General features: G+C 36.8%; 1 protein-coding gene across 3 annotated transcripts; it reads left to right on the plus strand.

The window, feature by feature from the left end:
* Positions 1–77,299: 77,299 nt before the first annotated feature.
* Positions 77,300–482,583, plus strand: CACNA2D1 (calcium voltage-gated channel auxiliary subunit alpha2delta 1). 3 transcript variants are annotated; one of them, XM_086745696.1, is made up of 39 exons: positions 77,300–77,913; positions 132,638–132,719; positions 149,908–150,024; positions 264,980–265,039; positions 292,125–292,169; positions 312,488–312,617; positions 359,203–359,334; positions 374,493–374,562; positions 375,400–375,450; positions 376,525–376,624; positions 397,127–397,285; positions 402,785–402,889; positions 421,830–421,908; positions 423,946–423,995; positions 425,287–425,376; positions 428,850–428,918; positions 430,524–430,598; positions 433,006–433,080; positions 436,828–436,884; positions 440,806–440,877; positions 441,556–441,627; positions 444,954–445,015; positions 447,248–447,324; positions 449,238–449,298; positions 451,068–451,165; positions 454,240–454,324; positions 454,538–454,600; positions 455,552–455,655; positions 456,927–457,013; positions 457,385–457,452; positions 458,794–458,832; positions 460,079–460,150; positions 460,691–460,843; positions 460,934–460,986; positions 463,715–463,770; positions 463,915–464,044; positions 466,104–466,216; positions 468,532–468,614; positions 477,790–482,583. In XM_086745696.1, exons 1-39 carry the CDS (start codon positions 77,819–77,821, stop codon positions 477,904–477,906), a joined length of 3,306 nt encoding a protein of 1,101 aa, XP_086601822.1. In that variant the 5' UTR covers positions 77,300–77,818; the 3' UTR covers positions 477,907–482,583. The 3 variants fall into 3 exon arrangements, with proteins under 3 accessions (XP_086601822.1, XP_086601833.1, XP_086601839.1); XM_086745707.1 differs by lacking the exon at positions 436,828–436,884 and having other exon boundaries at positions 447,248–447,339; XM_086745713.1 differs by lacking the exon at positions 436,828–436,884.
* Positions 482,584–543,755: the final 61,172 nt, after the last annotated feature.

Consider the following 543,755-nt stretch of genomic DNA (forward strand, 5'->3'; position numbering starts at 1 on the left):
TGCTGTGCTTTATATTTGTAGCTAGAACAAATGTTATGCCTTTAATGAGTCAAAAATAAAAATCATGCTAGATCACCTACAGATAATCTTTATTTGTACTGATATCTGCTATCTATATTTTTGTTGGATTGGATCACGCATTAAAAATGTCACATGCAGCAGGCAGACCAGAAGCTAGTATTACCTCTTTTGCCAGGACTGTAACAACTAATCCACTCAGCTTGGGTGTTGGGGCTCCAGCTCAATTTCCCTGTTGTGCACGAGTCTTATATTTGAATGTCCTGAGCCCTTAGCAAAGAGTCTTCAAGACGAATAACAAAATATTTATTAGGCCAGACAGAGTATGTATAACCATAATGTTACCTTTAGAACACCACTCTGTCAAGGGACAAGCTTGTTTTCGAACCAGTGCTAGCAGCTTGAGACCATGACTGTTTGCAAGAAGTAGAAGTTCCCACAACCATTCTTTTTCTTACAACCTTAGAAGAATGTACAGTGACTCACACACATCAGCACATCTTTTGTAACCATCCCTATGCATGTTCTTAGCCTAGAGAAAATGTGAGGTGATTTGAGTTAATTAAAGAGGGCTTACATTTTCCACAATTGGAAATACCTCATGTCTACAGCAGAGCAGAAGCACAGAAAGAGAAGCATAGCATCAGGAGAGTGTATATCATGGGTCAGAAGATACTATGCCATTTCTTCAAGTGTTTACATCACAAGTCACTTGTATTACCACAGTAACTTACTCTAGTTAATGGAAAAGTGCACAGATACATTCCCATAGCTGCTAAAGCTTTTGTCAAAAACTTTAGATTTCAGATGTTATGAATTTTGTATGTCTCTGTAGAAATAAAATGATGCCCTAAAAACTTAAAGTACCTATTGATATATTTTATCCACATTAAAATCTCTGTTATCTAAAATACTTAATCATTGGTATGAAAGGTGGTAGGTAGTTCTGATTTCAAGCTACAGTCTTTGGTTGAAGTTGTCAGGCACTCTCATGGTGTTTTTTGCCCAGCACAAATCTTTTTGACCTGTATGCGATCATTATTAGGATTTTGCACAAAAGTGGGATAAAAACTGGTCTTAGTTCAAGCTTCAGAAGCCTTGGGCACCGTCTTTCATTTGCCAGCTTCTAACCATTATATATTAGAAATATATGAAGGGCTCTGGGAGACAGGTGTACTTGGATTTATTTCGCTCAAATCTAATGCATCTCTGCAGAGGGCACTGAAGTTGGATGAGGTCAAAAAAATACAAAGTGATAATGCATTTTGTACCAGACTACTGATATTGGCAACCTTATTTCCCATTGTGCTATTAATATTATGTTAAGATAAGAAGGACTTTCCTGATATAGATGCTGCTTCAAGTATACTCTAATAAAAGAAGAAAATATATCACAGCCTACTTGATATACATGAACCATACTGCTTAATGTTGCTTCCATGAGCAAACAGGTCAATCCCTAGGAATATGGATATTCATAATTTATCTCCTTTTTTCAAGAAGGAGTTTCTTGTCCTGGTTGATTATGGATCGGAAGAACCTATTTTCCACACCAATTTGCCTCAACATGCCTTTTTTACAGCCTTTAAGAGAAAGTTCTGCAGGCAAGGAGTTGCAACGAAGGACAGAGATCCTAACTATGCCCTTCCACTACAGCTTAATTTACGTGAACTGAGAAATGTTTGAACGGACATCAGTGTCATAGGTGCCAGTTGTCTGATTTATTCCCGCTCAGAGGAATGTACTGGCGTCTCTGTGCATAGTAACACCTTGCCAGCTGGCCAGGAGGTGACATCAGCTGTCCTTTCAGACAGATGAATTGCACAGTGTGCATAGCTGCCTGCCAAAGGACAGACTTCCCAGGAGAAAGAGAAGGAAAAAGCACTTTGTGTATTTCTGATAGTAGTTTTTACTTAATATTTATTTACAGTATTAACTTCATTGGACCAGCTTATCACTAAAGCCATCTTTCTGACGCTGCAGTAAGTTACTTGTATTGGACACCATAAAACACAGCAGTTCACACAGGAATTTACATTATCTCTGATGTTGCTGAGTGGAGTATATTTTTTCTCAGTGTGGTCATAACACTGTATAGGCAATATGATCTTAATCTCTTTTTTTATAACCCTAGATCACTCAGCCAAAATAAATATCCCTACCTTTAGGCAACTAAATTAAATAGCTAGATTTTAAACCCTATGTAAATGGGCTGAGGACTCATAACTCTAATTGATAGTCATTCACTCATGAAAGTATGCAACAAGGCCTCAGCTGGCTTTAGAGGACAAGACATCTGTTAAAACCATCATAGCTCACACATCAGTACCAGCCATGAAGCTGGCAATGCTGGTGTACTGGTTCTTAATGCTTTCTATGAAAGAATCCCAAATGAGATTTGGGGTTCACTCTATGACAGTTTGAGATTCCTATGCAATGTAATCATAAAGTGAGATAGAATCATAGAATCATAGAATGGTTAGGGTTGGAAGGGACCTTCAAAGGTCATCTAGTCCTGCAGAGTGAAAATTCACACTCTGGTGTGTAAGTAAAAGAATGTTAAGAACGATATTTAGCTGAGGCTGAATCAAGCTGAATCACTAGGAAAGGATAAATATTGGGTAAAACTATTGCACAAGGTTTGTAAGACTGCCAAGTTAGAAATATAGTAATAGCATTCTGATATTGTGAATAGTGGTAATGTTTTAAAAGAGCCTGGGAAGTGTTAATATAATTGCATCTATTCATCCCTAGAATATATGCCTCTTTTTCAGAAATGAATTAGTCGTGATTTTTTTTTCATATTTATAGTCTTATTATCTCCTTAGATTTTCAGTTCATTCTGTCCACAGAACCTATGTAGTTTGGTGTAGAGTCTTTTACAATGCTGATCAGATTGTTTGAATATAAGAAAAACCTATCTATACTTTTTAATGATAGACATGTCTGCAAATGTGAATGCTCATTGTTCATTCTCTTTACAGCTCATGCCCTTTAACTCACATATTTAATCTCTTTCATCTGAGTGAATTAAAAGCAAAATTAAAGACAGTGAATGGTTGTTTCTGGCTCATCTGGGTTTATCTGATACAACCTAAGCAATGTGCCTGGATTCTAAAAGAAGGCAGGAGTTTTTTTTCCATCCTTTCTAAAGCATAGCTTCATACAGGTGATACCCATAGAATCACAGAATCATAGAATCGTTAGGGTTGGAAGGGACCTTTGAAGGTCATCTAGTCCAACCCCCCCTGCAAGGAGCAGGGACATCTTCATCTAGATCAGGTATCCAGGCATAAAACTACTGCAATGGCTGGACAGTGTTTCAGGCTGTATAGTGTAGCCTAAGTCTTAAATCCTGTCCTAGGAAATTTGGATCTTCTTTTTTTTTTTTTTTTTATGGTAAAGTAGCAAAGGAGTTACTGGATTGTGTCTCTGATGTCTATCTCTTAGATAGAGGAGGAAATTAAACAGTGAATTACTCTTATAGCTGCATCACTGAAGAGGAAACAGTCCTGATATACATGTGGTCTGACTTAGGATGTCTAAATGAGGTTTTACTTCTGCAGTAATAGTGGTATAAGTTTTTGTCCAAAATTCATTCTTACTATCTCTTTCCTGAGGATACCAGTTCTATATCTGAGCCAAGCCAATGGCCTGAGTTAGTGCATTTTCAGGTCAAAGTCATCTGACTTAGTCTGAGAGTGGACTTTTCATTGAGAGTAAATAGTAAATGTGACTTTGCTTTGCCAATTCAAGTGAACAGCTAGGGCAGTACTGTCTTAAATCACCACAACTAGACATGCAAGACCACACTATTCATGCCCACAACCCAAGTTCCCATAATACAACCATCTATTGCTCACTCATATTAGAACTGAACTGTGTTCAGTCTGACCGAAATTGCAGGGGCTACTCACAAAAGCAACCTCTTCTATACAAGTAAGTGTTTGTGAGAGCTTGACTTTCAAAACTGTATTTTCTTGCTTTAGTTAAAAATATAAATCTGTGTTACATTTCACATGGACACTGGCAACATGAGTTTCTGTCATTTTCTTCTCCATGTAAAATATTGATGTCAGGCTCTGTGATGCAAAGTAGCAAAACAATGAATGCAGAAGCCATACAGATCTGATTTGGATTCCCAAAGGAATTTAACCCATCCTAGTGAGCACACTTTAGACTATGTTGCTGTCAATAACATTGCTGTTCCATGCACTGAGATTACTCAAATTGTATTCTTTATTACAACCAAAATAAGCCCAGTGCAGTGGATTGTTTTTCCTCTACTAAACAAATGAATATTGAACATGCGTAAGTAATCTTAAGCACTGAATCTTTTTGCTCAGTTTTGTCAGGGACATTATCCAGTAAATGTCCAAAGTTCAAAGCTGACAACAAAGGTACAACTATAATCGCAGTTTGTAAGGTGAGGATTATGACATTGCACAAACTTGGCTTTATGAATTATGAGATGCAATACTCATTCTGTATATATTATAGGATTGCATGACATTAATAGCCTTGGTCTCCATGACAATACGAGTAGATGTTGGATGAAAAAAATGGCTATGAAGAATATCATTTAAATAAATATCACAATACTTCCAAGTCTTGTTTACTTAGCAAAAGTTTTGAAAATATTGGAAGTAACCAAACTGTTCTTTTCATTATTTATCTAATTAGGTAGCCAGTTTTCTCGGACAGATATCAAATTTTTGGAACCTCTATGTAAAAGCCAAGGCTAATTAGACACTAATGGGTGATGGGTCGCATCAGCATGAGCCGGCAATGCGCCCTTGCGGCCCAGAAGGCCAACCACATCCTGGGCTGCATCAAGAGAAGTGTGGCCAGCAGGTCGAGGGAGGTGATTCTCCCCCTCTACTCTGCCCTGGTGAGACCCCACCTGGAGTACTGTGTCCAGTTCTGGAGCCCCCAACACAAGAAGGACATGGACCAGTTGGAGAAGGTCCAGAGGAGGGCCACAAAGATGATAAGAGGGCTGGAGCACCTCTCTTATGAGGACAGGCTAAGAGAGTTGGGGCTGTTCAGCCTGGAGAAGAGAAGGCTCCGGGGAGACCTGATAGCAGTCTTCCAGTACCTCAAGGGGGCCTACAGGAAAGATGGGGAGAGGCTGTTCAGTAGGGCCTGTTGCGATAGGACAAGGAGTAATGGTTTTAAAATAGAGGGAGGTAGATTTAGATTAGATATTAGGGAAAAATTTTTTACAATGAGGGTTGTAGAACACTGGAACAGGTTGCCCAGAGAGGTGGTGGAAGCCCCATCCCTGGAAATGTTCAAGGCCAGGCTGGATAAGGCTCTGAGCAACCTGATCTAGTTGGGGATGTCCCTGCTCCTTGCAGGGGGGTTGGACTAGATGACCTTTGAAGGTCCCTTCCAACCCTAACCATTCTATGATTCTATGATTCTATGATCTGACCAAATGATCAGATGAACCAGTGGTCAGATGAACCAGTGAACCCCGGACTCCCTTTACAAAAAAAAAATTGTCACTCCAAAATATAATAATTTGCCTTTAGTCATAAGCAACCAACTATATCCAACCCTCAAAGTTTCCGGTTTTCCCTTTTGATTGCAAAGACAGCCTCAGGTCACCAGGTCACACATACACACATACTATGAAGGTAGGTGACAGGAATGTTAGCCATGCAGACCGCCACAAGCTTGGTTGGGCAACCTCTCTCTAGAAGCCATATGCTTGTATTTGCATCATGTTTGTCACACCACCAATAAGGTGAATCTTGAATGGGCTCATATTTATGTTATTAAGAGGATACGTGGGTATAAGTACACTGAGACGTTGTATGGAACTCATTAGCACCATTGCTATACAAAGAAGAAATATCAATCATTTCACAGCAGGATCATCTCTCAGGCAACTTCTCTGTCTTTGAATTTCAGTTCTTCCTGCTGGATCAACTCTTTATTTTCTCTGGATGATAAGTTCACTGGAAAACAAAAAGTAACCTCTGTAAAAAAAAAACAATCTAGAACTAAATATACACATACAGGATGGTCAGTGAAGGCAGGACCATATAATTTAAGACAAAGAATTTTGAAATGAGCTACTCAGATTATTTTAGGTTAACCATGGATGTTTATACTTTAACTAACAAAATGCCTAATTCTAGTCTTGGGGTTTTTTTTCTCTATACAGACTGATGTGTCTGTGTGCTTCCCCCACACCCCCAACTTTACCCTATAACCCTGCTCAGATGATATCTACCAGTGATAGATGTGTCTGGTTGTGATGGCTGCACCCAACTCAAAGTGGATTCAGGGGAGACACATAAAAAAAAAACAATAGCCAAGGGATGGCAATGCACCCCCCTAAACCACACTGCTGGTTAATGTCCAGCTCAAGACAAATTTGGAAGAACCTCGCCTCTACAGTTGGTGTGCAAATATGACTATGAGTTACAGTCGTAGTTTAGCCCCACTTGGGACCAAGCTACGCAGTCTCTTGCGCACTCCTCCCACCCTCCGGTGGAATAGGGGGAGATAATATAACAAAAAAGGCTAGAGGTTTGAGATAAGGACAGGGAGAGATCCTTAAAGTTACCATTACGGGCAAAACAGACTCAACCTGGGGAAAACTATTTGTTATTAAAACCTAAGCAGGATAATGTGGAAGAGAACAAAACAACTTCCTCCTACATGTCCCTCCTCCCAGGCTTAACTTAATTTGCATTATCTCAACCTTCCTCCCCTCCTCTAGCAGCACAGGGGGAAGAGGGAATGGGGGTTACCATCAGTTCATCACATGTCACTTTATGATGATCCTTCCTCCTCAGTGGAAGAACTCCTCACATTCCTCCCCTGCTCCAGCGTGTGGTCCCTCCCACGGGCTACAGCCCTTCATGAACTGCTCTGGCACAGGTCATTTTTCCATGGGGTGCAGTCCCTCAGGAACCGACTCCCCCTCGTCACATCTCCTCTTTCCAATTCTTGCAGCTGAACTGGGCTTAGATGGATCCAGATGGCAACCTGGTGGGAGACTAGAGGGTGGGGGCTGCAAGGCCCACAGGGCTTGCACCTCCCCCTCTCTGCCCCTGCTTCAGCTTCTTCACTTATTCTTTTTTTTTTTAATTTATTTTTCCTCTTCTTAAATACATTATCACAGAGGTGTTATCAGGGAACATTCTGCCACCAACTGGCTTGGCCCTGGCCAGCGGCAGGTCCACCCTAGGCCTGGCCAAGTCCACTGGACAAAGGGGAAACTTCTAGCAGCTTCTTGCAGAAGCTGCCACCGTACCCCCTCCCTCCCCCCAAAACAAAACCAACACAGTCACTTACCTTACTCCATAAACATCAAGCAGCTCAAGAGCCCTTTGAGCTCTCCTGCATGGCAGCAGGCTGCATATCGCAATCTTGCCTTGAGTAGGGACGCCTCTCAGGTTTACTCCTCAAGGTTGAGAGACTCTTTGCCACAACAGATCCTTGGTAAGTGACTAACAGCATGCTAAAATTTGAAATCTTAGCTAAGTGATATAAAGGATTGATTGTGCACATATAATCCTTTAGACATAAACTGTTGGTGAAGCCTGGGACTAGGACTGGATCCAGCCGCACCTGGAGTCCTCTCTGAGGAGTTCAGAAAACAAGGGTGTCCTTTCTGAATCTCGTGACTCAATGGGAGGGTCTCCCTGACAGTTTTGTCTGACCTTGTCCTCTATGCAGTAAATAACCCACTGTACCTTGCCATTGACTCTTGTTAAGTCACTGTTGCATTTACCATTTACAATCAAACTTTGTTAAATCGCTGGTTTATATAAATAAAATACATTCTTGCTTCTCTTAAGAGTGAAGTGCATCACTCCATCTGTGACATCTGGTCACTGGGAGCATAATGTGGTACTGACACTCCCTCAGTCACCTCACCAGTTCATATTTGCCAAATGAGGCAATAGTAATTTTGGAGAAATTTTAAATTCCTGTTATTCTCTTAGGATCTGAACTCTTTTTTATCTTTTATACATATATATTCTCACTTCTCACATTGTCCTCTGTGACATAAAAGGTGCTATTATTCTGCCCATTTCTGGCATGACATCTTGAGCAGAGATTCCAGGGTTTGCACTGTGTAACTCCTGCCTTGGAGGAGATGCTTCTTAGCCCTCTTGCCTCACCTTTCACAAGATACAAAAGAAGAACTCAGGCTGCAAGATCAGATTTTAAGGCTTCATCTTTCTATAAGCACACTATTAATCAGAAAATTTTCTATTCTGTCTTATTCCCATCCCCCTTGGACATCTAAACATTGCCTGACTGCAAATAAAGCTATTCTGATGAACCTCCCATTTAAGTGATCCCTGATGTGAGAGGTACCTGAATGCTCCAGCTCTGTATATTTGTATTAGCTCACATGCCTAGATTCAGCAGTGTTTGTGCTGCATATGTTGAAAATACTAGATTCATTCCTAGACCTCGTACACAGAATAAGAAATCTTTCCTCTGCTTTTCTTACAGCTGGTGCTCCTAGGTGAGTTTAGTCTGCTACAGGATGACAGTGGTGTGGCCTCCCATAGCATCCTTTGTCTAGTGGTTCAGTAGTTTGAATATTAGTTTTGATAAACACCATACTGAAGCTTCTGATGATCCTTTTTGTTTCCCTTTTCATGAAACAAACTTTTAAAATTTGTTAGTTAATTGAAGATCTGCTTTTGGCACAGCATTACTGAAAACTGAAACATTTCGTATTTTGAAAATGTGTCCTTTAATATTTTTTTCAGAGGCTCCATTTATTAGAAATCAACTTTTTTAATGAAAGGAATCCTAATCATGTTAGGAAAAAAAGCAGCTGTAATTTATTCAGTAGGTGCTTCATTTACACCAAATATAAATCAAATACATTGAGATAATTTTGCTCTAAGAATAATGCATTTGGGACACAACTATCATTTCAAAGCAGCCCTAGGGCATTGTTAGGGAACCCTATTCCTGAATTTCATTAACCAAATAAACCTTTTCAGAAAGAGTAATTGCAATCATTCTGTATTAATATCTATATTAATAAAGATGAAGGCTCAACCTATCCTCCGATGATCATCCCCAATAGGTACCCTTGCTACAGTGTCTATAACAATTTCATTATATTTAGAAAAAATGGAAAGTGAAGTTATATTTTGAAAGCTTTACAACAAGGCCCTTTCCTGTATCTCACTGGTGATGGACTCTTCAAAGTATCTTGGAAGTCTCTGTGATCTCAAACCAAAGTTAAGGGTTTGCTTATTGCAACCAGCACTGAAATATGTGGTAAAACCCAGTAAACCAAAGAGACAAATAAACATTTTCTCAAATTTGTAGTAGGTGTATAATTTCCAGTGAACAGGGAACTCAATATCATTTTCAAGTATAACTCACTATTTGTGTATTTCATCAGCTGTGTGTTCTAGGAAGCCAAACAAAACAGAGTCAAATGCAAACCAGAATGTCAGGCAGTTGCAGAGAAATATAAAAATCCATTATAAACAGAAATACAATCAGTTCTGTTGTTTTGTTTTTGGTTTTTTTTTTTAAACAAGGGGATAGAATATGTAAAACATTTTGATAAATTGACCTTTTAATGACAATCTGAGAGATTTTTGTTTTATTGCCGTAGCTGTGAAAAACATTTTTTACAAATGATTGTGATTTTTCTTTAGAAAAATGGATATCTACCATATTTCATCAAAATATTACCACTTCCAGAAAACGTTCTTCAGTAATTTTGAGTTTTTTAAGAAAAATAATATTTTCCTGAGGCTTCTTTTCTTTTCATAGTTTGTTTTTAAATTACCATGGGACAATCACAGCTACATTTCTCAAATTTTTCTTATGGGCTCAAAGATATTCTGTTGCTGTTCCTTCAATTTCACCTAAAATACAGAACATGCTGCATAACACACAGCAAAAATTAAGGCTATGCTACCAATGTTCAAACAACTTATTAACTCTCCAGTGCATTGGCTGAGGAATTTAGGTGGTTTTAAATCTTCAGCAAATAATCCTTTTCCCTAGTTTCTACAATATCAAAGCTTTCCTGGGCTCAATTCATGTGGAAACATCAAGATATGGAACTAGCTCTCTAGCTACCCTGTATGTACGTTATCCTGCCTCCCCCAGCCTCTCAGATGTAAACGCACCAAAGACCCTCTCACAGCTCTTCCCTGTGCAAGGGTAGGTAGGACCATAGTCTGCTTAATGAAGCAAGGAACCATCTACATTAAACCCCTGTCTCCAAGCAGGTTTAAAACTGAGTCATCTACTCCAGAAACTGCATAAAATATGCTGGAGGACATAAATAATTCGCACAGCTCCCAGAATTAGATTTTTTACTAGCCTGTCTCCCCTACAGAGAAAAGAACCCGTATTGCTCAGCAGCTATTCCCAACCTGGGCTTAGAATTCAGAGTTTTTACTTTTCCTAACGTTCACTGACCTTGCTAATTTTATTCTAAAGCAAGAATGGAAAAATGAAATAAAAATTTAGGAGTTTGCATTTGCAGTGAATGTACTGAAGATTATATCCAAAATGCAAAATCCTCTGTTTGTATTCAAATGTGTAAAAATCAACCGATGTTTATAAATCTGAATAAAAAATTATTCTTAATCACACACACATACAGGTAAGCCACTGGAGACAGGGAAGGTTCTGAGCTTACACCCTTACTCCAGTGGCTTGACATTTGCTCTCTCTCTTCTTACTCTCCTCTCCGTATCCCAAAATCTTTTTCACAGTCCCTGATCCTACACTCTCTTGAGATCAGTGGAAGTCTTTTCACTACTTTTAGGGGCATCAGGCTGAGTGATTCATATTTTCCTGACTTTATCCATCCTTCTAACTGCTGCAATGCTTTTGCACTCTTGCAGAGCAGCTTTTACTGTGTAAGTTTCAATTCCAACAACTAGTGATGTCAGCGGCCTGAGTTTCAGCAGGAAATATGAGTTGTGTTTATATATAACTATTCCCTGAAGCTGCATTAAAGTAAAAATCTCCCTGCTACCTACAAATTTGGGAGCTTATGTATACCTATTTTTCTAGCACTAGCAAAATTAAGTTAGTGGATAACCTCACACTTCTTTATGTTAACATCTCAGACTTGAACTATTAATTTGATGTTGTGTTGGTTTTGTTTAGTGAGAGGGGGGGCTAAGGTGGCAGCTTCTGCAAGAAGCTGCTAGAAGTTTCCCCTTTGTCCAGTGGACTCAGCTGGGCCTAGGGTGGCCCTGCAGCTGGCCGGGACAGAGCCAATTGGGAGCAGAATGTTCCGCAATAACACCTTTGCAGTAACGTATTTAAGAAGGGGAAAAACAGAAAAAAAAAAGAAGAGATGATGTGAAGAAGTTGAAGTCGAGGGCACAGAGGGGGAGGGGCAAGCCTTGTGGGCCTTGCGGCCCTCCTCCTCTGCCTCCCGCTGGGCGGCCATCTGGGTCCGACTTGGCCCAGTCCGGCTGTGGGAAGTGGAGAGGAGATGAGATGTGAAGAGAACCTGAGAGGCGTCTGCCTGTGAAAGGAACAGCTGCAGACACCAAGGTCAGTGAAGAAGGAGGGGGAGCAGTAATGCTGCTCCTGGCCAAGATTCCCCTGCAGCCCATGGTGCAGCCCATGGTGAAGCAGGCTGTGCCCCTGCAGCCCATGGAGGCCCATGGAGGAGCAGAGATCCACCTGCAGCCCGTGGAGGAACCCACGCCAGGGCAGGCAGGTGCCTGAAGGAGGCTGTGGCAGGTGGAGGGCCCGTGCTGGGGCAGCCGTTCTGGAGGGACTGCACCCTGTGGAAAAATGACCCGTGCTGGAGCAGTTTCACAAAGGACAGTAGCCCATGGGAGGGACCGCACGATGGAGCAGGGGAGAAATGTGAAGAGTTCTTCCCCTGAGGAGGAAGGAGCAGCGTAAAGCAACACGTGATGAATTGACCGTAACCCCCATTCCCTCTTCCCCCCGCTATCCCACTTGGGGGGGAGGGGAGGTGGTAGAGATAAAGTTAAGCCTGGGAAGAGGAAGGAATGGGGGGAAGTTACTTTGTTCTCTTGCTCATTATTCTGCTTTGGTTTTAATAATAAATAAATAGCTTTCCCCAGGTCAAGTCTGTTTTGCCCGTAATGGTAACTTTAAGGATCTCTCCCTGTCCTTACCTCAAACCTTAAACCTTTTTCTTATATTATCTCTCCCTGTTCCCTCAGAGGGTGGGGGGAGTGAGAGAGAGACTCCGTAGTTTGCTCCTGAGTGGCACTAAACTATGAGAGATGTGATGGCATTATGACTTGTATCTGACTTTTCTGGGGACTCTTACCTGTTTTCTCACCAAATCAACTCAGGAGAATACTACAATGATCACTGACATCAAGGAGTTAAAATACTAGAGGAAGCAGATGCCGCTCTTAGGCTTCTCCGCTGACAGTAAAATGTGCTGAAATTGTGAGTACTTTTTTATCAGCAAAGACTACATTTTGCAGTGGAAATGCTACAGATAACAAGATGATAATGAAACTCACTGTTGAAGAATATGAAAAAAAAGATTGATAAATGCATAATGATACTTTCAATGTTTTCAGAAACTACCTATTATATTTCCAAATTGTCAGAGGTTAAAATACCATATAACCTAGTGGCTTGACCCTGCAGATGGTTTGGTACATATAGTTCCTTATGGCACTTTCATGAATATATTTATGCGGCTTTGGATGTTGACATTAAAAACTGAATGAAATAGACATTTGATTAATATTTGAACTTACACATGTAGGAAGTCTCTTCAAGGAAATCTGAAGTTCAAGGTCCAGTTGGCTTTGATGCCAACCAGGTTTATCCTCTAAATAAAATTCAAATTAAAAACAATTCTTAATCATAAGATATGCTTACTTTCTTCAATGTGTTAGAACTTCTAGATATAAAATGTTTGTAACCTTCTCCTTGAGAAAAATAAGTTAGTTAATCTAGAAAAAAAAAGATTTTTTTTTCCTACTGTACAAAATCCTGTGATTTAATAACTCTGCTAGATGAGACAAATATGTTTGACACATGTGCTAGGCAAAGCTTTGGATAGTGCGTTCATGCAAAGAAAATGGACATATCCCTTGAGAACAAATGCATCATTCTGCCCCATTCCTGTTAAAAAAAAAAAAAAAAAAAAAAGGAATAGGTTTTGCTGTGGCCTAAATAACAGGAACAACAGCAGCAGCTACAGGAATTGAACATTTAATAACCTGCTCAACTGGGGGAAATTGGTGAGAAAGCGTACATTGCTTCTTAAAATTTGAGAAGTAGCCAAAGACAACAAAAAGAAAAAGAACATAGTCTAAAGCTAGAATGAACATAAGGCTTTCGATCAGACTTGGAGAGAATGAGGAAGTACAAATGCATACAATGCTCCAGCAACAGTCAAGTCTGTAAGTGATGGATGCAGCCACTACAGGCACAAATTAATACTCTGTTTCATATATTCAGAAAAAAAAACCCTTATTTTAGTATCATATTACAATCTACTTTTCTTCTCCCAATTGTAATAAACAAATAATTCAACTTAATAAGGATGAGTTAGCATGAAAATTTCTGCATCTTCTTTTTGACTTAAAATGTTTCAGGAATAAATAATGTTATCAGTGTATAGCATTAAAAACATCTTCTTAAAATTGCATTTGCAAACATGTTTGCCTACAGATTAGAATGGGAAAGTGCTTATGCAAAGACAGATGTTGTAACAGACAAATAGTTTTGAAAACTTATTTTAGAAGTAGATACAACATGCAGAAAGGAAATTGTCTGTTACAACTCAGGTGTCTTCAGTAAATGTATTTTTTCTGATTTCTTCTGTAGCACAACACCTCTCAGGTGAAGTATAGCTCTCATTTTCATATAAAAGTTTAATTCTGAGCTTATGAAAAATTTCAGAATACGAAAACATAAAAGGTCCACAGTATTTTAATTAAGTGGCGACTAAGCAGGACTCTTGGGAGTTTTGCATCTGGAACAATCTAATTTCTATATAATCTGCTGTTTATGGTTGATAGCAGATTCCTATAGGTGTTTTTGCATTTAAGAAAAACAACTTTCCCTTGAAAGATATTTTACAAGGTCTGATTTTTTCCCCTAAAGTAAATAGAATCTGTTAATCATAGAGCAGTTAGGGTTGGAAGGGACCTTTAAAGGTCATCTAGTCCAACCCCTCTGCAAGAAGCAGGGACATCCCCAACTACATCAGGTTGCTCAGAGCCTCATCCAGCCTGGCCTTGAATGTTCCCAGGGATGGGGCATGGGGCAACCTGTTTCACCATCCTCATTGTAAAAAATGTCTTCTATATATCTAGTCTAAATCTACTTCCTTCTAGTTTAAAGCCATTATCCTTTGTCCTATCACAACAGGCCCGGCTAAAAAGTTTCTCCCCATCTTTCTTACAAGCCCCGTTTTGGTACTGGAAGACCTCTATAAGGTCTCCCTGGAGCCTTCTCTTCTCCAGGCTGAACAGCCCCAACTCTCTCAGCCAGTTCTCACAGGAGAGGTGCTCTAGCCCTCTGGTCATCTTCGTGGCCCTCCTCTGGACTCGCTCCAACTGGTCCGTGTCCTTCTTATGTTGGGGGCTCCCGAGCTGTGTGGAATGTTCCAGGTGGGGTCTCACAAGAGCGGAATAGAGGGGAAGAATCATCTCCTTCGACCTGCTGGCCATGCTTCTCTTGATGCAGCCCAGGATGCGATTGGCTTTCTGGGCTGCAAGTGCGCACTGTCGACTCATGTTGAGCTTCTCATCCACCAGCACTCCCAAGTCCTTCTCAGGACTGCTCTCAACTCATTCTCTGCCCAGCCTATGTTTGAGCCTGGGATTGCCCCGACCCACGTGCAGGACCTTGCACTTGGCACTATTGGATTTCATGAGGTTTGCATGGACCCACCTCTCCAGCCTGTCAAGGTCCCTCTGGATGGCAGAAATAGGATTTTTCTCAATAATTTCTTACTCTTTTATAACTTGTGAATACTAGCCAAGCATTTTACAGAGTAACACTGGTAGTAAGTGTCTAAGTAAGTGTTTAAGTGCAAATTAAAGCTTATTTCCATATGTTTTTAAAAGTGCTAATACTGCCTATTTACGTTTTACAAATAAAATCATTTGCAAAAGAAAATCCTGCAGAAAGTTAGGCAATGTGTTTTAGGAGTTTGCACACAATGAGCTTTTGAATAGTCAGCTTGAGATTCATCTTTGGGTGACAGAAATCAACTACTCCTTCCAATGTTTTTAATTGGCTTTAGAATGTTTAAGTGAAAGTAAAAAAATACATGTTTTATACTCACCAAGTACCACAGCTATAAAAATAATTGCAGGTGTATTTTATAGCTCGGAAAAAGTCATAGATCTGTTTGCAATGATCAAACACTAGAAGAATATATTGGCACTCCCTCAGACGCAGCTAGGTTTGGGATCTTAGATGGAGTATAAGCAAATCCTATGTGCTACTTCTGTTTCTACATAATCTTTCCATGAACACGAATTCCATCAATATGAGATACACTGCAATAGCCCGTTGCTCCGTTGGACCTTGAATTCCCCAGCAGTTCCACTAGGACTGAAGCAGCACTGCCATTTAAACTAGCTTTATTAAAGGACTGTGAAAACTTCCGTACTTTAATGCACATTTTTTGGGTGACTGCTCACCTCAGTATGTAACTTTTAACCAATTCGAGCATCTGAAAAAGATATTTCAGAAATTCTGTTCACAAAGAAATCTATCTGAAGATAGGCAGCTCACTGTGGGGATGTACACGTTAACTTCTGCACCTTTCTGGGCCTCAGGGGTAGGAATCAAGGCTGCATTGGCAGTTGTTTTCCAGCCACTCATATTTCAAAGCTCTCTCTGGAGCAGAGATCAGGTACTATAGAAGCACTGGTCTTCTATGTTAGAGCACAGGATCTGTAGTGATTCCCTACTGTAAAACAGTAGAAGAGCTATAACATATTCAGGTAAAGAAAACTGAGTTTCTTTCTTCCAGGATAACTTACATATTTTTATATGAAAAGCTAGATTTTTGGGGGTTTTTTTTTTGGTTTTTTTTTTTTTAAAAAAAGGATAATCCCAGGAACACACCAGCATCTTTACATATTAGACTAACTCTCTCATGGAACACTACCATCACTTCCCTAGTGTTTGGATTCTAGTTCCGGAGCTAATCTGCCCAGATTAAAGGAGTTCTGGTAATGGACCTTAGTTAGATGCTCACTTTTGTTTGCAAGATGCCAGGGGTCACCATGCCAGGGTGCCGCTTGCCAAGGAAGGAAACTCAATGGAGACTGAAGGCATTCAGTGCTTGGGTCAGGGTTTTTAATCAGCACATTTTTATGCAGCAGAGGCAACTGAGATTCGCATTTTATGCCCACACAAAGAGAACTTCCCAACATCTGTGAGCAATGACACTCAATCTTCCTGCGGCTACTTGTTGTTTTCTCTCTTCGTGGGTCTGTGTTGCACTCTGAGAGCATCATGAAGTCTTCCCAGTGGACTCTTTTGAGGTGTGGGGAGGCTGGGAGTGCCACAGGAGTACAGATGTCTCTGTCACATTGCTAGGCAACTCCAGAGAAATAAATCCCCAGGCAGGCCAGCTACACATGCACATCTGCCCACAGCCTCCGGCCTGGCTGCTTAATTAACAACCAGCATAACGACGCTCAGCCATGTATCACTCCCACCAATCGATTATGCCTGTATTAACCAATCCACCCACCAGGTGTTTCCATTTAGTATTTCAATGAGCTGGAAACACGCAGCTCCTGAGCGGTGTTTACTTTGGTTGATTTAATGGAAGGTGTCTCAGAGAAAAATGTGGACTGATTCCTCTTAAAGGCTGCAGGATTTGAAAGTGAGTAGTCAGACCTGTCTCTCCCTGTCACGAACACACCGTAGGCACAACAAATATAAATAAGAACACAGTTTTCTCTGAAAATACACTTCAGGATCATTCTGTATTGACAGAGTTCAACTGGAGTATTTTTTTGTTTGTTTGTTTGCTGGAGAGATTGATGTATAGATACATTCAGGTGAAAAAACAAAGATAATTTCTAAGAAAACTGTAACAAGAGCATGTTTGTTCTTTTTCTGTTGCCTGCTAACAAATGCCTTCTGCTCATTCTAGGTATCATTGCACTGATATATTATATTCATATATTTCCAAATTCCCTGAATCCATTGTAAGCAAAAGGCACTGGAACTAGGTTTGTCAAAGCAAAATTCCCCCTTGGAGCCAGCGAACCTTTGACATTATTCTAGGATATGCCAACAGCACTTGTTTACTCAGTGCTCGTTCTTGGATACTTTTCTCTCTAGGGAGCAACTATACGTTAAACAAATGATTTGCAAAAAGCTCTATTCATGGTTCCATGACAGATTCATTTTTAATATCTGTAAGGCACAACTTCTAAAGTAGGATTTCATGTACCAATAGATTTTACTAATTTCCAGAAGCATTGCTATGGTTGTGAAGAATTTCTTAACCAGAACTGAGTGCACAAAGTTACCAGCAGAAAAGCATTCTGTTGTTACACCTAGATTAGACCCTTTTCCCCTTGCCCTCTGAGAGGGTTTTATTGATGTAGTCTAACCTGGCAGGCTGAGTTGAAGAGCCTCGGTGAAGACTGTCACATGGAATAGAAACAGAGTAAGAACAAACCAAGAACTATTTTTAAGTCAGAGGCTGCCTCTTTTTACTTGTATCAGGATATAGCCCCTATAAAGCTATACAAATTAATGAACATTTCAGTGTGATACCACAGTGAGATCAGATTATTAGCAAAAATCTGTATAAATTCTTACTTTTAAAAGTAAAAATGAAGAAAGAAATAAAAAAAAGAAAAAAGATCAATTTTCCAGGAAGTCCTTTTATTGATTTTATTGAATAAAATTTGAATGTATACACAAGGTAATATTTGTATCACCTTTTCTAAACTAGAACTAGCTGTGTCTGGATATGCAGTTCCCCTCCAAAAAGTAAGTACTTGCCATGTCTTAAACCTGAACTGAGCATTGCCTCTTAATGAACGCAATATGAAACAACTATGGCAAAAATGAGCAACAATGCAAAACCAGAATCGCCTCACTAACCTCTCCAAATTTTTTGCATGTATATATAATGTATGTTAGTAGTAAGCAAGTAGCAGCCAGAGGCCCCATTTAGTTCAGAGCCCCCACTGTGCTGATTATTGTATGAATGTAAACAGGAAACATCCCTTGCCTCAAAATCACTACAATCTAGACAACAGGAACACACATCAAGGCTTGCAGAAAGCCGTATGGAAGAAGAATGGTGAACCTGAGGGCAACTAATAGGAACACAAGATTGCAAAAACTATTGGCTGAGCGTTCAGCTGGAGGCTTTAAAGATTTTTTTGTTATTCCATAAAACAAGTGGACAAGAGATATAAATGAATCACTTGCAGCCTGTCTGCTTAAACACTCCCATTAAGCATGGGTACCGTGGTGAAGATGGATCTTAAGACAGAAATGAAAGGAGACTAGCATAATGGTTGTGTCTAATGACTTGGTTGTAAAGGCACAGAATCTAATAAAGCCCAAGTTAATAAGCTCTCACTATTAGAGAGCTTAACATGACAGAAAGGCATGGTGCTGACAGAATTTCTATAACCAGATTATATAAATAACATGGGTTGGTAGGGAGAGCCTTGGACAGAGCTCTGCATTAAATATTAAGCACTTGCATTACTTGAGCTAAAGGAGCTATTGTAGTGATCAGAAAATTGTTGCATACCCTGAATTTCTATGGTTAAGCTATTAGAAAGGGGAAGAAAAAGCAGTAAGCAAGAGTTCAGTTCAAAAATATCTACAATGTCTGTGCTCTGTGACCATTCCCGTGCTGCTGCTATTCTGGTTATCTTTCTCAGTACATCAAGGGTTCTGAGCAGAGCCTACCACTCCTGAGTCATCTTTTCTGACAGGCAGGAGTTGTGTGAGAGGAGACAGACTTATCATTACAGAGTCAATGACCCGAATTTTCCCAAGACTTCTAGTAAAAACAGAACATGGTAATGAAAATCTTTGGCTAGCTAGTCACAGTTCCCCATCTTTTCTGTAATGTCACCAGTGAGTAACCAACAATGGAAAATTGCTCTGGGAGAATACTTGTATCCTTTCTCCAATGCAAATTTTGTCTGGGAGAAGGAGATTGTTTTACAGTTTGAAAAAAAAATAATTAAAAAAAATAGTTGCTGGCAAAAGCAGAGCTTTTTAGTGCATGTGTAATCAAGACACCGGTCTGACATCAGGTTTTTAGAGCAGTAATTAATAAAAGCACTTGCTCTATTATTTCAGCTTCTGTATCCTATGATACATTTGCTGTTTCTGAGACTCAAAGTATAGTGTGAGTCACCTTCATAAACATACAGTATAATGGCTAATGCCTTTTATCACATTTTAAATATATTTTTTTTCTCTCCAAGGGCGTACTTTAATAAGTCACAAGAGGTTATGAGTCACTCAAGTTCAAGTTAGGATGCTGATCTAAGCCCAGCTCAGAAAATATCTTGAGTGTAAATCCTAGTTCCAGTGATGTAATTTAAAAAAAAAAAAAAAGAAGCCAAGGAAGAGAAGAAGAAAAGAAACAGGAGAAAAGAAACAGAAGTAGAAAAGAGGAGGAGAATATGAAGAAGATTTTTAAGTAAATTACTATGTCTTGGAAAAGAAACAGACAAAAAAAATGTTTGTGTGACCACTGCTGCTGGAAAATTAGAAAAATCGAAAACAATACTTGTTAAAAACAAGGTGATTTCCAGGGTAAGACAAAATGCTCCTCTTTACATCTTGTCACTGCTGGGAGCTCTTCCCTGCAATCCCCCCACCCTGATCTTCCTCTCCTCCTTGCCCTCGGCTCCCCTTCCTCGCTCCTCACCTGCAGGTGACAGCAGATGGCTACAAGGAGCTGGAACAGGCTGCGAGGAGTAGGTGTGTTATGGAGGAAAGGTACTCCAGGATGAGCTGTTGGAGGCAGGGAGATTATCCAAGGTTTCTGTCATTGCTGGGCAGCAGTACAGCTACTGCAGCTACCCTCGCTCCTCCCGGGGACCTTGACAAGAAGCGCTCTGGAAAGCGTCTCCCTGCAAACAGGCCTGCTGAAGACAGAAAACAGAATAAACACAGCAGCAAGAAGTGATCACTCCATCTTTCCTCATTGTGCATCTGACAGATTCACATAGACCTGACATGACAGTTGCCTGCAACTTGCAGAGCCCCACAGCCAAGGGGAAGGGGGGAGGGAGGATAAAATGGGATAAATAATGATACATCCACAATAACAAGGTGTGGAAACCTGTCAAGAAATACATACTCCTGATAATAGGAAGAAAGCAAGGCCTGATTTATTTAGTACAAGGCTGGAGTTAACACATTCTGCTATATGGGAAATAAACCATCTCCTTTCTGCACAAGCAGAGGTGCCCCTCCATCTGCATAATAGCTGTGCACAGCTTGGGATCACTTGATCTTCCAGACCCCCCTCTTCTCCTCAGCTGGGTTGTTATCATCCTCTGTTATTATCTTCACATTTCCCCTGGTTATTATCAGCATGTTACTTTGCCTTTATGTCGACAGTCTACCTGGCAATTTTCTCCTCTCCAGCTGGCTTCCCTGTTTCCTGGGTAAGAAAACTAATGTTCTTCGCTCCAAAGTGAATGTCCTATTCATTATTTTCAATGTACTGTGATACAGCAACACTGAATATCAAAAGACTCCAGTAAATTCTCATCTATTTTTCAGTCATATAGAACAATTAACCAAACAGTACAAATAGCAACCTGTCTTTTATGGCTCCTAATGAATTTACGTTTGACTATGCTTATATTTCACAATTGCTCAGACCTGCAATGTGAATGAACATGTGAGTAAACATTGTTTAATATTGCACATTATGATCTGCCAGAGAGCACTTCCATTGTATCTGATGGTAACCCAGATAAATCTCTTTTCATAGCCAAACAGGCTGAAGCAGAACGTAGTTAGTGAAAAGAATTGTTGAAAAGAAACTCCTTACCAATATTGCTATCAGCTGTCTGTAGCCACAAGGATCACAGACTGGTGGAGATGTGAGCTCTTGCCATGGGTTTGTCACAGACCCATCCTGTACCCTCAGTCAAGCCTCTGCCTTACAGTCTGAATATCCTGTTTTCCCCAGAGTCATACTGAAAACTGCAGTCAGCAGCATCTCAAAAAACTAAGCAAAAGCAACAAAAAAGATTGTCTCAGTCCAGAAAAAGCTACTGAGTGCTTCATCATGCTTGACCATCACGCTGAGGTACACACTAGTAAGTTGGTCTTCTCATCTTTCAGTTAAGTAAAGATTAAATCTCCTCTTGTCCTTTAAAATTTACCATTACCACAGTGTTTCACTTTTTTTTTTTAATGCATCAAAACCTGTAGACCTCAGCAAAGACACAGAAACAGCAGCCAGCATTTCTTGTGATTAGAAACTTAAAGTTTTGCAAACTTTAGCAAAGTGGAGGTCAAGCTATCCGTAAAGTCAGAACATGTGAAAATCAAGTTATAAAAACCTTAGATCAAAATCCAAATATTAAATATCCATCTAAAACTAGTAATTAAAACTAATAACTAAAACAGTAATTAAGCCAGCATTATTTACCTTGCTTCTTCATTTAAAAATTACAAAATTCTAATAATTTAAATCAAAACATTGTCAATTTCCATTTTAAAAGAATATATAAGGAGGGCTTAATGGCTTCAGTTTGTTAAAGTCATTTTGTACTCATGGTTAATTAAATGCAGAAGGACTTCCACTGAGAAACAGGATGTTCTAAATAATATAATAATAACTTGCGTAACTAATTACTGTAAAATAAAACTGGATTATCCAATATGACCTGTCTGGCTTTGGTATTCATAATTTTAAATCCCATTTAATTAAATCTTCAGGGTATCATATTCAACATAAAAACAACTATGACCTTCTTTCTAATATGAAAGTAGTAGCCATAGTGGGTCAGGAATGAATTTTGATTCCACAACTGGGTGACTCATTCATCAGAAAATTTTGTGGGCTGTCATCCTCTTGATCAAGTTCTACTTGATTAGAGCTTATCAGAAGGCTGATTATGGATATCTCATTACATTTTAGGGGAAAGCAGATAAGGGAATCACTGATAAGGACAAATCAAGAAGTCCTGACCACAGCACTGGGCAGGTACACAAAGCATTTATGGCCATGCAGCTGACATTCCATTCAGAGTTTCCACCTATTTGTAGACTGTCTCCTCAAATAGAATTTTTGCAAATTAAATATTATCAACTATTTAACAAGATTTAAGACATTTCATTGACAAGGCCACTTGACTCTTTCTTTCTGGACAACTAAGCAATCTATCTGATTAAATAGCCTTAGTCTTTATTATCCTATTAGGGAATTTTATTGTCTAAAGAATACTGTCCCAGAATACATTCTGCCATGTATTTCCTCTGTCATGTCAGAAAAAAAAAAATCCTTTTTCCTCTTTCTTTTAAAAACTAACCTTCAAAAATCTCATTCTTTAGTGGACATAACTTTTTGGGGATTGGAATGATAGACCTAGGAAAGATTGCAGTGAACTGTTATCTACTGCTGTGGACTGAGTGGAAATGCGTGCTGCAACTATGAAATTTCAAATACAAGACAGAACTCCATAAGGAGAAGAAAAATCATACTAAAAACCACAAGGTTCAATAAAAGATGTGGTTTTATTGTTTTCATATTGAGTCCTTTATGTTAATATAAGAATAAGTACTCTGTGTGCGCATCATGCAATCAGCTCATATGGTGAGCAGTTTGTTTCATTAAATTAGATCTTATTTTCATTCTCAGCACATTGATGAGGAGATGAACAAAGCACATATCACTGATTTCTATCTCTTGATTTCCAGTGGGGAGTTGTCCAGAAGTATTAAATCAAGAGCCACTGAACCATCCTATTTCTAGTTGTTATTGTTGAATAAACTTATCCTTTTCCCTCTTACTTTCCTAAGCTTTCTTAGTTTTCTTTCTCTATCAGCACTTTTCACATATTAATTGTCAAACAGATCTACATGTGTATACAAATACAGAAATATATGTACGGGTATTTTTCCAGTGACACAAGGGAGCTTTGGATGACGTCCTAAATATAGAAATGTAATAGATATGTATGTGTGTGTGTGTGTATGCGCACGCGCACATATGTGCAGATATATATGTGTATGTGTGTTGTACTCTATAAATTTTCTTTCTTGTGTTACAGTAACAGTATAGACATTACACATTATCTGTTTGACCACAAAGTAGAGAATACTATAGATCTTAAAGGCTATGAGATTTCTTCTCAACTTTTTTCTATATCTCCATCATTAATCCTTCCCTGGGTAATACTTTCCTCTTGTTGGGAAAGTTAAACAAAATAAAACAAAACAAAACAAATCAAAAATTAACTAGACCACAGGAAACCTACTTTACCATTTGAAGGTCATAAAATATCACAGACACTTAGGGACTTGACCATCTAAGTTCTTGCTGTATAGGTAACAAGTTGGAATCTTCTTTCTTTATTTAAGTGTTTGATTCACTGGCTATTTTTAAAAATAAATTAGAACTGAAAACATTTCAATCATCCTGATGTGTTATAACTATTGTAAGCGTCAGCTGCATAACTCTTTTCAACCACAGGCAATCTCCTAGCCTTCTTCAGGAATAGTCTTATGTAGGGAGCTACCCAGACACAGCTCTCATAAACCACTTTTATGATAAGCCAGTGGCACCTTCTTTTTCACAGAGTCCCTTCTCCTGGTTTCTTCTAAGTGCCTCCTTGCATAACTAGATAGAAGTGAAATATTTGCTTGTTCTAAGTACTTATTATTCTTAAAATAACCCCACTGTGTGGATAGTGCACTTTGTCCTCAATTAATTTACTAGCAGGAACTAGCTCCATACACAAAAATATCGCAGTGACAACATTCCAAAATTTTGGTAAGCTGGTCATGAATAGAAGGTCCCACACACACCAGCTATCATAAATTGGATAAAGGCAAAAGAAGGAACAAAACGAGAGCACAACATTCATGTTTTAAGATATTTATAAAGTTCTTAAGATGTTTTAGGCCGTGTATATTCAGAGGCTTTTATTTTTATTTGGTGACCTGTAATGATGAGAAAAGGAGTTTAAATATGCAAAAACCCTGAAAAATATAGTTGCAATGAAGTTTCACATTCATGATCTCCGAAGCACATATGTACTTGTCATCATCACAGCTCATAATAACTGCCTACATACAGTCACAAGTGCTCAGGGTTTACCAGAAGCCAAATAGGCAGATGGATAATTCTTTGTATATGTGTCTAAATAGTTCTACTCTTCCTGCATACCACTGATCATCCTCCTTCCATCTGCAGACGGTCTCTTCAACTACATGTTTGTCCTTTTTTAAGGCCATAGCAAGCTTTTATAAATAGGAGAAGAGAAGTGTGGGATGAAATGCAAAGATAGTCTACATCTCTATATGCACTTGATCCAGCTTCAATAGGCATGACACTTGATATATATGTGTGTATATATATATGTAATTATATTAGTTTCTTCTTTAATTCATGCTTGCATCCCAGCTCCTCCATCCACTACATTGCCTGCATTTTGGCCTGCATTGAAATTCAGCGACAATTGGTATCCTGATAAGGAAATTTGTTTGAAAGGGAATGTGTGAATGTAAGAATATCTGTATTAGGTCAGACCAACTGGAGTCTGCTCTAGTAACCTGATTCTAACAATGGCTACAAGTCTAAAGGACATGATACAAACTAGAAGAGTAACAATCTATATTTTTCCTATCCTCCAGCTATTTCCATTTCAGAGATTTGTTGAAGCAGAGGAGGGGCTTTTGTGTCTGGTAAACCTTGACAGATTTCTTCTGCCTAAACTTGTCCAGTCTCCCCTTGAGTCCATGGAAATTGTTAGCATGCAAAATAGTCTTCAACAAGAACTTGCTCATGTCTCCTGTCTTGTATAATCAACTATCTCCTCTCACTTGTCTTGACAAAAAAAAAAAAAAAAAAAAGACAGTGGGTTCTGTGAGTTTCATTTGACTCTCTCTTGTTCTTCAGCTGGGAGAGACTGTGAACAATTTAATCTCCATCCACTGTCTTCACATCACTCAAATTTTTTTTTTTAAATTTCTAGCACATCCTTCCTCCGTATCATCTATTTTCCAGACAGAAGACTCCTACCTTACATGAGGGTTCCCTGTGTGAAAGCTGTTACAGACCTTTGAGCATTCTTGACACCTTTCTCTGCACTTTTTCTAGTTCTACTTCATGCATTTGAGATGAGAGGTGCAGGACTGCATAGAATATTCTAGGACTGAACCCATGACTTTATATAGTGTAATAGTGATCTCCAGTTTGCTCTCTCTTACTTTCTTAATAATTCCTAATATTTACATTATGATGGCTACTGAGCACCAGCTGACATTTCAGTGGAAATCTCTTTCTCAGCAACAAAAACTTGCTCCTGAGTGGCAACATTTATCTCAGTGCACTTTTTTTTGTATATGGAAGTGGGATTGTCTTTTCTTCTTCTCATCATTTTTTATTTAGCTATGCTGAATTTAATCTCCCGGTTTTTTTCTTGCCCTCTTTCACTTATTCATACAACCCTTCTGAAATTTTTCTGGTCAGATCTCACGCTATCCTGAATAATTTAGTATCATCATTCAGCTTTCTTACATCACTGCTCACCCTGTTATGCAGGTCACTGATAACCATATTAAGCAGAACAATCCCCTGCACGTATCCCTGTGGAATTCTACTGCTGATCTCCATTCACTGGGAGAATTGGCAATTTACTCCCACTCTCTGTTACTTGTCTTGTAACCAATTATTTATCCAAGTTATAACCTTCTTATCTCTTATATATGGCTGCTTAATAGCTAAATCCAAATAGATTATATCAATCAGATCAGCTTTATCCATATGCCTGCTGACCCTTTCAAAGATCTCCAATAAATTTTCAAGACAGTAGTTCCCTTTGCAAAAGCCAAGCTGACTTTTCCAGGATAAAATACATCTATCCACATATACACCAATTTCATTCTTAATAACATTTTCTCCTAATTTGCCCTGTGTAGACACCAAGTTTACAGGCCAGCAACTCTGCAAGTGTACTCCAGATTTATTTTTTTAACTGGTATTATGTTTGCCATCCCCCCGCCTTCAGTAAAGCAGTTTTAAATTAAAGGTTAGACATCAGCGTTAATAATTCAGCTACTTTATCTCCGGGTTTCTTTGGAAACTCTAAATAAACATTCCCTGCTCCTAGCAGGTTGTTGCTCTTCATTTTGACAGTTAATACCATAGTCTCTGCCACAGTCACGTGTGTCTTAAATATATCCTCTGGAAAGTCCTCTACAAAGAAGAGAGAGAATGAAGAATTTTACATATAGATGTAAGAGTCAGGACAGTTGATTCCATCTGAGAAGAAAGGGATACTGTAATTCAATAGAGTCCTCTAAAAGGCAGAAAGCTCAAAGATGCTTAATTTCCCTTTTTTGGTAGAAAGCTAAGATGTTTAGCTTTTCTAGTCAGTTCAGATACTTACTGGTGATATAACCTTTATCTTTCTATCCAATTAAGATATCAACATATGATGTAGGCAACATATTTTTCATTAAGGATTTTTTGGCATTTCAAGCCTAAGAGATTATCTTTTCCTTTGTCTTCCCCTTCTGTAGTTACCAGATATATAAGCAGTTACATCTAGATGAGAAACATTTTTTTGTGTGCCATACGATACCTAGAGCTTGCTTTTAGCATTCCCTCATCTTTTAAAATAGATTATCTTAAAATACTGCTGCTAAATTCTGCTTGTTCCCCTTATGCAGCAGAACGTAGTACATTCTTATGCAAGCAACAAATAACTTTAGAAAATGAAAATCTTAATAAAGTCTTGATAATTTTATGATATATGGCAACACTGAGAATATGGAAAGATAAGTGCATGCACATGCAGCCTACAGAAGTACCTTTTAATGTTCCTGCAGTACCACTTGTACACTGTCCTGCTCTGAAAGCAGTTTAAGGCAGTGTCTGACGTTGCATTCATAGTGGGCTAAGTGCTCAGCCCATCAGTTACTACAGCTCGCCTGAGATATCTTAATTCACTCAGTTGCAGTAACCCAATTATATTTATATGCTTTCAAACAGGAAAACTGTGTCTCAGATGAAAAGGATATAGTTAATAATTATTTCCACTCCAAGCTCTAATACATTAGAAAATGAGCAAAGACTTCTTCTCTTAAGGCAAAACTGCTTTGTCAGCAGATGTTCTGCAAATTGGAAAATGGACAATATATGGTGGAAGCCCCTGTGTTGTTATAGCGGTCATTATCTTTCTCGTTACTACATAGCTTTATGCACTCTGAGCTCTCCTCTCATTATAATCTTTATCCTCTTCAACTATAAACTCATTAGGCTCCGTCAATATGACAAGCTGTCCATTTTGCATCTCTTAGCTATTTGGGTCTTCGCTAATAATCATCTTTTCCCATTTCACATCCGTAACTCAGCATAAGTAATATATTACTTCAGCCATCTTGCATATCACAGTGATTTGGCCATTGGCAACGTGTGACAGTCTGCATTTTGATCATCTGGATGAACCACTACATTTTTTTTAACATTTTTTTCCTATGCATTGGTGTTACACACCTTCAGTTAAACCACGTGTAAGTAAAATTGTGTCTGATTTTGAATAAGACATATACACACGCGTAATCTCTTTTCTTTATAGTTTCATAAACATCACAAAAATTGAACTGAAAATTGCGGATTTCTTCTCACAAGTTATTGTAATCTTCCCTCCTCTACTATAGTAACTAGATTTTAAAATAAGTGATGTGGACTCTTTTCTCATAAGAGAATATAAAATAATTTCTTTGGCTTGTCGTAGCGTATACACAAGTGTGAGCATCTCTATGGATTTATGTAGGCAATCCCAGCAATTTCATTTTCATAAACAGGAAAAAATAAGGGCATGATTCCAAATGGTGAACCCTTCGACTGTACATTGGCCATCTAATTCTTTACTAACAAGGCAAGAATAAGAAAATAACTTCTCTATTGATATCAACAGGGACAACAGTTGAACTGGAATGTTGCTGTGGTTATATAAAAAAGACTTCAGAAAAAAAAAATTGGCTTGCTTTACAGATTGCATTTGAACCTGTTTTATTTTTAAATAAAAAAGAAGCTGGAGAAATGTTTCAGTAAGTTAAACCTATTTAAAATTTTTTAATGAGTAAATGCAGAATAGCTGGTTGTCACGAAGTTCCACTCCCCACTCCCTCCTCAACTATCTATGTTTAGTTTATTCTACCTTTCCATAGACTAGTGACACAAGTTAACCTTTATTGATCTTGTATATGCATTGGACCATTTTGAATATCCTCAAAAAATGCAACCTGATATTTAAAAACATTTTTATGCCTTGCAGATTTAAACAAAATATTTTTTAAATGTTGCTAACTAGTGCTGACTCAACCAATACATACAATATACCATTTGGAGGGCCTTAAATCTTGCAGAAAGATACCATAAAGTTATTAAATCAATGTCTGTGAACTGTAAAACCAAAGAAGACCAAGAAGAATCACTTTAAATAAGTCAACAATCTGTAACCTAGAATCTCCAGTCTCCACAAAGGAAAATGAAAAAAAAGAATCACACTCATTACTTCCATTCTAGAATTTCATCAGTCTTTTCCAGCCCCTGAAAGGGACCTGTAAAGGAAAAATGCTGTTTTCTGTTGGCACCACAACTTCCATTCAAAGTTCAGAGAAACTGCAACAGTGAAAAGCATTTTGAAAACATCATAAACACCCAATATTTTATTTTCCAGGTTTCTCTCTTTTATTTTACTAACTGAGAGACATGTCAATCTTTTTTATTTTTAAGTTTGAAAATATGACTGTGTACCCTCGTCTGTGATTGTATTTTTAAGAGTCACTGCAAGGAGAGTTATGAAATAAATGTTCCCTAATTCCAACAATGTCATTAAAGTACAAATCAAAATACATTCTGTAGAAGATATTTGAAATTAACATCTATAAATTTTTATATAAAACAAGTAAACATGGATATTTATTAAGAATTGTCTCCTATAAACCCTATATCTTGGTTCATGGAAGTAGGGGAATAGCTTTTGGGTAAAAACAAACACCTAAAAAAGAAGGTTCAGAATTGGTTCTAAGTTGTAATTTAGTCATTAAGTAATAGTAAGGCTTCAGTAATAGAATTAAAAACATTTAAATAAAATGCCTAATTAACTTGAGAAAAGTAATTTTGTTTGGTTTATAATCAAATGAAGATAATCCTTTTCAGCACTCATAAATACTATTTATTTTTGGTATAAATTTTTTTTTTGCTGAAACACCATTCCAATCACTGAGGCGAAATTGTTAGTTAGCTAATTTGATCTTGATTACATTGCTGTATTGTTTATTTTTGTTTAAATATGAGCAATATCTTCTCATTTGTGATAGTTACAATTGATTTATTATTACTCTTATTCAAAAGTTTTCATACAAATATAAAAATAGTGAGATTAATTTTATGTATGTCAGTAGCCTTCTAGTAAGCTACATGGACCAAGATGGTTTAGTAACTTGTAGAAGTGGATTAGTCTTTGTGTCTCCCATGTCAAACACAAGATTTTAAAATTTAGTGTTTTAGGCAATAATTTGCTTCTTTTTGTTATACTGTCTCAAGAAGATATTTTATGGGAATGTTTACTGAAGCAGCCACAGTGTCTAGATATTAATTATAGAACTAGGAATTATGCAATGTTTTATTAGAAATTTATGAAGTCCAAATCAACCTTAGCCAAAATGTTGCATTTCCTGCTTTTGAAGCATTTGATTACTGAGCTGTAACAGCTCAACTCGCTAAGAGGACCCACCACTGGCTATAAAAGATGCTGAGTACCAAACTTAATGAAAGAGCCTGATATTTATGTTTGTTCCTCCTTGAGGTCTGAACATGTTACCAAGAGCCCCAAAGTGTGCAGGAATCCAATTTCTACTTCCAAAATAGTACAGAAGATCTCTGTGAACATCTGTAACAGCTATCTTCTGCGTTCTTCACTGCTAACTTTGGTCATTCAGTTTAGGAACAGCAATGCCTAAACAGGCTGACATGTTTTCCTGGTAGACTCTCTTGGTATCCCAGCTGAGTTCATGTGATGCCTGTGCAACCAATGAAGGTATGTCTTTGTCTTCAAAGAGCAATTCAGAGTGTCTGAAATCTAGACTGTAGCTCTTCCATGGAAGTTACATGGAAATTGGTCATATCCAGAAGATCATTATGTATTTCTCTTCCCAGGAAACTTTTTGGAGCTACATAGCAGGAAGCACTGACTATCCTATCTAACCTTCTGTGGAGCTTAGGAACCTGAATTTCAGTAGGACTTTGGCATATATGCCACACTTGTAGCTGCGGATTAATCACTTCTCCGACATTCCAGACAGTGGGTCTTTACATAAAGACTGATACACCATGATGCGAATGAGGTCTCTAGTTATTTCAGTCACAGTGGTGATGCTGTTCATCATCTATATAGCAGTATCATAAGAATGAAAAACCCAGGAAGCAAGACAACTAATTGCGTAATCTCCTTAATTTTAGGATGATCAAATTCCTATCGCTCACTTCAGGAAATGCACCAGTTAACATGTTTAAGACCCTTATGATGACTTCTTCTGCCTCTTTTGTTGATAACAAACTGCTGTTTCACCTGGAATCATGCAAGATAATTCATGTAACATACTTCACCACAGGACTCGTACAAGAGAGTGCCTGGCACTACTGATTGTTGATCAAATCACTGAAAGGGATTTGAAAGGGAAACACGAGCAGTCCCTAAACTGTGTTTTTTATCCAATAACTGACTAATGCAAAATGTGTAAATAGCCTGAAACAAAGTACTGGATAGCAGGACAAGTATTTCTTCATCTCCCTGTCTTTGAGCACTGTATCTTGACAATGGGGAGTTGAAGCTGAAATGCCTTGTAGGGAAAATTGAAAGCAGGCCTCCAGCTCTGTGGGGGAGCACTAATCACTTGTCACTAGCAGCACCAGATTCAGTCCCAAGAGAATTTTGTGACTTTAAGAATATGTCAATTGCTTCTGTGTTTTATGCCAAGTTTGGCAGTGTCAGTGCTGAAAGAGCATTCTACATACAGTTAAAAACCTAGACCTTTAGTAGAAATTCCTCTTACGGTTCACAACAGAGCTAGGAGACAGAATTGCTTAAAAAAATAAAATTGAAATCCAGTCTGCACACAAAATAGGAACATTTAACATTAAAACCAAATTTCTGGAGTCTCTGACTTGATTCTGCACTGTAATGAGAAGACTACACTTTGTGCCTGACTGAACCCATACAGGCATCCAGCAGCTTAGGTGCATCGTAGACAGGTTCAGAATCCACAGTCAGATTAATATCCAAACTTATCCTTAATATGTCATTCAACCACATCAAAAAAAGACAGGGATATGGTAGTTGCAGCCAGGAAAATGGATTTTTTTTGTTCCCAATAATAAAGGAGAAAATGTTGTCAAACCATAGTATTTCAGTAGGGTGATGTCTATGGCAGCCAAGATAAAGACTCAAATACTTATTTTCTATATTATAAATACAAAAAAAAAAAAAGCCAAGATGAAAAAGGCACTTAGAGTGCAACATGAAACCTTTTAGCAGCTCTTGAGCCAGTCAATATTCCTGTGCTATGTGTTTTCTTTTGCATCCTGTGTGTACTAATGACAGATTAACAAGCCACATAGGCAGAAGTGGGAGTTTGAAAGCCAATTAGATGCTGTGAATTTTCCCAAATGTGTCAAAATAAGAGAAGTGACTGTGCTAAATAACTCAGTGCTGATACACTGGAGAAAATGAATGATTAATAAACTACAGTGCTTTTATTTGCCTCCTTAAGGCATGGTGATCTGGCTGCTCCACACTGTGAAGCAGAGAAGTATGTGTACAACACAAGCAAGACTACATAAATCTTCCAAATCAGTATTTTATTTTAATGTAAACTTCCAGTCCTCTGCTTAACAATGAATATTGGTTCATATATCATGCTAATAAGAGTGCTAGAGTTTTTTTTTTTCTCATTATTTTCTATTAGAGTAATGTTTGGAAGACATAGATGGAACCTAGATGAATGGCTTTTTAAAATAAATATTGTTTGCCTGTAGGAAATTGTAGAAAATTGAAAATAAGTATCAAAGTAGAATGCTTATAGATAAGCATCACAAGTCTCTGTTTCTCTAGTACCCAAATTCTGGAGAGAAATTGTGTATATCAAATGCTTTGGCTTTATGTTTGACTTACAGCCTTCCTAGCTCACTGACAGTCACCCTGAGGAGACAGAAAAGGAAAGATGGGGAGGCAAATACTATTTGGCAGCCCATTTCTAAGCTAATGTCAATTTTAGTTTTGGCCTGAAGTGCAAAAGTGAAACTGCCAAGAGCTTTTGGGGGAAGATACAGAAAGAAAAGGTTTATTTTAGATTTTGTAAAATGGATTTCTAGGGCTACCTTTTTACCACAAAAAAAAAAAAAATCTAGTTTCAACTCCCTCAAATCATTTTGTAGAAGCATTTTACTATTTTACTGATCTCTATTATATCTGTGCAGTACAGGTGAGTGTCTGTCAGTGGAAAAGTTTCTGTGACTTGGCTGAGGAGTGATTTCACTTCAGTGACAATAATGCTGTGGAAAACCTAACTGTTATGGTTCACTTCTCCAAAACTAACACATAACTGAAAATCTGCTATTGATCTTTGTAGTGCTAGAAGTTCCCATGACAATGTCCTTTTGAAAGACAGAAAAAAAGAGACTTGAAAGACAGAAAAGTCAGATCACTCACTTTCTATATAAAGGCGAGAGACTAACCCAGACAGTACAAATATGTGTTCTACTTAGCCATGGTTCATGCTTTAAAGTAGCTCACCTGCTTGTAGATTCAGAAAGCATTTAGTAAATTTGGGGAAGCTATGTAAACAGCAACAAGGACTTGTCTTCAATCTTAACACATCAGGGGGGTGGAAATGTGCAAAATGTAGCCTTGAACCTCAGCAGGGTGGATTGGAGGAGGAGTGATGAGCTCCCACACTGCAATTTTAATTAGTAAGAAATCAAAGTTGTACATCAGACATGGGATTTTTCTCTGTAAATCAAAAGGACAGCAGCAAAGCGAACAGCTTTGTGCTAGATGAGGAAAAAACCTTCCCTGAGGAATGCACGATCTAAGAACACATTTGAAAATAACCACGACAGCAGCAGAAAAAAAAAAAACACCATCTGTGAGCTTGCAGCTTTCTCCTGTAGTGACTTGGTGAAAGGTGAAAACAAGGCATACAGAATATTTCCAACACTATATCTGTACAGTTTGCAGGTTGATACTATCTTTGGTATTGAATACAGCGCTGTGAGTTTGCTGACCTTCCATAAGGACATCTTTTATAATGACTATTGACTTTTTTACTAGAGGAAGTGTCCTCACTTATGATCTCATTTAACTGAGACACTGTGTTAGAAGAAAGTTCTTAGATCAGAACCTTGATTTTGTCACTATTTAGAAAAATCAAAGATATAAATCTGCCTTTATGGGGCCAACTCATAATAAAGCAAGCAATATTTTATGCCTAATATGTCTTTATGTTAGAAAGGATAGAGGTATATAAACATCTTAAAAAACAACAGTAAATACGAGTTTAAAACTAATAGAAGTAAATATAAGGTGAGTCAACCACTGTAAATGTCACACATATTTATCTGCAAAGTTTTACTGGCTATCATTCACTTTCTGAATCTTACTCCACAAATTAAAAGGAATATTCTTGATTGTCAGGGGTCCCTATGATGAAGAACTTTCACTTATTATTGACAGAAAATCATCATTTCATTCGTATGGACCCCTCCCTGACACACCTATTTTTGAATGGAAATTTTTTTGTTTTTCACTTTGACCTTTTTCTTCCAGGTTATATGAAATACATTGGCATTTCTGATGGCAATTCAGTGATGTCTGCTGTTGGTTTTGCCATTAGGAAAATGGTACAATCTCTCTTAAGAAACTTAAAAATAGTTAAGGATTGAAAAAAAAAAATTGCAATGATCTCAGTTTGAAAGGCATTATGTAGGTTCATTCTGTAGACTGGAAAGCTCTTTAGCCAGAGTGTTCAGCTTAGAATGATATCACAAACCCCTGAGCTCACCTGCCTTTGTCCTAATGAAGAAGCATTTTCAATAACAGCAGAAGCATTATACTAGTAGGACAGGCATGCCATTAGCATGCCTTTATGGACACCTGTCCTTACATAGAAGTTTGACAAAATGATTAAAATATGGTTGCTCAGAAGGAAGCATCACACACCTTCCTCATTCAGGAGTGCACAAAGTAATTATAATCCAGTAATGTCTATAAAATTAAGAAAATATGTTGCTTTTTTGAGCCTCAGGCTAAGTTTACTTATTCATTGTCTGAGACTGAATCTGAAGGTTTCCAACATTGATACGGACATTTAAAATATTTTGCTAGAGGCTAATTTTTAAATAACTGGCTGACTAATTAGTAGCATCAAAGTGTGAAGCTGTGCATCACCTTTGGTATTTACCTACTGCCATGAACAAAACTCATGAAGTGCTGTGACAGCGTCTTCAGTGCTAAGTCACTCTTGACTGCTTTTTCAGTGAAGGCAAAGGACAATTTTCAAAACTAATTGAAATTCTATGTAAAAGGGTCATAGCAGATGTAGTCTGAAGACTGCCCAAGTTCCACTGGTTAAACAGTTGTCTTCTGTCACTGCTGAGAGTGATAAGAGGTTATCCCACTTGGCCTGAGCCCTTAGCAACGCATGGAAATTCTCCTACTGAAAAGGAAGGTGTGTATACAATTTCTGGCACCATTCTCTCTACTCCAAACACCTCTTCCCTTCTGTCATTATCTCACCTCACTTCCTCCCTAGGATTTTTTTTTATTCTCCTGCCTCTGTTCATATTTTTTTTTGTCATACTCTATTTTCTCTTGGAATGCTGTATTTGACTTATCTGCCAACTGTTTCTGGTAAGGCAAAAATAAATCAATGAGAGTTAGGGTCAAATAAAACAAAACAAATAATCTATAGCCAGTGCTTCAGCATGTCTGAAAAATAGGAATGACTCCACATTTTTAATTATTAGCAGGATGTTAGATCTGCAGTGTTCCTGTGCTGCACTGACAGCGTAACAGGGAATCTCCCTCCCTGCTCTCAGGCTCTCAAATCCTTTTGGTTTTTTTCTACCTGGGAGAGCAGAAAGCACAGTCTAATGGAGGCAGACCACGCTCTGCCTCTTTTTTTTTTTCTTTTGGCAATTCAAAAGTCTGTCTGCCAGACTTTGCCTCCAGGCCTTCAGTCCACTAAATTCTGCCTTGCGCCATTGGGATGCAAAGAAAAGACTGTTGCTCCGTTGACTCCTGTCCCACACTGGCACAGCATCTTCTAGATGCAAGAAAAAAAGCATTATTTCAGTAAAATTTAAAACAAAAAAAAAAGCAGCCCTGATGTCAGACTATGTTAGCTGGGATAGAGCCCAAGTCTCAATTGTAAAAACTAGAGTATCTGGGCAAAAAAAAAAAGAATAAATTGTTGGCAGATGCTTGAAGCTCGGGCCTTGAAAACAACACCACTAAGATTCATTTATTCATCAGCAAAATAAAAGAGAATGTAATTAAATGTCTTCATTAAATCACAGAGTCAGACTAAAGGCTGCATGGGAAAGGTTTAAGACTTTCTACCTTTTATGTTGAACTAAAGTGATACATCAAATTAATATAACTATTTAACATAACTATATAGTTCCAAGGATTTCCAACACGGTCATTAGCTAGGTATATGGGTAACACTCAAATGTATTTTCCTCCCAGCAACACTGTGAGATAAAAAAGTATATTTAATTGCATTTCACAGATGGGAAAGTGAAGCTCAGACTGCTGAGATGGTGTTTGGTTGTGCAGTGACATTCAAGCATGGCAAGATCCATGGGTAATTAGTACACATGGCCTATAGAAATGTCATTAAACTTCCAGGGTTCAAATTCACATCTCTGCCAGCCTCAAAACACCAGCTCAGACAGAGCTAGCGTAGCACTTCTGTGGGATATTGTTTTGTATGGCTTTAGTGTCATTGCACAAATTGCACAAAAATAGGGAACTGAACTTGTGCTATGGAAATAAGAGAGCAAATACCCTCAATGTTGGATCATCCTTCCTCTGTAGATGTTGAATAATGTCAAGATCATATAACGAAAGCAGACACTTAGGAGCTGATCTTTGGTATCATCACTACTAAAAAAGTAACAGGAACGATACAGCAGGAGTACATCATAGAAATACTATCTTTTTAATAAAACTAGCATAGAAATAGCATAAAATCCCAAATAGAATTTCTAAGTTAACCCTTGGTCTACACATCCCTAGGTCATTTATACTAGTGAGAATGAAAAAACTCCAGACCAAAAGAGTAGCATTTTATACCCACTTTACACCAGTGTAACTGACAACACAATGAGGAGAAAGCAAATTAGATCCCTCGTGTGTGTTACATTATTTTCCATACTCTAATGCTAATGGCTTTCACATTTAGTCAGTTCACAATGAGCAGGCACATAAAATACCCTGACATGTAGTTTGCCCTACACAGTCAGTTATATTCCAAATAAAATGGGCTGTAGATGTTTTTCAGTTAAATTTGGGCCACATTATTTTATTGATTTTCCAGCAGACAGTCTAGTGAAATCAATGGGCAACTCTGCTAAGTAATCAATGGTACTATCTGGCCATTAGCTGATATTAGAAGAGAGATCCAGGCATCTGATAGACATAGCTAATAGTGCACACATCTCATTACAGCTGTGCAGATCAAACTGCAAAAGTGATGGCAACTTTACCTCCACATGGAAACGCTAGTAATAGAAAAGAAAATAATAGTGGAAAAAATATTGCTATCACATCATCTCTTAAAGAAGCCAAATCATTAGAAAGCAAGTTGTCAGTGCTTTCTGTAAAGAGTAAACATCCTTGAACAATCACATTAAACATTTGAGATTAGCAGTTGCTGTTTCAAATTTCTGTCAGCAACAGGAATCTGTGGGTGAAACCTTGAACCCATTAAGCCCCAATTCTTAACAACTTAATGTTGTGCACTGTTTGCTTTCAGTTAATACTAAGAAACAGAGCTAACAGAGTTCAGTAACCTTAAGAATAGAGTTAATTCATGAGACGGACTTTGAAATCACACCTTGCAGAGTCAAATGTATGTGTTTTCAGGATTTGTGATATTTTTAGTCATGCTGCTTCCCTTGATCTGTGCTGAGTTTTTAATCTTTCAGACATCATTTAATCAAGCTAAAAAAAAAAAAGCGCATATGTGTGTTACAGTGACTTCAAGTAGAAATTCAACTTTCAACTTGTGTGGAAGATAGAGACTTCCTGCACAACATTTCAGATTTAGTTCTCCATAGGGCAAGACTTTATAAGGAGCTGTCTAAAACATTTAAACACCTGCTGGAATCGAAGCAAGATGTTTAAGCTACCTCAGCTGTCTTTATTCTATATTGTATTAATTTCTGCATGAGTATGGCAGGTTGTCACTATGACACTGGTATAAATGCAGTTGCTTTTTGGACAGAATTTTACTTAATTAGTGCTTTCATTTTTTATTGATTCATTAATGCAATTTATTACAGTGCCAACAGCTTTGGGTGCCCATAGTCCCACAGAACATTAAAATGGTGGTCTTGGCTCAATGAAGCCACATGATGAGCTGATTCTAGGATTTTAGGGGGTGGGAGAGCTTTAAGACCTACCCTTTGTCTACGCCTAAACATTCAGTGGTACATTTAGGAAAACTAAAGACCCTATTGGTACCTATATTTCTGCCCTTGGCCATGCACTGATCCATTAATTACTGACAGCCCCAAGAACTGTTTTGAAACCTCTAGTAGAATTCACTTTGTGTGTCAGTGTAACGAGAAGAGGTTTGACTGCCAGCAGCTGAAGTGGGGGGCTGGCTGGCCCCAGACCCCTGATGCCCACGCCCCCCACTTCAGCCAGTTACTGAGGGATCTTTATTGTCTTCACATATACATAGGTTTCCATCCTGATCAGCAGAATGGGAGGTTCAACATAGAAGCATAGAATCATAGAATAGTTTGGGTTGGAAGGGGGCTTTAAAGGTCATCTTGCCCAACCCCTCTGCAATGAGTAGGGACATCTTCAACCACATCAGGTTGCTCAGAGCCCTATCCAACCTGGCTGTGAATGTTTCCAGGAAAGGAGCATCTACCACCTTTCTGGACAGCTTGATCCAGTGTTCCACCACTATCATTGTAAAAATTTTCTTCCTTATATCTACTGTAAACCTATTTCCTTCTATTTTAAAAACATTGTGCTTTGTCCTATCACAACAGGCTGTGCTAAAAAGTTTCACCCTATCTTCCTTATAAGCCCCCTTTTGGTAATGGAAGACCGCTATAAGGTCTCCCTGGAGCCTCCTCTTCTCCAGGCTGAACAGCCCCAACTCTCTCAGCCTGTCCTCATAGGAGAGGTGCTCCAGCCCTCTTATCATCTTCATGGCCCTCCTCTGGACTCGCTCCAACAGGTCCATGTCCTTCTTATGTTGGGGGCTCCAGAGGATACAGTAGTCCAGGTGGGGTCTCACCAGAGCAGAGTAGAGGGGAAGAAGCACCTCCCTCAACCTGCTGGCCAGGCTTCTTTTGATGCAGCCCAGGATCCAGTTGGCTTTCTGGGCTGCAAGCGCACATTTCTGGCTCATGATGAGCTTCTTGTCCACCAGTACCCCCAAGTCCTTCTCCTCAGGGCTGCCCTCAACCCATTCTCCACCTAGCCTGTATTTGTACTTGGGAACAGGCTTGATCCTTATATTTATGCATGGGATTTGTGCTTGGCATCAGGCCATCCATGCTGGTCGTGTTTGTACAGGTACTGTGTGCATTTCTGAGGGTGCTGGTAAGGCACTGTGTGCAGTGTGTGAGTGTGTCCCTGGAGAATAAAAGTTCAGTCTCTCTACTGGTTGAACCAAGATACATGGAGCCATAGCAACCTCCTGTCCGTCAGGGTACATGTCTCTGGCAATCCGATGTCTTGTTTGCCCCATCTTGCATTGAAATCCTGAACATTTTCCTTTAATCGCTCCTCCTTTTTCCAAAGCGCAGCTCTATAAAGCTTTACATTCCCTTTACTATCTTTTCTTCTGCTTTGCAAAACAGCTGTATCTCTAGGAGTGAGGGTCAAAAAGATCCTCTTCATTGATACACCACAGGCTACTGTGTTGTGGTACTGTTGGAATATCCTTTATTGGGATCACCATACTCCTGGCTGAGTCCCTAGCAGCCCTTTTTGGAAGTGTTACAAATGCAAATAAGCCACAAAATCAGGTACCATATCCTTTAAAACAATATAAATTTCCAAGTTTGTCACAGTGAACACAAAATATGATGCAAGTGTTGACTACTAATCATAAATCTGTATAGCACATCTGATTTATTTGCCCCTATGATGAAAAATAATCATAGCATAAACCATAAATGAGGTGAAAAAACAGAGACGATATCTTATCTTTAATTCCATGTATACAGCTAAGGTAATTTACAGCATCTAAGGTCTGACCCACTAAGCCAACTTTGGACTTACAATTGCATTTGTCACAATGTGCTCAAGATCTGTTAGTTGTGCAGTATCGTTCACCAGGCTATTTATCATTTGTTTTTAAAAGTAAACGTCTGAAAGCAATATTATGCTTATGCAGTTTGCTAGTCTCCACAGCAAAGGGAAGCAGAATGATTTTTCCCAAAAATTTGGTTTATTGAATTTGAACTTAAGCACATATTTTAAAGATTTATTTAGTCTTTATTTTGAAAAAAATAAAGTCAAGCGATGAAAAATTTATTAAATGATCGTGGATTTAAGAAAAAGTCGACAAGCACTTCCAAAGTTTAACATTCATCTCCATTAAAAATGTATAACTTTTTCAGTTCATATAATAACTGTATTTAACACGTAGCCTTTTCCTCAAATGAGTAAATATCACTAGATTTAGCTGAATAAATGGCATGTATGTTCTGCTCATTAACGATATTGTGCCTGTTAGAGACCAGCTAATGAATCTGTCTGAGAACTATGTCTGCTTAGGAAAAAATCTCGTCAGTTCTCTGCATAAAAGACCAATGTAGGAGTTTCATTAATGTCTCTTTAACTGCTTTCTAATTAGCAATTATGACGCTTTCCCATGATTTTTCAAAAGCAAATACATAAATGTTACGAAATGTTTTTTAAAAAGAATAACAGTGCTTAAGAAAGAAAATCTCCTTGTGCTATAAATGCGATCCTGAGAAATAATTGCCAGCTGGATTTTTTAATGCTTATTTTCTACAGGAGGGATGCTGACAGCTATACTCACTCCAAGGAGCCTGAATCAGTACAGAACTCCATTGGATCTTCTCTCATACTCCTTTTTCACACTGCTCCTTCTTCTTACCTCCTTTTTGAATCTGTCAGAGTACCACAGACAATTATTAATATATATTATGTGCTTTGTTCACTGAGGAGGCTTAAAAGAATTACAGAATTGCAAAGCCAATCTGCTGTACATGAAGGGCGAGGGAATATAACTCTAACAGTGACTCAGTTAGCCCTTCTTTGAATTAGTGTGCTCCTGAGAGCTGAAAATTAACCCAAATACATGCGCAGAGCCTCCTTTGAACATGTGAGCAAGTTCAGCAACTGATAATTGTAGCCTCTGAAACACAGGGTAGTTGCCCTTTACATAATTAGCCCCAAGAGAGAAACTGCAAAATGTAGCTTGAGGATTTTCCTCTAGGAATAAAGAAAACATCCACCCTGAGAGGTTCATTCTTAGCAAATAAATAAATAAATATGTCCAAGTCCAGCCTAAATCTGTCCTAATTATGTTTTATGAAAGGTTAAAGAAGTTTCAAAATAAATAACATAAAGAAAAAAAAATAAACACACTACTGAATTTCAGGGATATTTTGCCTTATTTCAGTTAAAGTTTTGAACAATCTGGTCTTTTGTTTTCCCTCTACCCAAGAACCACTTACAGTTTCTTAGAAAACAATGCATTATTTTCTAACAAGAACAGAAAATTCAACTACAGCTAACCTGGAGTTACCATAAGGATACAGTTCTAGGAACATATTTGTCCACAGGCCAGACATAAAGAAGACGTTAGGTACACAAATAAAACTTGCATTGCTTTAACCATCTAAATCCAAAATTCCTATCTAGAAAAACAAAATTGCTAGTACTCATTGTCTCCCTGATACACAAGGAGACTAAACTGACTGCTTTAATTTAACACAATGGTTTCATTATTATCTTCATGTTTATCTTCAGTAGAAAACCAGAGCTGTGAACAGCTAAAATCTGGGTGAAACAACCTGTCAGTTCTCTAAAGGATCAGACCTAGCAGGCGTGTTTGGGTGACTACCATTCACAACAGACATCTTTACCATTAAAGCAATAGCAGTAGGCCATAAATATGCAAGGAGCCATTGCTAAAAATCCACACTTGCTGAGGAGCAGTGCAGTCACTGGTATAACCCTTCCAGTGTTCCTAAAAATTAGCATGGATGAGATTGCCATGATCCAGAAGGGGAAGAAAATTTTGCCATATGGACACAGGTCATGCTGTGTTTCTTTCCAACAGGTTGACAGGACAGGGTCTGTTTGGTTTATTACAATTGCTGTAACTAAAATATTACAGGAAATGCAAGTTATAGCAACCAGAGCCACTTTCATTCATAGAATAATAGAATCATAGAGTGGTTGGGGTTAGACGGGACCTTCAAAGATCATCTAGTCTAACCCCCCCTGCAAGGAGCAGGGACATCCCCGACTAGATCAGGTTGCTCAGAGCTTCATCCAACCTGGCCTTGAACGTTTCCAGGGATGGGGCATCCACGACCTCACTGGGCAACCTGTGCCAGTGTTCTACCACCCTCAGTGTAAAAAAAATTTTTCCTAATGTCTAATCTAAATCTACCTCCCTCTATTTTGAAACTGTTACCCCTAGTCCTGTCACAACAGGCCCTACTGAAGAGTCTCTCCCCATCTTTCTTGTAGGCCCCCCTGAGGTACTGCAAGACCGCTATAAGGTCTCCCCGGAGCCTCCTCTTCTCCAGGCTGAACAGCCCCAACTCTCTCAGCCTGTCCTCATAGGAGAGGTGCTCCAGCCCTCTTATTATATTTGTGTCCCTCCTCTGGACAGAGTAAGATGACTCAGTGGTGCTAACAATCTGTATTAGGTATTAGACATCAGTGCCTTAGACTCCTACCTGTCTTCAGCTTAAGAGATTCAAATGCATGTAATTTGCATCCCTCAAGAAGCCTTAACCACCATAAGGCTTCAGTGTGTCACCTTCCACCCCTCCTGCTGAAATTCAACCTACTGACTAACAAAGAAAGAAAGATTCATAGGAACAGTATCGAAAGAAGAAGGGAAAAAAATGAAAAAATCACATCCTGCATGGACAGCCTAATGTAGTCTTTAGGTAAACAGGAGAGTCCTGAACTCTGGTAACTGTTCCCATCGGTGTTTATACATTTTTATATTAGAGAGTCATTGGGTAAAAGTAAAAATAATTCTGACACCAGGAATCTGAAATTCAAGCTTCCCATTACCTCCTTGATGAATATCTTAGCAACTAGACGGGTTTATTTTAAAAATAACTCCAATTTGTAACTTAGCTGGAGTAGAATACTTTGTGTACAATGTACTCCTGCAATGTTCTCTTGGCCAAACAACAGAAATCAGTCTTTAGTCATTAAACAAGTTACTCCTTTCATATCACAAGGTATTAATTTTGTCGATACACTTCTCACAATCTTTTTTCTCCTAGGCAGGTAACCAAAATCAAGGCTCCTTGTGTGGTCCTAGACATTCTTTAGAACATCACAAGTGCTGTAACAAGTAGAGCTATCAAACTGTTTTAATGGTGGGGACTGTTATAACAAGTTACTGAAGTGAAAGGGTGCTATGCTGTTTAGCTGAGGAAGAAGGAGAGAAATACCATTAGAGAAAAATAAAAAAGATTCAAAACATTGGCAATGTTATGCTGAAGAAAAACCTGCCGGTTCATTGTGTGTCCATTAAGATGATGGCATCAGCTACATCCATTTCTGTGTATGCTTTTCATCCTGTTTAAATATGCTTCTCAATGAGTCTTTGCATTCAAGCTAAAATGAAAAAATTTTACAAGCAATCTCATTCTACTTGCCAATGACAAATCAAAGATGTTCTGATACAGAGTGGCCTCCTTCACCTAATCCTTCTCTCCAGTCCACTTAAGAAATTATTTTCTTCCTTCTCCCCACAATGCTCTTCTTTTAATATCTTTCCTTTTATTTTCTGCACTGTTCCTCCTTTGTTCATCTGTGGTGGTTCTGAATGCTAATGAGCTCATTTCTGATTTAGCATTTTGTGAGGTCAGTTTGTGAGGAGACGAGAGCAGACATTGTATTTTGAATCTCAGATTAATTAAAGAAGCCTTGAACAAGGACTCAAGGTTATTGGTTATTGGAGTAGAGAATAAAATAAAATATAGGTTCAAAAAAAATCAAACAGGAAATTATGTTAGGATGAAGGAAGCATCAAAATTCCTATAGACAGTTCAGAGACTCTATAACTTAGGGAGAATAATTTCAGTGTTCATTAGTGTTTGCAAGGTACACATAAATTGTTGTGATAGGGCAGTCATGTAAGTACCTATGAGCAGATGCTTACAGAGATGTTGCCTAAATGCATGCTTGATCAGAATGGCAAACAATTCTCTGCATTTAACGAAATGGTTTTTTTTTCTCTACTTAAAAATAAAAAAAGCACAGTAGAGATTTTTAAATGCTGGGTATATCCCTTAGTAAAATAGCTTCTCCTTCTCTTTAGTTTTGATATTAACATTCTGACTTACTTTGCTTTACAAATAGTATACTATTTTGCATTTTGTCCCAGACTCTTTCCGTCTCAGCACTGAACATGTGTCTTCAATGTATCATCAAATACTTAGCATGAAAAATAAACAAATTATTTTGAGGACTCATTTCAAAGTGTGTACATGTTTTATACATACTGAAAATGACAAATGAAACTTTAGTTACTTACCCTAGCAAAAATCATTCCTTCTTACCCAAAAGAGGCTTATTTTCTTGTATCCATGGTCATGTCACCATGATCTGATAACAAATCACCTTTGATCATTGTTGATTAATAATAGCCTGTGAGCTCATCTTTCTGTTAAGGATACATGTTACTTCAGTATGGTAACTCCTACAGAATCCTATGTTTTAGCATAGAAATAGTATTGCCATAAGAGCCATGTATGTGTAAAAGTGGACTTTTCTGCATGCGTAGAATAATCTCTGTGTCTAGGCCAAGTTGGCTGGTAAGAAAGGAAAGCACTTGCTTTTGTTCACCTTTTAGTTCCAGGGTTGTTGCTGAGTTGCCTGCAGAATATAAGGCAGGATAAAGTATAAAATATTTGTAAAGTCTAATGTGGCAATTAGAAAAGTATGAGCACACATCACATATATGCTTAATGCACAAATGTTCCTGATTCACACTGTTCCTTTATGTAGAACACTTTGAAACGTCTCCCCTAAAAATACCTCGTAATCATGCCATTGAGCATATTCTTCTATGTCCAGTTCTTTCTACTTTATAAGTGGATAAAAAGATACTCACAGTGCTTCATACTCACAGTGTGCCCATAGACACACAAAACCCAGCCCCAAAAAACCCAACCCAACCAACCAAAAAAACCTGCACACCTCTGAACTTTACCTAGAATTTAAATTTTTAACACCTTAAGACAATTAATTTATTTTATTTTTTTTAGAATTGTGGCTACAAAAACTCTGAGTGCAAGGGCAAGACATGTTTGGGAGGTCAGTAGGGAACAAAAGCACATACAAACATTTGTCCTTTCACTCACAGGGAGAATGGGAAGATAAATATATGGTTTAAATGGCCATAAATTACTGGGAGAAAAAGAGAGGTAACATTGAAATTAAATGGTATTCAATATATAGATGATCCAACTGAATGAGTCAATTGTCCTTTCTGGCCTTAAACTCTAGGAAATCTATGAGCATCTGCTCTGACCATATAATGACAAAACTGCTCATGTTTTCCTCCCATCACATTCTCACAAGGTGGAATGCCCCAAAATTGTATTTTTGTCACCATTTGAAATAGTGGCATTCACTAGTTGGTGCCACAGGGTAATATTGACACTTGCTTTTGTTAGGATAGGAAATAAGAGTACATCAGAAGCCACCAATGTAGCTGCTGTCTAGTAATGACTTTTCAGTTCTCATAGATAAATTTAGGTCCTTAGTCCTAAACTCTTAAGTGTCTATCTTCTCAGTAAAGGCAAAAGAGAGAAATAGATGTCTTTGGACACAGTGTGCTTGTATCCAAGATGCTGCTTTAAGAAATCTTGATAGCTAAACAAGATAGCGTTCAAGTTACACAGTTTCGTCTTTTGGTGTTATTCACATCTATTTTATATGTTTAATTTGGATGTGAAATGTGTGGGAAATTTTAAGCATGTAATGAAGCAGCATGTGCCTGCCTTCTGCAGTCAGTGGAGAAAGATTTAGATACAGATTACCATTAGATCAACTCAATCTCTCCCTGGGATCCCTCAAAAATGAGGAAACTCTGTTTCTATTTTGCCTTTATAGATATCAGTCTCTTCAGAGGAAGAACTATGCTGGACAGTTGGACAGTTCTCCTTTGGACTTAGTCCTATGACAAATTTAGCACTCTAATCTTGTTTATGTATCTAGGAACAAATGAAGAGAACATAAAGAACCTCCCTAAACAATATCTGATAGCACGGAGTCCATGGAGAATCAGAGTAGCTAAAAGTGCTGCTGCTTTTCTTTCCTTCGAAGGGAAGACAGAGTTAGCAATCTGTTCCAGGAATGGGGGTATAACTCCCTCAAAACAAATATTGTGTCCAGTCATGAAACAATAAATCCAGTAATCAACAAATCCATTCATCAAGTAGAGATCTTACTGAGCACAAGTGCAGTTGTTTCACAATCTGCGTGTGTCCATGCAACCCTCTTGACATCAAGGAAACCAAATAACCAAGCATAAGACACACAAAGCACTATTACACAGTGAAGAGAGAAGAGAAGCAGATAATGTCAAATATTCATGGATAAAAATAAAGCAAAGAGCGGTTCCACCTGGACAGCCAAGTCTCTTGAATAGGAAGTTGTGATTTCTGCATGCAGTAGCCAGCAGCTTCACAGCACCCTCATTTCTGAGTCACAACAACAATCACTTCAAATCTGCTCCTGTCAAACTGAAATTGCTCACACTACTGGGGACTGCTGCAGTCATACACTTGATTTTATTGATTCTTATTGTCGTTGCAAATTTGCAGCAGTCTCCAGCACATTCTCTTGGACTATGAGATCTGACACCAGTCTTGGGAGACAGATATTTGCTCCAAATCTTATTTTAATAAGAGAAATCAGAAGAACTTAAGTTCAGTCTGACCTGAAATTTGGGAATGATGGAGAGTAATAAACAACAATTTTCTCAATAGAAACAAACAAATTAAAAACTTGACAGTTTTGTCAGATTACACATTTCCTTTGATTGAATTTTAAAAGTTTTGTTATGACTACTTTTAAAAGAAACAAAAAAGATGCTGAGGTAGTATCCTATTTCATTGAAAAGGACAGTAGTTAAGATATTCATTGCAGAAATTCAGGTTCAGTTCCTTTGTCTGAACGAGCAGATTGAAATTCACAGCCTCTGTGTAAATGTGCAAGCTTTCAGAGCAGGATGGGCACCTCCAGCTGTAGCAATATCAATTGGCAAAGGGAATGAAACTCCAGAAACTCGTTTTCTCATGTTTGTAGTTAAAGACAAAGTCATGGGGTCATTCTCTTTTGCTCTTTGTCAGTAAATATTTTTGTATTTTATAGTTAGGAGTACTTCAAAGAAACCTGTTTTGCTCTGCTGCACAGCCTGATGAAGGGAGGATAGGGAACCTGTCTCAGAATTTCATAATAATTTTCTATCTATTTTGCTCAAACCAACGTTTCCCAGTGCAGGAACGAGAGCTCTAACTACCAGGCAAGAGGTAGAGCTGTCATATCTTCTGTTTAATGAGTATTTAAAATACTGTGTTCAGCGCTTCCAGACAAACAAACTGTCACGGAATGTCGTTATAATAATGTCATGAATGTATTTACATGTCTATGTATATATTCAGATGGTGCCTATCCTACGGAAAAAAAGGCACTAACCCACAGTTGCTACCACTTGAGCTGTAAGGACATTTGCATTAACTTAGCTTTTTTCTCACTGATATGCTAATCACTCAGTTTATAATGCTGAGCATTGTGCTGAGCAGTGAAAGTAATACAGTCCTGCCAGGGGATATTTTTTTTAGCCTCATCTATTAGCTTAATAAAGCTCCTCTTTATGTACAGCTATGATGGATGAAAAATATTAAAAGTCTTTGTCTGGATCCTGGAATTTCATTCTTCTGATTTGTATCGTAAGTTGAGGGAGGCAGCTTCACAAACAATAAGTAAATACAATTAAGTGGCTGCTAGGACATGTGTCAAATTCTTCTTCACAACTATAGAATGTTCCCTAGCAAAACTTTGCTGTTCCGTCAGAAGCTGTTCATACACTGTGTTAGTTGGACACTCAAGAGGATAACAAGTCGCATCTCAGCTCAGCTCCCTGCGTCACTATTTTCCAATGCACACTACACATCAGCTATCCAGAACAAGAGCCTTTTCTGGCATGTCTGCATGTCATACTTCAGGGAGTTCCCAGCAACCCAGAGACCACAGCTCACAGCTGCTGCTTTTGTCTTCTTCAGTTTCCATTTTTATACATTTCCAGGGCTTTACAAGACTCATTCATTTTCTTGAAAGAAGCTGAACTACTGTAAATGTTATGAAGAGTTTAATAACAGAGGCTGCTAGGAAAGTATAAAGCATTCTCTCAGAAACCGCCAACCGAGTATCGTATATTACAGGCTGCCAGTGTTATCATCTACATCATAGATCAAGTGCTCAGGATGACAGAGGTTGGACTCATTGGACCTTCCTGTATATGCTGCACTATGACAGAATGATAGATTATCCCCTGACATTAAATAGCAAGAAAGAAATCCAAAAACCCTCACATGAGGTCATATCCTGAGTTTTATTTTTTGTCTTTTAGTGTGTGTATGTGTGTGTGTGTGTGATCTTGCTCTAGTAAATTCATATCAGCTACAATTTGAAAGAAGGAGGGAGAGAAATAGAAATTAGGAAAGAAAACCTAAACAATGAACTCCGAAGTTTTGGTTTACTTTTATGTAATCCATTTGTGGCAGAGGTCCAAATGAAAATCTTTAGTTATTTCTCCCTTTCTAGATGCAGTACTGTAAGCAGACTTCTGATGCTGAGGGCACATCAATAGGTTATGGTAAATACCATTGAAGTATCGAGGAATTTGGGCTCAAACCTTTGATTCCTGGATCACTTGCACTTTTGTTTACACTTTCTTTTATATTTCACTCTTTAAAACATTTATTCCCTCTCCCCGCGATTTTAAAGAGTTTGTTTCAGTGCTGTTTAGTGGAGTTCTTCTGGAGATCCAGTTATTCTGAGATGCATGTAAATTGTACTAAAATCAATGGACCTCTCCACTATCTTTGAATTGAAATCTTTGCTAGTTAACTTGTGGAGAGTGAAACATAAATGTTAACTAATAGCTCATAGCTATATTTTGGGCTTATCAGCTCTTTGAGCTTGTCATTAAAGAAGTTTGTTTCTCTTAGGAAATAGTCCCAGTAGAGGACCTTTAATCCTCCTTCCCTAAGCAGAGACCACCAGTAGTCTCACTGCACTTCCTCTCCTATACGCATATCTAGGTTCATACCAACAAAATTGTTTGTGCAGTTACTGGACTGAGTTTCTTGAACACTGACCATAAAAATATTCTCTAGGGAATCCAAGCTATCCAGTATTGATGCTAGGTTATGTTTTGGCTGGACTGAAAAAGAAATGAAGGCTTTGATCAGAACATCCCAAGAATTCCAGATTTTTGGTGCAGAAGGCTATGCATTCATCTTTTAATACTCTGTTGCTTTACACAATGCTATATCCACTTCATCTTAAAAATCATTGTCTGAAGGGAAGAAGAGTGTTGGGAATTACAGCTGAGAGGGTGAAGAAAAAGGCACTCAGTGTTTCTAAACATATGTATTAATCATAAGTCAAAAAAAAAAGGCTGAGAATGGGTGTCTGCTCAAGGAAGATGATAAGACAGGGAGTAAAGTGTCTTGTTTTCTAAATATTTGCCTCTCCAAAACTCAGAAGAACAACTCAAAGTGCAAACGTACAGCTGGCATGTGGAAAAAATAAGAGAAATTAGTATTTTTCTACACTAACACTCTGAATAAGCCCACTCATTCTTCTGACGCAGTGGGAGAGTGGGAGACACTCAGAACCAGGGTGGACATTTACATATGAACTTGTATTAAAATAGCAGTCATCATTAAGTTTTCCTTATGTTTCCTAATTAGCACAATTTACAAAAAAAATAATCAAATGGACCTGACAATGCTTTCAAGTATCTTATTATTCACAGCAACTTGTTTATGACTATTTATTTCTCATGTACTAATTTAGAGTAGGGGTGCACTGATGAGGCTGCTTTATTGCTTTATTTTCAATACATCAGTGTTGAGTGTGCAGTCCCACAGCTGGGTGTAATTCCAAGCAGTTCAGTCACATGAACAGAGTTGGGTACGTTGAAAGTCAAAACCAGTTCTTGGTCTCTAATGCGTATATCTCGTTAGGCAAAAAGGACTGTTCAGATTCAGTTAATCTGTCAAATTTACCTTATATACACTGCTTATGCTAATTTATAACAATGAATAAATGCTGTAATTCAGACGACAAAGGAATGGTTCCAGACCAAGGAATGTATATAGCATACAGGAGAGCAAGTGAAAACACAGGAAAGGATTTAGTTAGGAGAGAAAAATTTCGCAAAGAAAGGGATGATTTTTAGTTACTTAAGAGTAAAAATGATTTCTGAGAAGAATAAATTAAAGAGACAGATGTGAAGTATTGACAAGAGTTGAGGAGCTTGCACAAAACTGGGAGCAAAAAAAAAAATCCTTTATGATTCTAAGAGCAAAAAGGTTGTTTCTGCTGGTTTCTCTATAGATTTCAATTATCGTTTCCTTAGGATTGTCAGAGCTTTACTTTTCCATCCTTTTTTATTGAAAGATAAAGATTTTTCCAGGCAGTCAACATAAGGCAAGGGAATCAAAAGCTGGGTGCTTATACTCGGCTTTGCTAACTGCCCCTGAGCACATCCCTTCACCCTTCTAGCCGGCTTCCCACCACGCTTCTCTTGCCAAGGCTGCAAGCTGTCCTGGAGATCAGCAAACTCGCAGCATCCATGGAGTGCCTGGTGCATTCACATTGGGGTGCATACGCACAAGTAGAACACAAATAAGAGCTTGAGAGGGGCTTTTGACAAGGGCATGTAGTGGTAGGACAAGGGGTAATAGCTTTAAACTGAAAGAGGGTAGATTTAGATTAGATATAAGGAAGAAATTCTTTACTGTGAGGCTGGTGAGGCACTGGAAGAGGTTGCCCAGAGAAGCTGTGGATACCCCATCCCTGGAAGTGTTCAAGGCCAGGTTGGATGGGGCTTTGAGCAACCTGATCTAGTGGAAGGTGCCCCTGCCCAGAACAGGGGAGTTGGAACTAGATGATCTTTGAGGTGCCTTCCAACCCAAACCATTCTGTGATTCTGCAATTCTATGATACCTTTCTCCTCAGCCAGGAGGGTCTTATCACAAGACATTATGTCAAAAACCACTGAAAGCCTTCACTAGGAAGCTTCTTCACCTTCATTAAACTGCCTGTAAGTAATTGATTTCATTTTAAGGAACTAAAGAGAAATGTTACTTGTGTGATGTCTCACAAGCGTGTATTACCAATAAATGAAACAGTGCAGGTAATACTTTTTTTGGGGGGGGTGGGGGTTGGGGGAGGTAGTATTTAAGAAAGAAATGTAACCATATTCATTGCCCAGCTGCAGTAGGAAATGAAACTGCATCTATCATCTGCACAAAAGGAGGCAAAGCTTACCTACCACTGTATTCCCCTGAAAGCATGAGTCACGGACCTATTGAGAACAAAATATGGACGTCAGATGGTTAGTACCTCAGGCTGTCTGGCAACCCGCTTGCTGCTCAGAAAGAGGTAACAGCTGCTTCATATAAAACTAATAAGGATGATAGAAGAGCCCACACTGGCATGCAGAGCTCCACACCTGAAGAAAATAGGCAAGGCAGGCTGTATTTGAACCTCAGGAAACAAGAAAATCCTGGTAGTGAGTCTGGAAGCAAGCACTGGATAGCTCTCATTTATGGAGAATTAGGGAAGATTCAGTTCCTCAATTCATTTTAGTAAGTCTTTTAAATTATTAAACCCTTTAAAAATGTGACTCTTTAATGCTGTTTGACTCTATCTACATTATATTTGTGTTCTTATGCTAAAGATTTACAACCAAGATAAGGGTGATTCAGTTGCCTGCTTTGATAATCCCATCCTATTCTGCCAAGTTCCAGGAAGAAGAGAGGGTCATAGAGTGGAAATGCACCAAGATGCTCCAGAAGCTGCAATACTGAAAACTTTCAGTTACAGGAGATGAAAGGTCAGAAAATATACCAGAAGTTCCCTATTACTCTAGAACATAGATTTTATGGTTTTCTTTTGAAATCCTGAAAATGAAAGGGTTTGGTATGGGTTTGTTTTTTTTTTTTCCTCTTAAAAATAAAAAAATAAAAAAAAAAGGGAGAGGGGAAGGGGGCTTTCTTTAGCAGATAATTTCAGTTACTGGATCAGTCAGAAACAATGTATGTGGGAGCACAGATGAGCAGACCAGGAGTAAATGCAACCTGTCACCAGTATGTTGGATTATTTTTGAAGAAACATGGTCATGGGAATCCTAAGATTTCAAAAATGTGCATTAATTTAACAAAATTCTTAACTGCATTAAAACACCAAAAAAAAAAAACCAAACATATGTCTGAGACTAGAAAGAAACAAAAGCAAGCTTTGATTTTTTTTTCCCCAACATTCAAAATACTTTTCATTATGACACTTTTTTTTTTTTTTTTTTTTTTAAGAGAAGGCTTAAAAGCAAAATGTCTTAATCTCTGTCAAATGTAATATTTTGTTTAAGCTAGAGGGTTCGGGTTTTTGTGGTTGTGGTTTTTCTGTTTTGTTTTTTTTAAATCTCCTTGATTCACCAAGAAGCTAAAATAAATCTTGGCTTGACCTCAAAATGTGCTTTGTTTTTCTTGTTTTCAGAATTTTGAGGAAAAAAAGAATCCTTTATTCACACAGCTGTAGCAAAGCAGAGAAGTGGGTAGCTGATAAGAGTAACATGCTGAAGTCTTTCTCAGGAGATGCTGCTGTTGATGTACTTCAAGGTCTATTATGCTGTAGCTGTTTCCTTTGTCCTTCCTTATAAAACAAAGAAATATGTTCCTTTCTCTTCTTTTTGCTCCCCTGTACACAACTCAGCTGATTCTAAACATGGGGAAGTGATAACCGACCCTTGTAAACCAAGCACTAGATGTCCTGGGCCAACCCTGACAGAAGCCTGCAAGTGTATTTAGATACAGCCTTAAGTAGATACTCGTGCTTGTAGGAAGTGCTTAATTCAACAGGTTGAAATAAAATTTTAAAATACCATGTCATTATCAAAACAATTAGACATTTCTCCCTCCTTCAAAAACCCAGATATGAACAGTGCGCCTCACATGACAGTACCTCCTTTCAGGTGCTAGTATGACTCCCAGGGAAGCTCTCTTGTTTTGAGGTAAATTATTTTCAAGCAGAGATCAGGTCTAAAATATACAACCCAATCCAGACTTGAAGATTTAACCTGTAATTTTCCTGTCTGTGACTTTACTTGCTTTCTACTATTGGTGTCAGGTCCCTCCATAAAATTTAAATCAGCCCAAAGAATGGTTTCACACCTGGGATGAGACATCTAGAAATAGAAGGGTTTATGTTCAAATAATCTATTGCAGGCTTCCTCCCTGACCTCTGGGGAGTTGAAACACTTCCTTCAGCTTTCAGCCTTTAAGGCAGACACAGTATTGTATTTTTTTCCGTCCTTTTTTTTGCCTTGCCTACTTGGGTTTGCAAGTTGCTTGCAGCAGCTACTACTACAGAAAGTTTCACACGATCTGCTCCAGAAGGTTCCTCAAGTGCCTCTAAAAAATGTAACCACAAATGCCTTGTTCAGGCCCAAATCAGGGCTTAAGCTCCCTGTAAATTAATATGTTTGAGTGTTTAAATAAAAGCAAGCCTCTAAATCCTTAACAGTTCGCCTACAGCTGACAGAATATGCAGAAATGGTTAAAATAATTTTCTAGATTCTGGTTATAAAAAGATATTCAGTGAAACTGTGTCAAAATCTCATAGAAATAGGGGAGTGCCTTAAATGTCAAAAAGTATTTAAATGCTAATGAATGTCTGATTCACATATAAATGAACAAGATAATTTAGGAAATAAAAATGACCTCCCTCCTCCATGCCCTATTGATTATGTGCCTGTAATACCTCAGTGAATAGGATACCACCCACTTCTTCGATCAGGCTTTTTGCTCATTATGGATATTCTGAGATATCTTTCAACTGTCAACATGTGTGTTTCGAATATGCAAAAGCTGCAATGGCTGAAGGGCAAGCTTGTTATCTATGCAGGTAATGAACAGAGCTATAACTGCAGTCGTTATATTAGATCCTGGAAGAAATTCAGCATTATCATTCAAGTAATATGACACACACTTCTTTTATAAAAAGCTTTCAACACCTCTTTAAATTAGTTAATGAAGAAGGGGGAAAAAATCTGACAAATTATAGCAATAGTGCAAAAGTAAATATATGTAATCCTTGATTTAAAATACCTGTATAATATTATTCACATTAATATTTGTTTTAGGATCTTTCATGTTTATGAGTATCCTGGTTATCATACTTGAGTAGAGGGTCTTCTCCTCCCAACTCCCCCTCTGGGAGAATAGAGACTGGGGACCTCTCCTGTAGGTTTTATGGAAGAACTTGAGGTTTTATAGAAGAAAAGATTCATCCAGAAATTTGTTTCAAAAGCATTATTGCAAACAACTTTACAAATACTAGAACTTATAGCCTCCAAAACCCCAGGTATTTATGAAAATTCCTTTCCTTTGAATCTTGCAAAAGGCTTGGATATGCATATTTTTTAATTACAAATTCATTTTCTCGAGGCCGTTTTAGTGTGCGCATGTCTTTCCAGGTCAGGCTTACCTGCTGGTCAGGCTACACCATGTGTGAGTTGCTTTGGAGGGACAAAATACAGCCCCATAGAGCCCTCCAGCTCTCCAGTAATTTGCTTTTATTGATGAAGACAGAAGACCTGAGGTCCAGTTCTGCATTGGAGCACTACCATCTTGCAGGCTCTCAGACTTGTGCTTCTGTGAAGCAAAACGGGCAGCACATACAGCATTTTACCAGGTGCTGTTGAGAAATGGTCTTCTGGCAAGAGCTGGGTGAGTATTGCTGTCAGTGATCTCAATAACCTAGGCATTGATGGTTCCTCCCTTTCTCTTTCAGAGACACATATTTTCTGGTCTTTTTAGCAGTTCTGAAGTTGTATTCTTTCGTCTCACATAAAAGCCAATGTTTCCCACTCTAGCAACTAGACAAGCTGGAAATGATAAATTCAGAAAGTCTAAACACGCCAATTCTAGGCACTTAAACATTTGTATAACCACTGACATAGGTAGTCATACTCAGAAATTTACTGACTCATGCTTCTAGTCAGCCATAATGGTAATGTAAATGCACAAACCACAGTATCATGGGCCACGCCTGAATGAATGGGTGCCCATAATATCCTTAGAAGTAAAAGCACTAAAGATTTAAAAGAAATTCAATTGTTTATTCCCCTAAAAAAAAGTATGCTGGTTATTGCCGTATATTTAGAGGTACTGGGGGTTCCAGTCCATATAAAATTTACACTATAGGTAGATCTGAATAAAAGACTTTCAATGAATAGATAATTCCAAAATTACAGCTCCAGATAGGCCAAATATAGATAGATATCTGCACTGAAATTATATACGTCTTCAGCCCTGTTATGTAAATTTAATTTCTAATTTTTAAAATATTTTATTTTCAGCATGTGCAAAATTAAACCATTTGAAATAGGGTTCCAAGCTTAATTTTATAATTTGAAATAAAACTATAGCTGAAATTTTAGTATTTTGTTGTTGGAGTTTGAAATTATTCATTTACAGTCTTTTTTTTGTAAAGAAAATATTTTTATTTCAGTTGAGTGAAATAAAAATATTTCCCAATTTTTTCAGCTCGGCTGGTGGATCAAAACTAAATTATCTAAACTACTTTGTGATTAAATATGGGATTTGACTGATAGACTTTTTCTTCTCTAAACTCCCTCTGTAGACAAAACAGAGGCAGGTGTTTCAGTTGCTCAATTAATCCTCACAGCTTTGATTCCTCTCTGTTCTGAGGGTGCAGTTTTCAACATCAGGATATTAATATATATATTTTGATGCAGCCTGCAGTCTGGTACACAAAAGACAGCTTGTTTAATGCTAGGTCAGTGGAGGAAAGAAAATCATCATGGATACCGCAGTTCTGATGAATGCTGCAGAGCAATTCTGAATTCTCAGGTAACATCATAAGGAGCCAAATTTATCAATACAAATCAAATTCTTTAGAAATGTGTAACCAGCCAAAACAATATGTCCCCATTCTTTCCACGGGAAAGTCAGGAAAGAAGCAGTTTTCTATGGCTTTCATCTCTGATGTATTGTTCTGCTAAAGGACAGGATTTATGGGATTACAAAAACAAACATTGGCTGAAAGCTTTCCTATGTCTCCCCAAAGTGAATTAATGAATTAAGAGCATCCTTTTCTCTAGAGCCAAAATTTTCATTTTTGGCACTCCATCTTGCAAAATGGAGTGAATGCAGAATACAAAAATAAACCTGTGAAGATCATCAATTATGAATTTCAATCCCACAAAAACCCAATTTGACCATTGTATCAGACAACTGGCTTACCATTCCTAAAATATTAGCATACAGTAGTACATCATATATAAGAATTATAGCAGCAGGTATCAGTGAGGAGTGAAGTTACTTTTCAGCAGTTAGTATATACAGATCTGCCTAGATGTTTTCTTCCTGTCATAGGTTCTGCAATCTATCTATTTGAATATCCTCTGAAATTATATGACAGTTATATTTAGCAGTCAGAACTATGAAAGCAAAGTTTTAGAAATGGAGAGTGTTTGACAGATTTTTTTTTCACCCTCCTTATTTCTTCTCTAGTTCTGTGCTATTTTAAAGATTAATCCTTTAAAACAAAAACTTTTTTTCCTTCTTTTGCAAAAGCAGTTTGTCTCTCTGAACAACAAAAAATAAAATAAATCACCTCTTTATTTCTGAAAACCAAACACCTAAATCTCAGCGATAATTAATACATGGAAGTGCGTATACCACGAAAGATCATTATCATCAAATCTAAAGTGAGTGAACATATGGTGGTAGGATAAATCAACAGAGAAGTAGTATAAATAACAACACCAAGTCATTAGGTAAATAGGAAGGAAAGGAAGATAACGTTGCATGAAATAACTGGTGACAGGACAGCATTTGTGAAGAGAGTTTATGTTTAATGATGTTTTTCTCTTACGGAGGGTAACATATGATGCCGGTGATCTGGATATAATTTGGGTGCATTTTTTTCTAGTTAAGTAAAATGGCCTTCAGAGCACCAGTGAGGAGATCACAGAAGTTATATGCTGCTCTTTAGGTTCACACTAGAGCTGTGGCTCTGCTCATGGATTTCAGGACTATTCAAGGCATGGAGAAGGTTAATGTGTTGTCCTCACCACCTCCCCTCTCTGTATCCAAGCAAACGGCCCACAGGAGTGCAGAGAAAGAGGCAACTCATTAAACTATCTCTGAACTCACTCAGGACATCTAAGAGCATAAAGTCATAATAGAATGCTGCAGACTGATATCATAATTGACAGAGCTGCCCTAACACAAGTGCATTGCTTCAGGATTCTGGACACATTGAATTCGGGAGAATTCAGGAGCTGGGCAATGCACTGCTCGAGTATAGGATGACATTACAGTGAAAGGATCCTGAAGCATTAGAATACATCAAACACTTTGGATATAACCCTCTTGAATTTTAATTTGGCACACGGTCAACTATGACTGCCAGCTCTGAGAGGGAGGAGGGGAAAGGACTGATATCAGTGGAAAGGGTGCTGCTTAGAATTGTTTCTGTGGAGAAAGAAATAGCATGAAGCTGATGGAAGCAGCTCCAGGGAGAAATAACATTCCCTAGTGAAATATAACAGAAATAGCCTGTGCAGTACGTTCACCATGTCACAGAGTGAATGGTGACAGTGCACAGAGGGTATTTCTATGCACAGAATTACTGAGAAGCAGCAGGAGCAGGAAATATGTTACAAGATCAACATGACAAAGTGAGCAATTAGGCTTTCATGAAACAAAGGACAGAATTTTTCTGCACCCTGTCATCAGCTCTCAGGGCTAAGGGTGACGCATGTGACCTCAGAAAGGCTGATCACAACAGGCCGTGCTGGGTCGGGACCTATTGAGTCACTTCCTTCGCTGCAGGTGATGGAGTTCATTCCAAATGTAGCTGCTCTAAGGCATTAAACAAATAAAACACAGTATGCATTAAAATGACATTATTAAGGTTACAAAGGTTAGAGAGTCAAGCATTCAAAAGCTAGCTCTGTAACCTTAAATCTGTCCCCACAGTGTGTTTTCTCCATCTTCCCATGACTGTCCTCCATCCTCCTATACCACATATATGCCTTAGAGTAAATTTTGTTCACGCCATTACAACAGTGAGACAAGAGCTTATAGACAATATTACATATACAGTATGGAAGATCTCATATAGGAACTCGCTGTTCACCATTTATGTTATCTTTATGGTTTAATATGTGGTCCCAAGGTACATTTACTGGACAATATGTGAACTGCTCAGACTTAATCCCTGTCTCTGACTCAGACTAATGCAACATTACTTTAGTGTCTCGATGAGGCACCTGCATTAGGATGATATGCTCTCTCTGGTGCTGGAGAGATTAACTCTTGCTATATCGAGACAGAAGCCTCTGAACCCAGAGAGCCTCTTCTGTAAAGAGATAAATAAACAGATAGGGGGAAAAAAACCAACCTGAACGCCAACTAAAAGAATCTGAAATCCACTGAGAAGATAAGTCTCTCTGATAGCAAGACCCAATTAAAATGAGCACAAGTATCCTCCTTTCCCTGCCAAACTTTGACTAGTGCCAATGTAAAAGTTACCGTATATTTCCTGCTATCAGGAAACTTCACTAAAAGGAGTAAACAAGCTACAAATTTCCCTGGTGATAACTTAATCACATCCTTTGGGAAGGGCACTGACATCAGATGAGGTTTTCTCAAGTCACAGTATTAACAAATTTCTATCATTAAACCTTTCCTAACACAATCAGTGTTTGAACAGGAAACCTGTTAGCAAAAGCTACAGGTACTGATGAAAGTAGCACTGAAAATTCACTAAATCAGCATTGTTCCAACATTTGACTGGGTTCCTGACCAGGGGTTGCATTTCTCTGGACTTTATGCCTGGGGTTTTGTACCAGTTGCATTTCTCTGACATTCTTGCACCAAATCTTTTATCTGCAAAAAATTTCCCAAGGTTGAACTATAGCTGGTTGGACACTGCTGAGCTCTTACGTCAGGCCACCCTGTGTGTTCGGGAAGAAGTTTAGTCGCTCTGGTAACCAAACCAGCCTTAAGTTATGTTTAGCCCATGAATCTCCCTAAACGTTGGCTGAGAATAACCTACAGGCAGAAATATTTGTCCTAGTTTCAGCCACAACAATATTTCATCACAATAATTTTGCAATAAAACAAAAACCAAAACCACAGCAAAACCCAAAAGCCAAGAGAAAGGACATGTTAATAGTTATGTATCAGAGTCAACAGAGTTTAGTAACTGAGTATCTACTTAAAACATCTTTTCTTCTGATTTGTACCAGTATGATATCATCAGGCTGGAAGAGAAGAACTTAGAAACTTAGACCTCAGGACCTTAGCCTTTATTCATACGAGCTTTTGACTCTGTCTAGTGTAACTGAAGGCTCCAGGAATTGGGGACCTATTTGTTTAGAACTATGAAAGCAGATAATTAACATTGTTAATCTCAAGAAGTTCAACAAGGTCAAATGCAAGAGGTGGGCCAGGGCAACCCTCAATAGTAATACAGACTAGGGGATGAATGAATTGAGAGCAGCTCTGAGGAGGACTTGGGGGTACTGGTGGGTGAAAAACTGGACATGAGTTGGCAATGTGCACTTGCAGCCCGGAAAGCCAACCGCTTCCTGGCCTGCATCAAAAGAAGCATGGCCACTATGTCAAGGGAGGTGATTCTGCCACTCTACTCCTCTCTCGTGTGACCCCACCTGCATCCAGCTCTGGGTCCCCAGCATAAGAAGGATGTGGACCTGCTTGAGCAAGCCTAGGGGAGGGCCACAAAGATAGTTGCAGATCTGCTGTGAAGAAAGTCTGAGAGAGTTGGTATGGCTGAAATGGGAGAAGAGGAGGCTCCAAGGAGACCTTATTGCAGCATTCCAATATATAGAGGGTTTATAAGAAAGACGGAGAAAGACTTTTTACCAGGGCCTATAGTGATGCTTTAAACTGAAAGAGGATATAGTTAGATTGGACATAAGGAAGAAATTCTATACTATGAGGGTGGTAGAACACTGGAACAGGTTGCCTAGAGAGGTGGTGGATGCCCGCTCCCTGGAAGTTTCAAGGTCAAGTTGGACGGGGGTCTGAGCAACTTGATCTGGTGAAAAACATCCCTGCCCATGGAATGGGGGTTGGACTAAATGATTTTTAAATGCCTCTTCCAGCCCAAGTTATTCTATCACTACAGTTAATAAATAAATAAATTGTTCAACATATTAAAATGTTACCTTTGTAAATACACCTCTCTGTCGTGTTCTTAATGAGTTTTTCCTTACAGCTGTCAACTTTTGTCTGTTCTACCCTACTTAGAAACATCTGGTATTTATTCCAGTCTTTGATTCTTATGATTCATTTTTTATGGGCTAGTACCTATCAGCTTTACGTGGTGACCATTACAGTGGATGTTGTACAAATACAAAAAAAAAATGCAAAATAGCCTGCTTTGCAAAAAAAAGAATTGTATCTAAATAGAAGAAATAGACAACAGTTCCAACTGTTGTTGGAAAATTTTAATGAAATAAACAGCATTATAACTATGTGTTTTTTCACAGTGTCCCTGTGAAATAATATGATAGGATATTTGCTGTCATAGCACTGTATTATCCTGTGATTGCTAGGCATCACAGTAAAATGCATATCCATTATTATTTCTTTCCAAATTTTACCCCATATTGTTCTTTACTTTTCCCTTAAGTACGAGACTGAAGCTGTCAAAAAAAAAATATACAATTTTATTGTAGAATTAAATAAGAGAAACAAAGGAGAGGAAAAGAGAAAGCAATGAGGAAAAGCAAAGTATTACCCACCTACCTTTGTTGCACCGCAGCTGTGTAAATTACAGATTACATTTCAGTCCTTCTTGGTTTATTTTCTTCCTTTGGCCTTGAGTTTTTCAAGAAACAGACATATCTTTCCTCATTTTCTCTTTTTTTTCCTGCAAAATGAACAAATGGTTAATAAAGCCATGTGTTGGATGATGGAACCTGCAAGGCAGGAGCAGAGGTGAGCTGGTGCACAGTGCAGCTCTCGGGCCTTTCTCCCATCCACCCCATGATGGGCTTCCCCATCACCTCCAACCCCACCAGCAGCTGCAGCACGGCCAATGCATAGACGTCATCCATTTTTTTTTTAATATAGGTACCCTGCCCTGAAGACTTTCTATTGTTATGTTAAAATGTTACAGCCTAAACAGTAACACACCTCTTATTGGGGTGAAAACCTGTAGTAACAGGTTTTTAACAGCATGATAGAGATTTAAAGTCTTTCTGTATTTTGTTTTGGTTTTTTGGTTGGTTGGTTTTCTTTTTTTCTTTTTTTCATTTTACTCTGCTAATTTTTTCCTCCTTTGACTTCAGAATCTTGAGTTTACTGGGTTTGTACTTCTGCCTACAGAATGCTAGAGGTAGCCTCATTTCTAATTCTGCTATACATCATCATGAAAGATCATTTCAGGGAAAGAGCTGAGTGAGTAATGGATTCAGGAGATTCAGTGACTGACAGAGAAACAATTAGACAAGGTCAAACTGAAAAATGTCCAAGCTATGTCATTTTCTTTTAATTGCTGCACTTAAATAAAAATATTTTGGTTAATTTTGCAGTTATGTAAGTCTTGTGTTAAATAATATGAATTTTATTTCAGCTGTTGTAAAAATAGAGCATGGAGTGGAGCATTGCAATTAAATGTTACAAGAATTGCAAAATCTACTCCTTTTTTTTTCATAAAAAAAATCCAAAACACTTAGCAAATTCAAAATTGTGATGACTGCCTCAGTATTGCATTTGCATTTTTCATCATTGTTAACATTTTAGATGTAAAATCAAACCATTGTTTAGCTGGCTTTAACTTACTGCTTTATTTATGTGGAACATTTTGAAGGAATGGGATTTGTGCCTACCTGGAACAAAACCAGATATGAAGACACTTTCTGAAGGGAAATGTCCGAGTTCTCATTGCTCTCCTGAGAGGAAACCTTGCTCTGACAGTGGCTCAGAGTTTATAGCTCATTATTTGTTCAGAGTAAGCATGACCATCTAATCCCTCTGAAGCAAAGATAACTGGTCATCCTTATCTGGGCTTGCATAAATTTGTATGTTAGTTTGAAAACAAGATAAGAGATCATATCTGATATTACTGAATTTAACATTCAGTCTTCAGTCTGAACGAATGTCAGTTTATAACTGAATCTTAGCAACATTTGCGTACATAGCCCAGGAGCTGACTTAGCATTCAAGTGCACCAAACAACTGTCTTGCCCAAAAATAGTATTAAAGGTAATTTATTTATTTAACAGTCAAATGGTTTAAATGGTTTGCTAGAAGAAGCGCTAACCAGCTAATGTTGGAGAGTGTTTTGTTCTGTCAAGAGTCAGTAAAAAAAAAAGTAGTAAGCGCTCACATTTCCTCATTTTTTATCCACTCCTGAAAAATGCATCTTTTGAGAAGGTGGTGGATAAAAGCTTTATCTGTCTGTTTCTAACCAAGCCTCAGAAAACATACAGAGCAAACCAGGGTTTGATTGCTCTGTATTTGCCCTAAGGGAGCAGAGGACTTCCAGTGTTTGTTGGCTACATATGGGCTGACACACTTAAATGTAGAGTGGAAAGGTTTTGGAGCATTTTTGATGGGCAATTAAATTGAATGGTGAATCACTGATAAATTAGATAATAAGAATAATAGAGAAAAAGAAACAAAAACCAATTTATGCTTGTATCAATCCAAGAAGTAATTCTGGATTTTGCTTGCCTGTTCTGGCCCTATGCTTGGAAATTTTAAGGCTATTATACGACAATGACAGAGAATCCTGCAAAAGAGTTATTTTTCCAGCATTGAACAAGAAATTATATTTCATCTGCTTTGATGCAAAGCTTTGCTAAAAAAGAAGAAAAGAAAAAAGAAGAAAATTAATGAGATCAAGAAACGTAACAATATAATACAGAAAAAGGAGAAAGGCATATGAGGAAAGGCATATATATTTTTCATATAGAAGAAAATACTACAAGGGAGAAGTAGCACAGTGAAAAAAAGAATATAAACATGAAAACTGGAAGGTAGGGAACAACAAATGTGAACTCTCTGTTAAAAGATAAATTATACTTAATTTATATTGTCTAGAGAGGCTTAGCACAATTATTTATTAGTGAAGAATGGTGTTATTCATGTTAAGGGAAATATGTACTCACTGTGGAAATAAAAATGAAGTGTGAGACTAGTCTGGGCAATTGCACTGCTGTTTCTGTTTCATGAGCTGGAAATACACCTTCTCTTTTGGCCCTCCTAGACTCTCACTGCTCCGATGGTCTTGATTCTCCTCTTCACATCTATCCGTGACTAATTTGTGCCCATTTATCCTTGTGCCAACATTATCCATTAGCTAAAACATGTTTTCTCTCTTTTCTGTCTGCTCGTACGTTTTCAGAGGGCGGTCATATTCCTTATCTGCCCCCAGCTCATAAAAGCGAAGTACATTATTTAATCCCAGGAACCCTTCTTGGCCCTTGCTCCAGTTTGAATGTGTTTGTTTATCGTGCTTGGCCAGAAGTGTATTCCACATCAGGATGGGGTCTCACAGGCTGTATCTGCATGGGAATGTAAGAAACAGGGTTCATACTCCCAGTTTTTCACACTCAGCCTGAATTCAAGCGCTTTAAAAAACAACCTAGATTACAGTATTGTATTCGGTTATTTTGCATCTACATAACATTAATGGGTCATAGTCATCCTGTAATTAGCTAATAAGTCCAGCAATTTTTTTTTCATATTAGTCCTTAAAGTAATGATTTTCTTCTTACTCTGTTAGTGCCATCATTCATCTTTTTCATTCTGAATGATGTTTGACCTTCCCCCATATTGGTAATTCCTTTGTGTCACCATTAAATTTTAACAGAACAATCACATATGAACCAAGATTACTAATGAAAATATTAGATGGAATAAGTCTCTAATCTAATATTTATCATAATTATCTAACGAACATTTTACTTTAACATTTCACTTTTTCTCTTTTAAGTCTATTCTTCACCCATTTTAAAATTCCTGTACTAATCCCTGACTTCTTTTTTTAGATAATAATTTTCCTTGTGGAATTGTATCCAATTGTATCCAGACTTTGTAAAAGTCTAGGTAGATTAGATGCATTTCATTTCCCTCGTCCAGAAAATCAAAGGAAAATATCAGCTTAATCCAGTATGATCAAGTAAGTCTTTGGTAAACTCATGTTGTACTTTATCACATTTTTTTCCTATTACTTTAATTACCTTCAAAAATCTCTTCTGAAGCATTTTAGAAAAGTGAGGTCAGAAACATGAGAGAAAGTATTTGTTTTGTTTTAAAGGCTATATCATAGTTATGACATAGCCATAGCTATGTCAGTTTTTTCCCTAATTTAACCTTATTGTAAAATGCCACTGCTTCTCTCCTTTATGAATGAAGTGACACTTCTGGTTCTTGTTTTAATTTCAATTTGATTTTTGGCAATTCGTACTTTATTCTAACACTTATTGACCTCAGGAATACAACATTTTCTGAGCGTTTTTTGCTAACTCCTTGCATCCTGATTTTATAAAGCAGAATTGGCAAGAAATTAATTCTGTTATCTCCAGTTGGCAGGAAGCTCCAAGCCATAGGATGATGAGGTCTTAATTATTTGCATCTTCATTCACTCAGCTAGGTACAAACAGAAGCAAACTTTAGTACTTGGGATGGTGGACCATTGGGCCCTTAGTGAACCTAAGGCTGCAACTGTACTTCTAGATCTGTTCTCATCTCTACATAGTAATTTCCACAGAATATTTAGTAAATTTAAAGGCTTCTTTCCCAATATCCATGAAATTCCATGCATAGCATAATTCAAAGATATCTAAAAACCAGTTAAATACCTGGAATTAAGGCCAAGGGCAGCAACTTCATTTCTTAGACATGATAATATGCTTACTAGAAGTATCAGGGAAAGATACAACCTATCTCCTCCCACAAATTCTTCAGACTCATTTCTCCTCCCTTACCTTCCTCAAAAGATCACTTTTTTCCTATCAACCCTGTCTCTCAAACTCGACCTCTCATGAATTATCCCACTCATCTTGCCACATCAAAACTAGACTACTACTTTCTGTTTATTTTTCCTTATTTAAATTCTCGTAAGCTCTTTTATGTGCTAAGAAGCCACTTTGCTTCTGCATCAAAGCTTCATGTTGCCTATATGACTGAAAAGCCCAAGTCTGGACCACCCTCCTTACCTTCTGACCAGAGTAAGGTGTGCCTGGCTAACTAGTGCAAAATTATATGGATAAAACAACAGATGAAAAAGAAAATAACAAGAATTGTATTCTTCACATCATTAAATGATTGATTGTAAAATTGGTCAAGCACTATGATGAGCAACAAAATATAGGAATTTGTAAAAAATGTAACAGTCTTGACCTCTCTCCTGCACATAGGCAATTGCACTTGTTGCAAAAGGCATTAGTAAAGCAGTGATCCCATGAACAGTGACTCTGCAACAAATCGTGAGATGATGCTGAATAGAAGATTGCACTGGCACAGGATCCCAGTGAAATGACAACATATCTCATTAGTAAATAGAGGGTAATGGTGCTCCCCAGAAAGTTGGATAAAACAAAATGTTTATACGCAGTTTTCAGACAGAAGGTTCAATGTATGAAATAATGAACTATCATTTGTGTTTTAAATATATTAAATATTTTGCTAACGACAATTTGCTGCTGCTGGTTGCTTCCACAGTTTCGTGGCCAGCGTGCCAGTTTGCATTCTGCAGTTATAGGAATGCGCCTTACCCAGCTTCTAGTACTCTGCTCCTCAGTGCTAATACCATCTTCTAGCTGATTTTGATGTGTGACCTGAAAGGATCAGTAACGAAGGGATATTAAGCTGTAAAGCTGCTATACTGGAAGTAGCCTTCAATCAAATAAACTCACAATCACATTACTTTCTCTTTGACGCGCAAATTCTCTACAGCTCCTTTAACACTATGGAGTTATTAAAAAAAAAGTGCTTCTAAAAAATTTTCCTGTTAAGCATCTTTCACCAAATGAAATAATATTAGAAAACTAGATGAAACATGAAATGGATAGACGGTATTATAGTAACACAAAGCAGTACAATAATGGGCTTGAATTTTTCACCGTTTCCATTACAGCTTCGGTATTTAGGGGTCACAGTTGAGCCACTGTAGATTGTATTGGAATGAAACTATAATTCAAAAATTTCTAGGTTACCAAGAGTTTTGCAAAGCAATTTTTGAGGTACTAAGGGAAGAAAATGAATATTTGTTTTTACTGGTTGTACATATTCTTCTTCCATGCGTTATGGTTGCTTTGAAAAATACAGATTTTTAAAAAATACAGAATGTTCTTTGTGAAGACGTCTACATTTATGGGTATTTTGTGGGTATTTTGTTTGAAACATTGGAGATTTTTCCAGTTTGAGAAAAAAATAGCTACCAAGCAGATGCACTAGCTATTTCAAAATACTGCCTCCCGCTACACCAACAGAAAACTGCACTGTTGATTGCTACTGCTTAATATCGTCTCCCACACATTTAGAAAGCCATGATTTCTAGAGTGAAATATCCAGGACAGTTCACTGAAATGAGGCTTGGCATCTGGATTGCTAGCCTGGCTGTAATCACCCTCTGAGTTATAGAGCTTGTAAATCACATATCAAAACACGGGAACACATCAATTAACGTTCGACTGGAAACAAATCAAGGACAAGCCTACAGTGTGACATTCTGCCAGTTTTATTTTGAATAGATGTGGGGGAAAAGCTGAAATGTTTGGTCACAGCCTTTATTTACCCAATCTGTCTTATATACTATTGCATAATGCTATCATAATATTAATATGCAAATTGCCACTCAAATAAAAGCCATGCTTTCCCCATTGATTTTCAGCAGAGCTTCTGTTACAAAGAAAAATACTTAGCACTTATATTCCTTTTTGATCTTCAAGACTCTTTTAGTACATTTTAATTAATCCTTTTCCTTTCATTTTTCTGACCCTGCATTAGGTTTTCTGCCTCCTTTACCCATGTACTCTCAAGGTTATGTTCTCCTCTCAATGCTTTCTCAAGACTTTTCATGTTTTCACAAATGATTTCCCTCTCATCTCTTTTTATGCCTAGAAAGCAGGCCTGGGGAGGCTGGCCAGAAGAAAAGGCCAGACAAGGGCAGAAGTTTCCAAGGTCAAAAAGAAACAAAGGAACTCTATTTCCAGGGAATAATGAACAATGATCCCATCTACTACTGCTGATGCCTTTTCTTAGCAGGTGCCTCAGTCTGGTCTCAGGAAATCTCTGGGGAGGTGGCAAGGTGACTTCTCTCTAGGACATCATGCAAGATGTGGTTCAGCCGGCCTCAAGACTGTTGTGCGTGGGTGTCCAGTCCACAGTGCCAGATGAGAAAATAGCAGTAGCCTCTTGTGGAAAGGAACTTTTTCTCCTCAAAGAGGATTTCTGCTGCAGTGTCGCGTGGGAGGCAGAACATGCTTAGGTCCTACAGGAATTTCCCAGCTCCCTGGGAAAACATTGGTCTGTGTTATAAAAGGAAAACTCTCAGTCTAGATTTATCCTCTTAAAAATTAAGAGCCTTTTTTATTTTAAGGATTCTAATTTTATATGCTTAATTATATTATACCCTGGATTACTGTTACTTATCCTGTACTTTAGGTAGATGTTTTGATGACCATTTCAAATACTGGGCTACTAATGCATACAAGCAGTTGAGGTGCTGCATACCCTTCTGAAAAAGACTGGTCACAAACTGGGCACCACTTCTGACCTACTTAAACTCTAAATCCAGGATTTCAACAGCACACAGGACAAATGAAAGGTTCCATTTCACTCTCAGAGCACAGATGGGCACATGTGCGACTTGACAACGGGCTTCCCTTTGTAATAAAAAGGGGAAAATTTTTGTGGTACTCCTGGAGTCACTCATCTGCATGGGGGAAAGGCTTTCTCTACTCTATGGAGGAGGGACTGGACATTTAAAGACACAATTCCTATCACAGCTATTGATTGAAATAGATGTCAGATTGTTATAATTTTCATATGACATTTTAAGAGTTACAGTATGATAAATGATCATTATGTTTACTTAAAGAGAAATAGGGCTAGTAGTTTCCCAAAGTGAAAGGAGTTTCTTTTTTTTTAACAAAAGACAAATTATGTCAATAACCCTATTTTCTCTGTTTCCTTTTAAAATTATTTTTAAGAACCATTGGTTATAAGTGTAATGAAATACCTGAAAAGTCTTCTGAAAAGGAAATATTGCTAGCTGTTATTGCAACATATAATCTTGAAATATCAAAATAATTCTTACGCTTTTTTCCCATAATAGTTTCAAATTGCAATAGTTTGTAATTTATCAGTAATTGGTTTTATTTTAACTTTGTTTTATCATATGACAAGATAAGAAATATTAAACTATACATATCTCTCTTTACCAGGAGATTCTACTTAAGATGTTTTCAGAATACGTCTTAACTAACAGCAAATGTTGTCTGACAACAGAATTTAAAGTTTACTCAAAAATAAAAACAGGTACCCAGTGTGTTAGCCGATACACTTTGCTCTTGTAAATGTGTTGGGCAGTGGATGTAATGAGCTGTCTTTCAATTTGAGGAGATACAGTCATGTAGTTAATTTATAATTCACCTAAGACATAAAATTTATGATTAAATCTTAATTCTTTCAAGTAATAGAGCTCTATGTTTTTCAACCTTTTAGTTCTAAATCAGTGCCGCTGGTAGCACATTTATAGCTAGTAAATCCGTGATGCTGGAAACCCACATAGCTCCACATTAACTTGCACTGCATACACTTTGACTTCACTGGATTTTTTAGATTGTACCAAAAATTGCAAACTAGGATTAAGTTTAAAGGGCTTGAGTGAGAGCAGATTGTTACCTTAAGTAACTTATTATTTAAGTAGCTTGATATCTTCTGAAAATGTCCACATTCCTCTGTGTCATTTCTTTTTGTTTCTCTTGTACTGCTTAGGGTGTGGGTATTTATATTTTATACATATATATATATATATGGCTATATATATAGCCAGATTGTCTTTGTCCTCCTCTTAGGAAAAAAAATTAAAAAAACAAAATTAAAAAAACAAAATTAAAAAAACAACTACTCAACTTACTTCCCTTCACACCTTCTTTAAATTCTCATGGTTACTATGGAAACAGCTATTAAATTAGGAGTGATAGTAATTAATAACATCTGCAAGTGCAATATGAATTCCGCAACATAATTAATCCGAGCATTTGGAGTAGTTTGTAAAGAGCTGCCCTTTTTGCTCCACATGGAACTGCAGACTGTGCAGAGCCAATCATAACAAGGGGGCTCAACATCACCCTACTGATATATTATGGCTTGTGAAATTGTTTGGACTATAAAGGGGGTATTAACCTGTACGAATAAATTACATATTTATTGCATAGTTTCATGGTGTACAATTCTGGAAAGAATTAGACCCGTACAGATATTATGAGCACATACAAAAATTTTACTTCACACTTTCAGACAACATAAAAATACTCACTGCTAAAATGATAGCAGAAGCTTGAAATGTAACTTTTAAATCCAGTCCTTCATTTTAATTAGAGACTGAGGTTGATCAGATGTGCAAGTTTACCTACAGCTGTTTTTATCTTTTGTCTTTTCACTTTAAAAGCTGAATAGGAATTTTTTAAGAACTGCTAATTAAGGATTTTTAGCAAATGCTGAAAGAGATGAGAGAACCTATCTGCCCTTAGGCTTTATCAGAGAAGAAATATTATAAATATGTATTTATTATTTTAATATTTCTTAAGGGTACTTGGCATAAAGTATATAATCTATCTCACCAACTTCTCTCATTAGAAAATACATGTACACAGAAGATTAAAGTTTACCTTATATAATTTCTGCAGTTGACGTAAAATGTATAGCAGACCCTGTATTATCAGACGGCAGTATACAGCATCGCATAGAAGTGAGTCCTGCTCACACCCTGAGCACGAGTAGTGAGTCTTGTGCTCCTAAACCAGAAGCTACATAGCATCCATCATCTGAGCTAATAATCTCTGTTAGGGGCAAATTATGTTAGATTAGGCATTAGAAGTGGACATGCACGCAGCAGTACATGTAGACCAAATCTCTGTCCATGTTCTCCTTCTCCTTCTTCTTTGTAACCCCTCCCACTTACCTGCACTTCTTCCTTTTCAGCACTGTTTTCCTTCCCCTTACTATCTGATCTTCCTAACCAGCTTTTTTTCCTCCTCATTTTCCTGTTTTCTTGTTTTACTTTACTTTTCCCCACTTCATTTTTCCTTTCCTTTTTGAAATTTAATCTTCTTTTTATGACACAAATTTACTGTTTTGTCTTCATTTCCACATGCATACCCTTCCTTCTTTATTTGTACTTTCTTGTTCTCTCCTCTATTATCTTCCATTCTTACCTTTTTTTCCCATCTCCTCACTGCTCCATATTCCTTCTGGGTTACTTTTGTGTTCACTAACAGTGTGTAAATCAGGTGAAATAGGAGACCAATATCATCTCAACCACCTATTTTGGGACAGGATGCATCATTCTCTGGAGGTGCTGGTCTGTGTCCATTGACTACAAATGGAGCCAAGATCACTGTTTTTTCCACGCTGTTAAACTTAAAAGCATCAGGAAGCTGGTGATGCAACAATGAATGCAAACACCACTCTGTAAAAGATTCCTGGAGGCAGTTCTCTTTCATGCACAATACCTTGTCCTAAGATACCAATGCTCACGCACTCTCGGGCTGCTATTCTCAGCTGAGAGCACAAATCAGTTAAACAATGGTCATTTAATTCAAAGCACCGTACTTAATGTTGTTACTTGTTTGATAAGACAAAATAAATATTTTTTTTTCCTTGTAGGTAGACCATGTTTATCTCACACAGTGGAGAATGGCAACAGTAACTGTTCCCAAAAGCAGGGCGTCAGATATAACTTTCCCCCTAAGCTTTAGCTCACCCCGTTAAACTTCCAAAAGCAGCATCTCTGGCTGGACTGCATGACAGCACCCATTCTTTTGCAGGAATATTGCTAATTAAAATCTCAGCCAAAACTTCTGAATGCAGCTTTCATAGCCACCTGGTTAATTAGGTTAGACGGATTAAGCAGGTATGAGATATTGAGGCGGCTTCACTCCATTGGGCTGGAAGTGGTTTGCCATGATTATTCTGATTGCCACCTCAGAGAGCAGCTGTCCTCTCCTTCCAGAGGGACCATGTACCCGGTTTTAGTCCTATAAAGTTGCAAGATCTCAGATTTCAGGAGAGTAGCATTCTTACATTTAGAAAAGCTTCTACTGGTGTAAGGATGAATCTCACAGGGTTAAAATTTGGGGAGAAATTGTCTGATTTAGGAGGTGAAAGAAGAAATAGATAAATATTTTCGGTTTCAGGAAAGAATTATATCTGCTTAAAGTCTATGGAATGGATAGAATAAACTAAGTTAAAATAGATTAGAGGCTGAGTGGAAGACAGACAATGTTGTACAAAAATATTTTGTCACTTAATCACATCTTTATATAAAATATATATGTTATTTGTATAAGACTATTCTTAGAAGTTATATTTCTCTACAAGCTCAGAACATACCACAGTTTAAAATTTATAATTGAGGGTTTCCTTCAGCAAGATTACTGACATTTATGGTTTTCTGTGAATAGTGTCACAACATCAATATGAGATTTACAATGAGCACTTCAACATACACTGTGAAATACTATACAGTGATTCTTGAACAAAAAAAAGTTCATTTTCCTTAAAAGCTCAGAAGAATAAAAATAATAATACTAGAATAACAAAGAACCTTTCAGAACCAAACTACTATCTCCACTTAGTGCTACAGTGTCCTGCATAAATGCATCAGGATCAGTGATAATTGAATAAACTTTGCATTATGCTTGCTCCTTAAATGGATGAAGTTTTACAAGCCTGCCACTTCATTTTAAGGTAGTTTTCTTTGGTATTCATCAAGAGAATATTTATTATGCTGGAATACATGTTTCAATATTAAACTATCCTTATATTATTGTTGATTTAATACCAGTGTCAAAAAAAATCAACCAAAAAAAAAAAAAACTTTCAGTGTGAAAATGCATATATCCCTGCTCTCATTACTAGAATTAGAATGAATGTTTTCCTCAATTCTGACAATAAAAAGAAAAAAAAATAAACTATTTTATCAGATAGAGAAAGTTTTGCTACTAGATTCAGCATGCTTATTCAAATATGAATAGAAACAAGGGTGAGAATAAAACAGTGTTGACTGCCTTGCTGCTGGATGGAGCTCACAAAGTTTCTACAATATAAAGTGATATCCAATTCAAATATGTAAAACAATTCAGCTCACTTTGCAATGGGCCAGATCTTGCATTTCTATCCAGTGCAGACTTCAATAAGAGTGTTTTTTTCCCCTGAAATTAGAAATTGAGATCAGGCTGCCTGCACTCTCCAGTCAGTCCCCCACAAGCAAATAGGATAAGAATTATTCAGTAAGATTATTCCCTCCTGCCCTGTGTAACACGCAGACATAAAGAAGATACTACACACCAGGAAAAAAAATGGTATTTTGGTATCCCTGTGTCACGGATTAAGACCTTGTCGTACTTTTTACAGTATTTCAGCAAGCGCATTTTGGCTGAACTGAATGATATCTGGGGTTCCATCCAGCAAAGTACTTGTCACCCCAGCTACAGGGGTGAAGTGTGCTCAGCAGATTAGCATCAGCGAGAATAACAGCCACTACCGATTTACTGAATGTAACAACAAAAAAAGACACTTGGTCATTGCATGCTTTCCATTCACACAAGTGCTACAATCACTGTATATGCTAAATCTTAAACTGCCACTGTTCTCCAAACATTTTATGACAATGCTGATTACTGAAGAGTGAGTTTATATACCAGCATAAAACCAGATTAATAAAATTGTGAATCTGGTTCTAACTTAATATCTGGGGTTTTTTAAAGAAAAATGCTTAAGAGACAGCTATTTCTCTCTCACACTGGATTTGTGACAGCATAAATAATTTATGAAAATCCAAATAATATATCCATAAATTGAAATCAAAGTGAAAGGTTTGATCATGAATTACTACTTTTAACTGATATACTGAACTGAGAAGAAGCCTTTGATGCAAAATAACTTTCATATTTTTTGCAATAGGAATTTTTATTTCTGAAATACGGACCACTGCAGCCAATTGAAAGATTCTCAGTAATTTCAGAAGAATCACAGAAAAGAATAGTAGAATCATTTAGGTTGGAAAAGACCTTTAAGATCACCAAGTTCAACCGTAAACCCAACACTGCCAAGTCCACCAAGTAGGTGCAAAGTAAACTTTTTGCAAGACCCCTCTCATTATATCAATCCCTGTCATTCCTGTGCTCCTTCACAGAAAGGTCTCGGTCAGATATGACAGGCAATAAATTTAGAAAGAGATGAAGTAAGAATGAAGAAAGATTTACTTTCGTGGTTTGTCATTCAAGTCTATATTTAAGTGCTTAAAAAAGAAGACTTGTCAGCTGTAATAGATCTTTAGGAACCTTAACACAGATAAATTATAACAGTATCTGCAGTGCAACGTTACTGTGAAGCACAAACCATATGTTTAAAATATTGTTTGAAACGTGACTGCGTAGGGAAATAGTATAATCATCAAATGTAAAGGAATTGATTGCTTAGGAGATTTTAATGGCTTTTTAAAATTTAATGATGAAACTATGATTGTGCTTTTTATTTTTTTCCTGGATTATGGGAGATTGAAGAAATACCAGAAACCTAATTCTGCTAGCATTATGTTCTAAGTCAATCACACTTTCCCATCAAAGCTAGTGGGAACTCATTTGAGTGTGATTACTGATATCTATACATGTTTGTAGGATGAGGTCAACATTTCTAAACATTCTGCATCTTTATTAAATACCTGGCACATAAATGCATTTTAGGCCATAAATAATTAGGTGAAATGAAAGGGTAAGTAAATAGTAAATAACACATTACTCCTGGAGTAACTACTGCACTTTCTTCTTCCCTCTGCTTCAGGGTGGCATTGGCTTCCTAAGTTTCAAATTCCAAAAAAAGGCAAAAATTCAAACCCCAGCTTCAAGCCTCAATTTTGAAGGCAAACTGTTGCTCGAGTCCAACATTTCTCAAAACTAGGCTCCTGTCCAAGCTTGCTTGTAAATCATGTAAAGCTTGCAGGCAGAACCTGAGTTGCGTATCACAGATCTGAGTCTTCCTGTGAATGCCACACAGGTGGCCCTTGCTGAGCTCCGTCTTCCAGCCCTGGCTGCTCCACAACACCTCACCCAGCTTGTCTAGAGCTATCCTGGGTATTTCTCCTCCGTGCCGCAGATGCCTGCAGACAACCTTTCTCTTCTCCCTCATCCCTGAGTTTCAGTGGGCTCCATGGGCATTCACTTGCACCTAAGTGCCATTCCCTGGAGGATTACCTTGCAGAGAGTCTTGTTATACAGTTGTAAACAGCACTGTAGATCTGACGCTTCAAACCTGGCTATTTTAAAATGAAGTGGCATTTTCTCTAGCATCTTTTTCACATCAGCCATTGTTACAGTGTATTAGTACTGATGAAACAGTCACAATACGGACGTTACAGCATTACGTGGGGTGCCAACCCACCCATGCATTGCACCGTTGCATTGCTAGCTACGTGTTGTTGTTGTTGGAATTAGTAGCAGTAATTATTGCCCTAAGGAGCTCTATAAATGATGGATGCAGCATCAGAAATGTAGGCTTACAGGAAATTATACTAATGATGAAAGAAACATTCCTGTGTAACCCTATTCTTTTCTATTTATTATTTTACGTTACCATTCTTTGCTCTTCCTTTGTCTCGTGTACATCATATTGAAAGAGAACATCTGAGGGAGAGTAGTCTTGCCTACTGAAACCATGTGCCATGTGGGTTTGCACAGTCATTTTCACCCTCTTGCCCTGACCAAGGTGTGCATCCTTTTCCGCTTCCCCACTTCAGTGGAAGAGCCACTCTTTCCCTGCTCAGTGCCCATGGCTTAGTGAGCAGTGTGTGAGCCTCTGGGGGAAGCACAGCTGGGAATTGCTTTCCTGTTGAGCAGAGATTACATGGCCAAGTGCTGGGTCCTTCAGGTAGGGAAGGAGCCAGGCAGGGCACTGCCATCCTTTATCCTGAAGAGGTATTGCCTGAGTGTTAATCCATCACTGTGTTGCCCACTGCGAAGTTTTTTGGTGTTTTGGGGCACCACTACCAGAAGAACATCTAGTTTGTGGATCTGAGCAGAGTTTAGTCATGAACTTGTGCAGACCTTGAGTCCTATCAAGGAGCAGAACCAGTAGTTTTTTGGGAATATTCATGTTCATAACTGAATTGATGTCCTCTTGGTACTGGATAATGCTACCTTTACACAGTGTGGGGCCCCAGGAGTGAGGAGATGTCTTAAATGACACTGTAAGAAGTAAATTTGTCATGGCCTTCTACAACTGGAACTACTCCACATTTCCAGCCTCTTTCCTCTGTGCATTTGTCCAAATCTTTACCCCATTCCCAGGCGTCTTCTCTCCACTCTGGCTCTCATCTTGATACATCCAATGTGAAGCAGGACCCCTGTGTCACACAGCCATGACTCGTACCTTGCAGCAGAGGCCATCGGTTCCTCTACATCCCTGTAGGAAAGCAGAGCTGCTTGGACGAGCAGTTATAACTGAGTATCTGAAGTGTTGCTACTGATATGGCAGAACCGTAAAGCCTATGGTGACCTACAGAACCTGGGCTGTAGGTCCTCTTCACACTGTTTGAGACTACGGGCTGCAGTGTCATTTTATAAATTGCTGTTTTGGACTTGCATCCAAACCCTGAATCCTATGTACCTACAAGTAGGTGGGTAGGTGAAGACAACTGGGAGTTCTTCCCACCAGCTCCAAAGTGCCAGCTCCCACCCAGAAACAATGTAGATGAGTGACTGCATGCTTCACAGATTGCAACTGAAATATCGTGCTGGCTTGGAGCCTGGGCAATGTGAACACTCAATTCTTCATTTGTGGATCTCAGCTTTGGTTCTTTCACCACCTTTAAAACAGAGATGAGCACTTTTCCAGTTTATAGAAACCGTTGTGAGTTAATACATTTAAGGTGACTTTGCTTCATCCCTGGAAACATTCAAGGCCAGGTTGGACCGGGCTCTGAGCAACCTGATCTGGTTAAAGATGTCCCTGCTCCTTGCAGGGGGCTTGGACTGATGATCTTTAAAGGTCCCTTCAACCCAAACTATTCTGTGATTCTATGGTTCTATGATTGTATGAAGGTGCTGTGACCCTTAAATACAAAGGGTGTGAAAACAACATGAATACTGAGTCTGCTATTTCATTTTCACCTGTTGGACTAAATAAAGATATAAAAATATAAATATAATTACATAACTATATTTAATTAATTAAATAAAAATATACATGCATATAAAAAGAAAGGAAAAAACCAACAAACAAAAATAACAACCTATAAATAGGAAAGGAAATCAAAATTGCTACAGAACTTTTAACTGCTTTAGTTAAGCTAACTGCTTTAGTTAAGCTAAGAAATATTTCCCTGGGTTACGTTCTCCATTTGTACAGAGAATGTATAGTTGCCACAGAGACTGGTATATGTGAACACGGGTGAAATAAAGGACGGGAGAGGGAGTTTTCCCTCTGAATTTTCAAAGGAATCTGAAAGTGGCATCCAGGTTGGAGATGCGGCTGGGGCGGGGACGGAGCCGAGGGCTCCCGGCCGTACCCCAGGGACCCGCGTCCCAGAAGTGCTGCGGGGACGGGACTCTGCGGGGGGCGAGGGCGGCCGCGCTGCTCCGCCGCCTCCGCGATGCTCCGCGGGCGCGCTGCTACAGCCAGCGGCGGAAAAAGCGACATTTACATATACATATATACATGCAGCCCAGGCTGGTGGCACATGGGCTATGCGCAGCTGCTGCTTAAACGGGAGGAGGGGAGGAATTAAAAGAAGGCACGAATCGGTTTTAAAAATAGCGGCCGGGCGGTGCGGCACGCAGCCCCGCGGAGGGCGGCGCGGGGCGGGGCGGGAACCCAGCTCCCGCGGGGGCGGCCCGGCCCGCCCCAGCTCAGCTCAGCTCAACCCGGCCCGGCCCAGCCCAGCTGAACCCAGCCCAGCCCAGCCCGGCCCGGGGAGTGCTCGGCTGCCTTGTAAGGAGCGGGGCCGCCACAGGGCCCGGCGCCCTCCCCGGCTCCCCGCCCCGACTTCCCGGCGGGGAAGGCAGGAGCTGGCAGCGATCTGCCCGTCTCCCAACTCTCTCCCTTTCTGCCTTGCGGAGCCCCCACCCCGCCTGCCTCTCCCCTCCTCCTCTTGCTCTGCGATCGGGGGATAAATCAGGGACGGACAGACACACACCCCCGGGCGAGCGGAGATCCATTACAAAAGTAGCCCTGATGGCGGCGGATCGGATGGAGCTGGAGCTGCTGCTGGAGTAGCAGAGAGTGGAGTATCTGGCTCGCTTTTTCTCCTCTTCCCCCTCTCCACCCACAGATCTCCATCGTTTCTCCTCCTCCTTCCCACCCTCGGCCGCGCTCCCGCTTCTCCGCACATCTCTGGGCAGCGCCTCCTGCGAGGGGGCGGGTGGGGGGGGGGGTGGAGAGGAGGAGGCTTTAAAAAACAACACCCCCCCCGCGCCGCCACCACCATCACACACACGCAATAATTGAATTTATTATTATTGCCGTCTCGCCGACTTGGGGAAGGGGGATCGATCTTCGATCAGGAAGATGGCTGCTGGCTGGCTGCTGGTCTTCAGCCTGACACTTTTCCAGTCGCTGGTGATGAACCACTCCTCGGAGGGACCCTTCCCTTCGGCCACCACGTAAGTCCCGCGTGGGGAGGGGGGGAGTGGGCAGGGGGCACGGCCAGGGCGGGGGAGAGCGCGGCGCCGGCGAAAATACAAAGGGAAAATCAAGTCAAGTCCGGGCGGAAAGTGAGGTAAAATTACAGGATTTCGGCTGCTTTTGCTGTGGGAAAGAGTGACGACAGGGGAGGGTCCCTCCGGGGCGGTCGGGGGAGAGCGCGGCCGCGGCCGGTAAAGGCTTCGTCCGAGAGCCAGAGCCCCGCTCCCGAGTACCAGAGCCCCACTCCCGAGTGGATCCTGGCTGGAAATAAACCGCGGGCGGCGCGGCCATGCCCAGACGAAAGTTTCGAGTTACACAGAGCCCGCCCCCTCATCCCCCAAAGGTTATTTCAGCCCGCTGGAGTTTTAACACTATTTAAAAAAAAAACAAAAAACTTTCGCACTTCTATTAAAATTCACGCAAAAGGCAGATTTTCTTGCCTTTCCGCGGCAGGCGTGTGGAGCAGGCAGGCGAGCGTTGCTTTTGAGTTTTGAGCCTGTGTTGGAGCTCCCTCCCAGCTGGATGCGTCCCAGGGCACCCCGGGAACATTTTGACAGCGGCGGGATTTGTTTTCCGGCCGCTGTTGCTGGTGGGCCGTTGCGTGTGCCCACGCGTGTGCCAGAGCGGAGGGGCTTTAGCGGGCTTCAGGCAACACGGCTGAAAGAACTGCTTCCTTCAGGGCTGGCCTTGCAAGCGTTACTTCTCAAAAATCACCTTCGCGAGAGCGGCTGGATGCTCTCGGTGCAAGCAGCTTCGTGTTTTGCGTGGCCGTGAGATAGAAATCTTTAAAGCACTGCGTACTTAGTGATGTGAAAGTGTTGCCCGGAGCAGTGCAAAGATCACATCATGAAAGCATGAGATACAAGAAAGGCAGCAATAAGCCACTACATCACATTTGAGATTCGCCTACAGATTGGGGGAAAAAAACCAAAAAAAACCAACAAACCACCCGCACCAAAACACTATGGACTAATGACCGTGTTTTCTTCCTTCTTCTTTCTTCCTCGCCTTATTTTTTTTTTTTTTTTGAAACACTTACCTTAGTCCCTGAATCTAGGTGAAAGCTACCAGTAGGTAACTTTTAAGTGGATGACTCACTTTAATGCATTTTACATAAGAAAAACAGTGCTAATGGCAGTCTTCCCTATTGTTTAAGGCTGGATAGAATTTGTTGCCCTCCTTCATCCTGTGCAGAAGGATGAGTTTACAGCAATTCCCAGCAATGCGTTTTCACCAATTAGGGCTGCTGGTAGGCTGTTATAATTGGATTCAGTTCTGAGTATCGGTTCCATTATGAAAGACTCAAAGGGATGCTCGCACTGTTAAATGAAAGAAAGGAATACAAAGATAAGTGTGAAATAACCACTTAATGTCTTCTAAGTTAAATAAATATAGCTTTTCGTTGACGGAAAGATTATCTTTTAACATATTCTCGTGTTGCAGTTCATAAAGATGTGCCTTGCAGAAGCAAGAGTGACAAAATACAAAGCCAGGGCTTTTTAAGTCACTGCTTTTCTTGTGTTTGAGCTCCTGTGTTTGCTGTTTCTTCCTGAGCTGATAAGGTTATGATACACAAGTAATTACAATGTATCCTCTACAGACATTTTTAATAGTTTTAAAAGAGAAAGAAATACAGAGCCTAGTGAAATTAAAAGAATAGTGTATAAAAAGAATATTGTATAATTTCAAAGAGAAGTCTAGATCACTTTTTAGCATAACATCATGTGATGTTTCTGTAAAACTGTTTTTGTCCCTCAGTCCATGTTTTCTAATTCCCTTCAGAATTTACCTTTACTGCCAGTCACAATAATAGGAATTGTCAACAGGAAAACATCATATATAATATAACTTTAATTATAACTGTACCTATGATTAAGTAATTCAGAATATTATGTTAGTCAATAGCATTTCCACATTCTACACAATCTGCTTGCTGTTGGCCTTTTTTTTCTCATTATTATTCCAGTGAAATATTGTAGAAACAATCTACAGCGCCTGTCCATCCTTCATAGTAATGTTTCGCCTTTGAAATTAAATCAAAGGGCAAATAAGGCTTAGTTCATTTAGAAGACAGCACAACAGGTTGATGCAGGGAGAGCTGCTTTGCAAAAAGTAATGATGTAACAGGTGAAAGAGAAAAGAATTTTTCGATTCTTTTTTAAGACTTGTCAGCGGTGTTTTGTTTCCTACTATAGATTTCAAATGGGGAAGAACAAAGAGAAGTGATGCAAATGCCCTTAATGTGAAAAATTTTATATTTTAAGAATACTGAAATAGGAAAAAAAAACATAAGAGAAGAGAATAAAGGAAAGAAAGGATATTAATAATGGAAGAACTGAAGGTTTGCTGATACTATGTTCTTAGCTACCTGCTTTATTTTCAGTCTCTTTTTCTTTTAGTTAAAAAGTTGGTCTGAGGAAGCAGTATTTCCCAGCTGTTGTATGAAAAACATGCATATTTAGGGCTATATAGTTCATTATTTGGTCAACAACTCATTATTGTACAAATTACTTTTCCTTCAGTCATCTGTTCCTTCTGCATCAGTAAATATTTTACCATGTGCTTTTACTAAAATATTCAGAAGTCCTTATTACCAATACACTAGTATACAAGTATGAAACATTTTTAGCAAAAGATGCTGAAGGTTTAAGCAATGCCTGTTTCATGGAATCTCAGTCATTTGATTAATTTTACTTCTCTGACAAGGCAAATAGGCTCTGGTATATTTAACCAGCAATGCAGAGAGGATTTCAAGTGCTGTATGAAAAGGGAGCCTTAATTTTTCATTGAAAATCTGAGCAGGTGGTATAATCACATTTGTTGCTTCCTGTCTTGGAATATTTCACTGCAAATATTAAAGACTTTTCTTTAATGAACTATTTAAGTGTAGCAGTAATTATGTCTTGATCTTTAGCTGCAAGGCTTAGCTACTGATTGATACATATTAGGATTGATTAAAATGTATCATCATTTTCATTGTATCCTGTATTAGGGATCTATTACATGTTGGTACAGGCTATCATGCTCTTACTTTTAACATAGCAACTCCAAATATTTCAATTATACGTGGAGCATAGCAGATATTTTGCACTTATATGAGAATATTGTTGTACATAGTACTCCTGTCACTATAACTACACTGCTGCTAGCACAGTACGCAAAACATTTCTTTTTTTTTTTTTTGTAGCCATATATATTTATCATGTGTATCTATACAGACTTGGGGAAGAAAATACTATTAAGTAAATAGTAATAGTAAAAAGTAAATAGTATTTAACCATTCTATGATTCAACCCTAACCATTCTATGATTCTGTGACTCTAAGTTATTTGTATGTTTCCTAATAAAGGGAGCATAGGACTCACCTTATTTCTGTTCTTTTGTCTCTACTGCATCAAACCACATAGTCTTGAGTTTAAAAATATGTTGTAATTCTTAAGCATACTTTTGACACAGTATTTCTTAGCAATGTTGATATTTTTACGTACAATATAAAGATGTACGTACTGCTTTCTGATGATAGACCTGTATGTACTCATTAAAAAAGAAAAAACAACCAACAAAACAAACCAGGTACTTTATTTTTGATAAACCTACAAATGAAGCTTTTCAGTATCAATGGGACTGTTTCTGTAATTACATAATTCTAGATATAGCTTAATGTATGTTTTTATTTTATTTTCTCTAATTTTCCTTCCCCACTCATTTTCTCTTTCCTTTATTTTTTTCCTTTTTTCCTTCTCGGTCACCTGTTCTGTATGTAGAGATTAAATTATACATTATATTCAAGACAGATCTACTACTTAGATAAATTGGTGTAAAACATCTGAGGATAAAAATAATATACAGAGGATAAAAATAATACACATATGAACATATATATATATATATGCATACAGGCAGGACATTTTTAGAAAAGAAGTTGTATATTCCCATTTTTTATTGGCATGAATCGTCCTTACTGTTTTGGTGTCATTAGGACAAGTCAGGGAAGTCTGTATGAGTCATATGAATTAGGGCTTGAACAACTGGGACATTTGTATTTTTGGTTTCTGCACATGGACCTAACAAGTGTAGGTCTTGCTGAGATTGTAGCTGGGCTTGGTACACAACATTGCTTGCTATATGAAATCAGTGACCGAATGTAGGCAGAAGATATTTATGATGTGTTCTTTTAATGTTTCTACTGTGAGACTTTGACAGGTTTTGACACCTCTCATATACATATAATCTAATTTTTACCATAAAATCTCTGACAGAAGAATGCCAATTTTATTGCTGATGTTAATTAGAAGAGACATCTGTGTCAACGGGTTGTAAAATATCAGACTCCTCATTTGAAAATTGTGTTTTCCAAACTACTGAAAAATCTTCAATATTAGGAAAAACATAACCTGCTGGAGTGTACCTTCATATCGGTGAACTGGAAAGAAAGCCAAAAGATGTAATCTACATAGAATCAAGGAAGTGCAACATCACCTCTTAGTGTTTTCTCAGCAGTGCGTGTCTGAATACGGAGCGTTACGCAAGATGTATAAACCCACCGATATTTTAAAAAATATCGTTCCAGCCCATTCTTGTAGTAGAAACATTCTTAAAGACAAGCGGGAAACAGCTTGTTGATTGGTGTTGGTTTCTTTTTGTGAGTGTCTCCATACATGTGGTTGTGGTAAATGCAGATTATTTGGATCCACAAAGAATTTTCTTCTTTTATGTATTTTACGATGTAAATTGTGAATGGGTATTTTTTTTAATTCTGTTTTCCTTCTTTTGTTTCCCTATTAGATATTTATGTTGGGGCCTCAATATTAACAAATTCTATACATTTACCTTTTAGTAAGTATGAAAATACAGCTGAAAACATAAAAATAGATACTGATTATAAGAGACGAAATTTCATTGAAATAAATCAGCATTGTAGAGTTTCCTGCCATCTTTCATTTTGCAGTGATGCTATTTTCAGAACTGCATTGCTCATACCCTGCAAAATGATTTTATCCAAGAATTCAGCTGCTAGAAAGAGAGCTGGAGCTTGGCAGCGTATTAGTCTGAAATGTATTCATTGTTAAATAGGAGGCCTGTTGTACAGATCTTAAAAATATTTATCTAGCGGAGCATTTTAAATTGATGGAAGCACGGTCAAATTGTTATTACTTTAATCTTTTGTAACAAAGAAACAGAATAGACTGCAGTTGCCCACTGATAGCTGTGATCTGACATGCTTATGCCTTTATTCTTCCCTTCTGTGAGAATTCTTTACCCAAGGTAGCATTATCTCCTAGACCAAGGTTTGACCTACACCTCTGCAAGATAGAGGTTGCAGTTTAGGAGCATTTTAGTAGTTTAAGAGAAAAATGACTCATTCTCTCTGTTATTGAACATAGTAGAAGCAGAATTGAGCCCCAGACTGTTTTGTACTTCTTTGCAGCAATACAGGAGCTTTTGATCGCTCTATGCTTGGGATGCATGTTGTGCTCAGAGTGCTTATAAAGACCTTAGTGACAAAAGCTGATATTACGGATTACAGAAAATGTTGTTTTCTAGTGCCTTGTTAAAATATCTGCTTTTACAGAAGAAAAGATTTACCAGAACGTAACCCTGGAATAAAATTGTTGGACCGTAGCTATAATTTGGTAAAGCCAGATGCCATCCTTTATTTATGTCTTTTATGAATGCTGAATCAGACTTCTTGAAAGAAGGAGTGACAGCTCAGTGTCCTTGATGTCCAGGTAAAACATATCCAGCACCTTGAAAATACACAGAACATAAGTACGAAACAATAACAGCGTTCATGCCCCAACCCCGGCAGCGCCTGTGTGTTGTGGCGTAGATCACTCTTAGCCCATTCCTGCATCAGCTTTTTCATCCCATCTGCACCGGCTGCAAGACAGGTATCAATTAATACCAAAATGAATTGTATTTGAGATTGAGGCTTTGAATTATTTATCTTTCTCAACTTTTCTCAGGCGTGTTTTGGGTAATGCTCTGTTCTGCAGTATCAGCCCAAGAGCCGGGTTTTGCATCAATTGTGCCACTGCTTACTGTAGCAAATCGGTCATTGCTGTTAGTGTCTTGTGATTCTTCTTTCCCTCCTGATTTCCAATAGTAAAATAGAACTGGAATCAATATTGTTTGCAGAATACGATTTTTATGTTGGGCACTACTGTGTAATGCACACAGTAGTGATGCTGGAGTGGGTCATGTTTAAGGTGCGAATATGTAACCCTGGTAGTGAAATCACTCTCAACTGAATTTATACTTTGGTGATGTTCATGGGTTGGCTGTTCTCAATTTAGGGCCAGACTATGCTGCTGAAATTAAAAAGTCCCGTTGATATTCTCAGAAAAAAAAATTCAATGCAAGAGTGAAAATTTTCAAAATATGCCTCAGCACTTTTTAATAGCTGAAAATTAATGACGCATGCGTGCAGCTATTCAGCTCAAGAGGGATTTGTCTTTGCCTTCTCCAGTGCTTTCCAAACTATTTTTGACCTGCTCTGCTTCTAAGCAAACTCAATGTTTCACACCTTTCTTCCTCCCAGACTTAATAAGTTTTCAGGGTGAAATGTAGAATATGCTCCCTCTTTCACACGCACCCTGTGACAAGATTGTGGCTCACCGTTTGGTGATGTTACAGTAGTGATGGTAGGGAAAAGACCGTGGTCTTTCGATTGTGTCCCTCCTTACAGCACCTTTCTCTGCGTGCCAACAGCAAACCAATGACGAAGAGCTGAATTTCTGTTCCTTGTGTAATTTCTGCTATTTATTTACAAAGATTCTAACAAGTTTGTGAAAAAGATTGACATTATTTTGCATCAACAAATCAGCAAGCTTTTGGAGTTAATTACAGTAATTCAAAATCAGACTTTTTCTTTTAATCTGAGGCAGGCCTAAAATACCCATCGAATATGAATGTGAAGTTACAATATTGCTGACTATTATAAAAAAAGATTTTATTGGATTTTTCACCCTATTTTAAAATTACATTCTCACTCCCTCTCATTTGAGAGTTGGTCAGGACAGGAGCTGTAGTCTGACTTTGTAACAGATTTTCTACATCGTGATGTAAGTATTTTTCATTTTGGAAATTTCTTCTGTTTCTCCAGAGCCAAGAGTGTTGAACAAGGAATGCAGAAAGAAGATATTTTTTTTTTTAAAGAATGTGTCCTATGGATCATATGGGCCAAAAATAATTTTTTGTACAGTAATCATTATCTTTAACATGGAGGTATATATTGGATCAGTGGTCCTTTTCTCAGCCCTTACGCATACAAAGCTTCAGTTGAAGTCTGCAAGCAAAGACTCTCAAATTTATCCTTTGTAGTAAATTCTGATTCACTTTTGACCTGATTTGTGAACTAAATAAGAACATGAGGGAGTTGCTGAGTCTACAGGCTAGTTTTTGTAGCAATCAGATGATAAATTGTGTTAATTTTTATTTAAAGGAGAAAAACTAAGCTTGGTTCATCTAGACGACTCGGGTGCTCCTGTCCCCTCTGTGCAGCTCCTCACTAGACTGGTCTAAAAGCTTAAAATGTTCCCCAGCGATATAATCACTCCCTCCCTTATCTTTACTGGGATTTTTGTTATATTTTGCAAAGCACAGACTAAATCTTTCAAATAGGCATAAAAATAAAGTTGTAAAAGTTCTCTGGGTAAGGGTGGCAGGACTAAGGGTGAAATCAAGACATGCCATTTTTCTCAGGTGTCACTTTTAATATTGTGCTGCATTTTTCTTCCTGCACTAAGGTAGTCTTAAACAAACCTGTAAAAGGGAAATTTCCTTCTTTCTTGGAGTGAGTAGAAATTTGCTACTCCTGGGTTGTATTGACTCGCAATTAGAAATTCAGACCTTTTCCATAGGAGGAAACTGAGTCACAGGGGCTGTTCTGTCGAAGATTATTAAGTGAAACATTTTGCACTCTGAGCTGGAAGGATTGTGTTTATTGATACTGCAGGAAGGAGGAGAGTAATGAAAGAGAAATGACTAGGTGTATGAGTTACAGTGTTCAGGTTTCTACTATTCCTTGCCCCACTCTTATGGGTGAATAACTTACTCCGGCATAACTTGGTCCAATATCCCATTAGACTAGTCAAAATGTTGAGGGATACATTCAACAGACAAGTTTTGATTTATGGTATTCTGATGTGGACTAGTGGAAAAAATTGTTTATTTTGTAAATAGCTGAACAAATTCACACATTAATCACTTTCCCCTAGGGTGGATTTGAATAGTCTGTTTGGTAGAGGGCTTGTGGATCCGTGGATCCTAAGTACAGCCCTACACTTGGAGGCAATACTGTCTACTTTCAGAGTGCTCTGCCCTGTGAGAGATGTTGATATCTGTTTTGTGAGTTTAATCCATAAATGTGGTGGTTTCACATGCGTATGTAATGTTATTCTTTTTACGTAACAAGTCCATTAGATTTTTAATTTTTTTTCTAAGGGAGGTTACAGTGAAGAGACATACATGTAGGAATGCATGGCAAGAGAAGGTGGAAACTGAGTGAAGTGAGCAATGAGCTTTCTTGCATCATCATCTTTTATGGAAAGTTATCCTTCGTTAGGGTGGATGCAGCTGTGTGTATATTTCCTAAGGCAGCAAGTAGTTCTTGATTTGAAATGCCTCTCGTAAATGAATTCAGTGGCACCAATTATATAAAAAAAAGAAAAGAATACAAATAGAAGAGGTAATAGGCTTTTAAATTTACCTTTATTTAACCAGAAATATTCTGATTTTGTCTTCTATAATGTACCTCCTGAATTGTGTGTATCCTGGCTGAGCTCTTTATCATTATATGTGTCTATCATTATCTGCCTCCCTTTATCTGTCTTGCATTATTTCTTAAGTTTTGTACCTTAATTTTCCACACTGATTTCTCTCAGTAAAGTGGGAAACTGCAGTATCTTACCATTTAGTCAGGCAAGGGTTTATTGTCAAGATTAATTTGTTAGCTAATGCCTCTGAAGTCCTCTGTAGTTGAAAAGTGTTGTTAAGCTAGTAAGCCTTGTTTATTAAGATGTGTGTTTGCTCTATTCCTGCTTTACCTCAGAAACTACCTTAAACCTTTCCGGGATAGGTAATACCCCCTGGTTCACCTGGTTCTCAAAGGTTTTTTTTAATGGAATCCTTGTAGGAAATGTACCATCATATCGGCTTCTTTTGGTAACTTGAAATCTGAGGAGTTAGAAGAAGTTAATCCCCATCATCTATCCTTCTTGGATGTACACAGATTGTAAAACATAAGCTTAACAGCATTTTTAGAAACTAACAGGAGTCAGCAAAAATCTGCAGACAGTATCGTGAAAAGAAGCCAGCATCTCTGACTCATGCCAGTGCTGCGTGCTCATGGCACTCCTTCGCCACACTGCACATGGTTGTTCTTGCTGCTGAAATCGCTCGGAGCTGTAGATGCCCAAGTTGGGTTTTTTTTCTTTTTTTTTTGTACTTTCTAATTAAAACAGAAGCAATAGGTGGACACAATACTATGCACAGGCTCATGACACTTGAGTTGATTAGCCCCTTCTTTCGCAGCACTGGCTACTGCTCGCTTTATTCCTTCTGTTCCCATTTCTAAAATGGGAACGACACCCCAGTTGTCATCCTACTTGAATAAATGTGTTGCATGTTGTAAGGTGTCCTGCTTCTGTAGGAAAGATGGTCATAAAAGTACCTAATTAGTGCTACTTAGGTGGTCTGGCATCAATTTATTTCCTTTTATGGACTAGTAGCATACCTAAGATGATCGTTAGCTATCACTAATTACCTGATAATCACCAAGGCTGTTAAGATTTCAAGCAGAAGTAACAAAGTTTTCATTGCAATTATCTTGCCTTGCCACAAACAGTAACAGCAGCAGTTAGTCCTTACAACAGTGTAGTCCTTACTAATCTTTTTTTGTTACTTACCAAGCCAGTTCTCTTGCCTTAGCATCTTCTTGGATTAGACTTTTATCTGTTGTGAATGTATTTTAGATTATGTGGGCAGATATATAGGATGGGAGAGGATTGCTAATATGTGCAGGAACATGTCTTAAGGAGTTTTCACTATACCATGCACAGGGGGAAAAGTTTTGCGGTAACTGAAAGCAGAATCTGGTCCTTATAGTCACTCTTAACTGATTAGAAATACATGAAGGATTAATTGGTTTGTTACATGACTAAGAGTATGTCTCAGGATATGCTCTAAATGTCTTTGGAAATCATTAGGTACCCAATTTCATCCTTCTTTGCACCAGTGTAATTTCAGCAAAATGAGTATCAGTCCTGTATCATTTAGATCCTGAGTGCAAGGATGAATCTGCATAAAATAATTTCTGATTAAACACATACTCAGCGGAATGAGTCATCACTGTCAAGGCCTGATTGTAAAAATTATATAAAATAAAATGTAATACATGATCGTATTAAGCTATACAAAGGGGAACAGTAAGATATCACAAAGAAACCATGCGTGATATCAGATGTGGTCATTTATCTTCCTTTTAAATTATAAGCTCTGACACCACTTCATTGTCCTTGCCCCACTGAGCAAGTGTCCATGTAAAAAAAGAACTTCTTAATATGCCAGAAGGCATTGAAAAATGTTCCCCCAGATTAGGAACAAACACAATTTTATATTAGTACGGAATTGTAAGGAAGAAATAATTTCCTTTTCAAAATACTGCAGTGTTTAGTTATGTGCAGGATAACTCTAAGTGCTGCAAGTGGCTTTCACAAATTTATTTTTTTTGTGGTTTTTTTTTCTTTTTTTCTTAAGTAATTAGTTCTAGAACTCAGCAATGCAATTTGGAATGGTAGGAATGATAGAAGTAATTTGTTTTAACTCTTCATTATGCACAACTGAATCATTCGTTCACCTTCTGGTATGAAATCTTGATTTTTCAGGTAATTAAGTTTAAAATCAGGAAGAAATTTACAGACAAACTTTGTGGTTTTTTTCCGGTGAAGCTGAGTTTACTCTGAAAGATGATGTTGGTGCTTTATGGGGACCTGAGATGAAATTCTGTTGTGATAGTTGCTTTGCTATTAGGAGCACTCAGCCAGTGTCTTTACTCATCTGCTATGTAAATGTTCCTAGTATAGATACACTCTCCCAGTCTGCAAAACTTGGATTAAAAGCACCCATCACTTCCTTGCATGGATGGTGAGAGATGCCATTAACAAATGGCTGTAAAGAATATTATAGTGGATGTATAGAACTGTACTTTGCTTGCAGATATTTTGCTGATAGTGATTTTTCCTGTCGTAACTCAATTTATTTATAGAATAAAATACTTTTATGGCCTGCAAGGTAGTTTTGCATAAAAATGCTCAGTTATTCTTGTAGATATCCATGCTTCTACAAACACTTTATGTATTCTGTAGCGATGCTTTCAGCTTCACAAGCACAGGTTAAATATCAGTGATTAAATATTTTGTTCCACATATCTAATTACCTGGGGCTCTATTTAGTGAATAGCATTGTACTCTACAATCATCCCTTTACTCTCTGTGGGAATAATCTGTTTATAGAATAAAGTGCTGATCAGTCTTTAAAATAATCTGAGTTAAAAGCAAGTTATCTGATTGTAAAGCTAAACACTTGAAAACTAGGAAATGCAAGATATTGAAATTGCCTTATTGTTTGCTTTATACATCTTCATTGTGATCGTGTCTTCAGTTACAAAATCGACCCCTATTTTTTCTGTTGGAAATACATTTCATTGAAGATATGAAATAAACATACAAGGGCAGAATTATGCTTACATGTGCTTACATGTGCTTACATATTAAAATGCAGATTTTTTTATTTTGACTTAATACAAGATGTTTTCTATAGCTAATTATTCAAAATGCAACTCCAGTGTAAGGCTAACATGACAAGTGCGTTTTGTAGATACCTTTGATAAAGCTGCAAAGGACACACCTTGTCTCTGGCGATGAAAACCCAGTAATAACTTCCATTATATAGAGAGATCGCAGAAGCATTTGCCTCTGAGAACTGAAAGTAAGATATTAGCCAAAAGTTATTATTTCAGCCCCAAAGGTGTGGAAAAGATACCCTACACAAAGAGATTTGCAATATTTTGCAGTATGTTGGATGTTTGTTGTTTCACTGCAGAAAGAGAAATCGCTGGCTGATCCTGTGTTTTTTATGCTATATGACTTCAATAATTGGTCCAGCCCTTCACTGGGCAGGAATTAATTCATAGCTGGGATGTTTCCTGCAGATTAACAAACAGGAAATATCAACAGTACACTACAGAAATACCGACTGTTCTAGTTACCTACATGGGTAAGAAACTCATACTTCTTGTGTGTCTAGCTCTATGTTTAATTGTATGGTGATTTTTGGGAGCAACCGTATCCAAGTTAAAGAGATTTCACCAATACCTGAAATTTTAGATTTCTGTTGCACGAGATCCAAATTTCAGACAATGACACTTAATTACGTGTATTTGGGTAGAACTTAGTCAAGGCTTTCTTAGTGGCCAAAGAGATAACCTGCAAATGGAGGATCATCTGCAAAATGACTTGTTCAAAGACTACTTAAAATAATGTAATTCTTCATTACCTACAATGAAATATCCCTACAATATCTGCAATTTAATGAAATAAACTTTGAAAAAAAAAAAACAACAACTTGCAGTATTGTAAGTGTGTTTCGGTCCAAAGTCCTTAAACAAATATATGATAGGCAAATATAGACTGTATGAGGTACACAGTTTTGTTTGTTGTGGTGGAATGGAACTTCTAATTCAACAGTTGTTTAGATAAATTCCAGTTTATGCTTTGTTGCTATGTGATTTGACATGGACACACATACTCCATGTGACGTTTCTTTCACCTGGGAAAATTGGATAATGAACTAATGAAGGTTTTCTTGGCTGATAATGCTGTCTTCAGAATGGAGCAATTACACAATCTTTTTAGCACTCAACGTCTATCTAAACAAAATCAATGCAAAAATAAGGGCTATTTACAGTGAAGTACTGTTATTTTACATTGTTTGTGTAGTTCTCTGAGAGTCTTAAATTATGCTGCAATGATACAGTAAAAAAAACCTCAGGAGCTTTAAAACCAGCAGTTTAATGGCCACCAGTTTTTTCTCTCGGTCGAAGTAATTCACCACTATTTGTCTGCCTTCATACAAATGTAATGCCTTATCATTGCTACGCTCACTTTTTTAGAAGAAAAGCTCATTCTGTGCATCTGAAAACCAGACATGGTTTGAATTCTCATTATTTCAAAGTTGTAAGTTAGGGCTGGATTAAAGCTGTTTCTTTACAAAAATAAAACAGGAGTTTCAGGGTCTATTTTTTTCTATTCTTATCCAGTTTTGTCTTTCATCTGTGAGTTCTTCAAAAAGGCATAGAGAATTGTTTGGACAATGCTTTCAAAATGTAATACGCTGTGTAAGTGCTGATTTTTACTATTACATATCAGAGCAGAATGTAAGTCTAAATACAAATTGCTATGAGAATTATGGTAAAGATGAATGCTTGTTCAGGCTATCAACTGCTTCACAGACTTTAACCTATAAATTAAGGTACGGAAAATTCAGATTAAATATACATGATACCTTGATAGTACAACTAAGTAGCTTGTGGATTAATTCTCTAAAAATTTTTGTCATTCTTCTGAACTGTTAAGCTTCTAAATTTGTATTGAAGAGAAATCAGAAAGAGCAAAAACTCTCTCCTGTGTTAATTGGGAGCTGAACAGTACTTTTTCCATTATTTAACTGTTTTCTTTCCAACTGTTAAATTATTAAACAAACAAACAAACAAACACAAAATCAAAAACCTTTTCATTTTAAAGTTAATTCAGAAGGTAGAACTATGGAATGGTGTCATAATATGATTCTCAAGAAAATATTTCTACTGTAGAGTTTGACTTTCATATTTTTGGATCAAGTACTGCATTAGCTAGTTCGTCTGAAGGAATTAACACTAAATGACTCTGATACAACATATTTCTTGGAAACATTCAAGGCCAGGTTGGTTGGGACTCTGAGCAACCTGATCTGGTTGGAGACATCCCTGCTTCTTGCAGAGGGGTTGGACTGGATGACGTTTACAGGTCCCTTCCAACTCAAACCATTCTTTAATTCTATATTTTCTTACTTGATTTTCCAAGACTTATTTCGGTAAAAAATTTGTGGATACTTTTAGAGGCTTCTTTATATGACATCTTTGTTGCCAGCCTACTTCAAAGAAGTACTGTGATGGTGACTTATGCCGACTTTTGTCTTAGGTCACATCTTTTATGAAGTTAAGCTTGGCATTTTCTGCGACCATGCTGTGCGACAAAATAATGCTAAAGCCGCATGGAAGTAGTCTGTCATCCCTGATTTTTGTGTTGTGGGAAAAGTGTTTTAAAAAGCCATAGAAATTATGTACGGAAGGAATCTGTTGCATCATTTATTATATCTCTGATGCATTCCTGAATATAATTTCTAATATGGCTGAACTGTATACAATTCAATTTAATATATGTGAATGAAGCAGTATCTCAGACCAGGTGACTGAGTGTTCCTCTGTATAGGCCTCAAACAGCAGCAGTGCATGCATCATAGACGGGTGTGTTTGTTCTTACCAGTACAGTACTTGGAAGGTCCAATCAAGAAACAAGCTCCGTATTATTATCGATTCTGTATTACAGAAGCTTATGAGACAGAGATCCTTAGACAGAAAGTTTGGCGTGGAAACAGCATCCCTTGTAATGATAAAGCAATATAGTTTATGTCTCCTGAGGGATTTCTCTGATAATACCTGTAGAGTAACAAATAATGGCAGGGATAATACGTACAGTACTGTGTGTGCCCCTCTAACATGATGCAAACCAGCCAAATCACTGTATAATTTTTTCTCCTATGTGTTCATTACTGCTATCAATATAGGACAGATGTAACACAGGCAGACGTTGAAGGGTTGTATGGTTTAGTACCCAAGAGAATGGTATGACCTCTGCCATTAGTGATAGATAGGTCAGAACAGTAGTTTGCATACTTAGTAGAAGGCTCTTAGTCTTTTTTAATTGTTATGTTGTCCCCCTTTAGGACTTAATAAAACTTTGTAGATCTCTCTTATCATTCTTATCCTGCAGATGCATGTCAATATTTCTGGACAGTCCAGTAGTGCTACAAATAGTAAAAAAATATTTGTAGGACTGGGCACAGCTAATTTATTATAGGAGCTAGGTGCATTAATTTATTACAGTACATCTGGTATGGTCCCGTTCCGACTTTAGACTATGGTCAGTTGAAGAGACTTAAATTTTTGTAGCTCAGCTTCAATGAATTTTTGTCAGCTGTTCAGGCTGACATCCTTTGTATGAGTACACTGGGGTTGCATTACTTTTAATGGGGGTAGCATGTGATATGTTTTAGCTGTCGATACGTGCTTTGCCGTATTTCTATGTGCTAGCGTTATTATGGCTCCTATACAGCAGTATTGTACTTTCCCATTATGATGTAAGGTAATAACTAGTAGGATTTTCTCAACTGCAGAATTACAGATGATATTGAATATCAATCTATGTGACATCTGAAGAAAAAAAAGCACTAAGCTGTTCAAAAATAAAAACTATACTTCAGACCTGAATTTATGAAGTCCTTTTATAAACTGCTAGTAACGATGTGACCTTAGGTATATCACATGGTTATCTTTGCCTTCGCTCATCGCTCTGCACTATGCACGTGTCGTAGTTCAGCCCCAACGGGGACCAGACTACGCAGTCTCTCTCTCACTCCCCCCCCACTCTCCGAGAGAATAGGAGGAGATTTGACAAACAAAAGAAAACCAGGAGAAAAAAAAAACCAAACACGCGGGTTGAGATTGAACAAAAAGTAAATTTAACAGTAATGACAGAAGAAAACAATAGAGCGATGGAACACAAATACAGTATAATAGCTCACAACAGATCTCCACACCAGTCTCTCCCAACTAGGAGGGCCTCCCTTCAGCACCCTCCTCACTTATATACTGAGCACGATGTCAGATGGGATGGAATAGCCCTTTGGCTAATTTGGGTAAATTAACCCCAGCTGTTAGCTAATTAGTTAACTATCCCAGCCATAGGGGCTACCAGCTTCAGTTCTCCACCCAGCTCAGGTAAATATTAACTCTATCCTGGCCAGAACCAGGACAGCACGTTATTACCACTCTGCGCCAAGCCAGGCACGATGACTTGCTCTGGGTCTGATTTCCAGCAACTATTGAATCACTTATTCCTCTGTCGTTTAAACTATGGTAGAAATGCATGGATGTAGATCGCAAAATTCATGGTGATGTCAGTAAGCTGTAATTTTGCCTTATACAGTTTGAGGTTATTCAAACCTGTGACATTAAGGTACATGGAATCACTGCATGCACCTGTTGATCATACACAAATTTCCTCTGTGTGACTTTGGTTCTTTATTGAGCTGAATGTAAGTTCACTATCTTAATGTGTTTTTATATTAATTTGTCTCTTGCTTCTGTATAATTAATATCTACATACAAATTAGTTATGTACACTTAGGAGATGAGCTAAGTGTAACTACTGATTAGTGGTTAAAACTAGTTGGTAGGCAAATAATTAGGGTTACTTTTGAGAAGATTCAGAGGTATTGGTGTAGTTGCTGTCTGTGCTATGTGTCCAAACTGAAACATCCACTTTTATGAGTATTTAACAGCTTTCATGAGGACTGAGCATTTTCTCTCACCCAAACACGCTTATTATTAATTTTTAACCAATACATATACATTTCCTCTTCTATTGATGGGAAAAATAAGGCTTTTTTTGTTTACTTTCTGAAAAAGTAATAGTTACTGAAACTTAAATTAATCTTGGCCAGTAACAGATACAGTTTGTTGAACGCTGGTGAATACTTAAAGGCCATTTGGTTTTCTTTTCTGAAAAAGAACGCAGGGAATCTGGTAGTGAATCAGATATTGTTTAAAATGTTACTTGGATTGTTATGACACAAGTCAGGGAAGGCGGAGTGAAATTTGGTTGCTTTGTTTAGAAATTGCCATGTAGCATTTAGAAAGGCATATGTGTGTAAATTTAAATAGCATGATTTTCCCTACTTCCCCAGCAGTGCTGTTTCTTTATCTGTAATCTGTATAAACCTAAATATTTCTGCTTAGTGGGAGTTGAGAAGTGTGAAAGGAGTGGTGCACCTCAGGTGGGAGGAAGGCAGGACCTCTGTGTCGAAAGCAAGCTGGGCGCCCTTCCGTTTGAAATGCAGAGCTGCGTTACTCTGCCTAAAACAAATAAAGCGATCTGAAGCCTTTACAATAGGATTGTTTTATTAATATAGTGTTATTTAAAGAAACCTATGTTACTTTCCTTTTGTTACGTTCGCAGGCATAACTACAAATCACCAGTATGGAAAGAAGTGCTGTCAGATTAGGAAATGGAGAGCAGCCTGGATTCAGATGCCAGTCAAAACCAGAAAGCCCATTTCCAGTGGCATTGCTAAGCATGGGGATGAATATTCGCTGGAGTTCACGTTGGAATGCAAACGTTGCCGCGAAGGCCTCGTGCTTCCAGCTCAGGAGTGGCAAGGGCAAGGGATCCACCTGAGGAGCGCGGGCCTGGCACAGTTGGACCACGTCCAGCTTTGAGTGCCGCTGCGTCTTCCCGCGGGAGCAGAGTCACTGATAACTAATGAGGTCCCTGCCCTGCTCGCAGTGCTCACTGACAGCACATCACGCCGCAGCGGGGTAACATAAATAATAAGGTTTTGCTCTGTTTTCTGTAGTGCTCTTTGTTGCTGTTATTTTTAGCTCCTTGCTACAAGAGATGGGTCTGTGGATTGCTTGCTCTGGTGCACACACTTTCTTTTTCGCTGGCTGTCTCTCTCTGTCTCTTGACAGGTGTAAGGAGGATCCTAAATATAGAAGCCACCCGTCAGTTGGCTTCAGCAATCAGCAAGCACTGATTTAGCATTTCTTTTAACCAACTAAGCTCCAGCAGGGTGTTTCTTTTAAATGTTTATTAATTTATTCAATTACAAGTTGTTTTTTTTTTTTTAAATTGTTAGCAAACCAGGTTATCCTGTAGCGTGAAGAATACCATAAGCAAGCATATCTCAGAAATGGTAGTTGTCAGGAATGACTCTTGCGATGGAAAGGAGAGAAAAATGCTTTTTAAAGAACTCCCCTATTCTAGCAGTTTAGTTAATGTTGCAATATCTCATTGGGGAAAACACTGACACTAGATACAAGCACAGTCTCTAGTTTTTAGATGAAGGAGTACACTTTCAGACATAAATAACTGTACACTTTCCTATGAATTTTTCCTCAGGAGAAGAGACTTAACTGCAAGTGTACTGATTAGCTGGGGTTTGCTTTGCTAGCCACAGAAATCAGGTGTGTGGTGAGAAATGCAGTTCTCCTGGTACTGAATGTTTATAGTGCTCAATAAAAGTATTTTTAACACAGAGTAATATTTTTCATGATGTACGTTTATTTATGCTTCTGTTGAGGTCAGCACAACACTGATTCTTAAAAATTAATTGGCCAAATATAGTATATTACCATTGCAAACAGTTCTAATTAGAATATTAAAAAAAAAAGAGCTGCACCACTACATTAAAGGCAACATACACATTTAGTGTTAGTCTGTAGGCAGGTGTCTCAAATTCTTTCTCTCCTTTGTCGCCAGTTGCCATTAATATTCATAGACATTTTTCACAGTCTACAGAGAAGAGAAGGAGATCCTGAAATTCAGTATTTAATTGTGACAAGTGAGTTGCATGTGATGAAGAACCATTTTTATATTGATTTGCTTTGATTTTTATGTTTTTTGATTGTAATGCTCTTCTAGGACATTAACCATTGTGTTAAATAGAGGAATGCAAGTGAAATCAGTGCCTTTCTGTGGCTCAGAAAGACAGTAGTACTTTTTTCAGTAGTTGTAGTGGTTACATGTGGCCTGTCTGGTTGTGAAGAATTCTGTAGCAAAATATAGCATGGGTTTGTTATGCTTATGTAAGGTTTTATTTTTGGCAACCTGTTCTCCCTATGCCCAGCCATGAGAAACAACCTGTTCCCCTATTCCTTTTTTTACTGTTTTTAAATAGGTATAATTTATTGCTAGTTTCTGACAGGCCTGGGATATCTGCTTTGGTGGGATATCTGCTTTGGTGGTTGAATGAGAGTGATTTAAACCTGCAGAAAGAAGTAAGAGGACTGCTAGGTAAAAACAGCAGAACTGGCCCTGCAAAATGGAAGAATGGTTTAAGGTAGAAGATGTTTCCGAGTAAAGGATGCTTTCTCAAGTGTGGGACAAGAGATATAGGGATAGATCTAACTTTCCTAATGCAGGTAATCACAAGCTTTATCCAAACTGTATCTAACACCCCTTCTGGGTAGAAGCTCTTTTGTGTTTCACAGAACTTGAACCTGCTGAAGCCTAGTTGTTTTGGTTACGAGATTCAGTTTTGGGGCTCAAGGGAAACTGAATATTCTTCAGGGTGAACTCGTGATCTGACTGTGACTTATTAAAGGAGCAAACCAGAATTGCCATAAACTGATAATGCAGCTACCTGCGCACAGCTTCAGCTGCAACCAGTGGTGTATCTCTGCTGGGGTATGAGCCACCCGCTTGGAAGAAGGAAGACCTGCCTGTTTAAAAATGCTTGTGCATGTAACAATTAGAAGCTTATTCTCTCCTCAGTCCTCCAAATTTGTGGTTTTTTTCTAGTTGACTAGAGACCTGGCTAGATTCTATTTGCCTCTGCCATATCATTTGCTGAATACAGTGGGAAGAACTTTTTCTGCTGAATTTATTTTACTAGCCTGATGTTTATTAGGCAGAAGAGGTGTTTGTCTCCTCTCATGAGCATTGTCCTTTCGTCACAATGTACAAGAGTGGTGTTGAGGCTGTATGATTACATGGTTCTTCTTCCCCCTTGATCCAGGACAGGATCTACTTTCCTGTACTCTACTTTCACCTTTGTGTTTTCATAGTCTATATATATTTTCTAAATAGAATAAAAAATTGTGTCAGATAGTTTTTCCATTCACCTCCACAGGCATTAAATCAGGTCCGTATTGGGATTATTTGAAAATATTCCCATTTTTCTATCTTACATCATCAAGTTAAATGTAGCAAAAATAGCGTTTGTTCAGGCAAATTCATACTAAAAGAGCTCCTAGTAAAAGATAAGGAAAAAATGTATTTAGATTGTGAGAGTTAGGAAACTACCTTCCTAATAAAAACCTTTGTTTATCTACCTACCTATCTATCGATCTTCTGATGTCTCTATCCATCTATCTATCTATTTACTCAGATGAAGCTGAGGGTAGGAAATAGTGCCTATAACTGGATTAAGAATGTAAGAAGGTTACGGAGAGGATGTAAGAATACTTTGTGAGGAGAATTACTAAGATTGTTTATAAAAATAGAATCACGGGTCATGTTACATGCTTGATAATATTGTGCTTGAAGTGGAAATATATGGAAGAAAAAGAATCCCTGGGAATCTGTAGCGTTAGGTATGGGTGGCTTGCAGCGCTGGTAGTGATACAAATGTACATTTGCCCAAATAAAGAGAAGAACAACTCTGGAAGTAGAGTTCATAGTCTCTTATGCCTAAGTAGTTTCTAAAGTGCTACTTACTTTTGTGTGCATACATTTCGGGTACAAGGCAGGTTTTGTCTCCTCTCTCTGTCCTAGTCATTGGAGCCTGGCAAGAGCAGTTGCATGATGCACAAACCGCAGGCATTTTCAGGCAGCAGTTACAGATAGGAGGTATAAATCTTGAAAAAAGCACAGTCAGTTATGATATTCCCACCGAGAGAAGGAGCCCTTCACTGTTTTCAAAACAGACTTGTGACTAACAGCTAGCTGTATAAATAATGGAGATCTTGTATCTTATGTAATACATAAGAATTGTCCTCTCAAGATGTATGGTAGTCCCTTAAGAAAAAAAAAAGTATTTACTTTTCAAAGGGCGGGGTATTTTTTAGAAGCTTTTCTTTACTCTTACTCAGTAGTACTTATATTCCTAGAATTTGCATTTAAGCAATTTCAGACCTTGTGGGTGACATCAAGTATTTTATTGGTTAGAGTGAAAGTAATACATGTCCTCAGTTTTGTAGTCTAGTCACTGCTTTTAAAGGTAATGGTCAACAAAATCCTCTTACAAGGCATTATTCCCATCCTCTTAGTGCAGCGATGTTTGGGGTTTGTATTTTGTGAAATAGGATTCTTCATGGTAAGAGACCAAAGAGTTTGGATTCTTCATGGAAGAGACCAAATTCAGTGCTGTCAAAGTAAAAGGTTCAGAAAACAGATGGGGAGGATGACGGTTTTAAGAAGCGAGGAAGAACTGTGATCCTCATGTCTGAGTGCAAACCTACACCGTGGCAATTATATAGTATCATCTTTTCTGCCATTTCTGGCTTAGGATTTACAGGATCTCAGAACCTGTAGGTCAGACATAGGCGTCTCATTTTCCTTTCCTTCAGGAAAAAAAAGTTAATTTTTAAAGATGCATGTTTCTAAATGTTTCTCTTTGTGTTGAAGATTGAGATAACTGTAGATTATTCTTTAATGAAAAAAAAAAACTACCTGATGTCTCTTCTAATACCTTTTTGGTTTTTTTTTGCTAATGTTATTGCTATTACATGATAGCAGTCTCCATGAAACTTTATCCATTCCAGGCTAAAACTAAGATGCCTCTACTAGCAAAATGAAAGAGCTGGTACAGCAGGAAAACAGATCCTACAAATTAACACTGTAATCCCTATCAGGAGAAAACAACAAAAAACTGCGTGCATGTAGTCTGTTTCTGCAAACACTATAGAGACCCTGAGCTTTGAGTTCTATATCCAAATTTATTTAGAACATTTAGCCTAATCCTATGATAGTGATGCACGTTTGCACAGCATTTTTCACCAAACAGTGGTCAGAGGGCAGGATCTACCCAAATATCTCTTATTGTGGCAAAGAATGGCTACAGCTATGCCATCCTGCTCCCCAACCATTGGACAGCCACTCCGGATCCAACCGCTGCCCCAGGATAGAAGATGTTGGTGTTATGGAAGACATAGCTGGCGTAGCAGGTCTGGTACAGGTTCATAGTTTTCTCCCGTGAGTCTTCATTTATATAGGCCATGAAATCTGAAATGCAGTGTAAACTCTGTCCTCTCCAGGCAAAACCTTCCAGGAAGGACTCCCTTGTCTGTTTTTCAGGGAAGACTTTACTAGAAATGGAAGCATCAGTTGTAATCGACACCTGCATGCTCCTGTCGTGGGGCAATTAGTGCGTGCAGTAGAAGATGTTAAACTGAAGTGTCAACACCAGGGCAGCTGTAAACCCATCAGCTAGAGATGGAAATGCTGAACAAACTGAAACATATGTTTATTAACTTTATGGGCTCTGCTTCCATGAGTGGAAGTAAGCCAAGAACCTCACAGGAAAGTGCTCTTTGTCCTGAGTAGCCAGGCACCTTAAACCATATATAGCCTTTATACTGATTGCCCTGCTTGCAAACCTCCCTGACTGCAGTTATCTCATTTCTAGTTCAAGAATTAATCCCTTGGTGGCTGAAGCACAAGAGTGGCAAATCCTCTTAAGGGAAAAGTGCATATGCCAGAGTTGTGGCTCTGCAGAACGCTTAGTGGGGCACTTACTGAGAGAGTCCCACCTTGGCTTGTCCAAACACGTATTTTGTTTACATACCTTGTAATGAGGACTGAGTAACCACAGGAATGGGATGGAGAGAATTAAAGGGATGCTTGCTCGGAGAGTGTTAACCACCTGGCAGCGTAACAGCTTGACGGTCCCAGATTTGCAATTAGTCTTTTTAAACGGAGGGTTTTAAGATCTTATGAATCACATGTGCTCACACTAGTCTTGGGTTGTTTAATTAAGGAATGTAATCTAGATTTCTGCAATTGCTAGGAATCTAATGATAAAAATATAAGTAACTTCCATATTTTAACTGTTTGTATGCTCTTTTCACATTAAGAAATCAGTTTCTTAACACTAATCACACAGCAATGTAAATACTGTTTCTTATGCGTGTCCTTTGTGGTGGGTTTGTTCCCTCTACATGATTGTGTTGCAGCAGACAAGAGATGGTTAAGATATTTCTCTCAGTTTTACATCCCGTGTAAGGGCTGTCTGAAGCTGCAGCCCTTGCAATCCAGAGCTATGTAGCTCTGAAAGGACAGCTGAAAAAGGACGGCAAGACAGCATAGTTTTGTGTTCACCGCACTTTACGTGTTAGCTTTTCGGGTTGCACATTCAACTTTTTAAAGAGGTGTCAGAGATTTTTCTATTCCTACTTCCAGCAAGAGCCCCAAAGAGGATCTCTTCTGAAGTATTGTTGATACAGTGTGGCTTGGGATGACATGCCAAAATATAGCACTTTATAAACAGTCACCACACTTTCTATGGTTTTCATCAGGACATTTTTACCGCTTGTCAATGTGTCAGCCTGATGGCTGGAGGGACTGAAATACACAACGGAGAACAGCAGTATGGGCAGGACTTGGGCTGGCCTCCTCGGTTAGCCGTTGCCATCTATGCTTTCTGACATTGATAAAAGTATTGATTTTAGAGGCCCCCAGCCTTACTGTAATTCTTGAGTCTTTCAAAAGCAGAGCATCAGCCCCAGACATGGTGAAAGTGGTGGTGGTGTTGCTGGAGAGCAATCCCAGCCCAGCTGTAAGAAGCAACTGCAGAGTGTCTGACATGCACGTGGCCGCCTTTGAAGAATTGCTGGAGGCATTCCAGAATACTTGCTGGAGGATGTCACTAGCTGTCTCTCCCTTTCTTTTTCCTTCTCTTTAATCTGCTCTGTCACCTCTTGTAGATGTGATCTAACTCCATCCAGCCAGACTGCGATTCTGCAGTAAGCTCTCTGTTCCTCCCCATGCTACTCCCTTCTGCACAGGGGACATAAACTGGTGGAGGTGTGAGATGGGACGAACCTTGGCTATGTCCTCAGTGCACTTGCAGTGCAACTTGGCCAGCAAAGGAAGCTGGCAGATACTATTCATTCCTGAGCTAGCATGTGACATAAAGTTGAATCTCTGAGCTACTGCTCTTGCCCAGCTCTGACATCGGGCATCATGACAAAAAGCCAGTGCCCTTCTTTGCGCTGTCAGGATGTATTTCCCCTCTCTGTCTGCAAGGAAGTGGTGGTGGCATCAGCCTAAATCTTCAGAGATCCAAGAACCAAGTCTTCCTCTGGAGCCTTAGACTGGCACTTGATTTCCTTGTGTCTCTCTTCTGAACTGCAAGGAGTTGTGACACAGAGATGCTGAATTAATTCCAAATTGTAACGCACTGAGATTTTAAAGTCATAGGCACTATGTAAAAACATTCCATAGACTAGTTTCTGTATATATATAAATGTTTATCCTCCCCAACTTCGTTATAACCAACATTAAAAAAAGTTCACCACAAAGTGTATTTATATGACACAAGCTTTCTTTGTAGCAAGGAAAATTAGTTGCCCTAATAGAAGAAGTGTGATTCAGGTGTTACTAAACATAGAGATTCCCACACAAACTGCCATATTTGCTCTGAAACCTCTCCTTGTCTTTCAGCAACTGGAAAGATTAAGCACCTTTTCTTCACAGATAAATAAAAGCGAGAAGAAGTACACTGCTTCATTTACACTGGAAGACAGTTGATCATAAAGCTAGTGTTCTGGTACTTGGTTCTGGATTTATTCACTCCCAGCTTGTCATCTTCCTCCGGCATGCAGTGGTCCTGGCAATTCGTCGTGGACTGTGCTACTGCTGTTAAATTCATTACAGCCTCTCATGGATCAAGACTGATAGGTGGCTAAGAAGTCCAGTCAAGGGAATGGAGAGGCTGATTTTTAACAAAATGTTGTAAATATCATGAGATTAGTGTCAGACTATTAAGATGGCAGCTCATCTGATCTGCTTGCAGTTTGTGCCTGGATCTAGTAATTAATTTACATATCAAAACATTTCTCTTGAAAGTAAATTCCCATGCAAAAAATGCGGCAGGAGCTTTATCAGACAAATCCTACCTCAGTCCGAGCAGCTCAGTAGACTAATTGAAGACTTAATGATTATACAGCAGCATTCAGATTTTTTTGTAGTACAGAATTCAAGAGGGGTTTTTTTTAATATTAATATGCTGTTATGGTAGAGATTATTATAAAAATCATATTTCTTGGATGACTGAAACATAAATACAACTCAACTTTTTTGTTTTATATGCATTTTCTTTTTCTGGATTTATAAATTTATCCTAAGGGGCACCTTTATCACACAGATTTTAATAGTCAGTTACACTTTAAAAATAGTAGAGATTACAGTCTGAAAGATGAATGTTTTAAAAGACTGTACAGAAGAAATTGTAAGAAATGGGAAAAAGGAAAAAGTAAGGAAAGGGGATAGCAGCACATTGTCACAGTGGTGGAGCGTACAAAGGGATTCAGATTCTGTACTTGGAAAATGTCCAAGTAATGGTAAAATAGGATAAAAAAAGAACAGGAAAGTACAGAGCCTACAGTAGCAAAAGTTAAAAAAAGACTTGTTCAAACAACATCCAGCAAAACTAAATGCAAATTCCAACTCTATTGATTTTAATGTTGTGAGGTATATCTTTAGGACTGTGGGCTAATGGAAGAGATGACTACGCCGTTTTCATCAGCCAAAATCCATGTCCCTAACCCCAGAACATTTCAACTTCATTATCCCCAAGTAGTTGTCAAGCTGTCACCTTTGCATATCCCTAAGGAAGCATAACCAGGCATTAGTTAGTTAGACTTACACAGTCTGTAAATGTGCAGGTCCAGACAGCAGATATTTTAGAGCTCTAGAGGGACAGCCTCTGAATCTGTGAAAATTATCTACTGTAAATCCTATGTGTCAGAAGAAATATTTGATATTTGAAGGGGCAAAAATAAAAAAAAAAAAAAAAAAAAAATAGAACAGAGACTGACCTAGGGAGACACGAACCACTTGCTCTGTTCTGGAAAACTATGTAAACAGTGTCAGGAGTTATTACAGAATACTTCAGATGGCATTATGGAAGTAACCAGAAATACTGTTAAACAAATATATTTAATTAAATCTAGTCATTTTTAGCAAAAGAAAGCTGAGGAGGGAATTGATATGAATATGTGTAATAAAAGTCTAAAATAATTCATTTAAGCAGCATTGGGGTACCATGAGCATTCAGAAAGTAGCAAGTGAACAAACCTGACCTTGCTGCACAGTGTCGTGGAAAGTCTGGGAAAAGATCTGTACAATGTTCTCATTGTTAATTCATTTTAAAAAATCACTTTGAGGGGAGAAGATGGAAGAATGTATAAAAAGGTTTTGGGAGAAGAGCTATTTGGAAACTACTGAAAGGCAAAAAAGGGGCAGCTGATAAGAGACAGGAGAGTTACCACATTATAGGAAACAATGCTTTCTCTCAGAAAGAAAGAAAAGAAAAAGTCTCTCAAATGAAAATAAATATTTATATGAGCATCTATACATTTTCCAAAGCAACTCTGTGGTTCTATATTTGAAGTTAGATTTTTGTAAAAGTAACCATTCAACAAGTTTGGAAAATTAGTCTACTTTGCCATGTCTTGCATATTTGTGCAGAATAATCAGACACTTAAAAAAGTCTTAATCATACAACCTGCAAGTTTCAGGTATTAAATGTAGAGTGTTAGACATTTTCCTTTGTAGTGCACATGATTTCTGTCTGTAGCTTTTTAGGAAGGACATAGTATGAAAGAACCAGAGGAAATACAAGGATTTATTTTTAAAGATCTAAAAATTGGAGTGTAAGTCTTTGGAAGAGGTTAAAAAAGTTAAGTGTACCTAGTTCAGAAGAGAAAAGACTGTGGTCATATGGTCATGGTCTATATATACACTTTCAAGGTAATGGTATAAAAAGGGGAAGAGGTTTACAGAGTTCCAGAGGAAAGTAGTAAAAATGAATGGTTTAAACTAAGGAGCAGGGAGAGAGGAGAAATATGAGTAAGTATTTACAAAAAAGGTTTTTGATCACAAGAGTGAATAAAGAATGGAATAAACAACTACTGATAAAAGTAATTTGTAAAGACTTACATATTATGCAACATAAGTTCCAGCGGTCATCATCACTTTTATTATTGCATCAGTATTTTACTTATCCCAAATCTGCCAAGTACAAAATAGTTTCTGGTCATCTTCAGTAATGCATCATGAGAACTCTGTACTGACACCTTGTTAAAATGCCTGCTCCACATTTTATCATCAGCAGACCAGGTGAAAACCTTCTACCTGTTGATACAGCTCAACCAAGGCCTTGCTTGTGTTTGTATCTATCACACATTCTCTACTTCTGCCTTGAATCCTGAGGTCACTAAGACTCTTCTATGCACAGAGGTGATGGGGACTATTTTGTTGTCCTTTCCAGCTTACAAGAGTGGGTTGGAAGAAAAGGATTATCGTAAGTATTTCATAAAATACTGCAAACAAACAAAATCTCTTCCTTGTCCTTTGTATTGGCCTATTACAAATATGCAAGTGCTTGATCAATCAGAATGGACTTAAAAGGAATGAGTAGATCCATAGATTGGATCCAAATCATGGCCTTTTGAACTGGCCTGTGATCACATACGCTGTTTAAATGATGCCAGGCATAGCCCTGGTGCAGGCTAACTCCCAGACCGTGCCCAAGCTTCCTTCTGAGCACAGCAGAGTAAGTGTTCTGCTCTCAGTGAACATGCTGGAAGTAGTCCCCACTTTTGGAAGTGGTCCCTACTTTGGGAAGACCAAAAGAACTGAGGTACGTGGATGCAGTCTGTGTTGACACTTGCTGACAGAGCCAGACAATGGTCCCTTGCCTGTTTTGTTAAGGAGTATAGCTGTACCCCTACCCCTTGTTCTCAGAGGGAGTTTAGACCCTTATACTGTTGGGAGACCACAACGTTTCGTAGCTGTAGGAGTGTCACTGCAGTTTAAAAGGAAAAGCCCCCAAAGGTGACTATGTTGCTTTTTGCTCTTTTCTGGCCACAGCAATCTGCTGAGGGCCAAATACTGGACTCTGCTTTTATTTGGACTGTGCTCAGGGAAAGCTTGAATTCAAAGGAGTATTTGCAGAAGGAAGGAAAATGGGAAACTAAAATTGGGAAACTGTTACTTTACCCATATTCAAACAGAACAGTACAGCTGGTTCTTCCACATTTGCTAGTTTGTTCTGCTGTTCTAGTTAATCTGTGATGATAATGGCCATCCGCCACCTTTTAAAATTTCCAACAGTGTTTTCTCCTCTGCTTTCCATGTTCTTGAGAGAGTGTCTCTCTGTAAATATCTTAATGGCCAGTGTTTCTTTTTCCTCTTGAGGTTTGTCTTTAACTTTCTCATTTGCTCAGATTCGTTAGCAAACTTGACAGCGGTTAGTCTTGGTGATGTGCTGAGAGGTTTGTCTGGTACATGGAGGAATATTGCCCAGCTTTTTTCTTAAACTCTCCTACCCATCCGTATTATCTTTGGGTTTGTATTTTGTAAGTTAATTTGTAAAATAGGACACTCTGACCGCAACACAAAGATGACGTAACTGCGTGCAGAGGACAGCAACATGGCTCACGGTCCACGAGTGTGACAGTAACACACTTAGTGTGCAGGTGACTATTTTCTGCTTGTGCCGTGTCTTCCATGTGAGCTCAACAGGATAAGAGCTGATTGTAGGTGAAGATTTGTGCTGCATATATTTCATAACAGCAACTATACTATCATCACAACGATACTGTAATAGCTTTCTTGGAGGATGGGATGAAATTCATTCATGATGTATTTATGGTGTGATGATGAAATGTGGCAAAAGAGACTCCATGTGCAGGAGATATATGCCCTGGAGTTCATAATCATATGACCTTACTTTTCTCCTTTCCTGGAAAAATGATAACTTAAAATACGAGTACCAGCAGGCTATTAAGATTTGCGGCAGGTAGTATAGTGACCTAGACCATAGATTAGTGTGATCGCCTAGTTTGACTTTCTGGTTAATGTGAGACCTCACACAGTAATTTCTACAGTCAGCATGTGACCTCTCCTCCAGCTCTGGGATTACATTTCGTTAATTTCCTGACCAGCTGAAGGACAGAATTCAGTAAGGACTCGAGCTCAAAGGATAAAGAGAGCAGTGATTAGCCACACGGAGTAGGCATTTTATTTCCATTCATCCTCTTTATATTAGAACAGTTTTTCAGGCCAGTCTTGGGTTGAAGAGGCTGAAAGAGAAGAGGCCAATAATCTTTCCTGATTGTTCTTCAGGCTGTTGGAGCCTGAGCACCACAATGCTGCTATTTATCCCCTCTTTTATTTCTGTCTGTATTTTATTAGCAGATTTTTTTTTTCTATCGCTCAGTCTTACAGAAGGTTCTTATACACATCATTTTCTGAAAGGTGATACAGGTTTGCAGTGTTCTAGGATTCAGAAATACCTAGCTTGTGAGTCCGTCCTGACTTAGACCATACAGCTCTATAGAAGAGATGCATTAAATGTGTACGATACAAAGCTCTATGTGTTAAGACTCCTCCAAAAAATAACTATTAATTCTGTAAATTAGAAATCATGGTAGCAACTGAAACTCTTCCAGCCAGAAAGGTGAATAATTTCCATGTCATTATGTGGAATTACAGTGTAAATAAGCAGAAGCAATATGTCTTTTATTTTCTGGTAATGTAGTGAAATCCCTATCTTTTGTAGCAACTGGCACAGCAGTTAAACTGTTGTATAATAGTAAATTCAAAAAAAACCAACTTTGTTTTCCAAATAATTTTGATGCTTTCTTTGTCTGTCCCTATCCCTCTCAATTAAGTTTTCAGGTTTCTTTCCTTAGGTGAAAAAAGAAAAAGAAAAAAATAACAAGAACTGTCAGTCCAAGATGACATCTGAAGGTGAACAGATACCTATTTAAAAATGATGAATGGGAAAAGGTCATTTTTGTCAAATTTCTCAAAAATATTAAACTGCTCTTAGAAGTGATATGTTTTACTTTACACTGTATATAGCTGGGGAGAGCAAATAAGTTGGAAAGGAATTAACAGAAACTTTTTAAAGAAAATCTAACATTTGAAGAAATAACAGGGTTTTTTCAATATTATTTAAAGCTATAACGTTCTTTTTTCATACTACCTCATAGTCTTTAATTAATAAATATTTTTGTATATGAAGGGCTTGGAATAAATTTTTAAACCAAACTTACTGTCAGAAATGTCTCTGTGCAAGGGCTTTCAAGAAATTAGTGTCCAGATAATGTATATTTTTTAAAATGTGCTAATGAATTTTTCTGGCATTTTCCCAAGCAAACTGATTTGCCATTTGTAGAAAAATTCCTGTACATCACTGGTTGAAAGTAGAAAAGTTCAGAGCAGGTCCCTATATGCAGTAGAGAGCACGTTGTTTTTCTGAATGTGATGAGGATGGAAGATGTGGCTGTATCATATGGCATGGAGGTATATTCTCCATGGGAACCACAATCTCGTTAGTTCGTGTGCTAAATCCTCACTTGATTCCACCCAGCAGGAATGATATCTGGGAGGTCTGCGTTAGCTCAGTTTCATACCAGAATGGATGCTGCTAGACCCTGGCGGCGTAGAACGATTCACTCAATAGATAGACTAAGGAGTGAACAGTGTTGTAATCCCAATGTCCCTTTGCCTTTAGAAATGGTTTCTCAGGCTGCAGGTTATGGGATCTTGGCAGGGCAGGTTGTTAGAGAGTCATGGTGTCACTCGTCACCAGTAAAGAGGCTGCTGGTTTCTGAGCTACATGAACTACAAGCTCTTTGGAATTGATGCTAGAAAAACAAAACTAAATTAATAGAGGGTGATGTTCATGCTTATTGTCCTGTGACAGGTAGAACATTGGCACAGGTTCTAGAAAGAAAGAAAGAAATAATAATATTCCTGAAATTTTATCATTCATCCCTCGGTAATATTTCAGTCTCAGGGCTCTGGCTTGCTGAGAGAGTTGAAAGCCACTGCATGAAGGTGAGCGTGTGTGCCAGGCAATGTGCTTGAAGGTCAGCTTCTTAAATACGATCTCTAAAAAAAGGTTTACACCTCTGCTGCAGCATCGAGATTGTCTAAATCTTCTCTGCTGCTGCCTGAAGCCTAAATATCAACAAGTACAGTGCAAGTGACATATGGTGAGATTCCAGTGGAGTAATTTGTTAGTAGGGTGGTTATCTTGCTTTGAGGTACAGATTTCTGGCAGGGTACTTTCTTTTTTCTTTTTTTTCCCTCCCTTTCTACTCTAACGTACTAACCAGAAAAACTGCTGAGTTTCTATCTAACATCAGGAATAAAATATCCTCACTAAACCAAGAATCACATCTCAAGATTGAAAATGCTTGTAAGAATTAAAAAAGCTGTAAGCCTGAAGGCCAAACTCTGCTCTCAGCTACCCTTTTGCAAGCATTGGCACTTGGATTTTGGGTGGTGGTTTTTTTTTTTTTTTTTCCCAACTACTTCACATCTACCTCACTGCTGATATCTGTTAGTTTGATTCTTTTTGTTTTGTTAGACATCCAAAATCCTCTGCTGAGAGGGTGAAATGAAGTGAGACAATTGTATTGCAAGAGCCACTCAGGTGTTCACCTGTAAGGATGCAGTCTGTCAGTACGGATTGCATGTCCATGCCTGACACATGGCAATGCTGTTTTGTACCTGAAGTGTGAAAAGCTGATGGAAACAGGAAAATTTTGCATATGACTGCAGTGTTCCTTAGGCTATGACTGTATATGTGGGCAAATACAAGCTCACTTTGCTGGAACACTAAGCTCTGGCAGCCAGTGTTCGCAGCCATGGCGCTGTGCTGGCTGGTAGGCCGTATAGGCCGTGTGGGGAGGCAGGCTGTAACAGCTTGGCCCTAACACAGCGCTAACTCAGGTTTTAGGGTGGAAATGGCCCTTCTCCAGCCAGCTGAAAGCAGACACAGAACACAGAATTTCTCAAGAAGATATACACTTTTAATGATGATTTTTTGCTGCAGAGATTATCTTTGTACTCTCTGTTTTTCTAGCCAGAGAGTATGGTCCATGGATTCCCACATGTTACTGCAAAGGAAATAATTATTTACAATAAAATTCAGTACTTGGTATTGTAGCACATTGTACAACTCCAGAGCCACATCCTTCCAACTCAGCAAGCTGCTTTTTACCACCGAAGTGTGCCATATTCATGCAAGCCTCATTGCCCAAGCTTGCCTCCCATTTATTTCTTCAGATTATCATGAAACTCTGTGTCGTACTCAGGCCTCTGTTCATTTAAGTTGCCAGCCTTTCTGTACCACACCTTATCTGATAAGATTTGATAATCTTATAAGATGACAGTCTTTTTGTCAGTACTTTGCTGACGTGGAGATTAAGTAAGTTCTTCATAGTCTTAAATTCTTCATGTGAAAATCATCTATGGGTTCTCCTCGCTAGTACATGTGGGAGATGCTGTTAATGCTAAAGTCCCTGTGTTGATTTAAAGGACCCTCCTGGCCATGGAATGTCCTTTTTCTTTTCAGGAGGCAAATTAAGAAAAATCATCATAAATTACAGTTTTTAGATTCTTTCCTATCTGGCAAAGCTTTATTAGCTATAATACAAATGGAACCTATTCTGGCTTTTTGGAGCACCACTCTAATTTCTTATATAGATATAAATTTTATAATAGTGTGTCAGAGATTGCCTTAGCAATAGCTTTTTTATAGCATAAGTAATTTTATGTGTGCTTCACCATCTTTGTACGGCTAGCCCTTTTAAAGTGCTTTAGAGCTTTTCCCTTTTCTCCATTAAGCTGGTATATCACAGCTCAACCTGTGCTCCAAGTGACATTGGTGCTAATCAGAATAATCTGTATCCACCTAAGAAAACGCAGACTCAAACAGTAGCAAAAATCTATTCTTTAGTCTGCATTGCAGGTCTCTAATGCCTACTACATAGCTCATCTTTCCATTGGATTCCTAATGCCTTGAGTGGAAATTGTGCATGGGATGAGTGAGAAATACGCAGTGGTAAGGTGATAAGTAGATGTACGCACTGCAGATGGGAGGAGTAGAAATTTGGCCATTTTTATTAGCTTGTGCAGGGAAGCTGATGCTGCCATACTTGCTCTTCTTTGCTCTATTAATTGTAGATTAAATCAGCAGTTCTGCAATCAGTTCCACATGGGAAGGTGCAAGTTAATTTTTCTTGCTACCTTTTGTGGCTTTCACTCAGGCTTTCACACAAGGCTTCTTATGCAGAAGAGTTTGCCGGAATAAGGACAAGTTATAGACAGGAGAATAAGAAAGTGGATCTTTAATACTGTAATAGAAAAAAATCAGATCCGTATTCTCTGATAGAGCGATGTGTTGAAAGGCATGACTCTGTACATCCACACAAACCCGCATGTTCATGAGGGTTTGTTTACAGCAGTGGTTTGACACACATTAGAAAGAAAGAAAAACATTAATTTGCTAAATATCTTTTAATATGAGAGTAGAGGAAACCTCTTCTATTAAAAGTAGTTAGAGAGTGAGAAATAGTGGAGCTGTATCCGTTAAGTGCTAATATTTATTTCTAAAGAGTTTCTAGGTTAACTATGAATTTGTGCTGCAAAAATGTTATATGCTAAAATGTATTTTGAATTAATCATTTGATGTATTCATGAATCATTGCAAAAGACTTCTGTGTAAAGTTATGTTTGTGTGTACATACAGGTATTTGCATATACACACATATGCACACATTTAAAGAACTAGGCGATCTGTTTACAAGTGCTGTGAAAATAATGTTTCTTGTGGTTTTTTTGTTAGTGAAAGTTAAAATTCAAAATTATTAATTATTTTTCTGCATATAATTGCATTACATTTAAAATACTTTTGAAAAAAGTATTTTACAGTTTTGTAATGAGATGCTGTTCTGCTAAATTCTTATATCCAGTGGCCAATGATGTCCTACATGATCACTTAAGTGCAGATGTGATCCATCACTATAAATTATCTTAAAAACATCCTCTAATTGTCTTATTTATGTACAAGAGGCTGTCCTACATGACCACGCTTTCACCTGCAGGACCAGTTTCTGCTGCGTGTTTAAAAATAACTTATCAATGTACAATTTAGTTAATTCTGCAGCAGAGAGCATCTGGCCAGATTCATCCCAAAATATGTTGATCAATGCAGTGAAAAGTCCAAATTGGGGAGTTAATGGCCTAGGTACACTGGATGTCCACACACCACAGCCCAGAAATATCACGGCTGTATCTGTGAGAACTGGTTTGAAACTCACCCTGTATCCCACTCGTACCATAAACCCCATTGCTCTTGCACAAGTTCTCAGCAGTGGTGAGGCTGCACCTGGGGAACAGCACCCATTTCAGGCCTCTCAGTTCAAAGAGGATGTTGAGAAAGAAAAGGAATCCAAGGATAACATATTTGCCACACATACGGGCGATAAAAAAGAACAAATTTGCTGTCTATATAAATACCTATATAAATGAACTTTCCCTTTTAGATTGATAATAATTATTAAGAATATAAGTTGTAAAATTATTTTCATAGTACTTGATGTATTGACAAAGAAGGCAATGCACCCTCATCCCCAACTATTTTGTGAGTACCTCGGAACTATGCATCAATTCTGGCGCTTTAGACAACCTTTCTGAGTTTTTGTGTTCTTGCCAGTAGTGAATGCATTTTGATTTACTTCTGATTTGATGGAATGATTGCAGTGAAGGCCATCATTATGAAAATGAGTGATAAAGGGATAAAATGAGCATAAAAATAAAATCTTTATGTTGCAAGCTATTTTACAATGGTCTCACTTTAAAGAAGAAGTTATTTATAATTGAAGAAGGAATAGTGTTGGAAATTCTCATGACTCTGAGAGGGAATACAAATATTATTGTAAAAGCTTACTAAGTTTAGCTGTAGGTTCTGGTGTGTTTAGCCTTTTAGTTCAGATCAGGAATGTACACATTGGATTAATGTTGCAGAATGATCTTGGTGCACAGAAATTTTATTCCAGGTGAAAATTAACCGTAAATTGTGCTTCAAGAGCACAACTAACGTTCTCTAACTGCTCAGGTCCTCAGGACCAAATTCTAATCAAGTCCGAAGTAAAATGCCCCAAGTGCACCTGGTTGGGCATTTGGCTCTCAGCATAACTGCCTTGCCTCCCAGATTCGCTCCCGTTGTGCCACAGTGTTTGCATAGCTTCTGTTTCAGTGATGTTATTCAGGACATTTTCTAACTGCACCGAGTTTTCCTTGTTAGAATCCTGACCTTACTGATATCAGTGAACGTTTTGAAAGTGATGGAAATAGCCAGCAAGATTTCATAGCCCTCCCTGCCTCCATCCCTCTACTTTGTATTTCTTTGAGATTGTTACAATTTAAAGAGTCTATCATTTTATAGCAGACACTTGCTGTTTGCAGAGGAGCAGGCTGGCAATAAAGAAGGAAAAAAAGCACGTCCCCTGAAGTATTTTCTTTCATTATTTCATTATTCCTTTCCCCTGTCCATTCTTAAAGTATCAATTTTTCATTGTGGTACTGAAGCTGGAGCCCATCAAATTCCCCAAAAGAATTTCAAGTAGAAGCTGCAATTATTGTTGTTCAGATGCTTCCAGCATGTCATGTTTCATATTTAGAGATATCATTACTCCATGCTATAAAGCATTCATTCTGGTGCAAGGAATTCAGGCTGTTTAGTGCTAACATCCAGAGACCGTGTTGAACATTTTAGGTCTGTGCTGTGATTTTCCTCAAGCTGCTTCCTTATTATGTGATGCAATTTTAATGTGTTTGTGTCATGAGTTAGAGTGGCTTTTTACTTAAAGTCATTGATTATATGGAGCCATGGAAGTAATCGTGATCATGAAGATGGTAGCTAACCAGTAAAAGTAGACTATCAGTGAAAATATTTTACAGCTGCTCAGCATCTTTTGGAAACACAGCTATGTGAAAAAAAAATATAGACATCAGATAAATTATATGCTTTCTTTTAGCAACAGCTTTGTGTTTCTCTAGTACCATTCTTCTTTTTAATTCTTCCTCCTTTCATTTTGTTTAAAACAGTTTTTTAGGGAGGATGAAAATGGTCCAGGTTTTGCCTGAAGCACCTGTAAATTTGCTTTAACCTTTTCAAAATGATTTAAAAAAAAATAAAAATAACTTTTTGAAATACCTACTGGTAAGTTTTTTTTCCCCTCCTGTTTAGCTAGACTTCATTGAGTTCAGTGAAAAGAATCATATATTTAAGTCTTTAAACAGCCAAATTATTTGCAGTGAGAGTTTTACTAGATTAACAGAATTTTTTATTTGCTTAAGGCTAAAGCAGTGTTACATGAGTCTGAAAAATGCTAAGTCTACTATATGCATGTCTCAAGTAATGGGAGCTTGAGTGTATGGCTGATTAAGCAGTTAAACACTTAACTGTCTAGTAGTCTGTGCATAGTCACAGAAGTGACTATCAAAGGATTAACAGAAGTCTACACAAACCACCTGTTAAATTTTACAGCTGTGCAAGGTGAGTAATACTTCACTAGAGGAGGAATGAGTAGACACAGCTCTGGAGGAATCGGTTGTGACCAGTCCATGAGATCCTCTGTCCTGGAGTACCTAAAGGTGACATGACACCTGGGGAAATGAGAGAGCTGGCTGTCCCTGAGCAGTTATCCTGTGCTTGTGTGAGAGGCAGGCTTGGAAAGGAGCAGGTGACATCTCTCTTAATCCATTATCAGGTACCTTTAGAAGGAAATAATGGCTTAGCATTTAACTATAGCCACATACAAAGCTGTTTGTTGGCTTTTCTTTTGAAATTTTAAATGCTTGGTGGTTAATGTTACTTTTTCACAATGGAAAAGTAGTAGGGCTTGGTTTCTGTATTGCCTTGTCACTCTTACTCTGGAAGCTGCTAAAACGAATCAACTTATACCAGTGTAAAGTAGTGCAAAGTAATGATGTAGAATGAGATGCCTATTTTACTGCATCAAGTGAGTGCTGAGGATTTGAGTGGATGTGGAGAGGTATGACTGCCCTGGATAGTTTTGCTTGCTGCTTCTTTCTGAATATTAGGGGGTTGGAGAGGTTAGAGGTTTGCAGGACTAAATTATTTCTGCTGACACTTTCTTGCCCAACAGTCTGGTGAACCCATGACAAGGATGATGATTCTTTTCATAGTGCTGCCATGATTTGCTTTATCATTGGGCAGGTCACTTGTAGTTTGTTTAGCCTTTCAGGAGATACAAATTTGGAACATGTAGTGTTGACAAAAGCCCAATAAACATAACAAAGAGGGTGGTCCCTTTTACTTGTCCAGATGACTGATAACAAATAAAAGGTCAGCTTCACATTTCATAGGTCACTTACTTTTTTCTTGTGGAACAAAATCAATCTACCCACTTTCCCTCCCCAAGACCACTACCATTGGACTGTGTGAATGATGATGTGACTCCTCTTGTGCTGACACACTTTTTGGATTGGCATTTGAAAGGAAATGGTGAAAGTCAACATGGTAAATGTGCACTTGCTAAGGACTATACAATTTTAGGTGGAGCAAGAGACATTTTCAAAGTGTCCCATCGGAAGTGGAGAAGAGAGAATACTGCAATGTTATAATGACAGTGAATAGCAATGTTGCATATGATAAAAAGAGAGTGTGTTGGAGGAAACCCTTGTATTGTGATATTAAAGTTTATATACATAGACCTTTCATCTCACTGACATGTAGGATGTAGATATCCAAATCTGACACCGTCGTTAAGAATTTAATGTCTTTTGTGCATAAATCTATTACTCTCTTCTTATTTGGGTATTTCATGGCACATCAGTGGTTTGCTTCCCTTTAGTTTTATTTTATCAGGACCTGATTTTAGCTGTCTCAGTAAAGGATGTCAACAGAGTTGAAGAACATGACAATAGACTTGTGTGTGCATTAATGCTTCTCCCAGTGTCTGATACAAGTGCTGTTTCTGTACTGGAAATGAGGAAGAGCTAGTGTTTTATGATGAGTGCTTATCATAAACCACAGTTTAGAAATGTCTGATTTTGTGTTTGCAATGTGAAAGTAATTTATTCAGAGAAACAGAAGAACTATAAAAGATTTATACACAATTAGGAGTTTAACTTGAGTAGAAATGTCAACATTTTTCTCCCCAAATGCTTTTCTGTGAAAGTGTTCTCCTCTTTCCCTTGGAGGATATACAGTAGTCTACATAAATCAAAGTATTAAGTTGATTAAATATTAAACACAAATTCTAAACTTTCATTAAAGTGGTCTGTTACCTTTGTAAGACTGAAAGCTATCTTATCCTTCTTATCTAAAGTACCATCAGTTGTACTGCAGGCAACAGATCTCACATAGCACTGCATTCTCGTATTTTAAATGAAAAGAGATTATGTTTCAAGCGACATGCTTAGAAAGGGGTATAAATGGATCAAATTTTGATTGTGCTGCTTTGTTGTGTGCTAAGGGCCTTTTAAATGTCAGTTAATCTCAGAATGCTTTCCAGATAGCCTTCAGCAATCGTGATTGCTAGTAGAAAAAAAGGACATGCTAATTCTGCAAATGGGGGTGGTCAGATATCTCTGTCTTTGTTTACCTTCTTCTATACCCACAGAGATCAGGTGGTTGTCGATGTGGTAGACTGGCCCATTCTCAAAATCTCACTTGAATTTAAGAGGGGAATTTCATTCAGAGAGGCAGGTTGACAATTTAGCAAAGGAACATTTTCTTTTGCAAAACAACCATGGGGATGTAGAGACCTGTGAAAGCTCCTTTACTGTTTACCCCATGATACAATCCTTAGGTGCAGCTCAGAAAGCCTGAGTCGGGCACTTGGCTTCCCTATGCAGTCAATGGTACAAGGCAGAAACTTCCAAGGAGGCAACTTAGAAAACCTACGAAGATAACTTGAAGCAGATCACACAAATACACCTCAGATTGTCTTTAATGTAATGGAGGTTGAGTACACAGATCCCTTAGGCACTGAAAAATATCTCAGTCTTGTACTAGGAAAGCATTCGGAGACTTCATTTATACTCCCAAACGCTAAGCACAGTGTGAAGCTGCAGTAAGGATATGCTCTCTATCTATAGAGTTAATCATGTAACAGAACTCCAAAGGTGTGTGATCAAACAAGCTGCTCATAATTAGTGTCAGATAAACATTCCTTGACTGTCTGCACACAAAGCACCTGCCTTCTACTGCTGTTTAACTTTCAGACAACAACATCTGTGAGTGGTTTTGTTGCCTTTGCTACCTCCCAAAGCGGGGCTAAGACTTAAAGAGCTGTTGTAAACTCTCTCAAATAATCCAAATTAAGCCAAGGTAAATTAAAATGATTCTGAATATCACATTTAAGCATAAATACATTTCAAATCACACTCTTGAATTTGAGGCATGTTCATGGTTTCTGAATGCAGTCCTTTAACAACCACTTAAACAAGAGATTAGTGAAGATGACTGAGGGAGGGAGATACAACTGTTTGTATTCATAAAAGACTCAACTCACTGAAACTTCTTAGCACATGGAGATGGCTCAAAGGATGTTGATCAGGTTGTGATCATTCAAGTCACACTTAAGAATCTGGTGCCATTTGCATCTCAAACTGTTCATCTAATGTAATGCCTGTAATCCATAGAGAAAGAAAATCCAGGACCTTCCAGTGCATCTCTAACGCATTAATCAGTAACTAGGATGTAAGGGATGGGCAGTGGGACAGGCATTACATTTAAAGCTGGCTTCATGGTCGCAGTGTAACGAATCAGTTTTTGTCTGGACAAGACTTTGACCTTTATTCTGTGCAATCTATCTAGAATCTTTGACAAAACTTGGATAATGGGTTAGTGCTTGTGCATGCAATTTTATTTGACTTACACATGTTGTGTAAGGTGTTTCAGGTACTACTAATTCATTAGAAATACCTCAATGTGAGAGAATTTTGAAAGCAGCAAATGGCACGCACCTTACCATCCCATGCTGTGAGGTTTATTTTAACATGCATGCAGTGGAACATGGAAGAAAGACCTTTGATCTATAGAAACTGCTAGCCTATTTTTTTTTCTACTTGATCCCCATTATTCTTTTTTTTTAAAGACTTAAATTTGAATAGGCTAGATCCTAACTAAAAGTTTCTCTCACTAGGCAGGAGACTGCAAGGTGTTGTCTGATGAGTGTTAAGAACAAAGTGCAGGTAGCATAAAGACAGATTTGCAATCTGAGCACCAAGCTTTTTCTGCAGTGTTTTAACATACCAGATGCAGAGCAAAGTAAGAAAAAAATTATGGAAAATATGCTTATGAAGAAGAAAATTGTACAGATTGTGATATGTAGTGAAAGAGAGTCTGGCAAAGGTATGGCTCTACTGTTTCAGAACTATATGGTGAACATGAGAACACAGTTGTACTTTGCCTTCCCTTCCATCTGGGGAATGTTACATATTCAGAGCTGTCGGGGCAGTCAATGCATCCTTGGAATCTGGTATGTTGTCACAGCAAAATTGTATTACAGTCATGACAATGAAGAGAAATGCAGAAACTGCACCTAGTTTAAAAGGCTCCTTCATCTTTCTTTAATGGTATCGACAGCCTTTTCACTGAGCAATTTGGAAACTGCCTCAGGCAGCATTTATAAATAAAATAAAATTTTTAAAAATGCTGAAATGCTCTCATTCACAGAGATTTATCTAAATTACGCAATTTGATCTTAGCTTGTGCTTTTGCAGTATAAGAGCTGTCCCGTCCTTCCCACTTTCTGTCTCTCTGCCAGCTATTGCTCTCTTCTGCTTACTGACACCAATCCAGGCCTGAATAACTGCAACCTGACCCTCTAGAGTTGACATTTTTCCTACTTGCCAGGCTCTTATTTTCCTCTTTTCTGTTGCCTGAATACTTCATATCTGTGCCTTTTAAATACTCTTTAGTTACTTCTGATAGCCCAGGTTGGAACCAAGGCATTTCTTTACTTGTCACAATGCAGATCACAGAATAGGGAGAGGCAGCCTGAGGTGGGTTGTGTTCTTTGCATGATCAGATTCAAATCACTGTTGTTGTTTCTGTTTGAATATCCTTCTTTTTTCTTTCTTTCTTTTTTTTTATTCTTTCTTTTTTTTTTTTTTTATAAAAAAGGAAATCAATCCTTTCCTAGGTCAATATCCATGAATCTGCAGTTGTTTATTAAACTCCTGGTAGTGCACTCCCCTCAGAACAGCTATCACGGCTTCTTTGGATTAACATTTTTCTAAATTAAATACTATTTATGACTCTGTAACTTAAAATCCCAGTACTTTATACTGGGAAATGGAAACTGAGAACGAGGTCCTGGGAAAAGAAATGGAATGCACTCTTGTGAGTTCTCTGTTTTGCATAACACAGAGGGGCATTACTTTAGCAATTGACTTTTTTTTTCTTTGCTCAGTGTAATGACTGCTAGAGATACTGATTTAATCAACCAGCCATGCAAGTGCAATGATTGTGAATCAGATCTTTGTGAAGCAAACAAATGTTTCACAGTAAATTGCCAAGGGATACCAGCTACCCTGCTCTGTTTTTACTCAAATAGATTGTCTTTTAAGCAGCTGCCTCATAAAAAGCCTTCGCTATGTATGGAACTTTAATCAAAATGTCACTAAAGCCTGTGTTCTGCTATGCCTCATTTGAAACACATCAAATGCTTTTATTTATTAGATTGTCCGGCGTCGACTCCAGCCACCATTAACCCTAGTAAGCAAAGATGGATGAGGGAGTGACAAAAAGCTTGTGTCAGAGCCGAGATCAGTTGTGCGTGTGTGATGTCTTGATCTATTTGTACATCCCTCTTGGGGACCATCGGGCAATGAAGTTCACCCATTTCAAACACAGCCCTTTCTGTACGCTCTGATTTGATAGGAGAATGTCTAATTCCTGGTAATGACTACTACATCTGTTCAATTATATGGCATTGTATTGATGCTTAATTAGAGAACGTGTTGAAATTGGGGAAGGGGACAAGTGAAAGAGGGGAGGTTTGGCTCCCAAGTAAATGTCAGAGACTCTTCCTTAATAGCCTGTCTTTTTAATGTGCATTGAATGTGCTGACAAGCATTGTGGCCTCCTGACCTTAGAGCATTTACCCCAGCCTGAGAAAGGAGAGCGAAGCCTCTTTGAGAAGGCATTGTTTTAAAGCTGGATTACATTTAATGTCATTCTTGTTCAGCTTTACTGTGAACTGACCCTTACAGCCCTTTGGCCTGTGTGCGCGGTTGGAAACTGTTTCTGTGTCTGAGCTTTCTGAATCACACACTTGCAGTCTCATCAAACAGGCTTTCAAAAGTGAAGCCCAAACGTCATGAGCACGTACTTTTATTTTTCTAAAGGTATATGTAAGTAATTTGTGAGCTATCTGTAAGAGTTCTTTTTCTTTTAAAGAGTGAATCTGAGGCTTTTTGCATCACTACAATAATGACATTCAGCATTATCGTTCAATCTCCAGTTTCTGCAGATTTAAGAAAAATACTGTATATTGCTATTGGAGGAAACAGAAATATAAGACCTGCACAGCCTTTCATGACTGAGCTGGCCTGTGAAGCCTGACACTAGCTGTTTCAAAAGGTTAATTTTGTGAAGTGGAAGATTGAAATATGGTTTTGGTTGGTGCTGGTTCGTTACAGGGTAATTGCATTTACCTGAGGTCTGCCTGCACCAGCCTGTGCAGACACTGTCCTGATCCTGTGATCAGGGGTCCTGGCCTCCCCTGGTCTTGCTAATGTACAAAGAGTTTGTGGATTTGCACCTCATGTTGTAATGGACAGTTTTCAGAACTTTTTTTTTCAAGACAGAAAACTGCAGTGTTTGTGGGAACAGACTGATAACCTCTTGACCAGGAGAAAAAGAATGCATTGATTATTTTCTCGTATACTGTTATCCTTTTCAAATAGCCATTAATATGCGCTTGCATCCCAGGCACCACAACATGCCAGCTGCGCCTTTAGCAAAAATTCACTGTAATTCAGAGCCACTTTGAAATGGAAAGAATTTAAAGACAGCATGGCTATGTTAATTTTGATGCTAATTTCTGCAGAAACTTAATATTCTGTGCCAGTCTTTTGCTTGTACAATAATCTCTGCTTTGCATCTTTTGCCTCTTTTGTCGTGATATTTTACTTTTAGTTTTAAGTGTCAGCACTCAATGCAGATAGTGCCTATCTAGTCTATTTAGATCTTTTAAAAAAAAATGTCTCTTCATTACTATAAATGTCATTACTACACATGCCACAGCAATGGCACATTAGAAAGGTGGCAGCTTTGCACATTGAAAGTCAGTCTTTGAAAGGAAGAATATATTTGCAAATGAAGCAGCTGATTAATTTGGATGTGCAGCTTTCAAGTAATATTCTTTGGAGTACACTATACAACAAAAATTCCTTAAAGTATATAATAATTTGAGAAAATATCATAAATTAGAAGAAGAGTAGCATTACACTGATGAACTATAGTTGAAATCAGATTTTTTTTTTTCCTTAGACTACATGGGTTTATCAGAGGGTGGCATTCTGCTATCCAATATAATAGATGTTTTATTTATGAATCCTTGTCATTATTAAACAAGAGAGATGAGCATCACAGAAAACTGTATTTTAAAGTAGGTTATAAAATTTAAAGCTTGGTACTGAACAGCTCATAGTTGTGTAAAAACCCCTACACTTTTTTTGCCAAACTTTGTTGCTTTTTTGAGTGCTTAAATGATAATAGAATATTTTAAAAATGAGTTTCATATTAAATGAACATTATAAATAACAGATCTTTTTAATAGCAACAACAATAATAATAATAATAATGATAATAATTTCATATGGAGTTATAAGGAAGATTCTTCCTATACAGTCAAGCTCTGTCTTCCAGAGTGCATAAACACGTGCTTATCTTTAAACATCCTTCTATTTTTACATTTAACTTTTACATTTAGGCAAGTTGCAAGTCCAGAAAAGGTGGATTTGCTGTGCAGGATCAGAGTGCAGACTCCCAGGGCAGCTGTGTAGGTTATATGAGTAGTGCCACTTGCACACGTGGAGTTATGCGCCTGCTCACGTACCCTGCTGTAGCAAAGCCTTTGGTGCAGGGCACATGGAGGATTTGCTGGTGCTGGTGTCAGTCCTGTGTGGTGGACTTCCTGCTGCTACAACCAGAACCCACATCAGACACTCAGATAAATATAGAGATGTGAGCAACTGAGCTCCCTGCTGATGCAATGTCATTGCCTTGGTTGCTCTTACCTAATATATTCTCTGAGAGGTGAAGTACTTTAATACCCATTTTCCTCACTAAAAAAAAAAACCCAAATGGCTCTGACTTTTAGTATTGGTGCTGATTTATAACTCAATTCCCTGAAAGACCGTGAGATATACTGATTTAAGAACATACCCGTGTGTTGCTGAACTCAGGGCAGGTTTTGCCGTTCACTTCCCCAGAAGTGTAGGTGGGGGCGAAATTACATGGACACATGGTCATGTCTCTGAAAACTTATATTGGCATTCTTGTGTATACATTGAATGTCTATACATGCAGTGCTGCATAACCTAACCAAAAAGTGTTACTCTATATACAGTCAATGATAGATAAAAAATGAAAAGCTAAAGTTTTAATTTTTGTCTGAATTACTATATATTTTATATTACTTTAGTAAGTTTTTTTTCAGTGTAAGCTCTGATCCTGTATTTGTCAGGCTGAGGCAGGCTTTGAATTCAATGTGATCATACCGTCTCACAGTATGGTGATACCGTGGTGCTGCGTTATGTAGACATTATGCAGTCTCTGTTTTCACGCAGTTATACCTACATGCTGTGGTTTTTTCACATATATATTATGAAAAAAGGTAACTGTCCTACCACAAACAGCAGATCAAACTAATCACATGCTTTAAGGAGATAAATGTATGTGTGTTATGGTAGTGGCCTGTATAGTTTATTTAGTATGGAGAGAAAACGCATCCAGTCCACACGTGTAACTTTTGCATTCTAGATGCATGAAAACAAGATACTGTAATGGTAATGGCCCTAATTGGGTGGCTGGGGAAATTCTCACTGAGTTGAATTGGTGCACAGATGTGTGGACGCACATGCAAAATCTCTTCTTTACTGGTATCCAATATGCCATTTTTAAATTTCCTTATACTTTTTCTTCTGAGGCTAAAATGTAATGCTTATTAGTTTGGGGAAAAAGTAATTTTAATATAAATTATGGATAAAGTATGAGTGTGATATGTTAAACACAACGGATAAAATCTTTCTTTTTTGCCTGAAACGCCTTAGCAAAATTGTGCAGTTAAGCACTTTGTGAAGTTCCATTACACTGAGATTTATTTTCCAGTCATTTTTAAGACATACTTTTTTATTCTCCAAAGTCATTATAACATTAACAGACTTACTGTATAATATAAAAAATAGTAGCATTTACATATTGCTTTGCATAGAAATCAGCTTCTAATCCAGATTCTGTTGCTACAGTACTGGAAAAACTGTAGAGTGTATGAGATTCGGTTTTAGTCTTCTTTTTGCCATATTGAGGGTGTGATTTTAGTGGAGTATCTGTGTTTGCACTAGAGTAATGAACTTAGCTCACATTGCATTGGACACTCTTTAAATACTAGTTATTAGAGGTGAAGCAAAGAGAGGATGAGAGGCATCTTAGGTGCTATTCTGGGGGAACTCCCATGGGGGCAAATACACCCAGATGTCTCTGGTGGCTGCTCCTCCATGAGATCTATATGCTAGGCCATATTTTAAACCATTGCAATTTAAAACAAAGTGATTGTGTTTCATCTAGTACAGGTTAGAAACAAATTAGAGATTCTTCATTTTGAGTTTATATTCCTCAGCTGCAGGAATGGTAACGAGATTTTGAGTGTTTGATTGCTTTTTCAATGCTAAGCAATAAATGGTACTAGATGTATATCTGATTGTAAAAGCCTTTGATGAAATACATCTGAGGACTACTGACTGTCATTTGAGCTGAAAATTTGTTATGTCTTCTCTGTTAAACTGTTTTAGCACTATAATCTTTGATAATTAAAACATGATAATTTTTAAGGAGTTCTTTTTACAGCTTAGAGTAATTTTGCAGCTGATTCTATTTGTCAGGCTTACGTTAGAGATTGAGCTTAAATTATTAAATGATATTTTGTTCAGCAGTCATTTCCATTAGAGGATATTTTTCATGTTATTTGCTAGGAAGCTTTAGACTCCAGAAGAACACTTTTGGCAAAATGAAGGGAAATATTTGTGAAGCAGAAGCTGTAATTATGAACATGTGTGGCTAAACACCTGTCAGCCACTTGGTTTATACTGAGCAGGCTTATAAAATAATGTGACCATGCCCCGATCGTGACTCTTGAAAGCAAATGCCGTATTTAAGGAATTACTTGGTCACTCCTGTTTAACATCTGGATGCTTTAGAGAATCTGCCACACGCTTACTGAAGTAGAAAGTGCATTTACAGATAAAGAACTGAACTGAAACATGAGGAGAGGGTATTTCAGTGGGAGTGAGTAGCAGTGAGCGGGTCCAGCTGTTGGGCCAGAGGATGCAGTTCCCAGATCCAGCCTTGAAGCCTTTTGAGGGAGATGTTTGGGCAAGGTTTTTTTGGAAGGTGAGAGCAAAACAGCCATTCAAGCCATGCTCCGAGGCTACAAAAGAGATGCCGGGGTGGAGGACTTAGTTGGGCTTAGAAGTTCTGGGTGAGGATGGAGAAAGACTTTTGCTTTTCTAGGCAGTGTGGCAAACACTGAGCAGCTCTTGGTGCCATGCACAGCCGAACATTTTCATCTTGGAACCTGCCACTGGGACTCAGTATTAAGAAGCAAACCATTTGTTAGGACATAGGCAGTCGTTCGGGTGTGACGCATCTGCCCTTCACTTGCCATGAGCCATTGACTTGACACTGACTTTGTCTTGGAACTCAGTGGTGGAACTTAAATCTCCTGAGCTGCTGCGCAAGTCAAAGGACTGTTCCTTCTCCTTTTGTCTGTATCACTGCTGCATCACTGGGTTCCTAGAGCCCCATTTTGTCTGTGGTACAGCAGGATTCCTTGATAGAGCTGTTGGTAGAGCAGTCATTGGCGACTGCTCCTGTGTGCTTGTTCTGTGAAGGCTATGATGGAGAGAAGCTGTGTTTATATTGAGCAGTGTGTGGAAAAAAATTGGAAATGCGTAATAGCTTCTGTGACTACATGGCTGAAATGTGAAATAAGAGCTTAAAAATCCCAAGTCTAAACATTAAAATGTCTGCTACTAAAAATCAAGTGTATCCTGAAGAGTTTTCTATCTACATTGACCCTTTCTACAGAATGACAGATATGACACAGAAATTATGCCTTATTCCCCCAATGTTTCAGTTTGACAAATGTAAAATAACTATTCCAAGCAAAGAATTTGAAAACAGGAAAGAGCAAGAGGGTCCCTCTGGCCTTGGCTATTGGGACTGTCTTATATCTACAAAGTCCTTGCAGACTACATGGCCAGCAGCTTGTCACATTTGGGCAGATAAAACAGTCCAAGAGGCCAAAGAATCAAAGTACTATTTTTTCTTCTTCTTGCCAGCACAGGAAATACCTTTGCCTGTGGAGTAGATGATGCATTCTGTGTATCCATTTGCATGCACAGAGATAGCATATCTTCCCTATTTTCTTCACTTAATGCAGTAGCTAAATGTCATGAATTTGTACTTTGCTTTTATTACACAAAAGTTCTTCCAAACATTTATGCAAAATTATGTGATATATTTTTCAACAGATAGCTGGCAGTGGATATACATGTCTGTATCATTATCACGTTGGAATAGAGTGGGATCTCCCAACACTTGCAGCACATGCCCCTTTTCACTTAAGTTTCCGAATCCTTAACTTCCTTGCAAATTGCTATTTACTACAATAGTATTTATACTATACTTGTAAGCTGTCATACCTTCACATAGTCCATTGGCAAACTTCCAAACAATGGAAAGAGGTGTGTTGGAGGGCTGTACTCCACTCTGACAGGTTCAGAACCGTGAAAGTTATAAACTGAGGTGAGCACATCTCTAGATTATGAATTTAAGTCTCTTCCTCTCTGTGGCATCTAATTGGACTGTTACATACCCTATAGTAAGATCTGGAAAATTCACAAATGTTTATGTGGACTACTTTGCCTTAATTTGTTTTTCTATCACATCTATAGTGTATAAACCTTTTTTTTTTTCATGTTCTGGCTATGCAGTGGAAGTTCAAGAGCTTGATCTGATAACGGTGGGATTTTAGTGATCATCAGTCTCTCCATATCTAACCCTTTTCTTTCCCTGATTTAGAATCAGTGGGATTTTAGCACAGTATGACAATTTCTTCAGTATTTCAGAAAACCTGCCTTTATTACTCCTTCCAAAGTCTGGTTCTCCATAAATCTATCCATCCACCCACATACCTGAAATATGAGTACTGTCAGCTTAATAGGTCATCAAAATATATAGTGGTATTAAAACTCAGTAGTTTTCCAGTAGGAGGTTTAAATGCAGCAACACAGGTAATTTCTGTGTAGAAGGTTAGTAATTCCATTGTAACATAAGTTCTTCTTTCACATACCTTCTATAAATCACAATAACAGTTTCTGTTTGCCCTTTAGTGTTGCCTAAGAGGGACAAAGAATGGTTGAGAATTCTGCTTTTATGATAATTTTGTAGCCTTCCACTCCTCCTTCACTGACAGCAAATCTTCTAAAAAGAATCTGATCCTGAAACTGAAGGCAAGAAAATAGAGTGAGGTTAGCTTGAAAAAAATATAGTAAAGCTTGCTCTCTCGCTCTTTCTGAGTTTAATCTCATTTATCTTCTTTTTTTTCAAAAACCACTTTTCTATTGAATTAGGAGCAATGTGTTATGTGGTTTTTTCCTTTTTGATAACCTAAGAAGTATTGACCTATTTTGAAAACACTTCTTCCTTTTACCACTTAAAACTTTCATTACTTTAATTGCTGTTATTTTTGTATGCAAGAGCTATTCAGAAACTTGAGCAAAATGTAATCTTAACTGAGGAGAGCTGGATGTGGATCTCCAACATACCAAGTAACTTCAATTGTCAGAGTTAAGTTCTACACCTCCCTCTTTAGATTGTAAGACATTATCCAAGCAGAAGTCAGCTAATGGACCTTAAATTAGTGTGAGTGGTCTAGAAAGCCACAGCATATAATTACATAAATTTGCTTTCCTTGAAGTCAGCAGAAAAAAACTTGCATCAGATTCAGCAAGAAAAAGGTTATAACCAGGCTGTCCTACATCTAAATCTCTTGGTTTCTTTTACGCTTGTAATTGAGCAGTGCTCTGTTCTGCAAGTAAAGTTTGATATACAGGTTTAACATAAAAATAGATTTAATGAAGTTTAAAGAAAGATTTCTTAGGATGGCACCTCCTATAGCACGTTCTGCTTGGAGCGTGGCTAGGGGTGTACCTGTGAAAATCCTATGACTTTAGGAAATATAATTATCTTACTTAAAAAAAAAGACAGAAAAAATATAAAAGAAAAAGAAGAAAACAGAAAGGAAAAGCTTTCTGTGCTGTCAAAATAGCTGTTACGCTATGTTGCCTTATAGTATAATGTGGATGGATGACTCTGTACTGTTCTGGCTGTTTCTTCATCAATCTGATCACAGCCCAGACAACAGCAGCAGGGTTGTACCTTCTAATTCCCCAGTAAATGACCCGTGTCTGTCTGTCTTTAATCAGACAGTCCCCTTCATCATTCACATCACTTAGAAGTGGCTGTGGAAAGGCATGTGCGCACTCCTTTTGTCTAGTCGTTGCTTGATATGGGGAAAACCTGTGTATGGGAGAAGGGGGTTAAAATCAAGTGTATTGCAAAATGTAATCACCTTTCAGTGGAACATCCATTGCAGTGTTCGTGCCAAACTAATAGCGGTAGGAACAAACTAACCTTTTGTGCAGGCTTTCTGTTGATGCCCTTTGCAGAAAAAAAAAAAGACTGCTGCTTCTTTAAGTCATGGGAGCTCACGTTTGCTGTGACAGCTTTCCAATTGTTAAATAAACTCTGACCATGAGCAGCTGTCAGCCAGATATTGCACTGCAGGCTTCAGTTAAAAGGAGCACCAGACAGGCATTTCAGTGCCGAAAGGCTCTGGTTTCATTTTTTTAAAGATGTAATTCTTTTTTTTTTTAAAAAAAATGCAATGAGATAATATGATTCCTTAACTGAAAAAGAAGTTGTATTTTAAACATTCTGCCAATTTTTCATGTGGAAGTTATAGGATGTGATTGTGTCAGTTTCTGAAAAACAGTCTATGAGGAGCATGAAATATCACTTTGAGATGGAGACTTTCTTCTTTATCTGATGGCAAAATGGGAGAATTAAGATACAGAAGTACTGACCTTAGACCTTATAAAAGATACTAATTGTGTTATTTAAATTCTTGTGGAAAGGTGAGAGTAATTATTCTGAGCTCCCTCATAGTTGTAGAGCGCCATTTTATCATTTGTGCTTTTGATACCAATCTAGAAAAACCCTTCTGAATTCATTACTTTTTATTATGTTGGACCCTGCTGTACTGGCTGTTGTACAGCCAAGTAAGCAAAGGACAGTTTCCACTACAGAAGGTCTAACAGGATAAGATGAATATGCAAGAAAATTTGCTTTTAAGGTAAATATACAGTCAGTACTGGAAGAAGCATTATTATTTACATTTAAGTTACAACTAAGGAAGGACTTCTTCCTATTCCAGTTTAGAAACTGATACTGTCTACCCTAACCTGCCTACAAGTCAAGCATGTAGCCTAGCTCTGCTGGAGAAGCTGAACTAGAAGTCAGAGTTGTCTAGGGCTCCACTAGAGGCAATGGAGGAGATGGGTAGTTCAGCTCACCTGGCTGAGGATTGAAGGGGTTGGCTCTGAACCCCTAGTTTTATAGTAAATTAAAACAAAAAAAGAAAACAAAAGCTAGTCTGGGTGACTAACTGCAAAAGATGAGGTGAGGGTTAATTGTGTGGAGGCAAGAATTCTAGTATGTATTGAAAAATCAAGAATATTTTTTTTCAACTTAAAGAGGAAAATGATCCGTATTTCATTTACAAGTAATAGTAGTAATAAGTATTTAATGTTTTTAAGAGTAACTTCTTTCAACTAACTAGTATATGTTCTAGTATATGTTCTAGTATATGTTCTAGTATATGTTCTAGTAACTAACTAGTATATGTTCCTGAGGAGAAGGACTTGGGAGTGCTGGTGGATGAGAAGCTTAACATGAGCAGGCAATGCGCCCTTGCGGCGCAGAAGGCCAACCACATCCTGGGCTCCATCAAGAGGAGTGTGGCCCTTGCGGCCCAGAAGGCCAACCGCATCCTGGGCTGCATCAAGAGGAGCGTGGCCAGCAGGTCGAGGGAGGTGATTCTCCCCCTCTACTCTGCCCTGGTGAGACCCCACCTGCAGTACTGTGTCCAGTTCTGGAGCCCCCAACACAAGAAGGACATGGACCAGTTGGAGAAGGTCCAGAGGAGGGCCACGAAGATGATAAAAGGGCTGGAGCACCTCTCGTATGAGGACAGGCTGAGAGAGTTGGGGCTGTTCAGCCTGGAGAAGAGGAGGCTCCGGGGAGACCTGATAGCTGTTTAGTAGGGCCTGTTGCGATAGGACGAGAGGTAATGGTTTTAAAATAGTGGGGGGTAGATTTAGATTAGAAATTAGGAAAAAATTTTTTACAATGAGAGTTATAGAACACTGGAACAGGTTGCCCAGAAAGGTGGTGGAGGCCCCATCCCTGGAAACGTTCAAGGCCAGGCTGGATGAGGCTCTGAGCAACCTGATCTAGTCAGGGATGTCTCTGCTCCTTGCAGGGGGGTTGGACTAGATGACCTTTGAAGGTCCCTTCCAACCCTAACCATTCTATGATTCTATGATTCTCTCCATTCTAGTTTCCTTTTAAGACAGAGAGATGAATATATCCAGTAAAACTACAAAGCAATGGGAAATGAAAAAAGTCAATTTAAAAATCAATCCTCCTTGATTTTTTTTTCTATTCACTCCTCTTAGAAATAACACCCAGAATTTTTATAACTGAAATGGATCATAAAAAAATCTCAATGTGTTCAATTATTTATTTTATGCTTTTGAAAACACTTTTGGGTAATATGTTTCACTTTTTCACCTTTCGTATACCTCATTCTTTCACACAGACAAAAATGGAGTAGAATAGCTTTTTTTTTGTTTTCTTCATGCTTCTGCTTATGAGTTGTTACTGTTATCACAGATATATGTGATGGGCTTAAAACTGTGGTAGACAAAACAGCTCATAGGAGGTGATTTTTTAACAAGCTGATTTCTATACAGAACTAAATGTTTATATAATATAAGGACTTCATGGAGATTTAAACCAGGAAATTAATTTATTTTACATCAGATTTTGGAAAGCAAAGTATAGAAGGGAAGGTTTGGGACCATTAAACCAGCAATGGAGTCAATTGTAATAGTCAGTGAAAATATAATTGGTCTCTAAATCTCAACATACATCATTTTCATGTGGCCACATTAGAGTTGTAGGATGTGAATGAGCAAAGAAATAAGGCAGTAAGAGTACTCTTGCTGATAAAATGCAAAAGGAGAAAGCAAATACAGACCATGACTCTGTTGACCTGTTGCACCCATTAGCCTCTGTTCAGCCTCCATGGAAAAGAATGAACACTAACCTGGAGGAGTCTATTTGTTGTTTGGCTTAGAGATAGGTAGCAAAGTGACTCAAATGGTGCAGGAAACATTCACCAAAGAATGGCAAAATAGCCTGAAAATTGGTCAAATCACACAAAGGGTAAGAAGTGTCAAGAAAAATTTAGAGAAAGGGCTGCTCAGTTGTGGTGATGAATAAGAATAGTGAAATAATTTCAGTCTAAATCTTTTTAATGACTTTTTTTTTTAATTCTAGGTGTTTTAAGATGTAATTTTTTATATGTCTGAAACATCTGGAATCCAGTGAGGAAATAATGGAAGTGCTGTACAGATAGAGTGAAATCACTGTTCTTTATCCAAATATTTGGAAGGGGAAAATAAAGGACATGACACAATAGATGAGAGCGTCAAACAAAGTGGGCAGGAGGCTGTAGGGAGGATGAAAACAGTGGTATCATGGGAAGAAGCTATGATTAATGAGAAACCATGGTTACAACTTGCTACTTCAATTTCTGCTGCAGATTTTTTGTGAAGGCCTCAAAGACACTTTGAGCTAAACCTTTGAAAAGTTCTTGTTTACTGTGTCAGAATGTTCTGTTTATGGGAAATAGGATTCAAATGGGATTCATGAGAGACAGTGTATTGATTGGGGAGTGACCCAGTATTGATTGAGAAGTTTGTTTTAAATCTGGCACTTTTTAAAAACTCAGTACCTGCCTGTCTAGGTAGTTCTCATCCTCATCTGTGCACATGTTATTTTGAGCTGACAGAAAGTCCTTCATGTTAGGTGTCACAGCCCTAAATCTTTTGTGTTTGGGTGACTAATCTCTTTTTTTTCCTAAAGCATGAGGAAAGATCCTTTAATAAAAGTAGTCAAGTTGCAACTCCATAATAGAGAGTGTGCCCTTTTAAGATATTGACTGTGGTTTAACAAGAAAATGTATTAATGACCATGGAAAGAAGGAGCAAAATCAGTCCACTATGTTCTTTCTTAATCTTCCAAATTTTCCATATTGCAGCAAAAATGGAGTCTCTCTTTTTTCTGTCTTTCCTACTTTCATGAATAATCTAAGCAGTCATTTGTTGGGTATCAGATTAACGCTAGGAAATGGCTAATATAAATGGCTAATATGTTCGAGGTTTCAGAGCAGACAGCTGTGATAATTACAGGGATGATACAATCGATGAGTTGGAGATCAAAGTTTGTGGCTAGGCAAGTGACACAGAAACTGTTTTGGATCCAGTGCTTTTCTGAAGAGTCAGGCTTACTGGGCACAGGGAGCTGAGCATGCACAGCAGCAAATCGCTGCCTGTTCCCTGGTGAAAATAGTCAGCCAGGAGCAGGCACGCATTGCCAAAACAGCTTGTACCACCTATGCCCTCTGCTGCCTGTCCCGCTGCTGCTTCCTTGGAGTGTGTGGAGAGGGGCTGCAAGCCAAAAGATTTATTCTGGTTTGTCAGCCTTCTCCCAGCTGCTGTTTTTATCTGTTGGGAGAGGGACTTCAAGGCCCTCAGGAAAGGCATTGCTGGGAGTGAGGTGCAGGTCGGGCAGGTTGTCCAGGCAAGCAGCTCTGTTGCGGTGATCTTTACTACGGCTAGTGATAGATGCTATGGCACACTTGGTTCACAGCTGGCTTAGTGTGGTGGCCACCACACTAAAATGTATGAGAAGAGTCAGGTCATCAAGGCTGGGTAAAGGTTCTATTGGAAAAAAAAATGGAAAAAAAGATAGTGAGTTAGCCTCTATTGCGTTTGGGACAGACATTGGTACCTGCCAAAAAGAGGCAGCTGCTGTGATGTACTTGATGATAAAGACTGTATGTGTCCTGGAGAGGACTGGGCAAACTCCAGCTGATGAAAACTAAAAGAAAGAAAAAAGCAAGTGGCTTAGATTTGACTCAGTGAAAGAGAACACCATCAGGGTGTAGCTTGAATATGTTGGTCCACTCCAAGCTTATTATTTTTCAGCAATCAAAGACAAGTCTTGTACATTTTGTATTCAATTTTATCAACACATTCTGCCCTTTTTTGTGCTATATAATTGTATGCAAGTTCCATTTAGCAGCGATCTGATTGAATGTCTCTCTTTTGGTTTCTGTAGGATAAAATCATGGGTAGATAAGATGCAAGAAGATCTGGTAACATTAGCACGGACTGCAAGCGGAGTCGACCAGCTTGCTGCGGTGAGTAAGACGACACACCTTAGACTGGAGTAACTAGAAAGTGAAGTGAATGGTGTGCATCATCTAGGCATTACGATCAGTTCATCCCAACATAGCAAAAAGATTTTGAGGAATTAAACTCTGCAGTGCTTACTGAGAGAGAAATGAATAACACAGACATCCATCAATTCACTCTTTTAATGTCGCAGTGCTTGCTTGTTGCTAATATTTGATCAGCTTCACAGTATCAGACATAAGGCTTACCATTGTTGCAACACTTCCATCTGAAGCAAGCGCTTTTATGTTATATGTTTGTCAAATACGGTATCCAGGAATCAACCATTCACGGCAGTGGAAAATTCTACTCTCTATTAAGAAGGGAGACTATTTTTCTGCCATGTGTTTCCTGAAATGAGGCAGCTTTTGGTTAGAAGAAATCTAGATGAGAATGAAAACTCCTTTTACTCGTCTGTTCCAATTTAACCCAAAGTGTGTTTTAGGGAAGAATTTACAATTCTTCTGTCATTGAGAATAAACTTTTGTGCTATATTCCATTCATAGAAGGTAAAAACACATCTGAGATCCAAAAAATGAAGTCACAATTCAGAAGATGCCAAGATTACACTGCCTATACAACTTTGTGTGTATACGTCATCATCAAGTATGCGACCACATGATCATACGTTTCCCTCTCTCTCTTTCCTGTACAAGTCCCATGGCTCTTTCTGTGAACCGATTGGTCTCTGGGTTGATGTAGGACAGCATAATGAAGGGAAATTTGGCTGTTATGTCAGGAAAATAAGTTATTTTCTCAGCCAACAAAAGTCATTGGTGCTGGGCAACTGAACATGACATCGTGAGATTTGATTTTCAGAAGTCATACTCTCTCCAAATGATCCATGAAGTGAATAATAGCTGTGTTTCAAAGCCATTAAGAAACACAGAGAAAAATCAGGTGTGAAGTTTCTCAGTTTTAATACTGTATATTAATGTATTCTTTTGACCTTCATGGCTTTTTACCCAGACACCTACATGTCTCATGTGAATCCTGTCTGAGAAGGACATTTTCTCTTTACTGACTATAAGAGAAGGCTAGATGTCTAGCACAGATATCCGTGTTTACATCGTGGAAGCTTCAGTTCAGATGAGATCACCACTGTCCTGTAGAAGGAAGGGCTGTGTCACTGCATGTGCATGAGGAACGTAAATGAAGATTGCAATCGTTATTTTAGTTCTGGCCTTTCCTAATATTTGAGTGCTTCATATTGCAACACAATTTAAGACAGATGCTTTAGATGCTCTTTTTAATCTTGGAAAACCCAAACAAACTGAAAACGGAATCTTGAAATCCTAACACAAGGCATCTGATTGATACATACGTGGGTTTTCAGCATAGGATCTCAGCAACACAGAAATGTCTATCGCTTGAGCTTTCTGAGGAACCATAAAGTTTACCCAGCATGGAACACTGATGGGAGTTTTTGTAGGTGGATTTCACATGTATCTGCTGATAGAGAACTAGGATTGCGAATCATGTCTCTCTCTCCTGGTTTTGGTGAGGAGTTTCTGCTAAGATGAGGGAGGGCTCTTTTTGGTTGTCTGATGTAGATGTGATATGTTCTCTTCTGCACTTGCTGTGTCTCTTTTCCCCCACCATCTCCTCGTTCAGTATCATACCTCTGGTCCACCATTGGACTTTCCATTCCATTCCTACTGTGTTGCATGGGTTATCTTTCATTTCTCCTCAACATATTCTATGTTTCTCTCTCAGTTTATACCTTTGCTGCCTGGCAGTCTACATTTCTCCCCTACATTGACTTCTTATCCCTATTTTAGGATCTGTCTCCTCAGTTTTTTCCAGTTCAGCACCTCTCTCTGGGCTCTTTAATTTGCCTTAGTATCTCCAAAACATTCTGTCCAAGTGTGTGTGGCCAGCCTGTCACAATACTCCTATTCCATCTCTTCCACAGGTATTTTTCTTCTCTTTTCTCACCTCTCCCTCCCCATCACTAGTTCTCAGTCCACACCTCTAGTATTCTCCTGTGTGCTTTTTCTATTTCTCCTCCCCTTCCAGTCTCTTCTCTCCTTATTCTTTGCCTGCCATTTTTCAACCTGTTAACTCCTACTTCCATATCCCAGTCTCTTGCCCTTTGTTCTTCATTCAGTTTTCATCTCCTCTTTCTCCCACTGCTTAGGCCACAAGGGTGTAGAGATCACCTGAGAGACCACAGTAAGTCTGAGTTTTAGCTGCAGAGGAGGTGTGATGTTCTCTAGGAGTGATGCTTTCTGGGTCGGAATACATCTATCTGGAGACTCTTAGAGATTTAGCTGATAAAATCTCTGTGGTGACCTACAGGTGCTTTTCAGGCTAACATTTGTTAAACACTAAGGAGTAAAAGTGTATCTTTGAATACATATGTTGTGTTTTTAATCTACAGTGCAGGGTATTTCAAAGGGAAATGAGTTACAGAGGATTTCTAAGTTGAGCAAAACAATGAGTTAATGTCTCAACCATTTTTCCTGGCATTTCCATGCAAAAACCACATACTAAAATAGATAATGAAAAGCCAAGAGATTGACGCTGTCACTTTTTTTTTTCCCTCAGGAAAATGTTCATTTATGTAGTTAATATTCAGCAAATTTACAAGCTGCTAAAACAGTGTCGTGGTTATAATGAGAATTGCTGGGCAAACATAATAATATGTAGTGCTACCAGCTATACTTAAAATATACCACAGTGACATTCATGCTGAAAAAAACCCCAGTAGTCTGTGAATACTGTAGGTAAGTTTCTTTTTGAAAGCCAAAATTTTTAGCACAATAAATAAGCAAAGTACGTTATCTCAGAGGGTATCCACAAGGTGGTCAATATGTGCTTGTAATCCTAGAATTAAGGGCACAAAAGGAGGATATTTCCATGTAAAATATCCCTGAATATCAAAGCTGTTTGACCTAAATTGCATGATGTCTTTCTCTAACCACAAGGTTTTAATTAGCTCTCTTGCCTGCAAGGGAGAATGCAAAGCCCTGCGAGGTGTGAGCTCTGCAGTCTCTCCCTCTTTCCTCTTTTTTACAGGCTATTGTCACTTTCCCATTTTTGAATGACATCTGTGTTTTTTTTTCTACTCACTGCCTATTAACGATTAGTCAGATCTCTTCTGAAACAAACCACGATCTTGGAAAAATGGAAACCACAAGACATTAAAAACAACATGCTTGCATGCCTGTCACTTTTGTTCACAGAACTTGCCTTCAGTTGCTCAAGCTTTAACAATACTTAACAGTGAGACTGAATTTTCAGCTTTGTTTCTGTCTAGTTACTTCTTCTAACTCCAGAATTGTTTGGACCAAGTCTGTAGTCTTCCTGTTTTTGGAAAACTTCAAAAAAGAAATACATTTGTTTATTTTTTTCTGCCGTTCCTCCCTCCAAAAGCAGAATGATTAATAAAAAAAAAAAGAAAGAGTAGAGTGCTTTAATTATAAAATAGTAGACATGACTGTCTATGAACAACTGTAGTACCAGAGTGTGTACCAGGATTGGAAAGCTGTGCTTTGGTCAGACAGATTTTTGGTAGGAGAAATGTCTTTCCTTCTTCTAGGGAAAATCAGTTTTCATTTGGCCAAGTGATGAGGTTAAAGCTCATAGCAAGGCCGTGTAACAGATAATAGTTGTTTCAGAACCTGGTCAACCTCTCCCTGCACTCAGGGAAAGAAGTCTCATTGATTCAGCTGAAGTTACAATCTGTGTCTGTTTCATATGGTTGTGTCTTCTATGCTGAGATAGCACCTTTACTACATTCTTAATTGGAGTGAATTAGTTCTTAAAAAACCAGGCTTTTTCGATTAGCTGTTGTGCCATGCAAGTTTATGGTGTTTCAATAACTTGTTGAAAATATCTCAGGGTTCATCAGTGCTATACATGCTTGTCTGTGTTGGGTGTCTGTGGCTGTTTGTGCTGCAGGAAATTATACTATACAATGGTCTCTTCTGGAGAACTGTAAAATATTTTCTTCTGACCATCATGGAGAGTCATAGGAGCACTGCCTGAGCTCTCAATTAATTTAAATTTAGACTGGGAGAGCTTTTGACCAGAGAGAATGTAAAACTTAAAAGTGTAATATGTACTTCCAAAGGAATAAAAAAAAAATCAAATCTAAAACACCATTAGACAAGTGAAGGACTTAGGTGAATAGCAGACCTATTGAGATCAGTACCTACGTAAAGGTCTGATTTATTCTGCAATAAGGACATAAATAGCCAGGGAAAGAATTTTTTTTGTATTTAAGGCATTTACATCCAACATTTACTCAATTTAATGGACTCATGTTTAAGGAGAGGAATCTCCTCAGATAATTCCCTTTTCATTGTTTATTAACAAATTTCTTACAGTGACTTGGAATCACAATCTGCCCTAGTAGCTAGGCACTTTTCTTCTTTTTTTTTTTTTTTTTTTGCACATATAATAGAGCCACTCTAAACCATTGCAACTTTCATTAGTCACAACTTTTGAAAATGCCTGTATAGCAAGGATACATAATAATATACTCATGGATATTCCACAAAGTATTAAAAACCAGAAAATATTTGGAAATTGATTTAGTGAATTACTTCAATAGTGACTATGTTTCTGAAGACACGAACATGCTTATGCCAACGGACATTTCACACACCTTTTTTCTTATTAGAAATGATGACAGCAATATAATGCCTGTAGGAAGCAAAATTGTGAAAGAAAGTTTGGATGCTATTAAGTGTGGAGTTCTGCATTGAGGCTACACTTATCTGTAGCCTTAACCAAGCAAACCAGTATGACTGGAGTAGAAGGAATAGACAAAATGGATACGTGTAGGAGACAGAGAGAGGCAGACGAGAGCTGAGGTTTATTATGATGCACAGAGAAAACATGATATTTAGTTTATAAATGCACCTTTACTCACTAACTGGTATTTGCCATACAGAGAGGATCCTGATCCAACCCAGAATTAAGCGCAGATTATAATTTTTCCATTTAGAGCTTCAAGTCCAGATCATTCTTCCTCTGAATTAGTTGTGGTAAATTACTACTTTGGTGGTATGAATCAACATGAATATTATCAGCATCTAAATCTAAGTACTGTTATCAGTAAGATGGATTGTGTTCAAAGTGCAGTTCCTCCTTGTGTCCTTCACGTTTTATTTATGCTATCTGGGAATGGTCTCAAAATCATCTTCCAAAAATAGTTTAAAAGTATATTTTTAAATACTGTTTTTTTTGGACATTATTAGGAGTTTAGTCAAGATCTCGGAGAACTCCAACTTGGATTTAGTATCAGTGTAATATCCTCATTACAGTAATGCAAAGATTGCTTCGACAAGGCAGGAAGACAGGATTCAAGATACCAAAATACTCAGCTGGTTGAAAACTGGAAGAGCTCCACTGACTTCAGTGGATTACACTGATTTACATTTCCTAAGAATCGTGTCTAAAAATGTTTAATTTACAATTCAAGCAGGTAAAAAGTACTTTGAAAAAAAAACAAAGAAACATTTTTACGCAAGAAACTGAGGCTATAGCTTGATCTTACTGCTGCTGTAGTTGCCCAGCTGAAAAGGGTATTGTTGGGTCCTTTCTATGATTAAACAGATTTTTTTTTTTTCCCTAGAAGAGCTAAGGGAGTGTTTATAAGAAGGTGTTGTATATACAAAAACCTGAGACTTGAAAGCAGGAAGACATGATACACAGGAAAATCTTTGTTAAGGAGGTACGAGATGTCAAACATGCTTCTTTAAATGTCTCTCCACAAAGACACAGCTTACTATATGCCCTTTAACATTATAAGTATTGTGTTTTTACATAAAAAAACCCAGTCGTGTAATTGTCCTTTCAACTTGAAAAGGTTCATGTAACTTTGTCTTACTCATGATCTCTCTTTGCTGTCAGGCATTATGAAGCTGCTCTGTTGTGAATGATGTGCAGTTTCTACAGAGCAAATAGACTTAATAGAATTTTTAAATCCATGTAGCAAAACAAATATTGAGGATATATCTGATCTCACTCGTTCCATTAATCAGTGGGCATTTTACCTTATTAAAGACAAAAACTGCACACAAAGTTTGAAGTCACATTCTGTACCTATGAATAGTTACCTTGGGATGCAGAAAGTATAGAAGAAGAGCCTACTGAACTACAGAATTAAATAAATACATAGTCCCGTTTTGATGGAAGTATGCTCAGCTTCCATTTTTACGTAGACCTTTCACAGCAAAGGCCCATGACTAAGCTAATTGACAGTTCTTTTAATCTAATAAACTACAACAAGTATGCTTCTGATTTCCAGCTCCTAAAATACCTCTAGGGACAGGCGAGAGGAGGGAGGGATCCCTGCAGTACCCGGAAAGGAAGACCTCAGAACAGAGAACGTGCCTTATAGCAAAGCACGAGCTTATCTGTTCCAAACTGATTGAAGAGAATCCTCTTTTACATAAACACTGTATTAAAAATGTGGGTCTGTGTTAAGAGCTTTGATGTGACAAACACACTGGAACTTCACTATGACTCCTACAGCAAAAAAATGCCATTTTGTGCTGTGTAACCTTTTCAAGCAATGGCAGAATTGAACGAAACAGCAGATAGAGAGGCAGTTCCAAGGAAATCCAGTCTCTGAATCTGTTTCCTTTTTGATACGTCACTACAAAACCAATCCATGCAGTCCCAGGAGCTGTAGAGTGAACCCATATAGACTGCCTTGGCCTTTAAATGATATTTATGCTGAGATAGAAATACTGTTTCTTCCTCCAAAATGAAAGAGAGCTACATATGGATATTTGATATGCGACGATGAGTTCCATCACAGAGTGAGTCCACTAGCAACTGTTAGAATTTTTATTTATTTATTTTCTCTCTAGAATGCTGTTTTATAATAATTAGCTCTTTCTTACCGAACACCCAGACGAGGTTCTACATGAGCACATTTCATCCATTGCTCAGTGTGAGGTCTGTGTGCCTAATGCACAGATGGTGCGAGTCTGCTGAAGCACTCAGATTAGCAGCAGATTCCCAGTCCATACTTTTAGCTTTTCAGGTCTTGGATCAGCCTCTGGAGTTTAACTGAGATGAGTAACTTGTAAAAGAGGCTGGTCTCTGATTTTAACTGTCCTGGAGCAGAGATATTCAGGAAAACTTCCTTCTGCCAGAAGGAGTCAGGACCTAGGGGTAATCATTACAGATTTTAGCTAAGTTGATCTTATGTTCTAGAGGCTTTACAGATAGAGGCATGCCACTAACTTATTGCTTCTAGAAGCTGTCATATATAGCTTGCCTTGTTCTCTTCATTACCTGTATAGACGTCTGTGCAAGGGGAGGCTTTAACAGCTTGCTTGACCTTGATGTAAAATTTATATCTGGATGAGTTCACTCTACTGTCTTTGGTGGTCTGAAATTCCTGCTTCAAATGGTAGCTTGACAAACAAGTTGAAAACAAACATTTTCATTCTTACTATTTTTCTCTATGATAGGCATGATGTTTATGTAGCTCTTTCTTTAAAATAATAAAGTTAATGGGATGAATTAGCAAAGGCTTTATTTCAAATTTATATAAATTTATGTAAATAAATTAAATAAATTTATATAAATTTGAAATAATTTATTAAAAATTAAGCTGATCTATAGAATTGAAATTTCCACCTTTTAACCAGCTTTATTCTTTTTTTTTTTTTAATGCTATATTTATCAGGTTGGATCTAGTTTAATGTGCTTTAGCCAAAGGCAAAGAGTTTTGTATCTCATACTATTCTCTGATGAGCTACCAGATGGACCTAGGGTATGTATGGCCACGTTCCAGAATATATTAGGTTCACCCTTGTTAAGGCTGAAGTAGAAAACGTTGAAAGTGGAAAATGTGACTAATACCACAACACTTGTAGGGACAACTTCTGGAACTGTACAGCTGTTCACTATGTGCCCCGGCTGTACTCTCCAGTGCTTTAAGAAAGGAAAGCAAGTGTTCAAATGAGTCGACTATGGGAATTTAAGAAGCTTTCATAATCAATGAAGAAATTTTGCCACCCAGTGAAGTTCACTATGTATGTTCTTGAAAGTTAGAAGAATATTGTGTCCTTTCTTTTCTACTTTTGTTTCTTTTTGTTGTCCTCAATGGAACAACAGAATAATCCACTTTGTTTGTTTGTTTGTTTTCAAAAATAAAATAAAGAGGAATTTTTAACCATATAAAACAAATTCAACTAATTTTTGAAGAGTCATTTTGAAATTAAAATTAAAAAAAACACAAATGTTTTGAAGTTGTTAAAGCACTTCTTGTAGACTCATTGGTTTACTGGTTTTATATAGGCTGAAACTTCCTGGAATTCAGGGCATTTTTATGAGTGGTGCTGGTAGGTCTGTAACTGCAGGTTTCCGTGAAAGTGCACTTGGTTGCGTGGTTTTTCTAAGGATCAGAAGGAGCAAAATCTGAAAGCAAGGAAACAACTCTTTAATTTTTTAAAATGCCTTCAGTAATGTGTGGTAAAATAGTTTATTAGAAAGCGGGATTTGCCAAGTGGGTGTATGAGTCCAGTGCTCTGAAAGGCTTGAATTCTTTCTAAGCATAAATTGACTATTGTACACTATTTACATTTGTGTCTTTTGCCTCATCCTTAAGGCAAGGACACCAGTGGGGTGTGGTGAAGAGAAGTGAGGTCAGGATTACTTTTAGAATGGATTTATGAAGGGATTAGTGCAGTGAAACACGGGCATTTCAGGTATTCATTAAGAAGTCGCAGTCCATTTACCAGAATGAAAATAATGCATGAGATGGGTTAGACTGGATAGAGATTCACAAAATACAGCAAATTCTGCTGAGTTTACACATTGCTAACCAATGTTGAGATGTCAGGGAAATGAAATCACTTTCAGAAATGCAGACTGGTAAATTTGAAGACACATCTGCAAGTTCTCTTTGTAATCCAAATGGAAATTAAGAGATTTTCAAAACACAGGGAACCTCATTTATTATTTGCAGATGCTACTCTCCCTCTGCTCCCTTAGCAATAAACTGGTATTTTGAAGAGTTCCTTCTTCCAGCAAGCGAAATCAACTGTAAGTCACTAAGAATAGGTGGCTGCATTAACAAAGCTTGCTCAGGCTCAAGGGAAGGAGTGGCCTAATATTATCATAGTTTTAATTACTATTTGGTGATCTGGATAATCTTTGAGCAAAGCACTATTCTTTGTTCATTTATAACTTTCATTGGCTTTAACACTAAGAAAATCTGTTCAATTGATGGGTGTGTTCAGATGTTTTTCGTAGGAGCTGAGAGCAAATTAAAGATTTTCCTCAGAAAACCCACATCCCAAAACCAACAGAAACCTGAACATTATAGCTAATCAGTTTCCAAGTCCTGTGGTTAGTAAAACACCAAAAAGACTCTGCTAGTTCCCTGTGACTTAAAATTACCTTTGAGGAGAGTGTCAGTAGGTGTTAAATTGCATTAAGAGCAGCTAAGGCAGGACAAAATTTCCTACAAATAAGTGAGTTTGAAAAATTACATAAGTGCCCACTTCAAAATATGCCATAAATGCAGAAGAAATGTGAAATGCTTTCTTCCTATTATTCTCTTACAAGAAAGATTCACTTGTACATGTTGTACTCATCATGAGTTGGGATTTTTGGGTTCTCATCCGGTCTCAGCTAAAAGCCTGAGCTAAAACTGCTGTGAAACCAATAAATGATGTAGCCTTGTTATTTAATACTGTATTGCTATCACTATGAAACAAAATTGAAAGCCTTAAAAGACATTTTCCTTAACAAAGAAGGATTTTTATCTCTGTTTTTGATATTTGTACAAAGCAGAAGTACAAAGCTGAACTCCTGTTTTATGGAGGTTTGAATATAAAGTGACAATTACTAAAATTACTTCTTAATTTTAAAGTCCTCTAGACTACTTTGTTAATTATCAACAGTCAAAAGTGTCTGATGATTCCGTCCTACAAAGTATCTCTGATTATCTGCTTTCCTTTGAGTAGGCACCTGAGTGAGCCAATTGACTCTGGCACCACTTACGCTCCCTGTGATGCTAACTGAGGCATAAGTGTTCCCAACATCTTGCAGAATTCAGCCTGAATGTATTACTTAAGAACGAACTAGCTCTGATAATTTTTTTTTTTCCTAACGTGCACATCACTACTATGATATGTCATGGTTTTCAACACATCAACTGCCCTGTCACTTGTCATCCCAGATCTTTACAGCAGTCAGTGATCAGGCAAGTGATTTTGAAAAGCAAGAGCTACAGTTAAACTATTGCGGTGTTTTTTTTCTTTGTGTTGTTGCCATGAATTTCAAGAATGAAGGCATCTGTGAGTTGCTAGGGAGCAGCTGTAATCTTATATATACATTATGTATAGCAGAGAGTAAGACATATTTTAAATACTCAGACTGATTTCTTTGAACATACAGAATGCTCTTTGGGAAGGAGCATTTTTTCTGTGTTCCACAATGGATTGCTTGTGATTCAAAGAAAAAAAATATCTTGTGATGGGGAAAAAAAATCTCTAGTGTGTATTAGAAATAGAAAGTATTAGTGAAACTTTGGAAATAGGATACTGCAGTAAAAAGATCCAATTTGCTCCCTCTGGGCAGATTATATAATTGTTTGTGACTACTAAAAATTATACTTAAAGGAAAATATCTACAGTAATAAATAGCAATAATAATCTCTCACATGTTTTTTTCTGTTTTCTGACTTTTCCTGCTCCCAAGATCTCTTCATATGTTTGGATGTGTGTCAAATGGCCCCCCTTCTCCACTTTTCTCACATTTCATGTGAGACATGTAATTTGATGGCACTCATAAAGCCAAAAAATAAAATCAGTGAATATGTGAGTATTATTAGTTGATCTTTTGTTAACTAAACAAAGTTATTAAAACTGAAACTATTTGTGATTCTCTACAACATGTTGAATATTGTTGATAAAACAAACAATATCATTTTGTCAAAGTACTTGAAAATTTTAACATTACCCAGAATTTCCGTAAGAAATGTACTACTTTGTTTTCAAGCTAGATGATTCCTTCCTCCCCTGGATGAAATACTACATTTTTTGGGGGGTCAATCTGTATGATTTTGTTTCAGTTGTGGGGAGGGAGAACAGAGAGTAATGAATGAGCTCAGAACTCAGCAACAACCTGGGCCAAGTTGAAGGAGATGTATAAATTAGAAAAACTCTTTTATCCCATTAGCTACTTTTGTATTTAATATTTTGACATGTTGTTGTGGAACTGAGGTTGCCATGTTCGTGTCCCATATTTGGGCCCTCAGCCAGAATAAAAGCCACTGCCTGAAGAAAAGGCTCCATTGTTTCTTAAACTGGGAGACTGATAGTTTCAAAACAAACAGACAAACAAACAGGCAAAGGACTTCTATTGTAGTTTAGACTAATTCAGCATGAATTGTTATTCCTTATTATTTGGGTAGTCTTTGTAAACAGTGCCAATATCACAGATGCAAAGCACAGATAATTTATTACTCTCAAGAACTTTTTCTGAGTGTAATAAAACATGAAGGCCATTTAAATAAAATTTCAACATTCCAGCAGGCCCCAATGCTTGCCACAATGTAGCAAGAGCCATTCAATGAAAGTGCATCTTTCATTCTCTCTCAATTAGTAGAGAAATGTTTGACTTTCCCTTGCGAGTCTTACAGAAAGCAAGGAGAACGTCTCTTTGTGAGAGATTTATAAACATGTCCTTGAAGACTGAGTGGAAAGGGGCATGTTCTGCTGAGGAGCTGGCAGTTTTTCTAATCTTTACCACATTCAACTATTTGCCTTCTTGTGTTGTTTCATCCTAATGTGACTCTCCCTGTCATATTCTCTGCCCTAAAACCTTGCAGCACATTATACCAGAATAAATATTCAGCATTTAGAAAGCAATCTTAATACATTCTTGCATGAATAAAGAAGTGCATGGCTATTGACTACAAAGAAAAATTAAAGTATTTTTTTGTGCTATGACCTTACAGATTTTACTTAGTCATGCAATGAGGCTTTATTCTGTGAGAAGTGGTAGGGTTTTAGTGACAATTTGGAGAGCTTTTAGCAAAACATTAGTGATTGAAGTAATAAAACCAATTTTAGACGTAAAAGCCAACAGAAACTTGCATTCATTCGGTCAAAGCAATTTAATAAAATGTATTCAAATTAGCTCTTCCTAACAATCCACAAAGCCTGCCAAACTGTATTTTGAAAGATGAATGAGCACACCTTTTCTGGTAAGACCCTTTATGGCTTTTTGAGATGAACTTTTGCTAATTGTATTTGACCGCTAAGTGGGAGGCTTGGAGAAGGAAAAGTTTGTCACGGGGTGCCAAATCCTGAAGCACATATCATTTCCCCATGTGTTGTGCTGAACTGCTGCAGTGCTATGGCTGAATTAAAGAAAAGAGGAGCGGGCAACAAATAAATTATGTACACACCTCTTAAATAATTACTGAATATTTCTTACACTGTTCCTTGGTAGTTGAGACAGGTCTCATGCTTCAGGAAAATAAAGTGTGTGAAATTCCGAGTTATTTCTGATGTCTTTTGTTTAGGAGCCTGTGGGATGAATCTTCCACTGATGGTAGATGCAGGGGAGATAGGTGCTCCGCACCCTGACTTGGGATAAAGTGAAGAGGAGAGGAAAGAGGCATGAACTCAAGTATATGTGGGACCTTGTGCTAAACTCAAAGGGTTTTTTTTTTGTTTTTTGAACTTTTTTTTAATATTATTTTTAATCACTGACAGATAACAGCTTGTGGAGCCAGCCTTGGAGTCCGGCTTTCTCAGTTGTAGGACCCACAATGCCTGTTACAAAGGTTTTAAGTTGAAGTGTGAATAGAGTCCTATATCTTGTAGTAGTGATCTCCTTGTTAAATGATACAGACTTTTGAACTATTCTGATAGCTGGTGCTGGAGAAGAAAAATGAAAATGTTTCTTTTTTTTTTTCTACAAATGCACCCACTAGACCATTCTTTGATAGTCTGCAGCTTTCAAACTGTTCAAGCTTGCAGGTATGGGAACAACTTCCCTATAGGAATGGGATATATGAAAAATTTGAGTGCTTTCAGATTGGGGTTTATAGGATCGTATGTTTGCTATATGAGTGAATTAGATAAGGGGATGAAAATGCAAATTTTTCATCCAAATTCTTGAACCCTTACCAGTATTACTTACTCTAACTTTGCTGTATATTGAAACATATATCTAGTTAATTATTTGTGTTGTGTTTCTGGTCAGTGAGGTGCAAAATCATGGTTGTGTGGATGCAGTATGCCATCACCTTAACTTCTACTGAGACTGTTACATCACAGCCTGTTAGAAACCATATTTCACTAAATGCTCAAGTATGTCAAAGAATCAACACTACAGTGCTCGTCCTTATATAGCTGGTCAGTGTGGTCTTCCAGTCATCCCTATAAACCATCTGCCCCAAACCTGCATTACTTGAACACATATTTGCCTGTTCCCTAACTATGTGTTTTCTTTGCTTGTGGCCTTCTTAGTGTTTATTTATAATATCAAGTGAAAAATTTAATTACAATGAAATGGCATTTTTGCAATGAACTACTATTTTCTCCAAATTTTAAGATGTTTTTGCCCAGTTGAAACTCCCAAATGAAAAGAGATTATATTTAAATTTTCTTATTCCTTTCACTATTGAGTAGCAAATGAAAAGCAGTTGCATGAATAAATCTGAAAAAAGAGAAACCGAGACAAATGTAGATAAAGCAAAACAAACATTTTCACAAATAAAATAAATGAATGATTTAACGTTACTTCTTTTGTTACTTTAAAATTTCACTGAAAGTTATTTTACAGTTTTCTAGCCTATTTGCAAAGTTTTGTGACCATTCTTCTATAAGTTCAGTATCATTTGATGCAGGTGTACTACAGGTATTCACGAGTGATGTTTAAAGAATTTGGCATTTGTTTTCAAAGAACAAGACATGAATGCCTGGTAACATCCATATTCAAGTGCCTGTTCCTTATATGATCAGTATGAATATTTGTTGATGATGGGAAATCTGATAGTTTTGTCAGATTTGATGGTCCCTCCAATTTAGATACTTCTGTGAAATTTCCATTCCTGATTAAAACCATCTGAATCATAGAATCATAGAATAGTTTGGATTGGAAGGGACCTTCAAAGGTCATCTAGTCCGAACACCCTGCAAGGGGCAGGGACATCTCCAACCAGATTAGGTTGCTCAGAGTCCCATCCAACCTGGCCTTGAATATTTCCAGGGATGGGGCATTAACCACCTCTCTGGGTAACCTGTTCCAGTGTTCCACCACCCTCACTGTGTAAATATTTTCTTCTTATATCAAGTCTGAATCTATCTCCCTCTATTTTAAAACCATTACCCCTTATCCTATCACAACAGACCCTGCTTAAGAGTTTATCTATCTTCATTTTTCTTAGAAGCCCCCTTTAGGTACTAAAAGACCTGAATCTATAAAACTTATTTCAACTTTTGCCTTGCTTGTTGGACTGTAGGGCTCCTCTGGTCACTACAGCAATTTAACTCTGAATCTCACTGCTGACTGTGCAAATTTTATGTGTGCCAAAGCAAAATGTAAGAAATTATGTAGGATATTTTTAAAATTAAAGATTGGCCCATAGGCAATTTCTACCAGTAGAAATCTGTGCTCAAAATAAAGAAAAAAAGAAAAAGACCGGTTTTAGGTTATACCTCAGATAAAGTTTCTGTGTGGTAGCTTTGCAAATATGGCACATTGAAACCATTCCAACTGTAACTGGAGGTTGTAGCGGTTTAGCCCCACCCAGCAGCTAAGCACTACACAGCCGCTTGCTCACTCTGCCTCTCGATGGAGAGAAAATATAGTGAAAGGCTTGTGGGTCGAGATAAGGACAGGGAGAGATCATTCACCAGTTACTGTAATGGGAAAAACAGACTCAACTTGAGCAAAATTAACTTAATTTATTAACAATCAAAGAAGAGTAGGATAGTGAGAAAGAAAACCAAATCTTAAGAACACTTTCTTCCCAGGCTTAGCTGCACTCTCAAATTATCTCCTTCCCACCACCACCCACCCTCCACCCTTGAGTGATGCAGGGGGATGGGCAATAGGGCTTGCGGTCAGTTCACCACACATTGTCTCTGCTGCTTCTTCTTCCTCACAGGGAGGACTCCTCACACTCTTCCCCCTGCTCCAAGGTGGAGTCTTTCCCACAAGAGACAGTCCTCCACAAGCTTCTTCACCGTGGGGTCCCTCCCATGGGCTACAGTTCTTCATGAACTGCTCCAACGTGGGTCCTTTTCCACAGGGTGCAGTCCCTCCAGAATGGCTGCCCCAGCGGGCCCTTCCCCAGCGTGGGGTCCTCCCCGGGCTGCAGGTGGATCTCTGCTCCTTCGTGGGCCTCCATGGGCTGCAGGGGCACAGCCTGCTTCACCATGGGCTACACCATGGGCTGCAGGGGAATCTTGGCCAGGAGCAGCATTACTCCTCCCTCTCCTTCTTCGCTGACCTTGGCGTCTGCAGAGCTGTTTTGGTTACATCTTCTTGCTCCTCTCTCTCCACTACCAGGCTGGGGACAAGGCCTGCACCTCTTCCCTCTCTCCCTGCATTGCTGCTTTTTTTCCCCTTTCTTAAATATGTTATCACAGAGGCATTATCACCATTGCCAACTGGCTGAGCTCTGACCAGTAGCAGTTTCGCCCTGGAGCTGGCCAGGACCACCAGACAAAGGAGAAACTTCTAGCAGCTTCTCGGATAAGCTGCCACTGTAGCCACCCCCACCACCAAAACTCAACACAGGGATTTGTTAGAAATAATCTTCTTTTGTAGTGGTTTTCTGCTCATGATGCACTGAATTTTAGAAATAATTACTCCTCTATGAAGATTTAAAGCATATTCCAATTACTCAGTTACTAGTGGAAAGGAGAGACAATTTCTGACCAAAAAAACCCCAAAATCCAACATAAGCGTTGTGAAATTCAGAAGTGATGAAAGCCTATGACAGCTTATGAGACATGCTCAATAAAAATTTGCAGCTATAACTGTACTTGTCAGAAATTTATTTGTGATAAGTACCCATCAGCTGCAAGCATCAGATACATATTTTGGTGAGTTTCTTTAAGGTCTCCATAGCTTTAACCCGAGCAACCTGGCAGGGCTGGTAGACTCAGTCTGGTCTACCGTTTCTCGGCTCTTGTGCTGGATGGCAGCCAGTGCATTAGCGCTGGACCCGTTCCTGCCTGTGCCTGGAATTACTCCCCTGGAGACAGCACAGCCCCCACCCGGCAGCATTGCGGAGAGGCAGAGTACTTGAGTAAACTCAGGCCATCTGTTGGTTGCATAAATTAGTTTTCCTCATTTGCCCATCTAGCCACAAGATACCCACTTTTTTTTTTTGTTTTGTTTTCCTAAATAATGTACTTTTTCTTTATCCAGTTCTAATAGGACAGAGATAGACAAATGGATTTCTTGCTACTTTTTTTCTTCTTTACTTCTTGAGGTTGCATGTGTTTCATTGTAGTGACTTTATTTAACAAATCAAATTATCTCCTTTTTATATATGTTCTGCTTTGGAAACAGTTAATGGCTCCTCACCAGAGATAACCTTTATTCGTGACAGAGGAGAAACACAATTATGACTCCTTTCCCCTCTTTCCCCCATCTCTTTTCCCCTTTCATTTTTTTCCACATTTCCTTTTTTCCTCTTTTCTTATTTGTTTTCTTCCTCTTCTTTCCTCACGAGTACTAACAATACAATATGAATAAATAGATAAGGGACTACATTGATTACATTAGCATAACTGAAATTATTTACTTCAAACAGTATGTTTGTTGTTCAGCATTCAAGGAAGAATTAGATCCAGCAATAACTATTTGATTTCAACTTCAGTCATTTCAAAGGATCTCCAATTTACTTTTCTTTCAGCAGCCTATGAGAATCAGAGTGCTTAGCATTTAGCAGTTGAATAGTCCATCACTACAAACAGTCAGTTTTGAAGATTTATTAAATGATTTTTGGTGACATCTTGTACCTCTCAAACAAAAAGGTGATGTATTTATTTCACAAGGCACGTCTGGATTTTCCTAGCAATAGTGTTTCTGAAGCTCTCCAGTAAGAATAGAGGACATCCTGATTCCTGTTCTGTCAAGTCACGTTACTTATTTTGAATGTCTGTTGCCATTTTGATTTATTTCCATTTTTCCCTCTTGCAGATTTATTTCAAAAACAGAGATTTGTATACTGTAGAAGCCAACAACCCTCGTCAGCTAGTGGAAATTGCAGCCAGAGATATTGAAAAACTTCTGAGTAACAGATCTAAAGCCTTGGTGGTGAGTACTAATGGGTTAGGTTTTCTATTTATCATTTAAAAATCTTTATTTATTATTGAAACATGCTTTTATTGTTATTTTTGCTGCCTGTATGCTTATGGGCAGTGTCAGCTTGATGTGTACAGGACATGACATGCAGAAAGATGGCTCGTGACTTCATGGTAGAAGATGAACTCATTAGTTCGTTGGCGTAGGGCAGATGCTTATAATATTGACAGACAGATTAGGAACCACGGTCAAGTAACAAATCAAGTTATAAATAGATTGGAAAATATTCCTCCAAGTGACGCACATGAATGTTTATGGCCTGAAGATCACTGTACTCTACAGTCGGTAGTGATCTTGGGGAAACAAGAAGTAGACCTTTTTTTAAATGAGATTTAAACATACTGATATAATTGAAGTCATAATGTTCATTTTGGTATTATTGCTAACTACATCTGTTGATATTTTGTCTCTTCATCTTTTTAGTTACTCGGTCTTTCTTGATGGTAGCAGCTGATTCTTCTCCTTTAACAAATGTAGCCATGTGTGAATCAGATTAATTTCCATGCTTATTCTATTTCTGACTTGCTAATTTAATCTGTATTTCAATCATGTTTTGTATCAGCAAAGTTAATCCTGAACTGTTAGTGTGAAGACCATGCTGCTTTGTAACCTCACAATTCTTTATGCTTTAAATAAGAAGTAGCTATTTCTTTGAAGTGTTTTTGCCAGCAGACCCTTTCTCTTCTATCACATAAGACACCAAACCTTTGTAATTGCTTCTTATGATTCCTATTCACATCACTCTGACTTGTATAAGAGTTTAGAGTGCTTTTCGGAAGATACTGGCTAAACATGCACAGGGAGATCCGGATGAATTCATAAACATGGTTTTTACAGAGTAAAGCTATTAGAAATAGGCTTAAAGGATGGAACAGGAGATTGAGATTCCCTGAGCAATTACATATCCACATAGACTTGCAGATGAGTTTGGACGTGTCATTTAAAGTGAAAAAGAGAAGAAAGAGGGATTAATTCACCTAACTGTAGACATCTACTCAGCTGGTCGTCCTAAGCTCCTTTTTTGTTCAATAGAACAAAACAGGCATTTCTCAGTTAGGGATGACCTGACATGTTCTGAGTAAGACTTTAAAATGGGATGAACTACAGCCCAGAAGTACTGACTTTTCTCTTTTTCTGTCAGAGGAACCTCGATGTAAAGGTCTGTACTGTAGGTGTGTAAAGCTGGTGGAGAAGAATCCCACCCAAGCAGTCCTTTTATCAGTACAGTTTCACACAACTGAAGAATCAATCCAAGAGTGAAACTTCTGCTGCACGCTATCCTGAAGATTACCTTTCTTGCAGGCAATGAGATTTTCCTTAGTCAGTGTTCTGTGCATGGGTACCACAGGAGGTACCCATTTTCCTGCCTTTTGTTCTTAGCAGGAGCACACTCTTCCAGTTCCCATAGCTTCCTTAACATGCTTAACTAATGTACATCAGCGTTATCTGGGCCACAGCTTCTCTGCTTCAGTCAAATGAGAGTAAAATAGATATGATTTTTTTTGTTTGTTTTCCTGTTTTAATTCAGTGGGCATGTGTTTATGTAGCACTCAGTAGACCTTGTATTATTACAAAATATTATAAGTCACGTGAGGACCTTTGTGAACATGCTGGTTTTTCTATAATTTTCCCATCAACCTGTATAAGTCTGATGTTTCTAAGTTATCTGAACCAAATTTTGTATTTTCTTGAGACTCAAGGTTAATGTAGGGGTTTGTGTGTGTCTGTGGTAGTTTGATCTTAAAACTTTTGGGAAAATTAAATAAGTATTGCATGCTTACTGTAGACAAAATTCCAGAAGAGTTTTTCTGTTAATGTGGAAGAAGAAGGGTGCATTCCCTGGTGTAAAAGAAGATGAAATTAGAGAAAGGATGTTCCTTCAGTCCAGTTTATCTTTTTTTTTTTTTTTTAAGGAGTTTTGTAGTCTTCAGAAGATCTCAGATAATTTTAAATGATCAAGTCAATGCATCTTGAAGGCAAATAAGAAGTCCTCCAGATGTATTAGTGGCTAAAGACTTATGATCTTAAACTATTTTTTTTTTTAATTTTGGTGGATGTGACTTATGATATCTTTAATGCTTGGAGTTGGCATTACTGCCAGTGCTGCACTGAATGTACAATACTTATCATTTTTAGCTGCATGCCATCCTTTCAGGATGCATATCAGGAAGACTTCTGCATGACATCTTTATCAATGTTGCCATTTCATGCAGAGTGAAATTCATCCCCAAAGAGGTGGAAATAACTTACATCCTCCTCCCTCCCCCATTTCTTAATACTGATCAGAGATACTTCTCTTTAGTGTTAGAACATCTCTAAATTTTTTTTTAATTTTTTTTTTTGATTGACTGAAAGTCACAAGAATTTACAAACATTAATTACATGATTACAACAAGTATGTAAGATCCTTTTTGCAGCAAAGTGATTGAAATGACCTGTTGAAATATTCCTCTACTCCACTTCAAGAAGGACGGAGCTGACTTACAGAGGTTGTTAGGTTTAGATGTTTGCCTTGCTGAAGTGTTCTGTGACCTTTATGTACCTTTCATGTCCTGATTATATATAAATAAAGAAATCTAATTTTTTAATATATATACACACACACACACACACACTGTGGTAACCTTCTATGCTTTTTTTTTAAGCAAGTGATGCTTAATTTCTCTCTATATATTTGAGTTTGATTTTTTCTTTTTTTTTAAACCTTAAAAAAATTTACATTAAAAAAAAAATTATCAAAACTGCTTTCTTCAGAGCAGCATTCTAGGAGTGGTTGGTCATAGGTGGTTCCTGAGAAAACTTTCTATTCCTTTTGTATCAAATGCCAGACACAGCCAAAGGCAATGGATTAAAAAAATAGTACAATGTCTCAAATTAGTAAAAACACCTCAATGTTGATTAAGCTTTTAAATATTATTTTCATTGTTTGATTTAACTTCTGATTTCTAATTCAGACATTTTTCTCAACTATTATCAAGGTTAGCTGTTCTGGGGAGTTCTGTTGTTTCTGTAAAAAATATATTTCTGATGTATATTCATATACCCAGGGGCTTAGTCTGACTCAAAAAAAGAAGAGAGGAAAAGGCCTAAAAAACATTACTTAAGGGGAAAAATACCCTTTTATTAGTCTCAGTCCTAGTCAGATCTCTTTGCTGACTCATATTATACATGCTTATTAATTTTGGATCACTTCATGTTGCTTTCTCTTGTACTATCACTGACCTTAAGAGCTCCTAACAGCTCAGATATTTATACTGGCTTTTCTATTTGTAGTTATCCCGGATTTGTATCAGAGCTTCTAGTGACTTCTGATTTTAAACCTTCCTCTGAATTATTTTTATACACAGGAGACACTCACTCACTATATCCTGCATCTGAACTATTGCTTTCTACTAATAAAATCTCTTCCCTTTCTATATGTATTTCTCTTTCTTCTTTTTCTCAAGGACTATCTGTATGCTTGCATTTTGTAAACTCCATGTAGTGAAGCTGAATTATTTGTCTGAAATTTAAATCTTCTTAAATATGCTGGGTCACATTTTCTGTGAAATTAGGAGAATGGAACTGTTATTAATGACTGCACAGAGGGTTGTACCACTGGGGCTAATATGACTCACAGCGTTAATTAAGACCTGAATCCTGAAAAGAGTATGATGCAAGAGGATCATACATCCTCCAGTGATGCCAAAAGGAAGGTGCCAGTGAATGACATCAACAGTGTCTTTGTTCAGAGACCAGCATACCCAAGGGATGCCATGATTTTCTCTAGGCATACTACACAAACAATCTTTGGGCAAGGTTATAATAAGCAAATATTAGTGATGACTTTTCTAATAATAAGTTGGCTTCCCTTGAGCTGCGAAACCACCTTTAAATGAGAAATAACTCTTGTGTTCTAGATTATTTGTGTTTTCATGCAACTTTATGCTAGAAAATTCTCTAGTTATGACTTAAAGGTAAAATTACTTAGAGGTTCTGTACATTACACACCAAAAACTTGAGTTACATGCAAAAGCTTGTGATTTCATTTGTGGTTTATATAAGAAAATATTATAATTAAAATCTGGACAAAGATGACTTGTCCCACTGTAAGGAAGAAAGTCTGTTTTTATTTTTTCCAACTTATGAACTGTTATGAACTGTTCATAAGTTGTGAAACTTACGAATTTATGCTTAGGAGTAGCTTAAAAAGGGTGGTTGAAATAGGTGCCTAGGTGGGGAAGGAGAAAGGGGAAAGTCCCTATCTGAGCTCAGAAGGCTTTTTTAGATAGCTATTACTAGGAAATGTTAGCCATAGAAGTTAGGATGAAAAGAAAATGGAGAAGACTTGTCTAGCAAAGTGTAGTGGAGGAGGAGAGTGGTGTGAGCAGTAAGGAGAGAGATAGGCAAAAGCCTTATAATAAAGGATGTCAAAGACTGTCTTGCAGTAGAGCCTGTTTTTCAAATAGTGAACATTTCTTTTTTGGTTTACTGTTGCATATTTACCTGGTCTAACCCTACTGAACACACACAATTTCAGTAATGTGGAATTTTCATATGCATATGATATCCATATGGTCCTGCAAGGAACAGGGAGTTTGACTTGATCATTCTTATGGGTCCCTTCCAACTTGAGATATTCTATGATTCTATGGTATTGTGGGCAAGTTACTATTCTGTTTCTGTGTAGCTTGCTAAAGGTGGTGTACAGACTATCTGTGCTACCATTGCAAACTGCATTTCCAGGTGTGTAATGGAAAATGAGTGGAGGTTTAATTGAAAGTATATCCTGCAGTAACTATGGGCAAAACTCATAAAGGTTCTTGGACATTTTTCAGGTACACAACCTTTTCAAGGACATCAATGAATAGTATGCCTAGCCTATGAGGCAGTCCAGCATCTAAATTGTTCATTTTCACTGGAGTTATCCTGTGTTTTATATTTCCTACCCCATTCATCAGTGCAGTAACTTGCTGGAGCTATATAGATGATACTAACAGATCATAATATTTCAGTTCAGATGGAAACTAAATAATTTAAACAAAATAGGGGATACTTGTATTTGGAAGATACTAGTATCTATTTGTTCCCAGAGGAGAGCCATGAATATGATCAGAGGGTTGGAGCACCTCTCCTGTGAGGACAGGCTGAGAGAGTTGGGGCTGTTCAGCCTGGAGAAGAGAAGGCTCTGGGGAGACCTTTTAGCGGCCTTCCAGTACCTCAAGGGGGCCTACAGGAAAGATGGGAAGAAACTCTTCAGCAGAGCCTGTAGTGGTAGGACAAAGGGTAGTGTTTTTAAACTAGAAGGAGGTAGATTCAGACTAGATGCAAAATTTTTTACAATGAGTGTGGTGGAACACAGGCACAGGTTTCTCAGAGAGGTGGTGGATGCCCCATCCCTGGAAACATTCAAGGCCAGGTCGGATGGGGCCCTGAGCAACCTGTTCTGGTTGGAAATGTCCCTGCTCCTTGCAGGGGGCTGGACTAGATGACCTTTAAAGGTCCCTTCCAACCCAAACCATTCTATGATTCTGTGATTATTTGGTGAGAAATAAACAGAGTACCTGACATTGTAATATATTTATAATACAATTTGAAGAATTACAAATATTTTCTCACTGACTATATGAAAATAAACCCTTTTAAACTCATTAATATATGAGATGGACTCTGTATGTTTTATTATTTGTGTAAAATACTGTAATAAGCTTAAGAGTTGCAGACATCCTAATTTTTATTGTAATACAAAATTTAAAATTAAAATTGTAATTTTTTTTTTTAGAAAGGTGTATTTTAAAAACTCAGTGCTTTGCAAAAGGCTATTCTGGGGTTTTATTTTCTGTTTAAGCATTGTGTTGTGAAGGAAATTATGACGTATATAAAGAAATATTTAATCCAGTGCTGCACACTAAATCTAAGGTGCAGCTTCACTCCTGTGCAGTGTGAAGTCCTTAGCAGTGCAGCCCTTGGCCTTCCTCTCCCCACCTGAGAGGCCGTTGTTCATTAGGTATTGGGGAGCATCCTTAATCTTCTACAGCAGGAAAATCTGCAGTTTTACCTTCCTGTTCATTTTTGCTATTATATTTCAATTTAAGAGAGTAAGCAAGTTTGGATCTCTTAGGTAACAGAAAATTAAATTTAAGAGAGAAAATGATGAATAAAGAACACCTACTAACAGTCTTTGCAAGCACACCCTGCAGAAAATTTTGGAAACAGGATCAAAATGTCCTTTCTTTCATTACTGCCCATATTCTAAAGCAAAAGAATAACCATTTGTGTAAAGCAAACACTGAAGTTCCACTAAAATACATTTCACTGGAGAATGAGAGACATTAATATTTTCACTACAAAATTTCTGCTTAATGGTTCTTTGTTTTGCTGTGAGGTTATTTGTTTTTACTTTTAACTATTAAACTCTTCTATTAAGGTCAATATACTTGGCTTCTTAGGCTGTGTGTAGACGAAGAAGAATTATATGCAGATTTGCACCTTATTGTCTAGATTTCTTCAGATATCTCAACCAGAGACATCGTATTTTCATTCTACCCTTTATGCCTCGGTTTCTTCTGAAAACTGAGGAAACTGAGTTTCCATGGAAACTGAGGCACAGATTGTGTGCTAAGAGACAGGTTCCCTCTACGTGCTGTTGGGAAATGTCCAAGGTGCAGAACTGTGTCTGTGAATGAGGAGCTCAGAATGTTTATCTGCTAGTTTAGATGCAGTTTCAACACAGCTGTGCAAGTGTGTCCAGATCCCTTAGTATTTCCCTGCCCGCCTGAAATAAGGCTTCAATGTCTCACAATACAACTCGGAAGTTTAAGTAAACATGTGTTATAACATATTTTGAGATTCCTGGACAGAGATACTGTGCACTTTAAATGGGGTTGGGAATTTTTCTATGACCTGCCAGACCTATGAAACTAGAATAAATTTCATAGGTGTGCTTGATACTACTGTTTTTTGGAAGGGATCTGAAACTCAGTCTAGAGTTTTGATTAGGAGCCAAACACCTGCCTAACATAACTGAAAACACTCTGGGACACGTACTTTCTGGTCTGCTAATTTTAAATTACTTATATTAACAAGATATACTTCCACTCCATAGATAAACTGAAGTTGTCCACTTATTTAGCAGAACCTGCACTGGGTAGTATCTCTCACTTTCAGCTCTGTTGCAGCTCAGCCACCGGTCTCCTAAGCTCCACCAGAAATTACAAAGAAGCCTAAATAGTTACACCTGATAGTGTAGTCTACCCCCTCTGCATGGCAGTCTAAAGATTAGAGCCTCACTCTGTGAGGGCTTGGACTAGGTCTCTGAAATGAAAATGTCTATGTATACATATGGATACATGTCTTGATCTGGACACAGTTACACAAGTGTGTTGAAATTCCATCTAAACTGTATTCCAGTGTACATACTGGAAATATGAATTTTTCCAGTTATCTTCTAATCTGAAAGGTACATAGAGAAAACATCTGACCAGGGAGGAGGATCTGCAGCTCAGTTCTTTTCCTTCCCATTTAAGTCCTCTAATTCCAAGGCTAAAGTCCTCCAATCCATAGTATAATCTGTGCAAAAATAACTTTTTGTTGCTAACAATTGCCCTTCACCTTCATTATCATCCCTTTGAACACATTAAATCCATTTATACTTAGTTAGAATCTTTGCCCTTTAACCTGAAAAATCAGGTCATTCTCCAGAAGTGTAGTTTGGATCCTCCTAAAGTTGAGTAGAGTCTGTGATTCTGACTTCCCTTATTATTTTGCAAATGCTGACACGGTAAACATTGTGATTTTGTCATTAGAAGATAGGAATGAACTTGGTCTTGAGTTGATAGAGGCATGTGATGTTTCCTATTAGTTACTTAGAATCACAGAATTATAGAATAGTTTGGGTTGGAAGGGACCTTTAAAGATCATCTAGTTCAACCCCCCTACAAGGAGCAGAGACATCTTCAGCTAAACCAGGTTGCTCAGAGCCCTGTCCAACCTGGCCTTGAATGTTTCCAGGGATGGGGCATCTACCACCTGTTCCAGTGTTCCACCAATCTAATTTCAATTTTTTTTTTTCCTGTCCAGTCCAGTCTGAATCTACCTCCCTCTATTTTAAAACCATTACCCCTCATCCTGTCATTATGTACTACTTATGCACGGGTGTGATATCCCATAGAATCAAGAGAAAGAGATCTGTTTTATCATTGAGTTGTGGTAGCATCAGAAGGTTCATCAAGATAAATGTCTTTCCCTTCCTCTCTTTCCTAGCTGATTTTAGGAATGTAAGCCTTGTTGAGAACTGATTTCAAAACTGATTTCAATACAAAAAGAAGCATCACTCGTGTCTTGATAACTTTGCTGCTCTTTACTCTTAACTTCCATTTTTTTGTTTTCAGCTGTTTCTACCCTTATGACTCACTTGCCAATTACAGGCAGCGTTAGACAATTGTATTGGAAAAGGCTCAAGTTAGGGAAATTCAAAGAAAATAGCTTGAATTGTGGTTAGTCTCCCCGTAAGCAACACTTTCACACATTTTAATAGTATTTTTTTTGTAAATTGTTGTATGAGAATCTGGCCGTCATAAGGAAGCTGTCAATGGATTTTGTGTCATGGGTTGTTTACCAAAATAATTTCAGGTCTGACTTCTAAGAAGAGGAAGCCTACATAGATGGAAAAGAACAAATTAACTGGAGTAAATTACTAGTCAAACAGATGAATAAAGCTTTTTCTATGCATGTTTTTTGTGCAGTGTACACAAATTTTGTGTTATTTTTCACTCTAACATGTACATTTCCCCCTTGAAATCGTTAGACTGTGGCTGTTTCTTCTCGTTAATATTTCATAATCTTTTATTCTTTTATTTTAGCTTTTAATTTCAAGCTGGAGGTGGCTCTTGGGCTATAGGAAATGATATTTAGTGAAAAGATCGCACAAAATGTGTACCAGGATCACAAAACAAATGGCTTTAATTGTGCTAATATCCTATCAGAAAAATATTGAAATTTTGGAAAAATAGAAATAAGATAAACTTCTCTCTGTATAAGGACTGTATAAGGATCATGCATACCATATTTTTTTATATGACAGTATATCTTGGCTCTTTAAGTCTTTTGCATTACGTGTTTGGTAGAATTTTACAGAATTCGGACTCTAGGTCTATGTATGTGTTTACTTTTTATATCTCCATCAATTCTCTACATATTGAGCAATTCACTGTGGTGGAAAATTTCTAAATTTTATTTCTGGATGCTTCCTGAAAGTATTCAGAATAGACATTGTCATCTCTTTTTTGCAGCATTCAATTTAGATTTCAGTCCATAACGAAAGCTGGTTCAAAAGCAGAAACAGCTACTGCAGATACTGCAGGAACTTTGCAGATGAATTTAAGACTGATACTACACTTTTCAAACTAACGTCAGCGGAAAATTTGCCCACTAGGAAAAAGATTTTTACATATGCTTGTTCAGACTGTAATACTGAGTCCACTAGCCTGTATGAGCTTTGCTTAAATCTCCAGGTGTAAATGTAGCCTGCTTTGAAAGTCAGTTGTAGTTGCTGAAGCAAGTGTGTTTTGGAATGACAGCCAGTCAGATGTGACACTTATGAAGTCAAACATTTGTCAACTTGTCCACATGTCAGATGTTTGAATTTGTGTTTACTTGTCTTGCCTTGAGTCTTATTTTATTAACCAAAATCCAGGTTGTATAGAAGCAATGTTATGCCTCAGAGGATAGATTCACATAACTCACATACCTTACAAGGCATCATAAAAGTCTGGAAAAACAAATCGCAGGGCTTGCAATGAAAGATCTTACAAATATCGCCTGTTTCTGTGTTTTTTTTTTCTTTCCACTGTGTACTTGATTTGCCTTCTGCAGATCTTGTATTCTTGTTGACAGATAAAGAGGAGGTCATCCATCCCACTTCCCATATCCTCGTAGATAGCTGTGAGTTGTCATTTTGATTTTTGTGGACCTGAACTCTCTGTAGTGCTGAAGTGGCATCTTGTATGTTAGCTTAGAGAGACACCTGCTGAATCTTGGTCCTGCTAGCACAGTGTATTGCACTTGGAGCTTGTAAGTGTGACTGAGATGATGAAAGCTAAAAAGAGCTTGTGGGAAATAATATTATTGGATGATCAGCTTCAGAATTTAACTTGTCTTTCTCCTTACACAGTAGATTGTCACTGATAGCACAGCTTCTTTGTGGCTTTCACATTTGGTATGGAGAAAAATAAGGCACGTCGATAGTTGTAGCAGTTCTTTCCCATTCAGTCCCCTTTATTTAGTCATTTAAGCATATTCCTCTGCAAAATAAATAGTTGTGGCTAATTTTCCAGAGACTATGTTGTTGTTGATTGTTAAACTCCCTGTGCGGGATTTTTTGTGTGTTTCTTACAAGCAGGTTTCTTTGTCTAGGTTTACCGATACTGAAATTAATTTGTGAAAGATGTTCTGCAGGTGCACAGCCTCATTAAAATGAGCATCACCCCAAGCTGGAGGGTTGGTGTAGCAGCTGTGAAAGGTGAAATCTTGCTGGAAAGAACTGTTTTGGTTTCCTTCGCTTATAAAGTTACTTTTTCACCTTCTGAAGCTCATATTTAAAACAAAACAATGTAACCCAAATCTCTGTTTGCTTTTCTTGGATTTGTCCCAGTTTTTGTCTCCAGAGCTTTGCTACCCTTCTTAGCTGAGGCTTACCCTCAGGCAGCTTCTTCTCCTGCAGATATTTTTGTTTTCCTTTTGTGTGCTTCTGCCCGATGGGCAAAGAGAACTGTTTTCTTCCTTATTTCTTGTCCTGATGACTTCCATTCAGATCATCTGTCCAAGAAACAAGGAATATGTTGATGCATTTAGTGGTGTAAGATGGTTTTCCACTGTGGCTAGTTGGAAATTTTACAGAAGAATCATTTTCCATGGTAAAACACATATTTTTCAAAATCACAATATTTCATGCTAGTAGTTAAATTTGCTCAAATTTGTCTGATTTAGTGGAGAGTTGCCTATCTAAACATACTGAGAAGAAATACAGGAGTTTGTGAGCATTGCAAGTGTTGTCTTCCAAACCCTAATGCTGTTTAGCCAACCCTCTCAAGACTCCTAATCTTTTCTTCAGTCACTAAATTTACTTTTTCAACCACAACAAAATTGAATTTTAAAATCTTAAAATCCTCAGTGAAATTAAAATGCCACTTATTTGCTGAAAGCTCTGTTAAACATTACTGAGAATAACCAAATGTAAGTGGTGTTTTCAGTAGTCCAAACTTGCACACACAAGTTATACATAAACTATTGTACGGTAGTTGTGTGCTGTACACAACTCTCTGAGCCTAGATTCTGCCTTTGTGAGGCCTCTTTTCCCAGGTCTTGGATAATTTTGTGACTCTCCTGCACCTTCTCTTGTCTTTCAGTATCTTTTTTTAGAAAGTATTGATACCTGACTGTATGCACAATTCCAGTATTTATCTCAATTGAATGCTTTATACCCTTTGGTTCTCTTTTTCTGCATTGCCCATATTAAAAGATCAAATTAGACTGTGTAGCTACAGCATCCCACTAACTCCTGTTAAATTGTTCACTCACTTTACCTCATAAATACTTTCCAGGGTACGGATGTCCAAGACACAGTCACTATTTTTGAAATATCCTATGAAATCTGTAAATTCCTGATTCTGTTTCTAATGATGCATTCAACTGTATCAAAACACATTGTCTTTCAATGAGATTATTTTAGCCTGTGTGTTCTAGACTACTTTGTATAACAGTTGTACAGTACATAATGAGGGTTTCTACAAATTAGGTCTGCATGCCATAGTCCAGCTGACACGTAGTGTTTCCACAGATTTCCTTAACCAGTGATGGCTTCTAGGAAATGTTGATTTCCATACTTCTAACGGCCTTAAAAGTCAATGTTGCAACAAAGACAACTACTTTTTTTTTAGAAGACAGAATGTATTAGTAATATAAACACTTCTAAAAAAAATCACAAGAGGAGATTTTTTTAATTTCTATCTTAATTAAAAAAAAAAGACAACTTCTGAATTGCAACACTTTTTCATAAGAATTTTAGGGAGTTTTAACAAGTACTCAAAACATTTTAGTTGTAATTCACTTCAATTGGCATTTCAGAGGGCACAATTAAAGCACAAATGCAGGTGAAAGCTAGATTCTTTGAAGTGGAAAACTTCCTAAGTCACTATCAGCCAGTAAGAATATTTTAAATTAAAAAAAATAAAATAAATTCAGATCTAAATAATTTTATCCAAAGGAAAATGTTTTAATTATTTTTAGTATATTTTTTACTTTGGAAGATAAGTGTAGTTAAATCTTTTTTTTTTCCCCTAATAAGCAATTGAAATACTTTGTTAGAGTGGAACTATCCATTTTCTCCAGATGTCTTTTCCACCTTTTCTTGGTCAAGTTTTTAGTAAGATTGAGCCGAATGCAATAAATTGTTACTGTGGAGCCAGAGTAAGATTAAATTTAAACATGCCAGTTTTGACTGATGAAATATGTACACACATCAGACTAACTTTCAATTTCAGTAGAACTCTTGCTGCAATAAAGACCTATTGAATTGCAGAATAAGCATCAGAATCTGATTTTAAACCCATTTCAGAACCTTGTTCTTTGCACAAGTAAAAGATAAACGCCCACATTTGGGTTGGTTGCTGGTCATGTAATATGGTAATTTAACATTCAGTAACGAGTAGTTGAATAGTCTTTCCTTTCAAACAATATTCCTATTTTTCTTCCCCTTTCAGTAAAGGATTTTGTTTTCTGAGTGTCATGCTATCCATCAATAGCATGGCTACAATGCTTATTATATAGCTGCAGTGTCCTTAAATGCACTGTGGGACTGGATAATAGTATGGATTCAGTAGTGTAACAAATTGTTTCCTGGAATATTAGCGTTTTTCCTCAAGCATTTCGGTACCATGCTTTGTTCCAGTATTTCAGACGTGCAGCTAATTGGGACCCTTGGGAAAGAATGCAGGTAAATCTGGGGCTGTTCGAAGTAAGCTTTAAAGGAATCAGATCAGCAAGGCTTGAATCCTTGGAAACCGCTTGCTGCAGAGCTAGTTAAGAAGAAATACTGAATTTCTGTCTTCATGCAAGTATGAAGCAAATTCAGGTAGTGTGTTCACCTGACATCTTTCTTTCATAGGTTTATCTCCCTTACCAGTTTAAGGTGTTCACTCACCATCTTTATCCCACCTTTCAGGCTTTCTAGTGGAATTTCCAAGTTAAAACTTTCCTTAAGAGTGCTCCTATCAGCTTTCCTTGCAACGTTGACTTTTGATGTACTTGTTAGTACAGAAGGCAAAATTCCCCAGGAACCCAGCAATTTCCTTGCCCAATAAGTCGCTGGGGAAAAGCTCAGGAAGCAGGATATGCTGAAGGAAAGTAATATAATAAACTGTTTTGTGCTATTTCCTGAAGGTCTAAATTGTAATTTCTAAGTTTCTGTGATCCATCTGTATATTAGCTGATAAACAAGTGTAAGCTTCACCTGCAAAAAATCTTTATTAGTCAAGAGAGGCTGAGGTACGTCATGTATTTTTTTATGTTAATCCTTTCAGTGAATTAAAAGATTTCCTTTAATGAGGAAGCTGCAAGAAACAAGATGATGACACATTTTCTGATGTGTTAATAGGATGAAGATATGGTTTCTTCAAAGTCCAAGGGCTGTCCAGGAACATTTTTCACTCGCTTTTATGCAGCTGCTTAGCAGACACAAATTGATGCTCTTCAATTAGATTCCTGAAGGGCTCGAATTTAGTATATATTTGGATTTGATTTATGAACTCATGTGGAGGTGAAAGTGGTCCCCAGTGGTCTCTCTACAAGCATGTTTACATGTCTGTTCCTGGTGTTCAGTTGGAAGGAGACTCTCACTGACTTAGCTCCAAAGACTCGGAAGTCTCCAAAGTATACCTGATTTTAACACACCTAACAGCCATGGTGGAGTCAGAGACATGGAGTCACCTAGGTCCAGATTCCACCTTCGGCATATGGACATGAGGCGAGCACAGATGAAGGACAGATATATACGTGCTAAGCGCAGGATGTCTTACATAGTTGCAACCGAAATCCTCTGTCTGGAGCATTCCCACTTGGATCAGTGTTGCAAGATGACACCTTAATTTCCTTGGGATCAGAGACTGAAATATTCTACTTAGAACTGGTAGCTACAGAAATGTTGTGGGTTTGGGGGTGGTGCTTTTTTTTCTTTTTTGTTTGGTTTGGGTTTTTTGGTAAGATTTTCTTTTTTAATATGTTTGAGAGAAGATTCCGTAGCTCAAATGGCTGTCTAGGAAATTAGGGATTATGTTTGTCTTCCACTTGCCAAAAGAGTGCTCTGATCACTTAATTACAAGCTAGACTGAACGGTAATACACTATTGTTCCTTGATTTTTCCTCCATCCTATCAGTGCTGAGACACTGTGTGATGAATGGAGGATTCCTCGACCCAGAAGGGAGAATAATACAGGAGGGCTTGGATCTTAGTTTTTACGGCATTCAGCTAGATGAAAGTAAAATATTTTCCCATTGGTCTTTGTATAAATTTAAACATCATAACCATCTTCTTTACATCGCAAGACATCTCAGCAAATAATAGCAGTTGGTCAGAATGTGTACTAGGCATGGCATCTCCAAATTAAGCACTGTAGATGGGTATTTGGAGCGTAAGTAGCTGCCCTTCCAGTTCTGCTAATGCCCAAAAGTCAGACCTACAGTTACCTAGGGAAGCCTCTGCTCAGATTCTCTGAACCTTTGATGTCAGCAAAGTTAGTAAATAACATTTTCCTAATTTGTGGTTTTTTTGGCTATATTTTCTTTAGTCTTGTTCTAGGCTCTTAATTTCTATTTTTTAAAAAATATTATTTTATTTTTACCCTTTGTAAGTTGTATCTTTGGTATCTTCCATACTATATTTACAAAATTTTGTTGAAATTTTGCAAACACAAAGCCAACCAGTATATTTTTCCAAGTTGATGGACATGATCTTTGTCAAACAAAATCAACCATCAGTAGAAGATGTAGAACACCAGTTTCCAAGGGAGGGGAATGAAGCCACAAGTATATTTCAACAGTTGACATTGGATTGTGACTGCCAGAGAAACTTGATTTTATTTAATATTACTTTTCAAAGTAGTTAAAAAAAGTCATTATTGATTTGGAAGTGATCTCACAAATAGAAATAATTTAGAATCCACTGTTATAGGTGAGTACAGAATATAACACATTCAGATAAAGTGTGGTGATGTCTAGTTTAGCTATGAGAAAATACAATTTTTGTGTAACAATTCTTTTATGGGCTATGCCTTTCATAGAAAAGCAGTTTGAATTCCTAGTGGGATTTTGAATGTTTTGGTTGGTTTGTTTGCTTTTGTTTGGTTGGTTGGTTGTTTTGTTTTCTTTGGTTTTTTTTTCTTTCTTTTTCTTTTCAGGCCAGCATCAAATTCATTCCTTACAAACTGAAAGAAATGCCTTTTGTGAGTTTTTAACACCTTGCCCATGTTTAGTTAACAGTGACATCATTAACCTATTTCAGGTTTTTCATTTTTTAATAATAAGAGCAGTTCTGTCAGTCTTAAGGTTAAGTATACCCTGAGACAAAGATTGCTTTTTTTTATAGGATTGTTCGGGGATTTAATGTATTTTCAATTCACTGTTTCTTATTAAAACTTCAATCACTCACCACTTGATTGTAATGAAAACTGCTTCCAGGCAATAAATTTTGTTCTATGCAAATATGACAGGTATAATTATGGAAAATCTAATTGTTCATATATTGCTACTTTTCATGTTTTGTTGAAATAAGTGGTGTAGTAATTAGATTTTTTTTCCCTTTAAATACTAGAACAAGAGAGTTTGTACTTTGCCTTGAACCTGGGTACGTAAGGCACTCTCATGACTCCAAGAGTTCTGAAATTATCTCCAGACCAAAGATAGGAAGTTCTTGATTTGCACCCTATTGAATTAGTACAAGGGAAAATGTTTCTGTGCAGTGGTGGATTTACTAGGACAGGCAGCATGAAGAAGAGTGTAGGGAGCTGGTTTCCCATCCTGGAGTAACCTGGTCAGTAAATGTTCAGTGGGTCATATGCAGATGGAACAGTGGTGTTCCCCTCTAGATTCTTCCATAAACATCTTCATTACATCATGCTCTGACATTGCTAAGGAAAGGTATGTATTTTTTTACATGTAGTTAACAAACCTGAAATTCATCGGTGGTTATGTTTCAAGAGTATTTCCTTAAATATTTCTGTGTTGTGACCTGTTACAGATCTCAGCAGGTTGCACCTTCATTATGAAGGAGATTTTTCCGATCACCAAGGAGCTAGCAGGGACCACTTGCCAAAACCAGAAGGATCATGAAGATGCTTTAGGTCTTGCCCTCCTGTACAGAAAAAACCTTTCGTAACCCTTCAGCTTCAATTTGTTGCTTGCATGTTGGCTGTGGCTGGGTTTCTTCTCCTTTGCTCTTTATGCCGTCTCCAAGTTGGTTTGTGTTACAGCAGCAGTGACTCACTAATGCTCAGTCCAGTGTAAAGTACTAAACAGACAGCCTCTGCTGCTAAATTCAGTGGCTATTCCCCAAGTACTTTGTCTGAGTCAGAGCACCGTGGAGAAATAATTTTGTTTTTGCTGGATGTATTTGGGCGGATGGTGCAGGAGTGGGCGGCTGTAACACTCTTGTTGCTGAGCAGGCAGTGAGCAATCCCCCTTGACGTTTGTTCTGGTTTTTTTTTTTTTTTTTTCATTTTCTCTCTCTTTTTTTTTTTTATGGTTTACATGTATTCTAGAGTTGTCAGGACGTATTTATGTTTAACCAAGTCTTTAAAAAAATTAATGTGAATGAACAGAAAATGCTAGAGGAGCATGTTTACCTATTCCCAAGGTGTTAAAAGCAGATTGAGTTGAAATCCTAGGGGGTGAATATTTTCAGGCAGATTTCAAACAGAATCAGCCTGTAGCGACATAGAAGATACTGACGTGTGTAAACCATGCGGTGCCACCAGGCTCTTCTTCAGCATTTCCAAACTGCGTTCTCTTCCACAGTGTTAATGACATGCTAGGCTTCCCATCGCGTCAGCAGAGGAGTCCTTCCCTCCCAGTCCCCCACCCCACCTATCCCCCATTTTTTTTTTCCTCAAAGCCTGTATGTATTCTATTAGCTATATGCCAGGAGAAGTAATGACTGAGGAGCATCTTAAGGACATTCCTTTCATGAACAATGGAGAGGAATGGAAGTTGAAGGACCAGTCCATGGCATTTTGCAATTCTAGGAAGAGATTTCATTTCATGACACATTTCACGGGCTTCAACTCCTTGTAAAAAGATTTGAAATTATTATGTATAAATGTGTGCATGTAATGAAAGTACACTTGTAGTAACTTCAAATTTAAGGCTATAATCTGAAAAAGATTTCATTAAGAATATATTTATGTTTTTTTCTCCACAAGCAGAAACCAAGATGGTGTAATTTTATCCTCAATTATAATTTTCTATGCCCTGTGATTTTTCTGTTTATTTTCCTTGTACCCTGTGTATTACAACCTTAGGTCTTAATTTTCGATATGCACCTTATTTTTAGGTTATCATTTTCTAAAGCCAATGCTTGCTACAGCCAGTCTTTGCATTTACTAAGAATATGCTACAGAAGTAACTACAAAAGGTGAAAACAAGGAAAAATTAATGCTACGAAGTACAAACCGTGGTGTAGCATAACTATAATCATGTGCCATTGTTACTGGGAGGGTGGAGCATAGGTACTCTTACAAGGTGCTTTAACTTTTTGATTTCATTATTTTAACCTTTTAATTAAGTATGTTATGCTTTTAACTATTCTAATATTTCATAAAAAGGCTTTCTGTATATGCAGTATGTTTACAGAAGATACATATTTGCATAGATAATCATTGCTGTACTGAAGGCAAAGCTTATGGCTGCAGGCTATGTTCCTGATTTTGTGCAGAATTAAGCTTGGATTTAGTATTAAGCATGTAATGGTATTACTGACATTTTTTTTCCTTGAATCAAAGTCTATAGTATGACTTGGAATTTTAAAAATGTAAAAATATTGTAGTAGTGAATATAATAACAAACATCATGGAAGGATTGAATAGAATTATATTAATGTGATGCAAAGAAATTATACATCGTCTGGTTTATCCTAGACTTAGAACTTCCACTAGTTTCTCACTGAAATATGATGCTCAATGGGCATAATATTTCTAACCGTGTACGTCTGCCTGCAGTTTGAGTATTTCCTGCTTAGGAGTACTTTGTGCATATTCACCTTGCTTAGCTACAGTTACAAAATTTAGGTTAAGCTACTGCAAAGACTCTTGATGTAGAAGACCTCATTTGTCTTAGTGTTAAGGATTTTTTTTATTTTTCCAACTCAGTGATCTTGAAAGCAAGTGGGGGTGATTTTTATATAAATATTAGCGCTATTCAAAATTGCCTTTCTTATTGTTACAAAATTCCACTATCAGGATAGGGGAGGGATGGGGGTACGACACACATCCTTGCTGCGGTCAGGCTTTCTACAGCGATATTAAAGGAGTTTACATGGGATGGAACTAGTGCTACTTTAGTTTTGTCAGACTGTCTGGACCTAAAGTGGTTCAGAATTAAATTTAAATATATATATATAAATATATATCAATACATGTATATAAAGCCTACATTCTTTAGAACAGGTTTGAGCCTTGGAGGCTTGCATAAGTTGCTATAAAAGATGCGTCAACTTTGTGCTTCTCTACTCTTAGCCACATCGCAACACAATACTATGCTTGGTTTTTTTTTGTTGCTTGCTGCATCAACTGTAGGCCATGGACTAGAATTTGTAGGAAGGACATGAAGTGGCAGAGATGTGGGAAGGAGATTTTCTTTTGCATGTTGCTTGACTACATGCTCTGATTTATTATTTAGCTGTGAGCTGTGTTTGGTTCAGCAGGTGAGCTTTTCTTCCTGCGGTTCCTTTGAGATCTCTGTGCATCAAGTTACCCTTGTGCAGTGACTTGAACATTGTTCCTACTTGCATGCTACTACTGCATGCTTTCAACAGAATGTATTTTCACAGTGGCCTCAATGCTTAGAGAAGACTATTTTACACTTGTTTCTATACTCTGTGATACTCAGCATGTTCACACAAACATTATACTGCTAACTGCTTCTTTGCTGACAACCATTTGTCAGTTTGGAAACTACAGAATTCCATTCAGTTATGTAGAATTAAATTAATTATAGTAAGTAGCTATGTAATTAGAACCTCTCTTACCACGTTAGAGTAAACTCCCATCTTTTCAAATTGCATCTAATCTCAGCAAAGGTTTCTGGTATCTTTTTGATGGTTTGAGTAAGGATCAGGCAAGTGAGTAAGGATCAGGCAAGTGAGTGGGGAAGGTGATAAATGTTGATGGAACCAAGTTTTCATTTGGTTCCTGTAAGCAAGGTGTTTGGATGGAGTGATGTTTATATCAAGATCTACCAGAGGGATTTCTGCATCTGTGAAAGTCTCCTGTGTTATGAATTAAAAACTTTAATGGTAGTCTAGCAAACTTTGTAAGTCACTTAATGCAAGGGAAAGTATTGCTGTCTAAAAAGGATAGACATAGAAATACAAAATCTAAGAAGTATTGAAGTTAAACTTTTTTTTTTTTTGTCTGCCGAGAGAGTTGTTGTAATATCTACTCTTTATAATAATGGAATAAAAATCTAGGCTCTGATATTTTTCCAAGCAATCTTTTTCTCTGCAGTTGTAATGGCTGCAATAAAAATGGAACGCTACAGTGAAAGCCACCGGGAAACATTTCTGATCAGCAAATAAATTCCATAGGCAAGGGCTTGGCAATTGCTTAGAAACTGTCTGTAGCTGCTTTCTCAGCCCCCTGAGCAGTTTTGTGAGGAAGTATTTCACAGCAGCCCACAGCATATTAAAGGTAGGGAACTCAGATGACCCAACAAAGATAGGAAGATTACAGATACTTTTCAATTTTTCACAGGTTTTCAAAATGAAGACTGATGTGCCAACTGTGTCAGTACTTGTGCTCCCGCTGAACTCTTGCTGTGTCTTGGAGTCCAAGTGAACTGCATGTCAGATATATATTGCCTCTGCAATACATTTTAGAGCTGCATGCAAGAAAGTACAAATCCCTGACACAAGACATGCCAGTAACAGGTTCATTTTTATAGCATTCCTCATAAGCTGTCCTTGAGGTCACTTTATTTACACTATCTATTAAATACTGAATCTAAAATTAAAAAAGCATATTGTATGATTTGTTTTGCTTAAATTAAGCTTTATAAAAGAAAGTTGTCTAGTCTGAGCTAGGAAGGCAGGCTTGCTCTGTGCCTACTGGAAAATAGGCACTGTCAGAGTGGAATGGAGGATTCACTTCACTCTCTTTCAGTCCCTTCAGTACTATCTCCTCTTCTGCAGCAGATAAAAACATATGATCCTTTTAATTTTTTTCACAATTTAGCTCCTTCTTGCTTATCTATTTTGTGGATCTTTTTTTTTCATGCTGGCAGTGACCTGCAACTTTTTTTTGCACCACTTACAAGCCCTTATTCTCTTTAAAAAGCTCAAGCTCCAATTTGTTCAAGTATAAATACTAATTCTTTCATGTATCTGACAGATTTTCTGAATTGACAAACATTTAAAAACGCAACAGATAGAAATAGTAGGCTTCTGTCTGACATGCAAAATACAGTTTTCATTAGTATCTTGATAGGTAGTGGGCATCATTTATATCTGTGTAACCTCCCTAGGCTCAATAGGTTTTTGAGAATTATCTTTTTCCCTATCAATTGAGAATCAAAGCCATAAAATCTTGTCCATTGGATATCAGTTTTGTCACTGGCAGATCCAAAGAAAGCATTCTTGCATGTCCTTCCTTGTTGACTAATAAAGATGGTACCAATTACAATGGATCAGGTTTTCAATTGTTGACTCAACTTGAATGTGCTACTTACATGTAGGTCTGACTCAAGGCACTTTTATGATGAGATCTTTGGACTTCCTGGGAATTTTCTGCCAAAGTGTTGAAGAATGATGAAGAATAGGGAGACTGATTTAATAGAATACGGTTTTATTCTGAAATCTACTACATATAATTTTCAGGGGATCTTCACTTGCAAAGGCTGAAAAGAAGGGTTGAAAGCCATTTACCAAGATGGAACAGTTAAATATGCAAGAGGATACAGAATGAGATTGTTAAAGCACAGAAGAAAATTCGACCCCTAACACCCTCTTTTTTTCAGTTGGAGCATGGCATCCAAGCTCTTCTTATGCTTGTGTACCTATTACCAGATGTTTTCTTCAGAATTACAAATCTTAGAAATCTGACCCAGGCTGCCTCCTAGTAAGCAGTTCTGGTCCCAAAGCATGGAGTGTTTATTCCTGTATCAGAAATATTAACAATTTGCAGTAATTCGCAATTGCATGTTAATCAAGTGCATGGAGCCATCAAATGTATCGTAAACTGCTGGTACTACCTGTGGCATTTGTTATCGTTTGAGAGGCAGGGTTAGCTCCTGCTGAGGATTTTGATTTTCAGTCCCGCTCTGATGTTGACTTGTTTCACCATGTGGGCAGTACAAGGAAACATATTGAACGGATGTTTTGGCCTGAAAAGGCAACAGACAACCAGACAACAAAAAATGTGCACACAAACATAAGCAAGGAGCTTTCAGCAGGGATTTGGCTATTTGAATTGGAAGGGATGAAAAGATCCACAGGGCAACCTCAGCAGTAACTACATCATATTTAAGAAATAAACAAAAAGTAAATTCTGTCTGGATGTGATAGGAACTTAGCTAATAGCAAATCAAGCTCTTTAAATGTGCCAGGGACCATCTAGCTATGGCAGAGACGAAGGAAATCGGAGAAGGCTGCACCGCCATACACTAATTGATTTGCACGTCAGGCCCTGGAGAGTTGCTCTTGAGGCCACATTCTGGAAACTGAAAAAAATGTATGTATGCTAATTGTCAGTGTCCTCAATGAAGGTGGTATTTTACTGGAAAAAAAACAAACCCAAAAGAGTGTGTAAAGGACAGCCTTAATAAGTAGCAAATGCGTTGTAAATTAGCTGACATTTTGATGCTTTTGTCCTTCTCCCTGTTAGCCAGGCTGATTGCTCTCTCCCTGTGCTTCCCTGCGAGCTGGACGTGCTGTGCTGCGCTGTGACACCTGTAGATTGGTCAAGGTGTCCCAAATTAGCGTAAAGGACATCATGCCATCCTTCTTGTTTGGAAGGAGGGGAGGTAGGATTAATCTCTGTGTTCAAAACCGGAGCAAAGCAAATATTTCTAGATTAGATTCTAGATTCTCCCTATTGTTTTTCTCTCTGTTTTTCTTTCTTTTTCGTCTCTGTTTTGTTATTTTGGGGGGTATTTTGTTCTCCTCTGGTGGCTCTGGTAACACACAAATGAATATTCTCGAGCCTGAGGACTGTATTTCTGTCCTCCTACACCATTTACATTTTTCAGATTGCTCAAAATAATTTTACAGAGTGGCTATAGGAAAAATGAACTTAATATTGTCATTTGGATGTTTCTCTTTACTTTACAGAATAGAGAGGAGAAATGTAATGTTCCCCTAAATGCAGACATGAGGGTTTTTTTTTCTGTGTCTAGTATGAGCTTATAAAATGGTCTGTTGTGGAGGAGGAGCAATACTTTTCACTCCTGTGAAAATGACATCGAATGATTTCTGTGGTTTCTGAAAGTCCTTAATAACACAAGCTGCTAATTGGTTAAAAAAAAATCAAAGTTATTATCACTGCAGCAATTTGTGTTTACTTTTCACAATCTTATATAAAAGTGAAAACCTTGAATGTTGCTTAATTGAAGCAAAAATCTGGCTTCTGGGAAAAAACAGGCCTTTACAGCAACACAAGAGACCTTCAGGTAATTTGTTTACCTTCTGTTCATGGGAGTTAAGGAGTAACATTATCATTAAAAGGATGAAGTGCATTCAGACAATTGAAACAACAATAAGACACTAATTAAAGAAATTTCAGAAAAATATCATGCTGTGTCCTTTTGTTCCATATAGGAATTTAACCTGCAGTCTTTTTTTACAAAGGTAAAAGTCACACAAGAGATTTATTTTGTTAATGTTGGAGCTTAGTAAATAGAGAATCCCGTGGTAGAATGACGGAACACCTGATCCTCACACAACAGTGGTTTTATATATCAATGTCAATTTAAATGTAATTAAAATTTGTCTCATGGGTCTGCAAACTGCCATAAAGGGAGAGAAGATACATGAAAAAGAAGTCAGAAACATGGGTTGAAAACAAAGAAACTACACAGGGACGTAAAGAGCAGAGATAGACTCAGGTAGAAGCAACAGTTAATTGATGTGCAAGGGGAGCAAGAATAAACTTGAAATTGGCAAGATCTGTCCAAAAAGATGAAAGAGAAAGAAGAAAACATAGTAGAAATGGATTATTTTGTCCATGTTCGTAGTTCTCTTGATCCTCGTGTTCTGTCTTTTGTAATTGGTCAGTAAATGATTCTTTATTAACTTTTCATTACAGATATAAAGATTTTATGATTAAGTTTGGGATCTTGGGCTTGGAAAGAAAGCAGACTTGGGGCTGTGTCCATAGATCATGGTGAGAAGAGCTTGAGATGAGTAAGAACAGACTACGAAGTAATTTCTGTTGTGGAGCTGGGGACAAGCCTTGGTGACAATGTACCTGCATATTAGCAAGCAAGGGATTTCTGAAGACTGCAGAACAGAACGTGTGAACAGCAACAGTGAACAGTTAAAAATCTGTTATCGACAAACTAGCACCCTAATAAACTATGCTTTACACATCAGAAAGACAGTATTCTGTTTGATATGACTGATGTTATCATGGTAGAGGATGGAAGGATCAGGAAATTACATGTTTTCTGTTGGCATAGAGTAGATATTCTCTGTATTGGTATTTCTCAGTTAGAAATCAAGGACGAAACTCAGTTTTATACCCTGTAGGTTATGGATTTTTTATTTAGTTCACCATAATTTGATAAGAGTAAACACTAAATCTAACTGAATATATTCCAAATACAGACCAAAAGCTAAATGTGTCATGAAAAGAGACAAAGTAAGTGGCATGGCAGTACTTAAGTGGTAGAACAGTAAATCTCTTTAACAATGAGTGAGTCTTCAGCACATTAATTAGATTTTCGCCCCTTTAACAACAGACATGAGACACCCAGTGTCCTGGTTTTGGCTAAATCATCACATCCAGCAAGATCTTTCTTTCAGTAAATGTATTTTTAAGAGAAAGCATATTTTGAAGAGGTAAAATTGGTAAGAATTAGGAGCCTAATTTGCCATCTACTAGGTAGGACCTTGATAAACTCCTCTCTACTACAGATTATACCAACGCTGCTGTAACAGAAACTAAAATATTACTTTAAATCTTGTCTTGGCTTATCTAGATTTTGTGACTTACTAAAAGCTAGTAACTCATTCAAAGCTGAGACAGTCAGTACTAGAAAAAGCAATAAAATATTAAACATCTTAGTCTCTTATTGATTTCTGAAGCGAGGACTGATGCTATAAGGCTTCAGTTCCTACAGATAAATGTTATTGTGATTTGATGTTTCATAACAGAGGGCATAGTGATCCCTCAAGGGAGACTGTATTATAGGGAAACATAGTTACTCAGACTTGTTTCTTGCATTCACTTTTTTTCTGAATTCAGGAAAACAAAAGGTTTGGGTTGGTTCAGAGCTGAAGTTAAAAATCTGTCAGAAAATTTAAAATATAGAAACATGGAAACATATTAACAATGTTATGGAGACACAAACCACCATGAAAACTCCAATGAGGCCTATGTCCAATTTACCTTCAGTATTTGCCAAACTGGTTTCAAGTTTTCTGGAACTGTGTGAAAGAAGACGTTACTTTTTACCCCTGAATTGGTCTGGCAGGTGGACTAGATGATCCTTGAAGGTCCCTTCCAACTGAAATATTCTATTCTATTCTATTCTATTCTATTCTATTCTATTCTATTCTATTCTATTCTATTCTATTCTATTCTATTCTATTCTATTCCTTTCTATTCTATTCCTTTCTATTCCTTTCTATTCCTTTCTAACCTATTCTATTCTATTCTACTTCATGTGTCACACTGAACTGCCTGTGCTCACAAATGAGTGGAACTTACTTATCTTTATATAATTTCTTCCACTGAACAGTAAGGGCATTTACTGAATGTGAACAGGAATCTGTTCTCTAGTTCCTGTTTTAATACCCATTTAATGCCCACATAGTGGGATTTGTGCTTTAGCCTTTTCTTTCTGATTAGCTGAATAACCATTCTTCCTGGGGCTGAGGATTTAAAGCATATATGCCAGTGCAGAGCCTCATTTCCTAGGGAGATTAGGACTGTTTGATCACACTTTCATATAAAGAAACTCCAGTTTCTGTGATACAAATGTCTGCATGTGAGCTAGTTGTCTATGCAAATTTTGCAAGCAGTGGAGAGAAACAGCCTTTTCTAGAGCAAGATTCATTTGATCCAGTTTAGAGACCTACTTGTAGATGAGATAAAGACTGGACTGTCTCAGGTGTAGACCTCTGGTCAGATGAATCTCACCTTCCCTCTTTATCTCCTTCTCCCTCTCTTTATCCGCCCTCTCCTCAACTAACAGACTGTGAATCAAGAAGAGGGGAAAAACATTGATGGAGCACTACTATAGCCCAGGTGCTTAGGAACTGACTCTAATTTCTGCTAGAAGCTATAGGGAGGATATAGGAACAGTTCAGATGAGCCAGCAAATAAGTTTAAGTGTCTTTCCATACCAGCACCCCTCATGAGGGTTTATGGGGGCATGGATGATTATCAGGCTCAGGACTGATAGGGCTAAGGAAACTTACCTTGCCTGTTGGGTACAGGTTTTTAATGCAGTCAGTACTGGTTTTTATTATACCTGCTTTATCAAGGGTGAAATATGAGATCTGAACCCACAGGTGTTGGGAGTCGGGGTCTTGGTACAGTAACGCTGGTAAAAATGTTGGCTGATTTGTTTAAGCAGTGCTATGTTAAGCAAGTGCTCATGTTGTATCTTTAAAGCCACTGTATTGCTTTGGTCCTCTTTTGCAGTCTGATTAGATGCAATCCGAGGAGATTTCCAGTGTGTAAAATATTATGTCCTTGTTGAAGTGATAGTTTTAGGGCAAACTCCATTTTATAACCTAGTTGAACAAAGAAGTAAAGGAGACTGCTGGAAGAGCTTTTGTTTGTTTGTTTGTTTGTTCGTTTCCAAATAAGCTATAAAAATGAAGCCTTTTCTTGTAGTTATTAGAGATCTCCAGGCACATTTTGTAAGACCAGGACACTTCAGTAACTCGATGTAGTCAACTAAGACAAATTCAACCATAGGAAATTGGACTGTTCTTACTATTCAAATCATTCCTGCAGTTCTGAATGAAAAAAAAAATTGTATCTTTTACCTTCTCTTATTCTACCCTGGATTATAGCATAATAGTGTCTCATGGTATAGCTGTAGAGTTCAAAACAATGCCTACCACAGGAAGTAGCTACATTTCAATAGTCTGTGAAACATTTTTTTTGGTTTTCAGAGGGAAGGACCTATATCAACCTGATGTGATTTATTTCCTGACATAAGCCAGAGAATGTACTGTTATATGCTCCTGGAATTAGTATTGCAATTGTCTATTAATGAAGATGATCCTTATAAATATTAATCACCCTCTATAGACTTCACCTCTCATCTACAGTTCCCACTGCTGATTGTGAGAGCAGTCCAGTGGGTCCAGAGCAGTAAAAGTTCCTACAACATTATGAGAAAATAATCAGGCTTGCCTTGAACGGTTAGCTGTATATTAAAGGAGTGAATAGAGTAGAACTGATTAAATATGTGAAATACTTGTACAGAGCCTGAGTCGCAGAAGGGCATTAAACTGCAGTACTGTGCAAATGTCATTAAATGCTGTGTCTTTATGTGAATCAACGCTGACGAGTTATTCCCCTAGCTGTCTGTGATTTGTCACTTTGTGCCGTTGAGAATCTCTGGCCTTTCATCAGTTAAACAGACTGAAGTGTTGCCTTTGGAAGATAATTACAGGTTCTCAGCAAAAATGGCAGAGTTAAACCTTGCTTGATGGTACTTGTCTCACTGGAGAGAGCACAAAAAGCACACACAGGCCGTGGATTCTCTGCAGAAGGGCCCCTTCCTGGGATAATGATACAGCTCAGTGTAGGAATGATGGATCTGGATAGGAACCTGATGGGGGAAATGTGGTTTTACCTTATGTGACCGGCAGTGCTAGCCTTTCCAGAAGAGCAGTAGAGTTGAGAAGGGAATGCTGAACAACAGGCGGCCTGTGCCGACTCCTCCTTTTGAGGGGTATCTTTGCATTCCAAATAACTGTGATGAAAAGGGGATTTGTTGACTTGGAGACATTCTGGGAAGTATCCAAAAGTATTACATTCTCCACTACTCTTTCAGAAAGCCGCTCTGAGAGATACAATTCTCTTGCTGGAGGTCCTTTGTAAATTCTCGTGTTTAATTAACATAGTAAGGTTTACATTGCCGCTTAATTGGCATTACCATTGAGAGATGTCTGCTTGGTGGCTAGAACAGTGTGTAGTGCTTGTGTCTGAGTATATGCCTTTATCAAAGCTTAATTTGTTATTGTTTGCATGATCACACTCTACGGGGATACGATTACTGAGCCAAATCTTCAACATCAAGAGAAGTTCAAATGAAATTAATGGATCTTTCCTGACTTGACCCATAAATTGCAGGGGATATTAGAGGGCTTGTAGAGAGGACTTACTACTTTTAAAGTTGCATGAGAGTTTTTTGTATTTATTATTATTTCATTAGGAATTGGATCCTCAAAAAAGTTGCAGTTATTCCATTTTTCAATATAAGAGGAAACTTCATTTTGTGTTTTCAGCATTTCTTAAAATTTATGAGTGGAGGACGCAGAGTAGTGTTGGAAAGCTGTTGTTGCCACAAATGCAGAATGTTAGGGAAACTGTCAAGCTGCAAGTGTATAGCTTTCATTCTGCAAAAATTCTCTTTAGGACTGAGTATTTGTCTACAGATTAATATATATCAATCATTTACCAGCTCTGTTTGCTTTCAGAAAGCATATATGAATGTAATATGAATGAGGAATGAATCAGTACAGAATTTGCAAGTACACAAATAGAGGATTTGAGAGCCAACAATTAGCATTTTTTTCCAAGACTCTTAAAATGCAGGAGGGACAAGGGTGGAGGGGGGGGGCGGAACTGAGAAATGGAATCAAAAGAATCACTACCAAGATGAGTTAGTGGCACATTTCTGGTATGAATGCTGGTGAAAGACTTTTCGCTTCTGGAGAGACAGACGAGAAGTTCCCTTTGTGAGAATACATCAGATGGCAGCAAAATCACAAGCAATCTGATTAGTTCTACAAGTTGTCAATTTTCACAGACTTTCACTTTAGGCAGGGAGCACTGTTGGGTTTTGTGTGTATAAGACAGATGTTCCCTTTACAGTCTCTAAGCAGGATAATAAAAGTTCCTTGTCTTGCCAACCTGCATTGGAGCAAACCCAAAAAAAGATAATAATGTGCTGCTGGTGCCACTGCTTCTGGTTCATTTGTACCAGACATGGGAAGGTGCGAGAAAGGGGAATCTAAGAATAATAACGGATGCAAAGGCCTTTGTGCTACATAACTGTGTTTGTGCTACAAAAGCCTTTCCTTCTTTTTTTTTTAATTTTGTAATATTACACATCTCACTTATGATTATTTTGAAGGAAGTGTGATAACAATGTTTGTTATGGACAAATATACAATAACGCATCTCAAGAGAAGACGACTGGGCAATAAAAACAATCTCTAGCCTACTCTTATGTTAAATAGTTTAGCAAGATTTTTCAACTGGCAAGCTGGAAGATCAACCTGAAATAATGAAAGTTCATATGATGAAGGGAGGGTAGAGGAGAGAAAGGGCAGCATTTAGAGCCAGACAGTGCTAATTGGTTCGAATTGGCAATGAAACATTTGTATTCCGAAAAGAGTAAATGCCATTTTAGATTCATACTAATATCAGCTCAACTCAAGCCTTGAATCTAATTACCTTAGAATATTTTTGGTTGAATTCATATCTGATACTCCAGCATTAGGTTATTTTGGGTTGGAGCCAAAACTACAGGGAATCTGTGGTCCTGAGCCTCATTTGGATGCGTGCTGCGGCTCACAAGAGCAGCTGTTTTGCAAGATGCATGCCTCAGGTTTTCAAAACTTTTGTGTAAAGATGTGATTGTATGCAGTTATTGTTGTTTGAGGCTGAAATGTTAAGATTGAATGAGTTCTTAAATTAGCAAAAAGTTTAACATTTCTTAATTTTGAGTTAATGAAGAAATCTCAAATTGGAAGTGTGGTACTAGCTTAAGCTTCTTGTTGAACAAGAGGAATAGGCACCAAATCGTTACTCCAGGTAATGTGGGGACACTCTGAAAAACCTTTGAGAACTAAAGAATTAAAACAAATGGAAGAACAGTGGACACATGGGAGGTCATCTGATGTTAATTCAGGCCTTTGGGTCTCTTGCATCTTCTGGAGCTTCTATAGATTTTAGACTGTAACATCATCTCGAGGCCACAGGAGACAGAAAAGAGAATGAAGATAAAGTTGCAGGCATGATGCTCTGCTTCTGGCATACCTGTGAGACTAGATGAATCCAAGAGAAACAAAAATAAAAGCCAAATTTGTAGATTTTATTTCAACATAGAAGAAGAACAAAAAAAAAAACAAAGGAAAAAGAGAACTCCAGCACCATATTGTTAAAGACCTGTACAATACATTAGCACATGGCACTGTGCCTCTGAGAACAGCACAGGCACTTTTGGGGACATTTTGTGGTAAATTTCTGAACAGTACTTAAATCTTGTTTGTCAAAAGCAATTTGAGAAGCTTAAAGTTGTCGACTTACTATATGACTTTAGGCTCTGTGACAAAAAAAAAAGTGATGCAGTTTCTGAAACCTTACTCTGTCTTGAAGTGTACACTTAAAAATTTGTATTTAGTAAGAACATATTGAAAAGCTACTTTCTTGCCATAGTGATTTAGTCAATATTCTTTTAGAATTTAAAAAAATCAGTCCCATACATAGCTTTAGGTGAAATATACACCCCAAAATATTTATTCCTGAGTTAAATTGGGGTGTCTTATACATAAAGCCTTCAGTGGGAAAGATTAGAACCTGTGGCCTTTCCTAGAGGCATGATTTTAATAGCCAAAGTAAATTCCTTCTCTTTGATTAACTTAGTTAGAAATTCTGACTGATGAATTAGGAGTTTAGGAAGAAGTAATTTAGCAGTCAGCAGTAGCTTTTAATTAATTCTGCATCACTTTCTGTTGATTTACATTACTGACAAAATGTAAAAATTGTTTTTCAATATCTGATTTTGACACATTAATTATGTGTTGGTTTATTCTGGTTTTTTTTTTGTTTGTTTTGATCTTTTTTGAAAGCTATTGATTAATTGGTCATGACCACAGTAGCATTTAAGGTGAACAGACAAATCCTGTCTTTAAGCATCAGCTTCCATCTGTGTCTTGCCATAGGAAGTTTCTCTTTATGCCAGGCAATCTCGTAAACCGGTCGGTCCTCTGGAAATCACTCACAGATTGCCATTTTCCAAGTTAGCTACTTTACTTCACACAAATCCTTGCTTACAGCAGATTAGTGAAACTTGGGAAACCTGAACTCTCCTTAGGGCTCTGTAGGGAAATATGTTCTTTTAGGCAGAAAGTCTTTTGCCTAATTACCACCAAATATAATTGCCGCTGACCCATTTGCTCTGCTTGTCCGTATTTTTTTTTTTCTCTCTTTCCCTTAATGTGCCTCCTCATTATATTCCTGTTGCCCAGCATAGAAAGTCCTGCCTTTCTCTTTTATGCTGCTTATGCTAGCCAGAGTCCTCATGAGCAGGAGGAACCTCCAGAGGTTTCCCTCCATCTGCCTCCATCAGCAGTTCCAAATCTTCCATCTGCCTTTCCTTCTTATCTTTTACCTTTTTTTTTTTCCTATGTTTCTGTTCTCCTATTTCTTGTCTTAGAGATTTCCATCCTTTCTACCCACATAGTCTGAATCTTTTCTCCCTTGGTACCCTTGCCTTTTCAGTTCTGCTTTTTTTCTCTGTGCCACTCCTAAGCAGCAGTTAAATAGTGGGAATGCTACATGTGTCTCTAAATGCTGCTTTGAAATATAGACCTTGTTGGCTCTTCTTCCCGAGGCTGAATAATTTATAGATTAAATATTTCTGCCATATGCCAAGTGCATCTATGTCGCAGTGACTATCAAATCACAGAAATGTCAGTAGGAAGAGGTCTCTGGAGGTCACCTAATCCAGGCTCCTGCTCAAAGTGGGACTGTTGCCAGCACTACAGCCAAGTCAGCCGCAGCTTTTGCTAGCCAAGTCTTGAAAACCTGCAAGGATGGAGATCCAATAGCTTCTCTGATTGACCTAATTCAGAGCTGCACTGCTCTCTTAGTGACCTTCTTCCCCCTAATGTACAATTTGAACCTCTCAAGTTGCAATTTGTGGTCACTGGCCTTGGTTGGATTGTCTGCCAATACTGCAAACAGTTGTAGGCTTCTACCAGATCACTTCTTAGCCTCTACTTTGCTGGACTTAAAAACCTCACCTTCTCCTAAGTCATATGCTCTGGGCCTGTGGCCAGCCTGGTAGCCCTCTTCTGAACCTTTTCTAACTTCCCAACATCCCTGTTGAACTGGGAACAGTACAGGTGGACACAGTATTTCAGATGCAGTCTCACCATTGCTGAGCAGAGGAGAATAAAAATTTCATTCAATCTACTGGCTACATTGCTCCTGGTGCAACCAGGAGGCAGTCTGCCTTCTTTGCAATGAGAGAGTCCATTGTTGGCTCATTTTTGGTGTGTTCTCTGCCCCAAGTCCTTTTCTGCAGGGTACTCATAGCCGGTCAGTTCCCATGCGGTGCTGCTGCATGGGATTATCCCATCCTAGGTGCAGACCTTTGAGCTCCTTTTTTTTGATCCAGAGGATGTTTCTTTTGATTCAAATATCAAGTTTCTCAAGATCTCTTTAGGTTGAAGCTCTGACATTCAGCATGTCAATCACTCTCCCTAATTCAGTATCACCTTTAAATTCGCTGATGATGTACTCTGTCTCATCATCCAGGTTTTCAGTGAAGATACTGAACAACCTTGGGCTCACTATTGACCCCTCATGTCCTCTGCTTATTACCAGCCACCAATTAGATGGAAAGCCATTGATTACTCCCTTTCAGCCTGGCAGACCCTCTCTGCAGCTCAGCAATACAATACAACCCTTCTTCTTTTCTTCACTCAGAATTTTTTTTTTTATTTTTAGGAAGGAAAAAGTTCAAAATCCCCATGGAGAAGGGAAGTAAAGTCCAAAGAAGTTTTGAAGAGAAGTTGTGAGAGACATGAAGCAGAGTCCTAAATCTTGTATTTCAGCTGCTAATAAGAAAAGCAAGGAATTAACACATTTTTTTTCCCCACAGAGCTTATAACTACAAGTGTTATTATTTTTTTTATTGGTACTAGAGACATCTTTCAAGGTAGCATCCGTGTCATTACCACAGCTGATCAAGATGTTATTAGCACAAAGCACTGCAAAAATCTTGTTCAGTAACAGTTGTTTTTTGACAGAATATTTAAGTAACTAAATACCTCAAAGGGTCATGCCTTAGGTTGCTTTTCAATAGATATGTGGGATTTCATAGAGAAGAAAAATATAGATTATTTAGCCTCCTTCATTGTTCACTTGTAGTTCATGATTATATGAAAACTCTCTGAGCCGAAGAGCAGCCTTGGCAAAAAAAACCCCTGCCTTCTTCCCTAGTCCCTGCAAAAGCAGGCTAGACTAGTATTAACTCATTTATCCTACATCCAAATGATTCTCCACTTTTGATTTCAGTACGCACCCTTTGGATTCCAAAGCCTCTCATCTGCGTTTTCATAAAGAATATATTTTTCTTGCTCACAATCCACCTTTTTTTTCTTGTAATTAACAAAACTTTTGGTCCTTGACTCTGCAATATCTGTGTTGTGGATTGTGTAATGCTTTTTAACTCGGTTAATAAAGTTGAGTCAATCAATATGCCACTTTCCTCAGGCATTAAGGGATTTTGCTGCTATGCAAGGCTGCTTGTGCTAGGGTGCACATTAGGACAAAATCTGTGATTTTTTTTTTATTGCTATAATGAAGGGTTGGATGGGAACAGAGTTATTCTTGTTTCAGTACTGGTCTATGATCACACATAGTTGTGAGCTGACAACCTTCCACAGAGAAGATGAGCTGTATGCTTTAGAACCACTACATTTCTTGGACCTCATTGCAGACGATAATGATATCTCATCCTTAAAATAAAGCCAGAGTAATAGAGCAGAATGGGATCCTCTTACTAATGCAGCATCAATCAATTTTACTAAGCTGCAGTGCTTGTTTACTTTTTCAGTTGTAAGTTAATGCCCAGCAGACTTTGTTATTTGAATTATTGATAAAGCATTTTGTTCCATGTAAGAATGCAAACCCAGTTTTGACTCACAAAGGTAAGAGAATGCCCTGTGCTCATTTCCAAGGTGTCCCTGTAAATAGCAGCTTGGAACTTAATGACAAAATACAATTGCTTTTACTTCAGCTTCACAAAAAAAAAATTATCAATGAATGAGATCATTAATTATTAAGTTAACAGGGAAGCTTTTATTTTGCACCTGACTCAAAAGCCTTTCTGTCCATGGTATAGGAGAGCTAGCCAGACTGCAGCAGGAGCAAATACAGCTTTCAAAACAAAGAGTACAGCATCTCACAGAGTCTAAATTGTAAACTCAGCCCAATATTCCCATTTTCTTTGAGTACAGAATTGAATTTGTCACCCCTTCCAAAGAGTAAATAAGAATAATTTTTTATCTTGATTACACCCTTGAAGGACAAAACTTACAGATTTTTAGTCTAGACAGGACATTTACAATGGCATGGTCCCAGCCCAGCTCACAGCAGAAGCCTTAGGGTCTCCCTTAACATTTCTCAAAGTTAACAGCCAGAGGCCAAGAATATCCTGTAGAATATGTCCCAGCTGCCGGCTATGCTGCAGAATTAAGAATAAACATAAGCCCCTGTATCCTGGGCTGCATCAAAAGAAATATGGTCAGCAGGTTGAGGGAGGTGATCCTACCCCTCTACTCTGCTCTCATGAGACCCCACCTGCAGTACGGTGTCCAGCTCTGGAGCCCCCAACATAAGAAGGACGTGGACCTGTTGGAGAGAGTTCAGAGGAGGGTCGTGATGATGATCAGAGGGCTGGAGCACCTCTCCTGTCAAGATAGCTTGAGAAAGCTGGGGCTGTTGAGCCTGGAGAAGAGAAGGCTCCAGGGACACGTTAAAGCAGCCTGCCAGGACCTAAAGGGGGCCTACAGGAAAGATGGAGAAAAACTCTTTAGCAAGTCCTGTTGTGATAGGATAAGGGATAATGTTTTTAAATTAGAAGGAGGTAGATTCAGACTGGATATAAGGAAGACATTTTTTACAATGGGGGTGGTAGAACACTGGAACAGGTTGCCCAGAGAGGTGGTGGATGCCCCATCCCTGGAAACATTCAAGGCCAGGTTGGATAGGGCCCTGAGCAACCTGATCTGGTTGGAGATGTCCCTGCTTCTTGCAGGGGGGTTGGACTAGATGACCTTTAAAGGTCCCTTCCAACCCAAGCTATTCTATGATTCTGTGATTCAAGCTAGGGCTTCTGAAGTCAAATTAAAATTAATGAGAAATGAAGAAACTTAATTTGTTGTTACTTTTAATTTAAAAATAATAACTATAGATATTTTGCATGAAATAGATCTAATGAAGTAATTTTCAAATGACCATTTTTTGTATCTCTTCTGTGTTTTCTCAGGAGCATGTATATATATATTACAAATCTTAATTGGGACTATGTGAGTTCATGAAAAAATAAGGTTTGTGAAGTGTTTGTTTGCTGAAGGGATAGATTGAAGAGAGGAATAGGATGGTAACTTATAGAAATCTCTAAAAATTACATTATTTTTCTAAAATATATCAAGACCATTAATCCTGCAGATGAATTGAGGGATCTGCTTAAAAGGTTCATGCTTGAGTCACAAATCTTTCAAGTACGTTCTCTTCCATTGCGGAATAACATGACAAGGGCAGCGCGTTTCACGCCAGGACCGTCCCCTGCTTAGAGCTGCAGCCAGCGGCTGGGATACGCCTGATGCAGGGGGCAGCAGCAGCAGGATTTGTTTGCTGCGGGAATTCACATTACTGGATTATTACTGTGAGAAAAATGACTGTGCTGCCCTGTGAAAACGGGTGAGAGCAGAAAGCAGGAGACAGTTTTATGAGGCTTCTGGTCACTGCATGAGATCTGAAATGTCAGAAAATGTGAAGGCCATCCTAGCAGGCAAAGGCAGGCAGCTGTGCGCTCAGCTTGCCTAAGCCTTCTGGTTTGCAGCCTGAACTGTTTCGACACCAATTAGAAAATGGAGGAAAAATAAACTTATTTTTCTGCTGAGCACTGATGCCTGGTGAACTTGTCAGAAGGGCTCTGAATCTGATGGCACAAGATTCCCCAGATGGGGCATGTGGTTGTGGATTTCAGACAGAGTCATTAATTTATTTGTTAGTTTTAGAAGATGCATTTACACTTTTTTTTTTTTTTTAGGTTTTGCAGGGTTTTTTTTGGCTTAAGCATATCGAAAGATGTAGGAAATAATTATTTCCTAATAAATTAGAATAGCTTCTTAGTGAGCACACATAATGTTGTGCATTTTTCATCAGTTTGCATGTTCACTTAAAAATAGAGTTGACTCACCTAGGATTTCTCAGACATCCCTGTGTCAACACACACTCTTCTCTCTGAGGCTCATAGCTCAGAAACAACTCTGCTTCTGTTACAGAACTCCCTTTTTATGCATTAATCTAATTAATTCTTACACACTTTATTGTGTGTTGCCCTTATAATCATCTTGCCACTTTAGATATAATTAATTTTTGAACGGTGAATGAACTTTCAGATCGTTTTTGTTTCTATTCTGACTGCACTGTTGTCTGCTTCTATGGCCACTATCTTTTAAGAAGGGCCAAGAAACTAAAATAACCACTTACAGAATGTGTTTTATGCTTTTATTTTATATTTTATTTATTTTACAGTAGAAAGTCATTAACACAGTTCTAAATTAATCTGCTTAGATCTGCTTTCTGCTCTCATTTTGATGTATTTTATCTTTCTTCCATTTTTCAATATATTTATTAGCAAAATACTCAATTATTTTTTGAGGCAAAAATTCTAGGTAAATATTTACGTATTTTTGAATGTTTGCAGAAATTAAACTGACTGACCGCAAGAAAAAAATCTTAGTTGTACTTTTACCATTTAGCTCTTTTGATACCAGGAGGCCTCGATGTGAGGCTTTCACAGTAGGCGAGTGGTTTTGTGGCAGGTGATTTCTGGGCTCGCTTTGGTTCTCAGTGTGACTCTGTAGTGGGTACATGCTCACTGCTGGGAGGTTGAGGAGATTATCACCAGGAAGCCATGTGTTCTCAGTAGCAGGGGGAAAATACTCTTTGCTAGGCTTACATTTTATGAGGTTTATTGACTTAAAAGACCCCCAAAATAAATAATAAAAAATCAAATTAAAGCCATGTTAACCATGTCTACTTTAATTCTGTCTGGGTGGAAGTTAAGTATAATGTAACGTATGCACTGTAGAAGTTACCTGGAGTCAAGTTTCCTTACTGTGGCTGAGTAAACGAGCTCTCAATCTGTCTTTATGATTTTGGTTTCACCTTAGCTCCAAAAGTGAATGGGATGTTTTTGAGAGAGATAGGACTTGGTTTAGATGCATGCCTACAGGGGACTGCACTCTCCTTCACCATGTGAAAAGTTTAAAAAGTTAAGCTCTTGTAATTTAGAGCTGGTATTTTCTAAACAGATGGTGAGATTTCAGCCCTGGGTAACTTAGACCCATGTGGAAAATCTAATTCAAATGCTGTATCTGAAGCCTGCTATGAAAGTTCACAGACACAAAGGAAGATGCGCATGGAGTTCACCATGTGCTCTTTATATAACATTAATCTATATGATAGTCTTTAGCACTTTTGCATTTTAAGTAATGAGATGAGAGGAAGTTGGTCAGGAACCATAATCTTCCAGCCACCCAGTATTTATGTTCTGGTTTAGCCACTGAGCCTTGTACCAAGGGCTTCCGGAGTGCAAAGTTTATATTTACTTGTACAGCAATAAAGGATTGATGTTTGTAATGAGCTTCCAGAACTGACACACTGAACCAGCATTAGTTAATGTCTGAAGAGGAAATACTCTTCTCTGTTCCTTGGCGAGGATTAGATGAAGGATCAGTGCATTCAAAGTTCAGTCATGCCGGCCACACCTAGCCCGGGCACAGACACGTGATGTGACTCCCTTTTAGCCTGTGTCTCCCATTCCCTTACCACAGACCCCTAGGAGCCTGCAGGTGATGAAACGGCAACATGCGTGCAGGACTGGCCCCAGGGCAGGTTGGGATATGTGTCTACATCAAAGCATTTGGAAATGTTCCTTGTCAGCAACTTTAATACAGCTTCAATTACGATGGTGATAGGCCATATATATCACAAAATTCAGCAAGACTAAAGATGACCAATCTGTATGCTTTTTCTAGCTTTTATTAACTACTGCATTATTTGGATGTAAAACAAACAAGATAAGTAAAAATAGGCGGTCTCAGGTGAACTGTGTGTCTTAAATGAAATGCCCTGCATCCTGCAATGCAGGCAATTCCCGTACCCTTCTGATTACTAACACATTAGTAAATTATACCAGTTTATCATTATATTCCATAAAATACCACTGCACCAGCTTTGACACAATGAGCTTTGGCCTATGTAACAGTGTGGGCTGAATTCTGTAGCCTGAATTCTAAAATTAGAAATGTGGAAGCCCACAAGCACTGTATATGCTATCAATATATAATACTGTTTCAGGAAGGAGTCAAGACAAACCAAATAGCTGCCATTCAAAATAAATCTCGGGGATTTTGGACAAAAGCCACAGTGACTTTGGATTGCTTGTTATTTTTTTTAAGGGACTTTTAGAAAGAAATGCATTAATATGCACAATGTAAATCCAACGCCACAGGTCACAGAGAGTTTGCGATTTGCGAGTGCTTTAGGAATAGTTGTTAAAGATTGGAGAGGAGGAGAGGTAGGAAATGTCAGTAGGAGAAATGGTGCTGTAGTGCTAATGAGCAGATGCTCTGCTGTGTATTGAGAGACCTTCCTGCAATTAAAAAAGTTATAGGTAGGAGGAGATCATTCAGCTGTCTTTGTGCTGTCAGTTGTACCTTGACCAGCTTTTTGTATGTCAGATGCATTTTGATTAAAGCAAAAAAGAGAAGAAAAAAATGTCTGTGGCTGGCAGCTGATTTGGCAGCAGTGTTTTGTGCAGTAGAAAAGTGAGACCTCGGTGCAAAGGGACCCACAGAATTTCTGTCTTGGTAGAAGCCAGGTGTCATTCATATGATGACAGCTGATGGTTTCCTTCCAAAGTGCTGGCTTGTCTTTGCGCAGGGGAACATGGAGGTTCCCTGGAGGAGGGCAGAGGGTCAGTTCCTGTCTCACTTCTTCAGGCAATGAGTTGCAAGGGAAAAGTTGGGTAGCTAACATTGGATTTCCTAGCCCTTATCAAAGGAGAAATGAGGAGCAAGAATCAAAAGTAGAGGTTCTTCTGTGGGTGGTTTACCCCTTTCGATTTGTGGTCAGGGCAATGTGCAGGGGCATGGGCCTGGTCCCACCAGCAGGCGAGGGGTCAGCATGGTCAGTTCACACTGAGCAGGAGTGTGTGTATCTTCTGGAATGGGGAAGGTGGGTGGAAAATAAATGAATTCCAGAATTATTGTCTTCAACTCCAACTTTGTATGTAATCTTGTCATGTTTATTAGACAAACACTTCAAAGTTTAGGAAGAAGGTGCATCTTACATGGGTGGAATGGCTTAGTGAAAGTAGCTCAGTTGCTGCAGGCATTATTTGATCCAACATAAGCACCTTTTCCCTCCCTTTCCACTACCTTTCTACCTTTCTTTATTCTTCTTCAGATTAGGGGGCTTATAGCATAATTAGAAATTGAATTATTTATGAGGAGTCATTAAAATGGGCAGCTTGCAGATTACTCGAAGACAGGAGACATATGATATGAACCTGCCTTTTTCTCTGCTGCTTTTACTTATAGTGACTGTAGGGAAGCCTAAATAAAGCATCTTGAGCTTTGGAATGAAAAATTGAATGCTCTGCAATATTACCTCTGTGTGTGTGCAAATACCCACACGAGTGTTGGGGGAAAATTGAAAATAGAGAGGAGATCAGCCAACAGAAGGGTATTCTGAGGAGACAAAGGCAAGGGATAGGTCATGACTCATTATGCAGCTTTGGAAATCAGGAAATGTAATTTCTCTGCCAACGGGAGGAGATTATGAGCCTAATGAAATTTAAAATCAGTGGGAGCTCATTTAATAGCAGTAAGACATATAGTATTCTGCTAATATTAAGAAGAATCTGTCTAAAAATAACCCAGTAGACCTTTATTTGTATTTTACTATGATGCTGAGGACATATCTCTAAGTATATAAGATCTTTCTGTCTGATAAATGAGATTCAAGACAAACCAAGTTAAGCCTTTTAACTGCCCTGCTATTTTTGTCTTCATAAAGCTTACTTATCCAAAGGCATTCAAAGAGATACGGTTTCATGTCGTTGAAATAGTCTCTTTAACACTGACTTATTGTTTGTTTTCAGGTGCAGTTTGGGTGCTGATGTCAATCCTTTCAAAGCTTGGTCTTTAGGGTGTGAGAAATAATTTTTTTTTTTGCTGTGATCACTGGTGAATTCAAGTCATCTGAATTAGTGAAGCTAGTGATCTCTGCATATTATTAGAGGTGCTTGGGGCATTAATCATAGGTTTACTAGATTTTGGTGTATGATGAAGGGATGGAAAGGGAGCAGGGATGAACTTTTTTCTCCTAATTTCTGGAGTAAACAGCTTTTCATAGATCTTAATTTATTTGAAGTGCATTTTAATGCTCTGAGCCTGTTGAAGGAGGGGTCATTAATATAAAAATAATCACAAATATGCTTATAAAAGAGCATAGGGGGGATCTGGGGTCCTTTACACAGGGTACTCTCTCTTACTGGGAGTTAAATTCGGTTTGGTCATCCTGGCAAATAATAGCAGTTTGTGCCCTACAAAAAAAAATTAGCAGTACACCTGCTAGCTCGATGTTCAGAGTCAACATGAAAATGGTGTGGATGATATCATCTTGAAGGTACGTTAATTCAATTAATGCATTGTTCAGTGCTTGTAATCCAGGTTTCCTTCATCTCTCTTTAAATGTGTATGGATGCATACGCATATGTAGGTTTATCAGAAAGTACACAACTGCAGTGTTTTGGTTTTTTTTAATCAGTTTTTAAATTCCTCGTTGAGTGATTATTGGTGAAACCCTTTATTATCCATTCCAGATGCACTTTTGATGCTGTATTGGCAGAACTGCATGAATGTACAGGAAGAAACTCCAAGAAATTAAGCCCATGCTAGCTGAGAGGTAGCATTATTTTGTAAAATAAGAATGGAGATACATGATGACATTAATATGAATGGTTTCAATTCAAGTAAAATAATTTCCGACTGTCTTGGCTTGCGTGCTCACAGTTTACAGTGAATACTCCCATGGTAATGAATGTTTTGCTCTATATTAATGAATAATTGCCGCAGTAAACTCCTAGAAGGTCACTTCCTGCTCAGGTGGTGTAGTAATCTTATTTTAATCAGTGAGATGTTCCCTGTGTATTTACAAGCTGTTACTATTTCTAGCTAATCATTATTTTCAACAAAGGCTTGTGCTTTGTAGTGTATGATTTTTGAATGTCCCACATGCAACACCATGAAAGCAGCCTGATTTTCAAAGAGTTGAGGAACCCTGTTGACAACCACATACCTACATAATGTCTGTCACTTTGGATATCCCAAAACCAAGAGGTTTTTTAGATACTAAAAATACTAATGGAAGTTTCTCCTACTTATATGTTATTTAGTGTTAACACCAGCTAAGTACCACAACCGTCTTTTGGGGTCGCTAATATCCATTCAGGGTATTTAATTTCTCCACATCTCTACAGTATTTAATATCTCCACAGTTCCCATGCAGAAGCCTAATGCTTATATTTTTCTGCTCTTCTGTAAGAAAGATGAAGTTGCCTCCTTGGGGTAAATTCTGCCATATTAGTTGGATTTTTTTTCCCAACCATGTGGCTTCAATATAGCTTAAAACAATTTTGTTAAATATGTTTATCTTTCCTAATTATAGTTTCTGCAGATGATTTGCATACTAAAATGCACAGTTTTAACAGCGTATTATTTGGTTACTGTGGATATAGTAGTATTATTTCTATCTGTAAAGTTATTGGGCCATGTTACAAGCAAACAGGATGTTTGTTTTACACATTTCTTAGTAGTTTTTTTTACAAGATTTTACATCTATACTCTTGAAATGGTACACTGCACAGTACTTTTTCAAGAAAAAGCTAACTGAGTACAGTTAGAATAAATATAGTTAATATAAGTGAACAAAGACCATGTTAATTCCTCTGTGTTTCAGCCTGGCATACCACAGGTGACACTGTACTTGAAAACAGTATTTGCTATGAAGTTCCTAGAGGTTTTTTTTTTTTTTTTGTAACAGTTTTTACAAGTTTTTTTCATCTCTCTTTATAAATTTTGTACCCTTAAACAGCTATTTTCTTCTACATGATTTTTCGTTAGTACTAATATTCTGTTTTCCTTAGTCATCAAAGGAGACAACCCCAATATACAGAATGTAATAAATAATTCAAATAGGACAGATTTTTGAAATGGTAGATATCATTGCTGGAGGCTTAGATTTTTTTTTTTTCTTCAAAGAATAATATCAAGCTACACTTGATACTTTTACAATGCACTATATAAACAGAGCACAGAAAGGTGGTCACTGTTTCTAATGTAATAGTGATAAAAGATAAAAATAACTTGTTACAAAAGGAAAAAGTACAAGGAAAAAAAAGTACAAGGAAAACCAATAGGACATTCTAAGAACTGATTGTTAATTTGGAGACACTTGATCGAGGTGTTTTGGTTTTTTGAACAACAAAAAAATCAAATCTATATTGATTATTTGCTATTGCTTCTATTCTAGTACCCTTCTGTTTTTGTTACTCAACTGAGTAAATAAAGTATCTTGTCCAAACTAGTAGTACTTTAAATATAACACACTTGCTAGTAAGCAAAGTAATAAAAGTAAGTGTTAAAAAAAGACCTTATTGTTTTTATCTTTTCATGAGATAGTTCCTCCTTTCCAGACTTGGACTTTTCAGATATATTTGTTTACACAACCGCACCAAGAACAAGTAGGTGACTGCTAATGGATATTAGGAAGGATGCTTAGTGCTTAATAGGATGCCATGCTAAGAGTCCTGGTAGAGGACCCCTGGGAAGTGAATTGCCTTACTCTTTCACGGTTTGGGATATGGCCTACAACATCTTTTGCCATCTCTCCTCCTGGTTACATGCTGGTTTTCTATGTGAAAAGAAACAAGCTGCTTCATTGCCCTGTGGGTCATGCTCAGAATATTTTTATGTGCGTGCATAGAGAGCTTAGGGGTTTATAAGTGAAAAGGTAGTAAATGAATACTAAGCATGAGGACTTTGTTATTTTACTACTGTGTAAATTGAAGGACTTTAACATCTATGGTACTTTCTTCTGTTTTTCTAGCCTAGCAAATAGCATATAATTCATGAATTCTTATCCTCTTTATGGATAATGCCAACATTTCTGTGTTGTACTCTCATATTTTTAAATTATTCCTACAATCTGTCAAATCCATTTAGGTACATCCCACATTTGCTTTTATTTATCTACGAAGTGGAGCCTCCTTCTTCATTGCATTTTGGCTGCCAGCATGGATGGAAACCATCCCAAGACGTATATGAATTTAAATAGCAACAGAATGATTGGCACTAGCTGTATGTTTTTCGTGTCAGGGCTATGGTAATGTATATCATTAGTTGTTAAACATAGTCTGCTGTCGGCTTGGTGCCAGTGTGCTATCTTACATGCAGTGCCAAACCTTGCTGGGAACTTAGCGTGTTTTGTAGTTCAACTGCATATTTTCTCAGTTGTAGCTGCAGAAAAGAGACACCAAATGTAGTGACACAAAATAACTTCTGAACCACGTGAACGCTGTATTGCAGTCTTGCTTTGGACCAAGTAGCTTACTACTTTGTTTTCATCTCCCTTTTGGCCTCATTTACCCTTACTCGACCATCCAAAGTGAGTAAATGGGAGTAAAATAATCTCTGAATATCCTTCTAAGGTTCTTTCTGATTGCAAATGTCCGTGGTGGCTTCTTGCCAATTACTTCCCACAAACACAGCAGAAATATGCTTATGGGAATACAGGGCAATGGGGAAAGCTGTTCTTTGGATTAGTATGTCTTTATGTGGGGCGTTTCCTATCAGGTGATGGGATAGCAAAGTCTCTATCAACTCCCTCCGTGCTGTTTGTCCACCTTGCTGCTCCGTCCAGCTCTGACAAGTGTGCAGGGGAAGGGAGCTCATCCAGCTCTTCCCATCTTTACTGCAGGGATGGGTAACTCGATGCAAAGAAAGGCCATTTCACAAAGTGTTGGCACAATTTGTTCTCTCAACGATAGGAGTTAAGAAATAAGACTAAATGGTGAGTGGCTTTCAGACTATTTTCTCTCCATTTTGTGGGACATCTACATGCTGCCTCTTACTGTGGGTGAGGTTACAGCCTGTCTCTTTCCAGCCTATCTGGTAGTTGCCTACACTGAATTTGAAGACTTTGAAGGAAAAACTTGAATATTATTTCCAGACATGAAAATATAGTGACAACTGTAGTGAAAACTTGCAGTTCCATAATGCCATTTGCTTTTTGATGTTGGAGTATTCTATCATTCCTGATTAAAATTTGTGTGCATATAGAATCATAGAATGGTTAGGGTTGGAAGGGACCTTCAAAGGTCATCTAGTCCAACCCCCTTGCAAGGAGCAGGGACATCCCTGACTAGATCAGGTTGCTCAGAGCCTCATCCAGCCTGGCCTTGAACGTTTCCAGGGATGGGGCCTCCACCACCTTTCTGGGCAACCTGTTCCAGTGTTCTGTAACTCGCATCGTAAAAAATTTTTTCCTAATTTTCAATCTAAGTCTACCCCCCTCTATTTTAAAACCATTACCCCTCGTCCTATTGCAACAGGCCCTACTGAACAGCCTTTCCCCATCTTTCCTGTAGGCCCCCTTGAGGCACTGGAAGACCGCTATCAGGTCTCCCCGGAGCCTCCTCTTCTCCAGGCTGAACAGCCCCAACTCTCTCAGCCTATCCTCATAAGAAAGGTGCTCCAGCCCTTTTATCATCTTCGTCGCCTCCTCTGGACCTTCTCCAACTGGTCCATGTCCTTCTTGTGTTGGGGGCTGTATGTGTGTGTGTGTGTGTTTGTGTGTATGTATATATATACACACACATATATATACACGCATGTATATACACACATACATTTATTTATGGCCACTACAAAATCAAATGAAACAAAATGAACTGGAAAGTAATCCAAAATTAATCCGAAGCACATGACATACAGGCAGAGCTGAGACAACTTGGTCTGTTCAGCCCCAATAAGAGAAAGCTAATAGGGAACATTAGTGATGTCTGCAGCTGCATAATGGGTGTAAGTGGGATAGAGAAGATGTAGCCAAATGCTTTTTTGGTGGTGCACAGTGGTAGGACAAGTGACAAAGGACACAACTTGGAACACAGGAAATTACCGTTAGGCATAAGCAAAGACATTTTACCATGGAGACAGTCAGACACTGGAACAGGTTGCCCGGACAGCTTTTAGACTTTCCATCTTTGGAGATGCTCAAAATTCAACTGGACAAAACCCTGAGCAACCTGGTCTAACTGGGTTTGGGCTAACAGGGTCTTGAACCAGATGACTTCATGACTTCTCTACCAAGCTAAATCATTCTATGATTCTACAGAAATGCTCTTCAAAAAAAGACAAAAAAAAAAACCAACAAACCCATAAAGTTACACATGAAAAAATTGTTTTGCTTACTTGACAAATAATCACCTGCAGAACACTAGTATCATACACCCAAGGAAATTTCTTGATTGACTTGATCATAGTAAAGCTGAAGAAACAGGACTGAAACAAATAAGGTGAGATTAAGAAAAGGAAATATTAGGGGTTAATGTAAATTTTAAAAAGTCATTGTAAAGTTATTCTGCCTCAGAATAATTTTCTATGGAAAGTTATTAAAATCATAAAGTAATCTAACTTAAAGTAGAGATTCAGAAAGTGCTGGAGATAATAGTGTAAGAGTATTTTTAGCAGAAATTGTCTTACTAATGCAATGTCATGAAACATTTTTGATATAGACTATCACTTTATTGTGTGCTCTGCAATTAAATTTAATAAAACAAAAGACTAAAAAAGTGCACTAGCATTTTTATTTAAATGTGCTTTATGACTTTGTTGCATTGTCAAATAGTGTAGTCATGATGTAAGATAGAAGACTGGTATACAGCAAGAAGGAATGACAGATTTTTGTCCACAATGGCATAAATTTAAATAGACAGAAAAATACCAACATGTGAAAGAAAAAATATTTTTATCTAATAATTTATCTTAGTAATTTGAATCTCTGAATGAAAATATTAGAGAAATCCAGAAAATTTAAGTGATCTGATAAAAGCCACAAAAAGAGAAAGGGCACTTAGTGGTAAGTTACAGTCTGAACAGTGCTGCAGTTGGATACTGGTAGGAAACAGGACTGCAGGGAGCCGGGTGAGCTCATTGGAATAATGTGTAATAATCCAATAATAAAAATCCAATATTATTTATCAGATTAGAGTGTTTAGATTTAGTGTGCTGTACAGACAGATTATCATCCTTATCTACTTTTGTTTCTGCAGAATTATTTTTAGTTATCAAACCCTAAGCTTAGAACAGGCAGAATAGAAAAATAATAATTGCAAGGTGGCATGGGTAACATTTGCTTGCTGTGTTGGTCATTTTGTGATAACTCTTTTTCATTTTACATTGGCTTTATTATCCAGTTATCTCAGAGAACCCTTAAATCACCCAGTAGTTTTCATGCTGTTACGAATTATAATAATGATTGATTTTCGGTAGTAATTTGGATCATATTGCTTTTTTTTTCCTTTTTTTTTCTTTTTTTTTCTTTTTTTCTTCTTTTTTTTTTTTTCTTTTCTATCTCTATAAAAATAACAATATTTTTTTGAGGGCATATGTTGGACATTTATTCTACAAAGTCGAAAAGGCGCGTAGATGCTATAATAAGGTTCATATCCCTCACAATTGAAATGTGGAAGGCTGAGTGTTAGCTTCTGTCTAATGTTGTTAGGATTTGCGTTCGTTATCTTTGCAAAATGGCTATAGGTCATTCTGTGGGTAGAGAGAACTTTACATAAAAATAATCACTGAAACAGCTACAAATAAAGCTAAACAGAATGCATAGCTTGAAATTGAAAATTTTCCATTTAAGAATAAATATTTTCTGATGTCTTTTTGGGGACATGCTGTTGCTTGTTCATGCAGACTTCAGCGGGCTGCCCCACGGCAGTTCTCTGCTGCAGACTCAGCAAAAGAGGGCTGCTTTGGCTCATCCTCAATTTAATTTATATTGATCACAAAAAGTATTTTATTTTTAAGAGGAGAGTTTGAACTCATCACACGCTATTAATCTGTGCCATTGCAGCACTTGAGCTGAGTACTATTATGATGCAGTCCTTCAGGGAAAGCCCTTCCCATGGGGTCCCTGAGCCTGTGCATAGGAAGGAGATTGGCACGGTGTAGAGCTGAAAGCGGCGTCAGGATCGAAGGCATCTCATATAATGGGGGAACCAGGGGTGAAATAGGATTTCATGAAAGAGGCCTACATCAGGCTGATCGAGTCTGCAGGGTGGTTCTGTGGGAGGAATGGCCATGGAGTTAGTGCACGAAGCCCAGCTGCCAACATCTCTCTCTGCTTTTGCACATCCAGATGCTCAGTGCTTCCCACACGGCAGTGTTCATTACGTTTATGTAATTAATGTCTCTGCACAGTTGGAGGCAGTGTTTTCAAAGGATGACATTTAAAAAAAGGATGCCCATGCATGGTAACAGAAAAATTTGTGTTTATTTATTGCCCTTCAGAAGATTAGAGAACACCTCACTCTTCCAGAGATTTCCTATTTGACTTTGGGCAAGCCATTTGTTTTGCTCTATAATTGGATTTTCATCAGCTGGAAGAATAATAGTATTTTCCTCCCTCCCAGGATGGGTTAGTGGGGCATTTCTGCTGAACAGGGCCATGTCAATACCTACACAGAAATGCCCGATATCTTCTGGAATTATGCCAAGGTCTTAGTTCAATGTTAATTTGGTGCAGTGAGTTCAAACAGCTCATTATCTGTTGAGTGAAAATGTATTATGCATCAGATGTATTTCACTAGGGGTGGTTGTAAAGTGACACATTTAGACTTAGGTTTGCATTTTAGGACTTTTGAGTATTTGCCTGTGGAGCCTTAATTTTGCAGTGACATCTGTTTTCTTGTGTTTTGTTTTCAGATGTTTCTCTTGAACAGTTTTTAAAGCCTTTGTGATTTTTCAGAATGAAAAGAATAAAGTAACATGCTGTTGTTTTTCACTAAGCATTTCATTTTTATAGAGGTTTTTTGCCTAGGAGATAAACTTTTTATTTCCCAAGGTTTTCCTGCACTACCTGAAAGCATCTGGAGCTTGTATATAGGGAACTCACTAAGACAATTAAGATGAGTCATTTGCAGCAAAAGGTTCTTGCTAGTATTGTAAGTTAAGGAGAAAAAAAATAGCTGTTAAAATACATGGCAGAAACGTGTTTTACCTGCTTTAGTAAATTTTTTGTCTATTTAACTTACTTCTTTGTTCCTGGTAGCTACCTTTTATTATTTAGGCTAGGTATATCAGATATCCTGTCCAGATTTACAAAGTTACAGTGAAGCAGAGTCTAAATCGTGGGTGGGCTGGCTTTCATCCAGGAGTTTTATACAGATTTATAGATATATGTATAGAAATAAAATCTTCCAAGATCTAAAAAAACCCCAAAATCAGAACCAAAGAACACTCACTCTCTTCTTTCTTACACTGGTTTACAGTTATTGCTAAGTAGAGGCTAACTGATTTAGCTATGCACGTTAAGACACATAAAAATTGAACCATAGATCAAGAAAGACTTTTTTAAAAAAAAGGAAAAGAAAAGAAAAAAAAATTGTGCTCTGTTACTTTTATTTTAAGTTGTCGCAGGAAGGATGAATGACATGACATAAAAAGCTTAAAACAAATCTAAACATAGATTACATTTTTAGCACTCAACAATTGTTTTGCTGCACTTTGTATCTTGTGTGATGCATGTACATCAGTTTAAACTGTAAATTCTGTAGGGTGTGTGACTCCATCATTTCTGTTGATACTTGATCTTAAACAAATCAGATTACATTGTCAGCTTGGTATATGCACTGAAGGAACAGCAAAATACAGATCCATTTTTCCTGGAGGAGGAGAGGGACAAAACTGTGTACTGTCACCTAACTCTATGGAACCTATATTTTATGGTGTCTGTGATCTATATCCTTCTTGGAGTTGATAAGAAATCAAGATCTTTTTATGTATATTTCATTCAGAAATTTTCTGAACCTTCAAAACTTTCAGTGGATGAAAATTAAAGAATGGTTCAGAACCTCCAATGTATTTTATTTATTTGATGTCAAAAGTAAAAATAAAAGAGAATTAAAGTTTTATACGACAGTGAAAGAAGGCAAGACAAGTGAAATGAGTCACTTTCCGATTTCTCTATTTACACTAGAACAAAATCACCACTTAAAAACAATAGATCATTTTTTATCAACTATAAAATTTATTTTTCCAATGGGAAACATCTTAGTCAAGGTTCTGGACGATCCTGGTCTTGACAGAGTCACTCAGAACTCTGAAGTGGCAAAGTGGTGTTCACTGGAGAGTAAATCAAGGACTTGCACATTTCCTTATCCTCTACCAAATATAAAAGCAGAATTGGAATAGATTATCACAGTTTAAAATAATTTTTAAAATTCTCAAATATTGTATTGAATTGGGATTTCACAGACCTGTTCTTTCACTTACAAGCATGATACTTTATTCTTTCATTTAGGGAGTTTTTAAGTATGATATTAGTTGTCAGACTGTATTTAGGATATTTTCTTCCAGAAAAAACTTACTTTACTTACTAAATTGGCTGAAGGGAAAAATGTATGCCATCCAATAAATTATCAGATAGAGATAATAAGATTTTAAATTGCATTTTATTGCAGTTATTCTTTTAAATTCTGTGGCAGATAATAATGTCGCTTCTACTTTCTGAAAGTAAATTCATAATTGCAGTCTGTAAAGCCTTTTTGGGCATAAATTATATTTTCCAGGTTGCAAAATACTAGGGCAAAACCCAGCATTCAATTAAAACAATTTAATGGAATTGCATATTTTTAAAAATTATTATTTTATTTTATTTTATGTTACTTTTTTTACTGGGATTCTTGCATGACCTTTATTGACAGCCTAGTGAAAAATATGGAAATGACCTTAAATTAGATTACTGAGAAAGTTTGAAAGATTAGTTCAGCTCTGATGTCCTAGGAAAGACTTTAATGGTAGAAGTACCGCCTCTTGAAACAGCTTTTTAAATTTCTCAGTGAAAGATGACTGGCTACATTTTAGACTTTTATTTAAAAGTATTATGAGGTCTCTGAGGTCTGGCATATTTATTCTTTCACTTTTATTAAGCGTTAAGTGCAGTAACTGTTAAAGGTGCTTAAATTTTAGGTTTGTGTTTAGCTTTTCAAAGCCCAATACTAGTAGAAGTATTTGTATAGAACCTATCAAACTAACAATTAAAGTCTTTTCCTTTCTCATTGCATCTTTTGGTTTAAGCATTGCCCTAAAGTCTTTGCAGTTCAAATGCTGCAGCAGCCTGCAGAGGAACTGAGAAACGACAGGAACTGCAGACAGACTAGGATAATTTCATCCCTAAGCAGTGACTTGAAGAGTAGATGAACAAAAGAAAGATTCCCACCTGGCAACTGGACGCATCCGTATCTAGAAAAGTCAATATTTGTTCAGATTTAACTGCAGTGGTTTTAACTGTTCTCTCCAATTTTATATTTGAGACTGAAAAATTTCCAACCAATTTAATGTGAAGGAAGAATTATGTGGACACATCTAGAGTTTAAAGAAAAATTTACAGTCAGGAGTGACCTTCTGAAATTAATTAGTTCTCTCATTCTGTCCCACAGTACATATGTGTCCATCAACAGAAATGTTGCCAGGTCCAATTATCACTAATTGGCAGTTAATCTGACTGGAAAAAAACAAGACTAAGTATTTAGGGACCACCCTTGTATTCATTAACATAGAGGATAAAGTTTCTTAAAAATAGTAGAAATGAGGCAGAAAAGTGGTGTAAAGAGGAATCTGTATCTCTGTGTCGTCTCCAAGCAATTGCTTGTTGATCTGATGGGGCGAAATAAGGATTGTTCTGCTACTAACAAGCCAGTCCAACAACTGATGTGCAGAAAATCGAAGACCTGGAGCAGTAACTCTATATGTGAAACTCTTTGGGAAATGAGTTAACAAAAGGAATTTACTTTACTTGGCACTTAAAGCTTTCTGTAGTGATACATGTTTAGTGAACTGTTAAAGAAGAGATGCCGTTCCCATGGTGTATACAGGAAGCCTATTGACTTTGTGAAAATGGATAACAAGTGGCTTTCCCCCTGCTCCCCAAGATTTCTATTCTCTTTTGTATTTTGCAAAAGAAGCCACAGAATTATTACAAATGAACTGGACAGTGACTTAGCACTGGGACAGATATCCTTTCATTGTACAAGAAATGAATGTCTCGGTGTAACAAAGGGCACAGGCAATTTTTTGCATTTCATTCCCCATTTTCCTCTTCTCTCTGGCAGAACTATTTAATTGGTAGTTAGTTAAACTCTGCACTTTAGAACTTTTAATTGAAACGAAGATATTGTCATTGCTCAGAATTGCAGCTGCTTGTTCTACCTGCAAATCTGTTCTGTATTTCACTTCATATTGAGTAACTGTTTTCCCTTGTTATCAACAACATGAAAAAATTATCCACTGTTTCTGTGAAAGCTCCACTTACTACCACTGGCACACTTTGTGCATTACTGTGTTGACAATGGACAAAATGCTTTTTGTGAAGGAAGGACAAGAAAAAAAAGGGGACTATTTTAATGTTTTTTATTCTCTGGACACTACTAGTCTTTGATATTTGGCCTAGGGTACATCTTTTACAGTCACAGAAGAAGTAAAGTGAAAAGCAGTACATGGACAGAGCAGAGGAGAAAGATTATAAAGCTCAGAAATAGTTTTTAAGACTAAGAGTTTAAAGGCATTTCCAAACTCACCAGATATTTGATGACTCTATATAAAGTTAGTTGTTTTCATATTACACTGATAATTGGAGAAAATCACAGCTTTTTTTTTTTTACAGTACTTATAATACGTTGGCATCTTCTTCCACTACATTCTATACCTCACTTAGTCTTTGCAGTACATCTTAATTCCAAGGCAGCAGATCCCTTCCAACTGCTTGCTCGAGGGGCCGCATCCAGCTATTATCTGTGTAACTGTGTAAATGTGGTAAGATCAGTCTGTTCCACTACAAGAAGCAGGAGTCATAATTATCAGGTTAGTTATCATAATAGTTATCAGGTAACGGGTTGAACTAGAGAAAGGAGGTAGGACCCCAGCATGAAGCTAGGCTAGAACTTGTGGCTGCAGGTCTTCACGAATACTTTGATGCTACAGTCAAGGGCACTGAACCAGTTTACAAAGCAAAACTCTTCAGGGATCTTAAATAGGAAAGTACCATGTGGGGCTCAGGTTGTGCTTGAATGGCAAATTATTGAAGGCTGGAAAAGTATCATTGTTGGCTCGTCTTATTTTGTATTATTTCCTGGATATTCGCTTTTGATTGCTATTGGAGAGAAGTCATTAAACCAGTTACACTCTGTACAACTGAGTGTCTGTTCAGGTTTGTATGAGGAATGGCTGTATTGTACATTAAGTAGACATTTGAACAATATGTACAAAGCTGCCCCTCAGCTGAGCTCCCCGTTTATTAGGCTTCAGGATCATGTTCACTCTTCACTGCTTCCTTGGGCACAATAGAAATTAAATTTGTTTTCTACAAATTGAAAAACACTTGAAAGAGAATGGAGTATAGAATCATAGAATCACAGAGTGGTTTGTTTTGAAAGGGACAATATATCATCTAGTACCACCTCCCCACCATAGACAGGGACACTTTCCAGTAGATCAGGTCACTCAAAGCCTCATCTAACCTGGCCTTGAACACTTCCAGGGAGGTGGCATTCACAACTTCTCTTGGCAACATGTTCCATTGCCTCACCACTCACAGTAAAAATTTTCTTCCTAATATCTAATCTAACTCTGGCTTCTTTCAGCTTAAAACCATTACCCCTCATCCTACCACTACACTCCCTGACAAAGAGTCCCTTTCCATCCTCCTGTAGACTCCCTTTAGGTACTGAAAGGCCACAATAAGGTCTCCCTGGAGCCTTCTCTTCTCTAGGTTGAACAACCCAAACTCTCTCAGCCTATTCTCATATGAGAGGTACTCGAGCTTCCTGATGAATATACCTTCATTCTCATCCTTCTCTGACAGTGAGCAGCTTTTAGCTAATTGTCTAGGGCACTCTCCAGGCATGGAGGTGAGTCTGTGTCTCTTTAGGTGGGCTTGGTCTTGGGTCTCTCACCCTTGTGTGAGCAGGTACTCAGCAATCTACTGCTGGTGGCAGTGACTTTGGTAATAGCAAAGAAAAGCAAAGAATGGAAAAACATTTGGAAAGCAAAGAATGATTCCTGTCATCCCATGGCAACTTTCCATTCAGTGCACAGATCCATTATAAAATGCTTAAGTGCCTCCCATGTAGGGACCTTATTTGTCTGCTGTTTGGGCTGCGATTCTCCCTTTGCGCTATAAAATGTCCTGTGTGCTTCATTCTGTCCTCTGTGTGCCTTTGCTCTTCCATCATTGGTACTGGCATAACAATACTTCCTGACTTCAATGGTTCATGGCACATACATAGAAGATTGGGTTAGTCAGGTAGGTTTCTTTCATTCCTTTTTTGATTTTTTTTTTGTAGCAATGTAGAATGTTGTGTCACCTAAAGTCAACAGAAATGCTCTGGAGTTACACAGCCATAGTCAAACTAACTGTCCAGTGCAATAGATTTTGACTGACTGCTGCAGGTTTGCTGTGCTTGGTATGAGATAAGTATAACCAAGACTTATAATCATAATTCCTAACAGAATGGAAAACCTCTTATGAATAGTGTTATTTTTTTTTTTTAGTGAGACTGATAGCAGCAACAGTAGTGCACTTAATTTAGTGATATGTCAGATACTGTTGTGTGAGGTCTTAGTTGCAAAATTAATTACAACTGACTTTACACATTTTCATGCCACTGTAAAATAAGTATATGCCTACAAACAAAGGCTAATGATGAAAGGTAATTGGCCAGAGTTATTGCTTGCATACATTGGTGCAAGTTTTTAAAATTCATTGAAGTTATCCTTTGTTTACAACAAGAGTAAATTTGACCAGGTATATTAAAATGTGGAGAGGTGTCTAATGAGGTATCACGGGGGAGATTTTAAGTTTGGCCTGGGTTAACATCATCATTAATGATCTGGAAGAAGAAGGCAGTCAGCACGTTCATTAAATTTGCTTGTGATACAAAGGTTGGTTTTAAATACCATTGAAGGTACAAAACTGCAGAGAGGCAGAAAGAAGCTTAACAGAACAAAACCAATAAATAATAATAATAATAATAAAGAGATTCAGCTCAGCAAAATGTAGATTGATAAATATAATGATTAATATTATAAATTACAGTGTAGGAAGGAGAAGTCCAAGTAATGCTAACAGAGACAAAGATTTATCATATAATTAATAATAATAATACGAAAAAAACCAGGTTAAAAATCATGCTTACGCTCTATTAGTGGGATCAGACCACTGATACACTTTTTTAAACAAGGATATACATTATGTAGACTTCAGGCACAAATATAGGCTGGGCGGAGAATGGATCGAGACCAGCCCTGATGAGAGAGACCTGGAAATGATGGTAGATGAGAAGCTTAACATGAGGAGACAATGCGCCCTTGCAGGCCAGAAGGCCAACCGCATCCTGGGCTGCATCAAGAGCAGCATGGCCAGCAGGTCGAGGGAGGTGATTCTGCCCCTCTGCTGTGCTCTGGTGAGACCCCACCTGGAGTACTGTGTCCAGTTCTGGAGCCCCCAACATCAGAAGGACATGGACCAGTTGGAGAAGGTCCAGAGGAGGGCCACAAGGATGATAAGAGGGCTGGAGGACCTTTCCTATGAGGACAGGCTGAGAGAGTTGGGGCTGTTCAGCCTGGAGAGGAGGAGGCTCTGGGGAGACCTGATAGTGGTCTTCCAATACCTCAAGGGGGCCTACAGGAAAGATGGGGAGTGACTCTTCAGTAGGGCCTGGTGTGACAGGACTAGGGGTAACAGTTTTACAGTAGAGAAAGGTAGATTTAGAGTAGATATTAAGAAAAAAAATTTTACACTGAGGGTGGTAGAACACTGGAACAGGTTGCCCAGAGAGGTGATGGATGCTCCATCCCTGGAAACATTCAAGGCCAGGTTGGATGAGACTCTGAGCAACCTGATCTAATGCGGGATGTCCCTGCTCCTTGCCAGGTGGGTTGGACTAGGTGGCCTTTGAAGGTCCCTTCCAACCCTAACCATTCTATGATTCTGATTCTATGATTTTTTTGTTTGTTTGTTTTGTTTTGTTTTGTTTTTTCAATGAGAAGATTCAAAGTAAGGCTATTTGTATTTATTTGTATTTATTGCATGAGCCTCAAATTGTAAGTGCTCTGTTTTTTCATCTTCTTTTCTAGCATTGAGGATCTGGTGTACATTTTACTCTAAATGAGGTAGTTATCTCTATTTGCTGTATTAAAAGACTGCTTTTCCTGAAGTACACCCTTGCAGTGTTCCATTCTGCTCTTCGTTTTGAGTAATCACTGTTATTGGAAAGGAGCAGGAAAATACTTCTTTTTTTTTTCTTTAATCATGATGAAATTAGTAATAAATGCTTCAGAAGAAAACCATCAGCGGGTTTATTTTCACAGAGCAATTTCAAGATGATGGATATTTTTTGGAAGAAATATTTCTTCATTAGTATCTTCTGTTTGGTTATGGCCTCATCAGCTGTTGTAGTGAATTTAGTGACTCTTTTTAATTTGTCTGCTTGTTTCAGTTTAATTAATTTTCTTGTTAAGATTTCACTGATGAAAGTATCTAGGAAAGACTGATGTAAGTTAAAGATAAAATTCCTGCTTCAGATATCTGGAATAAATTAGCAGACCAAAACAGCAGCTATTACTCACTGTCTTCTAGGTTTTAAAAATAAAATTACTTTTTTTTCTGCCATTATGTGATCCTTAAAGTCTATGAAATTGTTTTCCAACCTCTCTAAGCTGTAATTACCATATCAAGAATGAGAACTCTGGAGAACTTTATTTGTAAAAGCACTCAACTACTGAGCCTCACTATGTGCCATATCAAGTAGAAGGAAGGATCATTTTGAGATACTGTAATTGATTCACTGTTCTCAATAAAAAAAGTTAACTTCAACACAATACTGGAAATAATCATAGGACTCTAAATATCAGTGAATAAAGAATCTGTGTGGAGGAACACCAGTCTTCTGGTGAAGACCTCGCTATCATCTTAACGTTGCTTTTCCGCCAGATACCTTGTGTTTCATTACTAAGCCAATTGACTGAATCACTTTATGCTACTGATGCAATTGTATTTATTTTTCCATCCTTTTTTAAGATATGTATTTATTCTGGTTTAGACTGAAAGTGTTTAGAGATCTTCAGATGATACTGTGATATAGATAACGTTCAAAGCCAGGCTGGATGAGGCTCTGAGCAACCTGATCTAGTCAGGGATGTCCCTGCTCCTTGCAGGGGGGTTGGACTAGATGACCTTTGAAGGTCCTTTCCAACCCTAACCATTCTATGATTCTATGATTCTATAACTGACAAAAAAAGCTTGTTTCTTGTCGTCAGGATCCTTCAATCTGAAACTCTAGAATATAAGACGTAGAAGGGCTGTGTTTGTGTCTTTTTTTTTCTCTAAAACCCAGAAAATAATTGACCAATGAAAGATACCAGTAAAATATTGTAATTAAGACAACAGTACTGCTACAGAAGACCTGAAAAATCCAGCAATATAGATGTGGTAGAGCACAAGGTGCACGGCAAACACTCAGCAGAACTGCCATGCTGCATCTCGCTAGGCTGAATTTCAGAGTTGGTTTTTGGGAGAGCAGCCCAGGAGACTCCCACTTGCTCATCATGAGAATCCCTTCACACTATATGCTCCAAAATTTCAGGAATAAAAAACAATGGGCTTAGAGAGTGCACATTTCGTGCCTAGTCTGTCCTCCCCACCGGAGCTTAGCTAACTGTATAAATGTGTGTCTTTGTTGCCAGTGGTGCCTTAGGCTATCGATTCAGTTTCTTTCTTGCCTGATTTCCTCCTTGACTCATGATTCTTGAATTTTTGGCCACTCACTGACTAAGCTTTAACAGCTTTATAGGTTGAATCCAGGTCTTCAGAATATTTGCAAGAGAAATTAAACTATCAATGTTAGTCAATCAAAATACCTGCTGTATGATTCAGAGAAGGAAACAATATACTGTTCTGGTAGGAAAGCAATAAAACACTAATTAATGAATAAACTAAAGGGATGAATAACAATATAAAGTGTAAATATCTGGAACATAACTTATATCCATATGTTTTAAGAATCCTGAGAAGACATCTGGTCCGGTGGTATTAATTTTTAATATATCTTTAGATAATGGAGAGATTACAGAGGCCTGGAAGAGCACTAATGTATTTTCACAATTCATAAAAGTGAACAACATGACTTGGTAAACCTGATACCAATTCACCATTTGTCCAGAAATGGAGATCATGATCCTGTATTCTGTTGCTGAAGGTGCACTAAAAGGAGATCAGTCGATCGAAGATTTTACTTCAGACTGAATTTAGTGTGGTCCTTTGGAGTCAGTATGCCCCAATATAAATGTGTTCTTCTAGGAAAAAAAGGAGATTAAGCGAAATGGAGAGGAGGAGCTCTCCAAGGATATAGAGGGTCAAGGCAGTTCACCAACAGTTTCCAGTTTGGTACAGTATACAACACTGTACATATACCACAAAAAACACTTGTGAAACTCAGGCAAAATATAAATACAGGATTTATGCTTGGGGAACTTTTATGCTGAATGTTAATATGGTGGTTTATGTACTGGAAATGTTTGATTTTTCTTAATAAAAAAAAAAGTTGTGGAAGATAGTTCAAAGAGTGCAGAAAGTGGTGAATAAATGGACAGAAAGTGTCTGCTCCTTCTCTCCAGTTCTCGCTTGTTCCCGTTCACCTGTTTTCAATCCTTTGCTCCACTTCAGGTAGTCCCTTCCGACTTCAAACGCTATAGTAGAGTAGTGGAAAGGATTATTATCAATACTACTAGTCTGTACAAAGTATTTTGCGTTCTGTTTATACAAGGAGTCTGTTTAACAGCATTTCTAAATACAAGTGCCTAGCTGTAACTGCAGATGCACAGACCATTTCAGCATAGGAACTACTTGAGGTCAACTCTGAAGTGAAATCTAACATGACAATGAGCTCTTTAAAATAGTCAGTCTATCAGTTACTCCATATGCCTGCTGTGAAGTGATAGCGATGTTGAGTGCAGGCACATGGAGAAAAGTGTCTATGAAAAGTTTATTGCGTCTGTCAGAAAAGGAAAGCCTGCACATCAAAAATAAATTAGCAGAATAAAACAATTTCAAACAATTCACATTATGATATGGCCATACTATAATTAGCCTGTGCTTCAGGATTATTGCATTAATTTTATACTGAAATAGCAGTCAGAGTTTTCATTCTAAATTCAGAGCATTGGAAATATCTTCTCTGCCTTTTCAATCTGTATTCGTTTGCCTTTTTTTTTTTAAAAAAAGGCTTTTTTTAAAAAAAAAAAACAAAAAAACCCAAATAATTTGAGCTCTAGGAAGGTAATATTCCTGAAAGTAGATGATACACTTGTGATAACACATTGTCACAACTATCCTAGTAAGCAAGATTTAATGCTTGAATAACAGGACTTTCCTAGATCTGTAATGGATGATATCAGAAATAGTATTGAGTGGACTTCACAAGATGACCTCTCTGCAATGGAAATTTCCATTTACTCCATTTGTAAATACAAAACCTAGGCATTCATTACTTTTAAGTGAATCTCAGAAGATTTTCATTTTGCCAGAGTAATAGTATATTTAAACAAAACTGTTAGGACAGGAAATACCTGCTGGCTCTTGGCTCTGCGATGGTTGCTTATATAGTTATGGTTTTCATGGCAATTAATGCTGTTACATGTTTAAAAAATACAGCTGTTGCAGAATGTCTAAGCTAGATCAGAGACAAAATAGCATTGCAGGCACAAAGTCTTTCGTGAGAATAAAAGATTTTAATCTGCAAGTATAGTGTAAAACCTATTCCTGGGTCAATTTCTGCTTTACTCACTAAGGCAAATGGTGTAAATTGGTTTAAATAGGTGGTGGAATTGAAGTGACAAGAGTAATTTATACTACCTGAGGTTCTGTTCACTCCTTTAAAAGATGAGACACTCTGTTAAAGTCCTTGCAGACTGGTCTAATTGGGCAGGCTTGAAGGATGCTCAGTGCTCTGTAAGTTCCCCTGGGTCCTGCAGCTCATTTTTTAGAGTCTGTGGGCAGAGTGCTGCAGGACGGCTCTGTTGTCAGCTTCCTTCCACCATGGGCTCTGTAGCTATTTCCATGCTAGCCTGCACACAGGGTTCAAACAGACTGGTTTTGTTTCTGTCATTGTATTATTAAATATTGAATGTGCTCTTTGCACTCACAAGTGTCTTCAATGTTCAGAAGTGTGTGAACAATTCGAGATTTATCAGTATCTACCTCAAAGCCTTTTATAGATAACGTTCACTGGTTCTGGAACATCCAGAATTTGCTCAGACTGCTGCTAGAAACAGCGTGGTTTTATCCATAAGCTACGCTTGTAGTAAACTATACCTTATATATGTCTTATATACGTGGTGCCAGAATGCCAGAAGAACTGAAGTTTATGTTGTTTTACATATGACTCTTACTATTAAAACATATTTTAGAGCAATACAAATTTTTCTATCACAGAATTCATAGCTGGGGAAAGAAGTATGTGCAAAGAAATGAACAAAACCTAATTTGTTCTTCTTTTTATTCTTGAAAGAGAAGCAGAAATGTGTCGCTTGAGCACTCTTTTCTCAAGTGTCTTTCTCAGTAAATTACATAGTTTCTCTTGCATGCCACATGCATTATTAAACACTCCATGTATCTCCCAGTGCTTCTCCATCCTAACACTGAGGAAGCCAGTAATCAGATTAATCTTTGTCACTAACAATCCCTTTTATAGCTATAAGGGAGGAACATTATACGTATAAATGCACAACAGAAGTCAAAGGTTAAGCTGTGGGCCACTAAATTAAGGGCATCTATCAGTATAATAATTTTTCTCGTACCTCTTCATGTGTTCCTGTGATGCTCTTATATTCATGCATTTAAATGCTAATCCAGAGATCCAAATGATTGGTAGTTAACCATCTGCACTTGAAATAAACAGTAATAGCAAAGAGAAAGCCAGACCTGGAACTATGGTTGTATCCTCACTACACAGCTCTGAGATTACTTCCTTTACACAGCCTTAACAGCATCCTTAAGGATGCTTTCTCTTCTATCCAGGCATCTGAGCTATCCCTAACTCTTAACCAGAGCTGTGAGTTAGAGGAAATAGCTGGGTTTGCCTGAAAACATCGGGATGCAATTGTTCCTATAGACATTTCTGTCCTTCTGTGGTTGTATGTAAGAAGGAGGATTCCTGGTTTGTGGAAACACATGCTGGAGGAGTCTGCTACAACTCCCACAGAGACCTTTCCCTTGCAAATTTATTCTTCTGTGCTGCTGAATCCCAATGGTTTTATGACCTCAGTGAGTTCTGTGTTGATGACAGCCCATACTGCTTGCAAATGCAAGATGGTGTAAAGAGGCAAGTGCTGTTCAGGGAGAGGAGGAGGGTGTTTTCTGGATTAATTTTTCCTTTATTGCATGTACTTCTTTCTAAGTAAAACTGCAGAACTATGTAGCTACAACATGAACAAGACATGGTGCCACTTACATGTTAAGAAATTAACTGTTTTACTTCATCGTGTGTTTCTAGGCACTACAGAAGAATTAGACCTTTGTCAAAGTAGAGAGTAGTTCATAGTGACCTAGATAAGCAAGATATGGCTGGGAAATTCTAATAAGCATTTTACCTCTTGGCTGTCTTTCTGCATGACTGATTTATCATTTAATACAGCACATTGATATGCAGGTATCCTTCCCTTTCATGATCCTGTATTCCACCTAATAAGCCCTGCCTTTCAGCTGGGCTTGTTAACACAAGCAGCATGTCGCATTAATAGCTGTTTCTGTTTCCAGTTCTTCCCTTCACTTAGGCACGGCTGTTACCAGACAACATCTATTCTGCATTCAAGCTGTGTCCTCTGTATGAAAGTCCCACAGCCCAGAGAAACAGATATGAAAACAAAAACAGCTTTCTGATCCTGACTGGCTGGTGTCAAGGCTTTGGGTGCCGCAGATGCAATTTTCAGTCCTTCTGATAAGCCAAAGTGCTAAAGTGGCAAGAGGTGTTGTTCTCAGCTGTGAGGGCTGAGCAGAGGGGGTTCCTCCAGTTCTGAAGTTTATGCTGTGTTTTAGGAATCCTTCAGGGTGAAAAACATAATAAAACACCATGTGTAAAAATGAGAATGTGGGGTTTATTTTCCCTTCTGTCCAAGCCTCAGAGATAGTCAGCTGATAAGGAAATTTGGGCAGAACAGGTGAGATTTCATTGTCTATCATAGTATATTAAGTTCATTTACTTGATAAAATATTTTGAAAATTTAGGTATATCTAAACCTTCTCCCTCTTCACTATTTAAGTAGTTAACTTAGCATCTACAGACAAAAAAACCCTGCTGAAGGGAGTTTTCTAGATTTATTTCAGAAAAAAAAAAGTAATTTTGTCTATTTTCTGATTAAAAAAAGCTTAATAGGGAAAGGTGTCTTTCATATAAAATGAAATGATAGCATACTCTCCATGTAGGTGTAATGTGTGAGTTTTCTCTCATGCTGAGAAAAAAACTGAGCTTGGTCTCATGTTTTGTGTAAGTGCTTAGCTCCTAGTACCAGGAGATGCTGTGTGTTTAGAAAGAGTGGGAAGGACCTCACCCCAGGCCTGGGCTTGTAGGTATGTGGTAGGCATCCTCTGAGCATGGATATGGGTCAAAGTACTTGCAAGAACAATGACGAATTATCTACTGTCTGGATTTTACTTGGGTTTATGTGTAAGGTAAGCGTCAAGCTACTTACCATCATCAAGAGCAAGGTATTTTCTGCTATGTCCAGAAGCTAAACTGGAAAAGCATCTTGATTTCATTTGTCTCTAAAGTAAAACAGCAAGAAAAAGTAGATTTCAGGAGACTGAGACATCATTTCAGTCCTTTTCGGGGTACTCCCCCCTTCCGTGACTCCGTTTCCTCCTCTATTAAATTTGACTAATAGTATCTACGTCATGAAGGATTTCCAAGTCCAAAGTAATTAAGTCTGAAAAGCGTGTTGAGACATTCAGATGGAAAACACTGTCTAACTGCACTGGTATAATTATACACTGCATAACTGATCCAAGTACCAAAGAAAAGTGGAACACGAGAGAACAGCTAAATTTATCCTAGAAAATAGGTTCAGCAGTTCAGTATTCAGATTTAGATCAGTAGAGCAGCCTCACTGCTGTTAAAAGCCACGTAATCAGCTAATTTTGGCTGACGTACTATCGGTTGTTGTGAAGTCCATTTTTATGTGCGTTGGTCTAGTTACAAATTAAGAGAAGCGTTAGCATACAATTAACATATAGTTTTGTTTTAAAAAATGTTCTCTGGATAAAACATTCATTGCTTGATTTCAAGTCTTAAATATTTTTCTTCCATTAAACTTACTGTACTTTTATGTATACACAGATCACAGCATTGATAAAGTGTTTTTAGTATACTGGGATGAACAATTTTGTGCAAATTTTGCATACTGCAAATGAAAACTCAGAAAATATTTTAAATCTGCCTGATGGTGTGCAAAGTTGCTGACTGGGTTGCAGGTACAATATTTAATCCCTTTGCCTTTTTCACCACCAAGGTGTAAAACAAATGGCAACATAATCTGCCAGTAATGTGATCAGCCGATGGGTTGTTATTTCCCAAATTCTGATAGCAGTTCTTGTGCAAATTGAGATTTTATAGTTTACACTCGTGCATTCAAAATGAATTGCGTTAGCTGATAAGTTGCTTATGTTTTTCCTGATGCCACCAGCTTAAGAGGTCCAGTAGCTTTTACAGCTGATTTTTTTAAAGACAGTAACCTCTTTAGTAAAGAAGATAATAGAGGTATGTATCTGGAATTCATCTTAGTGTTGCGGGTATGCTGCAACATTGTGCACATCGAAGTAGAGCTGCACAGAACTATATAAAAGCAACCACCCAACCATATCGCCATTAACATATTTAGGGCCAAATTTTCAGTTAGTGTTAATTGAGCTAACACTATCGCAGGCAATGAAGAGATGGTAATTTATACTGACTGTGCACCTGGCGCAGTGAGGTAAAGCATGAGCACCATGTCCTTCCAACTCTTTTTCACAGCAGAAGCAAGCAGAAGGGGCTGTCCTCAGCTGTCTCGAGTGCTGAGTGACAGTGGAAAGAGCTTTGCCAAACTAAACCGGGGGACAATATTTCAGCCAAGTAAAAGTGTCTAGCCTGGGAAAGAAGTAAAGTAATGTACACAAACTATGCTGCCTGGAATGCCATTCTCTTGCAGGCTCTTACGCGCAGGGGTAAAAATAATTCCAATGTACAACATTCTCAATGCTGCTGCTTAAAATGCATGTACTCTTCATTGCTGGCAGTGATTATTAAAAATACTGTATACTTAAGAATGGTGGAAGTATAATTTGTATTATAATACATTATTGATGCTCAGAATTCTTTTTATGCTTTTAAATCCCAATGGGACTTGTGCTTTTGGGTGGTATAGTGATTGTTGAGTTTTAAGTGCTAAAATAAATCCTGCAATTACCGCTCGGTAATGAAAGGGATGACTGGTTAAACTTTGCCCTTTCATCACTGTATGCTTGTTGTACGAGACATAAACATAGAAGAATGCTACTGCTGCTCATTCGTAGTGCAGAAGTCAGATCCTTTTTTTTCCCTATCAAACATAGAGAAATCAAGCATAAATTTTGGAGTACTTACCAAAAAAAATGATTTCAAATAAAATCCGCACTGAGACTCTGGTGGTCATAAAGCCTTCTAGGGAAGAGCAAAAAATAAAAAAAAAAAAAATAAAAAAAAAAAAAGTTAAGAGTAATAAGATTAAAAATAAAATTATCTTAAGATTTTTAAGTTACTGCTGTTGCTACTTGATGGAATGGGTACTTAAGGATTTTAACTTTTTTTTGAAAAAAAAAGAAAAAATATCCGATCATTCTAAATTGTAGCAATGCATAAAATTCAAAATTACATTTTACTTTTCAAGATAAAGGCATTACAGATGAATTATTCTGTTTGTCTGAAAAGTTCTAACTGGCACCATTTATTTGAGCAGGTCGTAATGACTGTACTTCAGTTAGAACACTCAGGTAAGCATAATTAATATGTGTTTTCTAAAAAAATCAAGTACATAGCAGCTCTTGGGCTGGATTTGACTTATCACAGTGTGACTATATATGTATATGATACCTTACTGATGTTACTACCTGAATTTGCTTGTTTCTTTCTTTTTTAAGAGGTTTTCTTAGCAAGTTGGATCCCTGTCTGATTTTGGCCTTTGTCTCTCTCAGCGGTGGAGGTGATCAGGTGTTTTTCTCTCCCCTCTGCTGTCAGAGGAGGCAGCTGGCCCCTGGTGCCTGGCCGGGCTTTGCACTCTGGTGGTGTGCGGTTGAGATATCCCGAACCAGCGCCCTTATTTTACCTTTCACCAAGATTTGGAGCCGGCTGCGGGAGCACTCCAGGGCCTAGGGCCGCACAGATGACCCGGGCGAGGCAGGGGTGGGTGCGCTGACACAGATATTCGGTTGAGAGCGTTCTTGCTCTTGTCTGGTTCGGTTTTTTTTTTTTTTTTTTTTTGGTGTATTGTTATGATTATGATGGGTTTTGGGGTTTAGGTTTTTTTTTTGGCCTGGCGCCGAGCCCTTTGTCTGCGCGGAGGTTGGGGTGGGCGGCGCGGCGCGGCGCGCGGCCGGCAGGTGGCGCTGCAGGAGCGCAGGCCCGGTCCCGCGCGGCTCCCGCGGCCGAGGCGCTCGCGAGCCCCTGGGCGCCCTTCCCAAAAACAGCCAGGGCTTCTCTCCGGCTGCTGGGCAGCGCTGGCCTTGCCTCCCGGGCCTTCATTCCCCGTGTAAATCAGCCCGTTGTCCGAAGTATCGGGTTTTTTTCCCCCACATGAATGCAGAAGTCGGCAAGAGTCACTCGGAGAGCGCGAGGCGTACATCGCTCCGCGCGCTGGGTATCCAGCTGGCCTTTGCCAAGAGTGCTGGAGACCAGACATACCCTGGCTGTTGATTGCTACGTCATATTAATGACATAGACCATGGTGATGCAGGAGCTGTGTAAACAGAAAGCTGAAATGAAGATGTTTGTACCAATGGATTCAGATAAATGATGATGTACAAGGGACACATAGGCCAGTGTCATTTAGGACAATGGGAAGTTGTCTCAGGATAATGCCAGAACTTGGCTTTTATCGGGATTTGGGCATTTTTCCTGTCTTTTACTGGGAAGAAGGAAGTTTGAGTCTTGTTTTAGCCCACTGGAATGGAGCAGATTCACAGTCACCCACAGAAAGATTTTAGTTTGGGCAAGTTATGTTACAAATGAGGCTGTGAATCATCCAGATATGATTTAATGGTAGTGGAACTTGCGGCTGTGGATAATGTAACCTGGAGATAAGATGTAGAGGGGGGAAAAAAAGACAACTGTAGTCAAGGCTTACAAAACTCCCATAAGAATCCTGCAGAAAAATGACAAGGATCTGCTAAACTTGGTGTAGTAGAGATCAAAGCAATGGGAGGAGAACTAGGAAAGGACGTCAGAGAGACTGAGGAAAAAACAATATTCTTAGGAGAACTTTTGTGCTGGAAGTGATGCATTTGAAAAATGATGCCTGACAATGGATTCCTGAGATTGGCTAATAAGAGGTTATTAGAAGAATTAATGGTTTTATTGTGAGCATACTGCAAGGAGTAAATCCGATTACAGCTGACCAGTCATCTCATTAATGAACTGTACTTAGGTCATATGATATGTTTTCCTTTTATGTTCAAAACTGAGTGTTCAGAGCCTCTAATGCATCTTCCTGCAGCCCACATACCTGATAAACATGGCAAGGTTAGACAAGGAGATATTTATTCATAAGTGTCAGAGACGGTTAGGAAACTAGAGAATTCTTAGGATGTTATCGCCAATTGTTGACCCTGAAAAGATTGACATATGATAACGCTGTGAGACAGCCAGGTTGGGAGTTACTCCAGTTTGAGCTCATGCCTTCCTGCTGGTGAGAAACGACTCTTACTGTAGCTTTGTCCTCCAGAGTCAGAGTCGTTTCTTCCTCTGTGCTTTGATTTTATTCTTTAGGTACAGATATGTATTTCAAGGTGTGAGCCTGTCTAGGAAAGAAGTTTCTGAAAACGGTATTCTGATCCAAAAGTATATTACAAAGAAAAGGCAATGAAGAAGAAACTCTCTAGAACCTATAATTTTATTGTTTTATTTGTTTGCAGCTTGAAAATAAAGATAGAATAATACTAAGCATATTATGTCCTTTCATCTGAAGAAAAGAAGTATGAAACATGTGCTGGACATGTGTCCCAAAACAATTGTTACCATTGTTACCATGATATTCTAAATCCTGGATTTCATCTACATAATTATGATCCACATGCATTCCAATATGTGTAAGCTACAGCCATGGAATTATTGTTCAGCTCTGGAAATAATTTATTTTCTGGTTCATGAAATAAGAGAATTTGGTCTTCATTGTGAATCATCTCTCAACTCACAATCTAAATTCTCAGATGAACTGAAAAGCAGAGACTCAGTGTATCTCAAAAATAAGCCTTTTCCTGGGAAACTGGTGAAGAGCTAGGAGTGAAAGGTTTTATATTTTAATGAGATGAGTCAGAAACATTTTATTAATAGTCTTGTAAAACATGTTTTCGATAGGAAATTGTCCAGCTAATATAAACAGATTTTACTTTGCATTTGAGATATTTTTATCTTTGAGATTGTGTGAATGTAATGTTAAAAGCTGGACTCAGCATTCTGCTGATGAATCAATGATTGGTCTTATAAAGAAATAATATGTGAGGTAACAAATGGCAGGAAGGATAAAATCAGCATCTGTTATCTGTTAGCTAATCTCATGATTTATAAAAACAAACAGTCAGTTAAGTCTTCAATAGAAATTTATGAAAACCCTATTAATTAAACAGAGACATGTTGTGGTTTGAGGCACATTTCTATTTAAAAAGATGCAAAAATATCCTCCGTAACATACTGTGTATGAACCTGATAGACCACAGCAGCCCCTCTGTTAGTGGGAAATTATGTATGTAATCAAGATGAGCCTTGGCAGAGAGCCTTAAACCACAGTAAAATAGGAGTCCTCAAAGAGGAGCTAACGGACAGAGTGCTATCCAAAGGCCATCAGAGGTGTTATACAGAATACTGAGCATGCTGAGAATTAGTAGAAAATGTATATATGCTGGCTGAAATACAGATTATTATCTTGTATGTGTGTTTACATTTCCTTCCCACTCTGCAATGCTATGCCTCTAAGGTGGCTGAGGACTTTAGTGCAGTTCTGAAATAATAATTTTCTCAGTTCACTGCAGAGATCTAGTTAGTAAAGATTGGCAATTTAAACCATGGCCATTGAAATGGCCAATAGGTTTTCCTATACAAGCAGAGCCCCATTTCCACAATGTAGCTGCAGGTCATTGACTCTTCCCTCTTCCATACTGCATCCTTTTTGAGCTTCCTGAGTCCATAGCTGCTGAAGAAATGCTTCTCTGCATACTTGCTGCCCTCCATCTTTTAGGTATCTGAGAACTGGTGTGAGAAGGTCTCATGCCAGAAAGCAGCAGGTATTTACATTTTATTTCAAAGGAATATGCACTTGACAAGAGGCTAAAGGGTTCCTGCTTAGAATAATCGACGTAGTCTGTAAACAAACTAAGGAATCAATTTTTCAGAAAAATAGCGATACATATATTGCAGGATGTTGTTGATCCCAAAGTAAACATCACATCATTTTCAGAACCTCTAATAAAATGCCTCATAAAACCAAGGAGAAGCCAAAGCAAAGACCAAAGAATTAAATTTTGAGTATAAACTTAACAGTGCTTGATGAGAAGGGTCTGATGGCCTTTTATTGTCCTAAACTGACCCCATTGGTCTTGACTTTAAATTCATCTTTTTTGGTCTGTGTCAAAAAGCCTCAGTCAATAAAGTAGGAGGTATTTATCGTTTTGCTGTCACTTGTATTTTTCTCAATTTTTTTGTATTAGTTGTCAGGCTTGTGACAACAATTTATGAATGTTGAGGTCTGAATAAGTTTATTTTTATTTGACATCATGCTTACATATTGCTAGTTAGTATGTCCCTAGAAATGAGGCAAAGAAACATATGGGCCTTATTTTGCTGTTAGTGTATGTATTTTGCCCTCTCCTACCTGGGTACACAGAAGATAGAACTAATTCTTGGTGAGAAGAAGCTGACCAGAACTTTTGTTCTCCATTGTAAGACAGAATTGCCCCATGTGTTCCTAGGTGAGGGCTTCAGACATGGGATTTGTTTTGTCTGGATTTTTTTGGAGACTGGAGTTTTATTCATGGGAAAGGTTTTGAGGACATGAAGACGACTACTTTTCGGGCAGATGTCATTTTTTATCAGAATCAGTTTACGACATTCTACTCCACTGAAGGGTGCATATCCCAAATACGTTTGTTTGCTTCTCTCAGTACAAGAAAGATATCTTGGAACAGCCCCACAGCCCATGCCTCGGTAGCCTCTCTCCTGGGGGCAAAAGCAGATATGTAGGAGAGAGTATAAAACCAGGACAGACATAGTGGTACTTCCTCAAAATGCTCTCCTCGCCTCCAGCAGTTTGCAATCCAGGAATTTCCCTGGTCACAGATGGTTTTAATTGCATTAGTAAACCTTGGTAGGTTTTCTTCCCATGAATATGTCTAGTCTGTGCTAAACAGATGTAAACTTTTAGTGCTCTCAGTAATCTGTGACAAGTTCTGCAGCCTGTCTGGTGTACGAAGAAGCGTCTCTTCTCTTTGTTTCGAAGCATCCCCCCTTAAGCCTGTAGTAGAACAGCTCGAGGTCAGATAATCTCTGGTCATCGTCTCTGTGCCGATCATGTTTTTATAGACTGCTATCATGTGTTTAATCAGAGGTCATTTAGAGTTGGTAATAATGCACACTAAATTTAATTTTATAACAACATCCCTAAAATTATCTTCTGTAATATGTCAGCTTACAGTTGCTGACTTGGGTTTCCTTTTGTTTCTGTTCATAAGCATAGTTTACACCATGCTGTTGTTAAAGCTCACTGAAATGTCATGCAATGTCCAGTTTTAGTTTGAAACTAGGTGCGTGTGTGTATCTTTATTAAATCTGTTACTTTTTGTCTGCCAGAGATATTGTGAAGCACTTTAAAATTGAATCATAGCATGACCTATGCAATCCATATTACAATAAATGTAAGATGTTTCAGTAATAAATATCTGTTATAATTAGATCTGGGAGATTATTTGGGAGATGCTTAAGTGCTTTAATGATAGAGTGGGTTTCTGGGGAAACAAGCAGATATGAAAATGAGACTTATTGAACACACCGAGTCCCCAGACAGCATCTCACTCAGCATGACTACTAATTCATGGACTGAGTAATAACTGACAGTCCAGGATTCTTAATCTGTTGTGAAGTGATGCTTCTCTGTTTGCATATGTGTTTGGGTAACATTACTAGTGAACTCTGAAAGTATCCAAGAAAGAAAAAAACAAACTAGTATAAAGTTTGGATGGAAGTGAACTGAAACTAAAAGCAGTGATGCAGGGTTTCTAAAGCTGATCTCTAGAATAATCACAGGTTTCGGTTTAGTGGGGATGAGGGGTACAGTTAAAGCATATACCCTTCAGATCACATCACAACCATGGGAAGAGTGAAGCTTCACCAGTGTCCTGTATTGTGCTTCAGGACACAGCCTGATGTAAAGACCGGAAGATTACAAACTCTATTGATTGCTCTGCAGTTCATCACAGCTTTATCAATAGGTGCAGTATGTTCTCTTCCTTATTGGAGCACAACCTTCCCAGAGGGCACGCTGAACCTGAACAGCAGAGCCAGTGCTAACATTGCACTGAATATTTGTGCTAACAGTGTCCCTGATTAAGATCGAATACTCATGCTGATCACCACAATACATGCCACAAGGTAAGGTTAGTACATTTTGGGCTTATGTTCCAGTTTTAGGTGTGATAGACCACAGATAGAAAAACAGACTGGTGATACCCCCAAGTGTGCCTCTGGAAGTGGCAGTAAGCCTAGCTGTGAGTTTAGTATTCTCTCCCCGCTATGGTGCTGTTGATGATGTTGTAATCTAAGGTTGACCATAATACTCTGGGGGAGCTGGATACATTGCATGCAGTATCCTCATCTGCTCCTTGTGAGCTAAAGGAAGTTTGCAATGAAAATGAGAAACTGTTACTGTCAGCAGAAATTCACTGTGTGAGGATTACAAAGCACCTAAGGAACATTTAATGACTTGGCAATTCTAAGCTTTGCATCATTGTCAAGGAGGATGGGAAAATTAATTTAATTGGTACAACTTTTCATTCAGATTGCTACCTAGATATTTATAAAATTAAAGGAATACATGGAACTCCCCTGTAGAAAAAGCATCTTCCATACCAACAGAATATTTCCATTTTCTCCACTGTCCAATGTTACTGCAAAACGATTATCCAAAGGAATAATTTTATCAGAAAACTTGCTGTTAAACTTTTTCCAAAGCTGTCACACTGCCCATGAAGCTAACTATACATTAAAAAAAAAAGGAAAACATGCATGGGAAAACTATATGATGGATAAAACAAGTTTATGTTGAAAGCCACTTCATGCCCATGCTTCTTAAGTTCTGGAACAATGTCATTAATTATCTTGGCTGATTTCCTCCGCTAGTATCTCAATTTGATGTTTTGTGCATCATAAACCATGCCACACGTTCCTGTAGAACTTACACGCCGTCTTGCTTAATTTAATCTTCAGAATTATTCTCCTATACATTGTCATGGTCTGGGTTTCAGTAGCAGACTAATTAAAATACTTGTGTGTCAAGCCATCTGCATGCATACCATGTCTTTTCTACCCTTGTGTCCCCTATCCTGGTCTAGCTTCTATGAAAAACATGGAAATGTGGAAGTCAACAGAGTATTGAACACACAGGGTTTTGGTTGCACTTGAAAATAGGATAGTAGATACTAATAGGCAAAGCAGAAGCTATTGCTGTTGGGGCTTGATGCACCATTTTGTAGAATTTGCTATGTGACACTGCTGTAATGGAAAGGTTCATGAGACCGAGGAAGAAAAGATACTGCTATGTAGGATTTAACCTGGAGTACTGGAGGATAATGGTATTACCCTTATCTGAAATAAAGTATACTGAATAAAATTGCCATTGTGATAAAATTGGAAGTTATATTTTTTTTTCCTAAAGCTTTATCATTTTCATTTTGCTGTCAGATGAGCAACTGTTGTAAAAATCCAAACGGTTTGGGCTCTACCAAGTAAATGAGTAAGAACACTTATAGATTCTATATAAAAAAGATACAGATTTGAAAACGGTTTGTAAAATTTATTCTAGCTTTCTTTGCACATATATTCTTCCTTTGTTTTTAAAACTGTTTACCTTAACATCATTCTTTGCAGAAAGAGGAATCTTCAAAACAAAAACATATGAAAACCTGAAAATTGCTTGCCCTGTGTTTTCCATTGCTGTACCTTTCTTCTATTTTAAGATGTGAAGCACCAGTATATTAGGACTAGCAACCTACCTGAATGTTGGACTGAAGGAAAGATTTATTGGCTCTGATATTATGCAGGCCTGTGTTTATGTAAATTTGACAAATATTGCTATTTTATATATGCAGGAGAGAATACTTTATTGGTTTTGTATGACACATAGTTAAAATAGAAATTCAATGCCTGATATATGGAGATAAAGCAATACCTTTGCCTGTTAAATATTTTTTCTACTTTGATCACACTCAAAAGCTTTAGATATTTATAGTTGTATTAGTCATATACATCTTTGCCTGTCTTAGAAACATGAAATAATTTAAAGTGGAAGGGGACTTGGAAGGATATCTGGTCCAGTCTTCTCATAACCCAGAGATTATGAATATGAAATAGAGATATGGATAAATAAAGAATCTAACTTTTTTTTTTTCCAAGTGATTGCTCTGTTTGAGGATTATTCTGTCAATCAGATCCCTAGTCCATCATCAGGTGATAATGGATTAAGGAAGGTGTTAATCTTTTAACATTTGGATAAATTTATTTTGTTCTTAATGAGCCACAGGTCTATATTCAGATCTACAGTTTTGTGATGTAACCAAGGCAGTGACTTGCTGAAATGGGAGGAGTTGTAGGTCTTTATTCTCCTGTGTACTGTTGTTTATTGCAGTATCCCTTGCTATTATTGTATCAAATTAGAAAACTTGGCATGTAGTATTCTGACCAAGGTATATAATTACAATGCTCAGCCAAAGTATTTTAAAGTTTCTTTCAACATTATGCAGATTTTTTTTTAAAAAAATAGTTACTATTCCCTATTGTTGAGAGAATTGCTACGAAAAGATCTAAAATTGGAAGCCATTAAGAAAATCAACAAAGCCTTGAACTCAGATTTGTTTTTCCCTTTTTTATTATCAATTCCTCTTCTGATTTTGATATAATGAAACATATTATGGATGACTGTATTTTGAAACACAAAATTATTAAATAATGAGATAGTGTATTAATAACTTTTAGAGTTACTAGGGAAATCTCATTGCTTAAATAAAGCATCAGAACATCAAGTCCAACGGCAATGTTGTGAAGTTACACATTTTGAAGTTAATATAGTAAGAAAGCAATTACTTTATTATATTATATAATTTATTTGTTATTCCATCCCAATTCATATAGAGGCACACATATTTAAAAATAACTGTATTACTGTCATTTTTATGTATTAGCATACCTGTACTATGTTTTGCTTTATTAACAACCAGTTTGTTTTCTTCTTCAGTATCAGTATCTCCATGTCTAAGAACAAATTAAAAGTCAGAGAGAAAGAAATTAAAGTTACATTAAAGATGTGATAGAATTTTGGTACATTCCACAAAGAAGTTGTATTTTACACCTGGCACTGCTTTGGAGAAAAAGACAGAAGCTTCCAGAAGTGAATAATCAGGTTGTGCCTATTGCTTGCTTGCTCTCCTTCGTTGGTTCCTTTACAATAGCCTACGAGAGAAGTGTGTGGCTTATCAGTTTGGCGTGACGCTTGTGATTTCCTATGCCTATCTCAGTGCATAGTATGGAAGAAAATTCAGTAGAAGAAAAAATCTTCGATCTATAATAAAGATACAAATAATATTTTGTATACAAAAATGATGTTAAGTATATAATATATATGTATATACATAAAAATACAGCTATATTTTTCTCAATAATTTAATCCAATATTACTGAAGAATAAGGCAAATTTTGGCATTTTACTGTGTCAGATACTATATCAGATGTATTGGACCTGCTAACCGGCATGATATTTAACGCTGAAACTGAAATGAAGTATTAGTTCTACCCATCCTGTCTAAGTGGTCTGGTAAGAGACTTTTGAATTTATGACCATTTAATTATAGACTGGGTATGGTCCCAAGAGGGCTGAAGTTACCTTAGATGGGCAGCCTCAGTTCTGCTGTTTCCCACTTTTTGCATGCTTAGCTTTGCAACTGTTTTTCATGTATATATGGAGAAAGGCAGAGGCACAGACGCACTCACATCTGATTACATTTCTGAGTGACTTGCCGCAAGGTGCAGAGTCTGTTTTGTTTATAGCTGACTATTGATTCTTCTTGGCTATGTTTATATGAAGAATTTACATTTCGTATGAAATTGTCTAACATTGGTTGCTCTTTGGCACTGCATAATTTCTTTTAACAAGCTTTAGATTTCTGTCTTTGGCCTTTAGTTAGTTTAGAGTTGCGATGCATAGAAGTTAAGCAAACTCAATTTATGTGTTGAGTGTGGCTACTGAATTATTCATGGCAAATATGTAAATAACTGTTTCTGTTCATTGAAGAACAAATACCCCTGAGAATGCATTTACTAAATGTATGCATAAAGACATTATTTCAGTATGTGGGTAGTTTGGAAACCGGCAGGTAGTAGAGCTCACTTTGTGAATGACAGCTTAAGTCACATAATGCTCCTTGTGCCTCTTAATTGGCTAAGCGACATTTTCTGCGCAAAAGCACATTGTATAGCTGGTGATAATGAGTATTAAAGTAATGTAATTAAATGACATTTGCAAACATCTACTAGCAGGGAATCTCTTTCAAATTAAAAAAAATATATAAGTGGAAAATAAGTGGATATAAGTTAAAAAATGTAAGTGAAGATAAAGAAATCTGTATATGAGCATGCAACTGTGGTTAGTATTTTGTGTTAGCTGAGATACTGCTTTAGGGCTCAGTGCAGTTTTGAATGCTTACTGCTAGTCCAGCAAACGGAGGTTGTTTAGCATATCACTAATGCTAATCATATCACTAGAGCTGGTCATATTAGAAAAATAAGTATGACAAAAATATTTTTTCCAGCAGGAGCCAGAAAGTGAGCGTTGGGTGAGTGATGCTTGTCGAGGCCGATACAGTAACGCTGTCTGTCTCCCAAGTTACCGTCGCAGAGTACCTGCATTTTGTAAACACCTTCAATTGAGCGCAATACTAATGCAACCAGAAAGCTTTTAATTTCTGCTGTGTCCACTAGGAAATCTGAATTTTCAGTTTAGTATCTCCAGTGTGGAAGTGAGTCTCATTTGTCACTGTAAATCTTGGTTAGTTTTGTCATGCTGAGGATACGGAGCAGTGAGTAGAGCAGATGGCCTTGAGTAAATAGTAATAATGTGATGGATAACGAGTTGCTCTGAGATGGACACAGTTTCATATCTATGTGAAATATTGTGTGGGGACCTGGGATCAGGTAGGCCCGTTTTTTTGTTTCTATTCCCCCTCAATTGAATTATAACTTCCTCCATGTGTTGCAAAAAAAAAAAAAAAAAGTGAAAGCAGTTTTAAAACCAGTTAGTAGCTACGAATGTTTCCTTCATGCCATATCCTTTGCCCTATTCAGGATTCAGATCATAGATAGCAATTTTCACACTAAACTGTGATAAAAAAAAATGTTCTTTCAAAAGTTCTTTTAATGCAGAGGTACTCTAAAGCTTTTCCAGAGGAAAAAGGTATGAAAATACGAAGCAGTATCAGTTTACTGGAGATTTTTCTGCCTACCCCATTTATAATTACAATTCCTTGCAAGTGCCTGATGCAAGAATCTGTTGTTACCTACAACTTTAATCTTTTATTGCTACCATACACTCCCCAAAGAAATCCAAAAGGCTTCTGAACTTGAAAAATTCAAACTTCATGTGTGTAAGTAGTAAAAATTAACTTTTTCCAGTAGGACTAGAAGGTTGTCAGACAGCTCTTACCCTGCCTACTGTGCCTCTACAGGCAAGTCCTTGCTTCCGTGCATGGTTGCAGTTAACGTGGTGTCCCCATGGTTGCAGCACAGTTGTTCTGTTAGTGCCTTCTGGTTCCTGAGAAGTTTGGTCTGTCTCAGAGACCTGACAGGCTGCTCCTTCTTCCTCAATGAAGTTTCTCAGCCTTTTCTGGAGCTTTTGTGACCACTGTTTAATGCTGATTCTCTCTTGCCTTCTTCACTTGCTGGTCTGCCATTGACCAGCGCTTACTTTGAGCATCTCTCCCTTTGAGCCTGCTCAGCCGATCCAAAAGAGAAGTAGCAGTCTCCTTCTCTGGAGGCTGCAGCTCCCCACATCTTGTCAAAGGAGGTTAAGTACAAAACCAAGAATACCCAAAACAGTGGAAGTGGTTATGTTGAAGTGCGTCTGGAGTTTGCTATGTTCGGGCAGCTGGAAAGGAGATTTGGTGAGGTATTTGATTTGAGAATGGCAAGGCTTGCTCTAGGGACTGCAAAAGGTTAAGAGATTCAAGCTTTCTCCATTTCTTTTCCACACTTTATTTTCAATGCCTTCTGGAAAATACTTGCTTTTTGAGCAATCATATTTTTTGCAAGGCAATGCAAATATGATCGTGGTTTTAGATCCATCAGTGTAAATCAATGGAATCCAAAGAAGCTGATAGTTTCAATAGTGCAGAACCCAAGTAGGCAAAGTCTGACTCTTATTTTTATGCATACAGAGCAAGATCTGCTGATGATACCAAATGGTTCAGTTCTATTGACTTCAGTGAATGTCAGACTCTATAACTCCTAAGTGAAGTCAATGGAGCCATAGTAGGTTATGCACAGGGGAATTCACTCAGTGAGTTTAAATGTACTCAATAGCCTTTTACTGCTCAATGTTTAAACTTCCTCTGTGAATTTGTTATCAGACTTCTGCCTCATGCATTTTTCTAAAATGCTTACTGATATAAATGAAGATGCAGTGTGGTTTTTGCAGAGATGGGTTTTATTTTCTGGTGCATGCTAACTGGTGTGTGTATATTGGATCTGCAGTACTATATTTCTGTAGATACCTGCAGTCATTTTATTGATTGAAATAAGATCTAGAATAATTAAATTCCATTTATTCACTTTCTGTATTTCTTACAATATTGATTTGGAATAAAATAACTTCACTTTTACCCCAGATATAAAATTTGTAAATACCAAAAATTGACAGTATTTTATTTGCAAATCTTCCTTCTCCCCTCCTTCAGTTTGATTACTTAGTTTTTTGAACCTTTCCTACTTTTTAGTCTTCAATGTTGAATTATATCTGTCTATTAATCCAACCTTACTGAGCTGTCTTGTGTTATCTCAGTACTTCAATGTTTACTGACCAAATTTTGTTCTTAGTGTCCTTTGCCTAATGAGCTTCCTCACTATCATACACTATCATACACTTTACTTTTTGTCTCTCTAACAGAATGCTTTTGTCAGTTTGAGGTCCAAGGAAGTCTAAAATCCTCTCCTCCATAGTTCTAATGACATTTTTTTATTGTAGGAGGAATGATGGGGGGAAAGCTCTGTCATGACCCCTTAGTCCCTTTTGGATGTGACTTAGCAACAGCAAAGGAAAACTGTTGTGTGAAAGAGTTTCAGAAAATTAGTTTCTTGGTGGAGCAAGAAAGGACTTGAGCCTGAGTCACAATTCCTACCTGAGTTTTCCTGAGTTGGTTAGGCACAGCAGTAATGGTGTTTGTTGGTCATAACTTCAGGTCCTTCAGTGGGACCATTCACAGTGTAATAAACCTAAGTAATTTAAGCAAATACAGTAGAATATATTCTTATTTGATCATTGACCATTAACCATTAAATTTATTTCAAAAATGTCTCTAGCTTAGAGAAAACAAAGAAGGTATGTTTTACAAAGTATCCCCAAGCACAGTATTTCTTTACAGACTTGTGTCCGACATTCTTAAACCTTGTCAGCTCCTTTAAGAGCATTTTGTACCAACACTTTGTGAGAGCGACTGGGGCAATTTTTTATGACAGTTTAAAGTGGGACATTTGGGGCTAAATTAAATCAGAGTCTTTCAGTAAATGTCTGACACTTTTGACGTTGAGGTTGGTAGTAACTGGTAATTATATGATCCTTTTCTGCTTATGAAATACTAAAAGAGATTTTTCTGTGTTTCTATAAAAATACCAGGTAATACATTTATAAATTTAAATTCAATTTATGTGAGATGTGTTTTTCTTTAACATTTTGCCCTGTTATGTCTATGTTCAAATAGGGAATTGTGTGTCTTCTCTAGGAGATGAAAACTACTACAACTGCTCTAGCAATGTATGCAAAACACTTTATTAAGTGCTCAGAATAGAGCATGGTGCCTGTTCAAAGTTTTTACATTTTAATATAAAAAACAAACACAAGTATATTACAAGTCCATAATACTATTGATTCCAGAAGTTGGGAAACAATGAAGACTAAATGTGGACTGTGGATTGCTCTATTACAAAGAAGCCTTTTGTTTGAAACTACTAGATTGCTTTCACTGACAATGAGTTAAAGCATGTCATCATCTACATTTTATTTGTAACTAAAAGTTGGATTTAAATTTTTCATTCATATGGAGCAAAAACTTGTGAAATATTATTTACTCAAAAATAAAGCAGCTTTCGTGGTACAAACACATACACATATGCAACTTCTAGACATCTGTCATCCTCTGCTGTTTCACTGAAGCTGTCTGTGACACAATGAATTCCACATAGAAACATCTTACCAGAGAGAAAGGTGGAACATGTTTGAAGAGAAAATGGATATGATGCTAATAAAGTCTGAGGGAAGTCAGGTTTTGATTGCTCAGTATGCCATAAGGCGTGACTGATAAGGTAAATACTAAACCAGATAAAACTACTTCTCATCATGGTGAAATCTAAACATGTCTCAGAATTTTTTGAATCTTGTGTCTAGTACTCAGGTTACAAGCAGAAGTTATGGCTTTTTGTTTAAAAGCCAAAGGCTAACTTCTTCAGAGAAATCAATAAATTAAAGACTAGTTAAATTAAATTAATAGCAATAATAAGAAGAACAGATTGAATTAATCTATAAATTAAATACTAATCCCTATATCAAGAGATACTATCAGGAAAATAATGCTACCTATGTTGCTTTTCCCACTTTTTGATATTTTGAGTGGAAGAGGTAAATGAATGACCAAAATACTGAGCCTTTAAAGTCATCTATGCATTAGGCTGTTGTCAGTTACAAAAAAAAAAAAAAAAAAAAATAAAAGGTGAAAGCATGAATATTTCATATATCTTTGGCATTCAACCTGTTTTGCATAGGTGGCAGCTGGAGGTTCAAAACAGAGCATTATTTCTCCACCACTGTCACCATAGTTTAGCAGATAAATAATGCATAAACTAAGAAGAGTTGACAAGGCAGATGGCAATGATATATTGGTTCAAAAGTCTGTCTCCTCAAAAAGCACCTAGGAATGATTTACATCAGACTTATTATTTATTTCATATGACTATTTACAGAATATTCATAGATACAGTATGTAATTAACCTAAAGAATTATCAACTGAAGGATGTGGAAGGCAAATAGCATAGCAAAGTTTCAAAAGAACCCTAATATCAGTATATATACAGAAACACTTGCAAACTTTCCAGCTTAAAATTGTGACAGCTCTTAATCCACGCTCTTCGGGATGCTAGATCCTGGATTTATGTCTAGGAAAATAAAAGTTCCTTCATATCCTGCCCTGAAGTACCCAGTTCATTCTAGTTGTGGTACTACATTACGGAAGGCTGGCTGCCTGTCGAGATACAGTGATGATATGTTTTTACACTGATTTTATTTTTTTTTAATTTAAAGTCTTTTTATTTTTATTTTTTTTTTTTTAAATTCAGACAGTATTCTAGGAGCACTGCCTAACAGCAAAGAACATCCTGGCAGATGTGTTATGCAAAGGCAGGGCTGGTAGTCTGTGTTATTAGAATTTTTAGCATAATGTGACATCTGATTAAAATGCTGATAGACACGAACTAATAACACTGTTTTTGTACAGCACAGTAAACTGTTCCACTGTAAGAATGTACAGTCTTCCAATATAGAAATGAGGGTAATGGCTAGTATACAGTGGCCATAGAGCCACTGGAGGTCAGAAACCCTGATGATAGGCTCATCATCAACCTATTTGTCAAAAGTATTAAGATCATTTGGTGAGTTAATTTTAAAAAACAAACAAACAAAACCAAAACACAACACACAAACATCCTATCCCTGTTCATTGTTCACAGTCTGCTTAACCCATAAAGGCTAATTTGTTGAGCTAGGCCTTTGTTTCCTGTTTGGTTTATGAGATCACCCTCTGTAGTGACATCTGCATGCCCAACACATTTTGTGTTATCTGGCAGCTTCTGTAATTACTGGTCAGGCATCACTTTTTAATATTGCAGCCAAGCAAAAACGTATTTGTTCCAGTAACATTTCTAACATGAGCCGGTAATATCTGAGCTTCCCTAGAGAACCCTTCCAGCCAGGACTCACCAATAGACTGCAGCCGCTTCCTTGCAGCCTGAGGTATCGACAGATGCTCCGAACTGGATGCGTAATGCGCGGTACCTGCTGTGAACAGAAAATCACAAAGAACTGATGGGACATTCTTTAGGCACAAATAAGCTGTGCTGATTTTCTTCCCATCTTGTAGTGGGAGACTGGGATTTGATTTTTCCCTGTCTATTTCAGTTGTGGGTTTGAAACTTCTTTTTTTTCCTTGAGATGTGCAAGATACAGCAGTGACTTAGCAGAATTACAGTATTAAGCACATTCAGTGCAAGCAGATCACTACAGTGACAACAGTTTCCAGCTAAAGAAGAAAATCATGCCCTTAACCCAAAGAAACAGAAAGTAGCAATAGTGCCAGTAGGAATGTGGCAGGGCCAAACAAGATGTGAGCAACACGACAGAGTGGATTAAACCATTCATGGTTGTAGTAGCTTCTGTATGCGGTAGTCTACTGCAGTAAAATGAGACTGTAGACTGTATCACATGGTCCATGGACATGTGGAGTTGTTAGTCATAGTTACAAAGCTTTACTGTTGAGCTTCCAGCACATGCTATGGGCTTTGTAAGTACAGAACAAACATACATCTCCTTCTCAAGAGAAGTGACGATACAAAGCTAAGTGTTGTATCTCATCCTGATTTCAAGACCTGTTTCCTAGGAAGCATGGGGTTATGCTTAAGTGTGTGCTTAAACCCTGTTGCCTGCAATTGGGAAGTTAGAAACACGCTTCTACTGAATAGGAGTGGCTTAAAAAGAAAATAAAAAAACCCCCAAACCTTTCAGTCATGGGGAACTTTGCAAGGCAGCTTCAGACCACAGAACAAAATTCAGAGGTTATTGGACTGTGTCGGTGTCCTGCACCATCGTTGCAAGCAAGGGGAGCTGGTACCGCTCAGAGTGTTCTCTGTTGGAATTCAGAGCATTGCTAAGGCTAAGGAAAATGATTTTTGCTCTCCTCCTTCCTCCTCCAATCTCTTTTACCATCTTTTGAAATGTATTGCCCGATTTAGAAAAGAGACTTAGTTCTGTTACATTCGCTATTACTGAGGAAAGCATTCTTCCTGTAAAAGTTGGGGTCCCCAGGCTGGCCTGGCAGAGGTTGGTCCACCTCAGTTGTATGAGTTAGTGTCATTGTCTGTTTCAAATAACTTGTGGCCATGCTGGCAGACTCTGAAAGTCATGTGCAGCTGCTTTTTACTGTGAGGGGTGTATGATGCCATTGTCAAGAGACTGATTTATTATCCAGCCTAATGGCTATTTCTAGTGGGATTTGCAGTTTCTGGCTGAAAGTTAGGGAATCAATATGTTCCAACAGAATAAACAGGTTAGAATTAGGCTCAGGTATGTATTCAGTAAAAAACTGAGCATGGTTCTTCTGAATATTGGGAAGTATATAATAAATAGAACTGGATCAGTTTCTGTAGTATGGATTGATTCTGGTTTGTATGGAGAAGCTTGTAGAAATAGCTATGTTTGATGCACCATGATGATGATTAATTTCCTGAAATGTTTGTAGTATCCATATACATTCTAATGATGATTCAGAAAAATAGGATGAATGAAGTGTCTGCATAGTACTTGCTCACTTATATAATATTTTTTTCCTGTTTTGAATAAATTAACTATCAACTTGTGCTATACTCTTGAAACAATCTTTTATGATATCCAAGTCAGATTCTTATAAATTCTATTAGATGAATAAACAATGGCAGAATAAGAATAGACCATAATAAAGAGCTTGACTATGTTAAAGCAAAGATTGGTACAGAAAGGGCACATGAAGGCGTTGTTGTTATTGTTGTTACATTTCAGTACTGTGTTACATGCACAACACTCTGCTGTACCAGATGGACTTGAAAATTAAATCCTTTAGTGAAAAATCTTGAGGAAGGGAGACAGTAACAAATATTGTGTGCAATGTTATAACTGTAATACTGATAAATATAGCAGCATATATAGTTACGATAGTTATTAATCTTTGCTTCCAAATGAAGATTAACTCAGCTTCTCTCAACTGGAATTTGTCACAAGCTCTCACAAATGACAGGTAACTCAGTTCTCTTTTTTTTTCTCCCCTCTCTCAGAGAAGTTCTTCTGGGATTTGTTGGGTTTTTTTTTTGTTTGTTTTTGTTTTCCCTTGTGAATAATTACAGGAAACTCAGAGATCCATGAAACTGAGTCTTTTTTGACTGCACTAGCACTTAGAATGGAATTTTTTTTTTTTCAGCAGACAAATCCAGTTTTATGCAGTCTCTTCTGCTTTGATTCATAATAGGAAGATTTTAAACAGAATGAGTATTTGGCAGGAGTCAGATTGACTTGGTATATTTTTCTGAGGTTCAAAGGAGCAACAGCTTCCATTATCTGAAGAATTAGCAGTGCGATTAATCGACAGGATTAGCAGTGCAAATACTAATCTTAGTGCAGAACTGGGATATTTCTCCTATGGAGTGTTTGTGAAGATTTAGAAAGTGGAAATTAATATTCTAGATGCATTTCAGCATCACTAATTTGCATCATTTGAGAGTGCCATGAATGAAAAAATTGTAAATATAGCAATATACACAGGTGTCAAGAGTCTTCTCCTGGTCTGCTTTGAATCAAGATCTTTCTATCTTTAATGATTATTGTTTGGTGGATGGCAGCTGACTGCACCACCGAGGCTCATTTAGGGGATTTAGAAATGGAAAGGTTGAACAGGAGCAGCACACTTCTGCATCTGACTGGCTGGTGACTGGGTTACAGGAGCTCTGGCTGATCCACTGGTATTTCTGTTTTGCATGTTATTATTGTGGAACAAGTGAGGGACAGAGAAACACAATTAATTAGGGCTCTGACTAGCAGCTTCAGCAGCAGTGCTGCCTGTTGGTGGCACATGAAAATAAAACAAAGCAACAGAAGAAAATACCAAGCTTTTTGGGAAAAGTAAACAGTCTAGTAGAAGTAAGATTGCATTGACAACGTGTGCAGCTCTTAAGGGAAAGGAGAAAGGTGTTTCCACCATACACAACAACATTTAGTTGTTATCAAGGGAAGTAAAATTTGTTTGCTATGATGAATCGGGCCATTTGTTCTAACATGGGAGCTGTAGTGGAGAACTTCGAGCGCCAAGCTAAGACATATCTGAAATGCAATTTAACTGTTGCCAATCTTGAGTGAGGCCACTAGCTGTTTGTTGTAGGATCATGTCTCTGATAGTGACTGGTACCAGCTTCTTCAGAGAAAAGCTCATGGGATGTTATGGGATATTTAGATGGCAAGGGAATTTCTCCTAACCATCAATCTGTAACTGGCTTGTACCATGAGTGGAAGAATGTTTAAAATCTAAATTCTTAGAAGACTTGTAGATGTTCCTGCAATCCACTGTAAAATGGACAGGTCTCCCTAAAAGCATACATTTCTCTGATGTAATATCTTTCTTTGGAAGTTATTTCTTATCATGGCTGATGTTTCAAAGGAAGAAGGACTTTAAAGGCACAGAGAGAGCAGATCCACAGGAATGGCTCTCCTTGTGCATCCCAGTGCCATGGCATGGCACTGAAAGGCCACCATGTCAGTTCAGCCTGCAATCAGCATCCAGAAACAAGGATCTGACTCCTCAGAGTGATGCATTTGACACTGGCATGCAGGCAATGGCAGCCATTTCTTCATTCACTTCCCTTTTAAGGCATCAAATCATTTAATATATTAATAGTTAAGCACCAATTAGAGGCAATAATTGAATGTGCTGGGCAGCTAGAAGTCCCAAGGCAAAGTCAAAAAAATATTTAACCATACCATTGAGGTAAGTTATTAGATAAAACTCACTTACGAGCAGTTTACTGTCATTAAATGTTTCAAATAACTCCACAGAGTCTGCTTGAAAGGCTGCTGCTGCCAGTCCATAGTTAAATACACAAAGCTGAGAACAGACTGGAAGTTGAAATAGCCTCACACAGTAGGATAAAGAGGAGAAAGGGCTGGATTGCCCAGATAAGACAAATTAGATGAACAAACTGTCATGTAAAGAAAAGCCTTTACTTTTCTCTCTTTATAGAACGTTACACAATGTGATAGGGAGAATTTGCATTTTCCTGAAGATGAATACGATGAATATTTTCAGCAACACTTTCCATGAATATGGAAAAATTTGCTGTACTTTTATTGCTGTATTCATAAAATATGCATCTGTTGAGTTCCTGTTTTCACAGTATGAAATACAGATTGGAATTTGTAATTTCTTCATTTATTTTGTAGAGACTTTTTTTTTCTTTTAATAAGGTGTTTTAATGTAATGATTTAGAATGTGAATCCTGTCATGATTAGTTATGGAATAAGTTGCCTTTAGGAGATGCATTTGCTTCTTTTACTGCCCTGCTGTCAGATCTCTTATGACTTGAGAGTAAAATGCTTGCAACTCTAATTAAGGCTGGGGAATTGAGCTATTGAATCCCCCTTTCTTCACATTGTGATATTATGCAATCTCTCAGAAAACACTTTGCAGACTACTTAATTTTCAAAATCCTAAGCAGATGTAAGATTTGGGACATGGAAAAGAATATCCTTTGAGGAAACAGTAGGGGAAAGTGGTCACCTTTGGGAATACCAAGAAGTTTGGATGAATCAAGAGAGCAGTTCCCCTCCCAGCTCTACTCCTGACCTGCATTTGTTAGTGCATTACAAGAAACCTACCTGTAAGACAAGAACAATAGTTGCATTCATTTTCTTAAACCAAAAAAATGGAGCACAGAAAAAAGATTCATTAAGTATCATAGCCAGAAAGTTCTGACTAATCTCATGTTAAAAAAAACCAACAGTAGTGTATCTGAAAGGTAATATAAATATTTTTATTGCTTAGTATTTTATTATTATACTGATACATATTGATATATTGCTATTTACTGTTTTACATAAAGGAGCAATTATAACAAAACAGAAGTGTTACATACCTAGAAAAAAAAGGAAGATTTCTTGTTTCCTTTTAAAAGTCTTTGCTTTGAAAGAAAAAACCTTGTTAAAAGATGTGTAATTTTTCAAATACTAAAATGCCTGTTTCCCTGCGGTATGTAGTTGGAGCCACAGTGCTACTGCAAATACTCATCTATCCAAACTACATGGGGACTATTAATTATGATTTTGAAAATAAATTATGATAATTCTTCATTTTCAGTTCCTATGGAAAGGACTTATGTTGTGTCATTTACTGCTTTTTTTTTAAGATTTTCTGTTTTGACTCTGCAATGAACAGGAGATAAAAGAATGAAAATAATTCATTTCTTCTATGAAATTATTATTTAGAAAAATTACTTTCAGAAAAAATGAATGTGTACAATTTTCTGTAGTAGTGATAGTTACCAAAATTTTAGACAAAACTTGGTGGATTTAGTTAGATTACTCTATACATATGCTTGATCTCAAACAAAGATGACTCCATGTGGTGGATTTCAGTGAGTGTTTTGTCAGAATCTTAAATATTATTTTAAATTTTTTTTTCAAAAAACCCTCAAGTCACTTACAAATGCAAATTCTGCAGAAATTTCAAGGAAAATTTCCATAAAATTTTAATAGAGATAATCAGCAGATGCATATTGATTCCTACAGTGTGAAGATGGTCACAGATATGCTCTGAAAACCGCTGTCTTTGAAAACTTCTAATTTTTCTCCTGATTATTCAGTTTTTCACACTTCAAACTTACTTTAATTTTGTTGACGTTTTTAAGAGGAACATATTGTCATTATTAAAACTTACTAGTAAACCTCATGAAATTTGTATTTGCTCTTTCTACAGTGGTAGTTTTTTGATAGCTTATGTAATTAATTTGTCTTCTAAAAGGGTCCAGAATCAGAGAATCTCAATTCAATAAAATAGGATATTTTGAGAATGAGGGCAAGAAGGAGGTGATTTCTTGATACTTTTTGCTTAATGTGAATTTTTCAACAAATTGGGAGTGTTTGCTGAAATGCAGATTCTTTCATTTTCAGCGTACTGTTGAAATTTTTCACAAGGATAAGAGGCGATGGATAAAACTTGGACCATGAGAAACTGTGATTCAATATTAAGAAAAATAATTTTAAGAAGAAGGATGGTCAACAATGGAACAGGTTGCCAGACATATTTTGGAATCTCTATCCTGGAGATAAATCCAAACAGCAACTGGATATAACTGTTGTAGTTCAGCCCCGATCAGGACCAGACTACGCAGTCTCTCTCTCACTCCCCCAACCCTCCGAGATAATAGGGAGAGATAATATAAGAAGAAAAACAGCTCGAGGTTTGAGATAAGGTCAGGGAGAAATCTTTAAAGTTACTATTATGTGCAAAACAGACTCGACTTGAAGAAAACTATTCATTTATTACTAAAAACAGCAGGATAATGAGACAGAGAACAAGATTACCTCCCCCCACCCCTCCCTCTTCCTGGGCTTAACATTATCTCCACTACCTTCCTGCCCGAGCGGCACAGGGGGGAAGAGGGAATGGGGGTTGCGGTCAGTTCATCACGCGTTGTTTTACGCTGCTGCTTCATCATCAGGGGAAGAACTCCTCACATTCCTCCCCTGCTTCATTGTGGGGTCCCACCGACGTGCCACAGAAAAATTCTTCACAACAGGCAGGCAGACGCCTCTCAGAATCTCTTCACATCATCCATCTCATCTCCTCTCCACTTCTTGCAGCCGGGCTGGGCCGAGTTGTGCCCAGTTGGCTGCCTGGCGAGAGGCCAGAGGGTGAGGCCTGCAAGGCCCATGAGGCCTGCTTCTTCCCCTCTGTGCCTCTGCCCCTGCTCAGCTTCTTCACATCTTCTCTTCTTTTCTTTTCTGTTTTCCCCTTCTTAAATACGTTATCGCAGAGGCGTTATCACGGAACATTCTGCTACCAATCGGTTCGGCCTTGGCCAGCAGCAGGCCCGCCCTAGGCCTGGCCGAGTCCACTGAACAAAGGGGAAACTTCTAGCAGCTTCTTACAGAAACTACCACCTTAGGCCCCCCTCACTGAACAAAACCACAACAATAACACTGAGTCACCTGATCTGACTTTGAAGTTGACCTTACTTTGAGTGGGCGTTGGAGCAGATAACCACCAGAGGTCCCTTCCAGACAAATTATTTTATGATTCCTGAAACTAGTCTGGAATTGATGGTGTAGAATGTGCCTTTCTTCTTATCAAAAAGATTGTTATGTTCAGAGAATCAAAATAGCATCTTCAGAAGAAATTCTTCTAACTCCTGAAAGGGAACTGTTATCCTTTGTGAGGGAAAAGTTATAAAATAATGAAGACAGATGTAAAAAAATAAATGAATGTCATTGTTATCACAATAGCCCTTTGCCTTTCAGAGTTGAGCAGGAGATAAAGTGTCTGTAACTGCTATAGATGGCAATTAAAGAGAAGAATGAGGAAGGATGAAGTCTATAGATTCCATTAACAGAGAAGATATGATGTGTTGACAATAAATCAATAGTTATATTAGACCTTAAAAACAACAAAGGAAATGTTCAAAGGATGACTCATTTTGGTGAAAGAAAGTGACAAGTGGTCTCAGCTTAATTACAAATATCAAATGTTGTTAGGGAAAGTAAATTTTGAAGGCACAGATCAATATTACTTCTTAAACTCACAGAGCAGAAAAAAATAGAATCAAACTGTCTGTATTTTGAGATATTTGAGAAGACTAAAATATCTCAAAATACAGAAAATTCACAAAGACAGAAATTTTGTAATTCTGCTTTAGAGCTATAACCTTAAATTTAAACCAAACTAAAAGCTCCCCACCAGAATTCATGTTCTTATTTGTTCTAGCTACACAGCAGCAATCTTTATCATCTGACATTCATCCCCTTCAAGAACAAAATGAGGGATCTACATGTGACATACAAATGGGATTTAAGTAATTCTCATGCATTCTTGCAGTGTGTGTAGGCTTATGTTTATAGGTTTCTGTCTAGAATTATTGATACTGGGAGAGATCCAGCTTCAGTCATAGATATCTAAATTTGCTCCAGTGAGCCATTCTGCTCACTCTTAGGTGGACACCTTTGTTCGGTTGAAGTGCTGTCTAGACACCAATGACTGCACTGATTATATCTCTTCTAACACTAGAGGAGGATAAATACCTAAAATAAAGTGTCTTAACCTTAAGCTACATCATCAAGTCATGGAACGGTTGATGTTGAAGGGACCTCTGGAGGTCGTTTGGTCCAACCCCTCTCCTCAACCAGGGCCACTTAGAGTTAGCCACCCTTCCAAGTGGTTGAATACTGCCCTTCCAGTTGAATAGTGTCATTTTCTGAAAATACCGTCATTTCAAAGCAGTGAAGGACTTGAAGTAGGGAATTATCAGATATAAAGATGGGAGACTGGGAGTGGCAAAGCTTCCCAGTTATTTTTATAGCCATTTACAGCACATTAAAAAGATGGACCTGTAATGATTTGTTGCAAACACTTTCCTGTAAAACTTAGAGAAAGAATTTACTTGAGAGATGAGATGGATTTGAGCTCTTCAGCTTGCAAAAAGTAGGGCTGAGGTGGTTGTGGAGGTCATGGTGGAGGGCTGACTGAAATATATAATTTCACAAAGGACATGGAGAAGGTGACTTTGAAATTATTGGATTTTTTAAAAAGTATTAAGAACAAGGAAACACCAAATGAAATTGTTGTGTTGGCTTTTCTTAAAACAAATGAAAGATACTTTGGTATTTCTTCACTGAACACAATTAGATTGTAAGTTCTTGTGAATGTCAAAGTATAAATGGATTAAAAAACCTATTCTATCTATATAGAATATATCTATAATCTATAAATGGATATTAAAAGGCTATTAAATACTGTGATGCAGATACAAATTCTAGATCAAGAGGTTCATTCCTCTCTATGTAGAATGGTATATAGACAGGCTTCTAGGCTACACCAACTTTTGCTCTAACCAGTACAGACCTGCATAATTTCTATTAACTAAAAATTCTTCATTATTTAGTTATGAATGTAACTAATCTGTGTTTAAAAAACGCTGTAAGAATCTTATTACAAGGATATTTATAGGAAAAATATAAAGATGATTGCGAACAGAGTAAATCTACTTAGGATTTACCTGGGTAAATAAAGAAGAAAAAGAGCTCTGTTTTCCTAGTTGGGGGCAGGAGGTGGCAGGAGGACTATGAAAAGAGAATACCAGATGTAATTCTTTGTGCATGGGAATTTTACAAATATAAAGTGTTTTAATATGTCATAATTGATGGAGCTTAGTTTTTTGTGTTAAAATGCCACAAAAGTGTTACTCAAAGAATAAAAAGAGCTGTAAAGATTTTGAAGGTAAATGTGAAAAAAAACCAAATGTGCATCTTTGTTTCATATTCCTCCTTTTCAATCTCAACTGTATTCAAGCAGCAATTAAGTCTACAGTTGTCATTTCACAGTGAAGTATGCCTGGTTTTAAGTACCGACCAGTATTTGCAGGATATAAATCTATTTTTGGTTACCTCTGTCAGAAATTTTAACCGTTTTTTCTGAATTTCTTCCCTACATTTGAATCAGACTACATTTTTTAAAACATTGAGACGAAAGCTATTTAGTCATTTCCAGGAACAAAGCTGGAAAACAAGACAAGCCATTTTTGTCTCCATGTTAGAAACAGTTGAGATTTTATCTTTGAAGCCTTTTTCTCTAGATCTTTTTGTAACAAGATCTAGTACTGCAGGGAAAGATGACATTTGAATATGCCTGTTGTTATCCTTGTGTAAATCTAATAGGTGACCCAGGACCAGGAAAGAGTACTTATTTCTAATTAGATCTGCACAGTCGTGCAGGAGTATGTCTTAACTCTTACACTTGATCAGGTTATCGTATCAGGCTGCCATAAATCAGAAATTATTTCAGTTTCAAGTCTCCTTCCCCTGTTTTCAGCTCAGTTTGTACCAGGTACCAGTGCTCTAATCCAGGTTTCTTCCTAGTTCTCTTGCCCCTCTTGCTAACGTCAACACACATGAAAAAGAGAGTCCTGAAAAGGGAAATGGAATTCATGCATTGCTTGACTTTGAGTGATCCTTTAACATCACTTATTTTTTCTGTGGTGGTATATACGATGCCAGAACAAATTAAAGTTTATTAATATCTCATCTGAGTTGATTGATTCACATTTTTGTTATAGGGCTTGTTGTATTCTTATTCTTCAGACGTCTTTGTGATCACAGCATTGACTTTTTTCAAATAAAAATACAAACTATTAGTTCATCTGATGTTACGGAATTTTTCACTTGCCTCATATTTATGCAGCCGTTATGCAGCTATTATAAACACGCATTTTTATAAAGGATCTTATTAAGCTCATCTACATTAAAATTTCCTTTCTTCCTTTTCCTGCAGGAAAGGAAGGTTGTGGTGGTCATGGTGGTTGTGGTTGTATCATATGTCAGGCATATACCTCTTTCTTTTGCCATTTCCTGGCTTATGTTCCAACCTGCAACTACTTATACATGTATGTGTTTAAATGTAAACTCACCAGTCATCAATTGAAGTTCAGTTGGGGGTGGCTGCTTATATTTCAAAAATATAAAAAATAAATAACTCAGATTTGTAGAAATAACTGCAAAATAATGTAAAACTATGCTGGTTTTTATATTTCATGTATAACATTTTTAAACATTTATCACTCTTGCATTGCTAAAACCAAATGATATATAGAAGTGTCACCTTCAGAATGATAGAAAGCTTGTATTTGTAGACTAGATAAATCATGAAAAATATATTAAATGTGCTACTGGTATGGAAAATAATATGCTGTCCTTTTTTAAGTAGTCTGTTCCACAGCTTGATGGTCAAACTTTTGGTCGTTAGCTTGGTTTTACTTAGGTAGTTGCTTATGTGAAACCAAATAACATCTGATTGACATTACTTAAAATTTTGGAATATTATTTTAGTTTTCAGAGGACTGGATTACTAAGCAGAGAGAAAGTAAATGGTCAGAGACATTTTAAAGTAGTTTGATCAAATACTTTGTCAGCCTAGAAGGTGAATTTCAAAATGACACAGAGTGCAATAGCATTTAATACAGTACTGAATAAGGGGAATTCATGGGTAAAAATATATTTTTCAGGTGTTTTTTCTGCTTGAATGCCTATATACGCATTGTATTTTTTTTCATAAATGTCTAGTTTTCTCAGTATAAGGGGAAAAATATACTTTTATGGTCCTTTCCTGATTTTTTAGTACTTGACTCAACAACCTAAATATTAATGGTATGCTAGCACTGTGAATAATAAGCAATGAATATTCTGAGCTGGAGCTTTGTAACTATAATATGTCTTTAGAATAACATTGGCTAATTTAACAAACAGTAGAGAAAGAGGTGGGAAAGGAGAGAAAATGATGTCTAGGAGTATCTCTAATGTTTTCCAACCTCTGATAGGCATTAATTTCACAGGTCTACAGGTAGTCCAGAGTCAACTCACTGAGATGTGTACTGGATGGGGACACAGGATCTCAGCACAAACTGCACAGATGAAGTTTCTTTCACTGCAAAATGCTATTTACTAATACAGATGTAAAAATAAAGAGGTAGATATCTTGATAAATACAAACATTTTGGGGAAGGGAGCTTATCCACAAACTAGTAGCCTTATAGACCAATAGAAGATTCTATTCCTTGGTCTTTGTAGCACAAACAGATCAACATTCAACTATTAATTAAGTTCATTTTTATTTAAGTTTTAAAGCTGCACTGTAATTGTACTTATAAACAATAAGAATTCAATAAGAAAATCAAAAGACCCAATAACAATGTACTTTTATTTTTTCAGTATGGCAGAGCTTCATTGAATTTTTCATGATCTCTGAAGACAAGGGTTTTGCTAGCCTACAGTCAAAGGGGAAACTTGGAATCTTAAATTAAGTCCAGGGAGAAAAAGATGTCAAGGTATAATTTATGTAACTGACTTTCTGAGCACTGGACATGGTGCTTAATTACTCTTGAATACTCAAGATGGGTTAGAGTTTTTATGCCTTAAATTGAGAGTTGTGAGTTGTTGAAAAGTTGAAAACAATGTGTCTATCTCTGCAAAAATAAGCTGGTTCTTCAGTACTGGGGCTGTGTTACAGGCTGAGGTAGGAGAGGCTGGAAGCTGTGGAGACTGCTGAAAGGGATCTCCAGCAAAGAAGCGGATTGAGGAGACTGGCTCTGATAAAAGATTGATATGTAAGAATATTTGAAGGCAAAGTAGCTGCAGAAGCCACAGCTGGGAGCTATTTTACCAGCTTTGACTGATATTGAATTATGTTTAATTTGCAGTAACTTGGAAGACAGGAGTGACACGTGGACACACCTAGCTGGTTGTTTGATCCTTACACGAGAGTGGGGAAAATGATGCGTTTTGAGAATCCTCTCCAAGAGAGCATAGCATAGCGCAGCATAACATAGCATAGCATACCCTCCCCGGTTCTGCCCTAACACAAGGTTATTTCTGCGTGCACTTGGCTGTATCTGTAAGTGTGTTATTAGTAGCAAAGATTAAATGAGTGAAATACATAAGTGGATAAAGTGAGATGACAGAGGTAGAACAGCAGATGGATCCTGCAAACTCTTGTACATAGTATTTGCAATGTTTTCTTTACTCTTGTCTGTAGTGGTGGGGAAGAGCAAGCAAGATAAAAAAAAATCTTTGTTATTGCACAAAAGCACCTGAAAAGGAGAAGGAGTGCACTGAATGGAAACAGTTGTGTATTATGGTTAGGAGTGGAATAACACAAATTGTCTTCTTATGTAAAGTGACCTCTTCTGTTAAATCTCATTTTCACTGGAACATCAAGAATTTTGTAACCTTGGTTGAACTCAGGCAAGATTTTCATTTAACTTCTGGGGTTTTTTGACAGGTGCTGGCTTTCTTTGCTTAGTCCTGTTTGGAGAAATGGTTTAAGGTCAATGGTATTTCTAGATTTATAGGTTTTGTGTTAGTAAAATGAGTAGTAAATCAAAGCATATGTAATGTAAATTCACTTTGATTTAAAATACTTGTTAATGAAACATAGTTCTCATAACTGGAGTGGAAAAGGGGGCAGAAATAAACCACGTTATGACTGGCAAAAGAAAACGCCAGACTTGGCTTTGTTAATCCATAACTGGAACGTTTACAGGATATTTTCCTTCGACTCAGCTGTAACAGCCACTGTAGAAGTGCACTGGCACACAGTGCGGATGTGTTCATTAGCTCCAGCATCTATTTTCTTTAAGATGTTAAGAACAAGGAAACAAAAGCCAATCTGTTTGTTTGCTATTTCATATTAATGTACTTTCTCCTTTTTAATGGCTTGACTGACAGCCTGGGTATACATTGTCCGATGTCTTCACATCAAGCCTGTGACCTCAATTCACCCATCATTCACTTCCATCATGTCAGCTGAGCCTTTTGTGGGTGTCCATTATTCACGCAATATATTGTGTTTTGATGAATTGCCCTCTTGGGAATTTTAGGACATCTTAATCCCAGTCTGACAGAACTCTCTGCAATAAATAATCGACAAGCCCCTATGCTGAATGAAAGTACCTCAGAGGATGTGGATTTTTGACAGCTTTTACTGAATAAAAAGAAGCAAGAGAGCATGCCTTCAGCATTATTGAGCAGCTTCCATCTCTCATTTTCATTTTCATTGGATGCTTTTCTAGCAAGAAATTGTATGCAGCAGGGAATGAAGATTCATTATGATTTTTATTCTTAGTTGCTTTCCTGATAAACAAAGTTTTTCATAAAAAAACCAATTATGCTGAATTTATTATAATTTAATCTCACAGTAAATCTAGCCTCTTTCTCCATCCATGCATGTTAAGAAAAGAGAACTTTGCTGTGAGAAAACCCAGCAGCATTTGAATGTGTATTTCCAGTGACAGCCACGTGCGTCTGTGCGCTGTCTGGCATTTAAAGCAAGGCTGATTCTGCTGCTCATGGAGCCACACGGTGAGGGAGAGAGTAAGGAAGATGGACTCTCTCCTTTCTCATCCTGACAGCTTAGGACTGGCCAGAATTGCAGTGCCTAGTGAGCTGACAACTTGCTACCAATTATTTTCTTGTGGAAGGGACTGGAGTAAGCAGAGTCAAGGCCTCGTTCACTGTGTCTGTGCTATGCCAGGAGGTATTAGTGGTGTGATAAAATGTAGTCCTGGTGATATTTCCACCTTTCACACTTCACTGGAGTTTGCCAGGTGTTTTAGCACTTGGTGTGGCTCTGAGATTGACTCTTGAGACTTGACAGGGGCCACAGGTTCATTCCGGTGGGTCTCTGAGTTATGAGGGTCTCAGATACCCTGCGGGATTTCGCTGCAGCATTATTTCCAGTTGTTCCTGGAAAACACAACGGCGTGCTTTGTGCTTGCCAGAATACCAGGAGTCATCCCTCCACAGCCAGCAAGTTCAAAGTGAGCACAAGTTTAGTCTAGAAAACTACAGAATTTAGAAAACAAAAAAAAAGGTAAACCATCAAAACTACTTTGAGAACAGATATAGCAGAAAAACTGTGTTTTTTTTTTTTTTTCTCTCCAGCGTTCTAATGTGTCAGCTAGCTGGAGGAGAAGAGAAAAGAAAAGGAATAAAATTAATTGTGTATTCTGCAGGATAGCTCCTTCGTATCATCCGTTTTAGTCAATTGGAATTAAATTACACTATTTCTGCCAGAGTGTATCCTTCATGTATTCTTAGCCACACCTGAAAGGACTAAAATTTTAGACACGCATGTTCTTTGTATGGAAGCTGGTGAAGAATGTCTCTTCTCATTTAATATAAACGAGGGTGAACGGAAGGTCATATTTATTTCTGTAGTACTTGCCAGAGGGAAAAACTGCTGCTTTTAACTGCATTACACTGAAGGGTGTGATACAAGAATCCATGTAAAATACATTATATTGCTTAGCCTGACCAAGACATGGAACAACTTTCAGATGTAGGCGAGTCTTACTGGCAGATGCATACTTGTCTCTTTTTCTCTATTCTGAATCTAGCAGAAATTTATCTTTTGCGTCTGGCTCTTTAACTGAGATTTTAAGATCTGTGGTCTGAGTTCTTACTTTATTTTATCTGGAGAATAAGTTTGACTCATAGATAACTTAATCTTAAATGTATACATACTTTCCCTTTTTTTTCTTTCTCTGTTTTGTTTTTGTTTTTGTTTTTGTTTTTGTTTTATTTTCTCCCTTTTCCTTTTTTTTTCCTTTGTGTTCCCCCCTCCCCTTTTTTCCCCTGGTGTAATGCCTATTTGGACCAGTAATTCTACTATGGATGTAAGGAACTATTTCCTGGTAACACTTTTGCCCTTTCAATAAAAGTTTTTTACTCAGAGAACTGGCTGGTTTTAAATTAAAACAAAACAAAACAGAACAACAGAAAGATCCCCTCCACAAAAAAAAATGTTGAAAAATTCCTCAGTCACTTGAATTACTACTGTGTTGATATTTAATTGTATATGTCTACATATACAGACTCCTTAAAATAAGTCTAAAGTACAGTAGATTATTATATGAAAATAATTCTCTTGCTGTTTGCTAATAGTTATAAAGCTTATTATAGGCATTCTTTTAAAGTACATTAAAATTTCAATTAAAAGATCCTAGATACCTATACTTACTAAGTTGGCAGCCATGTATTTCTATTAAATAAATTAATGGAAATAAAAGAAAGATAAGGCTATTAAAGTCTAAATTCTGTAATGCTGGGGGCTAAGGTTTAATGTAATATTGCGCTATTTCTTGCATAAGTTGCATTATCACATTTTAGCTGATGATGCTGTCAGACCTTGCAGGAGAAGCAAATTCTCATCTTCTGAACTGTCAGACACTGCTTTAATTAAGCTACAAAGGAACTCCTCTCTAAATAAAAAATGGTAGGTGTCTCTTCTTGTGTTTGAGATCTAAGGCTCAATTGACAATATAAAGTCAGAATGTTGCCAGGTTCTGTATGATTTGGCTTTATAGGTTAGACAATTGCAGGCACCAATTTATGTGTGTATGTGTGAGAGCAAGAGTCAGGGAACAGTTGGGATAATAGATGATAACTGGTTCAAGAGCAGCTTTATCTCCAGGATGCTCTTACTAATGAGGAAGCTAAGTAAGAGTAGTGATATTTGGAATAATGTTACTTAAGCATTTCTTTATTTCTTGGAAATAATAATGACAGTTTTATTTTATCAGAAGCAGTGACTAATTTTTTTTTTTGTATTTCAAAAAGAGATTTTCATTAGTAGATTTTATAATTGAACAATTAAAAAGTAGTAATAGAACTGAAAAGTTTTTGAACTGTGTACTGACTATCTGCAGATCTCTATGCATGGCACTGAGTAAGAATATGAACGTAGGTGTCTTACTGCACATTTTAAAGCAAGTCTTTTGGATAAAAACACTGCTTTAAAAATTAAAACATAAGTAGAAAAAAATGAGAGTGATATTTTCAGTCAGAGTAACAGAAGATCATATTGGGGGGGGATAATTCTTATAATTTTGAAACAAGATAACAGAGATTAATGGAAAATTTTAATTAGATATTACTGACATTTATTATGTACTCAGAAAGATCCTTACCTGTAAACTATTGAAGACCAAGAAGAGCTTCAGCTTTTAGTGTACGAATATCTGTTGTAAGATCTATTTGGATCTTTGTAAGATCACAAAAGTGAATCATACCATATTGCAATTTATGAGTTACAAGAGATGATTTTTATCTTTAATTATTGCCTTCTACATGTCTGAGGACATGGATCTGCTCATGGGAAGTGCTGCTGTATTAGTGCACCCTCTTTCTGCTGCCCCCTCCACCCCACCAATGACATCTGCCAGCAAAGTCCAACCGTGGTAATATCTTGTAAGGAAGCATTTAAGTGCTTAGGTTATAATTAAAGAGAGTGATTAATAATCATGATGACATTTATTTTAATTTGCACTTACGGAAAATCACATTGCATGGTTAAGAATACAACATGGAGATTTTATTAATTTAATTACAATTCCAACAGTGTTAAAAAACCACAAACCTTTATTGATAGCGTAAAGTCAAAGCAACTGAAACCTTAAGGGCTTCTTTGTAAGCAGTTTCTACTCTGGAAAAAAATAATGCAAAAACTTGTTGTCTCTCCAAAACAAAAGAAAAGACAGCTTCAAAAGAGGAAAAAAAAACCACCAAACAAACAAAATAAAATGAAAAAAAGATGTCTTTAAAAAAGATGTGTTTATAATGTGTTTGGGTTTTGTGTTTTAGTTTTAATTAGCTTGTATGTTTTTACACACTAAATAATTTAGAAGTTATTTTATATTTCACATCAATTTAAATGGAGAGGGAATTAAATAGGGCATATATAATGAGATTTAAATAACAGAAGAAAATCAATTCAGCTCAGAGTGTGCTATTAGCTAAGTTACACTTCAAGATGTGCTCTAATATTGTGTTTGAACACTTATTCTTTAGGGATTCCTATTCTATTCTGGTATGCAAAGGCTTCAGCTGCATCAAAAGTTTGCTTTGTATTGCTCCAGTCCAATTCTGCAGTGATTTCTGCACAGAAGTGGGTGCCCTGGCTGATAAGGAGACTGAGCACACATGCTGTGGTAACAAACAATAGGTTTCTTTACAGTACAGTTAACATAGACTGGTAAGGAGTATTTTTAATGTGCATAAAAGTGCTTACTTGTTTGTAAGGCAACCATAATACTAGATTTCATAAAGCTGTTCAAGTACCGAATCTGGGTACTTTGAAGAGCTGTTAAGCTCTCAAAGCCAGATATATTAGCATACATATATTGTCTGAGAGAGAAGTGACATTGAATACACATGAACACATATGGTTTATTGGATCTTTGTGACAAACATTAAATCCTTGTATTGCTCGGGATGATAGAGTTCTAAATGCAGAATGTGAAATTACAGTTGACAAGGGAGTAAATCTGAATAATAGTGGTGTGGATGAGACCGTACAGAAATCTCCATATATACCTTGTCTTTTACAGTAAGTTTCTAGATGATGTGGACGTACCCCTAAAAGACTAATTCAGTATTTTTATTGAAGACCAGTAGAATTACTCTGTTTGAGAATCTGATCTTTTTTTTTTTTTTTCATAAATTGAGCTGCTTTGTCTCAGGTAAGAGAGAAGACAGTGTCGCAAGCCTATAATGCAGAAATTGCAATAATAGTTATATAGATAGAGGAATAGGTCGGTCGGCAACAAATTCCTAGTTTCTCTTCTGCCACAGCCTTCCTCAAATTGGGCTCTTAAATAAAAGATTCAGGTTTCAGCAGATAATGAATCTGAGATCACCTCACTTATTTTAAGGTAGTAGGAAATGTTTACATCTCTGGCTAAAAACATGGAGACTCTACTTAGGCCAAACTTTTGTGATGGAGTATGTTTGGATCAGAATGAAATTGTCTGTAGATGCAGTACAGTTCTAATAAATGCCACTGATTTTTTAAAATTGCCTGGGTCTCTAGGGACAAGTATGGTATGGCTGTCTTGTGCTGCAGCTTCTCCGATTTACCTTCCATCCCTCTCCAGCTACCTAGGTTTTGCACCAGTAACATAATTTGCTTAGTATTCATGGTATCATCTGATCAGTGCTATTTCCATAAATTAAAAAAAAAATAGGAAACCAAAACAACTAACAACAACAAAACAACAAAAAACCCCAAACAGATGCAAATCTGTTTAATAAGCTACTGACTGAGCAGATTTTGGTACAATGTGGATTCCATTTAAAACAAATCTGACAACTTGATTGTTTAAGGAAGAAGAGTATTTCTGTGACATTGTCAGATGTGCTATACCTAGAAACAGCATCTTTGAAAAATAAACATTTCAAGTATTATTAGCAAAGATAAACTTCTATTCCAAATTGGAATGTGTTTTCTTTCTGAGACTTTTGATTTGATTTGTGCTAAGATGGGGGGGCTAATACTGAAATGTATATTGAAGATTCAAGTATATATTGAAGATTCATCTCGTAAACTACTGCAAATGTTATTGCTCAAGAAAAGCATAAATAGTTATTTGTATGTAAAACCAAGTACATAAATATCTATCCAATGTATATTCCCTTCTGGTATCACATGAAAGATGGGAGATGATTAGCCAAAAGAGATGTCTATCCACTGGAATAAGCTTAATTATTATGAAATTGTTATATCAGTCTGGGAAAACATTCAGTTTAACATGACTTTTCATTTTATTTAAGTGCTAGGATGCAAAATCCTTGTTTGGAAATATTCACTATTCTGGACTGACTGGAACTGATAGGAAGCCTTCTCCTGCTCACATTGCAAGATATTGCCCAATGTGGGATGAAAGTGTTTCTTTCCTTTACCTTCTATTTAAAAAAAAATGACTGAACTAGCTTTGTTGATATTTGACAAAAAAAAAAATCAGAGGTAGGCACAGCTGTATCTGGGAAGCATTGATGCAAATTATAGAAGAGGAAAGGAGGGCCTTAAGAAATTTGTATGCAACACTAAGATCCCATTTTCTCAACTTTCTCTTACAATGTCTCATATTTGACATTGCTCAAAGTGTAAATTAATTTCTAAATACAGATGTGAGAAGGTGGTGTTTTTTTTCTCAGCATGTAAGGAGTCAAGAAGTTTGATATAACTATAAGTCATTATACAATTTTGCAACCTTAGCTATAATGACTGCAGTCAGCTCACCTTAGAATACTCCAACCATCTCTCTGTGTGAGTATATACAGAGATATGTATCCCGATGTGGCAATGGTAGGCTACAGACTGCACAAAATAACCTATGCAAGAAAAATCAGAAAAGAGAATAACTAATGATTCAGGGAATAAAAATATATCATTTTTAGACTATAATGAACTTTTGAAGGTAGGAAGGACTCTGAAATCAGAAGGATTAATTTAAGTAGTCTACAAATTTCCTTACTTTAGGTAAGATGGGGATTTTCTTGTTGGTTTGGGTTTTTTTTGGTTTTGTTTTTTTTTAATTTGTCAGTTTTACTTTTGAAAATTTGTCTTTTTTTTTCATTTCTTTATGTTTTCTTGAGGCTGAAAGGAAAGAAATTAAAAATGATGCAAACTAATAAACTAATTAGTCACTTGAACAATTCACCAGAAAAAAAAAAAAAACAAATACCAAACCTCATTATGCTACTGTAGAGACGGTATCTGTCTGGATTATATGCAGTGACTGAAAATCATGATATGCCAAAATTATTTATATTATAAATTTTTGATTTCTTTTTTAATGTATATTTTTTTTTAACTTGAGGAAGCACTCAGAGCACAAGTCCTTTAGATATAAAATTTAGAAAATGAGCATATGTTTTATGATACAGCCCTTACTTTATTATGTAAATGCAATATAAGGATGTTTTCTACAAACCCAGTTGGACATGTGTAGCTTAATACAGTGTTACATTCCACAGAGCGTACAGTACCTGGAAAACTCAGGCACAGGGTGTGTAAGTAAATGTCCCTTCCACAGGGCTTTTATGAAGATATCACAGAACATTGGTGACATTTTTTTTTTTTGGCTTTATTTCCAGTTAAATTGATAATCAAAGCTGTGATCTTTCCAGCAACTGAATTCTTATGTGAGCAACCTCTTTTTTTGTTTGATAGCAACACCGTACTTGATGGATTGAGTTCCACAGTAGCTTTGCATTTAAGGAGCTTCTCTTTGAATTGTAGTTATAAACAACTATGAGCTGGCAGAAGTTGCCACTTTCTTTTTTGTTTTTTTTTTTTTCACCTTTCTGGCCACTTGGGAGGTTGGCTACCAGCTGTCCCATGGAAGGCTGTGTCAGAGTACTGGTGGCTTTGCTGGTACAGCCCCAGGCTGTGTTAACAGGAAGGGATGAGTGTGTCTCCAGAAGCCAAAAGGAGTGGTTCCTACATTGTCATATAGTTTCTTAATTGTTATACTGGTTTATGCCAACATCACACCTCTGTCTGGGCCTGCTAGTACTTCCAGTTCCAAAGGGATTTTTTTTTTTTTAAGGAAAGGCCAAATCCTCCAAAATTATGATTTCTGAAAATCATCTCTGCCCTCTAATGTACATGTACCAGTTTAACAGGACTGTGGAAGAAATTCCTCCCCGTGGGCAGAATCTCAGATTTTGTTCAGTGTAACTCAGGTCAGCTGCAGTCAACTGCACCATACTGCATCAAATATCCAGTCTGGCAAGGTACTGCCATATTTTGCTTTAAGATATACTGGTACTGTGACATTCTTGACACGTCTATCTGGTTTCTCCTTTTTAATAATTATGTTTTAGCTTTTTCATATTTCTTTTTTGCTATTCACAGATTGATTTTGATGATGATTTTTAGGAAGTAGCTGGAATAAAATAAAACACTTTTTGGAGGGTGCTAAATTTGTTGGTATGGTTCAATATATTTCCTTTGTAGAAAAGAGGCATACAAGAATGAAAAAAAAAACCGAACTGAAGTAACACCAGATGCGGAAGTGACATGAGGAAGATGTTAGGCAATTTTGAGATGGTATAGTGCTTCTTGATTGTATTCTTTGAGCTAGAAGGTGGCAATTAGATTTTCATACACAGAAAAGTGTGAGACATCCTAATTAAACACCTTTTGGTGGAAGTCGTCATGAATAAACCCAAATCGCTTGTAGTAGTTCTCTAATGTGTCACCTGTGAGAGTAACACTAGAAAAGCCTCATCATTTTTTTTAATCTTTTTTTTTTTGTAAAAATTGAAAGGAAATTATAATTTGAATGTTGATTCAAATATGTGCATTACTTACTAGTACAGTCAATCAAATAGATTTTATGCATAGCTATAGGTCATGTATAGAAGCATAAAAAGAAGGAAAATAACTGGAAGGAAAATACAATGGATTCACTCAGAGGGTAAGTCTTACAGACTTAGGTGTTACCAGCACTAATATTTTGTGTTACTTCAGTCAAATTATTTCACCTTTCTGCTTTACTTTCCTCCTTATATTAAATATAATTAACAATATTTACTATACAGTGGTTGTGAAAGGATATTAAATTCTTCTGTAACTGTGACAATATGCAGAAACAGTTTTTAAACTGTAAGTTTCAAAATGAAAAATACATACTTTTCACATATAAGTCAATTTTTAATATCATGTAGTGCAGAAATGTGAACCAACTCCCTTACTTAAGATATAGTATAGCTGAACCAGGTTAGATTTTATTTATAATCACAAGAATGTCCCGAAATGGACTGTACCACCTAGAAGAAAAAGGTGATGCATTGTCCAATATATGACATAGATATGGCGTGAGATGCTGAAGAGAAGTAATGGCCAAAGCCGTGCACAGCTATTGGTGATCACTGAATCTAGAAGAGTATCTCTGGTTATGAGTTTCATGATTTCACAAACACAGGGCTTGAGGCAGCAAGAGTGAAATCTAAATGAAGACAGTGGAAGTCCTCACATGAACTTTAGTAGGATCAGGATTTCATCCTAAAAGAGAAGTTCTTAGGGAACTTGGTGACCTTGAGAGATAGTTAAGCATTTGCTGAACTGCTTAATATATTAATGTGGATCTTTTAGTAGCTATCCCTGTGGTATATACTTAATACTTGTATACTTTTAATGAATCTGTGCCTGGGTGAGAAATGATCACATTGACTATAATTGTGTTATATTATAGTTTCAGCAACTGTTGCTTTACAACCATGCAGCTATATTAGGGTAAAACTTGGATTTGAGAGCAGGGAAATGAAAGTGTATCAGGGTATAAACTGACTGGAAGCAGAAAAGTGCTGAGTTTCTTCCATGTTCAAAGGACATGAGAGGATGCTACAGAGGCTAAATAGACTGAGGAAAGGTAGAAGACACCATTTTCAGCATTCACCTCTTACATTTTTGTCCACATTTAATTTTAAAGTGCTTTTACATTACAATCTGAAAGAGTTTTCTGTTGGAGGGTAAGAAAATAGCAAATCCCTTGTAGCCCTTTATTGAAGAGGTATTAGTGATGAAGGATGTGAATTGTTTTTAAATATATCACATGGATAAGGTTGAAAGTTAAAACCTGAACAAGTCCAGTAGAGAGAGAAGGGTGGGAGTGCAACACCTCTTTTAAAAGAGATTTGTGAAAGTTTAGAAGCAGCATGTTAATATGCTGTATTTAATAATAAAGAAATGAAGGAGATTTGGGAGTCTTCTTACCTCAATGCAGAGCTAGGTGTAGGAGCAGTTGAGGCTTTGTTGTGTTTCCAGCGCGGCTATCACGATTGACATTATCTCTGGGAAGATAAAAAATGTTTTTATGATTTCCCAGTAAAAGGTCATTTTCTTTTGCACTCAGGAGTCTCAGTTAAACACTTTGTATTTCTTTTGACTAGAATTACTTCGATTTAGGGAAAAGTTGACTGAAAATAGCATGCAGTATTAATGCATCTTTTGTTTCTGCTGTTGCCAACAGTAACATGTTTCCTCTGCTCTCACCCACTGACTGTTGATGAGATCAGGTTGATTATTCAGCAGCTATAGCCTACCACCTGCCCAATTTTTTTTCTTGACATGCGAAGCTGTTAATACACTACGCTGGCTTGTTAAAGCAACATTTGTTATTCAGCTATATTTTTAAAATATATATATCTGTTTTTAAGAGTAGATTCATTTTTAAAAATACATTTAATTAATCAAATTCAGATTGATCCTAATTTATACATCTGAGAATCTAGGAGAAGATGTTGATTTTTATTTTTTTTTTTAAGCCCACATTATGGTTCTACAATTCAAGCTCTGAATTTTATTATGAATAAAGTTGTATGTTTCATAGGCCCATTTCTGCAAATGCTGCTAAAAAATTCAGTGCTATCTCAGTTTTATTATAAGTCATTAACTACTTTGGACTTTATCAGGCTGGTTGAGGTTATTAATGTGTCTTAATGAAATAAAACAATTTAGTTCTGTTCTACAGAGGGAGAGGTGGTAATGAGCTCTGTTCAGTCTTGTTATTTCTTGAAATTCTGGATTTTTTTTCTTCTTTATATAAATACCTATGCATTTCTGAGACAACTTAAAGGTCTTTCTGATGATGTGGCCAAAAGAGACATTTGACTGTCTCTTCAGCAGAGATTTTAAATTGCCAGCTTTGTGATCGTCTTTTGGGATTGTAAAAGCATTGCATCTAGATGTCTTTTGTAGCACACAAAGTGTAAATAAATCCAGAACTCACTAACTTCTTTAAATGTAGTGTTTTATACCTAGTTACACTCCATCTCTGTGAGTTTCATTAAGTAGCAAAATGATGTAACTTTAAACAAAAAAAAAAATTTGCAAACCGTAATGTGAATATCCAATATAGTTTTTATATATTGAATATTGTTATTGAATTATATCAATTTTATATTGGTCTAACTTGATATATTGTTATTCAACTCATATAAAATGATAACATTCTGTTAAAGGTGGTGTTCAATTTGATTATACAATGAGGCAAAATGCAACTGCTGTTACATCCCGTATTTGTTTGAAGATAACTGACCTCATTAGTATTTTTCATGCTTAAGTGATGCAAGCTTGTATCAATGGTTTCTTCTCCCTGTCCTTAGTAAGGAGGTGCTGACTTGATTTGTTCCTTTTCCTACTTTTGCCTTGGAAATTAGGTAGCTACACATGTATTTCAGTTCTGTCTGCTCCCATCTGGATTCTAGCCAGATTTTAATGGAACTCCTAGCATGTATAAATGTTTAGCAGCTAAGAGTGTTTTGTTTGTTTTTACTGTATACTTAATGAGGAGATATTAAAGGAGCCATGAAGCAAGCTGAAACACATCTAGGTTACTTTTTTTAAGTTAGAGGAAAATTATATTTTTGACATTTTAGAACACTTGTTTTGGAGCGAGTTAATTTAGATATTTCTAAAATAAATTTCTATAGTCCTGATTTCTCCCTGGGTTGCTAAAAAATACACATACACTACAATTGAAAAGGCAGGGTAGCAAGGCATGCCTGCTCAATATACGTGTCATCTTCTAATCATGCCTGTGAAGTTTAAAAGAGTTTCCTAAGGCAGGCAGTGAAATGGAGCTGGTGGTGTTATGCAATTTCTGATTTGTTGGAGCAGTTGGCAATTTCAGTCTAATGGTTTCAGCATGTGTCCTTCACTTTGAGCTTGTTTAAAAATATAACACTAATGTGACTTGCATTTAAGGCCTATGAATTATTAGAGTGAAAATGTAATAAGCTCTAAGGGCTTGAAACCTCTGGAAATGAGAAGGATAAATTGTGTGTTAAAAGAAGTGATCTTTGCTGATTCTGTACACCACTCGAGCAGAATTTCACTGCTAGATGTCAAGATGCATTTGACAGACTATTTCGTACTCTTCAGTTCTGATCATTTTTCTTCATGCCTTTGTCTGCAGTTCTCTCTGTCTTACTCACTTGTCTACTGAAACGTTTTTGGCAGTATCAAGCTGTCATAATATTGCCCAGCTTCTCAAATCTCCTGATTGCTTGCATCTTAGAAATATACTCAGACTTGGGAACTGAACCTCCTTCCTCTCCCCCTGTATGTAGAAAATGTAGAATTTAACAAAGTGATGTTTCTCTACCTTCTGATGAGAATGTTATACATTTCTTGTTGCAGGTTAGCAGCAGATGAAGAGAATTATTTTGTACACTCATTCTGCAGCACATTAAGTTTGTAAGATATTTCATACAAACCATATTTCATACCTCAGGAACTGGACTCAGTGCTCCAATCATAGAACACAGTTTTGTGCTCCCTCTGTGCTTCATTGTGGCTGTATTTGATTTGTCTTATTCTCTGGTACTCTGAAAGGTGCCCTCCTGCAATGTTTTGTGCCTGTAGTTCATTTATCCCATTGACTGTTCATGTAAGGTTTCTTTTTCATCTAGTGCAGGTGTTCTTACTAGTTACGATTATGAACATTAGAGACCAGGCTGAGGTGGAAACAAGTAAGTTTCCAGACAGGTACCGACCGGTCCTTGACAGCATCCCTCCTAAAACTTCCATAGGTTGTGCAGTTACCTAGGTGTGTACCCAGTTACACTGCTTTTCCAGAAGTTGTTAGCATATTCTATTTATTTGTTTGGTTTTTTTTTTTTCAATCTGTCAGTGATGATTTTTGGTGATGGATAGTTCCAGCTGTTCTGAGATTTGTTTTCAGGATAGTATCAAAGATTGTTTTACCTTGACTGTACATTTGACTACTTTCAGAGTCATGGTAAATTCTTCAATACTCAAAATAAGAGAAAGGAAGAAATAGGAAAGAAGAGCTCTTTCTAGCTCATATTTTAGAGAAGGGCTGCTTTTATGTAGTGGAGAAGTGCTACTGTGCCAAATGGTCTTTTAATTTTATGCTTTTTGACTCCTCTTATATGATAGCTTTGTCAGAGACAGGTGATTGCACATGACATTTTAGATGTCAAAAGCCACATGTATGATATATTAATTTAGGCTCTCTCTATTTCAGTTTTCTCTATTAAAATCAATATGATTATTCATGTGAGAATGCATTAACTTCACCTGCAATATTTTAATCTCAAGCACTCAAGTTCAGATTTGACTTCCTATTGATTTTGGATCTTGTTTAGACGAGTGGCTTCATTTCTTTTAAGTCTTCTGCTTTGGAACTGGAAAACCACTAGAAGGGTAAAATTTATCTGTAGAGTCAGTCTAATTCTTCCTTCACACATTTGATTAAACAATAGAAATACAGATTGTCCTGAGTCATAAAGAATTATTTTCACTACAGCTGTTAACAGATACAGAAATCCTTTAAATCCCTGTCTTCTAAGTATGTGGAGGGTGATAATAAATTTTTTTCATTAGATTTCTTTTTAGCCAACATGACATCCTTGTGTTGGATGTGAGGTTAGAAAAACTGATTAAGAAGGCCTGAAATAGAATTACTGTTCATGTGAATAAAGCAGAAATGGCTTGAAATGTATTAGAGAAGCACACAGAATATGTAAACTAATTTTCTGTTTATTGTTTAATTAAAGTTGTCTTTTGAAATCTATAGCTCTATTAGGAAAAAAAATCTACCAGTTTAGGTTGTTGGTAACGGTTAATAGTGGAAGACAAAGTTTGAGGCGTTATTTTGAATTTTACTTGTCCTAGTTTAGCCCCGCTCGGGACAAGATTATGCAGTCACTCACTCACTCTTCCCACTGTCCTAGGGAATAGGGGGAGATAATATAAGAAAAAGGCTTGAGGTTTGAGATAAGGACTGGGAGAGATCACTGTTACTCGACCTTGGGAAAACTATTTATTTATTACTAAATCCAAAGCAGGATAATGAGAAAGAGAACAAAGTAACGTCTCCCCACCCCTCCCTCTTCCCAGGCTTAACTTTATGCTCAGTTATCTCTACCTCCTTCCCCCCAGCCCCGAGTGGCACAGGGTGGAGTAGGGAATGGGGGTTATGGTCAGTTCGTCACATGTCGATTTTCACCACTCGTTCCTTCTCGGGGGAAGAACTCCTCACATTCCTCCCCTGCTCCAGTTTGGAGTCAATCCCACAGCCTACAGTACTTCATGAACTGCTCCAGCGTGGGTAGTTTTTCCACGGGGTGCAGTCCCTTCAGAACAGCTGCCCCGGCATGGGGTCCTCCACTGGCTGCAGGGGGATCTCTGCTCCACTGTGGGCCTCCATGGGCTGCAGGGGCACAGCCTGCTCCACCACGGGCTGCACCACGGGCTGCAGGGGAATCTCTGTGGGAGCAACATTACTCCTCTCCCTCCTTCACTGACCTTGGTGTCTGCAGCCATTCCTCTCACAATAAATTCTCCACAGTCGGCTCAGGCAGATGCCTCTCAGGTTCTCTTCACATCTCATCTCCACTTTGTGCAGCTGGACTGGGCGGAGTCAGGCCCAGTCGGCCGCACGGTGGGAGGCCAGAGGGTGAGGCCTGCAAGGACCCACAAGGCTCGCGCCTCCCCATCTCTGCCCCTGCTCCAGCTTTTTCACTTCTTCTTCTTTTTATTTTTTTTTTTATTTTCCCCTTCTTAAATACATTATCGCAGAGGTATTATCAGGGAACATTCTGCTACCAGTTGGCTCGGCCCTGGCCAGCAGTGGGTCTGCCCTGGGCCCGGCCGAGTCCACTGGACAAAGGGGAAACTTCTAGCAGCTTCTTGCAGAAACTGCCACCATAGCCCCACCTCACTGAACAAAACCAACACAGTAGTCCAGTGTATGATAACATCAGCTTTTAAAAAAATTGTACTAATTGCTGATGGTATTAGATTATATATACATTTAGACTAGTAATTTATATGAAGAGTCTTTGGTAAGTCTCACAATGTCAGCTGACCTCTAATATATCCTTTTCCCTTATGAATATGACTCATCAGCTTCTTCAGAAGTGAAAGTGGCTCCAGGCTGTAGCTGGGAAATATACTATGCAAGGTCTATGTTGAGTATAGGAGATAAATTATAAATATACTCTTTGTGACCTTATATGCTTCAGATGTCCTCATTAACAGACCACAGATCAGATTGCCATCCTGTGGCACAGCAGATGACAGAGTAGGAGAGAGGCTGTGATTCTCTAGTGGAAATAACACCATCTTGCAGATCAGGATAAAACAAATCCTACTGTTGGTTACCATTAAAAAAAAAAATCTTTAAAACTATGAGTAAGTATTAAAATTCTGGTTACACTTATACTGAGGATTATGGTATTTACATAATGGCAGTTCTTATTTGAGGTAGGGAAATGCAAATTATCATGAAAACTTATGTGCTACAGTGTTAGCGATCAAAATATTTAAAAGCAAAAAAAAATACTTGGAAGAGGAGATCTTAAACCTTTAAGTTAAAGTTTAAATCAGCAAAATTAGGTATGTGCTTGGTTCAGTCTAAGAGATTGTTTTACAGCTGGGACCATCATATTAAAACGTATGTGCCACAGCTTAATCAAATCTAGATCAACTTCTGTGTTGATAATTATTATGAATGCCCACTTGTGAGAAAGGCCATATAGCCTTAAGAGTTACATGTAAAAAGGTAATCAGTTCCTATTAACCCCTCCTACGCCCCACTGGCAGTATGGAAATAAAGACAAAGAAAAGTAAATCCGTATGTATTTATATGGGAGTTATGGTCTTGCTATCTTTAGCACTGCCATGCTCTCTTTTGGGCTACTGACCTTCCAATTTTCCAGTGTTACTTTTTGAAATCACACCCCCTTCGGCCAAACCGGGTGATCTTTTTTATTCATAGGGTAATAGGAAATTAATGAATAGGGTAATTAATGGGTATTTGGCTAATTTATTGCCAATAATTACTTCAGAAATATAACATACTCCATGCAAGTAAGGGCAGTCAAGTCAAGTTGGAAGAAAATAGTTCTAATTTGGTTTAGTACAGAAAGTAAAAGCTTACTCAGGTGAAAATGCAATTCTTTAAAATTCTATCAGTCTGTATTAAAGCTCTAGTGAGATAACAATATCAGTCTTCCCTTGGCACTTCAGACACCTTATCTTAGTCTTACAAAATATTTTCCTCATGTTTCTCTCCTGTAATTTGTGTGTGATTCATAATCATCTACAGAAGAACAATAATTGTCTTTCAGATACGTGTATGCAAACTATGTTTGAAACAGCTTTTACACATCCTCCTTGTGGCTTTTACAGTTTTCATGCAAGAACAGTCTTGGATATTTGGATTGTATTTTAAAATCCGGATTTGAAGTTCATTATATGTTTCTACATTCTTCTGTTTAAGCTTGATATTGATATATTCTCCCTGGGTATTTATCTTCTTAAAATAACCTAAAAATTCTGTAGATTTGGCATTTTAGAAAGCTTTGTGGGGCTATAATAACTCCAAGCTTACACATTTTATAATAGCTTAATATATCAAAGAGTAGTCAAATATTATTTTCAAGATAAAGTACTTAAAGGAGAGTGAGAAGCACAAAAAAAGAGATTGATTTCATTGTACTGAATATAATTGTAATTGGGCCATTAGCTGACAGAATTCTGTGCTGACTAGGAGCAGATAAAGATATGACATACGCCCACAAAAATGAAGGCTGGAAGATGAATAGGTCTTCTAGGGAGTTGATCTTTACAGATCAGATAAAGATTCTTCGGGTCTCTTTCTTGCAGTCTGTGCTACATCAAAAGCTGTCTTTCAGAGACAGTAACGTGCACTTGGAATCTAGGGACAAGACCTTTGAAAATGGACAGTTTTGAGACTGACAGGCAGCTGGTCTTTGGGGTTTTTTTGCTGGCTTTTGGGGGTTTGTTGGTTTTTTGTTTGGTTTTTTTTTTTTGTGTGTAATCTTTTGTAATCCCTTTAAAAGATTTAAGAAACTACTAGTGGCAGGTTACTCTTGACTTAGAATCATAGAATCATAGACTTATTTCAAAGTTTGATTAAAAATACTTGTTTATTGGTGGTGGCTGTCTTTCAAGGGATAATTGTTATTTTATTGATGATCTAAGTATTCTGAAAGTTCCAGAAGAGTTATAGAACACTGGAACAGGTTGCCCAGAAAGGTGGTGGAGGCCCCATCTCTGGAAACGTTCAAGGCCAGGCTGGATGAGGCTCTGAGCAACCCGACCTAGTCAGGGATGTCCCTGCTCCTTGCAGGGAGGTTGGACTAGATGACCTTTGAAGGTCCCTTCCAACCTTAACCATTCTATGATTCTATGATTCTATGATTCTATAATGCATTCTGAACAATAGATATTTAGGAAATAGCAAGACAGTAAGCAGTTCTCATTCATTTAAAAAAAGAAAAGAAATTAAAAAGTAGAAATAATTGTTGCATCTAGGAACATTTATTAAACAAATACTTGTTTAACTACAGTGTTTTCAAGCACCTAAAATTTGACCTCAGCTGCTGTGTCAATCTCAGTGGCTAAATCTGGCCTCAGCCGTTTTGATGTCTTAGAAGCACCATCTCACAACTCTTTTGGGCATCCTCCAAAAACATAGGGATAGAATAACAGCACTTGGTTAGCTTTTGCAGCCCTGTCTTCCTGATCTTGGTTTCTCAATTTGCGTCCTACTTCAGAGTAATTCGAGTATCATAGCCATAATCTGAGAATCCCTATTCTCCAGCAGACTGACCAAAGTAGGATTTTTAAAAATACCTCAAAGTAAGGCAGAGTGTTTCTGTTAAGTGTTAGTTTTGTTCCATTTCCCCATTTTAGTGATGTTTACTTTTTCATCCCCTCTATCTAAAAAGAAGGTGTTAAATAGAGCTTCATTCAAGGCCTAAAATGATCTCACAGCTTTCATCTTCACAGCACTCATACGAGGCATGGAGCAAGAAATTATTAAAGCCCAATATGCAGAAATATTATTAGGCATATTTATTTTAGAACAAATTCTACTTACGTTCTTAAGTATAAAAACATGAATCTCAACATTTTAGTATTTGCTGGAGAAATCTGTAGGGAACTGCAGTGGGTCACGGTGTTAAAGAAGGTGTTACCTTATTAAACCCTCATTGTAATGAGAGGGAAAATGGGAAGTGTCAGGTGTCAGACGGCTGTTGTGTTGCTCCTCTGTTAGCGTTCTCCAGAGACTCTTCCATCAAAACAGGGAAGGCAAGACCTGACATTTGCATGCCTCAAAAGGAAAAAGGCATGATTTCTTTGAGCGAGATGAAAAATTAGTCTCTCCTTGTGTCACAATAAAGGGCATAGGTAACTTGGGTTTGCATCACAATCTAGCTGTTTTTGACCCAGGAGTCTTGACTTCTTACTCTGGCTCTTAACAAAGTTCTCTCTATGGAAGGGTGAATATCTAAATTATTAGACTCCATGTTGCTGTAGCAGCAAGGTTCTTCTTGCACAGAAATGAAAAACTTCTGAGAACACCTTAGCTTCATTATATATATATGTGTGTGTGTATTTTTTTTTTAATTTCATACTCTTCCCTTATCTTTCCTAGAGAATACAAGATATTACGCATGAGAGAATGATACTGTTTTTTCTTTTACAGACTTCCTATGAGTCAACCCGTATATTTTGACACACTCAGTTCTTGAAAATTAAGTGCATGATCTGTGTCTTTGTGGTAGCCTGCACATAAACATTGATAAAGAGCCTTCTGCTGGAGATGAGCTGGGTAATCAGGATACTGTAGTAGACTGGTCTTTGAGAAATAATCCTGTATGTTTTTTGCATATGTAACTTACTTAGCTGTAGAATCACGAGATTGTTCTGTTGCAGTTACAGAAGGTGAAAGTACAATATTTGTCCCCGTTTTGAGAGATCAAATAACTTATTCTTGTGACCATTCAACTTACAGATTTATTCTAGTCCTGGCTAACAGCCACTCTACTGACTACTAATAATTTGTGTAGCATTTATAGGAATTACTGATAGAAAATATGATCTGTTTCAGGGAAAACAATACTGGATTGGTATCAAGTTGCCTAGGATTTCATTCTATCTTTGACATAGCCTACCAGGAAATACGCTCTAAAAATATATTCCAACTAAACTTTTGGATATAGTTTGGAAAGTTGTTCTAATAACTAGCACAAAATTTAAATTAATTGTTATGCAGTAGAGCAAAATGCAGGAATCCTTCAGTTAAGCAGTGAAGAAGACATCGAAGAGGTGTCTCAGCCTATTGCCAGAGCCAGTGTACATAGGCCTGGCTCATGGTTATGTGTACTTCCAGCAACGTGTTGAGTTTTGCTTTTTTGGAGTCAAGGAACAACCATTTTCTCATTGTTCATTTATTGTTTCTCTGTAACCAGTTGCTTGTGCTTTTGTATGAGCTTGATTACCTTTAACAGAGCTCTGTACACATACTCCAAATTACACCTTTTCATTTTGGGAGCTATTTTAAGATACAAAGAGCGGTAGGAATTGCATTTAGTGTTATTTTAGCAGGTTACTTAAACTGTTATGATAGGTTCTAATTTAAATCTGACTGAAAAATTCTTCAACGAGAATAAGAATACAATATCTCATTGGCAGGGGATATTCTTTTTTTCTCCATTTGAGACCAAAAAAAACCAACCCCAAACCAACAAAACCCAAAAAAACCCTATATATTTTTTATTTGCTTTTAGCATTTTTGCTTTATAGTGCAGATTAGCTGAGGAATCTACCAACTTTTTGTGGAGCTGAGGAATTTCAAGTGTGGCTGCAGTTCTTTCTATGCAAAATTCCTACTAAATGTTCTTATATATTTCCCTTCATAATCCATCTAGCAGTTTGTGCATTTGGGTTTTACTGTCTTATGTGGAAAACAATTGCAGTTCTCTGGATACCTTAAGGCAATGAAGCAGACTGTGAGGGAAATCTGAGGGCAGTGTTAACTGCAGCTGTTTACATGTGTAGTAAGTGTTACATCTTGCTTTGCTGCAGTCTTGTGAAACATGACTTGAACTCATCAGAGGATATGCAAATTTAGATGCAGAACTGATATATTAAATGAAGAAATGAGGTGGACAAAATTGTTCTAGTATATTACCAGAAAACTGAAAATACTATGAGTATTTGAGGTGTTTGTCCAGTGCAGTCAAGGGGGAGTTGTACTGTGCTTTTTCCCAGTGTAATGCCTCAAATTATATCATAGTTTTCTTTTGTAAATATAGTATACTTGGCTACTCTGGAGGGCACCTCCAGTTGGCAATGCCTGTAAGATGCTAATAGCTTTCTATGAGCTAAGAATAATTTGAATTGACAATAAAATGAATGAGTGGGGACACTTATTTTCTGGCAGCAGAGTACATACATAGGTTTGTTGTTGGTTTGGTTTGGTTTTTTTTTTTAATATAGAATGATTGCAAATGTAAAAGAAAGGAAAAGATCCTAAGTTTTACTTTGTGACATTTATCATCCTGATAGTTAGAGCGGGGACAGAGATTGCCCTCCTGGGATCAGATAACATAGCGGTTGCTATCCTGGATGGGCTGAGGTGAGGTTCTGACAGCACTATCTCTCTGATTCCAGCTTACGTGAACTTTCTGGTCATACTCCTTTTCATTGTTAGCAAGAACTGACAGTTGACTCAACTGAAAGTGTGACTTAGCCCACCAGTTCATTTTGTGTAGGAATTGGTCTGAATATTGAAGGGATCGTCAGGCTTACTGTGCACCTATTGTTACACAGTAAAGCGTTTTCATCCCTAGTTATCTGGTGGATATAGCCAGGCTATTTCTGTTAGAAAGGGATCGTGACTCCCTAGAAACAGTTGCTAAAATTTTTATTGGGCTGTAAGATAATTTAGTTCTTGAAGTCAGTCACTCAACAATTAGGACATGACTGAGTCCACATGAACTACATTCACATCAGGTAGCTGCTTCTTCAGCGTGAACTCGCTTACTTCCAGGATGGCTGCTTGCCTGCAGGGCTGTGGCACTGGGGATGCTGTGTGCAGCTGAGCTGGAGAACATGCATTATGCTTGGCAACTTTCATATGCAAAATTGTAGTAAACTCCTCATAAGCATGTACAAACAGCTTTTTTTTAAAGACATAATTTTATATGAGGAGGGACATGTGACCCGCACAATAGATGCGGCTGTACAGGAGACTGATTTGAAAGACCATCACCTGATCATTCCTGTGCACTGTGCTTTGCTTCCCGTGGGGCTGACTGGACAAACTGGATGTCTTTCAAATTAATTTAAATAGGAAAAAAAGCCCTCCAGAAGCATGCCTGTTACTCTCCAGTTGCTAATGTGTATTCGGTCTGTGGGACCAGACTACAGCTAGTCCAAACTACTGAGTTTTTATGGGTCCCTAATAATCACAGGGGATGTCAGTACTTCCTATAATTTAAGTTAAATAATTTAATGGAGAAATAAATGTCCATAATACAGCGGTTTAAGATTCTAATAAATACTTGTAATTGCATAGTAGATTAGATTAATATGTATAAGGCAAGGTGTTGTAAGGAGAAAGTATTTTCAGAAGGATATTGAAGGATTTTGAACTTAACTAGAACTTCTTAAATGACATTGGAATGAGGTTAAGTTTTCTAATGCATTATTACACAATAGCATTTTTAAATGAAATGATGCATATTTACTTAAATATGCATAATTTTCAAGTAAGTGCAAAAAACAGATATATAGAAAATTATATAGAGAAAACATGCAAATGAATAAAATAAAAAAGAAAGACTTTGCTATATGATGAATCAATAAAGACTGAAATATATGTCCTCTCTCTCTCTTTCATCTTCAGCGTCTTGCTAAAGAAGCAGAGAAGTACCAAGCATCACATCAGTGGAGGGATGAGTTTGGGGTAAGTTTGAGTTTTTCTCATTTTAATCTTCTCGAACTTTTCCTCTTTGATATGTTAACTATGTTCTTACAAACATGTTCTTTATATGTCCATGGAAGTAATCATTGACTCTGAATGGGCATTTTATTTCATTCAGTAAACAGAGTCTCAATCTGGGTGTCTCGAGAATAAAGGGTACTTTTCACTTAAGAAGATCACAGGGAGCTTTGCAGATGCAGGGATGTAGCTTTCAGGTGTCCACAAGACATCAGTTTGTTTTGACATACAAGGAACGGTTGCAGAGAAGACATCTGAGAGGTGGTTACTATCAGTTAAAAGTGTACTACTCCAAGCACTGAAGCACAGAATCATAGAAAAGATTTTTACAAGTTGTTTTTGTTTATGTCATGGAAAAAAGCAGGAAAAAGCTTAATACAGAAGGGTTTTGTTGTCTACATGAGTGTTTATATTGAGTCATGGACTGCTTCTTTTGGAATAATTTTCTGTACTCTAATAACTGCATCTCTTCTCTTAAATATTCTAGTAATACTGAAAGAGACCCTAACCCGGTCAAAACACTAAGCTATCTTCTTCAGTCATTTCAAACTACTGAAAAACAGGAGAGATTATTGTAAAATGTACATCATTAATTCTTTATTACCTATCAAGCAAAATTAATGTTGTGCTGCATGATTATAAACCTGTTAATTTTAGGCTACTGTTCCTTCCTAAGTGTCAAAGTCATTAATTACACCTTCATTACCTGTTCCTTCAGAAATAAAAGCAGATGGTGCTTTTATGTGATGCTGCTACAAACCTAGACTGTGTTTGCACATACACTAGAGTAATACTGGCACACAGTTAAATGCACAGTGCTTTTCTGTAATGTCCTTTCTGATCCAGTGTTCCTCAGACACTCAAAGGTGGAGTACTGGAAACAAACAAACCAACCAAATCATAAGGTGAGCACAAGTAATTCAGATAAGAGGAACTGGCTTTTAGGAGTGCAAAGATGGTCTGGACACAGCCTGAATGGTTTTCAGTGTGCTCTCTGCACAGGCACCACTTCTTATACATGGTAAAACATGGAATGGATGTTCCATAGGGATGCAAAAATGAGAATGCTCCAGTGACTCTTTCTGCTAACGGCCCTCTGTTTTGAACAGAAAACAAAACCTACAGGTTTGATTGATAGACTTAGTGCAGAGCAGTGTGAATACAGACAGATGCTCTTTCTACTCATTTTGTTTCTTATTGTACACACTGGCATCACATCAAAACCACTGTCTCACCTTTTGGTTCTCTTTTTGCCCTTTACTTGCAGTAGAAGTCAGTCATACCAGAGAGGCTTCTGGTCTTATCAGAATTCATTGCCAAGGAGAGATCTCAAAGTAATGTTGAAATGTGGTTTTATATTAATGTTGTGGCTCAGGCAAAGACTATGGTCAGAATAAAATAAAAAATAAATGTGGTTGGATTTATAATAAAGTAACTGCAAACCAAGCCTGTACTGTACTAGTCTGAATTTGGATGAGAACAGTGTGCACTGTGTAATAACCTTGACATTAGGTTATGCAATTAAATTTCAAATAAGTGTATTAAGCTTCTTATAATTTAATTTGTTCCATTTTTGCCAGAAGTAATCTTTCTTCTCTTCTGGCCTACTTTTTAGAAAGTGCCTACTCAAATTAGTTTGCACACAGATCTTTCCGATAAACTTAATTTTCACTGGAAGATTCATTCTGCTAGTGGCTGTAATGGCAAAATAGAAGATATACTGTAAAACTTTCTGCAGATGAGGGTTCTTAAAGTACTTCTGATAGCATTATGAATGGTTTTTGTCATACTATATGAGGGTTATTTCTTGTCCAGGATTTGGTTCTGGGTGATGAAAGCCCTTCCAGTAGCATTGCCCAGGAGCCACTGTAGAAGGAAACTCTTTGGGACAGTCTATTTCTGCTTCTAATGAGCTCACGATCAGCAAGATCCTTGACAGCCAGCTTGCAGCTGAACAGTGGCCTCTGGAGTTTTAAGGAGAAAATATCACAAACATTCCTTCTAGGGAAGTACATATAGGCTGACTTCAGTGGAACAAATCCAAAAAAGGAAGGGCAAAGAGGGCTGGCCAAGATGTATACAGAGCTACAAGGGATGTGTCAATCAGAACACGGCCAGAGTGCCTGTTCTAACACCTTATTCAAAATATGAATGTTTATTGCATAGTTTGCAGCAAAAGAAGCATGTAAACATTAAAGATTTTAATTTGCAGGTTAATATCACAGTATAATAAAAATTCAATATCCTCAGAAAAGGTATTTTAAAATTAGCTGGTATAGGGAAAAATCTTTCAAAATCCAGGTTTGGTCGCATCATCTTATTTTTGTTATTTTGGCTAATAACTGCATGTGAGCACTGTCAGAATTCTCTTAAGGAAAGAGAATTTTTTCTTAAGACAAAAAAGTTGGGACTAAACCATTGATACAAACACATATCTATCTCTACTACTGAAATCCCATTTTCGTGCTAATTGTAATTGAATGAGGGTGGAATTTCTTCCAATATTTCTAGTACTATAGCGTATTAAATTCCAGCTGCTTCAAGAAAACCAAGCAAAGAAAAACAAAAGTAAAAATTTAAGTTTTGGCTTTTTGATAGATCAATAGATAAATGAATCTTGACCAAAGTTTAAGAATTATCCAGGGAACCACATGCCTGTCAGGCTGACCTTGGGGCCAGGGAAGGTTATGGAGAGGTTCATTGTGAGTGCCGTCACATGCCACACACGAGACAATCAGGTGATCAGGCTCAGTCAGCATGGGTTTATGAAAGGCAGCTCCTGCTTGACCAACCTGATCTCCTTCTGTGACAAGGTGATCCACTTACTGGATGAGGAAGGCTGTGGATGTTATCTACCTAGACTTTAGTAAAACCTTTGACACTGTTTCCCACAGCATTCTCCTGGAGAAGCTGGCTGCTCATGGCTTGGATGGACGTACTCTGCTGGGTAAAAAATTGTCTGAATGGCCAGGCCCAGAGAGTTGTGGTGAATGGAGTTAAATTCAGTTGGCAGACAGTTGCAAGTCATGTTCCCCAGGGCTCGGTATTGGGGCCAGTTCTGTTTAATATCTTTATCAATGATCTGGATGAGGGGATTGAGTGCACCCTCAGTAGGTTTGCAGGTGACACCAAGTTGGATAGGAGTGTTGATCTACTTGAGGGTAGGAAGGCTCTACAGGGGGATCTGGACAGGCTGGATTGATGGGCCAAGGCCAACTGTATGATCTTCAAGGGCCAAGTGCTGGGCCCTGCGCCTGGATCAAAACAACCCCATGCAATCCTGCAGACTTAGGGAAGAGTGGCTGGAAAGTTGCCTGGCAGAAAGACTTAGAGGTATTCGTCAACAGCCGGCTGAACATGAGCTGGCAGTGTGTCCAGGTGGCCAAGAAGTCCAACAGCATTCTGGCTTGCATGAGGAACAGTATGGCCAACAGGAGTAGGGAAATGGTTGTGCCCCTGTACTTGGCACTGGTGAGGCCACATCTTGGATACAGTCTTCAGTTTTGGGCCCCTGACTAAGAAAGATACTGAGGTGCTGGAATGTGCCCAAAGAAGGGCAACAAAGTCGGTGAAGGAGGAGGAGCCTGAGGGAACTGGGGTTGTTTAGCCTGCAGAAAAGGAGGCTGAAGGGAGACCTTACTGCTCTCTACCTGAAAGGAGGTTGTAGCCAGGTGAGTGTCCTTCTGTTTTCCAAAGTAACAAGTGATAGGATGAGATTAAATGGCCTCAAGTTGTGCCAGGGGAGGTTTAGATTAATTTTTCTTTACCAAAAGGGTTATCAAGCATTGGAACAGGCTGCCCAGGGAAGTGGTGGAGTCACCATCCCTGGAGATATTTAAAAGACGTGTAGATATATTGCTTAGGGACGTGGTTTCATGGTGGACTTGGCAGTGTTAGCTTAGTGGTTGGACTTAAGGATCTTAAAGGTCTTTTCCAACCTAAATGATTCTATGTTTCTTTAATTCTAAAGTTAAAATTTTATTTTTGTTTTGTCTGAAATAACTTATTCATGCTCACCAAAACCAAAAATAGCCATCGACATAGAAATTTCAGATTGATAAGAATTTGAACCTGGGAAGCTGTGACCCAGCAACTTCTTGAACAGAGGGTATCTGGTGTTAGCTAAAGTATTTTCGTATTCCTATCCTGCTGTCACCTTGCTTAGCTTTCTAAATACACAGATTGACACTGGGGGCTATCTATATTATTTTTATTAATCAGTGAACACTTTTTAGGTGTGTATTGAATCTCAAAAGCAAAAATAAGTCTAAAACAAGTTAAAAGCATGTATCTTACATATTTACCATTAGATTTAGGTAAATGACAGAAATAAAGATAATAATGGATTTTTGCATTTTCCATTGATAATTAAATGTCAAAATAATTTTGGCAATTACTAATTAATTTACTAAAAAGTGCAAAATGATTAAAAGGAATATTAATTAAGAATAACAATTAAGAATATTGAATGTCTTCTGAATAAAAAGGAATTTTTTTCATTAATATTGGATTGTAACATGTTGTTTCCTGATTAAGCACTAAGTCAATTAAGAGATCTGAATTACAGTCTAGCTCTACAATCTGAAAATTAACACTTATCTTTTAGAAAACTATTAAATATTTAGAGAATATTTGTGAAGTTTATGAAGGCAAATCCAAAGCTGTTAGCGTCAGGTAAATAAAGAAATTCCATTCTCTGCTTCCTACTCCATCAGTATTGCCCAGTTCCCTAGCTGCATGTACAGATGCAGAAATAAAACCTACTTAAATGTTTTTAGATTAATGCAGTTACTAATCAGAAGTACAAAACAACATTTTTAAATGAAACAGCCTTGCCAGTTTGGATTTTCTTGTATGCTGCAGAGTGAAAGGGAGATGGTTTTGACACTTGTGATGGTCCAATTATTTTTCTGGCATAGAGATGCATGAATAAAAAAGTATGTGAATTGGAAGAAGGAGGGGAAAATTCTGTATGAAATAATTGCTGTTATTCCCCAAGTGGATCTTCTACAATTACATTTGATATCATATTTTATTGCCTTGCAATGGTTGGTTAACTAAAGCAATTTTGTTTCCAGTTGGGTTGCGATATTAATTGTACTTACACATGTATAAACATAAGGAATATCTCATTTGTATTTTAACAAGGAGAGTCTTTATGGATAGCCTATTAGCATCCACTTATTTATATGAAGACTGAAACTCAGACTTTTAGGAATTAATTTTCACATTAAAATACCACATGAAATATCCTTTCAAAATGCCTCATCTTTTAACTGCTTCATCTTTTCATTTTATATATTCTTCTGTGTAAATGATCATTTTCTGAGTCCTGGTATTTGTGAGACAGCATTTGCTGTGATGATAATGTGTAGGCTGGTGCTTAAAAGCAAATACAAAAGGTCATGGAAATATTACTTTGGAATTAGGATTTTTTTTTTTTTTCTAGTATAAATATTGGCTGCATGAAACTGTAGCAAAAAGGGCCTCAGCAAAGAAGTGGAAGATAAAAAGGAAACTTGAGATAAAACAGGTCTCCCACCACAAGAGTTGATGTAAGAGATGACCTGCAAGAGGAGAGCAGTAGTAGGCATCTCTCAGTGCTTGACATGTCTTGAAGACTGAACATTTTCAGGACTGTCTGTGGATCCTTTGTGGATGTTACAACAATGCAAAAACGTTGTGTCTTAAAAGGCTCAACTGGAAAACAAACAAACAAAACACCAACCTTTCAGCTTTGATACTGCTTCATTCTAAAGAGGCAGTTTAGTAAATAGACTTTGTCTTTTGGAAGATGGAAAAACTCTGTGAAGAAAACTAGAATATTTATTCTCTCAAAACATCAGAGAGAGGATATAGCTCTGGTAGGGCTTGTGCCTCTGATAGTTTTCTTGGACGCAAAGAACATTTGTGGGAAATTATTCTGTTTACACTTGGCTCCACGCCTGGGGTACAGAGAACTGGTCCCCACAGACGCAGAGTAGGTATGGGATCCTTTCCCAGGAAAGTCATATATACTTCATAAGTTTGTGAAAGCTTTAATGACACTAAACATGGGAAAAATGTCAAAGCTGTCTGTATCTTCACAGAATGCTCTGATCCAAAACCCGGTGAAATAAATCTTCTGTTGATTTTGATTCATTTTGGATAAGGCCTCACAGTTCTAAAGCCTGTGTGAACTGGAAAAAAAATGTACCGAATGATTGATTTAAAATGACAGGCAGATGGTCAAGGTTTTAGGGGAGGTAATATTTTATTCTCTGAAGGGCTGTGTGACACCTTCACTCCTGTGACATATAGCTTTCATTTGTGTGTAATTTAAATTAAAGTGCCATATCTTACTGAAAGGACTGAAATCACCTTTTTTCTGTCAGTGACTGTTTCCGTTTTGACATCTTTCTACTCGGGTGACTGAGCTCAGTGTGTATGCACTGGGAGTGGTAGGAAGGTGAGGTGCAGAGGAAACAAGAATGAATCATTTTTATTAAAATTGAGTGTTTTCAGGGGTGGTTCTGATGTTTATTTGATGCTTATCAAATCACTCACATCTTTTTACTTTGTAAAAATGCACTGCTACTATTGCAGGAACAGGCATTTCTGCATGTTTTTCAATAGCATTTTCTCAAAATGGGAGATACCGCAGTTAGAGCATTTGAAGCACTTTCACTTTCCTAAGACCTCCGTAAGTAGTAAGAAGAGCTTCATCTTAATGTAGTTCACTGTGAACATATCCATGCTGAAGCTTGTTTGGAGACAGGTGACATAGGCTTCAGTGCAGGTTTTGTCTAGCATTCCCTACTGGGAACAGGATCCCACTGTCTACTCCTCCATCCCCAGCATCCTGCCCCTAATGGTCAGATTATTATTTTCATGAAGTCTGAGCAACATCTTCTGGTCTACGTATTTCTAGAGGACACTAGTGAGGTATAAGAAGCATGTCTTAAAGGTAAAAAAAAAAAATCGAAGTAATCAGAAAACTTTTTAAGGGTAACACCTCTTGGTAGCTTTCCTGGAGTTTTCTTTTATAACTGCCTAGACTTTCTCAGATGACTCTATGAGTCTAGAGATCATGGATGTCCTCTAAAATCTGGATTGCCATAGGAGAGTTCTTCTATGCTTTATTCACCTGTTTAAGATCTAATGTGATTCTATATAAGCCCTGTATAAGGGTTAGTGTGATTAGTCATTTGAACACTTTATCAAGGATTACAACTTGTAATCTTTGGTAATTTTTTCCACATTATAGGAATTTTAAACAAATTAGGAGGTTGATAAAGAAAATACCAAACAGTAGCTTTGCAATCTGAATCAAGATAATATATATGCAGGGATCTTAAATGTGTAGCTATAGTGGAGCTAGCTTTTCTGCTGTATCTTTTGATCTTTAGATGTTGGTTATTTATCATCTCTTAATATGGTTCTATTCAATATAAACCATTGAAAGAATCTCATCTGGGCAGCAAAGGGGTTCCTTGGTAGGGAACTTGCCAAAAAACCTTTTAGAGTAAAGCAAAGAAACACCTTCAATCACTGTTGAATCTTTCAAGCATGCCATTTTATCTGAAAAATCAAATATGTTAAAAGACATCTAATACTCTTTTACTTATTGAGCAGGCAGCTCATTTAAAAAATGTGCAGCTTCTGAAAAAGGAGTGGAGGGAAGGAGCTGGGAAAGAAAAAAAGAAAGGTGTGATCTCCTCTCATTATTAAGACAACATACATATGCATTATCACCTTCGTTTTGAATGAGGCTTTAATGTGCTTTCTGAACAAACATCTTATTAAAAGCAAGATGTACTATTGTATTCAAGTTATTAACACCCTGTGGGTTCTTTAGTTTACAATGAGGTAGTATGATATGTTAAGAAAAGCTTTCTACAGGCTGCTTTTGTGCATATTTTCTAAGAGTTCATTGAATTTGTAACATGGACGAAACTATTTTTTTTTTAATTTTACCTTTCATCTTCAAATTCAATTGCTGAATTAAATCTGTGATAAGTAATTGTTAGCATTGCTTTACTACTTTTGGTAAATCAGTAAAATCAATTAGAAATGGACTTCAAGGCTGCTGTTTATTTTGTCTGTAAGTTTATTTACCAAATATTTTCAGTTCAAAACTAAGAGTATCTTTTTCCTGGATTCATTCTTGCCATGTAACTAGGATCTAATTGGTTTCCTCTGTTTCCATAATCTCCTAGGAAAACTAATTTCCCCCATTGCTCACCATGTTCACGTTATCCTGACCCTTTTATACACTGAATCTAGGAAATGTGCCAATGTTTTGGAAAAAGAAATATTAGCCTACTTAATTCTGCTGATTTTGAATTACTAATAGGAGGAGAGAAGGTCCTTTTTTAATTAAAAGGAAAAAACTGATATAACTGAATATGCACAAAAAGTTAATCAATGGAGTAAGATATTTACATTCAAATATAGCTTTTCATAATGGCAGTAGACTTCTAAAAGATTTAGAAATTCAGAAAATTTTAGAAAGTTTTGGTTTTAACTTCAGAGGATGAATGCCAATCCTAATAGCAAACCTTGGAGATTTCTTTTTAAACCAAATTAGACTCCAAATATTTTTAAAATGTTTCCTTTTAAAAGGCACAAATACTGGGAATATACAGATACGGATTTAGGACTACACATATTATTTCATATTAAAAATAGAGCCTTTCTGAAATTCTGAAATTAGTGGATTGAATTTTTAGGTGTAGAGGTATTTGTGGTTTTCTTCACTTCATTTCCTTATATTTTTTCAAATGACAAAGCCACAGAAAGCATGTAGGCCTTGATAGCTTACCTCTTCTTTTGCCACAGGATTCTTGTAAGATACTAAATGAAAATTCAAGCTGCCTTTGTCATAACTCATCGTCTTTAGAAAGAGTAAAAGGAGCTATCATGGAAATTGAAAGGTTTACGTATTTAATAAGCTTATAGGCCTCAGAGATGTCATGAAATACCATGAAAAAAAAAAAAAAAAGGGATACAAAGCCTAATGGGTGAAGAAAACAAAACAAAGCAAAAAAGGCATTTTCCAAACATTATGTATTTAGAGTATATTACCAAGATCAGATGTTCCAAGAAAAACGGCTTATGCAGTAGTTGAAAATGGAAAATTTTTAATGTATGTAGTATTTTGCAGTTGAAATATAGAAATTTTAATAGGAGTTTTGTTCTGCATTGTCTTTAAAATGCTCTGGGAGTACTAGACAATCCTGTTATTAAGAGCTGCATCTTGCTTAAGGGACTTAGGAATTCTTATTCTTATTCTTCTGTCCCTTGAGTATGGTGTAATTCTTACTAGAATTTAAACAAAAGGTGAAATTGTGGCTCTTTTATCTTTTAATATGTGATTCAAGTAGTGGCAGATATATCTGTAGGCTTCCTGCAAAGCAAGAGATATATGCATAATACAGAGCAGAGAGACTCTTCAAAATTAGCAATATGCTAACATTCTTCTACATCATGCAAAGAAACAATAAAAAAATTCTACCTGATTTGACAAGAAATGTGAGCTGTTAAGCATTTTTTTTAATTTTTCTTCAGTTCACTTTTGCTATCAGCTATGATGAAATCAGGACTGTATAAATACATGCACAAACAGCTCTCGGTCTCATTGGAGAGACATTAGCATTTAGCAAGTCTCAAGAGCTCTAGGCCAACACTATGACTGCCTGTAATTTATGTGTTTATGGAAAACACTATCATTCTGTTTTCATTTTCCCATTTGATAATCCCAAATTATACTGCACTGAAGCACTGTGTATTGCAACTGTCTTGAAAATATGAAGCATAAATATAAATATGACTATGCTAATCCAGGACAGATCTTTGCTTTTAAAAATGGATGAATAATCTCTGATGAATAATTAATTCAGGCAGGATTCTCTTCTTAGTCCTTTGGGCATTACCACTTCTCAAGAGAGAAACTTAAGTTTTGCATTTCTTAAGAGTTACACATGGGAACAGTAAAACTAAGGAGCTTGGCTGTACTGATATTTTTCTGTGCTTGCACAAAATTCTGGTGTTTTCTCCTGATAAAACTTTTTATGCTTTGTGTGTGATTTTTTTTTCCACCTAAAAAATGAAAGAAGGGTTCCAGTAAAAGTTTTCTACCAGACTGAATTATCTCCATATAGGCAAACTTAATTTCATCCAATTTTCTATTGATATAGTAGTTTAAATGACATCTGGACTTAAAGTATTTTAAAATACACATGGAGGAATTATGTAGTTTTGCCATAGCACTTCCCCACCTTTCAGATAAAACATTTTAGTCTTATTTTACTCGTATATGCAGGTATTTTGTGCTAGGGTTGTGTTACGGTGCAAAGGATGGGTTTGTTTTTTTTTCTTTTGGTGAGAGATACCAGCAGAAAAAACACAGGCTGGAGTAAGACTGAAGTCTTTTCAAAAATATTATCAATACATTTGTTAATCCCAAGTGATGGTTGTTGCCATTTCTTCTGCTGAGAGCTGACTTGGAAAGAGATTATTTTCCTTATTATAGGGGAGTGCAGGTCATAAGAGATTTAATTCCAGACACTTCCAGTCTGTGCTGGTTTTGGCTAGGATAGAGTTAATTTTCTTCATAGTGGCTAGTATGGTACTATGTTTTGGATTTGTGCTGGAAGCAGTGTTGATAATACAGGGATGTTTTACTTAACGCTGAGCAGTGCTTACACATAGTCAAGGTATTTTCTGCCTCTCACCAGTCAGTAGACTGGGAGTGCACAAGAAGCTGGGAGGGGACACAGCTGGGAGAGCTAACCCCAGCTGATCACAGGTATATTTCACACCATATGGTGTCATGCTCAGCAATAAAACTAAGGGGGAGGCTGGCTGGGGGGGACACTGCTCAGGGCTGACTGGGCATCGGTTGATTGGTGGTGAGCAATTGTTTTCATTTGCATCACTTGTCTTTCCTGAGTTTTATTTCTCTCTCTTTGTTTGGTTTGTTGTTGTTGTTGTTGTTGTTGTTGTCATTACATATTATTATAATATTTTTGTTTATTTATTTCAATTATTAAATTATTTTTATCTCGACCCATGAGTTTTCTCACTTTTAGCCTTCTGAGTCTCTCCCCTGTCCTGCTGGTGAGGAGTGACTGAGTGTCTGTGTGGTGCTTAGTTGCTGGCTAGGGCTAAACCATGACATGTTCTCTCTCCGTCTCTCTCTTGACTCCGCCCCCCAATGCAATTCTACCTCAATGCTTTCCTTCAGCTGCATACGATTCATAAAGCTTGGTATTGAGGGAAACATAGTAACCCCTTGCACAGCATATATGACACTTCAGAGCAACACTCTTAAATACAGTCTTTAAGTAAGATATTTATGAAACTTATCTGTAAAGATTTGCTGATATTAACATTGCTGCATAAGGCTTGCAGCTAATTTAAGTCATATTTTGAGATTTTGCATTGAAAGTGGAGAGTTGCTGTTTAAACATATGAATGATAAAAAAGACAACTGATGGATAATTCAGGAAATGAGGATCACAGATTGTTTTTGAGTAGAGCCTGAGACTTGCCTAAAGCCTTAGTTAATTCAGCACTTTCTAAACATTGCAGGGGGTGGGTAGGTAGCAAAAGGCAGGTGCTTTTGTAAATGACATGACTCTACAGTAGCAGAAACAATCTTGAATCTGTATGTTTTCCTCTGTTTAACCCATTCTTGTTAGTGCATGTGTCATGCATAGAAAGGGATGGAATCTTAATTCTGGCCCTCTGAGGTGTTCTCTAAGAAATAAGTCCAAGATCAGGATGCAGCTGCATTTCTAAAGCTTACATCTGTAAATCTGTACTGTTGAATAAAACAAATCCATGGACCTGGCTGTTGGACCAAGTGGCATAGATAGTGTTCAAACTAGATGATCTTGTGACTTCTCTTGATGATACTTAGAAGGCTCTAAGCCATAATATTTTTGTGAGTGTTTGCATACTTTTCTGCTTAAAGTTTCTGCAGTAATGTGAAGAAAGTGGTGCAACTTAGAAGATAATATTTTCAAGGCATGAAACTAGGGAGCTCACATGCTTCAGGTGCTACATTGGTTACATTAGGGCATGTAAGAGTATTTAAAGGTATAAAATCTGTTGAGATAGCATCAGTGGCATGTGGAAAGTGAGGCAAGGTACAACCTGTTACAGTCAGTTGAGAATGGCTCCTGGTGCATGCTATGCAATAGACTGTGTCTGGGCATTGCTTAGGTGAGGGCTGGGTGTCTTGGGGGCAGCTTTAACAAGCACAGCATGGATGCACAGCAGTCTGTGTTCAGGACTGATCTGTTTTATTTTGAAACACAGACATACTCTCCACAGAGAATAAAGCATGGTCTATCCTAAAAATGACTGTGGTTACTGATCAGTAAAGAGTCTGTGTCAAGAATAAACACCAGGAGGAAATGCTGTTAAAGAGAAAAAAAAATGAACATTCCTTTAGAGCAACATATATGTATTTATGGATAAATTTAGTTTGAAAATCGGAAGGAGAGTTGAAGGAAAAATTCATCAGTTTAATGAGTTTCTCAGACATTCTACCAATAGCACTAGGGCAAATATCCCAGTATTTTAATGAAAAATATACACTATTATGAGTTATGTTATTATTATGAGTTGTGAATACTGCTGTTATGAAAAAAAACTATGATGTAGACAGCAAGACTGGATTTCCTTTGCAGATTCATATCAGTAGGTTTTGCTGACACAAGAATAGACCACCGAAGGGGTTACATATACTACTGAGAGTAAAGTAGTGAAAATCCATACATGTAATAGAACTTAGGGTATGTTTGTCAAAAATTCAATGCATATAAGTCATTCACCTCCTTATGTCATCTATATTTTGATAAGGAAATACTGAAAGAAATGCGATCAAATATGTAAAAACTTTTTATCAGTGCAAGGGAGGTCTTCAGTGCTACATTTGCAAGAGTTTAAAATGCTTTAATATGAAATAGATGAATTTGTTTTCTTTATTGCTTCAAGATAACCAGATTTAAAGCTTACACAAAGCCAGGTCACTGCCTCCTTCAGGCATCCGCCTGCCCCCACATGGGGTCCTCCATGGGCTGCAGGTGGATCTCTGCTCCTCCATGGACCTCCATGGGCTGCAGGGGCACAGCCTGCTTCACTATGGGCTGCACCACAGGCTGCAGGGGAATCTTGTCAGGAGCAACATTACTCCTCCCCCTCCTTCTTCACTGACCTCAGTGTCTGCAGAATTATTTCTCTCACATATTCTCAATCTTCTCTCTGGCTGCAGTTGCACAGGGTTTTTTTTCCCCCTTCTTAAATATGTTATCGCCAAGGAGCTACCATCATCACTGATGAGCTCAGCGTTAGCTAGTGGCAGGTCTGTCTTGGAGCCGGCTGACATTGGCTCTGTGGAACATGGGTGAAGCTTCTAGCAGCTCCTCACAGGAGCCACCCCTGCGGCCCCTCCAGTAAAAAAACCTTGCCACATAAACCCGATGAAAGTGGTGGCTGAACTTTGGGTGAAATGATAGTAAGCAAAGATAAGTACCATTATTCACTTAACATTCGAGCTAGGCTCAGAAAAGAGTTTTGGAAAGTGGCTACAGCAGGGCTAGAAAAAACTGAGGAGAAGGGAAAATGCACCCATGCAGTCAATAGCTAGGTCAGGCAACAGCAAGGGCTGGCCACTCCCAAAGCAGTCCAGCTGGAGCTGGATGTGACCCAGCACAGGCTGTGCCCTCGCCAATGGGTGCTGTCCTGTGGGGCTGACCAGGGTGGGCAGAGCTGGTTGCTGGTAACAGGGTCCATCAATGGTTCCAGACATGGTGACTGAAGAACCCAATGCAGGGTCCATCTAGGGGTTACCATCTGAAGGAAACGGGGATGGGGCCAGGGAGAGAGATAAGCTGGAGTTGGGCTGCAGCGTACATCCAAGGGGTCTGTTATAGGGCAGAGGTCTATCTAGGACATGGGAACAGAGGCAGGGCTGGAGACAGGCCCATCACTGAGGCAGGGACTGAGGGAGCCAGGCTGAGCTGAAGCAGGGCTCCTGGGCCCATGGGTGGGTAGGGGAGGCTCCGGGGTGCTGCTCAGTGCCAGGCAGGCTCGTAAGGACTTGTCCATAAGTGGATGTTAGCAAACGTTGGGTTCTAACTGCTCTTGCCATTGCAGGATGTACATAGGATGTAAGTAGTTCTTATCCCTATTTTACTGAAAGAGCAAAAATTAAAAAAAAAAAAAAAAAAAGAGATTTCTCAAAAGGGAAAGTAAAAGAAGAGACTACAGCCAAGTTTAAAGAGATACAATCCTTGTTTCTGGTTCTGTGCACGAGTCCAGATTAATTGCTAAATATTAAATAAGCCATAAAGTATTTTAGTGACACCAATTTTTAATCTTGCTTTTCTTTATATAACCTTTTGTCTGAGCATCTTGTTTTTTACTATTACTACTTTTACTATTTATTTTTCAGTTTTCACTGGTAGAAGTTAATTTGCCTCAGTTATATGAAAACACAAGACAATTAAAGAATAATTTGATTTTGGTTTTCCTTGGTTCTTTTCCCTCTTCTACTTGTATTTTGGACTGTTCTGTTTTGCTTAGTACTGAACTATTGGCACATCTTCCACAAAAGTATTGGAGGATGTAGCTAGCATCTGTTTTCCTTTGTTTTTGTTTGTTCCCTGTTTTAAAAGAGCATTTGTTTTGGCAGTTTTCACCTGTCTTTCATGGTACTCGGGGTGGGGGGGGGGTGGGAAAGCAAAACCAAGAAAGAACCCCTCTACTATCTCTAGAAAATGACAGGACTAGGTGGTGGAAAGAGGTCATAGCCTTTCACTATTAAATAAAGAATATGAAATCTTTTAAAATTGCACAGTTTGCTGTCAAGAGCTGTATGAGATTCCCTGAAATAAAGCAGCTTGTGGTTGTGATAGTGCAAATGCTCATCCAAGTGCCTTGTCCTGCTGACTTAGTGAACCGAAGTCTGGGTGTCTCTGAATTTCTTTGCAATTTGTGGCATAAGCATCAAATAAATGGTAAAACCCCCTGTTATGATTCAGGGAAGAAAACACAAATATCTTTTCCTTTAGTCCACTTTTTAAGATAGAGAATGGGAAACATAATAGGAAGATGTTGATACAGCTCTCAAATCTTACTGCTTTTCTGCATAAATTCCAGCATACCAGTGTGATATATACAATAATTAAAAAGAAAAGTAATTATGTTTTAATTATCTTTATATGGTCCTTTTGCTTGTAGTGATTAACTGGAATAGTCTTCATCGTTTTGTGTTAAATAGTAAAATGAATGACATTTTCCAGCTGCTGGCTTGTTTCATACTACTGAATAGCTTCCAAAATGAGGTGTACTCATGGAGTTGTGCTTTATTGCAGTGATTGAGCGGAAGATATGCATAAAACAAGTGTCAAAGCTGAATAATTAAATTATGATTCCTTCTGTTCTTTATTAATTAGGTGAACCTGGGATATTTCTTAAAGCCTGTTAACTATTGTCCACAGTAACTTTCCTTCTAACACATCAGAGATCTAGAATAATCATTTAAAGTAAAATCTTAACAAAGCCAGTAATATTTATCTTTGTAAAGAGGCCCATTGAGATAATTAACAGTCAATATGCCAGGTGCATTTATTATATGGAGAAACCAAAATCACGTGAAAAGGAGACATAGCCTGACATACTTTGAACTTTATTACCTTTTGGAATGGTACTTTTTAAAAGTAGAAGGAAACTGAGAGATCTGATTTTTTTTTCTAATTTTTTTATGCAAATTTTATATGATAAGTTACAGCAATTGCTTTTTTTTTGTATGTTATAACTCTGTAGTTTTTTGTGGACACACTTTAAGTGATTGAATAAACCAAATTAAGAATTGATACAGACAGGGAAAGAGATTAAATACTTTTAATTCATTTATTTGAAATCAGTAACTCCGTAGGTTGGTGTCAGCTATGTAACATGTAATCCAAAGTTTGGATCAGATTTTGTAATTTATACATAAAAAATATTTTTTCCTGTGTTACACAGTATTGTAACACTAAGGAGAAAATAGTGTGTTTAGTTTGCCTGCAGAAATACAAGTTATAATATCTTTGTGTTTTAGCTTTTACATATTGAAAAAAAAAAAAAGGAAAGAAAGAGAGGTATAAAACCCTCTGCTGCTCCAGTTTAAAAAAAAAAAAAAAACAGCTCCAAAATGTAGGCATTTTTCTATTCCAGTGAGATTCTTAAAAGACATTAATATTGTCTAAGTATTTTTGCTTAGAATTTAGTTACAGTTACTTTGTGTAATATATTCTTTGCTATATACTATTTCTGAAGAGAGAAATGCAGAAGAAAACTAAATAAAGGAGGAGATTTCTGTTTCTGTGGAACTGTTTCAGTCATCGGAGATATTCTCAAAGCATATGTATGTATGTAAATATAAAAATGTCTTACATGTTTTCATCTTTCATTTCCAAGCATTTTTAAATAACTAAGATGAAGACATATGTTTTGTAGTAATTGATATTCTATGGAAAACCATGTTTATCAGAATTAAATCTCAAAGTTGTCTGTGAAAATTTAAAGAGGAGGAAGGGAGAATAACCTTGTTTATAGAATAATAGTGTCCATTTTATTGCCAGAAGCAAACAAATTATCTTTAAGAATATGCTCTGCATTTTATATAGTTGATCATAATTACTTAAATAGAAAAGTTATAATTCAGTTACTTATGGCCATCAATTGTTTAATACATTACAAAGCCAGAAGGATTAGGATAGTATAAATTTACTTGTGTAATACTGGCAATCATGGCTTGCAGAGTTCACTTTTGTGTAGTCTCTTCTTTATACATTTTATCATACCGAGCTATCATCTGATGAAAACGCAAGCAGTAAGCAAATCATCAAGGTTTCTCTGTCGTGATCTACCAGCATTTTTCATTACTTGTGCCTCTGCTCAGCACTAATATTTTTAATAATTTTCTGATTTACCCCAAGTGTGAGATAAATGAATATGAATCTGCATGCAAAAAAAAAAAGTGATATAAATATAATTTTACAAATAGACATGTATTCTGAGGTTCTAGGTCCTGGAGTTTGAGATTATGAAGGTCCAGAGAGATATTCTAGGGACTGCTGACCTCAGTGCACAGCTGGGTTTGGCTGAGGCTTGGAATATACCTTATGTCTTCAGTCGCCATTATGGATCACTGAAAAATTGGACTCCTGAGTTTTTACTCCACTGTGGTGTCATATGCCTAAAGTTAGATTCCTTTAAATAATTTGTAACCACCAATTGCAACATTCCTAAAAATGATCTTATTTGTTGGCTATAATGAACGGAGCACAGTAGTAATGTAATACATTTTGGGGACAAATTTGGGACAAGTTGTATTATAAGTTTGCCTATTACCTGGTAAAAAAAAATTCCTCAAAGGTTTTGGCAAATTTGTTGCAGTTGGGGAACTGGCATATTTCCTATATTTGGTTATGATCATACAAGAGATGTAGCCTAGTTCATTACATTCTAGCACCTGTGTAAGTATGAATTCAGAATGCCAATGGCAATTTCCTCTGAATATGACTTAAATTCATGTCCAATTTTTTTTAACTAGGCCCCTGTACTGTACTGGTCCTAGTATTTACTATCTAGATAATCTACAATCAGTTTAGATAATTTTTCTTTATTATTATTTATTTTATTTTTATGTTCTTTCATCAACTAAATAAAGTAATGCTGAATAAAGTAAACAGACTTTGCTGCTTTAATTAAACAGATAGGATAGTGTGATATAGAGGTTAATTAGCTGCTAACAAATTAATTTCATTTTCCCACCTGGAAATCTGCTTTGTAATCAATTGCATTTTGCCTTATATAAAGAAGCCGTTCGCAATTGCTTACACTTTCCGGAAGTTACTGTGATGAGAAGATTAGTAGTTTCCTGAACCTTTTGGAAGAATATGTTTACCAAAAAAAATTAAGGGGCTTTAAAATATTTTTGTCTGTCAGGATTGTCTCTGCCTACTTTGCTTTTCACCTAGAGAACTGGAGCAGGAATATAGAAGATAGGTAGTTATTTGTATCTCTTTATGTATCTAGCCAATTCTTTTAAGCTCATTAACTACAGAAGACTCTCCTTTTCATTTTCTATCCTATTCATTTATGACACATGCAAGTACATGAAATCCTAGATTTTTTAGTCTTTCTTTGGGGAGATGGTAAGAATATTGAGGGAGGTCTGGCTGGTAGAAGGAGAGGGAGAGAGTAACTCTTTGAAATTGTAACTTTTTGTTATCCAGCTACCAGCGTAGGCCAGAGGCATATTATAAGTCTTTCTTCTACTTGAATGGGACTGGATATTGATTTTTGGTGTTTGTACCCATTGGGACAATAGTAATATTATTTATAACTTTCTATTCATAACAATTAAACTTATGTCTATATTAGGCTTGCTCTAAAATGTGTTTTGTTGACTTCCATGAGTTTTGGCTCAAACTGAAATAAAATGGTGGAGAGTTATGGGCAAAGTTGATGATATTTACTATGTTTCCTCTATATCACATTCTTCTTCAAAAAAAAATCATCCACAATGTTTAAAATTCCAAACTAGCAATTTCAAAAATATGATAAAGAAAATTAAAGACATTTCAGTTCTCTTTCCAAGTAGCTATAGAACCAGACAATCAAGTAATCAACTGTTAAAATAAGTGATTCTTATCCTGCCCCGCTGGTCACTACTGGTATGGCTTGCATCAGGAGTCACGACACTATTATTTGAATTGTAGCATGGAGAGATTTGGAGGTGAAGCTTTTTTAATGCCTATAGCCTTCTTTTTGTCATATATAACCGTTTTACAGAATAGTCCATTTAAAAGGTGAAAGTAACTGTCTATCTCAAGGATTCTTTTTTTTTCCAGAATCTTACCTTAGATATGGAGCTCCCAGCAGGTAGTTTAGCTACGGAGTACACATAGGATGGAAGTAAGCAAATAATGCGTAGGGTTTCTAAAATTAATTGCTGGTTTTTACTTGAGAGACAGCCAAACCAAAACCACACAAATAGATTGCAGACTGCCAGAAAAACAATGGTCTTTCCCAACACAAAGTCTCTTACTCAGTGTCACCTCTCCCATTAAAGTGTATGGGGGAAATTAAGTTTTCAGAAATGGTAGATTTCTCCATCTGCTCAGTACAGGCAGATGTCCTTACTTTGATCTGATGAAAATAAATAAATAAAACAAATTTAATAGCTTTGAAACTTAAGTCCTGCTGTCAAGGTATGCTCTGATCATTCTTTACAAGTTATTATAGACTTGTGGTGCTTACCTTAGTAAACTTATCTCCTCTCTTAAATCTGTACAAAACAATTCTTTGTGGAAATATTTAATTTATTTTCTAGGATGGTTAGGATTAATTAGAGTACAGTTCTGTTCTGTAGCCTGTGACTGTTGGTATCTGTTGCATCAAGGTTTCGATTCTACATGAAAGTGAGAAGTAACGGAATGTGAAAGATTGCATAGCCAACTGGGGACAGATAATTTCATAGTCTTAGGTACAGAGAACCTTTTATTAAGATGTACAGCATTTATGAGAAAGAAAAATGTACTCTGCAACAATTTTGTTCGTAAGAACAAAAGAAGTATTTCATTTGAATTAGTCTTGGTTGACTTTAAGACACTGCCAATACCTGCCAGCTAGAGAGTTGATCTTTCAGTTTTGTAGGTACATACACATTCCCATTCACCAATGTTGTACCAATTATGAGGGTGATTGATTACAGTAACATGGAAAAAAAAAGGTCTTCCATTGCAGGAATGTTGAAGTAGAATTCCGAAAGGCTAAAATTGTAAAATGATGTATGTTTGGTATCGGTTCCCATATGCAATCACTGCCATATGCTGTATTGTAGCTGTAGTGTAGTGCATGGTTAGTATTTGCATATACTCTTCCATATGATGCTTTGGCTTTTAGTGTAGATCAAAATATTATTCTTGAAGGGAAATTTTCAGTTTAACTAACTAAAATGGCAGTCATTCTGTGACATAATCAACTGTACTAGAGGGTGGTAGAAGTATGTTATAGCGGAGTTTTCTCCTGAGCTTTGAACATGATATAAAAAAACCAATATCTTACTCAGCTTTACTAATTATAATTTGCACAAGACAAATTAAATCAAGAGAGGTTAAAAATCAGCATGTAATTTTATATTGTCACGGTGAGAAAAGCAACATGTGACAATGTGCCACTGCAAAGCTCGTGTCACTAAGTGGACCAAGCGATGGAAGGGCTGTGGCAGTGCAATCTTTGCACACACACTCCCCAGGCACAGAGTTAGCTCAGATCTGCCCTGGTCACGGTGCTGGTGATCTGGCAGAGCCCAGCCTAGAGCTCATGGGATGCATGCTCTGGCCAGTCTCCGTTCTGCGCTCTGGGCAGTGACTTGGCACCAACGCAGGCTGGTTCCGCCTTGATGCTTGGCTTTCCTGGCATGTCAGATAGTAAAGTACTTAGAAAATATTAATATTGGAAACTCAAGTACTTCCACAGTTTTAGATTCTTCCAAGTTTAGACCTCAATGAACGTTTTCATTATCTCCGTTTTTAACTCAGATGCCTAAATTCTGACCACCATTAGCACTGTAATCTTTGGTTGTAGCCTCAGATCAAAATCCCTCGGAACTGATGTCAAGGGCTTAAAAGTGCATTTTTTTTGTATAATGTGTTTTTATTTGGAATCTATATCTGTACATTACTCTTGTCTGATAAATTATCTGTTTGTATGAGGGTTGTATGTCTTAGTCCCTCTGTCTAGCACGCAGATGATTAATAAATTACTCATTTTATTTATCACTCTGATGCCTCTCTGAATGCAAAAGTGACCATGTAATGAAAACTGTCCATAAATTTGAAGGTTTCCACATTGATAATTTCAGTGAAGGAATAACCTGTAAATGAATGCTGAATAAATCTATCTTTCTCACTTTCTGAAAGAAAGAGTATTCTATGACAAAGAGTATGCAGCACCTTTAATCCTCCTTTGCGTTATTTCCTGTAATCTTCACCTTCATCTTTTCATCCCAATTATTAGTCTCAGTAGAATCTTGAGAAAAGCCCTTTACACAAATCCGATGAAAAAGGCTTACCATAAATTATAGTGCAGACCTGGAAATTTTTTATTAGTGTTTGAAATTTAATATTCTGAGAAAGTAGTTCTTTAATCAAATTATGTTTTTTGAAAAAGTGTCCAACCCAGGTGACTCATTTGTCCATATTATGGGTAATATGGGGAAATATTTCTAAACCGGGCTATTACTGAACTGTTTGATATTTGTAATTTTTAAAATTCAAAATAGTTTGCTTTTTAAAAGGTCTTTTTTTTAAGTCCTATTTCAAGATTCTGTTTTAAATGCACTAATCCATTTCTTTCAGCCCATGTTCAGCTACAGTAATTGCAACTAATTTGCTATATTGCCTGACTTTGTGTTTACTTTAAAGGCAGGAGGTAAATCAGTATTTCTACTCATGGATACTGAAGGGAAAAAAAAAACAAAACCAAAAACCACAACAATTATTAGCTGGTAATAATTAGGTAAAATTACAAAGCTATAACAGAAGATATTGTAGTAGTTGGCATTCTTTCCTTTTTTCCCTATTTGCAGGCTTTTATTCCCTAAAGTTATTCTGTTTAGGAGTAAACGTAATTTTTTATCTGTGCTAGGCCATATTTAGCTTTCTTATCTGGAGTCTAACAGTACCTTAAATTTCACGTCAGACTGTGTAAGAGATTCAACTAAAACTACCTGGCTTATTTGTCATAGGATTTATTAGGTTGGTTTTAAATCTTAATTACCCTGAAGGTGTTAGTGTGGACTTTTTTTAATGTGTGTCTATCTAAGGGGATACAAGAAAATATTTTTTAAAATTAAAGCAGAGGGATTTTACCAACACTTAATGAAATATTTTTTTTTTTTTTAGGATTTATAGGTATTTACACTAATTTCATCTGGCATGTCTATGAAAGAATAAATAAACCAGTATTATTAGTATTTTTATTGCTGCATGCTGAGCAACAGGACTCCCAGTTCTTTCACTAGTGTTCTGTGTATTTTCATATTTTGTGGGACTAATATGATTTTAAAATGTTCTCCAAATTTTTATCTGTAATTCTAATAACTTATTTTTAAACTGAAGAGTGAAAATCAGATATATATTTGTAATATGGTTTGGTTTTTCTTGGCTTTTGATTTCTTAATCTACCTCATTACCTGCAGAATAAAGGAATCCTCATAGGTATCACTACTAGAAGGTTACTGCAACATAAAGGAGCTTTTATACGTTGTCTCTTTTTGCTTACTTTAACATATTTTGTATAAAATACTCAGATGTTACAGGAAGTTTTAAAATAAAATTCAAATAATCATATTTGTCCATACCTTCAGATCTTAATACATGCATCAATAATTATGCAGTGATATATATTTGCAGTATAATCTACTACACTATTGGTTTAGCTGCAGTGGTTCATTGAAGAAAATATTTGAAGTAGACCTCTAACAAAAAATCTTGTTTTCTTTTCTGAGAGAGTTCATTACTTTCTGACATCTCTGTATCAAATAAAGTAATGGAAAAGTGTGTTATTTTTTGCTTTCACATTTTGTCTACAATTGTTTTAGAAGTGCTACTTTTAGGAAAAAAAAAGAGTAATTGTAAGGTCTATCTTAATTAACACATTAAAATAATTTCTTACTATATGAAAAGCTGCAGAAAACTGGTTTCTCCCCCTCCCTCATTTTTTTTTTAATATATATTTTTTCGTGTAGTCCATTATAGTGTATCACAAACTTCTATAATTTATTTTAGGCCTTCAGTCTCCCCTGTATGCCTAACTCCATTTTGGGCTACATCATATGATCTAAGTTAGGTAGATCAGGGCATAAGAAATCTTAATCATAGCTTCCTTGAGAGCAGCATTTCTGCATCGATAATATTAGACATTTGTTGAAAATCTTAAGATTTCGAGGTTTGCCTGGGTTGTTTTGTTTTGTTTTGTTTTGTTTTTCTTTTGTTTGTTTTGTTTTGTTTTTTTTTTCTGTTTCTTTGTTTTTTCCTTTTATTTAACAAATGAAATGCAAACATCTCTTGTGGAAAAGCAGATACGTCAAAAATCACACATACATTGTTTCCACTGAAAAAGAGATTTGACCAGCTGATGGGGTCCGTAATTTCATGAACAATTCTTGGCATTCTAGCATAGGATTTGCAGAGTAGGTTGTCCTACAGAAGCCAATACGTGGCAATGATGACAAGGTGCTTTTGTCTTTGGCACTTGGTAGAGTACAGGAGGATGTATAGCTTTTACCAACAAAATGACGTAGATATATTATCATGATTTACTTTATATAATTTACTGCAGAGTCAGATATGTCTTGTTGCAACGTAATCTCTTTGTGCTGTTCTTGAATGAATTAGATTTTTAAAAAGTATTATTTCCTGTAATGACAAGCCAACTTCAGCTTCATTCACATAACCTTGAGTTGAGATTAGACATTTAACTGAGTTGCATCAATAGTCTGCGTCTGTAAACTTGTTCCATAGAGAATCAAAATGCGAGTGTAGGTTAGTGTTGGTGTGAATCCAAACTTCATCTGCAGATGTTCTGAAAGTTTAGATTTTCTCATGCTTTTATTCTATTTGATGAATTTGTGTGTTTCTTCAGATCTCTAGATATAGAGACAATAGAGACCAGAAGCTTTGGACTCTGTGTGGTGAAATTTAGGAAGTCGTTAATACTACACAATATGTAGTGTTTCCCATTGGAATTGTTTTATACAAAAAGCTGGGAAACAAAGTACTACTGAAATGAAAAGCAATATAAAGACAACAGAACAATCTAACTTCAGCAGACAATAATACCAATGAAAGTGTGGAAGAAAAAAGATTATTAAGATAGAATAGAAGAAAATAGTAAGAGTCACAACTGAAATATTTATGGCCTGATTCTTAATGTAATTTTTATATGCCTTTCATATCCTCGTCAGATGCTGAAACTGTTTGCTTTGAAAAGGGAACTAAGACAGTGAAAACTACCTTTCACCTTTCCAACTGCATAAATTTTATAAACTTGTCTACTGATACTATGATAAAGTTCCTAACTTATGCATATGGTCTCCAAAAGTCATTCTTCCATAAATTCAGCTTCAGGATTGTCTTACTAAGTCCTCTCGTTCATGAACAGAAATATCTGAGTATTTATGCCTCTGTCTCATAGCATTACTGGATAAAGAGCAAAAATAAATATCTAGGATATTTACATTGTGTCTTAGGCTTGCTGAGTAAGTGTGCAGTATTACCTGGTGGCAGAAGTGTGTAATAGTGGGAAGACTAAAATTCTTTGTGTCAAGAAGCTAATAAATAACTAAACTACTCACTTGAGAAATAGCATCAGAGCAATTTGCTCTTGTCAGATAGAAGTGGTTAAATTATGAAAAATTGTCCTCTAAAGATATAACTGATCCATGAATCTAATTTGTGAACTGTACAGCATTCAGTGTGTTGTAGCACTTTGTATCTCATATTTTCTATGTTACGAGTAGTGAGATATGACCAGTGTCAGTGTTAGTTTATGCATTGTATAGGTAATATCTCCAGGCAGGATAATGAACTACAAGATATGAATAGCCTAACAAAATACCCAATTCATTTGGGATGGTGGTGGGGGTTATTTCAATTAACTTGTAAATGTATCTTGTTTCTGAAACATAATTGTTTAATAGGTGATTTAAAAAATACTATTTAGTCCAGTACAAGTAGATAGCAATGCTATGCCAGCTTCCATCAATTTAAACAAATAAATAAAACATTTAAAGAAGGGGGGAAATACACTTGTGATGATAAAGAATTATTTTGTTTAAGTAGATAAACAGAATTGTATGCATAGACAACAATGTTAAAAACCCTATGCATTAAATGGTTCTATGACAAGGTGTACGGTTAGAGTAAACTTGAGCAATGGGAAGCGGGTGGGGAAATAAACTGATATCTTGATGAGATTCAATACAAGAGAAAGCCTAATAGAATTGTGTTTTATGAAAATAATCCTTTTAAAAATGAAACCACTAAACAAAAGGGATATATACATAATATCAGATAAGTAAGCCTGTATTGCTTTTCCTGGTATCGTTTTTCCCAAACAGAAGCTTCCAGGGAAGAGATTTCAGGGGAATTGCTCTAACGTAACGTAACGTAATGTAACGTAATGAGATGTGGTCAGAGGAGTATTCTTTTTCCCCTTTCTTCTAAAGTGAAACAACATTAAAAAAAAATAGGTATCATCTTGTGATGAAAACACTTCTGCTAACATTTCCAGGTAGTACCACTCAGAGTTGGATCCTTGGCAGTTTTAAATGTTTCCTGCTAAAGGATCATATGGCTTTTTGAACAGATAAATTTATTAGCAGAACAGTTTTTTTGTACACAACCATGTACAAAGTAAAGAGGATACGGAGAAAATCTGATGTTTCGCTTCTTCTGACTTTCTTGAAGGCTTCCACAAGCTTCACATGCTCTTCTGTTTACAACAATCAAGTAACAAGTGAATAAACGATTATTTTTGGTCTTTAATGATGAAAGGAATTTCCTCCTGTTTGTAAGACACTGAGGTATGGCTTAGCTACCCAGATACTGACACAAAACCAATTGACCTGCAGATAGAGCAGTGTCTTGATGGAAAAATGCATTTTGAGGGAAAAGGAAAGAGGACGAGTTCGTGTTAATAGCATTTAGCTCAAAATGACATTTGGCTCATCTATAATGTATTTCATGTTTGGACCTCAAAAAGGTCACAAAGGAGAATGAACAATGTCATTATTTATGAAGTGAGGAAAATGATGGTTTATAAAGATCAACTGCATTACCTTGTAGCATCTGTCAAGGTACTTTTTTAGTGCAAATAATATTTGTCGTTGGCTTACCCATTTGAAAAATTATTACTGAAATCATTCTTTCCTGTTGGTATTTATAAAATAAAAAAAAAATAAAATATTTTTTTTGCAGTCAACTTTTTGTTTAGATACATAAATCCAAAAGTATTACCATAAACAGAACTGAAAATATAAATTAAGTCTATTATTACAGATTAGCAGCAATCATATATTTTAAGCAAGCTGTTGAACATGAAGAACTGTAGCTTCTTCTTTACTTTATTTATTCAAAATCTGTAATGGGACTTAAAAAATGCTATGTACATGTATGTGTCTGTTTCATACAGAAATGCAAATAACAATTGCTTACTTTCATTCAAAAAATGAAACAAAAATGGCTGCAGTCCTATTTAGTGGAAAGCTACTACAAAGAATCTAAATCTTTAAGGCTTTTAAATGGTTCAGAAATATCTCAAGAGAAAACAAAACTGTATTCCGTAGGAAATGCCCCAATTTTCAATCTGCTATAGAGGTTACTCTTCTGATTGGTTCTGTAATGGAAACTAGTAATCTTCTTCATTGCTTGCCTTGAATTACACAACACAGTGTTTCCACAGGGCTGCCAGGTTCCACTCTATGCTACAACTGGCAGACTCTCCTGTTATGTGTTTTCCCAGATATTATTTTCAGCGTGAGAGGTGAATAAAACAATAAACCCGTGCGCAATGAATACTTAACCCACCTAGCAATGCCATTGCGTCACTGTATCTATTGCCTGCTAGATGTCATGGTGCATAAAACACCTAACTGCATAGTGAAACCATTGTATGTCTGTAAAAGGAACAGTTTACACAAGTCTTTTATGAGCTCTGGACTTTGTCCAACTTTGCCTGTACTTTTCTAGCTGGCTTTTGGAGTGACTTATGTAGCTTACGAGGGAAGAAGCGTTAAATGAATGAAGTTAAACGTGAGCATTATACAAATATTAAATGTAACAGAGAGCAAGCAAAACTCTGATTCTGTCATATTTCTAAAAGAATACATAAAGAAATGCAGGTTTACTTTAAAATGTGTTTTAGTACAAATTACTGCTAGCTAACTTTATTCTCTACTTTCAAATTAACAATTACTTTTCCTTTCTTTCTTTTACAGAATAATGATATAATCTACTACAACGCAAAAGATGATCAGAATGATGTAAGTAATATACTTCTTTTTATTTCATTGCCTGTAACCTCAGAAAATTAAGGGAATGAAAAGATTAATTGAACTCTTAAGAGTAATATTTAAATATTTTGCAGAAACCAGGAAACTTAGAAACATCTTTAAGTTTCCTCAAGAATGAGATAATATTTTATGTTCTAATTCTGACTTCCCTCATACAGTCATCTGACTTACTGATGAGACAGTGAGTGTGCTGAGAGAAAAAAAAATCCTGACAGCAGTATCATTCACTTTTTGAAATGTAATAAACTTGTAATTATAAGATTGGAAAATCAAAATGATAAATGTAAACAATTTACTTTACTCTGAATAAACCATTTTCTGGCTCTGTTTCCCAGGCTTATATTATCTTCTATATTATTTGTAAGAAATATTTCACATGAGTGGAAAGCAGATGTAAAATGTTACAGAATAACTGTTTTCATGCACTTTCTGATCACTTATATGACTGTAATAAGCTTTGGGGAAATTGAAAATCCAGTTCCAAGTTTTAAATAAAATATATGACATTTCAGTTCCTGATTCTACTAAAACTCTTAATTTAAGTTTGAAGTTTGCTATCTGGCTTTAACTATTAAAAATCTTAATGTCTTCTGGGGAGAAGACAAGTTATCCTCACCTTCACTTGAGATAATACAACTGCTTGTCTTCATTACAGATTTAATTTATAAAACCATAGAAAAATGTTGTAAATGTATTAATCAGAATTGCCAGCATGCTTCATTTGCACTTTTTAATCAAGTATTCTTCAGAGATTGATGGCATCACTGTTGTAATTGATGCTTCTGCTGTAAGGCAATTAAAGAAGGTACATAGATCATGTCAAGCAGAACTATTTGATATGCTTATATAGAGTTACGAGTACTGGAATTCAGATAAAACAAACAATTCTACTATCCTGAGTTTTAAAATTTGCATGCCTTAAGTAAAATTAATTAAAACTAACCTAAATTTGAAAGACATTTGTGTCCTCTGATTAAATTCACAGGGACTGCAGGTGCTAATCACTTCTGGAAACAGGATTACAAAGCTTAAACATTGGATTTTGAATCTAAATACACCATATAGTGATAGTAGATTATGGTGTGAAGTAAAAGACTTCTATCTGTTATAATTAAATAATATTAGGAAAGGTCTTGAGGTGACTCATTCTACAATATGAATCCAAATCAGGTAGGCAAGGCAGGAAAGGAAACACTGTTCCAGAGTTTATTCTCATTTTCTTTGACTTTCCTCAGAATTTTTTTCCCCTAGAAAAAAAAGCTTACAACCCTCCCCCCCGAAAAAAACAAAACCCCAAATTTTATTCCACCAGGTAGTAGTTCTGTGTCAGTTTACTACCTTTTATGTCTTTTTGAAGTCTTGGAATGAAGTTTATAATAACCTTTATTGTCGAGTTAAGGATACTTCTTTGTGAGTCAGGGCCAATCTGTTAAGAAACAAGTAACACTAACATGGCATCAACACAGAGTGCAGTAACAAAACCCGACACCAGCCTGAGTTACTATTTTAAAATGTTCTGAATCACAATGAAAAATTTTGAATCCTAGGAATTTCAGCTTAGTGGGCTGAAGTGTTTTGCAGATCTGCACTATATGGACTTTGTAAAATATAAAAATGCAGCATTGAGGCTGCATTGGTTCTGGTTGAGTTGCCAATATGTTTATGGGGCTATATATGTTGAAATAAGTATTTTTCTTTCCTTCATAACAATCCTCAAATAAAAAAGTTAAAGAGGGAGCAGAAAAAAAAAGGAGGTTTTGTTTTGTTCTGCTTTTAATGTCTTTATTTAATTCTAAATTCTAATTCTAATTTAGGGAAAAGATACCAAGAAAGTGTAGTATTTAGAACTTCTGGTTTATTGAGAGGATGTCCTTTGTGTCAGTCATGTAAGCTTTTTTTTTGTCTAGCTGATCAGAAAAAAATGTTTTGACTTAAGAAGATACTATGAAAAAGTTCCCTATGAGTTCTAATTATAGCTTGGAAAGAGAAATTAGTCTCAAATGTCTCAGCCACTGATGCCTTGTTGGTTCAGCATATCTATTTAAGGGCTGGATTTACTCATCCTAGAGAAACATACTCAAGTTCTGTTTCTTCACATCCAAAGAAGGGTAATGAAGCAGGTGAAGGGCTTGAGAACAAGTCCTGTGAGAAGCAGCTGAGGGAACTAGGGTGGTTTAGTATGGAGAAAAGAAGGGTGAGTGGGGACCTTGTCGCTCTCTACAACTACCTGAAAGGAGGTTGTAATTAGGTGGGTGTTGATCTCTTCTCCCAAGTAACAAGTGATAGGATGAGAGGAAATGGCCTCAAGTTGTGCCAGAGGAGAATATTAGGAAAAATTTATTCACTGAAAGGATTATTAAGCATTGGAAGAAGCTACCCAGGGAAGTGGTTGAGTCACCATCCCTGGAGGTATTTAAAAGATGTGTAGACTTGTTTTCATGGTGGACTTCTCAGTGCTAGGTTTACAATTGGACTCGATGATCTTAAAGGACTTTTCCACCTTAAACAATTCTATGATTCTTGCTATTTAGAAAACGTTAATATTTCATAATTATGCCAAATTTCCTCCTTCAGTTGCAATATTAGTATTAATTCTTAATAAAATAAGTCTTATTTATGTTCTAGAAAAAGAACAATTATTTCAGAGATTTAATTTATACATGCAGATTTGGATTCTTTTAAAAGGCCTACTACTTCAGCAATCACTAACATGCACCTCCTAAAAAACATCTCTTCTGTATGTCTTGAGGTTTTTTTGCTATTAAAATTTTAATGCAAATATTTATTAAAAATTAAAATATAGAAATTATTTTATTCACCAGTAAAGTTGAGGTAAATGCAGATTAGGAATCCCAGAAAAGTTTGTATTCTAATTGTAGCACTTTTTTGGGAATAGAAAGTTGTGGGTATGCTTCCTGATTATTTCCATCTCATTAGGGTGGTAAGAATCAGTTACATATTTTTTGTTAAAACACTTTGGAAGTCTGAAAATAGGTATATTTTTGCCTGTGCTGTCATTATGATCACTAATCTAATTTAAAGGAAGAAGCAAGAAGAATGAGATAGTCAGTGAGCTGTTACTGAATTTTTGTTGAGAAAACCTGGATCCAAGTCTAAACTACATGTGCAGACACCACAGGCTCTTCTCTCCCATTCTTACATGAATAAGTGGTGGAGTTCTACTTACAGGTCCGTTGTCGGTATTTGTGAAATGGATGAGACAACTTAGGTGGCATCTTCTTCTTATAGAGAGAGATTTTAATAGAATAATCTCTGAAGCACTGGCTGTTAAAAGTGCTTTTGCCATCCCTTCTTTGCTTTCTCTAACAAGTTCTTACTTTTTCCTCTTCCATGCTGTGAGCTTTCATTTAATCACAGGACATGATATTATGTTTTTTCTTTTAGTACACGTAGAAATAATTAGTAATTTATTTATTAAGATTAGATATCTAAGCTAGTCACTGTGGATACCTCTTGAGAGATGTTCAGCTGGTTCTGAGATAGGTGTCTAAGGTCAGCTGCATCACTTCTAGATGTGTGTTTCTCTCTGTTGACCGAGTTCCTATAATGGACACTTATAGATCTTAACTTCTAGATATTGAAGAATTAGAAGAAATTAATCTCACATGTCCTACCTACCAGTCTTTATTTGTCTCCAATCATCCTTTTAAAATTACAGCTTTATCAAAAGAATAATTCTTTAACTTAAATTCTGTGTATATTTTCAGGTGTATGTTACTATGCTGCAGTATAGTTTGCTTTCCCTCTTCCTGTTTATGTGCTGCATTCAGGAGATCCTTCCCTCTCATTTTTCATCTGCTGTTTCGATAGGCCTTTTGAATCTAATTACTATGTTTGCCTGGACTTAAAAAAAAAAAAAAAAAAAAAAAATGCCTGAGAAGACCAATCATTCTTTGGCTTTTGGATTTCTCAGTGTCTCAGATAAAACAATCAGTTTGTAACCCCTTCATCCATCAATCAGTAATATACCTTTTGTACTCTTTATTCTACAACTGCAATTAGATGCTACCTGCTTATTTCCCCCTCAGCGCTGTAATGTGTGAGCACTTCATAATAATTAATGAGTTTTATCCTCACAACAAGGTAGGAGGTATTATATTCCCATTTTTCATATCTTGTAGGAAGATAATGGGCGAACTTGTAATTTACTACAGGTCCCTCAGGTTTTCATTCACTGTCCTGTTCCCTAGAACCCTTTCAGTTTGATATATTGCAGTCTGTGTCATGCACTTTAATTTGCAGGTGTCAGCTCCTTGTGTTGTATGATTCCGGACAAATGCTGCAGTGCTTTTATTGGACAACTGATTGGTACCACATTAAGATGCCCTTTCCCATAAGTTTGAATATTGCTTTGCCTGTTTGCTCATCTTGTCCTTTATACCTCACCCTGTTTATAGTCATCTTTGCTTCACTGTTCAGTTCTTTCCTCTTTTTTTTTGTACTGCTCTCCATTTTATTTCTAGTGATTCCACATTTTCTTTATAGATTCTTTCTAAATCTAACTTTTCTCTTTCCATATGTTCAGATAATCCCCCTCTCCACTGCATTGCTTGATAGCTTAATTTTCATTCTTCCTTGATTCCTTCCTTAATATTTCTCTGATCTCTATACATCTCGCTCCTTTTCTACCTTTTTTTAAACTGTATTTTCTTCTCATGGTTTTTTAAACCGTACACAAGATACAGCAGCCTAAGGAAAAGAAGATTGAAATTTTTCAGTGATTTAGCTGAAAGGACTAGGTACTACAAATAAACAAACGCGTGGGGTTTTTTTAACATTAAACCAGCCACACCTCATTGGAAGTTTGCAGCTTCTCCGTAGGTATTACTCACCAGGCTGTAACTGGGAACAGCCAGTTGCATCTCCTGGCAAGAGCTGTGTCCCTTGTTAGCACAAGTGATTTGTTAGAGATTTCCTTCTTGCAGTCCTATGTTGGACTGCAGTCATGACTAAAAGAGCAGTGCTTCTTTGTGCAGTTGTTGATCATGGATTAAGTGGTAGTACAACTTTTAATTTTATTTTACTGAATTAACGTGGAGGTTCTAGAATTATGGGTCCCTTTGGGGAGTAAGTACTCGCACAAAATGTAAATTTGCTCTGTGACTAGGGTCAGTGTGTGGGTTCCACTAGGAAGGAGAAATCTGGAGCATGTCTATGGCTGTTTTAAATATGAAAAAAAAAATAGATTTGTATTACTTTATAAAACTTGCAGGGAGAAATCTTTTAAAACTGGTAAGCTGTCTTTGCCACATGGTTTAGATAGTATTCCTAATTCAGTGATGCCTGATTATTTTGGAATAGCATGTGAAACATTATCTCTCTTTGAGTTTAAAACTGCAGCATAAATGTAGCTAGCAAGTTGGGTTTTTTTTTTCATAATAAAGATGAAAAAATATATCTACATCAAGTTGAAAACTGTTGTAAAACTAAGAAAGGATGACTAGATGTGAATATAAACATAATTTAAAAAAATTGCTAGTGAATTTTAACATACCACAATTCTGGATGTACAAGGTGGAATGCATCAGATGGAGAACATAGGAATTGATTGTAATAATCTTTTGCCTGCTCTTTTCTAAGTGGCTTTTTATTTTTTTTTTTTAACACCCTAATCTTCACTGGGATTTGTGGGTAAGCTATAACCTGTTCTATCTCAGTGCTTTGACTGGCTCTGGATGCCAGCATACAGAAACCAAAATCAATATCCTACCATCTGGTTTTATCTACAGGTGGATTTTAAAGCATCCTTTTTTCCTGAGCTGAAGCAACTCATTTTTTCCATATTTCATAGTGAAGAATAGGCACTTACAGTGGGAAATTAGTGTCAAATAATTTAGGATGAGCTTAAGTGCTAGGCTGTAGAAGACCTAGTCTCCTTTTATAGTGGGACAGCCTAGCGACAGTAGCAAGCTAACTTCCTTATCTAAAGATGCGTAGTGCTCTTATTCCCTCTGCTTTCATTGTAAGCAGCTAATAAGGTTTGACATTATAACATCACAGGTAATTATGTGAAATAGCCACAGTCGCAATTATGATGTATTCTGCTTCTTTTTATCTTCTCTTTGTCCTTTACTTCTTTGATGCTGAAAAAATAGTTTAAATGGGTCGTAAAGAATTTTCCGCAGCTATTCTCATTTATGATGAGTAAGTGAACAAAGTATATTTCATACGGATTGGAAAGTGCAGGTAGATAGCTTGACAATAACTGTGATTTATGCACCCCTGCACTCAAGAAGGTGACAACAAGTAGTGCTTGTACGTAGGTCTCTTTAGGAATTCTTTCTATTGTTGCTGTTCTTCATGTGTGTAAATTGCAACTGTTTTTAGATTAATTGTCTTCTCCTTCTGAACCTTCCAGGTTTTTTCAGCAGAACAATGTATTGCAGATATGTGATTAAATAATATTTACATGTATTTAAATACCTAGTTCTCATATTTTCTGTTTAATGTCACATCTCTCGATGGTATGTGTTAGAATTAGGCATGTGAAAATTTCACTGGAAAACATCATTTAGCACTTTTTAACACGATTTTTTGGTACATTCTTGGACAATCATGATACTGAAATGGACTAATGGCTAAGTTTGTAAATAGATTGAAATATTAGTTGACTGATGTTTGATGGAGGTTTCTTGAATTTGATCTGTTTGACAACTTAGACTGCATCTGTGTCAAAAGTTTTCTGATTCTTGGTGATATAACATGGATTTTGTTGGTGGTTTTTTGTTCTTGTTTTTTTTTCCTTGTCACTGTAACCGATATTAGCTATGCAGACAAATGCTGTATTCTAGCCTTTTTTTTATATATAGGAAAAGGAGATATTTTTCCAGGGTAGTTTGCTCTTAGACTTACCTAAGCTATAAGAATGAAAGAAAGTTTGTGCTAATATAAATTGTATCTTCCATTGTAAAAGACTGTCAGAGTAGGACTGTTGATACCCTTAGTGAATAGTTTTAATGCCTTAGAGATATTTCATTAGAACAGGAATTTCTAATCTGTTAGAAATGACGTATTTTTCAACTATATTTTAATTTTTATTAAAATATATCTTAGAATCATAGAATCACAGAATTATAGAATGGTTAGGGTTGGGAGTGACCTTTAAAGGTCATCTAGTCCAAACCCTCCTGCAAGGAGCAGGGACATCTCCAACCAGATCAGGTTGCTCAGAGCCTCATCCAGCCTGGCCTTGAATGTTTCCAGGGATGGGGCCTCCACCACCTCTCTGGCAACCTGTTCCAGTGTTCCACCACCCTCAGCATAAAAAAATTTTTCCTAATGTCTAATCTGAATCTACCTCCCTTTGTTTTAAAACCATTTCCTCTCATATTTTAACTTTTTTTTTTTTTTGTACTAGCATGTAGTATTTGGAATTAATTAGTAAGCCTACAATACATTTAAAGTTTTATGAAATGTAGAGGAAAAAAAATTGATAGATCCCTATGGATGCCCTAACTTATTTCCATTTTAGAAAATACTTCCTAGTTGTTGCACTTTTTGATTCCTGAGAATATTCCAAGCCTCTTTCCTGTGCCTCTCAGATATACAACATGTTCATAGATTTTACTCTTTTAACTTATATTCTAGATATCCTAGAATGTACTTACTTTGGTATCTACATTGAAAAGTTTCCATTTAGATAATAGATTTGAGGATGAACTGCCCTAAAAAAGTGGATCCATATTTTGTATTTTTTTTATGTAACAAAGTAATTTCGCTTTGAGGTGCTGTATCTCTTTCACTGTGTTGTATAACAAAAATAATGTTTATGATTAAAATTATACACTTCTTGCTGCAGTGAAGATATGGAAAAATTCTGCTATAAAATATCACAAAGTACCTTATCTTTAGTATATTAGGAGGAATAACAAACAGGAAAACCATAGCTTTGTGTTCTTTGGACTTAGGTCTGGTGTTCATCCTTTTTATACAAGAGTACTTACTCCTCTTATTTTTAGTAATTTAATGGTATATTGACTTTAAACTAAAATAAGGTCTTTTAAGAAAATGCATACTCCATTTTTTTCTCTGTACTTTGCTCTTTCACATCTGTAATCCAGTGTTGTAATTTTTAACGGTGTGATTTGGATGCCGTTCTTTGGAAAATGAGCATCGAAACTGATAGTGAGGGCATGATTTACATTGGTTGCTTTAAGTAACAGGACTTTTTGCATTGTTCACTGAAAAATGTGTGCCTTTTACCAAGTATCACTGGGAAACATGTCAGGTCTTTCCATTTCAAGGCACTGTAGGTAAGCTGGAGTCCAACCCTTAGGGAGAAAAGACATCCCTTTGAGCTTCTTATTGAAATTATAATGATCTATTGCCACAGGGAGCAGAAGTTCTCTATTTTTCTTATACTTTTTAAAATTTTTTTTTTAGTATTCTGGTTAAAAAAAAAGGTGTCAGGTTTATATTCCTTTGTTCGAATTTGTGCAAGTCTTCTCTTCTCCCAAATGAATATACATTCACGGCTTCAATGAAAAATACATGATAATGAAATATATGATTGCCCCAAAGCTATCTCCTACCTGTGAAACAGTTATGAAATAATAATGGCAAGAGTGATAACTGCAGTTGTCAGTGTCCTAAAAAAGATGAGGATGTTCTTAATGCAGAGAATCCTACCTTGAAGGCAAATTTGCACAAAAGAGCAATGCTTGAAGTCTCCCCATGGAGGCTAAGTTTATGCCACACCAAAGATCAAACTTCAGCCCTAAAGCTAGTGATTCATCAGTTTAATGGGAAATTTCTTCCTTCAGGATATTTCCTACTAATATCAAATGCATGAGTGATAACAATTGCTGTGAATGCAGTGTAATTGTTTATTGGTAAATAAAAGCAATTCCAAAAGCTGATGTTGTTATAGAAAATTTAAAGCATTTCAAGTAGTGATTTTTAGCGAGCACTTTGTTGCCTGATTATAGATAGCAATGTTGTACAAGTGTTTTGGCATGTCACTTTGAAATGTGCAGGTCACATTGAGATTTTTAAGTGGCACAAAACAAAATGAGTGACTGAATCTGATGTTTTCTTATGATTGAAGGTAGAAGCAGGTTTTGAAAGTTGCAAGTCAGATCAAGAAAACTGGAATGAGCACTTACAATATTTTCATAAAGTTTAATATTAAGACAAGATAACTAAATCACCAAAATCTTTGAGTTGTGTTTTCAAGTTTCAGAAGTTAAAAAAAAGAAAGACAAGATGTTGATAGGTGTGTCCTCTGTGGTTCTGCTGATCTACTGCTTACTCATATCTCAGAGCAAATAAATGAGCAAATGAATCCTTCATCATAAGTATGGCTGAGATGAGGTAAATATTATAATTACAAAATTGACTTTAGTTTTCATTTTGCATGAGGCAAAGGAGACACCCTGGAATCCCCATTCTGGAAGTGTATGCAATTATTAGTTTATTGGGAAATTAATACGTAGTTTTGCTTTCTTCTGATTACATGAAATACTGCTTTAATTGGAGACATAATACCATACTGGCTTTCTTGGAGATACTTTTAGAGTGGTTTATGCTCTAAATATATCCCCAAACAGAAATAATCCACGCATTGCACTGTTTGAGGATTTTCAGGGAGTTCCCTGTAGTTTAAGTGATCTGAAATCCAGTTGCGTGCCTGTTCTTACCCTGCCCCTGACTCTGCGAATGTGAGTATTTTGGAACTGACCAATATACTCTGCAAAAGGCCAGATCACTTTCCCTGGCCTTTCCTCATATCCATTCTCAAATGCTCTGTCTCCATTATTTTCTGGAGAATAGGTAAAAAAAAAAGTAAAAATAGAAGAAGACAACCATATCTAATATAAAACATTTCATTTGTAGGTGTTTGGAAGTGAATGATCAGTCTGTCCTATGAAGTGTAAGGCTTTCTTACTGTATCCAGGGTTATCCTTTCCTGCAATTCTCTTCATTAGTATTTCTAGTTTCCAGTGCATGATCGTCAGTATGGCAAAACAGCACAGCTTCAGAACTGAAGCCTCTCATTTTATGCAAGGTCATTTACTCTCTAGTTCTGCAACCGAGTCATGCTTTGAGTTGGGCTGAGTAGGAAGCAGTCTGGGGTTTAGCTTCAGAAACATTTCTTGCCCATGTGGCTGTAGCCATCTGTGCTTCTGCTTTTGTTTTGTGACTTCAGGTCTTTCAGAGGTTTTAGTGTTGGTATGTGAAAGGGTGAATTACATCTGCTCTTGCAGCTCTCCTTTATGGTGTGTATTGCAAATAACTTTTATTCTGGTGGGGAATCACATTGTCCAGACGTGAAAAACTTTTGAACACAGCTTCTGCTGATCTTTTATAAACGAAAAACTATTCAGTAGAGACTGTTGTAATAAAATGAGGGGTAATGGTTTTAAAATAGAGGGAGGTAGATTCATATTAGATATTAGGAAAAAACAATTTACAATGAGGGTGGTAGAACAGTGGAACAGGTTGCCTAGAGAGATGGTAGATGCCTCATCCCTGGAAACATTCAAGGCCAGGTTGGATGGGGCTCTGAGCAACTTGACCTGGTTGAAGATGTCCCTGCTCCTTGCAGGGGGGTTGCACCAAATGACCTTTAAATGTCCTGTCCAACCCAAACCATTCTATGATTCTATTGTCTTTCACTGAGGTTATTTTTTTTTTTTTCAGTTCTTTCAACATCTAAAGCTTGACCTATTTCTTCTTCCTTTCTTTTCTTCTTTTTCGGTGTTTTTTGTCTTTCTTTTTTTTTTTTTTTGTTCTGATGTGCTTCTTTTCTTGAGCATACCCTTCTAAAATTTGCCTTAATATCTGTCAATGCTATGCTTCTAATTTATTGCATTGTTAGGATTTTACCATACTAGCATTTTTAAAAAACATATAAATAGTCTGATGGTATTTAGTCTGAAGAGAAAGTCTATTGTCTCTATGTAAGCTAGAAGTCAGTGCATGATTTAAGTGTTACCTACTGCTTTCATCTACCTAGATACATCTGGCATTTAGTTAATGAAAAGCTGCATTCTTTTTACGTAAGCATGAATTAGTGAGTGATGTTTGTAGTGTTTTGAGCCCCATTAGTGTTAACTCAAGGAATCACAGAAAAAAAAATTACATTAGGAGGGCTTGTAGAGGTCATATGTGTAGTCCAAACTCCTTCTCAAAGCAAGGCGTTACTGTTATTAATGTTGTTATTGACATCGAAGGCAGTACAAATTAAAAGGAAGAGCAATAACCAATTAGTATGCTGCAAGACGTACAAAATCTGTATGTAACCAGTATGACTGAAGATAAGAATGGGCTGTGAAATAGGATCAGTTCATGGCTTAGCAAAGCATGGCAAAGACAACTGCATCAGATGAAAAAAATCAAATTAGTTAAATGTTCACATTCAGTGGGTAATATAACTAATTCCCAATGAGGCATTAAGATGATTTGACAGTTCTTACTCTCCAGGGATATGATCTTTAATCAGATGTGGGGATGCTAAAAGGTAGGCAGTGTAATTTATTCCAGGAAGAGTAGAACCCTCTCTAGTTTGAAATTTAATTGGATGATGTATGAAAAATCTAAATTATCCAGACTGCATTTTCATCTTGAATTGTGGATGACCAAATATTCTGCAGGACTTTTGTCAACAATGGGTATTTTTAAAAAATTTTATTACATATGTTTGAGTACTCTAGTGGGATGTGACTACAGTAACTTGAAGGAGGCTATGAATTTTAAAGGATTTTTTTTTTTTTTATAATTCACTGGGCTTTTCTGAACTGCTCATAACATTTTAATCAGCTATAGTAAGATGTACTTTTATTCTAATACAACCATATATTCCTAGTGTTGGCTAATGACATAATCTTGTCCAGTCAAGCCACTATCAAAATTAGTGCTAAAGTAGATAGTACTGTCTGATACATGATACTCTAAGGGCAGGCAGGAAAAATCTCTCTTAGCGAACACCCTGGTCTTAAGCTCCTGAGTTTTTCTAGGCCATCACCTCATACAGAAGAGAATCAAGATGAGAGGTTCAGATGGGGTTACGCATCATGACTCCTGAACTCCCAACCAGGATGTATGACCCAAGAGGGTTATGGAGATGTTGCCTGAACCTTTGAAGATGGATGGAATTAGCAGTCAAATTTCAGCTGGGGTTTGTATTGCTGAGGGAAGTAAAGGGCAACAAGAAGCGCTTCTTCAAGTATATTAATATGAAAAGGAAAGCTAAAGAAAATTCTCACTGGGGTGGGGACCTTGTGGCTGAGGACGTAGCAAGGATGAGGTACTTGGTGCCTTCCTTCACTCAGTCTGCCGGGTTCCTTAGCCTGGCAGCAGAAGTGTGGGAGAAGCTATACCCACAACAGAGGAAGACAGGTTTAGGGACCACTGAAGCGTGTCACCACATACACACAAGTCCATGGGATCAGATGGGATGGATCCAAGGGTGCTTATTTCATTATGACGCAGTTCTGCATCATCCTTGAAACACTGTGGGGACTGGGAGAGGTTCCTGATGACTTAGGGAGCAGGGAGGAAGTATCACACTTATCTTTAGGAAGATAAATACGTATTATAAGACTTATGTACTTAGATATTTAAAATACATACTTCATTTTACCTGATACTGTAGTTAAAGAAAAAGTAGGACAGGACAGAAATGAATTTCTGTGTACTGATGTTACTACAACAGACTTTATTCAGCTTTGCTGTGAAGATCAGCTGTAATCTGTAATAATGAAAAAATAATACAACTTTAAATTATTTTCATAGAATCATAGAATCATAGAATGGTTTGGGTTGGACGGGACATTTGAAGGTCATTTGGTGCAACCCCCCTGCAAGGAGCAGGGACATCTCCAACCAGATCAGGTTGCTCAGAGCCCCGTCCATCCTGGCCTTGGATATTTCCAGGGATGAGGCATCTACCACCTCTCCAGGCAACCTGTTCCAGTGTTCTACCACCCTCATTGTAAAAAATTGCTTCCTTACATCTAGTCTAAATCTACCCTTCTTTAAAACCATTACCCCTTGTCCTATCACATTAGCCCTTACTAGAAAGTCTGTCCTCAGACTTCGAAGTCCTTATGTTTCATAAATGAATTACATAAAGGATTCACTTATTCACAAAACCAAGGTCATGATGCACTGAGTTTTGTGAATAGTTTGGGATACAAAAAAAAACTGAAAACACTATTATGTTTTGGATATATAATAATTTTGTGGGTATCTGAAAGTTCTGATCAGAATCTGTGAACCGTGAAGGTCAGATGAATGCATAGACTGGGTTTTGAACCATCCATAAAAAATAATATAATTGTGTATACAGTAGACAGGGACAAGCCTGTAAATAGATGTATAGAAATCAATATGAACAAAATATAGTTTGCATTCAGAAAAATTGCTTAAGAGGAAAATGCTTTTTAATTAATATGACTATATATTTGATATATACTGAAGTTATTCATTTGGCAGAATGCTCAAAATAAAATCACTGCTATAAAAGAAATCTTTTTTTTTTTTTTCAAAATGTAAATACTCAATCCAGAGTTCCGTTTATGTTTGTACTGACATCCAGTAACCAATTGGTACATTAGAAGCATAGGGAAACACTAAAAGCAGTGAAAACAACACATATATATTTTAAATATGGCCCTTGAGCATGACGGACTGACAGTTCCAAATATAAAACTATTTCCTTTTATCTGAACCTACACAAACCCTATGTATATATTTATATATACACGTATGTTTATATGTATTAATATGTATATATATATATTCTTATGTTTAACACCTCTCTGTTTTCTAGCAGATGAAGTAAGAATATCTAAGTTCTGAGCCAATTGTTTGCATATTTTATTTATAACCCTTTTGGTTGAGTTTTGTCCCTAAGCGTAGACAGAAGGATGCCACTTGGCTTAAAATCTTAGTGTAGCTGAATGAAGACCACAGTCCCCCAGTGATACATAAACAAAAATGAAGGAAACTGTTTGCAGTTCTGTCACAACCACCTAAATGCACTCGGCAGTTTTCCCACAGCTGGAAAATCACATCTATCGAAAAGGAAATTAAAAAAAAAGTTATCAGAAGACAGTGCACTCATGACATTATCTAAAATGCTGTGAAAGTGCTATGGCTATTAGAAATACATTCTAGCTGCCTCTTCAAAATTAACTTCCTTCTATCTTGTCCTTAGAAGAGCTGTTCCCACTCTACTTGCTGCAGGCGTATTGCTGAGCCATGTGCTTCAAGTGACGTCTCATTTTATGCTTCCCAACAGCTCCAGCTGTAACTTTTTAATGGGGCCACAAGCAATGTTGGAGGGGCTGCGTATGTAGTTCTACTGGATTACTTTCCTCAAGGAGGAAAAAAACCTAACAAAACAGCAAAACTGATTTTGAGTAGGGAACTAAGTATAGGAAAAATTCTATACTTATTTTGTATATGATTGCTTTTTTTTTTTTTTTGGTACAGAGTAGGTCTGGCAGTTGACTAAAAGAAGCACAGCCAGTGAGACTCTATTATTTAAAATTTTATGTTTAGAAATTTCAACAGATATCCAGAAATCAAAAAAGGTGCAGAAACTTAGAGATGAAAATATAAAACTTCTGGAAATCTGCAAGGAAAGACAGAAAGGAATGACAGAGCAAAAATTCCAATGTCCCTAAAACTGTGGGAATTCTAATTTCATCTCCACATTCATTCTCTAAAATGGCAGTGATAGGGACAGCGAGGTTTTATGAAAAACACAGTCCTCAGCTACTAGGGCAATGGAAAATGCTAGTAATCAATTCCTTTGTGTTTTACATAAGTATGAAAGCAGGCAGATGCCATTGCTTCTTGCTGGATATCGGTTCAGAAATTAAAAAAAAGAGATCTACCTTTTATTCGGTTGACCTGATGCTGAATCTCTTCTGATACTCTGAGCAGCTTTTACATTGTTCCTGAAAACAGTCTGCCTTCAGAAAACAACTGAGGCTTGCTTCAGTTTAGTTGTGGGGTTTTTTTTTGTCTGTTTCATTGGTGGTATTTTTTCAATTAATATTAGTTTTTTTATCTTCAGTTTTCAACAACTGCAAGAAGCAAAAACAGTAAGTTATATATTGTTGGAAAAAATATTTCTTGTTGCTACAGTCACCAGTACTTTTCACCTAAATGAAAATTTATTAGTAAAGATACAAAATCCACTCAGTTTCTTACGGCTATGGTGATGAAAAGTAACTGAATACTGTCGAAAAGAATGGAAATATGTTTGGCTGCAGTGAAATGAGTAGCTAAACTACATGAGAGTTTCCTGAAATGACCTAATTTCATTTTGTTTTAATAGTTGTTTGCTTTTCTATATTCATCTTTCAGTGATACTTCTTGGTATAAAGCTTCCAGTTTAATGTACATATTTTAATTTATATTCACAAAGCCCTTGAGAAAGAAGTTGCATTATTTCTGCTATGTATTTGGCTTACAAAAAAGAGAAAGTAACTTCCACTTTATTTTAGATCATGCCAAAAGTGATTTAGCCAAGGTCACAAAGAACAGCTACAGAAGAACCCAGTTAACTTGAATTTTATCTGCCATACCGATTTGCTTTTATTCTGGTAGTGAACGGTAGACACATGAGAAAATATTTTTTTTTTTTTTAAGAGCCTCAAAATCACAAAAACGTGAACTGAAAAGAGAAATGGATTTTATCTGCCTCACAGGGTAGGGAGAAATTAGTCTGGAGATTCATTGCTGAGAAATGAGTGAGTTATTTTGCTGACTGCCAGTGGTAGGTAACAATGTAATTCAATAAGTGAAGGCCAGGTTTGAATAGATAGAAAATTAATCTTCAGCCACTATCTCCTGTGGGATTTTCCTGTGCCAGTATTGATTGTATTTCAGCTTCTCACTTGAGAGAGAAATTGGTTGGAGTTGGATTTTAATTATATTCACATGCTGGATCACTTTCCTTCAAAATATGTGTTTTGCTGCTTTCCTGAAAACAAAGTTTAACTGTCATCAATGCCACAGTCTGTCAGGCTTTTGGTAGAAATAGTAGACTAAAATAATTAATAACATCGAGGTTTTCCTTTTTAATATTTCTTATCTTTTGTTTTCTACTTTAGATGTAGATTATTTGAAATTCATAAATTTAGCAAAAGAAAACTAAATAGATTTTACTTTATACAGAAGAATGCACTGTAAACATTGGATGTGTAAGGCCTGGCACAGCATTAGTCTTGCTGGTGAGAAGATAGTGGCCCAAATGAGTGCAATACTGATTTGCCTGTAATGCTTCTGATACTTGCCTGTTGCATACAGAACTAGTTCAGACACCTTTAGATGTAACAGTAAAATCAATCCTGTGTGAAGGAAACTACAGAACTCTTAAAGGATTTTGGCATTTTGTGTCTCTGAGTTTTGGGGGGCAAATAGATGCATTGTTTTAGTATAAGAGTTGTACATCACAAAATAGTCCCAGGAAAAGTCAACAATTGGAGGCAAAAGCTTATTTTATGTAGTTCTGATAGATCCACTGCCCTCCATCAAGGCTGTAGAGGTAGATATAAAATATGGTTGAGTTGGAGCAGATGAATCCATTAAATTGAGAAAAGTATAGTTAAAGAGTTTTTTTATTCAATTTTTGGTTTTGGTATCATGGAGTATTCGTAGGAAGAATAATAGATCCAGTCTTTATAATAGTCAATTTCTGGGGGCCCTTAGGGTATGTGTGCTGTTAGAAATGTGAGAAATAGAATTTGTGCTTGAAAGTTTAAGACATTTAGGTAGATTATTTAAACTTTTTCAGTTTCAACACATTTTAAACAAATTTTGGCAGTGGACTTGAATCTTCTTCAATAGCACATGAGTGATAGGAGAGGCTGAAAGCTAGTTTCAATTACTTGGAATGAAATTGAAATGCCAAGCAGAAGAGACATGATAATTTGATGTTCAGATGCTTCAGGAATTTCAATCAGAAATCTGAATATACTGTAGTATGAAAACTTCTGTGCAAGATCTGCTAGGATGGACCTTACAGTTTACCCTCGTTCTCTTTTACCATCCCCACTCCCAAATATTTATGTGAAAAATTAATTAGAAGAAATCTTTTGACACCCACTCATTCTGGTGTTTTATTGTAATAACATGGGTTAATGGTTCCCAGTTCTTTTCTGAACTGTTCTGTGAAAGCATCAAGAGTTTGTAGTTGTTAGTACCAATTTCAGAAATAAAAGTGGTAGGGTTTTTTAAAATCAAATTACTTTCAGGCAGGAGAGAAATTTTCTCACATGAACTATTTATTATTGATATTGCATTTGCAGTATTACACAAACTCATTACTTTGAGCAGCATGAAGCCAAAAGATAACTTATTAAAAGAACTCCAGAATTTGCTTAATGTATAGCATTACAGTTCTAGGGAGGGGGAAGAAATCCTGTGTGATAATGTAGAAGAAAAAAATCTACCAAAAACCTATGTAAAAATTTAGCCAAATTGCATTGTCAGAAGCTGTCATAATGCTATGTCATTTCAAAGCACAGAACACATAAACTGTTACTGATCTTAGATGCAGTTTGCACACTTTGAAGTAAGTTATGATGGATTGTGGTGGGTTGACCTTGGCTGGCCGCCAGATGCCCACCAAGCCACTCTATCACTCCTCCCTCTGTCACTCCCCTTTCCCCAGCAGGGCAACAGGGAGAAAATAAGATGACAAAAAACTTGTGGGACAAGATAAAGGCAGTTTAATAAAGAAAAGCAAAGGCCACACACAGAAGCAAAGGAAAACAAAAAGATCTATTCTCTCCTTCCCATCAGCAGGTGATGTCCAGCCATTTCCTGGGAAGCAGGGCCTCAGTACACGTAGGAGCTGCTCCAGAAGACAAGCACCTTAATAATGACTGCCTCCCTCCCCTTGTCCTTCCTCTTAGCTGTTATTGCTAAGCCCAGCATCATATGGTATGAAATATCTCTTGGACAGCTTGGGTCAGCTGGTCTGGGCTATGTCCGCTTGCCCACCCCCAGCCTACTGGCCTTTGGAGGAGGGTTTTGGAGAGACAACCTCAATGCTATGTGAGCACTCAGCAGTAGCCAAATGCTGATGTGTTATCAGCACCTTTCTAGCTAACAATACAAAGCACAGTGCTATGAGGTCTGCTGTGCAGAAAGTTAACTCCATCCCGTTCAGACCCAATGCATGGTTTTACTTTCTGGTGGGTTTAAGAGAGTGGTATACTGGATCAAAATATTTCAGGCTACATTGTAAAAGTATTTCCTGCTTTCCTAATCCACATTCCAAAATTAAAATATTACTGTCTTACAAGCATCTAAATGCAAAATTATGGTATACAGAAGTCCTCTGGCAACCTTCACAACAGCAAGTCATTCTGTCCACTGGAACTATGAATGAAAATAATACCACACACGTGAAAGTTAAAGGCAACGTGGTCTTAGGTGTTCCAAGGAGAATAATGTTTCTAGGTAATTTACACATTCTATCAGTTTAGATTATTTAATGTCATGGTATACCTGGATTTTACCTAGTAAGAGATTTGCTTAAAGCAAAAATATAACCTCTTACTTTGAGTATTAAGAGTTATGCTTTCCTTTCTGTCTTATCCACCAGAGTGAGGTTAATTACTAAGTAACAGGTTTAACTTCTTAGCATAAGATATAGTAGCTATGCTGCATAAAAGTAGTCAAAATTAGGACCCATTTTATTTTCTTCCAGAAGTTTAATAGAGTTTTATTGTGAGATTCATCTCACCTAATTCTAGACAGCTGTGTTGCAGACTTCTACATCTAGACAAGTCAATGGAAAGTAGGAGGCACTTCTAAGGCATGATTCATGTCATGGGAAAATAGGTGTCTAATTAAGATGAGATGAATTGCACTCTAAAAACGCCTGTTTCTCTTCATTGACTATGAATGCAGCCTGAGGTGTTGAGCTCAACACCGCTATATTGGTGAAATAAGTGGATGGCACTGGTTAGATGAATTCTTCACTTTGTGTTTCCAAAGGAAACCACCTCCTTGAAACCCATCTGAGACTGCTGCTTACTTCAGGCAACATTTGAACCTATACTTAATGTAACATTTGTCCATAACCCTGTAATGAAGCAGGTGAGGAAACATACACAGTTTAATTTGGTTACTTTGTGGGTAAGTTAAAATTTAGCTGTCTATACTTTGATAGGGAGTAGCAGACACGGTGGTAGTGTATAAAGAATAGCCTCAGCACACACAGGCCTGACTGACCAGACAGGTGCTTCTTTGTCAGCACTATTTTTCAACTGTGGCACATTTTAAAAAACTGATGACTCTGTAGTATTAAAAATATCCTTATAATTGCCTACAATTGCTGGCCTGAGTAATCATTTGGTATCATAGCTGATTCATTATTGATTTAAGTGGCAATCTACTCATGCCATGGGCCCTCCTGTTCCAGCGGCAGCTGAACCAGGTGAAGACATTGCAACCTCCCCTTTGGTCTTCACTAGCTCCCCTTTGGTCTTCACTAGCTCCTTATTTTCCCCACTTCATGCAATTTTTGTAGCTGAGTTAGAAGAAGCCTCTGCTTTTATCTTTTTTTTTTTTTAAACTAGTGCAAATGACTGAGTGAATTGGAAGGAATCAAGAAGCCAGGTTGCAGACAGGTGAGAGGGGGTGGGAACTCAAGCCAGGCAGGTGGTAGAGAGCACCTGAATGTTTGGGAACCTTTCCACCCAGGCAGCTGTTGCCAGGAGAGTACATGAGATTTCATCAAGACTTACTATTAAAATAAACCAATGAACAAAACTGGTTTCAATCAGAAGTTCAAGAAGGCTTAATTTCCTTTGTCTGTGTGGATGTGCACCACTGCTTCTCAAAAATCTATTTATGAAATGTATATCAGTGGTATCATTTTAAGATTTGTGATTTACTATATAATCTACAGAAGGAAAAAAATTACATATGAAGTATTTATATTTAAGATTTGGTACAAATTATTACACATAATAAAATATAATGTATTTGCCTTGCATTGTAAGTGTAAAAATTCCATGTACTTATGAAATTTAGATGTGTAAGGTGTTAGGCTGTTACTTTTCTTTTGCAGCTCTTCATTCCACTGAGTTGCATTGAGTAACTCATAATTTAAAATAAAGTATACACAAATATTTCTGGACCTGGAGCAAATAAGTGTGTTTATACCCAAATGCAAGATGTTAGCTACAAAATAAATGCTATGAGTCTCTGATGTAAAAAGAGGCAAATGTGAATGGAATTGTTTTTAGCATACTTTGTAATATTTTGCCCTTTACATGTCTTTCTTTAAAAAGCCTGAAAAAAATGACACTGAATCTGGCAGCCAGAGAATCAGACCAGTATTTGAAGAAGATCCTGTTTTCCGACGGCAAACGTCTTACCAACATGCAGCAGTCCACATACCAACAGATATTTATGAAGGCTGTAAGTAGCATATGAACAAAGTGATTTTATTGTAATAATAAACTTATTATTTGTGTCCTAGTCTTTAAAAAAAAAATCCTCCAAACAAAATTTTAATCTCTATTTTTAGTACAAATTTACTATTATTATCTTTTTTCTTTCTTTCAATAGTACTTCAGAGATGTGCTCTGTTAGGCATATGATTTATCTTATGAATTAGTAGGAGTCATAGTTAAAGATCTCATTAGGATTGGATTTGAGTTTCAGAAATGAAACTGGAGGTGAAACAAAACTCTTAAATATTCTAATTTTCTTATCCATTCTTTCTCTATGCTGTGTTCTCATTTCATATAAACGATTCTTGAAAGCTCTTCTTTACATGATTTTGACCTCAGGCAAAGATGAGTACTGAAAACATTTTTTGGTATCCCAAAAGCGTATAGAGTTCCGGAAAATAACATGCTGAGCGAGATGGTGGTACTTATATTGCATGCAGTGCATTTCCAGAATTACAGGAACTGACTTTATCAGAGAATTTGAATAATTTATTTTTAATCTATGTCCAAAATAATATGTATATATATGCATATACTGCTGAGGATTCTTTAATTGTATTCCAAAATTAAGAATTTAAGTTATCTTTCAAGATGAAAATAACTTCTTTTTTTCTTTGCTCATCACCAAGAAAAAAAACATTATACAGTAAAAAGACATTTCACCATTCAAGATGGCTGCATTTTTTTTTTTTTTTAAAGGGAAGAAAAATTAAATAGGATCTGTATTTTTAAAGGTTTTTTTTCTTATTATTATTTAGGGTCCTAATTTCAAGTATTTTGTCATTCTCCTCTTTCAAAATCTCATCAAGAGGAAAAAGACCCTAATGTGACCCGAGCTCTTTAAAATTCATGGCCATGGTTGTGTGCAGCTTATATAAATGACACAGGGATGAAAATGGAAATGTCAGTATGATGTGGGAAAGAATCATAGTAGCTCGTATTCTTATATGATGTGCGTGACTGACAGACCTAGAGGATTATTCTGGGATTCTAGTTTTAATAAGTGGTAAAGTGCATCTTAATTGCAGTATTATAGGGAAGTGACAGGCCATTTCCTTTGCTTTTGTTTGCAGAATATTGATAGTTCACTGTTAAAATATCATAAAAACCCTCCTTTAATTATTAGGATATTTGTAAACACCATGTGAACTTTGATTGTCATCATAACAGTATGTAAAATGTTTTGTTGTGTTGGATTTAATATTTTAGATAGTATTCCTAAGGAGATTTATCTCCCTTAAAAATACATTAAGGTAATGTTACTGTACAGCCTGTTTACCTAAAAATGAAGACAAGCTTCTTAAAAATGACTTCCACAGGAAAGGTACAACTTTAGTATCTAATGAAATTATAATAACAGACAGAAATTTACATTTTTTAAGAGAGGTAGCTGCATGTGCAACGGATATCATTAATGAAAAATTAGTGATTCCTTTGGTCTGGCTGTTGTATTAATTATTAGAGGTGTGGAAGCCTTGAAGATTACAGGGAAGACTGTAATTCTGTGCTACCAAAATCCTCTTTTAGGGTAGCTGTCTAGGTAAATTTTGGTTATAGATTGTATTTTCAGAGATGGCAGCTTGAGAATATCTAAAAATCACAGGTTTCATATCAATAAACACAAAATCATCACCAGGTTTATTTTAAACTAACAAAGTTCATGTGTCATCTGAAACACACTGAGCAATTGGAATGTAGTTGTTCACCAACAAATTTCCAAAATTAGAGTTTAATTTTCTTTTTGCAAGCAATATTATCCACAAGTAATTTTTATAACCCTAAAAAGAGTGACAGCATATCTTGAACACTATTGTCATTTTTCTTCCTGTTCACATCAGCTAACCTGTCATTTCTTGATAGAGGTTTCAGTGCCCACTGTAGTAGGGAACAATTGTCCACTCGGAAAATAGTTTGCAATAAATCTGCAATTGTCTACATCACAGTCTGCTAGCGAACATTTTAAAAATAGATATTACAATAAATCGTTTCGAGAAACAGTGGTTGGGACATCATTATACAACTTCTATTGCTTGGAAGCCAATTTTTTTTTTTTTTCTGAATTACACCTTGGAAAGCAGATTTCATTTTTTCACTCCTTTTTGTTTATGTTTGGTATGATGCCGAAAGAATTGCTCTTTGAATCTCACAGAACAGGTTTCAATGACTAGATATTTGGCTAATCTACTCTTCCTCAAGATAGACATTAACTTATATTGCCTCTTACAGATTTTTTCAAGAGTCCCATTTAGGTTTTGAAATAAAATCATTCTGCTGCTGAAAACAGAACAGACCCTCAGGTTGTCTTCCTACCACATACACTGGGAATTAGTCACAGTTCTCCTGTTAGTAATAACAGAAGTCTTATTTCTAAGTCCCCATTAAAACTGTACCGTGCTTATCCCTAAGCAGAATATGGGGGCTGCAGGACAGGAAGAAAGGAAATCCTCAGCACAAGGCAAGTGAGGTTAATCTGCCTACTGGATACCACCACACATTGCCCTCGGTGTCTGAGGTGCACCATGCACCATCTACTACAATGGTTGCTCTAGATGTAAATCTGTACTGGTGTTACAGTTTTAGGAAAGGTGTTAGGTAAAGCACAGAAACAAGGATTGCTTTTTGTGTGTGTGTGTGGTTACTCCTGCTTTACTTCCTCTAACTCAGAAATTGAAATATTGCTTCCACATGTCACTACTTGATCAGCATTGAAGAGCTGATTAACGTGTCAGGTTGACAGTAATACATCTTGAACATGACGACATCATTGTGAATATGTTTGGACAGCTACCAGCAAGAAAAGAAGGCTTCCCCTGCTCAGAACTTATTAAAACAGTCATAAATAGAGTTGCAATTAACTGATGGTTCTTACAGCTTAATAATTATAAAATATATATGTTGTTTCTCCATACTCTCCTTTAATTGGGATGGCAGTCAAAATTTGGCTGCTCTGAAAATCTTCTAAGATGTATATTATTTTTTTGATAGCAAGTTTGGAGTGGACATCAATTTTACCTTTGCAGCGGTGCATCATATATGTAAATATTCAGGTATTTATAAAGTGTTTTGACATAATAGTGCTTAGTACTGAATAGCAATCAAAACTTTTAGCAATATCTTGACAAATTCTAGTTTGATGCTATAGTGATTTTTATCTTGATTGGAATATTATCTCTTTGACTGGAATTTTTGTACTATTGAACAATTTCTGCATATCTTGGGTATCTCAGGCTACAAGCTTGAAAAGAAGAAATATTATTTGGGCAGAAATTTAGAAATGCTGGGGAATGAAACCATGGAAGCAAGAGTATTTCCCCTCAAAAAAAAAATCTTAAAACAACTCCAAAAAATTAGGAAGAACTGCATTGTCATTTATTCATGGAAGGTCTTTTGTGTGGATAATAAATAAGATTTATTTTGGAATCAAGATATTGATCAAGTGTTCTGTAAATATTTTGGCATGCTACGTTAGCCTCCCTTAAATGACTAAACAGATAATAGAATTTTTTTTGTCCTTTTCTGTATTTAGTTTAAATAGCAATAAAAAACAAGCAAGACAGCTTTATTAATTAAATAACTTGGTTTGAAATATTTTAAGATTAATGGTATTGATAAATTTTGGTTATAGCTGAGAAACTATAGCTATTCAGAACTGTTTTTCCCATGGTTTTTATAAGACATAAATGAATAGTGCAGTTTTGCTACAGCTGAGATTGAAAAATGATTGGTTTAAGGTTCTGTGTTTGTGTTCTCACCTTAAATTTGGAAACAGAAGTTTTTTATATCATGATGTATGTCTCATGTAGACAGCATGTGAGATTACTGGGTTTTTTTTCTATTTATTTAATATTTTAAATTATTTTAATCAGTGAGTTATTTGTGAAAACGTTTGATGAGTGAAGTAGACCTTTAAGTGAATTTTCAATGTCAGCCTGTTTTAAATACCAAACACTATAGCTTAGGGTAAGTATAACAGAAATGGTAGTTGCAGTACTGCCTGGTTGGTTCAACATTAAACCTGGAAGGAAAATACTGATGCAGAAGCTTAAGCAAAGAACTCTAAAGTCAGTATTGCTTTTTATGTTCTGACAATTATGATTTTTTTTTTCCACAAGTAGCTTACTAAAGCTTCCTGAATGAAAATCTTTTTAGATAAGCAGCAAAAAGGAATATTTTTTTCTAACTTGGTGACAAAGCTTGCTTGTTTCTGTCAGAATTCAGAAGGCAAAACAACTTGAATGGTATCCTCCATCATGAGGAGGTACTTGTATTTTGGCACTGGGACTGCATTAGTTTTATTGGATGGATGGTCTAGCATATTTGCCTTATATCAAGTTTACCATTACCATTTACTGTCTTAAATTATCAAAATTTAAGATAAGGTAGGATAAGGAAAGATTGACTGGTAAGCAAGGTTAATTTATTCCTCCTTGAAAGATGAAATTGGCTTATGCTCTTTTAAATATATTAGCTGTAGTAAGGAATTATCAATGTAGATTTAAAGCAATCTGCCTGATAATGATGCATGACAAAAATTTTGTACTATATTCTCAAGCTGAATATTTACTAACATATTGTGGTCTGGAAAGTTTATCTAAGACTAACTGATTATTACATTCAATGTAAGATTCTTAATGGGAAAAGAATAGTGGCAAATTTGAAATAAACATGCTTCTGTTATAATTCTAGGTACTCTTGTAGACTTGGATTGTCTTACCTTAAGCATTTTGAGAAGTAAATTTAGAACCCAAACGCCATAGACTTTCATCTACTGAAAGTGGATCTTTTGAAATAGTCTGTCTCTGAGCATAAATAGGTTTATTTGACACGAATCAAGAGATAGCCATTTAAAAATCATTTATGACTGGTTTGATTTGTTATTTGGTATGTATTAGTGTGGGAGTTGACTGAAAGATGGCTTTATGAGATTGTGATGGCATATGAGATGTGAGGCAGGTTGTGATGAACAGGGGTTTGGCCTCTTCTTCCAGGCAACAAGCAGGACCCGAGGAAATGGCCACAAGTTGTACCAGAGGAGGTTTAGATTGGACTTGAGGAAAAACTTTTTCTCTCAAAGAGTGGTAAGGCACTGGAACGGCCTGCCCAGGGAGGTGGTGGAGTCTCCATCCCTGGCAGTGTTCAAGAGGTGGCTTGATGAGAAGCTACAGGATATGGTTTAGTAGCTGTGGCAGCAATGGTAGTGGGAAGACGGTTGGACTAGATGATCTTATAGGTCCCATCCAACCATGTGATTCTATGATTCTATGATTCTATGATTCTATGTTTACACCTCTTAGTATTCAACATGTTTCCTGAAATGTGAATTTTTTTTTTAAAAACCAAACTTTTTGAAAAATAAGTTCTGATTTAGAAATATAGGTGAAAAGTTATATAACATAGCATGTTGTGCCTAAAAAAATTGGGTTAGTGTTTGAATTCTAATAGGTTTTGTTATTTACCGAAGTTAGAAACAACAGAAATTAATTTTTACATTTCTGTCAGTTATTTTGTGTTAAAGAGTTTTCTCAGATAACACTTCCAGTACATCTGGAGCATAGAGCTTTATTTTAAATATTTTAAATCAAATCAGATCATTTAACCAGAAAAGAGACCACTAATAATTCACTAGCGATTCATGATGAGATCTTTTCTTTATCATTATGACCCTTTATCCTATAAAGTCACTTGTTACAGGGATGCCAAGAAGTTATAGGGTTGACTTTATGATCCTTTTGAAATAAGTTATCTTCATATGGTGGTACTGTTCTTTTAGCAGTCATTTTTACCTCCAAATTGAATTGTTTTAGTATGGATCTAATTTTGGCAGAAAAAAAAATATTTTCATTTCCATCTCCAACTTTTTTTCTATGGTGTAAACACATTAAGACTGCATGTAGGTAACCATGCCTACATGCAAACATTCTATTTTTCTCTGATTGAGTTTCAGTAATGCTTCCAGAGAATCCCAGACTTCATGGTTATTATGTACTTCAGTAGATAAATGCTCTGAATAGTTCTGTCTCCTGACCTTCCAGGTTCCTATTTGTCAGCTATAGAAATTTACCTTCTGATTGATATCTTTAAAAATATTTTTTTTCACTCTTTTTTACCTTTTTTTTCAATAAATATAAGTGTTTAAAGAGACATTTACCACCATCACCACACACTATATTGCTAAAACATAATGACAGTCAGGGTGCTGCACTAACACTGAATTCCCTGTGAAAACCAAATTCCATAAAACGAAATCACATTTAATATGTTAACCCTTATTTATTTTTAAATGCAATAAAATATATAAAGAATTAAAATTTTTATCCTATTAAGTCCAGGAAATGGTTAATTTATGTCCTTTATGTGCTCTCTCTGAAAAAAAAGCAAACAAAAAATTTTGAATTTCGGTTTTCAATAAAACAACATGGACTTTAGCCATGCTCCTAATCGATTACTGTGGGTTTTTTTCACAGTGACCCCTTTGGAGACCATCAGCTACCAAACATCCTATATTACATCATTCCTGTTCTTCTCATCAGAAATTCACCTGCATGGGTCTCTGACATGATATAGTCTTCCTAAATACTCAAAAGATATGACCTACTAGTTGTTTAATATTTTTAATATCATGGTGCGATCTGAAAAGCCATACCAGAAGCAAAACTCATGATAACTGGTTATACTGGTTATTGTGGTTCTGGCTTCAGGAAAATAGAAAACCCTACAATGAAGAGACTTTCAGGAGTTTTTCTCTCCAAAGTTCTTTGATTTTGAAAACTCAGGTGTTTAGGCAGAAAAATGCTAAAACACCTTTGCATTCCTATTTTTTTTTTGTTCTGTGTAACATTAATTTGCATAGTTTGTAAGAAAATGTGCAAAAAATAATTTTCTTGTAAACTGAATGCTGATTATCATTATCATTTGCTGTGACTGCCTTTCACTACAAATTTCTTGACCATCAAATGTGGTGTGTATCCGGAATTATCTTGGACATTATAGCAGGTCTGGAGATTCCAGCATCTGTTAGGCTGCTTAACTAAGTAATAAATGTTTAAGCTGTGCATACTGCCAAAATCTGTTTTGGAGGCCAGATGACTACTGCTGCTTCTCAGATCCCTTTCCATTCCTTCTGCAATATTTTCTCTCTCATGCACAGCTTGGAATGACAATTAGTATTGAATCCTCTTGTTCCAAGAAAGTTGGCTCTGCAGTAAGGTTGGCTATATTCTTCTGGTAAAAATAGCTAATAGTGGCATTTGCATTTTACAATACAGACTGCAATGCAGAACACTGAATATCAGAAGATCTTTATTATTGGACATATTAAGAAAAGAAGACAATTTTAATTAAGATTTTGTAAGGGTGGGTTACTCTGGTGTGTGGAATTCTCCCTCTGTGGTAACCAGTGCAAGGATTGTTTACATTACAAATTTGGCTTAGCTTTGCAAAATAAGTTGATATGGGATATATACATTGTCCAAGCTTTGTATTGGTCCTCAAGGAAAGGAAAACATAATCTCAGTCCTTTATTCAGCTACATTGCCAAAAAGCTTCTGTCAATGTGAGGATTGACAATTATGTTCTCAAACCTGTTCTACAATAAAGAAATATCATAGAAACTCACAAAAATTAAATTAGATGAGGTTATAAACTCAAACAGGATTTATTTGTAACAAACTGATAATGAATTAAAACTTAGGTCTACCTTTAACCAAAATCACTTTAAGACTCCAGTATCATTAACAGTCCACGCATTCAAAATGTCACTCAGGAGTTAATACTGCACTGAGGAATTCTGATGATCCAAAATGTGCAATCACTCACCTAACAAAGAGAGGACTCAACCTCAAGGACTTTCCTTAGGCAGAGTCCCAATGTAAGAGGAGAGTCTCCAGCTGCAAACCCACTGCTCCAAAAGGGACCAGCTCAAGCTCACCCTCCTGTGGGCTCCATTTATACCCAGTTGAATCTGATCTGTGATCATATATGGTCACATCAGTTCTCATTGGCTGAAGATTCCATTTTACAACAGCCACATGGTTCTGGAAGCTTCCTAGCTCAGTGTGAGTGTGCCTGTTGCAGGGTAGGCCATCAGAAAGTTACTCAGGCTTTCTGTAAGTGTAAATTCTCAGCACTTAAAACTGTTTTAGGATTCACAGGAATTTTTGTATAATTACATCTTCAAAACTGTTTCCAGACAACTGTAAGGGAGTGCGAGAAGAAATATTTGTTATATTTGTGAACTCAGAATGAAAATAAATGTTTAGATGTTTTTCGGTATGTCGAAGAAGTAGATACGATGAGTTAAGTTGACTACTAGGAAAAATGTGCTAAATTGCTTGAAATAATTAATATCTAACAAGAAAATACCAATTTGCATGACGCACTTCATTGATTAAACAATAAAAAGTATTCTTTCTAAATGATCTTAAAACCTACTTTAAATGGAAGTGTGAGAAGTTTGGGAATATTCTTTAGTTACCCTGAGAGTCTGTCAATTGTTTTCTCCTCTCTCCTCAAACAAGTTTCCCTTCTTATTTCATACTCAGTCGTTATTTTCAATTTCAGTGTGTTCAGATGTAGGATGAGGAAAGAGAAAGGAGAGGAGAAAGGAAGGAGAACTATGGCATACTCTCTTTCTTCTGTTCTCACACAAGCTGTCAACTATGCTCTGAGCTGTAAAGTTAACACCTGCTGTAACTCTGTGCAGAGCTATAGAAGAGCTAAGATGGCTGCGCAGGCAACTTCTACCTCCGTCTCTGCATCTCTGCAGCGTCCGATGGTATTATCCGGGCTAAAAGTGCACATGCATAGCACAGAATTGTGTAAATTCTCAGACAGGAGGACAAGATGTTTTAAACTCAGTAATATATAGCAAGCTGCATAAACTAACGTACATTGCTAAGTGCGTTGATGCATACATAGATAGCTTATATACAGTTTGTGTTTATTGTTTACTTGACCCACACAAATTATGAGGAAGAAAAATAAAAATAGTATCTTCAGACTCTCAATTTTTTCACTCTGGAAATGTGAAATGTCCACTTCATTCTTTCTGCCATATGAGTTAATTTCCAGTCATAACTATTAGGAAGAAATAATGTGTAATTTATTAATAAGGTATTTCTCTAGCAATACAGAAATCAGATATTTTCTTATCATTGGGGCTGTATTTTGTGAAGCTTGGACAGCATAGTTTCAATGTAGGCACTTCTAAATGTATGTATTTATCTATGTATATGTATATATATGTATGTATAAAGATATTTAAATAATACTACTGAACTACTTTCAATTCATACTATTTTCAAATGTCCATTGAGAATAAATTACATTACCTTCTGTGCATTGTTTAGGTATCTTACATCAATTCATTTGTAATTTGGGTTAGATTACCATGTTTTTATGGTCTTGCATGGTGTACAAGTATATCTTAGTTATTTCTTTGTGTCAGAAGTGGTTTTATGCCAAATTAGATATGGTTATTTCTCTGTCTGACACTAGTTCTTTTCAGATCGCTGTTTCCGTCAATAGCAACACATTGGTTTTACTGATTTTCCATGCTGCCTTCGCTGGGGTCTCTCCATCCTTTAGTCTGCACTTACCTGTTTTCCCTCTTCTTTTGTATGAAACCCTGCCCTAGAAATTATTTAGCACTCTTACAGTTGTACAAGCATCTATTTGAAAATGGTGTCCACCACTGAGTAAAATTCAATTTTTACTTCTAGTGTGTGTCTTTCATAAACAGAAGATCCCAAAACGCACCTCACAAAACCCATCCATAAAATAAACATTTATCTTCATGACCTTCTCACACTCTTTTTCCTTTCTTTTTGCAGACGGGGAAGATAAAAAATAATTCTCATTTACTGCAGGGTAAGTGCATGCAGGTAGTCAGCATTGAGAAACCGATATGTAGTTGTACAATCAGATTCCAGTAGACTCGCTTTGAGGTCCCTTTAAGCCTGAAATATGGATATTTTGTGACTGGTACATGATGCAAACTTCAATCCTTTGGACTAGCTCTTGCCTTCCATCCTACAAAGCCGCCTACAGTCATAATCTGTTATTTTCTTCTACTTTTCATACAAATTTGAAATTCTTCCTATCTTTTCTTTTTCTTTCTGAAAATAGTTTAGTCTTCTCTTTTACATTCTATGTCTGTATATTCTCATTTTCCATTGATTCTGGTCTCTTGTCTGCCTTTTCCTCTTTTCTACTTGAGTCTGCATTTCCTCCATTCTTTTCCTCTTGCATTTAGTTTATAAATATTTTTCTCATTCCATAGGGAGGTTTCTGGATTCCTTAGCTCTCTTTCTCTTCCAGGAGTCAAAATGCCCCCCTGCTGTTTCCTTACAGTAATTTTTTAACTTTTAGGCGTCTTATTTACAGCTCATTCTTCTGATCCTCTGGTTCAGCAAACATCTGCATATCTTCAGTAGTCTGTCGTCTGTCTTGCTTTATTGCCTTTAGGATTTCCGTTTTCCCTAAGAGCATTTCTAATAATTTTCCATATCCCTGTTGGGGAATAAATAAAGAACTTTTGTCATAGTTCTGCTTAAGATAATGGACATCTTGCAGCCTTGGCATCTTGTCATCTTCAGTGTGTCCTTTTCCCCTGGAGTATTCTCTCTCTTCTTGGCTTCTCTTTTGGATATCTTTAATAGTTGGTTATTTCACAGGATATAAACTTTTAAAAATATCTGTAAACAACTTTAAGAAAATATTATTTTTGATCCGTTTATATACAAATATTCACCAGCTATCTCTCCTTAGGATAATTTTCAACCAAAAATGTACTGAAAAAAAAACCCCTTGAGTATTATCCAGTGGATATGTTTACATGCATTTACACTGAATCCTGAGTTAGTTGAATGAAATTGGATAAGCGATGAATGTGTTAAAGTACATTTGTGCTTTAAGTATCTGTTTCTTAGCAGGACTTCTAAGCTCAGATAGCACATTTCATTGAGACCATTACCTGCCCTTTCTATTAGACCCAGCCCCTGCCTGGCAAACCTCCTTCAATAAATGTACAATTTTTCAACCCATACAAAAACAATTAACTCAAGCATCTATTTTAAAATGAGACCAGAACATTTCCTCTAATAAACAAGGTCACACATTTCATTGCAAGTCAACTTTCAACTTACAAGTTATTTATTTGAATGATTTTGGTTTATACAGTTAGACATAGCACTCTTTAAAACACTCATCTGTATAACTTAATTCTGTAGGAGTATTTAATGGTAAATCATTTACATTTTTTAACCTTTTCGCCTGCTCCTGTGAAAGGCTGCATGTCCTTGGTAGCCATTCTTTTCTAGTAGCATTTGAAAGCACTCAGGCCCATTCAGGTCAGCACCTTAGTTTATGATGTGGAAAAAGAATAAATAGTTGCTGACCACAGGAAGAATGAGAAAGAGAGAAAAAAAAAATAATCTAGACTTTGGCCTTCTCAGTTGGCAGCTGAAAATCAAAAGTGCACTTGGATAGCTCAGCATGATGGGTGTAGCAAGTGACAGACCATTCAGAGCTGAAGGAAAGAAGATAATGAAATCCTAAATTAGAAAATCTTCCAAAGTAGGCTGACGGAACAGCTCAAAACAAATTTTAAAAGTCAAATCGAGCTTGGCAAAGAGGAAGAGGAAATAAAGGTTGGGAATGCAAAAAGCAAGTACATCTTTAGAGCCTTACAATTTAAATGTTGATACTTGACCAGATGAATGTGTTATCAGAGATGCATGAATTTGTGCTGGTTAGCTACTTAAAGACCCGAAGAGACTGTAGTGTTAGTTGGTATCTTCTGTTTTGCATATACCCAGCAGGATGAAAACAGATTTTTGTAGCCACACTATGCCAGTAACAGATGTTTGCAAATTATTTATATTCCTGTGGTTTTTTGTGGAAGAACAGTACTGGTATTCGTTGTGAGAAATGACCAAATAGGATTATATGAACCTTGTTCACAGTTAAAACCCTTTCTTGAGACAGTAGAAAATAAATGATGTAAGAGGAAAGTAGCATAGGGGCTACTGAGCTGGAGGGGTGCCAGAAGATGTTGATGTAGTATTTCCTAGTCATTTTCCTTCTAAGATGAGAGGATCCTTGGTTGTTTGGGCTGATATTTTGCTTTATTTGAAATACAAATCTCAGGAATGAACATTTTACGATGTGTTTGACTGAAGTTTCTGCACAATCAACTTGGACATACTAGATATGTATTTTGTATAGTGTAATTTTGTTGAATCCAAGTAGGAGTGCTCAGTTCCTTGAACAACATACTAAATATCAAATACTGTCAGTTTTGTTGCTAATTTACCAAGGCTCCGAATAAGAATATGTCTACATTTGGCTCTGAGTTTTACATTCTGTAGTTCAGAGGACTTAGGTTTTCACCTTCTGCTTCTCTACCTGAAGGTGCTCCAAAATTAGCATGTCTGAATGAGACACATGTGACGTAGGAATTACTTAGTGATGAATCAGAGCCAGGAGATACAGTGCAGTGGTCCCTGTGACTCTGATATTTCTGATACTGTAAAAGTGAAATACAGTCTTTAAGAGGATTGGATTGTTATTTCTCAGGAAAAGAACCAATAACTTTTTTTCAGATGTAAATAGTGTAATATTCTGGCATCAGCAGTCTTGATACCAATGATATTTGACAGAATTTCTTTGTGACTAAGTTTTTTCACATTTAATAATTATGCAGAGAAATACTGTCTGTGGTGCTGCCTCTGACAGTCTCTCACATCACAATGTGATGACTGAGTTGTGAAATAACATCTTCAACACATTAGAAGGTTATAATAGCTATAATTGTTAATTATAAAATACTACTAGATTTCAGTACCAGTTACTGAATATTTATTTTATTATCTAATAGCTACAATTAATTTCAGTGTTTAAATAATGAGTTTCATTAAAATTTAGATGTATAGATTTCATACATGTTTTTGAATAATACATTCACAGACACAAAGATAAAACAAGCAGCATAAAACTGCAGTCCTGCAAGGTCCTCACTTGCAGATCTTGTTTTGTCACTGTATCACACCAAATCTCTCAGATTTTTGTGTATCTTGCAAGACTTCTAACATATCTTTACTGATCTTTCAACTTCCTAGTCAAGTGACATGCTTCTTTGTCTTCTTACACAGTGTTTGTGGCTTCATCTAAATTTGCATTTTGACAGTATTTTGCTCAGCAGTAACTGCAGGTCAAGTGAATAGTTTATCTTAACATGTCCTCGACTTGGATAAAACACTAAATCTGATTTTGTAAAGAAACCTAACGATGTAGATACAATGAGATTATTAATTAGCTCAAACTCCCTTTATCTTGTTGAAGTCACTGTACTGATTTTAGTTGGACTAGGATTTCACCTGAGGCATTTAAACAATTTTTAAAAAGGTGCTAATATTTCATGCTAACATATTTGATATACTGAGAACTTTAAGATAGTCACATTTGTAGTTTAAAATATTACAGAAAAATAATATCCTAAAATGATGGTTTAAATAACACATTTCAGTTAAATTGTTGGATGCTTTGTGATACTAAAATAACAGGGAAATCAAATTATTTCCTATTGACAACTTATAAATGAGAAGGAATTGTATCCTGGAATTTCCATTAGTTCCAGCTTGAATGTAATAGCACAGACAGCGAATAAAAGAGAATTCATTGAAGAAGGCCTCTTCTATGTTTAGAAGAGATCATCTGAGGGATACAGAGTGTCACTATTAAATTATTTTTTTATTAACTTTAAATTTCATTTCCTGCAGTTCTCACCAGCATGAGAAATTTACATTACCTAGCCAGGAAAATCTTTCTGCTTTGAAAATCTTAATGCAATGTGAAAACTATGTTTTGACATACAGGGTAGGTAGTTGCAACATTTATGGTTAGGTCGACAAATGTAGATGGTGGTTGACTTGATTTTAATCTTTTTTTTTTTTTTTTCTGAAATGATGAATAGTTTTTGTTCACACATAGAACAAATGGTATAATGCTTGACGATGAAATACTGTTAGCCCACGTACTTGAGCAAATGTGTTTGCTGGTGGGCAAAGATATGATAAACATCATTTTATTTTTATCATGTTCTTAATTTTGATTAATTGAAGCTCTTGTTTCTGCTGACATCTCTTGTGCTTTTTTCTTTAGATAATAACATTTTAAAAATCTTTTATTTTTCAATTTAAAGATGAGATATTTGATAAAGTCGTGCATAAAAATGTCTATTTGTGGTTATTTATCATTTAATCAACCATAATGCATTTTTCCCTTTTACCCACTCTCCATACGTACCTCAGGGTTGGTGCTGATTGCCATGTGTGAAGAATCTACCAAGTCAGACTGCAATGCTCAGTCATCTTATGGGTCCTCTTTTAAGAAGGAGGAAAAAAAGGAAACTATTACTTTAAAAATAACTATAGTTAGGATCTTGAATTCTGTTATATGGTAATTGTTGCATAAACCTACATGTAGAATATAAGTAGAAACAGGTCTGCACTTAGTTAGTCTGTTCTCTGAGAGCAATAGGAGTTCTGATGGTTCTTTTTCTATCTGGTAGGAAGACTACAGTAGTGCAGACTATATTTTCACTAAAAGAGTTTTCATTCTATATAGAATAGTTATTTGAAATTAATATGGAACATTTTGCTATCAAAAGTCTCATTTAAAGCATATTTTTCTGCTGAAGTTGCTAATACTGACACTTCTTGTATATAGAATATAGAAATATAGAATATAGCAATATTCTATAGAATATAGAAAGAATATAGAAAAAGCAAATGTTGCAAGCGACTGTGTGTTTGCTTTCCCTTTATCTCATACATCATCCTTATCTCTTAAAAAAGTTAAAGAAGCACTTGTGTGAGGAGCATTGCAACAGTGAATAGGTGCAAGCACATGTAGATCGATAAAGAAATTCTTCATATGTCCAAAAGTCACAATGTACTGGACTTCCCTGGATAATCAGGGAAGAGTGCCCCAGGAATAATTCTCAAGTTTGAGGTGGTAGTTGCTTATTACTGCACAAGACAGAACTGGGTTGGTGATGTAGTGAATGTGTTGCTTTCTCCCACAGTCAGAAATTTACTGGGAAGAGAGGCTGATCAAAGAGTTGTGCCACCATTCAGAGGAACCTCAACAGGTTGGAGAAATGTCTTGACAGGAACCTCATGAAATTAAAAAGGGAAAATGCAAAGTTCTGCATCTGGGAAGGAATAAGCCAGGCACCACTACATGCTAGAGGCTGACTAATTATTAAGCAGCTTTGCTGAGAACGATCTGGGAGTCCTCAGCAGTAGTGAGGCCACACCTTGAGTACTGTGTCCAGTTCTGGGCTCCCTAGTATGGGGAAGATATTAATTTATTGGTGTAAGTCCAGAGCAGAGCCATAAAGATTATTAAGGGTCTTGACCATATTTCAGATAAGGAGAGGCTGAAAAAGCTGGGATAGTTTAGCCTGGAGATGAGAAGGCTCAAGGGGATCTTATCCTCATTTATAAATAATAGGTGAGAGAGACTGAGGAGGATGGAGCCAGACTCTTCTCAGTAGGGCCCAGTGACAGGACAAGAGGCAATGGGCATAAATTGAAACATATTAAATTATATCTCAACACAAGGTAAAACTTCATTGTGAGTGTGGTCAAACACTGGCACAAGCTGCCCAGAGAGGTGGTGGAGTCTCCATCCTTGGAGATAATCAAAACCCAACTGGACACAAACCAGGACAAACTGTGCTAGCTGACCCTCCTTGAGCAAGGGCTTGGACTAGGTAATCTTGGAGGTCCTTTTCAATCTCAGCTGTTCTGTGATCTTGTGAATTTGAATGTAGCAGCAGCCAAAGGCCTGGACAACCCACTTGCAATTAAGTACGAAGAAGGATCAAGCAATCAAGCATGAAGAAGGATTAATGCTTATTCACGTCAACTGATAACAGCTCAGGGACCACAGGCTTAGCTACATATCATAGCTTTATTGTTCCCTGACTAATGTTACAAAAACAAACAAACAAAAGCTTTATATATAACAATAACAGATCATAAAACAGCTTTCAGTATTCCTGTAGCATAAAATATATGTGATGACTGGTTGCATTTAGTTAGGCATATGAAATACGGTGTCAATATATTCTGTTTACTGTATATTGTAATTTTCCTATGTTCTTTAGAGTATGGTACAATAAATACTGTTCACATATTGCTGAAGTGTTTTTCAGAGACACTTTATGCGTAACAATTTTTTTCATTGAGACTTTTTTAATATCTTCTTTGAATTATTTTTATGTTAGTAGTAGTTGATTATAAAAGGAGTTTGATATTTATATTTGAAGTCACAGAATTCAGAAACCTCTGACAGCTCACTTCAAACTTGATATCTAGAAAATTGCTTTCCTGTGGAGCCTGGAGTTCAACCATATGGGGCTTCCTACCTTATAGCTCCATTATGGAAACTTGAAACATCAAATTCCAGGGGTCTTGGGACTCATCCTCCCAACAGAGTATCCATGGAAAATTATTCTTTTTTTTTTCCTTGAATTCTAAGTCACTTGAAAAAAAAGAGCAGTATTTTCTGTCTAGTTAATTGTATTATACAATAAAGAAGAGAATTACTCTAATTCTGTACCCCATTATTTATTTGCTTTAGCGTATTCTCTGTGTTCTGGTTTTGAAAAAGTGAAAAAACAGGAAAAACTAATGTTTAATCTTAGAAGTCAGAAAGTTTTTCAGAGCTTATTTGAGTTATTTCTCTGAGTTTTTTTAAACTTAACCCTCCCTAGTAGTCCTTGAGAAAAGCGAATCTCATTTATATGTCTGCCCTCAACAAGCTACCTGATGTTGAGGAGTCACTGCCTATCTTTTGTTTATCTTTACTGTAGTAGTGGTTGCCTCTTATCTTGTGAATGCCTGCCATGAAATAAAAAAAAAAAAGTTACCTGATAATTGGGTAGCATCTATTCTTAGATTAAATATTTGTAATACAAAATTAACTACTTGGTTAAGATTTTTGGGAATGCAGAAGGTGCCCAGATTGTCTCAAACAGACTGAATATTGAGTTTTCTGTGGATTACCAGGCTGACAGGTTGCTAGTTTGACTGTGGTAAAAGTCTTGATCAACTGCAAAAAATCTCTTTGCACTATTTTTTTTTTTTTTTTGAGGCTGAAATGAGAAAAAAACGTTTAGTCTTTTAGGCAGTATTTGCTGTACATGGATGTCTGTGACCAAGCTGATGTAACAGAAAGCCACAGGATAATAGTCTCTTGCCACTAGCTTAAGTGCAAGGTGAAATGGAAACATTTATTTTCCAGATGAGATATTGATTTAGTAACAGCTTTCTATTCCTGCAAATTACTGATATATAAGTTAGCATTTCTCCCTCTTTGAAGCAGCCTGGTGTGTTCAGAATGAGTTACATGTTCCAGCAGCTTCACACAGCTAAAAGCTGTTTGGCTCCAAAACCAGGATTGTTATCCAAGTTATGGACCACACTTAGAGGAAATATAAAATCACAGTTATTATTGTTGAGGCATGTGCTTGTTTCCTTTATTTTTTTCTGCTCATTTTTCTTTTCTTTTCTTTTTTTTTTCTATCTTTTAATTTTCTTTGACATGCGGGGAACATGCACACTCTGGAAATGTTAAGAAAACAGGTCTATTTCCTTATGATTCTCCAGTACACCTCATGCCATCAACAGTTATTACTGGTTGTTTTAACAAGAGTGTTGTTGTATGTTATAGCAAAACTCTAGTGCTTCATTTTAGGTATGATGAAATTATTTTTCTTCATTTTATAATATTTATCTTAAGGTATTTTGTTCTGTTCTTTCCCTATGGAATGGTCCTATTCTATAGAAGCTGAGAAAGGGGGAGAGCAGTGTCAAGCTTGCCAGACTCTTTCTCTGAGACTGGTAACTTTCTGGAGTGTCTTGGATTGCTTGAAACAACCATACTGAAGTGTGCTAAAATACACCATACATAAATATGCATGAATATGTAGTAAATATATCTTAAAATTTAAGGAGTATAAGAAAAATAGTTGTTTTGCATATAATCCAGCTTCCTTAGTTCATGTATTTTTTATTTCTGTGATCTCTGAGAGATTGTTTGCACATTTAGTTCAGCATCAGAATACTGGAAATTATCATCACCATCACACAAATAGGAGGCCAAAAGATATAGTAAAGGGATTGTCATCATAACAAACACAGAGAGAAAATAAATCAGAGACAATAAAGGCATATTATGTTTCATATAAACTTCTGTGTGTGCTGGTAATCAGCCCTTGTCAGATTCAACTCGAAGTTAGAGGAGTTTTTTTATTTATTTATTCCTAAAGCGGTGTAGCTTCTTGATGTAGAAGGTAACATGTTTTCATTAACTTGTTAATTTATCTGACATTGCAAAACTGCAGACAAAATTTTTATCTACTCAAAGTACATGTACAGCCCTTTATGGTAACTTAACACAGAGCTCTGAAAGGCTAAAGATTCACTTACTCTTTCTAACAATGGCAGAGACAGCATCTAAGGTGCAAAATGTTTTATGAGAAATTGTCTAATGAAAAATATGTCTCTTTCCTGAACATATACCTATGTATCTTTTTATAGAGAGAATATTTTCTAAACAAAAACTTTTTGGGCACTTACCTTCTTTGCTGGACTTTGGAATTTTATTACATGTCCACTTATCGTAGAAATATTTCACTTTTAGAATTATCTATTCAAATTGTTCCCTAATACCATTTCTTTAATACATTTTCATAATGCATTTTGCTGAAACATCATGAACTTCTGTGGAAATATGTAAAGTAATTATAATAGTAGAATTTAAATTCTATACATTACAAAAGTAAAAATTTTGGTGTCCTTTTTAAAGAACTAGTTTACATACCTTTATTGAGCTTTGCAGAAAATGTAGAAAATGCTGCTGTATATATTTTTATATGTTATTTAATTTGACAATTTTTTTTGGTAGTCTTTCAATTAATGAGACAAATACAAGTCTTTTTTTAAAATTTATTTAAATCCAGCTCAGTTGTTTTTTTTTTTATTTTATTTTAAAACAAAGAAGACCTTTTCCCTTTTAAAAGGAGAGTTTGTCGCTAACACGGTCAGAAACTTTGTGTGTCCACAAAAATAAGTGGGGAAATCGCATCCTTCAAAATAAAAAGCACACAATCAATCTCTCAGTCACTTAGCAAGGAATCAGGAAGCATTTTTCAAATGCACTTCAGAGTATGGATTTGTCTCTACTTTGTAAATTAATAATGGGATTTGAAGTATCAGAAGTCTGTTTGTTTTCATCATGTGGCAGGTTCTGAAGGATTTATCTCCTAGTGCTTTATGTTGAGACCTGGCCTGACAAAAACCTCTTTTGATCTCAGATGTTAGTGTCTCATAGAGCTTCCCAAGAAACACAGAGGGAGAGCCAAAATCTGATTTTAGCTAATTTTAAAAATCCATTAAGAGATAAGGTGAACATAGAACTTTATTTTCATTTCTACCTTCCCTGCTTCTATGCTATCACTTCTGAGTATCTCCAAAAGCAGACATAGATTATATTAAGGAAGATGCAAATCTTTTTTTTTTCATTTAGCTGACAGAAAATATTGCTTAAATTACATAAGAATAAATAGGCAAAACCAGGAAGATTCCTCACAGAAAAAGAAAAGGATCAAGTACTAACTTCTTGTTTCACACCATAAGGGTTCTTGACAAATATAATGAACTTTTTGCTTTGGCAAATAAAAAAGCGGACTAAAATCCTATTTTAAAAGAGAAAAGAAAAAAAAAACCCTCCTTTACTTGCAAGAACATGTTTGTGAAGTTAATGATAAATGCAATAGCAAAATTCTGTCAGAAGCCCTGATTAACTGTTAATTTAACTATCCACATCCCTTTCATGTCACCCATAAAAGAGAGTACTTCTATAATGGTCTCTTTCTAGTCATTCTTTTGAAATATCATCGCGAACTCATTAAATATTGAAACAAAACTCGAACCATCTTTCTAAGGCAGCATAGAGTTAGAAGTTCCCTCCAGCAATATTCATATTTTTAAAAAAGTTACAGCCTGATCCAGGGCAGCTTTAAATCAGATATCATGTAGCAGTCATTTAAGAAGACTCTCACTTTACTTGTGTCTTACTCTCATATGGTAATACTCTGTGTATACTCTTGTATATCAATTAAGCAATATGGTTCATCACGCAGAGAAGATTCAGGTTTATGCTGATATTTCTTTCCCTAAATTTCTCAAATGAATAGTAGTGGTATTTTGAGAGTGGGTGGGAACAACGCATTTTAAAATGTGTGTTTATATATTCGAGAGAAAATACAGTTTTTCAGTGCCATAGGTTAAGTGTTTCCTGCCTGATGAATACAGGGTACACATTAATTCAGTTTCAGTCTATTATCAATTACTGATCATTAGTATCATATTTTTGAAAGTACCAATTTATATGAAGTGCTCCTTAGGAACAGGGAGTTTCTCAAAAGAAAGGAAGAAATTGCTTTTAAATTACCCTGTTTCAGCAGATCAAAAAAAAAAAAAAGCTTAATTTTGATCAAAACAATTTGTATAATTTTTCCATTGCCAGAAACTGAATGAAAATGTAAATGTCACTGAGAGGATGATTGGTCTCAATGACTTAATTTTCAGGCCCCTAGAGATGATGCTTAGGGTGATTATGCCAAAAGCCCAACAACAACAAACAAAATCCAAAACCTGTTCGTGGTACAACTCATATGAGGAGAAAGCTATGCCACAACTGGGAAGAGCCCTAGAAAACTTGTGAAGTGTAAAGTTTTGTATGTTGTCACAACAAACCTTTTAAAAAATCAAGTAAAAAAATAAAAAAAAAATAAAATCAGAATACCATTTTACAATTTGAGGGTTTATTAATCCCAGAAAACCCAACAGGTTCCCTTTCCCAGCCCAGACTCCTTCATTTGGGTGAACTTAGTAGTGGTAACATTATTTTTATATCTTCTGAAGTTTAGGGTACTGGAATGGGTTTCAGAATTTTGGGGTGATTAACTACTTGTTCAGTGTAACTGCTTTATTCAAGATTAGCTATTTGATTCCTGAGTTTCCAATTTATCAGACTGGATTACTGAAATGATCCTGTGCAGAATGAGATCCGATTAGTGACTGTGGCTCTCAGCTGATGAGGTCAGGCTCTGCCTGTTTCCCACACCAGTTACATTTCTGACGTTAAGAATGCCTACAGCTGTCGTGATGTATTGAACTTCTTTTTCCTTGTCAGCATTTAAAATATCATGTTTTTTTCTTGCAAATAAAGTGTGTGCCACAACTGTGACAGCTTCATGTATTCATAACACATTTTTTCAAGAATAAGATGTAATTTAAAATGTAAATGATTCCTTCGAGTCATACCTAGACTGTGTGTTCACTATGCAATAATAATTTTAGAAATACATATTATGGTTGTTTCTCTAACACACAAGGATTTGTTGGCTTTTGTATTGAAAAATGTCCTCTGCCAGTGGATTTGAAGGGAAGTAGGAAGGATTTGCATATTGCACTGTTGAAACTATAGTGTCAACACAGTTGGTAAACTGCATAGTGTGACAGGATCTGTTGCAGAAAAGCTTTAATAAGTAGTCTGGTTAAACTATTATTAACATCTAGAGTTAAATGAAGTACGTTTAACTTTGACTACAAATATTTCAAAGGAAAGTAAGTCCAGGATGTAAGCTAGTGCTGTGCAATAAGCAACTTCCCTTATGCTGATATATTTATGTCCAACAGTCCCCTCACCTCCTCCTATGTGACTTGCTAGACTAAAAATCTGAAATTACTTTAAACTCCCTCTCTCTTTCCTTGTTTTTGTATAAACCATGCAGATGTACTCACCAGCCCTACTTCTGGTACAAGCATCGTTTTTGAACATCAATGGCCATGTTAGCTCACATATCTCACGTGCAATGGCATTAACACTGAAGTACACCTGCATCTTTCTGCTTCTGATTTTTTCGAACTGTTGGAAGGTGCAGCTTCTAAGAGAATTTTCACAGTCAGATATTACATCGTTTCTGTTACTTATGTCCTTGAGGTTGTCTGTTTCTTTTCACATGTCCTTCTGACCATGCTTTTCGCTGACAGGATTTTTTGGTTTTGTGTCATTGGTATAATGCAGTAAAAATACTGAAATGGTGCTTAAAACTGATCTTTTACAAGCTTCAATAGTAATATCTTCTCAGCCCCATATTTACATTACCAGTGCAGCTTCCTAATCAGTCATTATCCAGTCTACGTTTATCGTATCCATCTTCACACTCTTCACTTTAACTAATGGTTGTTCTTTGTACGTAACTTTAAATGTTTTGCTGACATCTGGATGAGCCGCATTCCTCCTCCACATTCCCTGACCATCAAATAAATAAATATTTAGAGTTCATATATTGCTCTGACAATGATATTTTTACTCACATCTTATTTTCCTCTCATCTTTATGTTTTTTCCTCTTTCACTATTTATTTTAAAAACATTCATTATAGGTGCATTGATGGCTTGGATTACTTCTTCCTCCTGTTTCTTCTTAAATGTGAGTCCTGTATTGGTGTAGTACTATGCTACTACTGTTACAAATCCTTCCTGGAAATTCACAAACCTATTTTTTCAGAATTTAGTGATAGAGATTACCCATTCCCTCATTTTTATGCAGTAAGGTTTTACTGCTATTCAGTGTTGCAATTTCTGTTTCTGCATCCTCATTTATGGTGGTTGAGAATCTGTATCCATGGGTTTCTAAAAAGAAAAACAAAAAACAAAAAACAAAAAGATGATGCTGCTGGAAATAGGGTTGCTAGAAGAAAGGCTAAGTTCAGTTGTAATGTATTTACCAGCTTTTATTTTTACTTTGACTTAATAGCTTTTGACACAATGGTCATACCAAATGTTTTCTTCCCTGTGCCAAGCAGTGCATTGTTTCTTCTCGCTTTTGAGAGGGCTACATCTGTACTTGCAAAATAAGGGTAACACCATACAAACACATTAGAAAGAAGGCAAGCTATGGTCAGAATATCAAATACATCTGTCGTAGCAAATATCACACAAAAAGAGTACAACTAAAAAGAGGAGTTCTTTAGCAAAATTGTGTCTAATAGTTTGTATGTTCCACTTGAATCAAATGCATTGTTTACAATTTAAAAATGAGAAAACCTACTTGAAATTTCCTGAGGGCAGCATAACTCAGTGCCCACTTAAAATAATTGTTGCTGGGATGGTTCATAAAACACTTAACTACATCTGAAGCTGCCATTTATATAGCTTTATGTGTCTACCACTTTATACTGGTAAATGTCTTTCTGTTATTTCTACGTCACAGTCAATCTGATGTTTTATTGCTATTAGGTCAATAATTATTGATCACTTAGTCATTTAGCCTAATTGTTTAGTGTTACTATGAATGAAGGCACAAATTGATAATGGAGAGCTATTCACTTTTATTTCAGTAATTTTTGTAGGCCGGTAGAAGCAAGTACACATTATTACTGAAGATTAAGGGTTTTGATAATTTCAATGTGATACTTTATTATAGCTGTTTCTCAGCTAATAGCTTAGATTTCTTGTTTAAAAAAATACTTAAAGCTTCTAAAAAAATGATAGGTGTATGTAGAAATAATGTATGTGCTTTGCGCGGTGTTGGGAAGGACAATATGCACAATCAAGATCAGCTTCCTGCAGCCATACCTCTTTGTTACCCATGCTAATCTCACCAAGGGGAATAGATGTCCAGTTCAAAAGTCCATATCCTGAAAATCATCTACTCTTTTAGAACTGCAAAATATGAGTCATAAAGTACTTTCCAGTTGCTTTCCACCTGTAGTAAGCTTAAGAACTAAGTAGAATATCAATATTGATGTTAAAGTGTGTCACAGGAAAAAAATGCAAGAAAGAGTGAGTGCATTTTATTCCCACACTAGCAGTACATTTGCTAAATCAAAATGTGAAATGGAAAATTTTGCCAATTTATTTTAAAATCTCTTTAATATCGGTTGCTACTGGAGGGTCCTTTCAAACTGAAATAGTCTAGTCTAGTCTAATCTATGCTATGCTATTCTATTCTATTCTAATATTGCAAGATGTAAAAGAATAATCTTTCCTTTCTTCCAGACCATTTGTCTGGAGCTCAAGTTCAGCAGTTAGGAGACACCTTCCTCTTTGCTTTCCAGCTGTGCCATGTTTAGCAGATGATGCAGTACCTACCAACTGTGACGAAACAATCTGTCATATAAGCCTAGAATCACATCCGGTTTTGTTTGTTTTTTATTATTATTATTATCATTTCACAAAGAAATCCATGTTCTGCTTGAAAATAACTGAATCTTTTAATTAGTTGCAGATTTTTTTTTGTGGAAGGGAATGATGTATGTTTCATGAAAGTGTGATTTTCATCATTTCCTTTTTCTTTTTTTTTTGTTCTCCACATAAAAATGTGAGATTAAGTGCCTTTAACAGATCCCAGTAATTCTTTTTGAGGACTTTCTTACCATATCATCTGACAATATTTTCACCTAGGAGATTGCAAAAATAAAATGTCATCATAAAAATTAATATTTTTTTATTTTTTTTTCAGCAAAGATACAATGCTACCACATTATAGCTTTACATTCTTCTATTCCAGAAGTTCCATAAGTTTCATTATGTTTTATACTCTCCATATTCAACTCCATATCCTCTGCTGAGAGCTCTACTTCTTCCAGGATTTCTCCACTATACTGTAATTAGGACACACACTTTAACATTCTCTTTCCTTGTAGACGAAGCAAAATTCCTGTGGATATGGCACAAGTGATGCATTGACTATACTGTTCTGTTGGGTACCTCAGAGATGTTTCTTTTTAACATTACTGCATTTACTGCATTTATCTCATTTCCTTCTCCGTGTTTTTGCATGAAGTGTAGAGGTCATACAAGTGTCTCACACCTTTTCTCTTTTAGCTGAAAAATTGTGCCGACTTTGACCCTACTTTCCTCTCTAATTCTTTGGAAGCTCTTGAAAGCTTTGCTCACATGCACTTTTTGTGCTTGTTCTGGTCATATATCACCAAACTGTGATGAAATTAGTTTCTGATTTTTTTTTTTCCCTCTGTGGACAAAAAGAGTCCGTTCTGAGGATTACACAAGCCTCCATTCTTTGGACATCTTTTGTCACTTGACACGCTTGCTTCTCATCTGCGCAAAGGAGGTTCAAGCTGAATTATTTATTCCAGCATGAAAAACAATCAATAACTTCTGTCTTGCTGTCATTGAGATCTTCTCTGACTTTGTATACTTTAGTTCCCAGGAGACAGAATATCTGTCTGATTTCTGCAACTTTATTTATGATGAGCCTATTTTCCTTGGTACCGTTTTCTAAATACTTTTAGAGGTGCTAATATGATGTTCCAGTCTTCTGTCTCCCATTCTTTCAACTAAATATATATATCATCCTGACATCTCTCTCTCAAATATTGAAAGAAATACTGTCTTCGGCAGTCTCTCAGGAGTTATAGTATCATCCGTTCCTTTTGAATTAGCTACCCATTTCTCTTCAGTTTCCATCATTTGCCACTGCTTGTTTTTCCTTTCTATCTTTGTAGACAGCAAACTTACACTGTTGCTTTTTCACTAACTCATCTTTCTGTCTTGGTTTTGCACTTGCCTTCTTCCAGTTATTACTCATGCATCACTCAGTTCTTTGATTTAGCTACTCTGGAACAAGCAATTTTATGTCCAGTCTCTTTCTCCCATCTTTCCATCACACCCTTCGATTCCTGCATGACGGTAATTGCTGTTCTCACTGACATCTCCAGTCTTCAGATTTTCTCATCCAGGAGTTCTACCTTCTGCACACTTGTGTACATATAGGTTACAGATATGTAAATTCTATCAGAAAAAAAAAATTCAGAAGGAAACCATTTGGCTTTGAGCTTTCAGTAGTTGAAGTGCTTATAATTTCTATTACACTTTTACATTGCTCATTGTGAATGTATGCAGTTGTTTCAAGAGGTAATGCCTTGTTTTATTTTCTGTACAGTGATGTACACAGATTCTTTATGAAGAAAGAAAATTCCACTTACAGTAACTGGAAATTTAGTGACTTAGAAGCAACAGCAATTTAACTTTATCAAAGAAGAAAAATTACCTTTTATTCTTTAATGCATATGTAACAGTAATGATAGCCACACCACAATAAATAACATACTTTATTCACTGCAAGTAGGAGGAAAATTGGGCCAAGTATCCTTCTGGTGCTGGCTTCCTATAGAAATTAATGTTTTCTGGTTCCACTATAGATGAATCAGATGAACCATACAGAGAGCTTACTAATATGTTAAATCAGTGAAATGCACCTTCAAAGAAGATAACAGTGTTCCATTTGGAATAACAGCAATTGAATATTCTTCCAGTAGTCTATTTATCACCTTTAAAAATAAATAAAAAAGCATAATCTTCTTTAGATTCCATTGGGCCAAGTCTTGGCAATTTGAAAATGTTGTTGTCAAGTCCCATTTATTTTAGTTTTTACGATCTTTGTTTCTTTTTTCTAGTTTTGATACATTTCTGATTTTATTCTGAAAGAGTGGTGATTGAAGTGGCTTCATTGTTATCTTCTCTTGGAAAATTTCTGTTCCTGATACTTTTGTGCAGGTACAGGATTTAGAACCTGCATACCTGCATCTCACCCTTATATTATTGTAGAATGCCAATTTAAGGTGCCATATGTTGCCTGAGAGCTGCAAGGAAGTGGACACTTCAGAGGACTGGGAACAATTCTCCCAGTACCTTGACAGCAATGTTAACTTTGCTGTGAAATGAGGAACATTTGCTGTAGTATGTAATTTCATATCATGTAAGTATAGAATAAAAATATTTTGAAATACATCTGATTACATATGTCACCATATGTAACGATGACTGGATAGACAACGGATCCTTTTAAAGTTAGCCACACAGCTGCTGTCGTTTCAACATGAAAAAAAAATTAAAATTCCTGACTCTTAAGTCAGGGTAGCACTCTCTGTGGATTTTTTTTTTTTTTTTTTGTAAATATATTTCTAAGTCATTATTGAAATTGTTTCACTGTGAATAATTACTTCCTATGGTTTTTTAATACATTAGCTAGGGGAAATATTGATTATGATAGTTGCTAAGATTAATTGTGGGATTGATTGTATTTCTTTAGATAACTTCTGGTTAAAGAAAGGCATTTTGGCCATCAACAAGAAATGGCTGCCTTGTAGTACAAACTCTGAAATGTGTTCTGTTTTTGTAAATTAATTGCTCCCTAATGCTCTGCTGTTGTGAAATTTCACGTGACCTGAAAGATTTGTTTACTTGCTATTCTGACTACTGCTTAAGAGATTTGAATACTTAGCCATAGCCTGGAGAGGATGGCACCTGCTCCATCTTTCTTACAACCACTGTGTTGCTTACAGGTGTAAAGTTTTGAGCTCTGTGCACTTCTACTCAGGACACATTTTTGTCTGATTTAGGTTGAAGTGGAGCTGAGATAGTGTGGGCAAACAGGCTGCTTTAAGGGTCAGTTCTGTGAGCTGATAGTAGTCAGCATTTTCAATCCAAAAGGGAAAAGTGTTTCACTGAGCTTAATGGAAGTAAAGTTGTGTGGAGATTAAATCATGGATAAGAAGTATCAGTTCTTTAGTTATTTTTGGAGAAGCAATTCCTGAGCATGGTGGAAAGTTTTGCTTTTCTAAAGATTTTCACAGGCTTCATAAATAAGTAAAAAAAAAAGTCAATCAACCTACTTGTACCAAAAGACAGATGTGTGGCTTTCTGTGTGTGTGACAAGGTTACACGATATGAAGATTTAGTTTATTTTTACTCTCATCAAAATCGGTGGAATACTTTGAAGAGTGGACAATGTTTGGTGTAAGAATTGAAAGATATCATCCAAGAGTGCTATGAATTTAGAACTGCAAAAGACACTGACCAAAGCCATTACTGGATTTTTGGATTGTCCTAAGCAGGTAATGGTAAAGTTGAAATCAAGTCTTTAAAATGCTTTTAGCAGGAGAAATGCTATAATATAGAGAAAGGCAATGGAGTATGAAAATTATGACTTCAATATAAAGATGAATATGATACATATGAAAATGATAAGGAAGTGGAAAGCTGTTGCTTTGAAAAGATCAATACAAAAAAAAATCAATAGAAGCTGACAGGCAAAGTGAAAGCTCTTTGCTTGAATAAGATGAATATAAAATAGGGAGGAATAGAATCTGACAAGTAAGTGGAAGATTACCACTTGCATGGAATTGATATAAAATAAATGCAATGCAAAGTGACAAAAAAAAAAGAGGATTCTCGCAAGAATAAGATTAATATGAAAATAGGTACCATAGGAAAATATAGAACATTGCATCAGAAACATCAGGGCATGTGATAATGTACATAAAGAATAATGTTACTCTAGTGTACTTGCTAATTTTGTTATTATGCTTTTCATTTTTTTATGTTACTAATTTATATAGAACTGTTTAGTTCTTTTTTCTTTTCTTTGATAGCTTTTGCAAATTATTGCAAATCACAGGAAGGTCCTAGGAAAATGAAGGAAGTATTTTGGTATGGACTTCTAAAGAATATTGTCTGTGTCTTTGGAAGGAGTAGATCCAAATTCATGTCCTCTACATCCTCTCTTTTCAGTGGCTTGTATTTTCTTTTCTGTGTGATTACTGCAGAAAGTCCCAGCCACTGGGTTGAAGGAGTTCTGGACTAAACTCAGAGTCCAGTCTGTTTCTCTGGGTAGTAGATCCCACTTTCCATTTGTAGCAGTTTTTCTGCAATAATTTTCCCCCCTTATTATTTTTACATGGAGTCATATATATACAGCTTTCTGATTAATTTATTTTTGTCCTCTTCTTCCTCCTGAGTAATGGCAGATATGACAGAACTACAGAATCAGAGAGGGAGATAAATGTCTTTGCTCCTCCCACCGATCGAGTCCAAAAAAGGGAGAATTTCAAGTTGATGGGCACTAATAAACCAACACAGCACACCATACCATCAAATGTGGGTGTTTTCAGTGCCTACTCTCCTTGTTTCTATCTAAATGTTTAGTATACAGTTCTAATTTACCAGCTGTGGTGGAGCCTTCACAACAATGATGTGCAGATCAAGATATGGGAAAAAAAGCGTAATGCAGTAAGCGCTGCTGAACTCTCAATGAGGGGCTAATTGTCACTGAGCTAGATTCATCTTTTATCTCTTAAGATTAGAATCGTAATACTGCTGAGATTTGCTACTTGCTGAGATAACTTCTTTGATTTATGATCTTTCATGAACACTCCATTAGCATTTTTCATGCATTCTGGTGGTTAAATTTTCCAAAGACAGAAGCATTACTTGAGTGTTTAATTTCAGTGCTTGAGGTCATCTCAGCGTCACTGAACTGAACGATCAGACCATTTTCATTACATATTGGTCTAAAGAACAGCAAGCCATTATAATTTTGTTCTGTTTGTCTTTCAGATATACTCTGCAGACCTAAAAAATAATAATTAAAAATCTAACAATGTAATATGTGCTGATAGACTGGCTGACAGTGTTGGTATTCAGTTTTACTAATCATATTGGAGGGAAAAAACCCTCTCAGTCTAGCATGCAAATATGCATTAATATCAGTGAGACTACTCTGGTCAGTAAATTTGTATGCTTATGTTGCTGATGCATCTGCTGATTCAGTTTTTACTTGGAGAGCCCACTGAAGAGTGCATTATTTGTGTTATTTTGGGTAATACAATGCTAATTAAATCAATGAATACAGTCACTGGATGAAATGGTGAATTCCCTGATTTCAGACACAGGGAATTCTAAAAAATGTAATGGTGAGCCCTGGTTTTTTTTGGTTTTTTTTTTTTTCATTTTTGCAGGGAAAACAAACAACTGTTCCATCTGATTTATTTTATTTTAACCCAACAACATCTTGCTGAGTACAAGCTGTGAAAGCTCTAGGCAGGTAAAGCAAGATCATGAGCAAAATATAAATAACTGAAATGACTAGTGGAAGCCTAGAGTAGGACTGGAGTAATAATATACAACCTGAGGGGAAATTAAGTAACTTCATCTCAGCTTCTTCGTACTCCAGTGTGAGAACCATAGACTGAACTGGTTACTCATGCTTTCACATAGATATGTTATATGTGTGTGTATATTTATATATATAACAGTATAGCTACATAATTATTTATATAATTTATATAATTATTGTGAGGATACTAGGTGTTTTGTATTTTTCAAATGTTGTATATTTTGCCTGCTCTGTGAATCCTAGATTGATACCGGAACACAGAACAATTTTCTCGTGCAGATCAACATTTTTTTTTCAGGGTATAGTTTTTAAAATCCAAGCATTTTTTTTTTTAATTACTGAAATATATTTTGCACACATAAGATGTCGTGATCATTTTAGACTACTTTTTCTAGTTGAATCCACGCATTCTAGATCTAAACTATAAATCTGTTCTTTCTAAAATTAGTCTTTGTCTTGAGCAGTTAAAGTTTCCCAGGCTTATTGGAGTACAGGACTACTTCTGAGAATTCAATCTGGAATTAAAACATCAGTCTTATTTATGCAAAGTATCAGTAATACAAGGGGTTTTTTATGTATAAAAGTTGCATCTTTACTTTTTGCCTGATTTTTAGCTCAGGAATGTGGTGCTGTTGTTAGTGATGTGGGTGCTACTTGTGTTTCAGTCCTTAACATCACTTGACATAGGTGGAAATGACATTAAAATAGGTAGATGATTGATAATTTTGTGTGATGGAAGTGAGCTGGAACAAGAATAAAGTGTAGAAAATACAGAAGAAAGAGGATATTCAGTCGTTCTGAACATAGATTAAATATTAAAAAATAGTTTATATTATTTAGTTTTATATAAAGTGTTCTTGTCTGTATATAAACTAATAAGTTGTTTGGGAATGGTACTTTGTATTTTGCAAGAGCTAAAGGCATTATATAGTGATCCAACCAATGCATCATTCTGACAGTCTGCTGCAAGCTTGAGTACATATCTCTAAAGGGATAACTGCTGATTTCCCTTTTTTTTTCCTAAGCAGTAGATCCATTTGGAATAGTAAAATTTCAGTGTAATTTTGGGGTGGGGTTTTTTATTGTTGTTGGTGGCTTGTTTTTTTTTTTTTTTAATCAGAATCTGCCTTTAACTCTTTTTAATCCAGAAGACATTGACTATTTAAAATGTATTTAACTATGAATTATGTACATATGCCTTTTTTATAAATTGGGTATGTGTTGATGGTTGATTATAGAAAATGACACAAAACATATAATTTGTCAAAGATCTTTTTTTTTGTGCATCTCTGCAAGTAGTTTTGTTGCAGTTGGTCATGTAGGGTTAATATTTTATTTCTTGTTTCCCTTCTGAATAATCAGTACTAATTTTAGAGCTAATTTCATGGAATAATTTCTGCCTGTCTCACAAGCATTATTCTTGACTTAGTGTCTTTAGATGTCTCATTCATTGCTTCTGATTATTGATCTCTCTCAAAAAATGTTTTTCATGTTTTTGATATCTCACTATACACCTGCACAGAACATACCTTTCAGCTAATTTGTCATGACTGTCTCTCCATTTCCGTAGCAGATGGTTTCTTGCACCACTTTTCCTTTAGTTCTTCCATTTATAGTCAATAAAATTTCCTTTAATTTATTTTTTTTTCCTTTGTTTGATCTGACTTCTCTGTCACAGATAACAAGGAATGAGACGTCAGAGGCAGAGGCACACTGAGCAGTTGTTTTTATTTTGCAGAAAGCAGGACGACAGTCAGTAATTGAAGAGTATAGCAGAGCTCCGCGATAGCCTCTCTTTTTGTTTAGCTGTTGATACAGTTCTTCCCTCAATCCCATGCTCATGTTTGTCTTAATACATCAAGTCTTAATGCTCAGTTTAAAATTTTCAAGACATGAAAGATTCTTGCTTATGTGATTAGCTCGTACTTAGCAAAATGAAATCATTATATATTAATAAATAACTAATTAATCATGACAAATTGCATAGCTACAGCATTTCTTTTTTCCATTCCCTTGCCTTAGGGGTTATAGTTTTCTGAGCAGATGATGGATAGCTTGTCTGCTTTTTTTGGTTTGTTGTATGCTGTCACGAAGCGTGAACTGGATGCCTTTGACAGTATTTTATGCTTTGCTATGGCATAAGCTGTCAAGAATGGGAGCAGGGCACAGATACCCGGTGATTACTCACTAGGTCATACACCTGAAATCTCATTTTGTCAGAAAAAAAAATGTCTTTGGTTAGTCCTACAATGTGTCTTTAGATGCTGTCCCTGAAGTAAGTTTGTAGGAGTCTGTCATCCATAATGTTTGTACTTTGCCAGGTTTTTTTGTTCTGTTTTGTAGGTAACTGAAGGAATAAAACATTTTTTTTCTGGTTTCTGCAAAAATAGATGTATCTCACTTAAAAAAAAAAAAGAAGAATTCATTGAAACATAGTATTTTTTATTTGTTTACTTATAAAAAATCTTTTTAAAATTCTACCAGTGATCGGAAGCCTGAGGATCTGAAAGGATCTGAAATTAAAAAAAAAATATTATTTATATTGACATGAAGAAGTTATTTTTTATTAGACAGCTCTGCAAGCATCAGTAGATGTTCCAATTGTTGGACTGAAGCTTTGAAAAAAAAAAACATGAAGTAATTGTTTACATATGACTCTTCTGACATGATTTTGCAATGGCAAAATGCTAGCCAGATGTAAACAGTACAGAAAATGCCAACAGCAGAAAGCTACTTTTGTCCCAAAGTGACAGATTATGTCAAGAAATCACTTAAAATAATCAAAGTTAAAAGCATGTACAACAAATTGACTTAGCACCAACCCTTTCAATGTTGTTACATCAGTTTACATAAGCTGGGATCACAGCTCTGGTTTCTTTACTACTGGTGATGTCTCATTTTCTGAACCACTGTTATATATGTAAAGCATTCAGAAGAACTGACTAAAGTAAAGTGCAACTCCTGTACAGAATGTTGTTGGATCCTTGAACTGCCAAAATTTCTTAACTTTGGTTTTTGAGTCACATGCTGTAATGCTGAAACAAATATTTATAAAATCATGGTTGGATTTTCAGCTGGTATACACCGGAATACGGTATCAGTGGCTTTAGTGAAAATATGTCTCCTTGCAACAGGTGGGAATTTGGGAATTAGTCTGCAGAAAAGCAGGAAAGCAATTGGGTTTTAGATGAGAAGCTGTAATGTTAAATGCATACTGTTTGTTCATATGTATACAGAAATGTGTTTTGTTTGGTTTTATCATGCTCCCTTCTATCTTGTTAGCTAAAGTTGAGTGTGCTCTCCTTTCTCTTATAATAAAAGATATAACTATAACTGAATACAAACGCATTTACTGCTAAAGATGACTAGGGTGATGAGATTTGTGAGGTCATTGTACTCGAGACAGAATGACCCTCTTGAGTATGAAGCCAAGTATTGCCTGTTGCCTGGAACTTCTCTATCACTGAAAGGCAAGTTGTTCTCACTGTCAGCTCTCTAATTTATTTGACCCTTCTTTATTATTTCATGAGAGCTGGCTCTTTCTACCTTAGTGTTTTAGTTCAGATCAGAAATGCCCTTTGGAAGAAAATGCTGTTTGGCCCAAGTTACTGCACTTGACGTTGCTGAGCTGCCTCAGAGCGTGCCAGCTGGATTCCCTTCTGGTGCAGCTAAACCAGAAGGTACACTCTCGCAGTGCTACTGACTTGCATGAACTGTTAATGGGCATTCAGGCTACAGCATAGATTAGATGTAGCAGAAAATAAGACCTCCAAATCCCATATAATGTGAATGTCACATCCCCAGCACCAGCTTCAATGTGCAGATCTGCTTCCATTGCATTACACTGCTGGCTGCTATAAGGTGAAGGCACTGAAACCAATATGCTGCTAGAAAAGCAAAGTAATGAGTTTCTCACTTAGGATATATCTTCTATTGCTTCATATAGTCACTCTTTAAAAAGTTATATTAAAAAAAAAAAAAAACAAACCACTAAGTCCTTCCTTTTTCTTTTTTGAAACAATTGCTGAAATGAGTTGCTAGCAGATTTGGTCCCTCATTTCCCTGGAGTGTGTCCTGAATTGATGCAGATTGTCAGAGCACAATGGGATTTGGCTGGTGCTAAGCTACTGGCATTCAGTTTTGCTTTCCTTCATTTATCAAATATGAAAGTTAAATATGTCTAGAAATGCCTGTAAGACTAGTGCAGAAGTTTGTTGTATTTCACTGTATGATATGACTCCTTCTTAAAGCCTTATTTTAAATCCAGATTCATATTTTTATATCCTCCTCCTTATCCTAGGAAATGTGTTACTCTGTATCCTCACTCCTTGACTTTAGTTGAAAGTAGCTGTTTAAAATATTGCATGACTTCAGAGGTCTTTATGATGCCTTCTTAACCCTTTTGGTTCCTGATGCATTTTTTTTCCCTCCTAGCAGTTGTTCTATCCATGTCTGTATTTCCTTAAGACATGAGTTTCTTCCTGTTATTTGTAATTATCTATATAAAAGCTCTTAGAAATCTCCCACTTAGCAGTTTCTCTGATTTTTAAAGTTCTATTTATGCAATGTTTACTAACACAGTTTAAACTATTAGGTTAGAATCATAGAATCATAGAATGGTTTGGGTTGGAAGGGACCTTCAGAGATCATCTAGTCCAACCTCCCTGCAAGGGCCAGAGACATCTTTGACTAGATCAGGTTGCTCAGAGCCCTGTCCAACCTGGCCTTGAATGTTTCCAGGGACAGGGCATCCACCACCTCTCTGGGCAACCTGTTTCAGTGTTTTAACACCCTAAGTGTAGAAAAATTTCTTCCCAATGTCTAATCTAAATCTATCTCCTCTATCTTGAAACCATTACCCCTAGTCCTGTCACAACAGGCCCTAGTGAAGAGTTTCTCCCTGTCCTTCCTGTAGGCCCCCTTTAGGTACTGGAAGGCCACTATAAGGTCTCGCCGGAGCCTCCTCTTCTCCAGGCTGAACAGCCCCAGCTCTCTCAGCCTGTCCTCAGAGGAGAGGTGCTTCAGCCCTCTTATCATCTTTATGGCCCTCCTCTGGGCCTCCTTCTCCTCAGGGCTGCTCTCGATCCGTAATACAATTAGTTTACATGTAGGCTATAACTGAGACCTTGTCTCATCATAATTTTTCTCATGTTTCCTGTGTATGTGTTGTATTCCCCTCATAATCAGTGTGTCTTGGATTTGTGTTGACAGAGATACATTTAGATAGGTTAAACCAGCTTGTTATTCATTAATATTTCATTTATATGGGGATTAGATTAGAATCAATTAGCCAAATCCACTCTATTATTTTAATACTTATTAAAATGCCTTAAATGTCAGAAAAAATATTGTCTATGTCATATATGTATGTTCTCCATATATGGTCTATATGCAATATAGATAATAATTTTATAATGTATAATTATTAATAATATATTTAAAATAAATATTTTATAATATATAGAACATACATATATACTTTACAAAGATAGATATAAATATAGTAAAATTACCCATAGTGTATTTGCAAACATTTAATATTCATTAATTAAAAATGAATAAGAAAAGTGGTTTTACTTCCAATTCTTGTGCTACACTAGCACTGTATGAAACTGCATTGTTTGTAGTTACTAAATTTCAGCTTCTAAAAGGACCTTTTCTTTATTTGCAACAAAGAGTGTTATATCTGAATAGGGCAGGAAACAGCTTTTTGCTTGACAAATCCAATCTTAATCTATCGAATCCCTGTTATTATTTTAATAAACTAGTCAAGCTCTGTCTTAAGAGACGTGGGTTCCTTGCTCATATCTCCTAGCAGAAGGCCATTCTAAGACATTCTGCTCTGAAAGAGACCTCCTGAATACCTATTTTAATTTATTCTTAAGTAGTTTATACCCATTTGTTATTGTGCTGGTACCATCCTTATGCCTATATACTCTTTTCAAGGTCGGACTTCTTTCTGACTCTGCCTCATTTTTTTAGGTTATATTACTCTTTGTCTCCTTTCAGAAGACCTCAGAAGACCTATTCTTCCCCAGATATATTAGTGGCCATTCACAGCACTTTGTCCACTTGCAGTTCATCTCTTTGGCATAATGGACAAAACAAACGCACAGTATCCGAGACAATGTGTAAAGCAATCTTTATATTGCTGTCTTAACGTATCTCTATTTTTGCTTGAGATACTTGTGTTTTCCAATTTACCATGTCTAGGGAGAGTACAGAAGGAATTGCTGTTTATGGACAATATACATGTTGTAAGAAAAATTGTAAGAACTTTAAAATAATCTACATAAAAAACAACATGTGATAGCATCTTTTCTGAATTAGCTGAGTTTTCAGACTACAACTAGAATAAATTATAATGGAATCATAAAAATAGTTAAAATATTGCAGAATGGATGAAGTAGGAGACATTTTTGCATAAGTTGGCCTGTTTCTAGTGCTCTTCCTTCTCACTTAACCTAGCTACTTCTTAGGATTTACTTATCCTGTAAGGTGCTCTAGTGACTGGGAAGTTATTGAAGTGGTGGTATCCTGATAGATTGAAGACAAAGTTTAATAAGGTATTCCGGAATAGCATTTCCAGTCAGTCTTTTGATTGGTTTTGTTTGTTTTTAACACCTAATTAATTTATTTTTATAGAGAGAAATCTTCATTAAAGATCAAGCATATCTCTATAGCTAATTTAATTTGAGTGTCACTATGGTATCCTTTGAAATGCTAACAAAAATTAGAGCAAAGTGAAGGAAGACTAGAGTTAATATGTGTAATATAGTAATCATTACTTTCTAAGTGAATGTTTTGTTGATATTTAATCCCTGATATTTCCATAAAAATACAACATAATTATTTAAAAAAAATGCTTCATCTGTTTTTTTTAAAGAAGGAATTCTTTCCAATTAGAGGGCCTACATTGAAGTCACATGCAAAAACTACTAATAAAAAAAATGTGGAGGTACTGCAATTACTTTAGTAAGTTTGTTCTATTTTTCATTTTACTTAGGTTCTTACACTGTGCATGGCTCTACAAAATCTGGAAGTCCTCCAAAACTACTCTAACCAACAATATCTTTCATATATTTTGTCTTCTTGATGTCTTCCCAGAAAAAAAAAAAAATCTAAAATACTGTATGGTAGTTTACATCAGGTATTATTCCATGCAGGGATATTTCAATACTACAGGAAGCAACACAAAAACCAACGTTCATAGAATCATAGAATAATAAAATGGTTAGGGTTGGAAGGGACCTTCAAAGGTCATCTAGTCCAACCCCCCTGCAAGGAGCAGGGACATCCCCAACTAGATCAGGTTCCTCAGAGCCTCATCCAGCCTGGCCTTGAACGTTTCCAGGGATGGGGTCTCCACCACCTCTCTGGGCAACCTGTTCCAGTGTTCTGTAACTCGCATCGTAAAAAATTTTTTCCTAATATCCAATCTAAATCTACCCCCCTCTATTTTAAAACCATTACCCCTCATCCTATTGCAACAGGCCCTACTAAACAGCCTCTCCCCATCTTTCTTGTAGGCTCCCTTGAGGTACTGGAAGACCACTATCAGGTCTCCCCGAAGCCTCCTCTTCTCCAGGCTGAACAGCCCCAACTCTCTCAGCCTGTCCTCATAAGAGAGGTGCTCCAGCCCTTTGATCATCTTCGTGGCCTTCCTCTGGACCTTCTCCAACTGGTCCATGTCCTTCTGATGTTGGGGGCTCCAGAACTGGACACAGTACTCCAGGTGGGGTCTCACCAGGGCAGAGTAGAGGGGGAGAATCACCTCCCTCGACCTGCTGGCCACGCTTCTCTTGATGCAGCCCAGGATGCAGTTGGCCTTCTGGGTCGCGAGGGCACATTGCCTGCTCATGTTGAGCTTCTCATCCACCAGCACTCCCAAGTCCTTCTCCTCAGGGCTGCTCTCAGTCCATTCCCCGCCCAGCCTGTATTTGTGCCTGGGATTGCCATGACCCAGGTGCAGGACCTTGCACTTGGCCTGGTTGAACTTCATGAGGTTGGCATGGGCCCACCTCTCCAGCCTGTCAAGGTCCCTCTGGATGGCATCCCTCCCTTCCAGCGTGTCGACGGCACCACGCAACTTGGTGTCGTCGGCGAACTTGCTGAGGGTGCACTCTATCCCGCTGTCCATGTCGCAGACAGATGTTGAACAGGGCCGGGCCCAGCACGGACCCCTGAGGGACGCCACTCGTGACCGGTCTCCACATGGACATTGAGCCATTGACCACCACTCTCTGAGTGCGGCCATCCAGCCAACTCCTTATCCACCGAGTGGTCCGTCCATCAAACCCATGTCTCTCTAGTTTAGAGAGAAGGATGTCGTGCGGGACAGTGTCAAAAGCTTTGCACAAGTCCAGGTAGATGATGTCAGTTGCTTGTCCCTTGTCCACCGATGCCGTCACCCCATCATAGAAGGCCACCAAATTGGTCAGGCATGATCTGCCCTTGGTGAAGCCATGTTGGCTGTCACCAACCACCTCCTTGCTCTCCATGTGCCTTAGCACGGTTTCCAGGAGAATCTGCTCCATGACCTTGCCAGGCACAGAGGTGAGGCTGACCAGCCTGTAGTTACCCGGGTCTTCCTTGTTCCCCTTTTTAAAAATTGGGGTTATGTTCCCTCTCTTCCAGTCATCGGGGACCTCACCAGACCGCCACAACTTCTCAAATACGATAGGCAGTGGCTTGGCAACTTCATCCGCCAGTTCCCTCAGGACTTGCGGATGGATCTCATCAGGACCCATGGACTTGTGCACCTTTGAGTTCCTCAGATGATCCCGAACCTGCTTTTCGAGTACAATGGGCAGTTCTTCATCCTCGCAGTCCCTGCTTGCACCTTCTACAGCTTGGGTGCTGGGACAAGAGCTCTTGTCGGTGAAGACTGAGGCAAAAAAAGTCATTGAGAACCTCAGTCTTCTCCATGTCCTGGGTAGCCAGGACACCAGTGCCCTTCTGGAGGGGGCCTACATTTTCCCTGGACTTTCTTTTGTCCCCTACATACCTATAGAAGCTCTTCTTGTTGCATTTTATGTCCCTGGCCAGATTCAGTTCTGCCAGGGCTTTGGCCTTCCTTGCCTGATCCCTGGCCACTCGCGCAGCCTCTCTGTAGTCCTCCCAGGCTACCTGTCCTCGCTTCCATCCTCTATAGGCTTCCTTTTTTACTTTCAGTTGGTCCAGGAGCTCCTTGCTCATCCACGCCGGCCTCCTGGCCTTTTTGCCCGACTTGTTCTTTGTCGGGATGCACCTCTGCTGAGCTTGGAGGAGGTGCTCCTTGAATATAGACCAACTTTCCTGGGCTCCTCTTCCCTCCAGGGCAGCCTCCCATGGCACTTGGCCCATCAGGTCCCTGAAGAGGCCGAAGTCCGCCTTCCGGAAGTCTAGGGCAGAGAGCTTGCTGTGTAGTTTCCTTGCTTCCCCGTGGATCTTGAACTCCACCATGTCATGGTCGCTGCAGCCAAGGCTGTCCTTTAGTTTCACATCCCCCACCAGCCCCTCCCTGTTGGTGAGCACAAGGTCGAGCATGGCACCCCTCCTTGTCGGCTCCTCTGTCGCCTGCAGGAGGAAGTTGTCGTCCACGTTCCTCCTTCCCAACTTATAAGATGCACAAATACTGTTATCGGCAGTAGGTTACAGTATATAATAATGGTGTCTTTTGTGTTTTTTAAATATCTTGTTGAAAAATTATGAGTGTGTACTGAAGAGTCTATGACTCTGCATTATATTAACTCTTTTTTGTTGAGCTCTAATAAGAGCTTAATTCCATCTTCTCTTCTTGACTTTTTTATTCTCATTTCCTTCTCCTGGGTGTTTCTTATTTTAATGAGCTTTTACTGTGCTTCTCTAACTATCAGCATGTGGTGTCTAAGCCAGTCAGCAGACAGCGTATGGCATTGCCAATTAATTTACTTGATTTGACATAGACACAACAGTATGCTAGACTTCAGTGGCTTCTTCTGAGAATTATTTATAGAAGTGTCTGGGACATAATGTCAGATATCTAATGGGGAGTAGAGAAGTTGTTCATTTAAAGAAAAAAGTACATGACATTTTATCATTTATCTTTATAATTAAGAGTGTAAAATATCTACTCTATAATTTTTTTTAATTTGTATTTTAATACTTTACTTTTTATGCACCATTGAATACATATTGCACAAATGGTAGTCATGTTTATCTGATTATCTGGTAATTTTAAATTCTGTTATGATAAGAAATACAAATGCTACTTTCAAAATGAGTATTTGTAGCTGATTTATATATACAAGATTCATCAGACCATCACTTAAAATAATGACCTATCCAATTGCAAATGCCACTATATAATAGCTATTGTATGTTAAATTTTAAGACTTTTTTTTTCTTTTCCATCCATGCTTTGAATGAAAATAATGTATTTCCTTTGCATTCATAAATCTTTTTTTTTTATAAAAAAGAACAAAGTTTATTAATTTTGTAATGTTTTTACCATTTGTAATTCTTTACCTTTCAAAGTACGTAATTAGTTCCTAATATAGTAAACCTACACACAACAGAATATTTTCAAATCAGCTGGTGGATGCTTTCAAAAGTAAATACAAGTTATTTCAATGTCTGTAACTAATCTGATAAATTTGGTATTATGGAGTATGCGTTCAAACTACATTTAAAGCATGCAGTTTGTAGATACACACCGCTACGATCCGTGCCTGTATCTTAACAGGGTCCTCTAGCAGTGTAAGTAGATGGAAGTGCATCCTTTGGAGCCCAGATTTGTTTGCCTAACTTCTATAGAGAGGTTGGACAAAACACTCCCCAATTCTCCCAGTTCTCTTTCTCTTCTCTTTCTTTTCTATTATCCTATTCTAACTGGTTTCTAATTAGCTGTGATTTTTTAAATTGTTGTTATTTTGAATTGGACACTTTCCTGAGGTTTTCTATGGAAAACCTAAGTATCTAAATGTGTATTTCTGATTCCATTCTGAGGACCAGTTACCTTGGAGATAGTGTTCAGTTTGGAGCCACTATAATCTTTCCTTTGTTCTGGCCTTTTGCTAATGCTGAACTTTGCGTGAGAGAAGTAGATGGCTTAAAACATGCATCTAAATTTGAAGGATTGAGTAGTTCTTCAAATGACTGTATTTGGGAATTTGTATTTGTGTGTGTGTATATGCACACACATGTATAAATAAGCCAGTGCAAAAATTGAATTTAAAATACCTTAAAATAAAAAAGATCATTTCTTCTTAGTCTGATATAGAATGAGATGGGAGTACAACTTTCCAATCACAGTTGAGACCATCTAACATCCTATGTAATTTAACATTAACTGGAAGGAATGTAATCTTGAAAAAATTAGTTACACACATAAGTCATAAAGAAGACTAGTTTATACCTTCAGCAGAGGTTCTGTAATATCTGATTAGCATGGCTACAGATGTGTCTGCATCTGTGTCTGCACACATACATACAAAAATATGCACTTACAGTTGTGTTATCCCTCTATGCCCACTTTTAAATATTGTAATATTTGATTGCAAACATATATTTCATTCATAACAATAACTAGTCAGTGTTATCTTTAAATAAATCAATGAATAAACTTCATTAAACAGGATATGGAAGTGTAATACATTCCACACACTGAAAGAAGATTAATGAACTGCTGAGGAGCTCCCGTCTGCTCTCCCTGTCGTATGCGTGACTGCCACATCAGGGAACAGCAGCTGACACACTTTCAGATATAGTAAATAGCTGTCAGGCTTTTCAAATAAAGTTATACTCTGCCTTGTATGCAGGCCAGGGCCTATACATTGAATAAATCATCAGAAGTGTATTCCAGTTCTTTTAAAGAGAGCACAGTAGTGCTCTCTGTTTTTTATTGATTGCATTTGCAGAGGAAGATTGAATCCATTCCTTGTCAAGGCTCCTAAACCTCATGTCATAAAGAAGAGGGGGAAAAAAGGAAAACATGGATGGAATTCAGGGGAATTAGACAGAAAGAATGATGTTTCCTATTGTGTGATGGTAAATTTTATTTTTTCATCTTGCCAATTTCAAGAGAAAGGTAGCAATTGAAGTGCTTTGAAGTAGTAATCTTCAAATAATTCTTTTAGCGGAATTGGAAATAAGCTCATTGGAGACTTGTCTCCAACTAGATTTTCTGCCAATTATCAGTCAAAAGCACTTTCCTTTATGGAAGTTAACTCAAAAGGAAAGGCAAATGTTTCTAGGATATACAGCATCTCAATAGGTGTGGCTATAAAACCTCTAAACGTTTATTTTAGTAAAGTGCATTTTTTTAAAATAACAGGAAAGTAATTAAATTCTTACTATATTCCTGAAGTCAATATAAATCCATGTCTCTCAAATTAGAGTATTCTGACAGGTGCCATGGTCTTTACAATGAGCTAGTGTATGTAGCACTGCATTGATTTTTATGTGCAAATTGAGAATCATGATATTTTAGTAGGAACCATTTGAACAATAATTTTGTTGCTGTTTATGAGTGGTTTTACGTGCTTTTCTTTGGTTGACAAGTTTCAGATCCATTGCTGTAAGCTTTAAACCAGAATCTAGAGATATTGGTTTGAAATTGCCTATTACCAGATGTATTATATTAAGAAAAAAGTAGAGGACTTGATTGACAACTTGTCTTTTGAAGTCCAGGGTATATTCTTTAACAGAAGCAAAAGAGTAATGTAAGTTGTGGCAAAAGCACTTAGATAAATAAATGATTAAGGTTAAAATTCCCAGCATCCTTTTCCTTATTCCCTGATTACTGGACTTGCTAATGCAAATGTGGGTACATTCTATATAAGTATACTTCCATACAGAATGAAAAAACAAACAAACAAAAAACAATCCCAAACAGAAACAACCTGAATAAAGGGAGCAAGTTTGAATTACAAATAGCAAACTACTCCAGGAATAATTGTTTTAATGATTGTACAATCAGCTATTTACATTTAAGTCCCACCAAATAAACTCTGTGTCTATTCCAAGCATAAATTCTTGCAATTGTAGTGAGAGAGTGAATTAAGAGGGAGGTGATATGTGCTGAATCTTACATGTGTGCTGTTAAAATTTATTTCTAAAATGAGACTCAGGCACTTAACTATGAATTTCTGGGGTGCAGGAAGATTTGTTTTTCGGTATTTGAGAACAGATATGTTACATACTGTTAGTAGCCTTTTCCCAGATTTATCTTGTTTAACTGCTGTTAGGATACTCTGTTCTTGTTGCTCATCTTGAATTCCACATTATTATTTTTTTTTTAATTCCAGCATCATGTGTTGGTTTTGTATTCTCCCCCCCTCCCCCGCTTCAAGTCCTTGCATTTTTTGAGGGTGTTGTATTTGTCTGTGGGAGAAAGTTGTAGAAGAGAAGGAGGAGAAGCAGGAAGGGGCAAGTGAGACGTAAATAAGATCATAAAACTCTTGACACTGACTATAAAGCATCACTTCTCCACAAATATTACAATTAAGATCTAGTAAGCTATATTTCTTGCTTTATAGCCTAATCTCAAGAAGTCTAATAAAATGTTGAAATTATTAGTTCCAATGCATCCATTCAGTACTTCAGTACTTTATTATTTTACTATTTGTGGATTATCTCCTTAGTTTCTTTTTTTTGTATATGCATGTATTTTTGATACATATTTTTATATAGATGACTGTGTATGTGCAGAGGTGTGTGTAAACATATAGGTTCACATATGATTCTATGGTTCTGTGATTCTATATATAACTCTTTGCAATGCATTTTTGGATGATATTGCATATATACTTCTTGCAACAGTATTTGGAAATGTATAGTAAATGTTTAATACATATTTATTTAATATCATTTATGCATTTGTAAGCTTACTGTCTAAAGGAAATAATCTCTTTATAAATCATAGAATCGTAACATGGTTTGAGTTTGAAGGGACTTTCAAAGACCATCTAATCCAACCCCCCTGCAAGGAATAGGGACATCTCCAACCAGATCAGGTTGCTCAGAGCCTCATCCAGCCTGGCTTTGAATGTTTCCGGGGATGGGGCCTCCACCACCTCTCTGGGCAACCTGTGCCAGTGCTCTACAACCCTCATTGTAAAAAATTGCTTCCTTACATCTAGTCTAAATCTACCCTCTTTCAGTTTAAAGCCATTACCCTTTGTCCTATCACAACATGTGCTTGTCAAAAGTCCCTCCTCATTTTTTTTTAGCCCCCTTGAGGTATTGGAAGGCTGCTATAAAGTCTCCCCAGAGCCTTCTCCTCTCCAGGCTGAACAACCCCAACTCTCTCAGTCTGTCCTCATAGGAGAATATTGTATCACATTGTATATGTGAAGAGTTTATTTGATAGGGGGCATGGTTACAAATTTAGAAAAGCATTTATGAATATGATTAACTTAAAAATATTTTTTTCCTGATTAAATGTTTTGCTGAACAGGGATATCAGTGGTCTGACCGGGGTGGTAAAGTCACTGACAAATTTGAGGGTAGAGGCTGCAGCAGTTTTAAGTCTGGTCCCAAGGCAAAAGAAATGCATTGGTTTATATTGTTATGTGGCTCGGGAATTCATAGAGGACTCTGAAAAGTAAATAATTTGTCAACTGGCAAAGAGGTAAGAATTATTGTCTCCCATGTGCCTTAAATAAGCATCCTAAGCTCCAGTGTCCTAAATGCCACTGGGAACCATTGGCATAGGCTTTCACTGGGCTGGGTACTCAGTACATCAGATGAGTAAACGATAACATGAAAAAAAATTCAAGCACGAAAGGAAATTATTTTCTGAGTAAGTAAAGGTCAGAGCTTCTAATGACTTTGTGAAGCCACTTCTGGAAGTAAGATCTGAAATAAAGTCAAGTTTACAAAGTCTGTATATAATGCTTAATTATACAGTAGATCAAACTCGATCTAAAAGAGATAAGTGAGCAGTAACCACTTAAAAATTATAATTAACTTCTCATGGTGCCTCAGGGAATTATTCCTCTTTCTTAAGTAAACATATATATTTATAACTATCTACTTGACAAAGAGACAGGTATGTAGTATAAGCTTATTGCTTACAGGGAAATGCAAAAGATGGAAATTTAATTTTACATTTCTATAAAAAACTGTGTCTTGAGAGAATAATATTATCTTACAACTACTTTGAAGAAAACAAACTTTTCTACAAAACACATGATATAGCAATTTTCTCCTTAACCTTTAAAAACAAACAAATAAAATCTAATGTGCGATCTCTTTTTTCTAGTACTTGTTAACAACCTCACTTTGGAAATGGTCTGTCAAATGTCAGCTTTCAACTTGTCTTTATTTTTATTGTTTCTTTCTTTCACAGTAACAAAGAGCTAGAATATAGACCTACATACCAAATTTTGTTCTGTGATGCCACTTGTGTGCCTTAAACATGAACTGTTTTTATTTCAGCTTGACTTGCTCATTTGCAAGAGAAGTTGAATTTTCTTTCCTGTGTGCAATATCATAGTGTACGCAGGATCTGTATTGTTGACAGTGTTGTCTTTCATATGATTTATACCTACATCTTTAGCTGTTTTAAAATGTTTTTTTTCCCCTGTAGTTCACTTTCCACTCTTGGCTTGCTAATCTCAGTGTTTCAGTTTTAGAAACATTACTTACAATGCCATTAAACAACACAAAAGAAAGAATTAGTGACCAAACCAAGAGAACGTCCTTACTCTCTATTTAACTGAATACTTCCTATTTCCTAACATTATTAAGACTTTTTTTTAAATTAATTAGATATTTACAGCTGATTAAATGAGGTCAAAAGCATAATTTATCATAAATTATATCATAGGGTATTCTGTATTACAGTAAAATGTCATTGACTACTGCCTATAGTCAATTGACTGTTACTGTACCAGTGTTCATCAGTTTTAGTCTCCCAACATATCTTTTTTTTTTTAGAAAAAAAGGATAGAACATGTTAAAATATTATATATTTGATTTATTATATAATATATTTGGTTGATTAAAACAAGCATTGGTACAGGACAAATTTGTGAATATAAGTTTTTATATAACTGGCCACATAGTGTTTAGCTGAAATGTGAATTTCCTTATATTTTAAGTTCATTGTGGAACTGACACAACTCATAAATATTAACATTCACACTGCTGATCTTTCTGTAAGTGATCTCAACTATGAACATTAAGATCTTGTTAGCAGGCGATAATGAGTACTGTTGTGCACGCAGTCCACCTTAATGTTACCGTTCAAATAACTCATCGTCATTGCAAATAAACCAACAGCTATTGCATACAATTAATGCAATGGGAAGAAGAGAGCATGAGGAACTTAAAAAAAATTTCCAATAAAGAGGAGTGTGTTTCTTTAAATTTACTTTGTTTATTAGTTAAATAAAACTAAATAAATTACTAATAAATAATAAGTCACTACTTTCTGCAATAGTTCAGGTTGCTTTTTGTAGTCGTTATTGTTTGTGTTAGGATGTAACTTTCTAATATCAAATATGTTTTATCTTTGACAGCAACAATAGTTTTAAATGAACTCAACTGGACTGCAGCATTGGATGATGTATTCAAGCGGAACAGAGAAGAAGACCCCACTTTATTATGGCAGGTTTTCGGTAGTGCAACTGGCCTCGCTAGGTATTACCCAGGTAAATGAAGTCTCCCAAAACACTGTCCTGTGCCACATACAGACTTAAAAACATTTTGTGGTATTTTCAAGCAAGAAAAGATAACTAAAAATTACTTTCTTACATAGATACAATTTCTGTACATCAGAAGTAACTCAAGGACAGTGGAATTATTCTGGCATAAAACTGGTATGAGGGGGAAGAGAGTGGAGCTGAAATATGTAGCTAGTATTTTTTACAATAAGAGGAACAGAAGATTATGTTCTTTGAAAAGCTGAAATTAAATTTTATTTTTGAATTGTTTTCTATGTGTTGTGTAAATAATCAGTTCAGTATTTGTCAGTGAGATTTTTGTACCTGTCTAGTTTTTTTTAAATAGTGACTAGACAGATAATTTTATGGTTAAAGTCAGTGAAAACATGATGGCATCATACTATGTTTATGTCCTGCAGAATCCACGATCTCTGACAATTATGTCTGTGCTGTTAGAGCCAAGCTTAATGAATACAGCTTGATTATTTCAGCCAGCATCTGTTCCAGTTGTCAAAGACTCCTATTACTGGATCACACTAATTAATTTAAATAGATGATATTTTACTGAATTTAGATCATCAGTAGCCTTAATTTGATTTTTGATGTGTAATACTAGCTAATGGAAAGGCAAAGCATACTGCCTTTGCTGCTGCTCTTCTTGTTAGGTGATGCTGTTATCAATGACAGAATAATGTGTCCACTACACACAAGACAATTGTGTGCAGTGTCTTGTCTCTTACCTACAACTGGCTAAAGAAAAACTTTGAGATCCTTTCTCTTCTGTTTATACAAGCTTATTTGTCTTTCTGAGGGTGGCGGATATTATTCTAAATCTGTTAGTGTATCATTAGCACAATTGCTAACACAGGCAGAGAAACTGCCTTAGGCTAGTTTACAGGAAGAATATTTGATAGCACTTGAATCCTGTTTGTTTTGTCATGCTAGATGCTCATGAAATAAATACAGTGAGATGTTGCAGAAAAAAATAATATTGAAAATGCTAATTTCACATTTCTTTTATTTCCAAATGTTCCATTTCAATGCTTTTGGGATGTATTAGTAGTGTGTTTGGGGTCACCATTTGTCACAGTTTACTCTATAGTGATGTTTTCCAAGTGCTGAAAAAGAAGTGTTTCTTAAATGCATCTCTGTGCCAATCTCTAGGAAATAAATTTTCAAGTGTAAGATTATCTCACATGTAGAGAAATATATTCTTATGTCTAGCTAACCTGCCTACTCCAGTTGTTTACCAACAGAACACAGAAGCCTCAGAATCTCAATGTGTTCTTCCTTAGAGCGCCTAGAATCATAGAATCATACAATGGTTTGGGTTGGAAGGGACTTTTAAAGGTCATCTAGTCCAACCCCCCTGCAAGAAGCAGGGACATCTCCAAACAGATCAGGTTGCTCAGAGCCTCATCCAGCCTGGCCTTGAATGTGTCCAGGGATGGGGCTTCCACCACCTCTCTGGGCAACCTGTTCCAGTGTTACACCACCCTCACTGTAAAAAATGTATTCCTTCTATTTAGTCTAAATCTACCTCCTTCTAGTTTAAAACCATTACCCCTCATCCTATCACAACAGGCCCTGCTAAAAAAGTTTCTACCCGTCTTTCCTATAGGACCCCTCTAGGTATTGGAAGGCTGCTATAAGGTCTCCCCAGAGCCTTCTCTTCTCCAGACTGTAGACCTCCATAAAGTGGGAGAAGTTTGTTTTCCCTATTTTGCAGGTGGACATGTTGCTTGTATATGCTCCATCTAAACACAAATATATACTGTAAAACTGAGATCCTCACACCTCCTGCTTATTCCATTGCTAAGTTCCTAAGTCCTTATTAGTTGTCTAGTCCTGTCAGAATTTAACTTCATAAATTCCTGGGTAATTTGCCAGTTCTTAAGTTCTGCATACACACACAGAGTATCCAGGAGTAGTCTGAAAGTCCATGAGGTGTATATGCATTGTTCTGTTCATCTTCTCCTTCCCATTTCCTTCCGTTTATAGCTCAAATTGGTAAGCCCTTTGGGTTTTAGGTTTTTAGAGTAGGTCTTTGTGCAAGGTTGTCAATTTTTCCCTTTTTGTAACCTATTTGTCTCACCTTGCTGATACAAACAAATGTTCTGAAAATGAAATCAACTTTCATACTGGAATGGATTCTTTTCACATTTGCTGTTTTAAAATTATATTATAAATTGTAAATCATTATATTGACCTTAGTTAAGCCTGCATCATGAAAGACTTTGTAAGTATCAAAGATCAAAATTAAAATATGTAGGTAAGTCTGCTCATTATTATATGAAATATATCTACTCAGTCTTTCCTCCCTTTAAAAAAATTGATCTTTAGTACCTCTAAGCTATAGAGCATGTCTTCAGTCACAGGTTTCTTGAACTAATGCTTCTATCTGATAGTATCCCACTGCCTTGAGTAATGGGCTAGGCAGTACATCACTTCTGTCCTAAGTAGGCTCTTGGGCTGTCTTTGTCACTATAGTAACTAGCGGTATGAAGGGACCTTTCTATGTGCAACCTCATGGGTGGAAAGTATGTGTGAAAGAGAAGATTATTTTTCTATTAGATACATTCGATTGTTTCCTACATATATTCTGGTTTTGGTACTGTTATATACACTCCTCTAGCATCACACATATGATTTAATATAATTTTCAGCTGTGCTTTGTCTGCATTTTTGCTACATTTGTGTTCCTCTGTCTCAGCTTCCTTCTGATTATGACCTACGTTGAGACGCATGGCACTTCCTTTCTTCAGACCTTCTTTGTATAATACAATAAATGCTATTAGGCTTAGATACAATAATAATTAAATGCAGTAGAATAAGAATAGGAAAATATTTTATGAAAATAACTACCAGCATCAGGTACAGGAAGTCCCAGTACCAAAGTATTTGTTTCCTTTAATATTATTGCTTAATTAGTCCATCAAATGTTCCTTAAGCAAAGTGTCATTTTTATTGAGAAGAAAATCACACTCTGTGTGATGTTACCTTTTGTTTTGTTTTGAATAAGAAAATATGTAATCCATATAAACTAGATTTAGGAAGATATTTCTGTAGCTTGATAGATACCGATGTGCAAGAAAGCTAAGTATTAGAAATATATTAATAAACACACATATATGTTGATATTTGCAGTGACGGCAGAACCAGTGCCAGGCATAAAAGGGAACTGTATAGCAGCTTCTTGTCTTTACCTTACAAAATGCCCCAATAGAAACATTAGAGACTGCATTGAGGTCCGCTTCTCTTTCTGTAGATCAATACATTACTTCATTTTGTTTATTAACTATTTTTCTCTAGAATATACTCAGTTCAGCTCTCATTCTCAAACATCAGGACAGAAATGGCAGAGAAGAGTTAAAGATGCAAGATACCTCCATGGGCCTCAAACCTATTTTTTCACCTGTTCGGTTAGGGTTTTAATCAGCTTAATTTAAAGAGTCAGTATGAAATTTTTTAATTTAAATTATTTTAAGAAAGTGTGTCTTACCTAAAATAATGATAAAGATTAGTGAGGGTGCTTTGTATCAACATTTTCATTAGTTTCAATGGCAGCATATTTGTGAAGATAAATGCTAAGCTCTATTACTGTGCTGGCAACCATCCGTTTTGATATGAAGATGCCAAGAGAAATTTTGAGATTCCTACTAGCTATTCCATGGGCTCTGAACAGCTCAAGAGTAAGTAAACAGTAGTTTAACAAAAGAGCCCAGAAGAATAAACAAATAAAGTGAATGGAACTTTCAGGAAGGACGTAATATATACTCATTCTTGCCTTTGAAGTTATATATCACAATTTAGTTAAAATATGTTAAAATTGTAAAAACGAGTTAACAGACAAACTGGTAAAATTATCAAGTCATTGAAATCCAATGGGTCAGACATTTTAAGTGAGTTTTTTTCACAGCCAACTGTAATGCCTTGGTTTTCATGTTGCAAGCATATAATTACCAGAGCCATTTTTGCTCATAAACTTCACCTTGTAAGCAGTACATACGCTTACCTAATTCTAGTCTGGACACGGGATTTCAGTAGATTCTGATTCTGATTAAAAGCAGTGATCTGACAGCATTTTAGCAAGATTATTGAAATTACCAATTCGTTCCAATCCAATTGAATCTTGCAAAGACATAGAATTGCAAATATCAGAACAGAGTATTTTAATATCCAAAACTTTCATTTCTGGAATGCTTTAAAAGGAAAGGGGAAATATGGTGTTCCTCAGAGGGCAAGATACTCTAAATAGACACTTGAAGTAGATGAAGATTCTGGAAGGATGTATTTCATTCACCAAATATGGAATATCTAATATAGAATATCTGATGCCTTCATAAAAGGTAAAAAGAAGTGACAATAACCACAGAATCACAGTATAGTTGAGGTTGGAAGGAACCTCTTGAAATCACCTGGACCGACTCTCCTGCTCAAGCAGGGCCACCTAAAATCTGTAATATAGGTCAAGTTTTGTTTGTTTGTTTGTTTGTTTTATAATATTGTTCCCAAATATATTTTTCTTCGGTGGCAGGAGTTTAAAAAATTAAACTTTTTAAAAACAATTTTGGACTCTATATGTGGACTCGCACATATAGAGCTTCATTGACTCCATGTAGACAGAAAGGTACTTTAATACAGATCAAACTGCAGATTTAATTTGTAATTAACCACAGAGCAGTGGTCAAATCTGGTACACAGAAATAAATTAATTTAATTAAAGCAGTTTAATATGGTTTAACAGCTATTAAATTACTTACATTTTGTGAGGCATCTACCCAGCTAATTGCACTGCTACATTTTAGAAAGCAGCTATCTGAAAGAACAATTTAATATCAAATTTTTGGCAGGTTACTTGGAAGTATAGGTACAAACTAACCAGTTCCTCTTTTAATCTTGAAATCCTTCTTAATTATAGAGTTAATGAGGATTATAATTGTTAATCAATGTTTCATTAAAATACAGCAATGGGAAGCATATTATTTTCATTGTAGCAATTACTAATTAAACAATTTAGAAAACACTTTGTATTTATGTGCCATTTGCCACATAACACCTCTCTCTGTTCTTTGATTGTTGGTTTTTTTTTAAACAAAGGATGCATTTTGTTTTAGACTGCAGACAGCAGTCGAAATGATGTAGGAGGCTTTCTAGTCATAGCAATGCATACACTTAAGAAAGTTTGGCTGCAAAGAATTACTCAAAGGAAAACACACTCTATATTTAGATGAATGTTTAGTAAAAAATACCTCTCTGATTAGCAACACCGACAGCTCTCTCAGGGAAGTATTTGCCAAAGGTAATGCCAGAAAGGGTAGTACTGATATGGATAGTTTCAGATTCAGTTACTGGGTTTTATATAGTAATAACTGTAGCGTGATGATGCATGAATAGATTCAGCATCTTTTATGAAGAAATGTTGAACCTAGACTCAGTGTGACAGCATTTGTCTGCAGTGTGCTGAAGGCGGGAATGTTCCACACTTGGTCAAGATCCAAAAAGTTGAGGCAATTCATAACAAAAATAAAACTGAAAAAGAAAGACTATCCCATTCCCAGATGTTCCAAATCTTCCCACTTCCATCTGGAGATTTAACAAGGGAGTATAGAAAATTATATCTAAACCTTGCTTTCCCACTATGGTATGTCTGGCAACTTCCACTCTCTGATAGGGCTGCATAGCTCTGTGAATTCTTTCCATTCGATTTGGCTTTGTTTGTTTGTTTGTTTTTTCATAGAGGAAAAAGCAGCCTGCAGCTCTGTTGCCCTTCTCTTATAACTTAACCTAGGCAGACATATTTGTCATCTTTGTTTGACCTTACCCATGTTACAGAAGAAGGGTGGGAGAAGAAAGAAAATGGGTAGAGGAGGGCTTTGTTTTGGCTATCTCCAAGCTCATATGACTATAAGAAAACTAGTAAAAAGAACTACAATATCAGCTTCTTAGGTGAACTTTAGGAACTTTATACTCATGAAGAGAAATAGTGTTTCTTAAGGAGCCCGACTCTTTGCCAGACTTCCGGGTGAACTAGACATGAAGTAGCATTTTGACATGTTGGCAGTCCTGTTAATTATGGAGATATGTCTCTGTTTGAGAAGTATTGAATTAAAGTTGTAAAGTATCTGTGAAGCTAAAGTCCTTCTTAGCTAAATGAGTAGATACTGAACAAGATTGCAGTGTTGGAATTGAGTGCCTACATAATCTTAATTGTTACTTTAAGCACATCTGAGCATCTCTTAATCATGCATACAGGTGTTTCTTAAGCACATCCGCTCCCTCAGCTTTAAACTTGTATCTGTACTAATAAACAGAACAAGTTAGAATTTTATTAGACAGCCCCACAGTGTTACTGAAGGGACAACTCATGCTGGCAGCCTTCCCAATGGACAGCACTGGACACTGATTTGTTTCTTCTATACTACAAGGTTCTTCAGTCCTGTTTTAGGAGGCTTGATGTTCTCAGACATCTCTAGATTATGTTATGCTATACTGCAGGGTATATATGTACTGCATGGCCTACAACTCATTGCTTAATTTTCATCCTCAAAACACCCTCTGGCTTAAAAGTAATAAAAACATCACTAAAGGTTAGAGATGCAAGCCAGGAATATGTGTAACATCTTTTTTTTTTAAGATTTAATGTGCTATTATATTTATTCACTCATACTTAAGTTCATATCATTGTTTAGACATCAGCAAGTGTGTTAATCTTCTCAGAATCTTTGTAATATAGATGCTGAAGAGTACAGTGATAAGAACTTTCCCTTTTTTTTACTGTAGATTTGCCTTGTATTTAGCCTTACTTCGTTTATCTGTATGATAAATAAGTATAATATGATGGGAACTTTAATTAATTAGAGAAAAGTCTCTTTACATCACTCATGCCACTGTTTTACTAGGATATTCTTATGTAATTAGGGCTTACAAAGTGTGAAACTGAGAAATTCATAGATAAAGAAAAGATAATGCTGCAGCGCTGATTATCCAGAAAAATAATTTTGTCCCTAAAGTGTTAACATTCTTGGGTTAAAAATATAGGGAAGTGCTAGTATTATCTGTTCCCCTTCATAAAAAAATAAAAAAATAATAATAATAAAAAAATCTTGAACCTATTTCCAGGTATCAGCGAAGCAGGTCTCACTCTGCTACTGGAGCATTCCCTGCTTAAACATATTAATAATGGAAGAGCTTTAAAAATCAATTTCTAATAAAATAAAATGATATCTCTCCAAATGAAGGACTTGCTGTGCACAGCTGCTCTTGTGTTAACCATTAATGGGAAACAATAGTGTTGCAGCCAAGATATTGAACTCTCCAAAGAAAGTCATTAGTGAAGCAGATACTAAGAGACTAGAAAGCCTAAAAAATCCATACAGAATGAATCAAAAGCCTTGAAAAACTAAGAACTTCACATTTTCTTTGCAAAAAGTTTAATATTTTGTAGCTGGCAGTTCTTGTTAACAACTCAACGTGTACAGGAGCCTTTAAAGTAAAAAAAACAAAAGAAAACTCAAAACAGTTTCCCAGTAATGCAGCTTATAAATTAGTGCAATTAGTGTCTAAATTCTACTTTTTACATTTAAATAAGCCTCTCTGAGCATTGTTCACTTTTTGTGTGTGTGTGTGTGTGGAATCTGGGAGGAAGGGACATGGTTTGGATCTAATTGTAGTCATAATAAGGAAAATCCTACAATATGTTCAGTTGTGTCTCATTTAAAAAAAAACCTGATGTACTGAATGTTGTAGTTGTGCAAGCAGATCCACCCAGTGACAGGATAATGCATTATTTCTAGTGAGTTAATGCAACTGTAGCCAGCAGGCCACCATTCCTTCATACTGAAGTTTATACTATATCTGTGTTTTTACGATACAAATTGAAATCTCCAGAATTTGCTCTTATAAGAAAAAAAGAAGAATAAAAAAGCAACAAAACATCTTGTTGCTTCTGTGCCTCTTCTTCTCAGGCTCTAATACTCCAGCCCCCTTTGGGGGTATGATGGCTAGTCCAGGTGAAACCAACATGAGCAACACATTTCTTGAGGATGAAATTCAGTTTATACATGTGAAAGCAGAAATATTTGTCTCTGAACTGAGATAGCATAGAGCCATTTGAGACGTTATTTTCAAGTTGCAGACTGCAGAATGTGTTACACATTCAAACAACTTTTATTTGTTTTGGCATATTGAGACCAATAAAGCAATGGATTTGTTTGCGTATGGACTGTTCCCATGTAAAACTTGTTGCTGAACTGATTTGAGATGAAACTTAACCCACTGTTGCCTATAACCACATAAGTAATACACCCTGAAAAAAGCTGTTAGATTGTTATCCTCTATTTTCTATATGGTGATGGTGCTATAAGAGTTACAGAGGACATTGCACAGAGCTGTCTATGTTAGATAGATTTTACCTGAATATAATTTGGGCTCTTGGCAATTTTAAATCGTTATCTGAGTAAAATTGTTAAGGAATACCTGCGTTTAGTCTTGATTGAACATCTTCTGTGGTAGCATGGAGTTGGTCAGGAAAAATCTCTGTCTTAGGGAAATAGTACTAATCAGTTATTAATCCAAGTTATCGTTATGATATAAATATCTTAAGTATAGCAATGCAAAATACTTTACAATGAGTAATGTTAGGGACTCTTAAAGTTACAGTTGTTTATTATTTTTAGCTACCATATCTCACCACTTTTCACCTCTTACAGAAAAATAACTAAGTAATTCTGCAAAGATGCTGCTACTACACTGAAATTTACATTACTTCTTTCTGAGTAGTAAGCTGAGGAATACCACAATTCCCAAGTAATGTGGGCAATCACATGTCTGAATGCAAGTTTGTTTACATAAGTTCACTGAAAGATCAGAGAAAATGAGAAATGAATCTAAGGACCAAGTATGAGCAGTACACTGCACCTCAAACTTGGCTCCAGACTGCATGGAATCTGGCACAGGGAATTAAGTTGTCTGTATTTATGGATTTTTTTTAATGTCTCCATGAATGTTTTCTTAAAAGATAGCAAGGTAAAACTCAACTTAACAAATACTTGGTTTTATATACCCCAGTAAATGCTATATTGAGGACGACTATGTAATAACCCTCTGAGATAGAAAGATGGCATAGTTTAGCCCTGCTTGGGACCAACCTACGCAGTCTCTCTCTCACTCCCCCCACCCTCTGAGGGAACAGGGAGAGATAATATAGAATCATAGAATCATAGAATCATAGAATGGTTAGAGTTGGAAGGGACCTTTAAAGATCATCAGTCCAAGCCCCCTGCAAGAAGCAGGGACATCCCCAACTAGATCAGGTTCCTCAGAGCCTCATCCAGCCTGGCCTTGAACGTTTCCAGGGATGGGGCCTCCACCACCTCTCTGGGCAATCTGTTCCAGTGTTCTACAACCCTCATTGTAAAAATTTTTTTCCTAATATCTAATCTAAATCTACCTTCCTCTATTTTAAAACCGTTACCACTTGTCCTATCACAACAGGCCCTACTGAACAGCCTCTCCCCATCTTTCTTGTAGGAAAGGCTCGAGGTGTGAGATAAGGACAAGGAGAGATCCTTAAAGTTACTGTAATGGGCAAAATAGATTCAACTTGGGGAAAACTATTTATTTATTTATTATTAATAATAAAACTAAAGCAGAATAATGAGAAAGAGAACAAGGTAACTTCCCCTCACCTTTCCCTCTTCCCAGGCTTAAATTCATTTGCAATTATATCTACCTCCTTCCCATCCCAAGCGGCACAGGGGGAAAGAGGGAACTGGGTTATGCTCAGTTCATCACTTGTTGCTTTCTTTCACTCCTTCCTTCTCAGAGGGAGAACTGCTCACATTCCTCACCTGCGCCAGTATGGAGTCCCTCCCATGGGCTACAGTCCTTCATTAACTGCTCCAGCACAGGTGCAGTCCCTCCGGAACAGCTGCCCCAGCACAGGCCCTCCATGGGCCACAGCCTCCTTCAGGCATCTGTCTGCTCCAGTGTGGGGTCCTCCACGGGCTGCAGGTGGATCTCTGCTCCTCCGTGGACCTCCATGGGCTGCAGGGGCACAGCCGGCCTCACCATGGGCTGCACCACGGGCTGCAGGGGAATCTCTGCCAGGAGCAGCATTACTGCTCCCCCTCCTTCTTCACTGACCTTGGCATCTGCAGCCGTTCCTCTCACAAGAAATTCTTCACAATTGGCAGGCAGATGCCTCTCACGTTCTCTTCACATCTCCTCTACACTTCTTGCAGCTGGGCTGGGCCAAGTCAGGCCCAGATGGCCTCCTGGCAGGAGGCCAGAGGGTGAGGGCCGCAAGGCCCACAAGGCTCACGCCTCCCCCTCTCCCCAACAGCAGGTCCACCCTAGACCCAACCGAGTCCGCTGGACAAAGGGGAAACTCCCAGTAGCTTCTTGGGAGAACCTGCCACTGTAGTCCCCCCCACTAAAAAAAACAATACGAAAGGTAATGAAGTTGGAGTCAGAATAAGATTATGCTTTCTGGGATTTGATAATTGGTATTTGTTATCTGTCTTACTGTCAGCTTTTAACCTCTTTCCCCAAATGTGCTACAGTAATATAAAGCTGTTAATAATTCATTCCTACTTCTCTGTTCCTTGCACATGCGTACCTAACCAGTATAGCAGAGACCTCAGATGTAACTGAGGACTCATTCAGCAGGACTTTGAGGTAGGCCTCCCTCATGACATTCACCTATGCCTCTGGAATCATCTCATGAATTATAAATGGACAGATGGAGCCAAGGTTTCCCTTTCCTGAGCAATACTTTCATTTAGGCTTTACCTGGAGACAACTTCCTTACTGCCTGAATTGATTTTGCATGTAATCAACAAAACTGAGAATTTCTACCCTACGTGTGCAGAAATTACAGAAGAGCATGCCTTACTCATGCTTGAAATATAGCCAGGCCTGTATCTCCATAATGTAAACAGCAAAAGTGGGAGGAATACCAAATCCAATGAATAATTTATAAAATATCAAATCTAATCATGTGTCAACAAGAAAGTCTTCAAAGGAGAACATGACTAAAGCCTAATGTATGCAACAGAGAACTGTGTAGTGTTGAGGTAGTTCAAAGATACTAGTATGCAACAATGAAATACGGTGAGGCTGATGTCTTCAAGATGTTCCAAGGCATCTGATTAAAATGCATGTTTTAAATAATAAGTTTTATAAATGAAACTATAAATCACAAAATCCTTGATCTTCAATTTTAGGTTTTTTAGGGAAGATGTGTAATCATCTTTTTGTGTATTTCATTTTTGCTTTCATCTAAGACCATATAATGGCTTTTGTCAGTAAGACATAAGCCAGCTTTCCCAAATGACTTTATAGTGTGCTCTGTACACCAAGGCAATGCATGTCTTTTTCAGTGATCTGCATCCCTTCTAATAATTTCCTATATAATTATAAGTGCATAATTACTTATTTTTTTACATAGAGAGCATTTAACATATTTTTAAAAAAAAATAAACATGAATTCAGGGTAAATTAAAATTATATCATTGGAGATCAACTGTCCTAAGGGAATTTCAGTTTCGTAGTTATAGCAATTCCAATAACATCCTTAAATATTCAGAGCATTACCAAAAGCAGTGAATAGATTTGAGACCATTCATAGCCACCTAAAATTAAAAGTGTTAATACAGAGAGAGCTTAGGATGAATGAGTAATTTAATCATGTTAATTCTTGAGGTTGAAAAGGGAATTCAGCACTTATTTGGTGTGAATGAAATTTCAGATACTAAGTGCAGAGTCCTTATTTATGTTTAGCCATGCAGAAGCTTACTATCAGGTTATGTTTACTGTGTGGAAAACATCATAAAAATCAATAAAACTAATTTTCCCAGTAAATATTGTATTTCTTAATTAGTGAGCCTGCACCCATTAATATCTGATGAAAAAGTTGCAGTCACTGTGTAAATCCAGAAAAATTTCCTCACATGGAAACTTAAGCATGTAGGTGCTTGTTATATTTGTTTAACAGAAGGTAATATATTAATTAGGAAAAAGAAACTTACTGACATGTGGCACAGAAAATGCTGTTTTAAAGTCATGGTAAGAAATCATGTTTTTAAAGACCTTCTCCAGATCTCTCTGAAGATGCTGACAATCTTTCCAGGACAATGCATACTGAAAGGGCTAAGCTAGTGAAAGAGAAATAGAATTTAGCTGTTGTGTTTACCACCCAGTCTATCTCCCAAAATGAAAATGTGTTATAATTCACAGTAATCTCTAAAAGGTATAGACAGATTATATTAGTGTGCTGATTGTTTTATTCACAGTTTCTTTTGTGGACTAAGAGTGTAACTGGAGCACTGAATAGTTTATAGTCTAGTTCTGGTGAATGTCTCCTCTTCCATTGTGCTTTCTAACTTTGTAATATAGATGTAGCCAGAAAGGGACAGTTTGAACTTAGTTGCAGGATATTACTGAAAAACTATGGTAGAACTTACTGCAAGGCTTAGTTGCTCAAGTTTTGATGGGAGGACCTCCTCTGAAGAGTGATTTTGAAAGATGTGTCTTCAGATCCTTTTGTTTACTCTGTTTCAACCAGGAGTTTTGAGTGTTCTCTACAGAAATAGAAAGAAAGGGGGAAAAAAACTTTTTAAAAAGCATTGTTCTGGTTTGTATTCCAATTAAAAAAAAAACAAACAAAACAACCAAACAAACAAGAAAAAAAAACAAACAGCTTTTGTTATACCGAGCCTTTAGGTGCTTTTGGAAATACTGGGAAAAGTTTCAGGCATTTCAAATTCTATGATTTGGTGTTTCCTCACAAGCTTAAGTTAGTATTACTTTTTCCACTTCATGTTTCTGAAAGATTTGCCACACTATATTTGATCTAAAGGATACGATTCTGAACTGTGTTCTGTCTAGGCAACTGGTATTGACCTCAAGGAAATTATGTGCTTACTTGTCAGGTGCCATTACAGTAACATATATTTTTATCTCTCAGATTTTGCAGAAAAACATAACTGGATTATTTCTCATATTGTTTTCTGTTACACAGAAAACATGTAATCTTAACCCATATTTCTGTAAATTTTATTTTAGAATCTACAGTTAGACTGTTGTTCAAAATAGTGTGTGAAGTTACACTATCATCGTCTTGAAGGTTATGATATCAGATAAGTTGTAGCTAAATGTTCATGTGATGATTTTCAGTAGATAATTTATGTTAATGAAGGAGTGAGTCTGTTATTTTGTGAGCCTTTAGAAAATTGATTCAATTTAAAATAAATACCTATGTCAGTATCGACTGTTACAGGAGAATATGTTGATATCGGAAGCACTCTTCTTTAGCTCCTGTGGTTGAATTCTCTGTGAATCACCATTTGTTTGTGTCCTGGTTTTGGCAGGGATAGAGTTAATTTTCCTCTCAGTAGCTGGTGTGTTTTGGATTTTGTGTGTGAAGAACGTTGATAAACACCCTGATGATACCAGTTGTGAATAAGACCAAGGACACGGTCCTGCTTTCCAAGTCTCACTAATTTGCAGATGCAGGGAGCTGGGAGAAAGACAGACAGAATAATTGACCCAAACTGGCCAAAGAGAGTATTCCATGCCATAAACATCATGCTCAGTATATAAGTGGGGGCTGGCCAGGGCGGGTATCTGCCTTCCTGGTATCCATCTTTCTTCCTTGTTTGCTGGCATCGTTCCCTCTACCTTGCTGGCTCCCTTTGGCTCCTTTGCTTGCCGCTCGGTTTTGTTTCTGTGATCGCTGCTCGGGATGGGCTGTATTGGTCATTGGGACATCAGGTGGTGAGAAAACATACATTGTTCACTTTGTATATTTTAATATCCTTATATTCTGTTAGAATCACAGAAAGTCTGTGATTGAACATGAGCTAACCATGGCTTCAAGCTCATAAAATACTGGTGAATTTAAACTGTGCATACCTAAGGAACACCTCTGAAGTTACAAATTTGACATATACCAGTCTCAAAAGTTCTATTTTCTCATTTCTGGAAATTTCAAAGACCCTTATTCCTTCAGATCACAAAGGATATGTCAGGTGGTCTAGTCTGAGATCATAGGCAACACTGGTACAGAGTTTGATGTTCGTCTGGTGTACAACAATATGAAGTGTGTTCTGTGGTTGATAAATGTATACTGATAAATGTCCTGTGGCTTGTGCTATGTTTAAATGTTCTGGTAACTAATGTGCCAACTCAGGTTATGGTCGCTTAGGAAAGGGTTCGTTTAGTAAAATAAAAAATAGACAGCTGCTCTAAGCTAGTGGCTTCTTTTATATTCATGGATAGAGATATCATAATTCTTCCCATTTGTCTTCCTTTTCCAGGAAGAATCCTGGAGCTGCCTATATCTTTCTCTGTTTCCTAGACAGAAAAATGATTAATGTCAGGAAATAGCTCTCCCAATGCTGTTGGCATACAGCAAGAGAGCAAATTATAGAACATTATGTCATTTGATGTAACTTTTCACATTTTTATTTGTGTTCGTTAAGTTGTCAAATGGTTTTGAAAAGCTCGTTTTATTTTTCAGTAGGGAAAACACACCTACTTTTGCTTAAAATTATGGTAAAGCTTGGAGTAAATGCTTGGAAAAGGTTATTAATCTTAGCATTTTCTTTACAGAGACACGAATATTTATGTCTCATTGTATTCCCTGAAAAATGATACTTTCATGTCACTTTTCTAATTTGCATTTCTAGGTAAAGCTCTCTGGAGTTAATGGATAACATTTTAGGTGTATAACTGAGCTTTAGACCAGCACAGTACTGTTGTATACAACATTAATTAACTTATAACTGATTTTAAAATGAAGTACTTTCTTGTCCAAAAAAAAAAAGTTATTTCATAGTCTGAAGGACTTTGATTGAAATTTTGGTTCCATTGAAGTAAGTGGTCAATTATCGTCAATATCTGTTTCTTCAACATAATTTGACCCTTTAAGGTCTTTACCTATATAGTTTTATCACATTATATTGTATGCTCATATATATAGGTATTTCAAAAAGAGATTACAGAAATACAGACATTTTTAATCCATACAAAATGTTTGTATTTATATAGTACAGTCTGTGATATTGATTCATTATACTATTGTATTTAAAACAGTCCAGACAAATTTTTAAATTTATTTTATACATTTTTTTTCTTTTTAGCTTCCCCATGGGTAGATAAAAGTCGAACTCCAAACAAAATAGATCTGTATGATGTTCGCAGAAGACCATGGTAAGCTATCTTTAGAAGACTGATGTATATACATCACTTACTTTTTAAATACGACTATGAAAATATTTTTTCTATTTACTTATATTTAATAGACCTTGCTTTTAAATATTGCTGTTTCATTGTTATAAAATCAGTTAAAACTTATCAATAAACAAATTTCAAATCACACTATTTGTTATGTAGTATCCACTGTAGTGCATCATACTGTTGAATTGTGGGGACCTTTTGATATAACAATAACTATCAAATAGGCATAAGGCAATTAAAAACTTTTATTTTGTGCAAAATCAAACATAATTCAGGTTATGAGATTGAACCATTCTTCTACAAATGTTTACAAAAAATTCTCAGTGGTTTAGACTACCAAAAAGATCACTAGACCGGTAAAAGACAGAGAACAGTGGGATTGTTTCTTGTGATTTTTGTCTGTAAGCCTCTCAAGGCAGAATGCATAGTGATACTTGGATTTGTACTAGTTGAATATACTCTTTCACAGGACAAAGTATTCTTTATTAGACTAGGCTGATGAAATAATTCATCTCACATCAAGATCTTTAGCTCTGAAATACTATTCATGTTTTTCAGTAATCAATATCTGAAAATAGTCAATTTTGATCAGTATATCCAAATTCCAGGCTTTCTTAATGCTGTTTGGACTTTGATTTACTTAGAAGACACAGCAAGAGAGAAAATTATGGCACATGCTTCCCTACTAACTACAACAGGAGGATTTTGTTGATTCAGCTAGATTTAGTTTCGAGTTCAAAGAGTGTCTTCCTTCACACACAACAAATGTATTTTCAAGTTTGTGTCATTCATGTCCTTTATTTATTTCAGGTACATCCAAGGAGCTGCATCTCCCAAAGACATGCTTATTTTAGTTGATGCGTAAGTGTTTAATGACTGGATGTTGACATCAGAGGGATAAAAGTACTTAGATATATTGAACAAATTGCTATATGCTGAAAGAGAGAGGACTAAGGACTAAGAAGTCCTTATATGCGAGGATCAAAAATCTTGATATGAACAAAATAAATACAGAGGAAGAAGTAGTTCCGAAAAGCCCAAATCAAACCTGAAAGTTATCTAAACTGGGCACAAATGGTTTTTAATCACTTTAATATTATTCTGCTTTTAACTTCTTAATTACTGAAGTAATCAATTGAAAATTTTCACGTGCAGGCCAAGATTTGTTGTCAAACACAAACCCAAAACCAAGTGACTAGAAGCATGAAAGTAGTTTTAATCATGATTTCATGAGCCTCAAAGATGAGAATTTATGCAGACTTCATATGTTTTACCATACATAATTAAAAATTGCCAAGTTCAGTTACTATGAAACATTAATAGAAAGTGAGCAAAGAAATTCATAAAAATTCTCTCTTAGCCTTGACAAGGCTTCCTTTGTGAAGTTTATGTTGAGGGACTGAAGGAAGCATTGAGTTTGATGTGTCAAACAGATTGCTTTATGCTGAAAAAAATCTCAGAAAGAGAATTAGCATTTAATGCTTTTAAATGTGGTTAAGTGCTTTCAAATCAGCAGTAATTTTTATCAACATTTGTTATTTCTGTACTTCAACTTAGGTTTTGCCTTGAATCAAACAAACTGTCATTTGCCTATCTGGAAATCTAAAGCTGTAAATCTGTGTATAGGAGTAGAAGATGTTTAGATAATGCATTGGTTTGAGATGGTAAACTATCTCAGATTTTTTGAAATGAGCAAATGATGCGTTATTATGACTTCATCTGAGCCACAAGACTGGGACTTTGGATGCCAGTTTTGGACTTCATTTTTTATCATAATAATGTAATAACACTAATGGTGAGTTGGAGAATTCGGGAGAATTATTGACAATTCAAGTGTGAAAGTTGATAAGAGTGCTGATTGATGTATTTTCTTTGTATATTTCAAATAAAATTTATTAAATTCAAATTTTCTATTATCTTGTGGATTTCTGTTAGGAGCGGGAGTGTCAGTGGATTGACATTGAAGCTGATCCGCACCTCGGTCATTGAGATGTTAGAGACCTTGTCTGATGATGACTTTGTGAATGTAGTTTCAGTGAGTATCTGTTCTTTCCACAAAATTTGCATTGTCAACAAAACCATAAGCAAACTATTTTTAATACCAGATACGAGACACTTGAGTGTTAAGCTGCTAAGACTTAAAATATATTGCAAAATTTCAATTTGGCTTACTATTTTCTTGTAAAGTATAAGCAAAGCCTTAGATTTGTTGCTTTCTGTACATTTGAGTGAAGGGCTAATCAGCTGCAGTTGACAACAAAGGAGGTAAAGCAGAAGTCATTTAAACAGACTTCTGTGAAGCTAAATTCTCCTTTCCAGTATGTTATTCTTGTCTGTGTAACACATGTTGTCTTTGAGTGGCATATGCAAATTCTCTGAAATAATTGGTGGTTCTCAGGTTTTATGTTGTGGTATGAGATAAGGTGATATAGAGAAGGTAGGGGGACGTTCCTTCTTCCAAACAGCAGACACCTGAGTGGCTCATGTTAATTGATGCATGATGGCAGAAGATGTACAGCCATACGTCTAACATGCCGAAGAGGTGCTTCTGAGAAGTTCTACAAGTGGCAATTTGATGGGTAGCAAAGCAATTTTCCCCATAGAAAGTAACATAATAGAGGGAAGAATCCATGAGGGAACTTTAAAATGCACATAATTTATGCATACAGACACAGCATATGTGATGTGCAGGTCAGAGGTTATTACGAAGCTATTGTAAGGATTGTCAAATGAAGGTGATGTGGGCTTTTTCAGGTCTGGCTTTTCAGCGGCTGAGATCTTTCAGAATATGATTCAAAACTTTGGTACTGTGTGCAATTACTACACTTCAAACTTGACTACTAGACTTAAAACTTCTGTTTCTGTGTAGCAGAGTTTTTAAATAGTTCTCTAAAACAGTTTGGGGTGGTTTTGTTAGAATAGCATTTTTGGTCTTTCTAAAACTTGCCTGGAATTTAAAGTGCAAATTCCTGGTTTTCAAGAAAGCTGAAAGCAAAATAATATAGACTTGGGGAGAGGTAAGAGTATGGGCAGCTTGCAGTTTACAGGCTGATACTTTGGATGTCATGCTCTAGCCTTGGGCAAGGCTTTTTTGTGTTTTCGTTAAGCTGTTGAACTCTAGAGCTTTGATTCTAAGGATTTAGGATGGGAACACTGACGTACTCTTAATGACAGGAGACAGTCTGCATGGTGAGTAACTCTGGGATAATTTTGGAGGCAGTTTTCAACTTCTACAGATGTGCTGTAGCCAACCTGCAGGGAGAAAGACCTGAAATATCACTATCAGAAATCTCTTTGAACACTGCTTATTGCTTTGTTGTTTGCTGTCACTCTAACTAGACCTTTCTCCAAGTAGTAGAGAGCAGCTTTATTCTCAATGGCATTTCCTTTGTTAGTGCTTTTAATAGTGGATTAGACTGTTTTCTTTAGTCTAAATTGCAGTGAAAAAAAAAACCCAACTAACTGAATTTTTAAATTTTACTATTAAAGGAAATAAGCTTTTCTGTAAGGACTTTAGAGAGCTGAAATCTTGGTTTTAGGTTCATTGGTTTAAAAAAAAAATATATTCTAATCTTAAACCGCTGGAAATTGATTAATGCATTCGGTGGAGCTGTGCCAGCTTTTGCTGTTGGAAGATCTGGACCCCCACTACCTCCTGATTTATGCTGCTTTCCAAACTCATTCTTTCATTTACTCCCAGCTGACCAGAAATAGTGTATCTTGATGCTAAGTCTTCCGCAGGCTCAGGGTATTTTATTAGCTAAGGGTCAGTGTTATTCTAGCAAGGCCCCAGGGTTGGGATTTATGTCAAAAAAGGACTAGAAATCTTTGAATATTTTCTACTCTTCATTTTCCCAGTGGTTTATAACTTACAGTATGTAAGGACCTTTCTTCTTTGAATTAAGTTTAGAGGCATATATCAGATATTTAACGGCAGAACCGAAGACGACTTGTTGGTTGTGCTGCAGCGTTCATTCTCAAAGGAAGGCAGCACTCACAGAAATGCACGTAACAGAACATGACATCGCTAAATCTATAAGTGCTATTTGATGTTGTGTATTTATTATTTAAATTTCCATATTAGACCAATTCAGTATGGCAAACTATGTTTTCGTAGTTTACGTACTGGAGTTTTGGGAGACATTGTGTTTTGACATATTCTTTCTCTAACAGAAAGGGAATCATACGCTATAGACAGGTATGGTTATACTGCTGCAAGGCATTCTTTACATGAAAGAAGCGAACACTGAAGTTTGGTCCTTTTTTTAGGATTTTTCCCTTTTTTTTTTCAGTTTGCTCAGGTTTTCCACAGTCCAACTAAAGCCTCAAACCAAGTTAAGCACCAAACTTGACACTTCTTAAGAAGGTGATATATTATCACATTCAGTATTAGTTTTTATGATTATTCACAAAAGCATATGCACAGGCCTATCTTTTATAAAGCATTCATCCACTGCAAAGTTGGTATTAGTTGCTGTGCTCTTTTCCTATATGCTATTTGTATATTTGATTTAGATACCATGACACTTGAAGTCAAACAGTACATTGGAACAATCACGATTCTGGTAATTCAGATCATTGTGAATTGCATATGACTTTCATTTAAGAGGATTTGTTAAAGGGTCTGAGATCTCTTCTTTATTGAAATATGAAATTCTTCACTCTGCTGCTTAGTTTTTTCCCACTTATTCTTCCTTGTATATCTTTGGTGAAAAGCCTGATCCTGATGATTTATTAGGTTTATATACTGTGTTAAAAGTCATATGGTTCATTAATACATGTCTAATTTTAAAATAATCTAATTTTTCTTTTAATGATCTGCGGATGATACAGAGATCTTCATATGGAAGTCGAGGGATGTAATTTTGCCCCTCTGCTCTGTTCTGGAGAGACTCCAGCTGGAGTACTACATCCAGCTCTGGAGTCCACAGTGCAGGAAAGACATAGACCTGTTGGAGTGGGTCTAGAGGAGGGCCACAAAAATGATCACAGGGATAGAACACTTCTCCTATGAGGAAAGGCTGAGAGAGTTGGGGTTGTTCAGCCTGGAGAAGAGAGGGCTCCAGGGAGACCTTATTGCATTCTTTCAGTACCTAAAAGGAGCTTATAAGAAAGATGGGGAGAAACTTTTTAGCAGGGCCTGTTGTGATAGGACAAGAGTTTATGGTTTTAAACTAAAAGAGTGTAGATTCAGACTGCATATCAGGAAGATATTTTTTACAATGAGGGTGGTAGAACACTGGAACAGGTTGCCCAGAGAGGTGGTGGGTGCCCCATCCCTGGGAACATTCAAGGCCAGGTTGGATGGGGCTCTGAGCAACCTGATCTATTTGCTCCTTGCAGGCGGGTTGGACTAGATGGTCTTTAAAGGTTCCTTCCAACCCAAACCATTCTGTGATTCTGTGATATGGTGATACACAAAAGATTATCACTATTTCATAACAAAGATGACATGTCTAAACCAAGTCTAACTCCAGTTCTTTCTTCATAAATCCAAACCCCAAAATATCAACTGAAATATCTTATTGTGTGTGAAAAAAAATGTAGATTTATTCAATGTATTTCATATTATTGCTTGAGAACATTCTCTCTTGAAACATCCTAGTATCAGACATCATTGGCTAATTAAAAAGTCCAAAAAGTCCAAAAGTGATAATATTCAGTTAATACAATATTGGTGGATGGATATATGAACACTGGTAATAACTGGAAGTTATCTACGATTTTTCTTTCCCTCCTGGATCTTTTGGCCAAAAAAGCAACAGTTATTTTATGGCTTGTTAACTTTAATAACCACAGAGTGTTTAGTAATGAGGTTTTGAGTTAACAGAGAGCTGTTTTACTGCTAACCTCTGCCAAGATGTTGTCCCACAAAACCCATATGTATCATGATTCATGCACACAACTGATAGATGTGGATTTAAGCTCATGTCAATCTCTTCTAGAAAGTGACAGGATGATTTAGTCAACCATGCCTGGTATACAGAGAAATCCTCGAGATCAAAAAGCTTAAAAGTAGATGTGTTGAAATACATTAGTTTTACTGATTTAATATAGTTCTTGCATTTATTTCCAGCAAGATGTTGAATGAACTATTAAGTCACATAAAGATTGCCAGGGGTTAATATGTCATTATTTCCTCTGGGATTTGTGTTTTTCGTATCTGAAGTGTTGTGCTTTGTTGCAGAAAGAAAACCTGCTGTTTGAAAGAGCTTAAATGTATGAGTAATACAGCTGTTTTCCCACTAATCTAGTTGTATGCTTTGATAGCAGTAAGTGGTAGATGATAGGGGCAGCAATTCCATCCCAGCATGCTATGATTTAGTGACTTGGTTTCAAATGTTGACACAGAGAGTGTAATTTGTTTATGATTGTGGGTAGGCTGCAGTTTGCAGGAGAAACATATTACAACTTAAAATCTGTAGAAGTGGGGAAAACCACACAAAGCAAAACCCTGCCTTGCAGCAACAGACATGTTAAAGGTCAGGAGCTGTAGAACTGTTTAAAATCACTTAGCCTTTGTGAAAATCCAAACTAGTGTTTACTGTTTAGGAACTGGAAATTAAATATTATGAGCATACTAGGGATAATAGAATCACACTGTGGGAAAATCGAAAGCTCATCTCCTGCTCTTGTGCAGTTCTGCACATCAACTAAAATCAGAGGGAAGGAGATTTCTAGATGAATTTGTTTCAGAGAAATAGCTGTGCACCCAGCCTGTGGAAATTATTGTTGGAGATAGAAGCAATCTGTGGAAGAGCCATCCCTTTTTCAACTGATTTTTTAATAGCAATTTATCATGTAATTCCCACACCTCAGTGGTTGCAAACCTGTTTACTTTGCCCCCCTTACTCCCAAGTTGATACAATCATTATGCCTTCCTAATTAAAATATTTAAATATGATAATATGGGGGGGGGAATAACTGGAAAGAGCTTTTCAGTTTATCAAAGGGCTCCTTTCTCTTTCTGCTGCATGTTTGTTTACAAACTAAACAAACATACCATGGGTAGAAACATTAGGCTGAATTCCTAATGCTTTCTTTGCTAGAAGTTTTAGATTTGTGTGAGTGTACTTCTGTTCAATTGGCAAAAAAAAAAAAAAATCCAGAATTTTCCTTAAAAATATCTTAGAGTTGATTTTCTTTATTCAATAAAAAGTTCAATTTAAAGTGTTTTTAGTGAACCTTAAAGTAATTTGCATACTCACATAGACTAAGACATAGTTTTTTCCTGTAGTTTTGAATTTTGACCCAGAAAAATTTAGTGCTGGTTAGTTTTTTTAAATAACATCACTCTTTAAGGAAGAAATAAAATATTATCATGGTAGCAGTGTGAGATACTGGCACAGAAGTAGATGTATGTGTGGATCTAGAGGAGGAGATGAAAAGGACTTTCTCATTCTTCATAATGGACAATATTAGGGAGAAAATATAAAGATACCTCCCATCATGTTTGTTATTTGGCAAATTAAAAAAAACCCCAAACAGATAGATAATCAAATTCCCACTGTAGGTCTGCATAAGCATCTCTCTTAGTGATTTAATCATGGAGCATTTCAGGTAATGAATCACGGTAGCTCCAATTAAGTATGCAGTCTCCTCAGCATTATAGCTGTGTGGAGCAGTAAACAAATATATATTATTCCCTTTTTTTTTTGAAGGGAGGGAGGTTCATAGTCAATGAAAAGCAGTATAAAGGCAAGTTTAGGGCTGAGTGTTGAGCTTTGTGATTCTCTTAACAATAATCCGTCTAATTGTATCGTGACCTTGCAGTTTTTCTTAAATGGAATGGCTCATTTTCAGGAAAAGGGGGAACAATGATAGCTGCAGAGAAACTCATCTTCATAAGAGTTTTCCTTAATGGAAAGTCATTAGCATTCCTTAATGGAAGGTCATTATCTTGCACCTTCCCTATTAATGGACCAAGTGAATTGTTGCATGTATTTTCGTACAGGTATGTTTAGTTAGCACTGTAGGTGCTGGATTTCACAAAGCTCAAAGAAATTATTATTAAAATCTAGTATTCAATTTCCGCGTTGCTAATAATTGCAGGTAGAGCTAGGCTATTCATCTATGGACATACATGTACGCAAAATATATCAGGAGGACATGTTTAGCCAATTGAATGAAGACTAGTATTCTGCAAGTGACAATGGAGAAAAGTTGGGAACTATGGAAAACCAGCAATTGGTAAAAATTTAGAAATAATTTTATTTTTCAATGGATTAATGAGAGTAGGAATGGAAGCAATAAAAATGGTAGTATAAACAAGATAATGCAATATTTGTCTACCTACAGAATAGCAGTTTCATTTTGCTTCCCTGCTAAAGAGAAAGTCGAGAAAGGAGTAAATGGTGCTATGTTAAAGTATTTCAGGTAAGGCTGGAGTTGAGAGGAAGAGTAGAGTAGGGAGGATGTTATATTAGTTGGCTTTCTGAAATAAGGTTAATTGACTTCAGTGGCACTCTGATGCTTGGGAAAGCAAATTAGACAGTTTGTATTAAGAAAAAGAAAAACTGAAGGACCACTAGGAGTCAAACTTCTCGCAATCTTCTTGCAGTCTTCATCTGATGTGATGAACTAGAAATGCTTGTACAGCTTCAGTGACATGGCTAGAGACAACTTTTTGTCTAAATAGTGTATGGATTGATGGTTCAGTTTCTTTCCTGGGGGGCAAAAGATGAGTATTGAACTCAGATTTTGACTATATGTCTCCTTTGTTGAATATCATTGCATAAATCGTATCACTAATGCAACACAAAAAGGACTGGCTCAAATTTTACAAAAAAAAAAAAAAATTGCGGGCATCTTCTCTAAGGACTGAAAGTGGTTTGTGGTTGATTACTTGGTTCTTGAAAGCATCTTCTCACAGTCCTAAGTGAGTCATCTGAGAAGCTGGATTTCAGACATACTCTCATACTTACAGAATTTGACCTTTTTTTTGGCTATTCTGGAGTTCATAAATAAATAGGCTGATAATGGATTTGATCACAGCTGGGAAGTGCTGTCGCTGGGGAAAATTCTTGCATCCATAAACTCTCGTAACTGTCAGGTAAAAGCACTGCAAAAATCACTAGTAGAAGCCCAATAAATTTGAATGGCACATAAATAGTTAATATGCCTCAACAAATTGCAAGGGAAGATTCTTCTCTTCATGTCAATATTTAATGCTTTCCTGGAAGATGCACTTTAAGCAAACATCTACCACTAAATGTAATAGTTAAGGTCTATTATGGAAGTAACCAGGGGAATTTTAAGGACCAGTGATATGAGGGTGGTGAGACAGTACGCAAGAGGTCAGATTTTATTATCTCATTGTTCCTTTTAGCCTTAAATCAAGAATACATAAAGGTATTGTTTGGTTGGCTGGTTGATTAGTTGTTTTTTATTTTTGTTTTGTCCTACTGATGTATATCCCAAGTAGTTACTCATCATCCACCTTAGTTACTAATGGACTGCAAAGTACTTTGTCATCCTTGTGTGATATGATTACTTTACCCTTCGTCTTTGTAAACAGGGAATATTTACCAAGTGCATACTTAACAGTTTAGCTATATCTGTCTAGCAACAGATGTGTTAGGCTTTCTCTTATCCCTAGTATACTTAAAAAATTCCTTATCGTCAGTTTAACTAGCCCTACAATATTGTTTGTGCAATAAGACAGAACAGCAAATACTTATATAAAGCAGACATATACAGAATAGTGCATGATCAGGAGGTGAAAACGAAGTGTTACTTTGCTGTCCCAGTGATAATCCTCCCTATGGTACTTGATTTGAATTTTTTTTTTAATGTCTGGGTTAAAAGCATATGCCAGTATGTAAAACCAATGTAACACAAAAACCATGGTGATACTAGTGCAGGGTAAAGTCTTCTCTCTCTGCTATACCAGGGACCATCTCCAACAACCAAGCTGCCATATTCAGCTCAGAACTGTGCTCTAGCTAGTAAACCTTTGTAGAAGTACAGACAGCCAGATCTCACACAGAAGCTACTCACGTTGGTATTCAAAGGCCATCTAGCCGTACCTGATATATTGCTGGGGAATTTAGAAAGAAAGCATGTTTCAATATTTTTTTTCCTGATTTCTTATTTAAACTGGGCCTTGTATAGCTACAAATAAACTTGTAAAACCTTTAGGAGATTAAGTTATTTTTCAAGTTAAAAAATAATAACCAAGCCATCTGAATTTAGGGATTTGTTTATACGTATATGTCATAGTTTAGCCCCGCCATTTATTCTAGCCCAAACCAGGACAATATATTGTTTTAGCTGCTGGGGGAAAGCATATAATGCCAAATTCAACACCCCAGGAGAGGTAAAGCTGCTGCAGCTCTGTGCCACAGATTCAACCGGCAGTGAGGCTGAAAGTGTATCCCCAGTGGGCACATGCATGCAGAGCACATGTATATACCACACAACATATATTCATTCCTGTATATGCATACATGCAAGGCCAGCCGCACAGGTAACACAGTAAAACACAGAGCACTCGTGAGCACAGGCAGCACCAACAGTCTCATCCTGCCCCCCTCTCTGGCTGAGCAGGATGGAAGTCTGCTGGTGAGAATATTTATGTGTGTGCATATACATGTGTACTGTGTGGATCCCTCCAGCAGCTGGGCTCAGACACTCCACCTGCCCAGAAGCTGCCCCTAGATACCAGTCTGTCCCGTTGCTGCCACCTAGACATACAAGTTCCCCAGGCCACATGCCCAGTCCATTTCGCCCAGAAGCTGCCACTGTAGGCCCCCCCGCTACGCAAACTCAACACAAGGTGAGAATGCAAAAGGGAATCAGTGGGAGTAAAAACAACAGACACTTTTCAGTTTTTCGCAACCTTTTTTTTCTTGTATGTTACTGTAACATACCAGCTGAGTTTTTACTGTTGTGTTATTGTGTTAAACTGTAACTTTAGTTCGCTGTGGAAATAAAATATTCAAAAGGTATGTAAGACAGAAAAAACAAATGGAAAGAGTTGGAAAAGGAATAGGCAAATCTTAAAACAAGATCTATTTGATTTTAATCTCTCACAAAGTCTTAATTCTAGGGAATAGAGTACTTGAGTGCGTGAAGAGCCAAAAGGAATGGAAATTAGAAGCTGAATGTCTATGTGAGGATGTCAGGAGCAGGGATGTTGCTGGAAACTGTACATTTATTACTGTACAGCATAGCTGACAATTCCACATGACTAGAAGAGTCATCTCCATTCTCATTTTGAGGGATTGCTTTGGGCATCAATACAGATTTTTATTGTCTCCTCTTATAGTTGTCAAATGTCAGGAAGTCAGACTTTTAACAGCACATGGCACAGGCTTCTGTGATTTCCAAAATAAATCCTAGCTCTCTAGTATATTAGTAGTGTTTAAATTGAGTGGTTTAGTAGTATATAAAATGTGGTGATAGCTCTACCTCATAGTTTCACTGGTTAATAAATCTGTTGCCTATTTCCAGTTTCTTAATTTTTAGTAAAGCACAAGTCTTGCTAAAGAGAGCTCTGCTACATGTCAGATGTATCATCGGTCTTGTGATTTTTTATGGCACGTCAGATGCTGGACCAAAAGTGCATTTCTGAGTCAGCTTTCCAACCAGCAGACAATTATTAGGGGCAATTGTGACAGTATAATTAACAATGTGTGGTTGGTGAATGGTCTCTTGAACAATGAGCTGATTCCTTACCAGTTCTGAAGAGGCTGGGCTGGGCTGGCTTTAATGATGCTGCTGGGGAAAGATGACTCACCATGTTAATGAAAAAGAGAAGAAAATACAGGCTGTCCATAAAGTTTGGAACAGGCTGGAGGCTATTTCCTCTGTCATCCCCCTTTTTAAAATATATTTTCTACAAAAATAATCTATTTGGTAAAATAAAATTGTAAGACATATGTGGCAAGATGTTAGTTTGGTTTGAATCTGAATGTCCTCTTAACTTAGGCAAAACAAATTAAATACTCATAGACTTCTCAAGTCTCGTGCTTTTAAAGACTCACACTTTTCCGTCCTGTCTCACGCTTCCCTTTCTCAGTGGCAGCATCTCAGACATCAGCAGTGTGCTACTGCAGCTACTTACTGCTCACAAAACTCGGGCACCATGCACAGCCTACACGTTGCTCTGCCCTGCAAGGGTGACAGGCACATTTAAGTCAAAACCTGGGAAAATGGAGATGATACTGTAGCCCGCTGCCATCCCCCACTTAGGTGGCCTGGCACTGAAGTGTGTGTCTACCTTGTAATTTGGTGCACTGGCTAAACCTTCATCTTGCTTTTGATGCCCTGAGTAGCAACCTCACATAACCAGTTAATTTACAGATAACGGTTTAATACTCAAACCTTTACCTCTGGTGATCAGAAATAGAACTCAAGGAAATGGAATGATGCTGTGTCAGGGGAAGTTCAGTTTGGACATTAGGAAAAGGTTCTTCACTGAGAGAGCAGTCAGTCACTGGAACAGGCTCCCCAGAGAAGTGGTGACGGCACCAAGGCTGTTAGAGTTCAAGGAGTGTCTGGGCAATGCTCTTAGTCATATGATTTAGTTTTAAGTAGCTCTGCAAGGAGCAACGAGTTGGACTTGATGATCCATCCTTATGGATGCTTTCCAACTTCAGATATTCTATGATTCATCTTTTTGGCTAAGAGTGTTTTGTATTCTAAGCAACTTGAATTTGACTGAATGATAATTTCCCCAGGCAAATGATAATAAAAAAAGGTCTACAAAATAATTTTCTAGACAATGTCTTCTTTTTACAGCTCTCTCCTAGCGTGTATCTGGGTAACAGTGCCATACAGTAGAGACTACAGGACTGCGGCACTGCAGTAGTGCAGCAGTTCACATCAGCCAGCTTTCTCTGGGAGACGCTGAAGTTTACAGTACTGAAATTTTCAGTAGAAGTCAGAAACACATAACTTTAAGTAAATAATACATGCTAACGTGAAATGACCATAAATGAGTTATCTCGCTAAGCTAATTCATCTTTCAGCCTACGCTGGCGTTCTTTGTTGTAACTCTGAGATTCTCAGCGCAGCATTGTACTTTATGGTCTGAACATTAATCCTTTTGTACTTAGTGGGAGCTTTGCGATGATTTATGTGCAGATAGTCATATTGGTTAGAAAGGTTAACAAAGAGAACTGAGAGCAGATTTTGGGCCAGTATTTGGTAATTTTCCAAACTTATATCTCATATTATGCTACAATATTTTTTTTCAGCAGATACTTTGTGATCTAACAGTTGAATACTGCTACCTCTGGTCTATAGTACACTTATATACCTTTCACAATGAAAAGAAATGTGATATATTTTACATTTCAGGACATGCCAGCAGTGTAAATTGGCATATAATTATAATTTTATTTCATCCTATACTTGCAATACAATTTAAGAAATGCAAGTGTGATCCTTCTGAGTAGCAGAATAAGGTTTTTATAGTTTCTTTACAGTGTATATGTAGGATTGTACTCTATACCTGAAGACTATCTGCATGCAAGTCGTAGGATAGGAAAAGTTATTCTACAGCAAGATATGAATGCTGAACTTTGACACCACATATTACTTTTTGACATTTCAAATTACAAACCTTTATTGCTTGAATTGCCTCAAATTTTCTGTGTACCGAGATCTACGTGGGAATAAAACTTTGCAAATTGCTTTCTTACTATTCCCTAAAAGGGTTCTGATAAATATTTATAATATCTTCTTGTGGCTGGAATGTAGATTCTAACTGGCCTTATTCAAGATTCAATTATTCTTGGGATTAACCCTAAAATCCTATTACCAAGCCTAAAGCAGCAGGAAAAAAAAGGAAAAGAAAACAGCAAAGATGGATTTAGCTACAAGATAAAAGCCCAATGAAATCAGATCTATTTCACTATTGCTCATTTAATACATATAGATACAACTGGGTCACCAAGCTGATTTAGCCATGAGGTAGAAGTAGCATAGCAACAAACCCCAGCGGATTGAAAGTCAGCAGTAGCAGTATCTGATTAGGTCTTCAGCAAGCTGACTGTATTTTTCTCAATTTTCAGTATTCCTGGTGTGATGTTTCCAATTTATTCAGCTATCATGGTCTTGGTATTTTACATGTATAGGTTTTGTGTCTCTAGCAAGTTTAAGAATTACTGCTATCTTCAAGTTTATATGATTTTCTATAAAAGATAAACATTTCTGAATGTTTAAAAATGTACAATTGCCATACAGTTTAAGGCAGGGTCTCATTAATGTCGGAAATTTTGAAAGTGTAGTTTTTCAGAGTTTTGAGGTTTTTTTCTTCTTTTTTCTTTTTTTTTTTTTTTTAGCTTAGGAATGTAATTTCAGGAGATTTTGATTAAACATGCAATGTTCAATCAGTAGATGTTAGTAAACTAACTGGAATGAGTGAAGAATAGGGAGACAGCAGGTAAGGATGGTTGGGAAAATCTGAATTTTGACATAGATTTGATATTAAACAATATTTAATATAATGTTATAACTTTTGCAGGTTTTGGAGATGTAGAAAGACATTTAAATAGGAGGCTCATTTACAACTTTTCCATTATGGGTATTGTAAACAGGATTTGTAAAGCTATTGGAAATTGAGATGCTCGTTTTGGTGATATGGATTCTTTGCATGCAAAAAACGGATTTTCATCCTACTGGAGCTGGGACCTCTTGTGTTCAGCATGTGGAAATTCCTGTTTCTTCACTTATTTGGCACACAAGAGTATTTTATTGTTTTAGTTGAAATGATAAATTTATGCAAGTCACAGAAAGCGCCAACAACCTCCACCAGAAGTGTAAAATTTCCCATTTCAAGAGAACATGTCTAGGACCAGTTCAACTTTTTTTTTTGTTTTAGTGCCACCTAGTGACTAAAACGTGAAATTTTTTTTGAAAGTTTCATTAATTTATTGGTTTCGATTTGCTTGTTGTTGCATTTTTCAGTAATGAGATGATTTGCAGAAGATTTAGTGTTTTTCAAAATGAATCGCAGAGCTAGTACTGCTTTCCTCCATTTCTTTTCCTGAGAATTTACATAACATTATTACTATCCTTTTGGAGAATTGTAGCTTTCCTCAGTCCATTAGTGCTTTGTCCAGATAGCATCTGATAAATGTTGACTGATGCTTTCTTGATCATGTCATTAAAAAAAAAAAGCACATACCGATGCATAACAATATTTTGAATAAATAGAATAAATATATATATGCACATGTGTATGAAGACATCAGGTATTGCAGAAAAAAAAAAAGTTATTTACTGCCAGAAACAGTAGTAAGTACTTTCTGATCAAGATAAATTAATGCTCCAAGATATTTAATTCTTTATAACGTTTGTGCTTATGCTGCTGTTTTCAATGCCTGCTTGTTTTGCTAGCATTACACATAATGTGAATTCTAAGAGTGCAATGAACGGGATGCTTTCATAAAAGAAAGGGTTTCCTTTCATAAAAGAAGTAGAATCAATTGAAATGTTTTATTTGTGTCTAAATAACCTTCTACACTTGCCAAATGAATGATTGACTTTGGATTTCGGATTTATATGCCTTATACCTCCCAGGAGATGGAGGTGTATTTAGTACATAGAGAGGGATAGATGGATATACAGAAGAGAATTTGAAACATTAATCAATGTATACGTTGTATGTGAAATCAGAGATTTTTCTCTTGCAGTGCTGTAGTCTTCAGAATGATTTGCATTGTGTGTGCATTTTGAAGAAGAGATAAGCTGTTTATGAGAATCCGTGCTCTGAGAGTTTGTGCCCTATTTGACCTTCTGGCTTAAATGACATAGAACAAAATAACTAATATCAAGTTAAAGGGCAATTTGAGGACTTGGAGTTGGTTGCACAAAGGAGAGCGGAAAAGCATATTCTGGTGCTCTAGTAGCAGGGAATTGAGATTAAAGCTTATGGCCATGTCTTTGCCTTGGATTTACTTGTTTTCTTCCTTGTTGCTTCCCTTTTCTCACCAAGAAAATGAGAATAGTTCTGAGCTATTTCACAAGGTGTCTGAGACACTCAGTATTGTTTGAAAATGTCTGTGATGCTAAAGTGTGGATGTCCCTCTGAGTTATATGCTATGTGTTACTTGCTAAAACTTGTCAAATGGGAAGAGATCAGCTGGTATCTGACAAAGGGAGATTTATCAAAAACTTTCTGAACAGACAAGCCAGTTTGTTTACCTGTTCAGCAGGTAATTTATTGAACCAAATGAAGTTTTAGGAAAAAAAAATATTCGTTTTTCTTCTCATCTATTTTGTTTGCTGGTTTTTTTTTCCTAGACTGCTTGATAGCTTGGATCTTTCTACTTAACTATCTCAAATGTTTTTCATTTCCTGTATATCCCATTTTTGAATACTGATCCTTTCTTTCTTCACTTTGCAGCCTTTTTCCATGAAGGTCCCCCTAACCCCCTGCCTTCTTTTATCTTATGTTGTCCTCTTAATGAAAACACTGTCTGTAAGGTCTCTTGTTATTCATTTTTTGATCTGCCATCATATTCACAGAGTGCTTGGAGTGGGAACAGATATAGGAAATAAATAAACATCTCCATTTCACTTTCCTTGAATCCTCTAATATCCTGTTGTTGGTGTAGGAGTTTAAATAATTTAAAGAAGGATTTCCAGATTGAGAATCTGGAAAAGAGGAGACTTAGCAATGCAGAAGTAACTATGCTGGAATGAGAAGAGGGTTTCAGAATGGCAGCTCTTTTTCTTGTCCATCAATTTAACTCTTGGGGCACTATGGATTGCAGAAGTCCATGTGGCTGGAGGAGCCCACAGCTCAGTGGAACTACCCAAGGGAGGGGAAAGGTCTCTAGCATGTAGATATTTCACTGCAGTTCTGTATAATTTTCCACTGGTTTTGCAAGTTGATCCTTTGAGGCCATGTTGGACAGGGCTCTGAGCAACCTGGTCTGTTTGAAGATGACACTGCTCCTTGCAGGGGGGTTGGACTAAATGACCTTTAAGGTCCCTTCCAAACCGAACTCTTCTATGATTATATGATTCTCTGAATAGGACAATAAAGTCCTTGTAAACTGTCAGATTAGTATTTCTGTTTCTGACCTTCTCCAGAATGACAGGTTCAAGCAGCATTGAACTCAAAGCTCTCTGCAGAATTTAATGTTAAGTTGAATTGATTAAATTATCTTGCAAGTTATTGAGTTGCCCCATATATGGCCAAAGATTATACTGGTGGTTTGAGGTCAGTGAGATGAAGTTGTCTAACACTCTTAGTGCCCCAGTAACAGGCTTGGGTATTCCTGCCCAAGCCTGTGAATAGGAGACTTCGTTTCTTCAGACCTGAGGAGATCACAAAGGCAGAGACTGCAAAGGAATATAAATAAACAGGGTAGTGAGAATAATCTGGTGAAAACTACGTCTAGATTCTGTACCTATGTAATTACAAGACAGATTTAATTATATTAAAACTTCATGATATTTTAAAATACAAAGATAAAATTATCCTATTTTTCATTATTTACAAGTGTTTTGTGGCAGGCTCCTCTTATTTAGCTTAGATAAGCGATAAGCTTTTTCTGTAGTTGAAAAAGTAGAAGCTGTCACTGGTGGTGACATACTGTGTAGGGTGGCTTTAGATTTTAACAATTGAATGATTTGCCTCCAAATGTCATCTGTTGTTTTGTAAGTGACTCACTGAGCCTACGGCATCGTACACAAATTCCATTTATTTTCTTTTCACCACAATAGTATTTTTGTGACATATGTTTATCTTTACTGCAATAATTAGGGAGAAATGCCAGTCTGATAATTACACAGGTGAGATATTTCATGTAGATACATTGAGAGTATTTTATTCAGTAAATTATGGAGTGTAGTTACTTTAATTTTTCAACTTTGATAGGATTTGATTTTGTAAGAACATAGACTTTCTGAACATGTAACTGGTTTTGAAGTCTTGTATGCTCTTTCTTCCAGTTAAATACTAAGTGATTGAATATATTGTTAACTGGTTTTCAAGAAATCACCCAAACTTAAATAAGCGTTATTATGGTACTTAGGAGACAGGTAAAGGGCCTAGTAATTGTTAAAGGCTTATTGCAGGTATTTTTGCTATTGGTATCTTAATGCATGAAAAATTACAATGCCACTATTGCTATTACATGTCAGATGAGTGTAACTGAAAGCCAGCTCAGTTTGGCTCATTCAAAGTTATGAATGTTCCTGGTATTTGTCACATGGTCAACTTGTTAAAGACCAAAGTTATCCTAGTGTTAAGAAGTCAGTTTTAAGGGTGATCTGAAGGCTTTATACACTTGAAATCCTTTAGTTACGTCAGTATTTTGCTGGAATTCAAATTAATTAAATGTAGCCCTGAATTTTTTTCCGTTCTTTGGACGTTTTTATCAGTCACATTTCAGCCTTTAGACTTGCCTTCACCTCCTAGAAAACAGGTAAATATTCATTTTGGAGGATTGTTGTTCCAGCTACTGATTCCTTTAGCTAATCAAATCTTCTCATCTGCTTTGTTGGCTGACATTAACATTAAAGTTGACTGATGTATTTGTAAACAGCTGGCTCATAGATTTTCTTAATTAAATTACAGTGTTTGCAGACTTTGGTTGACGTAACTTCATTCTACAAATGTGTTATTTCTCTCCATTTTACGTCAGCATTTGTTAATCTATAGATGCAGATGTTTTGGCTTTGAATCTGTGTTCTGTTTATATCATGTGTAAGTACAGTACAGCACAGTTTCCTTGTTAACTGCTTAAACAGTTCGAGCCAGTATTCTCGTCAGTTTTTAAAATGTCATTTTTGTATCCGTAATTACTGATCCATATGCTAGATACCTGACCTTCATAGAAATAATTATCCTGATACATTTGCAGGACTGCTAGCAAGCAATTTAGATTTTCAGTTTAATGTTAGTGGCATTTCAGGGAGAAATTTTCACTTGTCATTAAATTTTCACTTGAACACCTAAACCACTCTTTGTTGTAGCCCAGGACAAGGCATACACTGACCATAAGATTGAACTTATGGTTCCTTTTATATTATCTCATTAAATGATTTGCATATAATGTCACTGATGAAGCAGAGCAGTGTTTGCACTGTACTTTTTCAGATTAAATTGGCTTTTGTAGAGCCGGGCTATTTACTAACTAGTGTTTTCTTCTGCTTTCCAAGTAAAAGATCTGTACTTTGTCCCATCTCACAAGTAGAATGAATTTTCAGATGTTGTCTTTTTAGAATTACTTTACGTCTGTAATTTTCCCATCATGGCTACAAAATTACGTTCAGGCAAGCTGAAATAATTCCACAGCACAACACTGTTTTTACTCCCACATGGTTAATGTGCCTAATAATCATTGAGTGATTTATTGGTTATTTCTGTAAGAAACTTCTATAAGAAGCACCAGTGAGTGTGTCAGTGTTTTGCATCAAAGTGAATTGATTACAGTTGTGTGATCATCTCATGCTTTTGCTTAAGCAGAATGTTTTGCTGCTTAAGCACAGGAAATAAAAATCACCACATGATATCGAGAGGAAACGAAAAAATAAATGACCATAATTTGTTTGAGTCTAGGGAAAGAACTTCTATAAAAGATAACGGCTTTAAAATCACACTATGGAACTCATAGAAATGTTAGGGTTCAGCTGGAAGTCTAGAATTTTAATCACAGTGTAGGGTTAGTCCTATCAAAATATTCTTTTCTGGGAAATATGACATACGTTACAGGAATATTCAAGTTGAAAATCTGATTATATGTAATCCAATTCCATGTGTTTCTTTATTTTAAAGATGGAGTTTGCATTGTGACACTGGGAGAACTGGAAACTATTTTTAATTTTCCTTATCTTATCCTGTTTTCATACTTTTATTACTGTAAATAATTTAGATACACAAGACTATATTTTTAGTTGTAGTATTATGAAAATGAAAGAATTTTATGGAAATAAGTAGAATATTGCAAAAATAAATAAGCCACCGTTGCCATATTATTATATATAACTGACTTCTGTAGAACACTTGGTCAAATATAACATTGCATTTTTCAAAGTTAAAGTGCTTGTTTGTGCTTTTGCGTGGTTTTGGGAACAGTTGTTACCTCATAACACATTGGGGATTGCATATTGGTAGAAAGGGAGACAGAAAACTTTGCATAAAGTCATTTGAGAATAACTTGCTCCCACAGATTTTAATCACCTGGGGATCAGAGTTATAAAATTGGGACAGAGTAATAACTATCCTTACTAATTAGAAAGATAAATGAAGATTCTTATATGAGTATTGTCATAATGTATTCTGCTGAGGAAGAATCAATACAATTTTTCAGCTAATACAATCCCCAGGAAAACAGCAACTATATCATAAAAATATCAGTATCTCACCAAAATACAATGTTAGGTCCTGATGAATGAGCAAAAATAAGCTCCCTAGAAAAATAAATACAATATGAAGATGATAAGCTATTAGATCAGTGGTGAACTACTTAGTGCTCAAAATCAAAATAGTGGGATTTTTTGTTTAGAAAGCAGATCATAATCTGCTTTCCAAACCACAAGCCACCAGTCACAGTGCAGCTGTGGCTTGTGGTAAATAAGGATATTAGCAGATGAGGTAGACAAATCTATGCTTCAGAGTGTCTAGTTCATGGTGCACTTTGACACAACCTTTTTGAGAGAAAAAGAGATTACTTGTGGAGCCATAATTCAGAATCCAGCACAGCAAACACTCTCATAATAGTGCCCAGATTTGCTCACAGCCCAAAACCCCACAGTTGCAGCTGTGTGGCTATTTTCAAGAAAGATCTGGAACTGATTAGGCCAAGCCTTCTACTAAGGCTGATTCCTTTGTCACTCATCTTTGCCATAAGCTGTACTGTATTTGCTGTTATACATTTGCTCCTACTAATTCCATATCAGAAGTCTTATTGATTAAAGTGGATGTTTGATAAAAATTACTGGTAGTTCACATTTTGGTTGGTCCTAAGGGCAGAGAGCATGCATCTGTATGCATCTGATTCCAGGGCATGGAAAAGCATCCTATTAATTGGAATTGAATTATTATGCATTATTAAAAATGGTTTGATATTATCATTCACTTCCTCATTTTAATTTCTGTTTGCTGTAAGTGTCCTACAATTGCAGTCCAAGTTGATAGCAGCAGTGCTGCTTATAGCAGTTCTCTCTCTGTACTTTTTGCCTGGTTCTTAGTGATTTATTTTAGACATCCAAGTTATCTGAGCAGTTATTGACATATATGACCTTATTTACCCTGTCTTCTCTACAGTATTGAGACTTAAGCCAACAAGGACTGGTTTTTAAGTTATTTTAAGGCTTTGCACCAGATTGGCAGCATAAAATTACGTTTACACTTACTTTTATTGAAGACCCTTAATCAGGAAGAGGCATAATAATCTGGTTTCAGCTGAAACATAAATTAGGAGGTCTGGATCTTAGTGCCTTTACTGAGATGGAGTTTTACAGAATTTTTTTTAAATCTTATTTGCCAGTGAGAAAAAAGCTCACACAAGAAATCTGGATAGATAAAACAGTTTAAAAATTGGCCACAATGATAGTTTTAGTAATATTAGTCAAGAATATCTTAAATAAAAATCACTGTATTGTAGTTAAAAGATTTTCATTCAAATGGAGTTAAATGCAGGTTATTTATAGTAATATGCACTTGCATTCAAGATTACAGCTAGAATCATATGTGCTGCAGCATTTTTTAAGGTAAGTCCCATCTTTGACTTTAGGTAGATAGACACAGAGGTAGCTAAAAAGTGAGACCTGTTTCTGCATCCCTCTCTCTCTATCAGCATAGATAGATAGATAGATAGATAGATAGATAGATATATTTATACAGAGACAAATTTTAAAGAGATAATAAGCTGATTTTACTTGTGCAGACGGCATTTTGCACAAAAAAAGAATTTCTATGTATCTTTTTAAACAATGTCATAATCTCATATAAATTAATTTTTCAGGGAGTAGTTTTTTATGGATATGTGGGTAAGAGAGCACAAATACATGAATTCTCAATAGAAAAATTTGTATTATTATTAACAATATCCTCCTGTTTACAGCTATACTCTCATGTGCTTCCTTTGTCCCAAGAGTGTATTTTGTTTTCTGTAAAATGTATGTATTAATTGATTATGATCTCCAAGTTTCACTGCAAAATGGCAGACTAATACGTGCAGTATGGAAGTCATCTGATAATTCAACCAATATGTTCAGTGATTAAAAAAAAGTAAAATAAGTACTTCCCCATGTTTTTTATTTCCCTAACTTTGCATTTTTCAGTTTGATTTTATTATATGAACTTGAAAAAAAATTTGTGGGAATTTTTCCACTATAGTAGTTTTTTGGATTGCAACAAAGAGTGAAGCACCAAATACTTTTTAAAAAATGTATTTATTGCCCAGTTTTGAAATCTCCAGACACTGATGGGCATTCTCAATGTAGTGGAAATGAAAATCCAGGTGTGATATGCTTTATCTCATGGATCAAGAAAACATTAGCCTTTACTACTACAGTACCTAGAAAGGAGAATTAACCATCTTCAATACTGTTTCTATTTATTTTACAGTTTAACAATAATGCTCAGAATGTCAGTTGCTTTAATCATCTTGTCCAAGCTAATGTGAGGAACAAGAAGAAGCTGAAAGAAGCTGTCTATAAAATTTCTGCTAAAGGAATTACAGATTACAAGAAAGGCTTTAGCTATGCTTTTGAACAGCTGCTAAATGTAAGTACAAAAGTCACTTCTCTTTGTTCTAAAGTGAAGAAGGAGAACTTGAATTTTCAGATGGCCACTACATGCTCCTCTGTTATGTAATTAAGTGGTAGAAGTGCAAACCTTTGTTTAGCAAGTGAATTTATCTCAACGATACTGGTTTATTTTTCTTTGCAGATTCCCCAGTAGATTGCTAACATTGGAAATAAATTTGGTTTTCAATGTGCTATACTGTTTTTACTTCATTCATTTAACTAGTTTTTCATTTAACATGTGATTCTCAGTTGGCACATCGGCGTAGGAGTGGTTGATTTGCAGGTAGTTTTAAAATGGAAGGCTCTATATTATGGTGTTATTATTTCAATTTTACAATGGTGTCTCTTAGCAATGTTTAGGTAACCTACAATTTCATACTTATCATAAGTCATAAATAGTTTACTATGGCTTGAACAGGACAGAGGGGAGCAAATGACTTAGTGAACAGAGAAATATTAGGCACCTGAGAGTATTCTAATTCCTTTCTGTTTCTCATGTATAAAAATAATAATTTCCTCAAAATTTAAATGCATTATTTCCATGTTTTAATTACAGCATACTTTCTAATTTGCACTCAAGCACTCGCTTTCTGAGTAGTAATGTTTCCCACTTACTACAAATGTTGAGATTTTATTAGCATTTTTAAAATTCTTTGTGTAGTTTTTTTAAAAATATTTTCTACTTTTCACCGTCATAAAGACTGCATGTTGTATCTTCACGTTAGTATAAATAAAGCTATACCAATTAACAACGGTTAAAGATCTAGTTTAACAAATATTAAGTGTATTCTTTTTATTACTTTTTTTTTTTAATATATCAGTGATGTCTTTCAGTGTACAAATCTTTAACTGTTTACACTAATCTACCATATTCTGGCCTTCAAGGCACTTCCCTACCATTGTATATACAGCGTAGGCTAGAGCTGGTTGAACAATTTCTAACTTTGTTAAATTTTGATGGAGGAAAAGAAAATACTGTGTTTTCAAGGATATTTTCTCAGTAGATCACTATTTAGATTACCGGAGTTTGATGGGGAAATGATTGGGTGCCCTCTGCTGATAGTTGTGTAAAACTGCAAACAGTATTTTAAAGGCTATTGGACTTTTTTACCCCAGACTGAAGGGCTTTTCCCCTTTTTCTGCATCTGTTGCCATTTCATGAAGAGAGAACCAGGAGGATGCAAGAAATTTTGCCAGATATGTTGCCTATAACACTTATATTTGATTAACACTATGTATTACATTTCGTGCGGCACCTGTACTTTGTGTACAGACAGTTTTAAGAAGACCTGAATGCAGGAGAAATCTCAAAAGGAACTTTTTTGTTGGAATAAAAAAAAATGCTTAAAAAAATAACTGGAGGTCAGTCTCATAGTGGAACTCTCTCTCTTGTAAGTGAGGGAAGAGGTATGATTAGCTTCATGCAATATTAAGGGAAATTAAGAGGTTGCACTGGGTTATAGAAATACAGACATCCTCTCCAGATAGTGGTGAATCCATTTGGCAGGAAAAGTAAAGGGCTGGCAATAGAGTTAGTGCTAGATTCTGGTGACAAGACGATATAATAAGATTATATAATACAGACTTGAACAAATAATAAAAATCTGCTTTGAGATAGTCTGCAGTTGTATTTTTATGAATTCAAATAGTCCAATTGCTTTAAAGTCCATGGAAATTGAATAATTTTTTAACAGCTCAAATTTTCATAATAATTTTGTGGGTACTGTTTGTGGATGACAGTTATTTCAAACAATTTTCCTGAATATCAAAGTAATATTTCACTTGTGCTCTGAAAAACTTACTGTCTGATGTGTTGCTAGATGGAAATAGACATTTTTTTTTCAACATACTAATTTAAGTGATTATCAATAATCTGTATTCCATCATTTTTTATGCAGTATTTTCCCATTATTTGTTGTTATATTAACTTATTTCTTTGAAAACAATAATACTTCAGCTTCAGAAATTCAGGATCTCGCCATACCATAGCATCTACGATGTGTCAAAAAAAAAAAAACTTGAAATAATCTCAAGAAGTTGATTTTTTATTTGGTTTGTGTTTTCCTTCCTCAGTGACATGAAACTCATAATGAAAAATGCATTCTTAAAGTGTCATGTCACAAGGTACAATCCCAACCTGCCATTTAATTAGTTAATTTTACAGATCTGAAACTTAGATAAAACAAAAGTTATTTTAGGCAGAGTATATAATGGATATTTTTTCCTTGTTTGAAAGAAAAAGAAAAAAAAACAAAACAAAGCGAAGGCCTTTATCAAGTGCAAAAGAGAGCTAAAAATGAATATGTAGATTCAGTTCCAACATGTATTCTGTGGTTTAGGGATATGATGGGAGGGCAGAGCCATGAGTTGGAATGCTGAGGCAAGCTGCTCAGAAAAAATGATGAAATTACTGCATCAGCTTTGCAAAATCGCTTATATTCACTCCCTGAGTCAGTATTTCTCCATCCTTGTGCAAATGGGGAAAAAAAAAGTTGCACTGTAAAAGCAATTCTGCCTTCCTCGTTGTCCCTTGTAAGAGATTGATGTGTTAAGTTCATCAGGATGCAGAGCTTTTACGGTGGGAAAATATCATATGATTTGATCTTTTTCACGTTTAGATTTCCAATATTGTTTGGTGGCTAAAATCTTGGATTTTTTTTTTCCATGACATGACTGTAGCATTTATACAGTGTAATGTAAGTAAATGCCCTTCTGTAAGTACAAGGAGATAAAGAGAAAACACAGCATTTTTCTGATACTGTATAAGTATATGGTAAGTAAGCTGCTAGAAAAATCCTGATTTAGTCAGTTAAAACAAATATTAGCTGAAGTTCACTTTGTTCATAATAGCACTCATTTTAAAATCAATAGGAAGATTTTATAATATGAGCAGGCTTTGGTCGCCTTCCCTGTCATCTCTTTGGTTTCCCTCCGATTTTGTTTTGGCCTGTATATTAAATCACTGTAAATGTAGGTAAGTTTGTTTATTTATGAAGTATCCAGCTCTACTTTTATTAATTTTTTTAATATCGAAAAGATTGCAGCCCAAAGCAGTATCTTGTAGGTAATATTTCACAAGCAAAAAAAGAGTCATAAATTATTTAACTCCAAATGAAACACAATGTGCTAATGAGATTGGAGAGAATGTATTGATTTCAAGGTTTTCTTATTTGTTGTTACATGTAAGAAAATATTTGGACTTGTTTTTTTTCCAAATTATTAAATAAGTAGTTACTCATTGAATAGTGAGCTACCAATACCAGAATAACCTCTGAGTAATAATTATTCTTCTATTAATATAGTGATTGAAAATAGGGAGCATTGTAGAACTGTGGAGCTGCAATACTGAGGATTATTGTCTGATGTTTGAGGGCTGACTTTGGTGGTTTGGTGTCTATTACAAAAGAAAAGGAATCGGAGAGTAGGATGAAAAGTTATAAAAGGGAGTGGGTTCATCTCACCTGACCAGCCAGGTGAAAGTTAGTCACTGTCTAGTCACCAAGACTAAAGCAAGAGAGAACTAGGCACTTTTTAAGGGTGACCCTCCTATTTCTTTTCCTGACTGTATAGTAAATTCATACAGCAAAATCCAGGCTTCTGGAAGGGGAAGTTGAATTTATTTTACTGAATCTTTAAGGGTTTTGCTCTGTCACATCCAACTACTCGGAACTACCAAGATGTGTCTGACTTGGACCATTTGTATGCAACACAGGACAAGGAACAGTGGCTTTAAAATTCACGATCAGTTCATTTAAACTAGATTCTTAACTTTTAGGGAATAAGGAAAGAAGATGAATGCCAAAGGAGGAGCCTTTAGCAACTTTCATAAGGAGCCAAAATTCATATTAATCTCTCTGTTGTTCTGGCTGTGGAACAATGTTTGTATTCCTTTGCATTTTTCTCAGTGGCTTTACTAGTTACTTTGACTGCTGAATTAGGAGTCAGAGGGGCCTGTTCTCAATTCTCTCTATTCCAGGTTTGCTCTCCAGAAATAATGAAAAATGTTCAGTTCTTCATCTCTGAGTTGCAATCTAATCAGAAAAGTAGGTGATGAAGACATCTCAATACTCTAGGCAGACATATCTTGACTGCAATATATTATGTAAACTTCATTCTAAAAGACTTTTCTAAAGGTTAGCTATTCATTCCAAAGCCAAACACATCCTGGGCTGCATCAAGAGAAGCGTGGCCAGCAGGTCGAGGGAGGTCATTCTGCCCCTCTACTCTGCCCTGGTGAGACCCCACCTGGAGTACTGTGTCCAGTTCTGGAGCCCCCAACTTAAGAAGGACATGGACCAGTTGGAGAAGGTCCAGAGGAGGGCCACGAAGATGATAAAAGGGCTGGAGCACCTCTCTTATGAGGACAGGCTGAGAGAGTTGGGGCTGTTCAGCTTGGAGAAGAGGAGGCTCTGGGGAGACCTTATAGCAGCCTTCCAGTACCTCAAGGGGGCCTACAAGAAAGATGGGGAGAGACTCTTCAGTAGGGCCCGTTGTGATAGGATGAGGGGTAATTGTTTTAAAATAGAGGGGGGTAGATTTAGATTGGATATTAGGAAAAAATTTTTACATTGAGGGTGGTAGAACACTGAAACAGGTTGCCCAGAGTGGTGGCTGATGCCCCATCTCTAGAAACATTCAAGGCCAGGTTGGATGAGGCTCTGAGCAACCTGATCTAGTTGAAGATGTCCCTGCTCCTTGCAGGGGGTTTGGACTAGATGACCTTTGAAAGTCCCTTCCAACCCTAACTATTCTGTGATTCTGTGATTCTACAATTCTATGTATTAAAAAAAAAAAAAAAAAAGTAAGAAACAAGAATTAAAGAAGTGGAAGATCAAGCTTAATTTAAGAAAATATGACAAACATAGCAAATGCAAAAAGTTTGTAAGGTACAGTTTTTTAGATGTAAAATGCCTAAATGCCTGAATTATCAGAGTTTTCATTTAAGTGGTCAGTGAGCTTGATAGTTCCTGTGATTAGGAGTCCAGCAGAAGTAAAAAGAATATTGATTAGAGGGTCATTTTTCCCAAATTTCCAGAAGGACAGTAAGGACAAGAGAAAAAGTAAAGATGAGAAAAGAGAATTTAGAGGTGCTCACTGTGCCAGTCTCATGCAGAACATCTGCAGAGGAATACTGTGGGTTTGATGTGATGGGTATGAGTTGAAGAGCTTTCCTTGTGTTGGTGAAGATGAGAGGAATCACCAGATCCCCATTCCTCTACGTTGGGCCAGTTCTGAGATGAGTCGTATTTAACTCTTACGGAATAGAAAAAATATTTTGGTTTGGTTTGTTTTATTTTATTATACTATATTATGTTTTTTATTCAGAAAGAGCTATTGAATTAAAGCCTGAAAGACTTTGGAAGTTTTGCCATTACCATGTTAAAGTAGTAAGCATGTTGATATGAAGTTCATTAAATATAACAGTTGTTATTCCTCATAGCCTGAAATTTAAAAAATCTTTTTATATGTCCTACAGCACAGTGTCTCTAGAGCTAACTGCAATAAGATTATTATGTTATTTACGGATGGTGGTGAAGAAAGAGCACAAGAAATTTTTCATAAATACAATGAAGACAAAAAAGTAAGTAATATATGAAAATTTTAGTACATAAAATACAACAGCACTAAAAGGAACATTTAAATATGGAAGTGAAAACATTTTTGGGATGTGTATAAAGCACTTTTAAAGAACATATTAGTATTGAAGCTTAGGGCACTTAAAGCTTTCTCAATCCATAACATTTATTTGAAAAGACCACAAAGTATATTTAATATTTTACACTTTATGTTTCATTGATGTCAAGCAGTATAAAAGTATCCCATAAGACTTAAAGAATTCAACTTTTTGTTGGCATTTTTCTTGTATTAGTGTAATCCTCACATTATCAATTGGAAACACAGGTTGCTAAATGATATGAGATATACGTGTATCTCCTCACTGTGAATATTTTTTTTGTGTGGTTTTGTTGTTCATCAGGCAAAGGCAAAACTACATCTCAAGGTTAGAATCTGAATCTGAATAGACTTGGAAAGGAACAAACCCACATGTTTTTCCCAGTGAGGTTAATTATACATTTGAATGTCTTAGCTAGGAGTGGGATGGCTTTCTGTTGGTGAAATTTGTTCTGTGGTCCAACCAGAATTATGGACTTGACACGAGAATCACTGAATGAGTTGTGTTGCTCAGAATAGATTTAATTTTTTGAATCTAATCAAGCTTCTGGTCTGGCTTTTGCATACTTGCAGATGTAAAAATGCATGAATGTGTGTGTGTGTATGCGTGTGAGTGAAAGAAATTAGCTTTGTAAATTGTCTCCTACTACACTGTAGTGTAAACCATTATATTTAGAAGATTTATCATTTTCTAAATAAAAGTTAAATATCAGCTATGTTCAAACTACAGCTAATAATTTACTTTTTCTAGTGTTTGGGTATGTGCCTATACCTAGTTTTTGTGGGGTTTTTTGTTTTGTTTTGTTTTTTAAAAAAAACAGCTAGAAGTTAGATCACAATTCGCCAAGACACTGCAACAGTTGCCATGGATGGTTATTTATAGAGCAATGGAAATATTTTGTTGGAAATCCTCATATATTTGAATTAATGCCTTGAAAAGGAGAACTAGAAATACAAGACACATTTTCCATCTCAACCAGTGGTGGACTTCATGACCTTGAATAATCATTTTTTGTCTGCGTTATAATAGTATTTCACATACAATTATATGGTGGGGTTTAGTTAATATTTGTGTCTAAGCTGAAAGTACTTTTTAAACTGACAATTAGAAGGAAGAACTGAAATCATAGCAACTTGTGTGGCACACATGACTGTATTCTGAAAATATCTGCAGAGATTCCTATTGAAATTTGTACTTGATAGCTTTTATTGTGTTACAGCAAAAGTCAAAACCATCAGCTAAAGGAAATGGATGCGTAAGGGGGAAGATGTATGATTAATTTCTTATTATTTTCCTTTTAATTTGCAATGTTAGGATGAAAGTATAGTAAAAGATTCAGTCCAAACAACAAAACAGATTTGTAGCACTGAGATTTATGGTCTTACATCATGCTCATTGATTAATATATGAAGTGTAATAAACGAGGTAGGATGTACTAATTTAGAATGATTACTTTACTGCATCCTTTAGTACTGTAAATTTGCACTGCCAAGGTTTGGTTTGGTTTGGTGTATACTGTTATATGTAATACAGTACACTCTCACTTTCTTGTTTCCTCTGGTGAATGAGGGTTTCGGGGCTTTATTGTATTCAACAAATTTATAATGATGATCATGGTCACTATATGGATTTCTGATTATTTAAGTATATTTTCTTATATAGTTAAATGCAATGCATATGCAATGCAAGACAAATTTCCTACACTTGATTAAGTTCCATGTATCTACAAATTCAAATCTTACAAAATATAAGTACTTATATTTTGTTACTTGTCTAATAAAGTATTGGGTTGCTAGATGGCATCCCTTAGCAGTTTTCTCCAAGGTGACACTAGAAATACAAGAAATACTAAGAAAGTTTTTGCAGGTGTGGTTTGAAGAACCATTTGCTTTCTCCGTATAGTTTTCAATCAGTAACAATCCTTGTGGTGCTGAAGATAAATTTATGGTTGAAAAACTTCTAATGAGATTGAACTAGTAAATTCGTTTTTAGGAATCATAATGAAATCCCCTGACAATCTTTCATATTATTCTCATATTTTTTAAAATAAGACTAATACAACATACACTTGTGGTCATGCTCTCCTTAGTAAGACTACACTTGATTCCAGAATGATGGATGTGAGCTCTCTTGTTGTTCCCTCTCTGTGTACTTTAATGTTAGTCTCAATCCAGTAGAGTATAATAACATAATTGGCAGACACATTCTAATGTGAAAAATGCACATATACTTTTAATTTCATAAAGTCACAGTCACAAACATAGTGCTACCTTCTTAAATTGCATAGTAGGCTGCTTTCATGTATTAAATGATGAAATATTTAAAGATATGTGGATCTAGATTCTATTGTCTTTAGTGTAGTTAATTTATAATTTATTTCACAAATAGCCCCTTGAATGTAAGACCAATTTTATAATTAACATCTGTAGAGAGACTATTAAATGTGAGTAAGGTGTTAAAACATTTTTAGTGTTTTACCGTAGTAGCACTTCATAGTATAAATATATATCAGCTGATGTCTTTTCTTGTCTGCTCTGCATTTGTCGGAACAGTTTCCTTTGTCTTTTGCATATCGTATATAAAATATGAATCTTTATTTTCTTGTATCACAGCCAGTCACTTCCTATCATAGGTACAATGTGTTGTCAACCTACTGGGTTTTTTTTTCCCCCTTGTAAAAACAAAAGACCATTCATTCAAATCTATTAATCCTTGTTTTCATCTTTCTGATATAAAATTGCTTCAGCTCTAAAAGTATTTTCTTCTTCATGTCGGTTACTCTGTAATTCCTTGGCATGAAAGAAGCTTCAATAAGTTTTGACCCAACAGATGATATGACTTAGTACACTTAGTACACTTGTTTGCAGTGCCCTTAGTGCAACCTTCAAGTTAAGAAGAAAAATAATACAATAAAAAATTGGAAACTGCTAAAAGAGCAGCCTGGAATGTAGAGGCTGCAAAATTGTCCTATTAAATTAAAAGCTTTAATGTGTTTGATATAGCATACAGATATATGTAAAATATTTTCCTGTCTTTACAAATCATTTACAGTATGAATATGAGGGTTATTATAAAACTTATGTAACACAGTTTTGAGGAGGAACATTCCTAGTTTTCATCTGTTTGAAGTGGAAAAACCACAGTCATATTTCACCTTTGCATGCCTTTTTCCCTTTATAAAGCCAGATTTTATTGCCACAGATTGCAACTACATGCTGTGCCTGATATTTAAAAACTAGCATGTTTATCTTTTATGGTGACATTTGGGACACTCACATTAAATGTGTGAAATACCACACATGTGCTAAATTTTAGGAATGGGGGTGGTATTCTCATTCATACTACAGATGGCTTCACTTAATATAGTAATATAAATTTAATTGAAATGGAGGCCAAGTAGGTGTTCTCCATCTTGAGAATTTTTAATCCAGGTTAAAAATAGAAAGCTAACTACAACTCTTCAGGGCAGATTGTGCACCCTGAAATCTGTGTTTTGAAAGATTGCTCAGCTTACATGAGTAGGAAGAGACCTTAAATATACATCCTGCACTTTCAGTTGTTTGAAATTTCCTAGGCTGATAGATGGATTGATCTGACCCACACAGCTAAGATGATCTGACCCCTCAGGTAGGAGGAGAACCATAAGGTGAATCTTGTGTCTCATTCCCACAGAATTATCTGCCATGATTAATACAACCTCATTTTGTGTGGATTTTTCTGTCAATATCATTTGTGAGGAAATGGTATGCAGAGAAGTTTTCCAATAACTGAGTTCCATTAAAAGTGTCTGTATCTGGTGGGCACAGAACTGCTACAGTGATAGAGGTCCTATGGGAGGAGGCTCCAGCTTGCTGTAACTCCACTGTGAAGCTTATGACTGGCAGTGACTTCTTCCAAATTTGATACATTCAGCACGTCAGTAGAATGATAAAATGAAATATCTATGAGAAAGCACTTTCAAAACTTTATTCTAAAACAAAACAAAAAAAAGCCCCAAAACGTTGTTACCAAAGGAGGGAACCATTTTCTTCATTGGTTTGAATCTGTTATTCTGCAGTCAGTAAAATTAAAAAGTAAACTGTTAATCTAGGCAATTGTGTGTGAATCGTTCTAGGTGAGGCTGAAAGTGTTAATCCTGACTACACATGACCACTGAAAAAGCCCATGACATTTCCACTTGAAGTAGCCATGGGATTCTCATCAGATGTTAGACAGAATTAAGTTAACTTTCTAAAGTTACCCATAGAGTCAAAAATAGAAACAGCATCTTTCTCAACACTAATATCAACTTCAAATAGAGCTTAACAGCTGTGAAAGTGTACCCCAACAGTTCTTGCATTTCTGTGTGTGTGACAGACTTGTGACACACAGTATAGCATAAAGTAATTAAATTAAGGGTTGAAGAAAGCAAAATTCTGGTTTATATCTGAATGACATGTAGTATAGTTCGATAGATAAATTTTAAGCCAATTTTTAAGCTTTCTGGATTGTAGATTGTTCTCTGGCCTTCTCTCAATTAGCTTTCTGTGATCTTTAGATGACCAGACGCTGAGATATTTCTTGTTCCTCCTGATAGTCCCCTGTGCTGTGAATTTTCTTGGAGTGATGTACAGGAAATCCCATGTAGAAGAAATCTCCAGCTAACTGGTTAAACTGACTCACTGGTTCCTTCCTTAATCACTTCTGTCTTAAGAGTGTGTCATCTTCCAGCTGTTAATTTTAATAGATTGTATATGTACTGTGACACGCACAGCTGGTAAAGCTAAAATATTCTGGGTGAAACTTGGGTCAGTACTCAGAAATTCCACAATCCGTTTGCTTTTCTTTCAAAGTAAAAGTGGAAACCATGTTATTAGAGTGCTCACTGAAGAAATATCTTATTCTTAAGGCAAATTATCAGTTTTTTACCTCTTTCTTAGCTCCACTTATTAATGAAGAGCTTGAAGCCTATCCACTGTCTCAGCTTCCAGATTCCTAACATAGATTAATGCCACTAAATTAATGAATTTAAATATTCCATATCAGCAGTGTGTAAATCCATGTAATAACTTTTTTTTTCCAGTTTTTTTTTCAGTACTATATGGGCACACATTTTTTGCCATAAATGTAAATTTTGAACCACGGTTACCTGATGGTGTGTGAATCCCTATTCCCCCACTAGGAATCAGAGTACAGTGATTTTTAGGATATTCTTTTTTAAAAAAATGTCTATATATTGCCCTTTCAGCAATCATCTTCTAAGCTGACATACTGCTGCCATGTGCCCATGCCCTGACAATGCTTTTGGATTACAGCAGTCTGCCACAGCCTTTCCCACACTGTCTTTCACTGATCCCTTATACCTCTAGACTATATAATGTTATTTGTAAGATTTTTCTTAAAGGCTGCAATAAGGAAGTTGTATCCATTGTCCCTTTTTCACGTACTTTTCCCTTCAACTGACACATCTCTCATGCTGTTCTATCCGTGTACAGTAGTTTGCTGGGCAAGATTGCTGCAAGTTTAGGAGATGCAGCAGAAAGCACGGAGGAAGGTTTATTTTACAAAGAAGATCTGCATGCAGAAGATGCATGTGTCCACACACACATATGTGTTGGTACTGAGTTTCTTTTTAGGCTGCTGTTTCATTCTGAACATGAATGTGTCTGGGTTACCACGTGGCATTTTTATCTGCTGTGCAAGGTAAAAATCCATGTGGTGGTGTTGAGAACTGAAGAAGGCTAATGAAAGTTTTAATATAGCTTTGTTGAAAAGTAACCTTATCGGTTGTGTTAGAATAATGCATATCTGTTACATAAAAGCCAAGTGGCAGCTTGTTTCTTTCAAATTTGGCATGGAGGGAGCTATTTGATACTTCTATTTTTGTTAATTTTCAATTCCAAACCACTGCTTTAATAGTGGTTTATTCAGAGTGTCACGTAGAGGTTGATGCTGCAGATAGCATAAAATTATTAATCAAGGCATCAAGGTTAAGATATAATTTAATATAGAAAGCACATTATGTTTGTTTTGTGTTGAAAGCAAGAGAGTCACACTGCATTTTACTTATTTATGCAAAGAAAATGCTACATATGGCATAACAGGTTGAGGTTAGACGTCAGAAGGTTTATCCTGTCTCAGTCTCCCTATGTATTAACTGTGCATTCATTCTTATGAATTCAAGATTGCAGTGAAATGCCATCTGAGTTGATTGTATTCTTCTGTAATTCAAGAATTAGGGGACTGGGACTTTGTGCAATGAGCAATTTAATACCTAGGCCATGCCTGATGATGTTTATGTAACCTCTTCTTTAAAGTATCCAATTCCACGGCTTCCTTAGGTATTTACGTTTTTCTGTTTCAACACTTAGCTGCTTAGAAAGCTTTCCCTAGATTTCGTTAAGGCAATGTCAGCTTAGATGGATTTTCTTTTCATTTTCCATTTGTTACAGAGAACAATTAATTCTCATCATAATTTCATCTTACATTTTAGGCAATCATTTATATGTTGTCACCCTCATCCAACTTTTCTTTTCAATGTTTGGCTTTTCAATTAAACAAACTAATTTCTTTCAAATTCTCCTAAGTTATATCTCAAATTCTTTCAATTCTTTATTATTATCCCTATTGAGTATAATGACATGTTACCTCTACCTTTCTTAAAGTACACTCTTGAACAGTTAGACAAACTTCAATGGTTCAAGAGAATATTTTAACTGACTTTTTTTTCCATGCAGAACTTAGGTAAATATGCCATAGAACAGAACTTGTCTTTTTGGAACTGCATTGTATTATTGTATTTGTTTTTTGCTTTGCTCTGAATCTTTTTTTTTTTCCCTAACTGCTAATTTTTACATGTAACCCTCAACCTCAGATTCTCTGTTTTATTTTCTAAGTATTTTTAATCTTACATTGCACTAGGCAGTTTCTTCTTGTATGTTTAATGTATTTATTTTCATGAATTGCCCATTTTCTTGTAATCCTTTATTCTTTAGATTATCTTCCCACAATACTCAGCTAGCTAGTTCTCTGAGTTTGTGGAAGTCTGTCCCTTTATCCTTGTTTGACTGCTGTCATACCTTCTTTTCCTCAAAATAGAAATGACTTCTTGATCTTTCACTCAGGAGATCTTTTTACTTCTTTCTTCTAGATTTTCAATTAATGCCTCCTTAAAATTCAGGAATAAAGCTAACCGTTCTTTGCATCTTCTAGAATAACATATTTTCCTAATCTGCTACAAGATAATCAGGAATTGTATCTCACATCATATTGTTTTATCTGCATGAACCTATATAATCAAAGTTATAAATAACTTTTATATACTTGCACTGTTTATTGAAGGAAGTGCCGTAAGTAAATAAGAATGAACTGTAATAAGTGCAGCTATAGCCAGAGAAGGTGTAACTTATTCTGCTATAAGTACCACGTAAGAGAGACTCACAAATAACATTCATTTAAAAAATAAGAGTGAAGAAAATTTGAAAGTTAAGAATCAGTTTCTGCAGATAGAGAAGCAAAACTGGACACAATTAGAAAAAAATAGTATGATTATGATGATTAAGAGATACTTTTCTACAAAATTACCCATTTTCTGTAAAATGATGTATTACCATTTTCTATAAAATTACCCAGTCACGATTCTGACATTTGTGTGTTCATGGAGTCTAGAGTTTTTCAATGGTTAGCTTTGCAACATTAGTACACAAGTGCAGCTTTCTAGGAAGAAACTGCAGAATTTGTCCACTTAATAGAATAAGTAATGTAGCTAAGCTATCACAACCAAATATATTTTTAAAAAGAATTCACTATTATTAAGTGACTCTAAAACTTAATAGATATCTTAGTTTCTAAATACTGCTTACGCCAACTGTTAGATGAGTGTTGAGCATTAGTTGAGCATTAGTCCATTAGTAGATGGAATTGTTTCAGATGGGATGGGACATCTTTGAATGAAAAGCGTTGCTGATGCACTGGTGGAAAAAGCAGACAGAAATATGCAGGAGACTTTATACTGAGCTTCAAAGGGAGAAGTTACAGAATGGGAATCACTGTAGTAGGCATGAGAATAAGGGAACAGCTGAAACAAACAGATGGTAGCACAAGATGTATGTGTGCAGCAGCCTAAACACACAACAGGTTAAGAAGGAAGTAAAAATTTCAAGAAACAAAGTTACAGTCCATTCACATAACAAGAAATACGTGTTTATAAGTTTAAGAAGCATAACAGAGGAAAGAGATATGAAATGGGAAATGAGAAAGCATATGTGTAGATGTACTGTAAACTTCACTTAAGCAAGTAGAAACCCTGTGCAACTTAAACATAAAGTATTAGAGATTACTGCAGACATTGTAAGGAAGGGTTGTTTTTTAGGAGAAAACAGCAGTACCTGAGATGGAGGAGGACTGTTTGAGAAATCTTATCAAGAATAAGAATTATTACATGTAATTAAGAAGGCCTTTTTTTATAGCATTTTCAAAAAATATTTCAATTTTAACAAAAAGGAAGAAAACTCCTCTTTCAGGTAAGGGATGAGTATTCTGGTGAGAAACAAACAGAAAATACCCCAGTCGCTACGTAGTGACTTGAATTCAAAATCCTGATTAGTGTCAAAGAAAAGGCTAAAACTTGCTCTGTCATATCTCCAAGAAATCACAGTCATGTTCCTTAATCATTTCCACTATGCAGGATAGAATGTAATATGCAGAACTGAAAGTGCTATATAGAATAGACTGTCTTTAACAGGAGAATGAGAAGCTTACTTTGCAGTCTTGTACTTGTGTGGTTATGGAAAATGGCATTCAAGTATGAGCTTTTAATTATTTTCTTTTGAGGTTTTCACAGACATTTTAATAGGTCTTATTCCTAAAAATAGAGAACGCCTCCCCCCCTTAAAAAAAAAGTCTGTTGTTTTTTCAGAACAGAATCAGCCTCCATATGCAGTGTTTGAATTATTAACCTATTATATGTCTCCATTCCTCTGTTTCTGTACTCAGCTTCTCTTTGAAGTAAGTAATTTTAGTTGAAGTCATACTCATGTTAGCCTTGTATCAAATTCAGGATGATGTATTCAGTGTTTGCTAAGGCTTAGATGGGAATTCTGTGCTTCGTAATCTCATTATTAGTCACGTGCAAAAGACAAGAATTAATCCATACTGACCAAAGAATCTGGAGTGCAAGCTGCAAATGTATTTCTTTAATTAGTCTGATTTTATTTAAATAGATATTTTTTAACAAGAAATAATTTAGTTTATTTACAAATTATTTTATGAAGCCACCTCTTTGCAGGTGATGAATTGTATAATAGAGACTAGCCATATTGTATTCTTGGTCCAACATGTAGACTGGAAGAACAATAACCTCTGTGTTTTCTGTTGCAAACTTAATCTGTAGATGGTATTTTATTTGAAAACAAAAACAAAGATGAAACCAAAATCCTCTAAGACAATATTTTGTCTATAATAAATTTCTCTATAAGAAGCATATTTATAAATAAGACTGAAAACCTTTTGTCTTTTTTTTCCAATAAAAAGACAGAGTGATTATTAAAATTCACTTATCTCACATCAGAGACTGAAAACCAGCTTATATCTTGTCACCTAAAGTGTGATTTAACCACAATACATTGTTTGTGCTTTTCTCTCTCAGCCATTTGTGAATGAAAAATTTACATCTAGATTTACTAAGACCACTCTGTTACAGAACACACCAGGGCTATAGACAACTTTCAAGGTTGTTTTACTTGTGGAGTGCATGTAGGATCCGTTCTTTTTTTTTCTTTCTTTTCCTTAAAGTTTGGTTTGTTTAGCTGATTACAAAATAAGTGAAAATGCATATCATTCAGTGTAGATGTGAACCGTGTCATGATTAATTTTATTATTATTAAATAATCCATAGGATAGATGGTATCTGTAAATCTGTATTTATGCAATGTTTCTCATAGACGATGGGGATATTTCAGCTGCAATTTGGCAAGAAGTACAATGTGCAAGAATGCACAGTGATTGTATTAATCATTAACTGTGAAGGACATTCCCTATTACAAGACTGTGCATAAGACTCGGTCTTTCAGCCGTGCTAGGGCATTTGCCAGTTGCTGACAGCAGGCATCGTCAGTGCCTACTTGTGTCAGCAGTGGAACATCTTTCGTGCAAGCAGAGGCAAGATCAGGTTGCCCTGAGTGCAGTCCTATATGGCAGTGCTGAGTTTCCATTGTTACACAGTTTTTTTCCCCCTAAAAAAAAAGAAACGGGAACTAAACTTGAAGCGTTTTCATTCCTCAATCTCCTTCTTCTAAGGTGATCTGAAATACTGTTCTGTTCCCAGGTCAATCTCCAAAAACCAGCATCTGAACAAGGGCAAAAGTCCCTTCACCTGTTCAACTGGCATACTCTTTTTCAGGCTCACTAGATTGTTTTCATTTTGAATTTTCATGTTCCTGTGAAAATCAGGCCGTTGTAAAATTAGGCATGAACTTTGTATAACTGATAATTCCAGTGAGAAAGATTTCCTGTAAATGAGTTCTACTGGAAATGGGAATTTCCGATGGCCCTTCCGTTTTCCCCCATCCTTTTCCTTCTTCTAATACAACTGTTCGGCATTTGCAATTGTTTAGTTTCAGTCAGTGTTTTCCATGCTGTACAAGAATTGGAGTAATGGGAGCAAAAAATGGAGGGAGTAACTGTGCAAAGGGGACAGTTAGTATGCTATTCTCAAAGACTATTTGCATAGAAAAAAGGCAGAGTGTCTGATTAAAATTAGTGTTTGAAATATTCAATGGAATATTAAAATTCCTTTAAATTCTTAGCTGATATTTGTAATATTTCTTCCGTGCAGCTTGTAAGCTTGGGCAGAGGAAAAAAGAAATGGAAAAAAAAAGGCAGCTTAGTGTCACAAGATGAACAGTAAATATCTCTCTAATTAATCTGGTCCTTTCCAGCTGCTCAGCTGCTTCCAAATGTTGTTTTGACTGTCACAGATACGCCTAAAATGCTTTTAATCCAGAGTACGGAGGGAATTACTTTGTCAACTCCTTTGTCTGCTTCCTGATACAGGCCACCAAATTTACAAGGAAATCTCAGAAAACAAAATACTTTTTCTTCAGGGAGTGCTAAATGGTGAGTGTCAGGGAGAAGTAGCTTAGGGAAAAGGATGAATTTAATTGTTTTGCATTTCAACAACAACAAAAAAAACTTTGTTATTTGTATAACCAAGGAAGGAAACAGATCAGTTGAGTAAATTGTAGTCAAATGTTCAACAGATGAATTGTTAAAAAGGTGATAGTGTAATTTCTTAATCTGAAAACTGGGAGACAGGATGAGTGGCTAAAAAAATCACCTGACCCGAACCGAGTGGTTTACATTTTTTTCTGAGGTGATGTGGGGAAGTACCAGTGTATTAGCATCCTTTGAGCAGGAGCTACAGCCACAAATCTGCATCACAGAAGACTACTTGGGGACTATGTTTGAATTTTCTAGATAAAATCCATCTCTGTCTTTCAGCAGGATGAGTTAAGCAAACAGCAACTGCATTACACTCTATCAGAGACAGCATATTAATCTAAACATCTTACAGCACCATTTATATTAGTAAATTACATGGGGCCAACACATGGCCTTGGACACCGTCCTGTAACCATTTATAGGATTTAACTGTTAGTTAAACCTGGAAGGTTTTCAGCCTCTGCCAACTGGTGCACTCCTAGACAAGGTGCTGGGGCTGCTCCCGGGGCAGCAAGGAAAGGGGAAGAGGGAAGGAGCAATGACTTAGCTTCTATGTGCGTATGTGGGCTCTGCTGCCACAGTTGCTCTTGAGGCCAGAGAGTGGGTCAAGGCCCAATTTTTGGTAGGGTAGGCTCAGCTAGATTGACTCTCAAATTCAAGAATATTGTTGTGAAGTCCTACTGGTGTTTTTGAAAGCACATCTTTTCTCTTTCTTACCACTCTTATTGAGACTAATGTTGTAAAAAGCTAATGAGGCAGAGCTGATTTATATCTACACCTGCAAAACGTTAATATTAAAAACTTCACCTTATTCGTGGAGATGGTATAGTACAGAGGACATACCTCTTTGTTGTTACGTGATATTCCTACATTAGGTCATTGTGAGCATACAGAATTTAATAATTCCGCTTGTACTTCTGTGATGTTCTGACTCATCAAAAATTAAGTCTAAAATAAGCAAAGACTTAAAAGATCATATAATCTCTGGTCCATCTATCTAATTATAATCAATTTAGCAGAGGTAGATTAGTAGGTATCAGCAGGGTATTTATACCTTCATAGTTTGAGCTGTGCCACAGAGGAGGAAACCATGTGCTGCTGGCCATTTAGTGAGTAAGGAATGAGTTGCTGTAGTTCCACAAGGTGGCACTAAGAAGATGTAGAACAGTGTAACTGAATTAGCATTTTTATAGTTCTGTGAGAGTGTTAATTCTGAATTTTTTTCAATATGTTAACCATAATTGTGTTTTCAACCTCTGCACTAGAAAATATCCCATTTTCTTACAGATATGTTTTCTTTTTGAGGAAACAAAAAAAGCTAGATGAAACCACTTTTTTTTTTTTCATTTTTGAAACACATTGCAGTTCTCAAAACACATTTCAGAGATTCATGACATTCATTGTAAAGACTTCTCCAGTGAACACGCAGCTTTCATTATATGCATATGTTATGAAGACTTCAGGTATAATCCTCAGTTGTTAGTTCCTTTTGTAGAGTAATTGCATATAACTACACCACACATCCATGTTCCTGGATCTATTTTTCCAGTATATTAAGACTATTAAATGGTTTTTGGCCCAATAATCTCCTAATATGTAGCAAACTTTATTTTTATTTTAAGATGCAAGAAAGATTAACATTCAATTGTAGTGTGAGCTAGTTTTTATAGTGTCATTATTTCTTTTCTTTATTAAACTATAATTACACAGACTATAATTAGACTATGAATTAATAAGTTAGCATTGCAGCTTGAAGTTTGAGGCTGAATTGTAGTGAATGAAAGAAACTAATGATAGAGAAGACTGCAAATATGCATGGAAAGTCTGGGACAGACATTCACTGTGGATAAATGTCTAGAAAAATAGTTCCAAGGAGTCATTTTGAAAAGAGTGAGCCCGGCTCAGCCCATCATAAGAAAACCAGCTTTACTCTTATGTGTGAATCACACAGCTGTATCCATATTAATAAACGATCCAAAGCCAGGGTGCAGGCTAGAGAAATGTCCACAATTATCCATACTGTTTAACTGCTAACAGACCCAATGGTATGGTTCTTGGCCTGTGGCAATCAACTCTTTTGAACAATGTCTGGGTTCAGTTCAGGGCATAGCATGAGTCAGGGCCTGTGCCCAAAAAATGTTATAATGAGATCACGCAGTGTGGGGGGTGGGACAGGGAGGGAGGAAGGCAATATAATTTAGCTGTAGAGATGTGAGCCATGCTATGCCACTTGCCCTCATGGCCTGAGAAAGACAATTATTTATGTCCCATTTTATTCACTACATAAATATAGCCCAAGGGATCCTAAAACTTCTCTCCAGCACAGCATTGTGAGTCTTACCCCTGCTGTTAAACACAGAACTTCTATTTCTCTTCTCCCTGTGCTTCCTAGGAAAATAAAGCTGCTTTACTTTTATAGATGTAACCCAAATGGTTCAGGACTGCATCCCTAGAAGTCCTGAATTGAGCAGTTCAGCATGACTGATTATGGACGAGAATTTAGGTGAAAATCTGTATTTGGTGCTTCCTATTGCCTAATCCTAGGTGATTTCCTAATTAGTGTATAGGATTTTCGATTGTCCTCTGAAGTTCTATTCTCAGTTCAAATTAATCATAAATGCCTTCTGGTCCTAGTTAGTTCATAGTAGTATCAAACATCTTCTTCAAATTCCTGCCCACAGATGTAAAGAGAAAAAAATGCATTCACAGTTTTAACTGTGGCAGCTTGAAAACCACATAACATTTCCCCAACCTACAGCAGAAGAGTACCGAAATGATTAAGTGGTTTAAAGGCTATGCTTACAAGGGATTTAGAAGACAGAGCGCATAATGGAATACAGAAGAGCAGTTTTATGATTATAGGCTTGGTATATTGTCCTCTTATTTCTGAAGTGTACCTATTTAATATAAACTGCAAACAAATTTTCATCTTATCTGATAAATCTATAAACACATTAGTCGCAAAAGCTGTTTCCTGGATCACACTGGAATTACTGAATTATTTATTTCTCTTTGTCACAGCTTCTCTTGTTGTATAGTAAAAGAAATTATCTGTGAATCTTTACCTGCTGTTATAAAGGCCAGATTAAAATACTCTGAAATCTGTCGTCATAAAAACTGAGGTTGCGTCATTTGATGAGATCAAATTGACTCAATCAGTTTGTTTATCTAGTGGTAGAAAAAGATGCACTCTTGCTATTTTTAGATGATATTCATAAAATGATGGGATTCATCTTACCTACTTCTAGTCGAGTAGCTCTCTTGATATCTGATAAAGAGAAATATATATCTCCAAAGGGCAATTTATCTCCTCCTAAAAAAAGTAATGAGGAGATGCACATAAATGGTTGTTGGGAGCTCTCTCATTGCAGCTGCAAGAACAATAATTTAATTTTCAAAAAATATGCATGTTCATCCACTCTCAACCTCTTGCAGTTTCTCAAACTCTCGTACACCTACACGTATTGCCTACAGATATATGCAGTGGTCTAAATAGCAAGTGTGATTTTTGTGCTTAGTTGTCACTTTGAATTAACTTCACTTAAGCTGTTAATTTTCTGTGATACTCATAACAGGATACACCCAAAGGAAGAGTCTAATTTAATCTTGCTTTATTTTATTCCAATAGCAAAATAAAAAAAAATAAGATAGGTAAAAAGCAACTGAGATATGTAGTGAAAGCAGCCTTTTCATGGGTAGCTCTTCATTTCTGTCTTCATAATTATACAACTGTATTTTCTTCAATACAGTACTTTTTCCTCTATTTTCTGTATTTTTCTTTTCTGTCTAGCACTTTCTATGATCAGGAGTTGGATTTTTGCTTATTTTCCTTTGATGTCCTTGATAGGATCCTAGGATATATCAGGTTGCAAGGGATCTCCAGAGATCTCTAGTCAAATATCAGGAATAAGATCAAGCCAGGTTGCTCAGGGTTTTACCGAGTCTGCCTCAAAGGAAGCAGACTTTACAACCTCTCTGGGCAGCTTGTGCCACTCACTGTCTGACTGTACTTTAATTCTGCACTTTTTTGCTTGTTAATAAGTACATTGCTCTGCTATATACTGTAAATGAATAATACAAAGAATAAAAGATTTTTGTTTGTTTGTTTGTTTTCTGCCCAGGATTAGTTTCAGAGTGTGATAAAGACAAAGAATTAGCTACGCATTGCCATACACATGATATATTCCTGGCAGAACTAACACAGCTCTGGACTTGAACTCTTGGTGGTAGAAGTTAGGACTCTTACATTTCAGAACAGTTTCAAGACTGTATCTGTTGGGTTGGCAGAGCAGGCTGGTGCCCATCTCTAGTTCTTCTGCATTCTAAGGGTACAGGTTTTCTAGAAGTACTTTACTTTGAACAGTCCCATTGAAAATCAGAACGTGTCACAGCTCCTATTTGTTTTTCTGGTTGTTGCAATGGTTTATATTGATTTGAAAGTTATGTTTCCTTATGAAGAGAATAAATGGATCTTCCCTGTATGGAGGCAAGGCTGCCCTTTCCCTGGGAAACAGTTTGGGGAACAGAAATGTCCATCCACTGTCATGGATGGTAGAAAGCAAGTCATAGCAAAAGGACCCAGGAATCTGTAGTCTACGCAGTACCTAAGAGGCTGCAGAGAAGCACACGGAAGAAATAACTCAGTGGTGATGGAAAACAAGTTATTGGGATCAAAGAGTACTTGGCAGTTTGCTTCAACTCAGAAATCTCTTTAGTTGGTTGGAACCAAACTTTAAAGGAAGAACAAGCAAAGGGAGAGGTGCTCACATCCATTGTGTCCGATCTAGTTGCTCCAAGTGGTCTGAGTCATAAATTCCTTATTAAAAGTAACTAAATATGTCTTTTTTTAGTTTAACACCCTTTTATCTTCTTTGGAGAGATGTCTGTAAGGAAAAGGTATAGACAGACACATCTCAGTCATTTGGCTGACTCTGAGTCCTACACAGAGAACGTTAGTATTGAGCATGTTATTTTTGCTAAAATTGGCTTGTTTAATTTGACTTGCTGACTCATTTTTCCAGCTGGTCTGTCATTCTGCTGAATTCCAGATGAGGCAATAGGAAAAAGAAAACTCTTTTGAATGTTCCACCCTCTTGCCAAACCAAGTAACAATTAAAAACTCCAATTTTCATTGCAGTTCTTTATCTCTGTTAATTATCCAAAGAACAGTAAATCAGATATATTGTCCTCTGCTTGTTGTCAATAATTTTCATTCTAAATTCTTTATAGATTAGTTGCAGATTTAACATGCTGCTTCTTTTCCCTAAATTACACACCATTTCGCAACTTCAATCCAATGCAGAGTCATTTTTACATTTGAGATCAAATGCTAGACAGGCCGGTCTAATTGACTTGTGTTTTATACACACACAAGCAAACCCACATGACTCTGTCTTAACTTACTTAAGTAGTTTTAATCCAAAAGAGACATCAGATCACTCAACTGTCTAACTAGCAGCCTTTAGTGAGATTTTTCTTATTACACCATAATTTTTGAGCATGTAGCCTGAATTAAGTGTTTAGTGGACAATACACTGGTAGCAGTTGTGGGTCCAAAAAAAGAACGGGAGTGTAATAAACAGAGACCTTGTGAGCTGAGAGATACCAATAGAAAATAACATTGTGATATTCAGCTTGGAAAAAAATAGATGGTAATTAAATGGAAACAGAAAGATCCATTAGAAGAGTTGCAGCTGACATTTTGTGAAAGAGGTCAAGAACAAATGGGGGATGGCAAATGTAACCTGAATTTACAATGTGATACAGTATTAAACAAATAAATGAGACGCAAATATATCAGGTGAAGTCATGTTTGCAGTATCAATACTGATAATTTCAAGGTAATAGAAGGCATTTTTCAGCTGTCTCTATCCATATGAACTGAGAACAAAATGTTACCATCACACATGTACAGTTATTCCCATACTTGTCTGGGTAACTAGAACTGTAATTAGCTTAACTTATTACTGAGAAATTACCCTGTATAGGATAGTCTTATTAGTTTTAATGGAAAAATTCAAATTTTGTGTATAGTTTTAAAAAGCAAACACCTAAATCAGCATTCAGTGCAGCAGACTAGTTGCTTTAATTCTGCTTTTCACTGCAGAAACAAAGGGTTTGTATGGATAGAGCAAATCAAAACATATTGTTAATTAAAAATTACATCTAGCAGAAAGCTTTGTTTGCCCTTCTTGCATATAGAGGTCAACACTAATAAAGTTTCATCAATTGCTTGGTGCTGACTGATGATTTGGAGCTATTCCTGCAGTTCTTGGTTAATACATAAGCTCTGATTATGTCACATAATTTTTGTTGCTTTTTTTACAAATGAGGGTTTAGATAGTAAACACACATGTTAAATAATGTAATGAAAATTTGTATAAATACTCATTTAGAAACTTAGCAATGATCAGTAGTTTACAAGGAGTGTCTGTAATTTTATATTATGACTGATATTTAAAGAAAACATTACCTTATTACTCAGTTATAGCCTACATGTAAATTAATTGTATTATGGTTTAATTTTAAACATAGTCATCAAGTTCCTTAGAAAGGAATTCTTATTCTGATTTCATGTTATGACCTATGGTTTGTAAAGTGAACTGGTAAAGTTCATGGTCCATAAAGAAAGAGTTGCCTGAAAATGAAAGATAGTCTGGTCCTTGGGCATTCCTTCAGAGGGACATGGTAACTGTTATTTAAACTGTTGCAAAAATATTTGTCCCACCTTTTAGAGAAAGGCTCTACTTCTGAGCTAGATATTCAGCCAGAAGCTGAAAAAGAATATTTGCATTTTTTTCTAGAGGTCTTATAGGATTTTTAATCTGTGTACAAGAATACTAGTTTTTTTTCTGGGTTTTGTTTTTTTTTTTCATTCAAATTAGTGAATTTGCATGGAATATATTTTAAACTGAAAACCCTGTTCAAAATTGGGATAGAATTTGGTGAATCTTCTGACGCCATGACTCCTTTCAGTTACTGAGATAGATTGAACTTGTATTATGAATAGAATTATGCTTATAAAACACATAGCTTTAATAAATATTGAGAGCTTAAAATGAAATATTAGAAACTTACCTCTTCCATGGAACTCTGTTGAACTAATTTAGTGTTTTTACATGAAAAGACTGAAAGTCTGAGCAAAATGACAATTCGTTTCTGTGGTATCTGAAAATTTAATATCTTTTTTTTTCCTGAAATTATTTTATGTCCTAAAAAGAAAATGGTTTGCATTGCTTTGAATTCTTTTGGCATGCATATGTTCATTTTAATTCATCGGTGATCATCTACTATTGATATGAGATTATGCCAACTAGTTTAACAAAACCTGAAGAGTTATAGTTACCACCCTAGGAAAAAAAAAAAAGAAATGTAAATTATTAATGGACAGAAACCAATGTAAGACCTTTAAAGTATGCAACATGTATGAAAGAACGTTCTTCTTGAGTTCTACTTCAGGGACCAAAATAATTAATAGTAATATATAAAATATCATAATAGCAGTGTATCTATTTTGGTGATAAAAATGGAAAATTCACAGTTTTGTCTTTCTGTTCAAATGTATAAAATCAAGTGTCATTAACTTGAGAGTTACAGCTAGTTAATGACATATAGTTAAGTTATATGCATTGTTTTTTAACTTGCATAGGTACGTGTGTTCACATTTTCTGTCGGTCAACATAATTATGACAAGGGACCCATACAGTGGATGGCCTGTGAAAATAAAGGTACTGTTTTCCTTTGAGACTATTCTTTGCTAGAGCTTTGGATAGGAAATATCTTTATTATTCTCTAAAGATTACATATTTTTTGAGCCTGATTTTTAGCTTTATTTTTTTTAATAAAAGTCCAAAAAAAGTTATTTGATTAAGTAATATGTATATGCATAGATATATAAAAATAAGCTTGCATATTTATTTCTAATTATTTAAAACTTTATATTGCAAGAAATATATTACAGTTTTTTAGTAATCTGAAGAAGATATTATGGTTTAGTTTTGAGAATTCTTGTTGTAATAGCCTCTATGAAAAGATGGAACTGATGACAGATAAGAAATTAAGCAAAGCTGGTTTATATTAAGGGGTCTGGACAAAGGGATTTTTTGTTTGGTTGGTTGGCTGGCTGGTTTGGTTTCATTCTGTTCTTCTCCAAAACTTATAAGGTACCATATGATTTGCATTATTTTTCCCTTTTTTTGATGAAAATATGAAAATTATCCTTGCTGTGATTTCTTAGCTTCTAAGAACTTCTCACATTTTTTTTTAATTTTTATCCTGATTTCTTGATGTAGGGGAAAAAAGTTAAAAAGATGAAAGTAAGAAAGTAAAATGCTTTCTCCTAAAATTTCTACATGGAAAATGTGATCAGAAACATTTTAAAACAGTGTGAGAAAGAAGTGTCTCAAATACCTTACAGTATAATTACGGAACAAGAAAGAAGAAATAAATACAGATAAACAGAAATTAGAGAAATTATCAAACAATATTGTTTAATATTTTAAATAAAGCAATTTCCAAGCCCCACTGAAAATGTGAAAGTATTTTACAAGTCTGTGATAAACAAGAGGTGAGAGGTGGTATAGATTACAAAGGGTTTTAAAAATTAAGACTGCCAGGGAAAGAGGATAAGATACAATTCTCACGCATGAGAATAACATAAACCAAAGAAAAGAGAAAGAGAGAGATATATATATACAGAAAAAAAAAAGACAATTATATAGAAGAATGCATAGCCTGTATGAATAGCATACATGTCATAACTTCATGAATCCCTCAGTATGCTGGCAAGTTATACAGAAGACACTACAACTTCATGAACAGCAGATTGTACTGTCAGATAGTTACAGAAAATCAATGTTTGGTTTTTTTGAACAGGGACTTTTTAACTAACATCTTTGTATCTCAAAATACTGTGTGCCTGTAAACCCCATTGTTTCAAAACAAACAGCTGGCTTAAGGCATAAACACCTATGTCATCCTATTATCGAGGCAAACTTATCATTATCTTTTATCCAGAATTGATGTGATTATTTGTTTGCATATACAAAGAAGTGAAGTTTAATTTTTCCTTAATTAAAAATTTTAATTTATTATCAAGTTACACATTGCTTACAGCAAAGTAAATTACTAACTTCAGTACTCATCTTTCCAGTCCTTCCCCCATTCCTTCCAGTTTGACTTACAACTTACTTGAGCTGAAACTGGATCTCAGCACCTATCTTTCCAGTCTTATTGATGCATATGGGCAATATTTTTATTTCAAACAAATAGGTGATGAAATCAGTGACAAATAAAGACATTTCTGGTATTTAGTTAGAAGTACCGGTTCTGTTTTTTCATCTTTTCTGCAGAGTACCTTATATTTTTCTGCTATGAACTTCACTTGATTCCTATATGCATTCAACAGATAATTACATTGCTATCACAGTGTATTAAATTGACCATTAAATATACTTGCACATCAGAGTAGCTGGGAATTCAGGAGTACAAATTCAGTACATTATGTCAGCTTTAAAAATAGCAGACAAAAGAAACACATGATATGCTCTCACTGCCTAAGAGTAACTTGCTTGGCCTGTATGGCATGGTGACCCGTCATTGGTGGCCACATATTGTGATGGCGTCTACTGAAAAAGTATTCCATTCATATTTGGTAATTTCTATAAAAATTAAATTAGAAATCACAAGCTAAATTAAATTCATCAGGATGAAGAGACTAGCAGTATATTACAGTAAGATGATATTATTTCTGTTCTAAATTTTAGGTTATTATTATGAAATTCCGTCCATTGGAGCCATAAGAATTAACACGCAAGTAAGTGTGTTGGCCAAATGCAAATACGGTTTTAACATAAAGAAATTGAGTAATTTCTGTTCTTAAATATGTTGCATTTCCAGTCTGTTAGAATCAATTAAATGTTAAGGTATGCTACATGAAGAACAGAAAAAAAAGTTGAAGCTTTCTTTTACATATGAGGTAAAAGTATACTATTTTAGTATACTAAATTAGAATACTAAAGTATTCTAATTTATTTACTTAATTTTAATTATTTCACTGCGACAATTCACAATGTGATCCTGGCCAGCTGGCCCACAGCAGCCTGCATGCATACTAGTCACGCTAGCATCCTCTAAAGCAGGCTGACCACATGTAGAAAACAGCATTTGAAGTGATCTGTATAAAATTTCTAGACATTTGTAGTTTGCCTCCTGATTTATTTACAGTATGAGTTTGTATTGTTGTGGGTCTGTGTGAAAGCATAAGCCTGCCAGAGTATCTGAACTCAACTGAGCAGAAACAGTGACCTGGTACAATCCTGCTTGTAGGAGAGATTCCTGGATTGATCCAAACAGTCTGGGAGAGACACGCCTTTTTTTTCCCTTCAAAAGCAATGCAGGACAATTTCAGCAGACATGAGTACAGATAATTAAGGGCATAAGACCCTGGACTTATATGATGTGATCCAAACTGACTGTGTAGATGAACAGATATTTTCAATTGTCTAAAAGTCTATGCATTCACATGTCCAGAAAAGCAGAGAAATATCATAGCAGTTCTTTGTCCTTCCAAGGCCAGGCATGACATTTTTTGGCAGAAAGAGTCCTTTTTTTTTGGCTTGAATAGAAGTCCTTTGATTCTGTTAAACTCTTCCAGATAGTGTCTGGCAAGAAATATCCCTAATATGATCAGACAATTAGAAAAGATTGAAGACTGAAACAACTTTGATGGATGGCATCCACTCCCAAACCAGACCAGAAGTCTGAAATCTCATAAAATCACTGGCTTTAGCTGTACTCTTGAACTGAAGGAAGACAGGGACTATGAGGTTTTAAAAATCTGAATTTTTTGTTTCAATAGAAGTTACGCAAGTTGTTGCTGTGGGAGCCTAACATACTCAGCTGCTACACCACTCAACCTCCAGTTTAAAGAAGTAGTTAAAGAAGTAAATTAAATAATTAAATAATTAATTCGTATTACTGGTGAATTCTGATTACCTTTTTTTTTTATCTTTTAATTGGTTTTGTGTCATTATTTATTTTTAACACTATTTCTGGACTTTGATCTAATAACTGCCTTCTGCTGAGTTTATTACACTTTTTGACAGGAATATCTGGATGTTTTGGGAAGACCAATGGTTTTAGCTGGAGAGAAAGCCAAACAAGTTCAATGGACAAATGTCTATCTGGATGCTCTGGTATGATCTGTATTTATCTCTAGCAAAGTAAGAATCTAAGCAAAGCAATAACTATAGGGGTCCATTTTCCACAGTCCTGAGGACTCAGTTTCCTGCAGTTCCAAACATAATGTTCCTGCATTTCCAGCATCTGTACACTTCAATATAACATTTTCCTGAGCAGCTATTTCTAATGTGCTGGTCATTACTTGCACCTAGTATCCTCCTAAGTGTCCTGAACTTTAACAGAGGAAAGCAATTTGTCCTACACACAGATCTTTTAAGTGTAGGTCATTACTATACTCCAATTAATACAAGAAGAAAAGAAGCAAATAGTTTTCCAGTGCTGTACCTGTGCTACACTAGAGGTTATGTTACTGGTGAGGAGTTCTTACATTTTTATTTTTTTTTCCCCCAGAAAGTATTCCAGGCAGAATTAAACCTGTAAATGTTACTGGGTATTTGTAAAGATTTTTAACTTAGATCTTTAAATTGCCATGGTTGTTGTAAATACTTACTTGCTCAAGGTAAAGATTTCTTTAATTGGATTGTGTATATAATGGGGAAATAAACAAAAAGATATATGAAACACTTTCCTTACTGCTGAGTTTATCACTTTGGTCTTGTAAAGCAAACGCATTCAGGAAACTACGAAGTGCAAAGTATTATTAGCAGCAATCCAATCTGTTATTCTAGATAACCTTCTTTTGAGTAACTCTATCTAGGCAGAAATTACTGCAAAATGGTCATCTGGAATCACGTATTTATCCAAGTTCACGTGGTCATCTAATGTCATGTCAAAATCCACTTCCTGTCAGTCAGCATTACTGTAAAATTGTTATCAGTTCATCAGAGAACTGAGTGTGACACAAGGGAACCAGTTTTTCTTTGGAATTTCAATGGCCAGAAGTTCATTAACCATGTTTTCCTGGTTACTTTTGAGATACTTACTGGAAACTTAAAGGATGTTATGACAAAAGTTCGTCTGCTCAGTACATATCCTGTTGTAAATCTAAAACTAAATTTGTAACTGGAGACAGAAAGAGATCTGTTTAATGAAGTAAAACAAGTGATACCTGCAGACTTCTGTTCTGCTGCTTTATATTTGCAGTGGCTTCATTCAGTCTTTCCTCCAAGTTTTTCTCCATTTGTGTGTTATGTATGTATGTTTGTGTGTATATAATTATATATATGTATTTGTATGTCTGCATACATATATATTTATAAAAAATAGGACATATTCTTTTTACTAATATATTTATTATATGAAGACCAACCCAAGCTAAAATATTGAGGTAAAGGCTGAAATTTGTGGACTTTCTCATCACAGATGAGAGCATGAAGGCACAGTTATATCTAATCCACTCTGAAGCCTTTTCCTGATTCTTGGTTTTAGCGGAAACTGGGACTAACTTCTCATACTAATTCTTTATCTTAAATTTCCTGAAGCAATTCCCTCCTATAGGGCTTGCCCTTCTCCTGCTTATGCCTCACTAGACTTTGTCCTATCCTTTTTCTTTTACTGTCCACTAGCTGTTTTGGGGCTAAGGCTAAAATAGAATCATAGAATGGTTTGGATTGGAAGGGACATTTAAAGGTCATCTAGTCCAACCCCCCTGCAAGGAGCAGGGACATCTTCAACTAGATTGGGTTCCTCAGAGACCTGTCCAACCTGGCCTTGAATGTTTCCAGAGATGGGGCATCTACCACTTCTCTGGGCAATCTGTTCCAGTGTTCCACCACCCTCATTGTAAAAAATTTTTTCCTTATATCCAGTTTAAATCTACCTCCCTCTGTTTTAAAAACATTACACCTTATCCTATTGCAACAGGCCCTGCTGAAGAGTTTCTCCCCATCTTTCCTATAGGCCCCTTTTAGGTACTGGAAGGCCACTATAAGGTCTCCCCGGAGCCTTCCCTTCTCCAGGCTGAACAGCCCCAATTCTCTCAGCGTGTCTTCATAGGAGAGGTGTTCCAGCCCTCTGATCATCTTATTAGAAACAAAGGGAGAAAAGTTATATGGTTCCTCGATAAAATAATGCAACATGTTTTACATGAGGCCACATTTGAATTGAGCTTAAGTTCAGGTTATGAAATTCTGAAGAGGTACTTTCATTTGAACCTGTCTTTCAAGACTGTCTTTAATAAGTTGATGTGTTTGTGGCAATTAACACCTCTTTTCTTGCCCTGTTATTTCAGGTTTTGTTACAATGTTACTCTGTCCTCACTTTCTGCAATATAATCCCAGAATTTTCAGATACTTTTAGATTTATCAGTTAGTCGTAATTTGTTCACAAATATTGTCCTATCTAACTGTACGTTTTGGAGGGGGAGAGAGTGTTATCCCCCATACATACCCCTCCTATTTAATTATGTATCTCTTCAATGCTCCTTCTCAAAAGTATCCTCCTCTTCTGATTCATCTCTAGTTCTTGCTTCTCTTATTCTCCTGAAAAGTCCATTTCCTCTTCTCTTCACTTTGCTTGTTGTAACATTACAAAATCTGACCTCATCACCTTTCATTTGATGCACAAAATTAAGTTAATAAAGGATTGTTTAAAATTTCAAAAGGTGCTGCTAGATTGGGCAAATGGAGAACCGATTTAATCTAAGTGGATTAACAAAGTATTTTAGTTTATTTTTTTCAAATGAAGTAAAAGGAGAAAAGTTATATGATTCCTCGATAAAATATGTGGAAGGAGTAAGCATTAGTGAGGTGAAAAACATTTGAACCAGGAAACAAACATTAACATAAAAAAAAGGTAGAAATCTCTCTCTGGACAATTTAGAATGGAAAACAAAACTTTTCTGGCTATCTCAACATGGTTTTCTGGGTCCTATTTTCAGTATGAGTTGTGACTGGTAATAAAGGAGAAACAAATTTCTTACATCTTCCCAAATAATTGTAAATTCCTTGCCTCAGCACCAGAAAAGACTGTGATTTTGCAGAACTGTTGATGGACATTATTGCAAACCATTGAAAAGTAGCAACAATACGAAAAGTAGTACTATTACCTGTTGAATTTTTCTGTTGATTTTGCCTGTATGTATTTATTGCCTACCTATTTACTGTCTTTAATTTCAGTTTGGCTTTCTCCTTTTTTTCCTTTTTTCCTTTTCCTTTTTGTTTTTTTTGCCCTTACTTTCTGGAGTTTTTAGTATGGCGGGAATTGTAGCTGTAAACATATTTTCACGACGTTTAGTTTTTATTGAACTATTATATTTTAAGTTGTTGCACGCTCTGTATTTTTTATTTTTCTTATTAACATGTGGACACAGAAAAATGTAATTTCTTTGCATTACATTTTATGCACTTTCCATGCATAAAATCAATGAAGCAGTGTTATTTTTTTATTCTTTTACAAACTGAAAGTTGGGACTGTAATCTAGGGTTTGGGCCCAGTAGTCCCTGGATTGTTCTAATATATTATAGTTCTATATTTGTTATTTAACTAAAAAGTTTTTTTCTCCCCTTTGTATGTGATTATTTCCTAGGAGCTGGGCCTTGTGATTACAGGAACTCTGCCTGTCTTCAATCTAACAAAGGGACAAAATGGGAAAATAGTAAGCTGTTATTTAAAGAAAATAAAAATTAGCTATTTGAATTAAATGTAATGCTAAACTCCTTGAAAAATGAGTATTTCCATAGAGCTTTCTACAGTTTAATAATCTTGTACACCAGACAAAAGGATCATCTCTAGTTGGCTAATAACCTCCTGGGAACAAGAAAATAGAGATCACTCTTTCTATAGTTCTGAGTTTCAGGGTATGACATTCTATCTCTGTGACCTGGTGGCAGTGGGAATGCATTAAGTGCTCAATAGATGGGAAGTATATGATTATACTTTTTAGGTCTTGCCAAGAAAGGAAGCCGAGATAAATTTATAACAAATCTATGAAGCTATGAGATTTCGGGGCAAAAGGCAATGATGTAGAGATTTTAAATTGTATGTATGTAATGATAATACAAAAGAGCACTATGTACTTAGAGTAAAAACTAAGTATTAAATAAATACAATTACTCATCCCTATCAGAATCTGATATGGAATCCATTTATGTCCTCTTTGCAAAATCAAAATGCTGCTTTTTAAAAATCAAACCTAGAACATACTTTACAATATGTGCTAAAATAGTGTACATTTGATGTGATATTTATGTTCCTTCAGGTCAAAATATACAGGAGTTTAGCCAAGACAGTCTTTGTTTCAGTTTCTTAGGTATTAAATAGACTTAGAACAAAAAAAAATACAAATTTGATCACTACCAATTATTTTATTTGCTTTCAGAACAGTTCTCTTTATTTCCCATTAAAAACAAAACAAACAAAAGAAAAGTTTTCATAATCTTATCTACAAGATAATGCCTAGAATTCGCAGAGTCTGGTTGCAAAGTGAGAGACTACTGATTATCAGACTGTATTTCTGAGAAGTAAAACAGCTGTGGTCTAGTACAGAGAACCTGGATGGAACAAGAGGAAAACGTGAATCTTTTTGACTTAGGTTGATACCTGAATTTTAGGTTACAGACTGCAAGATGCATCTTCCACTACATATTCCAAATTTATTTAATATGGAGAAGGGATTCAGGTGATACTATGTAAATGACTGTCTTTTTTCTGTAGTAGGAAAATAAATCACAAGTGAAGTAAGTGTGTTGCCTGAGTTCCTAATTTAAGATGCTGATGATTGTTACAGTCACTTGATTTTGGTTTTGGTTTTGGTTTTTAATTCATCATTGCACCATAGCCAAAAGTGGTTAACTGTGTTGAGTTCTCATTTATCAGTTCCCTAACCAAAGCATGCAATAGTAGCTCTATATCGTTGCTAGTAGTTGGCAAACTTTATCTACATCACTGAAAATATTAATGCATCACTTTTGCTTTCATCTGTTTTGTTCTTACATTTATTGTTTAATCTTCCAGGAAAGCATCCATATTCATATTCATAAAAAAATTCATATTCTGTACTAAATTCTGAATGTATTGAATGTTAATTTGGATCACTTGGATATTGTTTTAAAAATTTAGAATAGACACATAAGGAAATAGGCAACTTCTCAAGTAGTATCTGTCAAACAAGAGACGAAGGCAAAATAAAAATTCACTGACTGTTGCCGTTATTCTGCATTGTAACTATGTCAAACATTCTAACATTTTGGAATCTTACCAGAATCAACTGATTCTTGGAGTAATGGGAGTTGATGTCTCTTTGGAGGACATAAAAAAATTGACACCTCGATTTACGGTAAGTTGCTTGTGTTGGTGGCTTCTCTTTATGTATGATTTACGTATGATTTCTTTGCATGCTCTTTCGTAAGTCATACAGCCATGTCTGGATGTGAGTCAAAATACCAGCAGGCTTCTTTTCATGTACTCTTTCCCATTGTTGTAGATTTTCTGATGGTTTTCTCTCCAGCCACATATGTGCTTCTGTGTGAATTGTCTATCAGGATGCATCTGTAAAAGCCAACTTTTGCACTAGGGAATGTATTCCAAGTACTTCATCTCCTGTAGCTTAAGGCACTGCTGTTTAGTTGAGTGTTTGGTTCTTATCACAGTATAGAGTACACAATCATTTCAGCTGATAATAATACTTAACATTTATATAGGGCAGTTCTTTACAGAAAAGTTCTTTAATATACATGTCTGCCTGTACCCTACTAAGTATGATTGATTTATATATTTAGACATCTAGCTGGGCAATTTCTAAGAAGATAACTATTAATACTGAAAACAACAGCTGAGGAAGCAGAGGAACATCATTAATTTGACCGAAGGCAAATGCAAAGTCCTGCACCTAGAATGGAATAATCCCAGGCCACAGTACAGGCTAGGACAGGCTGCCTCAAAAGGCAGGAAGGGGCCTGGGGGTCATGATGGACAAGCTGAACATAAGTTAGCAGTGTGCCTTTGCAGTAAAGAAGATGAACTGTGCAGTGAACACCTACATCAGGAGTACTATATCAAAGTTTCATTTCCTCAGTACGAGTGTGTTCATTTTGTTTGGGACTGAGAGGGAGAGCTATGGTGGCAGCTTCTGCAAGGAGCTGCTAGAAGTTTCCCCTTTGTCCAGTGGACCCAGCTGGGTCTAGGGTAGGCCAACTGCTGGCCAGGGCTGAGCTAACCGGTGATGGAATATTCAGTGATAATACCTTTCTTAACTTAGTTAAGAAAGGGGAAAAAAAAAAAAAAAAAAAAAAAAGATGTGAAGAAGCTGAAGCAGGGGCAGAGCCTTGTGGGCCTTGAGACCCTCACCCTCTGGCCTCCTGCTGGGCGACTGTCTGGGCCAGACTCAGCCTGGCTCAACCACAAGAAGTGAAGAGAGGAGATGTGCAAAGAACCTGAGAGGCATCTGCCTGAGCCAATTGTGAAGAATTTCTTGTGAGAGGAACACCTGAAGACACCAAAGTCAATGAAGAAGGAGGGTGATGCCCTCTGCAGCCCATAGAGGCCCACAGAGGAGCAGAGATCCACCTGCAGCCCGTGGAGGACCCCATTTAGGGGCAGGTGGATGCCTGAAGGAGGCTATGGCCCATGCGCCCTGTGGAAAAATTACCCATGCTGGAGCAGTTCATCAAAGACTGTAGCCTGTGGGAGGGACCCCATGCTGGAGCAGGGGAGGAATGTGAGGAGTTCTTCCCATGGGGAGGAAGGAGTGGTGTAAAGTGACAAGTGATGAACTGACCATAACCCCCATTCCCATTCCTTCCCTGTGCCACTCGGGGTGGGGGGAAGGAGGTGGAGATAATTGAAATGAAGTTAATTCTGGGAAGAGGGAGAGATGGGGGGAAGTTGTTTTTGTTCTCTTCCTCATTATCCTGCTTTGGTTTGTTAGTAATAATAAATAAATAGTTTTCCCCAAGTCAAGGCTGCTTTGACTGTAATGGTAACTTCAATGATCTCTCCCCGTCCTTATCTCAAACATCAAGCCTTTTTGTTATGTTATCTCTCCCTATTCCCTCGGAGGGTGAGGGGAGTGAATGAGAGACTGTGTATCTTGGTCCTGAGCGGGGCTAAACTATGACAACAAGAATTACACTGTGGTGCTGGTCACAGCCCTGTGCAGAGCCACTACGATGGCTGAGGGGCTGTAGTACATAGCATATGAGGAGAAGCTGAGAGAGGTGGATTTGTTCAGACTGAAGAGGAAATCTAATGGGTTACCTAATGGGAGTTATAGAGAAGATGGACCTCAAAATTTCTTGAAGGTTTATAGCAAAAGACAAGAGACTGTCGACATAGTTGTGGCAATGGAAATTCCAACTGGAAATAAGGAAAAAAAATGGTTGTGATGGTGGTTAAACACTGGAATAGATTGTCCAGAGAAGTTGTGGAATTGCCATTCCAGGTATTCAAAGAATCTTTGAGACCTAGTCCAACTTTGAAGTTGGATCGTATTTTGGAATTAGCTCTGCTTTCAGCGAAGAATCGCACTAGGTGACCTCCAATGGTCCGATCAGCCTGAATTATTCTCTAAGTTTTTGATTCTAAAAGAGTAAATATTAAGAAATTATTTTATCTGTGTTCATATCTCACATATTTCATGATGCCTAAGGTATTTTCCTCAATGTGACCATTGCTTGAAAACCATTAATTAACATTTTTTTATTACTTAAAACCTTGCAATGCTAAAGGTTATTTCTTTCTTTCAGCTTTGTCCAAACGGATACTATTTTGCAATTGATCCTAATGGGTATGTGCTACTTCATCCAAATCTCCAACCAAAGGTATGGAAAACCTTCTGATTTATTCCTCTATAATAAGGGCACATTGTCAAAGTATCAGAAACATCTAAGATCTACTGAAGGTGCCAGAGAGCAGTAGTCAAGATTTGTCAGTTATGAGGGTGTCAGGAAAATTTGTGGCACATATATGGCTTCATCCAAATCCATTTTAGTCAGTATGAAGACCAACATTGGCTTGTATTGAATTTGGTCATCAATAACATTAAAAAATGTAAATTTTACATGCACATTCATGTATCTGAAATAAATATTTTAATATACTTAATATACAGACAACTAGTAGTAGCTGTAATATCATTGGAAGAACTTGTAGTGTGTTACAAGATGCTCTCAAAGCAAACTGAGTTTACTACTGCACATGCTTATTTTGTGATGCTTTCTCATTACAGAAGTTGAAACTTTAGTACTTGCAAAACCACAGAAACCAGGGGCAAACACAATTTAAGTTGTATTTTTGTATTTGTTTATTTGCTTATTTTCTGTTTACCAGAGCTGAAACCTGAGCTGCAAAGATGGGATGGATCTAGCTGAGCACTCTTTCCCAGAATGCTAGATTATTTAGTAGTTTAATTTGAGAAAGGCCTTTCATCTTCAAAGATGAAATCTTTATCTAAATCTGATTAGGACTCAACTTTTCTCAAATTCCAGGAAAATTTAAACCCAAGATTTCAGTCTGACTTCATATCCATTAACTGTACTCCTGACCCTGTGGGGACTTCTACATGTATCTCTTAATTACATGTATCTTCTTAAATATGTTCCCTCCCTGGCTTTGATGAGATATTTCAACATGAATGGTTTATTTTTATCCTGAAATCAAAACTTTAGTCTTTGTTTTAGTGAAGAGTTTCCCCATGTCAAACAATCTTCTGTTTAGTGGAGTAATTGAAAATGCTTGTACTTTAATTACATTAGAAACATACTTTCAGCAAATTCTCTTGAGTTCATAGTGCAGAAATGCAACATTATATAAAAGACAAAGTTAAAATTTAATTAACTAAAAATAAAAATAAAACTTCTCTAGATTGAGAGAAATGTTTGGATTATTTACAGACAAAAATTTAAAACCAATAATGAATCACTGTAAGTATTGAAGACCAAACAACGTATCCACGTAGTTCAGTTGTCAATATTAAAATTTCTCATTAATATGGCTTGAGCAATCTATGGTCAAGATAAATGCAAGCTGTCAATACACAGGCAGTTAAGGCTAGTAAGACTTTTAAACTTTAGTGGCACTCTACTTCTAAGTTATGTTTTAGCACTTAGTACACTTTAGAGAAACTTCTTAAGTACTGGAAGCCTGTATTAGCTGCCTGTAGGCATGGAAATATTGGGGGTTTTTTTGTAAATTGGATACATATCCATCACTTTGTTCCTTCCAGCCATGTTTCTGTGGCAGAATAGCAGCAAGTCCTTGACCTCTTGGCTGTGCAACTGTCATCTCTTGTTTCTTCACCAGAAAGTCCTATCATAGCTACAAGAAGGGTAGCAGACTCTCTTTTCAGTACTTCACCATCTTCAACTGTCAAAGAAAAAGAAATTTAAGAATTGATCTACATATTTTAGTGATTCATTTAATTGTTAAGCTGAGGGATGTCAGCATTGCGAATATTTGAATTAATTTCCTGGTGAAGTAATGAATATGTTTGAAATCTTTTGCCAAGTGTGTAACAAAAGAAGAAAGAGAAAAAGTGCTTCTGAAGAAGAGAAAGAATAACTTGATCTTAACTATTGGTGAAATATCCCTTTTGATTTATTTTTAAAGAACTCTTAAAAGAAAAAAAAAGGAAAATAAGATTTTTAGGTAGTCTTCATAATTTAGAAGGGCTTCAGTTTCTGGATATATGCATTAGGTTTTCATATGATAAAAAAATGAAAGTTTTGATTTGATGACTTTGGGGAATTATTCTGAGATAAATATATGCATTATTATTGACCAAATCTTCATTAGAGATTACTAGAAATGCAGATGATAGCAAGTGGTCTATTTACTTCCTCCATGTATGCAAATGAAACTATCTTTTAAGTGATGCAGTGTTCTTGTTTCAGGCACAATCTTATGAGGAATTGATGGATATGCATTCTGTTAATCTCATCTGTGCTATTATATTGCAGTGTAAACTTGTTTTGTTAGAGAGTGAAAAACTCTGCTCATGCCAGTTAAATCTAGGTAGACTGAGATGGATTAGGATACTAATTGTCATGGTTTCTCTGTGTAGTTTTCTACTTAAAAGGATATGGAAATCCAGAGATGCTTTCACATACTGCTCAAATGTTTGGTTTAGCATACGTTTTAAAAAGGGCATTTATTTTATAAGTTACAAGTTTTGTGTTGAAGAATAATGTCTAAATGAAATATTAAGCATATACATTATTATTATTATTGTTATTGTTGTTATTAACAGTTACACAGACTAGACTTTTTCACTCCCAGTTTGTTTTGGGTGGTGCATGCTATTCAGACTGATACAAGAACTACGTTTTAAAACTAAGGTACACTACAAAGACAGATGTATTTAGAACTCATGGACTTTCTTTAACATGTCATATTAATTTTAGTTGAACCTCCTGGTAGCTGTTAACTTATTAACAAACAACATCTTAACCTTCTTTGCCAGCAATTTTTCGATAGATGTAAACTAAAACATAACTACGTCTTTAGCTTTGAAGAGGTGAGGGTGTATTAAACTTCCAATAGTCCTTTCTTCTTAATGTCTTCTGCTTTCATTCTGAAAATCTGTTACCTCAAATCACAACTGGTTCAACACAATTAATATTTTGTGAAATTATCTTTCAGTATCATCTCACAAAAAGAAGCCCCTAGAAATTTAGAACTTGTGAAGTCATTTGCACAACTGAGAAAATTTAACAAAAAGCAGGTTCAAAAGCGTATTAAAATAATTAAGACCTTTACCGTCATGTTCTTATTTGCACATGAAAATTACATCAAAGCGTAACACAGGAAACCTTTTTTTTAACTTTCAGTTTAACGTAGTTTTAAACTGCTTAAAATACCATTTTTGAAGTTTGTATAGTTAGTTATATTACATTTTTAAACAAATGCTTAATTTTATGTTTTTCTGCTAATTTTTTTTCTGTGTCTGCATATGTGCATGTTTTTCCCGTTGTCCTGGGAGAGAACAGGTGGATATCCCACCAAGTAAAAATAATCACTGAAGTGAGTTCATTAAGCATTTGTTAACAAGATTAGTTTTAGTTAGATAAGATTTGAAAACAGTAAGAAATTTAGTTTCTGAATCTGCTCTAAAGAATAGCATAATTTTCTTCACTTTCATTATGGTTCTGATCAAAATTCATTTAATATTAATTATAAAATTCTTGATGTCTTCATTAGGGTCCAGTATTTTGTCTTATGGTTTATGATTTTGAAAGAATTGTAAGAGGAAATTATTTTAAGAGTAGATATAACAGTAAACCAAAAGTGAAACTCTTCCCATTCTGTATTTTAGTTCTGGAAGAGTAGGAGGGAAGGAGAGCTCTCTGTTAACTTAATTTATATTATTTAACTTCTATCTGGTTTTTGCTTCCCTAGACAAAATCTATATGTGATTCTGACAGAGAGGTCAAAACTCTTGATCAAAATGAGGGCTTCCAGTAAAAGCTCACTGAAGAGTATAGGTGTTGAGGAAAGACTTCCATTCTATAAGTAGGCTGTTTACTAACAGTGTAAAAATATAAATTACTGCTTTTTTTTTGTTACTTCAGCAAATTGGTGTGGGCATACCAAAAGTTAAATTGAGAAAAAGGAGACCCAATGTACAGGTAACTTTGGATAGAGGTGTTTAGTGCATTAGAATGCATAGACCTGGAAATACAATTAGAAAGCTTTTGCCCTGCTTACTAGGAAAAATCTAACTAGAGAACTGTTTACTTTGACAAACAGCTTCCAAAGCATGAAGTTTGCATCCTTCCTTGTTTAAATAATAGAAAACATGTTATTGGCTGTAGTGAAGGGTGTTCCATTAAATTATGGTGCTTTACTAATAGGTGCTAATTAGAGCCGTGCTGTAAAATTTATTCTTCAGATTTTGAAATGAATTTGAAGACTGGAAAAAAAAAAAGAGACTACTTGTGCTGGCTTTGCTTGCATAAACCGAAAGTCATTAGATCATTCTTACAACTGTATTGCTAAGTTGTATCGTACAGTGTATGCTGTAATGCTCTAAAACATAACAGAATTTGAATGAACTATTTTGGTTTTTTCTAGGGAAGTCAGAGTAGGACATGTTTTATCTGCTTTTTACATCACATTTCTCAGTTTAGCAAACCCAGCTCCGGAGGATTAACTGCCATTAGCCCAATCAGGGAAAAAGAAATTAGTAAGATTTATGCAATGCAATCCCTCAGCAGAAAAAAAATTAAAGAAAACTTAAAAATCATTAAAGAAATAGATTAACTATGCAACTAGCAAAATAACAAAAGTAGCTACAGTATACCATGTTAATTTCTTACACATATGGGAATATATAACGCAAAACCGGTGGCTTGCATAACACTAGTAAAACATGGTGTAAAATTCTGATATAATCCAAGTCAGTGATTTCACTGAGCCTCATGTGGCCGTCTTTGTACCACATCTAGTAGACCACCTCTGGGCTAGTTTTTTTTTTTGTTTATGCAATGGAGAAAGCAGCACTGCAACATAAAAAAATCTCAATTTTCTGAGCACCCCTGGCTCCTCAGCGTGCTGGGGTATAATTTGGCTGTTGCTGAGTTTGCCTGGCTGTGCTGGCTGCACAGGGAGGTGCAGCTCTGGAAAAGTGCTGGGCTCATATCTGCTCCAGATGCTTCTGGGTCTCCCTCTGGGGCCTAGGATTTTGCTGCCTTCCTATTGTCATTTATTTTAAAAGCCTAAGAGCCTGTCTCTTCATTAGTACTGCAGGTATGAGTAGGAACTAGGTGTCTGCAACTCAGCAAAGAAGGCCTTACATAGAATTTGTGAGAATACTGACCTCCCAAAACACATGACAATGACATTTTAATGATTTTTTTTTGTTGCTGCACCAGTTCTTTCTTTCTTTGTTTCCTTCTTAATTTGTCATTGAAGTAATAGATCTTTGCCTTTATTTATCATGCTGAAAATGGATTGCACTCCCTTTATTTGCATGCTTCATTGCTAGTGATTTACTTCTGTTTTGTTTTATTAAGTTGTGCTGGTGAATGTGGTGGTGTTGCGCTTATTCTAGTCATGTCATGTGCATGACTGGATAAAGAGAAGAGCAAACTGAAGAGTAAGTTTGTTTCTTCATGTCTTGGAATAAACCTCACTAAATGGCAACCTTGGAAGAAAAAGTTATGGAGCCCAAATACTGGTAAAAACACATTATTGGGGTAAAAAGACATAGCAGGGAAAATATGAAGCATTTGAAATATGGGCCTAGTAATTTTCTGTTCTAACCTCTAATGGATTTCTTTGTGCCTCAGGCACATCACATAATGTATCTATACATGCTTAGTTTCCTCATCTGTTAAAAGTCATTAATAAGTACCTTATAAAGAATGTGTGGTGATATAATAAATCTTAAAAAGAACAAGAACAAACAGTTAATTTATACCTGAATTTTGATGGACTGTTAAAGGTTAATATTTTGTCTTTGGGACTCCTTAAATATGTCTAGCCCAGGTTATCATTTGAAATGAATATTGACCTTGATTTGATGTGATGGCTTTTTTTTTTCTTTTTTTTTTTACCGTTTCTTTTCTTCTCTGTTCCTTTGTGTGTTGGAATGGAATGTGAACTTCACAAATGCCTCCTCTGCAATGCGTGTGCCTTCATGCATGCTGTTTGGGTTTGACCATGCTATTCATTATCCATTGCATGTAAGAAAACGTGTTTTTTTAAAATTTATTTTTACATTTTAGCTTTTTACTGTTTATTTTGAGAGTGTGCATTTGTTGGGGGTGGGGGGGAAGCAGATGCATAACAACAATTAAATTGATTTGAATTAGTAAAGAGCATACTTTAATGTTGTTATATTAAAGTTAATAATTTTGTCTATACTATATAAATAGGAACATAACAATTTCCTTGAAGTTATCAGTAGACATTTAAAAGAAATACCTGGAATCTTTGTCTGAAGTCTTTCCAGTGCATATTCTCTTTCTGAGAATTAATTTATTGACTTTCTTTTAGCAGAGAGTATGATTCCATATACCCAAAACCACATGCATTTGTTCCTCAAGAATATGAAGGAATAGTCTTTTATCTTCTAAACTATTCTGTATTAATCTTGAAAATAAGGACTATTGTTAAGTTTTTAATGCTCCAGACTATTATATGAAGGCATCCTCTACCAGCTATTCAGGATGTTACTTTCTTCCAGTATAAACTGGAAATACATACATAAATTTTGATGAAACATGCTTGCATTTTTGCTAAAATAGTCACATGTGCATTTGTTATGTACCTTTGCCAGAGAATGTTAGGATAGAAGGAATATAATAATCATTTTGAAAGAAGGGACTTCAATCTACCCTGTAAATAGGTTAGTATACCTGAATCACTGAAATCCTCTAAAGATGTCATTATTGGAATTTACATGAGTTTTGAAATAATAGTATCAGCTAATGACAATGAACTGTCCTATTACAAAAACCAAATAAGTGTGTATCAAAATAAATTACTAAAACTGGACTATTTTAATCTTCTATTCTAAACAATCAGATTTAAACAGTTAAATGAAATACCTCCATGCTCTTTTTTCTAAAGATCCTTTGTTATATGGTGCATTCAGTAACTACTGAGTGATGAGGATTGAGGATTTTTACACCACACGTAATATAAAGTCAATGGGGCTTAGCCAAAATTACTCAAAAAAAGGAGTCAGATTCCTGACAGCTTGTAGGGTAGATGGCTCTGTCCAAGTGAATGCTGACTGCAACAGGGTTAGAGAAGGGAGTAGAGGCTGGAGGGTGGTCTGAACTAGTTCAGCAGAGCTACATTGGTCTTCCCACATTTATATGGGACCAAGGTTACTAGAGATACATACCACCAAACTTCTCTGTGCTCCATAGTTGAGGATGTAGACATCAGGTACATTCTTGAAGATGCTGAGTCACAGTATTTCTGTGCTACAGGTTTCCATCTCTTAAATTGAGATAATGGTATTGGTGTCTCAGGGAAGTCCTATAGTGCTGACAATAAAACTGATTTTTGTTTTTTATAACAAACAAATCCTGTGCTCTAATTGCTGGATCTTGAACCACCGTCCATTCCCACTTCATAATGGGAAGTCTGTAGTCTGCTTTTGAAAAAACTGCAGAAGAGTACAATTGCCCCATCTTACTGGTCAGCTGGAAAACTCTCCCACATTTCTCTCTGTCTTCTTGGAGGCAGAACATCTAGTGAGAGATTTGTATCTGATTCTTCCTCTGATGTGTCTTCTCCCAGTTTATAGTCTGTGACATACCAGCAGTAGGGGAAGCAACTTCCCAGCATGAGCCCCATCCATGACAGACGGTGGACATACACTGGCCATTAGTGTTAATTTTATTTTCTTTTACCCCATTAACCTCTCTATCCAATGAAATAAAATAAATGAGGAAGGATCACTAGTCATTCATTATGCTATAAGAGATTAAAATCAGTTAAGCACCTTACTTTGAAATTATGGGATTAGAATGATTTGTAACATTACAGTACTCTGTCTTGATTATTTGATCACTGAATATCTTGTGCTTCAGAATCCTAAATCCCAGGAGCCTGTTACACTGGATTTTCTAGATGCTGAATTGGAAAATGATATTAAAGTTGAGGTGAGATTACCTGATTTCTTAGTACCTGTTGCTACTTGTATTTCACTGTATAATAACTGAAAAGCAATAAATGTTCTTCATTTTGAATAGGAATCTATTTCACTATAAATTTAAATTTTTAATTTGTCAAGATGATGACTTCATAAAGTTATAATGAAACAAATTAAGACCTGGTATTATTTATAGGCAAGGGCAATGCATTCTATTCCTCTCATTTTGAAAGACATCGTGATTGCTATTTAAATAGCTCTCCATTAACTGGCAATTCCTGGGGAATGGGATGTAAAATTTTTCAGAACAGAACACTTTTTAAGAGGATATTAATACATGACTTGAAATATTTTAGAAGTATTTCCCTATCTCTTACTAACATAAGCGTATTGCTATGGTAAGAGAGAACTGAGAAATAAAGTTAAATGTTGACAACAAATTTCTCTGTGTATTCTTCGGTTATCAATTTTGTAATACATTCAGAAATCAGAATTTTAAAAAATAGCTTGTTAGTTTTTGTGAAATAAAATGGAGAGTTTTAAAACATTTTACATTTTTTAACATATTTTTTCACTTTCTTTGAAATTTCTGTGTTTCTGTGAAATAAATTGAATCACTGAAAAGATAATTCATTACATGCGACACCTAGTTCTTCTTTTCTTTTTTCTTTTTCTGTCTTGCCAATAGATTCGGAAAAAAATGATAGATGGAGAAAGTGGAGAAAAAACGTTTGAAACACTGGTCAAGTCCCAAGATGAGGTAAGATAGGAGCACAGACACTTACATTTACAGGAACAAACAAAACCAGAGAAATACTGTGAAATGATGAAAAGATGTTAATTTTATAATGTCAGTTTGTATCATTTTTCCCTCTAGACTTGATAGTTTTACTTGCTTGTAGTAAATTAAATTATGTACTTATGAAAAGAAGAATTGTTTTGTTTCTTGGTTTCTTTGGTGTATCATTAATCAAGCAGCTGTTGATGAGGTCTTACACTCTGTTCACCGGGAAATGGACCCAGCCTACTTCTGTGTATAAATCCCAAAACAAAGTACTTAATTTGCTTGCAGAGATGTGTGAGGATAGATTTAGTAGTTTGTATTGCAGTCAACTGGAAAGAAAGTAGTGAGAAAAAAATATAACATTTATATAAAGAAAGACTATTTAGGATAAGCAAATTCATCTTACAGTTATATTATGTGATTGTGCTTTCTGAACAGTTGAGTTCTTCTTTATTTTCTTGCCCAAAATGCTCATGCTTGATAAAAATTGCTACGGATTTATCTAATAAGACAGAGATGTTTCCTAGCATCCTCAAATTTTATATGGAACTTTACATGTATGCTGTACTTTTTGGGGACCTGTGTGAAAAAAATATGCCTTGTCCTGAATGGTTCCACTGCTGGAGGATGGTGAATGCATAGGATCTTCCTGGGACAGGGAGGGTAAGCTAAACTGATATCAGTTCTGCTGCCTCACCTGTGTCAGGAGCCCATCCCAGCCACCAGCCTGTCCCCCTGTTCTGAAGGGAGATTGGGTCATTCCTGACCCACTGTTGGAGAGTCTGAAGTCCTGTTGGTATCTGCGTTGGGGATAAGCTGCTCCTGAAGGGAGAGATTCACTGGGACATTTTCATATTTTGTTGTTGTTTTGTTTAAGGAGTGCCTTTCCAAACCTATGGGTGAAAAGAGCTCTGTCTAGGTGGTTAGAAGAGGAGGGATTAGGTGGTCACAAAAATATAACAACACCATTGGCATTATACAAAAAAAAAAATGCATTCATTACAAAGTTGTTGAAGAGATGTCAGGCTGTGCATGCATGCATTTCTCAGGCTATGTGATAAAAAAAGGCCTGAAACAGTTGGTCCTGCAACTGTTTACCCAAAGAGGGAGGGAGGGGAAGCATTTACACTTGCAAATGCTGTAGTCAGCTACTGCATCAGGGCGGGCTGCGGAGGAAATGTGATGTCCCCGAGTGTGTGAGAATGTGTCAATATTTGAATAGAATATCCCCAGCCGTTTGATCTCAGATGCTTCAGGTGCCCATGAAATTAATTTCCTTCACCTTCCCTTGCATCATGGCCCAAGATTTCTTCCTCTACTTGGACCTTTCTGAGAGAAAAAAAGGAGCAGCCAGAGATGACTGGCAATGGTGACTGCTCCAAGTCATTGCACTCTCCCAGCTCCAAGCTGCTAGAGCCAGTATAAGGCTGCTTGAGACCATGGGCCGTGCATGAGCCATGCATCACTTAGGACTTGATAGTTTCATATATTTTCTTATAAAAAGAGCTGATGTGGTCGGTTGCTCTGAACTGACAGTTACAGTCTTGAGGCTTAAAATTTATGTCCTTTTTGGTTTGTTTTTTGGTTTAAGTTTGCATTGCTTTCCTTTTGTATTGCAGCTGGCCCCAGCAGTGTCTTGGGAGATGACCTCATACTACAGCGTAGAGACTGGACTTGTAGCAAGCATGGGTGGGGTGCACTGGAGTCTCCCAAGGCCTCAGGGGCTTTCCAACTAACAGAGAAGATACTGTAGGAACAAAAGCATTGCCACATTAGGGCAGTCAGGGTGGACAGTAGTGAAAATTAAAGGGTCAAAAACTACAGTAATGTGTAGGATCTTTGGCAGCAACGAGCTGGGAGTGAGATGTTCTCCAACCACTCAGTAAAGAGGTAGGCAAAAGTAAATGAGAGCAGACATATGAGGACTTGTGATCCCCTGGATTATTTTTGAAGGGAAATTTCAGCCAGTTTACTTTCAATCTTGTTCTTCTCTTCCTTCCCTCCCACCTTGGGCGCTGCTTTCTCTTGCCGGTGTACATGGCGTGCAAGCCATGGCACTGTGCCTGATCTAGAGGGACTGCCAGCACTAGGTTCAACTATCTGCCTATTCTTGAGCTGAAGTAACAGTATAGGCATGTTATTAAATATAAATGCACTTGGATAGGAATCTCTTCAGCCGTCTTCTTACCTTAAATATAAAATATATCAGGGCATTAGACACTGATACATGCATATTTTTCTTTTTTTTTCTTTTTTTTTTCTGGCCAAAATGATTATTAAATTATTTACACTGTCATGCTGTGCTGAAAAACAGCAGCCAGGTAATGAGAAGGTTTCGAATAACAAATACCAAAAAAACCCACCTCTTTTTCATAACCACAGTTGTTTTCACACTTTCATTTTACTGCAGGGAAAGAAAGAACATAGATGTGTACCTGTGGTACCTCTCACTGATGTTTGTAGTGTTGCAGTGCAACAGCTGCACAGATTTAATCACTGGCATACTTACAAATCTCTGATTGTAAAATAGTAATATGTTGCAGTTGGCATAAACTTGTAGTTTTCAAAGTGCAAAATTGAGTAAAATTATGTCAGCCAGGTGCCTTAATGATTAAATGATGTGTCTATCACATCATTTTTTTCATACCAAAAGAAAATTAATAGTAAAGTTTATTCTAATGTAAAATTTATTTAAAAATAAAAATTTACTTCCATGTTACATTTTTAACAAATTCAAAAGCCTCCTAATGAAATTAGAAACACATGCAACTTCAGCATGGGATGCCTGTACATGTTTGTACCTGTAGATATAACGTAAGTTTAAATGCATTTAGCCACTGGTACTGTGACCTGAAAGGACAGGTCCTGGGTGGTTTTATTGTTAAAGAGCTACTTAGAAAATCTTTTTTTTATAATTGTTTTTTTGTTGTTGTTTTCATAGTTAACGGCAAAATGGTCCATAAAGGAGATAACCTCTTTTATCAAATTTAAATCACATAGAAAAATGTTTGCATAGGCCTGGCTAATGAATTTAAAAGGCAAAATTATAGGTCTGGTTTTATTTAAATTTGTATTTCTTTAAAATGTTAAATAAAAAGGATATAAGTGATTCTTTTGCATAATATAAGTTTGGAAAATGTTTAAGAGAATGAGTCGCAGCTCAACTCACAATTTTAGCGAAATAATAAATAGAATTTCAACAGATCTGTATTTGATTTTACACTGTATTTCTCAAGAAAAGAACATGTTTATTGAAGCTTCAGAGTTAATAATTTGGTTTTTTTCCCAATATCTCTTTGTAGAGATATATTGATAAAGGAAACAGAACATATACATGGACTGCTGTGAATGGCACTGATTACAGGTAACTTATACCTGTTGTCTGATTTATTTGGTGTGGTGAAATATCCTCTCTGTTTATTTCAGTTAATATTTTTACCATTGCATTTTCTATACTATGTTGGGACCAGATCATCTTGTGCCTGTAGTATTTGCTGAATCCCTTTACAGCTCAGAATTGTTACTCTGTCTAAGGAACAGAACCTCAGTCTTTGATCCAACTGTTGAGATTTATTGCTAGGGTATTTCAGTATGGAGGTTTTTATGATTGATACTAAGAATCTTACTTTTTCTCCTACTTTCTGTATCACAGTATACTTTGATTCTTAATCAGACACTTTCTCTTAGATTCTTTCTCTTATTTCATCTTTTCGTTGCATTGTCTCTGTGTTCTTGTTTCAATATGCATGTTAAAAAGGAAGATGCTATATTTTGGTCTAAACAGAAAATGTGATATGTTTTGTGCAAATCTTTTTTCAGTCAGACTCATTGCTTATATCATGACTTTGCTATCCTTCCTGTTTGATCTTAGCAGCAAGAACGACGCTACTGGTCATCTCTGAAATCTGTATCTATGTCAAGTTTTAACTAATTACCGGTGATACTGCTTTGTATATAGAAATCGCGTAGTTAATGGCAGCAGGAACAAATGAAGTAATGAGTAAAAGAACACCCAAGCTTGAAGGCAACATTGTCTGTATGTTACTTCAAACTCACTTAAGCACACAGCCCTGTAACATTAGAAGGAATGTAGAAACTTGGCATTGTCCAAAACAAGTTAAGGGTTACCAAAGGTTACCAAGTCCCAGAAAATTTGAACTACTCTAGTTCAAAACTAGATGGTACGAACATTGAGTCAAATTTTTACCAAAACAAAGTTTTTATTGTGGTGAATTACACCGGTCCTCAGTCAAGCTGGTTCCCATTTTCTGTTGTGTTCTGCACAGGTGTACAGCCAGAGAGAAAGCAAATGTTAATTTGTATGCAAAACCAATGAGTTTTAACAAGAGAATGTAAATGTAGAACTTTATCATTTTTTCAGCATCTCATTTTTCTGTTGAACTGCCTTTATCTTTATACTTTGCAAGAAAAGAAAGATTTTTTTATCAGACTATGCCATTTAGGAATCAGTAAAGAAATACATTTGATTTATGTGACTTCTTAATTCTTACTGAGCTCCCTGGCATGAGATACAGCAGTAAATCCATGGAGTCACATTGCAGCAAACCTATTAAACATAAAATTATAGATTTTAATTAGCAATTTCCGGTAGCAGTAACTGTTAATGACAGGTAAACTGCTACTGATTTCCCTAGAGGAGACTTGGTAGAAGGCTATCACTAAATATTCAACAGTCTCACTTACATTCTGTTTAAATGGCAAATGTATAATGAAAGATCATCTCATTTATGACTCAATTGTACAACTTTTTAAATATTAATTTCTGTGACTATCCGTTGGAAACCAATGCAGTTCTATAGTAATGAAATCCAAGTGCAAAGATTAAGGATGCAATGTGGGAGATGATGCTACCTCTTTAATGATTACTTGTACCTCCTGTCCTTTACCTATCTTTTTCAGACCTGAAATCTTCTACATATATATTGAATTTAGTTGCAAAAAGAAGTCATATTTTTGAACAAAAATAAATATAATCTAAAAGAAAATACATTGCAAATGCTTTGAAAGTCTTAAAATGTTATTACACAAAAATATTCAAAAGTTTTTAGTGGTGATTGCACGATTCAAGAAAATTTTTTGCATCTTTAATGTAATGTGAATTCAAGTATTGCCAGATACATTTCCTAATGAATACCGATAGTTGTTTTATTAGTAAAAGGAGTCTATCATTATATGATACATGCAAATAACTACAGTGCTACATGCCATTTTTTACAGTCAATGATCATTTTGATATGTGTTACACTGTGGTGCTAAATGTGTTACAGGAAGATACAAGAAATTGTGTATTTTATTATTTGCAATGATTTGGAAAGTCCTTACTTATTTGTTAAAAATTGAATTTATGCTTAAATGCTTAAATAAGAATGAAAATAAACACAAGGAACTTCAAGACCGGCATCAACCTACTTATGTCTATTACAAAGTGTGAGAGTAGTGTGTCACTGTATGACTGTCTCCTCTCATCATGATCCAACTTCCAAACTTATTAATTGCTTTCAAAATACATAGAAGATGAAACTGGAAAACTGCTGCAAATAACATAATTGCTTTACTTGTCACATTTCTATTGCAGTTTGGCATTGGTGTTACCCTCATACAGCTTTTATTATATTAAAGCCAAAATAGAAGAACCAATAACTCAAGCCAGATGTAAGTACTATGAAGGTTCCCTGGTTTTGTCTAGTATTGCCAAGTCTCAGATTCATTTAAAAAAACAGTGTTTAAAATTCATGAATTTTGTGGAATTCACTGGTTATCATAATGTACCCAAAATCTTCAGCAATGATTCTAACCCACTGTAACGTCCAAGGTACAAGAAATATTCTATGAAGATAGAATATGTGCAGGTACCCCAGTTCCGCTGACAATCCCTTCCCCCTTGCTCTGTACCTAAAGAATCATTGCTTTGTGTATCCTCAGTTGCTGTCATTTTAAGGGTCTGGATACTATTTTTTTTTCATTCTTTTAGCTAAATATTGTGATATAGATGATAATACTAAAGCTTTTTTTTTTTTAATTTTTACAGTAGTTACAGTATAATGTTTAGCAAATTACCTCTGCTGCCTGTAGGAATAGATTCATGTGAAAGTGCTGTTTGGTTTGGCTTGCAGTTAGATTTCTATTTTGCATTTCACAAATAGCTTTAGTGGATGTTTGTAATGTATTTTTGGATTAGACTAATTTCAAGCCATTTACAGATTCTGGAGAGATAATTGGAAATGATACTTGTCAGCATTTAACCGCTTTTTGTTTACAAGGTGTAGCTTAACTGTAATCTGGATAGACAAACTAGAACCCATCACATCCTTTTAACCTTATCCAGGTGTTATGATAAGCTTGAACAAATGTGCAGTTACGTAGAAAATTAGAAGAGCGCTATGAATCCTCTGACAGGCATAGATACTGTTAGTTTAGAGAAAACTTGATTAGCACTAAGTCACTGTCCTCTGCCATCACCTCCGTCATGTGAAGTACAGTGTGACAGTAGAGGTTTTTAATAATCACTGATTTATTTTGTAACTTTTTCAAATAGTAAGTAGTTTAAAATTAAAGTTCTAGTGAGTGAATATAGTTCTCTTGATGGATTAGATCATCTGGTTTTGCGCTTATATCAATATAGCCTGCAAAACAGACCCTTGAAATAGCCACAGTATATGTAGAAGTACTTGAGAAGTAATCGAGAGAGACATATTCTTCAGTCTTCAAAGAAATTTGTCTTTTTTCCAGACTAAAGTTGTACGTAAATTGAACCTTTGATCTATCTATGCACAATATTTTTATTCAAGGGGCTGTTTGAATAAAATATTGGTTTGTGATCCCTTTTGCTTTACCCTGTTTTTTTCTGTTTCCCTGCTTTCTCTTTCTGATGGATAGTGGCAATCAAAAAGGGCAAGTATATTCTTGTTGCTCAATTTCCTTCTGTTTACTGCAGTTGATATTTTTTACTTATATTTCTATTCCTACTGGATATTCTCCTCTGTATTCCTCATCTCAGGATTTTTCCCGTGATCATTGGGTACCATAGTAATAGAAAGGGAAAAAAAATGTGTTTTTCTGTTCTCATGCACATTTCAATATGTTGCTAATCTCTAATCCTTCTTTGTCTGGTCCTATCAGTGTTCAGTGACACCAGCTTTTAGAGTCATTATTTTCAGTAGCATTTAAAGTGATGCTTATAAGGATAACTTTTTTGAACTTTGTTGCAGAAAGTGTTAGAAGCATTTTCCTTCATGTTCTAACAACTTGGTGTCGAAAATATTTCTTTGTATCAGATTGTAATTCTAATGAAAACATCTCATATGTTTTCATGTTGTCATGCTAATGAAATGTCTTCTCTAGGTTATTAGATACATTATTGTTGCCAGGTGTATGCTGTATATAATAATTAAGTAATTTCTTCCTGTACTGTGAAACAGTGAGAAGTATTACAGTATGTTATGAGAAAGTGTCTCAGAATAAACATTTCTTTCTAAATTCATGGATGCATGCAAATGCTTTTGAGAAGAAAAATGATGACAAAAAGCCCAGTTTACTTACTTAGTATTTACTCTTCATCTTTGTAGATTCAGAAACACTGAAGCTTGATCATTTTGATGAAGCTGGCTACACATTCATAGCACCCAGGTTGGTTAATTTCCCAGTAATAAGTATTATTTCAGTGTAAATAGGCATTTGATCAGATTAAGGACATTTAAAAAATGCAGACTTAACCAATGAAGTTTAATTTTGGTAAAAAATATCAAGTAGAAGAGCAGTTATTTAATTCATGTTTTACAAGATCAATCTTTTTTTTTTCTTACTAGAGTGTAAATAGCATCTTCAGGCTCGGATTCCTGTTTATATTGATCAAAGAGAGCTGTAAAACCTGATATTGATGTTTTAATGGAAATCTTATACACATCTGTTCATTTTTTTGTGGTGGTGACTTTTAAGATTTTACAACTTCGTAGCTTAGCTTTTCATTTGTAAAACAGGTACCATAATACTTATCTCAAGATATTTTCCAACTTCAAGATAAAGTGTTTCAAAGCTATCACTTAAGAATTAATTATTTTTTGATTCATTGAACATAAAAAAATGCTGGAGTCATTGAAAATTGATCAAGTAAGCTCATTAGTTCCCTTTTTTTTTCATGTGAATTTGAGTAGTCCTTGTTGCCCCTGTAAATGTATGTTTGCAAGGGAGATATGGCGTGATAAATAGTTCTTAAAAATAAGTTCCTTTAAAAGACAATTATGATAAATAAAGGAAATGCTGTACCATCAAGATCAGTTAAGAATTGTTACATTTCTTATTTGTCTTATAAATTTCTATATCCTTTTAAATTTCAATGAATAGATTGATTTGTATTTAAAACATGGTCTTCTATCTTCAAATGTATTCTCGACTTAGCTATTTAATTTAATTTTTCTGAAGGACTGAAGTTATTGATAATCGATTGTACCAATTAGCAGTTTTCAGCAAGTCCCTAGTTGTTAGGCTGATCTACATGAACAGAGTCTGTTAGGAGCTCTGTTTAAATGTGAATGTTGGTATAGTAAGGCAAATTCTGCCTGTAGTCTTCCAGGGTCATGGTAAAGTAAGTAAAGGGTAATAAGATAGCCTATTCATGCGAAATACTTGAACAGACTTCTTTTGTTTGTAAAATTAATTTCATATAAAAACTAATTTAAAAAGAGAGCTCCCTGGTTTTCTGCTGAGTACTATCTACATTTTAATTACAGCTGTTTAGTGCCAGTCACCATGTAATATTTGCCTTCAAAATGTCCACTGACTTTTATTGTGCTTGCTTGCATTCAGCAAATTACCCAATGCTATATTGCTTCATTTAATTACATTATGTAAAGGATTGTAGTTTACTGTTTATCTGTTTTGCATATGTCAAAACAAAGAGTGTTTTTATAGATATGGTGTATACCCTATTAAAATTGCCTTTAAGACTTCTCAGAGAACAGGACCTCATCCCATCAATCTGGCTTTAGTTGAACATGAATGACTATGTTTTAAATGGCAGTCCATGTACTTTCCAGAACAGTTTAATCTAGGAGCTGTCTAAATTCACTGGGCATTTTCTTGTTTAGTCTACAGACTCTCTGATGTCCTGATTTCATGGCCTACACTAGTCCTGAGTGATTTTCTGGGGATCTATGTCCTATTTCATACAAGGAATTTTCTTAAAATTCAGATTTAGGCAGGCTCTCGATTACTTCCTGTAGATACCTGAAATATACAATATGGTCAACATTCAAAACTGACTATGGTAGTCAATTGACATAGTAGGGCCAGCCACCTCATTATAGTTGTACAATCCTGCTTGGACTTTAAAATTACTGAGCCATATTTGCCTGCTTTAGTAGCAAATCTGAGAGGACTGATGTTTTGTTGTTTTTCAGAGAATACTGTAATGATGTAAAAAAATCAGAAAACAACACTGAATTTCTATTAAATTTCAATGAATTTATTGACAGAAATACACCAAGCAGTCCGTCATGTAAGTATTCTTCTCAATTCACTAAAATTTTTCCTTAGGAAAATGCTCATAAATAAGAATTAGTCAAAATGACAGCTTTCGTGCTGAAATCATGTGGTTTTAGTTTTTATCTTTACTATTTTTTTTTTAGTAGAAATACCTCTAAAGTTGGGATTTTCTGCCCAGGATAGAGATTGTAAAATAAGTTTGCCGTTTTCTGGGTTTATTTAAGAAAGTTTGCAGGGCATCATACATCCAGTGTTTTCCACAATTCCTCTCAGCATTCTGTTCTAGCAGCAAATAACTACCGGTTCATTTTAATACACTCCAAATATTTTGCATTTATAGTTTTTTCTCTTGAGCGTATCGGCCAAAGTAAATCTCAAATAGAGTTTATAATCTTGTAATGAAATCTTCAGTCTGCTTTCTTGTCAGCTTATATAATCAGAATAAAGAAAAAGAGCCAAAACCCAAAATAACCAATAACCAGAATAATAGATAAGGAAGTTCTATTGCTGGTTAATAAATTGGTTAAAGATCTCTCACTTGGGCCTGAGTTCTTTGAGACCATAGATTCATGTAACTGCTGCAGTGGTGAGCACTGGGCTTTGGTAAGGTACTCACATTTTGAAATTGGGCATTAAACTCCATTTAGAATAAATGAGGAGTTACACTTTTGAACAAACCATCAGAAAGGCATTAAAGTCTTGTTCTCATGAAAAATTCAGTGTCTGGATTTATTTGTTTATGCATACAAGCACGTTTGGCATTATTAATAATTTATAAACAGTTGAAATAATAAACTTTTGTTTTTCTTGCATTCCCTGATTCTTTTTAACATGTTGCTGTCAAATATCACTGATTAAGTCAATAGGAATCTCTCTGCTAGACCATGTAACTGAAGGAATGTCCACTTGGATATGAGATCTTCTCACGAAAGGCTGTTTTTGTGTGCATATGTGGGTGTTTGTTGTTGTTTTTAATAGAGTGATCTTATTCATTGACACATTTCTGACTGACTGAAATTTTACTTGAGTCCCTTGACTCAATCGTGGAAATGAAAGTATTCACCTCAAATGATTAAACCAGTTAATAAATGAAAATTCTAGTTTAATATTCACTAGTTATATAAGTGAATACTGAGGACACATTTAGTGATATTGTAGTATACACTAGGGCTTAGTAAGTAATTATGCCAAAATGTTATCAAATTATTGCTGTATTTCATTTTGGAATGCACAATAAAATTAACTTTTTTTCTTTCTTTTTTTCTGCTAATTATTTTAAAAATAGTTTGCTGAATAATTAAACAGTGTTGACTAAAGGAAACAGTCGCTGTAGACATTATCTCAGCTAAAAATGCTTTTCAAAGTGAATGACAAGTAAAATCCCCCAAATGGAAATAGTCTATATAGTATGAGTTTAATGCCTGTTGTATTTTCACTCGTTCCATCCAACTTTAACCTGTAAGAAGTTAGCCAGGAAGACGGACAACTACCACTGTCATTACTAAGGGGACAGCAAGAGCAGTTTCTTACTAGGCAGTAAAATTACTTGTCTTTGACATCTGCTATATGTGAGTAAGCAAGTCTCACTTTGTGAAGATGCATGCAGTACAAGTACAAATAAAAAATGCATCCACTCAAATATTAGGAGTCTATATTAGTAGAGATAAATATAACTCTGAGAGTCATATTTTCATATTTATATTCGGGTAGAATTTCAGTTTAATTTCTAGGAAAATGTGGATGCATTAAGGCAAATTTCAGGCTGTGAAGAAATATTTTTAAAACAGTACCCTACCTTATGTTAGATACTATACCACAACAGTGTGCATGCACATAGGGAAGATGAGTCTGTGGCATTTGATGTAGTTTAACAGGTTTATCTATCTAAGCCATGTAAATATATATTTATATAATGAGAATTAAATTAATGTATTAAGATGATATGAGGCACTGGTTCCTGCTGGTGAGTCAGAGCTGCTGTATCTCTGCATAGCATGCTCACACATTCAAGTTTCAGTGGATTTTGTGGAAAACCCTTTTTGCTAAAGCTTGCAAAGCTTTGCAATACCCAAATGCATGTCCCAATTGATCTGTTTTGTGAACAGATTGAATTAGACCTTTTTTAAAAAAAAGTTCAATATAAGTTTTCTGGAGTCTGAGACTTAGGATTAACCGTAAAGCATGTCATGGCTCTCTATGGAGCAAAATTGAAGAAAAGTTGGTGGATTTCATTTTTATTTTTCCCCAAGAGGAGTTTTCGGTCTCCTCAGCAAGGCTGAGCAGTCGGGGTTTGGCAGAATTGAGAACTGCAGGTTCCAGTCTGATCTACCAACACTGATTTACTGTGTGACATTGAAGATCAAGAGCCAGATTTTCCTTTTACATTATGCAGTTTCAATTTAGCCCAATTTATTTTCCATAGTGGTAAAATCTGAATTAAAGTGTGTGCTTACTCCTGTTGATCATTCCTAGAACTTTGTCTTGCAAAGTAGTACTGAAAAAGATACTTGAGAAGCTCTGGCTTCAAACCATCTTTTCAAAGATACTTGAAAATGACATATCCATCTAAGCTACTCATTCAAAATTAGTTTATTTCCCTGTACCTATTATCAGAGGGCAAATAGCTTTTTTTTGAGAGGCTACTACTTCATTGTTTTAAATATATTTATTGAATTATGTCAATTTTTGTAGCATGTAATAGTAAGTATAACTAAGTGGTGTTTCATTGCATCACCTGAAATAAAAAGTGTTTGAATGAAAACAAGCTTTGAAAGTAGGTTGATTTCCAAAATTAACATAGGACCTTTGCAGAACTAGGACCTGTACTCTTATCACCTTGCTTATTCCTATGACACAAAGATAGTTTTTTAGGATGCAACGAAGGAGAAGTTTAAGTGAAGTCAGCAGTCTCAGGGATCTATTTAACAGTAAGTACTTGATGTAATTTGAAGTTAGACAGTATGTCTAATAGAAATAGACTAATTTTTGTGGCTGTAGCATCCTGACAACTCAAACTTTCATTTTAGCCATTTAATGAAACTCTGTGTTGTATGGTTTCAGATGAGTGTCTTAACTTTTTTTTGACAGGTAATACTGATATGGTTATTAGAGTTTTGCTGGATGCAGGATTTACAAATGAACTTGCCCAAAATTATTGGAGTAAACTGTCTCTGTAAGTATTCTTTTTATTAACTCTGATTTTGTGATGCATTTCAAAGGTTGATAATAAAATGATATGCATGTGTGTGTATATACAGATATACAGTTAATGTTTACACAGAATAGATATTTAATTCACAGTTATGCACTTAAATGGCAATCCTTGACATAGGAACTTGTGAGAATTTCAGTGAGTTTTCATTTTAAATCTTATTTTTATTTACAGTGATGGTGTTGTTGCACAATTTGTTGTTACGGATGGTGGAATTACTAGAGTGTTCCCGAAAAGGTAACAATTATTATAAAATACTGTAATATGATGATTCTGAAACCTGAAAGGGTCAAATATTAAATAATGGATTTATTGAATTAAAACCAACTTTTCCTATAGTCTAATCTGTACTGATAACTACTGAATGAATTTAATGTCTTGGTTTCCTTTGATTTTACCTATGTCACTGCTTGAAACTGATCTGTAACATTGTTTCCATAGCTGGTCCTTATCATCCAAGTTTCTAATCAGTGTAGAGTAGTTGTAAAAGCAGTGCCCTTGTAGTAGTAGTGGGGCCATGCTAATCCCTAATTACTCCTAAGCACTCATTTGTTTGTCAGGCTGGCAGGCTCCAAATACCGTAAAGCAGTAGGTGATTTTTTTTTAGACTAATAGGAGGAGAACAAATGGTCCAGAGACTTCAAAAGAGAAAAATGTGTCATTACCAAAGGGCAAAAAGGGATTGTGAAATGGTCATACAATCAGCTAAACACCCCCATCAGTGACTGGGAATAGTGAGGGCATCAGTACATGTATACTGGTAAATGGCAGATTTATCTATTTTCTTCGGTTATTTTGTGTTTCCCCAAAATGGATTTTACTCCCAAAATCAAATTCTCTTTTGTTTTGGTGTTATTAATAATAATAAAATATTTTTGGATGGTTTCTCAAGGGATAGCATGTGCTGTAAAGGTTTGTTTATATTTTTTGTGTGTATTTGTCTCAATATATCTAAAAATGATGAAGTATGATCTGTGTTGTTCCAAGAATGCTATTTTCTTTTTTTATTTTCCCAAGGTTTTTTTTTATTAATTACACTTGGCAGTTAATCACTGAAAGCTGACAAAGTCTGAGGATTATACGTATGAATCTCACATTATTTCCAACATGAAAAAAAAAAGCCTTGCAGCACAGCTTTAATGAGGCTGTAACTATATTTTTTTTTGATCATTATTTTTCTGTAATTAGGGCAGGAGAAGATTGGTTGGAAAATGCTGAAACTTATGAAGTCAGCTTCTACAAAAGGAGTTTAGATAATGACAACTATATTTTCACAGCTCCATACTACAACAGTAAGTCATCACTGCTTTGAAATGTCAGGGCTAGCTAGTCCAAATGTAAGTGTACTTGTGGAAGTTTCCCATACCAGTTGAAGTCACTGAAAAAGGATGCAAGTGGGACACTTCTTAAGGAAAAAAAAAAAAATCTTGGGATGTCATGCATTATTAATGAAAAGGTAGCTAGGACGGCACTAAGCATAATTTGTCATTGACTCTCCTGGCCCTGTATGCTCAAAATTAACAAAGCTGAAAACCTGCAGAGTACTGGTGTTCATTTATTATACTGAAACATTGCTCTACAAAGATGCTTTGGTGGAATTATTTTAAAAGGAAGTGAAAGAAAATTGCTCTCAGGGACAATAACACTACCTAAAAAAGCCTTATTTGAGCTGAGTTCTGTATAATTCCTCAGCACCAAACCTAACTTGGGGAAGTGAGTATAAGGGTCCAGAGTCCATAGTTCTGTCCCCTGCACCACTGCTTAATTTAAGCTTTGCTATTGAATTCTGTTTCAGATTGCTGTTATTCATTAAAACCAGTTTGTCTGAAATACTGTGATATTTAAAACCTGTATATGCACAATAGTAAGTGCTTCTTACTGATGTGAGCAGCATTAACCTTGCCAAGTTCAGCTAAAAGCAGATGCTGCCACAAATGACATACTCCTCTCTTAAACATACGAGATCTTTTATTGCTGTTATTTCGTACTTATTTATTGTATCTTTTCTCAGTAAAATATTAACAAAGCAATTAACTAGTTTCCCTGAAGCCTTTGTTGTTCCTCAAAGATCTCGAAGGAATGTACTTTTAACTTGCTTTTTCATACTAAACAGTGTTGAAAACGGAGTGAAGTCTGTCAGAGAAGTAATTGTTGGTGAGTGGTGTCAGTATACCCTGCATTGAAAAATACACAGACGACAGCAGGATAAAATCTTTGGCTCTGATCCTGGTTTTAACAGAGCTGCTCACATGTGTAAAGCTATTCATGGCTCTTTGCAGAAAAAAAAAAAAAAGCCACAGTAACTTTATGAAGCAGTGAAACCGTGTACAAAAAACTGAATGAAGAAAAGTAGAGAAAAGTATTTATCTTAGTCATCTAGATGTTGGTGACCTGAGCCATTACAGGTGACAAATGCATAGGACAACTAGGTCAGCGCTTTTGAATAAGGATTTTTTTTTAATCAGTCTGTATATTTGAATAATCATTAATTTCAGTTTCAGAGCAAGGGGCTTTTATATCACCCTAATCTTTTTTTTTTTTTTTTCCCCTTCTATACTCTCAGAAAGTGGTGCCAATAGCTATGAAACAGGTATTATGGTAAGCAAGGCTGTGGAAATAACAATTAATGGGAAGCTTCTGAAACCAGCAGGTAAGACAGAGTGGTGCTGAAACTCTAAACCCATTAGTTATTTGGTTGTTGCTCCACAATGAATTAGACATTTAATTGAGATTTGAAAGGAACTTCACTTTATATAACATCCTTTTCTCTGAGACTGTTTTAATCTTGCTAGGGGAAATCAAGCCAAAGATCTAGCTGTGTTTGAGTAAGAGTGTTTAATTTATTAGTCTCATGAAGGATGATGGTGGTCAGACAACTGAGCAAAACTCATGTTTTATCTTTTTCCAGTTTAGTAATTTAGATATTATTATACTTTTTTCCTTTTTTAAGGACTCTACAGTTACCTTTTTCCTTTTTTAAAAAAAAATTACTAAAAAAGACTTTCATGTATTTCTTGTTAGTTGTTGGAATAAAAATTGACGCAACCAGCTGGATGGAAAATTTCACAAAAACCACAATCAAGAGCCTGGTAAGCAATTGACCAAGTCTTTTTTGAACTTTATTTGCATTTCTCAAAGCTTCAGATGGAAATAGGTCTAATAGCTGTTTGTGCCAGAGTCACACTGATGCGTAGTTGCCAAGTAGTTGTGGTATTTAAATCATACAAATGCACAAAATAAATCTATGTTGAAACAGACTCTATTTTGTACATGTCTTGCTTTCATAATTATAGAACATGGGTAAAGACAAAGAAAAATCACATATTCCAGCTACTAGGCTCCCTGCTAATATTATGCTGCAGCAGTGAATAAAATCTGCAAAATAATTGGTTTAAAAAAACCAAAACAAAACAGAGAAAAGATGAATCTATTTTTTATTTTATAAGGAGGATGGGTAATCAGTGAACAGTAAGAATTTGTATTGCAACTAACATCACAGCCTTTTGGCAGAACTTGATGAAATAGACGCTTAACCCTTTCAATCCTTACATCTAATGCTTAGGTGTAAATGGGAAGGAGGAAAGGCTAAATCACAGGGAAAACTGATTAATAGTATATGGGGAAAGGAGAGGCACAAAATGAAGACACTTGTGGAACAATTAAATGAGGCAATGTTTCTTGGTTGGTTGTATATTAAGGGATTCAATAACTGTGTCTGGCCATTGTAGGTATTAGGGCTCTAGTTCAATGGGTAGGCAAATGGATTGCCTAAATGCCAGAACAGTTAAAGACAAAAATACATAACTGAAAAAGAAAAAGAGGAATATTTCAGAATTTATTTGAGATTAATGACTGCAGCATTATCTGGTAGTTGTTTTGCTCACAGCATAATGCAAGGAGACAGTTATGTGTATATGTATACACGCGTTGCAAGAAAAAGAGAAAAACGTGTTAGTAATCAAAGCCATAAAAGCTAACTGGAGGTGGTGAGCTTCCTTTATCACATGGGATTCCCATGCTTTATGACTGGCAGTTCATGGTCAAAAAAGATACTTGGCAGCGTGTTTTCTTAGTTTTCTTTCCATATCTCAAACACATGGAAACGCACATGTTCTTTCTCTTTTACTTTATAGTCCCAGCACTAACATCCTGACAAGTTCCTCGAGCTATTTATCTCTAATACATTGAGCATTCTTAAAAAGGGATATCAGAGGCTTTGTGAGAGACAGTAGAGCTTGTGCTGCTGATAATTACTGGATATAGGTTGTTCACAGAGCTATTTGTGATATAATGACACTCAAAATTAATTTTTATTAATATACAGATATTGAAAATCAAATACTTGTTCTTGTCTGATCAATATCACTGCCGAATACAGTTTATTTTGGAGCTTTTTTTTTTTTTAAGATTACTGTACTTCTGTTTTTTAGTGCAACAGTGAAATCTGTGGCTGTGAGAGAAACAGTATGGTAAGAATATGTTAAATTTACGAATATCTGACAGATTATGAAAATTCACTCATTCTCTCTAGATTTATCTAATACAACTATTCTATCTTTATTATTTGAGCGTTCATTTTACAGAAAACAGAACTTAGTCATTTGTGTCTTGAGAAAGAGATGAGGATTAGGAGTGTAGGGGGTGAAAGAGGTTATGAAAGTCAAGTGAAGTAGTTGTTACAAGAATCACTGCAATGAGATTATGAGAACTAGAAGGAAGGGAAAAAAATAGAGTAATAGCATTAGAGAATGATATGAAGAAACGTGAGAAATATGTAAGGGTAACTTTCAGAACAAAATCGTAAGGAAAGGGAGTAATTGAAAAAAAACCAACTGAGAAAAGGAACACTAGAAGAAAAGTACCTTAGAGAAGAGTAAATGCAAACTCAAAAGCATCAGAATATGCGATGTGCCCTTCAACAGTCATTAGTCATCCTCCTTTCCTGTGTTTCCAGCCCATTCAGGATCAGATACCTCTGTTAGCACTCAGGAGAGTACAGCTTCAGGGGCAATCACAGTATCAGATTCTGCTATGTGCTTAAAAGCTTTCTCTGCTCAGGAGAGCTCCATGAGTTCTTTTGTGGAGTGAGAAGATCATTAAATGCAGGAGTCACAGCAAAAAGGATACTCTGGGAGGTTATCTATTTGGCCTTATTACTATCTTTCCAATCTCTGACTACAAGGAACTTTTACAAAGTGCAAAGTGTAGGGAATCAGTGGGCTTCCTGTTCCTGCACCTGACACCTGGAAGAAAGCCACTACAGTCCTTGGCAAGTGAAAATAAGCATGACTAGCAAGCTGAGAGTCTGCCCTTAAGATTTTTACCATTAAAAGTTGCAAATGGAAAAGGAGTTTAAACATGGCTGAAGCACACAGGAAGTTCTAGTCCCTTATTATGAGTTGAGATTCAATTATAATCAGATTTAATAAAGATATAGCACTCTTAGAGCTAACAAAGTATTGAGCAAATAAGAATTTACAAAAGAACTTCTATGAAATTAAGCCACAAATAAACCTTTGATCTGTAAAAACTTTTATAATACTGATAGTGCTACTTATTATAGCTTAATGTTGGCCCTTGGCTATGGGGTTGTGATTTAGCCTGAGCCACATAGATTTGGAGATACTTCTGAAGTGTTGAATAAAAAATAGTTTCTTACAGAGTGTTCTCTTGACAAATCCTTCCTGCAACATGTATTTTACTTTCTTATAATAGCATGTGGACTGTGTTATCCTTGATGACGGTGGATTTCTTTTGATGTCAAATCGGGATGAATATACACAACAGGTATGTATATTTTTTTAGGACAGAACATAAAAAACAATAGGAAGGAGTTTTAATAGCAAAAAATAGCATTTCACTTTCACTCTAAGAATAACATTTCCAAATCACTAAAATTTTACTGTATCAGAAATTACAGTTATTTTGTTAGTCTTTGTCACTGTCTTGTTTATGGTTCAAGATGTCAGTCTTCTATGAAGTTGTGTTCTTTGTGCTCTGACTTTAGGCTGGTAGGCTACCGATGGACATATGATGGTGAGGGCAAGTAGTATGGCATCCACACACCTTCTTTCTCATATTTCTCTTGTTCTTTCTCAAGCAGAGTGGTCTCATTGATAGTACATTTAACAATTACTGTCTAACTGGAGTTCTCCAACCAAGGTTTTGGGAGAGAAATAGTCAAAGAAATAAATACGTAAGCAGCACAACCAGATGAGTCGAGTAGAGGAAAAAACAGTGGCAGGAAAAAATTAGAACTGTTCACTATTTAATGAGAAAAATACTTGGAAATACATTAATTTATCTCTGTATATTGTCTCTCATCAGATTGGAAGATTCTTTGGTGAAATTGATCCTGGCCTCATGCGAAACTTGATTAACATGTCCCTGTATGCCTTTAACAAGTCGTATGACTATCAGTCGGTCTGTGATCCTGAAGAAGAACCAAAGCAAGGAGCTGGACTTCGTTCTGCTTATGTGGTTAGTATTCCCTTATGTGGTGATTGAAATCCCCTTAAAAGACTGCAAGTGTTTATACAAATAACATAATCTCTGTTATTTTTTTCCCAGCCTACGATAACAGATATTTTGCATCTAGGATGGTGGGCTTCGGCAGCTGCTTGGTAAGTGCAAGTGTGTCAGAAATTTTTATGTCCAAACTAGAATTACTCAGTAGATTGAAACTGTATTAGTCTCTCCCTATGCCTCAAACTGCACTGAACTCTTTAGTTCTGCAGTTTCTCATGGTGAAAATTCTTAGCAATGTCTCCAGACTTCTTGGAAAATTCAGCATCTGTCAATAGTTGAATTCAAAACTACTCTTGACAGGTTTTCTCATTGTGTGTTCTGACTCTACAAAAGCAGCTTCAGGAAGCAGAGCTGGGATTAATGGTCTAAGTTTGATTGGCAGATACGAATGTTCAGATGAAATTATTACATTTAGAATTATTTATCTTTCCATTTTTCCAGCAAGATATCTTAAGAAAATCAATGCTTGCTTTTCAGTGAATCGTTTTACAAAAACACATGAAGTTTCTCTATTACAGAATGTAAAGAAGTCTTGCTTCAGACTGCAGGATAACCAATATGTTATCTGATGGCACAGTCCAGTTAAAGGTTCTTATGATAATTATTAGTTGATTCTTTGAGATGGAATGTGAAAAAAAGTACTGAACTATTTAGAATCATAGAATGGTTAGAGTTGGAAGGAACCTTCAAAGGTCATCTAGTCCAACTCCCCTGCAAGGAGCAGGGACATCCCCCAGTAGATCAGGTTGCTCAGAGCCTCATCCAACCTGACCTTGAATGTTTCCAGGGATGGGGCATCTACCACCTCTCTGGGCAACTTGTTCCAGTTTTTCACCACCCTCACCATAAAAAAAAAAAAAAAAAAAATTCCTCCTTCTATCTAGTCTAAATCTATCCTCTTTTAGTTTAAACCATTACCCCTCATCCTATCACAACAGGCCCTGCTAAAAAGTTTCTCCCTGTCTCTCTTACAAGCCCCCTTTAGGTACTGGAAGGTCACTATAAGGTCTCCCCAGAGCCTTCTCTTCTCCAGGCTATGATGTCCCTGCTCCTTGCAGGGGGATTGGACTAGATGACCTTTAGAGGTCCCTTCAAACCCTAATGATTCTATGATTCTATGATGGTTTTTATTATTGGTTACATTTTGTTAAGAGCAACAGAAAAAATCTTGGTTTTCTTGGACAACAGCAAACCTCAAAAACTGGAGATGGGCAATAATCCAGAAGAGAAACTTGAGCTCTTCTCAAACAGAGAAACTTCAGTTTATCAGTGTTCAAATCAGACTTAGTGATCTGGATTCAATTTAGACCTGAGGTTTTTTTTTTGTGTGGTGTGTAACTTGAAAGTACCACATGAAAGTACTTTCTGTGGACATGTTTTTAATGGAATCTAGGTCAGAAGCAAGCAGAGAAGGCCATTAAGCAAGCAGAGTGAAAAGGGCTGACCAAAAATGGATTCAGTGAGGCACCTGGCAAAAGCAAATGCAGAGAAATAAGAGAAACAAGGTTGTTAAAGAAAACTATAGTGTTTCAGGCAACAATGTGGGATAAAGGCATGAGTGATAATTTTCAAAATTTATAGACAATACATCAGCATGTAGTTAAGAGAATATATATCATTTTTCCATCATGCTTCTTTAACTCAGGAGATTTCAGTTTTCACAGGCTGCCTTTTTCACTCAGTTCCCTGTACATTCTGTGATAGGCCCATATGAAGGATAACTATTTTCTGTCAGCAAATTGCATCACTGTTGAATGGCATCAGGTCTCTTATCCGTAACGGTTGATGTGCTATCCATCTGATGATTCAAGGTACAAAGCTGTGGATATGAATCCAAAGCTCCTTCAGGCAATAGCTCCACTGGAAAGGTGGCAGGCAGATTCAGTTTCTTTGCACATGGATCATGCTGGATAAGGAGAAAAATAAAAAATCTTGGAGGTTGAATAAATTTATACAGTCCCTTCTCTCTGCAGAACAAGTGTTAGTGCAGCATGAGATGAGGAGACATCAGGTAGTATTTGTAGGTAGAAGGAAACCTAAAATATGATGATAGGCAACTACAACTTAAGAAGGTTTAAGTAGAAGTAGGGAGTCAAGGAACCGAACTGTTGTGATTCCTGTTTTGATAGGTCGGTAGAGGAGAAGGGGGCCATGTATATGGCAAACTAGTTTTTGCTTCAAGTAAATAAAATAGGAAAAATATGATCAGGAGTGAAGAAAAATATTTGAAATAAATGGAGCTCTTTAAGCCTAAGTATTTTGGCAGCATCTGGGAGGAAATATATTCCATACCTCAAGAGCAGGAATTGATATTATTTTAAAAGTCAACTGCTGCAGTAATGATTTTTATAATACACTTGTAATATTCCAGTGTTCATCTCCTTCTCAGCAATTTAATGAGTCTTAATCAGTGTAAAGCATCTAATTCAGGAGCATTTTCGCTGAGTGTGTTCAAAAGGAGTTCTGGTTGTTTCAAGTGTTAGAGGAATGCCAATCTGCCTCTTCCACCTTCCTCAGAGGTATAAAAGGAGGACATGGATGGCATGATAATATTTCCATTATGTGAGTTATGGGCACAAATGGTATCAAATTTCAACAGTAGAATAAAAGATTAGTATGAAAGAAGACCTGGGAGAAAGTGTGAAAAGAAAATCAGAGTCAAACTGTAAGGTTTAGAGAAACACAGCTTTAATAACTGGCAAAAGCATAATAATCTGTGATGATTTTGTTGTTAATAACTCTTCTTTGCGTAGTTTTTAAGGATCTATTAAAATATAAAGACAAAGAGTCTTTAACAAATATGTATTGTCTTTCTGTGTTCAGGTCTATCTTACAGCAGCTGTTTTTGAGCTTGACTTTTCCACGTTTCCTTGAGGCAGGTAAGTCAAGAGAATGTTAGAGAATCAACTTTGAATGAAGTAGAAGGTAAGAATCTAGGCTGGGGGCCATATTTGGATCTCCCCATTGCACCTGTGACTTTAAAAATGTCGTTGTTTATTTATTTATTTTCTTCTTTCTGTCAGCTGATATGGAAGATGATGATTTCGGTGCTGCCCTGCCCAAAACAAGCTGTATCACAGAGCAAACTCAGTATTTCTTTGAAAATGATGATAAATCATTTGGTGGGATTGTAGACTGTATAAACTGCTCCAGGTAAAAAGTCTTCAATATAAATAATAACTTTTGGATATTCATTTATTTTAAAAAAGATAATGACACTGTTATAAGAACCAAAAATAAATTTTGGATTAATTACACCAAGCTTACATAAGCAAGACAGAGAAATATGCATGCAGTAAAATGATGAATTGCATTCTCTTTGTATTTGTTTAGAATTAATTTTGATTGTAATAATTCAAGAATTACAGAAAATTTTAGTCAAATTTTTGGCTTATAGTCTTTATATGCTCCAGTAAGATTGTATTTCTATCTGTTACAATTTTTTTTAAATTTTAATTTATTATGTGAACCTAAAGGCATTTTGCAATATTCAGGAGATTATTTTCTTTAATCTGATTGTGTATTGGAATTTTTGATGGTTGAGAAGATTACACAATTTATCTTCAGATTTACCTTCTAGTCAATAGTGCTGATGATCTAAGAGCTGTGGGTCTTTATTGAGCAAACCATACTGTTTTGTTTTGTGATTAAAAGAATTACTTTTCAGGCTCTGTGTGCTCATTTAAGCTGACGTTTAATGTTTTGTTAAAAAAATTGGATACTTCAGAAACATAGCAACTTGGACCTAATTCTGCATTTGATACAAAAGCCTGCTGGGTTGAAAGTTCGCATACATTAGGACTTCCCGAAAGTGTCTTGGAAATTAAAATTAACAGTCAGATTTCAAACTTCTTTAAGACAGTATTTCAAGCCAGGAAAGAAAGACAGAGGCAGAATGGAGAATACAGACAAAACATCGAGACATTTTTTCCCTCTTCTATACTTCCTCCTCCATGTTGCTAGTATGTGTTTGTGTGGTACCTGGTTGTGCAGAGAGCTCATTAAGCTGAGGTTTTGGGGTTTGGTTTTGGTTTTTGCAGGGTTTTTTTTTGTTTGTTTTTAGTTTTGTGGGGTTTTTTTTGTAATAGGGAGTTTTCAGAAGAGTTCTTTAGTTCAGTTTACTGAAAGACTACAGAAATTGTTACCCTAATATTGCAAAAATAGTGCCACAGTGTGGAAATGAGTATGAAAGGACAATTTTATCTAGTTGAAACAACCAGATATATAATAAAAACATTGTTATTTAAGTAATAGATATGTTTTCCTCTTATTGTACCAGATCAGTGGTACGAACTCATAATCTGTGAAATTTCAGAAATAATCTGATCAATTAGCACCTAAGTAATAAAATTCTGCTTATGTAGAGTGGTAACCAGCTGTAGGAAAAGATTTGCTTGTTACTTTATATGTGTATGAAAATGTATTTAGAATCTATTAAAAGCAATTAACCTGTTAAATTGTCCTGAATTTACCTCTCTTTGACAGACAGAATATATTTTATTAATGACTAAGAAATACTAAGATTTTTCCTCTGCTTTTTTTGAGGGTCTGTCTGACTTTCCAGTAAAACTAAATTGTACATGAAAATTATCCTTTAAAAATCCAGAATTATCCTTATCTTTAGTATCTAAGGCATGAAGTGTAGTATCTATAGCTTAAAGGTATAATACTGCCTATTGAATTATTTAGAAATTGAAAATGACCCTACTAACTTAAAGGCCTTTTGTGGAATTATGCGCTCATAAAAATACAAAAAATGCTTATCCAGCACGAAACATACATACCCTATAGCTCTTTCTCTCCCTTCTTACAGACAGGTTTATGAGTTGGGGATTTGTTTGGTTTGTTTTGTGAATGGGGTTTTTCTCAGTGTTGTTAGGGGAAGAATTAATGCTGGACTGATTTTATTTCTCAGTACAGCTACTGTTGTAGCAGTACAGAGTTAGCTATTAACTTGATTAAAGTAATTTTATGCTCTTTTCCATTTTTTTCACTAATAAGTCTCGTTGAAAGGGGGAACCATGGAAATGTTGAAAAGATCATAAAATTTGTTGTAAATGTTTCTTGCTGTTCGTTAATGGAAGAGGTAAACAGTAGCAGGCAGATTGAATCTGTAAAGTTGGATTACTTTTATTCTAATACTGCGTGTCCTTCTCAAATATGGATTTCCTTGCTTCATTTAAACACAAGTTTTTGTTGGCTTTTTTTTCAGACTTTATCATGCAGAGAAGATTTCAAACACCAATCTAGTGTTCATTATTAGTGACAGCCAACTGCTGTGCCGCTCCTGTGACCCAAAGCCACTGATGCAAGCAGAGAAGCCGGGTATCCTTTAAAATCATATTATTTAGTAGTGTGGATTGATTTTTGGCTATGGTATACTCTAATATATTTGGGAAAAAATGCCCTGTTAATGTACATATTAGTAGTATGATTGCCACTGGAGCACTTAAAGTAGCAGATATTTGTGGATGATACAACAAATCACCTGAGGCAGCAGTCATCAAGGTATAGAGCAAAGCTTTTATTTGTGAGGACCTAAACAGAAATGGGCTCACAGGAACTTAATTAAGTTTCCAAAAGACAGATGCAAAGTCTTGGATCCAGCACAGAACAATGACATTCAGCTGTACAGGCTGAGGGCTGAGTGACTAGAAAAAACTTTGCAGAAAAGAACTTGAGGATCATGATGGACAATAAGTTGAACATTAGTTGGGGCTGTGCCTTGGAATACAGAGGGCCAGTCATGTCCTGGGCTGTGTTAGCAAGAGTGTAGCCAGCAGATTGGGAGAATTGATCCATCTCATCTCTTCAGCACTGGTGAAATCACATCTGGAATGCTGTGTACAGTTTTGGGTTCCCCAGTACCACATTAACATACTAGAAGAAGTCCATTGAAGGGCCACCAAAGTGGCTGGCATCTGGAGCATAGGACATGCAAGGGCAGCCTGAGAGTCCTGGGGCTGTTCAGCCTTTAGAAAAGACAAGAGTATGTCTGTCCAGAGAAATAAAAAAAAAAAGAAAGCACCAATATTAGAGTGTTTGGTCATGAAAAGTTAGGATGCTGCTCTGATGCCTGCAACACTGAGGTGACTGCTTACTCCTTGTGGAAACTACTTTAGCCATCAAAGGCTAGAGTTTATCCAGATGCTATCACATAATTTCTTCAGAGCTGACTGGAGAAGTAGGTGACATACATGCTAAGCAGAGTTCTTGCAGCCTATGCATTAAAATTAAAAGCATGTGAGAGGTTGTTCTAATTTACAACCACCTCCATGCCAGTCTCTATGCCCCTAGCCTCTTCAGTCCAGTAGATACATATAGGTGGTGGTGATGCAGTAAAACCAACATACACTTACTCTAGGCCAGGAGAAATTCACCTCAAGTCTTCTCTGCTATATATGCTTGAGAATAGCATACTAGCGATCTTAAATCAAATAATGATTTGAATTATTATGACAGAATATATAAACCAATTAGTAATACCTTTGTCCATGTCAGGAAGTTAGTTGAGACAGCGTCTCTGATTCCTGAAAGAAAAGCAAATGGTGGTAGAGATCGCTGTGTTTCTGTTGCACAAGCAGTGTGTTTGTTGCCACGTTAATAAAACTGGAATTCCATCTACGCTTGGGCTGAAAAGGAAGTTACATTGGGATGGAAGCAATATCCAGGTCATCACAGAAATATGTAAACACAACATAATATTCAAATTGGCTCCAGGCCATGACAGTTTGATTAGCTGTTCCCACTGTCTGAATTTAGAGACAGGACTCAGTATAGAAACTGAAGCATGTTTAGTGGGAAGTGGGTGCATTACATACAGTTTCCCTGTAGGGTCTCCACCTTCTAGAAAGCAGTAAATGACCTCAAATGGCAGCGAGAGCAACTGAGTGGGCTTATATTGACTAAATGAACTATTATATTTTTGTTCCAACTATGCAGTGCTAAGCTGTTCTCTATTCTATAACTGAGGTACATTGTGAAATGCAGATGTAGCATAACATCATGCAAGCAGGCAGAATGACCTTTGGGTCATTCAGGTGGTTATTGTTAGACTGCTTCCTTCTGGCTGGTACAGCTTTGCTTGTGCAAATGGTCTTCTAGAATATTTCTATGTTTCGACTTCCCTTACAGCTGGGCCCTGGCAGAGGAAAGAGGAGGTAAATCTGATAACATCTGAATGAAGACAGATGTAGACCTGTAGACCTAAATTCCCTGTCCTCTTGCCTTCTCTTCCATTGAGCATCTCCACTCATTGAAGTGAAGCTGCTGTAGGGCTCGACAGTAGTGCATTAATAAGATTGCTTCAAGTATAAGTTAGAGCTACTAAGACAAATAAAGTTTGCTTTTATTTTTCTTTTGTGTACAATTCTGGAAGTACTGGCTCTAAAACATCATGTAGGATGTTTATTTTCTTGATTAAAGCTGTGTAAAAAAATAGAGTATTTGATTTCAGTTTATCTGAAGGTTTGGTTTGGTTTTCTTTAATTTAAACAAGGAACTATGACTACTGATGTTTATTTCAGTAATATCTGAATTAGCATAAAATTTCTCTTCTTGCGCAAAAGTAAAACAAGAATGTTAATCCTGCTAAGGTACAATTCATGAAAACCAGTCATGCTCCTTAACCAGAGAAACAGATGAAGGGCCAAATCCTTGTGAAATGGTCAAACAACCTAGATACAGAAAGGGTCCTGATGTCTGTTTTGATGAAGCCAAACAGGTAAAATTGAACTTGTAAGACTTTAGGACTATCTTTAGAAACATTTGTAGTACTGTTTTAGAAGAGCAGTGAAAACTAAATTTAAATGTACCTTGGTGTCTGGTAACCTATCTGTCAGTAAACATACTGTTCACTCTAGATCATAGCCACTCTATTTCAAGTATCCCATGATTAACATAAAATTAACAGCTGCTTTCTTATCTGCCTTTCCTTTAACCATTGCACTTTCACACATGATTCCCACTCAAAATAAATTGTCAGCAAGCATCTAACTGATGGTCTCTATACAGTGCCATGAAATTCAATTCTTCCATGACTTTCACAAATAGGTGATAATCCTGCCTTAGAAGTAGTATTTTTACATTCATGTTCCCAAATATTATTTAAAGTGTTGTTAAATGATTAAAAACATTATATCTGGTTTAGGATGTTGTTCCTCTTAGAAATTCTGCAAATGTGTATTGATCTTAGGTCACATTCTTAAAAAGTATAAAAGTGCATTGCTTTACTGAGATCAGCAAAACTACACTGTGTAGTACTCCTTCTGTTGTGTACATTACAGTTTTGAAGGAGAAAAATTATAACTTTGACACATGTATAAATTATTTTGAATATACTTTCTGTCTTACCTTTCAAAATACTGTATGAAAAATAATATGTTGAATTCAAATCGTTGAGAATAAATTTCAATACAGAAAGTACTGAAGAGGGAAGTACCTACCGTTATATAAAATAAGTATTTTTAAAATGCATTTGTAATGCCTCATCCTATTTCTACAAAGGAAAGATCATCCAAAACTAGTGCAGTTAGGCTGTAGCTGCTGTATACCAAGTTTTGTTCCATTATATTCTCTGCTTTTTTGATAAGACACAATTACTGAGATGTCAGTACTGTTAAAAAAGACTAGACAGTTGACATTCCATGCATTTTTGCAATAATCAAATTTTATTTTAAAAAGGAAGTCTTCTTAATGGCCAACAAAGTTGAAAAACCATCCAAAAGCTATTTGGCCATTGTAAATATTTCAAATCTTTGTAATACAATTGTGTGTGAAAGTACAACTCTTGCTCACTAGCTTGATGTGCTAATCAGTGTGTAAGTCGTGTGTTTTGTAACAGTGGATTGTTTTGGTGAAGTTTATTTGCAAAATTTGCTGTGAATCTCTTGCTCTTGGGTGGATGCTTTCACATTAACTCTGCTAACTGCCAGCAATCTGCATGATATCTCATCTTGTATGTCTTTTTTTCTGTGTTTTCTTTCCTTTCCTCTACTTGCTACTTTGCCCGTTATTAATAGGATCAGCCTATATGCACAACGAGTCGTGCCTCTGCCATGACGTCCGCTCCTATCTTCATTTTTCTGCAAGTTTTCATGTGGTGTGGATGGTCAGTTACTTTCTCTAATTTTTTGTTTTGTTCTTGGCTTAAAAAATAGACTTTTTACTTACTAAGCATACAAAAGAAAACAGAATGGAGTGAGTCCCAAAAGCAACAATCTGGAGCAAATTACTGTTGCAATATTAAGGGAAATTAAATATGAAAAAAACGTGTCTGGAGCCTTATAAATCAGAATTACAGAACACAAAGGCCTCTCTCATAGCAAATACAAAGACAGGGGAACCTGTTGGGTTTATATGCTCGGCTCCTTGAGATTGCACATGTACCAACTGAGTCAGTGTCATTCCTTTCAAAACATTTTCCCTTGGCTTTGTTAAAATGAAACGGAAGAAAGTTTTCTGGACAAAACCGAACAAAAATACAAATTAATTACAAGAGACTATAACACTTGTGAAAATAAAGCTGTAGTTAGGGGTAGCAAAGATGAGTGCTATGTGTTAAGAGTAATGGGAGTCTTTCTGTTGAGAAGAGTAAGGCGTTTTCACTGCATTCAGTTTAGCACAAATATTAATGATGGAGGGAACTGGTGTGCACCAATTTGGTTAAACTATGAATTGAGTAAAATGATATTTTTAGGGGTTTTTTTTTGTTTTTTTTTTCAATCTAAACATATTAATTGACTAATTACAGTGGAAGGTGGGGGTTTTCTTCTAATTAAACACGTGGATACATGAAGTCCTTCCTATCTGCTGACCTAGTGCAGACTTTGGGGTTCATAACGAAAGCCTTGGTATTTTAGGCTGTGTTGCATTTAATGGTGTGAGAGTGTGCACTACTCTTTTGGTGACATGGACACAAGAGAACTGCTGATCTAAGAAGAAGAGTCGTGACCTTATACACTGGAGGAGTTTATTATTACTCAGAAAACCACTAGAGGGAGATACTAACATATCTATTAAAGTAAAGCCGACTGAGAGGCAGAAATAGAACCTTAGAGGTCATTCCTTAGAATTAGTATAGTAAAATATTAAAAATGCTAACAATTTAGAACTCATTTCCTCAGTAATTTATATTCTCTTTTACTTGGGAGGAGGTTCAATTAATATCACCCAAATATCAGTGAAAAAAAGTTCAAAGTTCTGTTTAACAGCTGTATTTGAGTAATTCTGAAGTTTCCTATTCTGTATTTAAATGATCTAATTTCTAGCAAACCTAGGAACTTGCACAGCCATCGCTGAAGGTTGTAAGGAAAGGTGAAGTCCCTTCCCCCAGGCCATGTGATATTTTAATGTGGTATTCCACATTAAAATCTAGAAGATTAACATCTCGTGTTCTTACTCATGCAATTTATTCTGCAAGTAACCTTATTTTAATTAAAAAGCTACTACCCAATGTACATAAAACAGCAGAGACTCACCTTGAGCTGAATTCTTTATGTCCAAAATGGCCTCTCTGCTGAAGAAGGCAAACCGAAATGCTGAGAAACCCACAAAGTAAGGTTTTAGCTGAAAGACTTTTGGCAGCAGAGTTATAAAGGTAATTTTGTTCACCCCTATTCTTAATAACTTTATTATTTTGGAAATAGGTTCTCACTGGACATTAATCTGTGTAGTTTTATTAAAATCACTGAAGCCAACAGAAATACAAACCAGCTGATCAGGTTCAATAATGGCAGAATTTTATTTTATTTTTTTCATCAAGCATAACAAAATAGTTTTTATCATCCCCTTGCTCTTACTTTGTCCCTGCACACTGGTTATGTTTGCCATGCCTGATAATAAAGAGGACAACTCTACAAATTTCTAGCCCCTTCTAGTAATGTCTTATTTCCATCAGCTCACAGGGATGTCAGTGGGAGCTTTGAGGGTGATTAGCAGCCCAGACAGCAATCTTGATGGGATTGGCTGTACCCCTAATCTGCGTATGGGTAGCTGTACAGCTTTGACAGCTTTTTTGTGGTAGTCAAGACAAAGAGAGGTAACACAAAATTTGTGAAAGACCATGCATTGCAACTTGAAGTGACTCCTGAGTAAAAGCAAAGGTGTTCTCCATGCAATATGAAGTATTTAAAATATATGTTTACAAAGGTATAACTTTGAGGTAACCAGTTGATATCAAAGGCCAGATCAGAAGGTCTTGGCAGATATTGTTGTTTTATCCTTTTTATAGTTAGTGTAGCACAATGGGTTCTGATAAAAGATAAAGATTTCAAGACAAAGTTTTAGTACATTAAATAGTTATAGTGTACTTCTAAAGGAATAACAAGTGTGTTTTTAGACTTAGACATGTGTGTGCATATATATATATGTATTTGTATGTCCATGTGTGTCTTCAAAATTTTAGACTAGCGCTGCCTTGAAGGAAATGTTGTTATATGTCAACGAATATGTGGGTCTGATACTTAACAATGAATATAAGGTTTTATAAAAGCATTCATTTCCATTCTGTAAGTGCTGAATAGATATCATAGTGCATGATGGAAAATAACCCTCTCTAGAGTTATCATAGTAAGACATGACATGAAGGAGATGACATTTGGATCTGATGCTCCTCTACCTCAAGCATGCAAGGAAATTTGACATGTGACTTATTAATGCAAGAAATTTCTGATACACTTCTGATGAAATTAAACTGACTAAAGAGGACTCTTTCCAATTTCTTTTCCAATTATTTCTCTCTTCAAAGAGAAATAATATGCAGAATATTACTTTGAAGGCAATAGAGAGAGGACATCCCCAACTGATATGTTGCTTATTCAGGTTTTCTTTGTGACTAATGTATTAGTGACTAATGTAGTTGGTTGGAAAATTTCAGTGAAACTGTTTAAAAATAGTTCAGTATCTAATTGCACTGGCAGAGGTAAGGATAAGATAAGGTAAAGATAAGATAAAATTGCACTATGTAATTTGTTACAAGAAATTTTATAAGATATCTCAAAAATAATATTTACAGGAAAAAGTTGAAAAGTTTTCTTAAAGCGCAGGAATAGGGGAAGGGTTTTCAAAAAGGCATTTTGAAGACTATTCAAAACTTATGTTTTGCTCAGTCTGGTTCCAAATTAATGATGAGATCCCACTCATTTCCATAAAACTGTTTATTTTCTGAATTTATGTAAAACATCATGTAATCAGACTTTCTCCTTTTTAAAAAAAATTTCTTGTAATTTTAACAAGGGTTAAAACACACAAGAAAATTACAATGTGCAATGACAGGGGGAAAAAGCAATTTAGATAGGATTTACTGTACCTTCTTTGCCACTCCTATTTTTGTCTTGGCTTAGGACGCAAAAGTATAACTGATTCCAGAGAGAATATTTTGAAATTGTTCTTGGCAGAATTGATGATTTACCACTGTAAATTGGTCTACAAACCTCAGAAATACAATGTGACTTTGATCAATGTGAGGTTAAAATCTCACCAACCTTGAAATATGTTTATAAACCATGTATACTTTTGTCTAGTATAGTTTAACTCTGTCATTCATAATAAGATGCCTCTCCTGCATGAGGCTTCCAAGTCATTCACCACTGTTGTGAATCCTTTAAAAATTTTTTGTGTAGTCTTAGGGAGAGAGCAAAAGCTATTAAAATATTTCTTTTCAATCCAATAGGAATATACATAGTGTAACTGTTGAATGTAAAAGCAGTGCCCATAAATTTTGATGTAGTTTAAAAAAAAAAAAGTCTCAAAAAGCAAATAGAAATGGACAATTGGGTTTTTATTTTTCAAGTACATATAGTGGTAGGGTTAATTCATCAACATAACTTCCCTGATATTTTGTCTAACACAGAAGTGACACGAAAACTGAGTACTGTGTAGTTTTATATGTGGAGGTCCATCTACTCTGTATCCATACTGGATGCCATTTTCACTATGCACAATTTTGTTTAAGACCTTCAATTTACTTCTTACATATTCTCCTGCTATCTACCCTGAGCTGTAAAATTTTAAACTTTATGCTTTACTTTAGACTATTTCTTTGAAGATGACTCTTCTAAATAATTTCAGTGACAAGAATCTTAAATACCAAGAGGTAGCACTGAGTACTGTTCATTGAATTCATGTGAGAAGAAACTTTACTGATAATTCTGTTTCTGATGGTACTCACTGTGAGGAAGAAGCAACAGGGGAGTTTTTTAGGTGCCTTGGATAGAAATAAAGCTACATGACAGGACACAATGCAGATGAAAAAATAAACCAGAAAGTTCAGCCCATCTTCAAATCTTAGCATCCTGCTCCAAATCTGATGCAGCAGGGTTCACTTATGACTTACTTGTTGACCAGAAACCGTAGGAATTTTTGAACTTGTAGAATGCAATCAACTGAAAAAAAAAAAAGCCTAAGCCAAATTTATGAAACTAAATTATAAAGCTAACAGACAGCAGAGACATGTCTGGAAATGGCTATTGTTCATAAAGAACTGCAGCTAACATGAGCTATTTGCTTTAGGATATAATTTTTTTTTATTTTTTTTTATTTTTTTTTCTCAAGAACTTGAATGCTGGGTTTTGCTTTTGTTTCTTTTTTTTTTATACATGCAAGTTTCTAAAGGAGACTGTCAGTGAATGCTATCATTCCTGATGACTTATTGAATCTAATTTGTCTGCTTTATCTGATTTTCCATATATTTATTCCAAACTGATACGGTTTCTCTGACCTCTCTGCTTTAAAGAATGCATTGTGTGTTGTGGGAATCTCATTAAAGATTTTGCCCTTTAAAAAAACACAAAGAACTCATTTAAGTCCTTTGCTATGCTCTGTAAACCCCAAGTTCCCTCTTTACACCTTTGTTATCCAACAGTTGCCCTAACTCCGTATTTGGCTTAATGCTTTTGATCTGTTCAAAACTTTCTGCTGTAATTCTGAGCGTATTTTGCAGAGAGGTCATTAAAAACTCTTTACAAACCCTCGTAATTTCCTGTTTATATCTAATCTGCCATTTTTATCTGCTATCCTGTTCTTGCTCATTTGAGTAAATTTGGCTTCTTAAAAACTGACCTTTTCCCTATGACAGTGTACTACATTTCCTTACTGATTCATGCATTGGTGTTTCTTTAGGGTTTGAGGTTTGTTGTTTAGTTTTTGAGGGGAGTGAAGTTGGTGTTTTTTCATTTTTGGGGGGTTGGGGTTTTGGGGGAGGGGGTTGGTGGGCAGTGTTGGGGTGATTGTTCTAATTGTGGCATTCATTATACCTGGATAACTAATGCAACATTTCTAAACATTATTCTGGATCCTTCGAGGCATTTGCTTTTAGAGTTTCTTCTAGGTTTTTTTTCATGCTATCGGTTTTTTGTTTGGTTGATTTTTAAGTATGTTTTCCTCTTTTCTTGATTTTGGGTTTGGATTTTGTTTTTTTTTTTTTTTTTTTTAAACTACTTTTGGTAATTTTCACATTGTTGCCTTTCTTGAAATTAGTACCTTTTGGTTTGGATTTGTTTGGCCTGATCTATAACACAACAAAGCTATGATGTATTGCATTGTGGTCCACAGAACTACTAGAGCTGTACTAAAGCTATACTATACAGAGCAGCTCTCTACCAGTAGATTTGAAGAGGACCCTGTGACCACTAAAAATTCAAAGTTGGTTTGTTCCAAAAGGCTTATCCAAAAATGTGATCTCATATCTGTTTGATAAGGCATCAATCCAGTCTATATGTGGCTTCTCTAATCTCACATAATATTTTATTGTTTATATTGTCAGTTTGACCAGGTGGTCAGCAGCGCAATCCAGTATTAAATTTTTATTATCAGACTCTGAAATTTCTTACCCCCAGAGATTCCACCACACTTTCCTTTTACTGTAATACTTTTATGCTATTACACTTTGTATTCTCCTTTACATACTACTGTCCTGCTGTATGTCCTATGCTGTCATTCTTACGTTGTTGCTACCTGACAACACTGTCCTGCTGATTGTTCTCCTTACACCAGGTTTCTGATATGTGTGTTATTTTGGGCTGGTTCACTGATGACCTGTCTTCATTCCCTCATCTTAGTTTTATGTTCCTGATATTGGTAGAAAGCACTTGAAAGTTTTGCTTAAGGATGTGTCAGTAAATTAAAGGTGTTTAAATGACCCTTCATTATTTATCCTGATTGCACTTTTTATCCCCTTCTCCCCAGCCTTTTCTGAGGTACATTGAATATTGCTTGCATCTGCTTCAGTGGCGTGTCAGTCTGAACCAGGACGTGTTCCATGCTCGTTGGCTTTCCTCAGCTTTCTGTTCTAAAGTCTTTTTAATTTCTGTGCCAGCAGCTGGACTCTGTTACTGTTAAGTTGCAGTCTGTCTTTCCCTGCACATGTTCCTCCTGTTCAAGTAGTTTCCCCAGTTCCTAATATACCTAAGTCCCTTCCTACCTACACTGTTGTCTTGTTCTTGGGGGCTTGGGATCTCTTGGAAAACTGAAAGTGTCTTTTTATACTATGGGTACAGAATACAGTGAAAACAAGAGGAAGACCAATTATTTGCAGCCTTCATCACTACCCTTGAATCTCAAACTCTGTGGACAGGGCAGTGTAGGGGACAGCTGGAATATTGTCCTGGTGTTAAATGTAGCTAAATGCAGATTGTATCAGTCCTGAGAAACAAGAAGGTGTGAAGATGAGGACAGGCTGAGAGAGTTGGGGCTGTTCAGCCTGCAGAAGAGGAGGCTCCAGGGAGACCTGATAGCGGTCTTCCAGTACCTCAAGGGGGCCTACAAGAAAGATGGGGATAGGCTGTTTAGTAGGGCCTGTTGCGATAGGACGAGAGGTAATGGTTTTAAAATAGAGGGGGGTAGATTTAGATTAGAAATTAGGAAAAAATTTTTTACGATGCGAGTTATAGAACACTGGAACAGGTTGCCCAGAAAGGTGGTGGAGGCCCCATCTCTGGAAGCGTTCAAGGCCAGGCTGGATGAGGCTCTGAGCAACCTGACCAAGTCAGGGATGTCCCTGCTCCTTGCAGGGGGTTTGGACTAGATGACCTTTGAAGGTCCCTTCCAACCCTAACCATTCTATGATTCTATGATTCTATGTTACAGACTCTGGAACAGGTATCAAATGTATTTCCGCCAGACTAATGAATAAGTCCATGATGTGAAAGATATTGTGCATTATAGGCAAAGTAGGACCAAATAACACCAATTAACGGTAAAGAGGAATGGGAAAAGAGGTGTGATTGCTGTGTGGTGTAATTAATAGTTAGGTCCATGACAGAGTGGTGCAGCTCAGAGTGAGCCCTCAGACTCAAGGGTCTTCTCTACAGACTGCATGAAACATGTACAAAAAGCAGATAGAAAATTTGCTTCTCATACTTGAATACGACATCAGAGACCAAGTTTTCATTCTCTTTGATCATATCTTCACCTTCAGATCATATTTGTTGTAATGTGTGATCATGTTGATGAAATGGACATGAACATATTCTGGTATTTGTTTTCCTATCTTGAAAAGTTGTATGTTGTACCATCTTTCCTCATAATAAAGTAATACTGTAAATCTCCAAATTGATGTAGTTTTAAAGAATATAGATGTAGTTTACTGGATCTCCCAGGTATATCCCATAGCATTTCTTGTTTGTGTAAGTATCCCATCTAGTTCGCAAGTGGCTGCAGTAAGCCTTGTAAGTATTTAATGCTCCCATGGTTATAGTTAATGTAGTAATGCCACTCTTTGTACCAAAAATCAGCCAGTCTTCCAGGAATTATTTTGCTGTCATTTTAGGCAAAATGAAGTATGTAAGATCAAAAAAGATGTCTCACGGATAGTTCAAAATGTTGAAGTTTAAATGTAGATTACTTACCACAAAATGTAGTTGTAATTAATGTTAAATGATTTCTTCTTTTCTTGTCAACAGGAAGATTCAGCCGACTGCGGTGGTGTCTCTGGTCTGAGTCCATCACTGTGGTCTATGGTAGGAATTCAGTTGGTCCTGCTTTGGCTGTTATCTGGCAGCAGACACTGCCAGTTATGACCTTGCTAAACCAAAACCTGTGTAACTTAATCAAGACCCGGCCAAAACGATAGCCTCAGTTTCATTTTAAAAAGGGTCAGCTATTCAGACAGCAGCAGAACAGCAGTGCTCGTGTCTGGTTATCACTTGTTGTGAGACTCATAAAGGCACCCACGGTGGCTGCATGCTGGAGTGTCGGATCCTTAAACGTGTGTGAATGCTGCATCATCTATGCCATCCGAACAGAATTCTGTGCGTGCTTCACTGAGGAATCCAAGATCATTATTTTTTTTCATTTTTTGTTGTTGTAATCTAGATGATTTCATGTAAAAGGGCTCCCCTGACAATATATTATGTATCTGATTTTGATTTCTTTTAAGCTTTGGATATCTTGAAGATTTATATTCTTTTACATGAACATTTATTTAAAAAAAAAAAGAAAAAAGAAAGCGTACTCCCCAATATATGTTACTAGCTGTTTTGAACATCAGTTTTATCCAAACTAGTTGAGTAAAATTAAAATATTGACTAGTCTTCATCAGAAGTTCAGCATGATTGATATGCTTTATGATGAGTGGTTTATTCTTCCAAAACAAATCAGGTAGCCAGCTGATTTGGCCAGGCTGGATGAGGCTCTGAGCAACCTGATCTAGTTGGGGATGTCCCTGCTTCTTGCAGGGGGGTTGGACTAGATGACCTTTGAAGGTCCCTTCCAACCCAAACCATTCTGTGATTCTATGATTCTATGATTCTAAGTTTTGGTAGGTTGATAAATTGTAAGATTAAAGGAAGGAAGGAAGGAAGAAAGGAAGGAAGGAAGAAAGGAAGGAAGGAAGCTTCTGTTTTTAAAAATACAAAGGTGCTTGAGAGTTTAATTGAAAAGTTATTCTCATCTTTAACTTGGTGTCATCTTCTATCAGAAAAATGTTAATTTCAATGTAATATTCACCTCCTTTTCACAGTGCAGTTATATATAAAGCTAGTCAAATCCTTCAAAGGCTCAAACAAAAAAGCTTGTGAATAAAAATGTCTTTTGTGATATTTGAATGTTGGTTTCCAAGGATATTTTGCATGATGATGATGATGCTGTTATTGTTTTTCAGTTTGTTTGCTTTGACGGTAGAGTATAGTCCATTGAAAAGGTAACTGAGTGATTATTTTATTGTGTGAGAAACTGAACATTGCAATCAAATAATTAAATTATACTATGAAACAGAGCTCTGAATATACTGTGCAATGAAAAAGCTGAGAAAATAGGGTAAATTTAGCTATCGTAACAAAAGAGTTGAGTTGGATTTTTTACAGAATAATGCTCTCACATGAAAACCTGTGTACAGATATTTTAAGTATATAAAAATCAGATTTAACACATTTATTTTTGGAAGTATATGTTCTCTAAGGTTCATATCAGGTTCCCTCTTTGTTTCCTTCATACAAAACCACCCATAATATTAAAACTTCTGCTGTTGCTATTTATTATTGAAAATAGCATATTTAACAGCAAAATGTCCTGGTTGCTCAGATTAGAAAAAATCTAAACAAATGGGGAGCCTTGAATCTATATGTATGCACATTGATACTTGATTGTGAATATTAATTTTAGAAGTTGTTTTTATACAACCTCATTGGTGATACAGATCGGTGCAGTAAATTACCATATTTCAGTGTAGCATAGTGTTGATGCAAAATATCATTTGCGCTTTTTTTTTCCTAGTTTTTGGAACTAAACAGTATTGCAAGACAGCTAAACCAATGAATGTGCAACTCTGCTGGTATTGTACAATTCTGCTAACAACTGCAATATGCAACTATTAACATGGCACAATACACTAGCTATTTAAAAAAAATAAGAAAATGCAAAGCATTTGTATGTATATGCTGGCAAACAATTGATATAATTTTGATCATGCCAGAAGCTTAAAGAAATAATTGGGCATGCATTAATATCCTATGAAAACTGAAGAAGCTACTCAAAGCCATGGCATGGCTTAAAAGATTAGATGTCTACTGTAGTTGTACCCATGGCTGCCTCATTTTTTTTCTCATGTACCTTGGCCCCAGCTATGTATTTTCTCATGTTTGGGAATAGAATGAGTGAAAAAATAAAACTTCAACTTTTGTTCAGTGATCAGATTTAGCTTTAAAAAAATATCTCTGGTGAAGTCATGGGGTTAAAAGTACAATTAACTGTGTTGAATGACTTCAGGTCCTCTTCAGGGAAGGTGAGCTGATTTTGATAATATGGCTGAAGGTAATTTTGGAGCTCTTCATTCCTGTCATAATACTGCACTTCTCTTCACCCTATCGCCAGTTACCACCTGATAAAAAATTGGTCTGAGTCTTTCTAATGCTGAGACTGCATCCTGTATTTTTTTTCTCAGCACTGTTAATTGTAATTTTATGGGAGGAACAAGAGTTAGAAGGAACAACAATTAGGCCAATAGTTCTAGACTATGAGTATTCTACTACATAGCTTTTACTCTAAGATTGCTTAAAATACATGTTAGTTTGCATTTTGCTCTTTTAATTTCTTGAAAGATTGTCAATATATGAAGTTCTTCATAGTTTTCATGTAGCATACCAAAAGGAACCCTTCATGAAAAAGTTACATTGCTTAACATTTCAGAACAATTTGCTTGTGCTGGTAGCCCATATTCTGAGTTCCTTAATAAACATTTGATTAGAGTCTAAAGGTAGAAAGAAAGAGGGCACAAAGCCCTGCTGCCACAGAAGACAAATGTGGCTTTTGCTTTCATCCCACTTCCCTTAGAGTGCTCAAATAGAAAAGGCAGGAGAAGTCTGTGCCATGCAGATGCATTAGCCTTCTTGGGTTAGCCAAAGAGGGAAATATTCTTTGTTCTTCTCCTCTGCCCCTCGATATGGCCTGAAGAAATATATTTCTGTATAAACACTTAGCCTTCCAGCCATTATACTTATCTGATAGAAAACTCAGGATCTGGCCATCCTAGAAGGGCTTAGTGCTGTCCCCATAGAAATCAATATTTTAAAAAGGAAAAAAAATGCAATTTTGGCTTCTTTTTGCAGAAGGCAATATATATTTTGGTTATATCCAAGTGATGGTCAAGATTTTTTTAAAATGCACTACCTAGATAGCTGCTAATTACAACACAGATAGAAAATGCAATGTGAACTTTAGCTATCTCAAAATGTGAATACCAGTCTGTTAGAAATAACTTATATGAACAAGTACATATTCTCATGCAGAAGAGTATCCTTACTCTCATGTAATGCATAATAGTAATCTTCTCTTGTCTGTGAGAGAAGAAACTTGATGCCACACTTTAAATTGAGACATTTTCAAATTACAGTATGTTGTAAAAAGATATTTTTTTAAAGCCAGATAAAAAGCTATATTGATATTTGCTCCGATCCTTTAAACAGCACTAAGGGAACTGTTGGGACTATTTCATTTTACACAGAAGTCATGCAGCCTATTGTAAGCCTGACAAATAACCACCATTAAAATTGTTACAGCAGGGTACTCTGCAAAACATGATCTGAGGACTTAACATGAAAGGTTTCTTTCTACTTTTTTCATTTAAACAACCAGCATTACTGCCAAAAACACTGACCGTGGTCCATATTTGTAACAGGTTTTTAACATGACATAGCAGGTTTGATTGACAAGATTTTTAGGTCCTGTACCTTTAAGACTTTAGTATGATCTTTTTCATGTTTCTAATGCTTGAGGCTTTACTGCTTAACTTGACAAAAAAACAGTGTTGCTGCCATTTGTAAGTTTTCCTATAATATTCCTTTTACTAACTTAAAAACTGGCCTTACTGGGTTCAAATAGGCAGTATCCCTTTTAAGTGACCTTTGCAACCCAAGTGTTACTTGCTGTGGTTGAGAGTTTTTTGGTATCACTGAAAAGACATTCAGACCTTTTGTTCCCATTAACACTTAAGCTCTCAGTCTCACTGGTCCTGAAAATTCAGATGATAGCACATTGGTTGTTAAGAGGTATATTAATGCCTACAAGGCACTGCAACGCATTGGGTGTTTTTGGAATGTCGACTGAAGGCGAAATCTTAATAACCCCTTCCTTGGGATAAATTTTACCCTAGCTTCATTGAACATCCAAGCCTTTAACAAAGACCAGATTTTATTATTTTTTTTCATACCACAATGTTAATATTGTTAATACTCATTGTACACTACTGTAAAAAGATCAAAACAAAGTGTCTGAAAACAATTAAAGAGTTTTGAAAAGTTAGCCTCACCCTCTTCCCAGCTACTTACATCTGTCCTGTTTATGGTTTAAAAGAAAAACATCATCTTGAAGAAATAATTTCACTGAGGCTAAAGGGATACTGTCTTGTTGAGATGCCATGAAATTGCGATTGTGATCTGACAAAGCTGTCTTCTCTTCTTGTGTTGTATGGAATGTCTGGATCATGCTTTCTGGGATATTGTCATTGAAATGCTCAGTGTGCGTTTCTGAAAAAAAAAAAAAGGCTTGATTGCTCTTACAAGGCAAGCAGGTCTTTCTCCCTTTTCTTGTGTTCTCTTGACACTTTTGTGGAACTTGACACGCCTGGAAAAATAATTTTTTGTAAAAATTTGTACAATAATGTTATAAAAAGTTTATAATCCTAGAACTGTTGTGTTAATTCTTGTGCAAAAAAAAAACCAGTATATTCAGAATAAAAGTTTATCATTTAAAATCAACAACTACTTTGATTGTTCACTTTTTGTAATAATAACATGTAAATAAGAGCCTACATAATTTGCTATATAATACTTCTGAGTTTGCTATATAATTGCACCTAAGTGTCTGAAAGAGATTTTCCCATGTGGAGACAGTGACTTAATACACCTCTTACTGGGGTTCAAAGGAAGATGTGCAGCAAACCCTTATTTCTGCTTCATTTGTGGCTGTGAAAATTTGAAAAAAGTGAAAAAAAAATTGCAACCAAGGAGATCTAAGAGTCTGTAAAGCACTTGGTAAAATAATAGTCTGCAAAGCATCTGAAGTAGCGCTGTTGTTCTGAAACAATTGCTTCTGGAAGGATTGTCATTTACTAACTTGTAAACATTCATGAAGTCCAAGGGTTCATTCACATGGAGAAGCAGAATAAAATCAGATGGCTCAGATGGGTGCTGCCCAAGTTGTTGCCCCACCTCTGACAAAGATTGCTGCATGATTTATGAACCCGCTTCTCTACTGCTGCCATTCTCAGCTAAGCATTAAAATCAAAGTGGATCTATGTACCTTAATAAACAGGCTTGAGATGTGCAGGAGTTGCTTCACTGGGTTTTCAGACTTCCTGCGCTGGCCCTGGCAATCTCCGTCAGAAGGGCAGGGCAGATGGCTGCAAGTGGTAACTGCTTTAGAAGCCTGATTTTAATCCTTGACTGCTTATGTGTCAAAGCCCAGAGAGAAAGGCAGTTGTAAATTAGTGCTGGATTTATCAAATCCCTGAAGAGTCAGATAAGAGAGTAAGAAATCAAATGCAGATTCTAATGCTGCAAAATAACAGATCGCCCATGTGGAAATGCTACAAGGCAGTGCATGACACCGCGCATCAGCATCCAGAGATTACTGGCCTCAGCTAGATTAAACATTGCTGCCTAACTACATGATTACCCCCACATGCTGAACTCATTGTATCTTGTTTTCTGTATGCTGGCTGCCACTGAGATGTAGAAATAAAGAAACCCCAAAATCCTCCTCCTGGTACACAATTAATTTAAATTCTGTATTACAGTACACTACTCATTAAGTATCAGGAGCCGACACTCTCGGAAAACACAGAATTTCTTCCCCCACTTCTGGAACTTAGAAGCATCTTTGACTTAATCAGTTCTGTTTGGGAATGGCTGTACTGCAGTGAGATATTCTATATTCGACTGTGGTGCAAATCGAGCCAGAATACCCTTGGCCTGTCATGTTGAATTATTTTCAGAGGTGACTTTGCATTGTCCAATGCAGCTCTGTTGCTGCTAACCATCTACGAAAATCAAGAAGTTATATAACACTGATGTTATAAAAACTCTTCACTCTCACATCTATTAGCCTGCTGCTACTTGTAATGCTCAGCTGAACATAACGCACACCCTAAATGGTACATCTCCTCTGCCTGTTGCAAAAGATGTTGAAAAAAATGTTTCCCCTTCCACAAGGCTATTAGGAGCTTTTGTTCCAAAACTGTTTACAGGGGAGGAGGGAAGGAAAATTAGACTTTCCAGAAGAATTATTTTATCTCAATTCTAATTTGATTTCTTCTAAATGTTTTATGTATATATTGCTCAGTTTTCCTGATTGATAATATCACACTCCCAGAACCCGACTGTTCCTTTCGAAACCTTGGTCAGAAACCCAGCAGCCTTTTAGTAAAGGCTTTCTTTTTAAAAAAATACTCTCACCCCTATTTCTTTTGGGGTTTGAACCTCTTTTTCTTTGAATCTCATAAGCATTTTCTTTAGTAGATCTCCAGTGTACATCCCATGCTTTGTAGAACAGATATTTGAACTTGGTAGTAAGTGTTTCCCTTGGGAAAATGGTAAACACATTTGTGATTTGTCTCTCCTAACTGTCGTTGTCTACAATTAGCCATGAGTTCACTCTACAGTGAAAAGAGTTGAGGAGCTTGCTAGGCAAGCCCCTGGTCCTGCCAAGGCTTTGACCATCTGCCTTAATGATCGGAAGGTGGATTCCTAAAAAAAAGAATTTGCTACTGCTGTTTTAGTAATATGCCTTTTCAAAGAGACAAATTATCACATTAAGTAAAAGCTGCATCTGCTACTTTATCCATTACTTTCATGCTATTTTTTTTTACAGACTCTTAGTGCTGCTAGTTTCTGACAATTATTTTGAGAAAGGATATATGAAATATAGAACTTCAGTGGTATTCACTCTTCAAGAAAATATTTTAACTATTTTTTTCCACCGCTGCATTAGTTATTTCATAAATGAAACAAAGCATGTGGAATTAGGAACGGAAGCTATCTCAGAATTTCCATTTTAACTTTTGTTTCTTTAACCCAGACTCTTCTTGTAACCCAGACTCTTGTGATGTCAGCCTCCATTCTGTGGCTTGATTATTTAAAAATAAATTTTTGGAGCATTATAATGCACACACACACACTATGGAAAGGGTAATTAACATGCTTGGAGCGCTGACTAATAGTACTGTGTTTTGGTATATGTGGTTAGTATGTATTATTCTTGTAAGCTATTTTGAGAGTCCAAGCAATTAGTACTCGCTATGGTAAGGGTTAGTCAGTTTGCCATATAAACTGTTACATCTTCAGGAATCAATTAGCTATAAGAGAAAATTGCAGGCAGCTGAATTTCAGCTCTACCTGGAAAGATACTGTAATACCAAATTTCAAATGGCCTGGATATTAGGAGCGTTCTCCTGTCCTGGTTACCTGTAGTCTGCACAATGGATAAAAGACCCCATATAATAGCAGAATTTGCTTTTAGCATATTTTGGGAATTCTGGCGTGGGAAATAACATGCATGAAACCTTTGAGTACCTGGGGCTAAATCGTATACATTGGGATGGACTAGGTGAGCACTAGGTGATTCAGCAGGTGTCCATGTTCCTAGGCTGATCAGTGGAGATGCACTCAATATAGTCAGTGGAGGAGGGAGAACTACGCAGATGACCAGCCACTGGAGGTCTGATTGTAGTAGCAGTTGCACATACACCCTTTCTATTGAAATTGAGGCATGAGGATGGTAGATCCAGAGAAAGACAGACAGACAGTGGAGATACATTAATTCAAAACTTGATTCTTCTATTTTGCTGGATAAAACTAGTTCCTAGGATCAAGGCCTGGGCTCAGTAAATTCCACCTAAGGGAAGACAGATGTGAAATTTAGGCTCTTAGCTACCAGAGAATGATACAGACTTACGTCTGCTTTAACAGCCAGACATAGCGGAAGAGATGCCAAACTCCAGGTCCTGAGAGAAGCCTGTTTTCATGGCTGTGGTCTGGGCCAACACTAAATTCCTTCCAAAGCAGAGAGGAGGTAGTGGTGATGGTGAAGGGAATGTTACTCATCTTTTGCATCGTGTGCTTCCACTTAAAGTGCTTGTCTCAAAAGAGTAAAATGTGTTTCTAATCTGTCTTTAGTCTGTGGCTATCTATGGGAGAGGGAATCTGAACACTGACAAACAGAGGCAGGAATGAAATCTAGCCTACCAACTGGATGGCTACCTTGAACAGTATTTCATCAGGCTGTGGAAGAAAGGTCTACAATGAGCAGAAAAGCAAGCAGCTTTAAACTATTTTGTTTTAAGAAATTGTTATCACTTCATTATGGCATGAATAGATAGGCATAGTAGGTAGATGGAACTTGAAGAGCCAGAGAATTCTGAAAAGGTAAGGCATTTCTATGTATATAGAGGGCAGCTGTGTGAAGGATTTTTAGCATCACAGTTTTGTGTGTTTGAGGTTCCAAATTTTAACTAAGTCACCTTTTAGTTCTTAGGTGGGATTCTAAAGTTAGACAATGTTTCTGGGTGGCCAAGACATTTCTAGGTCTGGTATTTACACTATTTACACCATTAATCACTTGAATTTTTCTTCGTTGATTTTGTATATTTATGTCCAAGTCCAATCTAGCAAGTCACACAGTGTCAAGCTTTAAAACACATCCTTAATTTTCGGTGAATTAAAAGTCTCCTCATCCACAAGGAAAGCGTGTCTGCTTAAACCTAAGCACTTAGTACCAGGAGGTTTGATTGAGCTCCAGCTTTTTTTTTTTAGTTTTGTTTTTTTTTTATTGCTTGCAAAATATCTTGATCATAGATTCAGCCAAAAATTCCATATCCACTTGTAGCTGGGGCAGTAGCATGGAAGAACAGTGGTGACAGGTTGCTTATTTTGAAGATCACCTGGACACTGCTTTAACTGTCAGCTCATGGTTCAGTTGAGAAAGATTTCTTTTCTTAAACCTGCGTTGCTGTGCAATCGGAAATGTGAGTAACATGGCCCAGAGGAAAGCAGATTGGAAAGTATTTTGTAGTTACAACAGCCTGCAGAGAGGGCACTTCTGTCACCACAGTCATGCCTGCTGCTCTCCGTGAGACGTACCCACCAGGCTAAGGCAACTGCCAGGCAGTGCCAGCACTGCCTGGTGATTCTCTGGGAGTGGGTGGAAGAGCTGTGCCCCTAAATGAAGCAAACTGGTGTATCTCTCTCTCTGTCTCCCTCTGTTAGCAACAGGAAAATCAATGTACTACATCATATCTGAGTTTTCAGATGCCTAAAATTTAACTGAGAAAAACTGTAAGTCAGAGAGAATAGCTTTCAGTTGCTTCAGCACCTGTTGGAGAATGTAGGTGTTAAACTAAGATGTTGAGGTATTAAAATTTTGGGGGGAAGTACGCGTGTAGACAAATATTTTCATGCCTCTTAGATACTACCCATGGGATTCTAAGCCAGTGTGCTTTGCTTTCTCAAGGTCAAACAGCCCTGCTGTGCTTTTCTGTGGCAGACGACATGAGTAAAACCGTGCTTTAAAGCAGCTTGCGTGTAAGGCTCCTTTGCAGAGCGTGAAGGAGAACTTACAGTGTGATACTTGATTTTTGAGAATCTATAGTTGAGTGAAATATCTTAAATAGACATTGGTCTTGTTCTGAATGAAAACCTATCCCAGGCACTGTAGAGATAAGCACCTTTATTGTTTCCAGAACAAGTTGTCTCATGTAAAAGGATATTCTGTTACTAGAGGGCTTTTTTTTTTTTATAGTTTAAATAGGCATTTAAAAAATACAGAATAGTGTGGAATGCTGTGTTTTATAGCTCAGCTGTGTTCACCCTACTGTAGGAAAGACCCTGGACTGCTTTCACCATAGCTGAGGCTTTTGATGCAATTTATAATTCATCTGATTTACACAGTCCAGTGGATCTCGAAATTAAGTTCTAAAACAGTGCAGATGATGATGACAATGGTAACAGTCAGGCTTTTTTCCACTAAACCAAACCAACCAACCAGTCAAAAATTCCAGATTATAAATTGTTTTAAAAGTAACAAAAAATATACATGATTTAATTGGTTGCCATTAGGAAAAACAATACCTTTTGCTGCCTCATAAAGTTAGTATCTTTCTGCACTGCGGAGGGTTTTTTTTCCAAGTTTATAATATGCATATAACAAATCTGTATCAAAAGTAAAGTCAAATTGGTTCCTTTTTAACATGGAATGTGTGCTATACTGGACATAGCTTCTCTCCAATAGATACAGAATCTGTTATTAAAACTATAGGTAATTTAATAGCTGTAGCTTTATAGGATATCAGATATTTAATACTTTTAATTCTTGGTAAAATGAAATTCACTCTGGCTGAATCAAACAGCTAATTTCAGTTCTGAGCAAATCTGAAATGCAGTGTGGTCTTGTCAGTAGTGTATCAGTGAGGTTGTATTTAAATTATCAGTAGATACTCAATTTCTTGCTACAATGTTGCTAGTGATAGATGGACTCTCTAATTACAGGCCTTTTTGTCTAAAGTTAAAAACTTCAGATTGACCTGTGCAGCTTTTCTCCTGACACTGTTACAGTTCATAATGTACTTAAGGAGGAGTCTGGATTTTCAAGACTGCCAAGCGTTTGCCTCTCAGAGCAGAAACTGGAAGAGGACATGGAAGGATTAGCCATTTCTGAAATGCAGACACATTTTATTAAGGAAAGGAACTACTCCTTGGGAGAATCTTAACCAACCTTGAAAAGTTAGTTGCTCTTACTCTTTCTGTAAGCTAATGGCAACAGGAAGCTTGAAGCCAGTGAGCCACAGAAGGATATAAAGCTAAGAGATGCCAGACTGTATGAATGATGCATAGATTGCAGCACACAGAGACTCTGAAGTTTGTGCTGATACCCAGTGAGGCTGGTATCCATCCTGTTCACATCTCATCATTCAGCAGTGGTGATTGTTCTATGCCACCTGCATATCTGACTCATCTCTCCACCTTCCCAGCCCTCACAGGCTGCTAGCAGACTTCAACCCATGCGCTCAGCAGCGCAGCTACAGTGGGGCTGCTTGCAGCAACTGCCAGCGTCTTTCCAACATTTCTACACACAAACAGACAGCAAAACCAGCCTCAGTCTCTGTATGTGGTGGCATTGCTCACCACCGGTCAGAGGAAAACCTGACGTGAAATTCAGAATTAAAGCTACAGATAATAAAATTTGAAAAGTATGTCTAGAGCATCTGGATATAGTTTTGCATGGAGTAACACAATCTTTGGCAGTGCCAGGCAATTGCCTTTTGGAAACATTGGGTGGCCTGAAATTAATTTGTTTAGCTTTTGCCGAGGTAAAAATGTTCAACTTCATGACAACATCTGTTAAGAACCCGGAGGTTATAGATGCCCAACTTGCATTTATCTGAAATAGAACCAGATGCAGCTGTTGGGAAACAGGCTATAAAATAATCTGAATATTTTTTAACTGACTTCACTGATATTTTGTGTCATGTTTTCTTACAATTCCTGATTAATATTTTTAAAGGTGATTTATCTTTCATCTTGGGTTTCACTATTGTTGACTTAACCTTAAGAAAACACGATAAAGCTTGAGAAGAAAGGACATTGGCTGAATGGAATATTATTTATATATTTCAATTAGTAAAACATGAATTAAAGTCTGTACAGCTATAAATTATAGATATTAGAAGAAAATTATGTGTTCCTTTCTTTTTTTTTTCTTTTTTTTTTTTTCTCCCAAGCACAGCAAAGCTGAAGAATTCTTGTCTTTGTATTATACTGCTGTGGATGACAGGTCTATGCTGAGTAGATTAACAACTGATTGTCCTTTTGACTCAGCAACTGTGATTGATAGAGGTAGAACACATGTAGCAGGCTTGCTCTCTCTACCTCTTTTGTATTACCAATAGTAGATTATAACAATTAAAGGACACAAGCCTCATCTTCATTTCTGGTTGTGGAAATTCAAGAAACATTTGTTCTGAAAATAGAAATGGTATTTATGGAAAAGCTTTCTGAGGTTTCTAGTACTACCATCTGGCTGCTCCACCAAACAATCGTTGCAGTCAATTGTCTGAAAACCATAGAACTGAAGCACTTGCTTTAAATTTAGCACTTGTTTCAGTATATTGCTGAGGGGAACGTTGCACATGCATGAAGCCAAGTATGTGTTTAAATACTCTTGCTAAATAAAAGTATTTAACAGCTAATACACTGATGTCTACAGTGGGAGTTCTGCAATTCTTTTCAAAGCTACTTTATGCTTGAGAAACCACTGCTAATTTTTTCTTTTACTATATTAAGGTTGCATATATTTATGCTTAAAAAGAAAACCAAAACCAATAGCATCTTTAAGAATGGTACCTTAAACTGTCAGAATGAGCCATTGCAGTTTTCCTCATACCAAAAAGGGAAAAAAAAAGGAAACAAGGTGTTCCCTATGACAAATTTTGAAGTTATTGCAACAAATGGCAAACTTATCAGTAAACTCCTATTTGAATCACTATGACATCTCAGGACTATGTGACAGTGACACATAAAACTTCACGGGGAAATGAAATAACTACTAAAAGTGTTATGAAGTGTTGTGAGCTTTGTTCTTTGTAACAATTCCATATCCCTATTGCAAAGTTTGTAAAGAAAATACATCCATATTCCTACCTCTTTCCAAAGCAAAAAATTTGTCTCTAGTAAGTCCAAGAAAATAAAAGTAATTCAGTTTGTACAAAGTACAGAGGTCTGATGTAATCCATAAATGAAAGCTGATAAATAATTTGTGAAATGAGAGTGCAGTGTAAGGTAAGCTGATGACGTATCTAACAACCCTACTGTGAAGCCAGGCTCTTTCCAGAAAGATGAGTCATGTTTGCAAAATCCTAGGTAAAGGCTATGAAATAACAATTCTACTTTGTTTGTTTGTTTTTAGAAAAGGGACTGTTATACACCTGCGCTTTTTAGCATTCAGATACAGTAAAGCCTGTGAAGTTAATCCACAGGTAAAGTCTGTCCTGCTCTGCCTAAGCCCATTGATGGCTTCCAGTTGTGCGCTCAGAGCCTGCTTGCCCAACGCGCTGTACTGCTGAGGGCAGCCTTGGGTGAATGGAGCTGCTGGTTCCGCTCCTCAGCCTCTGCACCTCAGCTGTAGCCATGGGCATTGAACAAGGAGCGTATGGAACACATGGGCTTTAAAGCACATTGCATCTGCGCTGACAATTCATAGTTGGTTTCTAGTTCTACAAAAGCAGTTTTAAGTCTTTTCTTAAGGGTATTTCCCTGTTGCATAAGTTGATCTCCAGTTTATTTATATTTTGTGGGAGGGGAAAGAAGTCAGTATTTCCGTTAAATAATGTCATGTTCAGTATTAAGATTTCACTTCCCAAAAGAAGACCACTCATAGGGAAAAGGAAAACTTTATTCTCTCAGATTCTCCAGGTTTTTTTTTTATCTAATTGTCAAAAACCCCAAAGTAAAGGCTTAGGTTTTATTTGAACACATGTACAAAGAAAGTAGATACTCCAGAAATCTAATAGTCCATAAAGCTTAGGACATATTTGAGTGGCATGAAATAATAACCAGAATGACCTCTAGTCTCTCAGCTCTCTTGGGAGCTCGGGGAGAAGCTTGGAAGGATGGATGTGCAGTATGCTCTTTAAAGGCATGGGCAAATCTTCTTGGAGTTACTAACTGATCAGAGTATCAGAATTATTTCATATCATTCCCTAAAATGTGGCTCTAACCCTCACCTCCATCCCAGAGAAGACAAGTCTTCTTGTGAAATTTAAACTTTCACATTCATAAATAAGCAATTTATGGTGTTACACCACTGTTGGACAGTATCACTGTAAGCTAATACCAGGCAGAATTGTTTTAGTGATGGCTAAGCAGCTGAAAGAACCCCACATTAAACTCAAAAATATATTTATTGTCTATTGCCTATGCAAATTTGAACATCCAGTTATCTCGGCTAAATCCATTCTCACACTGAGTGACAGTTGCAATACTTTTTAACTCAATAAAAGCAAAATGATTTTTACAAAAATGTTACAAAGTAAGTCCGAGATTCTCTTTTGTTCAGTAGCTGGGTTTCCTAGCTTTTAAAGTCCAATTTCTTCCTATTTTTCTATGAAGAGAAGTTTTTTAAAAAAAGAAAACTGAGCTTCTCAGGCCTCAAGTGTAGGACATTTTTAAAGTCGAGAAATATTGAGAGACTCCTGGTAAAAAAAAAAGACAAAAATTGTCAAAGTTGTTTTGGGGAGGAGAGGGAAGGTGGTTTTTTTTCTTTTGTCTCCTTCATGCACCTGCACATTTTACACTGTTTTTTAAATAGCTGTGTTTGGTAGTGTGTTACCTGTCACAAAGACATGCACCAGCAATCACAAGAAACTGTAAGCTGTTCAGTGACTGATTAAGTTTCTCAGAACACTTTTCTAGGAAATAAATGAATGTATTTCATAATCACAGAGCAGCATTTACAATCAGTGCTACAAAGATGAATGTACAGTAATGTAAGACATATGTGACTTTCTTTTTCAATTGGTGACTTGTTTTTACTCTGAGACTTATGAAAATGGACTAAATAAAGATTTTTCTTACTCTGGATCATGCTGAAACTCAATACTCTTCTTGCCCTCTATACGAAATCACAGACGTAAAGTGGACAGAGGCTTTGTTTAAAGTGCAAGGAAGATACAAATATGAGACGGAAACAAGAATGTCATAACAATATATAAATAAATAATGAACATATGAGATCAGTATCCTGCAAACTTAGGGAACATGAGCATCTTGTGTGAGCTGTCCTGCTGACTTTAGTGGAAAGCTCATGTGACTTGTTGAATTATCTAAACAAGTTTTCTTTTGTTAGAGACAGGAATAACTTACAGTACATCATTTGTTTCTTTCTCTTTGAGGAATGTGTGTTCTTACATAACAGAATTTGAGTTTGGGTTTAAAATCAGGACACTCCTCCTTCTTAAATGTTCCTCCACTAAGATAATACTAATAATAACAATAATAAATGAAACTTTTCTTTCTTTTGTACATTTCCGAGATCACTGGTCCAAGTTCAGATGCCTGCATTTCATCATTCCTTTGGTAGTTATTACTTTGCATTTCCTTATAAATGCCACAGCTAGGTAAAATGTGGCATCAGGTATCACATCAGTTTGGAGATGTAGTGTTTTAAACGTGAGTTTGCTGGTGACTCTGCTTATGGTGAAACAACAGGGTAAAAGTGTTCCTGCTCAACATGGGAACCTCAGTGCCTCTCCTCTCTTCTTGCAGAAGTCACCAAAGATCAGGATAAGCTTTAATTCCCATTGTCTCCACCACACACTAGAGAAGAAGGGCCATAATTTTATTAAAAACAAAAACCAAAATAAAGCCCAAGCCACCAAAAAATAAACAAAAAACCCAAACATTGTATGTTACTTAAGCCAGAAAGGACTGCAGTAACAGTGTTATGAGTCTATAATTTCCTGGGGATCTTTTCAGGACAGTTACTGCTCATCTGTGAGATGGTGGTCCTGATAGAAGCAACCTACCTCCTGTGGGATTTGTTGATACTTTTACCTCCCTTGTTGTCTTCCCAGGCCAGGCTGTAAAGTCTACTTTTCTTGTTTACGACCTTATTCCTATTAGACTACTTAAAGAAGTGTTGTGTAAGGTGGACCTTCACTCTGCCTTCCAGTCCTGTCCTGAGAATTTCTCCTGTTGATTGAGGGGAAAAGGACGTGAATTAATGTAACAAAAGGTGTTTATTATCCTCGCACTAGCTTATTGCTTTTGAATACTTTTTCAATATAATACTAATTGTTTAATCCAACCCATGCAAAATAGAAATGTTGTGTTTTCTCTTCATTTTGGATGGGGTCTTTATCTCCTTCCTGTTTTATATCTAAGCTGACAGGTTTATAACATCATTACTATGTTTTCCTAACTGCTCCTAACGGTGGAAAAGTACTGGTGTAGGACAGAAATGACGGGTGTGAGATTTGTGAATTGCTGAGCTCTCAGGAACCATTACCAACAGCAACAAGATGGTGTTTGTTAGATGCTGCTAATGTCCATAACATCAATAACTTCTACAGTCTCATAAAAACAGCCTTTGTAATTACAGTTTTGACTGGAGGGATTGCTATATGGTGTATCAGAAGACAACTGCTTTATGCAGATTACAAAGGAGGAAAATTCTCCTGCCTGAGGGTCACATCCCATCTGTAACCAAAACATCTGTGTAGAGGAGCAGAGGAGAGGTTTCAGTCACTTCAGCGTTCTCCTAATATAACCTAATCACCACAGGGCTGCAGTAGGTCAGAAGCTGTTAGTCTGCAGCTCACAACCACAAACATTTTGCTCTTTTAATTGTGGTTAATAGGAAGTAGGAATTCAATGGCGAGACTAGTTCAGACAAAAAAACTTACACAGTAAAATAAATAATAAAAAAAATCATTGTCCTAGATTAGAGGCAAATTTCCCCAAGCCATTAGCTATGACTCACCACAGACCACGGCCTTGGCTAGAGATACATCTCCACCGTGGGACTGCTTACACTGAGCTGTTTTGCCAGGCATGTAGCACCAGCCAAATTCCTAATGTGGGACAATTCTGTAGTTACTCTGTGAATTAGAATGAAACAAAAAATGAGGCTGGTGGATGGATCCAGCTGTAAATGCCAATTGCAAAGCCCGTTGGATGTGGGGTACATTAGATGTGACTCTGTACTTCGCAGCCTTGATCTCATCTCTAATTGCAATAAGCCTAAGGGAGGAAAATAGGGAAAACATGTCAAAACTAGGACAAAAGTCAACCATGTGAATATACACGACCACATTGCACATGTGCAACCTATGTAATGTAGATGACTGGCCCAAAAGATCATAATATACTCTCTGGCTTTACAATGTACGAGTCACACTCTTAGTTCATAGCTCATCTAGGATAAAATGCATCTCCCTGAGAATATGCTGGTATTTCCAAATGATTAATTAGTCCTTTTTTTTTTTTTTATTTTCTCACATGTTGCATAGGAACATAGCTTCTCTCCAGTTTCACACTCAGTGCTGCGACAATGAACTCCCTGCCCACAGCCCTTGCCTACTTCCATATAACTGATGGGAGGCATGGTGCCTCCTACTTTATCTTTGTGCTGCCAATATGTACAGCAATTGCGAACTGCACTCGCAGAAACCTTCCGAACAGCATTGTTTGGGCCTCAGGCTGAACTTAGAGTCTGTCTAAAAGACTTAACAAGAAGAGCTGGGAGATGATACTAAAATGTTGTGGCACAGACTAAGTCCATTCACCTCCCCCAGGTGTTATGAGTGGAGAAGGTTAAGCAGGCAGCTCAGCTAAGTCACTTCAGATGTGTACGGAGGGAATAAATACTTGTGGTGTGACATTCATACCAACATAGTGTTGACTTCAAGCAAAATATAGCATGCGTTTATGAGAGCTGTGTATGTAGGACTATATCAAATGTTGTCTTCAATACAAATGTACAAGGCTGTACACTTGATCTACAAATTGGTGCATATAAGTCTGGGGCTGTGAACGTTATTTTCATCTGCTGGGAATCCCAATTATCCAGCCTCCACACCTGCAGCCAAAGCAGTCTGCACTGGGAAATACAGGAACAGATAAAATGGATAAGAAGCATTCACACCCATTGTGCAGTACAGAGATGGGACAACTATCTATCTTGTTTGCAGGCAGGAGCTACACAAACGTGGCTTCTCCTGCCCACAGGAGTTTAGTTGGGCAGAGAGGTCCAGGAAATCCTTTCATGTTTGTGTAAGTGGTGAAAGCAGGAGCACACTAAGAGTAAGGCTACTGCGAGCCTGGTGCCGGCCGGGACACCGCACGAGCAGACCAGCCACATTGCAGAGAGACAGTGGGTGCGGCCTCACAAGCAGGTTTGTGTTGTCGTGAATCAGTGACACGGGTTGCCGCAAGGCAGGATTTGGACACCAGCGTCTTGTCAATTTAGTTGCTGGAGGCAGCACTCCCTGAAGTGAATGCAAGTCACAAAATTGTGAGTGGCATCTCATTGCTCTAAGTACAATGCTGTTCATGTGAAAGCCTAAAAGCTGTTAATAAGTCAAATCCACCCTAACATTTTCTGCTTTAATCTTCCAGCAGTGTCAGCATGGTACCTGTATGAAGAGAGGCGGAGTTAGTCATTAAATGTGGAAACCATCCCTCATAGCAAAACAGTGCCCCGGTGACACTGAGGATTGGGAGTTTGTGTCAGAGGTTATAAAAGGAAAGAGGTGTGCATGGACAGTGAAAGGAAAAAAGGGTTTGACAGTTCAGCTGACAATGATCCAGGAAGAAAGACCCTTTTGATATAAAACCTTATAGCTTTGTAAAGTCCATGGTTATGTGTATCAGGATTTACGATTCTTATTCATCAATTTGATTTTGAAGTAACAACTCAGCACTCTTTTGTCTTTCTGATTACAGATTACAAGGCTGTAAAGCCCATGAAATTTCCTATAAACTCAGGAAAAAAAAAATTGGTTTTCCTGCCTGTAGATTTCTGACTGAGAAAAAGAAGATAAAAGGATAATTTAATTTCTCTATTGCATATTTTGAATTCAGACCAACTGTGGGCTTTTAAAATGTAAATTCAATAAGCTGGTGCTTAGATACACACAATCTAGTTTACAGGCACTTGTAAGTGTTCATCTTGTAAAGAGTATGAAGCTGAGAGAGGCAAGTTGCATGATTTTCAGCCACGATATATGGACAGACTTTTGGCTTCTGTTACCTTGTAAAAATATCTATAGTTAAATATACTTCAGTATCTACATCTTTGGCAGAATTGAGTCACATAGCTGAGAGTAACCCTGCTAAGAAGGACTTGGGGATATTGGCGGATGAAAAGCTGGACATGAGCTGGCAATGTGCACTTGCATCCCAGAAAGCCAAGCACATTCTGGGCTGCATTAAAAGCAGCGTGGTCAGCAAGTCGAGGGAGGTGATTCTGCCCCTCTACTCTGCTCTGGTGAGACCCCACCTGCAGTACTGCGTCCAGCTCTGGAGACCCCAACATAAGGACATGGACCTGTTGGAGAGAGTTCAGAGAAGGGCCACAAAATGATCAGATAGCTGGAAGATCACTCCTGAGAGAGGTGAGGTGGTTCAGTCTGGAGAAGAGAAGGCTTCAGGGAGACCTTGTTGTGGCCTTCCGATACCTAAAGGGGACTTTAAAGAGAAAGATGGGGAGAAACTCTGTAGCAGGGACTGTTGTGATAGGACAAGTTTTTAAACTAAATGAGGGTAGATTTAGACTAGCTAGAAGGAAGAAATTTTTTATGATAAGAGTGGTGGAACACTGGAACAGGTTGCCCAGAGAGGTGGTTGATGCCCCATCCCTGGAAACATTTAAGGCCAGCTTGGACGGGGCTCTGAGCAACCTGATCTAGTTGAAGATGTCCCCGCTCCTTGCAGGAGGAGTTGTACTAGATGACATCCACAGGTCCCTTCCAACCCAAAATCTTCTATGATTCTGTGATAATAGAAACTTAGCCAAAGTTTTCTGAAGGTCAGAAAGGCTGAACATTTGATTTGATTGGAGTAATGAGTAAAGCTTAGCTCTGAATCTTACTTCTCCACCAGAAACCACGCAAGTTTCTTCTGACTTTTAAAAAAAAAATTTTAAAGAAAAAAATTAGCTCTGAAATATCTTCCAAAATTGAATATCCATTGGAAAACGTCCTTTTTCATGTTTATTCTTCAAATTATTAGCATAATTAAAAGCTCAGTGAAGGAAAACCCTTAGAATCCTGAATATTTGTTCATTAGGACTGCACACGTAGCTACACTGCTCACATTACTGGATGTTGCCTACAGCTGCTTTTTTCTTTGCTCAAAGGCTCATATTCCATAGTCATATACGTAGTCCAAAGCTGATCTGGGTAGAGGACTGTAGGTTTTCTTATACACCTGTAAAATAAGATAATACAAAACACTGAGAAACTTATTAGATTGGGAGATTCATACTCTTCAAATAATATATTGTATAAAGCCAAGAGTTTGTTTTAGAAAATAAACACAGAAACAAAACAGAAAATAAAAGCCACCGTCAACTTTTACTTGATGATTCTCTGCTCCTCTAAGTACACGGGGAAAAAAACTATCTTTCAAGAATATGTGTACCAATCCCAATCACCAGCTTCTTGGTGATATTCTTCATTTGAAACAGCAAAACTGTAGGAAGCCTGTAGCAGAGTCTCTTGAAGCAAAAGACTGGGAAGGACAGGTATCCATGGTGGGGAATAAGATCAAAGATCCCTCAGGATCAGAGTAACTCATGTCCAGGAGGCTAGACCTCTCTCTCATAGGGTCAATTTCCACCCCCTTTTCTCAAGCTGAATTCATATCCCCTATTAATGTGAGCATCCCCGAACTAAAGCACTACTCAGTGTCAGGCTGTCAGATTAGGAGTCCTGTGAGATGCTTTGCAGAGCCTTCACGCCAACAATCTGACAACACCTATGTCAGAACAATTCTACACAGCAAAGGGCACCGGTTGTGTGTGAAGGACTTTGGGATTTACCTCGTTTTCTCTTGCTATCAGCTGCTATCATGACCTATTCCTTCATGTTTGAAAAAAGAAAATGAAGATGTTGCAGGTAATAACACTTCTGCTCTGTGAAATCAGTCGTAAAGGGGTATTCTGGAATGTCACGGCTTGTGTAATGTAGTGCTTTAATTAGATGTCATGTCCTCAATAGCCTGCAGTCCAAAGATGTTAACTTTACCTAAAGCTTCTGACACGCAGAAAAGAAGAGATGGAAAATAGCAAAAGTAAATAGCCGCTTTATGAGGCAGAATGAGATTGTGGTTTTAGCAGGGAACTGTGGAGCCAGAGAGGGTTAATGGTAGTGGATATAATAGGTATTTTGCAGGATGTGAGTCTTTTTTTCCTTGAAGGGACTTGTTGTTAAAAGGAAGACATTATACAGCTGCAGAGTTTTTGTGCAAGAGATCTCTGAATGCCTGCAAAATATTTGGAACGTGGATGAAGACTGATGCCATTACAAATATCACACTTACTTTCCAAGGAAAATGCAAGGAAACGGCATCTGAAGGAGCCTGGGCTTTGTGCAGAGGCCTGAAACACTGAGAAAGTAGAGGTCTCTTTCTAACCTTCAAAATATTCCAAGACCACAGTGGTCCTTGCTAATTTCATACAAAAAAAAAAAAAAGAAGAAGAGATGCCTATTTTCTGGAAGAGGTCCCAATGTGATATAGTTTTGACTCCTTTCTGAGGTGTCTGATTCTGCCTTTTCACTGCTCAGTCAGAGTCCTGGATCTCATCCAAATAGTTTGCTGTCTACAAAGAAGTTACAGTAGCATCCATATTTTCTTAATTTTCTTGCCATTTTTTTTTAGTTTGCCTCTCAAAATTTCTCATCTTTAGAATAGGAATAACTTCTTTTTCTTTCAAAGAAGTGCCAAAGAGAAGCTGAGTAGTCTTGTAACACAAAAGCACGAGGTGAGATCCATCTCACCTAACTTCGTGTGTCTATGTTCAATACTTGGCTTTCTGTCTATGGTGGATCAAGAAGGTGGTTTTAGATGTTTTCTACTTTATGTTTAGATGTTTCCTTTTAGGATGAGATGACATTCAGCCTACCAATGCCTACTTCTGTCTACTGACTATAAGAGACAGGTATACACTTTCACATATTAGGCTTCACTGTGTGGTCAGACTGATCCCATTCAGTACGCCTGGTTCAGCCACAGATATCCTGTGGGATCTTAGGCAAAGCACCTCATGATTACACATCCATTCCCCACACATAAGCAATTAATTTATCACACAATTGTAGTACTACCCTCTGCCTGACCCCTCTACTAGACTAGAGGTTGGCCAGGGCAGATGGTTGTCTTCTGTAAAGTGGAATCACAAGTGTTGCTCTGATTACACTAATTTGTAATGCCATATTATTGGTTCATTAGTATTTTTAAAACACCTTGAAGAAACGAAGTGCTGAGAACAATGCGGAGTTAAATAATGAGAAAAAGCAAAGGTATGTGTTGTACAGAAGAAAGTCAGAGAACAGCTATTGGGGAAGCGTAGATCAGTACTTGTTGTGCAGTTTTTGTAATCAAAGAAGTGTAACCTTTAGTCCAGCTTTATGATAAATAGCTTTAGGTCTACGTAGCGTCTATCTCCTAAGGATCTTTATCCCTCCTCAGTGGAAGTGAATGGGTGCTTAAAAATATGAATTGTTGAATTCTGTAAAGGTATTTCAGGCAGAAAAGCTAGAACAGACTTAAAAAAAAAAGAAGTGCAGCCCTCTGGTTTAGACATTTCCAAATGTTTGGAATTTATTAAGATAACAAGGCAAATCTGTCTGTTTTCCAGAAAGGAACAAATCTTCTCTTAACCAACAATAAATTAATTTTCCTAATTTTTGTGGATGAACAAACAATTTCTCTTTTTCTTCTTCAAAATACAACATTCAAAAAATAATTGATTTGTCAAAGATTTATTTATTTTTGGATGTGCATGAAGCACTGTCTTGCCAGGACCCGAATAATTTAGAACAGGACAAAAACACATGTGGGATTTCTGCTTTAATCAATGTCAGTTCCATATACTCTGCAAAGGGATTTTCCAAGGGTTAATATATATTATGCATTGTCATTGTTAATTTTTTTTCTATATAAATATGATAACATTTCTACTGAAGTAAGGTTCAGATGGCACTCCAAACTTATAGCTCTCTAATGCTTTATTCCCCTTAAGGTTTGTTTTTTTTTTTAAGATCTGGTTTTTTAAAAGTTTTTTTTTTTCTTAGCACTTATAATAAGAGACTAGGAGGACTACTTTGTAGAGTCCAAAAGCAACCGAAAACTTACAAACCAAACAAAAGAATACTGAACTTTCCCTTTATCATTTTCTATCAATTCACTTATAAAGAGTACCACTAATGGAGCTACTGAAAAATGCCTCATAGTTTATAACTTTTTCTGTTCTTTGTGAGGAGGACCTCATGAATAAAGCATATGCAGGATCTGGAGTTCACACTGCGTGATGGAGCACGATACAGAGACATTCAAACCTCAGCAAGCTAAAACTGTGTAACACTTGTTCAGACAACAAAACCCTACACTCCATTTCTTTAGTACCTTCCACAATTAGTTTTACGCTAAGGTGACTTCTCTTACGTATACAGCCTGGATTTGCAGTCTATTGTAAACTACTTTCTGCGTATGCAAGGAATGGTATAAGTGTAGTCTCTGTGCCTCCATCAAGGGTTAATCTGTCACTGTGTGGTTCAGGCACTGAACAGAACAAGGATGTAGTGCAAGGTGTTCAGGATACTTTGCAATTAATTTGGGTCCTCAAGCACTTGAAGAGTTTCAGCTCCTCCAGAATTAATCATAGTAAATAATCATCAGCGGATGATGGTTTTGTATTTAGAGTCTGGACTGAGATATCCAGTAACAGTGAACTGATGCTCTTAGCAAATCATAGTATTTTGTAGGCCTGTTGCAATCCTCAAGCTATCAATCCTATCAATATCTACTTGAATTTAGGAATCTCTACTTCTTCGCTTTTTTTTTTCCAGAACTGGAACTGAAGCAAAGAGAAGCTAATTATCTGCAGAACAAGAAAGAGACAGAAAATCTCTCAAATTCTGTGCCAACACAGATTTGCTGAGCCAGATTTCAGTTTTCTGAATGGCCACCAGTGCAGCCTTGGCTTAAGTCCATAATTGAGAGATATTTGGGAACTGTTCTTAAAAAGTTTTTTTGTTGTTTTCTTTTTTTTTGTTTCTTTGTTTGGGTTTTTTGGGGTTTTTTTTTTTGTTGTTTTTTTTTGGGGGGGGGTGGGAAGCAATGCTTGAAATGCATTATTTTTTCTAAAAAAAAAAATGATTTCACTAAAAAACTCCAACTCCACATTTTAGGCAGATATACAAAGATTTCCTATTCTTAAGGAGTATTTTTCATGTTGTGATTTATCTGCTTTGAGTTTTTCAGTCTTTTTGTTTTGGATTAGATAGAAAACAAAAATAAAACAAAAGAATACTAAAGGTTAGGTCCGTGGACATATCGTCTTGAAACAGATGTTTCCAAATAAAAGCATTTGTAGTTTTTGTAAATTATATTTAGAGCATTTCCTGCAGATAGGTAATTGTTTATAGAATGTCTTCTTTTCTTTGACACATTTAGTTCGTTTTTCTGATCGTTCCTTGTGAAGTCATTGAAGAAAGAAAAAAGGTGGATATCAAAGAACCCAAAGCCAACAGATTCATCATCTTCAAGGATAAACTTTTAGCAAAAGTCAAGTATGCTGCGGAAAAGCAATATCTCTGCAAGAGAGTGCAAATTCACTCTCTGTGTTTTGTTTCCACCCATACAAATATACAGAACTGGTATAATGAATGTAAGGAAAATAAACTAAAGAGGCAGTTTTGTCTTTAGCATCATCAAATCTAAGAACAGATAATGGAATCATAGAATCATAGAAAAAAGGAGGTAAATCCCGAAGTCCTTCACACACAACTGGTGCCCCTTGCTGTGTAGAATTGTTCTGATGTAGGTGTTGTCAGATTGTTGGCGTGAAGGCTCTGCAAAGCATCTCACAGGACTCCTAATCTGACAGCCTGACACTGAGTAGTGCTTTAGTTCGGGGATGCTCACATTAATAGGGGATATGAATTCAGCTTGAGAAAAGGGGGTGGAAATTGACCCTATGAGAGAGAGGTCTAGCCTCCTGGACATGAGTTACTCTAATCCTGAGGGATCTTTGATCTTATTCCCCACCATGGATACCTGTCCTTCCCAGTCTTTTGCTTCAAGAGACTCTGCTACAGGCTTCCTACAGTTTTGCTGTTTCAAATGAAGAATATCACCAAGAAGCTGGTGAGTGGGATTGGTAGACATATTCTTAAAAGATAGTTTTTTTCCCCGTGTACTTAGAGGAGCAGAGAATCATCAAGTAAAAGTTGACGGTGGCTTTTATTTTCTGTTTTGTTTCTGTGTTTATTTTCTAAAACAAACTCTTGGCTTTATACAATATATTATTTGAAGAGTATGAGTCTCCCAATCTAATAAGTTTCTCAGTGTTTTGTATTATCTTATTTTACAGGTGTATAAGAAAACCTACAGTCCTCTACTCAGATCAGCTTTGGACTACGTATATGACTATGGAATATGAGCCTTTGAGCAAAGAAAAAAGCAGCTGTAGGCAACATCCAGTAATGTGAGCAGTGTAGCTACGTGTGCAGTCCTAATGAACAAATATTCAGGATTCTAAGGGTTTTCCTTCACTGAGCTTTTAATTATGCTAATAATTTGAAGAATAAACATGAAAAAGGACGTTTTCCAATGGATATTCAATTTTGGAAGATATTTCAGAGCTAATTTTTTTCTTTAAAATTTTTTTTTAAAAGTCAGAAGAAACTTGCGTGGTTTCTGGTGGAGAAGTAAGATTCAGAGCTAAGCTTTACTCATTACTCCAATCAAATCAAATGTTCAGCCTTTCTGACCTTCAGAAAACTTTGGCTAAGTTTCTATTATCACAGAATCATAGAAGATTTTGGGTTGGAAGGGACCTGTGGATGTCATCTAGTCCAACTCCTCCTGCAAGGAGCGGGGACATCTTCAACTAGATCAGGTTGCTCAGAGCCCCGTCCAAGCTGGCCTTAAATGTTTCCAGGGATGGGGCATCAACCACCTCTCTGGGCAACCTGTTCCAGTGTTCCACCACTCTTATCATAAAAAATTTCTTCCTTCTAGCTAGTCTAAATCTACCCTCATTTAGTTTAAAACCTTGTCCTATCACAACAGTCCCTGCTACAGAGTTTCTCCCCATCTTTCTCTTATAAACCTGTCGTGGTTTTGTTAGTGAGGGGGGCCTAAGGTGGTAGCTTCTGTAGGAAACTGCTAGAAGTTGCTCCCCTTTGTTCAGTGGACTCGGCTGGGCCTAGGGCGGACCTGCTGCTGGCCAAGGCCGAGCCGATTGGTAGCAGAATGTTCCGTGATAATGCCTCTGCGATAACGTATTTAAGAAGGGGAAAACAGAAAAAAAAAAGAGAAGAGAAGATGTGAAGAAGCTGAGTGGGGGCAGAGGCGCAGAGGGGGAGGCACAGGCCTCATGGGCCTTGCAGGCCTCATCCTCTGGCCTCTCGCCAGGTGGCCAATTGGGCCCGACTCGGTCCAACCTGGTTGCAAGAAGTGGAAAGGAGATGAGAAGTGAATAAGATGTAAAAAAAGATCCTGAGAGACATCTACCACCCTGTTGTGAGGAACGGCTGCAGACGCCAAGGTCAGTTCAGAAGGAGGGGGAGGAGTAATGTGGCTCCTGGCCAAGATTCCCCTGCAGCCTGTGGTGACGACCATGGTGGAGCAGGTTGTCCCCCTGCAGCCCATGGAGGTCCACGGAGGAGCAGAGATCCACTTGGAGCCCGTGAAGGACCCCGTACCGGGGGAGGTGGATGCCTGAAGGCAGCTGTGGCCCGTGGAGGGCCCGCTGGGACAGCTGTTCTAGAGGGACTGCTCCCATGGAAGAGATGATCCACGCCGGAGCAGTTCCACGAAGGACTGTGGCCCATAGGAGGGACCCCACAACGGAGCAGGGGAGGAATGTGAGGAGTTCTTCCCCCGACCATGAAGCAGCGGCGTGAAACAACGTATGATGAACTGACTGCAACCCCCATTCCCTCTTCCCCCCCTGTGCCGCTCAGGAGGGGAAGGTAGTAGAGATAATGTTAAGCTTGGGAAGAGGGAGGGGTGGAGGGAGGTTATCTTGTTCTCTGTCTCATTATCCTGCTGTTTATAGTAATAAATGAATAGTTTTTTCCCCAAGTCGAGTCTGTTTTGCCCGTGATGGTAACTTTAAGGATTTCTCCCTGTCCTTATCTCAAACCTTGAGCCGTTTTTCCTTATATTTTCTCTCCCTGTTCTCTCGGAAGGTGGGGGGAGTGAGAGAGAGACTGCGTAGTCTGGTCCTGATCAGGGCTGAACTACGACAAAACCCAACAGTCCCTGCTACAGAGTTTCTCCCTATCTTTCTCTTTTAAGCCCCCTTTAAATCCTAGAAGGCCACTATAAGGTCCCCCTGAAGCCTTCTCTTCTTCAGGCTGAACAACTCCACCTCTCTCAGCTTTTCTTTACAGGAGTGGTGCTCCAGCCCTCTGATAATTTTTATTGCCCTCCTCTGGACCTGGTCCAACTGGTCTAAATAATCTACCCTATAAGGTTTTGAGACAGAAATAGAAGAAAGGACTAAACAGGTCCATTTTGAAAGACTAGCAGTTGGTAGTGACACGTCAGTGTTACTTATATCCTGAAATCACTTTATGGCAATAGTTTTACAGTATCACTTTATTTTGAGATGGCAAGCATGGAGTTAGGCCAATTTTTACCCCATTCAGACTCAGGCATTGAATAAGTGGTGGTTTTCTTTATACCAGTCTTGGACTTCGTCCCTCACTTTAATCCAAATTTTGCCTTGCAAGTCTAGAAGATCAGACTGATATATTTCAGTGAGACTTTGTGGACCTGATCCTGAGTCCTTGGCTGAACTGACCACAGCTGCTTCTGCTGTGGCAACTGCAGCTTTCAATGCCAACTAAATACTCCTTTACAATTTGTGAAAAAGAAAAAGTCATCTGAATAAATGACAGCAAAGCAGCATTACCTCAGTCTCAAGACAAAGAGGGAGTTTTGTCAGAGAGTAATATTTCTAGACTGGATCACTTCATTTCAGGTTTGATGTTTTGGAGTCTTTTTTTTTTAAATTATTATTTTTTCTTAGTCTACTGATCAGACTCCGAAGAATCAAAAAAAATGCAAAGTAAAATGAGAAATAACTAAGATTTAATTTGTCATATCCAATATATCTTCATTCATACTTCTCACTATGTTGATTAAAATGAATTATTCAAACCTATTTACTCTAATTCTCAGTAATACACTTTGTATCCTTAGAACAACATTTTTTTGTCTCTGTCTTTTTTCCTTTTCCTTTATTTTTTTTTTTTTGTCATGTGTTTCTGTAAGTCAACATGTCTCAGAGCTGGAAATTTGTAGTTGTTTAGCCGTAAGTAATTGTATTTACAGCCAAAGCACAGCTATCTCATTACTCAGGTCAAAAGCCAATTTATTTATAATACAAAACATTTGAAAACTGACATCTGTTCTTGAGATATACAGAACTTCTGAATTGACGTCAACAATGTAACCACACACAAAAATGTTTCCGGTGAATTTCCTTAGTGTTTTTATCTGAATGATAACTCAGCTCAATACAGCACAGTTTGATTTCTTTTCTTCATGCTACACAATGGTGTGAAAGGGCAAATTTAAAAAAAATACCCAATAGTCAGAATGTGAGTCAAATTCAGGCTAGATCAGCTTAGTTATCCTTATATCATGAGGGCCTTTCTTGAGAGCAAATACGGGTCTGATAGGCACTTCTGGGGAAATACTGCTTACTGTAGACGGTAGAACTTTGAAATCTGAGATTGCTTGAAAGCCGGGGAGTAAATAGGTAGAGGTGTGCTTTCAAATGTTCCTATATCTTTCAAAGAGTAAAATGGCAGCAGTAGCTATTTGATTTCTCTTAAATAGATAATATTTTCCTAAAAGATTTCTGGTAGTGATTTAAAGCTCTCGTTTTCAGTCTTCATCATGGTACGAAACCTATCTTGAGAGAATAACTTATAGCAGCTATTGCCACTGTCATTAAAGTGCAGATTTGCTCTCTCTTAATTTCATATTTGCAAAGCATGCCTCTAGGATTTCTTATTTGGAAATGAATCATTAAGAAATAGGATACTTTTTCTTAGCTATTTACAGGGTGTTATCCTCGAAGAAGACCATAAGGAAGCAAGTCTTCTGGGACCATCAAAGACAGTTCCACGTCTAAATAAAAAGCTGCTTTCACATATCTATATAATGATTGTGAAAACACTTGAAAGAGAAAAACTGAAGCTCAATTTTGAAACGCCTGTAAGTGACAAATTCTGAAGGTAATTTGAGTTCCTCAGCTGCCATTTATTACCTGAAGAATCTATCCATCATACTGAGTAATTCAAAGTTAGGAATGTCCTGAAACCTTAAGACATATGTTTTGTCCTCTCTAGTTAATTGTATCAGTGGCTAACCCAGTCTGGTACAGTTGCTTTATCGTAATCCTATTACTTAAGGTTGGGAAATACCATTAGATCATCTAGTCCATCTAGTCATCTACTCTTACTCATTGGTAGGAGTGGTAAGTGTATTTCAGACGTTATGGTCGGATTTTTTTGTTGCCACATAAGCAGTAGAAGGCTCATCCCCTATGGATTAACATCCTATCCCAAGACAAGGATGATTCCATTCATATGGTATATGAACCTCCCAATCAGACAAGAGGCACATGTAGTAGGTTTGTCCACACCTAGCATAGATTGTTGCAAACTTACATAGATAGAGACGTTAGTCCTGACCTACAGCTATCTATGTTTGATCAGCCCAGCTAGATGATACTCCGCATGACTGAGCATACAGCTATGTCTAAAGGGGTTGGGTAAAGCTAACTTCTGCCTGCCTTTGCTTCATGGGGAGTCTCTCCTCTCTTCTTTGTGCTTCAAATTTGCACAAATCTTCCGGAAATGTAACTAATTTTGAATCTTCTACACTTTTACAAGATTGAAATTAGGCAATGTAGTTGGAATTGGATGGTGGTCAGTATTTACTAGATAGAAAATTTAATAGATTACATGGTTGCAAAAGTCTTATTTCTTCAGGTAACCAGAATTACTAAATAAATCATTTTACAGCAATCATAATGTTAAGTGTTATAAATCCATAATTTCAAGTGTTTTCCAAAAGCCATACAAAATGTGTCATATAATTATGAATTTCTCCAGCTCCATTTCTTCTTGCATCCTCACATAGAGTATAAAGTATTTCTCTCTGGATGGTCGCAAGTGTGACCTGTGTGATTAAGACTCAAGTGAAATGAATGTTTTCAAGAATAAAGTTTTCTTGTTCTATTTAGGGATACAAAACTAGACCTCATAATGACCACAAACAATGACACAGAGATTGCCTAATGTGCAGAATCACTAGTAGTACAGGTGGTGGCTGAAGAAGGGTTTTGCTTTTTATTACCTCAGGATGCTGTACTGTTAGAGAGGAGAGTAAATTGGCTTTTGATAAAAAAATAAATGCAGAGAGTTTCTTTGAAAGGCTTCACTCACACTCTTTTTTTTTTTTTCTGGAAAATGTCTGAAGCTCTCAGCTGCTGCAGTCACAATGTTTCAACCAAGGATTCAGCCCCCCAAATCCCACTTGAATCCCATTTTTAAAAAATCATTTAAAATTTGTCTAAATACATCTAAATAGATGTTCTTGTTTAAGCACATGAGGAGAGTAGAAACATGCTGTAAAAAGAATTGGACAGAACACAGAATAGGTCAGGTCAGGCATCAAAAGAAAGTTTTCAACTGCTAGCACAGTGAGATTTTACGATAACTTTAATAAGATTGCAGTGGCATGAAACGTGCTTATTTTTAATATGTTGATGGAAAGAATTGTATGATATTGTTGTCTGTAATAAAAAAGCTCCAGGCTTGATGATCAAGGAGGTAAGTGCCTTGCAGCTCTATGCCCCATGGTTTGAACACGTCACTCCTATTCATTTTAATGGGAATTACATGCCCAATTACAAAGATAATTTTGAAAACATGTTTTGCTGTTTGAAAACTGTACAGGAAGTTCAGAGAGTGTGTGTTGTGTTGACAAATAAATCTCCCTCTGAATTAGACACCAGTCAACAAGTACGAAACTTTTGAACCAACATTTTCAAAACCAGATGGCTAGAACCAGATTCTTAGATTCATATTTAAGCACTTACTTGAGTTACTTTTCAGAAATGAACATTTTTAAAATAATGGATTCAGTAACATGGGAAAAGTTGGTAGATAGATATTGAAAAGAAAAGCAGTCAGAAGTATCTATGCCTCTGAAATCAAAATAGCAAGGTCCTTAGCATAACAGGCAGAATTCTTTAATATTAATGTAAAGCCTTCAATTTTGTGCTACGTGATATTTCTTATTAGTTTCCATCCTAAATCTTCTTTTGTTTTCCATTGCATTAATGGAATTGATCAGCTTTCTTAACACTTATTTCATTAAGTGAAGGAATCATTTGTGAATCTGGTTGCTCCTGGTGCAGATAGACCAGAGGCTAAAGGTCTCTCTCTCTATTTCTCCCCCTCTAACTGCTAATCCATCTTCATTAAAATAAAACAGGTTATTTTTTTAATTCATATTTGCAATTAATTTAACTATGTTGGGAGGAGGGATCCATACAAAAAAATACTAATGAAACTGAGACAATGGAATGAAACATGAACATATAAGAGACAGAGCTGCAAATGCTTCAAGTTTACAGGAAATAAAATAGGAAATACTTTAAGAAATATTGAACAAAAATCTCTTTAGAAAGAAGTGGTTTCTCAGCAAAGTTCAGATATTTTGGGTTTTTTTCAGCACAAACATCAGATTGACTGCGCTGTAATGCACTATTATGTATGCAAGATGAACATTGTCCTTCCACCTCTTCTTCCTGTAGATGGAATAATTCTCAGTATCTTCCTTTAACCAGAGGAGGCAAATTAGGTTGGTCACTTTTACAATTGAACCTCCCTCTTTTTTTTTTTCTTGGCCACCTGGCATGGCATGGGCAATCTACCTCCATCTGTTCCCCATTTCAGAAAGACATCATTAACCCCATTACTCTGGTAAGCTGAATGAAATAAAACACAGCAAAGAAGTTCCTTTCAAATTCTTTAAAAAATCCCCTATGTCTGTGGAACAGACATGCTTTATTGAACAAGTTTCAGAGTAGTATCGTGATTTACTGCATTTTCAACTGAAACTAAGTCTACATTAAATCACCAAAATATGTGATGTCAAGGTGAATGTAGAGATGGAAGGAAAATCAGAACATATAGATATTTTAGGGATTTAAAGATAAGAGATTTAAGCATGTGCGGTGGCAAATCACATTTAGAATTTTTTTTTTTTTTTTTGTAATTGCCAGCATTTGGAGTCTACAATAGGTGAACTTTACATGGTCATAGATGAACAAGTCCGCCTTATCCTCCAGCCAATACTGGCCTTCTAAGTAGCCTGGACATCATTCCAGTAAGACCTTCTGTCTTCTTCTACAAGCTTTTTTTTTTTTTTTTTTCCTCAGTCTCAGAGCTAACTTGGATTTTGGGTGAACATATAGAGTGTAACTCATCACCAAATGACAGAATCACTTATGATTCATAATTACATGGCTATTGGGAATTAATCTTTGGAAATTACTTACAGATGAGAGAGGAGAAAGAAAAGTACTACTTCCTGGAGAGCATGTGTTTCTGAGATCTGAGTCAGTGGTGATACAGATCTTGCGAAGCAGAAAGGCAATATTTGTTAAAAAAACTAAATGAAAACAGGAACATCTAGCTCTGCCTGAGTCCTCTGATTCAGTAAAGAGTTATCCTATGACTGCTTCTTAGTGACTTTTGGACACTCCTGGTCAGTTTGGTTACATTTTCTGTCATCATTACCAAGTGAATTTGGGGCAAAGAGACTTAAACTATGACGGGCCCTCTTTCACTTGTTCATGGTTTGGTTTTCTCGGAAGGTTTTTATTCAGAAAATAAGGTCTTGCAGGAAGCATCAGTTATCAATATCCATATAGTTTTTGCTAGTGAACAGTTAGGACCGCAAGACCAATAAAGGGTTAAATTATAAATACAAGACTGTTATCAGTAAATCTTACATCTGTATAGTGTAGCTATCTATTATCAGAATTAACATAAATACAGGAAAAAGAGTACATTGATCTGTTTTGAATACCCAACTCATAATGAAGTGAACCGTGACTCTGACATGACTGCTTCTTTCCATAGACCGTAGTGGGGTCCTTTATAACTAGCTTAGATGCAGTCATCAACATTTAGTCAAATCAATCACATCTAGATTTCTTAACACTTTGTATTCCTAGTCGGTGGTAAAACAGCCTCTGTAATTTAGGCACTCCATAAATAAAGGAGAAGAGCAACGGAATAAGTGGATGCATGTAAAACAATGGCACTTTAAACAGTCTAGATAGCAGAAATTTCTTTTTCTGTCAGAGTTGTTTACTCTTCATGCTTGAAAAGCAATACTTGCTAACATCGCTGTTGGATCTCTTAGACATAGAAAATAAAACCACATTACAATCATCTAACCAAATGAAAAAGAACAGGAACTAAACTCCTCGGAGAACAATAGCTGTAGTTTCTGAAGGTGACGTTGAGTCATCAACAGCATTCTGCCCCTGGAAGAAAGTTTAGGAAGTGAAAGTGCAGCCTTGGGTATTGCAGCCATCCAGAATAACAACCAGACAAGATCAAGTGATATGATCTGACTACGTCTGTGTCTTTTCAAAAAGGAGTGGGGTTTTTTTTACCTCTGTTCTTTTTTTTTTTTTCTCTCCCTATAGTGATTGTCCTTAAGAATTCATGACCATTTAAGTTGAATCTGTGAAGGGATCCCCACTACATAGGAGAGGTGCAACCTCAGTCAGAGATTCTACCAATTTATGCTGAACTAGAAAGAAGTTTGTCTTTTCTGTCAAAAACATAAGAATTGCCTTTATTGTTGTTACCTGTTCTGTGGCCAGAAATTTCCTAGGATTCCTACAAAAAAATTATTTGAAAAATATGTCACTTACACCCAATCAGTCACAAGCCAGAGCTCATGAGGGGAGAGGAAAGCATGACAATGAGATCATACGATTACCCAGCAGAAGAACTTACTAAAATTGTCCTGAATTTTTCTCATTTTTTTTCTTCACAATTTCTTGCCTTCTTTCTTCTTTCGTTGTTTTTTGTTTTGTTTTTTCTTTGTAGGTGAGAATTTTAAAAGTGATGAAACCAGGCATTAGTCTGGTTTGCCAAAAATATGTCTATGAACTCAAGGAACAAGCATAGGTACAGTGAATAGGGGTGAAAAAATATTGAGACTGATAAGAATTGAACAAGGAATACACACTTTAAAAGACAGGCTGGCAATGACTATGTGTGGTATGGACTGGAAAGTAGGAAGAGATGCTGGAATGATGTAATGGATGCATCAGCAGAGGAAATGGTTAGTGCAGAAACTTTGACATGCTTATTAAACCTAAAAGATGTGCATTAAAATGCATATAGATGATAGGAAGAGAATGGATTAGAGTGCTGTGTGGAAAGAAAGGCCTGAATTTGCTCCAGCATGGATAATGGCGGATTTAGAAAAAAGTCTGAAATTATTTTAAGCTACAGTTATACGGAGGACAAACAATACAAGAGCATGGTTAGCTTATTAAAGGAAGTAGTGTAGACAACTTGCCTTGATCTTATTGGACTTAACAGATAAGTTATTCTAGATGAGAACAATATGAGTGAGATCATAACTCTAAAAGCTCTGGAGTGTAGAAGTGTGAATTCTAAGCAGTTAGTCTAGGCATAGCAGACAAAAATCCATATAAATAAAGAAGGAAGTAAACATGGAAAAGCGGGAGCCGTGTTGTAACCGCTGATCATGGGGAAATAGAGCTGCCAGTGGGGCTGCTGACAGAGCAGCTAGAGAAATGAACAGTGAAGAACAATCATGGGGGACAGGGAGAAACTGGCTGCCAAAAAGAAGGGAAATGACTAAATGCACTAAGGACAACAGGAAGATCAAATAGGCTTTGAGCCAGGCCAGAAAAAGAAAGTCAGAAGGAAGCTACCATGGCTCATGTGCCAGACTGGATGGTTATTCTGCAGTAAAAGCAACAACTGAGATGACACAAGCACTCTAAGATTTAGAAGAAAAGATAGAGATAAGACAGATCGCATAAAATTCCTTGCACAGGAGAACAGATCTTCATCAAATTTCAGTGGCTTTTCATCATTATCTTTGATATTCATCTGCAAATTTTCTTCTCCTGACCTGTGCACTACTGGTTTGGTGTACAGGGATTCTCTGTTTCAGCAGTTTCTCATCACAATGTGAAAGATTCATCTCATTCTGTGCTGGTAGCTTTTTATGCTTGTAGCAATTCCCTTGGGTTACTAATGGATCATTTACACATCTGAGAATGTTGTTAAGAAGCTCCCAAGGTGGAACGGGATTCCAGCTGTAGCAGCTACCTACTGCTCTTGTTTCTTGTGGTAGGCTCCTGAGAGTTGCACAACTCCCTATTAGCAAGTTGATGATGGATGGAACAGCTGTAAGTTTACAAGTAATGTTAAGCTTGAGACTCTTAAATTATTTAGAGAAGAGCAATTTGCAAATTTTAAAACAGACCTTGAACCAGGATCTTTTTACAGGATAATGCCACCAGCAAGACAACAGGTCACTGGTTGAAAGCTATAGGCATTCCTTTGACCTTTCTTATGGTCTTTCATCTTTGCTGAAAATAGATAATCCAAATCTCACATTAGTTCAAGCATGGGCTTTAATTTTTCTATTGATCTGCTGAATGATCTTCAGGAAGTTATATGTTCCTCTCAAATTCACTGGAATATGTATCTATTTTCTTCTGCATAGTCACCTAAATTCATTTATTCTGGAAAGTAAGTGAAAAGAAAAAGGAATGAATATAGTAAGGAGACAAAACAAGAATAGTCACTCAGGGATGGTGACAAAGGAGAAATAACAGAATGAGGAGGAAGGAAGAATAAAGCAGCTGGTTCAGCAGATGGAAAAGAGAAAGCATCATACCCATGGTGATTCTGTGAAGCTCTTAAAAATGCAGTAAAGTGAAGAGAACGCTCTGGGAAAGGAAAAATGAGAAAATGAAAAAGATGCAAACTTGATGCACAGACAGAGAAACCTTGTTTTCCTTGTGGTCTTTGATAGAAAGCCAGGAATACACCTGGAAGGCCAGAGAAATGGCTACTGAGGAAGAAATGAATAGCTTTCCTGGAAAAGATAAAACTGTCTTGGTCCAATCATTCTTAAAAGAGAGACAGGAGCAGAATGAAAAGTTGTGATTTTTTTTTTTCTACTGTTTCATCTGCTTACAAGTCAAGCACCTAATCTAACTTTAGAAGTCTTTATTGGAGCTAATTTTTAGCACATGTCGAATTAGTCGCTTCTAGCACTCATTCATTACTAGGTAAGTAATCTGCATCGATAACGTTAGGATCCTAGAGAACTCTGGGCACAAAAAAAAAGGGCATCCAGAAATCTTGCATGATTTTTTTTTTTATTTTTTCCCCGCAAAAAAAAAAAAGCTGTATCCACACTAATTGAGTATTACTGTTGGTCCTGGTATATCTCTGGACCTAGTCTACATTTAATAATTAATCATGTGGAAGATCTCTCCTAGGCCTAGCAAATTTCAGATACTTCTTCCTTTTGAATATGAAAATCCTTGAAAGGATTTCTTGTAATAGCAACACAGTCTAAAAATATTGATGCTCTATGTGCTCTATGCCAGAAAACAGAAATATAAAATTTAATTTTAAAATGCACACAAAGAAAGAACCCAGAGGAGAGCAATATAAATTTAGTAGTCCTATTTTCATCTTCAACAGTCATGAGTACTGATTGTTAATTGCTCTGAACAGGCAGATGATTAGTGAAGGAGTACATGGAGCACTTTTTTCACTTAATACTTAGGTTATTGGTTTGTTAATAGTTTTTTTTTTATGGGTTTTATAGTATCTATATTGTTTTTTAAAGTTTATATGAAAATGTGGGACATGGCATTTAGGCTAAATGATGTTAGTAGGCACATTTAATTAGTGTCCAGAGACTTAAATCTGAGTTCAATGGTATTACTATGGGAAAACAAGTTTGAAACATCTAGAGTGTAGCAGCTTAACAAGAGCAAAGAGAGACAGTTAACATGGCATTAACCTGATGCTTACAAAGACAGTTTCTATTTTTAGTGTGTTATTGTTACTAGAAGCTGTGCAATCTTTGCCTCCTTTCTTTCATGAATATACAAAGTGTAAACCTTATAAAACAAATACTGTTACTCACTCTGTATTTATACTGTCTCTAGGATGGTGCTGCCTGACTTTGTCTGAGGTCTGTGTAGGACACTATAATATTGATAAGTATGCTCCCATCACACAGTGATGGAAATTCAACCCATCCTTCCCTGTTACTTCAGTGCCTGACTTCTCTGTCCCAGCTATTCACATTATTCAAAGAGATACCTGAGTAAATTTTGATGGAACAGCCCACATGCTTAAACATTAGGCAAATGGAGCTCAAGGGCAGCCTTGGCTGCAGTGACTGTGAAATGGTGGAGTTCGAGATCCTTAGGGCAGCGAGAAGAATGCACAGCAAACTCTCTACCCTGGACTTCAGGAGAGCAGACTTTGACCTCTTCAGGGATCTGCTGGGCAAAGTACCATGGGATAAAGCCCTGGAGGGAACAGGAGCCCAGGAAAGTTGGTTAATATTCAAGGATCACCTCCTCCAAGCTCAGGAGTGATGCATCTCAAAAAAGAGAAAGTCCAGCAAAAATGCCAGGCGGCCTGCATGGATGAACAAGGAGCTCCTCAACCAACTAAAAAAACCAAAAATGAGACCTACAGATGATGGAAGAAAGGACGAATAATCTGGGAGGAATTACACACATTTTCTGAGCAGCCAGGGATCAGGTAAGGAAGGCTAAAGCCCTGACAGAATTAAATCTGTCCAGGGACATCAAGGGCAACTCAAAAAGCTTTTTTTAGGTACTTCGAGGGCAAATAGAAGAGCAAAGAGAATGTGGGCCCTCTCTAGAAGGAAATGGAAGACCTGGTTACCCAGGACATGGAGAAAGCTGAGGTACTCAAAAAACTTTGCCCCAGTCTTCATTGGGAAGGGCTCTAGCCACACTGCCGAAGTCATAGAAGGCAAATGCAGGGACTGGGGGAATGAAGAACTGCCCACTGTAAGGGAAGAGCAGGTTCAAGACCATCTAAAGACCCTGAAAGTGCAGAAGTCTGTGGGATCCGACGAGATGTGTCCGCGGGTCCTGAGGGAACTGACAGATGAAGTTGCCGAGTGACTGTCCATCATATCTGAGAAGTCATGGCAGACCCCTGAGGTTCGCACTGACTGGAAAAAGGGAAACATAACCCCCATTTTTAAAAGTGGAAACAAGGAAGACCCAGGGAACTACAGGCCAGCCAACTTCACCTCTGTGCCTGGTAAGATCATTGAGCAGATCCTCCTGGAAATTACGCCAAGGCACATGGAAAATAAGGAGGTGATTGGTGACAGCCAACATGTCGTAGTTCAGCCCCGATCAGGACCAGACTACGCAGTCTCTCTCTCACTCCCCCCACCCTCCAAGAGAATAGGGAGAGATAACATAAGGAAAAACAGCTCGAGATTTGAGATAAGGACAGGGAGAAAATCCTTAAAGTTACCGTCACAGGCAAAACAGACTCGACTTGGGGAAAACTATTCATTTATTACTACAAACAGCAGGATAATGAGACAGAGAACAAGATAACCTCCCCCCACACCTCCTTCTTCCCAAGCTTAACATTATCTCTACTACCTTCCCTACCCCGAGCGGCACAGGGGGGAAGAGGGAATGGGGGTTGCAGTCAGTTCATCACGCAATGTTTTACGCTGCTGCTTCATGGTCGGGGGAAGAACTCCTCACATTCCTCCCCTGCTCCGTTGTGGGGTCCCTCCCATGGGCTACAGTCCTTTGTGAAAGGGGTCATCTCTTCCACAGAGTTCAGTCTCTCCAGAATGGCTGTCCCAGCGAGCCCTCCACGGACCACAGCCACCTCCCCTGATGTGGGGTCCTTCACGGGCTCCAAGTGGATCTCTGCTCCTCCGTGGACTCCATGGGCTGCAGGGGGACAACCTGCTCCACCATGGTGGTCACCACAGGCTGCAGGGGAATTCTGGCCAGGAGCCGCATTACTCCTCCCCCTCCTTCTAAACTGACCTTTGCGTCCCCAGCCGTTCCTCTCACAAGAAAAGTTCTTCACAACAGGCTGGCAGACACCTCTCAGAATGTCTTCACATCATCCATCTCATCTCCTCTCCACTTCTTGCAGGCGGGCTGGGCTGAGTTGGGCCTAGTCAGCCGCGTGGCAAGAGGCCAGAGGATGAGGCCTGCAAGGCCCATGAGGCCTGCGTCTCCCCCTCTGTGCCTCTGCCCCTGCTCAGCTTCTTCACATCTTCTCTTCTCTTTTTTTTTTTTCTGTTTTCCCCTACTTAAATACGTTACTGGGGAGGCGTTATCACGGAACATTCTGCTACCAATCGGCTCGGCCTTGGCCAGCAGCGGGTCCGCCCTAGGCCCGGCCAAATCCACCGAACAAAGGGGAGCAACTTCTAGCAGTTTCCTACAGAAGCTACCACCTTAGGCCCCCCCTCACTAAACAAAACCACAAGACTTCACTAAGGGCAAATAGTGCCTGCCTAAATTGGTGGCCTTCTATGACAGGGTTACAGCATTGGTGGATAAGGGACAACCAACTAACATCATCTACCTGGATTTGTGCAAAGCATTTGACACTGTCCCACATGACATCTTTCTCTATAAACTGGAGAGACACGGATTTGACAGATGAAGCACTCAGTGAATAAGGAACTGGCTGGATGGTCGCACTCAGAGAGTGGTGGTCAACGACTTGATGTCCAGTTAATGGACTCCAGGAAATTAGTGATAAGTGGCACTCCTCAGGGATCTGTATTGGGACCAGCCCTGTTTAACATCTTTATTATTTATATAGATAGTGGGATAGAGTGCACCCTTGGCAAGTTTGCCGGCAACCTCAAGCTGTGTGGTGCGGTGGACACACTGGAGGGGAGGGATGCCATCCAGAGGGACCTTGATAGGCTGGAGAGGTGGGCCGATGAGAAGGTCATTAAGTTCAACAAGACCAAGTGCAAGGTCCTGCACGTGGGTCATGGCAATCCCAAGAAGAAATACAGGCTGGGTGGAAAATGAATTGAGAGCAGCCATGAGGAGAAGGACTTGGGAGTGCTGGTGGACGAGAAGTTGAATGTGAGCCTGCAATGTGCATCCTGGGCTGCATCAAAAGAAGCGTGGTCAGCAGACTGAAGGAGGTGATTCTGCCCCTCTATTCCACTCTCATAAGAACACACCTGAGTACTACATCCAGCTCTGGAGCCCTCAGCACAGGTAAGATATGGATCTGTTAGAGCAAGTCCAGAGGAGACCCACGAAGATGATCAGAGGGCTGCAGCACCTCTCCTACAAGGACAGGCTGAGAGAGTTGGGGCTTATCAGCCTGGAGAAGAGAAGGCTCTGTGGAGACCTTATAGCAGCCTTCTGGTACCTAAAGAGGACTGATAAGAGAGACCAGGAGAAACTTTTTAGCAAGGCCTGTTGTGACAGGACAAGAGGTAATGGTTTTAAACTAAAAGAGGATAGATTTAGACTAGATAGAAGGAAGATTTTTTTTTTTTTTATGATGACAGTGGTAAAAAACTGAAACAAGTTGCCCAGAGAGGTGGTAGATACCCCGTCCCTGGAAACATGCAAGGCCAGGCTGGACCGGGCTCTGAGCAACCTGATCTAGTTGAAGATGTCCCTGCTTCTTGCAGCGGGCTTGGACTAGATGACCTCTAAAGGTGCCTTCCAACCCAAACCTTTCTATGGTTCTAAGTATTGTAATAACATATATTAGTTAGGCCTCTATTTAATTACTTTTCTCTTTTATTCACAAATTCTGTATAATTTTTTTAAATGCAATTCAGTTACAAGAATAATTATCTCATAGTGTTTATGTAAAAGGAGATAAAATATCACCAAGGGAATTTAAAACACCAAGATACTCCTTTTCTTTTGGTACTTTTTTCCTACAAAGCCTGTAAAGCCTGTACTTGGATTGATGGCTTGTTGTACCTCTTTATTGCTTTGTTTGGATCAACTCTGCAGTACTTTCCAAATTTAAAAAGGAAATGTGTGACCCTTTTTTTGTTGCCCCTCTTAAGAAAAAGTGATACAACATTCTTGTCTGACATCGGTGGTGTTCCTTAGAGAGATGATTCATGAGATACCATGTCATTGGGAAAATTAAAGGGTAAAAGGCCACCCTGAATCCTATTAATTTTATTTCTCTGTTGATTTGGGTTTCTTTTTAAATGAGTGGCTTTTTACTAGTTCTCTATGTGTTTTTACGATTTCTACCAGTCTTTGTGTTCTTACAATAAAGTAGTGGCACAATCTTTGAAAAGGGAACAATAATCAGAACAGCTAAAATACTACTTCAGTTTCACTCAGAAGATATAACCACCATGGCTTTCCTGGAAGAGGGAAGAATAATGCCAAACTCAAGCAATATCTCCTATGAACACAGCACAAACAACTAATGTGCCACATTTTCACAACTACTGTAACACTGTGGTTAATTTTAGATCAAACCATAGAATATATAGATATGTTTAAGAAAATATTTTGCCTAAGAATAATTTTTGTGTTGTGAAACAAAGTCTACAGTGGAAATTTACTGACAGGCTAGAATACAATGTTTAATTAGAACACGTGGCTTTCAAACGAAATATAAACTCCTATGCTGTTCAGAGTATCTGTCCAATAACTCAACTAATTAATATTATTTAATTGTAGACTCCTTTTTTATGCCACTGAACACACACACAAAAAAGGCCCATTTTCTTAAATGTCATGAAATTGAACCCTTAAAATTGTCTGGGACACCACTATTTCTACATAACTCGAACTGTGAATATAGTCCTAGCATTTTTTTTTTTAACAAACATAAACAGACTTGCACAGCATGCCCACAATAAGAATTTCTTTTTCTAGTGCCATTTTAATCTTGGTTTGAGTATTGTTTACTTTACTGTTCAATTGGTTTTGTTAGTGTTGTTTATCTGATGCTACAAGAACACAAATTTAAACCCTAATGTTGAAAAGGGAGATCAAAGGAAAAAAATCAGTCTTCACATTCAATGATTCTTGACATGCTGAATTATTTCATTTTATTTTTTAATAATGCAATTAGAAATGTGATCAATGACATACGTAGTGGCTTAAGGAGAATATTCATCTACCTATGCTTTTAGAAATATGAGAATAAGGTATCACTGAAATGCTGTCCACAGTCTATCTCCCAAACAACTCATGTTCCAGCTCAAGCCTGCTCCAGCTATGGAAAAAAACTTAATTGTGATTTCCTCCACTCTTGCACAATGTTGATACAAATCACAGTGCCACTTTGTTTATCCATTTGGGAATGTTATTCTTCCACAAAATCATCATAGTTGTCCTTAAGATTCAACATGTGAGTATATATGTTTGTATGGTCCGTGACATACTTAAGAATTACTTATTAAATGAACTCTTTTCCTTTACTAAATATTCCACAGTATAATGGAGACTAGCATTTGATCCAGTTGTTCAGATTTTGGGATGAAGTTGTTAAAAAAATTCAACCATAAAAACATGTCTCTTTTGGGACACGAACTGCTGACACACTTTTTTGTTTGGTGAATCAATGTGATAACAGAGTTGGAAAAACACTTTCTGGTAATGTGAAAGTAGTCACAAATATGTCATCTTCTCATACCTTTATGGAAAACCAGTACAACTTAGCATTCCTGTCTGTCTTCAACAACACTAATTAGCAGACTAATGAGGGTAGCAGACTACACATTTTCCTTTGGGTTTTCAAAGAAGTCAAAGGGAAAGTGAGTGTGATTTGAGTACACCACCTATTTTCCTTTGGCTCTATTGAAAATTCCATATATATATTCCATATATATATTCCAAATATAGAGATACAAACATCCATGTACAAAAATTGGAATATAGAACACACGTAATAAAATTTAAAAAATTATTTGACAGTTGCCTTGCAAGCTCATATTTTTATTTGCTATTAAAAATTCCTCTACCATAACAAATAATTTTTGCCTTTAATGCTTCTGATATATATGCATGTTATTTTGCTACTTGTGTATTTTTGTATTCTTACTTTAATTTCATAATGCGTTTCCAGTAATACAGAGGATTTATTGTAGACATTTTGGTCTTTCTGACATCAATATATCAGAGTGTGTAATGTGGTTAAGTGCAATTTGGTTGAGTTTTCATTTGCAGATATTTTTAATAATCCTACATAGCATTCCTTTCAAGCATAATATCACGTACTATCTGCATGTATTTGACTGTACAAATTATGGACTTTACAGATTTTTCAGATCATATACAAGGTTTGCATATTCAGGTATTTCACAATGGAAAACATTTTCCAATGTTCATTATTGCTAGTTCTTGTTAGAGTGTTTGTCCTCTAATATAATATTACCTTTTCTTAAAAAAAAGTGTATATGTTTCAGGCAGAAATAAATTAGAATATACTTTTAGAAACTGCGGTTGTACACAACAGGTATGGAAGATTTTTAGCATAAGGAAATTTCAAACTCCTTTTTTCCTCAGTATATTGTGTAAAAATGGGTATTACCCAATAAAAAATTTTACTAAGCATAAGTAAGCATACTCATAGTTCATAAATTACTGAAATATAAGTCTTAGTGATGGATTAATTTAGACTTAATATTATTATTTGGTTCCTTTGCTTACAAAGTTTGCTGAAAATGCACTGATTTATTATCTCCCAGTTTAATTTCATTCTGCACAAGTATCTCTAAGACTGTGCAAAATGAACTGGAAACAGAATAAAGTCCTAAACAAGTTAATAAAAAAAAAAAAAAAAGAGAACTTCAGTCCTAAGAGTGCTCATCAGGCAATTTTCAAATCATGTATCTGGTTTTGTCTGGAACAAGACTGTACATTGCAGTACAGTGTCAACTATTTCCATGTCATGTTGAAACTTCTAAACCTCAGCTATTTCTTGGGCTGACCTTTTTTAAAAAAAGGCACAACATGTGAATTTTTTTTTTTTAATACAGGGAAAAAATTCTGTGTATATGCATTTGCATTCTATTCAAGACCTCATTTGTACTGATCATATAATACTGCCTTTTGGAGCTCGGAATAATTATAATGTAAGAGCTGGAAAATGATATCCAAGAGGAGGATGTTCCATTAAGCTAAGATGATCTGAACAGTAAACATCAAAACTGACATAATTTAAAAACTAATTACTTGCTACAATGTGTTTAAGAAAAGAAAGGAGACATCAGCTTGGCATTTGTTTTTTTTATTTTTTTTTTTCCCTAGAACAATACTTCTCCTCTACTTAGCTAATACATTAGAAGAATAATTGCACATCGAGTCAGGCTGTCCCCAACATCTCTATTTTGCCTCCTGGAAGTGTTCTGTCTCTGACATGCCATCAGATCGTCTAATTTTGTTTGCCAGAAACACCCTTTCTTTGCATTTGGGGTGCAGAACAGGCACTGGGGCAAAGGTCTGGTTGCAGAGTTAGCAATTCCATCTGCTAAGGTGCTGAAGATACAAGTTTAAGCTTTGCTCTGGACTTGCACTTACATCTCAACAGTATAAGATTATTGGGAAGGAGTCAAAGGTGATGCTAACCACATCAATCTTTGTTTTCCCATGGATGTAGGATCTGATGCCCTATGACAATCCTGGCCTGGTAGGAGACCTATCCTAGTATGGCCTTTGACTTCTTTTTGATGTAGCAAAAAGGAAGGAGTTGGATTTCGGATAAAGTGTTCAACATCCTCACGGGTGTTTCAGATTTCTTTGTAGGTATTTGATACAGTGCAATACAGCATTGGCTACTTCCCAGTTTTCCAAATACTCCATACTTCCAGAGGAAGAAAAGCATACTTGAATAGCCCTGGACCTCTTCTGCTTCCACCAATACAAACATATGCTAAATTTCTTCATTTAAACCAGTCTTAGTAAGAAGTCAGTTGAACTGTGAACTTTCTTTTTTGTTCCTTCTTAGAAATATATCCCCTTGTCTCCTCTGCAATGCCCTGTGGTTGCCACAAAGGAGAAAGCATGAGAAAAAATTCATAACACCTGCTGGAGACAGCAAAGCAGAGATAATTCTGTACTTTTCATGCAAAATCTTCAAGAATTCAACCCATACTGTCTAAGGATTTTTTATTTCCAATTGCACATAATTCTTCTTGTAGGCTTCTATTGCTAGTGATTGATAGCAACATGGTAAGCACATGAGCTGAGGAAGAAAAAACTACAGTTTCTGATGAGGAAATTGTTTAAACAGTATGAAACTGCCAATCTAAATTTAAATGTGCCCTTTAAACAAATCCATTCCCTCTACCTCTCCTTTGCAAGTGCTGTAAATGTGTCACTTCTGTTTTCTGTAGTTCCAGATTCTTCTTATATCTTAATAGAGGTTGATGGAAGTATCCCACTAACTCTTTTCCCCTGTTCCAACATGTCCAATGAAGTACGGTTACAAAAACCACGGCAACACTGAAAAACTGCTATTTTCATGATCATATCTCTTGCCAATTTTCACTTCTGCTCTTAATTTATTCCACACAGCTTATTTTAATAACAATAACAAAGTTTTTGATATGCACAGTACAGTTTTTTTTTAAAACCCTTTTTAAAGAAGTAGGCTAAAAATTTCCAAAGGCAACTTTTAATTCCTGGTTCAGTGATGATTTAAGCTTCCAAACTAAGACAAGTAAGAGTCTATTTCAGAGGTGCTGAGCATCAGCAGCTCTGAGTTCTAGAGCTTTAAAGCTCAGCACAGTCAAAGGATCAAGCAGGCACATACAAGCAACTCCAAATCACAGACTACTTTTGGAAAATTTAGCTTTGTTTCTTAAGGATGAAATCTCAGCCCTTCAAAGTCAATTACAAATCTCCCAATGACTTCAATAGGCTAGGATTTCACCCTTTATATTTTATAGGAAAAAACAAGCAACATCATACAGAAGTTTCTCTTTTATGATTTTCTTGATGTTTGCTCAACCCTGGCTTCCCTTTAGGTAGGAAAAATCATGGTTTTAATTTAAACTCCATAAAAACAAATAAACAGTAGCTTAATTACAAGGGTGGATGGGATGTTTCACAACACTTAAGCTTATGTAGTAAAACACCAAGTGTTTGAAAAAACATTTTTAAAATTCAGAAAACTTCAAACTCTAGTGTATTTTCTCATCCCTGTTCCCAACAATGCTGGAGTTGCTAATTTTACAGCACAAATGAGAAACTGATGACAATTTCTAGTAAAGTAGGTTCCATTTATTTTGGCAGATGCCAACACAGCACTATAGGATAACACTTTTTAACTGCTTTATCTGTAGCACTTTTAGGTGCTTCAGTGTGTGCCACCATGTCTCTGGTACAACTGCGTATTAATGATCTTTTTGCAATCACTTAGGTATGATCATCTCATGTTCAAAAATGTCTTATGTTTATATAAAACACATTTCTGTGCCTATAACTGACCACACTATAACAATAATTTATAAAATACTTTTACTGGTTTTCATCCTTAAATATTACATCCTTACTGATGATTCAGACACGGAAAACATTACAATATAAAAACTGAAACACAAACATCGTATAATTTTTTAATTCATAGACAATCTGTCAGTCCTTGCATCACTCTGGTCAGGTGAAAATGGACAATGTGCTAAATAAACTTTAGATCCTATGAAATCCCCAGTGAGATTTAAATATTCTTCTGTTGTACAGCTATGGCATATTCAAAAATTTTATGTTGCTGTCAGTTCAAAGATTGAATGTATGGTGAAGCTATTCCAGTCTTACCACTAGCCCATTTCTTAAGGTGGTCACAAAACAAGAATTGGCCATGATGGGCCTTATTAACATACAAAATATGGCTCTTTATTTTGCATACGTACATGTCCCGTCTATGTTGACTTACTTTCCATAACAAGGTTAGATACAGAAAGGATTCATCTGATGACTCCCTGACTACTCCCTTTAGAGGCTAGAGCAGAATCAAGAACACTGTTGGTCCATTCATGGAGAGTCCCTGTATGGAAGAAGGCCTTGAGAAAAATTTCAGTTCAACAGCTGTTCTTTGGAGGAGTAGGATAACGGTCACTCTTTTCTTTGAAAATTATGCTACTCATCTTCTGTCTAATGGTCAGAGATTTGAGGACAGATTTCCTTTTTTTTCCCTGCAAGAGGTGGTGTCAGTAATGGCCACATTAAAGCTTTGGAAATTCACTTGGTTACATGAACACCAACAGCCGGACAGGTAGAGGCCTTATTTCCTGCTCAGGTGATTTGTTCCCTGAGCCAAGTAGCCTACTTAGAGTACAGCTACCTTTTCTGGGAAGGAAGAACAAGGAAAGAAAGATAGTGCTTCCTTATTTCAGTGGTCGGTTGTTTTCAAATGGGTTTGTGAAGTTGTCTGTGGTTGAAGGGTTTCATTTGCACAGGTGTAGAAGACAAAGAACCTCTGATCATTGTGCCCAAAGCATACCACTGGATTTCATTTTAGGCTGCGAGAATAATTTCAGAAAATCAAGAATATGCAAAAGACTTTTTCCTTTCTGTACGCCTAGACATCATGTTTTCATCTGAGCTCTCCAGAGCCTCAAATTGCTCTTTTGCAAAGTGCATTTCTTGCCATTCAATATCAATGCTAAATTTCAGTCATCCTGTTAAACTAATTTTTTTTACTGGATTTTTAACCAAGCAAAATTCTACCAGATGTTTCTACAAACAAAGGACAGCACTGGCCTAGTGAGTTTTAGCTGGATCTGCTTTTGGACGTTGTAAGCTTGTTTTCAGGATTTTAAGAGTCTCTTAATACACAGAGTATATCCTTACCTACCCACCTATCTGTTCTGTGCATATAATGTGCTTAGAAAATATGCTGCACTAGTTGACTTTACCTTTTTGCCTGGTAATACTCTTGAGGCATCTGTTCTCAGATCAAGGGAACATCGAAAGGCCTTAAATCTGATCTCTCAGACAGCTGCACTAATTTAACTAAAGGAGCTACAAGAGAGACACAGAGAAATCTATAAAATATTTGGCTGACATTTGAAAAAAGAGATAGGATGTTTTCTTGTTAACCTTTAGAGTAGCCCATGACATAAATTGTGACAATGTTCTCAGATTAAATGAGACTGTATTCTGGCTTAGCTCTAGATTTATCACCCCAGCAAATGAATTCTACTGTAAAGTCTGGCAATATATCTTTTAAAGAATGCTGTTTATCTCACTGGGGAAGCAGAGTGCTGATAAATAAGGAGCATAGCCTTTTGGATGGAACATGGTAAAGATGGATCGAAAAGAAGACTCAGTTGCATTGCTTTCCTTCTTCAGAGTAGGAATGTTCCGTGGTATATATCTGATTAAAGTTAAGATTTCTCATAGCAGTTCTGTAAGTTATAACACAATAAACAAAAGTATGTAAGAAATGTTGCCTTCTCATAACATTGATTGTGTGAATTCTAATTACATATGAAAAGCATGTGTGCGGAATTCAATGATAAATAGTTGTTCAGTAGTAGCTTCAATTCCTAGTTATGTTTCTGTTCACTCTGAATGAACAAATTTCACCAGTTATGTCTACTAGAGAAGGACGAGCACTGACATTTAAAATAATTTTATTTTCAAACCTCCTAAAACTAAAACAACTTCAAATTATTTATTTTGATTTCTCAGACACTAAAACTAAATCCTGTATTAGTTTCTAAGCGGTGAAAATTTCTTTGCATTTATTCAAACCCTGAGTAATATCAGAAGCTGAAACACAGAGCTGTTACAGAAATCTAAAAGGCCTACCTGCATCTTTAGGGAAAGAGAAGGAACAAAGTTTGAAAAATTATTTTAGATTAACATAGGAAAACACTATGTAACAGTATAAAATAATATCAGAGGCAGTCAGTTTATTAAAATGACTTTCTGGAAATTAATTATTCAATTTCTGTATAAATTTATTTTAAAAGACAAAAAAATTAGCTATGAGCAAGCCAAGGGTAATGAACAGAAACCTTGATTCCAATAGGATGAATTTTTGAAATCTAAAAAAACCTTTTTCAATGTTAGTTGCTAAACTGCACTGAGGAAGCTGTTTTGAGTTGCTTAAACTTTCAAAGGCAAAAGGTTACACACATTGTAGTGTTCAAAAAGAAAGATCTCAATTATTTAATGTGTAAAATACCAGAATTGTTATAAAGACTAAATTTCAAAAGGTAATTTTGTTACTGATGAAAGTAAAGCCTGAATAAAGCAAAGGATGGTTCTTCCTTACAGGGTAAAATATACTTTGAGCAAGATTTTGTGTTCTGGGGGAATTTTTGTGTTCTGCTGACTAGAAAGCAGAAGTATATAATCCTACCAGTCCCACACGCTAATTCTGTTGAAGGTTTCAGTGTTTCTTTATTTTATCTTTATTTACTGTAGAAAGTTTGTTGGACAATGGTGACTAATAGCTGAACATCTGGATGCAGTGACCTTTAAAAGCCTTTAGTCATTACTGTGCCCAATTAAACTCAATATCAACAGAAGTGCTTGCATTTTGACTGCACTAGTATAAATCACTTTGCAAATACATTGTGCAAACAGGGGGAAGTATTACCATCCTGAGCTCATTCCCCTCTAAATGACTTCAGCAGGATGGGTCAAGAGCTAAGGATTTGGTTTGGTTTTTGTTTCCAAAGTACAAACTTTGACAATTAAGAAAATTAATTAATGAAGTTAACTAGACTATATAGTTCAAAAACTTCAATGGGGAACAAGATTGGAATTTATCTAAGTCAAATGTACAAAAATTATCTCAGACTCGCATCTCATCCAGAGAGAAAAAAAAAACTTTAAAGAAAGATTTTAAAGGCCTAACTGGATAAACAACCATCTCATAAAAAGCATATTAGAAGTAAACAGGGAGCCTATCTGGAATGAGGGAAGGACTAATCATTAAAGGAAGCTATACTTTAAAGGTCAAAAAGTGCAAGAACAAAGTCAAGTTGGGTTTGCACTTACAAAGAAAGATAAAACAAGTGAGCAAAAGGCTCTTCTAATAATGTTTAAAACTTGGAAGTCTGACTTCTGTTCAGTGAAGTGTAAAGATAAAAGACAATCTAATGTGGCACCAAACCCAGACATTCAACAGAGTAACTGTTGGCATGAGGAGATAGATAGAAAAAATAGTGCCACATTTACAATAGAAGTAAAGCCCAAATCCAGAGTCGATCAAGGCACTGAGAGTTCCAGGGCTGGTCATTCCCTGGCCCTGGCGATAGAGGTATCAGGGCTCCCTGGAGCAGCAGGGCAGGGCCGGCAGCCAGGACCCATTCGTCCCAGCAAGGGCAGGACAGGCCGGGGTGACAGCTGAGGCAGCCCCAGCCCCAGACTTTGGGCACTCCCTTGAGGCCAGCGACAGGTCAAGGCTGGGCTGAGACTTTGGCCTGCAGGTGGGGGTCAGGATCCAGGCTGATGAGGAGAATCAGGGTCAGACCCAGTCTGGAATGGCCCTGCAAGGCCATGGCGCAGGGATGGGTTGAGGCCAGGCTGGGATCATCCAGTGGGGTGTGCCCAGCTCAGCAGAGCCCATGGACAGCCAGGACAGGGCTGTGGCAGGGCTGGAGACAGTGTCCTACAGCCTCTCTGGGGTAGGCACAAATGGCCCTGGGGGCTGGAAGGGGGTTTTGAGCCATGGGCAGGGTGAGGGGACCCCCAGGGGCAGGCAGGGACACTAGGGCCCCTGAGTGCATTCAAGGCCCTGGCAGAGTTTCCTCAGTGTCAAGCACTTAACTGGTTTTCCCACGCTCCTTTAAAATCAATGGAAAAAAGCCTCTATAAACAGCAATTCAAACTCCCTAAGATCTAAATTGGTGTCTGAAAATCCCTGTCTCTCCATTCACGAGTAGGAGGTCTCTGGGTGGTGCCTGTTTTCGTGTATTGTGAAGACATATACTGAATTTGGGAGGGCTGATAAGTATCAGTTCAGATCTTTAAGAAGACTGACTCATGAAATGTAGCAAGAAATAATAAAAATGTGTCAAGTTGAAGACTGGCTTTTATAGGTAGAAGCAATACAGTATAAAATTTGTATTTGAAAGAAGAAAAATCAGACCTGGGGTGGCTGAGGAACATTGGTTTAACCTTTGTAACATGCAATACCTGGAGGAAAGAGTACTTGAAGATTTCACAATAAACAGAAAATTACATAATACACAATGAATTTATCAAAGTTAATCATGCCATGCCAACAGAAACCTTCTGATATCATTATTTTCTAGACAATGCATATATCCAAAGAGCATTTGATACTACGTCACATAGGAAAATATTAATTTTACTACAATTAAATAAATTATGAATTTATGGAGGTAAGTTAACAATAGATTGTGATGAAGGTAACCATCAGGGTAGAGACAATGCAATTCTTTGAAGCTAATGTTGTTTAGTATATCTAATTAGCGGCTACAGAATAAAAAGTAGATATCTTTCCATAGAGCTTTTCAATGGTAGCATGTTAGACAATGCTTGATGTATTTATACTGGGTGTCATATTATATACTACACAGCTACCAAAAGTCCCAGTTCTTGAACTGTTTGTGCTGATGATGTACCTGGAACATATCACAGTTGCCTTGCGGAGTATCTTTCTTCTGTGAATTGAAGCGTGACAGAGAAGAGACTGCTGTGTGCCTGGATCTTGCCCTGAGGTGAGATTAGGAGAACTCTTTAACATCCATCAGGTTAAATATGAACACTGGCATTGTAAGAATGATGACTTACAGGACTGAAGTGCTAGGAATAAAATTGAATTGAACAGTACAAATGTGCCCAGACTTACATGTGCATCTCATAACAGAACTATCCTATAGTTCATCACTCATAAATGCAGAAGCAAAGAAAGAACAGGTACCTAAATTTAGGGTCTATGAACACTGCTTGAATGAACTCAGTCCATTTGTGCTGGTAAAAGACAGACAGATATTCCCTGGTAATGTATCTCTAATAATAACAGGAAAACAAAAAAAAAGTATTTTAAGATAGACTACATTTCAAGCACAAGAGGTTGGCCATGAGTACCCTTAGCATGAAAAAAAACACTAACAATATGAAGATTTCTAAGCATCACAGCAATAAAATTCTGGAAAATCTTTCCAATGGGGCAACCCTAAGGTGAAGATTTATTTCTTTATCTATCTGTTTCTTTATATATTTTTAATATTTTAATTTTTTTCATCATTCTTATCTTGAAATATATTTAGATATGACTTCCTAAGAACTTTAAGAACACAGACATTCTGTAAGTTCTTCTAGTGATGAAGTTCATAGAGTGATGCCCTTCCTTCCACCAGTTTTTCTCTACATTGAAATGTGTGCTCCCAGGATACGCCAAAACAACTCTGAAGAGAACGATGTCTTTTGCATTGTCATTCCTTACTATGCTTTTGATATGAAAAAATAATGTAAAGGTAAATTATCTGAAGATTATTGTTTCATTCTTTAGGAAGAGGAAGAAACCCATAGCAGATATTTATAAGTAGATTGTTTAGTATTTGTGCATGATTCATCTTGGTGAAACTCGCAGTATTCTTTTAATCTGCTTGCAATATTAAGCAGTATTAATGGAAATTAAAATAAACATGCATTCAATATGCTATCTTTGGTAGTGGTAAAATGATAACAGGGTGAAAGAATTAAAACCCAAAATGTCTAGAAAGATTAAATTACAAAAGAAGAGAACAAGAATTAAAAATGTGCAAGCTGTCAAAATAAAAAGTTATTTGGACTCATTGACCTGAAGTTGGAAACTCTGTAAAGAAGAATTATTATTCAGAAAGACACAAAGACTTTACAATTCTATTATTCAAAATTAAAACCTGACTTTCTTACAAGACAAACTGTGAGGCAATATGTAGCTGAGTAGCTCAATATCTGATTAGCCCTAATACTCATAATGTAAATTTGAGAGCTACATTCTGCATTTCAGTTTTACTTTCTGCTTGCTGTTCTTCTGAGAAAGATGTATTAGATCTACTCATAGCAGGTGTACTATCCTACCATGAACTAGCACAGCTTTTCTACACCATGTGTTGATGAGTGGCAGTAGTATCTCATTCTTCTCTAACAGTTTTGGCAGGTTACAGTAAACAGTTACAGCAGTCTCATAGGTGTTCTCTAAACTGATCTATGGATGTGAATGCCATGTGAGTCAAAATCTTGATTCCTGGTAATTCAGCTTAAGGAGCAGAACTGGACAGTTCCTCCAGTGTGATTCAATTTCCTGGGTGTAGTTTTCTGCAAACCAGGAGCTGAGGGAAGAAGGGAATATTATTTGTACCTGTCATGGAATGAATGCTAATTAAACTGAAGGTAGCAAGTGTTTCATTATTTGGGTGGCATCTAGTTTTATGAATTGCCTGTGAGATATATTTTCCCTCTGAGTTCTCCTCTCCATTTAATTTAAAAATGCATGAAGAACATTGTGCTTGTTTCTAATTTCTAAAATATTTATATGATATGTATTTGAAAAGTAAGAAAACTTTTAAAGAGTAATTTTTAATACCTTATTAAAAATACCATATTGTGTTTATTGTGTAACATGCAATAAACCAAACTTTTGCTAGCATTTTTTACAATGAAAGTTTGATGTTCACAAAGAAACTCAATTCAAGATTCAGATACCTGAATTTAGTTGTCTATAATATAGATGTCTGTGTATGAGCTAGATGTGTACCATCACTGGAGGTCTGCATTCAAATCAGTCAAATGCAGACATCAAATTTCCTTGGCTGACTAGGGGTTTTTTGACTGTGTTGCCTATACCGCAAAGCACTTCATTCTATTACATACACACAGGTTGCTAGTGCAATCTGAGATGTTGTGGAATGTCCAGGACTGTTGCATAGGATTAGAAGATACCACAAAATATTTACAGGACATCCATATTCTAATCATCAGTGAAAGGTCAGGTATGTTACCCTGGGGAATCTCAACCAATGTTGATATCTACTCATATTTAGAAACATAATGCAATTTGTCCTCTACATTTGCAGAGATCATCATTAGAGTGCACCCTCAGCAAGTCTGCCAATGACACCAAGCTCTGTGGTGCAGTCAACACGCTGGAGGGAAGGGATGTCATCTAGAGGGAACCTGACAGGCATGAGAGTTGGGCCCGTGCAAACCTCATGAAGTTCAACAAGGCCAAGTGCAAGGTCCTGCACACGGGTCAGGGCAATCCTAAGCACAAATATAGCCTGGGTGAAGAATGGATCAAGACCAGCCCTGAGGAGAGGGACTTGGGAGTACTGATGGATGAGAAGTTCAGCATGAGCCAGCAATGTGCTCTTGCAGTCCAAAAAGCCAACCACATCCTGGACTACTTCAAAAGAAGCGTGGCCAGCAGGTCGAGGGAGGTGCTTCTTCCCCTCTGTTCTGCTCTTGTGAGACCCCACCTGGAGTACTGCACCCAACTCTGAAGCCCCCAGCATAAGAAGGATGTGGACCTGTTGGAGCTAGTCCAGAGGAGGGCCATGAAGACAATCAGAGGGTTGGAGCACTCCTCCTCTGAGGACAGGCTGAGATCGTGGGGGCTGTTTAGCCTGGAGAAAAGAAGGCTCTACCTTATAGCAGTCTTCCAGTACCTAAAGAGGCCTTATAAGAAAGACTAGGAGAAACTTTTTAGCTGGGCTTGTTATGATAGGACAAAGAAGTAATGATTTTTAAATGGAGGGAGGTAGATTCAGGCTGGATATAAGACCTTATAGCAGTCTTATAGTACCTGAAGAGGGCTTATAGGAAAGATGGGGAGAAACACTTTAGCAGGACCTGTTGTGAAAGGATGAGGGGTAATGGTTTTAAAATAGAATGGGCAGATTTAGATTAGACATCAGGAAAAAAATTTTTACAATGAGGATGGTGGAACAATGGAACAGGTTGCCCAGAGAGGTGGTAAATGGAAACATTCAAGACCAGCTTGCACGAGGCTCTGACTGACCTGATCTATCTGGACATGTCCCTGCTTCTTGCAGGGGTGTTGGACTAGATGGCCTTTAAAGGTCCCTTCCAACCTAAACTGTTCTATTATTCTATAATGAGTTTAGTCACGTGTAGATACTCACAAGTAGACACAAATTCATGTGTCTAAAACTGGACTGAAATCTCACTCATTTGAATGAATTTCAAGTCTGAAAGCACGAACCATGGATTCTCCTCCTGAGGTGATGGAGAGAAATTGAAAAGATGAAAGATTTCAGCCTCTCTGATGATCTGTTTGGTAGAGTTCCATGGGATAAGGCCCTGGAAAGAAGAGTGGCCCAAGAAAGTTGGTTGTTATCCAAGAATCACCTCTTTCAAATTCAGCACCGATGAGTCCACACTTGGAGTACCGTGTCCAGTTCTGGGGTCCTCAGTACAAGAGAGACATCAGCATACTGGACAGAGTCCAACAAAGGGCCACAAAGATGACTAAGGAACTGGAGTATCTCTCACATGAGGAAAGGCTGAGAGAGTTGGGACTGTTTAGTCTGGAGAAGGGAAGGCTCGGGGAGATGTTATCGATCTATATAAATTCAAGGAAGAAGAAAACAGAGACAGGCTCTTTTCAGTGCTGCCCAGTGACAGGAAAAGAGGCAACAGACACAAACTGAAGCACAGAAGGTTAGATTTGAACTTAAGAAAACACTGTTTTACTTGCAAGATCACGGGCCACTGGCACAGGTTGCTTAGAGAGGTTGTGGAGTCTCCATCCTCGGAGATATTCAAAAGTCATCTGGACATAGTCCTGGGCAACATGGTCTAGCTGGCTCTGCTTGAGTAGGTGGGTTGGACAGGATGACTTCCAGAGGTCCCTTCCAACCTCAACTGTTCCGTGTGATTTTGTGATTCTGTTTGATCACAGTGATGACTGTGATGACAGTTTTCAGTCTCATAAAATCTTTGACATAATTTCTTCCTTTACAGAATAGTAACCAGAAAAAATAACTAATTTTTTTTAGACCAAAATAATACTTTAAAAGGAGACTGAAAGTCCTTTCTAAGCAAGAATACTATCGCAAGCAGAGTATTCAAAATACATGAGCTCACAATGTTATATGCTGTGTATTTAAAATTGGGGTTTTGCTTTGGTTTTTTTTTTTTTTTCCCAGTATTCTTGAGAACAAGTTTCACAACTCCTTAAAGCAGAATATTACTTATTACTTAAAAGCAGTAACTGAGACTTATTAAAAATAAGTACCTTCTAGAATTTACATTGAATAGACTATAAGTAAGCCAATTAACCCCCTCCTCTTCCCTCCCACAAAAAAAAAAAAAAACCCAAACCCCACCTTAAACATTTTCAAGCTATATGGCTTCCATTCACAGTCAAGTACTATTTAAATAATAAATATTTCTCTTCTGAAGAAAGCAATTGTCTCTGAGGCAGAGTATAAGAAAATAGGGATTACTTTTCTGAAAACAAGACAAGTCTTGGAGTTAAAAAAAGTTAGGCTTTCTGGATTTCTTCAACTAGAAGTCCACCTTGAGTAGTCAAATTTAGGGACTTTGGTAGAGAAGATAAATGTGCTAGTGCCACAAATTAAGTGACCTTAAGGAACATATATATTTAAAATAATCCCTTAATCATTAGTGACTGGTTCCAATCAAGAAGAAAAGGCTGAAAGAAAAAAAATTGTAATTAAGAAAGTAGTAATAGGAAAAGTTATGGAAAAATATCCTCTCTTAGCAGACAAAAATTACAAGCACTTGCAGAGTGTCAGTTTTCCTTTAAATTTAAGCCTTCATAAAATGTTATTCTATGTAAGGTTAAAAATTCGTCTTCAGATTTAAATCTAGTTGAAGATTGAAAAATAAAGGAATATATTGAAGCACTTAATTAATGAAGTTAGACCTGTAAGCAAAACTAAATAAGCATCTAAGTTGGCTTTAAAATATTCCTGACAAATATGTTCATTAAAATTAAATATAATTAATTGTATCCTCTTACCTTGTCTTTCTTATAAAAAGTACCAGAAAGGAAAAAACAGAAAGAAAATGAACTGAAATGATCACTGACCTAACTGTGTAGGTATCCACACAGCAACTATTTTATCGGACTTTATCTCACTCAAACTAGAACTGCTAAGACTTCTCCAGTACCTTCCAACGGACAATCTGGCGTCATTTTTTTTTTCCTTTTTTCTCCCTCCTTTAGTTTTTGTGGTCGTATCCCAGAGACAAACTGGCAGTAAATGTTTTATTTCTTTTTCACTTAGTCTGTGACTTCCCCACTTCAGATACTCCCACCACATATGTGAAAATTAAAAAAAAAAAGTGTCATTATTGAATTTTATAATGAAACAGCTGACCTCTGTAAGTGACCTTAAGTTGATGAGAAAAATTCCACATCAAAACAATATTATCACAAGGTAAAATATGAGAAAGACATACAAATCAGACCAGTTGCTGTTTTCAAATGATGTTGCTTCATTTGCTGCAGCGAAGTGACCAGATTTGTACTCTCCTGAACAGAATAGAATAGCGTAGCATAGCACAGAACACAATAAAATAGAATATTTCAGTTGGAAGGGACCTACAAAGACCACCTAGTCCAACTGCCTGACAACTTCAGGACTAACAAAAAGTTAGCTGAGAAACTGTTTCTGTGTGAATCCAATAGGATACCCAAAGGATACCCAAGAGCAGAGTCCTGAGACAAGACATACAGATCATTGGCTTGCAGTTACGGTTTCATGTGTGGCTGGAAGATATTTCAACGTAGAACTGAAAGTCTCCTGCCTCAGGAAGCCCCACAGATTATCATGCTGCTGGACATGTCCAGACAGGCCGTCCTTGAGGCAGTTTTGTGGATGATAAGAAATATGGCACGTCTTTCCCATGGAAAGGAAGTGCTTTTTAAGAAAGGTGCAAACTCAGACTCAGAACGCAATTTAGGGTTCCAAATTAAAGAAAAAGCTTCAGGAAGTGAAACAGCATGGACTTCACCTTACATATATACTCTAAGTGGTTAAAGGTGGGATTTTTAATAGCCCTTGCAACTGTTCATAATAAAATCAATTGGCAGGTTTTACCCTAGATACGTTGATGCAGAAACAAGTTAGCGCTTAGTGGCAGTAATAACATCATAAAACAAAAAGAAATCTTCCTTGAATGGCCCGCAGTGCAAGCCCTGGATTATCACAAATTCCTGAAAATGTCTCTGGTAATTTGCTATGACTACAAGGAATCGTGTTCCCATTTACTGCGTGTTTCAGCAACGGTGACCACTCAGATCCTGTATTCTGTGTATCTGTTATCTCCTGCCTTGAGGTTACCCTCAAAGAAAGAAACAGCATGTAATAACAGATCCTGCATTATCAGTGGTGACAATAGCAAATAAAAACTGCAAGGTGCTATGATGTGTTTACCTTTGACTGCAAGATCCTCTGTTTGGATTTAACAAACTAGTTTCTCAGAAGAGCAGCTGTTTGCCATATGGATCAAAATTGCATTTGGCAAATGGAAGCACTTCCTCATGCCCATCTGATTTTCATGTACAGTCATATATCTGAATGTTTAAGGGAGGAGTTTGCTGTTCTACCGAGGGTGTTTCAGCTGAGAACTGTTTATTTTGAATCCCAGTTTTCTTTTGCTTTTTTTTTTAACTTTTTTTTTTCCAGAAGGTTCTCCTGCAGAAAATTTAACACAAAACAAAATGCCCTAAACCCAAAACTTAATAAAGTAATCTGAGGAAAATGAAAGATGGTGGAAAAATGAGGGAGAAATATTTTTTAATCTTAACAAAATAAGCCAAACAAAATATTTTGGCTTAAATTCTGGCTCCAAGGAAGTGTGAAATGCTGTATTTCTTGTATCTTCTAAATATTTGATTACTATCAATAAAATCGATAAGTAAATTAAAGAATAAAGGAAGAATATGACTGCCAGTTATAATATTCGCAAGAAACATTAATAGTAGTAATACTTCAAAATGATGACAAGGAAGTTCCCAATTTACCCAATTATGGTTTAAACCTATTAAACAAGATTACACAAATATATAAAAAATACCCTTTCCCTTTGTGAGTTATAATCCTATAAGCATAATCTTTTTTCGGTTGTAGACTTCTAGTACTGCTCATGCAAAGCTTTCACAGCAGATTTAATGATTTTAATGAATGAACAGCCTCACAACACCTTCTGGATATTATGGGTAAGAATTGTTGCAACCAGTAACTAAAGCAAGTGAGACTAAGAAATTTATTCATGGACATAATGTATATTCAAATTCACATACTACGTTCACATGTTCCCATACGGATTCCTACACTAACAACACAAACCACAGAACATCAGAGAGATAATTAATCCATTAAAAAAATTAGATAATATATAATTGTGGATTTATTTATAACTTCGGTGTGCTGTCCTCATGACCAGAACACTGGTTTGATTGACCTTTTGAGCTCTTAACTCATGACTTATTTAATCAGAACCATAGCTACACAGGAAATTACTTTTTATTATCATAAGAATTTTTTCTTTATTTTTTTACTTTTCTAGGTTTTTCCTGTCTTTGATGAAAAGTCTAAATCTGATATTTTGGGGAACTAATATTAAAAATGTATTGAATTGCATAAACTAAAATAGTTCATTCTATTTTAATTCTATTCTATTTTACAGGTTTTTTTTCTGCTACACATTAATTCTCATTTTAATTTAAAATATCTAAAAACTTCTTCAAAATGGAAATTGTAATTTTAAATTCTGATATCTGTCCAAAAGTTCAGATTGATTTGTAATTTCAGAGTTCCTTAAAAAGAGAATAAAGAAACTTGTAGAATGTACCTTTTCTTTACTTTTGGTTTTTACTGCATTCTGATTTTAAAATATCTGACCTTCAAATCCCCAGTAAGTTTTAATTAATGTTCAGGATTCTGTAAGTAGTTTGATGTAACTTCTATATGTGCTATGTATATTAGCAATAGAAATATTTTTTCATTGATTATGTTCTGGAAATTCCATGGATTCAAAGTAACATTCTCAATTAATGATACAAATGCTTCAAATCTCCTAATAGATTTTATCATCCTCTTTTTTGGACCTCCATTCACCTCTATTGTCATCAATGGTGATAAATTCAACAAAGAATATAAAAGGCAAGGACTGTAGTTTTTTTTTTTAAAGAACTAGGAAACTAATCCCCTAAAAGGAATCTATAACCTAGAGTTGGATGTCTGAGCTACTTAGAAAAATTTTAAAGTTACATCATATTCCAGGTTGCAAATATTTCCTTAGCTACCTTTGATCATGTTGACGCATTCACATAGCAGAGTAGGACAATTCAGAGGCATTGCCTTTGGCTTCTGAAGGGACACATACATGCTAGTGTGGTGCTATGCCTAACAACCTTAACTTAATCTCAGAAAGTGTAATTAGTTCAAATCCAACACGGGAATGCTGTGCCTGTTCTATTTCTGGTTTTAAAACAAATAGGTGCAATCTTGGAGATATCTTTGCATACATCAATAAAGACACCTTGAACCTGGATGCTAAACCAAGAAATGAACTGGAAAAGCTTAAGTAAGGGGATTAATTCATGTTTTTCTCCAGAGTTAAATTCTTGACTCACGGTTTCTTTTCAGTGTTAGGGAATTGGAACCCTTAAGTGAAACTATAGACATTTAAAACAAATACTGAAACACTTCAAGTAGGGTCCTTTTTTTCTTTTGCTGTGGTGTGCGTAGAACAACACTCAGGAAATATGAATTAATGGTTCATTGTCCCCCAAAATTGTTATTGGTGATTTAAAAGCTAAGAAATCTTCATTTCAGCTTACTGAGTTTCAGGCTGGACTCAAGTCTGAGTGCTGTACTGACCTACTGTGTTATCTGTCTTTCAACTCAAAATCTGAAGTCCACGATAATTTTTTTACAAATTCCTGAGGATTCTGTGTTACATCATAAATTTATGAGCATGACAGTTTCATGTGAGCCCGCTGGTTTCAGAAAGGTTTTCTAACTGGTGCACTAGAACTACATAATTTCTGCCCTTTACGTACTTGTTGCCTCATTGGATGTATTTCCTTAATTATTAGTGCCCGCTCTCTTGCCAGCTAACCTACCCTGCACACACCGGAGCCCCGCTCCGGGGAAAGCAGGGCATCACATGGATACCGTCAAGCCAAGCCTTCAATTTAATGCTGCGCAACACAGGGTTAAATACCCGTACATCCGCTACGCACGCGAACGCACCCGCCCCCCTGCACCCATGGACCTATCCATGCCTGCCACGCACCTACCCCTACACTCATGGACTTACCCGTGCCTACCACGTACGTGGACGCACCTGCCCCCTGTACTCATGGACTTATCCGAGCCCACCACGTACATGGACACACCTAACCCCTGCACTCATGGACTCATCCATGTCCAGTGCGTGAGTCACCACGGACCGCCCCTCCAGCGTACGTGCATCCCTTCTAACGTTACCCCACAATTAGCATTTTTTTTCCCTATTCTTCTCCTCGGTTAATTTCATTATCTTCTTGCAATCAAAGTCAATGAGCAAATTTCACCTAAAAGGAGTTATGTTGAAGACATTCATAAATGCAGGCATCTGACATAGAGGAAGTAAACACTTCCAAGATACTCTGAGGGCAACTTGAAAGGTGCCTAGAAAGTTTATTGTATTCAGTCAGATTAATTGTGCTCCAGAATGCCTATTTATTTCTAACAATGCTACAATGAAAACTAAGTGATTACCTCAGACAAAATTGCCAAAAACATAGATATCTAGCACTAGATGAAATGAATACCACCCAAAATTGATAGCTAGGTAGAAGTGAGAGACCCACGTAAACATTTCCATTGGGAAAAGACCCTTTAGTGTGGAGTCATTATATGTTTTATTAAGTTAGTTTGTGTCCAGTCAATATGTTTATGTCATGTTACACGCCAAAATGGTGTGTGTGCTTTTCAGTGTTCACCCTGAATGAACCCACTGCCTCCAGTCCAGCTGGTTGCTGTGGGATGTGGCAGGTAACTGAAGGCAGCAGAGGGACAAACAGGTGTATTCTCAGGAGGAGAATGCACGTCTGGGACACTAGGCTTCCTTGAATAAGGATGGAGGACTACAAGACAGAAATATGTAGGAAATATGGGGTCTAACATGGAAGAAACACAGTGTGAGTCAAGCATAAATATATGTTTCCCCATCTATTTATGAAAGGATCATAGGCGTCAATGATTTTCCTCCCGTCTTGTAATATTTTTACAGACTTCCTGGACTCTAGAATATATCTGAAAGTTTTCTTATGTTCCTTATTTTCACTTTTGGTTCCCTAGTGTGTACATAAAAAATGCCTTTTAAAATGGATTTGTGGGTAGGCAACCTTCCATTCCAAACACAGACGGTACATCTGCATTTATTATTTAGACATGCTAAGTGGAACACTTTTTTTACAACCTATTGTAACTATACTTTGTTCTCCCTCTGACTTATTAAATTTGGATATGATACAGTGACTGTTTTATTTAAAATAGAACATTTGTGCTCTATTACCTAGTTAAAAAAAATAAACAGACTGCTTTATCCCTTTGCTGCAGTTGCTGTTCCACAGCCTTCTTGTCTTCAGAGATTTTACCTCCAAAGAAAATTGTGTCATTGCCTTGTTGTTCAACAAGTAGGTGATGCACTGCTGAAAAATGCTCTTCCTTCCTGTTGCAGTTATGGCAGGTTTGACTGAATACTCATTTCACCATCATTGCTACTTCACTGGAATTTTTGCTGGCCAGATGTCTTCTGATTCTCCATTTGATTATGTATTTTTCTGTGATGACATTGTCTTCTTTGAACAACATCACAAAAGCTCATTATTCATTCAGACTTGATTTTACAAGGCTGAGATTTGTATTTAATAAATTTTATTGCATTTTGGCTCAGGATAAAGTTAAATGGGTTTTCCACTTCACTCCATGAGTTTCTGATGAATAGTTTGTAAGTTATTTTGGAGTCAAAGTCCTTTGAAATGCCTTCTCCATTTTCATAAACATAGTCCCAAGACTATCGAGACCTAAGAAAGTTCTTTTGAATACATGTCTAAAGCCATGAGTGTCCCATAGACACAAATGGGAGTTAACCAACGATGTAATTCATGAGCATGTTTTATTACCTCTTTAAATGTGTCACACAGAACAACAACTAGTTTATACTACTGATGATGAAGAATGAAGTTTAGGGCAAACCTGAACTTCACTTGCGTTATACCTTTTCTAAAACATAATGGAATGAGCATTCATGAGAATTAGGATGTCAGGTAGACTTTTACACTCTTTTCTGAAGCCAAGTTTCTATGTAAAAGAGAGAATGGCTATAAGAAAAATTAAAAAAAAAAACCTTGGAGTTACAACACTTGTTACAACAGTTTCTGCTTTTTGGCCCACGGAGTGCTACAAAGCTTAAACAAGATCACAGACTGGGGGGGCATATTCCTGATGTGTCCTTCTGTAACGTCCGCTCCCAACTGTAACACCTTCAGATGTGATCTCTGTGATCAGTACAAAAGCTGGTATCTGCTGTTAACCTCCATCTTTTAACTTCCTGGTAACAGGAGAACAGGAGAGCCCTGAAAATAAAGATTTAATAGGCTGCTGTTTATTGTGCCAGTACTTTATCTGTACTAGAAAGATACACTGGTGTAAGTGATAGAACTATAAAGCTCTTATTATTCCTTTACCTCTTTAAAAAGTTTATGTGAAAATCTATTGCACTTTGAAGAAGTTTTTTTTTCTGATTCTGTTGTAACTTCATACTTTGACAGTTACTAAGGTAAGCCAGAAAGAAGACAATTAACAAGATGGTAGTTAATGTATCTCATTATGGCACCTAAAGTGTCTACTAGCTGGAGTTGTAGTTACTACAATTCACTCCTAGATTCATGACACTTTGAAAACCTTTCTCTTAGTGTTTGTTTCTTAGGCCAAACTTAATTCATATATCGTAGACTGTATAATTGTATTTTTAAATTGGCACTAGAGAGGAAGACTTCTGTAATTGTGTGGATTTTTAATAAAATTTAAAGAAGGCAGAAAGAGAATGAGAAAAAAAGGGAAGAAAAGCAGAAAGGCAGAAAGAAAGTTAACAGGAGAAACTGATAGAGTGAGAGAAAGAAAACAAGAAAAAGAGAGAAAGAGAAATATAAATAGGAAGAAAAATTAAAAGAGGAAGAAGGAGGGAGAGAAAGAGAAAGAGAAAAAGAGAAAGAAAGATAAAGAGAAAGAAGGAGGAAGAGAAAAAGTGAAAGAAAGAAAATGAAAGAAAATATTAAATTCCATATACACTGTCAGCTACTGGCAATGAGGCATATAAGTGGTTTACCAGAGTAATTAGTGCTCAAAATTGTTTGGTTTCTTTTTTTTTTTTCCAAATGTGATATATAGCATTGAAAATTTGAGTTAATTATGACTCCTGTTGAAACTTGGAATATTAATTGCAGATACAGTCAGCTTTCTACATCAGTCCCTTCAATGGGACTGTATCAGATAGCCTTGTCACAAAACACAGATTAATTGCAGATAGTGTGCTTGCAATTTTAACATTAAGAAACAAATACCAGATTTTTTACTATTTTTTATTATTTTTCTCCTGGTGAAACTATAGGAAAAGTAATTTAAATGTTGTTCATCTCAAGCTGAGTGACATAGCCCTCTATTTCCTGTGAGTGCTCAATGCACATTCTCAGTGGTTTATTTGAAGTACTTCCATAACTGAAGGACATGTGCATAAAATAATCTCAGGGAGAAATAAAGATAGTTTGTTGCCATTGCTCCTTAATATGTGAATTAAAACCATATTGTTTTATCTTCTGGGAATAACTGAAGAAATACATTGGCTAATTACATATGTAGCATGTAAATCTACATATTTTCAGAAGTAATGGTTTTATTCTCTTAGTAAAAAATTTTCATGTGTTTACATTAAAATCAAGTAAAAGACAGAGAGTTTCTTGGAGTTTGGTTGCATTTTGTTTTCTTCCTAAGGAAAAGGAAGTAAATTGTAACACTGAACATTTATTGTTCCATAGTATATTAAAAAAATATTATTTTCCAGGGTTTTATATCTGAAACATTTTGTACCAAAAGTAAAAAGTAATTCACAAAATTGTATATTTGAAAATTCCTTGTTCAGCTGATTTATTTCTTATTTGTGTTTGGCTTTTTACATCGGAACCTTAGTAGGCTGCACAAAGAAAGAAAAAAGTCATAAATCACTGCAAAGATAATTAATTTAATAGCACCAAAAATTGTATGACCATCAAATGCTGGCACACTGGAAAACATTTTAAGGTAGTATCACTGCAAACTTATTCTGGTTTTATACTTTTCCCTAGACAACCTTCACTGATTACTGTCAGATAAAATTTCTAGTCTCTGTGGTTGTGTTCTTCAAGCCAATCTGTAGATTCTTAAATTAAAACCCAGTGTTACTAGTCTGGGGAGCTAGACATACAATGCATATTAGACCATGTATCACTACTTTAAGAAAGACTTCAAAAAAACTTGCAGTAATAATACAAAATCAGAAATAATGTGTTTCAGTTTAGGATAGACCACAACTACCATTCAGCAGAAAAAAAAAAAAATCCATGAAGTTTTTTCTGTTCCAGTATTGTAATTGCATTCATTGCTTTATGTCTATTCGTATCAATCTAAATTTATTCAGAAGCTAATTTTATTTAATAGCCTGATTAAAAATATTGAAATAGGCCATCATACCAACTTGTTTAGCAGTAGTGTTCCTAATTTTAAAAACTTATTCTTTAATTGTTAAGTTTAATTTTTGATATGAAGAACGGAATCAAAACTTTGGAAAATTTGAGCAAAGCTGATGCATATGAACAAGCAGACAGCTTTAGAACTTCAGACCTCAGACATCCAAATCTTGCTTCAATCTTTTTTTTTGCTGGAGAAGTTGGTAGCAAAATCCTCAGCAGAAGAATATGCTAAGACAAGAATATCCTGTTACTGTTTAATATGCAGTGAAGCTTAATCATCCATGCTCAAATTTAACCTAT

The sequence above is a fragment of the Chlamydotis macqueenii genome, chromosome 1 (assembly GCF_036417535.1).
Source record: "Chlamydotis macqueenii isolate bChlMac1 chromosome 1, bChlMac1.mat, whole genome shotgun sequence".
NCBI classification, from domain to species: Eukaryota; Metazoa; Chordata; class Aves; order Otidiformes; family Otididae; genus Chlamydotis; species Chlamydotis macqueenii.

Coding starts and splice junctions, on each gene's coding strand:
- CACNA2D1 (XM_086745696.1), top strand. CDS start 77,819: ATGGCTGCTGGCTGGCTGCTGGTCTTCAGCCTGACACTTTTCCAGTCG. Junction 447,325..449,237: donor ACCAATAACTCAAGCCAGAT/GTAAGTACTATG, acceptor TCATCTTTGTAG/ATTCAGAAACACTGAAGCTT. Junction 454,601..455,551: donor ACTAGAGTGTTCCCGAAAAG/GTAACAATTATT, acceptor TTCTGTAATTAG/GGCAGGAGAAGATTGGTTGG.